General features: G+C 39.1%; 1 protein-coding gene across 3 annotated transcripts; it reads right to left on the reverse strand.

The window, feature by feature from the left end:
* Positions 1-24,506: 24,506 nt before the first annotated feature.
* Positions 24,507-433,157, reverse strand: Grin2b (glutamate ionotropic receptor NMDA type subunit 2B). Of its 3 annotated transcripts, none has more exons than XM_063238257.1 (15): positions 433,024-433,157; positions 431,595-432,027; positions 324,969-325,397; positions 221,265-221,863; positions 155,120-155,234; positions 96,695-96,897; positions 95,735-95,906; positions 95,358-95,511; positions 92,142-92,267; positions 89,502-89,731; positions 55,489-55,649; positions 53,555-53,742; positions 50,875-51,113; positions 46,931-48,569; positions 24,507-32,147 (listed from the first exon to the last, which is right to left on the reverse strand). In XM_063238257.1, exons 3-15 carry the CDS (start codon positions 325,377-325,379, stop codon positions 32,131-32,133), a joined length of 4,254 nt encoding a protein of 1,417 aa, XP_063094327.1. In that variant the 5' UTR covers positions 325,380-325,397; positions 431,595-432,027; positions 433,024-433,157; the 3' UTR covers positions 24,507-32,130. The 3 variants fall into 3 exon arrangements, with proteins under 3 accessions (XP_063094327.1, XP_063094325.1, XP_063094326.1); XM_063238255.1 differs by having other exon boundaries at positions 46,691-48,569; XM_063238256.1 differs by lacking the exon at positions 433,024-433,157 and adding an exon at positions 432,635-432,749 and having other exon boundaries at positions 46,691-48,569.
* Positions 433,158-576,716: the final 143,559 nt, after the last annotated feature.

Genomic DNA, 576,716 nt, shown 5'->3' on the forward strand with positions numbered 1-576,716 from the left:
GAGAACATCACCCGCTCTTCACAGCCTGAATTATGAACCCTGAAAGTTCACTTTATCTCTCATTCAGCAAGAAAATGACTTAAACCCTGGAATGTTCCAGTTGTAGGCACTAGTGGCATAGCAAGAAAAATGTGTGTAGAGCTCTCTCTCTCGCTAGAAAAGAGAGGGAAGGAAAATAGATATTAAAAACTGACTACTTTAGAATTAAGTTCCATGCAAAGGATTAAAATAAAATACAGTGATAGTGAAAAATACTTACTTAACATGGTAGCCATCAACTGCCTCTGTGAACACATGGCCCTGAAGCTGCAGTCTGAAGACACTAAGGGGCCAGCCCTTTGGCAACTACTGCAGAATCATAGCAGGCAGAGGAGCAGCAAGGGCGGAAATGGCAACAGGACTGGAAAATCTCAGAAGCAAAAGGAAATCTGGTGCAAGTGGAATAATACGAACTGGGAAAGAGTGACCTCGAGCAAGGTTTGGGGAGGAGAAGGGGGCCAGATCTCCAGGGAACTCTATGGCAGGTGAGGCCAGAGTGCATGCTGCTGTAAGAACAGTGCACTGCTGTGGAGTCTGTAAAGGGGATAACTTAATCTCATTTATTCATTTGAAGATGGGTTTGGCTGCTCTGGGGAAAATAAACAATAGAGGGAAAAATGGAAAGAAAGATATAACTTGTGTTAGGATGGGAACAGCAGAGATGGAGGGGAGTGAGCTGAGTTGGAATATCTTTGGATGACAGAACTGGGAAAACTTTAGATGTATTAGTGGAAAACAGAGAGAAATAAAGGTTACTTATAGAGTTTTGGTGCCAGAAATTAGATACTGTTTATTGAGGTAGGAATTTAAAAAGTAGCACAGTAATGGAGGTGGATCCTCTGCAATTCTCATTCTATGGTGTTAAGTTTTAGATAATTATTAAATGTTCAAGTAGAGGGGTGAAACATATAAATATCAATGTTTGAGTAAAATTAATCTAAATCTGGGCTGGGACTGTGGTTTGGTGTATGCCATTTGCCTTGCATGTGTGAGGCTTTGAGTTGGACCCTAGCACCACAGAAGGTAAAAAGAAGAAGAAAGAATAAAACGGGGAAGGGACAAGAGAAAAGAAGAAATGTTTCAAAATGATTTAGGCTTAGAAGAAGTTTTGGACAACAATGAGGAGTTAGGATGGTGGAGAGAGGGTGTAGCTTATGCCCTGAGAGTAGATGAAGAATGCACAGAGAAAACAGAGAAAGCAACCTCAGTCCAAGGCCTTTGGCTTATCAACATTTCGCATTGAGCACAAGTTGGAAAGTGGATATAGTAGTCTGTGAAGAAGGGCCCTGTGAGAGGAAGAGGATGAGGAGATAAGAATGTTTTTGCAAAAGGAGAAAGTGATCAATCGAGTGCAATGCTAAGAGTGAGAACAGCGTGAGAGCAGACCATTCATTCAGCAACGTGGGGATCATCAGGCAAGTGTCGCAGGGGAGTGGTGGGTCAGAAGCTCAACAGAGATGGGTTGAAGAAAGAAGGCAAAGACAAGACGTGGAGAAAGTGGAGCATTGTGTTATAAAAACGAGAAGAGAAATGAAAGAGTAGTTGATGAGACTGTGGTGGTAAAGAGAAAGTTTTATTCCAAGGTTAGGTCATAGTAGACTTATTTGTATACTGAACAGAATGAATCAGTAGAGAGGAGAAAGTAACAGATGCAGGGGGACAGCTGCAGGACTGAGGTCCTTGGAGGTGGACGCAGGTGGATTGGATGAGAAAAAGGTTGACTTGCGATAAGAACAAGGAGGGAAGTGACAGGATGGACACCAGTCCCAGAAGGATGGTGGACATGGTGGGAGGGAGGTAGAGTTGCTGTTCAGTTGCTTTTTCTTTCCATTATTTTTATAACTTGCTGTCTTAACTGTTTTTAATTGTACACTTCAGGGGTATTAAATGCATTCATATTGTGCAACCATTATCACTGTCTCCATCTCTGTTCATCTTGTAAAACTGAGACACTACACTCATTGTACCAGTCAGTGTTCTCTAAAGAAACAGCTATAACACCAGATATATAAATATATAAGAATTTATGAGATTGGCTTACAAAGGCCACCCATAGAAACTGACGAGGAAGGGTGCAGAGGGTTTGTCTACACACTGGAGACTGAATGATCCAGTCTAAGGTGTGATGCTCACTGCAGTGCAGTGAATGTCTACATCAGGAGGATGATGATGGCACCTAGGAGATGATGTCCAAGCTGAAAGCAAAGACTGGAGTTCCTCCAAAGAACAGAAGCAGCTCTGCCCTTTCTCATTTCCCCCTACCATCCAGGTGACAAGCCACCCTAGGGTGGGTCTTCTATGCCTTGGAGTATGAACCTGTGGAGCCAATTGTGTTAAGCTTCCCTTACACAGGTTGGCACAATCAACCAACCAACCATCCCACTCAGTAAACAGTAACTCTCCACTCCTCTCCCTCAGCCACTGGATTTTACTTTCTTGACTACTTTAAGTACTTCATGTAGGTGGAATCACAGAGTATTTATCTTTTTCTGATAAGTTTATTATCCTTGCCATAATCTCAAAATTCATCCATGTTGTAGCATACTGTGGAATTTCCTCCCTTTAAGCTTGAATAGTGTTCTACTGTATATGCATGCTACAGTTTGCTTGTCCATGTGTCTCTTGATTAGGTACATGCTCTACTTTTTAACTGTTGCCATAAATAGGAGTGCACAAATAGCTCTCCAAGGTCCTGCTTTCAGCTTTTGGATGTATACACATAAGTGTATTGTTAGACTGTTCAGTGATTTCTTCTTCTTCTTCTTCTTCTTCTTCTTCTTCTTCTTCTTCTTCTTCTTCTTCTTCTTCTTCTTCTTCTTCTTCTTCTTCTTCTTTGTTTTTTTTTTTTGGTTTTGAGGAATACCAGTAATGTTTCCCAAGTGAATTCACTATTTTACATTTTCACTAAAAGGGAAAAAGGAATTTTAAACTCTATCTCTGTAAGGTTGAAGGAACCCTTCTGCATTGCTTGTGGGAATGCATACCACTATAAAAATGGAACACATCTCCTGGCATATATCCAATGGAATTAAAATCAGTATAGTCTAAGGTTATGTACATAACTGTGTTTGTTGCAACACAATTCACAATAGCCAACATATGGAACCAGATGAATGAATAGAAAATTTTGAGATATACACACGTTGGAGTATTATTTAGCCATAAAGAAGAAGAGCTTATGTCATTTGCAGAAAAATAGATGAAACTGGAAGCTGTCACATTGCGTGAAATAAGCCAGACTCTGAAAGCTAAGTACCACATTTCCCCTAATACATGGAATCTATATATACACATATTCCCCAATATATGGAATCTACATACACACATATTCCCTAATATATGGAATCTATATACACACAAAAAAGAAAACATGCATGCAGAAGGAAGATTATTATTAGACAAGGGAAAGGAACAGGGGAAGGAGAGAGGGAGGATTTAGGTAGGGTGATGGGGGATGGGAAAAGAGTAATTAGTAATATCATTAAGAGATTGTGATGCTGACCTGAATTTATTGATGTGAAATAGTGTCCACTCTGTGAATTGAGATGGCAGGCTGCAAAACAGTGTGTCATAGGGAAATTTTTACTTTTAAAATGCTTTAATATATAGAGGTTTCAAAAATTATCAAGAATGGATTTCATCTAACTGTTCTAAGCTATCTCTGGGAATAATATGCTCAGGGCATTTTTCTTTTTGTTTAAGGGTATTTATTAGCCAGGCATGGTGGTATACACCTGTAATTCCAGCACTTGGGAGCCTGAGGCGGGAAGATTGCAAAATGAATACAGCCTGGGAAATTTAGTGATTTAGCAATCCTCTGTCTCAAAACAAAACAAAGCAAAAAACAAAAACAAATCAAAAAGGGCTGGGGATATGGCTTAGTGCAAAGCTCCTGGGTTTTCCCTGTACCATTTTAAAAAGTAATTTTTTACTTGTGCTAATATAGAATGTTTTTAAGCAGAGGAAATTAAGAATTATAATGATATGTGAGGTGATAGATATGTTAGTTAGCTTGATTGTAATAATAGTTTCTCAGTGTATATTTATCTCAAGACATGATGTTGTATACCTTAAATATGTGATCTTATTTGTCAATTATACTCAATAAAAAATGGAAAAAATATCCGTAACCTTACCAAACACTTGTTATTTTGGTAGCCATCTTTATGTGTATATTGTAAATCACTATAGCTTTGATTTCTATTTCCTTTAGTCTTTTTTTTTTTTTTTTTGTGGCTACCAGGGATCAAACTCATGACCTTGAGTTGACAGGCAGGTGCTTATGAGCCGAGCTAAATCCCCAGCCCTTGATTTCTGTTTCCTAATGACTAGTAATGTGGAGCACCTCTTCAGGTGCTTTGCAGTTGTATGCATACCTTCTTTGGAGAAATGCCTATTCAAGTCCTTTACCCATTTAAATTTTTTGTGGCACTGTGGAGTGAACTGCGAGCATTAGTACTGAAGTACAACCTTGGCCCTTTTGAAAACTTAAATTTTGAATTAACATCCTGCTAAGTAGCTAAGTTGCCAGGCTGGGTTTGAACTTAAAATTTTCCTGCTGCAAAGTCCCAGAGTGCTTGAAATATTGTTTATTTATTGTTGAGGTTTAGGAGTTTGTCTTTGTATTCTGTCTATTAATCTTTTAGTGAATATATGATTTGGAATTATTTTCTCCCATTCTATGGGTTAATTTTTACTCTGGCTTTTTAAAAAGCTTTGATGATGTCTCATTTATTTTTAAGAGCAGTTTTATGTTCAAATAAAATGAACAGGAAAGTACAGGGCTGGGAATGTAGGTCAGCGATAGAGGGCTTGCCCAGTAAACTCGAGGACCTTGGTTCTATCTCTGCCACCAAAGAACAAAAGAGGACAGTACTGATATTTCTTGTGAGTCTCCACCCCAACACATGAATAACTGCTCCCACTTGGATAATGTTCTGTTGTAAACAATTTTTAAATTTTCATGAAGTTTAGTTTTTCAATTTTTTATTTTGCTGCCTATGCCTTTGGCTTTGGATTTTGTAAAATTTTTGCCTTGATTTTTAAAAATGTTTTATTGCTTTAAGTCTTACAGTTAGATCTTTGATTTACTTTGAGTAAATTTTTTTATATAATGTGAGTTAAGGGTCTAACTTCATTCCTTTGCCTATGGATATCATTTTCCCAGTGTAATTTATTGAAATGACTGTCCTTTCTCCCAGATTAAAAACTGGTGGTCAACTTAAACTCCAGCTGAACTGAATCAGCATGGTGCTGAGCATGGATGTTCCACCTGAGGAAAGTTGGCAGCATAAACAGGAGACCTGGAGAAGAAGCAGTAGTGTTGTGGGTTCTCCTAAGTGTTGTTGCTTGGAGCTGTTGGTTCTCCTAGAAGACCTTGTCATATTGGCTTCCCTGATATGAACTCAGCTGTTATTGTTAGTGGACCTTGGGACTTTGTCTCTGAGAATGACTGCGGTTCACTTTTGGGGAGCTTTGGTCCTTATTTTGAGCATTACTTCCTGGTTCCGGAGGGGAAGATGTGTACTGTTTAGTCTTTAGGGAAAGTTTGTCACACTGGCTTCCTGATATGCACTTGGCTGTTTACATTGTTGGAGAAGCTCAGGACCTCATAGCCAGTACTTTTCAGGGGAGCCCTGGTCCTTATTATGAGCATTGCTTCTTGGCTCCCCTGCAGAACCCTCAGCCTACTAGCACAGATCCTTTACCCCACTGGCACAGACTTTCTAGCTTCCACTGCTGACCTTTGGGCCTTCCTAGTGCAGATCCCTGGAAGAGGGATCTGGGCCCTTGGTTGGATTTTCTAGGTCTTTAGTGCTATGGACAGATTTCCTGCACTTTCTTTGTATTTGACTCCTTGGTTGACTATTATAAATAATACTATAAATTATGTGTCCTGTATGTAAGTGCTCTCTTTGCAACCCCTGGCCACAATATCCACTCAGTTGTTTTCACAATTGAAAACACAGTTGTCAAAATTCATTTGATCATTTATACAGGGATTTATTCTGGGCTCTGTTGATTTATTTATTTTTCCTTTGGACATACCTTCAAGTCTGTTTATGTGTCTTCATTTTGTTGTTAAAACCTGTACATTTGAATTTAACAATATAGTAATTCTAGAATCAGACTCTTATGCTTCCCCGGGTTTTACTATTTTTGTTACTTGTTTTATTTCTTTTTTATTATTATAGTCTGTCTCTGGCTGTACCAAGGATCAGCCTGAGCTATAAATTGAAGTCTTTCTCAGTTCTTGTCTGAGCCTGTGCCTTTTCCTGGGCATGCATATCCACTTTCTAATTTCCCCAAATTTGTAGTTGCTTTCAAATGTTCTAAATTTTGATGTCTGGCCCAAAAGAAGAAAAGGAACATTAAGGGCAGGGGAAGGTAGCAGCTCCTCGAACCTCATGGCATGTCACTTCAACCAGAGCAGAGAAGACTTGGAACGACAGTGAAATGGAAGGACAGCTCGTACCTCTGTGCCTTTGGTAGCAGAAGTGCAATCAGTGATCAGTGTGAAGATCTCCAGTACTTAAAGAACAGGGTCTCTTTTCATCCTTTGACTTAAAAATGCTGCAAAAGGTAACAGTTGTGTGTACTGGGCTGAGGTACAGGGCACAAAATTACTGCTGTGCAAAACTGAGCAAAACCTGACTGAAATCACTACAATTTACTACTCAAAACTTCCTTTGATGTGGAAAGACTCCAGATTCCCCAAAACAGTTACATCAGTAAGATTCTGTAAGTGCAGTTGTTGTCTACACAGAAACATCTTTGGTAGTTCCACCTCCTCCATTCTTTCCCAAATCTTCCCCAAGTTGCTCCTATATTCAAATAAACTATGAAGTAGTTATTAAGTGAACAGGGGAATGGGAAAAGATAGAGTGACCTCAAGGAGAGAGAAGAATAACCATACTGCTGTAGAACTTACTGTGTACCAGGAAGTGTTTACATTTATATCTATCAGCTCATTTAATGTGCATAGCCATCCTCTAAGATCGCTCTCCATGTTACCTATTAGGAAACTGAGGTAAAGTGACAAGCAATGTTTTGAAGTAGCTGTAGGTAATAAGAACGAGGCATTCATTTTGGTGGTTGAAGGAGCAGACATGCTACACGAGTGAGGGAGCGCTGCTCCTCACCTATGTTGGGTGCCATTTAAAATGGAAGCTCAAATTGAAAATGAAACAGCACAGTGTACACTTTTCTTCAGAGCTCACTATCTGGTAAGCAGGCACTGATCAGGCAAACAGTTTGATTTCATGAGGCTCAGGCCTTGCCTGGCCAGCTTCCCAGAAAGAGAAGAGGCCACCGAGCCCAGGGATCTGTGCAGGAAGCCTCATGGCAGTGTAGGACAGGCGAGACATGTGGCAGAGGTGGAGGGTATGACCCGAGGACCGGAAGACTACTCTAGGCTCATCATGCAAGGATAGAGGAAGAGAGCTGAGGAAGAAGGAGAGGAGGAGGCAATGAAAACAAATTGGAGGGAGCTACAGTTGTGGGTCAAGGTCAAGGGTCCACAGCCCATTTCCCCTGTCGGTTCCGGTTCCATTCCTCCCTCCACAGTCCTTACGGAGACCTGTGCTCCTTCAGATACACACTGCAGTCTCCCAGCTCTGCACTGGGAGGATCCTTGTCTGCCCCTCCTTTTCCTCCTGCCTTCCTTCACTAAGATAGTTCAAACCCATTTTCAACTCCTTCCTCAAGGAACTCCCTTCTGCTGTCTCAAGCCAGAAAAGTTATTTTCTGTATTCTCTTATGGCACCATTTATACCTTTCAGATTGTATTCACTGCATTTTGCTTTTTAATGAGACATTTTTCCTCATGTCTTATCTTTTCTGCTAGGTTTGAAGTGCTCAAAGGCAAGGACCATAACTCCTCAATTGGTATGCTGGCTCAGGCTTCGCCTCATTTCTTTCTGTCAGTGGGAGCTGGAAAAAACATAGATTCTAATCTCCTAAGTACAGGCGTAGTGTAGTAAATGCTCAATAAATATCAATTCAATGGAGTTAATGACTCAGCACATTAGGAGTATCATTTTATATTTCTCACATTGGCCTTGTCCTCATAGATCAATGAATGAGTATTCCAGTGAATCTCGTCTCTTTGTTATGAAGTCATCAGTTCGAGTCTGATGGGTAGTAAACTGAGACTAACTTCAATTAAATAATTTCTCAAGGCCACACAAGAAAGAACTGACAGACCCTGGTGTCCCTGGTGCCCTTTTCATTCATCCAGCTAACACAGTTTGATAACTCATTCTGTTTTGAGCACTTGAACAAGATCTAGGGGTACATCAGTGAGCAAAACAAGGCAATAATCCTTTTTCTTGCAAAACTTGCATTCACAGCTCACCTGGGATTCAATCCTGAGTCTGTCACTTCTTTCTTGTGTGGCCTTGAGAAATTATGACAGCGCCAGTTCTTCATTCTACATTCCAATAGTGGAATATGGAATACACATATGTCACTACCATTGTATGATATGAATATAATATACAATTGTAATACTATAGTAATAATTGTATACAGATCCATATAATGCTCTCTCAAGGACAGGTACTATGCTAAATACATGTTTAAAGGCACTGAGTCTTCATGATAATGCTAAATGTTATTATCATTCCCATTTTGCAGAACAGAAAACTTAGAGAGGTTAAATAATTATCCAAAGTGGCACAGAGAGTTGGTAGTGTAAGTAATAATAAAAATTCAATGAATGCTAGTGTCTTCTAATTTTTAGCTGGTGACATGTAGTAAGAAATATACTGTGGTCTGTAAGGCACACCTGAAATCAAAGTTTCACAAGTAAATATTTACCTGTACAATATGCAGTGTACTCCGATATTTTGTTTGATTTTATTTTATTTCAATAAAAATGCCAGGTGGAATTTCCTAGATTGATTTCTCAGCTTATTTATAGTTTGAGATTCACAAGCTATGATGTATTTTATTGCCTCCCTTTACTGGAATAAATGAATGATTTGCTATCCTTCTCTACTCCCAAATCACTGGTTCAAATTTCCATTTCTTTAAAAAAAATAGCACTACTCTGACTGATGTGCCCAAGAAATAACACCCACTGACGCTGCTATTTAATTACTGAGTGTGAGCATAAGTTAAATGACATATTCCCTTCAGAGTTACAAGAAACCCAGCTACAGAATTGCTGGAGGATTAGTTAAGACAATTCTAATTGAAAAAGAAATATAATTAAGTTTAGAGAAGTCAGACTTTCTCTGAGGCAAATGGCTCTCCCATCCAAGGAATTCATCTCTGTATCACACTGAGCAACTTTTCAGTCAATAGAAGCCTGAATTCAGTTTTTCTCATTCATATCTTCACTCAGTTACCAATTTACCAACACATTTATTTGGAAAAGTTTATTAAATCTGAATGCTAAACACTGTGCTTGGTTTTTATGCTGGACTCTGCTTTAGATTTAAAACTGTGTCCCAGTGCCCTGAGGAAAAACTGCTCGGGTCAGACATCATCTGTGGGGGAAACAAGGTCAGGGAAGACATCAGCCAGGCTCTGACACTGGCATTGAGCTTGGTGAGGGAAAAGGATTTTACAGGGAAGGAGGAGCTGGCAAAGCAGTGGTGAGGTGGGAGGTGGGGGAAGATGTTCCAAGTAGAGGAAAATGTGCACCAAGGAAAGACCACGATATATTCGATAAAATATACCTGGGATGGTGCACGTGATCCTTGTGCAGGATCCTTGGGACAAGAGACAGGGAAAGTGAACAGTGTTGACTATGAAGATCTTGTGACTTATGAGGAGTCTGCATTTCATCTGTTAGCGACCGGAAGCTATGAAAGAAGGTTTGGCAGTTGAGCAACACAGACAAGGTAGTGGTTAAGAGAACGCGGGCCTTGCTAGGAGTGGTGGTGAGACAGGACAGACAGGGTGGGAACTGCAGTGAAGACGAGGTGCAGATTGATAAATCTGCAGGCAGCAGAGGGCACAGGAACTGCTGACTGTGCCAAGTGGGCAGTGGATCCAGATTCTGCTTTAGGGATCCAGGCGATCGGTACTGATCGGTACTGCAGTTTTCCAAGTCAGTGACTGAAGGAGAAATGAGCACATAATGAAGACAGACTAACACATTTTATTTTAGAAGGCTGCATTTGAGACCGCCAAGAGACATCTAGGTGTGACATACTATAAGCAGGCAGATATTCTAGAGTTCAGGCATGTGTCTGGTTCAGGTATGGATTTGCAAATTGCAGGCTCCAGTTGGTAGTGGAAGCATTATGTGTAAATGAGTGTGTGCAGGCAGTAAAAATAGGAGGACTAAACCAGGTAGCACCAAGTTTAAGATGTGGGCCAAAAAAGACAAGCCCATTGTCAGAAAATCCCAGAAAAATATTGGACGGGGAAGGGGGAGTGAAAGAGAATTGGGAATGATCGCCATTGTGGATATCATAAATGAACGAACTTCAACAAGGGATTTTCAACAGTGTCAAATAGCATAGTGCAAGCCTGGACAGCGTTTGCTGGCAAGAGGAAGTGGGACTGCAGGAGCAGGCAGCAGGTGTTGCAGCAGCAAAACACGCGAGAAGGAAACGAGAATGGAGCAGAGGATCACGGGAAATGAAGCAGGGTGGGGAACGGGACATACCAAGGGAGTGGGAGCAGGAGGGTGGGAGGTGGGAGGTGGGGGAGAGGAACGGCAGCAGGAGGGAATGGGAACGCTGAAGGAAAACTGGGAAAGCAGCGGAGTTGATGGGAAATGGAGCAGAGGGAGTAAGACTGCACCAGACGACAGGGCAGCATAGCTTCATGATAAAAAGGAAACCCTGGTGCCCCTGGTGCCCTTTTCATTCGTCCAGCTAACACAGTTTGATAACTCACTCTGTTTTGAGCACTTGAACAAGACCTGGATATACATCAGTGAGCAAAACAAGGCAATAATCCTTTTTCTTGCAAAACTTGCATTCACAGCTCACCTGGGATTCAATCCTGAGTCTGTCACTTCTTTCTTGTGTGGCCTTGAGAAATTATTTAATTGAAGTTAGTCTCAGTTTACTACCCATCAGACATTGTGATGACAGCGCCGCTGATGTCACCAGGTAGCTGTGAGCAACCGCTTGGCTCAGTGTGTGACACCTAATTATCTCTCAATAAATGTTAACTATGTTAAGTAGACTGTAGACTCTTTTTTTTTCTTTCCCAGAGATGTGTCTAAGAGAGCAATTAAAAGAGTCCTGATTACAGCTGAAAGAAGATCCATGATTAGAGAGTGCATGTCGCAGGATGGGAGAGGCCTAGCTTGTTTGCACACATGGGAAAAATGAAGAGAAACATAATCTGTAAAATGAAGACCTCAAGGAGACCGGAGGCCTGTGGGATGTCATGGGTAGGTGGCTGCCCACAGCCTTGGCTCCTCAGCCAGGCTAGCGCAATGAGAGAATGTGTCTGTGCTCATAATCTCCCACGCTCTTTTACTTTTCACTGTCTTCTTCAGCTCTTTCTGGATTTAGGCTGCCTGGCCCACCCAGGGAAGAAGTGAGCCACTGGCACATTCCAAGGGGAAGTGGTTCTGTCACTGGGCTGGATATTTATCCCACAGTTCCGACTCTTTGTTTTTCATATCAACCTGAAATGCCAATGCTTTCCACGTCTGCATTGTATTTTTCTTCTCCAGATACAGAAGCAGGAACACAAAAGGTATAGAGTCAGGGCAGACCTGAATTTCACTCTGACACCAATTGGCTGTGTAACTTTGGAAAAATCCCTCAGCCTTTCAGCTTCCTTCTTGAGACAACAAGACTAATATCTATATTATAGTATCATTGTAGAATTACACCTGAAAACGAAAACTTCCCAATGCACAAAGTGAACGCTCCATAAATATTTGTCTCATTTGTAATAATGCATAAGCATATACTCCTTTGCTGCTTACCTGAAAATGACAAATACAAAGGACCACAAGTTGCCATAGTAGTTTATGGTTTACTTAACAATTCCTCATTTATAAAATGAAGTGACAATAGTGACTCCCTGCCCTCCAGCTTGGAGAAAATTATATAAACATGTAGGGTCCCTCTTCGTTCTTATTTTGAATATTGTTATTATGAAGGCAAATAAGGCCTACTTTTCCATCAAGACCAAAATCTTAACAAGGTGAGAAATCTTTATTTTGGATGCTGCATTGAGTTGGAAAACTGACATGTGGTTCTATACTGAAAACCAGACAAGAATCCTTAAAGTCAAATAACACTGTTGCTTAAAAGTCAAGTAGAGTCTTGGTTTCTAGGCAGCATTTCCATGACTGGCAACTTAGAAACCTTAGAAAGATTAACCTGGTAACACTGGGCACTAAGGAAAATTCTTTCCTTTTTGCTAGACTGGATGTTTTCACAAAGTGATGTATGATCCAGAACCAAAACAATTGGTGTGGAAGAAAATGGAGACTGAAGATACATTTAGAGAAGCCAAAGGGCAGGAGAACACAGCAGAGCAGGCCTCTAGTGTGGTCTTCTTTCATAATACCGAGAAGGAACCCAAGATTCAGCCCCTGCCAGATGTCAGCACAGAATCCAGCAGCAGTGTGATTCTTGCTGGTGCGGCCGCCCTGCTTCTGTCATTCTCTTGAACACAGCTACACTGTGGTGTCTTGAGTTTATGCATGTGCACACTGCCCTTCTTATGACTGGGGGGTGTCTGCTCTGCCCTCTGGGGCTGGATACCCCTCTTCTGACTGAAGCTGGTTGCCATGGTGGTGTCTGGCATCACAGTGCTTCTGTTAGAAGTGGGAAAGACAGAAGATTAAATAAAGGAGCATTATATGTATGATTTCTTATCCTTCTTACCTTTCTTTACCACACTGTACATTCGTCCTCCCCTGAGGCTTTGCACTGCCTGCTCCTGCAGCACTCAGGGCTTCTGCCAGGATGTGAACACAGCTCCCTCCCTCCCTGGTTCTATGTGGGAACTCAGGAGGCCTCCCTTGCCACCACCTGGACTCTGTCCCATTACTTCCGTCTTACTTTTCTTCATAGCATTAATTACCATTTAGCACTCTAAATCTTATGGTCTTCTTCTTCTTCTTCTTCTTCTTCTTCTTCTTCTTCTTCTTCTTCCTCCTCCTCTTCTTCTTCTAATCACTTGCTTTCCCTTTCTAGATCTTAAGCTCCACTGATCAGTGTTATACCTTCAGTCGTGAGACTTTACCTGGCATTTGGGAGATGCTCCAATATTTGTTGAAGGGAAGAAAGGAAAATATGGAAAGGGAAAATGAAGATACACAGAAATTTTATAATTCCCCTAATATTCAATTGGTAAACTGCGGAGCTGCTGAGGATAGAAGTGTATTTGTGGGTCAGGACCTTCCTCTCTTGTTATGCTCTGGGGATCAAATAGAAAACAAGTAGTATGAGAGAGGAGACAGATATCAAAGGAAGAAAAAGTCGTATTGTTGAAGTAACTGGAAAACGTTTCAAGAAGGTGACATTTGAGCTGGCATTCCATGGGGCAGTGGGAGTGTAGCTGGGAGTCTTGGTGTGGGTGTGATGGCAGGGAAGTATTCATACCCGTTTAGAAGTGATGGAGATTCACAGTGGGTTAGGGTGCCAGGGTCATGATGTGCTGTAAAGAAGTCACTGTGCTGTATCAGCATTCCCATGGCTGCTCAACACGATACCTGATACCCACAGTTTAAAGGAGAAGAGGTTCAATGAAAGTCCCAAGTTGGCTGCCTCCCAGACAGTGACATCATGGTGGAAGGCTTTGGCCCAGCGCGGCTGCTTAGTTCATGGTGGCTGGAAAGCAGAGCAGGAGAGGAGTTCTCTCCTCTCCTGGAAGGAGCAAGGGACGAAAGGACCCAGAGCCATGCTTCTATGGCCTACCCAGACACACCCAGGAGTGTTCTTTGTCAGTCTCCAGAACAGATCCCAGGACCAGTTAGGGTGACACTCTGCTCTAAGCACACTCACCCAGGCAGATCTGAAGGATGGATGGAGACGGGGAGTTCTGGAGGGAAAAAACCCTGGCCAAGGGAGGCAGAGCCTGATGCAGATGAGGGGGAGCGTTTACACACACTCCAGAGACAGGCTTGCTAGGACTTGGCAGCTGATTTATAATGGGGTGGGGAGTAGGGGACTGTCAAATTTAACTTTGATTTTGAGCCTAAGAATGGCGATTGTGTACTAGGCCGGGGAATTTGCAGAGGCAGAGGGGCTGGATCATTTGGCTCACCCTCACGTTGAATAGGAAAGTCTTGGAACTAAGATACTCAAGTAAATCTGTTGGAGCTGGGTAATGCTGATTTTCAACAGTGTGCACTTCAACATGAAAGACTGAGGACAAAATTTGTCCTGGGCGTTGAATTCCTGGCCTAAAAGTGACTGCAGTGGAAGCACAGTGGGTCTGTCCACGTTAAGTGGTTATTACATGGGAAATGTTACTAAGGGCCTGCTGGGCTATTAGGAAGGTAAGGAGGGTGGAGTGGAGAGATCAGGCCAGATTCCAGCTGGTGGAATTACATGCTCCCTGTGAGTGTTCCTGCCTGCCTTTCTGTTTCCTTTGTGTATCCCTTTTTCTTGCTGTTGGCCCTGAGTGGCTCTGCTGTGTCCTGTGCAGATGATCCACCCCACCAGGCCTCACTAGGGAAGGTCTTGCATTTGTGAGAGAAGAGAAAGGGCACTAAATGGGCCTGAGAGACACAAACTGTGACACTCTAGGATGCTAGGATACTGCTGGGGCCTGAGCAAGGCAAGGTTTTTATTTTTCCTTTCTTTACCATCCAAACATGAAGCCACCTGTGGCATCTAAATTGGAAGGGCTGTGCTTTGAGTGTGCACTCGACCTATTGACTTTGAGCAATTGGGTAAAAAACAGGGAATTATTATGGATTGATTGCCACCTGCAGGGACCCTGAGCCCAGGTGATTACAGTTACTGCTGTGATAGGGAAACTCAGAGCACAGTGCCTATGCTTTTCCCACAGGATGCAAAGCAGCCAAGCTTTTTGCCCTCTGCTGTAGAGACGGAAAGAGACTATAAACATTTATGACCCTGGCCCTGAGAAGCAGGACTCTAATCTAACTGGCAGAGTGGCTGAGGAAGTTAATACAGATTGAAAGAGAACATGGGTCCAGGCTTCACAGGCAGAGAAGCAAGGCTGAGAGGCCTCCAGGTCTTTCCTGAAGTGCCATTAAGTTTGACACAGGCTCCGGGTTTGGGAAGGGCTCTCTGAGTTTTCAGGAGTCAGCACTCTAGGAATGAGTATTTGGAGGCAAGAAATGGTTTGGCATCCTCCTAGGCAAGTAAGGGTGACTGGCTGCAGACAGATAACACTCCCTTCCGGTCATGGTGTCTGGCTGATCATGCCACTCAGGAGAGCTCTTGTCACCTTCCTTCCCGGGGCTGCTCTTGCTGGGGTGAGGGAGTTAAGCCTGGAGCAGGTTAGAGAAGAAAACTAAGAAAGAAGAGAAAGGTTTGAATCAAAAATAGGGACTTGACCCAAGCTGGATGTTCAGAGTCATGCAGCAAATGAAAGAAAGATATGGGTTTCTATGTGTTTATTTTGTTCTGTTGCTGAGATGGTAGCTTAATCACAGGGAAGGGTGTGTGTCTTTGTCTATGTTTGGGTCTATCTACCCTCCTTTCTGCCAGTCCTCACAAACGTGTGACAAAAACATTCAGTCCTTTTCCAAAACTCTCTTGAGAAAGCCTCTCTGTCTAAGTGTATTAGTCAGCTTTCCTGCCGCTGGGACAAAATATTTGGCCTCCATAATTTTAAGGAGGAAAGATCTAGTTTGGATTATGTTTCAGAGGGCTCAGTCCCTGATTGGCTAGCTCCAATGAAAAAAACAGTATGGTGGAAAGGCATGGTGAAGGAAAAATGCTCAACTTATAGATCCAGGAAGCAGAGAAAGAGAGGATCTGGAGACAACAACACACCCTTCCAGGTCCCACCCCAAGTGGCCCACCTCCAGCCAGGCCCTACCTCCTAAGAGCACATTCAGACATTAATTTATTAATATATTGATCCACTGATGAGGAGTCTCCATGATCCAATCACTTCGCCAAAGCCCCAACTCTGAATACCTGAGACTTTTGGAGACAATTTAGATATAAACCATGTCACCAAGTAAGCTACTGCCTTCTTTTCTCAATAAATTTTGTTACCTCTTTTGCATTCTATTTCTCTGATGGTCACCCTTGAAGACAAAGGCCAATCATGGCCAGAATCTATACAAGGAATTTCAGGGCATCAGAGCAATAGCGAAGAACTGATCTATGAGTTTCCCTTGCTGATAATTAAGAGTACAAGTGCTTGGCAGTCAATGTGACATGAGAGTCTCTCAGGGGCTACAACTTCTTTGGAAAGAGTGATATGGATTCCTTAGTAACTTCAAGGCAGGCTAGAGTCTCCCTGGTTCACATTTTTTGGTTTACATTTAAATAAGAACAACAGTAATTTGTAGAATAATGTGGGAGAGATGGTTTAGGGCATGAAATACCAGAAGGTGATGACTAGGCAGCCTCAGCCAGGAATTCGGTACAGTTTTCTATCCTGAAGAAAACATTTGTGTTTGCTAACTTAGCAGGAGGGCAGGAGAGAGACACCATGCAATCAAGGAGCTCTATGAGAAGTCTCAGCTTTCCTGAGATAGGCTCAGCTCCACAGGAAGTCAGACTGTGGAGCAGCCGGAAATGTGACCCAACTACAGCCCTCCCCTTGCTGTTCCTCTGGTCTCTCTGTGCAACTCATCACTGGCATCCTGACCCTAGGATGGGAAAGCAAGGGGAGCCAGAGCAAGTTTCATGGCTCGTGCAACTCATTTCTTGCTTTTAAATGTTTAGAGAGGACCTGCCAAGTTGTTTTCTTCACATGAAAGGTTAGTAATAATGACTAAATCGAAATCGTAAGGAAGGGTGTACGTCTGTTGCTGTATTTTGGTCCCATTTTACTTCACATCTGCCACATTATCCTCATCACCTTACGGTAGATTTTCCTCCTCATAGATTTCTGCAGTTACCTGCCTATCATCATGAAAGAGCAATTTGCAATGGAGAGAACACTGGGCGATTCCCTTCTTTCTGACTACACGGCCTTGCAAATGTAACTTTTCCCACTGTTGCTTGTGTAACACGATTACACTGTCTTCCTATCTACCACAGATACTATGAAACTTAAAAGATAGCTGCATGGAAGCAATTTCTGTTCCTAAGTCACCTGCCTCTTTCACTTCTCTTCCTTATTTCCTTCCCACTAGTTCCAGAGCTTGATATACTCTGAGTGTGTATGTGTGAGTGTGTGTATGTGTGTGTGTGTGTGTGTGTGTGTGTGTGTGTGTGTGGTATTGAGAGCTGAACCCAGAGTCTTAGTGATGAACTACATACTTAATGCTTAAATTTTTTTTTTTTTAAATTTTGGGACAGGCTCCTGCTAAGTTTCCCAAGCTGGACTCAAAGTTATAATTCTCCTGCTTCAGCCACCCAGAATTCTGTGTTCCGCCATGCAGGTTTTTGTTACACTCTCACAGATAAGTGTGCCTATTCTCATTCAAGTGCAGCTTTCCATAATCTGTGGTGGAGTCATTCCTCAAAAGGAATCAGGCAGATGAGCACTCCCTTGTCTGAAGAGGAATCAATACGTCCATCCAGGCCCCAAGTCTCTTCCATTGGAACTAGCACAACAAGCATACTTCCTGGAATAAGTCACTAGTTCTGCATTTTAAGTGTGTGTGGCCACTTTGGTAGGATCCAGTTCCTGTGTTTGGGGCCATATGTAATTTCCTAAGGCTCTTCCAAAAGAAGAACTAGCAGAATGCTCTTTGAGGGCAGCACTGTTTTGCAACCTGCTGTGTCTTAAACTCCTAGGATAATATCTGACTGAATGAATGAGCAAAGAAAAATGTAAAGTCTTTCCCTAGAACCTTCACAAAGACCTTGTACTGGAATCATCTCCACCAGCTGTCCAGGCCTTTGTGATAGTTGCTAAATGGTAGCAGGCTAGCTTTATGAAAACTCACCTGTGTTTATCCTCAGAACAAAAAGAGACAGACAAAATAAGACTTCCTTATCTTTCTTATAATGTCACCACAACTGCCAGAGTAACTAAAACAATGACATACAAGCATCCACTTGTATACATTACATTACTGTTAAATAATGTAAAAAATAAGTGATACATTATACATTATGTAACTATTCTTATGTAAATATAATCATCCCTATAACACTGTCAGGAAATAATGTCTCATTATATGCAGGTTACAAATTAATAAGGTGGAGTTCACCTACCATTGTGATAACCTATGAAAGCAAAATATAGTTCAGTGTTAACTGTCAGAAAAAAAATAAGCTCATATCTCATGGGGCTTTCTTAAATCACCAGTAAGGGAGTAGATGCCCTTATTCCTCTCACACTCATGAAATTTGTTTCCAGGAATATAATTCCCTGCATTGGTTGAGAAGAGAATTTCCCCCCACGCTCACATGGTGATCTGGGAGCAGGGAGGTGAAGGGCACTCAGTGTCAGAAGTTTTTCAGGAAACCCAGTGCAACCTGCAGCCAGAGAGGAAACTGACCAGAGAAATACCACTGCAGAGAAAATTCTACTTAGGAAGTTGCTGACAAGGAAATTGTTTACTGTATCTTTGCTGAAAGAGAACTTTTTATTATTATATGGAGAGCAATTGAGGAGAAAAGGCAAACTGAGGCAAAATAACTTGAGAGGTCTTGGGGAGCCCTACAATCTGAGATTGAACCACTGCATCACAGCCGGCCAGGGCTGCTTCACCTTGAGGATCTGTCCTGGGATGGGGTGCTGGTGCCAGGGTGGGGAAGGATGCCGGGCCAGCTGCTCAAAGCAGAGGTTAACTTATAGACAAAACCAAGATTTCATACCCCTCCAACTGCCTGGAGCACGCCCCTCCCCGCAGCGCTCTCTGTGGGTGGAGCTAACACCCTGCAGTTGACAAGGGATTCAGAATGCTGGAAAATCCAGCTTGGTACCCAGCATGGGGCAAAGAGGATGGTGCATGTTTGGAACTTGGAGGCCACAGATTAATAACGAACGCACCCCTGCATGAGGTAATAGGGTAAAAAAGGTGTTGGAGTTTTATGTATTTTAGCCATGATTCCTCTGCTTTCATCAGGGAGTTTGCACCAATCTCCTTCCCACCTCTTGGCCCTGGTTTTACTTTCTTCCATTAAAGGACATCACGTGGGGCCTATCTTGGCTCTATTTTAGCATGAATCAATGAGTTTTTACTAAGTGTGCAGTAGCAGTGACATTTTCAAAATCTCCCAAAGCAACACTAATATGTAGGCCGAAGTTAAAAATCTCTGCACCAGACTGGCAAGAAGACAGGCACAGGAATCATGTGTGGAGCCACCAAAGGCCTTCAGCTGGGCCCTTGAAGTGAAAAGTTTCTGGGAAAGGCAGCTCTGTCTCACCCTTACTAACCCAGGCCAGTGGTCATCTTGTTGAACCACGATTTCTTTCTCTGCAAAGTGAGAGGTAGAAGAGAAACATGATTTGCTCCAGCATTATGGGGAAGAGCAAATGAGATAATATAATAGGAATGTTTGTCACCATGCTGCTAATTATGAAGTTTGCAGAAGATAATATTTTGGTAACAGAGGTAATGGTGTTTTTACTTGCAAAGACCATTTTAAATGACATTCTCCGAATGGCCAACCAAGATGACATTTTCAAATAAAGTAAAATCTGTATAGTATAAAGGGGCATGGTTTTCCAAGAGGGTGCCAAAGTATAAGTAACTAACTGCTGAGCATCAGAAAGAAGTGAGTTAATATGGAGGCATTGTTAGACATAATGACATCACATTACACTTATTCTCAAGTACTTTACAACTTGCGGAATAGCTTCACATCCGTTTTCTAATTGACTCGAGTCAGTGTGAAAGGCTGTTTGACTTAGGAATAAAAGATTGGTGTTGGGGATCAGTCTCACTTGTGTTCAGCTACTCATCTTTCACTTGGCGTCTGGGAAGCTTGAAGTTGATTAACCACTTCAAATCTTAATAACAGCATTTTGAAAGATGGGGTTATTAGGGAGATTTCTTAAGATAATGAATAAAAGGGCCTGGAATAGAGTAGGTACACGTTAAATGGTAACGTCTATCAGGTATAAATTGAAGGAACAATATTCTCTTCTCTAGTTTCTGGAAAGTATTTTGGAAAAGAGAAATAATCACGCTGCCATGTGTACCAGGGTTAGGGAAGGATCTATACTAAGACTAATCTATTCTCCAAGAGAAAGAAGCAGCATGACATTCAGAGCAGATGGAAGTATCTTATATGGTGTCATTTTTTAATTTGAGAGTGGGAACTTCTTGGTGTGTAAACTGAGAGGAGGAGGAAGCTCAGAAGCCAGCACTGCTATTCCTTTGGTGGTGATACAGCTCTCCATTGTGCTGCAGTCATTAGGAGGGTCAATGTAATATGCATGTGTGTGCGTGTGTGTGTGTGTGCGTGTGTATTGTGGGAAAGAAAAGTTCTTCCAGACACCGATGTTTCCTGAGGTAAGAGGTCAGGAGAAATGACTGGCACTACCCTAACTTGGGGAGCAGATATTGTGTAAAGGTGGTGAACCCTCAATACACCAGTTTTCAAGTTCAGATTCTATTATCTGTTGGATGATACCAGAAGTCTGTACTGGAAAAACAAGCCCTCTACTCTCATGGAACAACTTAGAGACTGGACGCAGAGGGCCAAAATCCATGTTTGCCCTCTGTCCTTACTAAGTCCCCTGTGATGTCAGATCAGTGTAAAGCATTCAGATTATGGTCACATATATGGGATAATTACAGTGACTTAGGACATTTCTGGAAGAAGGACAGGGAGGGACTAATTTCCAGGCAGAGAACATCACTTCCCTGAATGAAGGGCATGTTTCTACAAGACAAACTATGGAAAGCTGAAAAAAGATACGTATCCTTACACTATGATAGATTCTAAATTGGAGAGTAAGTTGAGGAATTATACTCACAAACTAACCTCTTATAATAGGTTTATCTCTTGAATTATATTCCATTACCATTGGAATAGTCACATTTAACTTGAAATTTATGTGTAGATTTCTGCTGGGTAGTTTAACTTGCCTGTGTGTCTGTGTTTAACCATGCTTAACCATGTATTGTGGTAAGATTTGGACCTGAGCTGGAATAGTCAATTAAGCCTTTCTTGTGTTCAGTTTGCAGCTCTGAATGGAGGAAAGCGGTCCAACTGTTACCAGTGAAGGCCATCCACGAGGTGAGCAGAGGTCTATAGTGATCCTGAAGGTTAAACAGTAGCTGCAGCTTAGAAGTGAATTGGAGGTATGTGTGAGACTCCTTCTCTTTACCCCAAATACACTAGCATACATTGTATATTAAAACCACATTGGGCCCCAACTACACCCCAGAACAATTTAATTAGAATCATTGAGAGATGAGATTCAAGCATCAGCATTAGGGAGATATCCATGTGTCTCCAGTATGTAATGAGATGTTATGCTCAAGGTAACCTTTGTGGAAGGAGTAGAGGTGGATTGACAGGATTAGAGGTAAGAAAGCAGAAGCCTATTGAAGTTAAATGACTTGTTGAAGACCACAAACAGATGCTTCAGAATTTTTTGACAGGCTGCCCATGCTGTCTCAAAACCATGTTTCTGGTCATCTTTCTCATTGTCCTGATCATTCTAAAATTCTTCAAGGAAGTCACTTCCAGAAAACAGTTCATATTTATGAAAGGATTACTTCATGCTTATAAAATAGAAAAACCATAAACTCTCCATGTATGAGGTTCCACATCCATGGATCAAACTCATCTCAGATCAAAAATATTTGAAAAACATTGCATCTGTACTGAACGTGGACAGACCTTATTTTCTCACTCCCTAAACAAAACAATACAATCATTATTTACATAATACTTAAATGATATTGGGTATTAACAGTAATTCAGAGATAATTTAAATTACATGGTAGCATGTGAGTAGGTTCTATGTAAACATGATACTGTGTTATGTAGGGGACTTGAACATCTATTGGTTTTGTGATGGAAGGAGCCCCAAAGCCGATCATTCACAGATGCTGAGAGACAGCTGTTTTCAGACCAAATGATGTACACCCAGAGAGGCAATCAGTGGGAGCAACTTCCTGGGACAGATGGCTGATAGGGATGAATGTAAGTGCTTTGTGACCTTCCTGGTGGTCCCATACAGTGGAACTCAGGGGGCACAAAGGTGTGCAGAGCATGCATACAGTTCAGGCATTAAAGATGTAGCTCTAGGTGTAAAGAGAATTACTATACATAGAAAGAACTGTAGCTTTATGTTTCAGTGGAAAATGAGTCTTTTTTCCTTTAGTGCAGAGTAAAATATTTGAGAGAGCTTGCAGAAAATCTGATACAATGGTTTCAAAGAGATAACAGTTGTTGGAAGATGCTCCAAAGCATGGATTAGCAAGGCTTACTTCTTTTGGGCAACACATAGATTCCCTAAGGACCTAAAGTGGGTTCCTACTAACTGGTCTCTATACCGCCCTTTCTGGTACTAGGATTACAGCTGAACACATCACTCTGAATAAAGTGACACTGGAATGTGCTTTATGACTGCCAATTGGAAAGATAGTTCTGTGCTATTTTATTTTATTACTAGAAACAACTAAGAAAAAAGAGATGCTATAATTTACCTGGAATACTTTAGAATTAAATATGCAAAATGAAATCATTCTGCATCAATATATAAAAGCAGTGGCAGGACTAGAACTAGAAAGGGGAACCACCCGTCAGGTAAATGCAATAGCTCAAAACAGGATGGAGAGCTAGAGCAAGTCTTGCTTTTTGTCCTGGGTATAGGAAGAGCTCAGTGGCCTTGTGACTCAGTGCCTTTTACTGCTGCTTAGTTGCAAGACACCTGGTATAGGACTAGTTAGTTCTTTGTGCTGGTTAAAACAAAGGCTGATTTTCACCTTCTGTAACGTCCAACCAATTGAAGTGTGTATTAAATAGTAAACCACCAATTTCTGGGAAATACAGAGGACAGATGCACACGTTGAGCATGAATGTGGGAAGTCAACTGCCAAAAGTGAGCTCAGAGAACCACCATAGGATATAATGTTCCGTTTCTTTAACAAATATTTCAGGAAAAGATAAAATGAATTGAATGATGAGCCTATAGATTCAAGATACAAATTGAGAAAAAGCAACCAATTCTGTGGTCTGACTCTATTTAATTTATGTTTGAAAAAAACCTTAAATTTTGTAACATGAACTCAAAGTTACCCTCATTGTAGCCCTTCTGGATTGGCGTGGTGAGCATAAAGAATGAACAGTGAAGTCCGGTTGAACTGGTGTATATTCATTCTACAGCAGCTAGCATACTGTTGTTTCATAATATTCATAATAGTTGAGGATCAGTATCAAACAGTCTAAGGAAGCTATGAGCATGTGTTTCAAAAGGAGGGACTTCTTCAAAATACTTTACAAACCTTGAATTCTCTAGTGGGGCTAAACACTTCTTTCTTAAGTTCCACACAAAAAATTTGGAATCTTGCAATTTAGTGTCACCTCTAAAGTTTTTTTTTCTTTAAATAACAGTACAAGAAGGACTTGCCCTTAAAAATAAATGGTAAGTGAATCTGAGGATGGAGGGAGAGGAAAGGAAACAGGGGGAAATGGAGTAAAAAGGGTTAAGATATATACATATCAATTTCCCACTAAGAATGCATTCATGATGCATCATAAATATGTACTAATAAAAACTAAAATTTTAAAAATAAAAAATTCCAAGGAAGTAATGAAGTGAAGAAAACAGAATTCTTTAGAATCTTTTTAGTGCTTGATGGAGATGACAGAGGAGAAGTTTTCTTTGTATCTCCTGCGTGTTTGTCATGGAGAGTCTGTCAGAAGTTAGTGTGGTCTTTTGATATTTGCTGTAGATCAATTAATGCTGAAGTTTTACGTACAATGGCATTGTGATTACACTAAAAGTTCTTAGTCACATATACTGAAACGAAGATGAAGTGATTCAATTATGGGATCTGTTTTGAGATGATATAGGAGGATTGAATAAAGATATGGTAGAAGTAAGATTGATATAACTTGAAATTATTGAGGCTGTGTGCTGGACACATGGAAGCTTGTAAAACCATTCTTAAGTACCTTTGAATATATTTAAAATTTTTTATAGTGAGAAGAAAACAAAAAACTGGTAATTAAATAATTAAGAAATACTCTTAACAAAAACTTTAAAAAATTGCCTTTTGACCAATAATCATTGAAACTCTTCCAACCCATAACCAAGAGACTTCCACATTAATTAGCAGAAACAGATTTCTAACCCCACTAGAGCAGCAGTGCAGACTATTGTTGACAGCCATAATCAACTGGGTTTGTCCCCAGCAGCACCTTTAATATATTTTTTTCTGAATTATAGTAAAGAAAGCACAAAGACCAAGAAAAAACTCCGATTCGGGATTTTTTTTTTTTTTACCCTGATAATTTGTGGTAGGTTTCTTTATTTTTTGAATATAAAGTGACAGAAATAATTTGCCATTAGAAAAGAGAAAGAATCTTTGACTATTTACAGCTTTTATACATCACAAAGTTTTTCTTGTTTTTATGTTGTCTTTTTTTAAATTCATTTTGATTTTTGTTCCTGCATCATTTGAACAAGTCCAAACTGGAAATCTATACAGCTCACAAAAAAGCCCTCCACCCAAAAGACCCCCCACCCCCACCCAACCCCAATGAGAAACAAGATAAATCAAAAGAATGAAATCAACTTATTTCTTTTTTAAAGGTAAGTCATTTGCTTATATATATACTTGTAAGTATTTTTTCAAGTTCAAACACCAAAATCCAAGAGAGAAAGGAAAAAATTAAAAGACCCAGTCATCCGCCCCTCCCCCCACTCGAGAATCTCAATTGATCCCTGCATGTCCAAAATAAGAAATATATATTTACACAAAACAAAAAACAAAACAAACAAACAAAAAAAAAGAACTTGGAGGTGGATGGGCTGGAGATCTGAGAGTCAAGAGGAAGGCGAGCCAGCCCCCGGGGAGGAGGTTGGGCTCGGGGCCTCACAGAGTGGAGGCAAGCCTGAGTCGTCTGTGCTTTCCCTGGGCAAGGGGACTCCACAAGGGGAAAGCTGTGACAATTTCCCCTCCATTATATGACTTTGGGAGGGTGCGGCTTCGTGAATACAATCCAACCCACTGTGGATGTGTATTTGGCTTCCACCATCACCCCCTCACACTCACACACACATGCACGCACACAGGCACACACCCAAACACGTATCAGTCACTGTGGCTGAGTGGCATCGTGACACCACTGGAGCAATGGCTCCTGTCAAGTGGAGGAAAAGAGATGACCGTAGGGACAAATCTCCTTGCCCTCTCCTGTCTCTTCTCTGAGTTCCATTGTCAGATACCAACTAGCTCCCTTAAGAAGCTCCCATGTACCTTAGGGCTACTTGGAAATATAAATGCTGAGATGGTCACTCGGTCACACAGCTCTGATGAAGATTCTCTCTCTTGTATCATTTTTGCTTCCACTTCACACAAATACTAATAGTTATGCTCAATTAGCCCAGTGGGAGACAGTATGAAGCAAGGGAAGTATCAGGTAAATAGATACCATGGTGTTTTCTGCTTGCTTTTGAAAGGTTGGGTTCCTGCAGGTCAGAAAGCAAAGAGAAGTCATATCTACATCATCTCTGGATTCTTTTGCTTCCCTCTGCCTTCCTAAATGGACTTCAGTGGGTTCTTGGTGCCTAAAGCATGGTATAAGCCCTTGAGTTGGTTGTAATACTCTTTCAACAAGGAACTCAAGACAGGGCATTAGATATGTCAGCACGAACACCAGCTTCTTGGTGGGGAAGTGCTAGGCAGGATATGACTACACTGAAGAGGAAACTTGGAAGGTTGGTGTGGGCAGAGAAGCTGAACCAGTAGCAGCAGAGGTACTGTGATCTCATTCATGCCCTGTTCAATATTCTGTGGGGTTTGGGAAACTAGTCCACAAAGAATAGCTGAACAAGTTCTGTCTCTTTGCAAATTATGATTTCTAAGGGTGCAGGAAATGAAGCAGAATCAGCCCATCATTTGTGTCAGAAATATGTGGAATGTGCCTGGGGTAGAATCTAGTTTGCTCTTGCTAAATCTCCAAATGCCTACACAGTGGACCTTTTTCTCCTTGCCTCCCTTGACCAAATTTTTTATTTTTTTTCCAGCAGTTCCCCTGAAGTCTTCATTTGTTCCCTTTTCTTCCAGATATACTCAAAAATCCTTTCTTCCCTAAACCCTCTCCTGATCATCTAAAACTCTGTCCCAAAGGGTTTGGAGACTTCATTTTCTGTTGCTCCTGTCTCACTGCTCCTGTCTCTTACAAAAGAAAATACTGAATAAAAATGACCAGTCAGAAGAAGCTTTCAGAAAAACTGGGCAGAAGCAAAGCTGTTTTCCAATCCTTTAGTGTTTTTTAAAAGATGAACAAGGAGTAAGGTAAATAAAAACAAAGAATTATGATTCGCTATGGAGACCAACTTACGTAGAAGCCTTTAAAATAGAAAAAGACAAGATTTACTGTGAAAACTTGTTCTTTCTAGGCTAAATAACCAAAACACAGTGTCAACCCAGGACCACACTTAATGACATTTATAATCATATGTGGTAACTTGCCCATCACAGATGGCAGTGGCATTTTTGGTGGAATTTAAGAAAAGCAAACATCAAATGGAAGATGAGGTACTAGCATTTTCCATGCTGCTGATAAAGCCCTAAGTGCAGTGTTTGTAGGCTTCCCCTTCACCTGGATAAAATCCATCAGAACCTGCCTGGAATACCCATGAACCTTCCTTAGCACATAAGAAACCCACATCACAATTTATCTTATCACTAGGACTCCCCCCCCCCAAATAATCAAATACATCTCCTATCTGAGCCTGTTTCCTATCCCTTACTAAATCCCAAATCCTTCCCATGGTTTGCCATCAGTCACCCACCCTGACCTTCTTTCACACTTCTGGCTCATCCTAGGGTCCCTCAAATGTAGCCATCTTGAATGTCAGACATCTCTCCTCATACATTTGTCAGATCATGGAGCCTAGAGATGGAACAGGTCCCTTCCTTGTTCATCCTTGTGATTTCCAGACCATCTCCCACCCTCTTTAAAAGCCACACACGCACAGTAAAATCTGGCTGGAAACACATCAGGAGATACTAGCTGTTTGACCTCTCTTGATGCAAAAGTTGAAATATTTTTGAATTTCTCTCCCCAGTTCCTGTCATAACATACGCCTGTACCATGCACAAGTTAACATTTTTGTTGACTGCAGAAGTTATATAAAATATCTTCCTGTATCCTGGCCTCTCAGTTCCTTGAGCTCTGCTCCTTCTATAACTTTGCCCTCCATTATTCAGCCCACTACCTCACCACACCAGCTGCCAGAAAGCTTCTTTCTAAATAACCTCAAATCCTCCACCATCCTAACTCCAAGTACACAGCTTCAGGCTCAGCTCCTAATTTCTAGGTTACTCTTTCTGGGACCCCAAGTTAATAACTTGGTAACTCCTACCTTTATTTTAGTCTCCCCCCACCCAGGCTTCTTCAGTGTTTCACACTGCTTAAAATTCCTGTTTTCTTCCCCCTGCTTAGATTCTATGGCTCATCATGATCACTGTTCCACAGCATTTAACCTAACTCCACAACTCCAACTACTTTCCCTGCATTCACTTGTTAAACCCAAACACTAATCTTAATTCTCTATCTGCAAAGAGTGTAATGGAAAAATATTTCTTAAATATCTTTAAATTCACAACCAACAACCTTAAGCATGTCTCTTACATTTTTTCTTATCTCCATTCTTCATGTTCAGTGATGGCATGCCTAATGTATAGTGGCTTCTCTTCTGAAGCTTCACTGCTTGTACCCCAATACCAACTCTTAACTCATGGATTCCATTCAGTTCAACACTGAAAAATATCATCAATTAGAAAAGCATACTTCCACACTTATGAACATACTTAATATAGCATCTCTCTTCTATTCCCGTAGAACTCCTAGCTGGGCTCCAAACACCAATCTCATAGGATTCAATCCCATTTGACCACATCAAAGATATTACTCCAGCAATTGTCCCCTCTCTCTAAGAATCAGCCACTTTCCCTTGCTAGTGGACAGCATAAAGTGAGCTATTTCTCCCATCTTAAAATTATTTCTCCTGGAGCTCCACATAGTTCTTCACTGCTGTCTGTATGTCCTTTTTACAACACAAATCCTAAGAAGGATTGCTCATGTGTGCTGGCACCACTTCCTCACCTGTAGCTCTCCTTTGAACCACCTCCTTTATATTTCTATCCATCCAGTCCCCTAAACACTGTCTTTCAGATCACCAGTGGAACGAGCTCTGTTTCCGGAAGATTCTTTTCACTCAGTGGTGGCAGTTGATTTGTCTCTGGCCATTCTGGCTAGGGCTAGCACTTCCTCTCCTGGGACTGTGACTACTCCCAAGGTAAATCTGAATTTGATTCCATCTGCATTAATTCCCTACATCCAGTCTCATGGCTTCGAATGTTATCAAAATGCTTACAGATTCCAAGTACATCTTTAGGCCCTCCCTCTTTTGAGAACTCCTGGTTTGAACAGCCAATTGTCTAATGGGCATTTCTACCTGGATTTCTAATAGACACCTTAAGCTTACTACAAAGATGTATTTCCTTAAGATTTCATGTGTTTCCTGTCATCCAAACTCCAGTGTTGTTTATGCTTGTACCTCAGCATCTAAAACAAACTGGCACAGGCTTCCATTCAGTTAATACCCTTGCATGGATAAGACATCTCTCCAAGCAGGCTCTGAAACCATAGGTCACATCCACCTAAAGTAAGAGTACAGTAAGTCTAAATGAAACAAACAAAACAGCAAAATCCAAAAACTAAAGAAAACCCAAGCAACCAAAATCCCCCAAAGCAAATAAATTTGAGTAACCAGATTTCTAAAGGCAAGTACAGAGCTCACTTTCCTTGTTCCTTTTTCTATGTGAACATTATCCTTGAATTTATTATTTTTTTAAACAATTCAGACTCTCATTCAGCAGTTGATCTCTGTCCCTTTCTTCCTTTGTCGCATTCCTCTCAAATCCCTCTGGTTACAGTAGAATTTAGACTCAGTATCTGAGATTACTTAATGTTTTAGCCTTCCTGATTTGCTCAGAACATTTGATCTATCACCCATTAATGGTACTTTGTAGTTTAAAAGATCACGTCTGACATAGGCAACTACTTTGAAGACAATAAGATTCACTAAGATACTCATTCTGGTTTGACTATTGTCTTCTTTGGAAGTCCTGTAATGTTTACAATGCCTAAGTTTTATTGGTCTTGTTCTCTACTGTTTTGTCCAACTTTATAATATCTAATAAGATAGACAATTCTTTTTAAGGAAACAAGGGACAACGTTGATAACCATTGTTGATAAACTTGTACTCTGTTCTACACCATGTACTATGTCTATCCTTGGTATTGACTGACAGCTTTGTTTTGCCATATTTGACTGTATTCTTCCCCCCCCCCCCAAAGAAAGTAATAAGCACTAAGGAGTAATAAAATCCAAGATGTGTAAATTTTGTTGTAAAAAAGAGAGGGAAAAAAAAAAAAGAAAAAGAGCTCTAATGGATATAACAGCAAGTGTGTTTGGGGGTGTTAAATAGCTGACTTTATCAATGTTTTTGGAACATTGAACACAGCTGTTTGCAGTCTCCCTGTTTGAATGTCCACCTTGTGTTCTTTGATACTGTGATTTGAGGAACTATTTTCAAGAAGATAGTGTGTAATCTACTAGCAGGTGATTTCTTACTGTTATGTTTTTTTGTTTTGTTTTGTTTTGTTTTGTTTTGTTTTTTTTGTAGTTCTGTATTGCGTGTACCCTTACGCCGCTTTGGTTTGTTTTGTGTTTTTCTCTTTTTCCTCTTAAATAAAAAAAAAAAAAAAAAAAAAAAAAAAAAGATCACGTCTGAGCCAATAAATTCCATGTTGATATATTTGGATTAAATTAATCTGTAAATGCTTATTTATAATCAAATCTACCGATTTTCTTTCCTGAAGTAAACAGTAATCAGATTAGAAACCCAATGTTTTCACTGAGAATGAGAAGATGTAATTTTATTTAAAGCATTTTCTCTCTCAAAGGTGATTTAACTTTGTAGTCCAAAATCATATCAAAATTGTACCAAAAAAAGTTTCAGCTAATCTCACTCTATTTCTCTGATATATTGCATCTGTTTTCTCAGGGCCTCTTGGCTTCTCCAATTAAGTAAATATAACACAAATTTAATCATACTGTAGCTCTTCTCATCTGAATATTCTTGACTGGAGAATGGAAATCATTTTAGAGAAGTTGCCCTAAAAGTTCAGTGGATGAGTTTTGAAGAGTCAAGCTGCATCACTTATCAGGGTCTTCCTGAAGGAACGCTCATATTTCTTTCTAAAGTTAGCCCAGTATCATTTTGGAGCAGTCAATGGCAGCCCAATTTCTCCTTCTGTGGGACCTCAAGGGTTGTGACAAATGTTCTAGAGGTAAACCAGATGCAGCCATTATTGTTTCCTGACTCCCCACTTTGTTTCTAGATATTTCCCCTCACTTTGATGAAGAGAAAGCATGCCTCAAAACAAAGCTTGATGTCTGCTTGTCATTGAATCTATTTCCCATCCAATTTTTCTTTCTTGTTACAAAAGGACATTCCATTAATAGTTTTAAAAAGGCTAACTGCAAGGACTCAGTGCCTGAGATATTTAGAAACACTTGCTTCCTATGAACCTAGGACCAAGGAGAGCTGAGGATAGTATTAAGTCACTACCACACTCGAACTAAAATCCATGCATTCTCTCTCTATCATACAGATTCTACCTTGAAAAGCAGAGAGAGATAGAGAGAGAGAGAGAGAGAGACAGAGAGAGAGAGAGAGAGAGACAGAGAGAGAGAGAGAGAGAGAGAGAGAGAGAGACCAGAAATGCTTACAAAGGCACAACAGACATTTTGACCAAAACCCCTGTGCACACTCTCACAGAGGTTGCTTAATATTCTGAGCACACCCTTCTCCCTGAGCAACACCACGGGCTTTTTCACGGGGCACACTCACTATCCCAGCACTTGACCTTGGGTTGGAACATCTGGGAACAGGGTCTTGTTTGCTTACTTAATAATTTTTTCCTTCTCCAGCCATCCTTTTAAGTTAAAAAAGATAAAACCTTGAGAAATTATTACTATGATCCTCTTTTAACAATATAACAGTTTAGATAAAAATTAGGCTTAAGGAACATACTCATCCATAATAGGAAAAGAAGGCAGGGACAGGAAACAAAGCTTTGAAGGGAAACCAGGAAAGCTACCAAAAGGCTAGGAGATGAGGAAGAATTTCCATGCAAGAAATGGGGAAAGCTTTTCTCAGCTATTAAACCCACTTTGGAATGGCTAAAAGCTTAAGTATTTTAGACACTTTTCTAGTATAGATATCTTTTTTGTCACACACCAACCACCGAAATTCATCTTGGAATCACGAGTGCCAGAAGAGGAAAATGCCTCAAAGAAGAGGTGGCTCTTAGACAAATAATACAATACTTAAAGCCCATTAAGATTAAATGCAACATGCTGGTTGTACTCACTCTTCATGAATTCACATTCCATAATTTGCCACTAGGATGTTTGGTGATAACCAGGTAGATTTCTTCACCATGTGGCAATGGGGAAAAAAAAGGGAAAGCAGACAACCATTGTAACTGGCCCAGAAGATTGTAATTTTGTTCTTGATCTAATTCATCTCCCTGAAGGCAGAAGCAGCTCTAGCATATTGGTGAGCAGAAGATATTGAACAGAACAATGATGCTATGGCTTATTTCATTGTGAGAAAGACAACAAAAGCTCAAAAGAGTTGGTAAAGCTCAAAAAACCCACCAACTTTCTTGATTAGGTTGCAAGTTATTGGACATACAAATTTCCCCAGGAGACTTCTCTTCAGTGGCGCAATGTTGAAACTCTGGGATAAGAATTCTTTGCCCATTTTGTAAGCTCCATCCACATATTTGGCTTCATCCAATAGGCTTTATCCAAACAGGGTTATACGAATTATTCTTTCATGTAAGCTACAGAAGGAAAGAGAGGTGTGAGCTGCCCAGGTACTAATGACCAAAGGGAAGAAATCAAACCACAATATCAGGGAAATTACATTCTTCCCACACAGTAAGTAAGAAGTTTAAGCTCATATGGTTTCTGTTGCTTCACAGAGAGTCCTAGGCTCTAAAACTGACTTTATCCTCTTCTTCTTTTCCATAGGATACCTAAGCACCCAGACCCACTAAAATCTACTCAAAGTAGGATGGTTACTGGTATGAATTCCCTTTCTAAAAACTTTGTCCCTAATGCTTCCCTGAGCTGTACTGTTGGCAGCTAGGGTTTAAGGTTGTATTTTCATTTCTACTTTAAAATTTAATACTAAGCATAAGAACTTTGCCATTTAAATTAAATAATTCTCTGGGGATCTATATAATTTTTTTTGTTTTTGTAATACTGGGGACTGAACCCAGGATCTTCACACTCAGCAACATTCCCAGCCTTTTATTTTTATTTATTTTATTTTTGAGACAAATTTTTGCCAAGTTGCTAATTTGATTGGGCTGGATTCAACCTTATGATTCTCCTGTCTCAGCCTCTCAGAGTACATTTATGGGCTGGTGCCACCATGCCTGGCTACCTTATGAATCTTATTTCCTTGCATATCACATGAATCTAGCTGTAACATGGGAGAGATAAGGGTCATTTCAGGGAATAAGATGTTCCATACACTCATCAGCAGTTGGCCTTGATACTTTGTCATTAAGGAGCATCATAATTCAGGTACTTACAATGATATTCCTAAGAAAGATGAAGCCATCATGGTGTCAAGAGAAAACATCCCTCTTTCTTTACTTATTATGATAATGGAGGCAAAATGATATTTGTAACTGACTTGATTCCAAACTTTGAGCTTAAGGAAGGTTCAGGTGCCTACCCTCCCTTCCCCCATACATGGGAATAAATCCCCTCCCCCCTCTGACCATATCCTCTCCTGAATCAGGTCCTGAACCAGGATTTGGGAACTCCTGTAAAAGTGATGGGATAAAAGGGATTTTCCTTTTTCCTATTTCTTCTTTTGTCTTCTAAGATATCGATGAAGTCATCAAAAAACAAAACAAAGAAACAGAAATCACAAGCCAACATTAAGCTACGATACTCTTTTCATTGTTCTGGATAGAAGCAGAATGCTCTGTACATGGACCAGAATTGCTTCCGTGGCACAAACTAAAGACACTCTCCTCTTAGGAAGGATGGTTTCCTGTTAACCACACATCAGTGAACAGGTGGGTTGGATAAAAGGTACTTGTAGGGACTCCCTGGCCTACAAATGATTAGAGAATTTACCATTACAATTTGAGGGCAAAATCCAAGATTTTACAAGTATTCTCAGCACGCTTCCTTTCTTCAGGATTTAGGCAGCCAATGATTATTTATTATGGGTCTGGGGGATATAGGTCCTTCCTTTGAAAATTCATTGTTTAAGTGAACTTCCTGATATTTATGTTTCCAGAATTGATTTATAGTTTAATATTAGAAGCAGGGCTTGCTCTACTTCAACTTGACTAAATGACATGGAGATACACAGAAAAATCTAAGAAGTTCTCCCTTGGGGAAGCCTAGTTCACTCCCCACTGTTAGTTTTGCTGATCCAAATTAACACTGTCAGAGTGTCATGAATACTCTGAACGCATCCCCAGAGTTTCCTGCCCCAGGTAACAGTCTGTGAACTCTTTTGTCTCAGGTTTCTCTTGAGCTTTTTATTTGTATGATTTATGTGCTATAGAAATTGTTAATTATAAAAATTTATTCATAGTGTCTTACTCTACAAAATGCAGATGTTTTTATTTGATCTTACACTTTTCTTTACTATAGATCATTTTCTACCCTTTCCTGTTGGTTTCCAATTTGCCTTCTTTTTGCCCCTTTTGACTGGTCTGGTTCATGTGGATTAAGGGCTAAATGAGCTGATTGGGTTTCATAAATTTTGCTATATTGAAAACACTGAATTGTGGTACACAATTCAGGCAACGTTATTCACTGTGTTGGACTAAGAGTTAAAATTTCCAATAAGTTATAGTTCTGGCAAGAATTTTCATTATAACTTTTTTGACTTGCTTAATTTTGCTATCCTGCAACTTTTTTCACTTGTAAAATTAAAAATCATATTTCCAAATCAAAGGAGGTCTTTTGGAGAAATGGTTATAGTTATCTACATGCAAACTACAGTGGTAGCTCACCAATTTAATTCTTTCCATGATTCTTGTCAGAGAATTCATTCAGTGTTTAATTTGGTTGCAACCAGAATCATGAATCAAATTCTGTGACCAAGATCATGGAAAGAATTAGGTTTGTGAATTGAGGTATCATGGTACTTTGATTTACTCAGATTGTACCACAGGCTGATGGTGGTAGAGGCTTCAGGGGGCTGTTGGTGGTTCTAGAAACTCCCTCCTTCTCCAAGGATGGCAGCCTGAGGTAGGTCAGAAACTGCCATAGCTTTGTAATATGGGAATTAGACTAAGAATTCTAAAGGAATATCCCTTCACTATTTGTGATCCATTTATTTTGCCTGTTATGAGGAAGTAACTAATGTAAATGCATTGACCATTGAAAGTCCCCAAGAGTGTCAGGAACACTTCTAGAACAAAATTTCTCTCTTTTCTATGGTCCAAGGTGCCCAGTTATGTATAGTAGGCTCTGTCCTGCTTGTTGAAATGGGTTGGAATTGATTGAATTATACCAATTGGGCTCTGATTTGGAAACATTAAATACTATGTGATCAAATTCTATACTTTCTCAACTTCCCATCCTAATATTGATGGACTGATTGATTGATTGATTGATTGTGTGTGTGTGTGTTACTTGGAATTAACTTAGGATACAAAATACCTCAAGATCTATAAATTGAGAAAGAAAAGAGAATGAAAGAGATAATAAAATAATGAAGAAAAAACACATCTGTAAGTGCCCTGGTTTATTTCTAAATGTATTCTCATCAAGGGAGGATTTTTTAAAAAACTATTGTATGTTTCTCTTAATAGAACTTCTATCTGTTTCCTCTTTACCCTCCTCCTTTCCTTCTTGAATGAAGTCTTGCCACTTTTTCTTTTCTGATCCTGGGACAAGTAGGATGTAAAACTTACTAATCTCACACGACACTCATCCTTATTCCTGTTGGGACTGAGAGAAGACCTCTCTGCCTTTGCTCATGACGCTTCAAAGAGCAGATGTGGGTACTCATGTCATGGATGTATCTAAGCAACAAGGCCTTCTGTTCCCAGAGAGACTGGCTTCTTTTTCTCTACCATCTTAGCACCAATTCACTAAGGAAACATCAAAAGACTGCATGGACTCCAAAAGACAGTCAGTAGGGTAACTAAGTTGTTCCAATACAAAGACTATGCTTCCTCCAGAAAAAGCCCGATATTGAGATGTCAGTGGTCCCCAGCTAGGTAGAGAAAGAGAGAAAATACTGAATAAATTGTAGTATGACTGTCTATCCAGTACTTGATGAATACTTTTATCAACCATAAAGTGATATTGACAACTAGCATGTAGTTATGATTTTGCGTGTGTGTGTGTGATGAGGAGGTACACAAACCTTAGAATGCTCATGGCAAAGAGACTATCTAATTAGGTGCATTAGAAGCATTTTGGTGAATAAGTGGGAGCAATTAATAAGTTACTGAGAGCACAACTCAGCCAGAAGCAACGAAGTTGACTCATCACTGGTTTGCAGATGGCTCCTTAAGCTGCGTGCAAGGGGAATACTAAAATAGACATTGATTTCAAAAGAAATGATCAATGATAACTCAAATGTGACAATGGCAGTTAATTACATAGACTACTTTAAAGGATTGAAGTTTCAGGTAGGCATTAATTTTTTGAGAAAAGATATCCCTGTCAGAAGCAGGTAATATCCTCATCTAAGGCAAGCAGCTCATCACATTCCTATTCCTGTGGTCACATTCTCCAAAGCTCCAGTCCCATCTGAGCTCAGAGACTTCAATTCTCTTCCTGCAAAGAGAATGTGTAGATGGAGTTATGATGTGGTGGCTCAGATTCTGTAGGGAGGAGAGGTAGATGAGTATCTCCCTCTCTTCTAGGACAATGATCAAGGGCTCTTTGGATGCTGTAGCCAAAGAGACTGTACCTTGGCTCAGAGATAACCTCTGGCCAGATGTCTTGTAAACATTAGAGACCTCACAGATTTGGTTTGAGTCACATCCTTATTCATCTCAAGGTGGGAACAGTTCTTTCTGAACACTGCCCTGGAAAACTGTTATTTTTTGCTGGAATCTTTAGCACTTTGTCAAACAATCTACACCACAAGTGGGAATGATGGTGGCCCTTAGAAAGTGTTTTTGGCCATTGGAAGTGACAAAAGGAATGGATATTTGGATGTCATCAGCTGGGGTCTTGCCTTTGGAGTTCTCTGCTTTCGGAAGCTGTCACCAAAGCCAGTAACTAGTGGGCTCCCCACTTTATTTGGACATGAAAGGAAGCTCTACTGCAGACCTCCCATTCTTCTCTTTCCACCTCTGTTCCCTCATCTCTTACAGGTACTTCTAGGCAAAAAGATGCACATAAATACTTTATGGATAAAATCACATGAAATTTTGGTCCAACAGAAATTTGTGAATGTCTTTCTTTGGAGGATGGCTGCTTTACCACCCTCCTGCTAACTATTACCAGACTATATGTTTCATTGTTTAAAAATAAAGTCTCAGGGCTGGGGATTTAGCTCAGCGGCATAAGTGCCTGCCTTGCAAGCAGGCAGTCGTGAGTTTGATCCCCAGTACCGATTAAAAAAAAGAAAAAGACAAAAAAAAAAAAGTCTCATAGTACAGCATGACGAGATATTGCTCTAAAATGTTAACTATCCTCATTCCCAGAATCAATACTATTAGATAAAATTGAACTTTTCAAAAAATGTAATCCATCTAGACTTACATGTTAATTTTTACTAGATATATCCCAAATTGTCACACGTTTTGCCCTAGCTTGCCAATAATTTCTCTACTCCTTTCCTGTCTCAATGAAGAATGGATTTCGTTTGCTTTTTTGAAAAAGAGACTTGTCACTGCCTTTAACTTATTTCAGTTTGGTTTTCTATAGTATGCTTTACATTAGCACATAATGACAGAAGATGCTTCCCAAAGGAGAATAATTCATGGCCAATTGCATAATAAGATTTATAGAGGAGGCTGTCCAGGATAAGGAAGAAAAACACAATCAGTTACCAGAGTAGCCTAAATGAAAGCACAGCACCAGCTCTGCGAGTTTCTTCAAAGAGGTGAACAGAAGCTATACTAACTAGAGAAAATAGGTCAGAGCACAAAGTAGAACCCAAGGAGCAGGGCTCAGAGAATGAAAGACCAAGAGGGCTGTAAACTCATAAGTGGTGTTCTCTCACCCATGGTAATAAAGCCCTTCATATTTCCAGAGAAAGAAATAGTTCAGACTAGAATTCTCTCTCAACCAACTCATTCAAACACCAACTTATTTTCATTTGGAATATGCAGATCAGAGATAATATGCTCTATTTCCTCAACTCTCATCTTCTCTTTGGGAGAAGTGACCCTGTAAAATAAAGGAAAGATGAGAATCTAGTGTCCAGGAAAGAAATACAGTATTTTCACGACAAGGTCATGAGCAGCATATAAATTTCCTGACCTGGCACAGTTATTATAAATATGGGAAGTACCAGTGTGCTGTGTCATAAATATACTGATCCTGTTAGACCACCATTTGGAAGCCACAAGGCTATGTGATTAGTGAGCCTGAATTGTGACAAGGTTTTAAATACAAAGATCAATCCAAGTATGGGTCAGTTGTTAGACTCAGTCACCGTAGTGAAGTGTCTGAGTACAAGCTCCACTCAAAGCATTTGATCAATATGCATCAGAGTCTCTCCCTCTGTCACTCACTTTGTTTGTGCAAGTAAAATAGCCCAAATACACTCTACTGACCACAAACAGTCACAGAATGATGTCCAAGGGCAAATACAATTTAGGAAAATCTAGATTTCCATTGCAAATAATAATTAGCATGGAAATTATGCATTCATTGCATTGCTGTGATTTTGTGTACAGAAATAGAGAAGTATAAGTGCTCACCCTTAAGTCTTACTTCAGATTCAAGTATCCAATGGGAAAAATAGAGTGACTTCTTCTTATTTATAATCTATAACAACATCAAATAGTTAATGGTGTCTTTCATGTACAACGTACTCAGTTTTACATGAGATAAAAAATAGATAAATACATTTCCCATTTAGGATCTATCAGGGAAGATGAATATGTAACCAAAGAACTATAAAATAAAATGGTCAGTGTTATGGGAATTCATAAAATGCCTAAGTATTTTTAGATGTATAGTGCATGAAGGAAAATAGATGTGGTGATTACTTGTTCTGGCCTTCGGAGAGCGATATGGAAGGAATGAATATTATGCAATAAGGGAGTGAGATGAAAGATGGGAACAGCAGCATCTGGGGCAAAGGGAACAATTTAAAGAAAGACATAAGTAAGAAAACCAGATGCTATAGGGAAGTCAAGGGATAAACACATGATTTCTCTTGCCTGGGATGAAGCACATACAAGGCAAGTTACAAGAAGTAATGCCTGCTGGGAGAATGTGGCAACTGATGTCTATTGAGATGACTTTTTGAGTTGAAGGATGACACGATCTAATTTGTACTTGAGAAATGAGAACTAGAAAGAACAGATTCAAATACAAATTCTTGGAAGAATGCCATAAGATATTGCAATAATCCAGACGAGAGGGAAGAGACTGAATGAAAAAGGGAGACTGGAAAACATTAAGGATAAGAATTAACAGACTTTTCCAAGTAATTAGATGTGCAGGATGAGAGAAAGAGAGGAGACACAAGTCTGTGGGGAAGCTTTACTTTGGTGACAGAAGGAATGGCAATCCCATTAACCAAAAGGGGATGTTAATGATTATGTTGGTTTGGAGGAAGAGTTTTGGGTATTTGAGTCAATAGGAAGTGAGGTGATTGGAAGTGTGTGTGCTAACCTGAAATGCACACAGAGTCTAGCAGTAATGATTTAAAATCCAGTTTCATTCTGAATTAATAAAGTTGTATAAGCCAGGACACTTGAGTGAAGATAAGGTAGAGAGGATCAAGGTCACAATGGCAAGTGAATCCTGAGGAAAACAGGATGCAGTGAGATCAGAGTGGATCAGAGAGCTAAGGTGACTAGAATGTGCAGTCTTGTGATGATTAGCCTAGGGTCATGCCAATGAAGATAAAGAGCAGGTTAAGTGAAAAACAAATTATTGGACTTGGTGACAAGGAGGTCATTGGAATGTTGCCAAACAAAATGTTACAGCTTCATTATAAAAACCAGGAGAACTAGGTGACAAAGAAAGAATTATCCATCTGAAAAGTTTGAGAGTGCAAAAAATAAATAAAAACAAGACAGAAATTCAAAAGTCTACTTGAATTGGAGGATTTGGTTTTTGAGATAGTTGCAGACAGGTATGTGGAAGGCATTAAAGATATAACATAGAGAGGTGCTATTGGCTGGATGGAGTACACATCAGAGAGATCAGATGATGAATTTAGGGCACAGGAAAGGGGAGCAGAGTTGGGAGGGAAATTGGGACAGATGAATGAAGGACAAGAGATTCTGAAAGGTAGAGAAGAAAGGTTATGTGAGAATTCAAAATGGGATGCTCTCTTTTGGTAATATGGTGGGAAAGACTGCCTATTGAAAGAAAAGAAAGGAAAATAAAACAAACTTAACAAACAGAGAAAGTGACAGGGAGTGAACACAGCAGAAATAAAACAGTTACCCAAATGGGGTAGGGTGCCAGTGAGACCAAATGAATTGAATTTGTGTTTTTGTCACAGGTGTAAGATGCATTCTTGGAGATATAGTGGACCATGGGTGGTGGGGAGGGGGATATGGCATTAATTAGGAACACTAGAGTGATGAGAGAACAGGAGGAAGAAGAGATTACTGGGAAGACTGCTGATGTCTCAGCGGGACACAGGGTCACTTGTGTATTTCTATGACCAACAAGGGAAGTCAATGAAGTCAGGTGAGTTTATCAGCAGACTAAAAGAGGAGTTCAAAACAAAAGGTACATAAGATGTAGAGAATACAAGGTCCTGGTCAGGAGGGAATTTCAGAGATTTAGTTATGGAAGGAGTAATTCCAAAAGAAGAGGTCTAGGCTTGGCTATGATATAGAAAGTTCAGTCTCTGTAGTGTTTTTTAAAATAACATTAAACCTATATGTGTAATCTTTAGTACACACACACACACACACACACACACACAAAACACATATATATGCATTGAAATATTTTATGCTTATGCATCCATATATTCTATGTGGTATAATACATTCTATTTAAAATCTTTTATATCTTTCCCAGTACCCACCCAGGAACATGATATGAACTCAATAGACACTGGTTTAATTGAACTAAGACTAGACTTTCACTAAATTTCAGGAGACTTTTTTTTGCATTTTTTCCTGCATAGTACTGGATTCTGCTCCATCTCTTAAATCACAATATTAAAATAATTACACATAAATGAAATTCAAATTTAAAGTGTGAAAATTAAATATTTAGGGTAACAGTTTATGATGGGCCTACTGTTGTGCTTCTTAATTGTACCCTTAATTCTTGTACTGAGTTCCATTTCATCTTCATCAAAACAGACGCTACACACTACAGTCCCAGGTCTACAAAGACCTATTTTCTGCCTCAGTCTATTTTCCACCTCTGGTTCTCACCAAGAGCCCTTACCCTCATAATCACACAGCAGTTATTATATTCTAAAGCATAAAGTGGTGCTAGCCCTCCCTGAGACAGGTTTTGACATGGATGCACTTGGACACAGGGACAGAGAGGCGTGGAAGATGGATGACTTTACCCCAGGTACTTTTATGTTAGCATTCTCTGAGCAAAATTCCTTTTCTGTGTTTCAGCATTATAAACTAGAGGCCCTAAATTTCACCAATTTCTTCAAGGCGCAGAATTAACACTGACCTTCATTCAAGAGTTTTTGGCAGAGGACTTTGTCAGGGGTATTGACAGTGACTTACTGCAAGTCACAGAACTCATAGGGCTCCTGCGTGATTGAACTAATGAGGTTGGAAGGGATTGAGGATGGGATGTATTCAGACATTCTGTGATTTTATATAATATGGGAACCCCAAATGAGAATGGAATGCTAGATTTCAATCCATACTAGAAGTTCTCAAGACTGACTTGTTTGTATTTTAATCTTACTCAAAACATCTGATAGACCTAAAAATCTGTCCCACAGGTTAAGTAGCACCTGGTAGTCAAAAGGCTCCTTGACAGTAAGAATGGGCTGGACTAACTGGACAACCAGTCTGGAAGTGGGGAAGCATAGAATACAGGACAACTAGGTTAACTGAAAGATTAATTGAACCAGGGTAGAGAACAGATAATACAGTTAACTTCTGTTATACTATACAAATTGATTTTCTACCTGCCTCCTTAGTATACTATCATGAAAGAGAAGTCCTGGAAAGTCAATCCTTATCCTATCCTATGTGGTATTGAATTTAGAATCTATAAGCTACATCCTCATATGACTTATTTAAAAGAATCTCTGAAGAGGAATCCTATTCCACTGTCACATGAACCCTAAACAAAAGCAGGTGGAGATAAAATGTGATGTGTTGGTCTTCACCACTGGAACCTGCATCTTGTTCCCTGTTCTGTTCCTCTCACTGTTCTGTTTTCTCCTTCTTGCATCTTAGCCTATTCCCAGGAAAAGGAATGAGAATCCTAATGTAGATTAGGTGTTTAAATGTATAAATCCCTAATATGGCTTAATATGTCACTTTTCCTGGGACTGTTTTCATTTCAGCAACAAATCTGCTTGGGAAGCCAACCATTTGAAAGCCTTTGTATGACCCCGATATCACATCATGGAGCATATGTCATGTAACCTCAAACCTGCTCCAGTGTGACTGTCCATCTTAGACAGGAAGAAGAAACATTGACACCCAAGTGAGGAAAGCAAAGTCTCAAGAGTAATGGTTAGCAGCCCACCAAGCTCACATTTTCTATATGGCTTTGGGTTTGGAGTGCACATAAGATATGGTCACAATACTGGAAATGCCTAATGCATTCATCAATAACATTGCAGTTACATCATTTATGCATATATCTGAATCATCCCTAACCTACCAAAACAAGCACACACAGGGTGTCAAGAAATGATTTGGCCTTTTTAGAGATACAGTGGTTAAAAAAATAAAACGAGTTCAGGAATAGCTTTCTCAAAAACTATTGCCCAAACAATCTGGTTATTTTGCCCCTACATCTTGTATTTGTGAAAACAAATAAACAAAAACCAAAAGTGAAGAGATCCTATTATTTGAGAGGTGCAAGTGACCAGCACTCTGCAGAGAATTCTCTCATGGGCAATTCCTGATGGCCATGAGGGAGTGGGTGGATGATATTCATTTAAGTATATAGTGAACTCCTACTTTATAATATTGCACATGCGTTTGGCACTACTGACACCATCAACATTTAATGGGATCACATGGGCATTTTCCCCCCAAATCACAACATTGCTATGGCCAGACAGGGGAATACGTTGTAAGAATGCTTCCCAAGATCTGGCTGAGGACACATAGTGACAACTTTTGAAATAACAAAGTCCACTGTATGGGTCATTCTGAAGGGTATGCACATTCTTGATTCAGACAAATTCAAGAGTTAGATTATTGAGGATGGTGGAAATACTGGAATTTCAGCATGCTGTTGAAAGGAGAGATGCAGGACCACGCCCACCATTCCACTTCCACAATGGAAGGGTAGGATAAAGAGCACATGAGAGAAAGCATGGATTCTGAAGACCACTGGAACACCAGGTGCTCCTGAGCGTGTCTACAGAACCTCACAGTTCTGAATGGATTGGGTCTCAGTCCAATAGCATCTGTGATATTCATGGGGCTTACTGCTCAATTCTTCATTATTCCAGAATTAAGTAATGTCTAGAACTAGACAATGCTCAGGAAGCCTCTGCTTAAACTTTCTTGAGAAGGCTATGAATGTCTTCCTTGTTCTCAATTCAAACATCCAGTTGAAGAAAAGTGATCAATTGGGGTCAAATAATGGGTTTAAAAAAATGAAGTTACCCAGCTGACAGCTTCTCATGATGGGAGGAAAGGAACAAATGCAATATGCTAGGCATGTGGGTTTGGAAATTTCATTCCATGGTAAAGAGATGCAGGGAAAGTCTGCCATCCTTCACAAGGCCAACAGTTCAGTGAAGGGCATTCTGTTTGTCTGCTTTACCCAAGATCAGGTTATGAACACCTGACTTGAGGCAAATAGCGCTTTTCTGATGGCAGTAGCGAGACAAAGGCAAAGATAAAGTCACCGCCATCATCATCCCTCAGATTCTTACCCTTCTACCTCTAAAATTAATTTCAGCAATGTTTCTAAGGAAACCTTCTAGCCAATGAATTATGAGCGAATCTGGCAACATTTTCTAGAATATTGTGTGAATATGAAAGATCCATATCCAGCACTGCCTCTTTGTAACCAGATAACACATGCTTCAAAAAGCTGAGTTAGTGGACATTTTCTGGGTAGGCTTTTAGTGTTGATTTATGGGTGTGAGGTGCGCTAGTCAGAGATTAAGAAGAAAAGAGTCTAGAGCGATGAGATGGTCACTAAAGATCAGAGATTCCTCAGAAATGAGCTTCCTGACCAATCACATCGAGAAGGAGAAGTTAGTTTGACCTCAATTCTGGTTTAAGCACTTTTAGGAACTTCTGCTACCTTAAGCACTGACAGGGAAAATCTGGTACCATCAGCTTGAGTTCTGCAGAGTGCTAATCCCTTATGGTCTACCTAGAAGGTAAGAGTCAGGCCGCTGGTTTGCTTAGAGACACATCGAGTCTGGCAGAGCTCAGGCCCAAGTGAATGAACATTTCTTAGACAGCAGTAGGAGGAATGGTTTGGAGGAGGGGAAGGGCACAAATATAATTTACTTTCCCCTGGCTTTTTCACCTTAGTGCCTTGCATTCACACTTTCTCCAGACATCCTGAAGCAAAAGCCATAAAAACAATTCCCCAAGGGAAAAAGGAAAACCATAACAAAACACTTTTCCCCCCTCATTCCCATCCCCACCCCACTCCCTCCAGCCCAACACCCTGAATACTCACAAGAGAACACTTTATACAAAATTAATTAGAAAACAAAATATTTACATATGAAATAAACACCATCTTGATTTCAGTCGCCAGTAGAGACTGACAGAGCCCCCTGTGTTCTAGATTGCTGTTCGCTAGATTAGTTGGTTTGGTTTTTTTTTTTTTTTTTTTTTTTAATTATTATTATTTTTTATTTTAAGGGGTGAGGTAAGAGGAAGAGTAAGGGGATGAGCTCCTGGCTCTTAGGCAGAGTCAGGGTGAAGTAATGTTTCTCTGGCCCTTCTCCTTCTTCCTCCTGGAGATGCCCCACACCCTCTGTCCTCTCTCTCAAAGTCTTTCCTTGAATCTAAGGTAAAGCACTCTGTGCTCCTCTCCAAATCTGTGAGAGGTTCAGCCCCTTGCCCCCATGTTTATTTTAAGAAGAAAGCAGAACTTTACAAGGCCTTCAGTTGGCTTTAAAATGAAAGATACTGAGGTAAACTCAAGGGGGTGGGAGGGGAAGGCATGGGAGGGCAGGGAATGAGGAAGGGTCTCGAGGCAGGGTGGACAGGAAGGCAAACAGCAGCCCTGGAGAGTGGACGTGAAAAGACATGGCGACTTCCTTCCAGAGGAGGATGAGCACCTTTCTGGTCTATGTGTCCTGTGTACAACAAGGCAGTCCTGTGGTCAAACTTCCAGACAGACCGGGGGCTCTTTGGATGCCACTCTGAGTGAGGGGAGGATGGCAGGACACTGGGACAGACCCAACTTATAGGATCAGCAGTAACAAATAATCCTTTTCCTTCCCAATTTTCCAACCCAAAGCAAAGGGGGCACATGTCTGCCAGTACCCTCTTCCCTGGACTCTTCTGTGCACACACACATGCACATGAATATATTTACTTTTGAATGGTACAACGTGAGAGGAACAGAGGTGCTGCAGGAGGGTGGAAGGGCATCTACCAGGAGTGTTCACACTGGCATGAAGTCACTCCCAGGGAGCCAGACCCAGGGAGGTGCAGGAGAATCTCTCCCGTCAGCCCTCTCCCACTTCTAAATGTCTTCCCATCTCTCCAGGCTTCCTGAGCTGTGCTTCTGAGGCTCATTTCTCTTACTGTCTGTTCCCCCCTTATTTATTGTCATTAGTTCCAGGGGAATAGGTCTGCTCTTCTAGCTCCAGGTTAAGTAAGAAGGGATCAAAGCATTGAAAACATCCCCCTGTCTCACTTATCCTACCACATAGGACTCCCTTGCTCTTCAGAGTCTTACTGAGCTACTCCCCAAACCTTGGCCTGTCGAGGGTCTAAAAAGCTCAAAAGAACTTTTTAGAATATTTTGCTCTCAAGCAAAAGAACCACGGCTGCTTCTGTTTCCCTGTATCCTTCCTGGGAAGTTCTTGGTTCAAACTAGTTGAAACCACTGGCAATCACTGAAAAATAATTTTTGCACCTTGCTTTCATAGGATTATCTCTTTCTCTCTCTTTCTTTTCTTTTTTGTCTCTAAAATTTAATCTTTTTCAAGAACTTCCATTCTCCTCATTCAGGAAGGTGACAGGGAAAGACAGTCAACATTCAGATAACATGTGACCATGTCTGTTTGTATATAAGCCAAAGCACACTGCACAGGGATAGGGAGAGAAACAACACAAGGAAACAAGGTTGCCTTCTTTGCATTTAGAGGCACTCATACCGGTATGTGCAAGTGTACCTAGACATACATACCCACACGATCCCCCTGCCCTGGCTTCCAAGGCACCATGAAACACAATCACAATGAACTTTCCAGTCTGCTCAGGAACCCACTCGTCCACCAACAACCTCTTACTCCAGTTCACCACTAATGAGTCTCATGGAGCTGAGGCTAACATCTCTTTTTGGCTTATATATAAACATGCATGGCCTCTCTCCTTCTGCTTAGAATACAAATCCTAGGCAGATGCCATCTATGCAAAAAGAATTCAGCAAAAAGCTCTTTTCATTCACAAGCTGAATGCTAACTGGTATCACTTGGATACTTTTGCTTCCCCATCTAAACAAAAAAATCAGCTTGAGGAAAGCTACTCCTGTACTCCTGTGGCCCCTTTTTTGCTCCTCCTGGCCTCACTCAAAGTGCATGGCAAAAGCTCTTCTGCTCTCCACCCTCCTGTGCCAAGAGGGCCAGCTTCATCCTCTCGCAAGGGACCGGAAATGGCAGACAGATGGGAGGAAGCGAGGACCGTGGAAGGGAAGAGGGGGGTGCTGGTCACCAGGGTTGCCTTCAGTAGGAACCAGAACTCCAGGATCCCATAAATAAATTAAAAGAAGACAAAAGGAGCAAATGGGAACCAAGTTCATCCCCGACCCCCTCTGTGACATGACATGCGCACCACACGACCCACAACCCTACCCCTCCCATACCCACCTTAACCTCTCTCTTCCCTCACTCAGACATCAGACTCAATACTAGAAAGTTTCTCATAAACATGCCCATTGCTGGAGCCATTGAAAGCCCTGGGGTTTTTGTTGTTAGGCACACAGGGGTTGGACTGGTTCCCTATACAGATGTCTTTCTGGAAACGGCCTGGCACAGCCCCGTGCAGGGCCGAGACCACTGGCTTGTTGGTGACAAGGGCCCGGAAGTCCGGCCTGGCTTTCGACGCACCTGCCACCGTGGGCTGCCTGAAGAAGTAGGATTTGCTGCCATGGAGCAAGCACTGGTCGTCCCCAAAAGTGGGGATGAAAGGGTTTTGCGTGACCCGGTCAGGGTAGAGCGACTTGCTGAGCATGTAGCCGCTGCCGGGGTTGTTGTGGTGGTGGTGTCCGGCAGTGGGCACTGAGGACTTGTTGTTGGCAAAGGTGCTCTCACCAGCTGGCATCTCAAACATGTGGGCGTAGGGGCTCCCATCCATGAACCGGCCCTTGTCTTTCAGGCTCACGCTGCGCGGGGCCAAGGCGGCTTCTTCCTTCTGCAGGTCCACGAAGGTGTCGTAGGAGTGCTGCCGCCGCAGTTTGTTGCGGTTCTTCTTCTGGGCCTTGGAATTAGTCGGGCTCTGGGGATACTTGGTGGTGGAAGCATTGGGCGGCACCGCCACGGGGGCCGCCGGCTGGTCCAGCTCCTGCAGGGAGTTGTCCTCGCTGATGTCGTACAGGTTACCCGCCTTCTTGCAGGCCTCGCATCGGATGCACGCCTGCCGGCCCGAGTTCTGCCCGGCCACCGTGGTGGAGTAGTTGTGCAGTTTGGAGGGGCAGCTGCGGCAGAAGTTGCCCCCGGACCGGTCCTCCCAATCCACGTTGGTCAGGTTCTTCTCCCAAGGGGCTGGCACCCCGCTGACCACACCGTGTTTGTCGCCTGTCCCATGCTTGAGGTGAGACCTGTTGGCACAGGGCCCTCCTCCACTGATGGAGTCGCGCTTGAAGTCATCGTTGCGCTCCTTGTAGATGTCGGTCAGATCCACGTGTTCCCAGTGGGGCGAGTTCTCCTTGGTTCGAAACTGGTCCAAGTAGAAATCCCGTAGCCCTTCCTTGTCCCTGAAGTAGCGTTTGTGGTCAGGGGAGCGGGGCGGTCGGCGACGGTAGGCCAGCTCGATCTCATCAAACTCCCGTCTGGACTTGGCCGAGGCCGGCCGCTTCTTCAGACTGTCCTTGTACTGCTGCTTACGTCGCTTGGCCGCATTGCCCTCGATGTTGCCATAGGTGACTGTGTGCGTGGAAATGTCAGAGACATCCGAGCGGATCAAGTCATCGTGGCCACTGTAGCGGTCACTCTTGAAGGAGAACTTGCCGTACAAGTCACTCAGCTGGCTGTGTTTGGAGGAGGGCAGGCCGATGTCCAGCGGCTTCTTGCTGATGGACCTCGGCTGGGTGGTGAAGGGCGGGTTGTCACAGTCGTAGAGCCCGTCGATGGAGCTGGTGCTGCCGATGCTGTGAGGCCGGTGGTGATGGTGATAGTGGTCCTGGTACACGTTGCTGTCCTTCAGCTGCAGGTTACCAAATGTTCTCTCCACTTCACTGATGTAGTCACTGAAGAGGTTTTCCTCGCAGGGCGGGTTGTTGTAGGATTTGCAGTCCGAGTGGGTGAAGCTGCGGCGGTGCTCAGAGATGTCATAGACAGATGACTCCCTGCGAATGAAGTCCAGGGCACTCTGCGGGGAGCCATTCACGCCAGACAGGTTGGCCATGTTCTTGGCTGTGCGGAGCAAACGCAGGATGTTGGAGTGCGTATTGTTCATCGTCGCAGTGGGGGAATTCATCACAGATTGGCGCTCCTCGATAGCCACTCCATGGATGCAGCTGTAAATACCCTGCAGCGACATAGGATGGGACAGATCAGGGACAGGACAGTGACACTAAAAGTGACTGTAATCATGTACTTCCACCACTAATTGCCTAATTGGGTAAGAAAAGCCCGGGGAAGGCTTGAAGCAGGAAGGTTCCTACACTTCTATAAGCTGTGACTAGAAGCCCACCTGATTTACCTCCCTGAATTCAGCAGATTTCCTATTGTGAGCTAAAGTGAATGACGTGACCATCAGAGAGAGAGCATAACTATAACAGGTGTCTTGAGCACTATGCTGGAATCACAAAACATGTCTCAGCTCCGCCCTGGACTTACCTTGACTTTTTCATTTTGCCCAGATTTTTGCATTTTAAAAATGAGGTTATGATATGAACCCACAGCAAAAAAGTACTGCCAGTCACCTGGAGGTAAATGGAAATCTCTACAGATACCAGGGTTGCTGCTCCCTGGAGACCACTCCTGACTTGTGGTGAGCACAGTAGGGCTCAGTAGCTCGCAACTGCCACTCTTTTCTGGGTTTGACAAATTCTGAACAGCTTTTAGAATTTTGGTGACCAAATAACAGCTGAGTAATTCTGTTCTGCAGCCAAGCATAAACCAAACTCACGCAGAGAATTAAGAAGCCCTGGGGTCAAAGAAGGATTTTTCTCCTGCTGTGCTCTACACTGTGGGAGGGAAGAATTGGGGCAAATATCAAACACTAACTGTGAATAAATAATTCCCTTGTTGAATAATCTCCTTTATTTTCTTAGTTCTTGATTTTCTTCTTATACTTTTTCATTTAATATTATCATAAATAATTAAAGTTTTATCAAATCAGTATTGACAGAAACTGCCTCTGGGTCCTTTCTGTATGGGGCATCAAAGAAGAGCATCCATCAGGAGGAAGGGTTTGCTTCCTGGAAGGCCCCGTGTCCACTTCTGACATGAAGCCAGCCTACTGCTCACCTTTTGCTCCCTGCCTCGAAGGGCAGACTTTTTTCTCTGGGAGGGGAAGGGATCCGAAGAGTTTTTAACTGTGTCTTTACAACAAAGGAGGCTAATTTGGAAAAGAATATTGTCCCAGTACACAGGAAAGAGAGCAGAGAATGGCGGCTGGTGGGAAAGAAGAAATATGTCTTCTGTCTCAGAGGGCATCACCAGATACAATATCTTCAAGGCGAGGTTATTCTACCTTTTCCCCTGTTTCTCCTTTCCAGTCTTTCTTGGTGATGACCAGCGGAAAATGGCAAGCATTTTTCCTTGGTAAAGAGACTGGTTATGTCAAAGGGCTATGAATGGGATCCCTATCAAGGTCACTGGTTGTCATGTCTTCAATCTTCCTTCTCTCTGGAATCTAGGAAGGGCCATACACTGGGATAGCATGGCTGAGGAACCAAAGCCACCACAAGTTCTGTGTTCCTGTTCTGACACCACTGAGTGACTCAAATTAACTGCCACCCAGAGAGCAAATGAAGAAATCATGCCATCTCAGTAAAATGCTATCAGAAAATGACCAAAGGATGAAACAATTAAGTGAGATACCCATTCTTTCATAACACCATTTGAGTCAAAGTAGGTCACATGTGGAATGTGAATGAATCTCAATCTTAAAACGTCATTTGAATTCACCCATCTTGAGTCTCTCAACCTTATTAACAAAATCAAAAGAAGCCCACTCTTTCTCAAAATATCTCCCTGCTATTTGTTGTTCATATGCAAAATTGTCTTCCTAATGCTTCACTTTGGACTAGATATAAAGAGATCCCAAGGAAAAAAATGACCTAAGAGTTAACTCTTGCTCCAATTAAGGAAGTCTCTGGGATATAAATTTCTTATGAGTCAGATGTTACTTCTGAAGGAGTTACTTGTTAAACTCTAACTTCCCATAATCCACACATGGTTAAAACATAAGATGAGTAAAACCGCCAGTAACATATCTTTGTCTGTTAGAATGACAGTGATATGTTACACTGCACTATTTCAATAGAAATATGATTCTTTTAAAGAATAAAGTGATCAATAAAGTCAACGAATAGTGATGAAGGGCATTTGGAAAGAAAGCCATTTTGATAGATCCACCAGTTCTTATTGGGAACCAAATGCCCCAACCTCACATAGAAAGCTATTTCTTAAAGAAAATATAGATTTGCCCACATTTTGAGCCACTTGAAGTTACATCATACAGATTCCTGGGGAAATGCACATGATGAGGTTCTTGATTTAGCAACATAAGGCCAGACTTAGTGCCCTCTGTAATCTGTCTGTGTAGTGTCTGTGCTTTGTAAGCTTGCTTCACAAACTCTAGGCATCTAATTCAAAGCACTTACCCTGCTGATGGAGAAGACCATGCCAGGCTTGCCAGAACAGACCCCCATAAAGCAATGCCGGAACTGCCAATAGAAAAGGTGTTCACAGATGAAGGTGATGAGGCTGAGAGCCATGGCTGCCCCCAACATGTAGAAGACGCCTGCCATGTTGTCAATGTCCAGCTGGCTACTCATGACTTCATTCTTTTCATTGTGGCAAATACCAGTGAGCCAGAGAGCTTCCAGTTCTTCCATCTCCCCTGGAGACAGGGCAGAGAAGAAAAACAGATACAGGGGGAGAGTGGAGAGGAAACAAGAGGAAAGAGTAATATTGAGGGAGAGAGGGAGAACAGGAGGAGATGGGGAGACACAAAGAAAACAAATAGAGAAAGTTAACAGTAATTCCATTAATAACATCACAGTACATATCAATTCATCAATGTTTGCAGTAAATATTCAATGAAAACTTAGTGATGGCACTGCAGTGGCATAAAGACATAACACATTGGCACTGTTGTCCTTTACCCAGTACAAATTGGTGTATGGTGAGTTTTATGTGGTATAGGTAATTGTTCAGAATGGTGACACTAATCGTCATCAGTGGGATTTCACCGGGAGGCTTGGGACTGGACATGGCAGATGAGTAATTGTTTTGTATTACGTATTTTTATTTGATGCAGCTAGAATAGTATGACCAGGGGAGGTGGCTTTGGCAATTCAAGGCTCATTGAGGGAAAATCATGAAGAACCGAATAGTAGTTGGTAAAAGCAGCAGAATAAAAGACTGATGGGAGGATTCTGAGGACTTCTTTATCAGACTAAGCACTTTGCACTTCATAGACTGTGTGGGGAATAATATAATCATGTAACTCAGAAACTTTCTCTTAAAATTGTGCTAAGCAGACTGGGAAGGGGAAGAAGATAGAGAGAACAGCAGAGATTGATTTATTCCCTAGAATTCCTCAAATTTACAGATCTCATGTTTTAGAGGAAAATATCAAAAGAAAAAATGGAATAAACTTAAATAAAACAAGACCACCAAAATTAGACCTGCCTCCTCTACTTCACTGGGTACTAAAAATTGGAAAGGCAGAAACCCTAGATGAAAGTAAAACAAAAGAATCACACGTCCAAGAACACTTTCCCAGACAAACAAGCAATATTCTGAAAAATCTTATGAAGAAAACTGTCAGTCTCAATAGTTCGGTTTGATTTAAAAAAAAGGCCTTTGCATTTTCTGATTAATTTTTGCAAATAACAATTTTTGCAAATCTTTTCTGCTGTTGCACAAGCTCTACTTTTTCCTGTAAGTGACAACAAATACAAAATTGCAGACGCTCTTATATCAAAATTGCTTGTTCACACTCCAGCCACAGCTGCCTGTTAACTGGTGGAGCAGTCAATTTAACCCGGAGTCTGGAAATCTACTTCTGGGCTTTGGCTGCTGATCTCATCGCTAGCAGCCAAGATTGTGCCGACCCAATTCAGAAAGTCACTTGGCTGATGATGTTTGGAGCCATGCAGATGACTCTGCTTGTCTGTAAGTGGATTCGTTTCTACAAGGATGACAAGAAGAGTAGGTGCTTTGGATACAGTGATGCAAAATACAGAAAACCAGGGTGTAATGTCATTGAAGAGATTTTGCTAAATGCAAAATGCCTTCTCAGCCTGTTGCCAGAATAACATGGGACAAGACCTTATGGTAGGGGCTGGGGATTTAGCTCAGCGGCATAAGCACCTGCCTTGCAAGCAGGCAGTCGTGAGTTCGATCCCTGGTACCGATAAAAAAAAACGAAAAAGACAAAAAAAAAAAAAGACTTTATGGTCTCTGCCCCTGAGGACCCTGCCCTGTCTCCTATCTTTTCCAGACACAAAAGCAGGGTGAGAGCTGGGAAAGAATGGGTAATGGCCACACTTTCAATTCTTTGCCCTTTCTTGGAGCACATAAACAGTCGAGTCCTCCCACAATTTCTTCTGCTGTTTGGGCTACTTGTGAGGTGCCTGGTTGGAACATCTACTATGAGCCTTACTTACTTTATTCCTGAAGGTTTGTTTATACTCTACAATCTTGAAATGTACCTTCGTGACCAGCTACTTTAATTTCCTTGATCACCTTTCACCCAATGTAAGTTGAATTGTGTCCTTTTCCCATAATTCCCATGATGAAGTCTTAATGCCCCAGTACCTTATGATATGACTTTATTTGGAAATACAGTCACCGCAGATGTAATTAGCTAAGATGAAGTCATACCAGAGTACAGTGGGCACCTAACACACTTATGATTAGTCTGAAGGAAAAGGTAAATTCAGACACATAGATGTACAGAGAGAAAACATGCATAGAAGGTCATGTGAATCACAGGAAGGCAAAAGTCAGATGTTGCATCTACAAACCAAGGAACACCAAATATTGTCAGATATTAGGGAAGAAGAATAAACCAGATTCCCTCTTGTAGCTCCCAGGACATCTTGATTTCAAATTTCTAACCTCCAGATCTTTCAGACAAGACATTTCTGTTGTTTAAATCACTGTTTGTGGCACCTTGTTATGTCAGCCCCAGGATTCCTATATACACCCTAAATCTCATTATAAATTGTGAAATACTTTTTTGGAACTGTACAGGTTAGAAAAATAGAGGAGCAGGAAAGGCTCCTCTTGGTAAGAACTCCTCCATTTGGTAAGAACTTTCCTTCAACTCACCATCTCCAAACAGCTGCAGGATAGCAAGGTCCACCTGGCGCTTCCACCCAGAGTCTTTTTGGATGGCAATGCCATAACCAGTGGAAGCAAAGACCTTGCCGCTACCAATGGTCACCAACTTGCAGCCTTCATCTCTGCCTGCCATATAGTTCAGTACTGCTGCATCGTAGATGAAGGCATCCAGTTTCCTGCATGAGAAAGAAGCAAATGAACAAAATCCAGAGGAGGAATTTTAGAACAAAACTACCTAGGGAGACATTAATATGAAGCAGCAGGGCTCCAGAAAGCCACAGAGAGAACTGGTTCAAAGTAAGGCCGAAGCTGGTCCTTGGCCAGAATCTAACGCCTGAATCCCAGGCAGTTCTTTATGTGATTTCAGGTGGAAAGGAGGAGTTCTTTGCCTCCCACTGGGAATAATAAGAATGTAAGTTGGGCCTGAAGCCAACTCATAAGCTGTGTCTGAAAAGGAGAAGGAGTAAAAAGGAATCAATAAAAATAATAACAGAAATAATGAAAAGTAAGCACCACAATGATAACAAATAGCATGGGTAAGATTTATATAACATTTTTCATTTCTCAGTTCATTACAGTCCAGAGTGGAGAGAAGCGTAGGTATATGTGTTTAAATAGATGGGCAATGCTATTTTGGTGGCCGAAAGGTCCCAATATTTTGCTGTGCAGCAGAGGTGAGTAGTGGAATGGTGGCAGCAGAGGCTGTGTAGGAGTAAATGTGAGACACTGAAAAAGCAGGCAACATGCAGAAGAGCTGAGATTGCTCAAATTCCTAAACATATATAAACTTCATGTTATTTACTGTGTTTGATAAGACTAGGAGTAAGGACAGGAAGGTGTGAATCAATGTTTAAAACCAGCATTTTATACACAGCAAATGTAGATGGTGAAATTCATATAAAATCATACAGGTAGTAGGTCTGAAAAAATACCATGCCTCAGCCCTGCACTTATATAGTGTAAGTAGCATTCTCCCTCCCTTAGAAAAAACCAAGCTGTTTCTGACATGATACAACAGGAAATTTTATAAAAGCTGCCCTTCAGAAAAGTAGCATAACAGAAAAACAAAGCTCTAATACGTCTGAGAACTCTGGATATACCAGGGTTTAGACTATCCAAAGCCATCCTACACCATCCTCTCAAATATACTGTGATTTTATTTATGTTTAATAAGCATCCTGTAGTATTTTATGCAACTATGTGTCTAGGTGGCTCTTCCTGACCCGGAGCTCCAGGGATACTGAGAGGAGATCCCTATGCTGTTAGTTATGTAACAGGAAAATAGTGATGAGGTCCCTTGGCCCCCAAATCCCAACTTCTGCTCCAATGGTTATCACTCCTCACAGATCTGGGCTCTGGAAACAAAACAGAAAAAGGGCCAAGTATGGCTGTTGTAAGGCATCCCAGCACATTGTTGCTTCAGGAACTTTCTACTGAATGTACACTCTGTGATTCCGAAGACAGCTCACAAAAAAAGCCAACAAAAGCTGGACTGGAGAACAGATGGCATATTCTAAAATTCTTTTTATTATCTAAAGTTTTTACACTTTCCTCTTTTATTTCTCCATCGCCTATAATACACAAGAACTATCATTTTCATCTCTTAGAGACTTTTTTCATGCATAACATATGAGACCTATCTGTGACTCCTCCCATCTACATCTGTTTAATTTCTGCTTCATGATTACATTAACGCGATCAGTAGAAGATAATTTGTGAAAAATACACAGAAATAATAAAAAAAGCATCTTTGCACACTGGCTTGAATTGTAATGTCAAACATAACCGGGAAATCTGTTGACAGCAAATGGTCTTTGATTTAATGTTTTATGGCACAAAGCATGATACACTAGTACATCTGATTCGATTTGGTTTAATAAATGTAAGAAACACATCACTCTGTGTGGGGGGATAGTTCTTACCCTGTTTTCAGGGAAAGCAATGCATCATCTACACCCCTCTGGTTGAACTTTCCCATGTAGGCATGCATTTCTGCGTAGTTATTGCGAATATTCCTCTCTGTGCTACCATTGGGCACAGTCCCAAAGCGAAAAGGTGGGGAGAAGTCATTAGGTCTCTGGAACTGGAGAGAGAAAGAGAAGGAGGGGAGTGAATAAAATATTTTAGAAAATATGAAGAGAAAATAAGTTAGCATTAGCAGGTTTTTAATGGATGGGACCCTACTACAACACATTTGCCCTCACTCAGAAGTGGCAATTGCTACCTGGAAGCAGACTTCAAATCATTCAATAATATTGTTGAGAGATTTCTATTTGCCCAATCCTAACTTTAATTCATAAACTTGTGTGATCTATTTATACACATTGCACAATACCAGCAGTATGGCCTAGAAAGAGACATGTTAAACTGTGGTGGATGTTTACCTTTACTTTTAAAAATTGTATAAAATATGTATATGGTTCTCTTAATTTAGGAGCCGAAATACATTGTCATTGCACTATTCAAGGGACAGGGTCTCAGTAAGGTGAGCTACATTGTATCGCTGAAGATAATGTGTTGAGTGTCAAATACATTTTGCTGAGAAATTTTCTCTTGACTCAAATTGTTCATATTTATCCTATACGAAGTGTTGGGTAAATTGTATGCTCAAACATTATATTCATTATGTCTTCACCTTGGTTAAATACTGAGAGTGGATCTGTAGTATCCATCATATTAAAGTGAAACTTCTTGAGTTTTCACCTCTGTGGCACTGGCCTTATTTCTGGCTATATCCTGCAATGGGTAAGTCTTAATTTTGCTTTCTGAATGCATATTTTACTCACTTGTAGGCCTGGTAAAGTGCAGCACTCTAATAGAAACTCATCATATTCTCTAGGCCAATGCATGTCCTTCATTTCAAAAGATAATTCAAAGCAATTTCTCTAGAAAACCTTCTGTGAATTATTTCTTTTAGCAAGTTTACCCAAAGTGATCAATTAGTAGATGTTATCCTGGTTTAGATCACTGTAATTCATACTAAAAATTTAATTACTCCTAAATGGACCAGCTAAGCAATGAAAGCCAGTATCTAATGCAGTCATTAAGAGCTTAGGTTAGAGACTGAAACAGATATAAACTGAAGACCAACTCTGCCACTTGGGCACTGTGCAACCTTGGGGCAAACCACACAAACTCTTTGTTTACCATTGGCTCATTTGTAAGAAAGAGCTGATAATGCTTAGTTTTCAAGACTGTGAGAATTAAACTACATAACACACATGAAGTGCCCAGCATTCAGGAAGTGCTCAATGAAAGTTCTCGTATTATTTGGAACTCATGTCTCTATTTTGTATTTTCTAGTAAATTTTAGGTCTACCAAGCTTCTCCTTTTATAGGATATGACTAGCGTCTCCTGCTGTGCTTTTGGATAGGAAAGAAAATGAAGATATTTAAAGTCTTCATGGTTTCACAACTGTATCTATCAGCTACTTTGGAGATACAGTTGAAAACCTAAACTCTAACTTTTAAAAAAGATCTAACCTGTTAACTCAGAAAAACTGAAACCTCAGAATTGCTTGGTTTAGAATCATTCTTTTCTTTCGCAATTTGAGGATTTCATGGGGCACAAATGTTGCAGCAGCAGAAGGCATAAGTGTCCTTGTCAGTGCTCAGCACTGACCATAATCAAAGTAGATTCATGCCGTGGTGTTAGACAGTATGGGATGCATCAAAAGACCACTACTTTCTGATTGAAAAAGCTTTCCCTTTGACTCATCACAGTGCTTCTAATATTAAAAATTTTAGTTTATTTTTTAAAGGATTTGTAATTGTTAAATGAATAAAAGTAAATGCAGGACAGTCAGAGGGTTTTAGGGCTGAGTAGATAACTGAAGATTAACTAAACTAAACTTTGCATTTGACAAATGATGAAACCAAGGCTCAGACAGGGCAAATGAATGGCTCCACTTTACATGGTAGCAGTGATGGCTAACATTATCAGCACTCAGCTCGCCTGATTAATAGTTACCTAACTGTCACCCGCAGAAAGTAAGTTGAAAGTCAATAGGGATTTGTTGTATTGGAGAGACAGATATCAGAAAGTGTTCCACATAACTTCCTAATATAACACTCTGGATATTTGAATCAAGGTATTATTCAAATCAGAAACAGAGTAGATAAGATGGTGGGTAGCAATGTAACCAAACAAACTCCATTTAATCAATAAATAAATCTCCACTTTGTTAGGGCAGTGACCACTGATGCTCATAATGTCTATGATACTTAGGGCTCAAAGTGTTTTCTGAAACATCAGTAAAAGTTGTAATCATGTCCAATATTGTTCTGGTACAAATTACTGCACTATAACTTATTTTGAAAATTGGTGATTCATGCAAATCCACATAAAACTTTTGATTAACTAAATGGAATCCTATGCTCAGCATACCTCACTTTCTAATGAGGATTCACACCAAAAACATGGTTTTTCAAAAACTAAAACAAGAAATCAAATAATAACAAATGCTGGTGAGGCTTCTAGGGAAAACGAACCCTTCTACCTTACGGTAGGAATGTAAACATATTCAGTCACCATGGAAATCAGCAAGGAGATGCCTCAAAAAATCAAAGCCAGAAATTCCATTTGACCCTGTTATTCCCTTATCTAGGTATCTTCCCCATAAAATTAAAAACATCACATTACAGTAATACATGTATGCCTCTGTTTATAGTAGTACAATTCCTAATAGCTAAATCTGAAGTGGCCTATATGTCCATACATAGGTGAATGAATAAAGAAATTGTGGTATTTATATATGATGCTGCACTGTTCTGCCAGAAAGAAAGATAAACTTGAGTCACCTGTAGGAAAATGGATGCATCTGGAGTTCACAATGTTAAATGAAATAAATCTGAACCACAAGTTTAAATGCTGCATGGTTTCTCTTGTATGAAAAACTTAAAATATAAAATATAAACAAAGGGCAAAAGAAAGAAAAGAAATAGTAAGAAGGATTTTTGCAAAAGGGAAGGAAACTAAAGAATGGAGAGAATAGAGGAGAGGAGAGAAGAGAGAGGGATGAAAAAATAAAATGTATTGTGTATATATACCAACTCCCCACTAAGAATGCATATAATTATGTGCTGAAAAAAGATGAAAATTAAAAATAAGGCTTCCACACTACTCATCACTTTTAATTTTAAAGCATCTTTAAATTTCTAGATGATATTTTCTAACTATATCTTTGAGTAAATAAAAACGCAAGCAATGATTATATAAAAAACCTAGAAGAGCATGGAAAAAAAAGAGAATAAAAGTGAAAGATATATATTACATGAGTTCAAAATTAATTGTAAAGCTATAGTAATCATGACAGCACTGGAGCAGAGATAAAATGAAAAGATCATTGTAGCAAAATAGTGTGCTCTCTAACATACTCACATAGATATGGAAAAAAGACATTCAGTGGAGATGGTCTCATTTTCAACAAATGGTGTGGAGATATTTTGACATTTGTAAGCAAAAAAGAACCTTAAAAGAAACTCAAAGTGGGTAATATATCTAAAATGTTGATCCTAAAATTATAAAATTTCTAGGAGAAAGTATTCATAACCTCAAGTTAGACAAAGATTTCTTAGACACAATATCAGAATGCACAATGTATCCGCCAATTAGACTACATGAAAATTATGAACTTCTCTTGATAAGATGCAGTTAAGATCATGAAAAGATAAGCCACCAACTGGGAGAGAATATCTGAAATAAATTAAAGCTATTAAAGAACAAATTGGATAATAACATGGCAAACTTATATTGCTGAAGCATCTTCCATATGAAAAATCATCAAGAGAAACCAACCAGTCGGGAGCGGGGAAAATGATTAGGTGTAGTCCTGTGGAGAGAATTTATTTTGGTGGATGACAATTTGAATTCTAGCTCTGCCTCATGCCAGCTGCAGGAACACGGTTGAGTTACTTAAATTTGTGGAGCCTCATTTTTTGGAAGTACTATTGTAATGGCTAAGATAGTAGGTAGAAAAAGCCCTTAACATCACATCCAGGACATGGTGAATTTTCAAAATAGTTAGCGTCTGCAGCAATGAAGTTCTATCTAAAATTGTCCTGTGTAAAGCAATGTTCCCTCAGATTGAAAACCCTTGTTCTCTAATTTGTTCCTTAAACTAGGCCAGTCTAGGGTCCAACAGGGAGAGTACATTGCCCCAGAATCAGCCAAATCTTCCCTTTTTTGAGAACTTCCTTTTTCTTTTGAAAATTCTGTCCTAGTTTGATAAGATCTATGAAGTTTAAATAAAACACAGATTTTCAAAAACTGTCATTGGGACTTGAACTTTACTAAAATTTGCATTCATGGAGAATTGCATGTTAAAGGAGGCCCAAGGGAAAGAATGTATAAAAAAATCTTCCAATCTGCTGATGTTTCCAATAAATGCCTTTGTAATAGAGCTAACCCCAAGCCATAAGGCATTATATTAACCTCAGTAGCAGTCAATGTTCTCTGGGGATTTTTAGAGGAATAAAGCTTAGCTTCAGTAAGAACCAGACACTGTCTTAAAATAGAGAAGACCTTAAAAAACAATTAAATTAAAAAACCCAATATAATAGGGAGACCAGTAATTAAATTAAAAGTCTAACTTTGGAGTAGAAAATACTCTGTATACTTCTTATGAATAACCTTTGCCTATCACAGGACTTCTACGAACTTAGAGCCACCTAGGTTGGGAATCATGGGTTCGAATAAGGAAATAAATACATAGAAGGAAAGGAATTTTAAAGATCAGTTCCATCTCACAGATGAGGTACTCAAAGGCTTGGAGGGGTCTTTAAGATGTTCAAAGCCACTTGGTGTAGCAGGACAAGCTGACACTTGTTCGAGTGCTAAGTCTTCTCATGTAAGCTTACATGATAAGATGTTCTGCTTCTTAGGAAGCCAAGTGTATGCTGTAAGTGAGGCCACAGGCGAGGGAGGCATATTCAATGCCAAATCTCACCCATTCTCCTGGATTCCACACATGATGCCCAGCAATTATGGTAAGCACACACTTGCATAAGGGAAGAACTACTCCAGAATGCTAAGAAAACGATAATCTTGATTGTCGGGGAAGCAGCACTGAATTAGAATTCAGCCTTCTGAGCTACTGAGATCTTCTCAGCCCCCAACTTAATGACCTTAAGTGAATTAATCCCAGCAGTTCTGGCTCAAGAGAAGTGCACCAGAAGATCTCTGCCTCTCCCACAGATGATCATGCAGGGCTCTGGTGTTATGTCGACTGCCACCTTTACAGGAGAGAGCTGTTATCCAGCCTGCTGCCATGACAGAGGGAGAGGAACAAGACTGGGAAGTGAGGATCTGGTCCAGTTTATTTTCATTTTGTTAAGTATATAACTTGATTTTCCTTATGTATAGAACAATATTAATTCATTAATAATAGACACTCTTATTCGATACCTGTGTATGTGCTGGGAATAATCCATGCTATCTTTCCCTAACTAAAATGTGCTGTATCAGTTCACTTGACAAATATTTACCAAGAATCTATTAGTGCTGAAGAAGTTAATTAAGAAATAAGCATACAAAATTTAAAAATCTGTTTTCAAGGAGTTAGCACTCATTCTGTGTTTCATTCACTTATACTTGTATTCATTCATCTGTTTGTGTACTTATTCTTTCATTTACATCTACAGTCAATGAATATTTATTGGTATCCATCATGTACAGATACGATTTTAGGTGCTGGGGATGTAGAACTGTAGAAGAAGATCTGACTTTCCAGGAGTTCACATAGTAAAGAAAGGTATAAGTTGATAAACCATTTTTAAAAAAATATGGGTAAGCCTGAATTCAGCCAAAATGCTTTTCCATGCCTTATAGTAACAGGTAAAACCAGTATCTCCTCCTTTTGATTCTGTGCTGGTCTAAGTGACTTTCCTGCCCATAGAAAGTGGCAGAAGCAACATCCTGGGCCTTCTGTGGCTAAAGCATGAGATACTGTGTAACTCCTCTCCCTAAACCTTTGCTTCTTCAAACCTCATTCCCAGGGAATCAGTTTCCCACATAAGAAGTCCAGCAATGCAGAGGCCATCACACTGGGGATAATACCTGTAGGTGCTCCTGTCTTCTGTCCCAGCTGGGCCCTGTCTTCCGGTCCTTCTAGCTGGCTCGCCAAGCAGGACCATAATGGACAAGCCCAGCCCCCAGCTGAAAATCAAGGACTTTTGTCAATGCCCCTCCGTCAAGCCTTGCCCAAATATGTCCTTCAAAGCAGTCATTGAAGACAATGAAACAATTCTTGCCTGAAGCCAGGAAGTGTTAGTGTGCAGTGCAGTGTTGCCTGGAGCACAGGTGGCTTCACGTGGTGGAAATGAGAGCTATGGAGAAAGTGAGTCAGTGAGATGGGATGAGAGCGATTGGCAGGACAGCAAGTTCCCACAGGCTATCCTAGAAGGCCTGTCTGAGAAGGTGACATCTGAGCTGGCACCTGAATGAGAAGAAGAGTATAAGAGAAGCATGAGGAGCCCAGGAAACAGCAAGTGCCAGGGCCCTGACGTGGGGACAGGATTGGTGTCATGAAGGGCAATGAGCAAGGTGACGGGTGCTGTGTAGCAGCCAGGCTCCTGTGGTCATGGGAACAGAGAGCAAGGAGCTGTCTCAGATGGTGACAGCGCTGAAGCACGGGGCAAAGACTTGAAGGAAGAGTTTTTCCATTAGGGCGAGAAGAACAAAGCGGTTTCTAGACAGAGGCAACAATCTGTTCAAAGGTACAAGATGGTGAGGGCGCTTGGCATGATTGCAAGCCACAAATAACTTATATGGCCATGTGACTAGAGGTTGGTAGAGCTCAGATCTCAAGAGGAGCTGAATTTTGTGCAAGGGAGTCTAAAGTTCATATACCAAGCCGTGAGAAACAGCAAAACCTCTGGGTCAACCTCTCTGAGTTCAGGTGTCTTCCACATGACAACTGTGTGACCTTGAGCAACTCACTGAACTTCTCTGTGCCCCATTTTCCACAGGTGCACAATGGGTTCATATTTTATCTATTCACTAAGTTTGAATTCAGCCAGTTAATTTAGCTAGAGTGGTTGCACGGTGCCTCAAAATAAGTACACTACTTTAAGTATTATCATTAGCATAATTATCATTGTCACTGGAAACAACTGAAGAATTCTATCAGAATGACAAGATTGGGTCTTTTGTGTTAGAAAAAGCCCTCAATTGCCAGTATGCAGAAAGACCAAGGTGGAGTGGAGACAGGAAGTAAAGATCTGAGTTCTGATGAGCATCTGGGCACCAGTGTGGGGAGAGGGGATAAAATGGTAGAGAAACTTCACCAGATACAGCCTCTATCCTCCAAGAGTATAGGAGACAGCACCTGCACGTAGCTAATATGTAACACTTCAGGGTGTGGACCATTGCCATAGAAATTCCAAGGAAGAAAGTCTGCCACAAGCCTGGCAGACCAGGATGGCCTCTGGGTGGAGGCCAGACTGAGGCTGGCAGGAAGGATGGCTAAATGTGGAAGGAAAGATGTGTTCACACCTGTCTACACCAGTGAAAGCCCCTGCTTTAAGATTCCTTCTCTAATCCCATGGGTTTTCAGGGTGGGAGTGAATTTGTGGAGTCTCTGACGTCACAGTGACAGCGGAAAGAGCAAGTCCTTTGGCGGAAAGACAGGCCAAAAGTCCCACAAACATTTATACCTCGGCTGTCCAAGCTGTTTTCTGACCACCAGTCAAAGCTATCTCCTTAATGAAGAGGTTAATTAGTGTTAGATCTGCTAAACAACACACACAAATGAAAGTGGCTCTACTAAAAAGAAGTGCCCTCATGGGCAATTGGCCGGCCTGAAAAATGACTCTCCTGCTTCAGTCAGAGTCCAATCAACATGCGCAGATTAGGATACAGCAGTGCAGTGACCTTGCAGAAAGGCGATATTGGCCAGCTTTTTGCAGGGATCCACCTGCACGAGACAGGGAAGCTGGGAATCTTTATCTTCAAAACCTGACAGTTCCACACATAAATATTCATCCCATTCTTCATGATTTTACATTTGAATCACAAAGAGAATCAATGCTCACATGCCACTTTCCAAGCACCCAAGAGAAATGGTGGGAAGGATTCTGATACAAGGGCAGCCTTCAGTCTGTGCTATTCATGACAAGGAGGATGCAGGACATTAGCATTCCAGAGAGATCACCTCTTTACCAGCCTAGCACCATCCTGTCATCACTATTGAAATTGTCATTGGTCTCCTGTTTTAATACTTTTAAATCATTGGCTTTTATTACACTATCATTATTATTACTGATGTATAGGTCTATGAATTTCAACCATGTACAAAATCTTGTAGTCACCAGCATAACCAAGACACAGAACCATTCCATCACCCCAAATCTCTCTCCCTTCACCTTTAACATGTGGTAGTCACTGATATGGGTAATTCCTATGTTTTTGTCTATTCCAGAATGTCTTATAAATGGAGCCAAATGGTATGTATGCTTTTGAGATTGGATTATTTTATCTATTATACTGCCTTTTAGAGTCATCCATGCTGTAGATCATTCCTTTTTAATACTGAGTAGAATTCTGTTCTTTTAGCTTACTTTAAGTTTTTAGTAATTATGTTTAGAGTGGTTATGAACACTCATACACAGGTCTTTGTGTGCATATAAAGTTTTACTTCACTAGGATAAATACCTAAGAGTGGTAATGGTAATGTTACTCCCAAAATCTTTTTACATCTTTTCTGTTTTTCAAAATTCCCACATTTCTTGGGGACTAGAAAGCAAATATAGCCATGATCGCTGTCTTCATTAGTTCTGGGCACTGCACAAAACCATGTGATCTGCTGATAAATCTTTCCATAAAATCATCCTACAGCCCAACCAGCACAGGAAGTGTTTATGTGTGTGGCCGCAGCTCTGAGAAGAATCAGGAGAGGGAAGTGGTGCCTGGAGGGTGCAGTCTCCCTCGTCCTGTACCATGATGCTTTGCAGGCCCATAGGAGGAAGAGGAAAGCCACATGGTAACGGTAGGTTTTCGGAAGGAATGATTTCCTTCTCTATTCTGTGGGCCAGATGTGAAAAGGAGACAGTCTGTGCTAACATTGCAAGCACAATTTAAATATATATATACATATATATATAATCCAAGTCCAAAACTGAGCTCTAGGGCTGAGGATATAGCTCAGTAATAAAGCACTAACCTAGCATGAGCAAGACCCTGAGTTTGATCTAAATTACTGGATAAAAACAAACAACTACAAAACACTTGAGTTCTACTACTTATTAACTGTGACTTAGTAAATAAACCGTTTAACTTTGAAACTGAATATTACAATATTCCAAGATGAGAAATAGTATCCAGAAAGGCCTCATAAATCCTCCATTTCAAAACATGCATTTCCACTCAGGACCACACCCATGGACCAACCTTGGTGGTTGACATAGTGACAATTAGAATGGCAGATTCTCTGCCTTCATGAAAGTTACAACAAGGAGTGGAGGTGAGAGAAATAAATAATTACTTTTACATATCATTAGAAATTACTTAGTGGAGAGAATACTGTTCAGATTCACTCAGAGGAAGTGACTGAATTACAATAACAATAACGTTTTAGAGTGTAGTTAGAAGATAGGTATATAACAAAAGTGCTAAAATTAATTCATTTCTTGTCATGGGTCCCTGAAGAACTCAGTGACATTTGGCTGGAGCCACACAGTGGGTAAGCATATAGTAATCATTCAACCCTTTCATGTCTTCCACTGCCTTGATTCTCTCACGGTGCTGCAAATGTCCACAGTGGTAGGTAGAGTTCTTTCTGCAGGTGAAACAATTGCATTTGGATGTAACATGGCCAGTGAGTTCACCCTCCTCCAGCACTGGCCACACCATTCTGGAATGTGCCTTCATAGTTCTGGATGCTGGAATGCTGGGGGAGGTGCTCTGTGCCTCTCTGAGCTCAGTGTGGAGCTGGGGCTCATGCTGCAGGCTCTAGAGGAGAGGAAATGTTTTGAGTTGGAACTCTTTCTCCTCCTATCACCATTCCCCTGCTGTGGTCAAGATAAGAGCTTGCAAAAAATAAACAACCTGTTATTCAAATTCCTGGAATTTAGTTAATTATCAGTTTTTCCTTGCTACAACGACCTTAAAACAAGAAAGCAGCCATTTCTTTTGAACTTTTCAAAACTGGAATATCTGAACCTTAATAAAAGTTTCCTGAAATAATTCAAAAATCAGAGATTTTTGAAATCTCTGATTTGAAATGCATCCTACCGCATGTTAGCCAGCTAAAATTTGGTCGTTGAGTTAGAAGATACTGGCAAATGGTTTTATTCCCAAATTAACTTTATTAGCTTTACTATGTCATAACCTGCACACTAAAGCTTTAGTGTTGAAGTCTTGTGTTTGGTCATAAAATATCACCATCAACACACATTTAATGGGCATGAATCATGGAGAAATCACTGGGCCCTGAAATGAAAAGAGACAGCAGATACAATTTCTACATCACAGTTTCTTTGGAAGGAATGACAATAAGACTAACATAATGTCATTGGCAGCTAACACTTCTCACGGTGCACACCATGTTCATATAATTTATGTATAGCTACCCGTGACTCTTCTATCAAGCCCTTGAGTCACATATTATTTTATCTCCATTTGATGGACAAGGACAAAGATGTAATTTGGATAAGGTCATACAGAGTGAGAATTCAAACTCAACATCCTCACAAATAACTGTAAGATATACCACGGAATTCAATGCACACAGAAACAAGGCTTAGGAATCATGCAGAATGAAGAATTCAAAAACTGAGTGAACATGCCAAGTTCCTTTGGCAGGAGAGAAAAGTGAAGAACATGGAGGCTTAGAAGGAGTAGAGAGCATGGGAGAGGAAAGGTTGGGGTTGGGAGGTCACACAGAAGACACAGTGGGGGACTGACCCCCATAAACTAGCTACAGTTTAAACAAGCAAAGAGCTTTGGGGAAGGCAATCAGGACAGCTGAAAGGCATGAACAAAGATGTAAGTACTTGTGCACAAGCTACATGTGGTGGTGCCTGTCTATCATGTCAGCTATCTGGAAGGCTGATGCAGGAGGAGAACAAGTTCAAGCCCAGTCTAGGCAATTAGTGAGATCCTGTCTCAAATTTAAAAAGGGTTACAGATATAGCTTAATGTGAAGACCTTCCCTGGGTTCAATTATCAGTAACACTCACGCACGCACACACACAGAGAGAGAAGAGAGAGAGAGAGAGAAAGAGAGAGAGAGAGAGAACATGAGCACAGTGTCTGCTCTGGAGTCAGAAGAAATGTCACATGTGTGGTCATGGGACACTAAGTTGGAGCACACATGGGAGCCGTATCATGCAGCACATGAGGGGTCAGGCTTAGCGAGGATGCGAAGTGAGTCCCACCATGATCAAGTGTCATTATTACTCAGCTAAAGTGATACAGGCTTGTGAAACAGAGAAGATGGAGAAGGCCCATTTACCGGAAAAGTGCTGAGAGCCTGGACTATTTCAGGAGGAAACACAGAGGGAGAGGATGAATGAAAAAAGGCCTCCAAGTGGAAGACTTGTGTTTAGAAGAATGAAGGGGCAGGTGCAGAGCTGACCTCCACGCCACCAGCCACTACTCTCCCACCCCTCAGTAGCTCTGCTGGCCTCCTTGTGACAGCTAAACCATACCAGGCACACTCCTGTCTGAGCACACTCTTCCCTCTGCTCATAAGACCTCAGATAGCCACATGTAGGGCTCTCTCTCCCACTAACCTCAGACTAGACCTAATGTCTTCCTGGAGGTGCCTTCCCTGACCACCCAATTTGAAACTGCCCACACTTACTATCTCTTTCTCTGCTTTATTTTTACCTATAACATTTCATGCCTCCTAATATTGTACGTAATTACCTTTTTTTAGTTTTTGCCCTCTTCACACTTAGGACATAACCAAACAGTATTTTTTTTTCTGCTTTGATCATTGCTGTATTTCTAGTGCTTAGAGAAGTAGCTTCCCTTTAATAGGCTCTCAATGTGAACGAATAAATAGACCTATTAAGACATAAATCAAACAGCACAAATGTGGACACAAGTTTTATACCAAAAGCCTCGCTGCAAGTACACTGCCTACAGGCTAATGCGTCATCACACAACACTCAGTTGAGAATTACTGCTCCTCAGGTTCAGTGCCAGTCTGGCATTCCTAGTAAATGAGGAGTTAATTTGTCATTGTGCCAGTTGAGGACATCTTCCCTGGCACCTTCTCCATTTTTCTTTCAAAAAATAAATCAGATCTGAGATCCCACAAGAGCTTGTCAGATTTAGGACTTCACAATGCATATGAATATTTCTTTGGCACCAAAAATGTGACAGAGTTGGAGATGATTATGACAACACAGATATGAAATGAAACAGAGGCATAAAGAGTAGCATTTGAGTTTTGTTCTGAAGTCATCCGTGTGGGACAGGTGGCCTTGGTTGTGCTGCTTTAACCTACTTATAGGCAAGACTATTACAATGAGGCATTATTGGCTTCTCCACTCCACAACCTGGGCTGATCTGGGAGCGTGCAGGAGATTGTTTCAGACTCTCTTCAAAAGCTGTGGATGCAAGAAAGGAGAAATGGCATGTAAAGATTTCAAGTGAAGGATGCGGGTGGATTCACCATGCAAACTGGCATTCTGAAGCTGCATCAGAAACTCTGGAAGCTCACATGCTTTGGAATGCATACTGAAGGGCATTACCAAGATTTCCACCTACGAGGTCTTTCGTGAACTTCAGCGAACTTGTTCAGTGAATTACTCAGTGAATTATTTAGTAATAATTGCTCCATGTAACATGAGGTTCTTAACACAGCACCAAGGTCTTCAGACTCGTGGAGTGGAACTGGACTGCCAAAGGCCTACATCAGGCAGGGGCCAGAGCAAGTGAGGACACAAAAAGCAGCAGTGCAGGGGACAGGCTTACTTCCCCTGGGCCAGCAATCGATCAGATCAGTCAGTTTCCACGTCAAGAAGTGGAAATGTCAGCATGTGGACACACTGTGACATTGTGACCCACTTACTGCACAGCAGAACTTCTTGCTCTGCTCAATAAAGCCAGGCCCAGGAGAGAGGCACTGCAGTTGCTAGAGCGTCAGTGTTGGGAGGGAGCCTGGTGATCTCACTGCATGTACTGCATGCCTTCTGGGTTCACAGGGGACCATCAGGAGAGGCCTCCAGCAATGCTTTGGTAAATAAACTTGTTTAACCTTAAAACATTATTTCCCCTAATTTATCCTGCCATGAATACCCATGATTTTTTCCCAATATGCTTGTGGACTGTAAAATAGACCTTGGGAAATAACTACTAAATGACCTATGTGCTGTACCAAGGAGAAAGGCAGGCCTGGGCAACTCATTACCTTCCCAAGACATATCAGCCTTCCCTGTTCTTGTCTCCTCTTCTGTGGGTGCCTACTCTGCACAGAAACCATGAGAATTAATGACAGCATAAGGCAGATTTCTCCGCGGTTCAGTCCTTGAGGATGAAGGGAAGTCTGATATGCCTAAGTCACCCACGACAGGCTTCCAGTTACAATGCATTATAAGATGACTGCTACAAAAGTAAAATATCAATACCTATGTTATTGATAGGATATGATATAATTTTTCTAAATGACTGAGGCTTAACCAAAAATTGAGGAATTTTTCTAAATGATTTAGGCTTAACCAAAAACACCATAACAAAAAGAACTCTTTTACTTTCAACCTTTTTGTTGAAAATCACTCTAAACTATTTAATTTGCACTCCATTTTAGGGTTATCATTCATTCAAATATATTCAGTGAGCACCTGTTATGTGTCATGATTCAAGGATATGGAGGCTATGTTAGAATTTAGATACAAAAGACCACAGATGGCTTAAGAGACTATGTTTAATATGTACTTCTCCCAGAAAAATCCAAGAAACTGTTGTTACTTTTTTTTTTTTTTTTTTGTATTTTTGAGACAGTGTTTTGCTATGCAGTTCAGACTGGCCTTGAACTCACTATGTAGCCCAGGCTGGCCTCCAACCTGCAGTGATCCTCCTGCCTCAGTCTCCTTAGTGCTGAGATTATAGGCATGTACCACCATGCCAGGCTACCTGTTACTTTTAATAATTGCCTTATATGAGATTGTTTAAATTGTCATTTATCACTTTTTCCCTCTAACAATAGAAAGTGTTCTTTAGGGTTGGCTGCCTTTTGTTAGATAAGCCATATATGGAAGAGAGAAAATGTCCAGCAAATACTTGGTAGCCTGAGAAACTGGATCTTTCCATTCAAAGAAAGACAGAACCTAGACATAGCCCTAATCCACACATGGCGAGGCCTACTATAGTGTTCTCAAATATGAGACAAGGGGTGATCAGGAGCTTGGAAAAAGTCAAATATCCTGCCAAATAAGATCTGAAAGAACTTTATAATTTAAAATCTGACAAGCCACAGTTGGCACAGTTGGAGACTCCATTTACTCCATTTTCTTCTTAAATATCTGCCCAATTTAGACAGTTTGAAAGGAAAGAAACTAAAAGGTGAGAAAACTCTACCTGGGACTATTAATATCAGATAGTTCTCATCTACATTACCTTTCTTTTCCTCCTAATCATAAATTATGAAAGTATCTTTTTTTTCAAATTCAAATGGCTGATAAAGAATGAAAAGTATTGGTTTGTAATATGAGCATTGTATGAGTTATATAACTGCTTTCTCATTTATTTATTCGTTGACAAAATAATTCATTCATTTATTTTCAAGTATTTGAGCACCTATATGAGCCAGATTCTGTTACATTTATTGCAAATACATCAGTGAACAAAAAGGACAAAAATTCTTGCCCTCCCTGAGATTATAGTCTAGTATGGAGAGAAAAATAAACATTATAAGAGGGTTAAATGTTGTATCACACTACATAGCATGCGATTTATATTAATGTTAAAAAAGGCAAAAGGACAGGAAAGAATAAATTTACTTACAGCTTCTTCTAAATTTTAGATCAGAGCTTATTCTAGTGTCCTGAGGGTACTGCAGACCAGAATACCCCCTGGATGGGCCTCCTCTTTTGAGTCTAGCCTCACTAGCCAGGTCTGATGTAAATTTTCAGAACAGCTTCAAGTTTGCATCAGAGAACATAATATATTTTTCCCACTTAAAATCCAAGTTATGCTCCATCCCAGTCTTAGAAAAGAAACTTGTTTTCAGAGTAAGCAAATGGGCTGAAGGGTAGGAGTAGTAGCAGGATAGGGTGACTTTGAACTGCAACATATATTTGGGGAAAGAGATGAGTGCTTTTCACACTTGTATTCTAAAAGTCGTAATTAAAAGGAAATACACTCACAGATGGGCATCTGTTCTCACCTACCTAGCAGCAAGTTACTTAGAAGTTTTCCTACTGAGCTTCGTAATTCTTTGAAGAGACCAAGTCATTGGATCTTTTTAACAATCCTAATTGTTACGTATCATAGTTTCTTCTGTCAGCAGCTTGCAAAGAAGTTAGTTTACTTCACAGGTATTCATGAAACTTCAAATTAGTCTACCAATGGCATACAGTGAAATAAATTGCAAAGAAAGATGTTTCTTCTTAGCAAATAAGAAAACTCTATTATGAGGAGGTGGGATGGCCAGGGAAGCAGTATCCCAGTTGAGGTGGGCATGTTGATTAATTTATTAAATATACAGGGAAGTGTCTTGTTTTCTTTAATAACTGATGGGATGGAAAAGTGCTGGTTAAAGCAGCTGGTGATATAGGATTAGACAGGATGTTTGGTTAGTTGGGAAGTAAAATTAAACATCAAATCAATATGTACTACATGATGAAAGAGGATCTTAAAAGAATGAAGTTCAACTAGGAAGTATGCACATTAATTCCCAAACCCCATTTCACTATAGCAAGAAAAAAAAAAAGAAATGACTGTCAAAAGCATGGTCAAAAAAGATCATGGAATGCCAGTAGGTCACAAGTTGCACATATCAGCAATGAACTACTAGCTGTTTTGTTGTGGTTGAACTGAGGTTTCAGCCCACTGAGCTGTATCTGCAGGATCTGGCTAAGTTGCCAAGGCTGGGCTCAAATTTGTGATCCTCCTGCCTCAGCGTCCCAGAATGCTGGAACTACAGGCCTGCACCACCATCCCCAGTGGCAGGGTTGCTTAAAGAGCAGTGTGTATGGCATATGGGAAGGACATGGTCAGGCTATGTTCAACACAAGTGGGAAGGTTTTCTGACCACAGGGCACTTTCTCCTCTTCAATAACTCACAATTTAAGTCTGAGAAGGTTCAGAAAATGACAAAAGGTAAGGAGAGCAAATCTTGTGGTAAAAGGTTAAAAGACGGGGTTCACTTAACCTTGAAAGGAGCACCCAATATTATATCTACATTGGGTATTTCCCGTCCTGTGTTTTAAGAGCTAATCATGCACTTCCCTCACTGGTCTATGAGCCTGTTTTGGCTTGTCTCCAACAACTTATAGATAGCGCGCCCATGATATTGTGTGACATCCTTATATAAAATCATATTCATTGTTTATCTGAGGTTCAAGTTTAACCAAATGCCCTTATTTTTATTTGCTAAATCTGGCAGTCAGGTTTACAAGGCAACTAGTACCAACCAATAAATATTTATTGGATAAATTATTATTTTGTAGTAGATACTATTCTAAGTGTGGTGAATATATAAACATTTAAGAAAAGCAAAACATAAAAAACCAAGTAGATGACCCCAGAGAATGCATACTTCATCCAAAGGCCTGAGGAGAGGACAGGATTCCACAGGACATAGAATCCAGGATAAATGAGGAGTTTACAAAGGGTGCGAGAGGTTTTGTGGAGAGGCTGTCAAATGAGGAGCACAGCTCAGTCTGTCTTCTTCCAGGGATTCTGGACCTTACCGACAGTAAGAAGGCACCTGCTAAGGGCTCCTCAACCAGGCTTGAGGGTGGGACACCTGGCTCAAAACTCACCAAAAAATCAGAGATAGCTGATCATGAAAAGCTGTTCTGATTTTCCTATACCCTCATGAGGAATAGGTAACAAGGCTGAACAGCAATAAAAATGAATTTCTGTCTCTTGTTTAAAGAGAGCATCATTATATTATAGTTCAGGTATGAAGGATAAGGCACATTAACAGGCAGCACCAAATGTGAGTTGGTCAGAGGAAACCTTAAGAAGCTTGGGCGATGCAAAGAGAGCTACCCAGGCTGAAGATGGGAGCTTCAGAGTCTAAAATCATTGGGACTAGGCTCCCAATGATGAATTTTCCAAATTGCTATGGTAATGAAGGAGAGTCAGCCATGCCTCTCTTAGTGGACAGATTATTATAGATAGAATAGCAGCTCTTTCTTACAAGCAAAGCATTTCTTCCATTGGTAAATAAACTTGTCAAGGTGTTTTGACTCTTTGAAAAAAAAAATCTTACAAATATTTTGATTTGCAAAGTGTTTGCCTTTCTGTGCCTGGCTTACTGCATTCATTATAATGCCCTGATTTGATCATTATACAAAACAGAAGTGAATCTAAACATCACTTTGTACCCCACAAACATACAATTATCATGTGTCAATCAAAAATCAAGATGAAAGATATTAATTGACACAAAAAATAAAAATTTAGGGAGGTTATAAATTCTGACTTCAGCAGTAACTAGCAATAAAACTAAGGCTCTTTTTCAGTCTGCAAAACAGACTGAAGTGGAAGAAATTGAGTATATTTTTCCTGAGAGTCTTAAAGGACAGACAGTTCTTTAACAAAGTAGACTATGTGAACAAGGAAGGCTTTAAGAAAGACCTAGACTCCACCAAAAACCTTCCAGGTTTAATAACCAAATTCAATAGCATAGCTGGATACAAAGTCTACACTCAAAAATTAATAGCCTTCCTGTACATAAACAAACTCACTGAAAGGGAAATTAGGGAAATAACACTCTTCATAATAGCATCCAAAAAAGTGAAATACTTAGCAATCGGTTTAACAAAGGAAGTAGAAGATTTCTACTTTGAAAACTACAGTATTCTGAAAAAGGAGATTGAAGAGGATATCAGAAAACAGAAAGATATTCCTTTCTCATGGATAAGAAGATCCAACATTGTGAAAATGGCCATATTCCTAAAACTGTTACACAGATTTAATGCAATCTTGATCAAAATATCATTAGCATACCTCACAGAACTTAAGGAAACATTTCTAACATTCATTTGGAACCAGAAGAGACCTAGAATAGCAAAAGCAATTCTAGATAGCAAAGGCAAGGCAAAAGGCATCACAATCCCTGACTTGAAATTATAGTACAAAACTATGGTGATAAAATCAGCATACTGGAAAAAAACAGACTTGAGGATCAGTGGAACAAATTAGAAGATGCAGACACAACTACAACAACTACAAACACACTCATCCATCTTACCTTTGACAAAGTGGCCAAATATATTCTCTGGAAGAAAGATAACTGTTTAATAAATGGTGCTGGGAAAACTGGCTCTCTACATGCCAAAGACTAAAACCAGGCCCATATCTATCACTATTCACTAAACTAAAGTCAAAATGGATCAAAGATCTAAAAATTAAAACAGAAACACTAAATCTACTGTAAGACAAGGTAGGTAGAAATCTTGAAGACATAGATGTTGGCAGAGACTTCATGAACAAAACACAAATTGCACAGGGGATACTTCAAAGAATCAACAACTGGGATCTCATCTTATTAAAAAGCTTTTGCATATCAAAAGAAATCACCAACAGAGTGAAAAGACAACCCACAGAGTAGGAAAAAATTTTAGCCAACTATCCTCAGAAAAAAGATTGCTAACTAAAACATATAAAGAATTGAAGAAAATCAGATACCCCAGATTCAAAGACCCAATCCAAAATTGAGCATCTGAAATGAATAAACACTTCTCAGATGAAGAAATAAGAACAGCCAATAAAGATGTGAAAAAATGTTCAACATCACTGGTCACTCAAAAGGCACAAATTAAAACAATACTGAGATTCTATCTTATCCCAAAAAGAATGACTATCATCAAGAAATCAACCAATAACAAATGCTGAGGGGGTCTGGGGAAAAAATGAACATTTCTCTGCTGTTGGTGGTAATGTAGACTGGTGCAACCACTGTGGAATTCAGTGTGGAGATTTCTAAAAAAAAACTAGGACTAGAGGTCTCATTTGATACAGCTATCCCCTCCTGGGTATTTTCCCAGAAGAATATAAAACATCATACTACAGCGATATATGCCCATCCATGTTTATAGCAGCATAATTTGTAACAGCTAAATCTTAGAAACAACCCACATGCCCATCAACCAAGGAATGGGCAAAAAATATGTGGTATTTTATACACTGGAGTTTACTCAGTTATCAAGAAGAATAAACTTATGGGTAAATGGATGCAACTTGACATCATACTCAAAAGTGAAATAAATCAGATTCACATGTGTAAACATTATACAGTCTCCATTGTGTAAGAAGCTGAAACAGTAAATAAGATCCAAAATGTCCAAAAGATACTGTGACATGTGATGAAACTGTTTAAAAGGAAAGAGAAACTGGGATGGGGGAAAGGAGAAAAGAAGGGAAAAAGAAAAATAAATATATGATAGTTAAGTTAAACTTCGAATTTCTACTAGTTCATTGAGAAGAAAGGTTTGTGCCTATATTGGTTGATCAATTTTTCATTCGTATACCTTGTAACGTGAGTAACATCTTTGAAGGTAACAATACGTAATGTGTTAACTATGGATGCTCCTCTACTATCTTGTTTTGGAATTTTGTATCATTTTTTTTTATTGTTTTTCTCTTTAAAATAAAAAGAAAGACTCAAGGTTGGACTCTGTCCAATCCCACAATGTACAGCAGCCTTGAATAGGACCTAGCAGTCAAATGGAATCACATTTGCAGCTCACACTTGAAATAATAGTTTTCCACCACAGTGATAGGCAACAGACACAGATTCAGAAATGTTTCCTGAACTTTTCATTTGCAGCTGGGAGGCTATTGAGAGCTTCATTTCAATATATTTACAAGGCTAGCTACCAAGAACGCACGGGTAACTGTTGCCCAGGGTAGATGCCCTTCATCTAGGCATCCTTGTATCCAAAATGATTTTCAGGGAGTCTGGACATTGCAAAATGACTCCCACAGTCTTCATTCCACACCTCTGCAATCTCTGACACATGCACAGAGCACTCCCACCAGAGAATCTAATTGAAACGTGTAGGGAGGGTGGAAAGGAGGATGGAGTTGTAGGCGCTAGGGTGGAGTCATAGCAGCTTATGGCTTTTTCATCAATTAGAAACAGCATGAGCTTTGTGAGATACACTTAGGAGGAGACCCCGGGCAACATGTAGGATGCAAATACTAATATTTACTGAGGTCTTACAATGCACTCTTCTAAGCACTTCAAAAGTACAAACCTTTAATCAGCATGGAAGGTATTAGGCAGAGAAAACTTCTCTACCCACTTTGTAAGTTAGGAAACTGAGGCTCTAGAGGGCTTTAACAACCTCACAAATCACATGGCTTCTTGTTTTAGCCTTTTCCCCTGAACACTGGAGGTAGTGTCGGTCTAAGAGATTTGTGAAGAGAAATAAATGAGCCAAAGAATGTAAAGTATCTCCTTGAGGGAATGGTGCTCTCTGACATTCTACTAACGTGTCTTTATATCCTGATTGCCATCACTGATGGCCATGATTGCTAATATTGCAAAAGAACATATGATACAAAGGTTAATTTATTTTTGGTTTTGAAAAGCATTTTTCAATAGGCAGATTCCAACCTACGGTCATGTTATTCTGAATAGTTCATTTATAAATCAGTTCAGAAGCAGAAATACACTTCCCCAGAGAAACAATACTGTAAATGGTTAAAGGCAATTTCATCAATAAAAGAGGAGAATTTTAGACTTAATATTATCTACAAGTGTTCTGGGAATACTATTTATTTAACAAATTTCTCTGATGTACGAGGGACTGTCCCAGGTCACTGAGAGCACTTCTGTTTCTTCATGGAGCTGGTAATTCAGAGAGGGAAATGGTACCCTATCAATGGTTCAAGTGGAGGGTGACAGGAGGTTCATGGAGGAGGACAGGAGTGAATATGTGGGGGTCACAATAAACAGGAGAAAGGCAATAACGTACTGAAAGTACAGTACAGAGAGGAAAATATATATATTTTTCTTCGGTCAGTGCTAGACCTTGAACTTCACTTGCTATATCCATGGTCTATTCCTGGGCTCTGTTGCATTACTGAGCTTCCTTCTGGAGCATTCAACTCTATTTTCCTACATGGTCCAAAAAAGTAAAACCCTTATTCATTTAGTCTCAAGGCACATCTAGGGTGAAGGTGGTGATCTTGAAAAGATGTCTTACTGATGTGTGATTAAACAGTCATTCCACTTCCCCAAGATAAATAACGTTTTAAGAAGCAGATAGTTTAAGTTTTTATATATAAATCTTTCAACTGGAAATAGAAACACACCAAAGTATTGCAGAAAAATAGTGTTCACATAAATCAGTCAGCCTGGGAGACAGATTGCCTTGAGAACCATCTTCTTTCATCAATTCCTGTTTCTTCATGGATCATTGTCCTTTCCCTGTTTACATGGTATGGAAGTGATGGGTATCACCAGAATTGGATAGAAGTGGACAGGCCACTTGTCTGGGTACCTGCAGCCTGGGCTTGGGGCTCACCTGGAGCATGAGTGTACTGAATAGTGGGCAGTTTGGGACGCCTCCAACTAAAAGTTGAAGTTCATTAAGACTATTCCCTTCAAGAAGGGGCTGGAAAACTACCCGGCTTCCCAGAACCAAACTCCTACTAGCCCTCCTCCATGTCAACAAGACCACTGCTGCCTGGCAGGAATACCTCTCACTGATGGTCAGACTGTTTAGCTGGTACTACTCCCAGCTTAGAGGACCAGGGTAACAACTACACGATATTGTTAAAAGCCTCTTTTCATTGATTTGGGGATGAGAGGTGAGATGGAATTCCAATTCAAGAAGTGATTGTAAAACTAGGTCAGGGTAATGAGTGACAAAGTCTGCAGAGAAACAAGTTCTCACAACTGTGATTACTAGGAAACAAAATTACTTTCTCTTCTTACAGTAGGTCCTGAACAAATGAGTGATTGGATGACAAGGCTCTGTTCAACTTAATCTCACGATATGAGATCTTAATGTTCATTGGTTTTGTGTGTGTGTTGATCATTTCTATGTACTTTGAATAATGGGTCATACATGCCATTGAGTGCAGGCACTCAAAGGATTGGTACATTTATATCATACTGATCCCATGCTTACAAATACCCACCACATCCTGCAAAGTATAATTTAGGTTGTTGGACTAGAGGGATTTTTGAGAAATAAGCTATTCTGCCCATGTTGTTTGGACTCTAGATCATACCAAATTATATCCAAATTATGGGTGGTGATCTTGCCCATCAGGGCTCAAGTTATACCAGGCCAATGGTGCTCTGGGAGCACCTGTCAAGTGCTGGCTTTGACTGTGCTTTCATCTCCACCTGAAGCCTTCCCAGCCTTCTCCCAGCAGCCTCAGAGGGTTAAACAACTCCATTGGCAACAGCTTCTTCTCATTAGCAACCTTGAATCAGGGTTGCCCGAAAGGCTGCATTTTCTTCAGTGTTTGAATATCAATTTGCACAATGAAACAGGTGAGAGCGCCTCTTGCCTGTTTAGGAAGCCACAATTGGCAGAGAGAAAGGAGTTTGTACATAATTGGCTGCAATTAATTTGACGTGCTTTTATAAGGATAAAAGGAAAAAAAAATTGCTCAGTGCTCCAAGTCTGCTCTCCCTGCAGTATGCATGCATGAGTGTGTTTGCAGCAATGGATAGCTGTGTCATGTAAAGCCATGTATGAGAGAATAGTCTTGTGTGTTCATGTGCACTTTTATTTTTCTAGAAGCAAGAAAAGGGTCACCTCCAGAGGTGTCGCTGCCCTAGAGGTTCTGGGCTGCAGTGTCCTTCACAATGCAATGCTGTTAGTCATCCTGTTCAATTTGTATTTGAAGCCACTAGAAGACATCATTAGAAATCACAGCATTCTTTCTTCAGTACAAGGATAACACCCAGCTCGACATCTTTTTTGTGTATCCAGTCCATAAAGGAGTGAGTCCCTGCTGTCTCAGGATCTGTTGCCAATTAGTTCTTGCAAAAAACAAAGCAAAAACAAAAACTTAACTGGCTTATACTTGCCTCAAAAAGTGCAGTGATGCTTGTGATAGACTGGGAGCTGTATGAGGAAACTTCACTGAATTACATTTTTAGGAAATTTAATATCAATGTGGTTTACAGCCTTAAGCTACTCAAGGTCTCCTTATCACAAATATTTCAGAAACTGTAAATATGTTTCTTCATTTATTTAGCCTACTAAAATGAGATTAAAGAGATGGAGTAGGTACTCTCCTCTCTAATTTCCCCTTCTGTCTTTCTTTTATCCAAAATGGAAGTTTCCTGGATCTTTCCCTTTTACTAGTTAAATTAAATGCATTGGTTACTGCCTATGAGAAAGGAAATATGGAAGCCAACAGCATTCAGTATGTCTGATACATTTACTCCATCAGTAGACATTAAAAAAATAAAAGCTCTGAAATGGGTATGGGGCTCTGTGCATACAAATGAAGGGCCTTTGCTAGAGATGTTTTCAGACTACAGTGAACAACAGTTTCTGCAAGGTTCCTATGCATGCACAATTGGATAGATAGTGATCTCTGCCCTGAGCCCTACAAACACACCTTGAGAACCAAAGTCCAGAAAGGGTAGGATGTCACACAGTATATATTTATGAAATAATTCAATAATAAGAACAGAAAAAAATAGGTAGACTTGGGACCAGGGATCCCAGAGGCTAGCACCCATCCAAGAAATAAAAATCAAAATGAAGCCAGCTCCCATAGATCCTATATTCAAGCTATTTTTCTTCTACTCTTTGGGGTTGGGGGTGGCAAGAGAGAGGTGGCAGAAAGAGGAGCCAGTAGGAAAAAAAAAACACTTTCCTGACAGCACTGTAGTATTCTGGCATCGACCCTCATCACTGAAGGAGAACATGGCAGACATGCTCTCTGCCTGGTAAGTTCAGACTTCCACCGAGACACTCTCCAGGAGAACATTGGTATACATCTCCCTTCCACGAAGCTGGTCATTTCCATCACTTCTGCAACTTCTCCATTTGATGACAGTCCTCCAGATTTTCTTTTGTCATTTCCTTTTCCTAGCCAGAAATCACTTTAGGTAGGGGACCCTGAAAAACACTTCCTTTCACCCCAAGCCCAGATTGAATCTGTCCTTCCCACTTCGCTTGTTTGACCTTGAGAACCAGATTAGCCTGGCCATCAATGGGAGTATGGTCACCCAGCAGGCCAATGGCTTTCGCCAAAACCTATAATCTTCAGTTTTCTCACTTATGGGTCCAATGGCAGCCCCTGCTCCATTCTAACTGCAGGAGTGAATGTTACGCTCTCTAAATGATCTCCTCGAAATGGCTTCAGGAGTTAGCAGGTAGATAAAGGGTTGGGGCATGCCACACCTCTCCAATAACATGCCCCAAAGTAGCTCTCACAGCCTTGGTTTCACCTTCAGCTTTCTGGCTCTCTTCCTGAAAGGCACTGCGTGTGTGGAAGCTTTGATACTCTATCCTTTCATTCACAGTTGGTTGGACAGTGTGCTATTTTGTGATTCTGGTATTGGACACTCTGCTTTGCCCCAACACTTTCCTGGAAGCTAACTCTTTCCTGTATCTCCCACAGAAAAGAACAAGGCATACAGCCTGGTCATGTAATTTAAAAGTGAGAATCCGAAAGCCTGAACTTCCTGCTCCAGGGTTCTCTTGAAAATCCAAGCTGTTTTCTGGGCCAGAATGCTTGTCTGCTTGTTTTCTTCTCTCCACCCTAGCGGCTCTCTGAATCCTACTGGCCTGGAGCCAATGCCCTTGCCACTCTGAATGGAAGCTCTCACTCAAAGAGGACTGGATTAAAATATGGGAGGAAAGGTCTGAGACAATATGGTGTTTATAAGTGTAAACAGTGTTTAAGTGGCTCTTTGTGACCCAGGCTGGACAGAAAATCTTGACCTGGACTTGTAAACAAAATGATTGGGTTTCCCCAGGCTCAGACAGCTTCTGGTCACTGCTGGCCCTTGCAAATGCCCAGCTATGCAGAAAGTTTCCCAAAATATAACAGGCTGCACTTAGTCCCGAGAGAACCTTTGCCACTCTTGCCTCTGTAAGAGCTAAAGGTACTGGAAGGGCAGCAAGGCTGAGATATCCACAGACTGAGACCAGCTCATATTTTTCACTGAGAATACAATTCTGACATCCTTAAAACCTGACTTATCCTAAGCTGGATGCCTTTGGTTATGTAAATTTTCATGCTGCATTAATTTGCCTCAAAGAATTTGAACTTACTTGGTCAGAAGTGAAACACTTAACCCATTCCCAACTCATAACTTAGATTTAGTGAGCATACGAAAGCTTAATCTCTCTAGACTAAAATACTTACAATTTTTGCTTTTAATAAGTGAATTTTAAAAGTTTGGAGAACTTTCTTGCTCTTGATGTAAATAAACTTCAAAATGATGGTATCATTAACAGTGGAAGGGATTTCCTCTTTGAGAATCAGAGATTTGCTGTAAACAAATCTGCAGTTCAATGGGAAGCTTAGCGTTACTTGCTCTTCTCAAATAAGAGAAATTATCTGATAGGGAATGGCCACACATGGAAGCCACAGATGTACCCCATGACCTGAACATCTCTGAACAGGACTTTCCCACTTCCAGGACACCCAAAGCTTAAAATGCAGCATCCCATGTCACTTGCTTTGACTTTTAACTACAACTGTTGATCGTTGCTGGTTTCCATTTTGGATTCAGTTCAATTCAATTCAGATAGGGAAACTCACTTTATACTCATTCTAGATTGCATAGTTGCATTAAAAAATTGTAATTCAGGAACCTTCTGATCATCTACTATTTTGCATAGGAATACTTTCCTAAGAAGAGAAACAGAGCGGGACTTTCTCCTTCCCTTTCTCCTTCCTTCCCTTTCTTCCCCTGTCATCCTCTGTCCATTTCTTTTTCCCTCTGGTCGTCTTCCTTCCTTGGTTTCATTGCACTTCATTTTGAAAAACAGATGATTCCACTAATATTGGCAGAATGAAGTAGATCTGCCTGCCTTTTCTAGGTAAGAAAGGCAATCTTTCTGAGGTCCACTTTGTAAAACTTAGTACTATGAGTACAGGACACTTGTGTTCCTTACATAGTTCTGTGAATGGTAAGTTCCTAAGATTAGTCACCTAATCTTATTTTTATACAGTTTCGAATATAGATAAAGTGAACACAAATACATGTGTATGTGTGAATATGCACTCTTAGGTAATAAGGATCATATGTTTATCTACAAGAAGAGAAAGGACACTTATTTGCCATTAATGAGCAAGAAGTTACCAATGCCTCATGAGCAAATAAAGTTCCCTTCAGTTCCGGAACTACACAGGAAAATCCAGAATATGAGAAAATACAGTAGTAATATTGTCCTCACAAAGGACTTGTGAAAATAATATACTATAGAGAAACACACCCTCAGTGCCCTCTGAGAGCTACCTTACCAGAGTCCCGTGAGAACTGTAGTATACACACAAGTGACTCACTATAGCCTGTGAGAAAATGACACAACGGCACCCCAAAGAGGAACTGTCTCTTTGATATTAAGAGAAGACTCTGTCTGCCTGTACCTATATCTCCAGGAAGACCTCCAGGGTAAAGTCGATCGGTTCTTCTAGGAACAAGAGATAAGAAACTTAGTCTGATGTTGCTCTAATAGTCACTTTGCAAGGATGGAACTGGCTGGCTGAGGAAGGGAACTGCTAAGGAGGAGAAACTATGAAACCTAAAGGATGAAGCCAGCTCAAGACAATGGCCATCTAAGTCCTGAAGGCCTTGTCTTAGGTTCCTATAGCTGACATAGCAAGTTGTCACACACAGAAACTTATTCTCATGGCTCAGAAGGCTGGAAATACCAATTTAAAGGTGTTAGCTGGGTACAGTTTTCTCCAAAAGCCCTAGGGGAGACTCCATTCCTTGCATCATCCAGATTGTGGCAGCTCCACATGTTCCTGTGCCTTTGTCCTTCCAATATCTGCCCAGTCTCCATATGTCCTTCTCTGTGTGTTTTCTCTCCTCTTCTATGTCACATCTCTGTTTTCTTAGAAGGACACAGGATAAGATTTAGTATCCACCCTGATAATCCAGGGTGGTCTTACCCTGGGATCTTGATTACATCTGCAAAGACTCTTTTCTCCAAATAAGGTCAACATTCATAGGCTTTGCAGGTTAGGGTGTGAATATATCATTTAGGTACCACCTTGCAACACACAACTGCCCCCCAACCCCGAATAGCAGGGCCTAGAGGTGAGAGTCTATATGGGAAGTCAGGAAATGTCAGACAGGAGGTGGCCATTCAAAGGGAAGAGTGTGAAAGGGGACACAAGAGGATAAAAAGAAATCCCTGGTGACCTACTAGGAACCTAGCAGTCAACACTAATTATTTCCAGCTTGCCAAGATGGTAAGTTGAGGTTAGTGACTTCCTGGTTCCGTCAAGATGGAGTACATGTTAGATCATGCTTACATAAAACCAGAGAAGTGGCAGTAGCTGACCCTGATGGGCAAATCTTGGATTGCTCAGGACCCAGGAGTTTGTGCTGTATCCACCCAGATGGTAGTAACACTATCAGGAAAGAGGCAGGCTCAGTATTTGGGGCAGTACAAAGGGACAGACTGATTCTGCAAACTAGGAGAAGGTGTCCCTTCCTTCACCCATGCATGGTGCCCATTTCATTCACTCTCAGGACTTGAGAACATTTGCTTTTAGACTGTTTCCTGCAGATCTGCTCGTGATCAGTTGTTACAAGAGGTCTATTTTCTTGACAGTCCCAGAGGATTCCCATACATGAATCATTCCCTTAAATTTTGATCTGCTACCTGGATGTCCAACTGAGGCCCTTCTTGCTAGAATCCTGGCTAGTGAGTCATGCGTGCTGCTTCCCCTATGAAGCTATTTTTAGCCCAGCATTCCATGGTTTGACCAACATGATTTGAGCCAGGACAAGTGCATGACAGATCGGGTTTGAGGTTAGCTGTCTGCCTCTGACTTGCAACCTAAATTTAATATGGCAAGAAAAACACATTTGTACAGTGGAAATCATGATCCCATTTCCTCATAAATGCTCAAGTATCAAACTTTTCAGGATAGTATTGGCATAAAAGTATGTGTCACCATACTGGTTTTCTTCTAGAATGCACAGTTACTTATTTCATACCACACCTATGAAAACTAACCCACTTTCAAGGTAACGCTATTAATCCATTCATAAGAGTGAAACCCTCACAATGTAATCATCTCTGAAAGTTCCTACTACTGTAATAATTGCAATTAAGTATGAGTATGAGCTTTGTAGGGAACATTCAACCATAGCATCTACCAATATCCAAAAAGGATAAAATTGACTTCTACCCTCTATATGGCTTCCCAGGAAAATAAAATAATCATTTAGAAAACCCAATTCCATACAAAGAATACAACAAATATTATGTATTGCAAACACGTTCTAATAAAAAGTAAATTAAAATGAATAAATAAAATAAAGATTAAAAAAGAAAAACCAACAGGTCTTGTTATTTGGCCATCCTGATTGTACTTCCCGTGATGCAGGCGAAGACAATGGCCTTCTTTAAACAAATGAGTACCTGTTGACTTCTGAAGTAAATTTCTGGAGGAAAAGAACTACAAAATATCATGTGGGAGCAGCACAATGGTGACGGGAATATGTGAGGTAGGATGTAGTGAGACATTGTCCAGAGCATGACAGTCACACACCAAATTTGCTGTGATCCACTCACTGCCATATACCTGAAAGATTCCTTCCATCCAGCTTCAATCCCATGTCTCCATAATTGATTCTTCTCTCCCCTTTTTACCATGACCCAAAAGTGGCTTAAAGGTCAGAGTCATCCTATGCAGAGGTTACTGTCAATTTAAAAGCCATCAACCCACCTAAGTACTGAAAATCTCTGTTATAGTCTATTTAAAGTAGTGCTTTAAAAAGTCTTACTACATAAAGAGCAAACGTTAGAATACTATCTAGTGATTATGGTTTAATTAATTCGATAGGTTTCTTTTTAACACAAGAAAAGGATCTGACCTGTTAAACTTTGATAATATATAAGGGAGGATAGGAGAAAAGGTGATTAACTGGAAAAAAGCCTTGGAGTCTAAATAGGATGACAAGGTGTGTTCAAGATCTATAGGCAGCCAGGAATTTCAGGAGGGCAATTTACTTAACCTCTTTATGTTTCAGTTATCTTACCTATAAATAAAGATATTAGCACCACTGCATAAAGTAATCAGTGTAATGTACATGTCTGGTTTAAAAGAGCTGAAAAATGTTAGTTGAGCTATTACGGTCGAAGTTATTCTACTAGTAATAACAACGATGATTATGTTTTTCCTAGTAGTAATGATAATGACAGTATACTCCGCCTTAAGAAGAATTGTGTTGAATGGAACTATTTTGGTTCAGATATGAAATGTTCCCAAAAAGGCTCATAGTGTTGAAAGCTTGGTGGCGGATGGGCTTTGGAGTGTGATTGGATCACAGTGGTTCTAACTTCCTCAATGGATTAACCCACTGATGAGATCAAAATTTGGTGGCATTAAAAGGAGGTAACTGAAGACAAGGAGGGGGCTTAGTTAAGTGAGCAGATGATGGTAAATTCACCTTGGGGTTGAATCTTGACTCTGGTCCCTTCTTCTCAGGCTCTTTCAACCTCCCTCTGCTGTCCAACTGTCATAAGAGCAAATTTATCCACCCCACTCTTCCATCATGAACTATCTGTCTCATTACAGGCCTAGAAGCAGCAGAGTCAAGTAGGCACAGATGGAAACCTCTGAAACCATGAGGTTAAACTTTTCCTCTTTGAAGTTATTCATATCACAATCTCACAGAAGTAAAAAGCTAAATAAAACAATTTATCATGTGTTCCATAGTGGAATAGGATAAATCTTGAGTCTGCCCTGAACACCAAGGTAATTAAATGAGAGGGTAGAGAACTAAATGAGAAACAGAGGCAAGATCTCAATACTTATCTCTAAGTAACACTGTATGGTGTTAGTTAAAGGGAAACATCCTGGCAAAGTGATTTTAGAGTCAAACGCAAAAGATATGAACCTTGACTCTGTCACTGGATGATGTATAACTTTAACAAAGTTCTCAGAGTCTTAATATCCTTACTTGTGAACAGGAATAATCACAGCTATAAGAAGATTATTAAAATAACAAATATGTGGCAATGTAGCGAATACCCTTCAAATACATTCCCCGCCTTCACTGGCTTTATATAGGGTCAGCAGACTGCCAAAATGAGAAGTCCATCTGGGTAGGTGAGCAGCATCACTCAGCATGGTGAGCTCTTTGTTAAGAGAAGGAAGATGTCACCAGCTTCCTCACCTCTTCCTCCTCCTCTTGGAAGAGCTGAAGGATTGCACAGAAGGGTTGCTAAACAGTAGCACTTGCACCCACATTTAGTTATAGCATGTAGTGGAATCATTCTCTATTCATTGTACAAGGCTATCATGAAAGCTATCCAGTCTAAAACAGCACAAACAACAGGCTTTAATGGAAATTTAACTCAGAGCATTATCATTTTGTACCCTAACATAAATGAAATCTCAGTATATTTTTTTGCCAAAAATTGAAGACAAATTTTCAAAATGTTATAAATCTAATGGCTACAGATGTCTTTCCATCATCACTGCAAGACAGTTATTATTTGATTTGCATTATATAGAAGCTGTGTCATTCGTGATAGTCATAACAAGTTCAGGAGCCCTTCTTCATTGTAAATACTGCGCTGCTTGATGCAAATGTAATTACACAGAAAATCACAATCACAAAATCATATTATTTCCATTCTCAACATTATTGTTTCAATGTCTGTATTATATTTCTTTTTCTAAATTCAGAGAATGCATTTCCTTTCATGTGTTACCATGCCAGTCCCAAGACTTTGTCTTTTTTTAGGTGTTTTGAAGTAAAACTAATATGAATTTTGACATTTTAAGTATACTTTTAAAATATTCTGCTGACTTTTATAACTATTCTTGACACTAATATGCAGTTTTATGTCATTAGTTACTGAAATTTTTCTATAATTATGTAAATTATGTTGACATGTTCTGGTAGGATGCTTACACTCTACTATTTTGTCATTTGCAAAATTTTGAAATATACCAGATAATCATTTCCACTCACTTTCAAATTAAACTGCCATTAATGGATTCCAACCGTCTCATGCTTTCTTTGCCTGTAATATTGAGTTCGCTGTTGACCCAGGAGGCTTTTAAATACACATCCCTCCCCATCTCACAGACTTCATACTTTTGAAATTTTATTTTATTTTATTTATTTTTTGGTCCCAATGATGAGAAAATTAAGGTCATTGGCCTTTTGGAGCTCATGGTCAGAGAGAGGGAGACACCATTAGACACAGATCTACAAATTACTACAACAAAAAATAGGAGACAGGTTCTACAATCTGTAGAAATGAATGACTAATTCCCCAGAGAAGCCAAACAAAACCTTTCAAAGTAAGAGATTTGTAGTCTGAGTCTTGAGGTTTTTTTAGGAGTTGGTAAGGATTGGGAAGAAAAACCTTCTGGGCAGATCCATAGATAGCAGAATGGCCAGGAGAGATGAGGAGTTGAGGGTTCCTAAGATGCAGGACACAGAAACCCAAGCATTGGCCAACAGGGTTACAGAGCAGGGGGACACAGAAGATCCCTTGTAAAGGCCTTGAAAGGTACAGCAGGGCAGAAAAAACTCTGATAATGCTTCCTTTATTGTATTCAGAAAGTGACAGGCTCTAACTTCTCAGAAGATACCAACATGATATGGAGGACAAACAGATGCATATCTTTTCTTCTAGAAGTAGCCTAGGATGTAAATTCTTTCAAAGTCTCAGAAGGAAAAACAATCCCCTCTCGTCCAATTATGCTTAATTCAACCAGAAAAGCATTCAGTTGTTGCTGAGTGGCCCATGACATTATGAGAAAGATAAATACATTACACTAAGGAATTTTCAGAGCCATCTGAAAAAAAAAATTGTGATATATGTGGTAGATGCCACTGACCAGTCCAGAGCGCCAAGAAAAGCTGTGGGCCATCACACTTCTACAATGCTGATGCATGGTGACAAGGTCCTGCCAAACACTGCTATATCCATGAGCAGGGACATGACCCACTCTGCCTCTGCCACATCACTGCAAAGCAACCTGGCCCACCATCCTTTGTGAGGTTTTGCACTCACTGCCTCTTGGCCAGGCCCTCATGTTAACAGACTGTCTGCCATACCTCTGGAAACCCACGTATAGGAGAAAGGCCCATCCAACTGCTGCCACATCCATGTTTTAGGGTGAGCGTCGCCCATCTTACCCAGATCACATCAGAGTACTGAATTCCAAAAACACAGTCCTCAAGTACTCTACTGCCCGGGCTCCAGAAATAGCCACAAAGATGTGGTGCTGGAGGTGGTGGTTTTAATGGGATGAAAGAAGATGACTAACTCAAATTTCTGTAGGATGATGAAGAAAAATGTTTAGAGATGGATTAGTTAATAGATGGATGAACATAGGAATAAGTGTGTAATAAATAACAAGATACAGAAAGTGCAAACAAAAACTTAAAAATAAGGGAGAAGACAATATAAGAAACAGTTTTTAAAATAGGAAGAAAAAGCAAAAAGACAAATCAAAAAGAGATAACATAAAAAGATAATAAATTATATACATATATACATATATCACTACTTCAAGAAGCTACTTATCTCTCATATGCTTTTGAATATTCTCAAAACGTAAATATAGATCGATGGAAAAATCTATTTGAGCCCTTCAGACAGTATCTTCTCTTCTCTTTTTCAGTTTTTTGAAACCATTTGCCTAAGTGTTGGCATTTTATCTCGGGGAAACCTGATCCAGGTAATAAGGCATTACCTATGGGCCTAAAGGTATCTGTCTGTGTTTCATGACTTCACCCTGGAAATGGAGGTAAGGGGTCACATTTCGTAAAATTTAAAGAAGCTATGAGTAGGAGATTTGCTGCAAGTGAAAGTCTCCAACATTGTTTTCACTGCGAGCTTTTCCAGACACTCACAAAGCCAGCTCTGATCATTTGTCTTAGACCACCCTCCCAGTTACCATGTTGCAGGGACAGCTCTCCAGTGGAAACTAAGGTGCTCCGGACAAAGCTGGAGAGTCAGATGTGCTTGGAATGAGTTTCCTAAGTCCACATCCAGAAAAGATGGAAACCATTAGATTCTTCCTGCAACTGCACAGGCCCACAAGGAGGCCCGCAATTGGCACGGGGGCCAACCCATTCATCAGCAGCTCACAGGGGCAATCATTAGGCTAAATGGCACTTACTTCTCTTTAAGACACAATGTGAACAATCCTCCTGCTCAGCCCTAGGAACACAGGAGTGTGTAGAGGAACAAAGGAAGAGCCCACAACCAAACACCACTGGGAAGAAAATGAGGCCATAACGCTCCCATCCCCTCAGTGTGGGTACACAGGGGCGGCCCTCTAATAACACAGCAAAGAGCCAACCTGGAGCTGACAGGCCACCCAACTGCATCCAACAAGGGCTACCACGTACTCTGAAAGCTATGAACATACTAAGCCCCTTATTTGTAGCCCATGGTGTACTTTTATAAATTGGGAAGCAAACATGAAATAGTATTATTTCAGTAGGGAAAGTGATTTCTGTTCCCATGTCCTAATTGAAGAAAACACAAAAAAGCACTATTGAGTCTAAAAATTTAGAAAATTAACAGGTATGCAAGAACTTTAAATAGAGCTCAGACCAGGATGGAGGGAAAGATGGGAGGTTCCAAACGAGTTTCTTACCTTTTTGTCACTCAGGCCAGAAACCTGGTCCACATACTCTTCTTGGATCATGAAGGCAGCTAAGTTGGCAGTGTAGCTGGCCAGGAAAATGACAGCAAAGAAGGCCCACACCGACACCATGATCTTGGACGTGGTCCCCTTTGGGTTCTGCACAGGTACGGAGTTGTTAAACACCAGACCCCAGAGTAACCAAATAGCTTTGCCGATGGTGAAAGATGGGCCGCCTGGCTCTGGCATAACAAAAAGATGAGGACGGAAAGTTAAGCCAGGGTTACTGGTTCTAAGTCAACCTACAAGTGCCCAGAGCTGGAAAGTCCCTGCTCAGAGCAGGAAAATCTGAGCCTTTTTTATTGACAATTTTATAATGGGAGAATCTGTGTCTCTCCTATCTTGGGAGACTTAGGAAGACAGAAGAGAAATCCTTAAAGAAAATGAGAGTCTTGGAGGCTGTGTGTGAATCTTGTTGTCAAATATAAAATCAAAGTTACATAAAAGTTGACTAGCAAAGGCCAATTATTTCACTATGATCACCATTAGGACACTATCATCATTTCTCCAGACATTTATTTTGTATCTACAAAGGAATCATCTCAGTGTGCAACACATCAGCAAGAATTGTGTAAATCTTCTCTACCATTGTCAGAAACCTCTTGCAAGCCTATTTACACTGATGCTGGATGGCCCTGAATGTACTTTTTGCTAGTTTTTCCCTAGCCTTTAGCACTTAGCCCTCAGTGTTTCAGAGGCAGCCTAACTCTCTCCCTCCCCTGCCTCAAGGCCAACACTTCTCAACACTCTAGTAGTAGCTTTTTACATAAAGGAGGATGGGGAAGCCCAGTGATGACATCATGAACTCCTGGCCCAGGCACATGGGTCGGAGGGCCTGGTGTAGCAGTCTTGGCTTTGGCTTTCCTCCATCTGATCTTTACATAGTGTCAGGATTGTGACCTCACTGCTATCTTTTCTAGGTGAAGGTAAAATCTTGCCTGTTGCCCAGATCTCCAGAAGCCCCTCTACTGCAGAAATGAACATCTGCTTGCAGAATTTTACAACATATTAACACAGGTCTTGGGATGTTTGCTGTGATCCTGACAGCATCTGCTCAGCCAACAGAATCATCAGGGACTACACATGTTGAACTTGATCTCTAACTGCACACACACATCTGTGGATGTGGACCTTTTTTCATGCAACAGATGTGTAACTAAAAGATTGTTTATAAATCAAAGTTTGGTAAAATGCAAAATGTGCCAGAGGGAGTTGACATTTAAAGGGGTATCGTGTGGAATTCCTTTGTGAAGATAAGCATTCAACAATAATGGAACTACAGTGTTTGCTCTGGGTTTTGTAAATCTGGATTTTTCATCTTCTGGAATTTTTTTCCAGAGTAAGAGGATGCTGCACACTTAATTTCTGACATTTTCCACTTGGAATAAACTCACATGATTCCCGGAAGCTTCACTTCCTACTGGAAGCACTCAGTCTGGGATAGAGATCATGATTTCTAGATGTCCCTTTAGCACAGATGCAAAGCCACTGACTGTACCATATTCCAGAGACACTAAAAATTCTACTTCAGAACACACAAATCAAATGAAAATCTTGGAAGTTGGTCAGTGAAGTGGGGCCTGCCAGCCTCGACTGTGAATGCAGTGGAAGCATGAGAGGATGTTTCACAAAATACTGCAGCCTGATATCTACTCCTAGAAGTTCTTATTAAATTGCTGTGGGGCTGGGATGGTTATTCTAATGTGAAATCAAAGTAGAGAGCCACTGTTTTGAAATATACAGTGACTCAAGCTCCACCCTAGTTAGTGAATTGAAAAACAAGATCTAGCACTTATGTCTTTTAAGATAATTCTTATTGGGAGACAGGTAAGAATTTTTTTCTCTCAGAGTTATAATTCCAGGATAATTCCCTTTCCAGAAGGAAAGAGTTAGAGAAAGGAAAAATTTCTTAATCTTAGGATTTGCAAGAAGTTTTAGAGGATCTATAGACAGGATCTCATATTCCTCTTCAGAATCCTAGTGAACTTTTAAAAAGTCATAAATGCTTCAAACATAAAGACAACCTTCACATCCCTGGATCCATCTACTTAGGAAATTGGATCCCCTATAAGCGTTGTGGATGAGAATTGGTCTCCTCATCCATTTTATTTTAAGCACCTTTTCCTATTTACTTTTCCTATTTAGCAAGGGAGCTGAACCAGGGACATATGCCGTAGAGACCTTGTGCCTCAATAGTGATCTTTTAGCTGAAGGGAGATCAACTAGCATAGCCACTTGGATATTCCCTGGAGCAACGCATCGTTCCTTATCCTTAACGTGTGTGTGCAATCTGCCTTGTGAGTCACATATGTTCTGGCAAACAACTGCCCATAGCCTAAGGTCATCCAAATAGTTTCCTGTGATCCGCTTACACTACCCATCTTTCCTCTCATTCACCTGGGGGCAGGACTTGACTGAGGGCTGGCACGTACCAAGAGGGAATACAGAAGTCCAAACTGATAGGTGCATGAGGGATTATTGTTTTCAGAAGTGGATAAATTTGAAAGGATGCACATATCAAATGAAGGGCACAAAGATTCAGAGTCCCAACTAGAATAAAAGCAGAAATGCTGTGGTTCCAGCTGGACTTACCTCTGCCATCAGCGAGGCACCTGTTATAACCCACAGGGCTGAAGTATTCGAAGACAAAGACAGCCACGGCTGAGACGATGAGCAGCATCACAAACATCATGACCCATACGTCAGCACTGAATGGCTCTGGGGAGGAGGAAAAACCCAGCCAGGGTCAGAGCAGAGAACAAACACGTGCTCATTGTCTCACATATTTGTTTGCTCATGCAAACACAAATTTTGGGGAAAACAAAGAACAAGGCTGTTGCATGCTTGCAGTGAGCCAGGACTAGGCTAAAGAGAAATAAGATATGCCTGAGAAAACCCATTTCCCAGATGTGCACACTGAGGTTGTTTTCCTTTCAAACACATGAGGAAGTTAAGTTCATATTTGTGAATCTGGGGTTTGTACAGACAGTTTCTGAAACTTTTGGGCCTACATCTCAGTCTTTCAGTAAAAAGTACATTGGAAGAAGTACTAGATAAGGTGCAAGTGAATTACCCTAGGCTGATTTGGTTTATGTTCTCATTTCTATGGGCACACTACAAAAGGCAGACCCCCCAAAGCTTCATCATTGCTACTGAATCTTGCACTAAAATTAATTCTTAATAAACCAGAGGTGAATTAGTTGCATAATAATTATGAATAACCACTCCCTCCCGTTTTTCTTACATTTTCCACCCTAGATTTTCCTTTGCAAGCCACTTTGACTTGGCATATTTCAGTGCATATTGTTAGGATATGAGAATCTAAGTCAAAGTTAAAAATCTGTTTACGTGGAAAATCAATACCTCCTGCAGTAGGAATTTAACAAGTTTCAAGGGAACGTGCATAAGTTGAGAGTCACAAAACCATTATAAGCTGTCCCCTATTACCTCCTCTATTACCAGATGATAGGGTTGGTGGGACAAGACCAGGCAAGATAGCACGAATATGCATAGCATTTGTTTAATATCTTTAATCATTTTTGCTGATTCCCTTCCAGCTGAATAACTCTGGCTTGGAGGTGCCCAGATACTGAATACTATATTCTAGAAGCCATCTCTCTGAAGGTCTGTACACAAAGAGACAATCGCTATTCTGTCCCATGATGCAGTGCTCCCTCCATTGTGTCTCAAAATAGTCCTGGCCTTTTTAGCTATCACATTGTAAACTCATAACTAAGTGAATTAACATGCTGTTTTCCCCATCTTCCAAATCATTAATAAAGATGAAGCTGAAAAAGGAGAAAAATTGGCTGAAAATTAGAAAATATATTTCTTACACTGAGACCTACTTTACTATTGAATTTCCAGAGGAATTATAAAAGATTGGTCACTTAATCAATTTAAAAAGAACCTTAATAGAGCTCCAGAGCTTAACACACCAACTGTGAAATACAAAACCTTTTAATGACAACCAGCGACTCAAGCATAGGTGGTACAATTCAAAGCCTCTCAATGGTGGTACAGGGAAACCACCTCCATCTTTGACTCTAAGTGATTGAAGTCCGGCCTCAATGTCACTTTTTTCTAAGACTGGGGAATAACTCAGTAAATGCATCACTTTTAGGTCGGTCTCTTCTCTCATTAAGTTCAGAGCATCACAAAAAATATAATAAATATCTGTACTGGTCTTTTAATTTACAAAGCTTTCTTTCACTACACACTGTTAAGTATAATCCTTTTAATATGCCTTTCATTATGGATTATCACACCTACTTCAGAGGAGTAAACTAAGCTTGAGGGATTAAATCCTTCTCAGTTCATACTGAGGAAGCGGCAGAGTGAGGCGATGGACTGGGGCTGCTCTTCCCATTATGCTGCACTGATAGCTCTGCCCACCTCATTCAGATTCCTGCACTAGGGATGGAATTCTGAGGTGCCAAACGTGCTCCAGAGCACAGGCTCTGAAGGCTACCATCACTGGACTTTATCTTAGATCTGTTTTTCCGAAATTACAAGATGAATATAAAAATAGCATCAGTGAGTTAACAATAATGAAAACATACATAATAAAGACCTGCGTATCACATATTAGGTGTTCAAGAAACACTGACTTCTCTTGGCCTTGTAACTAATGACTGCTCTAAAATCCTCTGCCTAGCATTTCTGTCATTCCAGAGCTCACTGGCTCTTCCATTTCAGAAGTTAGAGTTAGTAATAAACTGACAAGAGTTACAATGTCCCAATCATCCTTATAAAGTTCAAATAAGCTGTACCCAGCACCTATGAGGGCTAATGCGTGCTATCTAGTAACATTTCACAAAAGGTTGACAGGGACAGAATTTGCTTCACTATGAATAAAAAGATTAGTTAGGAAATGTGTACAATTGTGATTTATGGAAAAATTCTATGGAAACTGTAATTCCACTTAGTGGTGTATCAACTGAATTAATTCCTTATGAGAAGAGTTTAAAGAAATATTGATCACTGTGTATTCCAGTGTCTTCATGTATTTGAAGACTCTGACATCCCTTAGAGTGATCGTGACTTGTCCAAGGGCTTACAGCTTGTTTATGACCAAACCAGTCTTCCTGTCTCCTGGCCAAATGTTCTGTTTTCAAGGTGACATTTTATTTTCCATCCCTTGCTCCACAGCCCCTACAAAAAATATGGGGTATGAGCTCACAGAAGACCTCATCTAATTGAAATCTTGGCCTTCTCCCACCCAGTCTTATATCATATCTAAGGCTTTTGACACTTAAATGATGCTGGAGGACAGGAAAATGGAGGCTGGCACAGGGAAAGACGGGGTGGGGCGGGAGGAAGCCTCAGATCAGCTCCGGCTGATAAAGCCTCAAAAATACATGCAAAAACAGGAAACCTATTTTTGTAGTGCTAAGATTCATTTTTGAAGATAATTAGAAACAAATAGGTATGTCAATGATATCCAGAATTAGAAATTATTAGAGGAGTCTGCAACCTCAGCATCAGCCAGTTGAAATGGAAACTGAGCCCCAAGATTCAGTAAATTTGCTTCAGGTCAGATAATGCTTAAGTGACAAGAAGGGGACTACCAGAGGCCTCTGCTGACCAGTCCAGCAGGGTTTTCTTAAAGGGCATTACGCTTTCTTGTTTTCCTGAGTGTTCCTGAGACTTCCTGCTTGAGAATAATCCATTCTACGGTTCCCAAATAAAGTCCCCGGTACTTGGCAAGCTTCATCAGGGCAGGCCTCCTTGTGTTTCTGCAATAGCCCCATATCCATCTGCTTCTCTGTCCATCCATTTCTTCCCTCTAGCACATGCATCATTTACCTAAGAAGGCAGAAGGTGAGACAGTCCCATTGCTGCGTGATACCATGACACTGATGCCAGTCTCTATGAAGGGTACAGAGAAGTCCACCACCTCTGAGCGCTCCTCATTGATAGTGAGAGATCCCACCGCCATGTAGGCCCTCTTCATGACCACCTGGAGAGGAAGGGGCAACACTCCAATTAGAACCCAGGAGAGCAGGACCCATCATGGGGAAAATACACATGGCCCTACAGTAACTTCCTTTGTAGAATGAGAACAGTACCTTCTCTTCACTATGTTATGCTTTCTGCAATATATGGAATGTACATTTTAAGAAATATTTAAGTGAAACAAAATAAAAGAAAAATGGAAATGGCCCTGACTTTCTGACACTCACCTCTCCAATCATACCATTCCACGTTCCATTGATCTTCTTCCCATGCTTGCCATTGGTCACCAGGTAAAGGTCATAGGTGAACTTCACAGATTTAGAAATTTTCTTAAGGATGTCTATACAGAACCCCTTGCAGCATTTTTTAATGTAGCCTGGTTCCTCATCTGTTTTATTCCTAGGCACATAAAAGGAGGTAAAAAAAGCAAATTAATAACAATTAATTAAAAAGCCAAGTAATACTTTGTACAAGAAACAAAATATTTCTCTTGGTCATCAAAATTCCAACCCCAAAGCAGCCCCCACCTTCATACCAAACCAAAAAAAATCAGACCTCATATCTGCAGTATTCTTATTATACTGAGCCACATTTTCTAGCAAATTTTAATAATCTGTTGAAGAATAGTAAACATTGGGAAAGGGTGCATATCCTGAATGTTCAGGTCACTTAATTTTCACACTATAACTTTTTAACTGGCATCTAAACCCTTGTATAGAAAAGTTTCTAGTACCAAATGGGCCTCCCATTCTTCCTTCTGGATATTTCCTTCTCTTCCTAAAGAGAATGATTACCTGACTCCTGACAGCATAGGTAAGTCTGATCTATTTCTAAATGTGGTTCTAAATCTCAAAATTTGGGGACATATCAATCCAAAGAAACATATTTCAGCACCAAAAATGAACTTAAACCCTAACCTAACCTGAGATTGCAGTCACTGCAGCCAGGTAAGACCAAAGGAGCATTAGCCAGATGGGGAGTCAGCATTTTCCTAGCATGTGATTTGGACAGAACCAGACATCACACCACAAAGTTGCAAGTGGTTTTACAGCGCAAGTGCGGGTGAAAAGTGTATCATGCTCAGTTCACTCCATGCTCCAGGTCCCAGGCTAGCCAGGTGACAACAGCTGCATCAAATGCCACTCTCCTGTGACACCTGGGTCCTGTGAGGAAGGTGCTACACGTACTCAGAGATGATGCGTTTTTGGCAGGGGACTGTGTTCCTCATGCAGGTTCCGCTAAGTGGGTCCACACTTTCCACAATGACAAATGGTGCTTCTTCCAGGGTCACGATGCTCAGGTGGTCGTCCTCCTGCTCCTCTGTCTCAGGACACATTCGGGGCCACACATAGTATTTCATCTGCAGGGATTTGTCTTTCCACTTTCCCACCTGCACAGGAATGCAGAAAATACTCAGAAATCACTGGCCAAGACATAAGAGCCTTTCTCAGCATTATCTGAATCCTTCCATGAACCTGTTAAACAAAGGCAAACAGATGCAAGCTTTGTACCTAATGGAGAGGAGATTTTTAAAACCATATGCTCAGTAGGAGACTACTGCTTCCAGATCCAAGGAAGCAATACATTCAATCACTCACCCACTTACCAGGCATTAACTGTGGACCTATTATGTGGCGGGCACCCTGCCGAACTGTGTAGCTCAAAGAAGCATCACTGTGCCCTTCATTAGGTTGGGTGAAGAAGTCAAAAATGTAAACAACTATCTATAGCACTACATGCTAATTCCTAAAACTGAACCACGTGCTGGGAGAATGCTTGTTTCCTATGTTTTGTGTGGCTATCAGATTGGTTTTGGTCTGTTTGTTTTGTTTTGTTTTTCTTAACCATAACAAGGAACATGATAGTGAGAACAGAAAATAGTGTTGGGAAGGTCAGCAGGGTGACTGCAGCAAATGAGCTCACTGGACATGTTCTGGCTAACAGAGGTCCAGAGGGGAACTGCACAGAGAGCCAGGTAGGTGTCACTTGGAACATAATGGTAAGCTGGAATGAAAGAATGTAGAACTGGCTTGTCTGGGGAAGGGAGGGTTACACTGCTAAGAACTATGTGAATCAGGGAAGATATGCACCTCCAGTGAATCAGACAGGTCTCTTCCAGAACTGTCACATGCGTCCCCATATCACACACACAACAGCCCTGCTGCCAATCACTAGATAAGTATATGGCATCAAATGTCTTTTAGAAGAACCATTCATTCTTATTTTTGTGATAGAATCTACAAAACTTTGAAAGCTCTCATTCTCTGCTATGGAACTTAATGAAGAAAGAGAAATCATTTTAACTTTTTATAACTGAGGATCTTTGGTTATCACAGAATGTCATTCTCCATGTGGTAAGGCAAAAAAGAACAGGTGAGGACTACAAAATGACTTTGTTTAACTAGAGAAATCAATAGGAAGCAACAAATTGTCAGTACTTCACAAACCTTTACGTGATTAGGCATTTCTGTATTAATGCAAAATTCAAACTCTTTTTGTTGTTGTTGTTTCTCGTTGCCTGCATGTAGGTTTCCAGCGGGTGTCTCCTTACATGGGGATCATTTCTCCCTCTACCTTACCCCACAGTGCTTATGATGTCCATATCCAAATTAATCCTGTAATTCACAGCCTTTGTTTCATTGCATCACTAGCACATGGATAGTGATTTAGTGTCCTGGCTATTTTGTTTGGCACCTGCACAGTCTCTCCCTGGTACTATGTTTCTGATTAGTTTTGTTCTGAGTGTGATATTTGCAAAATAAATAATATTTTGCCTCTTTGTTCAGAATAATGCATCAAACCAAATACTTGTGCTGTGTTCCATACATAGATATTCCTCAGCCGAAGATGAACTAAAATCTCAATAAATCCATTAGAAGTTGAATATCATAAGTTGAAAATGCATCTAATAAACTGAGACCTACAGAATACTATCACTTATTACCTCGGTGGGCTATAGAGTGGCAGCTGTTCACTCTCCTGATCTTGTGTCTGGGATCTGTGGCTCACCGCCACTGCCTAGCATCATGAGAATCACACCGCAAATCACCAGCCCAGGAAAAGTTCCAAAATGGCTGCTACTGAATGTGCATTGCATCTGCACAATCATAGACATGAAAAATCATGAGTCAAGTAAATCAGTGACTATTTGTAACAGATGTCTCTTCGCTGGTAATTTTAATTCTGTTCCAAGTCTTGTTTTTCCTCATATTGATAATACTATTTATTTCTAAAAGAGGAATTATTAAATGACTTCCAAGACATGCAGAGTTAGAAATGGCCTCTGCCCCAAGCAGCCATATTTACTCCTATGGCCAAATCATTATTAATGTGCAATAGTGTAGAAAGGGTTGCAAAGCCCTAACAAACTTTTTTGTTTGTTTTTCAGTCCTATCAGGTTCCCTCAATAATACCTTTTGATTATTTCCCTTTAAATCCTAGGGTATTATCTCCTGCCTTCATTACTAGCAGTGTTTCCCAGAGTAGTTCAGCAGCCCATTGTGGAATTATTTCAGAAAGCTTCCAACCTCACACAAGGTTTTCTCCAGAGCTTGTCATGGACGTCACCATCAGGTGATTTTCTTAAAATAAAACTTGGTCACAAAATCTCTACTCAAAAAATCTCAGTAACCTCTCACTGCCCTCAGAGTTGTACCTAAATATCTCATTGAGATTATTAAGATCTGTGCACTAACCCTTGCCAACCCTGATATGGTTAAATTCACTATTTTCAATGATGAATCCCTAGTTCAACTCAGAAAAGGAAGCTGTGGGTATAGAAATTAACATAAAGTAATCAGGAACAGATTGCAGCAAACTAGCTGCAGTGTCTTTTCTGACAGACTTACTCTGTCTGGAGGGAAAAGATGTTGCAGACATAACATTTTGCCTAAGTTTCTCCTGACATTCTTGTGAACAAGATGAACTATAACATGGATTATTGCTTATTTTGATAGACTGGAAAAGAATTAAATCTATATCTAAAAAAAGAAAAATTGTTTAATGAATCAATGCCAACTGGGAAGATGTGTTTAGTGACATATCAAGGGACCCTGCTCTTAGAAGTGGCCTATATAGTGTTCCAGAAAATGAAATAAAAGTCATGTTCTCAAACTCAGAGACAACACAAAACTAGGCAGGATTGAAGACATAATGCACTGCAGAGTTGAGTGTGGAAGAAACAAATTAATTCAAATAACAGACTGAACCAAATGGAATGAAATTCAACAGTATTTATGCTTAAAGCCTAGCATTCAGATTGTTCAAAAAGCAACTGCACAGCCCTGGAAGGAAGGTATTTCAATCAACAGCAGACTATAAAAGCTATTGCAGCAACAAATGTTGTATTTATAGACTTACAGCGTCTAGCACATGGGGTGAAGGGAGGGCATGATGATCCCACCCTGCTCTGTGTTCATCATTCCACAGCAGGAAAACTAAGTTCTGATCCTATAATTCCACAATCTACTGATTTTTAAAAAATATGCCACTCTCATTTCCTCAACAATAATCTGTTCATGCAGTTTTGCTGTAGCACATTCTTTCCCAATTTCCTACCATGCCTGATGAATCATAGTTTTGCTCCATGTCATTTCAGTTCAATCAACAATACTTGCACACCAACATTGTGCCAGGCAGTGGGTTAGGTGCTGGAGATCACAATATGAGGTGACATTTATTAAGTGAGCATTAATCAAACTTGTTTAGTAATCTTATTAGTCATCACAGCAAACCCGTCAGATAGACTCTCAATGTTTCATTTTATAGAGGGGTTGATAACTTTCCCAAGATCCCAAGGTAAGTATTGAGTGTCTTGTCAGGATCTGAAGCTTGAAAGTCTGACTCTACAGCGTGTGTTCCTACCCACTAGGCTGCACTGCTGAGTTGATAATTAAGGAGCAAGGCATGGTTGCATCCTCCAAGGACATTCTTGAGGGGAAGGATTTCATCTATTGTCAATAACATCTTTGCTAATTACTGGCACATGAAGTATAATTACATATTCTGGCATTCAGAGTAAAAGTGATCACTTCCAAAAGATCAAGAGAAGAGTCTCGCAGAGACCTTTATCTTTAATCTGGGCTTGAAGCACAAAGGATCACTCTTTAGGTGGAGAGTTCCTCATTTGCTAAATTAGTTCCGTTTCCTCCTCCTTAAGAACTGTTCCCTGTAGCAAGATGATCTTTATCAATGTTGAATGCCAACTAGATTGTGCTCATTTCTCCCCAAGTCTTTGTTCAACGGACCTGGTGTGGGCATCATAGAATCTGGCAAACACTACAGATCAGGCCTTCCTCTGTCCCTGCCCCTTCAGTAAGCTATTAAATATTTACTAGCTCACACTGCCAACAATAATCAAATCATTCATTATTTTGTGCTATTTATTACTTTAACAATGTTTTAAAACTTTCTAAGTGACTTTTTAAACTAAATTCCAAACATATCACTAAATATTTCCGAGGCCTCAGGTAAATTTTTAAAACTCTCTGAGCTACAGTTTGTACATTTGTAAGACAAGGTGAGTGCATTTCTAAGATGCCTTGTATGAAATTCATAATTCCATTTTTGCTTCAGATCAAGGGCTCTCTACGGCACTTCTACAGAGTAGAGCACATGGAAGAGGTGTTCTTAGTAGACATTCTCTGAAGGAAGGGCAGTATCTGATTTGTTCATACAAAGGTTTATTTTTACTAAGCCTGTTTTCTCAAGGATGATTGCACTCAGATGGAAAATTAACAAATTCATGGAAGACTGAAAGGAAGAATTTTTTTTTGAAAAATAACTACTGTGAGTATCAGATTCATAGTGCCAAAAAAATAGAACTCATGTTAGAGCACATGTTTAGTATCTCAAATTCCTGTGTTTTTTGCTTTTTGTTTTCTTTTGCTGTCCTGGGTGTTGAACCCTAAGCTTCACTCATTTTCGACAAGTACTCCAACACCAAGCTACATTCTTGGCCCTACATCAAATTCTTTCTCTATGAAGCCAATTGTTGACTAATTAAAATTAAGTCAAAAGGTACATATTAATGTAGAATAACAAGGTTTCAAGTAAGTCTTCCTTCAAAGGGAAGGAAGTATTTCAAGTGGAAAAGTTCAAAGCAACCATAAAGAAAACAGAGAGAGGGAAGCTTGAAACTGAGAGCAAAAGTCTTGAAGGCTTGTCTAGGATTCCAAAATGGTGGGCATTTGTAATCCCAGAAATAGAGAATAGTAGAACGTGAAGTTAACAGGAGGTCTTTCAGAGAAAATCCAGTGAGGAAAAGCTGAACGAAGCATTTATAGGTAAGATTAAAGTGTGATCAGGAAAAATGAAACCTTAAAAAATAATGAAGAAAAAGTCTGTGAAACACTGAACACCTTGGAGATAAATACTAAACAAATGGCATCACCACAAGCACGTTAACAGAAATACGTCTATTAAAAAATTCAGTTATCTGCCACACTGATATTTAAAAAATCTCTTGAGGGCTGAAATCATCTTTCTCAAGAGAGAAAGAAAAAATCTTTGTTTAATGTTCTCCAAAAAACATGGAGTCATTGCTTAGGGTTTCTGGTTTGGTTCCTTTGGTACCAAGTGAACATCTGAACAGGGAGGGAAGTTCCCCTCCAAAGTAACTGTCTCTTCCAAATCTGCAGCGTCTGAAAGGGACCTGGTCTATGAGTCTTCCTTTATGAAAATCCTAGTGACAAATCTGTGGTGGTTTCAGGCTTCAAAATCCTTCTGCTGCCAAATTTCCTTTATTATTAGCAGGGGGAATGGCACTGATTAGCACCCTGACAAGGCCACACATAAAGAAAAACTATAGGGACTGTGTTCATCTCTGAAGGCCCTGGAGTTTGTCCCTTCCTTACAACCAGTCGATGTGCACAGCAGAGTGATGTGTGAGAAGGGAGGAGGGACCAGGCAGTCACTGCTGCCACAGCAGTCCTTGCACAGATAAGCAAAGGACATCAGTCTCCCCGAGCTGCCTCTCTCATTGGTACAGAAAGTCATTTTTTAAGATCCTGGAACAAAAGCACTTATTAGAGCCTCTTTAGGCGTCAAAGGTTATTTTTCAAAAATCAAAGCCTTTTTGTTTCTTGCTTGAGATGACATCTGGATCTAACACAAAACACTTGCTGCTTATTTCAAGCCTTCATCTGACTTTTAAAATGCAAAATGTAAAGTTACATGTTATTTCCTTGGGCAAGCGGAAGGAACACGCACAGTGTCTCTGCAAGGCAGCTGAATTTTGCATTCTCTTTCTTCCCAAAGAGATGCAAAATTCAGTGACTCTCCCCAGCCACATGTTGGTGCTGCCCCTGGACAGGCCAGAGACTCCTAGTAGCAGAAATCTATAGCAATCTGAGGGTATGTGCCCATTTCTCCACGTTGATGGCTACACATCTTCACTGTGAAGATTTTAGAAGTCTGAGTGTGTGGTAGTGCTTCATTTTGCTCAAATTTTTACTTGTTTTCCTGTACCCATTCTTCCCCATATTTGGTAGCTAAGTGAACTTTCTAGCATACAGCAATCCATTTCTGTATCTACTCAAAATACTTCTATAAAACGAAGACATACATGCAAGTGTGTGTGTGTGTGTGTGTGTGTATGTGTGTGTCTCGCTAAGTAGATCACAATAAACACCTTCCTCTACCACTTGCATTTCTCACTTCATTAAACAATATATTTGCTTCCAACTCATCAGACAAATCTAGCTCCTTTCTACAACACCACAGTCACCCATATTGATGAACTTGCCTTGGTTTACTCAGCCATACCCCTCTACATAAATATTTAGGGTATTTAAAACATATATGTTGGCTTTTCAAAAGCATCGATTTCCAGTAATGGAAAAGCAAACTCAGAGGGCACATATGGGTTCTCTCTGTCACTCGTACATAGAAGTTCATATCAGTTAAAATCACTACTAGCAAAGCACAAGAGTGCTGTTTGCTCACATCCTCACTGGTGGCAAGATTTTGTCACAGTTAAATGTTTGCTAATCTGGGGAATGAAAAACGGCTCTGATTTTCATCTCCTTGACTCATGGTGAGGGTGAGCAATTTTTCCACATCTGTTTTCCTCTTCTGCCCTCTAGCCGCATCCCTTACTTAGTTTTGATTGCTGTTGTTAGTCTTTCTTATCTATTAGTGGCAAAGAGTTCCTGGCATAAAGGTGATAGTAACCCTTTAGGAGTCAGATCTGCTGGAAATCCTGCTCCTACTCTGAGACGTGTGTCCTGACTCTTTTTACTATAAAAAAATTTTTACTTGTTTTTCTTTTGAAACCAAATGTGTTTTTTTAAAATAGAACCTTTGATTTCCTATTTTACTTTTTTGAAAAATCCACCAAACAGGCATAGTGGCCAACATTTATATTCTCAGCACTCTAGGTAGCTAAGATAGGAGAATTGCAAATTCAAGGACAGCCTATCCAACTTAGGGACTTAGTGATACCCTCTCTGAAAATAAAAAATTAAAAAGGGGGCTGAGGAGGTAACTCAGTGAGAAGACCCTGGCATTAATCTCTAGTACTGCACCAAGAAAAACAAACGCTCTTCTTCAAAATGTCCCTCTTTTGTTGATCTTTCTTAGTATACCTTTTGCATTTAATTTTTGGTATTCTGTGTGTGCCACAGATACAGCTTTGTGGCCTGCTATTCTGCACAGTCTCTTCTGTATTCAGCCCTTTCCGCTGCCTGGGGGCTGCACTCTCTTCTATGTTTCTGGAATATTCTGTACACTTCTTGACCCTTCTCTAGCATCATTAGTTTCACGATATAGTCCCTGATCACTGCAGCCAGGAGGAAAAACAGCTGTCATTTGATATCCCATAACAATTTTGTGGGTCAACCTCTTCCTTAAGCTAGCATATTAAAATTTTAGCTTTATTCTAATATGCAAATGTATGCTCTGAATGCATTTCTAAGTGCCTGAGGGCAGAGACCATATTATTTTACCTCTTTTTGTCCCCTCATAGTGGCATATCCAAGTGTATTCTCAGTAATTACTGAGTGATAACCCTGAGGAAAGAATATACATCATAAGTTCCCCTGCCCCAAATTTCTGCTAGACCCTTCCAGCATTCCTCCATGGAAAGGTGCAGGAAGTAAACCTGCCCCAAACACATCTTCCTTCTGTTTCTCTTTGACTTTCTGCATAGACTCAATGCCCCCAGAGCCACGGCAGAATCTGTGCTCTGTCTAACAAAGCCACTGGTGCAGCCTGATGCTCCTTCTGCTAATCATTTATATATTCAGGGACCTTTATGTTGACAAGTCTCGAGTTTGGAAAATGTGCTCAAAGACATTAATTTTCATATTCAAATTTTGATCCATGACTGCCTTTGGCCTATTCTTGCATCCCCACTTTCAAAGTGAAGCTCTGATATGCCCAAGGGATGCCCACCTGGCTAGCTCTGCCTGAACCTTGTAGCTCTTTCCCAGTAACACAGACATCTCTGTCACTCAGAGACTCACATGCCAGCCCTGTGACTCCTGATTCTCTAGGAGAGCCCAGGGTTCCCAGGGAGCTGTGCATATCCATCGCTGCTTCTGGTCATCACTCTCTAGGTGATTCTTGCTGTTTACACACCCTCCCTCTGCACCCTCTGCTCTGAAGCATGAAGAAATTGGGAAGCAGAGCAGGTGGGGAAGAACTGGGTGTCAAGAGTGAAAGTTGTTAATTTCTCCAGCCCCAGACAGCAGTTAGGGTCATTTCAGATAACACTCCCAATAGACATGTGATAATATGATAATCTGTCAGGCAGTTCTTGTACTTATATCATTCATTGTCACTGACTCCCCAAAATAGTAGACATTGTTAGCTGCCCTCAGTGTAGACTAAAACACTTAAGGCTCATGGAGGGACCAAGTTTTTATTTTTGGCCTATTTGACTCTAGTAGCCTACATTTCTTTTACCATGTCATATTGTCATATTGACTTCTGTTTTCTTCACAACTCTGCTGTAATCGGAGAGTAGAAGAGTTTGTCTCATCCCCATGATTTCTCATCCTGACACCAGTTTTATAGAAACCCTAATGGCTGTACCCAATCAGTTCATGGCAAATGGTAGCTGAAGTTTGTGGTGGGGCCAGATAGGCAGAATGGTAGCAAATGGCAGTAGACTACACAGTACTGACAAGTTACGTGATCTTTCATGAGTTATGTAACCTTTCTGTGCCTTGCCTGTACTAGTTGATGCAAATAGTTGCTCTTTTATCCTTCTCCTCTACATTATTACTATTACTATTAAAAGCATCAGCACAACCCTTACTGTGGCCAACTTCTCTCTTGAAATATGTTTTTCCCATGAGGTGAGAAGGAAATATTAAACAAACTCCGACTTCCCAAACTTATAAGTCAATACATTTCAAAATGTCAAGGTAAATCATATGCATTTCTTTTGTTTTCCTTAAAGCATAAGCAAAAGAAATAGAAATCCTAGGAATAAAAATAGTACTACTGTTCAGCTTGTTCAGATTTATCAAAGGCCTTCAATCCAAGGCATTCTGATGGGTTCATGCTGCCTATAAATCCCTCCCCAGAACAAGATAGGTATTTTAGAAAGAGCTTACTTCCTTTTCATCAGAGCATTCTGTAAATAGTTTGCTACACGGCTTAAATACACTGACAGATTTAACATGGTTTCCTGAAGTAGCTGATCCCTTCCTGGTTCAAGGGGTCAAAACCTCCTAAGTCCCAACACACCATTCTTAGAAAGCCAATCATCAGAGTCTCTGGGACTGATAGGAGTCCAATTACTGAGAACAAAGCTCTGCTATCTCCCCTGTGTACCTCCTTCCAGAAAAGGTCCCTCCTCTGGAACACCTAAACTGAGCCTTGAGTCATCCTCTGGGACATGCAGCACCTCTTCCACCTAGCACCATGCCTAATTCTACTCCTTCCATGTCCACCTCCTCCTCCAACATTTGGCCGTGGACAGCAGGCATCATGCCCAAGGCCTTGACTTGCTCCAGAGCATAGCTCAGCAGGGATGCTGGCTGGCTGATTGGTAGGCAATGAATGGACTGTCAGGTGCTGTTATAATCTACTTAAGGGGCTGGGTCACTGTTTGCATCTGGTTATCTGATGCTAATGAACTGACATAGACCTAACTTTACTGTCTACCTTTAACCTCAAATGATAGTTGTAAACTTAGAACAAATGTGTGCAGTGGCACACCATCCTAATCTGTGATTTCTTGGATTAGAGCACTGCTTTATCAAGGTCTTCACTTGCATTTATGTATAAATGGGATGTATGCACTTACATGTATTCATTCATTTATGCTCTTCACTTATTATATTTTGATTTGCCATGTTAGTTAAGAAAATAGGCTTTAAGTTTCAAAGGCCTAATTTGAGCTTTGCCTTTGTCAATGTTAGCTGTGTGTGTCTTGAGCAATTTGCCTAAACTTTTAAATTCTGTGTTGTGACTGCCTACCATTTGTGTACCAACCAGCCATCATGAGTTTCTCTCTTTTAATTTGCTTTCTCTCTCTAACTCTCTTCTTATTTCAAGATCTCCTTTTCTTATGAACTCATCTTCCTGAATTTCAGCCACATAGTCTTGTGGAAGTCACCATAATATCTTTCATTATATTTCCTGCTCCACCCTGAATTCAGTCATAGGTGAATGGTTGGGTCACATCTTTTGGTTTCCTACCTCAGGGATAGAGAAGGGTAAGTTTATGTCATTTTAGTAGCATAAGCTATGACTCGTAAGACTCAGCAGCTCTGGGGAAATGTGTTTTGTAACTGTAGAGAAACTTGCCCAAGTAGAGAGAAGAATGAAGCCAGTGGCCACAGAAAAGTAACTGCAAGTGAGAGAGGGAAGGACATTTACAAGAGTGTCAAAGGCCTGGCTTATAGCCTTTATGAAGGCTCTGTGTCAGTCCTGTTAGTGATTCTGTTGAGACAATCCAGCGTCCTTAGGACAAATTGGTCTTTTGCTTAAGCTAATTCTAGTTGGGTGTCTATTCTTCATAATCAAAACAGCCTTCATAATGTACTGTTTATCTCATCCATAAATAGCAACAGATAATAAGTATCTTTGTGGGGTTTTTGGTGAAAATTAAATGAAACAGCATTCATAAAGTACTTTGCAGAATCTCTGGAACATGCTGAGCTCTGGGTAAATGACAGTAGCTGTGCTGCTAGTAGTGGTATTTACCATCATCAACTTTCTATGAATATCTCAGGAGCTAAGAAGTAGATTGGGTCACCCGTGAGAAGCAGATTCCATGGCTATTCCTAAGCAAGTGCCTCCTGCTTCGGGTCAGTAGAAGGAGTAACAGGAGTCGGCCCCTCCAGCTTGCAGAGTTTTGGGATTAGAGGAGGCCAGCCATCTAGAGCTCCTGCTGTACAGACAGTGACCGAGGGCTGAATCTTCTACCTGGTCCCGAGGCCTGCAGGGCTTTCTAGGACAGTCACAGAGTCTCCGTTGTAGCCAGTCTTACTCAGCAAGCCATTTGGCGTCTCCTACTGCCTGGTCCACATGCCAAGACCTGCTGCCAGGCCAGTCATTTACTTGCTTTCTATCTCTCCTTCTGCTCTCCATGCACCCCTTCCACAAATCCTTAGCCAGGATTAAGTGCTCATAACCAGAAATTTCCATAACACCTTTAGAGTTCTCTGGGCCAAGAAAGTGGCAAAAATCAGATTTAAGCCTCTGTAGTCTGACACTGAAGAAAGACTTCAATTGTTTCCATTTCTTTGTACATGAATGCAGAGAAAATTCTAAAATACATAATGCAAATGCCCAATACATGTACTGATCCTGTGTAACTCATCTATCCTGCTCTCCCTTGCAGCTCTGTGTGCCTGGGTGTCACCATCCAAAAGGCACTGATTTATTGTAGGGAGCCAGAAGTGATTATGCTGCTCTTCAAAGGCTGCTTACTGGACTGATTCCCCTACTGCTGTGCCCTTGGACTCCTGACCCATTTCATTACACTCTTTGTCATGGCCCTTCTCTGAATTTCAAATGTTTTCAGTATGTTTCAAGAAAAGCATCTTGGTAACACACACAAATATTCTCGTATATTTTAGAGTCAATAAACTAGCAGTTCTATCAAATATATCTAAAGGCACTAATGAAAAGTGATGCAAATTGTCATGCATTTAATAAACCAGCTAAAAAAGGAATACCAGGCTTTCATTCAAATTTTTAAGAGCTAGAAGAAGTAGCAGGACCATGACATGAGTTTGTAGAAAGCTGTTTTGATCACTGCAGGGTGTTCATGCTAGAGTGTCAAGCAGAAAATAATGGGAAGCATTTTGGTGAAGAGACACAGTGCATAAGTATCATGACACTGTTTTCCAGTTCACACATCTGAATGTAAACATCGATAATTATGAATGTGTTTTTCTGGGGCAATGAAGTTTTATCATTTAAAGTGTGATCTTCCAGGAAATCCATGACACAAGGTTGTGAATTTTATGAAAAGTATCAAGGCGTACACATGGAAAAGACACATCAAATTACTGAGTTGCTAAAGGAATACAAATAAGAGGTTAAAATATCTTACAATTTTGGAAGACTAGAACACAAAGACAAGAAAAAGACCTTGAAAGTAGGCCCTGAAAATTCTCCCTAAGTCACCTTCTCAAGTTCATGGAACAGTTTTCTCACTCTTCACTAAGACTATCACGCTGGAACTACAAAATCCCTGACAATGACACCTTCTCTAGAGTGTCTGGGGTTATCCCTCTCCTCCTCACTTCTGTGGACAAGCTTACTTGTTAGGCATGTAGATAATAACTTTTCCTAGATAGACCTCACTATTTCCCAAACAAGGACATCCAAGTTCATTTCATATCACAAAGAAAGCCTTTCAGCTTTTGAGGTTGGAAATAGCATCCATTCTCAGGCCCTCTACCTCTTTCTTGCCTAGATTTGGGTGCTACTTCTGTTTCCTCTACTTCCAATCTTGTCTTTCTCCAGTTTATCCTCTGCCGAGTTCCCAGAGTCACTTCTCTAAGCTGCAGCCCTCACCTCTTTCTCATTCTTCTCAAAGCCTGCCGATTCCTCCCTTCCACCTACAGATTATATTAACCACCTTGGAAAAGAACACACTGCTTTCCACTTCTTCTCCTTTTCTTTCCTTCCTTTTCCCCTTTTCTGCTGTTTCCCGTCCTCCTTGCCTCTTTGCTTTTTATCTCCTCTTCCTCCTCCTTCATTTCCTTTTTGCTTTCTCCCTCTTGCCTTTTCTTGTCTTCTCCTTCTTGTCTTCCTTTCTTTGTTTTTTTTTTTTTTTTTTGGCACATTTCTTCATGCTTCCTAGCCCTTTCATTTTATTTAATAATAACATAGTATGCTTTATCCTAATTGAGTGAATTTATTCATGCTGCAGTGCTCTGTTCTAAACCTTGGTCTTCTGGATAACACCCTTTGATGGTTAGGATACAGCTCAAGAAGCCTTTGCTTAACAAACCCCTAAACTAGATTGAGGAGTGAGCTATCCCTCCTTGGGATTCCAAAACACCTGTACACATCTAAATCACTGAACTTGTCATTTGTGTTATATGTAATTTTTTATGTGTCCAATCTCTTCCAGTGAGATGTTTAATGGCAAGGACAGATACTGTTTTCTTATATCCCTGTGACCATTAAGCACACCACCATATGTCAACCTGACTGGATAATGAAACACCTAGCAGATCACTAAAACACAGTTCTGGATGTGTCCATGGGGTATTTATAGAGCTGACTGACGTGTAGGACAGCACACTGACGAGAGAAGACCCACTCTAATTGTGGGTGGCACGAACCAATAGGCTTGTCCATTGGGTGTAACAAAAGGGAAAGAAAGGAGGAAGTTGGTATGCAATTTTAAAGAGCTCCATTCTGCCTAAACAGGTGCATTTTCTGTAGCCAACACTGTGGACATCAGACTCCAGTTTCTTCAGTTTTCCAATGCAGACTCACAACTCTGATTCTCTAGGAAGTTTTCAGGCCTTTGGTCTCACATGGCCGATATCCTTGATCTCTTTTGTTTGCAGCTTACAACTGCTGGACTGAGGAGTTACTAGATCCTCTGACTCTATAATGTGCAGATAGCTATTGTGAACTCCTTGCCTCTGATGCTCTAAGTTATATTTATAACTATATCTATCTATGGTATGTGTGTTTGTGTATATTCTATTGACTCTACTCCTCAAGAGAACTCTAACCAATACAATCCCCAATGTCCCTAATGCCTAACATAGGAAATATTACCAACTGACACTAAATAAATGTTAGGTGCGCAAGTAAGTAAACATGATTTCAAAAGGAAAACCTCTGTCCAGCTAACAATAGATGATGATTCCATGATGACACTAGCTAATATGTATTGAGCATTTATTGTATGTCAGGGACTATGCTGTAGAAAACACGCATTATCAAATTTAATCCTTACAACTGTCTCATAAGATAAGTGAATAACATTTTTATATTCATTTGTGGCAGATTGTTATATAAGTGGCACCTAATGAATCATACATCCCTGTGTCCATGCCTTTGTGAAATAATTTGTCACATTAACTCTGAGTTTGGCTTCATGGCTTGCTTTGACTAATAGGACATCAAAAACTGTGACACACATAGACTTGTGAGTGAAAGTGCAACAGGGCTCATTCTCTTTGAATGCTGCCAGAAATACTGAAAAAAACTTGGTTAGCCTCCTGGATGAGAAGCAAACACATAACATGAGGCCCCACTGAGAACCATCAAGGAGCCAGACACAAGAATGGGGTCATTTTGATTATTTGTCCTGGATTGAGCCTAGATGACTGCAGCCAGATGGATGAGCCCCTGTGAGACCCTCAAGTACCACCCTGCTAATCCCAGGTCAAACAGCTGACCCAAGAAGAATGAGTGAAAAATGCTTTGAGTCATTGAGTTTGGTGGTGGTTGCTATACAATAGGAGTTAAGTGACCTATATTCACCCAAGGAAAATGCTACACCAATCAGGCGAGGACAAGGGAGGAGCTAAGAAGCAGGAAGACAGGTGGAATCAAAAGACAAAATAGCTCAACTTTCTTTAGAGCTTTTCAATGAATGAATAAGCAGTACAGATGTAAGTCTGTTTTCATTGCAGTCATGTTGAAATGGTAGTAAACACAGAGTTGGAAGTCCTGGATTTCAGGCTTAGAACTTCCACTGACAAGCCTTGGGGAGGTTACAAATGGTTTAATCTCTGCTAATCTCAGTCTCTTTACCATCAAAATAGGGATATCTATATCTATATATATATAGATATACCTTTATATCCTACTTTGCTATGGTTTATATCTAGCTGTCCCCCCAAGAGTCTTATGAATACAAAGGCAAGAATTTTGGACAGTGACTGAATTATGGAGGCTTGTAGTTGACTTACTATTAGGAGGTGAGACCTGGACAGAAGAGGTGGGTTATGGACAAAAGTGTGGCCGGGCAGGGTTTATCTCCTTCCCCAGCTCCTCTTTTCACTCTTTCAGCTTCTTGCCTACCAGGCCATGAATCTCTCTCCTCTGTTATGTATGCCATCCTGCTTGGAACCAGCCAAATATGGACTGAAGTATAAACCAAAATAAAATTCCCCTCCCTTAAATTTCAGGTGCTGGGCATTTAGTTCCAATAAGAAGAAAAGATGTACTACTTCTACTAATCTTTCAGGACTACACTAGAGAATTGAACATGTATCAACTTGTCTAAATGTTAAGTACTTATGCTACTGAAATTTATTAATAACCTTGGATTACAATACTTACTAACAGTGTAATCACAAACCAAGGGTTAGTGAACTCGAGAGGGTAGAGGCTATTGAGGGATTCAGCGGTCAACATGACCCCATGTATCAGGCAACTTTTCTCCACTGGGTTTTACAACCCTTTGAACATAAGTAGTTATTTCTGCAATTTCTTTAAAATTTTTAAAATTTCTATCAGTGCATGTGCACTTCTTTTATGAGGTGCTATCTTATGCAACCCTTGTATCCCCTTCCACCTTACTTCCAGTGTCTATAATCCAGTTCCCCATCACCCATGATGGTCAGAGAGATATCTGGGCTTAAATAAAAAGCCAGGAGAATGAAGTCATGTCCAGGCTGTTTTGACTAGCCATGGGACCTTGCAAGATTGACTGTCTGTAAAATATGAAGGGTCAATGTTTGCCAAAAGAGAGGGTAGAGAAAGATATGATAATGTATATGGATGTGGCTTGAAACTAGCTGCTCACCACAGAGACAAGTTGGGAAGAGTACCCTCATCGAGCAAACCATATCCAGGATTTGGAGGGTACCAATGATATGCCAGGCACTGTACTGAGCAACAGACTTTATTAGGGAAAATAGGAAGCTGACATTTTGAGAGGTGAGGTAATTTTCCTGAAGCCACATAATTAATAAATGGCTCAGTTGGATTCAAATCCTTATCTACCTCATTCCAATGCATATTGCTGGGCAGCCTCCAAAAGAAAGCTCCTCTGCCTGTAGGACAACAGAATTATTGGCTAGGTAGTTTGCCGTTAAATAGGGTCACCAGCTTGTGGCTAAAGAAACAGATGATGAAAAAAGTGCTGGGGGAGAAAACGCCTGTTTACAAACACAGCTTAATTAATTAGTCAACTCAGATGAGGCAGAAGAGGCGGGTTTCCAGATGTCTGACATAGAGAATTAATTAACAGAAAAGCACCAGTCCTCAGGCCTTGGGTTCATGTCCAGAACACATGGTGGAATCAAATTTCTAAATTGCCTTGGTGACTCTCACCTTAACTAAATCTCCCCTTAATTTAAGCCACTAAAAAAAATCTTCATTGAAAATGACAACTAAACTGTAAAAGCTCTACTAACTATAGCTTAAAATAAAGCTCATTAGAGAAGTTATAGAAAGTTCCAGCACTTCCAGTTCAAGTTACAGTCAGAATAAAATTCAGGTGAAGTTAAGCTACACCCCACTCACACTGTGAGACTGCAAGTCTATACCTACTTCCTGTGCTAAAGAAAATGGAAACCACAGGCAACACTTCAAACTCATCAGGAAAAGCCACCACCCTTATCAACTATTTCTAGGGTAGTAAGAATACTAGGGTGCCCAGATCACTGCCTAAGTCTTGGACTTCATTTTGCTTTACGGGACTGTTTATGAAACAGAGTGAAGTCTTTTCAACTGACTCATTTATAAATAGGAAGTCCATGTGAATCTGTAGGAATCAGAACAAAATGGAGTTGTGCTAATCCAGGAAAATAGATAATCTGGTCCTTGGGAAACTCGATGGGTCGAAGTCACTTTCCAGGAAAGAGTTCTTTATCTGCTTCCTATTAACATTTTCTGGGGGATCTAAAAGCCTTCCTAATTTGTTGTTTACATATTTATCAGTGAATTTCCATGTCTTCTGCAGTTGTTTTGGACTCTCCTTTGCCTAATTAAGCAAGGAAGTTAATGAGGTATGAAGTCACTTTGTGTCACACAGCAAATAGAATATGAGGTACCTGGAGGAAAGGGTCAGGGCAAGGAGTCGAGTGAGGGTAGAGAGTTGGAGGGTGGGCAGAGGGACACATGAACAAAGTGACATTCCATGGGGGAGAAGAGCATGAATTTACACTGTTAGATGTGGTAGTGGCCAAGAAAGCACCATTGGCTGTGTACTAGCATCACCTGCACGCCACTGCAATGCTGATTCCTCAGCCCTACTTCAGAACAGCTACGTTGGAATCTTTAAGCATGATACAGCCTGAACAACAGTGTTACTTAAAATCTTCCCCCAGGAGATTTTCTACAGGGCACCAGAATTGAGAATCACCCATCTACAGTAAACTGTTGATTTTACTAGAGGAGAAATGAGGAAATATGTTGAGCAACCTTAATCTGGAAATGCAGTATTTGAAATCCTCTCAACTCTGAAATATGTTGGGCACCAACATGGTCTTTGGATAGAGATACTCAACCAGAACAGGAGCAGCAAAGGGAGAGATAGTCAGGTTTCACGGGTGTGAGCTGATATTTCTCTAAGCTGGCCTGAGCCCCTCCAATTACTCATTCATTTACAGGTTTAATCTCGCTTTATGGGAAAGGAGCTCTGGTGGCTGGAATCCTTTACCTTTATGGCTGTTGCCCTGCCACCTACCTGCCTGAGGTCTCCTTTATCAAAGTGGAGGGAAGATGAAAGGTTCAGTCAAGGGTGCTCAAGTGTGATCCCAAGCCTGGAGGCAGGAGCAGCACCCTAAGGGACCATGTTAGAAATGCAAATTGCCAGCTTGCTTCCATATCAACTGAATCAGCAACTGTGGAGGTGGGACTAAGAAATATGGGTTTTTAACAAGCTTCATGAATGTTAACATTTGAGAGACACTGTTCTATATAGTCATTTTTTAAAAATGAGTATTTAAATATACGAAGAAAAGTGAGAGGAGATGGTCCTAGGGTTCATGAGGATACTGCCCCACAATCTAGGATAGAGGTTGACAGTTTACTTAGCAGCAATCAAGAACTGCAAGGCAAAACCCACTCTTTCCATAATGGGGATTTTAATATTTACCACGTATCTCTTGTCTGACCTGCGGCAAATTGGTGGAAGCAAAATGCCTTTTGTTTGTTCAAAGAGATCTGGTGCCAAACTGATAGATTCTCATTTTGAAAAAGTTTCTTTGGCTCCTAGGAGGGAGCTTATTCAGTATCTTTCCTCGTTTCAACTTTTATATTCCTACTGTCAACTACTGATTTTTATATATCATAGTAGATAATCAGAAAGATGCATAAAATAGTGAAAAAGATACCATTTTACTTGCCTTGTGGAATCATAACTCATCCCATGGGTAACATTAAGCACCACCCCCAAGGCCACCCCCTCCTGTTTCTGCTTCTCACTTGGCTGGGATCCCTTCTCAGCGCCTACAACACAGCTGTTGACAGGAGGAATGTGCTGAGATGAGAGAAGAGCTGGGTCACAGCAGATAATCCATTTATGGGTAATAAAAAAATGTGTGTCACACTTCAGTGACCGTATCAGTTCTAAGCTTTGATATGCACCTAAGATGGACCCAAGATGGATTTCTAAGCAAAATGAAACACCCATACGATTAGGCCATGTTTTAACTCAGCCTAGTATACAAGGTAGAAATAAACTCTGTGACCAACAACTCTTTGCCAATTGCATGTACTGTACTAGTCTTTGAGGGATGCCCTGCAGAGATACAGAAGACAATACACAGATTCTGTTTTTAAAGAACTGACAATCAGGTGTAGAAGAAAGCAATACACATGAAAGCTCAAGTTACAACATTCGGTATAATAGCTGGGATAAGCTAACTGCTATAATAAGTCGTCTTGAAAATGCACTATGTTATGGTTTAGGTGTAAATGTTCCTCCGAAGCCTCATGCAGTCATAGATGGGGCTTTTTCAGAGTCTGAATCCAGAGTGTGTGATGCTGGGATTAGGGCATGTGATTACTAAATCAACCCACTGACTGGCTTGGCAACACCCTAATCACTATATCTTGGATATAAGGGACAGAAAGAGGCTTGTCTTATGCCTTACTTGCTTGCTTTTCCGCCTTCTGCTTGCCATGAACCGTCTCCTCTGCAATGCCTGTTTTCCACGCCACACTGCCTTGGAGCCAGCAGATTATGCACTGAAAGCTCTACAAACTTGAGCTAAATAAAACTTTCTCCCTTTAACTTTAGACGTTGGGTATTTTGTCCCAACAACAACAAAAGTAACTGAGACATATTATAATTCCAATCCCACAGAATTTCATTTTTAGTTCATGTAGCCGTATTGAAGTTGGCAGAGTAGCCTCTTCTATGCAGTCATTTCGGGGATTTGTGCCAGTAGAGACACAGCCATCTTCAACATGAGGCTTCCAAGGTCCCTAGGAGGTGTCTGCATCGCAGTTAACAGAGACAAAGGAAGGATTGCTGATAGCTGAGCTTGCTTAGGAAAGTTTTACAGAGCAGACCTGGAAGTGACACTACCCTTCTTTCACATGGTGCTGGCAAGGTGTCAGGTGGCCACACCTGACTGGGGAAGAGGTTTGGAAATAGAGTTCTTGGAAGAAAGTCAAGGAGCTCTGGGTGGACAGCTCACAGCTATGGCCGTATTAGCCATGGTTAAAGGTGTTTGAGGCTGGGAGAATTCTAGGGACAATGATATATCTATACCTATATCTATATCTATATATCTTATTTCACTGGTTCTCATTTTCATGAATTACTTTTGTAATTTCTGAAGACTCCATTAGCTGAACTCCTGGCAACTTCCTTGATTTTTCTTAGAGCTCTATGGAACACTGGACAGTACGATCTACTGCACTGGTAAGTGTTACTGGAGGCTGTGGAAAAATTTAGCAAAAGTGGGGCAGCAGTTTTCAAATGATGTTACTTTGACCTCTTTGTCTCTTCTTTTAAAGGTAATGACTCATTGCTTGATACCCATGCACGGAGCCCACTTGTGTGCTGGCACTTGTCAGGAAGTGATGAGTTTTACTTAGGTGCTTGGGCCAAGAGAGAGTCCAGTAGGGCAGGACACCAACTGTTTCACTCAGCATGAAGGTTTATGTTGAGGTCTGATGGGATGTCAATGCCGACAGTAAGTATAAATATAGAAAATGTAGAGGAATATGTGGGAAATATCTTCAGTGGCAAATAGAAGATAAATGGAACAAAACCATGTGGTGATGGAGAGAAGACCATTTGGATTTTCTCTTGATTTTTACAGAGGAAAGATGTCAATAAACGCTTTCCAAGCACCCTCTGGGTGAAGAAGGGATACTTACCTCCCTTCTCCCTCTCATTACCCTGCCATCACTTTTCCAGGCAGCATCTTACAAGCTCAGAGGTATGGGGAGGAACAGAGAAAGACAGAAAGGCAGCACACATCTGCACTTACACTCCCTGCTGCTCTTTTGCAAAAAGACTTGTTTAATTGGAATCAGCAAATATTTGGTGTCTGCAGTGCTTTTGGGAAGCAGTGGAGAGAAGCACTCATCAAAAAGGTAGAGGAAGAACACAGAATGTAGCCATTTGCTTGCTTTAAGCAAGACATTTGTGCCTCATTTGGGCAGTTAGCAGCAGCCAGGAAATGAATGTGTGCTGAATTTCCATGCATTATGCTGGGAAATGTATGTTATATCATTGGCATTCTGTGGTAAAGACATAAACTCCAGTGGAATCTGCAAGTACTGATACTTGTTACACAAATTCTTGTTCTTTCACTCATCTAGTAAGTATCCCACAACTGGTGTGGTTTGAATGTTGCCACTGAACTCATGTTATAATTTAATCCCTTTGTGAACTATCATGAAGATGAGAGCTTAATTCAATTATAGTGTTTAGAGGTGGGACCTTTGAGAGGTAAGAAACATTTAATGAGGCCTAAGATTGGGCCCTAATCTCATGAGACTGTGGCTTTGTAATAGAAGCAGAGAAAACCTGAACTATGCTTACTATGAGATGTCCTGTGCTACCTGAGAACTCTGTAGAATACCCACTTGCAAGAAGAACCTCCTCAGATGCCCCTACCCAATCATGAACTTGTCAGCCTTCAAAACTGTGAAGAATAAACCTCTTTTCCTTATAAGTTAACTAGTCTGTAGCATTTAATTATAGCAGCAGAAAAGGGGCCACCGCAACAACTGTCAGGAGACAAGAATTTCTAGATGTTAAAGTAGTCCCTGCCTTCCAGAAGTTTACATTTTAGAGAAAGAGAAAGATAAAAAAATATAAATTCATACATCACTTAACAGTATGGATACACTCTGAGAAATGTGCCATTGGCAATTTTATCAATGTATGAACATCATAGAATATAGATGTCACTGGGTGACCCAGTGGTGTCTTGGTTTATAAACTTAATTTCTTCTACAAATTTGGAAAAGATGGCCACTTTTGTGCTTGTATGGGAAAGATGGCCATGGTCATGTTTTTCACCTGATGTAGAGTTTGCAAAGATAAAATTTTGCCAAATGTTCCAATTCTCAAACCAATTTATTTGCAAACAAAATTGTACATGGCACCACTGTATCAAGGAACCACAGCATATACTTAAAGAACTGTATTATACACATGGTCTGTTGTTAATCACAAGGTTACTATGTAGTGTATGACTGAATAACAATATAACATCAGCTATTACAGGCATCTCCAACCCCACAGGGCCATGGATTGGTACCAGGCTGTTAGGAACAGTTGCATAGCAGGTGGGGCAAAGCATCACTGCATTCACAGCTCCTCCCTCTCACTCTCATCACCACCTGAGCTGGCCTTCTGGCATATCAGCAGTGGTGTTAGATTCTCACGGCAGCGTGGACCCTACTGTGAACTGCACATGTGAGAGATCTAGGTTCTGTGTGCCTTATGAGAATCTAACCTTGAAACCACCCCTTACTCCTGGTCTATGGAAAAACCGACTTCCACAAAACCAATCCCTGGTCCTAAAAAGGTTGAGAACAGCCAAGCTAGAGAGAACTGCAATTAAAATAATTAAAGGGAGCTGAGGGCTCAGTGGCAGAGTGCTTGCCTTGCAAACATAGGTCTTAGGTTTAAACTCTGGCCCTGGGGAAAAAAGAATGAAAGATAACTACAGGTGAGAAAGAGGATGGTGTGTGATGGGGGATCAGCAGGATGGTCAGAGAAGTCTTCTCTAAAGAGGTGATATTTGAACAGGGACTATAATAAGGAAAGTCCTGTAACTATCTACCCGAAGGAAGAGGATTGTAGGCATGGGACTCCACAGCATCAAAGAACTTTTGATGACACCTCTCTTTAAGTGTTTCAGCAACAGTATGTCAGCCAGTATGGTTGGAGCAAGGGCCCCCCATGAAGGGTGGGGAGCAATAAGTCTAGGAAATAGGGGAGCCTCTAGGAAATAGGGGAGCCATGGTAAGACTTATGGAGAGTCTGGGTTTGATGGAAACTTGGTGCAGAGTTTGGGGCAAATGACTTAAGTGAACTGTTAGGCTTTGAACACACTACTTAGGCTGCTACAGAGAAAATTGAACACGGTGGGATAGGAGTGGATGCAGAAGGCAAGTGAGGAGATAATGGGGACTTCGAAATACTTTTGGAAAGCAGAAATATTAGGACTTGCTGGTGAATATGATATTGTGTAACAGATAGAGATAGAGATAGAGACAGAGATAGAGAGAGAAAAAGAGAGACAGACAGAGAGAGAGAAATCAAAAATAACCCGGAGTTTGGGGCCTGGGTGAATGACAGTACTAGTTATTGAGACAGAACTTATACAGAAGAGGGATTAGGCCAGGGCCAATACAGACAGTAACAAATAGACTTAGATCAATGCTTAGATCTACTACTTAGGAACTGTGTGACCGCAGGCAAGTTTTATCTGCATCTCAGTTTCAATTTTCATGAAATGGAGTAGTAATAATATCTACCCCACAGAGTTGTTATGAGCAGCAAATAAATTAATAGTGGGAAAGCACTTCGAAGAATGTGTATATATATTATACTGTCAGTAAATATTGATTAAAACGTCACATGGAGGATGGGGAACAGGCTTTCAGAGAAACGCTGAGTTTGGAGACAAGGTAAATCCAAGACTCTAATCATACAGCTCAGCAGAAACATTAGTAAGCAGGCAGGCATGGAGGGTTCAGGTGAGAGTTCTGAACTGGAGACAGAAATCTGGGAGACATTGACAAGCAGAAGATTTTGCAAGTCAAGGGATGATCTTTTTGTAACTGAACAAATTCAGGCAACTGATGAGAAATTATCTGAGTTCTGGCAGCTGAAAAGAAAAAAAGACAGGGTTGCAGGTTAATGTGCAAGATGAAGAACTAATCTAAATTTAGTTAATTCATATTTACACTGAAACCTGAAGAATAAACCTCCTTTTATAATTAGGCACACTGCTCCTCTTTGTATATTTTTAGTCATAATATTTATAGGCCTTAATGAGCAGGTTAAAAATACGAATATTAGATAGGACAATGAGAAAATTAATTACATACTTCTGTATATTTCCTTAAGAAAAGCATCATTTGGTCTTCTTAAGTGAGATAATCTGTCACCAGTAAAGTTTTGGCATCTATGAGCAAATGGAAATGTCACAATTTCCATATAGTTTGCATTTATAGCAAGAAATTGTTCATGGCGTAGTCAGCATTTTCTCAAAAATGATAACAATCATCACAACACAAAGCCTTCCCTAAGTTAATGAATTATTATCCTTCATAACCTGAGGGTAAACAGGGCCTTGATAAAAAGATTTAGTAGTTTTCTTCCCTTCTGAGGACATTAGAGCTTTAATATATGCAAAGAAGTCATAAAAATTAAGCAGCCTGTTCAAATAACCCATCAACTATTTCTAGATTTCTCTCCTTTTATTTCCACCCAGTGTCCCAAATATGTAAGATTCAGGCTCTGCTTATTTACTAGTACTAAGGCGATTGTTTCCTTGACTCAAACAGAGCTTGGTTAAGAGTTTAAGGCCGAACGATGTTAGTGACCTGTAAATAAGTGTGCGTGTCTGAATGGCAAAGAGAATTTAAAGAAACAAGATTAGATTTCTCACTGAAGTGGAAAGGAAGGCTTCTACTCTTCATAAAGCCCTGCTGTCACCTCTCTGCTGCCCCAGATGATAAGAGTTATGCACTTCTTGATTTAAGCCAAAGACAGTGTAAGAGAAAACAAAGTGACATACAAGGTCTGCTCCAAGAAATTGGCCAAGAGCTCCTCTTAATGGCTTTAAGCACACCAGAGAAGGGTACCTCCAAAGACCCTGCTTTTCCACATTCTGTTTCCTGGGGTAACTGAAAAAAGTCTTTGAAAAGACTATAAGAAGTTTCATTATACCTGGAAATCATAAAAATATATTTAAAGATCTGTAAATGCATGGGGTTCTTTTATTCTGCAGGAAGTAAACTAAAGTCAAAATATGTTCACATTCAGGCAGAAGAGCATGCTGAATGAGTATGATGGACTCATGCAAGCAGGCAGAAGGTTATTGGCAGAGACAGGCACTCAGCACTGGCCACTGCCTGTAGGAAATAACCCTGGGGACACTGAGGCCTTGGCTGCAAAGACAGAGTTGGGCTCCTTAATATTCAAGCTGGGCCACAGTCAAAAATACAAGGGTCTTTTTAACTTGCAAGTTAAATTCATCTCCATTTCAATGCAAATCCAGTCCATCTCTATTTGAATGCTCATTTTAAAACTGCCCTGTTTTAAAAATGCATGAACAGAGCACAGAGGTCTGTCTTGAATGCTGAGGAACCACTTGGCAAATGAGGGTGAGGGGAGCTCTTGGTAAGTCGTATCACCCAGAGAGCTGTGCATTCCAGGTGACCTGAGTGTGATAAACCCTGTCCTGCCCTTTCCTGTCTATGGAGATGAAATGGATCTGAGTTTTCTTGATATTATTCCATTCCTGAGCCACTGAGTAAGACAACCTGTGTAAAGATGGTCCCTCTTGTGACTCTGTTGTATCCCTAGGGAAAGCAAAAAGAAATGGAAGATAACAGTTATGGGATGCCTGCTTTCCTGAAGAAGTCCTGAAGGAGATCTGTCATCCAAGGAAGTAAGTTACATTTCTCCACTAAGAAAGGGAACTGATGCTCAGGAAAGTTGAGTCATTTGCCCAAAGGTCACTAGGTTAATAAGCTGGGAGGATCAAAATTCAGATTCTGAAGCCATATTCTTTCTAGAGAAGGAAATCTGATTCATATCATGCTCATTCTACTCAAAATCCCAGCAAATTTCCAGAGCAATGGTTCTTGATTCATAGACTGCAGCAATCACTGAGCAGCACACCCTAGAGATAGCACCTTGGGCAGATCATAAAAGTAAAAGGATTCTGCACTGGTACAGGTAATAGAGGCAGTCATAGCATTCAGATATTGAAGAGACGGAATCTAAAACATGGTAAATCCTGCCACTCTTAGCAGACACTGCGTTAATAGAGTTTTTTGTACCTGAAAACCATGAATGGGTCACTTCTCAATGTTCAATGTCCCATTTCCTTTAAAGTTGCCACACATGTTCCATTTACTGCTCTTTTAATCATGTCTTATTGTCCAATAGACTTTCACAAGGTTCTTTGTGACTCCTGTAAATTCTGCTGTTGTCAGTAGGATCTAGTAGGGCAGAGGAGTGGGATAAAGCAATGTGCCAGGGAAGATGGATGTTCTCGCAATGCCAGGAGACTCATCCAAGCTGACTGTTCTTCTGTGGGGTTCACACTTCCTTCCTGTTTCTCCCTACCATCACTTCTTTTCTTCCTTTTTCTCTGCCATCCCTTTCACTTGCTACATTTTCCAATTATTTCCCACCACTTTCTCCATATGTTATTCTTTACCTCTTCTTGCATTCTTATACTTTTTGAGGCAAATTAGTTGAGTTGAAAAAACACAGAAGCCAAAGTCACACAAACCTGAACCACTTACTGTGCCCTCGGACAGGTAGACATCTGTCCCTACCTCAGTGTCCTTGTCTGTAGACTATAGACAGCCATTATATATGCAATTAGATAACCTAAATTAGATAATTTTCAGGACTTCGTGAGACAGGAGGACATTAATAAGTGATAGACACGCTCCTCCTTTGTCTTGTCTATACATTGCTGTCATCATACCTATCTTCTCTCAAAATTAACACCATCTTCTTTCACCTGTCTCTGCCCCTGGCTCAGCATTTCATTCACTGCTTCTTATTGTGCTACTGTTTCTCTTTGGCAGGATTTTCCTCTTAGCCTTTCTCTGCTGAGTTCACCTTTAAGTGGAAACAATTATGTATTACATAATGTTTCATGTAGATAAAATGCCCATGTCTTGCAGTAACATGCTGGTTTTTAAATGGCAATAAAAATAACATTAAATAGTTCTGGATCATTAAGAATAAGGAACTAAAGGGCCACAGAATGGCCAGTCTTCACTGTACCTCTAGAAACTGAGTGTGTGATGGGAAGGAAGCTACCTACTATGTAGTATGAATAGGTATAGACAACAGTATGTAGCTATTTAGGTAGCCAGAAAAGAATACAGTGTTTTTTTTGTTTTTTTTTTTTTTTTTTTTACATTTAAAGTTCTAAAATTTATGAGAAATATCAGCTACTGCATCTTACAACAGTTTCCTTTTGGTAGACACAGTTCTGGTATATGAAGACTCAGTTAAGGGTAAACCTTCCATAAAAACTTCAAAATCACAGTTCTGCCCAGAAAACATGGAACCCAAACCATATGCATCAACTGCTGTTGTGATAAGTGCTTTTACATAATTACATCATGTTAATTTGAGGTCCTCTGTAACTCAGATACCTTCTGTAGCTCTTAGCCTGACCTGCCACTTCCATGTCTCAGACTTTTCTTGTCTTTATTTTCTCTGAGTTTTTGACTTCCTTTTTGCCCTTGTCTTTACTGAACTTCATCCTGTTAGTTTCTGATTACTGGTCCAATTTGTTGAGGTCATTTCCAATTCTAATCGCATCCCCCAAGGCTTTAGCCTCCACTTTAAATTCAGTCTCATCTACAACTTAATGAGCGTGCTGTTGCGGTATCCAGGCCATTGATGACAGTCTTAACTAGAAGTGGATTCAGGACTGAGCAACACTATTTTTATGTGTTTACTCATCAAGAGAAAAATAAGTGCCGGTGATTTAATGAAGTTCAGCTTAGAAAATATAAAGCCTCCATCCAGCCTTTGGGATCATTCATGTAGAATTTGTGACATTTTTTTTTAATTCAAAGCTATACTTCACTACAACTGAAATTAAAGTAGTTGCTCAAAATATAGCTTTTTTTTTCATTATGTTCAATAAAAATCTCTGTATTGTTGTCATCATTCTTCCCTGAAATCACTAGTATGCGTATACCCCGCCCAGATGCAGGAACACAGGGAAGCAGGACAAGGCTTTGGCGTCTGGTTCCATCTCTGCCATACGTGAATGATCCTGGGCAAGTCACCTCATTTTTCTTAGCCTAGACCTTATCCTCATCAGTAAAAGAGGGGCCTGGATCTGACAACCCTGAATGTGGCTTCCAGATACAAGGATCTGTGATTTGCTCTTAATTAAGGGTCTAATTATTTCAATGGCAAATTACTGTATGCATCTTTTGTCATGACATATATATATGTATATATATATATATATACATATATATATATATATATTGTTTGAGTGCATTGAAGAAGCAAGGGTTAGACTAGATTTGCATGTTGTCAAGAATTTATCAGTCAAGTCTATGCATTCCTCCTCTATATATTTTCAAATATTTTGAATTCTGGTTATGTATAAAGTGCTCTGATGGCATCATTTGGGATAGCACTAGTTACCCATATTTTATAATTTCAGAATTCTCACATGAAAAATGATGAAACTGATGTCCAGGGTACTTTGGTGACAGCCCAGACTCATTGGGGCTTGTTTATGGCAGATTAGGGGTTTAAACTTGAGATTTGGACACAGATTCTGAATTCTTTTCAGGTGGCAGGGTCTCTTGGCCTTATATTATTCACACTCAGTGTATGCTACAAAAAGAAGACTATCGATTCTAGCAGCATTCAATTAAAATGCCTCCCCACACAATGGAAGACCAGGCCTTTTCAGTGATAAATGACCATCAACCCTGGAGACAAAAGTTAGTCTAAATGTTCTTACACTGGGCATATGTGAATAACCTCCTTTAGAAAAACATATCAATTGTTTTCTAAAAGATATTTGGCTCTAGGTCTGGAAGGGAATCTTAATTTATAAAAAGTCAAGTTGTACTAATTTCTTTAAACTACTTTTTCTTACCTTTCCTCGTTTTCCTCCCTCAAACCTTAATTTTTCATTGTTTTGCCCCTTGACACTGGTTTAGTCCTACCTCCTCCAGGTAGGAAGGACACCAGTAACTCTCTTCCATGCCTTGGCCTGTCTCCTCTCCCCTTTGTATCACTGACTTCTTTGATTCACTTAAATTTTCCTGCAAGGCAATTTCTACATAAATAAATGTCTGAACAGCAGGGAGAAAAGGGATAGAAACTATCGACCTACTTGTAGAATCTAGAAAAGAGTAAAAAGAGAGAGAGAGATTTGAAAGGGATGATTAGAAGAAACACAAAGGCATCACTTTAACTTAAAAATTTATATTCTTCTACTTAATAATTGTAAGATACTAAAAGCTTTTACATACTCCCCAAACAGTACTTTCTGATGAAAATGAAGGAGGCGATAGCTGCGACATGGAATAAGAAACAAAAAGCTGACACAAAAGCAAATCATGAGAGGTTAACACTGGCAAATTTCTCTCCTCAAAATTACAAAAAGCAAAGTCAAGAAACGCACGCGATCTCTCTAATGATAGGCTACAAGCAGAAGCATCTGCCCTTCCTTGCTCAGCTCTTCCTTTGTTACTCATTTTTCCTTCCAACTCCATCCTTTCTTTTGACTCTTCTCGAAGTTTCTCAGAACATCTGCCTTATGTGTTTACCATACAGTGGGAAACTGATACTCTTTCATATATTGTACACAATTGGCTCTTTGAATCCTCACTACACCCAAAAAAGGTGGCAGATACATCCTAATTATCTCCCCTGTGGCTTGCTTTTAACCAATAGAATATGGCAAACCTGATAGGATGCCACTCTGTTAATTAGTTTACCTCTCTGTGATAAAGGTAATGGGATGTCACCTCCATGATTATGTTGTCTTACATAAGATTTCTTCTTAACAGATTGAGAGCCAGTCTCCTGCTGACCTTGAAGGAGAAAATGGTGCCATGTCAACTGCCTATGGAGAGGGTCACATAGCCAGGAGATACTGTGACCTCTAAAAGGCCAACACCCACTAGCAACTTCAGTCAAAGAGCCACAAGCCAATGAATTCTTGCAACCAGCAGCGTGCACATGCACTTGGAAGTAGGTTCTTCCCCACTGGAGCCCCCAGATGAGGAAGCAGTATGCCTGAAATGGCTGGATGGCAGTGTAGCAAAACCCAGGATGCAAGATCCAGCCAAAGACCAACCTGCACGTCTCACCCCAGAAACTGAGAGACAGGAAATATGCACTGTTTTAGCCACGAGCTTTGAGAGAATTTCCTATGCAGCAATAAATACTAAGAGAATTTATTGTTTTATGAAGGAGGAAGGCAAGCCTTGGAGGAGTTACTTAATTTTATTCAAGGTCACACAATCAGTAAGCAACAAAGCGCAGATTTAAACTTAGATGTCCCTAAAGTCCAAAACGTCAACTGCTCTCCAACACACACCTGCTTCCCACACTTGCCACTTCATTAATTGCCTCTTTCATGGTACTGGAGATTAGACCCACAGCCTTCTCACTGAGCTACGTCCAGTTCTTTTAAAGAATTTTTTAAAAATTTTGAGACTCTCCCTAAATTGCAAAGTTGCCCAGACTTGACTTGAATGTGCCATCCTGCCTCAGCCTCCCAGAGTGCTAGGATTACAGGCAATGCTGCTCTTCCCAGCTCATCAATTGCCATTATTAACTGCATATTACCGGTATGGGTTATGAAATGCATGTGGAATTTAGGAACTTATTAAAGAGTTTATGGGCTTGAATCTAAAAATTAAAAGAATTGCTCTGGCCTGTTCCTTTCATTATTCCCTCCTCCCTTGGCTCCATTAGGGACTGCGGCCCACCGCTCACCTCTCAGATCACAGCAGAGGAGAGGAAAGGGACAGAGCAGGACAGAGGGGTCGCCTGACTACCACTAAGAGGGGCTCGTACCCACCCTAAAGGGAACTGAAAAATGTTCTCCAGAAGAGATCTGCTCCCCCCAGGGAAGAGCTCGGAGGATTACAGCAATGAGTCTCTCTCCAGGCAGAAGAATCCAAGAATAAGGTTCTACACTTTGGGTTAATGCCTGGTTACAGTGAGTCCTGTACATTACTGGTTTGGTTGGATGAAGGAATGCTGGCAGTAGGCTAACTTTAAGTCAGGGAGTATTGGTTCAGATATCTAAGAAGCTGTTGACTTGATGTGGATTATAAAGGATAAAATTTCATTGGTTAGGCTTGGCTGGACCTGCCTGTTGTTGGGCTGAATTGGACGGTATTTTATACGTGCCTCTGTTATATTACTGGAACAGTCATAAACGAGGTGTATCAAAATTCTGACATGCCAAATTACATGGGTGCATAAAGGCAGCAGTATAAACCCCAGCTCTGTCAAGTCCATCATAATGCTCAATTTCTAAAGCATGATTTCAGAAAAGCTCAACAGTTGAGAGTCTGCTCTGTGCTAGGTCTACGACTGAATGCTGTGATGGCAACTGGCTGAGTTGGTTGTTGTCGTCATCCTCCCAGCAGCTACAATCCAGCAGGACAGAGAAGCATACAGGTCAGTCATTAAGTAACTGCAATGGTTGAAAGGTAAGTCCTCCTGAAGAGTCATAGCTTCTTCCGCAATGAAACCATGCTCAGAGGTAGGTCCTGGAGAGCTAAATGGATTATAAGAGTGCTAATTGTCCATTGATGCATTTATAGTTGAATAGCTTATTAGGAGGTGGGGCCCAGTGGGAAGACACAGGTCACGGGGCATGTGTCCTGTCCCAGCCCCTTCCTGTTTACTCTCCCTATTCTCTCTACTTCCTGATTGCCACAGGTAAGCAGATTTCCTCTACCATGCCCCTTCACCTTGTCACTTTTTCCTAGAGCCATCCAATCACAGACTGAAACTTCTGACACTGTGAGCCAAAATAAATTGTTTCTCCTTTATGTGGTATGTGTCAGGTACAGTACTTTGTCCCAGCAATGGAAAATGATGACTACGGTAATCTTTTAGGAGTTTGAAATTTGCTTCTGTGAAACGCAGAACAGCGAAGGGTGCAGCCACCTCAGTCCTAATTCAATCAACTGAGTAACACCAACTCACTTAGAAGACCCAGCGGCAGATACAAATGGCCTAATATGAAAGAAGATATCAAATTTCCTCCCACTTCCACAGGCAAAGCAATTTCTCTTCTGATGAAAGACTTTAATGTAACCTCCTACTATGACAATGGGCAGTGTCCAGCTGAAAAGGCATATGAAGTCAATGGACATATTTGGACTTAATCATCTTCAATCTCCAAGCAAAAGGTACTCAACTGGCAGTGCAGAATGAGGATATTAAGGTACAAAGAGCAGACCCTTGCCCTGGTGGATCTCCTGATCTAGATAAGGAAAAGTAAATTGCATGCATAATTAAATACCTAAGAGGCACTGGAACTGTAGGAGCCTCATTGTTAGATCTCTCAGTATCTTCTTTAACTTATGTAATCTTGGCTATGTCATTGATATCATGTGCTCTTGGGCAACTTCCCTGCTTTCTTGCCTCAATTGGAGGCAATGATACCACTGACTTCACAAAGAAGCTGTCAGGAAGAAGCAGGATAATGATTTGCATCCCGTACATGCTCACAAGTGATGATTGGAGGGAAGGAATGAAGACGAGGAGGCAGACAGAGAAAAAGGAAAATACGAGGACAGCTATCTTTTCTCCAATTGCTTTGTTTTCCTTATTTTAGGTTTTCCTCAAATGTTTCTGACTTATCCGTCTTCCTCCTTGCCACTGGCAAAACAGGCAACCAGTACAGAGGATGGATTGCTAAAAACAGTTCCACAATATTATAGGGACTTAGTGGGGAAAAAACAAACAAACAAACAAACAGCAAACAAACAAAAAACCTCACTTGTCATGGTTAAATTTGTCCATAAAAAGGCTACTGCAAAATCAAACAATTTCCTCATTATAAGAATTTTAGAGCCTCCATTTTTCTAATGTGCAGTGAGATCCTCGAGGTGGTAAACCAGTAACCTTGACGGAATCAGCTTGGCACAGCAGATCACATGAGGTGCACCACATGGTCTGCTTGGCAGAAAACGTATTCACAAGAAGCTACTGGAAAATAATCTGGAAGAGAACCCCACCTTGCCATTAACTGAATGGTGTCCTTGTATTAGACAATCACACTCTAGCCATCATTTTCTCATGTGTAAAACAAAAGATTGGAGCCGCATAGTCTAAGCACCTTTATCACTCTGAAGTATTTCTATGTGAGCCACACAATTACCTGTCTGAATACTACATGCATGACCATGTCCCTTCTGAGAAGCAGCACTTCCCTTCAGCGAAGGTCATTGGTGCTCCCTGAGACCTACTGTGTACCATACTCTGTGATAGATATGCTGCACACTCCAGCTTCTGTCAATTAATTGTTCCTGCAACAAATCCCAGTAAACCTGTGCCAACTTGGCTGCTTACTGTTTCACTCCTCCACGTGGAAGCTCCTCTCATCACACCTGGCCATGTGTTCTCCTCCTCTCCCAGAATTCATCCTTGCCTTCATCCTGCCCTCCTCACACCTGAAACATAAGCTCCATCCCTTCTCTCAAGGCACCGATCGGAGCACTAAATATCTTCCCTGGTCACATGGGAGGCACCTTCTTGCTCCTGTAAAACTTACAAGATCTTAATGTATGAACTCCCAACAAAAAGATATATAATTTCATTTAGATGTGTGTTTATTTCCAATGAAACCTTAACTGTTAAAGCCATTCCTCCTTTCCTCTAGAGTTGTGAACAAGGAGTTATATCCCCCCAAAATGAGTGGAAATCTCTTCATGCAGTTTATGAACTCCCCATTCATCTTCTCAATGAGGTCTTCCTTGGCTGCCTTATCTAAAAATTTACCATCCTCCTCCGAACCTTTCATAGCTCCTTCCTTGCTTTGTTTTCTCTTGTTAGCATCCATTTCTAGTTAACATACTGTATAATTTACTTGATTCCAACATTTTCTGTCTCTCCAACTAGACTAGACCAGACTTCGGTTTGTTTTGTTTATTGTGGAGTCTTCATACTTACACAATGGCTAAGAACCTGGTATATAATAGACACTGACCATTTTTTGAAACAATAAATGCATGCAGAACTTTTGGTAAAAGTCATGTCAGAAAATATCATTTAACCCAAAGGGTAACTATAGCCTCTTGCACCCTGCGAATTTTACCTTACAGATCTGTGAGTGGGATATTTCCACTACATCAGAAAAGATCAGTGTGAAGCAGATACACCAATGTCAGAAGAAAGGGAACAAAAGAGACAACAATAGCATTTTTTTGTTTCAAAAGCTTAGACTTCCTCTGGCCAAGACTTCCTAACCCACAATGGAGCGTATGGCCCAGGCATCTAGTAAAAAAGAGAAGGAATTACAAAACCTGACTTTTTCATGTAAGAAGACGAGTGGATCTAGAAAGATGAAAGAAAACAAGGTAGCATCCAGCCATAATCTCTGGCCTGAACCCATAAATTACACTCTATCCTCAATTACAATCAACAATTCAGTCATCAAAATCAGTCATCAGCCATGAGTAGGCAGACAGGCTGTCAATACCTTCCCCTTAGAAAACCTAGGAAATCTAACTGTTTTTTGGAGGAGAGACAGAAATGAGAGGAGATAAAGAAGAAAGATACATCAGTGTAAATAATCATTTTAAAAATGGCATTATGCCAGGCATAGTGATGCAAGCTGCTCAGGAGCCTGAGGCAGGAGGATCATAAGTTTGAGGTCAGTCCAAGCAATTTAAGAAGATCTTGTCTCAAAAATATAGATAAATAAATAAATAAATAAATAAATAAATGTATGTGATGAGGATGCAACTATATCAGTGTCCCTCAGCTCTATCTGCAGTACTTGGGAAAAGAAAAAAAAATGGCATCACTACTTTTATAAGCACCAATGATCCAGGCACAAAGTAACAGGTCAATGAGTGTTAGCTGACTGGTTGGTGGGTATTGATTTCATAGGCATCCGTAGGTATTCAGGGATGGAACAAAGACCAATGTGATTTCCCATCCATGTCACTGGGCTTCAGAATCTGTGGCTGATTTTACTTATTTAGCCTAAGTCACATCCTAAACTCATTCATACAGACACTTCTTACCCTTCTCATAACCTAATTAGAAACCATCTGATATCAGAGGTTGATCTGAGGTGTCAGTAGGTGGAAACTGGTCTACCAGCCCATGCTGATCTCCATGAGACTCAGGCAGACCTCCACGGCTCCAGGACTGGGCATCCGTGTACTAACCAAGCTACTTAACCTCTCCATATCTCAGTTCTTCATCTGGAAAACTTGTATATTATTTATCCAGTGGAATGGCATTACAAATACATGAGATAATTCAGGATTTCATCTGCATATCCACTTAATGTCTTGGAGCATTTATTTATGTTCAGAGTTTTACCGTGATTATTAATCTAGAAAATAGATTAGTGTCTACTCTTCCAGAACTCAAAATCTAGAGAAGAGAAACATGGAAAACTGAATAGTTTAATACAGTCATCCCTTGGTATTCATGGGAAATTGGTTCCAAAACTTCCTTGGATACCAAAAATCTACAGATGCTCAAGTGCCAGGTATAAAATAATGTAGTATTTGCAAGGATCTTACACACATCTTCTTGTATTCTTTTAAATCATCTTTACATTATTTATAATATTTGGTACAATGTTAATGATCTATCAATAATTGTACTATATTGTTCAGGGAATAGTGACAAGGAGACTTCTACATATGTTCAGTACAGATTTTTTGCTGAATATTTTTGATCTGTGGTTGATTGAATTGCTGGACACAGTCCCTGGGGGTCACGGGTGTTGACTGTACAGTGTGATAAATGCAAGAATGAAATGTATGTGTCAGTCAGTTTAAGAACACACATAATCAGTTTCTAATGAGGCCTGTGGAGAGGTCAAGAGAAGTTAACTAGAGGAGACAACATTGAACTGACCCTTGATGAGTCATTAAGGGTTAGCCAAGCAGAAAAGGTCTGAAGGAGAAAGAAAAAACGTGACAACCTCCCACCCAGCAAAAGGAAACCAAAACACTTCTGTGGAAAGAGGTGAAAGTATGTCAGAATCAAATAACCTTTTACTTTTGAGATAGGATTTCATTACGTTGCCTAGACTGGTCTTGAGCTCCTGAGCTCAAGTGATTCTCCTGCCTCAGCCTTCCAAATAGCTGAGATGACAAGCCCCTGCTACTTTGCCCAGCTTTATCAATTTCTCATGGATGGGACTCTGGGTGTAAGTTGAAAAATGATAAAAAATGAGAGGGAAGAGGCAAGAAGGAGTCTAGAGCCAGAAATGAACCCTGAAGCCCCTTGGAGTGGCTTTGAGTTTCCATTTTGATGTACCTAGAGCACTACTGCAGAGTTCTACTCAGGGAGTTGACATGAATAATTTTATGTTTACCACCTGACGTCGTGTGACAGCGAGAGGAGAACAGGGCTGCATCAGAGTCAGAGGAAGGAGGTACCTGCAGCAATTCATGCAGCAAGTGACAAAGGTATTAAGTGAGGAAACACAGAGGAGGTAGATGTAAGAGATGAATAGATGGGAAAGAGAAACCGAGTGGTGACTGCCAGGAACTGGTAGATTGTGGTGCCAGGGTTAATATGAGGGGAGAAGCACACTGGAGAGAGAGGAGGGAGGACAAGAAGTGTACTTTTGAGTAGGGAAGGATTGAAGTCTCCATAGGACAAAGAAGTACAGGCTTTGAAGAAGGTGGGTGAACCTCTAAGCTCAGGGCCAGAAGGAAAATGTGGGCATGCAAATCAGATAGGGAGGGATCACTTCCAGGCAAGTGCTGCTCATGAATTTTATGTAGATGGGTCTGTGAGAAGATGAGAGGCTCAGGAATGCAATGCTGGAAAGCGACACCAAATCAGGGCCTGAAGACAGAGTAAAAGCAAGCAGTGGGAGGGATACAAGGGAAACCAACTCAGTTAGGGGGGACTTCAAAGAAGGGTGGGGATACAAGAGAGAGACAGAGACAGAGACAGAGACAGAGAGAGCTCCTTTGTAGAGAAAGAAAGCTATCACCTATGTCATGTATCAAAAAGAGGTTGTTAATTAATAAACCCACTTACTGGACTTGGAACTCTTAGGCAGCAATTACAGTAGAAGCGCATGGTATCATGTGGACCTGATAGACACTTCTGTCCTGTTCAAGTGTGTACAGTGGGAACTCTTCCAAGACTGCAGCTTCATATTAACCATTTCAGATAAGTGTCTCCATGTACTTTCAGCAGGCCAGCTTTGTATAACTATTAATTGGTTACATTAATTGTCCATCTTACCCTTTTTACACAGCAGAGACCTATGGTTCCTTTATACAAGAATTTATATATATTGAGCCAGACAGAAGACTTAGTATCTGATTATTTTGCAAAAAAAAAAAAAAAAAAAAAAAAGAACCACACCAAGAATAGGTTATGCAATTCTGCTACCTCTTTTTTCCACTCTCTCCCTGCCTTCTCAAAAAACAAAAAGGCTAAAGCTGTGCTTCTAGTGTTTTCCCCCTGTGACCCAGAAGCAGAGCAAAGCTGGGCTGGAGGTGGGCTGCTGAATAGCTGCATTGCCAGAGCAGCTCCATGGGAATCCTCAGATAAAAGGCAGGGCCGAAAAGGTAGATGTTATTTCTGGGATTATCATGATAAGAGATGTAATGAGAAGCTCACTGCAGGGTTGGATAGAAAGAAAAGGGAGGAGGTGATAAAGCAACAAATAAAAGCTACCCTGGTTTCACTGGAAAGAAGCTCTAGGAAACCATTTGAAAATGTGTGCATGAAGTAAGCACAAAACAAGAATGAAAGAGCCCCAGGATGGTTAACTAATCCCTTTTGCTTGTTTGTACGTGAAAGACAAAAGTGAGAAACTTGACCACAAGCATGCCTTTTAGGAAATGCATTGCTGTCTCTATCTGATGGCTCTGCCCTAACCTTTCCCACCTTTACCTTGTAGCTGACGCCCAGGCGAAGATCTACAGGGTACTCTTATCCCTGCTTGCTGCCCATGAGTCAACGGGGCTCTGTTTCTGACAATGTGGTTTCACCAGGGTTCTTTTTTTTTTTTTTTTTTTTTTTTTTTTTTTTTTTTTTTTTGTCTTTTTCATTTTTTATCGGTACCAGGGATCACCAGGGTTCTTATATACAGCAAGTGCTGACTCTGTTTTCTTTTGTAGTTGAAACTGTTAAAAGCTCTGGTGTCTAGTCTGGCCATCTTATTGGTATGTTTTGCTTTTTGGGCCTGGAACCGTCCAGATGCCAAGGCCCTGGCATTCCAGTTCGCTAGTTACAATGGCAATTTCAGACAGAAAAACTGGATGTGTCTCCAGTCCTACACAGGTGGGTTTGAGGTGTCAGAGCACCTCTCAGGCAATGGATAATGCCCTGTCTCAGGCTCTGTCTACCTCCCCAAAGGTTACAATACCCCAGAGAGGCTTGCCATTGTCACAAAAGCCAGGAACCCAGAACACCAACATCAAAACATTACAATTGAAAACATGGGATTGAATGTGAGTCTGCAACAGCCCTCTCCTTAGGAGTAAAAGAAATCAGTAATCCCCTGGTTGGGCTAGGTGTTTTTACATGATCAGTAGAAGCATAATCTCAAAACATCCAGAAAGGCCTTTAGAAAGAGTGGTGGATGCCTCCCATTTTGAAGGAAGTATTATGCAAACAAGAAAAATAATCAGACCTCAGGTATCCAAAGCCATACAATTCACATTGCTTTCAGTGTACAAGGAAATCTGTGAGTCAAATGTCATGGATTTTTATTTACTTTTCTTCTTCTTTTTTTTTTTCAGGCTTGTTGTCCTAACCTGCCACAGCCCAGAATAGGTCCACACAGTCCATCCAGTGACAATTATACCCAGGCCTGCCTGAGGCCAAAACAAAAATGAGGGCCATGTTCAGCAAACACTCAGCAGGAGTCTTGAATTTCAGGGCAGCAAGAACTGAGGCAGAAGGGAAGCAGGCATCAGGACACTTAGGAGCTATTATGCATTAATCCATCCCATGTTGTCCACAGAATGTGAATGGCCCAAACCTTTTTCCTGTGTTGCACTCAGTGGTGGAGAGATGGCAGTACCGTCTACAGAAGCTGACCGATCGAAAACACCAGGCTTGTCCGTCCACTTAGCTGTGTGTTTGGGCAAGTCACTAAGCCTCTCTGGGCCTTGTGCTTCTTGTTAGTTTATCTGACATACTGACTCCAGGAAGATGTTGTGGGGTTCACTATGACTTACTGAGGGACCTGCTTAGAACAGTACCTGAACTATGAATACTGGTATAGTATGAACAGTTTATAGTGTTACTAATACTTTCTCAGAGCTCCCGTTGCTTCAGAGAATCTACTTAAGAGATAGAACTGGTACAAATTAGTATGTTGGCTCCCTAAATCTTAGGGTTCAGGACTTCTGATACTTTTCCTTCCATTTCTTTTCCCTTGTTTACCTCGTTCAAAAAGTCTTTTGGCCTCCCCCCAGCTTTCTTGTATCATCTTCCTTCATCCTTTCCTTTATCTGCTCTCTGGCTTTCTCCCTCAATCTATCATTTCTCCCCATTTATCTTCTTCATACTCTTTTCTTGAAGAACAGAATCTAGAATGAATGGTAAACCACAGCATAAACATGTGACTTTAATTCTTGAGTGCCATAAGGATCTCATGACATAAAAACTAAGACAAAAAGGATCAGCAGGCCTGGAAATATAGCTCAGTAGTACAGCATCTGCCTGGCAAGCATGAGGCCCTGGGTTCAATTTCCAACACACACACACACACACACACAAAAGTGGGAGGGGAGCATCAGGCCCTAAACATTACACACTATTTTTAATTTTGAAGGAAGAGATCTCAGGTAAGGAGATAGATGATCACTTGCCAACAATATCCCAAAACAAAGAATAAAAAGGCTTCTTGTTAGCCGGGTGTGGTGGTGCATGCCTGAAATCCTAGTACTGATGCAAACTGAGGCAGAAAAATTGGGAGTCTGAGTCCCACTTGAGGAGTTAGAGAGTCTCTATCTGAACATTAAAAAAAATAATAATAAAGGCTGAGGATGTAGCTCAGTGGTAGAGCACTTGATCCCCAGTTCTGGAAAAAAAAAAAAGACTTTGCACAGTGGGATAAGGAACTCATGACACTGTGTGTGTAACTGTGACATACCAGTGTACAGGCAGCACTGCCTAACTGTAGTCACTATTGTCTACTTCATGAAGGGGACACAAAGGTTCCAACCGCACTAGGCAAAGACAGTGAAAGGTTTTCCTCTGATCACTCAGTAGCAAGCTTCCGAAGAATGCCGTTCCAGCTTGTTATTATGGGAATGACTTGAAAGACAGAAGAATCAGAGCAGTGGAAAAATTTAACCTCTCTTCTAAATATCCTTCCCAGAAGGTAGCTGGAAAGAATGCCCATGGTGCCAAATGACTGAGCCACCCCACGTTAGAAGTGAAATTCTAAATATAAGCAATTCTTACAACTAATTAATAAGTAAACAGATGTCACTAAACCTCTGCATGCCATAATCAAGAGACTAGGGAGAATCCAACTTGTACTTAAAGCTACAAATTGTGTAAACTGGAAGGGACCTTACAGATTTATTTCAATCTTCTCTCTAGGTACAAAACCTAAAGCCCAGGAACATTTAGTGACTTGCCCAAGATGGCAGAGCCAAGACATGATAAGCCAAGGGGAAGAAACTCACCTATTTCTGGGACACTAGGATAAGTCAATCACTGCAAATCAAGTGTCGCCATTCTGCTTGTGTCATGAAGCAGGGCATACAAAGAAAGCAGAGACAGGGATTGGGAACCCCTATGCCAGCCAACTGATTGCAAAGTTTCAGTGAGAGTTGAGTTCAGGGGCTGGAAATTTAGCTAAGAGGCATAAGCGCCTGCCTTGCAAGCAGGAAGTCGTAAGTTCGCTCCCTGGTACCGATAAAAAGGAAAAAGACAAAAAAAAAAAAAAAAGAGAGTTGAGTTCAAGATGAAAAAACTAGTCTGAAGAGGAGACAGAGCAACAAAAAGCCACCAGGAAAACGACTTGCTGTCATGGAGTGAGTGGTTATTAAGCTGTGTCCTGGGATACTGGGGATGTTCCAAGAGTCAGCTCTTAAGGGCCAAATAGGTTTTTCATGTTCTAAAAACCGCTTGCTTGCTCTCTCCTCCATGAAGAAGGGCCCAGGTGCTCATCTATTATTGAGCATGTTTAAAAAGGCATTAGGAAAGCGCACCAGGAGACAGATTTGCAGTTACAGTGTCAGTCCCAGGAGGGCTGTGCATGCTTAGAGAAGGAGCAAGTTCCTGTGAGCAATATGACAAGAGCCAGCAGAGGCGAGTGGCTTGGTGCTCTCAGAAACACCTGTTGGAGCAGTGACCTCTCCCCCACCAGCTCCTGGGGCCATGAGCCATGCAGAAGGTAGACGTCAGCAGACCCCACACTGCTCTTCTGTCAACACGTTCAGACCACCAAGCCGTGGCCAGGAATTTGTTCATGTGTGGGGGAAAAGGCAGAGATTTAAAAACCATATGATAAATAATTCATTCAAACAAATAATATATAACAGATAAATATTTCAATATATAAACACATTTAACATACTTTAGTATGTATTTAATATATAAATATATTTGATATCGTTAAGTACATATTTAATATATAAATATAGTTAAGTACATATTTAATATAGTTAAATACATTTAATGATAGTTAAATATATTTGATGATATATTTATCATATCTAAGTATATTTGTCATTTAAATATATTAAAATACATGATTATTTATAAATAAATATAATGCACTTATTTTAATGATATATGTATCTTCATATATCAATAATCTTATATTTGTAAAGATGCTTAGTATAATTTATTAAAACATTATATGTAATTAATATAGCAATATATTTTATTAAGTATCTTAAACCCGTCTTCCCCTTGGCTTTCAGTGATGCACCTCTAATAGGATGCATTTTCATGTATCTTTTAGACCCACAAATGGCTATTTCCATTTCCACTCCAGAACAATAGAAACTCAATTAAGAAGCCTAAAACTGGACACATGAAATTGCTTCTTCCATCACTAAGTTTGTTCCTTTAATATCCAAAGGTCCTATAAACATCCTGCTCGCTGGGGCTCAGTTCTTCAGGGGTCTTTGTCTCACCTCCTGATATATGATGCATTGATTGTACCTTACCGTCTTCATGCATCCCTGCTCCTGGCACCCACTAGCACCAAGCTGGTTCATTCAGACCTTAGATGACTGCAGTGGGTCTAGAGGAACCTAAGTCCTCACAGCTCATCATAGCCGCCGGGTGAATTTTCTGAACCAAAGTTATGAACTTTGTATTTTACAGACACTGCACGGTTTCTGATTGCTTGCTGAGTTAATTGAAGCTGCCTTTGCTTCTAATGCCTGTTATGCCCAATATTTGTTTAAAGATATCTCCCTATTTCTACCTTATCCAGACAAATTAGGAAACCTATTATTCTATGAAGAAACATCAAACTTTACCTGCCCTTTCCTTTGCCTGAAATAGCATTCTAAATTCTGTGATTACCAATCTCTGAAAAGCCTCTATATTTAATAGGTATGTATAAAACCAAACTATTCTCAAATCTCTTCCTGATTCCCTTAAATAGATTTGCTATTGCCTTTTATAACCCCCTTTTTGACTTATTACTTATTAGCTAACTATTGCTGTGTAAAAAGTTAGCATAAAATTTAGTGGCCTAGAGCATGGATATTTATTATCTCGAAGTTTTCGTGGGTCAGGAATCTAAACACATTCTAGCTGGAATCCCTGGTCAGAAATGTATGTAAGGCAGCAATCAGGATTCCAGCTGGGACTGTGTCTTCATCTCAAGGCTTATTATAGAAGCACCACTTCTGAGCTCCCTCATGAGGCAAGTGGAAAACCTCAGGTCTTCTTCAGTTACTGGTCAGAGATATTAATTTCTTTGGTATTGGAGCAAGCTTGCTCATAACAGGATGGGTAACTCCTTTCAAAGGTATGAATCCAAGAGAGAAGGAGCCTCTTGGAGACAGAAGACAGTCTTTCCAGGCTTATCTCAACAGGGTCATCTCATCATTTCTGTCCTATTCTAGTCTTAACTATTGAGCTGCGAACCTCAGCCCCCACTTGGGGGAGGGGGCTACACCAAGGGCATGGTTTTCAGGATGTGTGGATCTTTGGGAGTCATCTTGGTGGCAGTCTCTCACTGTATTCTTTCCTACCTGTGTAATGTTTCTATCCCCTATTCTAAAAGGGCACATCTTTTGAGCATGGCTTATCTGATTTCCAAGCACATGGCACAGCATCCTGAAAGTCCTTTCAGGGTATAGTGTTTGAATTTAACTGAAGCTAATTGATAATAAAAGAGTGATGACTCTGCAAAGAGAGCAGGCAATACTTCCTTCCCATAAACTTGGAGGTTTTGCTGGAAAGCAGAAGATTCACCTGGAAAGCAGACATGTAACAGGGTTTAAAGAAGAGCTTTGCAGAGAACTATACAGTCATTACACTTCTTTGACGGTTACTCTGAGATGGTATGTTTCTGATTTCAGGGGTGGAGTGTGGAAATCTAAAATACCATGTCTCTGGAGTAGAAAGAGACTAAGCACATTCCATTTATACCTTTATTTGTACTTGATCAAATATAAACATACATTTTCAGTTATTGATGTTATTTTAATGTTCCTTCCCTTCTATCTGGAATGCTCAAAACCTCATCAGAGTGTGGCTTATCTGCCCCGGTAACTTTAATTTCTTGTTTTCTCGACTCTTGAGTTCTCTCTTTCTCTCTCTCTCTTTCTCTAGTTGATCAGAACAACATGCCTGAAAATCATCTTGTTTTCGCTCACACTCAGACTTTAATCATTGTCAGTTTTACTGTCTTAACATTTAAAATGTGCCAACAATTTCCCCCCGCTTTCATTTCCTATTTTAGTTTTTCTTATTCCACACGGTTGTCCTTTCATCCAATCACCATCCTTTCCTCCAGTCTCTTCCTCTTCTGAGTATTCCTTTGCTGAAGCTTTTCTTTCTTTGCTAGCTGAATGCCATTAGATGCCTGAAGTGTCCCTTGAAATGCTTTAAGGCATTAAAAGTTTATATTTCTGCATTTTACTGAAAAACAAAAGCCCTTCAGACAGCCATGTCTTTGCTTTTTACAACTCCAAGGTGAATCTGGAAGCTCAGCACAGTACAGAGCCGTGGCTGCACTGTATTGGAGTAGCCGTGGCTACTCTGTATCCTGCGCTTGGGAGACAGTGTGTAGAATTATCATTTGCCCCTAAAAGACCTCAAGATGAATTGTGGTGAGCCATGACTTGGTTGGCTTCATGGAAACCTAACTCCTTAATCCTGAATCTACTCATTTCCAAGGAATATATTTTGGCTTTTAAGCAAAGAATGCATATTTCTAAAATCATTCCTCTTATGGGAGTTGCATAATCCAATGTTGGCAAGAACCAAGTAAATAACTAATAAGGGACTCTAGTAGGGTTGTACGTGACTGGAGAGTGTGTGTTTCATCCATAGTACCAGCAGAGTGTAAAGCTTTGTGATCAATCTCTTGGTTTTTTTTTTTAGAAAATTCTGAAATCCAGAGATCTATAGCGACATGAATTTATAAATGCAAGGAACTAATTTAATCCTTAAATACACCATAATCTGCCAGTTTGAACCTTGCCTGTAAATCCTCAACAGGTACTTTTTAGGGTCAAATGAAGACAATTAAGGAAGCAAAATATCTGATATAATTAATACCTGCAAAGAAGATTGAAGAATATCATGTAGGATGGGCTATTTACTAACACAGTAGGTGAGGGTAAGCTGCTTACTAAATACAGTTCCTAAGAAACAGTGAACGTTAATGCTTCTTGATTCTTTGGCAAAAGCAAGCATAAATATTGAAATGTTCACGGCCTGATGTATTGGGTTAAAAAATTTATATCCCATTTTCTAAAACCTAGCTTCAATAAAAACAAGAAGGATCAAATACTAACCACATTTCCCTTGTGGTTTGGAAGTTAGCCTGTAGTTTCAATATGATATCTATACAAAACTTAAGCAGAGGATGTATGGGCATAATTTTAAATGTTTCTTACTTTAAATAAATTACTAGTTACATTTCATGCAACAGTGCTTAGACATACTCTGTAGAAATTTAGTTGGCAATTTATCTAAAATAATAAAGCCATTTCCAAAAGCCCCTTTGAGGCTGGCACCATGTGGCTGAGGGCCACCGCATCATCTTACCAGCTTCAAAAACTCAGCACCATCAGAAATGATCACACTTATTTCTTTGTTTGTGTTTGCTGTCTTATCCTACTCACCAAGACATAAATTCCTTGGCACCAGGGAACATGTTGGTCTTTTTCAATACTGTTTCCCCAACACTTAGAGAAAAGCGCTTGGCTCAAGAAATATTGCTGAATGAAGAGATCCAGGTAATCAGTTCAGCTGGGGAGTTTCTTTCATGTTACAAACATAACAGGTCATTCTCAGTCTTCTGAAGTGAGCAGGACAAGCCTTAACTCTTTTCTGCCAGGGCTCTGGCTCTGTCCTCTACTTTATGAAAGGATAAAGATTCAGTTTTATTTTACAGTTTAATGGCTGGGAATAAAATGAGAACAGGAGACAATGACAGAATGGCCATTTTAAATATCCATTAAACAGATACTTCTCTTCACCTTGTAAGAAGGAAATGTCTGTGATAAACTACTGTCTGCTTGATAGGTAAAAACGAGCCTAGAATCCACCTTTGTAACAGGTTCCCAGGTGAAGACGCTGCTGCCTGGAAAGCCACACCTTGAGAATCACTGATGTAAACTGTAAAACACTCACTCACGCCAACCCTTCGCTTCATTTCACCTGTATATGACCAAATCTTTTGACATTAAACTACCTTCCTTTGTAGGAGAAGTGCTTTTAACAATTATGAGCTAATCTATCCACCACAGAATAAGGAACCCATAAACGGGAGCTTCTTATTAACAACTACAGAGTGGTAGTTTATTATGATAAAATAAAACCCAAGTAGTTCAAATAGCACCAAGGACACACCACAAGGTTTCATAAGCACTCATTTTTGCTTAATGTGTATTGGTTGTTATTTAATGCTTACTAAGAGCCTATTAAAGTGCTGAATCTAACTGAGGATGTTTATTTCCAGGTTTCTACACATGGGCCAAGCAAAGCCTGCTGTGCTAAATCGTGGACTTTGCCATCATCTCATTACTAGAAATTTATTATACTAATTATAAACATGTTAATATTCATTTTTAAAAAGATCTCTTTTCAAAAAGTCATTGTAGAATGATGGAAGAAAGCTTGCTCATTGCCAGTGGATGGCCAAGCACATCAAGGATTCTGTTTGCTGTCATCTAGTTCCTTCTGTGTGGATGTGTGTTTGTGTGTATATGTGTGGTCATTTTCTTCACTTCTTATGTTCCAGAATCTAATTTTTAACTTTACTGTATTGGTTTAAAATAAAATCATAGCGAATACGTACATATCACTTGCTATAGGTCAGATACGGGGCTAAGATTTTTACTGAGTAGTTAAAAAACTTGTTTACTTGTTACAGAAATGGTTTGAGGTTAGTGCTGTCATTTCTCTCATTTATAGATAAATAGAGGCACACAAAGATAGAGCAAGACCCCTTGAGTCATGGTTGGATAAATCACTATACAAGGCAAAAGGTGAGTAAGATAAGGAGCCTCTGGTTTATTTGTTTGTTTCGGGTTATTGTTTGCTTACTTGTTTTTGTTTTTGGCTTCTGGTTTTTAAACTCTGCCACAAAGAACAAGTCAAGAATCCAAGAAGAAGGTCAAAGTCACCTTAAATGCCACGACTTAGTGTGTGGAAGGGAGCCCAGGTTCCTCTGTGAAAGCCCTTCCCAAATTTTAGCCATTCGAGTACCAATCACAAGAACAATTTTCACCACATTTGTATAACATCTGTACTAATTTGTGTAACATCTATACTAATATTGGAAATAACCTTGCTTCACTATGTATTAAAATTTTATATCCCCACTGTAAATGAGACAAGTACCACTTGCAAGAAGTAAAAGATAATTATAAAATAATTATTATTTAAATAAAAATATTCATCCCCGCTAAATTAATGCATGTACAAAAGTTAAAACTCACAACCACAATAGTAGAAACAAAGAAGTAGCAATGATGAATGATAGACTGATGTCTTTTTTTGTTGAATTTGCTCCTATATTTTCTTTTCTAAAATATATTAAATTTAATGAATCTAGTTTGACTGCTCTACTATATATATAAACTTAAATTAATGAATCTATTTGATTGGTCTATTTTGTATAAGATCTTAAAAGCCTTTCCCTTAGCTAGTCAAGTTCATAAAATATTTGGTATATTGTGAATCACATTAAACAAAATTAAATTTTTATGTCGCCATTCTACTAAGACTTAAGCCTATTTTGTAGGTGAGCTGGTTTAAGTTCTCCTTGGAATTCCAGCATTTCTCAGCACCTCCAGCAGATCTCTGCTCAGCGGAAACGTGTGGCCACAATGCCATGATGGTCAGGGCTCGATTTAGATCTTTCAGGGCACTGGAATAATTCCCTAGAAAATCTCCACTATGCAGTGAGGATCTGGATAGCTGTTTGTTTATATAGGTAGCTGCCCCTTCTGTCATTCAAAGACACTTGTTCTCTTTTCCAAAGCTAAAGACAGAGGTTCTTGTTCTCAGCTGAAAAGAGAGGACACATAATTGTGTGTGTGTGCACACATGTGTGTGCATATGTGTGCTTTAATAACAAATACTCAAGAAACATAGGATTTTAAGGATACAAAAACATTTTCTCTCTTTGTTTCTGCCCCTCTCTTTCTTATTTTCTCCTTTCCTTCTTTCAGCTTTTTGTTAATCTCAGGAAAGCATTTCACTGCAACAGCCAGTTACAGTTGAAATTAATTGGCCTCACATTCCCCAAGCAAACCATTTCTTGACAGAGGTTTAAACCTCTTAAGTGATTGTCCCACTCATGCTTTCGTGGTGCTAATTGTCCTATGGTCTATAAAATTATCCCTACTGATACTGCTACTCTTTAATCCTATTAATCTGGTTATAATCTTATCCTCTGAGTGTTGCAGCAAAAATATACTGGACACGAATGGATTTTGATGATGGATCCAGCTCTGTCACAATTTAGCTGTATAACTTTGGGAAAATCACATGACACCTCTGAGCCTCAATTTACTTATAATTACAAGTATTTCTCAAAGTTTTAGTAGAATCAAAGTATGATCATATATGCTAATGTTCTTGCTAAATGGCATTGGTTAAAAAAACAACTGATACATAAAATACGTAAGCTGTATTAGTGGCCAAATCTGCCTAATGTCCTTTAATCCAATGCTAGACTATCCTAACAATTATACTTCTTTCACAGTTTTTACAGAGAAAATAGATTTTTTTAAAAAATGTGTCTAATTGTTGATAACCATTGTTGCTAACCTTGTACTCTGTTTTACATCATGTGCTATGTCTTTCCTTGGTTTTGACTGACAGCTTTGTTTTGCCATATTTGACTTTATTCTCTCCCCCCAAAAAAGTAATAAGAACTAAGGAGTAATAAAACCCAAAATGTGTAAATTTTGTTGTAAAAAAGAGAGGGAAAAAAAAAGTGCTCCAAAGGATACAACAGCAAGTGTGTTTAGGGGTGTTAAATAGCTGACCATATTAATGTTTTTGGTTGGATCATTGAACACAACTGTTTGCAGTCTCAGTGTTTGAATGTCCACTTTGTATGCTTTGAAACTGTGATTTGATCAACTATCTCTAAGATGATAATGTGTAATCTATTAACTGGTGGGGTTTTTTGTTTGTTTTTTTTTTTTTTTTTTTTTTTTTTAGTTCTGTATTACTTGTACCCTTACACCGCTTTGTTTTGTTTGGTTTTTTCTCTTTTTCCTTTTAAATAAAATTTTAAAAAATGTGTCTATAAAGAGAATGGTGAGGTAGCTTAACCATCCACCAGGAATTCTACATAAGAAGAAATATTTTGTTCCTTTGCCAGCAAACTCCCATCCCTATGGGACAGATGAAGAAACCATGGTGCATATTTTAGGAATAGCCAAAAATGATAACCTAAGAAGTCCTGCACCGTATCATTTGACTGTAAAGATGTAGGAATGCTTCCAGAGGAAGTCTGACAGGAACAGGACCCTCGGGCCCCTGGCAAAGGTAGCAGTAAAGTATGGCTCCCTCGCTTCTTGAGGGCTATCATCCTCTCTCCGATGGGTGCCTGCTGCACACATTCCTGTCCTGCTTCTGTTTCCCTCTCCAGAGTGACACTTGCCTCCTCCCCATGCTCTTGGCACATATTTGCTTCAATTTAAACCTTCAGAACATTTAGCTGATGAGTGAAGGTTTGGAAGCCCTGTAACCTAGCAGCAACTGCCGTGTGATCCACAGAGATCTCTTGGACGCAAATCAGAGAAGGACTCAGGGAGTATGAGAGCATCCTAGAAGTCACCTTACAACGTCACTCTTTATTGGAATGTTCTCTAAATTATGCATAGAAGGAATTCTAATAGAGAAAATTATAAATGCATCCCAATCACCTACCTCCTATGGTTATGACGGGAGATCTGTGTCTATGGTTTTTATTAATAGCTTTCATTCACAATGACAACTTTTTTATTGGTGGATGTTTCTTCTTAAACCTTTTAGCAGCACGCCAAGGTCAGAGCTTCTGTTCCTGAACACATGAATCACTTTTACCTTCATCCTGGTCAGCTCTCATAAAGAGAAATTATGCATGGACTAGTACAATTACATGATCACTGTAGGGAAAATTTAAAGTGTAAGATCTCTTGGTGCTAGATCAATGAATGCACGTGTGTATAGGAAACACAATCCGGTACTAGTTTCTGTCAAACTTCAGATCTCTGCTAAATTCAGTATGTTATTAATGCATGCACAAAGTAGCTTGCATGGTGGAAAATATATAATGATATGAAACGGACAGTATAATCCACCTGAGTAGACCCACTGCCAGGCAGTGCTCTTTCAGGTGAAAGAAGGCCACTGCTCCCTCCTGTTGGGTAACTTTTACACCAGGAGAATACAAACAAACAGCAACAACAACAACAACAACAACCCATTAGGAAGGGTGCCACACCAAGCATGAACGCTACCAGTTCCTAAGGAACATGCATCTGAATTTTACTTCTTTTTTTGTTGTTTGTTTGTTTTTGTAATAAGAATTGAATTCAGGACCTTGTGCTTGCCAGGCACATGCTTGTGCTGCTGAGCTAAATCTCCGGCCCAGGTCTGATATATGTAAGTCTTCAACTCTCAAACAAATGTAATCAAAATGCAGGTAGACAGAACACATGGCCAATACTCCCAAAGGTAACAGTTACCAGCAAAGTTAGAAGGCTCAATCAGAGAGTCACGGAAAGGATCACAGAGATCTGACTCATAGCAGATCAAGAATAACAAAAGAGATCCTCTGTACACTGCATATGTACCCATTGCTTGTTACTAAATTAATATTAAGCAAACAATTTCCAAATGGAAAGTTTTCACTTTTTTTTTTTTTGTCTTTTTCCTTTTTATCGGTACCAGGGATCAAACTCACGACTGCCTGCTTGCAAGGCAGGCGCTTATGCTGCTGAGCTAAATCCCCAGCCCCAAAAGCTTTCACTTTTAACCCTTAAAGACATTAAATAAGAAAACAGTGGCCAACTCTTCTCACTTTATGCAACTTTATGGTGTCAATTGTACCATCAACAACTTTGAAATTATTTTTACAGGAAAAATAAAATATTTAATGGACATATGGAATCAGTTTGAAGGTGTATGATGCACGCATACAATGGAATATCAGACAGCAATTATATTTCATTATTTTGAATAATATTAATAAAATAGGAAGATGTACACAATAACACAATAAAAGAAAAAAGTAGCTTGTAAATTATTCATTCTATTGTAACACACATGTAAAATATCATTATTGGAGAAATACCATAATGTAGAAATCAGAAAAACAGTTCCAGGACTCAGGAGCCAACCACAAATCATGGTCATGTATTAAAAATCTGAGTAGGTATCAGACAATGTAGATAGAAGAAGTCTTGTGGCTTTGGGGACACTTTCCTTTTTACTGTTGCCCTATGCCAAGGTTAAACCAGTACTCCAGTCTCTAAGTTCAGTTCTGTTTTTTGTCCCCATCAGCAAATACAGATTTCAGAAGTAAAGGCAACCAAGGTTATCTTGTTCTTTTATCCTTTTCATTCAATGGCTGATAACAAGCACTGAAGACAAGTAGCCTCTCTGAAATGATATTTCTGATGCTTGTTCCCCCCAACTTCCTGCTCTTCTTTGAATGGTTTGACAGTCCTACACACAGAAGTGGCAGACTGAACCTAACAGCAGAGTTGAGAATTTAGGGGTTGACAGTGTACCCGTCTCCTTATTCCGGTGGCTGCCCCCTACCCCACTAGTCTCATCCTAGAACCCCTGGAAGCATTTTGGCACTAAAGATGGGCCAGTACTTTTCGGAGCTTAGGCAATGAACAAAAGGGAACATCTGAATGTGAGGATCTGTGATAATCCCGACTCAGGTAAACATCCCTAAGGTGTAATCCAGTGGCCTTGTGTGTAAATCAAAGGCATGAGTAAAATCTGTCAGCAGATTCATTACACACCAATCAACACGAAATGTCAACCCAGTGTCAGACTACATCAAACAGCAATGCTGAAAAATCACCTTGGCTTAGAGAAACTTTAAATAAGCACCTTTCCCTGTACAGTATACTTGGTGTTTGTTTTGGTTTTGGTTTGGAATGATTATTGTCATTTTTAATTTCAGCCCTAAGGAAAGCTATGGCAGTGATTTGGAAGAAGCAGTCCATGGCTCGTGGTAAGTGTTGCAGAATTACCTGTAGGAAGGATGCAAGAGAGGGAGGATAAAGAGAAGAGAGGCAGGAAAAACAGAAGGAAGGGAGAGAGGGAGGAAGATAGAGAGGGAGGGAACAGAAGCCAAAAGCACAAAAGGAACAGAAAGTTACCGGAAGGGAAGGAAGGAAAACACCACGGAGCTCACGTGGCACTGCTTTGGAGAAGACCGTCTATCACAGAGAGATGAGGGCTTGCGATTTTCAAGACTTCCACAGTCATTCCCTGGGGCAGTTCCAGGACTCAACACTTCTCTCTATTAAGCAGGTCTCCCTGTAGTCAACATAAATCCTTTCTTCTTGATCTTAAGCCCACTCACTATGGTTCTCTCTCAGGAGGAAGTGAAAAACGGATCTCTACACATGGTGCAATAATTATTCATACATTTAAGGGGAGTAAGTTATCAGCTCATTGCCTTTTTCTTCTTCCCTTTAAAGCATAAATGCCCATAGCTTTTCTCCATGGATCCTGTTTTCTAATCCCTTAATCTAATGATGCAGATTAATACTTGGCTCAAAGTTGGAAAAATTGCATGTTGTCAAATGTGGCTATCAGGAGACAGAACAAACCCCTCTTACAAGAGCAGCCTTGGTTCACTCCTTTAGTAGCCTCTGTGCAGCCTGGAGCAGGCATGGATACTCCTTCGAGACTAGAGGAGGTAGAACACAGTGTATGCAGATGTGTTGGCTCAGTCACCCAGTATTTATTAACCTACTCAGTGGTGTCTTGTCTTGCACTGTTCTGGGCACAGGGATGTAAACAGACATGGATCCTATGTCCATGAGAGCAGTCTGTCAGTCTGCTCATGCAGGGTTTGTGTATGTGGGAGGTGAAGGGGTTGTTCTGTTATTCAAAGCTTTCAAGTGATACCTGGTTAAGCAGCAATCAACTCTTTTCATACAACTACCAAATTGATAATTGTGAATGTGGTCACTATTGTCCTTCTGTGCTAGCATCACAGAGCACCACACTTGGATATGAGGTTCCCACACATATTAGGTTCCTTTAAACTCCCTTATTTATCCCAGGATCAGAGGCTGGCCAAGTATTCTTACCACGTTGCTGCTCGTATAACTCCTGGGAGGGTCTTGCTTTTCTCAGCGAGGGTGCCCTTCTTCATAAGTACTTTTATGTGACCAGCACTCACAAGTACTATTATGCAAATCTCTTTCAATTCTAGCACTTCTTTCACTGATGGATGTGGCTGTGATGTTTCAGGATTGCAAACCATAGATAATAAGGTGTCTGGGGAGTCAAGAAAACACCTAAACAAACTTAAAATACCCAACTTACAGGAGGGGCATTTTCTGATAGGTTATCTATCAGAAAGAGGGAGTGGGATCATAAAACATTCTCTTGTGTCTTTGGGAAGAAGGTGGTCAAAATTAAATTTTACATATCCCTCTTTAAGTCTGACCCAGACAGTGCCTTTAAGGTCTGTTTACATCTTACAGCTTGAAAATGCTCCATCATCATTTCTTGAAGTCATTACTCAGAACACACCCCCAACTGCATTTCATTTTTATTATCCCCATTTTAGGAACGATTAAATGGAAGCACAGAGCAGTTGCAATGAAGCAAATCATGAGAGGCTCTGATAGCGACAGAAGCCTGAGAGCTGGTTGGAGCAGCTTCTCCGTGCCAGACTATTTTTAATGCAAGTTTATGCAGCTGTCCCCATTTAGAGTCTCACAAATGAGCCCATTCTGTACACGATCACTTTTGTACCATTGCCTACCCTTCCCAATTCACTATGTTATGTTAGTGTTTGTGTATTTGCAGGTTTGTGAATTCGTTGATGAATATCCTTCTCCACATTCCTAAATAACAGAGAGATGCTCTGGCTTTTCTTAAAACATATATGTCATTCAAAGATATCCTTGCTATTGTATCCCCCATGGCTTCTGGAGGCTACATAGGATCCTATCAAAGGTACAGAAGAGAAGATACTGTTTGTTTTCTAAAGTTGGTTGAGTAAATACATCAAATTTTTATGTGTTTGGAGTATTTTCAGAGGAATATATAAGAAATCAGCAACAATAATTGCTTTGGGGAAAATTCCAAAAATTGGGAGTGATAATCGCTCTGAGAGAAAGGCTAAGGATCATAGGTAAGAAGAGGACTTTCTTTTAACCAGGTGATCATTTGTACTTCTTGTTTTTATCATGCTCAAATAGCATTTTAAGAATTACACATGAAGGATACCAACAACAAAATGATATCTGTTGAATATTGACTCTGTTTCAGTCACTATTAACTGGTGTTTGACTCTAAGATCCCATTTAATCTTTACAACAGCTTATGTAAAACTCTATTTTACTAAGAGCAAATAGTCTCTGGTAGCACCAGTCATTTCATTTATTCACGTTGACACAGCCAGTAAATGACAATGTGGGGACCTGAATGCAGTCCTTTCTGATTTCTAAAACTGTAGATTATACTGTGTTGACTTCAAGTCATTGCAAGGGAACCAGATTTATAAGACAGCAGCTTTGGGACTACATTTTTTAAGAATCCTAAGGAATACCGTGAAATTCATCACATGGTTCACACCAACAACTCAGTGCCTCTCCCACCAGCCGAGGCCCCGTGTTAGAAGCTGTTTTGCACACTTACACTCATGCAGAACGTTGAGCCTCCCTGAAGATTTCCCCCAAAGTCCTTCATGGTCACTGGAGTGCTCACTCTAGAGGTGGGGAGGAACCTGCTTTCATGCATACTTCTGTGAACCCCTCTTTTTTAAGGGAGGATTTTTCAGAGCGGCAATGAATGTGCTGGTGAATATCTAAGTTTCTTAAGCATACAAAGTCTTCATTTATTTAACAATTATCTTTGAATGATCACTCTGAGCCAGGCCCTCTACTTAAGAGCTGGAATTATAGAGGTTGAACAAGGTCCTTGTCCCCATAAGATGTCTGTCCCAATGAAAAGACAGGAAGTAAACAAACAAGCAAGTGAATAAGCAGAATGCAAGACAGTTAAGTATACGGAAGAATATTAAACTGGCCTGGCATGGTGGTGCACATCTGCAATTCTAACACTCAGGAATATTGCGGCGAGAGAATTTGAGTACTGCCTAGGTGATCTAGTCAGACTCTCTCACAATAAAAGAATTTAAAAGGCTGAGGACAGAGCTCAGTGAGGAGGCCTTGGGTTCAATCCCCTGTACCAGAAAAGAAGAAAGGATAAAGCAGGGAAAAGAGAAAGTTAAACTGTTATAATGGAGTGATCAGTTGGCTATTTTAGTATTAGTCATCAGGAAAGGCCACTCTGGGGACATGATATTTAACCTTGATGACAAGAATGACACAGAAATCCTAACAGCTACTGTCCTTCCAAACAAACTCAAGCTCCTTCTGTATACCTCAGTACACGTCCCTATTTCCATTTCAAGTTCCTATTCATTTACAACAGGAATTTGTAATCCCAGAATTTAGAGCTGTAAAGGCCCCCAGAGGTCTTAGTCTCATGCCATCACTTTAGAGATGAGGAAATAAAGATCAAGGAAGGTGAAGAGTGCAGGTCACACAGCTATTTAGTGACCATACTCAGCTCTTAGACCATGTATCTTCCACTGACCCTGCTTAGCTTTCCAGTGTCCTTCTCCTGTCTGCACTGCTGAGCCTGGTGCCTGCCTCCCTGGAGCCCACAGATATTATAAATCCTTTTGGATTATAAGGACCCACTGGAATGACATTAGGAATCTTGAGAATGATACCCTGGGGTGGGAGGAACAGTAGCAAAAAAGATACAACCCCTCACAGTGCAGTGTCTCCACATCCAAGCCAAGCCCCAGAATCCTGCCTGGATCTTACCTATCCTCTCTGCCCATGAGTGACCCTTATAGAAATTACTTAATTTGGGGGCTGCATAGACTTAATGGACACTAAACATCTTTTTTTCCAAAATGTTCTCCAGCTTAACCAAGTTGATATGAAAAATTTCTATTCTATAATTTCGCTCCTCCAAAAATGCCTTACAAAATGATTAACCACAGAATTTCTTTAAATAGCAAATTCCTTCAGTACATTTTAAATATGATCTATAAAAATTCAATCTACATAAAGCTTTTATTCCCTCTTCAAAAAAATAGCTATTGTATCAAGGGCAATAGCATAAACATGGACTCTCAGTAGTAGATTTTAGACTCAGTGTATAATGGTTCTCATTCATTCCACAAGTATTTATTGAACTGCTCTGGGAAATATACACTTCCACATTGTTGTGAGACATGATAGGGAGACAGACCCAGCTTCTGCCCTTTGGGAGCATGCATGCACACATCTCTCAATGCAAGGCTAGTTATGATGAGAGCCGAAAAGGAAATACAAACCAAAGTGTCAGAGGACAAAGAAAAGAAACACTATATTGCAGGGTCTGGAAAGGAGGCAGCGACATTTTAATTGCACTTCAAAGGATTATTTCTGTAAACTCACAATGCATTCTAGGAAATGAAAGCCTCCTGACATGTACAGAGGGCAGGACACACAAGGCACATTTTCAGGACAGAAGGGAGTCCAGTGTAGGAAATGACAAAGAAGAGAACACAGGCCTTGGAAAGTATATCAAGACTTTTAATGCAAGAATAGACAAAGTGTGGACTCCAATCCATAAACCATAAAAACCTTGAGGGAGTTCTGGACAGGGAAAGAATGTATATTTGTGTTGCAGGAGCTTATTTGGGAGCCACATGGGTCAGACCTGAGTGGATAAAGGCTGGCATCAGGGACAGAGCCCCATCTAAAAAAATTATTCCATGGTTCTTGGACCATGTTTGAAATCAGAAATAAATTTGGGAGCTAGAATAAAGGTAAAACTGATGAGGTGAGAAGTTTAAATCCACAGAGAGCATCTAGTTCGGGGTAGAGGTAGGGCCCACGCCTCATATTCCAGCCTAGATAAGTTAGCAGGATGGTAAGGGGCACCTCTCATGGATAAGTGGCGAGATGCCTCCTGCTTGAGACAGTAATCATGAGACCACTGCATAAGAGCTACCCCAGCTGGATGTCTTTGGATCCACATATGAAGTCTCAGTTATTAATAACTCCTCTTCTGGAGATATGCAGAAGTGCCTGTTATACATGAGGGGCCAGAACACTTGTGAAATTATAATGTCTCCACAGCAGCAGTGAAAAGCAGCTTGATTGGGGTAGAGAGCAGGAGCTTGGAGAAAAACCATTTGTGAACAAATGATAACTCAGAGGAGGGAGGATAACTTTAATCAAGAACATCAGGCACAATGAAAGCCTTCTGGCTCTGCCTGATGATAGCAATTACATGACAGAGTGAGGTTTTTGCATATGGAGGATCTGGCCCCAGGGTATACTAACCTGGACCACACATGCCTCATTCACAGATAAACAGTCACACAATTAGCTATCCAGGGCCCTACATGAGAAGATTGAGAATTTCAAGAAATTTTCCTCTGGCTACTCTCTCTAGAAATATATAGCCTAGTGCTATAGTTTGGAGCTTGAAGAGTCCTCCGAGGATCATGGGATGAAGATCTGGTCCTAGCCTATGGCACCATTGGGAGATGGTAGAATTTTTAGGAGGTGGGACCTAGTGGGGGAACCTTAGGTATTAGGATCATGTCTCGAAGGAGATAAGGGAAACTAGGCCCTTTCTCTTTCTCTCTGTTTCCTGACAAGGAAGGGAAGTGGTATCCTCAGTCACATGATCCTTATCACAGGTTCAAAAAACAAACAAACAAACAAAACCAAAGCTAAGTGACCCAAAATGAAACCTCTTCTTCTGTGAGCTAAAATAAACCTTCCCTCTTTAGAAATTAATTTTTCTCAGGTTTTCTGACATAGTAACAGAAAGCTGACTAACATATTGCTTTCTCTATAGTCAAAATCACACTGACTTTGTGAAGCTTGTTCACATCCAACTGGTCCATGTAGCTTATCCACCTTACATTAAATCAGTATCCAGTGTGTTTCTCATGGAATATAAATGTCCTGAACAAAGGATCTTGTTGTAAAATAATACAAAGAAATGCCATATTAAATAAAATAAAAATTGTTTCATTGCTCTAAGACACTTAATATCTGAGAGTCTCCTAGAATAAGAAACAATAAATAGCACTTTCCAATATTATTTATCTGCAAAACCATTTTTTTCAGCAGTGTATTAAGAACCAACAGCCCAGCAGAACACATCTGGGAAAAGTCAGCCATAGTCTTATTCTTTGTACCATGTGGGTTTGAGGATCAGAACAAGAACTGAGGCTAATATTTAGTTTCTCTTCACTGAATGCCAGGCTAAGTACTTTTAAAGGTTGAAATATATTTAATCCTCATGCCTATGATACGGGTATTATCACAGAATGGTTAAAGAAGAAACCAAGGCACAGAATGGTTAAAAGATTTTCCCAAGATCCTAAACAGACAAGCTGATGATTATAACAGTCTGACACCCACAGAAAGCAGTTTCAAGTGGTAGGATGCCAAACACTGTGATCAGCTGACAGAAGCCAAGATTGTGACCAATGTCTTGGGTGGCAACTCTTCATATATTCTAGTAAATCTCAATCTGTCTGCTCATGAACAAGACTTTATGGGTATACCCAGATATTAAGTAGAACACAGCTCATGAGTTATACCACCCATTTGGTTTCTTCACCAAATTATATCACATTACACAAAGAAAATTTTTCATTAAAACAGAGTCCTGATCCAACCGCCATGCAATTATCCATAATGAATGTAACTCATAGAGAAGACAACCTTTTGGTTAACCAAAGTGGTGAGAAAATGAAGGCATGACTCGAGACCAGGCTGCTCCTGTTTTAAAAGTCTTGACCTTTTGCTTCCTAGGTCTAATGATGAAACCAGAGGATTATTTTTTTCTATAATGTGTCCCCAAATTTTATGTCCCTTCCCTTCCACTTTGCTCAAGAATTGTCAAAGACATGTCCTACCCTCTCCCACTTCCTCTCCTTGTTCAGAAGAATTATCACCAGTTTCGGATGCATCTGGTAGCCATCTTCACTGAAGGACAAATTTCTCCCCTCAAAAGTGACATTGATCAGATACCTGTAAAGATAAAATAAAAAGAAGATTAAACACATGAAGGATGTGTACTAAGATCAAGAAAGGTAAATGGAGACAAACCAGTGGAAAGGCAGACAAATGCCATTAGTCATTTGACTATCTAAAAAATAATTCATGTTTTTACCTAATAAAAATAGAAATACTATAATTTAAAACAAAAGTACTTGGTTTAAGTCTATAGCTATCACTTTGAATGAATTATTTAGCTTTCTAAACATCAGAGTTTTCCTTCCCTGAGGAAAGTTTGTTAAGAACTGACTTCACAGGGGCTGGGGATTTAGCTCAGCGGCATAAGCGCCTGACTTGCAAGCAGGCAGTTGTGAGTTCGATCCCTGGTACCGATAAAAAGGAAAAAGACAAAAAAAAAAAAAAAAAAGAACTGACTTCACTAGGTTTAATAGGATAACAGGTTAAATACTTACCATAGGGCCTGGTGCATAGTAAACCCTCATTAAGTGTTAACAATTAATATTCAAAAAAGGAGATGAAATACAGGGGCACAGTAGATAAGAAAAGGAAGTGGCTGGGAACTAAGTCAAATTTCTACTAAGAAAGTTGTTTGTAGGAACAAGGATTGCTCTCCTTCCAGAGACGCATATTTTTTTAAACTCCTACTAATGCCTCATGCAACCTATATTTCTAAGAGTCATGAGTCCACTAGGCAGGAATATGATATCACATGACATTATCTGAAAACAAGCATTACTGTATTATGAACAGTGAACAGAAAGTATCCTTGAAAGAGATGGAGACATTAAACAAAGTGTTTAGGGAACAGGAGCATAAATTAGCAGAAACTTCGGAGGTGACCAAAATCAGAACAACATTATCTTTTTCCTAGACACCTACATCCTGCTCTTCCTTGCTGGATGCTGTGATGAGCAGTTCTGTCTCTGGGAATCCCCATAGGTATGCTCATTACAACTGCATCAGTGCAATTGGCCTAATGGTAATTAATGTCCCTTTACCAAAATGGCTCAAAGAATCAATAATAATTAGTTCTGTGTTCACATAACACACTATTTCAGAACTTTGAGCCCAGTACTTCTTGTAATATGTGCTTCTGCTAAACAGCAAAGAGGCATCTTATAATAGTAGCAGAGGAAGCAGCTTTAAGGTCCTTCTTTTAACTCTTCTCATTCAGTGAGATTTGGAGATTCTGAGTCTTCCAAGGAGCAATGAGGCTGGAATACACCTGGTTTTGACAATAATAAAGATGGCAACATGAACACAACCCTCATAGATCATGTCTCACTCCTAGAATTGTCTGGGATTCTTAGGCCTGTCAAACCCTAGCTTTGTGTAGGCCCACAAATGCAATAAAAAAAAGCAAAGATGACTCCAAAAGAGTAGAGATTCCTAGAATTATAGATCTGAAAGAGAAATAATCTGCTAGCCCACCACGTCTTCCAGCGGACATTCTTCTGTATAATATCACAGAACTGATGCCCTCAATTCATCTTGAATACGTGCACTGATGGGGATGTTTATCTCAGCATCCTCCACCCTCGAAGTAACCATTTCATGGTTGGGCATTCCATCTTACTTCAATCTGAAATCTGCTTCATTTTAGCCCTATACTCCTAGTTTTCTTCTTAGATATTGTATAATCTTAGTTCAATCCTTCTTCTACATGAGAGTTTTTCAAATATTTAAAGACATTTATCATGCATCCTTTATAAAACAAATTTTAATCTTTAATGAACTCTTAAACTCAATTTGATGAATGAGGAAACAAGCACAGAGATTTTAAATTATTTGTCCAGAGTGGCATTACTAATTGGAAACAGAAGCAGTATTTCAAATAAATTTCCAGCCGCATGTCTTTCTTACCGCACCATGCTGCTTCTCGTATGCAACGAGGACAGAACTTTCTGTTTCTTCATGTATTTGTCCTACATCCTGACTGTAAGTTCATTCTGCTCCCTGAACACCTCCTGTCAAGTAATCAGGCTCCCTGATCCAACTTAAGACTCCCCTAGCAGCTTCTTCTGTCCTCCTGCTGCTTCAGCTCTTAGTTCAGGGCCGCTGGCCCAAGCTCATCACTAGTTTGAAGGTAACATTTAGGTTTTCTGTAGTTTTCAGCAACTCTAACACCCAGCCAAAGCCCCATAGATTTCATTCTAAGGGATGTTATTACAGAACCACAAGACAGACTATTTTAAACTAAGCAACTAGAATTTAAACACCCATCATTAACTTGGAAAATATGCTATTACTAGGACAATATTAGACTACTTAGAATGATTTCTGAAAGTCTTCAAAAAAAAGACTGTAAGACAGACAAAATAATTTAGTCCCAGGTCTTTTCTGAATAAAAGAAAAGAAGAAACGAGGGAGAGAATAGGGAGAGTGGAGGAAAGAAGGAAAAGGGGAAAATAAATTACCTGGTATAAGCACCATCTTTTCACCAGATATGACTCTGAATAATTCCTACTTTATCTAAAATATCATTAAAAATATTTAAAAGGAAGTGTCCATTTCAGGAAGCAATTATAAAAGGGAAATTTCAGAAATGATTCTATTCATAAGTAGCCTGAATGGAATAAGTATACAGGCTCTCAAGATGACTCCTTTAAAGAGGATAGCATTAAAGTGGGTATGTAAGTTGAGAATTTAAACTTTCAAGAAATAAATCATAGTCCTGGGCAATGTCATTGGCCTACAGTTAAATCTTTCTAGTTATTCGTGCCCCATATCCTCCTGATTTTCCTTAGAAATTGTTTTCTTTCTGTTCTCTGCAAGTTCATTTTATCTACCAAAGCACTTCTTCAGTACTTTTTAACTTTTCAAAAAATTTTATGACAGTCTACAAAATATTCATCTGCAAAGTATCTTTTAATCATTTATGTCCTTCAGCGGCATATAGATTAATCATTCACATTGTATTTTTCTGAGTAAGTCTTAGTGATATGACATATTTAGCTATTAGTGAGAAGCCTTCAAATGCATATGAGAACTAAGCAAGGATGATATATTTTAATAATTGCTTGGTTTGTCTCCAGGATGCAGTCTGACCTCTAAGAAATCTGATGGCTTCTCTCATAAGTTCTCACATTGCACAGAACCTCATATTACTAGAACTAGTAGAAAAATTAGAAATTATTTATTGAGAATCCTTACTGTAGTGAATAGAAGACAGATTCCAAGATGCTAAGTATTTTTCCCAGGTGAGGACCAGAACTCAAGTCCTCTGATTCTCAGTTTAGCATCTTTTCACGAGGTCACTAACTGAAGCAGTTTCTCAAGGCTCCTGGAATGCAGTTTAGTTTTCTTATATCTCATGTCATGTCCTAGACTCCATAGCCCTTAATATAGCCTGAGTAAAATAAAACCTATCTCATTTCCTGTTTGCCTCCGTATTGAGAAAGCGCCTCAGAATCCTGATGGGCTCAGAGCCAGCACATTTGCTTTCTATAGGAAAAGTCACACTTTGGTGGGTTTAATGGGGTCAAGCTAAGGTTAACAAGCCCTGTATCTCTCTGACTTTGCCCTTGCCACAGAAAGCTCATCTGCTGTACCACGCTGACAGCCAAAGCAAGGATTTAGCAGTGTGCCCCAGGTGGGACCCACCTGGAGGAGCTCTGCCAGAATCTTCTCAATAAGCCAAGAGCCTGGCTCCACACTACTTCTATGCCCTCCACGTATTTACGAAGCATTAGAGTTTTAAAAATTAACGTCCACCAATGAGTTAGTAAGAGAGACATAGCATCTGATCTCATCTGATCTTTTCATTAAAGCTGAGAATAGTTTTGCATCTTTCCCAAGATTCGATGACAGGGGTGAGCACAGTCCATGTCTTCATCCCCATCCAGGCTTCTCTCACTATCGTGTCTTAATGGTGGCATTTCTTAGTGCTTTATTTAACTTCTCTAGCTATTAAAAAAGAAAGTGAAAAGGGAATATAGCTTGAAGTAGTGGACTTGAGCTCTTGACCCCTTGCTTAAAATTTTGTAGTTTTGAGAATTTCTAACTCTACAGCTTTGTATGTTTCTTACCCATTAAAACTTTCAGCTCCCTCATGGATTAAGGAGATTGGTTCTTAATGCCTCATTTGCCTGATGTTGGAAGATACAGGTAAGTTCTTTGACATACTTTCGGAACTCTGCATTTCTTTTCTTTCTTTTCAACTAATTTTTATTGTGTATATTTAAGCTATACAACACGATGTTATGAGATACATAGAACACAAAAAGATCACTACAGTGCATCAGGTTGACGTGCCATCATCCTCAATTCATCTGATTGATACTGTGCTATTACATTATTAAATTCTGTTATCCGCATGGTAAGACCTTTGGAAGTCTTTCAAAAGATTAGAGGGTAGTATTTGGGAATTACTATTGCTTATCCACAGTTTCTCTAGAAAGAATAGAAAACTTTTTTCATGGGATTCAGTGGACTTCAAAAGTTTTCACAAGCTATTTAATTAGAGACCAATATTGAAGAAAAGAAGCAAAGATAGTTATGAACCTGATGGTCAGTGGTATGGCTTAGATAGATCAAATAGAGATTTCTGATTTTTTCTTAATTTAGAAATTCATGATTATCAGAATTAATTAAAAAATTTCAACTCAGTGTAGTGTGGTCAATGTGGAAGGCCATGACAAGTGAGGGACTATCTTCTGAGCTTATGATGAATTCTTCTGAGTTCAAATCCAGGAGATTGTCCACATCAGTAAATGTTCTACATTCAAATGAATAGAGATATCTAGATCTACATGCTGGTGGAAAGAAAAGAAAGAGAACCAGAAAAAACTAAACAAGGAGAAAAGAAACGTCTATACTGCACACAACAGCCACCACAGGCAATGTAGTCAGATGTTCAAGAGAAAGGATGCTGTGATCTATGACCTTTGCTCAGATCCTGGCTCTGCCAAATCCTAAAGCAGATGGTAAGTTTCCCATGGTGCATGAATTATTTAATCTTGTCACCCATGGACTCTAAGGAAAATAGACTCAGAGAAATTTTAAACATGTTTTTGCAATATGATGTCATACTAAACCATGCATTGGACAAAATAATTAGGAATACCAGTTTCTAAAGCCATTCTTTTCTCTTATTTATGCAAAATGATATCTGCAAAATTACCTTGGGGAAAACTAATTTAAAGGTTGGACCATAATCTTAATTTATAATTACTTAAGACAGGTTAAAACGAGTTTTTCTTCCAACAAATTGAACTTTGTCTGAAATTTAAATCATTAATTTATTTGCAAGCCGTTAATTCACAAATCACAAAAAGTTCAAGTTTGGGATAGTTTGTGTGTAAGTTATTTAAACTCTAAATTATTGGTATTCAGTTAATGAGATATTACAGTATTTTTATATACTGATAAAAGTTTAATACATCTCCTCCCTCCTACTGGTGGTAAGGAGTGTGCTTTAGCTGCTTAGTAATTTGGGCTGAATTGTATTCATTTGATGGGTAAGTGGCAATGTGTCAGTTCACCACTTAGTACAAAGAAAATGTCTTTCAAGCTCCTAGACCTAACAATGAAAACTTTCCAAGTGCTAGGACCTGGATTTTGTTTCACAACTAAATGCTATGAATTAGTTTTATTTGAAATGAAAGAAAATAGAGGAACACTATTGAGAGTCACTCAATGACCTCTGCTTGAATACAAAAAGGTAGAAAACATTAACTGTCCTCCAGAAAAATGTAATTGCTGACTGATCATCAGATCAGCAAGAATTCTGAGTGGCTCTTCCCCCAGCTGTGATGGCCTCTTATCTACATTCCTGTAGCTTTTCACCTACTTGAGTCAACCTGGTGAGCCATGGCCTGCGAACACTTCTCTGGACTACCTATGGGTCCCTCTGGGAGCAAATGCAGGAGCTCTTCTCTATGGTAAGATATCCTATAATCAAATGAATAAAAAAAACTACATGATGCCCTCAAATTCTTAATGGTGAGAGATGACTATAGCAAAAACAAAAAGGAGAAATAGAGTAAGTAAAGTGAAGAGGGAAAGAATATAGAATATATAGCACACATATGCCCATACTATGGGAGATGACACTTTGAATTTTTAAGAACCAGGACACTGTCATCACTTGACATCTATTCAGATTCTGGCTCCCCTAGTTGCAAGTTACTTTGAAAGTCTTTTTTTCTCAGTTTCTTTAACACACACACACACACACACACACACACACACTGTACATAGGAATAGTACCTATGGAAATTAGGACTTTCCTACACAGAATGTGAATTATGTATTAGCTGCTATTATTGTTGTTACTCTTGCCTTTAAAAATGATGCCTGGATGGCAAAGGACATTAGTGTGTGCAGGGACTGTTGGATTATGGTCTAACCTTTCACATTTAGAGGAACACAGTCAGGGCTGGGACATGTCACATGCTTTGACCTGTTAAGTTCAATGTCTGGGTCTTGCTCATTCTCAGATTTCTGTCTTTTCACAATACCATCAGTCAGCACATTTCCTCTCATTCCTACAATATCCCAAACTATTAAGGCTCAGAAGTACTTGCTTTTCCTTACTATAATTAATTAACCCTGGGAGTTTGTGTATTTGCTTTTTTGTTTTGCAGTGGGAAATCACTTAATCATGTTACGTCAATATAAAGTTCACTTCCGAGGGAGGTAAAAGATGAACTCATATTTCTGTAGCTTTCTCTCTCAAGATGCCCCTCATCTGATCTCCTGATCACTGCTCTGAGCACTACGTAATTCTCCAGGAAGTCCTTTCACAGAAGGCACAGTCCTGCTCCTGCAAAGGGACAACACTTCCTTAACGAACTAGCAGAGCCTTCAGCAATAAATAAGGAGTTTTCTCCATTCTCAGGTCCCCAAACTTTTGTCATTTTTACTCTAGGTGAGACCTGTTAAAGTCCTAGGAGAAACTCAGGCTTTCTAGAGATCATCAGAAAGGCAGGACTTCCCAGTAGAAGGGAACTAGGTAACTCTTCTGCATAATGTTACTGCCACTGGATTTTTTTCCTTTTAGCTTCCATTTTCATGCTATGAATTAAAATCATTTTCTTTTTCAAAAATGCTGAAATAAATTCCCTTCTTCTTCTACACATGAGGCGATCATTGGGATGTAGCCTAGTGTATGCTGTCAAAATTAAGCAATGGGACCCTCCTAGCGAAAAGGCTAAGACAACTAAAAGGCCAGCTGATCATTTAGTACATTGTTCTTTACTCTTCATGCCTACTACTAATTTTAAGGCAAAGTCTTGCCTTTCTACCATGTTAGCTCAGAAACTATGCCCAATCCAATCAAATAACAACTGTCAAACATTTCTCTAGGACATTTCACTTTAAGAGAAACCTTTCGCTTCCTTTTAACTTCCAAACATACTGAAAGAAACCCTGGATCAGTATATTCTTGGCCATGGATCCAAAGTGACCTGGTGATGATGTAAAAGAAAATAATGTGGAGGTTTTTCTTGTTCTTTTGACCTTCTTCAATTTGTTCTTCCCTCTCCAAGAGCCTATTTTTACTCTTGCCTACATTTCAGAACATGTTGCAAATCCCACAATCCCTACCTTCTCTGTAGTTACTGTAAACTTAATCTAACAGTTCCTTCTGCAGCTCCACTGATGGCAGGATGAATGGATTCATGATGAATTAGGGCTTCAGTTACAGAGAATGGGATAGAGACTATGAAGAAGTATCACTCATGAGGAAAAGGGGTTATAATTTAGCCTTCCAGTAATGATTGACAGAGTTTCTCAGGTACAGATTTCTGGAAGCAATTAAGTTGCCTGGAGAGGGAAACAGGGTTTAAAGGAGGGAGAAATTTCAAGAGCATGGGAATGTTTCCAACAGATGGAGGAACTCAGATGCCACAGTAAAGGTTTTGTCTTTAGGAGAAATGGTGACCCCGTAATAACATCATACTAAAGATATAAGTCAGAGAAAGTGGTAGATGCTATTCAAGCATTGAAGAATACATCTCTGACTTTAGAAAATCTAATTACAGAGGGTTTGAGGTACACTTTAGTGCTAAAGCATCTAGCATACAGGAGAGACCCTGGATCCTGTGCTTAGTACTGCAAAACAAAACAACGAATCATGAACCTTCTCTGTCATGTGGAAAAAAACCCTTTCACATCAAAATGATTTCTCAAGTTTAGGATCCAAAGAAATAAAGAGCAATTAAAGAGATGCAAAGTAGAATATAAGATGGAAGTGAAAAAAGCTTTAATTAGCAGAGTTTGGTAAAGTGGTTTCTGCAGAAGACTTTAAAGAATAGCTGTCTTCACTACAGTCCAGTGAGAGGCATTATCCCTAAAAGTAGAGTTGATTTCTAAAAAGAGTTCAAGAAATTTACACTAGTTGGTACTAAAAGGAATACCCAGAATCTGAACATGGCAAGATCATGTGTGTATATAACCCAGGAGAATACACTAACACAAAACCCTAATGCAAAGGCACTGGTCAAATATTATGAGTCAAATCCATATTTTGTATTTCTGAAGTATTGTTCTGACACATGTCAGAATTGTGCATTATGGAACTGTTTCTAAGTCAGAATTTAGAGGTAAGGGCAGATCAAACTTAATTATTTACTTATTTAAAGATATTTGTTGATCTTTTCCAATATTCTAAAATGAGCTGACACTTAAGTCAGTTGCAAGCAAAATAAGGACAAGAGTTTATCTCAACCAAACCCCAGGTCTCTCTTGCCCCACACTCAAGAGGACAGCACCAAGGACTCCAACTGCATCTTTACAGGGAGGCAGGAAGAAACATGTAATCATCTCTCCCTGCTGTACTGTGTGGGGGCTAGAACTCTGCTGTTCCTTCTTTGTCAGGGGATTCTAGCTTTTTCTCTCTTTCTCTGTAGGTTGATGTTTCCATGGAAACGTGCTCTTTAATGCTTCTGAAATCACTGTGCATTTATATCATTAACTCTTTGTTGACCAGGTCAGGTTGCAAAAAAGATTCTCCAACTCTTCTGAAAAGTACTTCCATTTTCTACCTCTTCTTACTATAATTTTTTTTCAAAAAGTAACTGATACCAGGAACCCCTGTTTCTTTAGTGGACATTATTAGTCTTTAGCCCTTGTAATACTTGCAATGGCATTTGCTTTAATCATTCTACCAAAACTTTTCACAAAAGTCATTAGTAATCAAAGCAAGATCAGCAACAGCAACAAAAAAAAAAAAAAAAAGAAAAAGAAAAAAGAAAAATTAGTATTCTTTGTTCTATGATCATTGTCCTTGGCATTACATAGCATCAATCAATTGACATTCTCAGATTCTTAGCAGCTCCTCTTTCATTTGCATATTCGTTGATTATAGGAGGTTAATATCTTGGCACCCTTATGCATTTTAGGCCAGCTCTCTCTCCTTTTCTGTTTATTTTCACTTGTTACTCCCTAATCTGAGGGCAACTCAAGACTCGGTTTTGAGCCAATGTGCTCTCAGGCTGAGCTGATTTGCAGCTGTAGCATCAACAACACCTCCACAGCAAGGCTCCTAAAATCTCCATTACAGTCACACCTCTTTCCTACCTTTAGTTCAATATTCTGATTGGACTATTTCACATGAGTGCTTTGATTACCAAGTCAAACTTAACAGAAACAAATCCAAGACAAGTTCTTTCTAATGGCTGTGATACTACAGCTCTTACAGATTTAAAATTCTGGTACAGCTTTGATGACTGTGTGTCATCACCTCATCTTTATCACATGGAGAAAGGGAATAAGTTGGCTGCTATGAACTGCATTCCCAGAACCAATCAAACCAGTCAAAAAGTCAACCATAGTTTTGTGTAAAAAATACACAGATTGACACTATCGTTCCTTTAACATACAATTTCAGTGTTATGTCTCCCCAAGGTAAATGAATCTCATAATTGTCTAACATGTAAGTTAGAAAGTTCTGCTCTGGCTACTCAATTAAAAAATATCTCTCTACTCAATGAATATTACCATTTACTGAACACATCACAGGATCTCTTTTGGATGCTTTATAGTATTTCAAATTCTCTCATAAGTGCTATAAAATAATATCAAATACTATATGTAATTATATAATAGCTATATTATAATGAAGCCCCATGGATGTTGGTGTTGGACATGGAACCCACCCACTTTGGAATGATTCTGAAGCTCACATCCCTTCCACAGCCTCACAGTAAAATTTACAGTGTTAAGAGAAGCAACAATCAGAAGAAAACCAAACACATTGTGCACAAACTTCTAATGTGCTAAAACTAAAATCCAAACCTAGACTTGAATGTCTGTAAAACCTAGGAGAGCCTAGGAAATGCTCCTAACTACCAAACAAAAGTCCATCAGTTGCTTTTAATTGTCCCTCACATAGCACCATAAAGAAAATCCACAGGGAAGAGAACAAAACCACAGGTTCTCTACAGCCCTAAGAAAAACCAGAGGCACATTGTTGGTCAGGAGTTATGCTCATAGAATAATAAGAGAATTCCTTCCTCTAGGGGCTGTCAATCTGTCATATTTCACAAGTACTGACCCCCAAAAGTGAAGAAATGGAATTAATTTGCCTTATAAGAAAACAGAAGAAAAACCACAAAGCAGTAAGCCTGACTGGACTTATAGGGGAATTAATTCTCAGATCACGCTCTAGGAGGAAGTCAGTTACAAGTCTAGGACTATATTCTTGGAGACCTTGTTAGAGAGAACAATAAGAACTTATATTTATTTGGCTCAGTTAAGATTGGAAAAAATTGATCTTGGATTGGCACAAAATGTCCAAGTTCTCTCTGTATTTAAAAAAATACAACATTAAAGTATTTTGGGAGCTATCATCAAGTTTCAAATACTTTCAATAAGGGAGGTGGAACCATACTTCTCATCTGGACAGTCAGCTACATAGATAGTTCTTAGCACTTAATTCTGCTTGATCTCCCTATGGATCTGTACTATTAAATACCCTCTTTCCCTTGGAAATGTTTTTGCCCTAAGTCCCACCATGAAGCATCTTGATTCTTCTTCATCTGTGACCAGTTCTTCTTTACCTCCTTTGCTGTTTGAGTGTTATATTTTTGTTTGTTATTTATTTGCTTGTTTATATTTAGGAAATCTAGTGCATGTCAGCATACAGGTGCTAGCTATTCTCATGGAGCTCACTCAGACTGAACCCCCTACACCTCTAGTCCTGACTCCATCTCATCTCCATTACAAGCCATTTCTGCTTGCATTTTGCCAATTAAAAGCTTGGGATAGCGGAAATGGAACTGCTATATCTTCCCCTTCAAAGTAGTTGACTTTCAATTTCCTCTTTCTCAGTGACCCAATGCTCACTAAGCCCTTCGAAGGGTGCCTGGCACTTATAAATACTACCTAGCCTTGTTGTTTTAGTCCTGAAACTCCTCGGTAACTCTGGTATCATCCTTTTCATTATTCCCCATTCAAGATCAGTTCCATAAAATCTTCCTTTCTTTGCTGAATAATTTTTGCATTTGTTCCTACTTCCATCCTACCAGGCTTTATCATGTCTTATCCAGACACCTGCATGGCTCCTATGTGGGTCCTCTGCCTTGGATCATGTCCCAGGACACTCCCATTTAATCTTACTGGGAGACTTAGTGTTATGTCAAGTACTGTTTCAACATCTCCAATGGTCCCCCACCAGCCAGAGTCAAAATCAGACCTTGGGAAAGGTCCAACACATTCTGACCCCAGCTGTGCATTTCAAATACTTTCATCTTTATGTAAACCCTAGCTGACGCCAAGTGGCCTCTTCACCGGCCCCTAAATACCACTTACACTTTCCTGCCTTTGTTTCATTTTTCTCACAATGGAGTGTGGTCCAGATTTTGCTTACGCTCATGGGTTCGGATCAAATCCTACCCTTCTCCTGGCAGTCTAGACCCTTTTCTCTCTGTGTCCACTGTAGACTGCAGTTCATATGTCAACATTTTATTTGTCACTAAATTGATCTGTTTGCTCCTTTTTGTCACTTAATTTTTCATGCATCTCTGTCTTGTCTTGTATAATAAACAATGTACTATTTAAAGATAAGAGTCAAATCTTGTCCTATTATCCCTTGCAGAATCCAAATTAGTGCTTTCTTTGGTAAGTATTCAGTAAACCCCTATTGATTTGTTTGAGTTTCTAAAACGCTAGTCTGGAAATCATCCTATGCTGCTTCCCACCTCTGACCTCTGCCCTCATCATCTCCCCCCACAAACACACACACACACACACACACACACACACACACACACACACATTAAATATTGATTCTCTGTGGGAAAAAGTGACTTACCCTATTATGGATTTACTATAAAGTACATATTCAGAATCTGTCTTTTCTAAAATCAATGAACCAAAAAGCTGGACTGACTTCATTTTTGGTCAGATCTCTTTAAAATCCTCTCCCTGTCAGCATTTTCCTCACTAAGTTGTCCCGTGAGAATCAGATAACCTGTCCAAATTCCTATCCAGCAATGTGGTCATAGACCCTTAGAGAAAGCTGACACCAAAAGGGAACACAATCAGTGATCAATGGGTAAATAAAATAATTTCTGTTTCTGAAATGTTTCATTCCATAAGGAAGAACAAGAAATAGATATTGACTTTGTAGTTGTTGACAATTTCTTTTCTTTCTTTTTTTTTTTTTTTTTTTTAATTGGTACTGGGGATCGAACTCACGACTGCCTGCTTGCAAGGCAGGCGCTTATGCCGCTGAGCTAAACCCCCACCCCTACAATTCCTTTTTTTGCAGTTTAGAAAATCAAAGTATTGGAGATATTTAATAGTTGAATATTCCTTACCAATGTAAATCTGTTTATTAACTTGGGAATGGAAAGAAATAGAATCTATGTGCACTGAAAGAGATAATCTTTTACAAAAAGAACTAGTGAAACAAAAGAATAGTTTGTTTTCTAGTGTGTTTTTGATTTTTTAGAAAAATTAAAATATCTTCAGAAATATAAAAATATTTTTCTCAGTCTTCACAGAGTCCAGTACACATAATTGTAGAAGTCCCTCAATCCCTTCCATTCCCCACCTTCTACACAAACCACCACAAGAGGTGTGAACAGCTGATATTAATGCCAGAATCTTCTTTACATTTGGCCCAACTCTTGGTAACACAAGATGTCAGCGTCTACAGATATATCTATGGAGTCATGCAAATAAAGCATAAAATGAATATTTTATGGAAGATGGGAAAATAAAAGATGAGGATAGTTCAGATTCTACTTTGTAGGTAGCGTCAAGACATGAAGAAATAGTCCAGATAGAAATCAAGAAGGTCTTGTTAATAAATCTCTCTGAACTTTAGTAAAGACTTAATCCCTGTAAATAAAAGAGACAAGTTAATTTGATTAACGCTCGCCTGAATTCCCTCAAATTTTTCCCATCACAGCCAAGAGGAATTGAGCATTTGAATCAATTTCCTCTTTTTGTTTTCATTCACTACCAGGTTTCTCTGATCATATGAAGTTAAAAGCACATTCAATATGATGGGGGAAAGGTAGCAAAAGGGCTTGAAGAAGTGCAGTGTTTGATGTCTTCAATTACAAAGAGGGTTGGGGTGGGTGTATGAGAGATGGAAGTGCGAGAGAACAAGCACACACTGGAGAGAAATGAAGAGATGGAGAGAAGATGAAACAGCATGCAGCATGCTGGATAGCATTGCCATGGCAACCACATTCCATGTACAGAGAACTGCCAAAATAAGTCAAGCTCCAAGTAAGTAGGTGTTGGTGGAAAGAGAAGATAAGCGCTCAGCAATGGACAAAAACCATCTAAAGGAGATGAATTAACCTTGAGAATTTAACTCTTTACCCCATCTCTTTTTCTAACCACACCCAAAGCTCCAGTTTAGGGGCAGCATTGTTGCTGCCAAATCCAAATCTCATTCAAGAAGGTCTCAGTGGTAGGAATGAAGTTTAAGGAGCCCTCAACTGAAGCCAAAAGAGAAAAATAATGAGCAAGGTAAATAATTACTCTACAGTTATTAGCTTGCGTCACTAACTTTTTTTGGCAATTTACATAGAAGGAAAATATTGGTTTTCATTTTCAAGATGGCTTAATGAATGAAAACAACATCAATAAAAAACATCATGTGTTTAAAGAGGAGAATTAAAAAGATAGGTACAAATTTCCTATCATTGCAGTATAGGCTATCCATTAGGGTGACATATATACCTTTAATGTAGACGAATCCTATTCAAAAATATAGCCAACCTGTCCCTGGAGATAAGTGCTTGGAAACATTTCCTGAGAGAATTAAAGTTACCCAGCAAATATAAATTAAAGCATATGGACTATAAAGTATATCCTATATTTTACAGTCCTCCCTTTATGCCAATAGGTTATCATATATATGCACCATCAAGATCTTCAGGCAAGACCTGCCATCATGGGACTCCTCAATATCACCATGATGACACATGGCAGAGGCTTCCCCTGGCAGGTTTAAGGCAGAAAATGAATTGGGTCTCTGATACTTGCCTCAGAAGCCTGTTAAGAAGATGAAATCCTGGGCCATAGCTCAGAGACAAGGATTCCGTACTTCTGGTATAGAGGGCAAGAACATGCATTTTAAAGGTCCCTGAGAGATTCTATGTGTAGCTGTGTATAGAAACCATGAAAAAAGCACACATTTATACTCTTCCTTTAATGACTTCACTACCCTCTGCTCTGGCTTTCTTCATATGCTTGAATGGCAGGATAACCACATCAGTCAAAGAGTTGTTCTTGGGCATTTACTGGACCAGAAAATGTCATTCTGTTCTGAAAAATTAGTCTAAGACAAGCTCTGTTCCTCAACAATGCCAGTGAAGATGTGTTTGCTCTCAGAGTTACTGTTCAGTAAATACTGAGCCAGAGGGGACAGAGGTGAACTAGGGAGAAGGAAGAGCTAGCTTCCACCGGAGGACCTAGTTAGGAAGTAACAGTAGTTAGCTCCAAAAGTAAAATAGCCAGATCCTAAATAAGCAACAGGCACACTCTTCATCCTCCATTCCACCCACAGAGGGACTTCCCTGCACTGCAACCATAAAAATCATGGAAAACTCAAAGGAACTCATGATAACACGTAACTCAAATCTCACTTCCCTTACCTTTCAGTAACACCAATCTTTTTCTGACTTAGATTTATACAACCAGATACTTGAAGATGCTCTTCCCAAACTAACGAAATAAAAGTTATAAAAAGTGGAACTAACTCAGGTCCTCAGACTCTGTGTTGTATCAGGCATTGTGCATACACAAGTAAGTTGTTGCACCTCACTCTGTTACAGGGATTTTCCATATGTTACCCAATGGGATTCCAGGGGGATTCCAGGTGGAAAAAAAGAAACCCAGAAAGGTGATTAATTTTGTCTATACATACATACAACTAAACTAGAATTTTAAAAAGGTTTGTCTGACCCCCAAGTTACTAGCTTTTTGAACCTTACTACACTAGCTCTTTTCTGCAAACTGTTGTGTAAGCAAAATTAATATTGCACACAAATTAATATTGTTCCTCTTTTTCTGTCCCCCAAAACATGGCATTACTATGGGAAAGAAATGAATACCTTCTTCCTATGAGAGATCAAAACCTTCCCATTTTCTGTTTTCCAGAACCAGGGAATGTGAAGCCAATCTTCTCAGGAGTGGAGTAAAGGATTATGATTTTCTCTTATTTCTCTTTGCCTTTCCTTTCATGCCTCTTTTTTACAAGACTTGAGGCAATGAGCACCTCCTACTTTAGAGGCAACTTACTTGAAGAGTGAAGAGGATTTTAAGTGGTGTCAATAGCAAGGAACAAGGAGCTTGCTGTTTTATGAAAAGATGCAAAGGGCTCCCTAAGGTTTCCACATTGTCTCACTCCATTCACCAAGAAGAGGAAACAGACAGGAAAGAAGCATTTATCAAGAAAACAAAACAATGTGTATTTTGGGGGTGTATTCTAACAGTCCCAGAGGAAACCATCAGGACTGGAAGGCGGTGTGACAGCTGTCTCCTCTCACCTGTCCTTCTCTTTCCTCTCTGCCCTTCCCAATACTGACCCACCATGGACATAATTTCAAGAATATAGCATAGCAATAAAGTGACCCAATGGAGCATGGCTGAGGAAAAAAAATCCCACAAATAAAAGGTTTTAAACCCTAGAAGGGTTTCATATGTGAGTGACCACACAGGGGAGAACACAGTATAGGGGTGAGTTTATGACTTCACCAGGGGGAGCTAGTTTAGTTGGGCCTTTAAAAGTGAGTAGTTTACTTGGCAAACAAGAATGAGGATGGAGAGTACAGAGAGTATGCCCTGTAAAAGGCAAGAGCTTGTGGGGATCTTGAAGCTGTGGCTGCAGGATAAGATGGAGGAAGGGGAATAAGGGAATCAGTTGGGAAGACACAGTAGCAGGGGCAGAGCTGCAAAGAAAGACCAGGGCCCATTGTAAAGATCTTAAATGTGATGCTGTTTCCTTTCAAATAAATATCTAAGAAAAATTTTCAAACAGCACAGATAAGTGATTCAATTAATTTTCTAATTAATTTTTTCTGTTGTTGTTAAGAAAAGTAATGCTTAGTATAAAGACAAGTTAAGGGGCTTCTAGTCTAGATAAGAGAAGTAATGTGAATCTGAACCACGATAGTGAGAGGGCTGATTAAGTGTTGGAGGACCATGCAAGAAGTCTATTGTTCGCAGAGTGGATGGATGTGGAATGTAAAATGCACTGAATTTAAATGCTTCAATTGCTCCCTATCATTATGGGGGGAAGTACAGCTCTGATCTCTGCGGGCCACTCCTAAGGCATGAAAATTCGCATTTATGCCTTTTCTTATTGTAACCACAACTTTAGGAACAGTGGTGAACTTACTGATTTTTACTAAAATGAAGGGAGGAAGAAGAAAGGCTAGAAAGTCAAGGAAGGGGAGCCTGGAGCATTAATAAAGACCAAGAAATAGTGAGCATAAACATCTTGCTCATTCCAAGATCATTCTGATAGAAGTGAAGGGAATGGGATGGGGGAACCAGTGTCCAACAAGTAACCTTTTCTAAAACAGAAGTTTTATAAACACTTTGAAAGCCCACTTTGTCTTCAGGTTTGAGAATTCAGGTTGGTTCCCCATTGTAGTGCCCTTAGCTATTTTCACTGTTTCTGATTAAACTCTCTCAAAATCATTAGCACTTCTTTTCCATAGTGAGACAGAAGATTAAGAGATGGTTACCTTAGTAAATTTGCCAACATTCAAACCTGACCTCCTCTTAAATTGTGGCATGAAGTGGTATCAGTGCATATAACATTCAAAGGTTGTATCAAGTGATCCCAGATCTATCCTAAGCACATGGTCTCACCCCCAGTGAAAACTTCTAAGGAGTGTCTGACCTAGGTGGAATAAGAAGAAAGATGGCTTTCCAATGTGATGCTACAGGAAATTCACAGAGTCTCAGGCTTCCTCTCATCACAGCATCAAATTACAGGGGCCATGTTGAAGTCATGGCTCATTGCAACTTTCAGCTGCATTTTGCAGTTCCCTTCCATCCTGTTTACTCACAAGTCAATTCTTGGTTATTAGTACTAATGAAGGAAAGGGACGGAAGACACAATCAGAATCAACAGATAACTGCAAACCTTACTATAGGTAACAGGCCCCACTTTCTCCCCCACCAAACTCTTTGCAGAACTCTTACCATGAAACAAAACTTAATAATGAGTCCATTGTTTTCTGCTTAAAGAAACAGCAAAGTGACCAAAAGCTATCAGGAGGGAAAGGGTGAAAAATCAAAAGACCCAGAAAATTCACAGAGTGGATCATAAGTGCCCGAAGGATGGGATTTTAGAAAATTAGACCCTGTTTGATGAGGTTTATTTTCCCCCCAAAAGCGATGAATCATCAAGCAAGTTTTCTCCAAGATGGAAATTCTGAGTTGCCATGAATTACACAACTCAAGAGAAAGGCGAAGAATGGGAAAAGCCTCAATGTTCGATTTTTATATGTGCAACCATAACCTTAAAATTCATCCAATTCAGGAAGCAGCTTGTCTCTAAATGTGATGAAAAAAAAATAGCACAGTCTATTGAGTCTATCAGGGCTTCTGACACACTCACAGATGGTGCAATTAACATCTAGCTGAGCCCATGTTCCTACCCCCTTTTCCCCTCATCACCCACTTAGCTTAAAGAGCCACTTGATTCCATGACCTTTCTTGTTCCTACTTTTGTTCTCTCTTCTGTGGGTGCTAGAGTCCCTAGAGAGGGATTCATCTCATGTAACAGTGAATTTCTGAAAACATGAAATTGAATGGAGAGGCTGGAAGGTTACATCACAAACGGTTTTTCCAACATTATAGTTAGGGAAGATATACCTTACTACTGTCTTTGAAAGAGATCTGAAGAAAATACAGCCAACGTTAACATCATTAAATCTGCACAGTGGAAATATGATGTCTGAGTTAGTGCTGTCTGAATTTCCTTTGCATTTAAAAAAATTATCTTTTAAAATTGTTTAACTGTATGAAACAAAAAGACAATTAACTTGCATCAGCTCTACTATTTTACTGCTAAGGTACAGAATGGTGATCTTAAGAAATAGGTTTTGCTATAATATATCGTACTTTGGCTTTGGAAACTAACCTTTCATTCCCAATGCATGGGGCAGCATGTGATAGCCACCAAAGTAACAGAGAAAATCCGGGTTTCCATCTCTCATGGAAGATGATAAATGGATTCTTTCCACTCTTGCCCATTAGGTAGGTAGCAGTCCCAACCTAAATAAGAAGCCAGGACAGTGTTCAGATGTGATGCCATTGTACAGAAAGCACCATATTCAGCCAGTGAACTGATTTAAGTTCGATGGTATGTTTATTTGCTAGAATTTATAAGGAGAACTGATGGAAATTTTAAGGAAGTCAAATACAGTCCTCCTCATCTTCACCTATGTAATTCTTCTAACTGTGGAATTTTTCTATAAGAATGAGAATAAAATGGACAAACAACTTGAGATGACTGACAAATTTTTGAAATACTTTTTAGTAAACATTTGGAGTTCATTAAAAAAGCCAATGGGCTTTGGAAGTAGCTCAGAAGTAGAGTACTTGCCTAACATATACAAGGCTCTGGGTTCAGTTCCCAGAATCACAAAAACACAAACAAAAATCTACAAATTCTCTGTCATCACTTCCAAGAGGTAGTTTGTTTCTATCCTAAATAACACTCACCCAATATCCTTAACTCTGCATTGGGCTGTGAGAGCTATGACCAAGAGAATGGCAGAAGTGACAATGTGCCAAGAAGAACTATCCTCTTGGAAACCCAAGTAACCAATGGTAAGATCAACAAGGAAGAAAATTGAGTCTGGGAGACTCCTAGCTGGCTGCTAGCACCTGGTCACCAGACAGAGTCGTATGGGTAAAACACCTGAAAGCAGATCCACCCTTTCTGGTCAAACACACCAATATCATTTGGAGATAATATAAGCTGTCTCTGAAAACTTTCTCAACTATGAACTTGTAAGCAAATAAATAATTACTATTATTTTTAACCAGTAAATTTGGAAGACATTTTTTTTTTTACAGAGCCACAGATCATGGAATCTATGTTATTAACAATTCATGGTTCAATCTCCTATGAGTTCAGTTAGGATAGGTTATTGTCTCAACTTTGACCAAAAAACTTGAGGGAAACAAATGAAATTTAGACTCAGAGTTTACAAATACACAAGGTCATCATAATTCTAAAAAGCAATTTCTGTTCAAGTGCTGCTTAAACAGACTATTTGCCCCCTTCTGAAATATTTTAAACATGATTTAACTAATATTGATCAACCAACTATTATGTAAGGCACTGAACATTTGTTGACAAACAAGATATGACAATTGCTGCCATCACAGAGTTCCTAGTCTGATGGACATCTAAATTTATTTCACCAGCTACAAAGCTTGCTGCTGTGGAACTAACTACAACTGCACTACCCAGGCCAGACTGCCATGAAAATTGGTGGGGAAGGCTAGCCTGACACAAGAGCTACACAACTGAAATTCACATTGTACTACATGTCACCAATGCCTGTGGCTTCATTCAAATACAACACACAAGTACAAGATCTAGGTGAGGGCTCTACTTACTCCCCTGGACACAGCCTCATTTGTTGGATGCAAAACAAATGCAAAAAGAGGCAGAGGTTCAGAGTTGGGGAAAATAATCCTTGAAGGCCTATTGAAAATATTCATATAAAACTAAATTGAGTGTGTACTATTACAAATCAGAAATGGTGACAGATCAGCAGTTGGTCAATTCAAACTCCATGAAGGTTCCTTTATTTTTTAAGTTGGACAATCTCAGCAATAGCAGAACTTCAACAATTTGTCAACAAATAATCACATTAATTAAAATTTTATAATGAGTGTTGTGAATCTCTTTCATGTACATAATAGTTCTTCCATTATCATTCTCAAGAAATATTGTAATAGGACCTTCACCTGATTCCTCATTAGCTATTATGATTTCACCCAAAATAACAATACTAATTATTAAAACATCTGTAATTGTACTAGTTTTAACTGGGATGTTTCCCTTGAAGAGAAAATCTCAAGGTACACCTTTATGTGCTTCCCCGGTACGAAAAACACTTCACAATAAAACCAAGCATCCAAAACTAGCCATGGCATCCGCCTCTGCAGAGATCTATTGGCTTCCTGGCCAGCCCTTCTGCTCCTGACTTCAACAGATGAGTGAATATCTCCGCATCAGTGATATATGAAATGATCTAGGATTGAAACTGTCATAAGTGGCTATAAACTACACCAAGAATCACAGCTGCTCAACGAGCATTGTTATTTGAACACAGGAATAGATCCCATTAATCTGCTCTGCCTCCGTGGGGGTCCATACATAATTAGCACAAATCCATCCATCCCCAGGAGGACAGCTCCATTATAATCAGGGATTTAGCTCACTTCCAAAGACCTCATGAAGAGAAGGCATTGAAAGGAGGGTAGGGGAAAGATTTAAAAAAGTACAAAGACCCCATGAAGACCCCCACCCCACCCCAAGAATTGAAAAGCAGCTTCCCAGGGCTATCTTCAGTATAGGATACTGAAAGCCAGCATTAAGAATTTCAAGCACAGATTTTGGATTCCCATCTCTTTCCTTTCTATCACATCATGGCCTAGCATCATCATAATCCCTCTTTTTCATTAGTTTGATGGCCTCGTGTTTGTTTCAGGTTGTTCAAAGTTCCTGGATTCAGACATCACTCATACCTTCTATAAGGTATTACACATTTGGCTGTTCTCCATTCCTTTGCACCACATATTTATGTGGTCATCAGAATTCCTATTCCTTACAGCTAAGGGCTCAGGCATTACTAAACCATCTGTAAGCTCACCGTAACATGAATATTATCGATAGTGTTTGTATGAGGTTGATTTTCCAGAACATGAAGTTAAATCCTTTAAGGAATGGATATCTTTTTCTAATTTGTGTGAAGGTACCAAGTGGGCTCAAATATTCTTGGAAACACTGATAAATTGTGCATTTATAAGAATATATGTTTATTACTTCAAATAAACTTTAAATTATTCAGAATTTTTACGAAAAAATTTTGTGCAGGTAAGTGATTCTATTCCAATAAGAAGGAAAGAGAGGCTCCTGGTTACCCTCTTATGTAGGTATAATAGTAGCCTCTTCCTGTGTAGCCTTTTCATGGTTGCTACTCCTGATACATGTGGCCTTCTCACAAATTTGTATGTTTATTAATCACATATTTCATGTTTATTAACCATATACTACAAATCAGAACATGCAGTTAAGAAAACTTATTTGACTTTTCAAAGATAACCACACTACTTCCCCATAGTCTCTAAGCATAAATATGTAGACTATACATCACATTATATAAACCATTCTAACCTAGTTGGATTAAGGCTTTTAATCTCTGTCTCTGCACATGAATGCGAATACACTGAGGGAAGTGTATGACATAACATTTTTAAAAGCTCATAATATTTCATTGAATAATTAACTAGAATTTAATTAACCCCTCTTCATGGAAATTTAGGATATTTTCAATTTACAAAAACTGGATAATCACCCTCATCTGCAAATTCTTATAAAATTTTAAATAAGACTGATCAAGGGATCCTTTCAAATTCAATCCACCTGCTCCCAAATACCTTGTCTGATCCAGGGAACCTACACAAATGTGATTCCACACAGTCACTTTCATTCACAATGACATTCAGACTGAAACCCAAATTCATACAGAAATCGTCAGTATACAGATTCTGCATACAGTCTCTTGTCTCTGTCGAAAGAAAACCAGAGGCTGGGATGAGACAAGGAATGAACAAAGGTAGGAGCGGGGCAAAGGAGGGGTTCTGAAGGGTGGAGAGAAATGAAAATCAGGCTAAGATTGGTAGTCATAGAGAAAAGTAACAAGGAGGTCATGAGAATGGCATCTCCAGCCAGGAGGAAAGAGAAAGGTGTTGCAGACATTGCTTAGGGAAAACTTGATTCTGAGCCTGGGATGCCAGCAGTGATGCTGGTGCTCTGAAGGCAGGATGCATGGAGAGGATTTGAGCCACAAAGTGAAGACCCCATAGCCCTACAGAGCTAATGCTAGCCAGGGCCAATGGCCTCTGAGGGGTCTTAGCAAACAGAGCCCTGGAAGAGAAAAAGAAACAATGCATGGGAAGGGCAAGGGTATGAACTGAAGAAAGGCAGAGGATTGAATCCTGCATGGCACCCCTGACCACTGCAGTTAACCCAGCATCTCTCAGTGACTGGAACCAAAGCCTGACACAGCCGGCTGACTTCTCTCACTCTGGATTCATCTTTTCAGAAAAATGCTGAAATAATTTCTGTAGCATTAAGTCCATCTTTGTCATTACAACATCCCTCAGTAACATTTCAACCTGGAGAGAAAGCTAAATACAAAAGTCAGCTAAGAGACTGTGCTCGATCTCTCTAAATCCTATTGGCACCATCTCCAGACTTCTTCCCTGCCGTGCAGACCTACCACTCCACATAACTTATTCCACGCAACACCTTACTCATTTCAATGGCTGCGTCTCCAGCAAACGGAGATAAAATAGTACATACCTCAGAATGTGAGGGCTAAGAGAATTAACATGGTTAAAAGGATGTCTGGGTCCTAGCCTGGAATATGGTGAGAGCTCAAAATTTTTAAACATGATTACAATCATTTTCACATTTGTAAGTAAAATGCACATCACTGATACTTCCATTCCTCACCACTTACATAGCCATGAATTTTAGGAGACAGTTTCTTTCTGCTTGAAAAAACAGTACAGATGACTGATTTCAGAGAAATTATTCCCAAAATTGATAGCTCCTTAGCTTGATCCTTGTGCAGTTCCAAGGTGCCTAGGAAGACCTTGATTTGACAGTCCCATCTATAATATTAGTATTATGCTGTACATATTTATGTTTTCATATTCATAGCACTTAGCACATGCTTTATGCATAGGAAATAATAACGCATATTGAATTTTAGACTCCTGTTCCCTCATTTTAGCCTACACCCCCATCTCCTACCATCTCTTTAACCTCTCAATAAACCACAAATCCATTTTATAAGGATGTAAATGCCATAAACTCTCAATGCTATTTGCAGTAATCATTATATTTATTTTTGTCGATTCTTTGGACAAGCTACTCTAAAATGTATTTTAGCAAATAATCCCAAGATGACCAGACAAGGAAAGAGTGGATGATATAAGGCATTGTGTCTTGTTTCCTTTAGGTTTATAATTTAAAATTAATTTCAAGACAGGAAGGTACAAAATCATGTTCACATATCCTCATATATACATAATAAAAGTACATTATATCACCAAAAACCCTACCTAGTAACTTGTTTCAAACACCAGTCATTTTTATTTTCACCAAAAATGGTCCATCAGCTTCCTCACATCAGTGTTGCCAATAAAATCTTCAAAATAGTTGCTTTATACTGTTTAAAATTGTGTACATCATTGAAATTTTTAAATATATAGAGATACCCAAGAGTTTGCAGAAGTCTTGAAAATGGCTAATGACAAGGACACATACCTTTTGGTGAACAACAGAGTAAACTAGAGCTGTTTCATCAAGATAGGAGGAACAGAAAGGTGATGAGATTTTTGTCTTCAAGTTAATGGAGCATTATTGCTAATGAAGTAATAGTCATTTGTTATCCAATCCCACAGTGGGCAACAAAGGAGCAGATAAATTAAATTATATCAAGAAAGATTTCAATTAGAAAGACCCTCTCAGCTGATTAAATGCTAGAGTAAACTACTTGAGGGAATCTGTCGTTCTCCACCTCTGGAGTGTTTTGAGGAGACAATAAACATCTCTGTGTCTTTACAGGCTGTAGCCTTTGTCTACCAATAGGAACAGTGACCTGCAGCGATCCCTTTAACTGCCTGATTTGATGACCATCTCACAGTATTTACTGGTATCTCATTGATCCTAAAAATAATTTGGAACTGAAAAAGGATGGGACCAAAAAGGGCTAAGGAAAAGCAGGGATTAGTGGTAGAAGTAGATACTGAATACACAACAGAAGTGCCATCCTCCAATGTGATCATATTCTAGCTCTTTCGAGATCAAAAGAAAAATGCATAAAATCGTACTTTCCCAGTGGGAGACTAAATGGCTAGAAATGAAATGAAGTTTCTTCCAGTGACTTAAGCAGAACTCAATCAGCAGAGAAAATAAAAAGGTCAAAGTAGACCTGCTATTTAATCATATTTTCCAGTACACCAACATGCCTCCCACAGACTGAAAGCCCTGGCGTTTTGCTGTATTGTTATGTGGGTAGCAGTGTTCTCCAAATAAATCCCACATGTTCCTTCCTCTAGCCTGAACTTAGAATTTCCAACCTTCCCATGTCTAGCCATCAAATCCCAGCCACATTTAAAAGCCCTACTCCAGTGTCACTTAATCCATGAAAAGTCCCCAAACCCCCTAGTCCAGAATGTCAGAGCTCTGTGATCTAAACTGATCTCAGCTTTACGTCATTACTAGCAAAAGACTGGCAAAGGCAGCTACTGGTCCATCTTGCCAAGGGACCTGCTCAGGCCCACTAGTGCCCAGGGTTTTTCTTTTTGGATGCGAGCTTCTGGGACATAGGCTCCATTGTCTTTGCTCAAACCTCACTACAGAATAGAAATCAGTCCAGTTCTTCATATCCTACTGGCTGTGATGGCAACACATAAACTTTCTATCTAAAAGTCTTCCCTCTTCCCTACAGGCACATAGGTATGTGGAAGCAAGTTTTTGTAACACAAGATGATAAAAAAAGACAAAAATGTTCTTATGATTTTGCTTTGGGTCCTTAGCTCCCCATTGAGGCAACTAATAGAACCCCATTTTGCTTACATTCCTGAAGTAAAAACAAACTAAATGTCAAATCCTGCCACCTATCAGCCTACTAATGAAAGCCATGTAGTCTCTTACAGCCGAGAGATTCATGCAAGAGAAAAGTGCAGATCTACAGAGCATCAGGTGGCATCGCAGATCTCATGTGGATAACACCCAACTTGGAAAGTCTCTTGACACTCTCTAACAAATATGCTGCAAAAGATAGCCCATTAATTTGGAGGAGAGGCCTCTGATTCTCTATTCATACTTAATTGCTATGTGTTGTTCCTGGATTCAACATGTAAATGAGTTTTTAAAAATTGTTTTAAAAAAACAAGTTAATACTCAGATGCCTAATTGGTGTTCGCTTAAATAATTTCCAAGAAATTAATATTATTTTCCAGTGGTTATATGAAAACCTGTAAAGATTATGAGAGTCCAAAGAAGAGTGTGTGGTATCAGTGAATAATTAAGTCCAGGCAGTCAAGGTTAAGTTTTTTGAATACCTACTGGGCCTCTTGCATCAGTGCACAGCAGCCCTACAGCCTGAAAATTCTCATTTAGCACCTATTCACTACAGGGTGTGGGACAGGTTGAGAATGAAAGGATGCATATGACATGGTTGATTGGTGGGCAGAAAAATTGAAAAAAATACCAATTTAGATTTTAGAGAGGCATTTGGATACTTCTTCTATTCATTACCTACAAAGAATAAAGAGAAAAATGAGCTTTGGTTGAGAATGAATGCACTGAGAAGTTGAAACTGAACAAATATGCAGGAAGGTTCCCAGGCAATAGTGAGTGAGAGAAAAGGTTTCTGGGTGCTCTGGTGTGGACCCTAGCTCAAGTTTCAAACAAGGCAAAAGGCCTGATAAATGTCATGCTTTGATATAGGAACCAAAGAAGTCACAGGTAGTAAGGCAGAGCAGGTTGTGATTCAACAGGTGTAGCATCGTGGTGGACTTAGCCCAGCTCTACCAGACCTAAAGGTCAACAGCAGAAAACTAATCAGGCTGCCTATAACTCAGCCAGTAATTATAAGATTCTCTCTGACAGGCTAGGAAGTGAGAAGAGTATCCTTCTCACTTCTCCTTCTGCTCTCCTCCAAGAATTTTTATTCTGTCACACTTAAAATAGCTTTGTGGTATAGGCATTATCATTCCCATTTTATAGAGAGAAGATTAAGCAATGTTAGCTATGAAGCCTATTTAACTTCAAAGCTTATGATCTAGTCCTCTTCCATTCGAAGATTATTTTCTCATTAGAGAAGATGAAATGAAAATAGGAGTGGACTGCCACTGCTTTCATCTGTCACCTGTTTATATAAAACCAACTGCCCATGAGATGAGCATCTCCTTAGGTTATTCTTCTTGCCCTGCACTTTAAGTTCTCTTTATTATCTCTGCAATGAAACAGGAATGGAGGAAAAAATTGAACTTGTATTTTTGAGCACTTAACTGTGTGCAAAATATTTTATATACTTTTTTCCTCTCCCTATGAAATGAATGCCATTTTATCATTACATAAAAAACCTAACCGATACAAAGAGACAATCTATTTGTCCAAGGTCACAGATAATAAGCATTCTAATTATTGACTGTTTATTGTGCTCTAGTGTATTCTTTATTGCTTACAGGCTTCTTTTTCACTCATTCTAAAGTACTTATTGAATGCTTCTGATATTTATGTGGTTCTAGACTTTGTTCTGAGGACGTAACATACATAGAAGAGAATTTAAGCTTGTGAAATTTAAATTCTAATGGTATTAATGGAACAATAAATGATTAAGCTAGACATAAAGTGAAGAAGTGGATTTTCTTTTTATCTTGTGAATATGTAGTTTCTAAATTCAATCTTAGTAGCCCTGATTCAAGATAAGATGCAGTAAACACATACCAACTTTTCTTGTCTACCGAACACAACCATAAAACCTATAGAAGGCTTCACACAGCTGTTTGAGGTCTCTGAAAATCAAGTAACAAGAGGCAAATGAGAAGGAAGACTAGAATTCAAAATATCACCCAACTACTGATTTTAATCAAGAATTACAACCTCAAAACATAATATTCAAAATATGCAGAACACAATTCAAAATTATTCAGCACACAAAGAAAATCTCAACTTGTATGGAAGAAAACAGTCAACAGGCACCAACAATGTGATGACACAGATGTTAAAAGTAACTGACAAAGATTTTTAAAGTAGTTATTATAAAAAATACTCAAACCAACAATCAGAAACATACTTGAAACAAAAGTTAAAATAGAAGCATCAGCAGATACACTGAAGTTATAAGAAAAGCACATGGAAATTTTAAAACTAAAAATACATAGGAGCCAGAATGAAAATACCCAGCAGAGGAAGGTATACCAAGAATACTGATGACAGAGAACAGTCAGAGAGCTCTAAGGTACCAAGGTGGATGGTGCAGTACCTCCTTTTGAGTCCCTTGTACTGAGCTGCTTAAATCTTCATAACCACAACCACAAGTCTATAAGTAATAGTTGTTCCTGAAGGTATAGTTTCTCAGCATTTTCTCTTTGTTTTTTACTACCCCTCCAACTTCCAGTATTATATTCTTTCTACTGATAAAACACATTTTGGTGGGAACATCAAATGACACAACCATTTTGAAAAAGTTCAATACATGTTACCAACAATTTGACTCCCAAGGAGAAATCAAAATGCAAGCCCAAGAGAAACCAAAATGCAAATTCCCCAAAAAGACATTAAAAAATTAGAGAATTTTTATTTATAACAGTCTCAAACTAGAAACAACTCAAATGTCTATCAACCGAAAACAACAAATTCTGGTATACTTATTCAACCATTCATTACCCATCATAAAAAGGAACATATTGATAAAGGCAACAGTATGAATCAATCTCCAAGTATGTTGGAAGGCAGATATAAAATAAATATGCTTGTTATGGCTGCATGTATATGAAATTTCAAAACAGGCAAAATTAATCTATGTTGAAACAAATCAGAACTGCAAAGTTAAAGGGTGGAAGGTGGCTACAGACCAGGAGGTAGCATGAGACAACACCTGGTGGAGAAATACTCCAGGAGGGAGGTGTGGGTTACACACTTGAAGGAGGCCATCATACCTCACTGAATAGGCATCTAAGATATATGTTGAAATACTTAACGTGCTACGCTTTTATTAGAAGGTTAGCTTTAAAGAAGATTTTACAGTCTTTGATCATTAGGAAAAGTCAATCTTTACTATAACGTTTGAAATATGTTGCTATAAAATAGAGGGCATGTGTTTCCTTTTGTTAAGTTAATATAGTTAACATCTCCCAAGGTTTCAGTTATCTTCACATCTTCAGGTCGGGGGGATAATTTCTGTTGTTATTTAATTTATATTCAGAATACGTAACAATGTAAATATTTTTGCATTTGAATTTAGTTCACTTCAATAAATGTTACTGAGCATAACTGTGTGTAAGACAAGGTGATAAATGACACAAAGTGCCTAAGACAGATGACATGGAGTTCCTCCCTTCATGTGCATAACATCTGGTCTAAAATAAGAAACCAAATGACTAACTTATAGGTATAATGGGAAGAATTTTAGAGTATGGTCAGCAAGACATAGAGCATGCACATTTCAGAACTGTGAGGTATTTCCTCTAACATCCTTAGTTGAAAGCCATTCTAAATTAATAATAGGACATTTTAACTCCCAACCTATTCGATGTACCAGTTCTATGCTCCAAGCAAATATAATTAGCAGAAGTTGATGGTTTCATTCCACTAAAGCCACTTTCTGTTAGTCCTAATTATTTTAGCAAGTGATCTTAAAGAATATTAACACATGTGACTTAAACTGCACAGACACATCCATGAGATGTCCACCTTACACAAGTTAGGCAATGTGGTTTCCCATTGAAGGGGCACTAACTCCTTTCCAAAGGAATCTTGGAAGCTAACTATCCTAAATATTATCTAAGCAGCAATCACTAACCATATTTTTCCCCCTGAAAGAGCAGTCATGAGATACTTCTTCCTGAAGAATGAGCTATCAGCGCTGCAAGATGTTCTTAATAGAAGTCACAGGCATCAATAATTCACCACATGTGCCAACAAAAATTCTATAAATGAACAACTCAGCATCTGGCTACAGAATTTGCATTTTTATCCTTCTTTCTATAAGTGTTACCTATGCTTAAGAAAGAATAGTAGGGAGAGATTGGGCAAAAGTTGAGGCTTTGATAAAGCCTGCATATTTAGAAATGTAGCTTTTCAAGATCATTCCTTCTACTGTACATAAGCCTGCTGTTGTTATCAATAACATTGAGCTGTTAGGCTGCCCAGCTGAAGAGCAAGGTTCTGTCACTAGTGTTTTGTAAAAGATTTTCCCCCTTTCTCTTAAGAATTCATTCTATTTCTTCTGCATGACCCAAAAGGGTATGTAATTTTCAGTTTTTGTTTAGCATTGGCAAGGTGAGTACTGTTTCTAGCCATATATTCAAAAAGTAAAATCCCCAAAACTCTAACTTGGAAATTTAACAGATTTCTAAAAATGGACTCTATATCACTCAGCCAGAGTCTGTCTCTCAGGAAGTGGGCGAGAATAAGACTGTCTCCTTCCTGTCCTCCCTCCCCAAGCCATCACGGCTGATGGATTGGAGATGTCGGCTTGTCAGGTCTTATTGGGTGCTACCTGATGTAAGTCCACACTGAGGCAGAAAAAATCTGTTTGCAGTCAGCTCTTTTAATAAGTCCCCACAAACAGGAGGAAAGCAGATCTATTCAGTAAGATGCTTCTTCAGATACAGCGAGGCAAAATAGTCCGTGACAGAGGCTTGATATGGAGGAGATTTTTAAACAAAGAACAATTCTTTCTTTAGAGAACTGGAGAGAAATAGTTTCCCTGGGGATTTGGGGAGTCTAAGAAATATTACATTTCTATTCTTATGATTTAAAACTGACCTAGACTGCTCATCTTTGAAAAGGAGGTCAGATCTTCTCTACAAAATGTCCCTATTCTTGAGCCCTGCTGTGCCCAAAGCATTCTGTAGGTTCTGAACTCCCAATGATTAATAATAGTAATGCTTCCTCTTAATCTCAGGCCCAAAAGGGAGATCCTGGGAGGTTACTCAGGCTTCCACCCCCCTGTCCCAAAAAGCATAAGACCAAAGATGCCAAGGACACACTGTGTCACACAAAGCACTGGCCCGTTAGATAATCAAAGTAGTTTCCTTAGAGATTTCAGAATTCTAAAAATACGTTTCCATTACACTATCACCACCTTGTTAAGATCAAATAAAGTTTCAAAAACAGTGGTCCAATCTTTTCAGATACCCCCACTCTTAGTGCCTGGCACATTGCTAGATTGCTGTGGTATGGTGTGGAACTTTAGGGGTCAAATACTGCTAGATGTTGGTGGTGGATTTAAGATGACAGCAGTAATGAAAAAGGCAATGTAATGTTCACTAATAAGACTAAGCCAAAATGTTTTAAATGACTATGAGAGAGTACCACATTCTGAAAATAAGCATTGTGTATGTATTCGTTCATTCACATTTCTGGAGCCTCTGTCAGCTTCTCCCATATCATACTTCTAGAAGAGTGCAGATGTGGCAGACAGTGAATTGCAGAAGTCTGGCTAGCAGCATTCAACTTAAACTGATTATACCATTAGACTGAAAAATGTCTTTCTTTATGTTGGGAATTAATAAAATAGCAACTACCAAAGTTCTTAATAATATAAAGCTTTTCAGGAATAATCTTGCACAGAAGGTTAAAAAATTCTCTTCACTTCTAACTCTCAAGACAAGTAACATAAAATAAACACTTAGTCAACGTTTTGAATGAATGAATGCTTGATTGTACAAATAAAATGAAAAATAAGTGAATGAGTTAACAAGTGGCTCATTTTCTGCCTCTTGCCACAGCTACTGATTGTAGAGGCAAAAATCACATCTTATAAAATCTGGGGCTTTTGATCTAATAAAATTGTCTCAGGGAACCTAATTTTGATCTTTCAAACAAGCATTTTAAGATTACGGGAACCACAGAAACATATTGCAAAGTGTTATCCCCCAATGCCACAGCAAACTAAACCTGGCCATGATGGAGTCATAAGAGCAAGTCCTTTTCTAAGCCATTATAAATTTCTCCAGAATCTTAACTAGAACGTCTGTGGAAGCAGAATTTTATTCTCATGCGAGTGGTCTTTGAGGTATTTCTTCCAGGATTTGTTTTTTTCCCCTAGAATATTTATTTACAGACCATTGTCTTTTCCCCACTAATTACTGAGCTAGTATCCATGAAATTCTTTCCTTAAGATTATTTTTAAAAAGAATAAAAAGCAAACACAAACACACAATTAAAGCTTCAATGGGTAGCTAGTGACCTAAATCATCATCAGGCAAAAATTCCTTGAGGATAAGAATATATATAATTTACCTCTGTAATCTACAAGTTTAATCAAAATGCAGAATAAAACTCCTAATAACTGTCCATTGATTAAATGCAAGGATGAGGCAAGGGTGCTACAAAAGAAAATAAATATTGCTCGACTTTAGAGACAGGAGATCATAGCATGGGGAGGTGAAGTCAGAGCGGACTTCTCAGAGGACAGGGGACTTGAATAATGGCTGTGCTATGACTCAGGACAATACAAGCACAAGCTTTCAAGATCATTAGCAGCCCTCACAGAGGCAACTCATACAAGGTTTTCCTGTTTTTTAACATCTCAGTTTTTGAGAAGGATCCTGCTAGAATGGACCGCACATTTCATTGTCACAGTGAACCCAAAGGCGACCTAGAGATGCTCTGTAAGACAATGTACTTAGAAGAATCACGGTGTAAATGCAGATGCTGATTTTTTTCAAAAATGATGAAAAGAGTCTGCGGTGAAGTTGAAAAGGAAAAGGAAAGGAAAGAAATGCTTACAATGAAAGAAACTTTCATTTCTCACTCTTCTAGTGATGGGTTAAACTGTCCTCTGAGAATGAATGCCGTAGGATGTTCTGGAAGTGTCCAGTGTCTGCCATTCCATCCCTGCCCTCTCCACATATGGTGGTCTCTGTGCTACAATCTTTGGTCTTTGTGATTTTACCACCTCTGCATTCTGTGCCAACATCAGTGTAATCAAATATGAAAAGTCTTTCTTGCTCCTTTGATCATAAAAATAACAACTATAGAAAATTCCTAAATTTTGTGCAACTACAGAAAATAAGAAGAATGAGTTCTCTTTACACGAGGGAGTGAGAGGAAAAAGAGTCCATTTTATTACTTTTCACATGTAATGCGTGTGTTTGAATCACATTAGAACATTTGTGTGACAGTCTGTCATCACAGAAACATTGAAACACAGGACTATCGCTCCTTTACAACTGGTAAAGTTGAGGTATAGCCAGTTTTCTATAAATTAAATACCTAGTAAGTGGTTATGAATCCCAAGTCTTCTGGAATGCATAACTAAATCTGGTTAACTCTAAAATATACTGTGTCAGAAAACAGACACAATATGGTAACTTCTGAAAATTAAAATAATTCTGATTTTCAGTAAAAACAAGGAAGTACAGACAAGTAAAATTAAATTCAGAAAGTTCCATACTTCCAACCCTGGAATGAGTTACTCTCCTTAGCTTCAATACTCTCCTTTTATAGCCCCTATAATGAAAGAATACGAACTACATGACAGTTAAGCAACACACACCATGTAATCTTTGTGAATATGCTAACCCTATGGATGACCCCAAATCTTTAACCCATAGGCATTCAGTACATGTTCGTTGAATGATGATGAAGTGGTAGTGACAGAACCCACATGCACCATTTTCTTTTTCCCAAACCTTACTAACAGACAATAATCTTATTTTTAAGGCTCTTCTATCCTTCTCCAAGCCCAGAGCCCATGGTACCTTTGTATTTACAGTGATGAAAATTATAACAGTACTGACGGTGGAGGGAAAGTCACAGGTTGGGGGTAGGTGGAGGGATCCAAAGTGGAAAGTAGATTCCTCCTTCTGAAAACTACAATCTCTTTTTCCTCTTTGTTTCCAGGTGACTTCTATGGCCGCAGTTTCCTTAAAGCTGAAGGAGGCAAACACATCCCAGAGGGAACACAGAGCTGGTGGGCAGGCATGGAGGTCCCGTCTCAACCAGGAAAGATGTCCCCTTCCACTTTCTCCTTAACAACCCCTTTCTTCCCCGGGGCTTCCTTTGTCCCTTGGATAGAGTGGTGAGTCCCCAGTTCTCCTCACTGAAGTCTCTCGCATTATGCTTCACAGAGTAACTAACTCTGCGACTGTCATTGAGCTTCCTAGTCTGAGTGTCCCGCACCAACTCCTAGCAGGGGACTTCAGCTGCCACGGCTCTTTTATAATTCTCCACCGAAACGTGGGAGAGTTCCAGGTCTCTCCTTAAGGTGAGACACAGCCTTACAGGCTGATCATTCAAGAAATTTAATGAAGAGTATTTAAGGAGAGAATCACAGCTGTGAGAGTGGACACAAGCCCTAAGTGCTAGGGAGAAAGCACACGAAAAAAGGGCAAAACCTTGGATGGAGGCACTTTAACAGACAAGGGGGCAGGGAGAGAGGGACAGGCAAGGAGTCCTTGCTGGCTTAGACCCAAGTGTAAACTGCTTGCTTTGCCCTAAAGTGTTTTACAGTGTTGGGAAGCTTCTCTGGGAAGTTCCCATGGGAATGGAGATGATAAAAATGTAATAGAAACTACTGTCTCCTGCTGCCTTGTACAGCAGCTTCTGCAGAGGATCAGGAAGCTCCTCTGGTCGATCACCCCAGGTAGGGAAACTGTCACACGAGTGTGATCTTAGTAGAGATAAATGCACAAGGCTATCGTGGATTATGTGGCTTTAGTGTGTTAGTTTAAAAAGGGGTTCAACCACTGGTTCCTTCGTGTCGTAAATGGAAGCACAGATAGAAAAGCACACTTCAGTGAGCACCTGTCTCCAACTAACCTATGTGCACAGTGACTAAAATTCCTTTATGTATCAACACATCTGCTTGAAAATATCCAAAATCACTGGCCTGCCTCTTTACTCAAACACAAGCTAAGCCTCTACCATTGAAAGTGTGGGTCAGCGGCTGTCAGTCAGACACCCACACAGCTGCTCTTATGCAAATTCATCCCAACTGCCTCTTGTTCACTGGGATCACACACAATCTCTGTATCCATCACTGCTCACAATCTACCGTTTCCAAGGGCCAGGAGCTGACCTGCACCCTGATCCAGCAGAGCAAACTCCAGCCCATCTCTTCGGCTCTCCCTCCTGATCTACTTGCCTATGGAATCAATCTCCTCTACAAAAACAGGCCCAGTATGTTTAGTAACTCAATCTTGTTTGCTTTTTCTCAGTTAAATGAAAACTCAAGGGCCAGGAATTTAGCTCAGCAGCATAAGTGCTGCCTGGCAAGCAGGAGGTTGTGAGTTCAATCCCTGGTACCAAAAAAACCCAAAACAAAACAAAACAAAAAACAAACAAACAAATAAACAACAACAACAACAAAAAGAAAAAATCGCACTCAAGTGTTCTACAACCCCATTAATTCATTCATTAATTCATTCATGTCAATCAAAAAGCTATCTGATGAATAATCAGATAGATATTAATTAAGTATCAAGCTAGGGATGTAATTCAGTGGTAAAGTGTTTGCTTAGCATGCACAAATCCCTGGGTTAAATCCTCAGTACTGAAAAAAAAAAACCATGATACCAATTTATCAATGTTTTTCAATCAAACGCTCAAGTGTGGACTTACTCTTTAACTGAGTCATTCCTATAAGCACATAGGCATACATAAGTCAGATAATATATCATCTGTATTGTGTTGTAAATTCCAAAGATGAAAATAGTTCCTTTTCAGAAAATGTCTAAGTTCTCCAATAAATTTTAGGGCATATATGATCTAGTATGGAGGCCCAATTGCTAAGAGAATCCTTCTTAGCAATTAGCATGATGATAGCACTGGTTTGTCACCACAGGACACAAGGTACATCATGTGAATAAAAGATCATCATCACAGCACAATATCTAGGGATGTTATCAAAGTCAAGCCAACATTTCTATTCATTGTCTGAACATCTCTTCTCCATGCATAAAACTTGCAATAAGCCCAAAACATAGAAACCAAATTCACATGGCTACTTTTGGCACCTTTACATTGCATCTCTTTCAGAAATCTATTCTTACGTTAACTTGTGCCCTTTATAGTATGGCTATCTGAGGGCCACAGGGTTAGATGGCAATTATTTTCTTACTTCATAGAAATAGAAGACAGTTTTCTGGGGCAATCAGTCCCATTAATTGCTGCACCTGCCCAGTATTCTGAAGCCTCTGCTTGCAAGTATCCAGAGTGGTGAATCATAGCAGTACTACATGACTGTGGAAGACCTCTGGTTCTACTACCCTGTGTACCTTTAAAGCAATGGGCAAACCAGATGTGATGGCACACAACTGTAATCTCAGCATTCCGGGAGGCTGAGGCAGAACAGCTGCAAATTTAAACTCAGCCTGGGCTACTGAGTGACTGAGCAAGACACTGTCTCAAAAATACATAAAAAAAATAAACAAGTAGATAAGGCTGGAGATGTGGTTCAGTACTAAGGCTCTGAGTTCAATTTCCATTACTAAAAATGGGGTGGGAGAGGACAACTCAAACCATGGGTTCCTGTGTAAAGCTGAGGAAGAATCAGCCTCAGTAATAATAGCATAGGGAAAGCAGAGAAAGATGAAAGAGTATATTAGAGTCTGAATTCTTTGGACTGATGGAGACATAAGTAAATGTCCAGGCAGCCTATTTTTGTCTAATTAAAAAGTAACCTTCTCATGTGGATAATCCCCTGGCTTGTGTCACTTCCCAGGTACCTGTGGCCTGGCATCTGTCACAGGGAGTCTGGCTCCTCAGTTCTGGCATATCCAACCAAGCAGAATTTCTTCTGTTACATCCCCAGTAAAAGCAGTATGCCTTTTCGAGCAATGTGTCAGACCGTCTACACCAGTGGACAGAACTTGCTTGGATGGAAAGGGAATCACAGGAACGTACTTCAGAGGTAAAATCGGCTGGAGTCAGAAGTCATCCTGAAGGTCTTTCAGGAAAGCATTTAATTCAGTAGCAGATTTATGTCCTTGTGAGTGTCCACTGACAGTGCGATAAGCTAAGGGTCACACTGATGCCAGGGAGCAAGGTCTGGTCTGCTGAAGAAATGCGATTGGCTTCCTTCTACCAGCAGACCCTGGAAGACCTAGAAAGGCCCAGGATAAAGCTCGGTCTTATGGAAATTCATCATTTCTCTTCTTCCATTCTCTGAAGTTTGGTAAAATACTGAACTAACACATACTTTATTTCTATAGGGGGTTTCCAGAATTTCCCCACAGGATGAGCCTGGGGTACGAGTGAGAGGCAGCGACTCAGAGCAAGACTGAAGGAAAGATCTCGAAGATGCTCTGACCAAAGAAGTATTATTTTGCTCTGATTGAATACTAAATCTTGCTCTGATTGAATACTAAATCGTGGAATGAGTGCTTCAGAAATGCATACGAATGAGTTAGATGCAGACCATCAATTCATGACCCTTACATCTAAAGATAATAAACCATGACCACAAAATAAAAGAGTAAAAATACTAGTTAACAGTAACAGCTACTGAGAGAATCTAATAGAGACATACATTTTTGATGGTGACCAGGCATTTGTGGTTGGTTTCTTTTGAGTTTTGTTTGTGGGGCTTTTTTTATTCATTGCAGTCATGGTGTGGAGATGCTTACGTTTGTGGAAGAGGACGTTGGGACCTGGACTAGGGTGCTAGGAGAATGAGCATTGCTGATAGGATGGAAAGACAGGCTCAACAGTATTTGCTTGAGTTTAGGAGTGAGCACATATACAGGAGTGAGCCAAAAGAGCAGTTTGAGGAAAATCTCAACAACTGGGTGACATTCGTTGATCATTCGCTGAGATGGGGAGGGTTAAAACAGAATAACTTGAAAGGGAAGAGAAATTTCTATTTTGCTATGCTTTAAATGTCTACTAGACACATTCTGAACTGTCTAGAAAGTAACTAGATAGTCTAGAGTTCTGAGGAATGGTCTAAACTGGAAATCTATATTTTAGAGTCACTGCATATAAAACATATGTACAATCTTACATTAGGTGAAGCCACTTAACAAATTTATGTAAATTAAATAAATAAATAAGGGGATCCAAGATACTGTCTCTGAGCAGTAACATTTAGAGGTAATGATAAGACAAACAAAAACCCAAATAAACAAACAGCTTTCAAAGAAGATTGCCACAAATCTGGCCATAAAGTGAGAGTAAAATTACAGAGTAAAGCTTCACGAAGACCAAGAAAACAAAGCATTTCGATTGATAAAATGATCAGTCATGTCAAATGCTGCAGAGATGACAGTATGACAATGGATTGACTGCTGGATGTATCACACAGTGATCTCTGATGGCTTTACTATGAACAAGAGCAGTTTGACTAGTGTGGAATGAATGGAATCCAAATGGCTTAAGAAAGCATGAGAGGTGAGTAAGGAGAGAAAGAAAATACAGACAATTTATTCAAGTTTTGCCATTTGAGAGATGAGAGAAATTAGGAGGTAGCAGAGCAGATAGGTGATTGGGAATTTGGGTTTTTTAATTTTTAATAAATAAGATACTAAAACTAATTTTTGACTGCTGGAAATGACATAGTGGAGAGGAAAAAACAACAGTAAAATCTTTCAAAGGGAAAAAAGGCTGAGATAAAAAAAATTTAAGTGTTCAGATGTGGATTCAAAGTCTCCTTTCTCTATGTGTTAGTTACTTTTCTCATTGCAGAGACAAAATACCAGACACCCAAAGTTAAGGGAATAAATGTTCATTTAGTTAACAGTTTGTAGAGGTTTCAGTCAATAATTAGTTGGTTCCAAGGAAGGTGGCACATGGAAGGGAATCAGTTCACAGAGGTGAAAGACAGCAAAAGTTACAAGAGAGAGAAGGGGAGATGAGCCTCTTTGCCCATTTTATCTTATCCAGACTGCTGACATTAGGAAAGTGCCAATAAAATCAGTGGACTGACCCAGCAATCATCCACCCTTAATTCTAGCACCTTCAATCCTATCATTGAACCACGAATAAACTACAAATTCTAGATTCAGCTACCGCTAAAACCACCCCACATGCCTGCATGAGGCTTTGGGCAGGACATCTGAACACAAAACATAACACTCTAGAATCAAAATTTGCTCTTTGTAAAGAGTTGATTTCTCGTAGAAGTAGAAATACTTTATCTGTAGCACCAAGATGGTAGACAGAGGCAAAGGGTCTAATGCAGGAAAGCAGATAGTCTGCTAGTATGAAAATGACACTCTTGGCAGAATAACTCCATTTTTCAATGAATTATGAGGCCAATTTACAAACAAAGAATGCTAGTTGTAAAGAGAGAAGATATAATAGGTTCAAGGTGACAGAAGAGAGTGAGAATTTATTTTGGAGTGGGAGAAGGTAACATGGTAGGAAATGTAGCTGGAGGGCTGGCTCACCAGATGACATGATGAGAGCCACAACTCTTACCACAGTTGTGTTTCTCCAGCATAGAAGAAAAACTAGACTTCTTCAATTGCTTCAGAGTAGACGTGAAGTTAGCTTAACAAGCTATGTATTAGGCACCAACCTGCACTCTTTTAAATCACCTGGCCACCCTTGCTTTTCCAGTTACAGACTTACTAGCTTTCCACTCAGGCTTCAGCCAACTTCATGTAATGTCTTATCTATGTGCACACTATGCAGTTTTAGATTCCTGCCCTGGGGCATTTTTGTCACCTGGATGTGGGACAGGAGTGAAGCAGCTGCTACCTATGTGTATATACACAAACCATTAGTGTGAGACAGTAAATGGAAGTCCATGAATAAATGCTTTCCTCTGTCAGCTTGCAGTATACAGTTTTAAGAGACAATTCCTAAGGCTCCTGAGGGCATTCTGGCAGGATAAAGAACTACTTGATCTTAGCAATGTACAACCTGATAATGTATCCTAGTATCAACCTTCTTTTCTTCTTTTGTCTCAGTTTTCTAGTCCCCAACTCCTGCTTCTGGAAATTATTTAAAAAAACAAAACAAAACTTACACATCAATTTTTGTCTCATGCTCTGCCTTCAAGGGAAGTCATGTTAAGACAGCTGCTGTCAGGAGGACCTCAGTATGGGGCTGTGGAGTACCATGCAGACCTGCTTCTGAGGTTAAGTGGAGTAGTGGAAATGCATGACAATGTACGAACATAAATACTTACATTTTCCCCTGAGGTGGTGTGGGATGAAATAGAGGTAGAAGGGTCAGACATTGGATTGGGTGGTACTCCTATTATATGAGCTATACCCACACAGCTAGCTGCCTTGGTCAACATATTGGGAAGTCTTAAAATAAGAAACTGCAAGGGTCAAGTCAAACAACTATCAACTTAGGGGAAATCTGTGAAAAATCGAACCTAGGAATGAACTGTAATAGTGATACTACCAAAAAGATTAAATGCAGTCTTGGAATTTCTTCTATGTGAGAATCCTAGTAGGAAACAATGGAGCCCTGAGATACATGAGGATGCGTAAATGGACCTAGAGGAAGGATTTTCCTGAAACCTTTTGTAAGAGCTCTTACCCTATTGCCAGAAGAAAGGAACGTTGCACTTTCTTAGAGATTTTGCAAAGATTTCATCTCTCTCTCAGTATGGTTCCTGTCCTCCCAAATTGTGCCCCTGTCTTCCTTTTGTTCTTCCAGGCCAAAAACTAGAGTCTGACCACAACTGGAAAATACAGTCCCTCAAAGAGGATGCATAGCCTACCTACTGGAAGAATTGGAATGGAAAGACCTGGCTATTTGCAGAACTACAGTAACCAGGAAGCTCACTCAGGAGTGGATTTTGAGGAAGTTAGACTAGAAGCAGAGTAGGAGGTAGGGTCTGTTGGCATGGAAGCACTTGGTCATAAAAGGTTTTTACAAACACTCCTAGTGGCACTCCTGGTATGCTCCTGTGTTAATGGTATGTTGAATGAAGTGATAAATGATAGAATGACTTTGGAAAAAAGGTTAGAAGTTTAGGGAAAAGGGAATATTATAATGGAAGTACCACATGAGACTGAAATTTCATTACCTGACTGTTTTGAGATCCCTGTTACAAGACTGCCCTTGGAAGTCCTGGTGGGATCAAGCACTGTTCACCTCAGGAGTGATCAGTTCAATAAAGCTCTGATCACTGGTGTTCCTTCCTTCTCAGTCTCCCCCATTTCTACTCCCTAAGATTGTCCTTGTACATACAGTCCTTGCACAAATACTGCAACAAATTCCTCCCTAAGAAATCATAGGCAGGCTAAAAAATGCTAAGATTTTTCTGGAACCTACCACTGCCTCCAAAAATTACTACCTAACACATTCTGCTGTAGTGTCTACTGGATTCTTAAGAAATAATGATTTCTTCTTTCTCCTCTTCCTCTTCACCTGGATCTGTAAATTCAGTGAGAAGCTGAAAGCAAACAACTTCTTGATGTAGAACAATAATGCAAACACAGCAGTTGAAAAGTCTTACTGTGCATTTACCAGAAGCCCCTTCTGAACCTACTCATCCTTGGACCTGGCTCAGTTCCTCATTTCCAATATACTCTGTTTTCCCCCATGGTTACTATCTAGCCCTAGAAACATCAAGTCCTATTTTGGGCAAATCAAAGAACAGATTAAGAATTAGAGAACAGACTTTGCCACTTTGAATACAAGGGAAGAAAAGAAAGAAAGAGAAAGAGAGAAGAAAAGAAGGGGAGGCCTGCGAAGGGCAGGCAGGTAAGAAGGAAGAAGAGTAAGACAACAGAGCACCAGTACTGTTTTTGATGAAAGCACACATTTTAATGTATTTTATTTCTCATCTTAACACATTTGCAAAGTGATTGCCTACACATATAGACAAGGATGTGAAGACTTAGGGTCTCTGTTTTAAACAACTAATTATTCTTCTTTTTGTTTCCAAAGAGGGTATTTTATTTTATTTTATTTTAAAATTTTTATTAAGTTTGTGGTGAATAATGAATATACTCATCTTGGAGTACATGTGCTTATCACATAAACAGCTAATTCTTAAAAGAAACTGCTAGCTAGGAATTATAGATGCCACAATATGAACAAGATATAGGTTTTGCTCAAGAATCAAGGGGAGAAGCAGACTGCATACACAGAACATTTTAAGCTTCTGCCTCCTTAAATCTTGAATTTATTTGACTATATTAATTTATAGGAAAACATTAGAGAACGAGAACTCAGACAATCAGAATATTTTCATTTCCCTCCACTTAATAAACACTGGTGAGTAGAAATATAAAGCAAACAATTTCCATGAAAGAGGACCCAAAATTTTGTAAGGAAAAAAAAAAAAAAACAAAGAAAATTTTGTGAGGAGACGTACCAACTTCATTGCACCCTAAGTTGTGTGCTCCCCGGAAGAAGGAGCCCAGAGAGAGGGCAGGAAGCAGGACTGGGCAGAGGAGTGAGCCAGCTGATTAGCTACCAAATGGGCTTCACAATGGCTCCCCTGGTAATTTTACTAGTCTGAGTATCTGAGAATCTTCAAGTGCTCTACTATGTTTCCAGAAGACCCAGAGCATTACTGCACTTCCTTTTGCTTCCCTACTACTATTTTTGTCCATGAATTTCTACCAGTGCCTACAAAATAGTGAACTTCTTATTACACTATATCCCTTCTCAGGTTTCCTGCTGAGGCCATCACAATCATTTGCCATTTCGGCATTGCTCTTTGACCCCAGTTCCTTTGTAAATTTTACATTCTTTCTCTGTTTCCAGTAATAACAAGCTTCCAAGACTCACACTATGAATAAGCTAAAAAGATCTAAAGTTTAGGAAACAATTATAAAGCATTGATGCTAAGCCACATTCTGTGCAATTGCTTAAAACTATTAATTCATTTTGTAATATATCCATAGCAATTCCATCAGGTAGGTGCAGTTATTAACTCCCATTCCAGATGAAGAAACTGAGGCTCAAGGGATTAAATCTTTTCAGTTAGTTAATCAAGTTCAGTAAAAGAAAGGACTAGAACAAGTGGTAAGTGGAAAAGCCAGAATTTAAAGATAGACAACCTATGTCCAAAGTATATCCTCTTAACCTTAGTTAGTGGGCTCTGGGGTTGTAGTGCAGGTACTCATCTCTAAAAAGTTCACTATCACAGATTTAGCCCATTCCCTTCATTTGGCAGATGAGAAATATAAAAACACAAAGAAGCCAATTGAGCTGTGTGGAGACAAGGAAGGGTGTGCAATGACATGATTTCTAGTTCAAGTTTATGTTGCTATACAATGTGATCTTGGATCCAGAGAGTTGTTTTTTACCTCTACTCGGTTTCAATGGTGGCTCCTCCAGTGTTTAGTTGATCTTTAGATCTGTGATTTTACAGTGGATCATCACTTTATCAAGACTGTGAAGCAAAATCATTCGAAACTATAAAAATTTGTAGCTGGTCACTGGGGGCTTTTGAATATTGGGATCAGGGTTTCCTCTCTTCCCTTACTAGCGATGAAACAAGAACATATTCCTTGAACTCTCTGCAAAGTCCAGTTCCTATAAGTGAGAGTGTCTTGCAAACTGTAAGAGTATATAAATCTTGTTATTACAGTAATGATGATGATTAGCACTGTTAAAAGCATGTTTCTTTCATTCTTTCTGCAGAGTTTGTGAAGAGGTAACAAGGATTTGGCTCAGGTGGTCATTGTTTCTCACAGTGGGAGGACCTGGTACTGTGATCACTGCTGTGGACAGAGGAAGCAGTGAATAAAAGGAAAAGAAATGCAAACCAAATTCCTAGTGATTAATAGCCCTGAGTCATATTTTTGTGGTACAAAATGTAAAGCTGCAATCATGGAGGATCTGAGGATCATAGAGACTACCCCTGCTTATATCCTTTCCTTTGGGCATGGATAGAATGGCTCTGCTGACCCTTTTATAATAGCTCTTACCATAGCACCATGAGTGAACCTCATGCAAAACTGATCACATTTGCTGTACAGCATGGTTTCTCAGCCATCTCTATTACCAGAGATCATGAGCCCCTCAAGGACAAGAATTTGTATCTTTTTTTCTGTTTACGAAGATATTAGTATGGACTGTGATATGACTGATAGTGGGTGAACAAGTGAAGGAATGGTTTTTACTCCTCTTCAAAGAGGTCTTTATGTTCATTCAGTAGTCCACGACTGCTGAATGTACTCTAAGAATAATATGCTGAGCAGCCCTCCTGGGATTGTGGGTTAGGTAGGACTAATACCAAAATGTGGAAATTGATGCAATTTTCAGGAAGAATGGAAAGTCAAACTGGAGACTGAAAAGCTTTTAAAAACAAATATTTCAGAACTGTTATCCAGTAGTTTTCCAGTTTTTCATCATCTAACAACAAAAGGGTACGTATGATTCACTACACATCAAAATACTTTCCTCAAATGTATTAAAATAAAAATAAAATTTTTAGAAATCTGTGCCAGAATTTTGCCTCATAGATACTTTAATCCCTCAGGAGGTACTCAAAGAGTTGTGGGTTGGGGATTCAAAGATGTTATCAAATCCTAAAGAGAAGAAATGTAAAGAGAAAAGAGATGCCAAGTTATACATTCTCTTCAGTGGCAGGAGCCAGGTAGAATTTGGTGGATCTCCTACAGCACTCAGTTCGAGCTATGCCCAAAGCCAATGTACAATAAAAATGAATAAGTAGATGGATTCACAGATGGAATAGTATTTGCTATTGCCCATATTATTAGGAGTCACCATAAGCTGTGTAACTTGTATCAGAAAAACCCCTTATAACTTGCCAATTTGAGAATAAATTTGCCTATTAATTCCCTTCCTGGACTTCTCTTTACACAAAAAAGTACCTACTTATTTCTTGCTCTTTATTCAACCATTGAAAATAAACTCCCATCTCCCCTCACTGCCCAGCAGTAAAAACCTCCACATACACAAATGTCTTTCAAACAAGTCACACAATATAATGCAACAGTATTCTCATTGAAGGTGCTATGTCTCCGAGTAAGAGACAAAATTGGAGACATAGCTAAAATCTAAGAGAGATGAGAAGTTTTTTGTTATTGTCCTGTCACTTATTTAACACTAGCTACCTTTTTCTCAAAAAAGGAAGCAAAACATTAACAAAAATCTTATATTCATTTTGGCATAGGGTGGCTTTAGGATGGAGGGTAAGATGGAATGGTCCATGGTGCTCAAACTATATCATATAATCCCTTCTCTCAAATTGTTCACTGCCATGTCTGCAGCACTACTTGCTTGTCCATGTCATCGTTAGTTATGTCCAAACTCATTCTTGGATGATCCTTTCCTCTGTTGATTCTTCTAATTTTTGTGCAGTTATCTGCCTGTCCTAGATTTGGATAATGCTGAAGCTTTTTAAAACCAGATCATTCTTAGGTTGGGAGTAATTCATAGATGGAGAGGCTTGGGGTGAATGGAAGACAGTCAAGGAGAATGATGAGGAAGCTAGAGGGAGATGGGTTCCAGACCAATTTCCAGAAGCAAAGGAAGCAGAAGAATACAACAGAATACACAGATGTGTTTCCCAGATCTCCTGTTCATGCAATAACTTCCAGAAAAGAAACAGCTGAAGAGATGGAGAACGAGCTTGGGGAAAGTAATACTCTGCTGGGTGGCAGGACTGACTTTGCTGCTGAAGTGAAATAACCTAAAGTGAAGAGAGAGACAGAAAGAAACTAGGAGTACGGTGGGCGAGACAAAGAGGAAGACATATGGGGAGGGGGTTGGGAGCAGAAAAGCGAGGAGGAGAGAACATGGTTTGCAGGAGGAACACTGTTGGAAACATAAGAACCACCCCCAGAAACAAAATGCCAGCATCCCTGGGCAAAAAACCTAAATTGTCAGCACATGTAGCTTTGCTCTGAGAAATATACACCTTTTTTTCTGCTTTCAAGATGATTCCTCATTCCAACATCAGTAAAATACTTCAAACTAAGAGATTTCGATGATTTTATTCCTCCATCATGTAGCATTCCCAGGTCCCCAACCCAGTGGTCCTTATAGAGATGCTATTTCTCTGCTGGGATCAAAGGGCATGAAAAAGTTAGCAATAAGGAATTGCCTAGATTTCATATAAATGTGTGTCTTGCAAAACTATAATGAAAAAAGCTCATTTGTCTTGGAAAAATGAGGAAAACATCCTCTTTAATGATCATGCATTCTAAATAAAATTTTTCATTCAATTCTAAGTTATCAGTGTCAATATAAACAAGGATAACCCAATAAAATGTGAAATTAGATAATAATAAAAAATGACTGTGTTTTTTGAGTGGTTGCTTAGCAGGCCCTCTTCTAACCACTTAGCATTCATCTTCACTTTGCTAACACGGAAACAGGGTGTTTTCAGTGGTACCTCTGATTTTACAAAGATGAAAGCTCACAAAGGCTAGGTGACTGGCCACACCACTCAGCTGGCAAGCATAAGGCAGGAGTTTGAGAGATCCCTCTGGTTTCAAATTTTCCTCAAATCCCCCAGTCTCATTATAGCCAATCACAAGTACTAATATTCTTCCCCACTAAAGTTTTCTTCACTTGGTGTGGAGCAGGTGCTAGTGGTAGTGGTTTGGATCTTCCCCTTCCTTTTAATTCTTCTCTATGCTTTGAAAAAAGACAGTAACTAATCAAAAGTTGGGCAATTGACTGGAATTTTAAAAAATTCTAAATAACCAATTCCTGATTAAGAATAATTAACTGTATAAAAGAAGAAATAAAAGGCACATGTGACCCAAAGATGCCTGTGTGCTCTACTACATTGGACATTACTGGTTCTTTTTCTTTATTGGCTACAAATACCTGTGCCTGGATGTAGTTGCCACCACAACCGTCCTTCCTGACTCTACCAGGGCACTGACCCTCACTGCATACTCCTTATCTCCAGCTAACATGAGTGTTTAAGGCTCGGGCCAATTCACTCTTTCCTTTCCTCCATGTACTCTTTTGAGAAAACTCATCTGTTCTCAGCTAGACCCCTGACACTAAATCTGGGCTGCTGAATTTCAAATCTGCAGATTCCCATCCTAAGCCATATAGCTGTAGGCACTTCAAGGCATCTTTCACTAACATGCCAGCCTCCACTCACGACTTGACACATCTTCTGGAAAAACAAGCTCCCACTTCAACTTCTCCATCCACTGGGCTACAGCTATCTTTCCAATGGTACAACTGAAAGCCAGTTTTGGTTATTGTATCCCCTGTCTTATCCCTACCCATATAAGGCACCATCAGTTCCTATAGAAATAGCTTTCAAAATTCTCTTGCAATCCCTGTGGCCACTAAAATTCTGGCCCCTGTCACTTCACATTTGCAGTATTTTTAAAAGGCTGACATGTCTTCTCACTTTGGTTTATTCTTGCTGCATTGTCTTGAGTGGTAAAGAGTAATGTTCTTAAAAATAATCATTCCATCAAGTATTTTCTATGGTCTCTTCCCAGAACAAAGTTAAATGACATTAATCTGATCTCCAGTGTTCTCCATGATCCACTAGTTAGTAGTGACACTCATTCATTCCAAATCAGGAATTCAAAAGATAAATAGGTGACTTCTTATAATGTGGATTTTTAAAGCAGAAAAAGACATTTTTAGTTCTATTTCTAATTTTTTGCAGAGTCATAACATATAACAGTTAAAATTCATATAATCCCATTCTATATGCCTTAACATTATTATTTTTTTTTTTGGTGAAAAACAGACATCTGGAGAGAGTAAATGACTTAACTAAGGTCATGCAATTAAGGTCCAAATATGGTGGCCTCCCAATGATAGTACATTTGAAAGGACCAACTTTGTCCCATTGTAACCCAAGCACTTATTCCTCATTATTGTCCACAGTTCTAATCAGGTAACTTGATCCCAATATAACCTTTCCATGATGAGTTAGTGCAAAATTTCAAGTCCAGCTTTTGTTCATACTGGTATTCTCATATAGACAGATACCACCTTTCCCAGACCTCTGTATTTTAGATTGTTCAACATCTAGATCAAGTGCCATTGCCTCCAATTTCTCCAAGATGTTTCAAGGCTGTAACTTCCATCTATATAGACTATACCACTCTACAGTAGCATACAAATTATACTACCATACGAAGTACTTAATTGTATTCTATCTTTTACTTTTTTTCCAACAGATTTGAATAGGCAGATTTCATTTCTAAACTCAACTTCTGAAGGAAATTAGATCGTGTCTTTTCTGTTATGTTATTCTTCCTGCTGAATACAGTTCCATGCACAGAGTAGGTGATGCACTATTTGCTAGAAATGTAGAGAATCTAAGAACAGAGCCAGGTACAAAGTCTTAAATAACAAACAATCCAAAATTCCAGAGGACATCAAGTTCATAGATCAGTCAATGTGTAGTGTAACAAAAATATAAATTAGCTTACTCAAAAATTATATAATAACTTCTCTGAAGTAATTAAAGCTCTAAGCACTAACATACACCTAAAATGAGTGACACACACATACCCTACTGACACAGGGCTTACAGTCCAGTCAGAGAAGACTCAGACTTAAAATTTAACAAGAACCATAGGGAAAATGAAAAGAAGTGGACAGTTCTGAGATATATTTTGCTATAGAATTAGTAATATTAGAAAATTAAGTGAAGTGTTATGGTTTAAATCTAAATCTTCCCCCCCACACACACAAATTCTCAGGGGTGTCAACAGTGATTGGATCATAGGTATTATATTCAGTAGTGGATTATACTACTGATGACTCCATAGCTAAGTGTGCTGTAGGAGGAGGAGGGTTCTGACTGGAAGAGGCGAGTCACTGAGGACTGACCTGGAGGGGTCTATCTCCCGCACTTGGTCCTTGCTTCTCTCTCTGCATCTTGGCCACTGTGGTATGAAACCAGCTTTCCTTCCCCAGACCATTCCGCCATGGCATTTCTACCTTGGAGCCAGCAGACCAGGAAATGTAGCAGGGAGCCAAAATAAATCTCTCCTCCTTTATGTTGTGCACGTCAGTGATGAGATAGTGACAAAGACATGACAGGAATAATGGAAAGGAAACAATCAAACTGATGGATAACTATAACAACGATGGATAACTCTGCCATTCCTCCCACCCCACGAGACAGAGAAAAGTGGTGGAGGATTGTCTATGGAGGTCTATCATGAAAATCCAACCTTGGGCATGCTGAACAATTTGATTAGCAAAACCTAGCATATAAAAGAAGTTGACAAAATGTGCTGTGAGCTCTGACCCTTGCCCTTCACCCCATGTCACCCTGAGGTGGCATTTCTTAAAAAATCACAGCTATCACAAAAATTAAACCCTAAGAAAGAAAGGCAGAGCCAAAGCTTTAAACAGCTCAGAATTGGGTAACTAGACTGTGAATAACTGCATGTTAGTGTTTGCTGAGGCAGGAAGAATATAAAATAAGTCTTTTCAATCAAAGAAAATCAAATCTAGCCCATTTATTTTTCTTTATCAAGTGAATCAAAAGCTTGACTGAATGAAAAACTAAAACCAATCCAAGGAAAATTGTGCCTGGTGCAGTATATACCCATGCAAGAGGCAGACACACACAGACTCCCTCAATCTTCATCTCCCTTCCAGTGTGTGGTGGGCTGCAATATAGCGGTGTGGTGTGAATGAAGCTAAGGTTCTGGATTCAAAGCTATTTAAATCTCCTTGTTGTTCATAGGTTTGGGAAGAAACTGAAATTCAATCCTTTATATAATCAAAGAATCAACTTTAGAATCAGAAGCAAAATAGGCCATAGTTTTTCAAGTCCCTTCTTTCCAATCAAGCATCTCTCCTGACATTATCTGACAAAGTCTGAAAAGTCTGAAAGGTGAAATCAAAGTCTCAAAACGGGTAAATGACTCACCTGCCCAAGTTAACTCAGCCAATCAGTGATAAACCTGAGAGCAGTGCTGTGCTCTCCTACCTCCCAGCAGAGTGCTCTTTCCATGAAACTACTTTGTCTGGATGGTAAATAAAGAAGAAAATGTGCCTAGAAGAGTCTTTTATGGAAAGTAATTTGACAGCAGGTCGATGGTGACCACAAAGAGTGACTGGCACGCTAAACTTCAACTTGTTAAATGAAGTCTCTGTAGGTCCTTAATCAACTGAGAAAAAAATGATCCAAACGATATTTGAAAAATGTAAAAGTGACAATGGGTAAAATGATTTTGGTGGTAGTATAGATAAGGAATCCAGAGTAGCTTGTTATCAAAATGTAATGAGGACAGGGGCTGAGGGTTTAGCTCAGTGGCATAAGTGCCTGTCTTGTAAGCACATGGTCGAGAGTTCAATCCCTGATACCAATTAAAAAAAAATCTAATAAGGACAGTGATTGTGCAAGCCAAGAGGAAAGAATGACCTATCATAGGAGCATTGTGCAGGAGTGCTAGGAGTCTGACCTCCTGTATTCACAAAATGAATAAAAAGCAGTGAGGAATCACTTCCAAATCCTCACTGTTAATTATAAATTAGAAGACCATGTGAACACTCAACACACATAAAGTGTTGAGAATTTGTTGAAAACCTGTATTTTTCTGAAAAAATCACCTTCACACAGGAAAGATAGCATATTTAATTTTTAAAAAGAGTGTTAAGCTTCTCACTCCACATGCACAAATCCTTCTTTTCATGTCTTTATTGATTCACACACATTTTTCATTCAATAAAAACATCTGCATCTACCATGCAGTGAGTACTAGGGTGGCTACAAAAATGAGATGTTCCAAGCCTCACACATTCCCGGATATATTTTTAATTTGAATTGTTTGCACATCTAAGTGCTAAACTGAGGTATGAACAAAGGCCTCAAGGAGCACCAAAGGAGTGCTGAGAAAGCCAGGCAAATAGTGTCAGAGAAGGCTTCCCAGAGGAGGAGACGCTTCAGTAAGATCTTAAAAGACACCTGTGTCTTTCCCAAGGAATCGATAGAGAATAGCTTGTGAAAACATGAGGAGGGGTAAAAGGTTGCCATGTTTAAAGTGTGGTCAGCCGTGTCATTTGATGTAGGGACATTATGAGTTGTTTATGTGGGTGTAAGGTAGGGAGCTTTAAAAGACTGGCAGTTAAACCCAGTCATGAGCAATAGGCCCAGATATTCAAGCTTGCTTTCCTATGGAGTGTTGAATTCAGCTGGTAAATTAAAAGGAGCATCTGAGATTTGTGAGAAAATTAGTTTTCAGCTCAACATAACAAATTCTTCATTATTTGTAGCCTCCTGAAGGCACAGGCTGCAATTTCTTCCCCATACCCAACTTGATTTGAGAAAAACTACTTTGGCTGCTTTGAAGTTTGCAGTAAGAATATCTCCATCTAGAAAAGTACAGATGTCAAGGCAATGGGGTTTGCATCATCTAATACAATTATCAGGCATTAGCTTCCTAGAAGGTGCTTACAGGGCTTCCGATCAGGACCTAGTTCTTAGTCCTTTGTGCAAGACAGCAGAATATATTTGAGGAATTTGGAAGGTGCATCCCTTCAAAGAGGCAACCTTCTTATCCTTGAATTAAATTCACAAAATCAAAGTTTTCATTTTGTTGTGGCACAATGCTCCCATGTCACGGCAACCTACTCTCCTGCTGCCAGACTACTCCTTCTCCAGCAGTGTCTTGGTTACATTAGAATGGCCCAGTGTGCGCTGGACCCAGGGCATGTTCTGGGACACTGTCTGCAGGAGCTCAGCACCTAGGCCCAGATCTTATTCGTTTCTGGAGTGTCTATTTCCCCTCAGATGTGTCCTGTTCCTTTGCCTCCTGTCAATTTCTGTTTTTTACAGGCATGTTTCCCTGCTGCTTACTAAAAACCAGAATGACAGCTGGTAAAACCAAGTATGGGGAAGTAGGATTCTTTCCCAGAACTCAGAAGGAAGACATAAATTAAAAAAAATATATAACCTCAATCTGAAGCACGTGTCACTGACAGAAATTTCAGACTGACAGACTTAACACGTGTATCCCTTACACAAGACCCAAAAGATCTCAAAGTGGAATCAAATATAGTTCTGGCTGTCTTTTCCACACCTCAATTGTACCTATGCAATAGAAAAAGAAGTATTTCTCACTTCTCCCTCACATTGAGGCACATAACTATCATTTTCCATGGGAAGAAAGAAAAGAGATAGCAGGTGACCATGCAACTCTTGGATGTCCCCTCTGCTCTTTCAGGAGGGCAGATGGCATTTTTAGGTCACCTCTTTTACTCAAAGTGCAAGTATGGTTGTCCACATGGTGAGATGCTCTGCTCAGATTATCTTCTCCATCCTGCCTGACTTTCAGAACAACGTCACTAACTGATTGGGATGCAGTGAGGCTGACATCATCTCAGGCAAGATTAAAATAATGCCAGCAAGAGAAAGAAAACTCCTGTAAAGTATAAGTATGACCATAGGGCCCTGGCCATTAAAATTTCTGGGTCCATAATTGTTTGAGGGTATAGTGTAGCTACCACGTACCCTTTCAACCATCCTTAACTTCTAGTGCAGAACCCAGGATTGCCTTGCATGTCCCTGTTATGAATCCAGAAAAATCTCTACATACCTAAGAGCAAGTGGATAAATGCACAATCCTGCCTACAGCACCAGCCTTTGGGCACAAGTAAAGTAAGGGTGAAGGCCTGTGTAAGGTAGTTCCAATCACATCCTGGGAAGCCAGCTCAGTACTAGAATATGTGACACAAGAAATGTCTGATTTAACCCAAAGAATATGCAATTAACAAATATTACTTAAGGGTCAATAATTTTTCCCTCTTCTCATGCTATTGGCAAAGGATGCCAGAAATCTTATGTGGAATTTGAGGAGTTTGGAGAAGAACAACTGGATTCATTCCCTCCAAAAACTGATGGCCTTAAGGATTTGATGCAAAATGCTATCTATTCATCCAGGTCCCTATGTGATACACTATATGTGAGAGAAATGGCAAGGTGGGTGGAAGACTAGTTAAACCAGTGGCCAAATCACTTAATAACTACATCTTTGGCCAGTATCCTGAGGGCTCTGTCTGTCTGTCTGTCATGATTCTCCCTTAAAAATCACCAACAACTTTTACCTATAAAATAGCATTTTTCACCCCTTATTCCTTTGGACAAACATAAAGTTTCCTAAGTCTTTAATCAGATAGATTGCATTTCCTATTTTGGAAAACACAATATTCCTTAATTGTATTCTTTAGTACAGTTCCAAATCTGTCCCTCAGCTTTGCTCGCTTACAGCTGACATTGCCAAGACTGGGCCAAGCTGAAGCCATAAAAATGCCATCCATTAGAAAAGCACCTAGAAACCCCGCCAGAACATTACCAAGACTGACTCAACTCAACTGGCACCCGAAAAAGGACCTGCCTCATTGCCAGGAGAAGTACAAGAAAAGATGGTCCACCATTTGTTTTCTTACCTCGCCTTCACCTCTGTTTCTTCCTTATAAACACTGTTTTTCCTTTCATCCTGTAGCACTTTGGGGAGCAATTTCATTAAATATAATAACAGTGTAGTAATACAAAGAACATCATTTTCCAGTGTTAATAACTTGCACTTTAAAACCACTTGTGTGCTCCAAAATTTAGTAAAGCATCAATTTCTTATCAAGGCCGGCACACACATCAAATTGGAAGCTGTAAAGTTCTGTTTCTTTTGAGTTTGTAATCTATGTACAGGGGAATTGAAATGCCATTTAAAGTTAAATTTGTTTTGATGCTCATGTTGCCATTTTAGTGATAGAAACTCATCTCTCTGAATAAAATAGACGCAGAAGTGTCAAGAAAAGGAGGTAAAAACCATATGAGGAAAGCATAAACACCTGCCTGCGAGAGGATCAGCGCTGATCAAATGTTCACTTCCTTTCCCTTTACAGAATCTGAAATTTGCAGCACTGAGAAGAATCCCAGTTTTTAAACTGGTCATCAGGAGAGAAGCTATGGGAGGAATGCTTTCAGGATCACCGAGTTTTAATTTATGTGAATGGTGTCACTGCCTTTAAGCCTAGTCCGTTCACTGAGACCACACACAGGGTAGCAGAGTTGATACGAGTGGTTTGCAACCCCTGGACACCCTTTCAGTTCAAGTAAGGAGATTTTAGTTCATGTCCATATCCGTGTCTATTCCTTGCCCTTGCCCTCTTCCCGGTCAACTAAATCTGACTGTGTGCTCAGTGAGGCCCAGGGGTCTCCATTCCGTTTCATAAAGCTTCCCTGGATACTCTAACCTGTAGTCAGGACCAAGAAGCAATGACTCGGGGATACAAACACAGAGAACTGAAGACCAGTGACTGCAGCATGAAAGAAGTCAGCATGTCAATACCTCCCTGAGTCTGTGGGTCATTACCAGGAGACAAAATCGTAAAAGACATCAGAAAGCAAAAAATGTTAATTTTTGATAATTGCAGAAAGAAACATTTCATCTAGGTACTGCAAAGATCAGTATTGTCTGCATCACCCAGTCTCTCCTACTGACCCATGCTGTTGTCCAAAGTCACCTCTGCCAGTGAGACGGCAGACACCTGAGCTGTCCCTTTGGTTTCATGCACATAGTAGGTACCAACTGGTTTACTGCACACAGCCAATGAGAAACAGGCTGTAAAAAGTCGATCACCTGGAGAATGATCCACCACGGCACCCAATGTTCAACCTGGTTTAGATGGGTTATATTGAAATAGGGCTCAAAGTTCATGGAAGGAAGTGCATCCCAAAAGATCGAGCCGCTAGAGGCCGCTCTGAGCCAGATTCTCTCTAAATGGAGTTCTGAAGAGAAATCTCATCAAAGGGAAGAAGACTAAGGCTGCAGAGGAGCACTGGGAGTCATGGCAACCCCGGGGCTCCTATTTTTAAACTTGTGGTGAGTGCGCACACAGACTGCGTGTGTGCGTGGGGGAGGGAATTCTGATGCATCTCGGCAGAACATTCTTTCACAAAGTTTTGAGTTTGCAGGTGGCTAATAATCTGTGACAATGAGATCAAAGAATAAACTAGAACAAGGATGAAAGAATGGCTCTTCCCTCTCCCTTAACTCCACTATCTTTGTCTCAATTAGAAATGATTTTTTTCTGGTCTTCTGTCAGAGTACCAGTAAACGCTTGATAGTTTTAGCCAATTTTTGTTTTAGTCATTTTTGGGGGGGGGCGGTTACTGGGAATTGAACTCAACAGCTTTCCCACTGAGCTATATTTCAAACCCTTTTTAATTTTTCTTTTATTTTGGCACAGGCTCTTGCTGAGTCCAGTGCGGGGATTACAGGCACACATCACTATCCTTGGTTTAGCCACCATATTCTGAAATTCTGATGTTTGTTCTTTAAGCTTATGCCACCAGCCTCTTATGCAGTTCACTTTGTGTTTCAAGAAAAATAAATGCAAACTTGCAAATTAATAGAACCTTTGTGTGGATGCCCCACTCTCCATGACGCCAATCAAATGGAGGTTGTATACTGTTTGGTATCCCTGGCATCTCACACAGGGAGTCCGAACATCTACTGAAAGGTCACCAAGTGAACTGAGAATGAATGTAATTTTGCGAGGTACAGAAAAGCCCCCAAAAGTCACATTTCTTTCATTCCTGGTGACAACTTTTTTTCCTCCAATCTCTGGTTCAGTACAGGCCTTACACAAATCCAATTTTATCTAACCTGTCAAAACTGAAGAGTGGCCCTGGAGGACATTTGTAAATAATGACAGAGGCCAAGGTTTTGTTTTGTTTTTATCACATGTCCCTGACAGGATTTTCAATGTGCCTGTAACCTCACTGAACTGCAGAAGATTTTAGGACACAAACTCCACATCTACTTTGATTCTATGACTTTCAGATCTGAGAAAACTACATCTGTTTTTCCACATATGGAAGAAGGACATCCTAATATACAGAAATAGGATACAGAAAAAAAAATTGCCCTTTCCAACAGGAAAGGGAAGGCATCGGCAAAATCATAGTAAGCCACAGTTGGTGACAGTTAAACCAGTGGGCTCGGGGTATATATCCTTAGCGTGTGTGTGTGTGTGTGTGTGTGTGTGTGTGTGTGTCTGGTATGCTCTCCCAGGCCAACTCTGAGCAATTCTTTATCACAAAACACCTCTGTCTTGTGTGTAATAATGTATTCCGTATGTCAGAGTCATGCCAAACTGCCTGCACCCCTTCAGCATGGGAGACAATTCTCAAGGTGGGCAGTAGTGGGCAGAGGGCAGCTAAACTTCACCCAGCTTTGAGTTTGAAGCCCAGAGTCATCTGTAACTCAAATAGAGAAGTGACTCAAATTTTCTGGATCTCAGTTTCTTTATCTGAAAAATGCAGACAATACCACCCCTCCCTAGTACGTTTAAGATGAATGGTGCTATACAAAACATTTGCCATACGGTAGTCACTCAGTGACCTTTGTTAACATAAACATTCTAAACTGCTGGAGCTTAGTTTTTTAAAGTACCAAAGACTTTTTTTTATTATTACTATAGGAAGCCTTTTAGTGGAAAATTTCAAAAAGTATTATAGAACTCTCCGGGTTCTAAGGGTAATCGATATAACTTGAGCTTTTATTGATGATTTGACAATGACTATGCTATTTTGCTGTACAAGGATTCTTGAAAGGGGTTTATACTTTCTGGGAGTATATGAAAGTTTTTGCCTAAATGGTCTTCCAGCACTGTGCTTTGCAAAGACTTTTACTGGATTTTTCTGGTATTTCCACCTCTTCCCTTCTAATTGTCATTTATTAATACTGTCAGCCTGTCCACCTAATTTCCATTACCATCTTGTAATTCCTAAGCTATTGTTTTCTGGAAAATCAAATGTTTGTCAGAGAGTGCTTATTCCTCACCAAAACTATGGCTTGGTGATCCCCCAGATATACAGAACTCTGTTTTTTTTAAACTGGGAATATTATTGCTCAGGTTAAAATATAAACTAAATATCTGAGTTTCCCTTGCAGCCAGCTGTGACCACTGATTCCTGACCAATGGCTATAATCAAAGTGAAGTACTTCTGGGGAATTGCCATAAAATGGAAGATTTGGCCTTTTCCCCCTTCTAACACCAATCTGCTGCTGAAAACACGAGTTCCAGCACCCACTTTGGCACAGAGATGAAGACCACACCCAAGAATAAAAGAAGAGAAAGCTTGCAGGAATCTGAGCCCAGGAACCATTCAATGATCATACCAGCTTTGGACAAACCACCCTAAATATGCTTATGTATCTTGTTTAAATTAGGCAACTTACATTCATCATCATAGCACGCCAGCTGCCCCAAATGCTACGTAGAAGTATATATAAAATTAGAATAAATGAGTTCTGAGTTAAACCACTTTCATTCAGAGCAAGAATTTTGAGTGATATCAACTCAGAGCTGTTTCCTGCCTCCTCATGTTGGTTATGTTCCAGGGCGATTAGGTAGTTGAATGTGTGACCTCTCCCCAGGTAAAAGCTTAGGTCTGTATGTGACCACATGTGAGATGTGGTAATAGAGGAGGGAAATAATGCCCCTTTGTAGACTCAGAATCAGTATTTTTAGTTATGGTCTCTAAGACACATCCACATACGTGCACACACACTCACACTCACATATACATTGCCTTTTTTCTACATGGACAACAATGAAGGAGGTTTTATGTATTTGTAAATTCAGTGCAATAATTAACTGTATTATAATTGCTTTCTATTGTGCTATTCATGTCTGAATAAAAGTCCCTGATAGGCTTTTGTTCAAGCAAGAGCAGAACTTGTAAGTAAGTGTGACAGGAAATGCCATGGGAACATAAAAAGAAAGCAAGTATCTGAGTTTTTCCGATGATGTCCACAACTCTTCCATGCAGTAAATAAAAAGCTCTCTGAGATTTGTTTTAATGATTGAGTGAGATAATAATATACATGAAGATCATCTTTATGAAAATGCTCACTTTTATTATTATCATATGAGCCACAAAAATGAACAATTTGAAGTCTTTGACCATCGGATTTTATGTTTAACATTAAATGTATCTTGACATGCAACCTCATCTGGGTACCTTCTGCAATCTCTCTCAGGGAATCGTGGAGAGGACCACTTAGGATGAATACGATATCTGCACAGAGTGTCTTCCACAACTACTTTTTATTGCTTTATCAAGAAAGAACTTTCCGCTGGGGATTTAGCTCAGCGGCATAAGTGCCTGCCTTGCAAGCAGGCAGTCGTGAGTTCGCTCCCTGGTACCGGTAAAAGCGAAAAAGACAAAAAAACAAAAAAACAAAAACAAAAACTTGTTAAGAAAGAACTTTCCTTTAGAAAAAGCAGACAGCCATGATTTCTCAGAAATATATACAGCCACTTGAATACTAAATTCAAACAGTAAATGAACTGAGATTATTCACTGACCATCTTTACAGCCATCAAGACTTTAAACACAGAATTAGATCAGGAGGAAATACCTTGATCTTCATCCAAACCAATGCCAGGCAATCAGTTTTAAGGGATTCATCCCAACTTCTACCCACTATTCAGTCATTTCCATGTAAACATGTGCACAGTCTCAGCCACAGAAAGAACCGTGGAGATGTAACATGCGAAGTGTTTTACACAGTTTTCTTAATAATGTTCCACTTTATGTGATATATGCAAATGTACATACAAACACAGGTGCTGTCTGCAAATGTAATACATGAAAAGATGAACCTGGGTGTGTGCATGAAATAATTACACGTATGGTCACTTCTATGTACGGAAAGCCAAAGGCAGGAAAAGCTTTTAAAATCTTTAAATGGAAGCTGGGTAAGAGAAGACAGGGGCAGCAAAAGATCAATGAACAGAGCGCCCTATAGAGATGGAAAAGAATAAAGAAAGAAAGGGGGTGGGTGTGAAGCAGTAATGAATGAGGAAAAGAAGCAGCCTGAGCAGTGAGGCAGGCTGTAGGCAGCCCCCGGCCGGCTGCTGCTGCTGGAAGCTGGACAAGAGGGAACAGATTTGAGCAGCAGGATGCTCTAATCTGTCAGTGGCAGTTCCTTCACGTGTGACCAGCCAAACCAGCCAGGGGACTGGTGCCAGTCTGGCTGAGCTAACCCCCACTCTCACCATAGACCCTCCAGGAAAAGGACTCCCCAGCAATAAAACCCTGAAATGCAAGAGAAGGTTCTGCATCCCCAGCTCCTGCCTTCACCCTTCCCTGGCTTCTGGCAAGGTCCTATCTGCAGTGCCACTTCAAATGTCTTAGCAGTCATCCTGAATGCCCCACTCCTTCCAAATCCTTATGGGTCACATCAGGCCCTGAAGCATGTTTTCCAGGACATAACCACCTATGCATTCCCTGAAAGAGCCAGTGCAAAGGAAGCAAAGAAGAGGCCTCAAACCACTACCTATTCATGACATGTAGAGGATCTCACATAAATGCAAAAGCCCCCCAAACATCTCTGCCCTGCAGACGCTCATGTTTGTTAAGCTGACCTTGGCTAGCTGTGGTTCAGCCTTGTGTGAGGCTTCAGCCCATGCCCGCTCGCATAAATGACAGCATTCTACTTTCTGGCAGCTTGCCTCCATCCTTACCCCCACTCAGCCAGCCTTTATCCTCTGGTGGGAAGAGAGAGCAGATGGAGAAATGACTCCCACTCAATTCCTAAATAATACCAGCTTTGATTCCCATCAACTGTGAATTTGCACCTTTGTCTGGGTAAGAACCAAGAGAGCAGAAGTTGTGGGGACATTGCCAGGCCAGGGCAAAGGTTAAGCAGGGACCCAGCTGCTTGCCAACTCTTCTGAGGACATGGTCAGTAGCTGAGAGGCAGTGTGCTCTAGAGGCAAGCACTGCTACTGCCATCAGGACACTTGGGGCTAGTGAATGCCTGGCTCTGACAGATGAGCAACCCTGTGCTTGCATTTTCACATATATGTTATTCTCTCATTCATCTGTCTGTTCACTAAGAAACAGCAGAGTGAAAGCACTTACAGTAGCACTGAGGACTCGCTGGATCCCAGTGTTCTCTGAAGCTTCATCAGGGAGCTGCACAGTTAGGGGCTGAAAGCCAGGACCCCAACATGGAGACAATGTCAACGTTATTATCACATAGCTGGGAACCTTTGGACCTTTAGGTTTTTAAAACATAAAATGGGAATAGCGCTTCCTAGCTTTTCAATTATACTTTTATCCACTGAATATATATCAAGTGCCTAGTTACCAGACACCATGCTTGGAATACAATACTTTTTTAAAAAGCTCTTATTATGGAATTTGAATTCAAATGAGGGAGAAAGGCAACAAAGCATTTAAAAATACACACACAGTATGTCAGGTAAGTGCCACAGAGATAAACAAAGCAGGAGAGGGTACACAGACAGTTTGGAAGGGTGGAAATGACAACTGTCCTCTTAAGCAGAGTGATCAGGGACTGTCTCCTGAGCAAACTTCTATCAGGACTTTTGTAATGATCAAACTAGACAACAACACAAGGCCAAACATGTGGTAAGTCTTCAGAAGAGGCAACTAATGCTGTAGTTAATAACTTTTGCCACCTGGCTGACAACTCTGATTGATACAAATGTATGTTGGATGATCCCTACTTAACCCACACCATCGCCACCAACCCACATCCTTCCTGAGGCAGAATCTCTTCCCCCAAAGGAAGTCTGTTGCTTTCCCCATTGAGAGAGGCTGCCCTTCTCTGATTTTGCTTCTTTCCTTGTTGAGATAATCCCATTCCTTCCCACAGGCAATGTACTACTGTGTGTTCTCCCCCTGCCAGATGCATGCTCTCCACACTCTGCTGCTCACAGTGAGATGGAGCTTTTTCCTCACTTGTTCTCTCTTTACCTGGCCCTCTGCTTCAATTACAAACCAGCATATCAGGAAAATAGAAACATAAAATGGGATAGAGATGGAAGAGGAGGACAAGGTAAAAAATAGACAAAAGAAAAAACACAAGCTATGCCATGGGTAAGCTTAGCTCTTACACGTCAGCATTAGGGTTAAATGGTAATCACAGATAGAATTATGTAGGGACCTCAATACTAAACATTAGTGAATGCCTATCAGAATTTAAAGTTTAGGGCAAATAGCAATGATCACTTACTGTGAGTGTGAAAGACTTGAAAAACAAGAGTTCAAATAATCCTTATATTAAATCATTCTTCCACAGACAAGGCCTGCTTTATTATGGTTGCATTGTAAGCACTAAATATATCTTTTAGAATAGCTGTTGGATTCTTTATGTTTCCCAATGTGTATGTCCTGAGCAGATAAAGTTTCTTCCTTCCTGCATAAACAAGTGTGTCTTGCTTTGTGAAATATTCTGTATGAAAATTTAGCTTTCTTAGCTTCCATTTCTTTAACAAAGTGAAGGGCATCTGTGCTCGGTATTCTACTTGTAACTCTGCATTCAGGTAACCTTTTAACTGGTTCACATGTAAATGAATTAAGTCATATGAGCCTATTATGCATATTTGCCTTACGATAAATCTGCCTATGCTTGGCACTCAATGAGCTTTTAATAACAACTGAAAGATGGATAATGTCCAAGCAGCTCTTGCCCATAGTGTCTAAAAACTAATTGACTCAATTCTTCGTTTATTTCTTAACCTCTCAGCACTTTCCAGTCCAAATGAGTCAAGTGGGCATCCCATGGGGACAATCCAGCTAATACAGTAGATCCGAGGACGGAGAATCAGCCTCAAGGTTGCAGGAAGATCATGCTCATCACAGCTCTGCTAATAAGACCCCAGTCGAGTACATTTCTTCACATCATCTATTCAAAGCCACTATTCACCATTATCCCTCAATAGCTAGGCCAGGAGGAAGGTTCCAGCCTTCTGAAGCTGGCAACCTTCACTGGGAAGGAAGAATGTGAGAGGAAGGTGCAAAACAAATGTCGAGTAGGAAAACTGAGGACACTGGGGAAAAATAATTAGGCACGATTCATAAGAGGATGACTCTATGAAGATCCATCTATCTCAACTAGCATCTGCTCTTCCTACAAGTTCCATAAGTAGCTCTCCATGCAGAGCGGCCACATTGGGTTCTCAGGACAAAAAAGGAACCAGAAGTACAAGGCAGATGTGCCATGATCAAGGGACAGAAAGAGTCTGTCAAAGTACAAGAGAGCACATTGTGAAGGAAATAACCATTAGCTGCTGAGGCTTTCCCAGGGAAGTGATAAAGGAAAACTATAGACATGTGCCTACAAATAGCCAGCATTTCCTCTTTCATTCAGGAGCTTAAAGATAGATTTGGGCAACTGACTTGGCTACTTTCTAAACATTTTTAGATCACCTGGTTCTAGGAGGTTTTCAAATGTTTCTCAGGAACACAGGCCATCTTTTACTTAGAGTTACATGGCATAAGAAATTCTGTAGCTCTTTCAATCAAATAAAGTTCCCTGTTGGAATAAATGTCTCTCAGCATGCCTTGCACTATGGTAGGGCATTTTGCTGTATTTACTAATAAGGCATAAATGAATGCAACAAACTTCCAGCAGAAAATTACCTCTTATTAATGTACAAACTAGAGTTGTCAGATTTAGCAAATTAAAAGGCAAGATCTCTGGTAAATTGAAATTTCAGAAAAAAAAATAGTTCTTTTTCTGTATCAGTATGTCCCATTCAATATTTGGGATGGAATTATACTAAAAAATATTCACTGATTATCTAAAATTCAAAAGCAACTGAGTTGTACTTTCTGTGCAACCATTGTAAAATGTTTTCTTCACCATATTTTGAGCTTATCTGGAAATAATCACTAGGTCTCCAGCTGGGCAAGCAACAAGAAGTTACGAAGTTATCAATAAGGAATTTGGATTAATACTTCATAAATGTTCATTTAACAGTGATCTGAAATTTTATTTTAAAGGTCCTCTCAGAATGCGTATATGTAATATATTTTAAAAAAGTCTCCCCTGGGTTGCTAAAAGCGAATCACTTCAAATACATGTCTGTGTTTGAGATTCAAGGGTATTACATAGCCTCTTATTCTTGTCCCCAAAATCTTGATTTATAAACTTCCCAGACATGACAAAAAACAATCCACAATCTGTTCAGCATAAATAAGCCCTACTTCCCCTTATAATGAGAGAGGAGATCTTTTTCCTGAATCTGCATTCCTACTGTCCTCCTTGGGGGTTAGTGGGCTTCTAAAACTCTCAAGGAGGCTTCCTCCACTTGCTGTTGCTGAGAGATGCCAAGGAAAAGTCTTGCTCATAAAACAACCAGCCATTTGCAGCAATTTTATCTGCAAAGATTTCCTGCTGTGGCTAAATGGTGTGGCTGCTTGGTTTGTTATTTAAAAAGAGTGACCCTAGTGAAACTGGAGGTTTGAAGAGGAAAGAGTCCAATTTCAGAAGAAATTGTAGAAGGAGCCAGAAGTGAGAAGGTCTAACTGAATTCCATGATGTACCGTGGCCATGATGACACCTTTGCCCTAGGGGGACCTCTTCAGAACCCTGACTAGTAGCCCAAACCCTTCTGTGTCCTGAGAAAATAATATATTAGAAATCCCCAAGAGACGCTAAGAATTGGCGTTCAGAGCCACTGGAAGCTGCACCAGGGAGAAGCAGAAATGCTAGTGGAGATGAATGCAGGTGTAGTACCTGGAGAGGGGACTCATCCAAGTAAAGGTGTCCAGCAGACAGGTAGACACTTCCAGGAAATCAGAGAACCAGGGCACAAGAGATATTCACAATGGAAATCCCTTTTCTGGCACAGAAGTAAGACAGGAAATTAAGTGAAGCTGGACTCCTGCGCTGGCTAGCGCTCTCCTTTACAATGATGTTTAAGGCATGGAAGAATAACCTGCTTTGCACAACCCTTATTGCTTCTGGGGTGATCACACTTGAGAAAATGGAGCTGAGCATACGTGGTCATCTTGACAATAACTTCTACAGAAATTGCTCAGAGGACTGAGGATAGGCACTCTGCTGGTAAACCAGTGGGTGCTTATCAGGCCTCTGAGAGATGGGAACAAAGGCTAAAACCTTTGGTGATTTCAGAGGCATGTGATTAGAGACCAGGCTTCAGAGATAACGTTATACTCTGATGAAAATGGTAAAAATACCTACAGATTGCTATTGACTTAAAAGTTGCTTTCAAATGAAAGAAGGCATTCCTAGACCATATATATGGGCTGCAAGGTAGCAGTCCCATGGTTTGCATTGTTTGGCAGATGTTTTAGTCCAGTGTTCTTTCATGCCTGCTTTTATTTATACAGCAAATCTGAGGAAATAATCTGACTCAGATTTGAATGTAAGACTAATGACAGTGGAAAAAAGCAGGCATCTGCAGAACTGATGCAACAATAACTTTTTAAAGGGAACTTTTGAAGGTCCATCCCATGGAGTAGGTGTGTACTGAGTCTTGGAGAAAATCAGTCATCTATTTCTCTGTGCCACACACTGTGCTAGGAATGAGGACAGAAGAAATGAGAAAGTCAGGAAGGCCACTGCTATCCCAGAACTTGCAAGGAAGGGAAATAATACAGCCCAAAATTATCATAGCTTGAGGCATGGTTTTATTGGAAAAGTACAAGATACAGTGAAGGCATATACCAGGCTAATGTTAGAACAAAGACTCCATTAGAAGTGATGCCAAGACAGAAGTCTGGTGGGGAGGAACAGCATGAGCTGGGTAGAGGACCACCTGCCTGAGTCTAGTGGTGAGAAGTATGCTGGGGGACACACTCGAGACAGACAAAGAAAGAGCTAGAAATGAAAGAGAACATAGTATCCTCAAAAACTTAAGGTTCAGTACTGGAGGAAGGTGATATGCAAGTGAAAGCATAACACCAGGCAGTTTTGGAAAGGCAGGCAGGGCCCATGCTGTGGAAGACTTTATTAACTATGTTAAGGAGATGGGCCTTTATGATGGGAACAGTGAAAAGCCACCAAAAGGTATTAAGCAGGCAAATGATGAAATCACACTGCCCATTAGATCACTCTGGCTGGAGTGTAGGTTGAAAAGAAGCAGAATGGTGTGCAAGGAGACAATTTCAGAGGCCCTGCAGCAATGCAGGTAGGAAGAGATGGACTGGGATAAATAGGCAGGGGAAATAAAAACACGCTAAAGCATTCCAGAGAAACTGAGAGACTAAAATCCATACACAATGGGATGACTGACTATGAGGTGTCAGGGTTCCACTGGAGGCAGTGGATACTTAGTTAGGAGACAATGGAAAAGTCTTCAGAGAAGGGCTAAGCAGTGACAAGGGCCTATGGCACCCACAGGAACATATCTAGTTATTATTAAAAATACAAACTTGAGACCCCAATACGGGAGTCTGGCCAGAGAAATCAAGTTAAGGAATGTATAGGCATTAATCATGTCCTTGAAAATGATGTGAAAAGGAGAGGGTTCAAGAGTGAACCTTGAGAATCACTAATATTTAAGGGCTGTATGTAAAAAAGAGGAGTGTATTAAGGAGCCTGACACAGAACTATTAGACAGGAAGAAAGAAAATTCAAAGAATCTGCATCCCACAAGGGGTGACAGCTGGCAATGGAGGAGGAGCAGAGGGCAAGGTAGAAGAGTATTAGGATTGGATCACATATCCAGCCACACTGAAGCTGCTTTTAGTTTCAACTCTAAATTAAGAGCTGGGCCTAGAGACTATGGTCCAGCTCTCTCCAGAAATTAAAAAATATAAACAGGTGCCCACTGAATCCTCTATCAAGTGTATTTTAACATTTCCCAGAGCCCACATTCTTAGTGGTTTGCTTCTTAAGCTAGGTGTAGGGTAACTGGGTAAACACTGTTTTGGTGAGCAGTTTTTTCTATGTTTGATGCAGTTCAAAACAAACTTAAAATGAATGCCTAGAATATATTATTGAGTAAAAGAAAGTCAGGTATTAAACAGCAGGCATTTCCATTTATGTGAAGTTTTAGATTGAGATCAGTATAGATATACTGTATATACACAGTGAGGTGTCTAGAAAGATATTCACTACTTATCTCAATAACGATTATCTGTGGTTAGTTGGATTTAAGGTCATTTTAATTTTCTTCTTTGTGTTCTATTTTGCTTCCAGTTTTTCTAATGTGCCTTCATAGCAGTTTCCTACTAATAATAAAACTGTAAAAACACAGTATAGGATCTTCTACCCCACACAGTCAATTAATACCTCCAGGAGGATGTGCTCCAACCCTGACTGGGTTAAATGGGGCTTTGCAAACCAAGCCAAACTAAGAAACATAGTCTTACTCTTAAAGACAGAATAGAGAGACAAAGGAGATCAAAACAAAGTCTGTTCCTTCAAGGGAAAAACATTCTTCATAGGCTAACAGGTCCATGTCACCCATTCTCCATTCCTTCCCAAAGCAGCAGCCTTCCAGAGGAAAGAGGATGCGTATCCTTTTACCTTTAAGTCTAGTGCATCTGTCCTAATGATCAAGTGCTCAGGGATCAGAGAGACCTGAGGGCAACCCCAAACTGAACCACTCACTTGTCCGCAAGACTGGGAACAATTTGTACTCACGGCCTTACAATCTTATATTACAAAATTGAGACAAATTTTAAAAACCAACTAATACAAATTTTCAAGGGTTAAATGAAGTCAATCATGCAATACACCTAGAGTAATATGGACCACACCGTAAGTGCTCAGTAAGTGGGAGCTGTACAGAACAAGAACACAGGACAGCAAAGACATGATCTGCAGCACTTCCAACATCATGACTAATGGCCATGCCCAAGGCCATGCCTCCATCAGATGCCATCCTGCATGGCGCTCCACCACTTCTGAAGCCCCATTGCTAGCCTGTGAAGTTGTCCCCTGGTCTCCACCACCACATGCTCCCTGCTCCACACTCACCTATTGAGCATATTGGATTGGTAGATTCTCTTCTCGTGGGTGTTGTAACAACTGCTCTTGGGTTCAGGAATGAAGCTGTGTTCAGACAGCATGTCGGAAGCAGCAGTGGTGATGATGGCAATCCCATCTCTCACTCTGGCAGGGAGGCCATAGTCCCATTCATCATAGGATACAGAGATGAGGCCAGTAGGGAACTCTGAGGGCACTGTATCCGTATCCCCTGCCACCAGACTAGGCACAATCCATGTGTAGCCGTAGCCCGTCAGCCCTACTGAGTTAGCCACTTCAAAGATGTAGGTGGCTTCTTCCTTAGTGCAATAAAGAAGGATAATGGGGCTTTGAAGTTTCTTAAGCTGGTTCTGGATCTTAGAATCTCCATCATCCAGGGACATGTCCAGTAAGAGGACTTCCTCCAGCTCCCAGCCCACGAAGCTATTCTCAATGGTGCTGCGGATCTTGTTTACAAAGTCCTGGTAGCCAGGGAAGTAGGTGGTGACAATAGAAAAGATGTACCAGTCGTATTCTTCCATGATGTTGAGCATTACGGAAGCTTGCTGTTCAATTGATGGACCAAACTGGAAGAACATAGAGGATTCGTCCTAGAACAACAAGGGTGTGAAAAAGAGAGAGAAATCAAACCAAGGATGATAGTAGAGATTTTCAACCAGTTGAATATAAAGGTTTGTGTCTATTATTTAGTTTTCATATAATACCTATAAATTGCTTCATTTTCAATAAATATATTTTAAAAACCTGAATTACAAACATTTACAATAATTTTCTTCCTAAGAAAAATATCCCTGAGAATTCAGAGAAAATCAGCATAGAGTTATATTCTCCTTGTCTAAAATCTTAAGGCGGTTCCTCGAAATCAAACATATTATTTCCCTAGATAAGCAAGTCAGTCAACAGAATCAAGACTGTAATAGGCTCATGCCAGCCCCAGATAGGCTTCATTATCAGAGGAGTCAAACATAGAACACGCTCACACACGTCCACACATGCACATTTTCCATTGTTCAGGAGTTTTGGATTATGTGGATTGCAGAGGTGAATCATTCAGTACTAGAGTAATCTAAAATGCCACCAATCTGTCTTTAGAATTACCTGGGGAGATGGCTTAAGTTTATAGGCCCAGGAGATGGGTGACACTAAGGTTTGAACACTAGGAAGAAGTACATGTAAATGTACAACTGTTAATTAACAGTACTCTCTATCAGTTATTTATTCTGTCTCTTTTGCTCTGCTAGTTAGAATATTCTCATTAGAATGCAAGTTAGAATAAGGCTCGGACAGTTTATCTAAGCTACATGTTAAAATTCCTGGTATTTAAGAACATGCATGATTCTTTATTCTGGAGAAACAGAAAGGTTTGTTCTTCCTCTTTTCCCACAGGTCTTGGACTGGCCTGTGCATCACACATTTTCCCTTCTAGTGACTTTGAGTATCTTCTGTTGTTTCTTTCTTTTCAAGGTAGAATCCATTTAAAGTTTCCCCATTTTAAGCAGCATTTCACCTGCCATTCTAAAATGTCAAGCCCTATATTTTATTCTACCTTATAACTGCAAGAATCTGAAGCGCAAAATGAACACCCTCTCAGTCTTGTCTCTCTCCCTCTCTCAGTGCATTTCCCCCTGATGTCCTCCTGGGTAATGGCCTCTCTTTTCTTGATCTGTGCCTATATCTCTTATCCAATGATTCATTTCCATTTTATAACAATTCAGGCTAATAAAATTGTGTCTCTCTCCAAGGGGCTATTCCTTTTTATACCTCAGCTAAAGCTCCAAAATGCAGTGACAAGAAACCAGGAAACTGGGCATCTACACAAAATTATATAGTTATTTCTTGATTTGGAAACATATTGGTGTATAGCTAAGAAATTGCTGAGTATTTCTCAGGCGGCCACTGTTGAAGAAAATTACGAGGCGGGAAACATTCAGCAGGTGTGAAAGCCCCTGATTTAGCAAGGCAAGCTGTAGTCCCTTGGCCAAGCCACAGTCGTGTTTGCTCCTATGGCTTGAACTTTTTTCACATTTCCATAGACTGCTCAAAAGGCAGGAGTAGATGAGGAGTAGTGCATAGTTATTTGGGGGTGATTCTTCTACTAAGGGTGAAGTAACGCTGATTCTGGCTCCCTCTGGCTACAACGCACAGTTGAAGAGGACGATGAAATTCACAAAAGTAGGGAGACTAAACAGTAAAGAATTAATTCATGATACAACAATTATATTATATGTGTTCACTACAAGACTTGATCAGAATGAATCCTTCTTTGTGGACTTCTACAACATAAGAACTATTCTTTAGACCTGTCCTTACACTATAGTGGTACTATGATCTGAATTTCTGGGATTCCACTGAATTCATAGGTTAAAATTCTAACTCCTAAGGTGATGTTATTAAGCAGTGAGTTCCTGTGGGAGGTGATTAGATTATGAGGGTGAAGCCCTCATGAATGGGATTAGTGACCTTGTTTTTTTAAAGGCTCAAAGTGTTGCCTTGACCTTCCTACCTTGTGTAGACACAGAAGAGGCCACTTATGAACCACAGAGTAATCTCTTGCCAGTCACTAAATCTTCTGACACCTTGGTTTTAGACTTTCCAGGCTCTACAACTGTGAAAACTAAATTTATATATTGTTTGTGAGCTACCTAGTTTATAATATTTCAGTCTAACAGCCCAAAGAACAAAAATAAGTGGGAATATGAGACTAGAAAGATTAATTATTCCAAAATTTATCAGCGACTCACACAGAACCACAGAAACAGTAAAGAAAGTCCAATGACAGAACAACTTACTTCAAATAGCTATTGCTTTAAAGAAATATCTATTTGTTTTTCTTGCTATTGCTTCTAGCTAAGGAAATTTGGGTCATTCTCCATTGGAAAATATTATCCCATGAGTTTCTACAAGCTCAGTAGTTATAGCAAAGTACAAAAGCTTTCAAATATACCTTAGGGTATAGAGGACTTGGATGAAAGGGCTCCCAATTGCAAACAAAATCAGTGTACCTATTCTGTGACCAATAAGCAGGTATTATCACAAGAAGTTTTCCTGAATACATATACGGTTCCATATACAGTGAAACTATCACTGGCTCACATACGAGGCAAAAATCAGCCTTTACAGAAACCAGTGGGGTCCCTAGCAGATACTCTTATGATAATGAGATTAAATTTAAAGAAAACCAATCTATTGGATATCAATCTGACTCTCCCCTCTCTTGGTTTTTGTCTAATACTCTCCCACATTTACAAATGAACTTGTAAACACATCGCCAGCTGTTATACAAAGTCAATGCTTGATGAGAGTAACAAAAGAGAAAGTTAACACAATTCCCTTGTACCCCCACCACATTCAGATTTTCCTTCTGATTCTCTTGTCCTATACAACCTCATCCTCCATCAGCATCCAGCTCAGCCGTTTTTATCTTGCCAATTCTTCATTAAATAAGGATGCCTTCTATGGCCATTTTTTCTGGCACCAAGAGGAGGTTACTGAAGCCAAACAGAAATCAAGAGACAGAGTTACAGCATGGGCAAATGTTTCCCAGCATAATGAGTAGTCCAGTGTTATTAATTTAGTTGACACATCAATCTGGTATATACTGGTCGGGAATGGAACAGCTCTTTTCCAACAAAGCTTTGGGCTAACTATAAGCTGCAAATGGTGACAGGCTTTGCAAATTATGGCTCTGGCCACAAATCAAAACGCAATCTTCATGTGTGCACAGAGTGGAAAGGACTAGTAGCCATACATTCATCTTTGCAGGCACCCAGCATGCACTGTGATCACCCACAAGTGATCAAGGATGAAGGACAGAGACATAATTCTGTTTGCAGCTCACTAGGCTCCTTCACTTACATTTTATCTCTTAATGTCATTACAAAATACTGATATGCATGGGTCCGTGGAACAGCCTCCACTTCCTACTGAAGATTCCCAGTCAAATTTATTGCATGAATATAGTTCTTCAACTTGCCTTGAGAGAATCTTTGAAGTATTCCTGAGTAAGAGGCCACCTTAACTGAGATGAGCAATTAGCACTAGGAAGATAGAATTGTACATTGTACCCTATCAGTCCACAACCTTTTTGTTGTACTTCTATTACTTTGATGTTCAGTGTTTATTTGCTAATAAGAAGCAAAAAGCAGTAGTTTTTCATCCTATTATCTGCCTCAGAAATTAATTGCCTAAAGAATTAGCAGTCCAGGCAATTTTCCTTCTGCATCATTCAGATCTCCTACCAATTCATTTCTGCAATAAAGAATTAAGTGCACTAGCTACCAAGAAAGCTCCTGGCAATAATCTTCAACTCAATTCTCCCCACCCTTGGAATTGTCACTGAAAAGTGCCCCATGCCCAAAGTCATGCCCCTTTTTTGAGGTAAACAAAGTTGAATAACTGGTTGTCAACAGATATATAAAGATCTGGGTTTTCTGCTCTCACTTGGGACAACTCTGAAGAATCAGTTTATCCTCAGAATTCCCCCTAAGATCAGCTGGAGTTCCCATTAAAACTGTGGCACATTGTATTTCTCTGTCCAGTCCTGCCTGATCTTCCTTCCCTTTTAGGGGTTAATCTCAAGAATAATCCCTAACAAACCCCTGGCACACTAACCTCATTCTTGGAACTAGACTCTACTCATCTTCGCTTTCTAACATGGAAAAGAGTTGGCTTAAAAGACAGCATTATATCTACTTTCAAATAAAAAAATAGTAGAGAGATAAGTCCTTTGCTCATTAGCTCCAGGGGGGAGAATCAGGACCAAGGAACAGAATATTGAAAGACATTATTTAGATTAATATATGAAATGCATTTGTAACAATTACACCTTTTTAAAATAAAATGCACCTCAAAATGTAGTGAGCTCTTGGTCATTGAGACACTCAAATGGAAACTGCTTATCTGACAAAGGGTTTTTTCCCCCAATACTCTGGAAAACCCCAGGCTCACCTTCTTTAAATATGAACTCTGATATATACCATCTTTTCTAATACCCCAGTGAAACTAGTGCTTTTACAGCTTTGTGTATGTGCATCTACCAGGGCAATTTTTCCCTACTGTAACATTTGAGCTTGTTGCCTCCCATGAAAATTTTTTTCTCAAGAGCAGTAGTTATACCTTATTCATATTTTGGTCCTTAGGCTGTACATGAATTTTAAAAATGTTTATTGCACTAATATTATAAGGAAATACCTTTTATAGGGTGGGAAGTTATAAATGACATTGATGATCTCATTCAGTTCCAAATTTCTTTGCTGATGATACATGTCCACTTTGTGGAAATAAGGTTTGTCAAAAGCTACACGTAAGACACATTTTTATAACATGTGAGGGGATCCTTATTTCAGCCAGCTGCAGTGGCAGAAAATGCTCCTGGTGGTTGTTTACTTCTTTTGCAGTAAACCTCTTGAAAGCATCAACTACACTCACTTGACCTGATCTATCTCCTCCCGTTTACACTTAAACAGACTCTAATCAGACTGTGAACCCCACTGCTCCACTAAAGACTCCCATGAAAGGCAGTGGTGACCTTAATACTGTCAGCTCCAAGGTCAATGTGCTGGCACCTCTACCTATGCGTGGAGTTGACCTCCTTTGCCCTGTTACTGTGTAAGAGGCTGTTAAATGGCCCCTGATCTCTGCCTTACCTCCTCCAATCTGTGCTCAACAAGGAAGAAAGAATATCTTTTTAAAACTTAAAAAGTAGGATGTTATTTTCTGCCCAACACCTTCCTGATTTGCTACAAAGAAACAGCTAATGTTCAGGATGTAGCCCCAGTTCCTTACCCTCCATCTACCCCGCTTTGTTCCATACACTCTGCTCTCTCTTGAGCGCACGAACATATTCTTGCTCTAGACTTTCCTCTAACTTCTTCCTCTGCCTGAAACACTTCTCCTTCAGCTATCTAGCTATGCACAGAGTAAACACGTGCATGTTTTTCAAGTCTGTTAAATTTTGCCTTCTCAACAAAGCTCTCTCAGTCCTGACCACCTAAAGGTGTACTGTAGCTGTTCCCTTCTCAGGGACGTGCCTGCTCCTCTTAATCTCCTTCAGTCACTCTTTGCCAGGTTGTTTATACCCATCTAACAGTCTACAGGACTTCTTATTTGATATACTCATTATGAACTTACTGCTGCTTCTCAAAGAACTTCAAGGAATTAGTTGTTTATTCAGTCTTGTAACCCTGAATCTTAGAATATGGCTTCATAGTGGGTTCTCAGCAAATATTTGCTGAAATTATTAACAAATGGTTAATAGCTAAATGATATTGCAATAAGATAATTCTCAAATCTAGCTAATCTCTGTTAGCTAGATGTTTGTGATTGCACAATGAAACATCTTAATGTCTTTCACAGTATTAAAATCTTAGTGGTTTTTAACATTATAGTCATGATGGTCCTGTTAAAACACCTGCATAGTTTCAGGTATAGTAAGTCTGAGTATTTTTTATATTAAAAAAATAAAGAAAATTCTCCTCTGTTCCACATCCATTTCTCCAGGGGAATCTATATCTCATAAAATTCCAAAACTACAGGCTTTCTGTAAAACCTTTCTCCACTGCCACTAGATTCACAAGGCAAGAGCAGAAATGATGGGCTGGGAAGCCAGGCCACTCCAGCTGGCCTGGGAGAAGTTCTGGGTATTCTTTCTTTATTCTTGCTATATTTAGTACAGAGTAGAAACAATTTGGGGATGAAAACTCTGTTTCCTTTTCCAAAATAAGGGAAAGGAATTTCTTCTACTCTTCCAACTTCAAGAGATCACTTCATCTGATGACTATAAATCCTTAGACCACATCATCACGTTTTCAGATGATGAAGACAGGAATGAGCTGGTTGGGATGGGATTGAATAACGTTTTGGGGAGCACTGGCTTGCAAGATGGGGGCCATCTTATCACCATTAATCATAAATATCATGAGTGAGACACACAAGGAAAATCGTTGATGTATAGTCATGATCTTTTCTGGTGTTACTTGACAAAAATCATTCATTTCTTTAAACTCTTTCAAATGGCAGAGAAAAAACCCTGGGTAGTCCACAGCCCAAGAACATAAATTTGAGCAGCTTGGGCCAGTTTAAGCGCCACTAAGGATAACTAAATGACTGTACGTGGCTCCCACGGAACCCAGAATTCTTTTTTCTTATTTGTTCTTTTCCTCAAAGTTTGCTTTCTCCTTGAATGTGGCCCCATTCTCTTCTCCCAGCTGAGTCTCCCTCTGGGATATGCTTCAATTTCACGTTTAAGCCACAGTTGACAAACAAACTAAAGGCATTCATTTTGAGAATGTTTACAAAATTCCTCATATTTCAGGTCTGGAAGATGATTTTTCAGCAATAAAAAAGCTAATAAGCATCAGGAAAACCAAGATGGAATAAATAAAAAGGCAGGCTCTTCTTCACTGGGTATCCAACTGAAGTATAGAAACAGATGAGAGAGCAAAGGCCCAGAGAATACCGAGAACACTTGTAGGGTGTGTTTGTGCTCCTCTGTGAGGTCTCAGGACTGCCAAAATCTTAAGGTGATTTCATTTCATCTTAAATTAAACTATGGCTGCTCCATTATGCAGATCAAAACAACTCTCAGATGTTAAGAGCTTCTTGTGTATAAAAGAGCAAGTTGACAAGTTCAGCAACAGTACAGTTCTGTGACTAAATAGATACATTTTTTTTTTCAAAATGCAAGGAAATAAGGTAGGAGGAATAGGAGAAATTTTCAGAAATTGAAATAGGGGCTGGGGATTTAACACAGTGGCATTAGCACCTGCCTGGTAAGCACAAGGTCATGAGTTCAATCCCCAGTACCACCAAAAAAACAAAAACCAGAAATTGAAATAGGTAGACAAAATTGTGAAACTATAAAACTATTAGTTAAGTAGGAGGATTATCAATCTATTAGTTAAGTAGGAGGAATTAGTTAAGTAGGAGGAACTAAACTATTAGTTAAGTAGGAGGAATTATCAATTTACAAACTCCTCTGTGTTCAATATCAATATAGACTTAGGCATCTATAGAGTAAAAAAAAAGGCATCATAAAATCAAACCTAATAACTAAGGGAAAAAACAGATCATTTGAAATTAAATATGAAATACTAAAGCCTAAACTGCAATATGCCATCAAAATCTCTCCATTTAACTTAAGCTGAAAGGGTAGAGTCTACAGAATTGCGATTAATATTAAAGAGCAGGGTTAAACACAAGCCAGTTATGTACTTGACGTACTAGCAGCACTTTTCAGAATAAAGATGTTGACATTTGTCTAAAATAAATTAACATTTCCATCTCCTCATTCACATTTGATCAGAACATCATGTTCGTATACTGAGAGGAGCAGGGAAGAGAAAAGATGCCCGTCAGAGCGGAAGGGTAGAGAAGGCATTTTACATTTGATTAAGCCATGAGCGCTAGTATCATACTTGTTGCCAAAAATAACAAAAACACCAGTTGTAGATACAGTGACTATGTTTATCCACATGGATCTCTCCCACTGATCCCCGGAAAACAAATGTCCTCTTGTCTCTGCTGCATCTGGAAAGAAGGACCGAACGCGGCTGAATTTTGAATGTGGATCAGTCACGCTCTTTTGGCAGATTAGCAAGGCCTGGTCTCCAATGGCTAAATCCAGAAAGAAGCTTCCTGAGAAAGTTTGTTTCACCAAACACCCACTGATCCATTTTCCTAAGTCTCTAGATTGGAAAACTAATCGCCAATTTCTTATATATACAGAAAGCAGCTTTGAATATATTTACATCTCTCGAGCCAATTTGGTCAACAGTCTAAAAGTGGCAAGCATTTTGAAGGGTTCCGGAAATAAAAATAAAGTTGCACACAAGAAGATTTTTTTAAAAAATGTATCTGCGACGTCTTATCAGCACCTGCCTGCCCCAACCTCAGTGAGTCATAGGAGTTTAAATATTAGCCACTAGGCACTGCATTCTAATCTTAAAACTAGGATTGATCAAGTACCAGCTTCACCAACACCTTCTTCCAAGTTGACTGGGCTACTCTAAGGCTGGTACTTGGTTCATTGGTTGTGAGTCTGACTGGGTACACGCATGGCCTCTAGCTGAAATCTTCTTCCCATGAGCCCACTACACACCCATGCAATGGATTAAGTTGCTTTTTTATGCCCTGATACTTATTCCAGTCTTTACTGGAGGAGGAGTACTATTCAAGACTTCCAGTGATTTTTGAACTGTCACTCATTAGTTTCCAGCATCCTTGAGGCTGGGCTTTGTTCTCTATATCCATAGATCCAGATGATGTCTCACATAATTTCCCTTGTTCTATACAGTGAAGCGGCTAGGACATTAATATTACCAACATGTATGTGTTGCTTTGTTCATTTCCGTATCAACCCTTGAGTATCCACACCATTATGAATCCCACCTAGGAGGTTGCTGGATTATAAACAGAGCAATTGGAGCTTACTGACCTCCACTCTGTAGCAGGAAAGCCCAGGGCAGGATTAGGTCCAATCTTTTTCAGTTCTCTGCCTCTCCGTAGGCTCATCATTTAGGTTCTGCCCAGGCTACATTGGAGTGAAAATGGCTCCAGTATTTGATTAGCTGCATCCAAGTTTGAGATTTGTTTTGTTTGCTTTATACTGAAAATTGCTCTTCTTTTCCAGAGTTGTTCAACTTGTACTGTCTATGGCTCATGTAACCCTGCTGACTTTTAGCACTAAAAACGGATCTTTAAGAGTTCAGAATCCCTAATTGCTATGCTTCCTGCTCCTTCCCTCTAACTCTGGTGGGGACAGATGCATAAAATCTCATGGAGAATAAAATACAATCTTCTGGAACGAGTGCCAGTCCTTAACCGGAAAACAGAAAATCACACTAATGCTAGCTTTCTGGCCATATGTTCCTGTCCGTAGTCCTATAAAATAGCCTACCCATTTCTTTATCATTACAAAGAAATCACGTTCAATTTAGAATGTACAAAATGCTGTGGATGGAGCTCCCAAACACTCTCTGGCCCAGCCTGTCCCCTCTGATTTACCAGTACGAACCCTGCTGGCATTCCTGAATCTCATCCTGTCAATCAGCACTACTACCAAGCCTGAGATAGGTTTTTTTGTTTCCTTTTCCCACAGTCTGGTTTCACACACACCATTCTCATGGGAATGTCCTAACTGACCCCCAGTCTTACACCAACCAGTGAGTGCATTCTACCTTTTGGGACCTTAAAGAGCTGAAACATTATCAAGTATCTCAATTTGACTCTGGAGACTGGCCAAGCAGGGAAAAAAGTTGTAATGACTCAAGAAAGATATCAACATTGGTCAGATTTTTCCCCAAGATAAGAAATTGACAAGTAAAAGAGTGGCCTATTTAACTGATACTTTGAAATTTGCTTATTTACTCGGAATCAAACTGCCAGTGATGTTCAGCATTTCTACAGTTGGTAACATTTCACCTGAATACTTTTCCTCTGATAGATGTATATAAGGAAGGAAAGGGACTCTTCAAAGGAAAATGCCAATTGTTATTGCAAACATAAAACAGCTTTTTCTCGCTCATCTTTCCAGACTCTACACAGCCACTGCCATAATCTGATACTAACACTTAGTAACTGTTAATCTGGATCTCCACAGAGGGGCCTCTGCCTACAGATAAATCATCCCAGACAAGCGTGAGTTCTGCATGCAGTCTTTAGTTCCTTAGACCTGGCTGTCAAGCAAGTCACCTGAAGCAATAAGTATCACATCAACCCCCTTGGATGTTGATCTGAGTGAGCAAAACAAAAGCAGTCAAACCAGGTGTGGTGACACACATCTATAATCCCAGCACTTAGCAGGCTGAAGCAGGAAGGATCCCTGTCAGTTCAAGGCCAGCCTGAGCTACAAAGTGGGTTTAAGGCCAGCCTGAACAGCATAGTGAGACCCTTCCTCAAAAAGACCAAAAAAAAAAAAAAATGGGGAACCCTTATAGTTTACCACGATATTTTGATGTTAATTTGGTGCTTATGAAAGATACCAGTATGTTCACCTTTTATAAGTTCAGCTGACACTCTCCGTTAAACAATACCAGACCAAATTCTCAAAGAATAGAGTGGCTTGAGAAGTCACTAGTTCAGCTCAGACTAGGTCCACCACTAAACCAGTTTAGGGGAATGTGAAGTGGAACTAGATTATCTTCCAAATCTTCAAAGAAAATTCCACAGTGTCCACATTTCCAAATGTCCAAAATTCAAAACTTGAACAGTTCCACAGTTATGTAAACCAGTGTGCATAAATCCTGTGTCTATCTTGATTCCATCATGGTTTTATGTTTTCTTTGGAAGAAAAGACACAGAACAGGACCTCACAATTTTTATCAAAACAAATCAAACTGATGATGAGATACATGATGGTTTCTTAACAGTTTTGTGCAAAGATTATTATTAAACTTACTCTCAGCTTTTTTTTCCTAGACATAAACAACTCTCCTTTCTTTTTCATTTTTATAGTTCTTTTCACAATCCCCCCCCACACACACACACATACACACTTTCCCTTTGCAATCTACAGATCCAACTCAAGGCCTTGCATATACTAGATAAACATTCTAGCTCTGAGATGCACTTCCAAGTCAATAATACTTGAGTTGTTTATAATTGCTTGGTGCTACCCATGCATAATGCAAATAATTCCCACATCCTTATAAAAAAGAAAGCCCCATTGCTTATGCTTTCCATTTTAATAGTAGAGTCTTTTGTGTGTGTGTGGCACTGGGGACTGAATCCAGGGCCTTAGGAGGCTGAGCACACACCCTACCAGTAAGTTATACCTCTCTCCCCCCCATTTCACTAACACACACAGTGAGCTTGAGAGAAGTTGAACACTTGCCCAAGGGCACTGCTGGTGAGAGAGCTTTAAACAGGTCTGACTCACGGTGCACACACTGGACTACTATACCACATATCCTCAAGCGTCATCTAGTCAACACTGGGAGTTCCCATTAAAACCATCCACACATCCTCACTTAATTGAGAAGCACAGAACAACTACAGCTGTCTAGTGTAAGTGTAGTACCTGCCCACTGCAGAGCAGAGGTTATTTTTATGAGTTCCTTAAGCTTCATTCCCAGGATCTATTTTTCCATTGGCACGCTGGCACTGCTAACTCATCATGGCCTTGGGTACATGTATTAACCTGGTACCTGGTACCATCTTCTTTTGGACATGCATTCAACTGGTCCTTCAGAATCGTATCACTCGCTAATCAAACACACTTATTAAATGCTTATCAAGTATTACTGGATATAGAAATGAAGTAGAAATTCTCATTTATCTTGAGTTCATGGGACGATAGGATCAAAATATAAAGAATAACTGATGATGTTGCTAATTTAAATTATAATGAAGTTTAGAATGTAAATGCCACCAATAGGTATGGGGAAGATAGCTTGTCTGAAAAGCAGTATTTTCAAAGCTTCTTTCTATTTATTTGTTTCTAATAGTTTTTCCACCCATTCTGTACAGTGAGCAAATTAAACACCCATGTGCACTCCAGTTCAAATGCTAAATTGTGCATTGAGACAGCAGTACCCTGGGCCTTGAACTTGACCTTCACTTTATCTTCAAGTGGACAAGAAGCCTCTGTTATCACTGGCAGAAAGGTAGGTGCTGCTGAACAACCCATAAAGCTTCATATTCACATCATCCCCAAGGGCTGAGAGAATTACATGGAAGCCCTGTTTCTTGATGTACCCAGTCTTTCATTTTCATCTCAGAAGACTGGGTTACTGTGACAGCTCTTGTCCTTTATGAAGTCAGGCTTCCTGGTTTAAGATTCTTCTTCTCTTTGAATGACTGCAAATTGATTTTTGTTCAGATTTCTTTTTGGTATTCCTTTAGGAGGGCTCAGGCAATGAACATTTTGGGTCTCTTTTCTTCCCTCAATATATTTGATTTCTTTACACTTGGACTTTTTCCTCTGGCCTTCGATTAGTTTTCAATCAGACACATTAGTCAGCAGATCCACAAACTGTTCCCTACATAGAAATAACCTGGGCTACAAAATTTTACACAATATACTCACAATAGCAGCCTGACGCCAAATTTTCTTTCTTCACTTCAATTTATTAGTTTCTGTGCACTTAAAAAACGTGTAGATGACTGCATAAATGTTATTGCTTCTCAAAACTGCCCATTTGTGTATTAAAAAATGTGATTCTTTCTTGTCTTCTTAGTGATTAACCAAGGGTACATTTTAAGAACTGCTTTTATTCTTAGTCTCATGAAATTAAATGAATATACAGTAATATTACTAGCCCCGTGTAGTAACATATTAACACAGCACCTCATTTTGTGCCAAAAAACATGCCATAGCCTGAGTGAGAGATGCTTCCTGGTACAAACTGAGTGAGGAATAAGTTCTCGACTGCAAGTCAGTGCTTTTACTGGCTAAATAAGTAGCAATATTTTAACAGTTAGTTACCAAAAAACCATATGTTTGGCTTCCAGTATGCTTTGTACAGACAGGAAGGATAACTTGGCTCATAAGTAGATATTTCCTTTTGTTTATATCTCTGAGTTCCATGATGGTGCAAAGATGAACCAATTCACCTAGACAAGAGTCCATGAAAGATCTCCCAGTCAGGAACTCCATCAGACCAATAACTCAGTTGTGGTAAATTCTTAATATTGAAGTCATGGTACTGAAGGGTTAATGCACCTCTCCTTAATCCTTACAATTTCTTAATTCTTTCTTACTGCAAGGTAGAATAATTCCCAGATTCCCATCTCTGTCCCTTCATGTAAAGGCAAAATTTCTCATGCTTTGATAAGAATAAAATCGTTTGGATATCTAATTGGCTTTATTTATTAAATAGGTATCAGAAGAGAATTTCTATCCACATTGCTCAGTGAAGGACTTATAGAATCAAAATTAGATAAGCCTCCCTCTCTGGTGGTTAAGTAATCACACCCAATTTTGCTTTTAGCTTAGCTTTCCTTTGTTCACAGCCTTGGCCGCTCTTTGCACAGCCCAGGCCTGGTGAAGGGAGGAGGGGGCCTGGCTGAAGCAGCCCACCTCTCCACTGCCAGCATCTACAGTTTGTTTCTGGCTGGAGAAGAAGCACAAGCCATCAGAACCTGCATCTCCAAAACCCAAAATCCATCCTTCATCAATGACATCTTTCATCCTCTTGGCAAATCAAGAGCAGGAACACTAGGAAATAATAGGAAGCAAAAGCTATGGAATAGCAGAGAAAGACTAAAGTAGAAAGGAAAATAGATCAGACATATTGGAGAAGCAGAGATAATTTTAAAATACTCTTCGTAGGAAGAAAGTACACAAACTGGTGGAGGGTTTTTCATTTTCATAGTTTCCAACTCTTCATATTTAGCCTCATAATATATTGCCTGATATTTAGTTTTTGTTGTGCTTTTGTTTTTAATAACTTAGTTGATTTTTACCCTTGCTAATTAAAAGAACCTAACTCACGTATTCAAGGCTACTAATAGCATTATTTTCTTGCTCTATAATATTATCCTTGGAATTTACAGCTTCTCATTTTCATGAGGCAGTTGTCTGCTTAGATGAATTTTGCCTTTTCAGAATTCAACAGAGCAGAGTGTGGTGAGGGTCAGGCCTCATTCCTGGCAGACTGCTAGAGCAGAAAGAGCGGCTGGGAAGAGTCCCCTTAGTAACACAAGGTCATTCGCGTGGGAACCTCCCACCTCCAGCCAATGCCTTTTCTTAATCCCCATTTTGCTTTCATGGACTGGCTGTCTGTAGTACTCGTTCTAGTGTGGATTTTCATCACCTGGCTGTACAGACGGATGATGAGCTTGCCACATTCATACCTGAGTCCTGTGCACATGTTCCCAACACCCAGACACATCCCTGAAGGTGTGAGACACACAATGGCAGCCTTCTTCCTTCTGTTCTGTGATCTACCCAGCCGTTGGTATTTGTTCACTCTGTGACATATGGCCAATATAAAACTGAGCACAGTAAGTAGGTACAATTTACTGGGCAATAAAGTCAAATCATATACTTGAAGATTTGCAGTTTACAGGGAGCTAAAGACTGCTTGCTTCAGGAAGCTACATAACAGACACTAACAAAACCACTTGCCTTTCACCAGGGTTGAAAGGGTTAATCCAAAGATGCTTCCAAACCATATCTGTCCTGAATTAAATGAGTAACTTAGGTGACAGTGTTAGATACCTCACATTGTAAAAATATAATGAACGATGAGAAGCAGAGTTGCACAACACCCTGGATGAGATGGTTACTTCCACGCAGTACAGAGCCACTGGGAGCTCACGCAAAATTCACTCAAGCCATAAAAGACGATATCCATGCATCATCAGGCAGCTTTTAATCAGTTCAGAAAGTGAGATATTTATTTTATCTGAATTTCTATTTTATTTGGATATTTCCTACTCTGATTGTGGTTCTTGGTTTCCAAAATTTTAACTGCATTTCATTCTTCATTACCTAGTGTCATGGTTGATACACTTGTCAACTTGAGAAGTTTAGAAATTTAACTGAGAGACTCAGCAGGGAGCCAGGGCCCTTCTTAGTAAACATCCTCATCCTGTGTGAGAGGAGGGCCCAGAGATTTTGTGGGTGCTACACCTGCTGGGGGGGGGGGGATGTGGAGCAGAGGGGTGGCCTGAATACAATACAAGGAAGGAGAAGAGGCTTTTGCTCTGGTTGCCACCTTGAAGTGTTGTCCCAATACCATGCTACCCTGCCTTGCAGCCAGCTAATTATGGACTGAAATCACCAAATACTGTAAGCTAAATAAACCTTTTCTTCCTTCATTTGAGGTGGTGGACATTTTGTCACAGCAATGATAAAAAGTAACTAAGATACCTAACTTACTCAAGTACTTTATTGACAGGCTTTCAGTGGAATTAAATTCACTCCAGTGTTCAGCTTTTCCTTTCTGCGTATAAATCCTTAATGCTCGAATTATTCTACATATTCAAATCATGCCATTCCCCATGTCTCTGTGAGTTTAAGATGGAAGAATGACTCTGGCCACGGAAGTTGGAGCTCAGTTTCTTCTGAATCATCAGGCAATTTACAGTGACCTATCTGCCCATGATCACTTTAAAAGAATTTAATGTTCAGGGAGGTTGATCAAATTTAGTTCACTCTGAGAGTATCAGAATATAACCAGATAAAATATTAAGTTTATTCTCTATAACATGATGGCTGAAGAGCTGCCAAAAACACTAGTTCCTAAAAATATTTAATAGATTTTACTGAAATTTGTTATGTGACAGTAGGTTACAGAGTTGTCAGCATTAAGATTTAAGTCAAACACTAATTCCCTTGGGATTAGACTCTCAACACAAGCCCCAAAGTCCTATTTAATTACAAGGGGGTGGGTGATAAATATATACTATTTATTCTAACAAAAATGATTTGAAGATATCATGTGATGGATTCTGTCCTACAAGAAAAACAAGCTGCAGACCACCTCCAGGCATCCCCACAGCTCACTCCCTGTGTTTCAGCCCCAGCCTCACCTTGCTGATGATTTTGATATCTCATTTCCTGTGGTCATCACTTCATAATGCCCCTCCCTCCAGGTGAAAATCGGAAGTTTAGATTTTCCTCCTTATAAACCTACATGGTTTTAAAAGAAAGAATTACATACTAAGAAGCCAAGATAACAAAGCAGTAAGTACAAAAAAAAGGGAGGGTAAGCATATTGCTGCTATAGAAAAAGAACTAGATTTAGAATCTGAAAATTGGATTCAAATCTAAGTACTTCTTAGCTATGTGATTTTAGACAAGTTTCTTAACTTATCCAAGCCTCAACTTCCTCTGGAAAGTGTAAGTGCTATTTCTTGATTTATAGAATTGCAAAGAAGATTAAATGAGACCAAAATTCTTGGTATAGTACCTGACACACAGTAGGTTCTCTGGTTCAGTGAGTGTAAGTCTGTTGATCACATACTCTGGCCAAAAATAGAAGACAGGAAGACTATTAAAGCAAACATGGTTACACTCTTGTTAAATTACTAAGTCTCATCATTCTTTTTTATCATCCACATCATCTAAGCATCAGTCATCTTTGATAAAACACAGCTTCCAAGTTCCACTAGACTTTGGTATACCCACAACAGCATGGGCTCCTGAGTTCTCTTTGGAATGAATATACAAGAACACTGCACCTGAGCAGAGATCCCACTGACTCTTTCCATGACTTAAGGTCATGCACTAGCTGGATGAGTGCTGTGATTTCCACCCAAGAGACATACTTTTGCTTCTTTCCTGCTTCTTGCTGTTCAATCAAACATCTGGAGCCCATTCAACAACCCACTGACAATACTGGGTCTACTGTTCCCTAAAGGTCATCGTCTTCTGCTATTATTGCCGGCTACCATCTGGTCTCCTGGTCTCAGATGGAACGGCTTCCATTGGGTATGCCTGGCAGGTGTCATTTTACTAGCTCTTTCCCATCAGGCTGCCTTCCAAGGAAAACCATTTTTACCTCACATGTGAAAATCAGAACTTTTTTCTGGGTTTATCCCAGTTTTAGTTATTCTGATTTAAGTACGGTCACTAGCTTTTGGCCTACCTGCAGACTGGTGTATTCTAACACTAACATAAATCTAAACTAAACCTCTTCTCACACTCATTCATGGCCTTTGGTTAGGTCACCAGCTCCACCTACTTCTGATTCTCCTATGACTTGTCAGACAGGGTATATGCACTAGATTATCCATCTAACTGAAATTCTACAGTACAAAATTCTGCAAAGACACCCATAAAGCAATGGTAAATAATTCCTACTCACAAAGAAGCAGCATTCAAATCATGCCTCCATGTCTGGATTAAGAGCAAGAAGAGAAAATGCAGGATAGAAATTGGGGTTCTAAATATCTGCATCACTAAAGACACAGTTCTGACATAGGCAGCATAACAACCTTGTGACAGATTATTTTTCTTTGGGAAATCAACCTACTTCTAAATATCTTTAGAGACCCATAAAATAATCACACTTTCCAAAGTTATTTGTCTTCACTACTGTCATTTTTCTGCTCTAGATAAATGTATTTTCGTTGGGAAAATCTTATCCTCTAATCTTACAACCTTAAAGTTAAAGCAGTACTCTACAATTCATTCCCCAGGAAGGCCGAGTGATGTCACTAATTATGGTCAAGGGTGAATTTCACATTCAAACACAGGAGAGTAGAAACATAAATAATATCAAGTCACGGGGGTGTTAGGTTAGAGGGGAGAATTAGTATTGCAAAGGTGACTGGTCTTTGTATGTTTTCAACCAGGGACTCATAGATTCATACTTGGCATATCCCTTCCCATTCAACCATGTCAAATTTATGAAAGAGACAAAATTTTCTCTAAAGAGCTACATGTTCCTTGTTTTTATTTTCAAATTCAATTTTTACATTGTTTTGAAATTGCTACTGTGTCACTAGTTGTGAATTCACATGTGTGCAGAACTGCACAATAATGTGTGTACCTGTATGAAAAAAAAGAGAGTCATTACAGAAAGACACGTTTGGACCACACATCTGTTATACACTAAGGTGGGTTTATCCTACAATGTGACTTAAGAGTCTTGGGTAAAGGAAGTTGCTAGCCCTTTTTCATTATGGTGGGCATAGAAAACCATCTTCTCCAAAGGACTCAAAAGGAAAGAAATGCCCCTTCTTGGGACAGGGTGCGGGGGAAGTAACTGTAAGTGTCCTTTTTGCTATGGACAACATTGACATGTCTGCTGAGAAAAAACAAATGCTTACCACAAGTCCTTTCAAATTTACTAGAAATTCTCCTGTTGAACAATATATATAATTCAATAAAGGCCTCTAATAGCAAAGGAAAATGGTAAAACTCTCTATGAGACACTAAATAATCTGTGACTGAATCTAGCTCAGTGTAGGAAGTGTATAAAGGAAACCAGTATAAACCATCATAGGCTGAATCTGGAAATCCTATCAGACATACATACCCTGAAAAATGGTCCTCCTTAAGGAACAGTAAATGAGTACATTAACAGTAAATGAGCAAATTAACAGTCCAAACTCTATGTAAATGAGAAAAACAAATTAAACACAGTGCATTAGCCCATGTTCTGCTACTTTAATAAAATACCTGAGGCTGAATAAATTATGAAGAAAAGAGGTTATATAGTTCATGATTTTGGAAGTAGAAAGTCCAAACAGTATGGTGTCTTTGCTGACTTCATAATAAATCACATCACAGTGACTAGAATATCTTTATCTATATCTTTATTTTTATCTTTATCTATAATGGGGAGAAAGATCACATGGCAAAACAGGCAGCCAGAGCATTGGGAGGAGACTGGCTTGCTCTTTTATAACAACTGTCTTGGTGAACTAACTCAGGGTACCCTTAGAACTACATCACTTCCGTTTGAGGGCACACTTCCAATGACTTAATAACTTAGCCAATTCCCACTAAGCCTCCCCTGAAAGATTCCATCACTTATCACTGCCACACCAGTGACCATGTTTCCATCCCATGAGCCTTTAGGGGACAATCCTCATACAAACACTAGCAAGGGGTCCACTAGTAGATTTCTCAGACTGCCTAGATCTTTCTCCAATTGAAATCTAAAAATCAGGGTGATACATGACCTGGGTAAAGTCTTGATGTTTTCAAGAAATCTGGTGACTTAAAGAAGGTGATTTTTTTTCCCCTGCTAATATGGACAGGAGGTAGTTTTAGTAATAAACTGAAAAACAAAAGAAGTGACTTCTCTTTTTCTCCAAGATGATAAACGATACAAATGGGCACAAAATCCAGTACACAAAAGATAAAGATGAAAAGATTTTGGGTCTAATTTAGATAATTTTTCTTTTAAATTTTTATGAAAAATAGAGGTGCATTGTGGAGAAAAATGAACACCCAGTTGGTTACTATTGTCCAATACTCAGAAATCAATGTGGCTACAAGCCAAATTTATCAAAGAAAACTCATTCCTGGGTGGAAACAAGGGCTGTGCATGGAAATAGTGGGAAAGTTAAGGGTAGAGCAGGCATTTGATCTGATCTTAGGTGTCCTGACCAGGGCACAGAACCTAGCAGAATCATTAACATCACTGAATTACTAATCTGGTAAAGTCAAATGTACAAAGTAAGAGTATATGTAATTTTAACAAGATAGCACCATAATATGTGCAAGGTTTTGTTCAGGTAATTTTATAAAGAACTATATATATTTGGGAGACATGTTTAAGAGTAATTTATTCTTATTAATTACTTTAAAAGACATCACATGCTTTGTCTTTCTTGTGCACACACTACATAAAAGATCCCATTCTAAGTACAAAGGAACATGCAAGATACAAAGGAAGAATATCCTTGATTTAATAGAGTTATGGTTCTGATACCTGGAATATATAAGTAGCAATAATTCAAAGTGCAGTGTAATTATCACAAACAGATGTCAAGGGTTTAGAAAAGTAAGAGTGTTCACGTTGATAGTAGTGGTGGTGATCACTGAGTACCAATAAGGTCAGAGGGCAGTTCTAGTAATATGAATAATTCAAATGGTTCTGGACAATTATTTTTTAAAGCCACAAAGGCTCAATTAGGTTGTCTCCTGGGCAGATATTTATCAATTATCTAATAAACAGCAGGCACGAGGTAGGGGCTAAAGATGAAGACAAGAACTTTTTACCTAAGCTTTCACAATTGAGTGAAGGAGCAAGGGGAAAATAGAAAATAAATGTCATTGGTAAGTACTGTACAAGTAAGTATTACATCATGGAGTTAGGTTGGGCTCCATGGCAAGATTGTCTAGGCTAGAACTGGTTACTGTTGCTGTCTACAGGCTGTTTGCTACTTAGGCAAATTACTTAGACTCTCACACAATGGTTTTTTTAACTATAAAATGGGTTAGGAATGCATCTACTTCACAGGTAAATGAGATGCAGCCAGTGAAGAACTTAGCATTGTGCATGGCACCTACTAAGCACTGGGGGGCATGCAATTTGTTTGTATTTCTGCTTGTATCTGATGCCATACTTTCTTAGAAGTAAAATTAGGAAGAATCATCCAAGGATACTAATTTCAGAAATCATTAACGCATTTTTACACATTGTTTTATAAAAATGTCAGGTTGTTTCACACTCTTATGCGATGTAGAGAAGTGTTCATCTCACATACTTAGTATGTTCTTTAAGCTTTTTGTTAAATTGATAGGTAAAAATGACATGTCACCGGTTGTCTTAATTTGATTAGAGAAAGGCTTTTTGTCAGGCACATTTATTTTCCTTCACATAATGATATTTCCCTTTTACCAATGGGAAAATTGAGAATTCTGGTTTGGATTTAACAAATCAGGAAATGCAGAGTCTTTAAAAATTACTAAGCAGGAAAACAAATAAACATAATCTTACATGATACCATACACACACATATTAGGGTTTTTATATTGTGTTGTTTTTTATCTCTTTTCTAGCAAAAGAATAGAAATAAACTGAATTAGTACAAATAAAAATTTAAGGGGATTTTTAGACCAGGAATCAATATGGATTAGACCAAAGACAAGCGAATAAACAGAAAGCTTCAAGACAGAATGACAAATATGGGCAATAAAATTAAAAAAAGAAAAAGAAAGAGAAGTGACTATCAAAACTGTGGCCCTTTCCTGGTTAAAATGTTTTTCAATGACAGTTAAAGAAAGACAGGAGACAAGATATGAATTCTTAAAATCTTTAAAATAGTATACAGTTAGTGTTAATGGAATACACTTCTGTACTGAAATGTAGCTTTAGCTATACTCCTGAACTGCAAAGTGTGCATTGATGTGGGTGGCAGTGGGGTGACAATAAATCAGGGGAAAACAAGGACATGCTAATGGGAGTCCCAGAGGTACACTGCGATTAAAGTCAAGATAATCCCAAGCCCTATTCCATTAACCTGGTGGCCCTGCCTCTGTCCTGACCTAGGGCAAAAAGAAGACTCTAAGTAAGAATAGCATCTCAGTGCGGATGCTTGAAACCAAGTCACCTTTGGAAAGTCCTTTTTGGTTCTAAGAACAGAAGGGCAACATAGAGAACTCCAAGTTAACAATGGGGCCAAGAACAATATATATATATATGGGAGCTGGCTTCTTCTCTCACCAGCTTCTTAAGGACTCCTCTTTTTTCAAAGATGGCCAAACTTTTATTTACATCCTGACCTCTCAACAGTTTCTAGGCTCCTTTGGACTGTTCTCTTCCATGTCAGTTTCAGTCTACCACCAGAAACGTGATGAAGACAAGTCAAGCAAGACAAGGGAAAGGAGATGGAACGAAGAATTAAACGGAGTTGCTGTCCCCACCCTTGAAGGATTCTGCAATATCCCTCTGCAGAACAAGAAGCCAGGAGAGGGTAGACCCATAAAGAGGCTGTAGGACCCATGAGGCCTGGGATGAGGGGCTCTTAGGTGAGAGCAGAGGCCACACTGTTTGTGCTTTTCTATCATGTTACCTGGAGAACATGGGCAATTTCTTCTCCAATGTCTCCTTTGGTCTCTTCCCTAAAAAACACTGATGTTCAAAATATGCATCATGTATTTTAGATGTTGTACTTTAGGTACTTATAGCCCACATGTCAGGTGGTGGCCCATATTTTTGGGCAGTCTTACTGATTTGGATCCAAACATTAAATTCATATATATATATCTTATTCTTTAGTTCTTTTCTATATCATGAGGAACAGTTTTTCTAACACTGAAGATCCTTCATCCAGTAGCTTAACCCTCAAGTAGATTTTTCAAGTTGTTTCCTCTAGAGAATGTGTTACTCTCCTTAAAAGATATCTAGAGAACACAACTTTCTCTAGTCACATTACACAATGGTTCAAATGATATAAAATTTGATAAAGTGCAGGCTATAGTTTCCCATAAGCAGAGATAATATTCAAAATATTTAACAACTGGCCTGGCACCTTCAGTAACCAACAGAACTGAAGTCAGATGCAGGGATGGAGCAGGGCCTTGGGCCTTTGGCCATCCTGAGAAAAGACTCAGGGGAATTATAGCTACCAACTACCAACTAATATGAAACTACAGTCACTCCTCCATATCTTAGGGTGCTTAGTTCCAGGATTCCCCACAGAAAACAAAATTTGAAGATGCTTGTAATAATTTGGATCTAAAATATCTTCTGAAGTCTCATGTGTCTGGCAGGTGATTGCATCATGGAAGCACTATACTGATCAGAGGGTTAGTACACTGAGAAATTTGTTGCTGACTTCTTGTTAGAGGTGGGCCTGGTTAGATATGGTTCACTGGGGCTATGATCTGAAGGATGTATTCTTGTCTCTGGAGCCTCCCCTCTCTGCTTCTTGGCTGCCAAGGGTTGAATAATTTTCCTTCTCTATTTTCTTCTACCTTACCATTTTTGCCTTATAGCCAGCCAACCACAGATTGAAATTATGAACCATAATAAACCTTCCCGCCTAGGGAAAGTGCTAGGTACTTTCAGTGATAGGTACTCCTAGGTGCTATGTACTTTCAGTGATAGCAAAGTACTCAAGTCTCTCATACTATATAAAATGTGGCCAACATAGTATTTGTATGTGACTCCTGTATATACTCTGGAAGATTTTAAATCATCTCTAGATTATTTAAAAACATCTAATACAATGAAGAAGTTATATAAGTAATTTTTGTGTTTTACTGTATATGTGTCTATACATATTTAGCAGAGATAGGGTTTTTGTTTGTTTTTGGTGGGGTTTTTTGGGGGGTGTGGTTTATGAGCCAGAGTCTCACTATGTAGTTCAGATTGGTCTTGAACTCACTATGTAATCTAGGGCTCAACTCAAACTTGCAGCAATCCTCCTATCTCAGCCTTCTGTGTGCAAGGATTACAGGTGCAAGCCATCATACTTGGCTCAACATGCAATTTAAAGAAAAACATTTTTGATCTGTGGTTGGTTAAATCTATGGATACAAAGCTAGAGGTACAGAGAACAGAGTGTAAGTCCGTATTGTGATGTCAGCATAATCACACAGGGGCTTATCCATTGAACCTGAGTCCAGTAGCTCATGAAAAAATGATCTTATTTTATTTTGCTAAAAGATTGCACTGTGTCTCCTTAATCAGCTCTGTTGTAAAATCACCTGAAATTGATTAAGCAGTCTTGCCATTAACTTGATCATTCACTTTTGGTTATGTATTTTGATTCAAGTTCAGTGTTCTGAGATTTTTTGTTACTAGGAAACAAATTTACTTTGACTAAATATTTTCCTTTAATTTCAGGGAGAAATTAATTCATTCAAAGTTACTCAAAATTGGCATTGGCATATGTTTCAGATATAACAGATCATACAAACAGGCTCTTTTTTAAAAAAAGACCCAACTTGAGTCTCTATGCTGTCCTATCCCAAAGCTTTCTTCATTCCTTTTGAGCTCTATAAAAGTGACCAAAATTCCCCAAAATATTTTTTTGCTTGTGTTTTCCCTTAAAAATAGGGTCTTAAAAATTAAACTCTAGAACAAAAATACAGAGTCAGCCATATATGTAATTTTAAATTGTTTAGTAGACACCTGAATAAAATAAATTCCAAAAATATATTTTGTACTTACCACACATCTCAATTCAGAGTAGACATATTTCATGTGCCCGTTTGTCACATGTGATTAGTTGCTACCATACTGAACACAGCAACTGAAGCCAGATCACTTAACCCAGCACTTTTAACTCTGCTATTGCTTGATTTTGAGCAAACAACCTACCTGTCCCTCAGTTTTATCTGTCAAAGGGTGATCACAGAATTTACATACAAAAAGACTACTCTGAAAAGGCAATGAGATAGTTCAAATTCTGGAGCAAAATAAAATTTCAAATAGGGCAGCAGTACTAGGGATTAACATTGAGCTACATCCCTAGCCCTCTTCTGTTTTTTATTTTGAGGTTTTTATTTTTAAGTAGGGTTTTGTTAAGTCACTAAGTTCCCCAGGCTGAGCTCTAACTTGTGATTCTCCTGCCTCAGTCTTTTAGAGTACTGTGATAATAAGCATGTGCCACCATGTCTGGCTCTTATTAGGTAACATCATCATCATTGTCATCATTTTGTGGTTTCATCTCTCAGTACTTTCTATGTTTTCAACCTTAATACTCAATACCCAAAAGAACCGATGTCACTGAATCAAGAAAATTCTTTTACAAGCAACTAATTTCCTAGCCATTGCTTTTACTTAGTTGGAGAAATAATGACTCAGAACAGTGCCATATGTCCTTATTTAATTAGATGATATCTATCCCAGCCTAGACAGACTACAGGTCACCCAAAGTGAAGCTTATTGAGTAAACTCATACTATACTAAACTATACTATACTATACTATAACTATAGAGGCATTGAGAAGTATGAATTATATTTACCATAGAGCTATTTGTTTAAAACCAGTTTCCTCTTTTACATAAACAGTATCTGTCTCTGTGCCTGAGTTCTAGATAGCACTTCATGAAATCTCAGTCAGAAAGAAGCACACACTATAATTTACCCTCCCAAATATTATAGAATATTATTTATGTGGCCTTTATGCATGCATCCCTGGCCATTGCTTCATTTCACACAGAAAGACTAGCCAATGTATCCTGTTCCCCAAAATTCCCTTAAAAACAATCCTGTAGATGCCAGAAGTACTGGAAACTAATGTGACTGCACAGCTGACCATTAAGGAGTGAGTATGGAGTAGTCAGAAGGGAATTAATCCTGTTCAATTAAGGGTCAAATCATTAACAGAGAACAAAGTTTTATAAAACTAGATAGCTGGAGAATTTACAACAAAGAAGACCAAAAAGCAAAAGTCAGATAAGGCAAGAGCAAAAGTATTTGCAGAGGTCCAATATTATTTGTAGAAAAAAATGGATTCTTTTCAGGGCTCAGAAAGGATAAGGGCAAGTTTTGCCAAGGAATATGAGAGATGTTTGCATAAGAGGCATGATGTGTAAAATTTGTTTAAGATGAAAGTTATGGAAACAATTTTGAACATGTTGTATAAAACTATATGTTATTTTTCCTAAGAAGGATTATTTTATAATCACAGATGTGGTCAAATATCTCAGCAGGACACTCTTAATTAGCACTTTAATCAACAACTTGAGGAAAAATACTTTGACTAATTTACAAAATACATACATGAAAAGAAGATGAGAAGCATAATAGAGGTATCATATAGCAAAATCAAACTTCAAAATTATATGGGCATATCAGAAAAATGAGCTCAATCTACTTAAATGATATTGAGAGGACCAAACAAGGAAGGTGATGATTACTGCATTCGACAGTAACAGAATGTGTAGAGACTGATCATTAGAATGTTGATCAAATGTCCAACTTGTATCTGAAAGTCAGTTAACCTGACGATGAGCAAAAGAAATTTAGACTCCACAGTTTGAAGAAGAGAGAACTCAAGTTCTAATATAATTGGAGGCAGTTATGTGGAAAGATGGTTAAAAATAATTCCAGGGAATACAATATGATCCTCAAAATGGCAGTTACAATACAGTAGTAGATTTTGTCTAAATACAAGGAAAAACCTCTCACAATCTGAATTCTTTTGATCATCCAGCTGAGTTCCTTGCCATTAGAAATAGTCTAAGAAACATTCCAGGGCCATCAGTCAGAGACTTCTTATTAAATGAGGAGTTCCACTAAATGACCTTTAAGTTTCTTTTGGATACTCTATTAATATAGTATCTATGTGATACAATACAAACAAATCAAGTCAGTTTTTTCTAACAGTATAATGTGAGGTAATTACCTATACAGAGTATAGGTGCTATTACTGGAGAGAAATCTTAGATCTTCAGTGTCTATAGATCAATTATGTCAACACTATTATGTGCCAGACTTTGAGCTAGTGAGGCTGAACATAAAATGGGATCAGAAGTTATTCATGTAGATGAAATAAGCTTCATTTTTACCACAATTAGAAAACATAAGTCAACCAGTAGGTTTATCTAAGCAAAGATACAAGCTACAGAAGAAAAATGAAGTTTTTAGTTCTCCTTCCTATGTGAGTTACACAGGGGACCGAAGGGTAGCAGACACACACACACACACACACACACACACACACACACACGCACACGCACGCGCACACACACACACACACACACATGTTACTATACCTGACAACAACCAGAGACCAGGCTTCTATGACTGTCAACATTTCCAATTAGCTGTAAGCAAACCTTTCCCTTCTATACCCAGATGATCTTTGCCACTGAGGTTAAGGAGCGTTTTATACTTTAGCTCATCTCAAGGGATAAATTTGTCACACGGTAAGATATCATTCTTTAAGTGCTTGCCTGGCAAGCGTGAGGTCATGAGTTCGATCCCCAGTAACAAAACAGAAAACAATAACAAAAATATATCATTCTCGCCTTTCAGTTAACATGACAATAAAATACACAATGAGTTCTAAGTCAATGTTTAGCTCTTCTGATTTTTTATGATTCAACATAGTTCACTTTCTGACAACAATGGAATGAGCCTCATAGGAAAATTCAGTGACATTCTTTTTTTTTTTTTTTTTTTTTGTCTTTTTCATTTTTATCGGTACCAGGGATCGAACTCACGACTGCCTGCTTACAAAGCAGGCCCTCATGCCGCTGAGCTAAATCCCCAGCCCCCAGTGACATTCTTGAGATGTCTTTGACTTTAGTGAATCAAGTTTTGGGATGCTCTTTGCTTTACCCTCGAGTCTCCTAGATATTTTTATCTTCCTATCCCATTTGTTAGCTCACCTTGCTGTCTCTCTGATGCCCAAAGATGCTGTTGCTCGGGACTCTGAGGGCAGAGATACAGAAAGAAGACACCTGCCAGTCTATGGTGACAGAGAAGACAGATCTGAGCAGTTTCCACAGGAAGAGCCATACACTGTGTGTGAAGGAGGCACTACCCATAATTAGGGAATTCCAAACAACTGACTTCAGGTTACTGTCATGTCCAAAAGAGGCAACTTTGCAAACACTAAATGGAAAAATGTTAAAATTTTACTAATAAAGAAACCCTTAATTGGTATACTCAATGTCAAATTTAAATGATGCAAAGATTAAGCTATTTTATAATATGCTACAATAAAACAGCAAATATTGTATTTTACTTAATGCTTTTATTTATTCATTAAAATCTCTTCCAGGTAAATTCTTCTCTTTCCCATTCCAATCATCAAGGAACAGGACACCAATAAAACAGGACTTATACACCAAAGAAAAAGAAAAGGGCAAGTTACTGATTCTCTCTGTACTTTACTTTTTGCTTTATAGGCAACAAGATTCCCTATGTAATGACCTACAGACACCCTACTGATCTCCAGAATACAGGACAAGAGGATTACTAGCAGCAATGGATCTTTAGAAAACCACACTTAGGCAGCAGGGTGAAATGCAGCCCTTTGTCCCAAGCAATGGGCAGTTAGGTGGGTGTTAACAGAGAAATATTTCAAAAACTAAAAACTACAGTATTAAGGACATCATGATGTAGGCCCAAGAATCTGGAGGCACCTGGACAAAAGCAGCTGACTGAGGTCTGTGAATATTCCGAGAATTTGCCAAAGGTCCATGGGATCTTTCATGAGACAAAAAGATGTTTCATTATAATGCAACAACTAATCAGGAAAGGGGTAAAATGAAATCATTTTTTAAAAACTGCTCATCTAATAACTCTAGAATCTAGCTGTTAGCCAGAGTTGGTAGATATTTGCTGAAGAATTAGGAAAGGCAGAGCCTGAGGATCCATGTTTTCTGAAATTTTATCTTAGTATTCTGGGAAAAGCAGGAATGAATGGATATCTAACATAGAATGAAACCTTTTGTATCATAACTATGTAAATATCTATCTTCCTGCCTAACAGGTAGATTTTTGAGGGCAAGAAAGATCTAGAATAATAGCAAAAATATAGCCAACACTCGATAAACACTTTTTATGTGCTGTTCAACTTGTTTCAACTTGTGCTGTCTACATGTGACTGAATACATTGATGGTCCCCTTTGATAGTCTGCATATATCTACCTCTCTGCAATGTGACTTGCATTTTCTCCCATTAAGAGATAATAGTCTATTTCCTCACATCTTAAAATGAGCTGGCCTAATGATTTATTTTAATCAAGGAGATATGAGAAAACTTTCCTTGAGCTAGTTGCAAGTTGAGGCCTCCCGAAGCTTCTTCTGTTAGAAACCTGCCGTGGTATGGTAGTAATCCTGGGTTATCCTGCAGGAGGTTGAGACCACAAGGCACAGAGCCTAGTTGCTCCAATTGAGGTTATTTTCAGCCAGTCTGTAACCAGTCTACTCTGACACATGAGAAAATGCAAGCAGGAAGAACAGAAATGACCCAACCCAAAGCTGACCACAAGACAAGCCAGCTATGACCAGAACCATGCACTTGACTCCTAACTACATGAGAAATAAGTAGTTGCTGTTTTAAGCCACTAAGATTTAGATAGTTTACTATACAACAATAGCAAATGGACACATCTCACTGAATATTGCTTTTTTGTTCTTTATTACTGACCTTATTCTTTTAACATTTATGATCTATTTCAGGTTATAATAATTTAATCCCAAAGAAACAATAAAAGAAGTCCTCATTATTAATTCAGTAATAACTGTGACTTTCTATGTTCTTTCTTTTTTCCCTCTACTTCCCACTACTTAATAAAGTGTTATTTTATTTCACAGCTTTTTCTGCTAATCAGTTCCTGGTTAGTTTCCTGGCATCCATCCTTGTCTTTATCCTTGTTTTAGTTACTTGTTGAGACAAAATATCCAACACTCAATGTTAAAGGGGCAACATTTATTTAGCTCACAGTTGGTAAAGATTTTAATCCATAATCAGCTGGCTTGAAAGCAGGATGGCACATGGCAGGTAGACAATAGTTCATGGTGGTGAGAGACAGAAAAAGCAGCAAGCAAGAGAAGGGACAAACGTCTTTTTGTTCCTTATATTATATGCAGGCTACCTACCCTAGGGCAGGTGTAGGCTCATACCCTTAATCCCAACATTTGACCATGAATCAGTCACAAGCTCTAGATTCAGCTACATCTGAAAAGCCTGTCCCCCGTGACTTCATGAGGCTTTGGGGGGACATCTAGATATAAACCATAACAATCCTGCCTGCATAATGTGTTTGGGTTGTCAACATAAAAAGTATGAGTGATAGTGTCACTCATCTCCTCAAAAAGTTTAAGCCTTTCATATGTGCACATAATACAGTGTGAACTACTCATAGCCAGTCAGCTTTTATATTTTGGCCTAAATACTCCATTCCATTCTGGTCTCACACCATGACTCCTACATGTCTTATGTTACAGCCTCTGCCACTCACCAAGCATACCTTCTTATCTCCATCTTCATATTTTTATTCAACTTGTTTTATGCATTTGCAATTTCCTACCAGCCCAAGTCTGATTCAAAGCCACTCATTCTGAGAAGCTATCTTAATCTTCCACATAGTTGTATAATAAAGAGATAATAATAATACCAACAATATTTATCAAGCATGAACTATGAGCTGGCACTATGCTAAGCTTTCTACATGCATTATTTCCTAATGATCACATTAATCATGAGACACAGTTCCTCTTAAGATTTTCTACATGTTATAGATGAGCAAACTGAGATCCAAAAGTGTAACCAGTCTAACATCGATTATCTATTAAGCAGTAGAGCTAAGTGTAAATCTAGGACTTCAGGAAAGGATATAACACATTTTCATTAGAATTCCCATAGTTGTTGTAATGTATCTAACTGAAGCATCAAGAAGTTAAGTGACTTGCCCAAAGTGACAGAGTCTAGAACATGAATCAAAATATTTGAAACTCTCAATTTCCTGCTGATTTTCTGCTTCCCAGGAAAACATTACTCCTGTAGCAGAGCTTAAGAATTTTGATCTCTCTCTCTCTCTTTTTCTCTCTCTCTCTCTTTAGAGTAAGAGTGCTTAAACTGAATTGAGCAGATAAATTTGATTTTCTCTTGCTGCTCTAATCATTCATAGCTATTCAGTCAGAGGTCCAAAGCTAAAGGAGGAAATTAAGTCTATAGCCAAATTAAGGCAATCTGATGCTTAATTTGATTCAAATAGTAAGAAAATCTCTACCAATTAATCCTGTTAATATACAACTAAACTAAGTTTCCCATATTCCCAATTGTGTCTGATTCCATTGGGATCACATATAAGGTTGCTGCTTAAAGTTTTAAAAATATATTACAGTAACAGATATTGCCATTAGTCACCTTCAAAATTCCTCCTCCGATAAAACACACTTATCTTATTATTGCCACATTTTTGAAGCATTCTGGAAGTCCTCTTCTGTGAGTATCTTTACTAGACGTGATCAAAAATTGAGCAAAGGCTCCTGCCAAGTGTTATTATCCAATGGAAAGACAGACTCGTGAGAACACTTTGGCATGGTGCTCATCCACCGTATTCATTGGATCTGGCTTTGTGCAAATTTTGGCTCTTCCCCAAGGTCACCATAACCATAACAAATAAATATTCTGAATTGAATCAGGATTTCAAGGCAACCATGACAGCGCAACAATCACGAAAGAGAACTCCCCAACTGCTACATAAAATGGCAAGAAATGATGGGAGAATATCTTGAGAGGAATTAATGGGAATGCATCTTTTATTGTAATAAATTTGGTAAATTTAAACATTTGCCATAAGCCTCAGATGTGCTCATCTCATGCACTCTATCCTGTTTATGTACTCATTTCTCAAAGAGCATGACGTAGCTAAACTGACTTGAGTGGCAAGAACTGTCTGACCTTTTAATCACACAAAATGTCCTGTTAGACACATTTACACACTTGGGGGAGTGTGTCTGCAGCTGGCCTGTGAGGATGAGTCTTTGAAGACTATATGTAAATACAGGCCTATGAGCCAGTGATCCACCACATTTTGCACACAAACATCAGAGAGGAAAATAAAAAAGTTTAAAAAAAGAGAAAAGACCAGAGCTGAATACAAGCCCCGGTGGATCACGTAGCTTAACAGCTTTTTTACCAACTAGAAGGGCAATAAAGAGAAACTGACAGGGCTTGTTTTGTGGCTGCAGCCTGTTGTCCATTCCTTTTCTTTGTCAGTGCAGGTTTCACAGCGGGTAAGGCCGCCATGGAGACCAGCAGGGGCTACAGAGGCATGAGAAAGGTTCTATTCAAGAGGTCTTAGTCCTCCCAGTTTGAGACTCTTCACCAAACAGAGACAACAAATGCAGACTTCAAAGAAAAAAGAGAAAGTGTGCACAGTGATTCGCCTCCTCCAAAGAAGCTTTGATAGTTCTTCACAGCTGTTTTATGTTCATCCTCTACCTCCCAGCACTCCCTTAAGAAGTATTTAATGTATTTTTTTTTCTTAAGACCTAAAAGAACCAGACAAAACAGGTTATAGTGTAAAACGCAGGGTCAGGCTTCATTAACGTAGGCCAGGGAAAATATTCACTGAATATTTTTTGAAAATCTTTCATAGGTTTATTAGGAGTCCCTACTTCGAAGAAGATGAACTGCAATTGAATTCCTGAGATCTTCAGCAATTTATTGCATATCATACATGTAGCATTAGAAAAAGTAAAGGTTCTATTTTATACAGTATAGGAGATAGGAAAGAAATGGCAGATAAAATGGGTCTTTGCTGCTCAAGTATCAATCATAAAGAAAAAAAATTCAAACTCTAGGAATGTTCATTTACCTTCCAGAAACATCTGCATGGTAACAAAAGTTCTTTCCACAGGACCGGAGATTTAACTCAGTGGCATAAGTGCCTGCCTGGCAAGCGCAAGGTCCTCCGTTCAATACCTGGTATCACAAAAAAAAAAGTTCTTTCCACAAAAATGACTTAATACAGCCACTACTACTCTCTCAGGCCCCTCCTTTGTGCAAGATCATAGCTAGTAGCACTTCTGCAAAAGCGCACAAAGCACAAGGGGAGTCAAACACACAGGATAGCCAGTTTGGCTACAGAAATAGCTTATGGAGAAAAGACCTGGAAATGGATGTTTGTGAGATTTGCAAATTACGCAAAGATTTCAAATATCTATTAGTCTGCTTTGGGCATGGATCTAAGACTGGTAACATCAACATATGCAACAGACCACCAATGAATTTGAAGTTACAATGAGAGTTGGGGGACTCAGAAAGTGAAACTCTACAGTAAGGCACTTTGGCATGCCAACTGCTTCAAACTAAACAGCACTAGAAAGGCTTGGAAGTAGAGCCTCTTGTTGACCTTCTTCTGCCCTTTATTTTCTTGATCCCTTGTCCCCCTCAAGGAAAGCCACAGAAACAAAGAATACATTTTCCCCAAAAAGGTCATCAAAACTAGAATCAATCCCTCTCTTCCCAAAGCAACTGTAACTTAGAAATAACCCTAAGGTTGACTTCCCTTGCTGTGTAAAGGCTAGCCATAAAGAAATTTATGAGAGCATAGCTAAGATCCTCATTCTACAAGGCTCCTGCACTATATCCAGGAGAAAGGAATGCTACAATGGAAGACAAGAGGAAGCTAGACAGACTGGCTTTGAAGGGAAACCCCTACAGTCTATTGCATTAGATTACACCTTATACTCCAATCACATTTCTACATATTAGCCATTCTTCAGCAAATCTAAGAATAAACATACAGAGTCGTCCTTGAGTTTTTGAATCTTTATTTTGAATGCTTTCATGTCACTAGGAAATCTTTATTTTGAATGCTTTCATGTCACTAGAAAGCTGATTAAAATAAATGTGTTATGCTTTTCCACTTGTTGACCTATTTTTGGTATAGGAATGTTTGCCGTGAACCTAAAGGTGAGCAGGGAAAGATATCACACCATTCTATCTATACAGGAGCAATCTTTCATTAAATCCTCTTTCTAGCAAGCTATGCGGGGCCCAGGAAGAGAGAAGTCAGGTAGTGCTTCCTGTGAGCCTACTGGTGCACCCCCTGCCCCATAAGCATCTGGCTGGTTCAGAGGACAGGCAGAGTTGATAGCAACTGAGGTACAAAAAGCAACTGAATGCTCGTATTATTTGGTTGACTTTGCAGGCCTGGGGCTGGCGGGCTGAGCATCTATTGGGAGGATAACAATATGCAATATAGCAAATATGGAAGATTTCCTTCTGTCTTGTCTTTGAAATACAATATTGTTTGCACTATTTTGTTTCGTTCCAATTAACTGTTTTGCTTTGTTCAATGTTCTGTTTTGATTGGTTTTACTCTGTTTTGTTTTGTTTGATTATGCTCTATCTGATGGAATGGACAACTATTGTGAAGATAACAAGATATACTATGGTAGCCATTGTTGTTTTCCTATTATCCTGCTTCGAAGTTCTGTACCAGTTTCAAGGCCTTGTTTTGACTGGTTTTATTCTGTTTTGCTTTGTTGGATTTTACTACCTTTAAATTTTTTTTTAAAAAATCCTTTTTTCTAAAGATTTCAACTTCTTTGTCTTAGGTGGTTCAAGTCTCAATCTACCCATGTATCGCATTCACTTAATAAGTGATTATTAAGTTAATCACTTAAAAATACAAATTCCTTTGAAATTCCATTGAGCCATGTGATAAATGTTGATTGTAACTTCAGGCTGACATGCAAATACAACAATGTTACATACACCAGAAGTCATCTCCACAGTAATCTCAGCCTGTCTGGACCATAAAAATATGAAGCCCCCTTGCATGTTAAACCTTTTGGTACTAGCATTCTGACATCTCACAGCCAAGAGAGAGGACAGAAGGAAAAATATCGGGTTCTGTTTTGGTAGCCTTTATAATAGGTGCAAGAAGGCCCAGGTGGAAACATGTAATATTTCTTCCCAAATGGCAAATACCAGAGGAAAGAAATGGTATATGATGAATCATTCTACTTTGTTCCTAAGAAGAGATGCTGAATTAGGGACAAAACTGAACTCTTCAGAAATTAGAGAGGTCCCTATGGTGTTCAACAGAGGATATTAGGTTTTCAACAAATATTATCATTAACACAGAAACACATCTCTCTCATTTCTACTGATTATAACTATCATATACTAATTATAGAAAAATATAATCTAAAAACCTAAGATAAAAGGTCTTGTCAATATATTTAACTTTTACTAAATATTTGCTAGACCCACAGTATTTTGGCACTGAAGGGCATCTTGGAAGCCATCTATCCCAACACTTTCATAATAAAAATAAGGTCACCTAGGGAAGGAAAAGTTAAGTGATTTCCAGTCACTGAGACACAGAAGTCTCCTGGTGGCCACTGCGGACACTATTTATGGGCCCTTTCTATTAACTTTGCTTTTTCTCCTTCCAGGAATTTCTCTATATTGATGTTTCCCAGTAGGTTTAAACCCTGGTTGTAGCCAGAAACTGTTTATCTGAGAGAAGGAATTAATAGCTTCTTCCCAAGCACTGCTCTTCAAACTCTGAGGATCCTGTTAAAGCCCATCTTTCCTTTTCCTCCAAGGAAGGCCAACACTGGCTCTGAGCAACGGGCCTTTGGCACTTACTGCCGCCAAGCAACTGGAGAACAAAACTGGCAATAGAACAATAAACCTCCTACAAATGGGGAACTCACTTAATTTGCTGACCATCTGATTAATAGCTTATCTCTACATTGCAAGTCAGCCCAAGTCAACCTTTGGAACTTCTTGCCAAAGGCTCTTTTGAAAGTCTCAATATTTTTCCAACAGACACTTTGAAACCTCATTAAAAAAGAGAGAGAATGTTTTTAAAGTAGGCAAATAGTGTTTTATCCATAGCCTTGAGTGTTGGAGGTTATAAACTTACATTCAACAACAGCCTCTACAGGACCCATTCCAGAGGACCAGAATGACTTGAAAAACCACTGACATCACTGCGATAATAGTACCCCATTAGCAATCTAGATCTTAAGTGGCAATAACTACAAAAGATGCTACTATTCCTTAAGTGTATGTGCTTTCCACATTCCTACAAAAGGGTTCCAAAGACAGCAGCAGCTTACATTGGCCGGATGAGGAAAAACGGTGATACAGCTAAGGGTGCCCTACTTCTGTGTGTCCCCTGGGCCAAGATTATTTTGGCGGCAAGTATCTTGGTGTCAGACCTGAGTATTAACACATCTGATTTTTAGTGGCCAAATATTTGGGGATATCAGCTAACCAGTACTAGTCTTAGTTTGTTTAGATGTAATAACTATGTGATAATTAGGTAACAATAATTATGTCCTATACAATGTTTGTTGTGAGGATTAAAAGATTTAAGGTTATATGTGAGAATTTAACAAATTTATAAGTACAAGGAAGTCTTCAATGAGCACTTCCTATTACTTCTTAAAATTTGATTAAATATAATGCCTTTCAGAGTTTCCCAATACCACTGTTGTCAACTGAAGTTAACTAACTGGTGGTGTCAACCACCAATAAGTTGGGAGGGGGGTTTGATGCTGTTGTGGGAGACTAAATGGGAGAAGCAATTGTTTGTTTTCCACAACCCTCTTTCCATCTTCAGACCATAGAGCTGCTAATGCAACGCATTTATAGGCACAACTGGTCTTCACTACAGTGCAAAATGTCCACAGCAACCCATGAATAGAGATGATATGAGTCAGAAGAAGAGTTTTGTGTCACTTAGCTTGATAAGGGTCTAAATCACGAACATACCAACATCACTCTCTCCACGTAGCCCCTGATTCTTGACGACTGAGCTGGAGACTGTTCCCTCTTTGAGACATCAAACTAGCTTTCTCAGTTCTGATAGACAAAACCAGAGGATGCAATCCAGGCCTGACTCCGTCCTCAACACTTCTGGCTTTCTTCTGTCTGCCTATCATGGACTCAGTCCCTCTAATGTAAATCTGTCTAATCTCATCCAGCAGGGCCCTTGGTTCCTTTCATCCGCTAGCAGCATCCCTAAATGCACTGACTTTTACCTCTTCTATGTCCTCCCTTCTGTCCCTGTCCTGACTTCTCTAGCATGGCTCTTTCCAATCTGAGTCATCTCTTTCTAAGCTCATCATCTCAGACTTTCTTTGAACATTAGATATATTTAATAATACAAATATAATAACATTTTACATCTTTTAAAACACTGATTCCTAATCATAAATCCACTTGACCCAAATGAGAATGCTTTTGTTTCTGACTACAAACTATAGGTGGCATCAAGAGAACTGCCAAGGTCTCTCATTATAGTTTTCATACTTTTAGGGTAATTGCATTTCATAATAATTGTCTCCCATGAGTCCTCTGTGGAAAATTGTTTTATTTTTTGAGAAGGATGTGGTCATTGCCGTTGATCCTGAGTGGTGATTTTACAAAACAATTAGCAGAAATTTAAGCTCTATAGAAGATACTTGCTCTTTTTCAGATTATTAATGTGAAATTAAACGCATTATTAAAACCAAAGCCAAGGTGGATGGCAGGATCCAAGGCGGGCAATTGGGTCTGGAAAAGATAGAGGTTGAACTAGGGACTGAATTACTGAGGCCAGAAGCAAGAGGCGGAGCCAGGTCAAGAGCGGGTTGTCCAGCAGGAGTAAGAAGGCTGAAACCTTGCGTGGACAGACTGCCAGGTCCACAAGGACAGAACTTATACAGAGAGAGAAAAAGGTGGCTCAGGTGAGCCCTCTGGGTTGCCCTTTCTTATTTCAACACAGATCACAAGGTAACAGGTATAGAAAAAAAAATGACAGTGAAAAGAAAATTAAGGGGGTGTAGGTATAACTCAGTAATAGAACACTTGATTTAAAATGTGTGTGGCCACATTCCAACTCTTTTGAAAGGTTCACAGAATTTTTAACAGCACAAAAAGCCATAAGACCTTACTATGGACACCATGGACTGCACCATGCAGTGTGCTGTGCTTTATTTCTTATTGAGGATATACAGTTTTCATATAGACTTTGAATCAACCATAGCAATGCCAACTTCTGTTAGCTTTTCCATTTTTTCAACATCCTTATGAGGTAGGAATTTGTAGCCCAAATGTCAAGACAAAAAGACTAAATGTCAGAGACACTAAAGGGACTTGCTGAAGACTGCCGAGCTAGTAGGTGAGTTAGTACCACACCTTTCACTGACGCCACAGCCACACTCTTCTGTAAGCCTCAGAGTCTACCGCAGCTGGTGGCAGAGCCCTTTGCTTCCTAAAGGTCAGGTCCCAGCATGAGCTGCCTCTGGCATTTTCAATGTTTGGAGACCCTTTGGAAACTGAAGGATCTTCAGATGTCCATTTTTATAGAAAATAAAGGAGATCCCTCGGAGAATAAGTGAGCTTAAGCAATGAACAAATTAAATAAGCTGCAACCATTGCAGAACTAACGTCACAGGATAGGAGTGGCTTCAAAGTCACCATGATGGTCATCAACTGAACCACTCCTTTCCCTGGCCTGTGGGTCCTCAGGAAATAAGGGCAGATTTTTAAAAAGAACTTTTTCATTAACTTATGTAAGACAGTGTCATTCATACCCATCTCTCTTAGGTATCTATTTGTGCAATAATTGGAGATGAGGGGCTGGAGATTTAGCTCAGTGGCATAAGCACCTGCCTTGCAAGCAGGCAGTTGTGAGTTCGATCCCCAGTACTGATAAAAAGATTTTTAAAAAATTTAATAATTGGGAATGAGTCCTCCTCCCAGAGACTTTACCAGGGGCTATGTTAAAGCTGTAGCACCATAGTGGCTCCAGTGTACTTGAGGAGCTATGATATCACCGGGAGACCATGGGCTCAGTAGGGCACAAAAGCAGAATCTGACGGTGATGTTGGGCAAGGCAGTTCGCCTAACACCCGACAGAAGTAACTGCCATACCCAAAGCACAAGTAATGCCCAGTACAATTTCAACAACAGGAAATGACAGCAGTACCCAAAAAAAACTATGGAACACACAGAAAATGGTGGCCATTCTCGGCAGATTTTATACCAGAACTCTATGTGGGTCTGTAATGTAACTTTCTAAAGACCCTTCAAAAATACATCAGAAAACAGTGACTTTGTGGGGGACTGTATTCTTAAATGAGCAGGCGGAAGTAAGAATCAATGAGTTTGGGACTGCTATTGATAATATGCATTCACAAAGTGCTAAGAGCTGAAGAAATCAATGTTATGCTTTTGTGATGTTTGTAATTCAGACTAATCCCAAAGTACTCTTAAATATGCCGGATAGGTATGTCACTCACAAATCCTTAGCCATCAAGAAAATTTCAGGATGTACTTATCCTCTAACTACAAATATGTTCAACACATCTGAACACACATCTGTTTTCTGAGCAGAATTAACTGAGGATTAACAGCCATTCAAATGCGATTATACTCATGGAAGGCTCTTCTTTGGTCTATGCTTCCTCATTTGAATTTACCCCTCACCAGCGGCTGAGTCCCAATAGATCATTTTGCTATAAATCACACTGTGGATAAGTCCTTTTCTGAGCCAGGTCTTCCAGCTGCTTTCTCCTTTTCTGAATAGTGTGATTCAACTAGAACTTGCCACACCCTGGGTCTCAAATTCTGAGTGCTATCAGTAAGTTCTCATTAACCCAACCTTTGGGAAAGAAAAATAGGAGATTTTTAACGGCTTTGAAATCTATATCTTCGACTCCTTACACCAAGTGGAAAAACAGTGAAAGCACAAGAAAGGTGTATAGTTTCCATCCTTCTAAGCTCCTGAATATGGACTACCTCCATTTCTATGGCAAGAGGCAAGTAACCACCTTTATGGCAGCACATCCATTTCAGTACATCTACAGAGTCACCCAGCTACTAAATGAAATGTTCAACTGGGATAAGCAACCCTCAGAACACACTATCATCCTCCTTCAGTTATTACATTATTTTCACACCCTTTCCCCCCTCCAAAAAAATAAACCAAACCGCTAAGAGCACACAAAGACTCAACAGTATCCAGGAAAACATTTTTACATCTACAGCTCCAGGAAGAAATCCCTTTACAGTTGTCTGACAGAGATATCATTTTTTGTTCTCACCAAGTTGTTTAAGACAATTGAGTAATCAGAAGAAATGAAACTCAAAGCAAATAACCTTAGCTGTGAAGTGGGGGAAGATACAACTCAGCAAAATGTTGGCAAATGGTTTCCACTGACCAGCCCTCACAATACACAATGCCCCTTTCTGTTCATCCGTGACAATCTAATTCAGGTTTTGTTCTCCCAGGAGGTAATCGCCAGGGCCAGATGGACACCAAGCTACCTCGTCTTCCTGGGCATCAAAGCCAGACTGCACTGCAGGTGTGTGCTGAAATCCAGCTCCATTTCTTTCCTGCCAACTAGCCTGGCCAGGAAAGAAGCTGCCACATGGCTGAGCCAACTCCCGGGTGTCTGGGTAGGGCCAACAGCTCTAGGATTCTTTGGGTCACTCTGTGTTTCAGGACTTAAAGGAGCAAACAGAGATTAACCCCGCTGTCTCACTGGAATTCTGAATGACTGGGATACATAGTTGTGATATGACCAGAACCACACAACAGCAGAAAGTTTAGCAAGGACAAAATAGGCTTAGGAAAAAGAAGCTGTGATAATCTACATTGAGCACAGGAAAAAAAAAAAAAATAACTAAGAACATTTAGGGGACAATAAGTTTACAATGTAGTAGGAAAAAGTTATTATGTTGAGATAATCAATTTTAAGCTGCAAGGTAGTTCTAGGAAAATGGTTATCATTATCAAAACATGGGTTTGATCTTTCCTAGAGAAGGTAGCAATGCTCCTGTGGCAAAACAAGAGAATAGGTTTTACACTTGGAAGAACTCTGCATGACCTTGCCATATACTTCTGTGCCACTTAATTTCTGTTTTCTCACCTATAATATGAACATAAAACTAATACATAATTGTGTCGCTGCACAGATCATAGAGATAATACATATAAAGTACTTTCAGTGTGTGGTAAGCACTAAAAGCCCAATAAATGTTAGTTATTAATGGGTTGTCTATTTCTGATATTACCAAAAATGATGACCAAGAATGTAGAAGGTTTTGGGGAAATAATGTATACATTAAATGTTGTAAATGTGTACTTTTCTGAAAACTTGTCCAATGAAAGACCCACAACCTGAAGACCAAGTCTTGAGATTTCAAGTCTCAACCCCAATCTGAAGCTGAGCCTCAGTAAGCAGCCAGGCTCCTCGGCTACTCCACTTTGTGAGTGGAGGGAAGGAAGCCAATGGGAAATACAAGTTTAGGCTTCAAATCAACATACAAGCCCTTCCCCAATTCAGAAAAGCTTTTAGGACCATTTGAAAATAAAATGTCCATTAACCTCCAAAGCAGACAATTAGTCACCTTATAAAAGAAAAAGGGAAAGATCAACTCATTTTAGAAATCTCTGGGAGATAAACAGTCTCTAGTTAGCACATCTACTGTCTCCCATCTGGCCAGCCAAACCGTCCCATCCACCATTCACCATTGGATTTGCTGTTTTCCCACAGGTGTGGGAGCAAAAACTGAAAGATGATAAAGTCTCCCAGTCCAAGCTTCTCATTTAAATGGATGGGTAATTGAAATCTGAAGAAATTAATATATTAAGCAAGAACTGAACCTAGGTGACATAACAAGATCCTGGTTTACCTAATAACCAACCATCCCTGTCTTGTTCCTTCTAACTGTATATTTCATGATGATATGAAATTATGATTCCCCTACTTCTGTTTATTAGACTATCAGCTCCTTAGAAGCGGATCAAATATCCAGCTTTGGTATTTCTTACTTGAACCAATAATTAGGTGATTAAGAACATTAATTAGTCCAGGCTTCTGTGAGCAAATAGCACATACTTAGTAGCTTATGAACAATAGATTTATGTCTGGAAGTCTGAGATCAGGTACTGGTGCATTTGATGAGGGCCTATTTCCTGGTTGTGACATGGCCCCCTCCTCATGTTGTAGAAGAGGCAATCAAGTCTCTCTCAAGCCATTTGTAAGAGCCTTGCCTCCATGGCCTAATGACCTCACAGAGGTCCTGCCTCTTAATAGTATCACCCCTGAGGTTAGGATTTCAAAATATGAATTTTGGAGGAACACAGATATGCAGAGCACAGCAATAATATCAGTTGCAACTTTTCAAAAACTGGTGCTGGACAGTAGAAAATCCAGCTCCCCATTGGACAGAGATTTATTGTTTCACTCAAGTTAGACATAATTGGGGTAATAATTCTGAAAATTCACTAATAATTCTCAGAATATGGGTAGGATCTGTTTAACCATTTTCAAACAGGCTCAGTTTCATGAAAGTCAATAGAAAGCTACATATTTTAAGTCAAGTAATAACCAATTGGTCTTCCATGACCATGTAAGTTTCACAACTACTCAATATACAAACTGAAATTTTTGTGACCCATGAGACAGAGATACTGTTCTTAATCAACAGATGTGAAATTCTATAAACAGACTTCCTAATCATTATCTTTAGAAATCTTATAAAATAGCGCTGATCACCCCGAATGGCTCAGCTGTTCTCCTGCATGAAAACACGAGGTGGGTAGATTCCCTCCAGTGCTTTGTTCTGTTCTCTCTTACTTTTACTATTTCATTATAGATGTTCTAGCAATAGTTAATTCTTCGCTATCATCACATGTCCTACTTCTGAGTCACAGATTCCAGCTTGTAGGAAGCTTCCTTACCTACTTAATCACATCCAACCATCTTTCAAGTCACAGCTGTGACACAAAAAGTCTGAGGTAGTGCCTGCCATTCTTCACTTCTAACAATGTCCCCAATAACGGTGATCCTCAGACCAAGTTTTGAATATAAAACCTCCAGAATACATCCCATAATCAACTATACCCAACCCTTCAGAACTGCTGTGTTTCTTCTGGCAGTACTGGGAATTAAAACAGGGATTGCTGAGCTACATCCCAGTTCAATGACTGACTGATTTTGAGACAAGGTTTTGCTAAATTGCCCAGATTGGCCTCAGACTTGCATACCTTTTGTCTCAGCTTAGTGCTGGGATTACAGAAGTATCAGAACCATTTTCAATTCACTCCCCTCCCTTAGTAACCTCTTTACTAAAATGCTTAAAAGAGTTTTGTATGTTTATTTTTAAAAGAATATGTGATTAGAGTGCTATGAGAAAGAATAACTGGTATCATTCATTTAATCATTAAGGAAGAAGAAAGTGCCCCACTGCAATGCATCCTACCAGCCACTAAGGATACAAAGTGAAAAACATACAATCTTATTTGAAGTTTCATGCTTAAAGCAAATTCATTATTTGATTGACCTTGAGGAAACGATCCAACCCATGCGTGTTAGGTTTTTTCCTTCTGAAAAATGAAGACAACAACATTCACTGCAAAGGGTATCATGAGTACAAAAAGAACTATGTACATGAATTCAGGACATATAGCAAAATATACTGCAAAATATTTAATATGCTCATTATTATCTGTCCGGGCACCTCTCATACTATAAACTGCCTTAAGATAAAAATGATGTAACCTATGTTCCTTATACCAAAACTCAGTTTAGCATTCAACTCCATAAAATTAAAATTTTTATATGTCATCACTTTTATTGCCATTCTTGATTTTTTTTTAAACTAGGGATGAACTCATGACCTCTTACTTGCCAGGTAGGTGCTTATTCCACTGAGCTAAATCCCCAGCTCTTATTGTCATTCTTGAATAAGCAGTACTCCCAGAGCATTTCCTTGGCATGTTGGGGCATATTCTCCTGAAAATCACTGTTCTGTATGGTTTATCATTCCAGTGTTGAAGATGTCCTTAAATTTAACAAAGTATTTCATTTCCCAGTGGCCCCCTTCTTCAGCTGATCTCAAAACACTTCCCAAAATCACTAAATATTATGGGTGTGACATTTATTAGGGTGTGGCATTTGCTAAATCTAAGAAAATATTGACAAGTTGGGTACCTGGGGCTAGAATCTGCAGCCTTTCTTCCCTTCATGAACCACTGCATTGCCCCCAGTCGGGCAGCTATCCATCACAGCCCCTGGACTGTTCTGAGGTCTTAGGTTGCACTTAGAAGGATTTAGGATTTATGCACCTATTTTTCAAGAATTGTGGCAATGATTTAATTGACATTAATTAGGCCTTCCCACTCCAGACTCCCACACAGGGCCAAAGGCTAAATAAGATCAAACACATTCTGTCTCTGAGGGTGGCAGAGGGTGAGTGACACACTGAAGGAAAGTGGAAAGAAAGTTCTAGGTCTTCACTGCTGTCCTCCTTGCCTTTTTTGCTCTAGCTCTACATTATACTCACACTTCTAGGCACCATCAACCCAGCACTGAATCTACTTAGACTGAAGCAGAACGGCATTCAATGCCTTCAGATCCTAGGACACCTGAAAGATCCCTAACCAGTGAGCTCAGTGTGGAACCCCAAAGCCTCTCTTGCCCACTGCCTTCTTCTCCAGGTGCTGTTCCTGCTGCAGCCACAGACAAGATTAACAAGAAGGTTATATTTAAACTTCCAAGAGACGCTGCTGTGCCATTATGGGTCTATTTAAAATCCTCCGGGCAGCTGCAGTACATAATAACAAATCAGCAGGAGAGAGGGAGGGAAGGGAGGAGAAGGGAAGGAGGAGGGGAGGTGGTCAGGAGCATCCTGGATTGTTTCTGTGAAAAACTGACTGTCAAAAGATGGCAGGGGGTGCAGAGGAGTTAGAGATGCCACCTAGGGTGAGAGGGAGGGGAGAGGATGCGTCAGGAGAATGCATTGAGCAGGGAACTTTGGCTTCTAACCTGAATATCTCCAGACCTAAAACCTTCCTGTCCGCCTGGAGGATATCACAGCTCTGTACTTACTATTCTATTGCTCCCAGGGGCCCCCACTAAACAATATAAGTCATTCATTTGGAATTGATGAAAGATCAGTTCCAGAAAATAAAGGGATCTGATTAATGGAAATACAAACCAGTTCCCTCCAACCCAACCAATGCATACCATCTTGGCTGTCCTGTGAATTCTCTAGCAAAAGGTCCATGTCGTGCTCTTTAAAAAATTCCCTATGAAAAACAAAATTCCCTATGGCCACAACCTTAAACCAGATAGCTCACCAATTCTGATTTGAGTACCCATCCCATTTTTGCTGTCTTTATTCAGTGTGAAAGTAAGTTTATTTGAGTCCCTACTTTGTTTACCCCACGCAAGCACCATGCAATATTTACAATGTGCTCCCAGCTGAGGGCACAATCACACCCTCACTTGCATGGTGGTATTTATTTTTGGTTTTTTAGTTATTTATTTATTTAGGTATAGGGGATTGAACTCATGACCTTATACTTACCAGGCAGGCACTCATGCTGCTGAGCTACTTCCCTGGCACCTGTATTTGTTAATATTTTGGTTGACTCACATTATCTAAACTCTTGATCATTCTATCCCTCTTAAAGCTGCTTTAAAATTATTAATATGTCTTTTGAATTTTCTTCTTACACAAGTTTAGTTATATTTAGTTATTACTCATTATTTAAATCTCTATTAATTGCTCAAACCATCATTTTATGTCTATTCCATGGAGATTCCATATAATATTTATACCTCTGAACTCATATGAATGGTAATTATAAAATGAAATGAACTTGGTGTCCCTGTGCAGGGTATTATTAAAATTTTTAAAAAGTTATTAGTTGACTAATTTTGCTTCTATGGTTGGTCAAATGAATGCTATATTTTAACAAATTTACCATGATCACAACTCAAAAAGTAGGATGTCCACAATGACCCAATAAACCAAATAAATATAAAAATTAACCTTCTATTGCATAAACATATTTAAATATCATGCTATATTCTAGTGTAGCTATGTGACTAAATGATATGACATCAGATATAATATAAATATATCTTCAAAGAGAATATTCTAGTAGATCTGCAAATACTAACAGTTAATACAAATAAGATTGAATTCTAAAGAACTTTATCTTCATCTTTTCTTCCTAGTTGAATGTCTAGTGAGTGGCAGATTTAGAAAACTTTCTCTACCAAAGGAACAAAAGGCAAATACTGCATACAACTTACATTAAATCAAACTCTGTTGTATCATTATATACTTGGTGATTGTAACCACAGACTTAGAATTAAGTTCAACATAATGACAGAAAATGTGCATATTGTGCAAATATTCCCAACATATATTAAGCATATGAAGCACTTAGCTGCATGTTAAGATCACAATCTGTATCCTTATATCAAAAATCTATGAATGCTTTCATATAGAGTATCAGTGTCTTTCCTTCTTTTTCATTTCTATATTTTTCTCCTATAAATATTGGGGGCTTCAAAGATTAGAATGCCAAAAACAGAGCAAGAAAATAAGGGAGTTCCTCCACGATCCACTGCTCTACTTCCCAAAAGACTGAAGGAACACAGAACCTTGTGCTGATATCCTATGTAGGCCTGGAGAAATGAATCTACCATTCAAGAGGAAAGCAGATGGTCTTGGCCAAATTAAAATGATTTTCTCAATAATCAATAGAGCAAAGACTCCAAAGAATTCTTTTGGGGTGAGACATAGTAAATCAAACATAACAATTTCAAGGTATCAGACTGATAAAACCTCAACAAAACAAAACAAACAGCCCTGTTCTGAGCTGTCCCTAATAGCCTTCATTAGAACTTCTCCTGAACATTCAGCTCATACACATCACTGAACTTTGTTGGATTAAAGCTTTTAGCAGTCTGGGTATGGGAAGTGCTCTGTGGTGTGACTTGTTACCTGCATGCACTCCATCAGCTGCTGCAGGAATACAAACACCTTAGTTCACTTGCCCTTCTATTTGTTTAGTACCCAACAACTCACACACCTACCAGATGCTTACTGAGATCTTACTTTATGTTAGATGCTTGGGATACAAAAAGAAGAAGATATAATCCTGCCCTGAAGGAATATGAAGTCCAACCAAAGAAAAATACATATAAACTAAGGATATCACAATACTTTATTCAATGGATCATAAAAACACACAAATAGTTTTTCTTTGAAAGTATATGACAGATAATTCATAAAAGCAAAATAAAAATCAGGTGGTTAATAAACATTTTATAGTTCAATCTCATTAATAAGTTAACTAAATAAAAATCTAAATAGTAACATTTTACCTTTTTAAATATGTAAAGGTTTTTCTTCACTATTGCAAAAGTAAGGGAAATAGATGTTATCATACAGTATTCATAAGCACACTTGCTAGTTTAAAATTTCTGGAGATCAATTTGATGATATATATCCCAAACCACAAAATGCTGATATCATTTGACCAAGATCTACAAATTTATTCTAAAGAAATGACAAAGGACAGATAAAGAGATTTATGTCCATCATTATACTATTTGTAAAATTCCCCAATTCTGAAATGCTGAATGATAGGAAATTGGCTAAAGCTAAATTGAAAAATTCTATGTACCCACTAGAAATGATGTAGAAAGATGTTTTTGATGGAAAAGAATAAAATTGTGTGTTGCAAAATAGAAAAAGATAGATAAAATTATGTGCAAAACGACTTCATTTTTATTTTATATGACATACTTTGAGAGATGTTTAGAGTTCTAATATCTGGCAAGATGATATCTAGGTTAATTTTCTCCTCACCTTTAGTTTTGCATTGCCTTTGTAACATGAAAAAAATGTTAAAGTTGTACTTAACTTTAAAAGAAAATAGGTTATGTGTCATGCTAGACACTGAGCTCCAATCTGTGCAGACAGAACCTCCAGTTCACAGTCCTGCCAAAGACTGCTGAGATGAAGTGATACACCACGTCCATACAATTAGTAACTGGAAGAGTACAGATACAGTTCACCTTCCAAAACCCCTGCTCCCCATTCTATCATGCTTGCTCCTAATACTTATTCCCTGGGATACAATATTTTTTAGTATTGGGGACTGAACCCAGGGCCTTTGCACTGTGGTAAATCCCCAGCCCACTTTTTATATTTTATTTTGTGACAGGGTCTCATCAAATTTTCCAGGTTGGGCTTAAACAACCGATTCCCCTGTAATTCCCATGAAGTTACCATCAGTCAAATCGACACTGGTGTAGGAAGTCGAGCCAGATAGGCTTTTGTGCTTGTGAATCTCCACTTAGTTTGCCTGGACCAGCTGGCTAACCCATATTATTCTGCTTCTATTTAAAGAATAGTACATGAAATTATATTCTGCTTCATATAAATTGTCATCTTACTGCATGCTTTATTCTTTATTTACCTATTTTCATATTTCTCTGAACCTGCCAAGTTATGTCTTTTTGCTGGAATATGCATTCCTAGGTGGTCAACTTTAAACCTGTCAAACTTTTACCTCTTCTTTCTGATCTCATTGAGTCTTGTGGTTTCAGCGGTTCTTATCTTTTTGTTAGTGAGACATTAGATGAGAAATCTTTTCAATGTGGCTCTAATTCTCTATGGCCAGTTTTTCATTACCCTACACTATGTATTGCCTACATTTTATTAAATTGATTTTCACTTCTGCTCTTTTCAAAATCCCAAGAAGTTCAGTGTTTTGTTAGTGTTTCAGGTTGTTAGCCCTAAAAATTCTTTTTTCATATATTCTCATGCCTTTTGGGGTTTCTATCACTGTCCAGGGCTCTTTATAATGTATCCTACATATTTGGTAGTCCTTCCTCTTACATGGCTTCAACACAAATCCAAAACCAAAACATTTAAACTCATTTTCAAAAATCGTGACACTCATACTTGTCCTAGTAGGTCCCTCCATTTACTCTGCCCTTCTCCTCCCTTGTCCTTGCCTGTGGAAATGCATGGAATTCAAATGCCATCTCCTCCAGTGTACTTTCTCTGGTCAAACTAATTAAAACTTCCCTCCAAAGTCATATATAACACTTAGTTTTACAGCTCCTGCCGTGCTTCCCATAGAGATTTATATTATATATACTTGGTTATGTCTTACCTCCTCCAATAAATTCTAAACTCCATGAAGTCTAGAAAAGCATCTAGTAACAATAATTTCCATAACAGGTACTTATTAAATGTTTTTAAATGAATGAGCAAATGAACCCAACCACGTTTCATGAAGATGCTGGTCATGAGGGTTATGGACACTACACAGTAGTGGCTTCATCTATATGCCCTTCTCTGGGACCTACTGGGCAGGAAGCTATATCCCCAGCCTTATCCCTGACACACACAGACACACATAAAGCTTCAGGTGCTTTATTGTTAATTTCAGTCTTATTCAGCCTGGATTTAATTTTCCCTCCGTATAGTTTATTTAGGTTCAATTTATTTCATCTTTTAGTGTTTACTTTGTACTTTATTCTTGGGCAAAGCTTTAATTTGTCTTCTGTGGAGCAGATCAGCATTGTCATCTCTGTTTTACAATTAAGAAATAGAAACCCAGCAAACTTCAGTGACTGAGGTCTGAGACCAGTATTAAAACCCTACAGCTACTCAGTTTTGTGCCCCCAGATGGCTCTACTGCATGATCTTTCTTACTAGAAACCGGGGCTCCTGGATCAGCATACAACAAACACATAACACAAGTGAGGTTGAATCTAGGAAAACTTGAAATATCTATTCCAAACTTAAAAGGTGTTCTTCCTTGAAAATAATGTTCTAAGCCAACTACAGCAGAGAAAGGATTGAATCCCCCACAGTGAAGTGCTTGTTTGCAAAGAACAATAAGTACATGAGCTATTATCATCAACATTATTAAAAGTAAAAAAATATTCAGCTCAGATTCTTTTAAGTGAAAAATAAAAATTATATATATGCATGGTATGTAACATAATATATGATAGATGTATGCATTGTAGAATGTCTAAATGCAACTAATTAGTATATGTATTCCCTCATATATTTATTTCATTGCATGGGGTAAGAACATTTAAAATCTAATTTTTTAGCAATTTTCTGGTGCATACTATGTTGCTATTAACTATAGTCACCATGTTACACAATACGTAGATCTCTTTAGCATACTACCCTAGTCTAACTGAAATCCGTGTTCTTTGACCAACGACTTCCCAATATCCCCACTCTAAGACCCAGTTTCTACTAACCACATTTCTACTCTGTTTATATGAGTTCAACTGTCTCAGGTCCCATGCAGAAGTGATATCATGGAGTGTATGTCCATCTGTGCTTGGCTTATTTCACTTAGATCATGTTCTCCAGGTTCCCCATATTTGCACAAGTGACAGGATTCGCTTCCTTTTTAAAGGCTGGGAATTAACCACGTGTCCAAGATACAACAATTTTCTTTATCCCTTCATCTGTAGTGGACAGTTCCATTGGTTCCATTTCTTAGCTACTCTACATAGCACTACAGTGAGCAAGAATGTGCACCCATCTCTTTGCTGTCCTGGTTTTGTTTCCTTTATATCCAGGAGGGATTGCTAGATCAAATGGTAATTCCATTTTTAGAGTCATCCCTTTCCCCTTGAGGACACTCAATACTGTTTTCTAAAATTTCTATACTAGTTTACATTCCCAACAATAGTGTGCAAGGACCCACTTTTCTACACATCCTTTCTAGCACTTATCTCTTGTCTTTTGGCTATAGTCACTCTTAACAGGTATTGGGCACTATTTTATTGTGGTTTTAGTTTCCTTTTCCCTAGTGTTAAACATGTTAAACATCTGTCCATCTCTATTTGTATCCATTCTTTTGCAAAATTTACAGGTCCATTTTTTTAATCAGTTCATTTTCTTGTATATTGAGCTGTTTGAGCTCTTTATATAATATTTTGAATATTCACTCCTTACCAGGACGTCAGGTTTGCGAACATTTCCTTCTGTTCTGTGAATTGTCTAGGCTCTCTATTGACTGCTTCTTTTTTTGCAGAAGCTTCTCAATTTGATGCAATCCTATGTGTCTACTGTTGCTTTGGTGACATAGTTTTGAGGTCATAATTTAAAAAAATCTTTATGTCTTATTCTAGTATTTTCAGTTTCAGGTTTTACATCTAAATCTTTAATCCACTGGATCTGATTTTGATATGGGGTGAAACAAGATTAAAAATATTCAGTTCAAATTCTAATTTAAGAAGTCATGCCTGTCACTTCAAAGCAAGCGCTAAAAGTGTCTTATAAATTACAAGACTTTATACAAAGGTAAAGCCCATCACCATAACACTGCTTGCTTTCCTGCAAATCCTACTAGATTACTTAACCTTCTTGACTTTCAGTCTTGAAATTTTGCTTGGTATTAATGAACAAGGTACAATTTCTTTAACATTCTTGGACTGTATTACGAAAAAAAAAGTAGCTGGATGAGATTTATATGGTGTCTTTCTGCTTTAACATGTCACGGCTGTATGAGTGACTGCTGTGCTCTAATTCTCCTAATGGAAACATCTGACGATAGTGAGTGGCCACTGTGTGGACAATTACAAGTCCTTCACATTATTTCATATAAGAGGCCCTAGAAAAACTCCAGTGACTTCTGCATTAGCTCCATTCTCATTTGGCCTCATGTGATGCTCTTTTCATTTTCACCTCCGCTCATGTCTCTGGCCCCAGTCACCTTGCCTTCCCTCTTCTGGTACCAGTAAGTGAGCTCTCCCAGGCGAGGACAGAATCTCACCACAGCAAAATCTGCCTCAATTTCAATCAGCAACGGAGAGGGGAAAAATGTCCAAATTAGGCTGCTTGATTACGAAAATTAATCTTGTCATTTAGCGTCCCTGTTCTGCAGAACAGGGCCTTTGATTAGCCTCCTTGTTTCAGAATATTACAAGCAGACGTTTATTAAGCAAAAGGCATTTTTTTTTTTTTTTTTTTTTGTAGTCAGGCAAGTCTGAGGGAAAAACAAAGGTACTAAGAAATATCTGAAATAAGGGCACCAATTCCAGGACCCTCACTCACCCTGCTTCTGAATTTACATTTGCCCAGAGCAAGAGTGTCACAGAATTGCAACCTTAACCAGTCCATATAACTTCACATTGCTCCTCTGAAGGGAAGTTTAAGAATCAGAGAGATAATGCACAATCTATTATTCTTCTAGTAATAAAATGAGCCCCCTGACTTCAAGACAAATGAGGACTACAGATAACATCATAGCCTGTAAATTGAATGCAAATGTGCAGAGAACCTGCTGTCTCCAGAGGGTCACACTCAGAATGATGTTACTGTCTGAAAGCTATTGAGATTTTCGAAGGTTATATGTGTGCTCTGGCTGGGGGAGAGGGACAGGGATCATTCTCATTCTCATTATGCGTTAGTACTTTTAAACTTTGAAGAGGTGCTATCTGGTAGGGGTAATTTGCTTTCCAGTCTTAGAGCTTTTGAGATCTCTCTGAATTTCCTAGTCAGGAGTTGAGGATTTTCTGCTCCCAGATCACAGAACATTCTGGAAGAAGTGCTTTTTCAGTGTTGAATGATTGGCCTGCACCACTCTAGCAGAAGCTCAACATGGAACAACAAGACATTGGTGCTAAAGCCCCAGCAGTCCCCAGAAAATGGCTCCAAATGCCTTGAGGAGCTCCTGTGGTCCAGAGCTCAGCATTCAGGCTGTCATCTGGTAAACTAGTGCAAGCAGACCACCTGCCATTTACCTAAACAAAACACACAGGCAAGCAGCTTAACAAAAGGATCCATTCTCTTTCGTTGGTCCCTAAATTCCCCTTAGAGTAAGAGCAAAGAAACATAAGCAAGGCAATAAGTTAGAGTACCTGGGAAATATGCATTAATTATAATTATGGAAAGACTAGAAATGCAAAATAAAAACTCCCGGAACAGGATTTCTCAATCTTAGTATCATCGAGAATTTGGGAAAGCTAATTCTTTGATGTGGAAGGCCTGTCTTATACACCGTATGGTGTTGAATGGTACCCATAGTCTGTAATCTATAGACGCCAGTAGCAGCCCATCCCAAGTTGCAATAATTTAAAAATGTTACCAGATATCACCAACTATCTTCTGGGGGCAAAGTCGCCCGTCCTTGTCAGACACCATTCCTGAAAAATGCCAGTCTTGAAAACCCCAATTTCCTAACTTTCCCTATAAACTCACTTTTCCCCCTTCAACTATTTAAGAAACTGTAGTATGACAGAAAGACCACAGGTTTGGTGACCACATTCTGGCGACCACATTCTCAGTGGATGGCCTTGACTCTACTTTACTGTCCTCATTTATAAGGTAAGAATAATAATGATGATAAACTGATTGCAGGAGTTTTATGAAGATTACAAGATTTGATGAGTTTCTGGTATCTGCTTATATAGAAGTTTAAAAAAATAATTATTAAAATCCTAATCCAAGACAGAGAAACACTTGTCAAAAAAATTCATAAAATGAAATATTAGCCTCAGGTATAGTCACTATGAAGGTTTGTTTTAATCAGTTTCAAGGAGAGAAAAGAAGAGAGATAAATAAGGCCTGTAGAAGATGAGTCCCCAAAAGTGGGACTAGGTTGTGACATAGAAGAACTATATGAATACAGCATGAGTGACTAACCCATCAAAGTTGGCCTTGTGTTGCACATAAGGACCCCCACGCTCACCACCCAATCTTCACGCTGCATGCAGAGTACTCTGTTGTAAACATGAAGCTCTCCAGGCCTTCTCTCCACACTAGAATAAGATCTGGGACTCAGCCAGATGAATGGGGTCCTGTCGCCTCCTCAATTTCATCTCTTAACTACCTTCCCCACCTCTCTGAGCCGGCCCAGGGGTCTTCCTGTTCTTCTCACAGCAGCTTCCAGGCTACTCTGCTTTTTTTCTGTGAACTTCGGAAGCGCCTCGTTTCTTCTACTCTTCGGTCATTTTCCCTGCATCCTACTGAAAAGAGTTTTCTTCTGAACTCCCATTGTTCTTATTCCTCTTAATGCACTTACCTTCTTCACAGTATTTCATTCTATCTCATCCTATTTTTTGGATATTGCATTTCCCATATCTCTCCAACTAATAAATCTCATAAAAGCAGGACTCCTTTCTTGCCCACTTAGCAGTCCGAAAGTCCATCTGCTAATGGATACTCAATAAGCATTTGCTGAATAAATGTAATTGAACAAATATGTGTTCACTTGGAAGAATTTCATTATTGATGAAAGGAGCCTAGATATTTTCACAGGATCCTGAGAAGTAGAAGCCTCCACTACTACTGAATGAACAATTTGTTTGTATGTCTATGTTCCATTCCAGAAGAAAACAAACTGGAACCAGACTCTTCTTCTGAGTAGTCGCTTTTGCAATTCTAGTGCCTATATACTGTCTGGCACACAGTATGTGTGCTAAAAAAAAATGTCGATCTCTCTTGATTATCAAGTGAATCATACAAACAAGAAATAATACTCTCTCCTTGCTTCTGTCAACATACCCAAATCCTGGAGCAGCTGCTCATGTTGATGGTCACCAAAAGCCTGTGTTGACTTCCCTCCCAATACACCAAATACAGCCCCACAAATAATAGTGTACCACTTGTCCTGAAAGTCTGACTCTATAAATTAGATTAAGATACCTGTAAGACAGTAGTTGCATGCTACCTCAAGGATTATTACTTTATTGGACCAAGGAACAATATTTATCTGATAATCAGCTATCATCACCAATGCTAACTAGACAAAAACACAGGACTAACATCACTTAAATTGACACTGAGCATACATAAATATTTGAGAAGGGGATCATATGGAAGATGGAAGAAGAGTTGGCTGTATAAAAGCCAAACTATTTTTCTCTAGTACCATTCTGTAAGGGCCAGTCCTATTTACAATGACCTAGTATTGTAAAAAATATGTTGCCTTACAAACATCAAGAAGTGTTGAACACAGGCCTGCATAATAACTTTCTGGGCAACATTACTTATCTGAGTGCTATTGCAGGTATTTTTTTCCTCATAGATCCCAATAGAATTCTTTGAACTTAATACATGAAGCTGTAGGATCTGGCAGTTAGCGCACTGCACTGATTAGAAAGCACAGAATGAAAAGGACATTAAGACTTCTTGTGTAGAATTGAGCACAGAAGTCATCTTTTAATGGTGGTAAGGAGTTAAGGAGATAGCAGGGGAAAACGCAAAGGGAGAGCAAGGATACTAAACCTGGAGTTTATGAATGGCCCTGATAGGATCTCTTCATATACAATAATGTTCATAGGCTCAGGTTACTTTTGAGTTGACCAATGAGTTTAACCCCAATAAAAATCAATTCAACAAATATTTGCAAAGTCTCAAACTGGACAGAAGACAACATAGAGCACCTTTTCTATGTGTGGGCCAAAGAAAAGAAATGGCCAGAAGATAATGACATGGAAACAAAATTTTTAGCAAAATGTTCACTGAACGAACTTTGGGAATCAAACACCTCGACTGAATTTTATTTGCTTTTTGTATTAGCATTTCCCGGTACATATTCTTCTTGACCTCTATTTTCATTTGTACATATAACTTTTTTTCATTTTCCTACTTCTTGCCTTTTACTAAAGCTATTTTAACTCTGAACATTTTCCATGAGTAAAATTCTGCTACAGAGCTGTGCAATCAATAAAGGAAGACTAGCATAAAATCCAGCAAAAAAAAATACAAGCGCAATAAATAAAGAATTCAAATTTTTTACTCTATGAAGTCCAGACAGTTACAAGAGATTAGATCATAACATCTGCAAAAAATGGAAGTGAGAGGAAAAAGTAAGATAATGGATAATAAGATTAGATATACTGATCAGAGTGTCTGTCATAGACAACACTTTTAAAACTATGAAACCATTTGTACTGGGAATGAAAAGATAATAGATTTGCCCTTCAAGTTACAAGATTAGATGTCAGCAATTGAACTTTGTGAAGTATGACTAGTTAACCTATCAGGCTACTACAATGAGGTAAGAAATTATGAAGTTTGGGGAGATTTTATTTAAAACTGGAAATCACAAAAAATAAAGGCCAAACCAGCATGCTATGTAGAGTCATGCACTTTAATATTGAATACTAGAATTGTGACATAAGGGTAGAGTATGAATGGGGCAAAAATGAGTACCAGATAGCAAAGGAATTATGTGACAGTAGTTTAGATCCCAAACATTCCTATACTCTGGACATGTGGGTGCCTGGAATAGGAAACAGGATAAGGACAGAATGTTTAGTACTATTAACAACAACAGTAACAGCGGCACAAAATAGCTTAACTAATATGCACCAAGCAATATGCCAAAGATATACCAGTAGTCTCATTTCATTCTAATGGGCACTTAAAAAAGATAGAAGGACGTTGAGTGTCAGAAAGGTGAAGACATTTGCCAAAGCTCACTTATATAGGAGACAGACTTGAGTCTGCCTAAAGTGCTAACGCATTAAAAAAATTTGTAGAGTAGAAGAAGTGAACAATTTAGAATGCATTCCTTTTTTGAGATGAATATATCCATATCAACAAGCATGTTCAGTCTCACAAAATAAGGAACATAGTTTACCTTTCTCAAGAAATTTTCTTTGTTTCAGTTAAGCTGATCAGCCTTGACTTTGGAGACTTGTGATAATCACAAGATTCACCGTGTGTGTGTGTGTGTGTGTGTGTGTGTGTGTGTGTGTGTGTGTGTGCCTGCATGTTGTCATGTACCAGGAGTTGAGTCCTTAGAACAGACAATGACTCAAAGGTAAAAAAGACCAGTGTGTCACTGTTTCAGGATTTCCCCCAAAAGTCTCCTTTTAGATAAAATAGCAAAGTTACCACTGACAAGAAGTCCTAATAAAAGAAATAGCAGATATTTAAAATTAGGATCAAATGTTCAGTTTTTAGGGAAACTGGAAAGTGTTTGAACTCAGGAAATTAATGTTTCATACAAAATCTTTCAAAAATGTGAACACAGGCAAAGAGTCTCCATTCATGAGTTCTCAGAATGAGAGACTGAGAGAAAATGGCTGGGTAACGTTTAGTCTTTAGGGCTGGCTGAGACAGACAGTGAAGGACAAAAATCCCTGCAAGGTGCATGTGTTTTTTTCCTAATGTGATGCTTATATATTGTAGGATTTGTGAAATTTCACTGGGCTACTGTGTTAGTTTTCCATTACTGCAACAAAACCCTTAAAAGAGAGGAAAGTTTTGTTTTTGCTCAGAGTTTGAAGGTTTCAGTTCACTGTTTATTGCTTTTGGGCTTGTCACAAGGCAGCACTTCAAGGTAAGACCTGTTTCCTGGAAACCATTCCCATGAAGGCTTCTAGGAAACAAAAGAGAGACCAGGAAGAGGCCAGGATCCCAATATTCCCTCCAAAGGCATGGCCTTGATAACCTAGGCTCCTCACACCAGGTTCCATCTCTCATAGGTTCCTCAGCCATGGGCTGATGACTAAGCCTTTAACACACTTGCCTGTGGGGGACATTTCAAATCCAAACTGTTGTAGCTGCTAGCAGTTACAAAACAACCACAAGGTCAGCACCTAAGAACACAACCAGTGAATTTCTGTGAATAACCAGAGCCTCCTTCAAGCACTAAAGCAACTTCTTCTTCTTCTTCTTTACCATTACAGATTTTCACAAGGAAGTTTAAATTCCCTTCACCTATTTTTTCCAGGATAAAGGTCCTTTAGACTATGCAGTAGAATTTCCAGTGGTGACAGAAATGTTCTGTACCTGCGCCCTCTAATATCATAACCAATGCTACACATGACTACTGAGAATTTTGACCGTGGTCCACACAGCCAAGAATTTTGTTAATTTATTTAATTTTAGTTAATTTTAATTGAAGTTGAAATAGCCACATTTCACCACTGGCCACTAGATTGGTCACTGCAGCAACTTCAGAGCACCGGAGGCCTGGATTCTTATTTTCTACTTCTTCCTGTCTGTGAACACTATTTTCAACTTTTCCCTTAACTTCTATCTTTTTAAAAAATTTTTTAAAATCCATCTTTAAATGTCAACCTTGTTTTCCTAGATTTTGTTTAGATCGTGCCTTTATCTTAGGTTAAACCATATAAAAATCAACCTTTTACAGGTCAAAACAGAGCAATATCAGAAACCACCTGCAGTTCAACTTGATATAATATATCTTAGGCTTCTCTGCCATGACCCACACATGGCCCAATACTATGTATATAGGAAACATCTGTGCTAAAACATCTGTGAAAACATAAATGACTAAATACTGCTTGAATAAATAAGTGAGAAAGTCAGGTTGGCAGCAGATGTTTAACTAATGCTTAAGGTACCTTTCCTTGGATCAAATCAGGGTATTAGTACTGAGATTAATCTACAGGAAAACAGCTTCTCAAATAACACACACACAGAATAAGAATGTGGCTCAGTGCTGAATTCAGTAAAGGCACCATTCAAACATCACCACGCAACATTATGAAAACAGATGATAAAAACGCATACAGGATCTTCTAACACTGTAACTGTACCACAATGATTCAGTATACATGGAATTCATAAATTTCTTAAGCAGAAAATTATTAAAAATAATTAAGTGAAGGTTGGTTACTAGGAAGGGAATTAGGACATTAATGAAGGGAGATCTGGGGATACCTATCATCTACCCAGAGAGGGGAGAGAAACAGAGAGAGGGACACTAGAACCTAGAATGGATTGTAGAAAAGAATGTTTTAATAAAGGCCCTCGGTGGATGCTCCTATTTAACATGAAATCCCAAGGAAAAGAAATATTGTAGGTTTTGATAGTTGAGCAAAATAAGCTCTCACTATATATAAAAAAAATCTTGCTTGATTTTCTCATGAATTCCCATTATGCCTATTTTTGAAATGAAAAGATAGGGTTAAAATATTCATGTATTTTCATTCTCCCATGCTAAAATTGTGCCTGTAGACTTTAGCATTTTTTTCCTGGTACTTGTATTCATGAGCTTCATTTGACGTCACTCCTGACACAATAATCTTTCCATTAAAAGAGTACAAGTAGGTGATAATTGCAAGTTAATCAACCTCTTGTGTTAAGAGAACCAACCCTATGCACATATACACATGCACACACACACACACACACAAAGACACATACACCAGCACTTTTCTATGTATGAAATGATGCTACAATCCCACCACTAGCCGTATACACACTTGCAGAGTAAAGAAGAATTTGTAATGATTCACCCATGATCTTTCATCTGGCCCCTATTTGTGAAAACTGTTACACATATTCACCTGAAAGACAAGTCCACCATACGTGGTTAGATAGAAGAGATGACAGCTTCTCAAGGAGAAGATCTTCCACCCCTAGATTAATGGACTAAGAAAACATAGGTATCAACAACTGACTCCTACAATACTATGAGATTTAACAATAGCTATAAAATGAAACCTGGAAAGCTGGATGCTTATGAAAATACAAACAGATACAGAGAAGAACTAACTTTCCTCTCCCTGCTACTAGAAGAAGTATAGAAAATTTAAGGATCAATGTTTCTCAGTGTTTTGGAGTACATCCCTTTTTTTTTTTTTTTTTTTTTTTTTTCTCCTGCAATCCCCATTTCTAAGAGGCCAGAATGACAGCTTACAGTAGGGTTGCAGTAGGTGAGAAAGCTCCAGTTTGGATAGGATGCCAGCAGGCTCTTTTGGAACCCATGCTATATGAAGCATGGAAATTCCACCCTGGGAAGGAGTGAGCCGCAGAACCTGGTTTCCATAGCACTGCCATGGAAACAGCTCTCAGTGATTCTGTGCCTTCAGGCCCTCTGAAGCTGAAGCATCTTTCTCTTTTTTCTCCAACACCCACCTCCATATCACAATGCCTTCATCCCTCTCACAAATGATAAAAGACTATGTTGAGACAGTGAGGTGCTAACCAAGCACCAAATTGGTTATCATTATATACGTTAATGGACTCAAGAGAAGAGAAAAATTTCTCTTTCTTCCTCTTTTATGGGGGTAGGGCAGGTGAGAAGAGAAAAATAAAAACCCAAAGAACTAACAGTCTATTCTTGAATTGCAAAAGCAAATTTTGCCAAATAATGTATTGAAAAGATGTGTCTATTAACACTATTCATTGGGCTCACTATCTTTTCTTATCTGCTTGGAATTCCAGAAAATAAATATGAAAGATTTAATTAGTCACTAGAGAGTCCAAGAGGCGCTTCCATAACCTTTACCACTGGTGGCCAATTGAAGGCTTGGTAGCAATTTTTTCTCCATTTCTAGCCCTTGGTCATGGTTGTGAAAGAAGAATAAGTCAGAAACTGACTTTCTAGAATTAGAGAGAAAATTCCTACAGAAGAAACCATGGGGTCTTTAACAAGCTTTGCATTCCCTGTGCTTTATTCTCAGATTGCTCGAAAGGAATGAGTGACAGGCAGCCAACAGTGTGCTGGTCTGGAATCTAGCTGTGCAGTGTGCACTCTAACTGAGCTGGAGCAATGCCCATTGGCCAGGAGCAAACCAAAGGTCAGGAAGCCTGTTAGCTAACAGATGCTTGGGAATTTGACAAGGCATAGCAGAAAGGTTCTGGGCCCACCAGCATGCCTGCACACCGGCCAGGGGATTACAGCTGGAAACATGGACTCCCATTCCTGTTTTTAGTTCTTTCCCCATCTGATTTAAAATTAACTTGGGACATGGACCTAAATATATGGATAATGCACAAAAGCACTATACCACAGATCAACCTGAAGATATAGTTGCTAACAAATTTGTTAAAAAGGAATACAAGAAAGAACAGCTTTGGAAATTGTTGATTGGAAAAAAATGTAAGGTCTCTGATCACGGGTTCACAGTAGTTCAGGAATGGCTCTTTCAGGGTCTTTCGGGGCAAACCACTAAAATGTTCTTGCCACTATTTCTATACCTGAGAATTTTCCTCCGCCTACCTCATGAGTACTATGAAATGGAAAGCAAAGCCAGGATTACACAGACTTAGGAGGGATAAAATAAGACAATATTTCTGAATTATTCATTTTTATTTATGTATTGTAGTAGCAATTGTTACTGGGTTTTTTGATTTGTTTCTCCTAGATGTTGAAATTGTAAAAAGAGGCCTGAATAATTCAGCATGACTCAAGAAGTCTTAAATGGAACTCTGTCTAGGCAGTGAATGCCTACAGCATTAGGCTCATTTTGTTGTTATTCTTATCACTGGAGTGATGCATGAAACATTGGTTTATAACATAATTAATACCCTAAGATGGCATTAATGATTAAGATAATATTTGCAAAACATCTCAATATTCTAAATATGAAAAGGGTTGAATGGTCCCACTCTCATCATCATCATTTTTACCAAAGGATAGCAAACAGCAAGAGATCCAGTGGGGAAAAGAAGGGAGCATGCTGCAACCAAAGGGCATTCTGGAAAGACATCAAAGCCCCTACTAGCTGGAGACACCTTCCTGGCTCCTAATTTATGCACTGGTTGTCTGCGCACAGTTGCTAAGCTCTGTGTGCAATTCCATTTCATACACTGCAAGCCCAGAGGTAAGGTGTTATGGTTTGTGTTTAAATGTGCCCCCAAAGCCTGATGCAGTCATGGAGGCAACTGAGTCTAGTGTTTGTGATTGGTTTGTTGTCCATGTCTAGGATTGGTCATGTGAGTGCTGCATCTGCCTAGAGGCAGGTAGCCAGCATACAATAGAAGGGAAGAAACAAAGCATGTTCTTACTTTTGCTCTTGTTGCTTGTGGCCCCCATGCACAGCTTCCCCTTAGCCATGGCACCCTGCCTTGGAGCCAGCTGACTATGGACTAAAACCTGCAAAAACTGTAAGCTAAATAAATCTTTCCTTCCCTAATTTGGACATCAAATATTTTGTCTCAACAATGAGAGAAAAGTAACCAAGACACAAGGCAAGATTTATTTCTAAAAGGAGGGTTATTTCAGTGTAAGAGTTACAGGTGAGTTAGGGAAACATACAAAGCACAAATTTCTCATTATTCCTAGAGACTAAAGAGGCAACATTCCAATTCCACCCATATATTTTTAAATTTACTTGTTTATTATACCTGCTTCACAGGGTTCTGGAACACTGCTTGAGGGAACCAACTAAAAGGTGAGTGAAGAGGGGAACAGTTAGAAAGATTGTTTAGGGAGAGAACAGTCATCACCTGAAAATTTGTAGTCCTCAATTTTCCAAATGAGACAGGACCATCACGACAGATGTTACTCCAGGGATTGACCTGCCCAACACGAGTACCGTCGACCTTCGGGGCACGCAATTCCATCAAGTAGGACTCTCTATGTTATATTACATGGTCTCGTGATGACAAACCTTTTAGAGACAGGTGTCTAAAATGCATCCCAAAATCCACTTAGCAAAGTACCAATGGTGCAAGTAAATCATAATACTGAAGTTTTAGTTTAGAAAAATGGCTCATATACTAACATCTTTTGTCTTAAAAGAAAAACACAATAACTCATGTGTCATAGGATCACTACCATTGCTATAAGCTTTAACAGCTATGGTTTTGCCCATTAAATGAAAGAAGACTCTAAAGAATGCATTCACATGTTTGCTGACCCCCCAAGGGAGTTTGGGGCTGAACCATGTCCCTCCAAATGTGTTATGTTGAACCCTTAAATCCCAGTACTTTCAAATATGACTATATTTGGACTTAGGGCCTTTAACTTAAATTAAAGCTGTTATGATGGGATATGATCCAATCTTACTGGTGTCTTTATAAGAAGAATCCTAGACATACTAAGAGACACCAGGGATGTGTTCAGACATAGAAAAGATCACATGAAGACATAGTAAAAGGCAGCCATTAGCAATTCAAGGCCAGAGACCTGCAAAGAAACCAAAGCTGGCTTGATCTTGGACTTCTAGACTTCTGTACTTCAAACACTAAAGGTCTATCATTTAAGCTAGCCAGTTTGAGATACTTTGTTATAGCAGTCTGGCAAACCAGGTCAGCAGACAATATCACTTCCCATTGAGATCCAGAACAGTGTATTGAGATCTAATCCCTGCTGTTCTCTCTTACTATCTTCTGGCACTTTGAAGGATCAACACACATCTTGTTGAAAAGCTTTTACTGATTTAAGGAAGGAAATATATATCTATAACCCTTTAAGTAAGATCCTAGGAGCAAGATATATTTGATACTTCAAAAATTTTCAAAATGTAAAACAGTAATTAGGGTAATTAAGAATTACTTATTACTACTCTACATGTATGTGAGGCAAGACCCTATATTATAATCTAGCATATAAATGTTTCTCCCACAAAACATAAAAATGTGAATGTCTTTAAGATTAAATTAAGACTGTAAATAATTTCACATCAGTTTATATCAGATTTTGTTGCCAAATGAATTTCTATATAAGATAAAGTATTAACACTAAATGAATTGCCAACAATTCTTTGGGATTCACAATGTGTTTTTGATCCACCTCTCTTAATATAAAATGAAATCCAGAACATCTAGGGTCAACAGTAAGCAAGCTGAACTCTGCACTGAGGTTATACTTTACACCAGATTTTTCCACTTGGTTCCTGATCCTTGGTGGATAGTACTGTACTTGAATCTCTGGATTAGATAAAAATCTCTTCCTTAGTTTCCCTCATCTCCAATCAAATAAACTGGTATTTTCCAAAATATATTACTGAATTCTAAGGGATACCAAAGGAGAAACTAATAGCTATCCCAATCTTCCTCTTTCTAGATAGCTCTCTAAAAGGTTTAAATTCCCAATAGAGTCCCCATTGACCCTACTGAGAGAGAGACTAGATCTACAGCTAAATAGCGAGTGCAAACTCTTCTACTACCTAGGGATACAACTCTAAATATTTTTGAGCTTTCCATCTATAAAAGCAAGAGAAAGTTCCTTTCTTTACCCTACAACAAAATGCAAGGAAGTCTTCATTTCTGTGCCCATATACCTTCCAAGCTCATTCACTTATTCAATAAATATTTTTATGGGGGACTTAGCAGTTTCCCATCCAACCAAGTTCTTGGGATATAAGGACGAGTGGAATAAATGTGGCTTCTTAGAAATCTTTTCATTGTGCACACTTCCAGAGCACACCTTGCTCCCCTTACACTGTTCACCCTGCTGTGTTTTAATCGTTAAATGTCAACCTGCCTTACTCAACTTTGAGCTTGTTATGGAAAAGAGCAGTGTCCTATTTATTTTTTGAGCATTTAGCACAGTGTATGGCCTACATTACGGGCCCAGGTAACTGTTGATTGGATTAATGCATAAATGAACTGGATGAGGGAGAACTTGGTCTCTAAGTGTCATCAACTCCATATTTAGCTATCTGTAAAAATCACCCCTTTCTGTCTATTCCTGCTGTTCTCTGTTACTATCTTCTGGCTGGATTGCTGTACCAGCCAGGTAACTTCTCTCCCTGCTAACAAAAATTCTCCTTCCTCACTACTACCAAGGATAGCTCTCTAACCCCTCTAAAATTCCACTGCCCACAGGACAAGGATGAAACTCTTTTGCATTTCATACGTGGCCCTTCACAATCTGCCCTGAATGGATTTTTCTTGCTTTCCTTTCTAATCTCCTTCCTCTTCCGCTCTGCAATGTTGCCCCATTTACCCAGAATTACTCAATGTTCCTAAAATACACCCTGCTGTTTCATTTCTGTACTTCTCTCTTCCCATACTGGTGTTCCATTTTTCTGTAATGTTTTATTATTTCTCCTCTTACCCTGGCTGTCCCCTACCCTGAATCACCCCTCAATTGGAAAAAGAAAAAAATCTAATTTGTCTGTTGTTTGTTCAGGACCCAAGGCAAATACAATTTCTTTATGGAACTTCTCCAATACTTCAGGCAACCTCCTCGAGTCCTCTGAAACCAAGTAATAGAGCAACAGTGCGTCCCAGGCTACACTTTCATACACTGTACAGTTTATGCACATCACACACTTTGTGCACATCATACATGCGGAAGTCATTCCTGGCCCCAAATTTGAACTGTGAAATGCATCTTTCTGCCTTTTAGTGGCTGTTGTTAAAGTTCAAATATCTGACAAATGCATCATATGCAAAGTGAATTGTTATCAGGAAGGATTTAATGGCCAGCTGGTCAATAGAAAGAGACTGGCCAGAGAAGAAGTCAGAAATCATAAAAATGCTTGGAAAAGGAAGTAGAAAGGACATGCAACAAATTTTCCCTTTTCCCTGGAACCTGTCCTGGCCCAGTACAGTAATCTGAATTATATGGTCATTTAGGAAAAATTTAGTGCCAGACACTATGATATAGTCCTTTGAAGCCGTATATAACTCAATAAGATCCACCATTACAATGAAATAGTATAGAATCTAGTGAACTAATGAATTCTTAGAATTTCAAACATGTCATTCTATCCTAGGCCTGAGTTTTTTCTACCAACCCAATTTAAATTGAAAAAAAAAAAGCAAAACAAAACTTCTTTAGGTTGTTTAAGACTTCTAAACATTAATAACTTGTCACACTATATAGAATAAGTATGGGATGCAATGAATACCTGTGGAGTTGGATACACATGAATTATGTTCTGAGTGTATCATATATAAGGTAACAATTCAAACAAAAAATCAAAATAATTCAATTTGTTTCAAAATAATTCAATTTGTTTCAAAATAACTTAATTTGCTCAGTGTCTCTATACTGCTTTCTGTGTTACAAGTATTTACTAAAAGGTTGGACTTAAATTCTCATGAATTTGCAACACAGGAGCATTGAGAAGAATCTAGATGTGCAAAAAGAGAGGACTTTATAAAAATGATGTAATCACATTTATAACATATTTTATTAAAAATGGTACAACTGTCCTAATATTTTATCAAGTGGAGTCATTTAATCTAATGTTTAACAAAGCATCTGTAAGCTAGTTCTACCCTTTTAATCGGTTAAGCAGTAGTCATAGACATAAACCTATGAGGCTCAGCAGTGTAGTTTGGGAAGAAACCAATAAATACAGGACACAATCCTTGCACTTATGATCTATCTGGTAAGATGCAGCTTGCCCATTAAGAAAAGCTGTTTAAGTAGGATCAAATATAATAAAGCTGAATGGGATAAAAAGTTAAGAAATAAAAACATGTGCTAAATATGATGTAATACACTATAATTCCAGCTACATGGGATGCTGAGGCAGAAGAATTACAAATATGAGCCTAGTGAGACCCCATCAAAGCCAAAAAAAAGAATTTTAAGTACTCAGCAATACCAAAAACATCTTTAAAATTTTTGAGAAAATTCTGCAGGCCAACCAGTTTGTAACACCACCATTAAGTCTCACAACCATACAAAAGCACTATGATAGATGTACTCTTATCTAACAGGATAGGACAAATAGAAAACTTTGGGTAAAGTAAAAAAATAATCTTTTTGTACTTTAAGTTAATATTTAAATATGCATGCATTTGTCAGTCTTTTGATGTAAGGACAGTCTTTGATTATTGATTTAGTGACTAGAGTTTAAATCTTACCTGAGTAACACTTATAATTACTAGCTTCAACTTTTTAAAGATACTTTCAAGAGTTGAAGATCATCCCTTTTTCCATATGGATATTTAACTGTTTCAGGATCATCTGTTAAATACCCTTTTTCTCCCTTGTATTACCCTGGTATCTTCACTGAAAAATCAGTTGAACATGTAAGCACAAGGGCTGATCAAAATATGCAGTGTGGGTTTAAAGAAAAAAATTAAAACAAAAGACACATTACCATTAATCCCCCTCAAATTACTTCCCCTCACTTCAACCACATTTATCCCATCACCCTTGCCTCTTCCTGAAGCAGTTCTGGAAGTCTTCTTTTGTAAGTGTCTTCAGTAAGTGTGATCAAAAACAAAATCATGCCACTGAGAAGTGCCATCCAATGGACTCATGGCCCTATAAACACATAGTGGTGTGTCCTCATCCATTTTATTCACTGCATCTGGCACCATATGACTTTTGTTTCTTCCTCAAAGTCAAAATGACCATGAAAAGAAAATGTTTTGAATCCATTAATGACACTGAGGCAACTACAACAGTGCAACTGAAGACACTCAAAAAAGAGGACCCCCCGAACTGTCTCTGAAAGTGGCAACAGGGACTGGGGTACAGCTCAGCGGCACAGTGCCCTCCTGGGAAGTGTGAAGTCATGAGTTCAATTCCTGGTATCAAAAAAAGAAAACAAATAAAGGAAATGGCAAGAATGGTAGGATTGGTGTGTTTGAATAAGGAGAGTACTTTGAGAAGTATTACTGACAATGTGTCTTTTACTTTAATAATTTTTCTTTAAAAAATTAAACATTCACTGGACTTTTTTGTTCACAACTCACGATATTCCTTTTTAAGCCACTTTCTGATCATGGAGCTACAAGTCTATCTTCAGTCCAGTACCGCACTGTCCTTATTACTGTAACTCTATAGTAAGTTATAAAGAAAGTACTGTAAATTCTCCAATTTCTATTTTTTTCCAAAATTATATTGACAATATTATAGGTCCTTTGTATTCCTATAAATGTTTTATAGTAACATCAATTTCTGTCAAAACAAGTTCCACTGATTTAAAAGTCCCACTGAGATTTTACTAAGATTTTAGTCTTTTAATTCTAAGATAAATCTAAAGAATAAGGTGGGGGCTGGGGATTTAGCTCAGCGGCATAAGCACCTGCCTTGCAAGCAGGCAGTCATGAGTTCAATCCCCGGTACCAATAAAAAGACAAAAAAAAAAAAAAAAAAAAAAAAAAAATCAAAAGAATAAGGTGAAGGGAGTTGAAATCTGAAACGATGGCTTTTTTGATCCATAAGCACAGCATAATACATCTATTTTCTTGTCATTAATTTTTCTCCACAGTGCTTCATAGGTTTTGTGTGTGTGTATAGATTTTGTTATATTTATTCACATGTGTTTTCTCATTTTGATGCTGCTGTACAAGTAAATGGAATTTCATTTGTTTGTTAAATTTATAATTATTTTCTGCCAGTATATAAAAATAAGATAAATTTTTGTATTTGCATTTTCTACTCTATGACCTTGCTGATTCATGTAAATTCTTGTGATTTTATACAACTTCCTTAGAATGTTCTACATAAAATATCATTTGTAAAAGAAGATAGTTTTATTTATTCTTTTCCCATCACTACCTCTATGTTTTCATATTTTATTTCATATGTTGCAACCACTGAGGCAATGCTGAGAAGCAGTGTAGACAGACAGGTGAAGCATTTGGTTCTCCCACTTTTAAGCATGGTGTCAGGTACAGACTTCTTGTAGACATGAGGTTGAAGAAGTTCTCTATTTTTCAGTTTGTTGAGACTCCTTCTTATGACTGAGTGTTAAACTTTAAATGAATTGATCATATAATCTTTAACCTCTTTTTCTTATTAATATAGTGAATTATGCAGATTCACTTTCAAATGTTAATATAGAATTACTGTGTTAACTATTTCTTGGACACGATGTGTCTCTTTTATATCTTGTTGGATTTCTATGCACTAATACTTTGTTGAAGACTTTGCCTTCCATGTTCACGAAGAATAACAATATAAAATTGTCTTAATTTTGTAATAATTTTGTCTTATTTCAGTACCAAGGAAGTACTAACTATGAGTTAGAAAATATTTCATTTTGTTTTATTTCCTGGACAATTTTGTGTAGGGATCTTTCTTCATACATTTGGTAGAATTCACCAGTGAAGCCATCTGGACCTAATGTTACATTTGGAGGAGATTTGTAACAAAGGAGTCCCTGATTCTTCTCTGATAGATTTCAGATGATCTTTTTTTTTTTTTTTTTTTTTTTTTGCTTGAGCCAACTTCATTAGTTTTGTATTTTTAAGGAATTTGTCCAGTTACCTAAGTTGTCAATTTTATTGGCATAAAAGTATTTCTAATATTTATTTACTGACTTTTTAATTCATGTACAATCAATAGTCATGTCCTTTTTCATGTTGATATTGGTAATTTTCATCTCTTTAATTCTTACTCAATTTTGCAGAATGTTCATCAATTTTATTGATTTTTCAAAGGTCTAGCTTTGGGTTTCATTGATTTTCTCCTTCATTTATTTATATTTTATTTCACTGATTTCACTTTATCTTATAATTTTCTTATTTCTGATCATTCTTAGTTTATATTACTCTTCTTTTTCTAAATTCTTAATGCAGAAGCTTAGATCATTGATTGCAGATGTTTTGTCTTTTTTAATATAATCTTTTAATTCTACAAATATCTCCATAACACTACATTGGCTGTATTATACAAATTTTAATACGTGACCTTTTATTTTAATTCAATCCAAAATATTTCTGAATGATCTTTATGCTTTCCTTTTGGTCAACATGTTATTTAGAAATTTATTGCTTAATTTTAAAACTTTGGGCATTTTCCAGATCTATTTAATGCAAAATTGGTCATGGAAAATAATTTATAAGATTTCAATCAGCATAAATTTCTAAAATTTGTTCGTGACCCTCTGTTCCATGTAGTCATCTGATGCTCCTACCATGGAGTCCCTATGGCAGCTCTCTTGAGGAAAAGGGCTACCTTAAACAAAGAGCCTTCCCTCCTCTCTCCAACATACAGAAGGTAAAGGAGTAAAATGGTTCGGTGACCTGGAGCGTGAGTAGAGAAAGGGCCAATGAGTCTGGTTCAATCCACTGCAAAACACTGGTACCCATTTCTCAGGGAGAGGTTCAAAACAAAAGCAAGATCAGTGAGAAAATCTTTCTTACATCTTATGCTATGACTGAATAGTCGTCATTTTGTGGCTTGGAAAATGCATCAGGAGTCTCAGGTGAGGGAACTATTAGTGTTGCAAAACCTGAAACAAAGTTAAGTTAGTCAAGGTTCTACTTTGAAGATGTCTTTTGCAACATATGACCTCGAGCTTTATGATGGTATACAAGCACCCTAGATATATTTATTACCCTTTATTTGCACGCACGCACACACACACACACACACACACACACACACTCACATACACGCACACACACCAGCTAGTAAAATAAACCATGGCACAGCACCCGGAAAACAGATCAAAATCCCTGTTCCCTGTTGAAGCAGGTTTAAATCACAGGTACCATTGCAACCTGGATGTCCCTGGTTAAAGAATCATTCTCTACAAGATGAGACCTAGTGGGGAAGTCCCAATATATGTGACATCATGCTCGTCCCTCTTCCCACCGCCCATCACAGCTACACAGTAAAAAATACAGGTAAGTTCATTTTCTGCTTCTCCATCAAACTAGCCAAGCCACGTTTAAGTTGCTTCAAATGACAATGAAAAAGCTGAGAAAATTATCAGCGTTCCCTAACTGCTGAGATCCTCTCCTCTGGGTAAAGAGCCAGCAGCCTTACTGACCACTGGAGGTGCCACTCAGGCCCAACAACAGGAAAGCACAGAAGAGTCACAGGAACCAAAGGACACAGAGGGTGAGAGGAGCATAGAGCCAGTGCATAGCAACAGTTAATAAACAACACGGACTAAAAGAGGTTGCAATTGATTAGGAGAATGGAATGCTGTAGCCATAGGCAAGGGCAGAAGAAGAGAAGGGAGTTTCTCTACGGGCTCAGGGGCTGCCACCCACAATTCCCTCTAGGACCCTGTCAGCTAACCGGAGTTATAGGCCATGCATCTGCACAGTCCAGGCCGCCTCTTCATGAAATATTTTTAGTCTCTTTTCTAATTCAACCTTCTAAAACACGGTGTGCTGACATATCCAGAAACAAAAATTAATCTGACTGGGTTTAATCAGCAGGCCCAAGTAAATACAATAAGCAGTACTTTACTTTTCATTGGTGTTCTATAACCTTGTCAGGGAATAGACTTTACAAAAGAAGATGTCATGTATCAGTTCCAAAATATAGGCTTCCTCTTCTTCTTGGTGCTGGCCAGTTGGGGGGGGGGGCAAATTTAAAGAAAATGGTGAAACAAAAATTAAATCATTGTGTAAAAAAGGGGCAGCTTTCCTAAGGCCTGTGTGTTCCTCACTTATGCATACATATTCTTACTATAAGACTAGTATGAGACACACTAATGGAAGGAAATTAAAAAATTATAAAAGCATACAGAAGAGCATTTAAATCAGGTGTGCTAGTTTCATTCTGTGATAATGACATCATTTTGGTGCCTATACGTCAACTTTTTAAAAATGCTTAGATCTTCACAGTGTATTTACTTCTACAGAGGTATGCTCACCTAATTCCACTCCCACACTAAGGAAGACACCCAGTCTTCTAGAATGTGCACCTCATACCATCCCCACTCTATTGGACAAAGCCTTCCAGCCCACTGGATGTAACCTTCTAGAGTCTAGGATCTGCCTATTTTACTTGCTAGTCTACTCTTAGTATCTAAACATAGTAAATACTCTGTAACTATTCATTGACTACTACTACAGTCTGTAGTTTTTCATGTGTTTATAGAAATAACATTTCTCTATCCCATTAATATGATTTTCCTCTGTAATGTAATTTCTAATTGTTGTATACATCTATCTATAATTTAATTTAACCAGCCCTTCATCATTGAATATGTAAAATGCTTCAAATTGCTCACTTCAATAAGTAATGCTGTGGGATGACTACCTTTCAAATAAATATTTTTGCCTTGTCATAGGATCTATTTCTCTGAGCTGAATAGCTATAATGGGTATACATATATTGCCAAACTGTCTTCTACAAAGGCCATTCCAATTTGTATTTTTACCATGCATTTATGAGAGCATCTATTTCTCCACATTCTCACTGACACTAAATGCTTTAGTGCTTTGAAAAACTGTCACTCTGATGGATAAATATATTATGAATCAATGGCACGAGGGACCAAGGGGATAACGTGAAAATGGTTTTGCATACTGAATGGCATATACATGGTGGTGGATAAAGTAATAATTACTTGGGTTGTAAGATGCTTATAAGAATTGTACCTAGCACAATACTTGGTATATTATAAAACAGTAAAAGTTATTGTCACTTAAATTGAAAGTAGATAGCAGATGTAGATCTGAATGAATCCATGAGTTTATCATTAATTTGAACTTGAAAGATGTAATACAGCTAAGATGGACCAATTTTTTTTCATCACTGGGAATTGAGCCCAGGACCGTCTCACTGAGCGATACATATAGACCTTTTCGAATTTTTTTTATTTTGTGACATGGTCCCACTAAGTCACTAAACTTTCCAGGCTGGGTTCAAACTTCTGATCTTCCTGCCTTAGCCTTCCAGGGTACAGGAATTACCACCTATGCCACCACATTGCAAGAACACCCCACAATTTTAGTCAATCCATTCAAAGTTGTAGGTACTCAAATACAAGAATTGCCAGGTCATTGTCCAAACCTGGCCTCCACAGGAGAACCCTACATCTTTGTGTACAGTCAAGATGGGAATTGGAGCAATGTCTCTCTCCGTTCACTCAGAACCTTGTCCTTCATAGATTTTGTTTGTTTCCCAAGTCTGGTTCTTTAAGCTGAGAATCTGTTCTTTTATGAACTCAGCTGTGTTGATTGGTTTTCCCAAATAACCCCAGTCTAAGATACTCCAAGTCTCAAAGTCCTTTCCTCTGCCTTATCTCCTATCCTGGTCTAGTGCAGGACAGGTAACTTTCAACAAATAAATGGCAGGCAAACACATGAGACTGATAGAAACAACATCCCTGTGACTAAGGAGGCCTGGCAGTCCCCACCTCACTCCCACTTCCTCTTCATCTTACAGATAGATGAGAAAAAGTGGTTTCAGAGGACAAGCAACTTCTCCATGGGTTGTTAACGGTAAAGCAAGGAACAGGCCATTCTAACCACCCCAGAATTCCTCTAATGAAAATCATAGTGCAAAAGACAAAACCGATGATCATTTTAGATGTTTCTGAATATAGTCAAAAGTCTGTAAATTGAAAGCTAACTACAGCTTACATCCTATGTACAGGCAATTGCAAGAAAAAAAGGCACAAGGTGAAAACACAGCTGTCACTCGCTAACTTCTAGAATTAGAGGAGACTTCCGCCGGGAGCTCCATCTGCAGCGTGGGTCAGTCTTCAGAAGCAAATCAAGATGCCAGAGGATGCTTCCTTCAAGCTCACGACTAAGAGTGCCACCTTTCAACCCAAGTGTGACCACATTAGCAACCCAGCCTGCCCCTGCCCCCTTGGGACCCAGCTCGGTCAGTCTAGCTGATGTCTCTGGAGTTCTCCCTTCACCCCCTTCACGGGGCCAAGAATGGTGAAGTCTCATACAGTTCAACGATGACCCTGCATTTTCTAAAAATGACATGCAGGAAAGGGAGACTTCTTTACAGTCAGATGGGTCACAGTCATGACTACCACCTTCCAAAATCACTCTATAAAAGTCAGTCAATCTCAGCCTTGTCGTGTTCAAGCAAATTCAAAGCATTCAAGGTAATTGTGGTGCCCAAGCTACACTCCAAAATGATTATATCAGGCTCTCTGTGCAGAGACCTAGGCATCTATATTTTTTAAAATTCTCTGTGTTATTTCAAGTGTATCCGGGTTTGTGTGAGCCAGAGGGGTCCTCTCGGACTGGCGTTCATGTGTCAAAGGCAGAGCCACAGACATGGAAATGAAAGAAAGGAGAGTGAAATCTTTCTAGGTCTTCACATTTTTTTTCTTCTTTTGTTTCCATCACAGTCTCTAATTCAAGTAGCTAACGACTATTCACAATCTGTGGGATAGTAATAACCCTTAACAAGGGAGTCCTCTGTCCCCGGCTCCCTGATTCCCTCCTCTTTCCCTCAGCTCCTTCCTCCTTCTCTCACTTCCTTCTTCATTTGTAGCACTGACCACTTTCTATGCAACTTTCTCAATTTGAAGTACATACATTCCTGGGCCCCTAAATAAACTGTATCGGAAAGGACAATGCACCCATCCTCTCTTATCTGAATGTTGCTGATCATGTCAGCATCGGCTGCAGTGATCACGTGTAGGAAAGAAGTTTCTGAGAAATAATATTCAAACCAAGCTGACCCTTCATTATCTCTTTCCACTAAAAAAAAAATGTTATTTAGAAACACAGAAATTCACATGCTGTTAATCCAGCCCAGGCCAAAAAGGCATTAGGAGTAAAGCTAGCAGAAAAGACTCTCTGAAGGCCAGTAAGTGGCCCCATCCACAGCCACAGACCCACAGGGAGAGGACTGGAGGGCAAAGATGATTGGGGCATTTAGGGTGGTGTTTCCTAGGCCTAGGGACCTACCCAGTTTTGAGGACAGGTACTTAAATTAGCATTCTGGGGGAGAAAGGCAGGAAAGGACTTAAGGAAGCAAAGGAGTTATGTGAGAGAGAAAGCATACCACATTTTAAAAAAAAAGGCAGCAGGAATATGTCCTAATTTGGAGAAACAGGCCACATTGCCATGGCAACTCTGAATCTCCACAAGGCAGCCAGGCATACCTTTAAACATCGTGTTAAATAGTTCAACTAGGAAGAAGAAGAAAGGAAAGAATGTAGGGGGTTTGAGAGAGAAAGAAGAAGCCTGAAGCCTGCCGAGGGCCAGAGAAAGGCTGCCTGATGCCTGGCCATTCTTCAAGGAAAATTTCAAACAGTGAAGCTGCAGGTTCTGAACTGTATCTCCTCTCTGATTTTGGCACGTTGGAGACTGAATCTGCATATAATTAACCTGTATCTTAAGAAAGATGCTTTCAAAGACACATAGTTGATAGCCCACTACTTTGCAAGCTTTTTTATACCAGGATATTCTCAGAACTGCTAACCCAACATCAAACCAATGAACTAAATGCTCCTCCTTCCAGGATCCCCACAGGGGTTGTAGCCTCTTGACAGAGGTGAAAGGGACTGGAGAGGCAGAGGCTGTGGAGAGCGATTATTTGGCCACACCAAATGGGACCCAGTCATGGCACACTAGCTGGGAATTCTGGCTTTGTTTAAAAAAATTAAAAACCACCTGGAAACCATGCCTAAATGAACTTACGTCATGTGTTGTCCTTTGGGATCAGGTCAGTGATGACAGCAATTTGGAAAACAGTTTACTGAGTGACTGTGAATCTTTGGAAAATGTGAATAAGAATATAACACTGCTCTCCCATCTGGAACATTAATTACCCAAATTATGCACTTAATGTTCAGCATTTTACCTTGCATCTAGTTCTCAATCACACTGCCTGCCACATTACACAGGATCCTTTTATTTTTTAATGAAGCCTCTCTCTGTTTCTCTGGGCTTCCTTGCCTACCCTCCCTTCTCCCTTCCTCCTCTGGTAAGGCAGCGAGTGAGCTGTGCAGCTCCAAGCAGGTAGGATCAAGGAAGAAAAGAAGCGATGAATGGCTCCATGCCTCACACCCACTCAGACACCTCTGCAAGGGTAGCTGAGGGCATCACAGGTGTCCAGGCAACCTGACGAGCTCCCATGAGATGTGGAATTGGGGAACACATCCTTCTCTTACTCCACAACAGCAACAAAAGCAGATGGGGCACTGCTACTCCCAGGCCCACACTCTCCCCCTTTTTTGTTCATCACTTACATCAAATCATTTTGTCTGTAGATTTATTCTTAGCACACAACATTGAAATTTCTATTTGCTCTGCCATGCTATTTGGGAAGGTCCATTCCATAAACACACCAGAGCCCAGAGAGGGCTCAACTTATCTCTCTTATGTTCAAGTCTTTAGAGGCCTCAGGGTCTCATGTTCAAGTCCTTAGACACCTCAGGGCCAACAGGAGACATCAGTGAAACTCAAGATAAAGGGAATTGGGCTCTCCCACTCCCCATTACCCTGTCCCTGCCCTGTACTCTCCAAGTGAGAATACATAATTCTAAGCTATGCCCTTCTCCAACATGTCATTCATGCACAGCCTGGCTCAAACAGTAACCCTCTGATGGCATTATGAGAGGACGGAGTGAGGCATGGTTCTTAGCCCATCTGCAGCTCACATGAGAAAGGCTTCCTTCCCTGCCACGCTTGCATGCAATGCTGGGTGAGGTGAGGTTACTTCCTTCTTGACTGACCCCACAAGGTTACCACTGTCACTTTGATTTAACAGTGAGGAGTTTGCAGTTGTCAAAGGCTAAATAATTGCTTACGCTGAAACAGGTAGGAGCCAGCAAAGTCCGAAGTTGATTTTTGGATTCACTGCTCATTACTCTCCTTTCAGTGGTGCCTTAGAATTTCCCAACAGAAGGACTGGGATTGGCAGTCTGCTTAAAATGTGGGGCTCCTGGACTTGTGCTGAGGCCGCATTGCACAGCAAGCACAATGCCTGCACTGATCACATATATTTCTTTGGGGTAGCTAAAATGCCATCGGTGGGATGGTTTGGATGCTGATGGCAATCTGTGAACAGGCTAAAGGTTCCCTCACCAGCCTCTTTTGTAGCTGCTGTGGGTACACTGACTTTCTATAAATGCCATCAAATATTTGTTTAATGAAAAATATCATAGCATGTATTCGTTGATTGCAATTCTGCTTTTTCTGTTGCTGGATCCTCAAGAATTATCAATGGATTTAAAGACTTAGGAGGTAATTACAAGAGGAAAAGCAAAGCTATTTATTCATTTAGGTACCAGGAATCAAACTCAGGACTTTGCGCTTAACAAGCAAGTGCTGTGCCACTGAGCTATATCCTCTATTTTTACCAAAATTACAAGAGCAAAACAAGTTGCATATCAGAAGAGTGAGGATGGAAAGAGAAACAGATGAATGACAAGTGGGGAAAATGAGAGAGGAGAGTGGGAAGTGTTCAGCAAACCTCTGAATTTGAAATTCACTCAGGACAAAGCTGGGATCACAGCCAAACATGGCTGAAAGCACTGGTTTGGTCCACTTTCTACTTTTTAGACCCCTGAAATTCCCAGGATGCCTCAGGTTCTGAGGAAAAGCTCCTGATTTACACCACCCTATTCCCAAACAAACTTTCATGAAAGCACACCAGTCCCTCAGCACTCAAAGACTCCAGCACTGTTTTTCCTGCTAAGCTCTTCCCTTCCTTTCCTCCCTACCTAGTTATTTCTCTGTTCCTCCACTGAATTAACCTGCATTTTAAAAGTAATTGAATTATTCATGCATTGTTTCATCACATTACATAAAATGGCCTCTTGCGATTATAGGGCCAACCTTTTGGCCTCCATCTCCTATAATGTTTGCTTCCTCTATCCCAATCTTATCTATTGTCTCTCCTATCCATCCTTTGAGGATTAGTACTCCTTGGGTCAGAACACTCATTCCACTGGTCGTCACTGACGATCAGGTGTGACGCTAGCATCTCAAATCTTTCTACTAAGAAACAAATGGAGAAGGGTTACAGCTGGAGAAGCCAGATGTTTTGCCCAAGAGAGGAGTGTATTTCAGAGTGGTTGCACAAGGGGAATTGACAGCTTGCTCTTGGCACCCCACTGATGCACAGCAACATACAACCTGTTTCTTTCCTCCGTGCAATGTTATCTAGTGCTCCAGCACTCACAGACTCACCTTCGCTGACACCCGAGCCCACTGGGAGCACTGCTCTGGAGAGCACAACCAATCTACAGTCACTTAATGAGACACCCAGTGCTCCCGGTCCTTCCAGCCATTCACTTGACCACTATGTGGCAATGAAGAATTCTTCTGTTTGTAACACTTAGAGATCACACCCTGAGATTAAGTCAGTCCTAGAAGGGAAAGAATGTCTTTGCAAAAAGGCAAATGAAGCTAGGTGAGAAACAGCAAAAAATCCAGAGGTCTTTATAGTAGCCTGGAAGGCAGATTTTTTTATCATTTAAAATTAATTATGTGACATAATGTGCAGAGACATTCACAGAACAAGGAGAAAGGCTGGACAAGAATAGAGAAGCAATCAAGAAAGGGTGATGGAGCCCAGAAATGCCTTAACCATGATTTACTTTCTAGAGGAAATACCAGGCTAGAATAGTTCTAAATACAGGTAATTTGAAAGTGGTTCAATCAAATGAAATGTAACCACACACAAACTGTCATGATGAGATCTGAATTTTTTTCAGTTTCTTCTAACCAGAGAAATAACAAGACCTAGGGTTAACATAGTGCTTGCAGCTTAACCAAGCACGCTCATGTATCTCATTTTAATCATTACATCATTCATTATCATTTTATGGACAAAGAAACTTTGTTCAGAGAGGTCCAGTGAATTTGCCCAAGGTCATGTAGTCAGAGTAAGGTCTTGTGACTCCACACCTCAGATTTATGCCGCTGTTGTCCAGAGTCCTCTTAGAAACAAGGACAGGCATAAGAAAAGCTCAAAGAACCAAGAATAACGTGCCCACTAAAAGCTACTTCAAAGTACCAATTAGACATGAAAAATTCACCTTTAATGATTAATAACCACTTTGAGCCTTTGACTCTTTTGAATGGATCAGTACACATTTATGGAACATAAAATCTCCATAATAGAAAAGTCTGCATATGTGTATTTATTTATATTATGAAAACTATAAAAGGCTATTATAGAACCATAGAATTATATTATAGGAACCATAGAACTTTTCATAGTTGAATGTTTTAGAATAAAATACGCTGGTTTTTTCTCCCCTAGATAGAGGAAAATGAGCTTAGCCTCTAATGAAAGACCAAAGCACTTGAATCTCAAATGGTGGGGTGCTTTGCCTTCATCTGGAAGAGGACATTATGCACACTGCCACAGTGCACAGCACATCACTCTGTTTCATTCTGGACCACTCAGTTCTGCCCCGCTGCATCCCTCCATATCACTGGGGCCAGAAACACTCCCCCTCCAACCTCTTCATTCATTAAGAATCCAAGCATTCCAAAAACATGTAGCTTGTAAGAAATTCAAGGTCATCTCTTTGAAAGAGAAAAGCAGCAGAATAAGATGAGTAAAAAATCCAGGGTTGGGAAAAGTGCCTTGGAATCTTTCTCTACATGAGGCAATGGTAAAGTACAATGCATTGGTGCAGAAAAAATCTTGTGATTTGGAGGCAAAGGTACCAGGTAAATCCTGGCTGCACTTCTCACCTGATATACAACCTTGACAACCACTCAGTAGCTCCAGACCTCAGTGTTCTCCTCTATAAAATGGGGGTAGAACCTATATAAAAGGAAGGTTCTACCTATCTCATAGCATTATAGAAAAATCAAAACAATTCCATCGATGCATTATTGATTAATACAACACAATTAAATGATACAGTGTATGTAATAAAATATAAAGCACACAACAAAGTACTTGTTCAGAACAAGTTAAATTGCTTTATACCTCTTGTATGTCAAAAAAACTCACTGGATTTTTTTTAATTGATTGATTTTAAAAATAATACCATATAGTTGATATGCTATTTTCAATATGCTACAACTTCTGGCATTTCTCTGCTCTTTGAGCTTTGAATTGTTTGGCCTGCCATTTTTTCTTACAAATTTCTAAGAATCAAATGGAAGAAGAACTCCTTCAGCTTGAGTCTCCAGGGGCCAGAAGCAAGAAGTAAGGAAAAATCACTCCCCATTATGAGTATGAATAATGTCCTATATTCAAGCGTCTATTAAGGAATCACGGCTTTCTTCTTTTTATAAATAGACATTGCAGCAGCGTGAGATAACTGTACATCAATGAGCTGTTACAATATTAACTCAAAAGCAAAGAAACACATCATTTATCTTAGCCTAAGCAGCCTTGTTGTGGGTAAATATAAAGTTACTGGGGGATTGCTTAACCCTGATGACCACTGAAAGTGCTGTAGGGGATACCATTTCCTTTTAGTGGGTGAGAAAACTGAGACACAACAAATGAAATTGTTTGTCCAAGGTCATTCAACTAACCATGCCAAGGCCCGAAGTCTAACCCAGCATCTCTAACTCTCAAATAAGCCCTCTCTCTTCTATAAGGCACTTTTGAAATAACCTTCCAAGCAGAAAGTTCTGTCGAGATTTTATTTTCTCCGATTATTGATGAATATGCCACACAGGACAGAAATAAAAGGCTTGCTAAAGCCAAGACAGAGTACATTGATCACTTCCCCTCCATCCCTGAGCCTCATCAGGCTGTCACCGGAGGAGATTATGATGCACAGTGGAACCTCCACCCAACGTGCTTGTGCCTGCTGCAGTGTCTGTCAGGGAAGTCAGAGAGGGACAGAGCCCCCCACCTGTCAGGCTTCAGCCCAACAGCTCAGGGGATTCATCTGGACTCACAGCTCTTACAAGCAATTTCCTTGGAAATGCTGCCTGCAGCAATAATTTCTACAGCAGTGCTTCCCAAACCCTGGTACGTAGATCAATGAAAACCCCACGATAAAGTTACCACTGTCCCACAGAGGAAGAAATTATTAGAACCATCTACTGAGTTATTGATATCACTAAATGCATTCAATTTAAAGGACTGACCTTTATTCTGAGATCACGCATTTTCCAGTTTTGTTCTATTTCTATTTTCAACATCCTTTCTTTAAAAAAAAAAATGTGGTATAGAATTTTTTTCAAGTCCCTAATTGGGAAAATAAAGATTAATGATGCTACATCATGCCGTCACCGCCACCACCACCACAACCATTGTTACAAAATAATTAGTCTGTGAATAAGGAACCAGGAAACAGCTCCTACAAGGAATGGGCAACTGAGGCTGTGTGCCTGCAAGTTCCAAAGTCCCCAGGGAGACTGAAGCACTCCCAGCAGAGGAAGACGCTCAAAGGAGGGACTGTCACTGCCTGGTCAAGGGACTTCGGGGAGGGGAGGGGCTTTGTAAATCTATGATCCAGTGTAACACCCCCACGCAGCTATCTTCTTCAGTCAGTCACGTGGGTTATTCATTGTGTGATGAGGTTTTTGTTTTAATTTCATTGGCTCCATTTTTCACACGCAATTAGCATCCTGTTAACCAGTAAGTGTCAACGTCATCAGCCCCCATGTGACAAGCCTTTAGAAACGTTTAAAGGAAACATGCCTCGCTTTTGTGACCCATGGCTGCAAAGGTTTTATCACAGCCTCCCAGATCTTGGCTTATCAAATTCAGTCTTCCTCATCTGATTTCTGTGCCATTTTCTCTTGTGAAATATTCTAAGCCTTGCTATTGACTGAAATTCTATTTATGTCTGTCTTTTTCTCCAACATCACCACTGTATTTTCAGTGACCTCATCATGTCTAACACATAATGGCCACTCAGTGACATTGCACAATGAGTGAATTAATTCTAGACCACTTTCCAAGGAGTTAATCATCAGATAATTTGACGAAATTATCAAAATATTGAGTTTTTTGTGAAAAGAAAGCTGACTTCTAAAGTTCATTATGGAAACAGGGCAAAAGTGAGATTCAAGGAAGTGATGAGCTTTTGCCAACAAAAATAATTAAGTGAATTATAATGAGGTAGCACACATAAAGCTGTTAACACAGAGCAGGTGTCTTGTACACTGCATCCTTCCCTTTTCAACTCCTCTTCTGATCAGCCGGGAAGATGTTCCTCTTCTTTATGTTTATTAGTACTTGTCTGCTGTACATAATGATCACATTCACCATGTTCAAAACACATGCATTGCATGTTCTTGTTCTCTGTTCCCTCTGCCTGCATTTGCAGAGGATCGATCTCCTTATTTTGTAATACTTATATTTTGTTTTCACTTTACATTATTTATTCTTTGGGTTTCTCAAACAAAAGAAACCATGCAACCTGTAAGCTCATGTGTGTGATTTATTTCACTTAACATTGTGGTCTCAAAAGCGGTCAACCCACTTTTCTACAAATGGCTCGTATTTATCATTTTATGGCTAAGTAGTGCTCCACTGGGAAACACACTGTATTTTCTCTACCAGTTCATCTATTGATGGACTTAGAGGCCATTTCCAAGATTTAGCTACTGTGAGTTGTGCTGCTATAAACATTGGCATGTGTGTACCACTGTAATAGTATGTCTTTATTTCTTGATTTTTTTCTTTTGAAAGAAATCTGCTTTATTGTTATTACAAATATTGACTCTTAAAAGTTTACAATATCAATTCTTTGCCCAGGGAAACACCTAGAAAATGCCATTTTGCTGTTGTTTTATCTTCTCCAGAATTGTGTATACAAAACACACAAACTTCAAGCATACACACACACACACACACAAACACACACTTCCAGAATTTTAGTTGATGTGAAATTGCTGATTACCATGAGTATGATTTTCCAGTCCACTGTGTTTACGTCAAACGCTTTTAGGGTCTATTCATATTTGATCTAGTTTTAATACTTTTCCAGTTTTTGTGGATGATTAAATCAAAAGCTTCTTAAAAATGAAGATTAAATATATTTTTTTTCTTAAAATGTCTGTACCTTCTGGCATTCACAGAATATTAAATCTGTACTAGGACTTTTAGAAACAATAGAAAAGCTATAGGAAGTGAGGACTATTTAACCCTAAGAACACCTAGTAGTTGATAAATATTAAATGGTCAGAAGAAATCAATTAGAGCTAATCATACGAACAACTCAAAACTTGTACAAAATTGTCTGTTTTTGAAAGACATTTTTAAAATAACAGGTACAAGTTGCAAATCTATCAAGATCCCATCATTTTCAAAATCTAACACAGCTCCCATTTTTATACTTTGTTTGCAACAAATTGTCCAATCTCTCTGAAATGTGTCATGTTGCATTGGCTAGCATGTTTCTTTCTGTTTGTGTCTATGTAGTCTGTTTACAACACCCAGTGTAAAGTGATGCTTAATGCCTATTTTAAAGCCAATATTATCTCAATATATTTTAGTCTACATCCAACAACTCTGGAGTAGGCCAAAAACCTAGTACATTTTCTCCTCATTATCACCTCAGTAAGAGTCCCTTGCCAGGATCTGGCTAGGAGGTTTCTCTCTGACTCTGAGGCTTAATGAAGTGTTAATGAAGGGGAAATGTCCCAGCCCTTTGTGGGATGTGGGAGGAGTTTAAGTGCACCCTGGTAAAACACTTTCACAGTGGCTCTTGTTTTCCCTAGGAGAGGACAAATAAAGTAATATCATGGATTTGATATCCTTTGAATGATGTTGCCTTTTGTTCACCAAACTGAGGCTTAATCCTTGTTGTCATTATTTGTAAATTCCACTTTATGGGCCTTCATCCACAAACTTCTATCCTTAATATTTGCCAAACCTTTCCAATGTCTTAGCTGTTGGGCAGATAAAGTCATTCACCCATAGCTTCTTTCTCTGCCTAAGAAGTAACTTCTTGATTCTCTCCAGTCCCAAGTAAGCCCTTGATGTAATTTAAATGTCACTGACCAAGGTGTAAGAAGCATTTCTGTGACCAAACTTCCTGCATTTGCATGATTCCGCTGTACTGACACCTCGTACTAACATGGTCTACCGTATTACACCAATGAACACACTTCAGCACAGTGCAAGTGGATCTCTTCCCTTATAAATATTAAATTAAGCCCAAAAGATGTAGAATCTATTTCTTATTCCCGCCACTTAAAACTTCTTCTTTGATATATCATTTAAGTTTTCAGCATCTCAGAAAATTGATAGGGATAATGATAATTGTTTTCCTCATTTCTCAGAGAGATAATCCAAAACCCAGTTTCTCAATCTGCACAATTGCGAGATAGGTCCTATGTCAAAACAAAGGGCATAAGTTCACTTTGATAACTGTAAAGTGTCACAACACATAATATTGATTTCTTTTTAATCTCCCATCACCAACCACGTATGAAGTTTCTTCCGGATCTGCTTTCCTTCTGCTTCCGTTTTGAAAGCCTCCTTACTGGTTCAGCACGATTCCTCAACTGCAAGCACATTTTCCTGAAAACTTGAGTCCATCTTGCCTAAGCATCTCAGTTAGAGGAGTGCTGTGAAGCGGAAGTGAAAGGGATAACCTCAGGGTACCACAGACCTGAGAGTAGAGAGACACACAATTCGAGAAGTCCTCTTTGGTTACTGAAGAGTCTCATCCAGATAAATCTTCTCTTTAAATTTGCCTTCCATCTTTAGCCTTCTTTTAACTACTATAAATTCATACAGTCTAGAACACACAGGTTTCCTAATATATATAGCTCAAAAATTCATTAAATGATAGTTTTACCAATACCTGATGTATTTGTTAATGTGTTTTTAATCAATTATCTCAGATCCCCCATTTAAATGCCATATCCTCCCCCTCACAACAATCCTGATTTCAATGTGCCCTTGTTCTTACCTCTAGTTAGGAATAGAGAATAATTCATTATGTCATATTATCTGCTTGTCCATGAACAACTAGAAGGGGGTTGGAATTTTGTGGAGGTTAAAACCCTACCAGAGTCTGACCTGGTAATCTGGAAATGTAGGCCAACTCCAGGGGAGAACTGAGGTGTGGCCTCAGGCAAGTCACTTAATCTTTCTTGTTCTTAGTGTCCTCTACCATGAAATAAGGGCATTAGATGGGTCTCTGAGGCTCGTCCAGGTCGAACAGTCTTTGATGCAAGATAGCAAGACATCATGATTATCCAAATGTCTGTGCCAGGAGAAGGGGAGTGGGGTGGGGTGGGATTTCCTTCTGGGAAATCTCTATTCTTTCCCCACCGTAGGTGACTCTTTCCATACCCACTCTTAAAATTTATTACCCAGAGTATAGCTTAAAGACACAGAATTTAATCACAGAGCCTCAAACCTTACCACAGTTCTCCCCTTACACTGTTTTAATCCACTCACTCTGACCCTGTACATTTTTGGTGGCTTCCTTCCTATACATTTGTCATCTTTCCTTAGTCAATGTCCTTTTCTCTTAGATGATGAATCAGAAATTGCCTCAGTAGATTACAGAACCGAAGCTCATCATTTTGATGTCAAGCAAAGAAGGCCAGTAGAGAGCTAGGGAATTGTTCACACAGTTTTAATTGGGTATAAAGCAAGGATGAGAACCAGCCCTCCTGGCCGGATAGTTCAGTTTAGGCTCTTTTTAGTGTAATGTCTACTGCCATTCAGTCAGTAGTCCATTCAGCCTTACGACACAGGTCAAAATATGCCTTTCTTTCTTTCTTTCTTTCACTCTGTCTTTCTTCCTTCCTTCCTTCCTTCCTTCTTTCCTTTCTTTCGACAGGATCTTGCTATGCAGTTCAGGCTGGCCTTGAGCTCACTTTGTAGCCCAGGCTGGTCTCAAACTTGCAATAACTTTTCTGCCTTGGCCTCCTGAGCGCTGGGATTACAGGCATGTGCCACCACACCTGGCTGACCCACATTATTTTAAAATAATAATAGCTCTATTTCATCTTTCAATTTAAATATTGGTTTTGCACACTTACAATTTTACATAATTTTATCTGTATGCCATTGACTATTTTTTCTTAGTTCTTTGACAAATGACAGTAAAATTTCTATAGACACTTAATAGTTACATTCCATATTAAACTCATCCAAGCCAACACTTCTTCTCATATCCAGTGTGCTGCAAATATGCCCTAGTTCCATCTTCATCCAGCCCAACCAAAGCTATTAAGATCTATGTGAAAAGTAATTAAATCATTTCTTTAATTATTCCCCATGCTTATAAATAATTAAGAAACACGTATCCTACCAGAAGCCACTAAAGGCCCAGAAATAGTGAATGGGGGCGTGGGAGGGATAGATCAGGAAACACATTTGCAAAGGAAGTAAAAATTCAGTGAGGGGATGATGAAGGAGAAAGCAAGAAACAGAGAAGGAACAAGCTAAGAAAACAGAAAAACACAAAACTGACAGAAGGAAAGAGAGATTACAGGCATGTGCCGTCACGGTAACCTGTTTTGTAATGTTAAAAGGTTTGAAGACACTCAGACTCAATGTGATATAGAATCCAGGCACAGAGAGACCTGGGCTTATATTCTGGTTCTGTTTCTCATTAGTTCTGAGATCTTCACTTCCTTAAACCTTCCATTTATCAGTTTTCTTAGCTGTGCAATCAGAAAAATAACAGCAAATGCAGCCTATATTTGGCTATAATCCCAGCACCCTGAGAGGCTGAGGCAGGAAGATTACAAATTCAAACCCATAACTTAGTGAAACCCTATCTCAAAATAAAAAGTAACTAAGAGAAAGGGCATAGCTCAGTAGAAAGATCCTGAGTTTAACTGGTTAATTAATTAATTAAAATAAAAGTATAAGACACGTATCTACAATGATTATAAAGTCCCCTGTCAGATATCTCCTATCAAAAAAAAAAAAAAATGAGTACTGATCCATCCCAGGCTCCTTATCTGGACCCCACTGTTATAAGGGTGTGAATATGAGCAGTAGCTGCTGGAGGTCATCATTGCCACAGCACGGGGTAGAGGGTCACTAACAGGGTCCTACCTAGATAGGACACCTGCCCTTGGCTGGCCTCATTAAATGTCAAGTTCTAACCAATTGACGCAACTTACCGGACTGTAAAACTAATGTGAGACAGCTCCAAAAGCCAAGGGCAGACCACCTGGGAACTTGTAAGTATGCCAGGTCCAAAGGTAGGCCATCGAGGACCTCAGCACTGACAGGATGAAGCATGAAGATGGCCGTGTGCATGGCACAAAGTCATTTGGGAGAGTGGGTCACAGGAGACAGGGTGGACAAGGTGAGAGGAGGAAGAAAAAGAGGACCCAGAGATGAAGAAAAGGAGGATGGAGAGAAGTCAGAGGGTCCAAGAGAGGAAGACTCAAAAAGGACCCACAGAGACAGGCTAGGAGTTTAGCCCACAGGCAGTGAGAAGCAGCTGGAGATTATCAGTGTGGAAAGCCGGATTCGAGCCTTTTGTATAGGGTAGAAAACTAAAGCAGTCTAGAAGTCATCAGCGTTCACTAAGTAATGTGGCATTCTCATTTCTCCTGGGTTCTCTCCTGTTTCCCAGGGGGAGTTCTAGAAGTCCTGCTGCTGTCATAGGTTTATTGCTCTCCAAGGGTCCAGAGCAGGTTCCAGACCATCTGCAGCTCAGTGGAAGACAACTGACTTCCTTCATAAGTGCTTTCCTGCTAGTGTTTCTGTCCACAGCAAAGCTTCCCAGCTGAGCCAAACCTTGTGCTAGGATTGACAAAGTTCCCTGAGAATGGCATGATTTGTGGTAGTCAGAAAAGTTCTTTTTGTTCAAAATATATACCTAGGGTCCCATGATGTATCTACAATTCCACTGTTACAAATGTCTTTCACTGAGTTAAAAGTCCTGCAGAAGGGTCCCACATCCATTGATGCTAATTTCTTAGACTCTGACAAGGACTTGGTTGTTTTCCCAGTTTGAAATGAAACAGGGATCCATGGGGAAGAAACAGTGGGGCTGCATAGATTACAGGCTCAAGTAGTGCTTTCTGGGGAACCCCCTCAGTGAGGATTGCAGGAAGTGGGAGAAAGAGGAAGGGGGTGCTCTGTATAGCCAAGAGGCAAAATAGGGCACTGAATGACCAAAGGGAGGTATAAGTTATCAAAAGTTGATCAAGGAAATGGGATGTTTATGACTTATATCTAGATGTCCCCCAAAGCCTCCTGTGCCCACATGTGGGGCTTTTGGGAGGTGGGTGGGTCACAGGTGTGCGATACTGGATTATGGGTGTGCAATAACTGGATTAGTCCACTGGTTGGTTTGGCATAAGTGTGGTGATGGAATTATAGCAGAGAGAAGCCCAAACCAGGGTATGGGTGGCACCAACCATTAGGCTTGTAGCCTGGATGGAGCACAAAGGCAGGGTAGCTGTTTCTTACCTCCGGTCTGCCCTGCCATGGACTATTTCTCCTCTGCCGTGTCCTTCTGTCCTGCCTCCCTGCCTTGAAGCCAGCCAACTGTGGACTGAAACCTCCACAAACTCAGAGCCAAAATAGACCTTTCCTTTTTAAACTTGGGGGTGTTGGGTACTTTGTCTCAGCAACAAGAAAGTAATCAAGACATGGGGAAAGGAAGCAAAGAGGAAAGGAAGTAAAAGAGAAAAGATAGCCTAAAAATATGTTCATTTCCAGATGCATAATTTTTTCCAGGGCTGGCAATCGAGTTCTGAGTGACAAAGATGCTTGTGGCTGCTACAAGTTCCATAAATACAGAAATGAATTCCATTCAAGCCCTGATTCTGTGTCCTAGTAGAAAAGAAATGAACTCCAGATACCTGTAGTGATCAGCCCATTAGAGGTATCCTTCTACTCACTGATAAGGCAGGTCTCTTGAGTCAAAGGAAGCACAGGAGTAGAATGCACCCGAGAGAGAAGTGACCTTCCTCCATAGAGCTAACCCACACCCTTGGTTCCCTCTACTTTACAGACTAGTTTTTATCATAATCATTGAACTAGTCTCCCCTTGGGAAGAACACAAAAGACAGGCATCACTTCTTCCAGGGTTATTGATTCTTCTCTCTCACTGACCAGTCAGAGTTCCCCTTGGGCACAGAAACTGTAGGGATCAAAAGGAGAACCCTGAGGCACCTCAAGACCACATGCCTTTCTTTGGCATAAATTCGGTACTAATTTAGCCTTAACGAACAACAGTGCTCAGAGACCAGGGCTTTCACAAGACAGGCAGTTCCATCTCTTAGCTTTTTCTGACACAGACAGCTAGATGTCCCTGGAAAAATGAGATGGCAGAGAAAAAATGCCAGACCAGAACAGGGACCCAAGCCCTACAGTGGGTGCTACTGCTCTCCTGTGACCATTCCATGTCCCTGCCTGACTACACCTGGGCTGGTGCTGAAGATGCTATGCTGTTGGTTCATTCCCCACTCCTCTTCTGCCTGGTCCTGCTTGAATTCCTCTATCCCTGGGCTCTATCTAAGATGCAGATCTTTTTTCTTGCTCTGAGTATAAAGTCTGGGTTCCAGAACCGTCCTTCCAGAACAGGAGACCGCTGTGGTCTTCATTCTGAGGAGTGGTGGGTGGAGGGATCTGGCAAAAGCTCCAGGCAAGCAGCCAACTAGGGCCAAGGGGAAGAGAATTATTCACAGGATCACAGATGTTAGAGATGAAAAGAACTTGCAAAAACACGTCTCACTCACCCATCCCACCTTGCCATGTAGGCCCTTTTCCAAGAGCATATGGCCTATTCCCATCTGATTTCAAAGGATCTATCATTACCAGCAAATGCATATTGAGTGCCCCTTGTGTGCTCTGCCTTGCCTCAAACACACAGGGAAGAGAAGGAGGGACCCTTTCTCTGGAAGCAGTTCTCACATGGTCTGATAAATTTACCTCTCACATGCATTGCCTAAACACTCTTCGATATGTGTCCCACCATTTTGACACATACCTGACACCACTGTGTATGTAAACAGGCCTCTGATCATCAGGAGGACAATAGGAGAGTATGTCCTGGAGGCCCAGGAAAGACAGAAGTGCTGAGGAGATGGCCAGAGAAGATGCCTTTCAGTACCATCTCTAGAAACTGGGAAGGACCTTGATAACAGCATTTATAGCTAATTCTTTAAGACTATTCACAGTAGGGGGCACAAAGCCTATAATCAAACCCTATAACCATCCAGGAAAATGAAGCAAAGACAATACTTCTTTTTTGTCCACATCTCATCTATGAGATGAACTCTTAAACCTTCGAGTGACATGAATCTGAGTTCATTTTCTTCTGATCTATACTAAGGTAGAAATAAATGTCCCTAAACCCCAGAAATGTCAGTGAGGAGTTAGATCTGATTCAGGAGCCAAATCCTGGAGGATCCACTTGCAAGTTTTCTAGGCTTGAAGCTTTCCAGAGTTTGGAGGGACCTGGAACTTCTGCATAGCCGAAGGCCCAGGTTCCATCAGATTGAAAATGGAAGCTAGCGCCTGGCCACCCCACATCCACTCTCCTCTCACTATTCCTAGTCTTTGTTGTCTCTCAGCCCACATTATCATGTTGTCTCTTATCTCTTCTCCCCTTCGGCTGTTCTCTTGTTCTGGACATTTAGGCCCCAATCAAGACTGACTGGGAAAGGATGAATGAACTTTGCCCACACTGCTTGAACAGCGGGGATGTCCTCTTCCCATGCGACATGCTAGGTGGCCCAAGAAGACCAACCAAATGAAAGCATTCAAGTAAAAGAGAAGCTTCCTGGTAAAATCTGCAGGCTTCCCTGTCATTCAGTAAAGGTCCCAGCTTCTACACTGCTGCTGCTAATAGGAGACCATGGGCCAGGTGCTTTCCTTTCTAATTGTGTTTCCTCACCTGAAAATGAAGAAGCATAAGACTACTGCTTAATTCCGAGGTCTCCTTTGAGGGATCATTTCACTAAATCCAGGTAAGCCGCTATCTCATGTAATGGGCAGCACCTGGGACTTGGAGGCACTTGGTTTTTTAAAGGCAAAGAGAATGAAGCTGACCTCTTCTGAAACTCCAGATCTGATCCATGTCAGGATCGTGTTTAGCATGGCATCCAAGATTTAAAATATATCCAAAGAGCATACTGATCAACTCTAGACCAAGGCTTTCGATATCCTGCACCCCAACTGAAAACGCAAGACCAGATGTTGTGGAACTTGACATTTTATGCGATTTCACAACCTCTCCAATTCCACTGCCTGTTATCATTTCTGCAGTGTTCTCTCTCCCTTCTGTCTTCCTTTTCTATACCTCTAATCTCTTTTAGTTTCTGTTCCTCTTTCTCCAGTTCTTCTTCCTCCTTCTTAATCTTTATTAAGCAGCCACAGAAATGTAAAGCTCAACAATTCGACTGTGACCCATTACAAAATTTATAATCAAAATAACATGATGAATTCTACTCACCACTAGTTCCCAAAGTTGGCTATGTCTCAGGATTCCTTGGAGGAAATTTATGAAAATAACTATCCATGGGGTTTGGTCCAAACTTTTAAAATCAGAATTCTCAGGGAGAAAGTAACAGAATCTGTACTAAAATACTAATGATAAAAAATTTTAAAAAGCTTCCTTATTTATTGTGCGGTCAGATTAGAAGTCACTACCAAATTCTAAATTAGTCTATATAAACTGTATTAAGTGTCTTTCCCTGCTTTCTTGCTGTATTTGTAAACGCCTTCATTCCCACCATTCTCTCAATAGATGATGCCATGTAGGTTTAGTTTTCGAGAATCTACATTTGCTTTTGTGCAAGTGCTGAGAACATAGGGATGGTAAGAAAATAATATGCAAAGGAGTTATAGGGAGCTTGAAGGAATTTGCAGATAGTGGATCTACGAAGGGAGAAGAGGAGAGATATAGATGGAAGGCAGCAGAAACCAGAGTAGGCAGTGAGAACAGGAGAGGGGTGAGCGGCAGCAAGGCGCAGTGTGAGTGAAGCCTACTTCCCATGAAGTCTGTTGTCCTGGCAACGTGATATTGAAAGGTTAAAGGCTGCAGCTCCCTACAACTCTGGACAACATGTTGCCAAGACAACAGATGCGTCCAAGACACACGGTGGCAGGTCATGAGGACTTGGGGGTGTGCCAGGCGAGCCACCCTGGCTGACTGGCAATGGCACAGCCTCCCACTCTCGATGCCCAAAGCCTCATTGCAAAATCTCACCCTGCTGCTTCATTCACTGTGGTGCTCTTTCGAATGCATCACCCCATTTAGGAAGAGGGGAAATGACATCAGGCTGCAGCTATGTAGACACAAGTCCACGAAGGGGCCAAAGGACACTGGTACATGGGAGCTCCAAGGACGCAAAGAGAAGGGAGGCTATTTAGTTATAGGAATGCCAATCATCGTGCTTCTAACTTTCTATGTTGTTGTAGTGTGTTTACGAGTATGTAAGGAAATTTTGTAAACAAAACAAAAACTGCATAATCCCTAGATAAACCAAAAGAGAAGGGTCTCTGAGAGGCATTTCTATTAAACACTAGTAGAAATGACAACAGCAGTTGTTTACTCAAAAGTAGGAATGCACCTGCCAGAGTAACATGAGTGATTTATGAGTGACTTCATTCAACCCTTGTAAAATCTCTTTGAATTTGACGAGCATTAAACACTGTAATGAAGGTAAGAAAATCAAAACACAAAAGTCACACATATCAAGAGTCACCCAGCTTCTGAAAGGTGAAACCAATACTCAAAATGGCTCACAAGGTCTATGCCCGTCTCCTAGATGACACTGATTCCATGTGAAGGGACATTAAGTGAGCTCAGGGCACTTCCTTGTTATACCCAGAATGAGTCCAAAACCACCTGGCTCCATGGCAAGCCTCTCCTGCCCTCTGGGAACAGAGTATCTGTTACATCTCAGTTAGGCTCATCAAAAAGAGAAAAAGAAAACAGCAAAAACAATAGAATACTTTCCCACTTCAAGGCCTTCACAGGCTGTTCTCTCTGCCAAGATGTTGCCCTCGAGATCTTCACAGGCTTTGATGTTTCTCATCATCCAAATCTCAAGTGCTCTTTCCACTAAGACCAGCCCCAATCAAAAGATCCCATGATATCCTTTTCTAATATTTACAGTAAAGCATTTACCACTACCTAAAAACCACACACACCATACCTGCAAGCATGTGTGCATGCACAGATAAACCAAAGTGCATTTTAGGTTATCACAGAGCTGGGTAATTCAGATCTTACTGATGGTGGCTTGTGCTCAACTGATATGTCTATGAATGTAGGCCAACATTTCCCAAGGCCTTGTTTCTCCTCTTGACTCTCCAGGTCTTTGAGCAGTTCCTCACACCAGTAGACATATCAGAAACATTTTCCAAATAAATGAATAAGTGAGAAAAGTTCTTGTTTGCTAAGAAAGTTCCCAAAACCTCCTTTGGAAACCTACTTGTATTGACTAAATGAAATTGCGTGACATCTACTTGGTTTAGCATGTGAATGACATATGATTATCTTTCAAAACTTTTAAAAACGTTTCTCTTGGTTTTCTTCTTGGAAATAGAGTTGGTAAAAGCAAGACTGTCACTGGACTCAAATGCTTTGCAAAGTAAAAGAATTGCTCTGCTCTCTCAGACCCCACTCCCCAGTCTAAGAAAACTCTTTTGAAATGTCTGTCTGTGAGAAATAAAGCAGTCATGAATATTAAACTTCCAGATGTCGGTGTTAAGCTAATTTCTGGTATCTGGCCAGCTGTGGAGAAGGGTGGGGGTAATGGAGATAGAAGCCTAGAGAGAGATCAGGAATGTGTCTGCCAGTGACTGGAGAGATTAAGCCTATTAGCCATTTTCATTTTGGTTTAAAACACTTCTCTCTTAATTGCAACTGACATCTGCTGCCCTGAAATAAGTCATTCACACATTTACTAAATATGTATTAAAGGCTTACTTACTATATGCCAACTCCTATAAGTTAGGTTCTGAGAACATACAAATGAAAATAAAAGCCTAGTTCTTGCCCTTGGGGAGCTTGTAGCTTAACAGAAAAGAAAGTTAAAATAACTATGGCTACTTATAGTTGTGACAGGGAAAGTAAACAAGTGGAAAAACAGCAAGAGTTTTGATTTTGAGGTGCAGAAGAAATATCTGAAGATAAGGCAAGGAGACCGTGGGCCGGGAGGGCAGTCCGGAGGGGCTGGTACCCTCCACAGACCCTGGGAATACAAAGATGTCAACACGCACATTGAACACACACACACACACACACACACACACACACACGAGTGCATGCATAGAAAACAAAAGAGCAAAGGCAAACAAGAAAAGATGAGTGCAGGAAAAAAAAAAGAGGCAGGCTAAAAGACAAAAGTTACTCCTATGATTTCACTAATGGCCTCCCCAGTGGAATAGCTAAAGAGATCACCAACATATCCCCTGTTTAGCATTGTCCCTAGCATGGAGTAGCCCAGAAAATCAGAATGTGGCCTTGAAATAGAGGAACCAAAGTGCATGTCTGGTAGCACAGAACTGGGAGATTCAGGTCATATTGGTGGTGGCTGGGTCTCTGTTTTCCTCCTCTATTTATTTAGTGAAGTATACTAAATACCTCTGGTAGCCTCAACATCTGCCATTTCCTACTATCTAGCAGCTTTCTAACAAGACTTCATAACCTTTAGAAATGGGGCCTATCTGCATTATTCTTTTATCAGAAAACTGAAGCTCAAAGAAATGCAGTAATTTGCCCAAGGTCACTTAGTAAGTGGAGTGATGTCAGGAAAGAACATAGCATGAATCTGGTGTTTCTCCTCTTCATTATGATGTGCACATTAGCTTCTTAGAGTTGTGCTAACAAATTACTACAGTTGGTGACTTAAAACAACAGAAATATATCTTCTCACAGTCCTAGTATCCAGAAGCCTTAAGTCGAGGTGTTGGCAGGGTCTTGCTTCCTTTAATGATACAAGGGATGCTCTTGCCATGCCTCCTCCAGGTTCAGGGGGCGCTTTTGGCTTGTGATTCAATAACTCTCACCTCTCTTCTCCTTGCACAGCTTTCTCCTCCATGCCTGTGTCTTCCCTTTTGCCTCTTAGACTTTTGTCACTGAATTCAGGAGACACCAAAATAATTAAAAATGATCCTCATTATGAGGTTCTTAATCATATTTGCAAAGTCCCTTTTTCCAAATACAGTAAGGTCATTCTTATAGATTCCATTGATTAGGACATGGACATATCTTTTTGAAGGTCACCGTTCAGCCTACTGCAATGCATAGTGAATGCACAATTTAATGAGTGTCAAGTTTTAAATAAAGTTAGCTGTTGCTATACATCAGACACTGTGGTATGTCCTAGGAATACAGAAATTAGTAAAGCATGGTCCAGTCCCACAATGGGTCCAGTGTAGAGCAATGAAAATAGACATATAAACAATATCAATTATAACAGTACATAAAGAGAGCATAGATGGAGCATAAAGAAAGAAATGATAAATGAAGACGATGGAAGAAAAAGGTTCAAGAGAAAGTGGCTGATCACTTTTGTGTCTAGATTTTGTAAGGTGAACAACTTCTAAGACAACAGTATGCATCATATTAACTAGTGTTAATTCTCTAATTTTTTTGAAATTTTTGTATCATTTCTATCTTTTTTTCTGTTTCACTTTTTAAAGAGAGAGAGAGAGAGAGAGAGAGAGAGAGAGAGAGAGAGAGAGAGAGAGAGAAAGTGTCATGACTTCTCCTGGAAAGTGAAGTGGTTGACAAATGTATTAGTCACTTTATGTTTCTTGGACAAAATATTCAACATGGGACACTTAAGGAGAGATTCATTTGGGTCACAATTTCAGAGGCTTCGGGTAATGGTTACTGGGTCTAAGACAAAATGGCATGGTAGAGGGCACAATAAAGAAAATCTGCTCAGCCCATGGCAGCCAGGAAGCAGAGGGAAAAAGGAAGCATCAGGGCCAAGAATAAACCCTTTCAGGTTACATATCCAATGACTTGCCTTTCACAGTCAGGACCCTCCTCCTAAGAGCACATTCTATTAATGAATTTCATCAATGAATGAATCCACTTGCTATTACAGCACCCCTATGATGTAATCACCTTCCAAAAGCCCCACTTCGGAACACATAAGACTTAGGAGAACATTTTAGATTTAAACCATAAAAACAAAGAAGAAGATACCCTCAGGAGTGGGGATAGCACAAAGGCACAAGAGATATAAACCAGCCAGAACCATTCAGGGAGCAGTGAATAATTTAGCATGGTTTGACACAGTAGTTCAGGGGTAAAGAGGTAAAGAGAAATCCTGGGGAGGCATCCTCGGACCTGATCAAAGAAGACATCATATTCCAAGCTGAGAGAAACCAGGGCAGCTGTTTTAAGGGAAAATGTAGCCATCAGATTTGAGTCTCTAAAGAATCCCAGGTGAGCTTCAACATGGCTATGCAGACAAAAGAGCAAGAAACTCAACCATTCATTTTTATCAGCAGGCACATAGTGTGAACACAGACTAAGATGTGGAACTAACAAAGCTTAATTACTTCTTGAGAGAAGGGAATGGTCCCTGACTGGTAACTACTTCTGAGAACTCCATTGGTTTCTATGTTGCCTCTTTTTCCTTATTCTCTTACTAGGTCCCTAGTAATAGTGTGTTAACTTCTTGATTGTCTTTGCCCCTTCTGGTCACCTTCAAATGGTGTTGCATCTCTAAGGTCTGCCTCTGACCCACCTCCATCTTCATTCCACTGGGGCTCTGAGTCATCTCATCCAGCCTCATGATTCCAACTACCCAGTCATTATAGATGAAGAGATAATAACCTACATCACCATAGTCATCTGCATGTCCAGCCCAAATCACTCTCTTTAACTTCAATCTCAAATGCAACTGTTCACTAGACATTTTCCCTTATAGTCTCCTCCAGTCCTAAAGTCTACTCATTCTCATTTGCACTATAATCAAATCTGCAACAAACCTAATTATGCTTATCTTAATTTTTGAGACTAACACTAAAAAGGTCAATAGTGTTCAGTGTTGTAGAAGGTCAAGAATAACTTGAAAATCCATTGCATTTGGCATTTTGAAAAAAGAGAGATAAAAGTGAAATATAATTTCAGGCTACTTTTTGAGCCTCTGAACTATGAAACAGAAGGGGAAGGGAGAATGAGGATCAAGAAAAGTTTTCATGTTTGCTTGTTTATTAATGAGAGTGATTTGAATAGGTTTCTGGGCCACAGAGATATTTTTCAATACAAGTAGAGTTGATATTTTGGTTAAAACTATTCTTGACTATGGGATGCCAACACATTATCACAGGACACTTAACAGAGCTTGCTCTTTGGGTTTTAAGTGACTTGTGATGCACACAAATAAATACATATGTGTACACACATATACAAACGTACACATGTATGCACACCAGTCATTTTGACATTTTAAAAAATCTCTATACATTTCCAAACATTTCCTAAGAATCCCTATAAAGGAAAATGCCAGAAAGAAGGGATAAATTAGTGATTAAATAAATAACTGATGTCCCAAGATGCTTGCCTAGAGGACACATTGAGGGTATTAAAATAAGGGAACAAAAGTAGTGTTGGGTGTGAGGCAGGAGAAATGAGAAGCATATTCATTGCATTCCCAGGTTGTTGCTTACTTTCTTTGAGAGACATTGTTGATATCATTCCCATCTGGATCCCTCTGCCATCCTCTCTAGCAACCTCCAGAGATTTGGACCTTTGAACTTGTTTGGGGTATTGAGATTAGCATATACACTTTTTTCATCTCTGATTATAGGCATGTTAAGAACTAGGGCAGTCACATGCCAACCATAACAAAGATCTCAAGAAAATCCCACACATCAGTCAACCCTCACATCCCTGAGACCCTGAACAAATTCAGCAGGCTCTGGCTCCAGGTTGCATGTTCTGAGTCTACAACAAACACAGACTTGAGGAAGCTACTCTGAGAAAATCACTATCTGAAGGTCTTAGGAAATGTGGTTCATCTTTTTGACTTGCAGTTTCCTCATCTAAAAATGGAGACAAAATACATGCTTCACAAATTCAATGAAAACTTAAAATATCATATATAAAGTGACTAGCTCAAAGCCAGTCAAAAATAAATGCCATAAATGTAATCTTTCTCATAACTACATGATGATTTAAGATACCCAGGTCTCCTTTGTCTAAGTAAAATTGAGTGATGGCAGGAAGCTTTTCTTATTCTCCAAAGAGTAGACTAAAAATAGCTCTTAATGTTACTATCCAGCATTCTGGACCCAACAGAGTCAAAATATAACTTTGAATGAAATGTAGGCCTAGCATGTAGGAATATGGCAAAAAGATAAAATCCAGAAGTCTCAGAATAATGAATAAAATATACTTATCATGCAGAAATCATAATTCAAAATTCTGCAGCACTGTTAGTGCAACCTACTAAAAACTGGCTGGTGATATGTATAAAAATAACTGTCTTCATGTGTTTATAACACACAGCTCCTTCCTACCTAATATCTTTAATATTTCACTCATCTAGTAACTTTTTATTATTTGTCAACACTTTCGAATCTATAATTGACTATGAATTCAAACACTTGCTGTTCTATGCCTTTTATCTTCATTGTTAATAACCCACATGCATCAGTTTATAGAGATCGTGGTCTGTCTTTGAGAATCTGGATAAGTTCTGATCATGCCACAGTCAGCAGTTGAATCATCACGCAGATGGAACCACTGAGCAGCTACTCATCTACCAGGTCGAAGTGAAAGGTATCCACATTCCAAGTTCTTCCCTTTATAGCAAAAAATAGGATCTCTCTTTCCTAAAAGGAGAAGTCTTATGAAGTCAGTCTCATGTAGCTACCTTGCTTCATAAGACTCACTACTCATCGGGAGCTGGGTGTTGGTTTTGTCCCCACTTGGACCTAATGAAGCTTAGCAAGCTTCTCGAGAATAGTAAAAATGCCAAGGTTGACAGCAAAATGAGCACAGCCCAACTCCATTGGCTCCCAGGCCTGCATCCTGTCCTGGTTGTGACCTCTTACCAACATGCCATCGTTTTCCTGGAGGAGGCTGAGAAGTCATACTCAAGTGTTACTTTCTAGCACCAAGCACCTTTATTTCTGTGAACGCTAATGCAATTTTTAAGCCTTCAGTTTTTACCTCATTTAAAACTATACCCGAACTCCAAGTGCCCAGTTTCTTAAAGCCCAATTTTAAAAGAGGATTGTTGACTGACATTCCAGAAGCAGGTGGATGACCTGAAGAGCACCCCGGCTTAGGGATTGTGTCATCGTTGCTTAAAGTGTTAAAAAAAAAAAAAAAACTGCCTACTGACCATAGGGTTCAAGGCATTAGAGGAAATTGATCCTTAAACAGGCAAATCCATCCTGGCTTTTTTTCTCTTGCTTCCTCAGTGTATCAACTAGGCAAAAGTTTTAAGATCAAGTGTACCTGATTTCAGATTTCCAGCCCTAGCATTGCTGTAGCCATGTGTCTTTAATCAAGGCTCGTACACTCACTGATTTAGTTTCTCCATCAGCACAAAGGAAACTCTACATTTACCTTACAGGATTGATTAAAAATTAGGACATGCATGGACATGGTGCCTGACACCAGGTAGACTTACTCTATTAACTTTTTTCCCTCTCATTTTTCTCACCTCTAGATTGAACTTCCCTCTTTCAAGCAAGGTGACAACACCAGAGTTTGCTCGTGAGGTGTTCTTTCCCAAGGAATCAAAAACAAGCAAAAGCAAAGTAACAAACCAAGAGACATCAGATATTCAAGAAGCACAGGGAAGAGTATAACACACAGCCATCTTGGTTTCATGATGATGTTGGTATGAAATTCACACTGACAAATGGAAGGCAACAGTGTCACACACCCTCTCCTCTCTCATATGAAATGCTATTAGTTCAGGGAAAGAGGAATAAGAAAAGGCCAAAGAAGAGTAGGGACCATCTTCCCAAGCCCAGTTACATTCCAAAATGTGGTTTTCTGAACAGAGAATGAGTGTACTCTTCAAAACATCACTTTCTCATGAAGCAGCTTAGAAAAGAAAGAATCATAGCAACAGATTTCATGCTAAGAAACTCTGTGTATATCCTGTAATGAGGGATATGACACGGATACATGACTCAGCCACAGCCCATCACTCTGATTAACCCATTTCCAGACTCCGACCTTGACCCAGGACACCATTTTATCTTCCATTTTTGTAGCACTAGATTGCACCTTGCACCCTCTTGCTTGATTCTACTGTAACTTCCATCTTTTAATTTTCCTTCTTACCTCCTGCCCAAGCCGTCTGCATTTCGTCCTGATGCCAGTGACAGAACAATTATCAAGGACTCTCATTTTCTATCATCACTCTCTATTTTCTTCACCTAAAATGTCTGTTTGTAGAGTCTTGTTCAAACATTTTCTACATATTTTATTTCATCTTATCTTCAAAATGTTGCAAATTGGGTAGGATGAAAACAAAAATTATGCCTTACAAACCATACTCTGAGTATCACATAGCTTAAGTGACCTGATTGCCTGAATTTCCAAAACTCATCAGAATGGAGATTAAAACTTGAGAGTTCTTAGTTCAGTATCTCATGAGGCAGAACTGCATAATAGAAAGCATGGGCTTCTAGACAAGTATTTCTGAGATCGGAATCCCAGTCCCACTGCTAATTATAAGCTGTGATCTCCTGGATTAGTTACTTAACCTCTCTGAGTTACATTGTGAAAATCTAAGAAAGATTTCAGCAAATGAATAGAGAATATGCCTAGAAAGAAATGGAAATACATCTAGTTTTAGTTCATTATTTGGATTTGGATGGGTATCCTAAATCCAGGCTCTCAGAGAGAATAAAAGCAATTATAACAAGGCAAAATAAAACAGTTTCTTTCTACTCAGGTGGGGAACTGCCAAAAAGCACCTCGTACATTTTTTAAAAATTCTTCATTATGACTGTAAAGTCTTCTGTTACAAGCACTCTTTAGTTCTTTTATAGTTACAGCTTTCCCTTAGGTGAATATGTCATTTTTGACCATGGCAAGTTTTGTACTCTAATAAGCCTCAGTTTCTATGGTGGGACAAGACCAGGACCCCAGCCCCAAAACTCAAAGCCCTTTTCCAGACTTTTGGTTGTTTCCCAATTGAGAACCGTCCCCACTGCTGTCTGTTGATTCTCACTCTTTTCCTCATCTCACTTCTCCAAACAGCTCCACATAATCTGCTTACGCTGTGGAGGGCTACACTGGACACTTCATGGCCACTTGCTATGTACTGTCTCAGCATTTAAACCTTAGTGACCCAATAACAGCTCCATATTATCCCCACTATGTGGCCAGTAGACCAAGACTGTAAGTAAAGAGTTGGTGGCCAGGATAGAGCTCCACGATCTAGGAAGTGATGGTTGAAACCAGCTCTCCCTGTAAATTTGGAGCCCTTAGATTTCCAGTCTCTCCTACACTGCTTTCTGCATAGTACAATGTATATTTCTTCATCAAGAAGGAACAGCACCAATTAATGTGTTCACCGATTAATTAGCATATGCAAAAATGTGAACACATGCTATGTGTCCAGATGCTAAAGGGCTGAATTGCACCTCTATCACTTCATCAAGTCTTTTACAATAGTGCTGTCTTTTCTACATTAAAAAGTGAAATTTTGTCCCTGTAATGCAATCTGTGGTAAGAGCATTTAATAAGTGGGTTTTATTCTTAAAAAGCAACAAAAAATTTTAATGAAGTGGCAATTACCTGTCTCTTAAAATGAGGAAGTGAAATGGAAGATTTATTTATCACCCTTCAGGTAGTCACTGTAAGTCTCAAACACAGTCAAGCTGTCTGTCGTTTCAAATGTTTGTCCTATTGATGCATTGTTGATTAATAGCTGCCTGCATGCCCCCATTCTATGTTTACAAATTATGATCATGGTATATAAAAATACATTTCTATTTTTTAAAAAGAGAGCAAAAAAATTGGCCTTAGCTTTTGAAGTGGTTTAGTTTTGAAACTTATTCCAAAGCCTTCTCCACGATCTGGGAGACTTCTCACCCCACCCCCAGCACTGAGGATTAAACCTAGAGCCTCACACATTGTTGGCAAGGGCTCTCATACTGACTTACGCCCCCAGAACTCATTAAAATTTGTTATTTTGAGGCAAGCTCTTTGTAAGTTGCCCAGGCAGGCCCTGAATTTGCAAACTTCCCGTCTCAGCCTTCAAAATAGCTGGAATTATAGGCCTGGGCCACCATGCCTGGCTGAGGGGCTCTTCTTTGGCCTTCATGCAAATTCTTTGACTCTGTAAATGCTCTTCTGTGCAGCTCCTGGGAAGGCTGGCGCTGAGCCCTCCTGGAGCCAGTACCTAGGGCTCCTGCTCTATTCTCCTCTCCATACAGACATCCAACTTTCTGGCTGTTAAGACTTCCTGCTTCTTTTTTCCTCTTGCTGCCTACTGTTTAGAAATTCTTCTCATTGGATCTAAAGCCATTTAAATATTATATAGATCATTTTATTTTAAGAAATTATCCAAAAATCATTGTCGATATCCTCTCGTTAATGGAGACAGAAAAAGACAACGTGAAATCAAGAATGCAGTAGCACTGAGGAGAGGAAGAAGGAAAAGGTGACTGAAGTGATTTGCTCCTAGTGGTGACACCCTCCTGGGGGCCTTCTGTGGGACTGTGCTACACCTCAGCACTGTGCCATGTCACATTCCTATCCCTTCCCTCCTGCAGTGAGATTCCTATACTGCCTGATTATGAATCCATTTCCAATCACATGGCATGCCCACAATGTCACATCACAAGGGAGAAAGGAGAGGTGGAAAACTTGATGAGACCTGGTGAATTTAGATCTCATTGCCTTAAGGAGCTATAAAGTACATGGCTTTTGCAGTTAGCAGCAAATGTTAAAAGGGAGGCTGCCACTTTTAATATATCACTTTGGATGCGTTATTTTACCTGTCAGACCCTCAGTTTCCTCAGCTGTAACAGACGGATTAAATAATTTTTAGTTCAAGAAATGACCCAGCCTGGTGAACACAATGCACCTAAATCACACCAGAGAACAACAGTCCAAGCTCTGCACATGGGCTGCATTTTAGCTCCTATTTTTATATTATTGTTACAAATTTGTAAAAGATACCAGAGAGATACATTCAACCAGCTTAGGCATAATCTTTTCTACTGGGAGGAAATAAAACAGATTGTACAATAGCCCATATTTTAAAAACTCATTTTTGCCTCTAGTACTCTCAAAAGAAGTATGCACTTATTTAGATTTTAATGTTTGACTCTTATCTATACCAACATTATTTCAATGCAACATTATGTTGGCAAAATCCCACTATTAAAATAAAGTATTATTTACTAAGGACAACAATATTTTCAAGCAATATCTACCTGAAGCAAAAATTGCATGAGTTTTGCCTCAGTTAGTATATTTTCCATTTAGAGTTTATCCCTATTCCCATTGCATGGGCTACTTGTCCTGTCCCATGTCCTCCAATGCCCGTATCCATGCTTATATGAACGGAAGATTATTTTTCTTATATGACCCTAAAGTTTCTGCATTGCATGCTTTAAAAAAAATTGATTTATTGGTACACTTTTGACATACACAATACCACATACATCACAGGGAATTTGTTCCCGTACATAATGTATCTTAATGTTTTTCCCATTCCTCTTCCTTCCCTTCAGTCCTTCATACTTTGATCTTGATTATTCCTAGACTGAATGCAGAAAAGCTGAAGACAAGGGTATCATCTCTGCCTGTCGCCAACAGATGGCGACAGTGGACACACAAGGCTATTTTGGTCTCTGCCAAGCTGCTGCTGTGGTGGTTCTTGAGTGGACACTTGTGGTATCTGTACTGGTTTTGAAATGTCTAGGAACATTATTAACCCCACAGCATGACTTTTAAGTGCAAACCTAAAGGCAGTTTTGAAATCAGTAATAAGAAGTTTGAGATGCCAATGCTAAGTAGGGACAATTTTAAAAATACAAAATGATACAGAGCGAAAAAATGTGGCACTGGTGGTGAAATGAATCATTTTAAGATATAAATGGCCGCTAAGGACAATCCATTTGCGAGAAGTGCTGTATCCATTAATCAATCAAGCAAGGATAAACAATGAATGACTAAAAATGTCCAAACAAAATAATACACTTTCTCAGTAGTCAGAGACTAAGCACCAATTTCAGGTGATAATTAGTTAGACAATCTAATTTTAAGGTAAGAAAGACCAAGATTTATTTGGGGCTTTAAAGCAATGATTCTTAACCCTTACTGCATGCTAGGATCACCTAGGAAGCTTTTCAGAACCCTGAAAAGCCAGGCCAATAACCACAGTCTCTGGGAGTAAGAAACAGACATCAGGAGTATGGAAAGCTCTTCAAGTGATTCCAATTTGCCACCAATGTTGAGGACAACTGCCTTCAGATCTAAGAATGAGGAAACGTGGCTGTGATAGCTGTAGGGATTCAAATGCATTTCATTGTACAGAGCAGTGCAAGCCACGAATATGGATACTGTCCCTTCGCTATGACATTTGCGTCTTTATGAAGTGCAGTTACCTGCCTTTCTATTTTCATAAAACCATTATGGTGAGGAAGAAATACTACTAAGAAAAAATCAGCAAGCCTTATTTTAAAATTGTGAAGTAGCTATTCAGACGCCTACCTGAAGAAAATACATCAGAACCACAAGCGTCAACATCTTGTAGTCACTTCAGCAAGTCCATTTACAAACAAGCAGAAACACAACCGGTTCTAAACTATAGAAGCCTCTGTACACCAGCATCCTTCTCCGGCTTTCATCTCAAAACACTCATTCAATGCATCCCAGTTAATCTCTATTTATAACAGCGCACTTTTGCCCTAAAATAAATGTACCATTTGATTCCCCACAACTTCCTCACCCCCCCCAGCTCTTCTTGCTGCAGCCCCCTTTTACCTTATCTGCCATTATCATGGAGGAGCCCCCATGGATTCCCAGGATGGGGGTGAGAGTCTGAGCCGAAATGAAATCGAGGATCTGGGCGATGGCTTCCTGGTCTGTATCATCAGCAAACACCACACCCTGGATCTTCCGGTCAGACATGAGATCACAGATGCGGGTGATGATACTCTTTGGGTCAGTCTCATTCATGGCTACCAGTTCCACTCGGGGCACCACAGAGAGATGGTGGAAATCATCTTTCTCGTGGGCATCCTTGATGGCCACCTCGTCGGAAGTGCCCACGAGGATGACAGCAATGCCAATGCTCGGGGGGCTCTTCTGAGAACGGGCTCTGCTGCCAGACACGACCAGGACGGCCAACACCAACCAGAACTTGGGAGAACAGCACTCTGCTCTGGGCTTCATCTTTAACTTGTCGACTCCCTGAAAAGACAAAGGGAGAGGTTGGTTAAAACATGACCTACACTACATAACCTGGCTTTGAAGAGCTTGAACACTGCAATTCACGAGCCTTATCTTCTTCTCCTGATTATTAACCCACTTTCATCAATTAGCCCAGTCTCTAATCTCTGTCTGCTCTTTGCTCAGAAGAATGAGAGAAAAGGAAACTTTCAAAAGCCTCAGACACCTTTGAGCAAGACAATAAAAGATGCTATTGCAACGGCCATCAGCAGAGGATGCAGGTAAATCAGGTGCTCGTGCCAAGTGCACACACGTGGAAATCTGCAGGAGGGGTCTTGCTGTCGCTGATGACCCTGGCAGGACAGTTGGACCCCATCCTCCAACTGCTCCTGGTCAAGTCAGCCGCAAAACAAGCTCAGCCGAGGCCAGCAGCAAAACATGGCCCGGATAAGCCGCACACAGGGAGCGTCGTCGAGATGCAGAAGCCTGCAAGTTCTTGCAGCTTTTCCCTTGTTTGCCTCTCAAAGGACAAGAGCTAGCAAAAGCTTTAGCAATCCCTTTAGTGTCTGGTCCCTAAAACTAAATCACAAGAACTGCTGATATATGGGCAGTATTTTCAAGTCATCCTTACAATTGATTCATGCAAAAACCTAGGGGGGAAAAAGTCAGAATGTATTGTCCCCATTTTATAGATGTTGATGCCAACCTTCAAAGAAGGTTATTGACCTGTGCAAGACCGGAAGCAAATTAAGCAAACCAAACTTGAACCTAGAGCTTTTGACTTTTGTATTGTGATTTGTATTCCATTGCATTATATCACACTGCCTTTTATATCATCAATTACTATATTACAAGGAAAAGTATTATTATGATCTCTTTTGCATCAAAATATAACTTAGACAAATACTATTAATAGATGAAGTAATGTTGGAACAACCTTTGAAAAAGATTTCTATTTTTTCTAATGGGATCTCCTAACAGTGACTTCTCTGAAATGACTGAGTATATTCTTGCATACACCGTACCACCCTTACCCTACAAAGAATTCCTCTTTTTGACTTTCACACATGATCCTAAATCTTACACTATGCAGCAGACTAAAAACAGAGTTCTGCAGACTTTAAGTACTGGTCATTTCTCTTTATGTTTCTCATAATTCTCCAAAAGTCAGTCTTATTTTAACAGAACGAGTCCTACTTGCTTTGTTTTAAATAGTCATTGTGGTGTATCTGTCATGAGATACTGTATCAGGTACCTCTTATATGCAATCTCTTTCGTCTTTATGGGAACCCTATAAATTAGACCTTTTATTCCCATTTCTCAAGGGAAGAAACTGAAGTTCAAAACAAGTATGTAATTGTTCAAGGTCAGAATGCCAATGTAGAAATAAAACATTCTTATACACCAAGGAAGTATGCTATAAACTGTATTCAGAACCAGAATCAGGGATTTTTCTTTGACATGACAGAGAGCAGACATCAGGGATGAAGGTGCTCCTTAATAAAGTCCTGTTTGTTTGAAAAATAAAAAAGTGAATTATTAGGAGAATGAAAATTTTGAGAGTTTGATGAAAAGAAAAAATGAAAACGAAGGTGTTAAATAAGGCTGAGGACACCGACCACAAAGGACATTAATAATTTGGGAGTAAGATGATGGGGACATTTTGTGGCTGAGGAAGCACAAAATCCAATCCAGCTCTTAGCAAAAAACATTTTGGAACCCTTCATGTTGTAGTCATCCTTCACCACTGCCAAGAAGGAGACCTGTATCGATTGCTTCGGCTGGCTTTTGAGAACAGGCAGACCGGTGGCTCAGTGGTGCACGCCTGAGCAAAGCTGACCCCTGTCAGTTTCCGAGTCCCTACTTCAGTATGGAAAAAGTAAATAACTCCATGAGTCCTTAAAATTCAGGCTGATGGGCTACATAGCGTAAGTAGAAACAAGACCTAAATTCATCCCCCCAGAGTTTAAAGAAAAGCAACAGTATGGAATTGAGCAGAGTGAATATTCAGAGGAAAAGAGTTAGATTTAGCACCTCAAAGAACTGTTATATATATTCTGTTCAACTCCGAGAACTGGAGACTGGTTCTCCAAGAGAACCAAAAGATTTAGAATTTGGCAAAACTAGCAGCTAGCTTCATTTCAGCAGGATTCTAATCCTATAGCTACAAGTCCCTAAATTAGATTTCTTCACATTTAAAAGTGGTCCTGTCTGCCATGACAGTTTATTAACTTTAATGCACTCTACACTCTCCCACTTTGAGATTTTATTTGCTCCCTTAAAATATCTATTGTACATCTCTATTGCTTCTCACACAATATATTGCACTTTGTTATGCAATGGCTAGTGTGACACTCAAAGAATAAACTCTGGTTTTACGGAACATCTCTTTTATACTCAGGATGGAGCAAAGCATTTTACAGAGCAATACATTATGGGAGATACCAGTAACAGAGGGACTGTGAGACAAACAAAGAGGCTGCTTTGAATACAAACTCAATTTCAGACATTAGAAAAGGGGTGGTTGAGAGAAACCATGTCCAAGGTAAGCCAAGTAGTGTTGCTCGCTTCCTCAGATGGACCACAACAAGTCATAATGTACCTGCTCTATGAAGCTGCGGCCCCTCTTCTTCAATGCATTGTACCTCCTTCAGTAGAGTTGAACACTGCTTCGTTTGAGCTCACACAAAAGCCTGCACATGTCTATCTAACTAATAGTACCGGTATACCACAAGATTATGGGTCTGCCGGTGTTAAATGGCTGATCAACTCCTTGTGGGAAGTTTATTAGAATTACACAATCGTGTGTCTGTCTATCTTAACTGTCAGTAACTTCTCATTAAGAAGCAAGCACCTCCTTAATTCAGAAAGCATTTATTTATGATGCACCTTCACGGCATTGTTTTTAGTCCTGAAAATGCAACATATACAGACATTATCCTGCAGGACTATGGTTTTTCAGAAGGTGCAGGCATATAGGGAATATCCTATCTCATTTCTGGTCACATGCTTGAGTCCCAATAGTACCTCATATATAATAAATAGATAATTGCTCAGACTGAGGGATACTCAGACTAAGTTTCTACAACTAGATTAGACCATATATTAAACTGCTGATACTGGGCCACTTTTATATATAATAGTTTAACCTACTGTGTGTTAGGTGCTATTATTTCTAAGCAATTTTCTTTCATTGTTTGGTCTCCATTAAAATATCACAAATCACAATTTTTCCCTATGTTACAAATGGGGAAACTGATCTGAGAGGTTAAGTAGACAACCAAGATAGGGAACAAATAAAATATTACATTGTTTCAAATCCAAACTTGTCTGACTTCACAGTTTTTTCTTTTTCCACTATGGGACTACTTTTCAGTATGAGTAGATAAATGAATTAACAGATAATGAATGAATGAAATCACCAGCCTGAGCTTTCATCCAGGCCCACATTAGCAAAGTACCTGAGGATGGGCAAGTCACCTAATTACTAACTCTATTTCGTCATTGGTAAAATCAGGATAATAGACCTAACCTACATAAATGAAAGGTTTTATGAAGATCAAATGGTAATATGTATATGGAAGTACTTTGAAGGATATAAAATACTCTACAGAAGCAAAGGATGTTACCTTTAAGCTTTTAGAAGCTTTTCTAGCTATTTATGAAAGCACAAAGTGAGCATGTGGGAGGCGGGAGTGAAAGAATGTCAGACAGCGACTGAGAGGAAGGTAAAGAGGAACCTCACAGGGGGCAAGAGCTATTAGTTCCCTCAGTGATAGAACTTCTTGAAAAAGATGTCACATCATGGCCTTGGGGTAACAGCAGACTCCACTGACAGCTCACCAGACTTGCAGCAGAATGCAAGAGTGATTCAGGCCAGGGTCAGTACTGGGAATCAGTGAGCTGAGCCTCCCAAAAATAATGCTGTGAATTCAGGCATCTAGATGCAAAAAAATAGAACTTGCAACAGGGCAGCAGGATTAGATTGACGACTGCTCATCTGTTTGATCATCTGCTTCCTTTAAGCTTGGACTCAGTGAACCTGGATCTCCAGCAAGCAGAAGACCACAGCTGCCCATCTTCATGCCTTTAGCTGGTCCAGACTAACTACAGCAGGAAACACTGTACACGTGGCTCATAGTGGACACCAAGGGACATATATCAGGGTGAGAAGCTGGATCCACCCTCTCACCAGAGAAAACCCAGTCCTGGGACAACCCTAACAGGAAGAGTAAAACGTGATGTATTGAATAATTTTAAATCACAATTCCAAAATACCCTCATTTAATGAGTCAGACACCATCCAGTTAAGGACAGTGTGGTTGCAATACGACAAACAGGAAAATTAGGATTAAAAGTGCCAAAATATACTTCAGGTCCATTTCAGGCACAATTTCAAAAACTACAAGGAACGCAGGCCTTAAAATGTGTCACATTAAGAGAGTATGGAGAACCAAAGAATTTCAGGTAGTGTAAGTCAAGTGAAGTATGTGAGTGTAACCTTTGTGGAGGTCAGTGTGAGAATATCTATCAAAATTTTAATAAGGACAAAGTAAAATTCAAAAGTAAAAATATCAAAATGGACAGTGAGGGTCATCACATACTGATACCAAGAAGCTATAATGAATATGACCAAATCTGAAGCTAAAAATGTAGACTTGACATGTTGAAGGCAATAATTAAAATTTCCATCATTGGGTAGGGAGGATAAAGACAGCAGATAAAAGATCTAATTAACAAAGACATAAAGGATTCTATAGTAAAACATGAGCTATAAGATTGAACCAATTCAGAAATATATATATTACAGAGAACGCACATTCTAAGCAGATGAAAAATATTAATTGCATCAATAATTTCTAAAAATCAAAATGACATCATTTCCCAGTAACAGGCTTAAATTAGAAATAAGTTCTTAAAAGTAACTTTAAAATATCACATTTCTATTTGAGTACTTTCATTCCCTTTCATTATTATAATATCTATTGTACATTTTGGATCTTATTACTCTTTCAGTTTTTTTATTATTGTTATTTTTTATACTAGTGAGACAATATTATATTTACAAATGTGAGTCTGATTTATTTCACTTATGAGTATAGTCTCAAGTTGCCTCCATTTACCTATAAAAGCCTCAAGATTTTGCTTTTTTTAAAAAAAATTATATATCCAAAAATTTTAAAACAAAACTTAATAATAAACAACTCTAAGTTAAAAGAGACAGTCATAAGGAAAACTAATAAATCCTTTGACAGAATAGCAACAAAAACAGTAAAAATCAAATTTTCTAGATTACAACTAAAGCAGTTTAGAGAAACTACATATTTAGACACATTTATGAGAAAATAAAACATGACTAATTGTAATAAATTTTCACTTACTAAACATTTAACATAGTCAACCCTAAAAAGGAAAAAAATAATGAATGAATGAAACACAAGACAAAGAAAAAAACTAATCCTTTAAAACAACATAAACGAAGTTCTGACAAGATCAACTAGAGAAAAAGACAAAATTCAAATTGAATGTGTAACTAAAAGGAGAAAACAGTAACACATACAAAAAAATTTAAAAGAATATTATGAAAATCATTGCTTTAAATTGAATGTATAATATCTAAAAAGTAACAAATGGAAAGATGGCAAGAGAATACAGAAAATGTGAATATAAAAACATTAAAGAGAGTAAAATAGTATCAAAACCCAGTCCTGATCTCACAAAATGACCCCCCACTCCTACTCCTCTGTATTCCACTGTCTACACTAAAATCTCAGAAACTCATGAGATGTGCTCTGAGCAGAGCACCCTGCCCTAAACCCTGCTCCTGGGGATCTTCCCACGACCCTCAGCTCCGCGGCATTAAAGCGGCCATTGTAAAGTTATGACTCAGTAAAACAAACAAGCAACAACAAAGAAGAGGAAGGGAATAACAAAGGGAGTGGGAGGGTGTCAGGGTGGGCGGGTGATAAATATGAGCAGAAAACATGCATTGAAACCACTTTCCTCAAATGCGGAATTAGTGGAGAGTACAGGGTAAAAGGTATAATCACCAAAGCATGTTACATGCACCTACAAACCTGCTAAAATAGAACTCACTAAGCCATAAAACAGATTTTTTAAAAGGGTGCAAAATGGGGAGAAAAAGGAGGACAAACAGTTACAGATGGTTTTAGAGATGGGTAAGACAGGTTTAACGAACTTAAGAAAGAAATGAAGTTTGTTCACATAAGTTAAGTAAAATAGAATAAGAAGGAAAGTTTGATTACAAATCCAGGTAAAATAGTGTAATAAAAGATTAGTATAAGTCCCTTTTGCTTATGAACATATAGGCAAATTTAAAATTCCTAAGCAAAATATTATTTAACCAAGATCCAGTGAATATTTTAAAATAATAATGATCAAGTGTCTTTATAACAAAAATGCAAGGATGACAAATTTGGAATATATGTATCAAAATTATTCACCATATTAAAGAACAAAAGGAAACATTCACATGAATAATCTCCAAATTGAATAAAACAAATTTAATTAATGGAAAGACTCAAAACAGAAAACATAACATGTTTAAACAAAAAAATCTCTTCGATAGTAGAAAATAAAGGTCATCACACTTTACCTAGTAAGGTTACTACCAAAAATTTTTATCTCATGCCTTCTAATATATAGAAAATGCTAGGTTAATTTTATAATGCTACTTGAAATTCTGATAAAAATGAAGTCAAGGAAACAAATGTGTAAAGAATAGGAAGGAAAGAACGAAGTGGGATATGAAGGCAATACAGTTCTCCACACAGAGAATCAAGTAGACTTTAAGAATTCTTTGAATTAATATAGTTCAGTAAAGTTTCTAAGATCAATACCCTTTTGATAACCAACCCTACAATGTAATATTCATAAGGACAAAATTAACTGTAAACTATTTTGGAATTAACAAAGAAAGGTTTTAACAAGGCCTCCAAAGAGAAACTTTTAAAACTCTCTTACAGGAGATGAAAGAAGATGTACTTATCTGAACGTAATGAAAGCATACCACGAACCAAGAAGTATGATTAACTCAACTCCACAGAAGAGATCCTAAATAATTTTTTCATTAACATAATTTTTAAACTTTAAAGTACCAAGTCAATTCTGGGTTTTAAGGCATACTTTCTAAATTCAAATATACAGGGTGAGGATCAAAGGGATGCTCCAGAATCTGAATGTTTAACTTAGGCCATAAATGTGTTAACCAACAATCTAAAGCAGGCAATGTGGGTATCACAGGGACCAAACAATCACTATCTAATGTCATTATGAAGTCCAAGGCTAGTATCTCCTTCTATAAAGTGAAATGTAATGGCACCTATTCATTATATTCTGAACATCTGAAAACCCAATTTCAATCTTCTAGATGAATTCAGAATCTTTGAAACTAAATACCATCCAAATCTGCAGAAACAATGCATAAAAATGACAACCTTTGATTTCAGATGACTTAGATCTTAACACTTCTGGGCTCTGTGGTCTCTTCCTTCTCCCTCTACCATGCATCTTCCATTCCTCTTTTAAAGATGCTGCATCCCAGGGCTGGGGATTTAGCTCAGCGGCATACGCACCTGCCTTGCAAGCAGGCAGTCGTGAGTCCCATCCCCGATACCAATAAAAAAAAAAAAAAAATGCTGAGTCCCCCTGATCGTGTTATTTCCTCAGAGTAGATCAGGTTAAGAAGTGTCACAGTGTGGGAAGCATGGGCAGCAGTGCACCTATGAAACCAATAAAGAAACAAGTGTTCTGGACATTCTACAAACACACCAAATCTACTTTTAATTTGGTAATCTATATGCCAACAATCAGGGCTCCTCAATCTAAATACACTCTTGTGGGCAGCCAGTCTTAAATCCAGTTCAATCTACCACTGCCACGACAAATGATGTAAACAGAAAAATCAAGTTAAGTTGCTTTTTGAAAAATGGTTGATCAGAGAAGAGAAAGAAAAAAGAAAGATGCAGGCAAAAATTACCCAAACTTGAACCAGTAGATGAACCGTTAGGTCCTTCTACATAATACAGGGAAGGACGCCCTTCCTAAGCTCCCCTAGGCCCCGGGAGGTGATACCTTCATCACTGCCAAGGATAAAGGTGATTTTGAATTCATTTGCAAAGATATTTCTGCCAAGTCTTTCCTAGGACTTCTATCGAATAACAGTTGAGCAAGCAGATCTATCTTCTAAGCTCCTTCCTTAGTCTACTGTACGCCCAGTAGTTAAATCCAGGTGTTTGTTTACTTCATCTGAGCTGCTCTGTCCTGCTACATGCACAAAAGGAAGTGTCACTTCTACTGTCACTCAAGTTCTTGACACAAGGATTCTACAGATAAATAGTAAAGGATTATGAATCACTTTACTTGTGTCCATTTAATAGAAATTTGGAATATTAACATAGATGATTATCTGTACCCTCACCAGCAGCAACCACTCGTGTTTTTTTTAATTTCCTTTAATATTCTGCCATACCAGAGAGCAAAATTGTTCAGAGTTTCTCTTCTCACATCTGCACACAGTTCTTAATTATAATTAATTTATATGCCTCCAAGGACAGTGTAGGCAGCCCTGCTGAAATCCAAGCCTTTTGCAACCTGATTCTGATTATTATCATTTGGCAGCAGATTAGGGCAATTGTGTGTATTGGTTTAAGAGCAAAATAGCATTTTCAAGTGTTAATAAAAATTATTGGCTTGTTGCTGACTGTCAGGAGGGGGGATGGACGGTGAAAACTAGTGGATGGTAAAGGAAGAAGCACGTAGCAGGGCAGCAGGAAAATTTCAACTGGGAAGAAGGTCAAAGGAAGTTGCTGGAAGCCAGCAGAGAACAGAGGAGGGGATGGATCGTCAAGCCCGGAGGCACCACCTGGATGGGACTGGTGCTCTCTTCTGCAGCTAAACAGCCTCTACTAGGTAGATTTAAACTATGGGTGTTGAGGAAGGTTATTTCCAATGCTTCCCCCTCGTGAATGGCTGGGTTCTAGAGCCCAAGCACATTCCAAGTCGCTACAGTCATCAAGTGTCTTCTGCAAACTGCAGGGCCAAACATCAATATTAACCACGGTGTGTTGTAGTGAGAAGAGTAAAGCGTTAGAGTTAATGGGTATGTGTTTAACACTTATTCTTCACTTCCTGGGTGATCTTGAATCAGTTTCTTCACCCATCTGACCCTCAGTGCCTTCCTCTGTAAAACAGATAACGGCCTTCTTAGCATTACTCTGGAGACTGATAAATTTCCACATGCCTGAGGATGTTCTAGGAGATGGAACCCAGCAGTGACCGGGATCCAATCTACAAGGAGCTCTTAGGTGGCAGGTGAGACAGGCAAACAGTCAGGAAACGGGTTTCACACAGTAAGAGGTGTAACAGATATGTCTGAGAGTCACCTAACCCTTCCTGGGGAGCAGCAAGAGGGTCCAAGCCAAGTACTGTAAGCTGAGTGGGAAATCAAAATCATTGACTGAAATTATGAAAATGATAAAACATTAATCCCAAGGCCAAACAGGACCTACTCTATCACCACCCCACTTCTCCAGCCACCAAATCTTATACAAAATAATATGACCTCTTCAGCTATATCAAAATGACTCATCCATTATATATGGAATCCACGTCTTCACCCACTAATAATAGGAGAAGGAAGACATGTGCATAAGAAAACCAGAGCCCACCTCTCAATACTTTTGGTAGTAAAATGGTTTTTCTTGAAAATCCTAGTAAAATGAGCCAGAGACTAGATCCATCTTCCTTATCTATTGTTGGCACTAAGCAAAGTGTCTAGAAAATGGTTGGTACTCAATAAACATTTCTTAATGGCATGAATAAGTGAATAATACCAACAAATACTTTCCACTCTCTACCTTCACTGATACATAAACACTGTTCTAGGTCCTTCATTTCCCAAGGTTAACACCACAAACACTAGTACCATTTCCAACTTCTTCATGTTACATGCGGATCACTCTTAGGTTAATCCTCTTAGATGGTCATTGTCTACATATCTGGTGTTTATTTGACTGAGTACACATATGTGTAAGTCAGTGCCTATAGTAGTGATATAGGTATGTGTATGCAAATTAGCCCTCTTTTCCTTGGCCCCTGAGTTCAACGAGCTTCTGTTGTTGAAACATGACATCCAAATATGACTAAGCCTTTACTGCAGAGCTTAGGTTTAAATTTTAAAAATCTGTGAGGCCATACCTCAAAGATATACCTCAAATTCTATAGCCAGAATCAAAAGGAAAAAAAATGTACTAAGCAAGCTGGCTGTTTATGTAATTGTACATTCCCCAGTACTCAATGCTGTCTTTATTATTCTCACCAATATGCTATTTATTAATCACACAACCAATCATAATTAAATTCTGAACTCCTTGAGTGTCTGAGACACTCACCATTCATCACTGTATCTCTCCACTGCATTCATCGTAAGTTGCTACTTAACTCTCATGTTCCTTTCCCTTCTCCTTCTCTCTCCTTTCTCCCAAATCACTCTCTGAGCAGAATGGTGCCATAGAAGGCACACAGAACTGAGGATCAGGGGGTGTTCAGGCCCTGTTACACGTCTGGTGCTAACAAGCCTGTGATGGTATTTCTTTATCTGTGAAGTAAGTGAAATGGACCGTTAAAATGCTGTGCACTCCAGCCTTCCATTTACACTCCTGATCTGTGCTTCACTGTTCTCTGAACCCCAGGTGGCTGATGTGTGTGGACTCTATCAAGAAGCTTCCTGGAGCTCTAGCTTCCAGCTGGGTGTAGCCAACAGAAAGCACCCTCAGAAGAAGGCAGGGAACAAGGACACCAAGGCAGGACTGTTGGCTTTCCCTGTTTCCTTCTCTGTGCTTCCTGAGGACTGGCTCTATCTCTCAGCTAAAGGTCACCGCTCCCTTTAGTGACCCTCTCTCCACAGAGCCTCTCCCGCCAGCTTTCAAAACTCGCTTTCACCCTCCTCCTGCAGGACTACAGGGGTGGCAATTACACCAAACGGTTGCTGATTTTCTCTCTGGCCTCTGCACACTGTCCATACTTTAGCAGATACTCTTTTCATCAAATGCTTTTGCAGTTAAACCATTTAAGAATGCCAACAGTTTCCTGCTCTGACCATAAATGATACAAATTCCTCCTGAGGTACACTACCCTGCCTACAAGCCTCTCTGCTTCAAAGTGGCAAAAACTGAGTTCAGAAGCTACCACCAGCCCCTGAGCAGGGTACAGCTGCTCCTGAGAATGCCTGCACTGTGTCCTCAGCCCTGGTCAGAAGGGTCATAAGCAGCAATGCCTCTAAGTGCACGCCCTCTTCCAAAGAAAGAATAAAGAGCTAATGCATAATTTGCAGAAACAATCTTCCACAGCCTGCACGTTGTCAATGAGAGACGTAAAAGCACTGGGAGTCAAAAAAAAAAAAAAATACACCAAGCAATTATCAGAATGAGTAAAAAACAAAATTCAGAGAAAGACAGAGCATTTTCATTACAGAAAATGTAGTTGCTGAGTACACTGCTGAGGAAACAAAACTGCTTAATGGGGCCCTAACTTCCCTTTCCTCCTCCCTTTGAGTTGGTTAGAATTTGCTTCATGAAAAAGATTGAGTTTTAGAATCAGTTTTCACTGACTGCACACATTACAAACCAAAGCATAAAGGAATAAATTGAGTAATACAAGAAAGCATAAAGATGATGTGGCAAGGGAATACATGACTTAAACTTTTTTCTCTTCTATGCAGTAAAGAAATTTAAATGGGTGAAAAAAGAGAAAATTGTTGTGAATTCCTTCCTTGTAACAGAAATACTACTGTTGCAGCCAGGCATGGTGGCACGTGCCTGTAATCCCAGCACTCGAGAGGCTGAGACAGGAGGATCATTGTGAGTTCGAGATCATCCTGGGCTACTGAGTGAGTTCAAGGCCAGCCTGAACTGCACAGTGAGACCCTGTTTCAAAAAGGAAAAAAAAATTATGAATATATACTACTGCTGCAATTTGATCATCTTTCATAGTCTGTGTTGTTTTTCTAAAAACAAGTAGCTGCTGTCCGTCACTATTGAGAACAGCAGGTCCATTAAGCCTGGATCATCACGTCCACCATCAACAACGAAAGGAGAGAGACTGGCTGGCACAGGCCACACCACCTTCTCACACTCGCTGAAGCCATACCAATCTCTCCACGACTTACCTACCCCCGCACAGGTGGGACACAGTCCATGGGCAGAATCTGCAAGTTGGATCACAACAGGATATCTGCACCTTTCTTGTTTCCATTAGACTTTAAAAACAGAAAACCTGAATTACAGCTTCAGATGGCAAAAGTCCAATAAATCAACAAATCCTAATTGGGTGTCCATTGTGAGAATCTCTGCAAAAGGGATCAGAGTCAAGACTGTCTGCCACAAGGGTCAGACATCCCTGCACAGCGGTGACCTCGGGCTGGCAGAATGCTAGAGAGGTGTTAGTGGAGCGTGCAGCATTAGGACAAGGACAGAGAGGGCACTGAGGGCTGGGGTCCTGGGGACGGCTGTATCGGAAAGCGGTCCTCGAGCTGGGCTGAGAGGCTCTGAGAGTATCTGAGGTGAGGAACTCATCTTCAGCAAAGGCACAATAGCCAGACTGCACTAAGCCAAAAAGGCAGGCAGGCTCAGAGCTCACCAGGGATGCCTGGCCCGAGCAGGAGTTTGTGGAACAAGGAGCAGTGAGATAAAGCTACCAAGGTACGCAAAGGGATCTGGGTGCTCAGCTAAGGCGCTTACACTTAATGCTAAAGACGCAACAAGAAGCAATAGAAGAAAGAGAGGGGAAGGAATGTATCTCTGATCACTAAATCCAGTTTATTCTCAACTTGCAGGTGAATGGAACTGTAGCTGCCTTGGAGAGCTGTTTGGGAAGTCACTGGGACTGATTTATTTCAACACAGAAATTCCTTCCCTACCTCCCAATAATAGCTAATAAGCTGCCACTATTGAGATGTTAAGATTCCAATTTCATTTTATTATATTTTACTTTTTTGAGACAGGGTCTAACTATGCAGTTCAGGCTGGTCATGAACTCACTTTGTAGCCCAGGCTGGCCTTGAATTCACAACCCAATCCTCCTGCCTCAGCCTCTTGAGTGCTGGGATTACAGGTGCGAGCCACCAGGCCCAGCTAAGACCCCAATTTTATAATGATTAAGAAACCAGAGTGCTTATGTAATTGCATTCACTGAAGTGTTCTGGATTGAAATAAGATTCATAAGAACAGTTTTCATCTCAACATGAACATTTCCCTGCTTAGGGCTCCACCGACTCATGCAAGGGTTGTCCCAAAGCCTCAGAAACCTTCCATCCTCAAGTGACCCTTGTTCAGTTTTTATAGTCTCTCAAGGCTCAATGCAGCTGAAGAAGGGAATATAGGAGATGGAGGGAGGGAGGGAAAGAGGTAGGGAGGGAGGGAGAGAGAGAGACAGAGATAGAGAGAGCCTAAAATGAGAGAGAATTTCATTGGCATTCATTTGGCCTCTCCTACCCCACTCTTTCTGGCTTATTCTTCATCTTGCATCTTATATCTGTCTTCTCTATTTCTTAAAATTTCCTCCTCCAGATGTTTTTTTTAGTGCCTTCACACTTTCATCCATCCAACTTACCAAAACCACCCTGACACCAGTCACTAACAATATGTTCACAATCAAATCCAGTTGCTTCTTTTGCTCTGCTGTTCTAAATTTCCCTTACTGTGTGTGACAAGAGGTATCACCCATTTCCTCCACCTAGTACTAACGCTGTCATACTTAACCTCTCCTGTTTCCTGGTCTACTTGCACCTGAAAATCTCCTTGGCATCTTTTCCTCTGTTCTCTTAACTTTCTCTGGACCACTCTGTATTTCCTCTCTCTGTCTCTTCAGGGGCTACCCAGGATTTAACCGTGGCCCCCATCCCTCTGTTCCCCCACCCAAGGTACTGACTCAAACCTTACTCATCCTTAACTGATGAAGACAGACTTCGTTTTATACTTTTATCTATGTGTCTAGAGCTTGGCTCTACGTAAGGCTAAATGTCTGAAATGTTTTAACAGCTTCTTCACATGATCTTGTAATTTTCCTTTGTCTAATTTATGTTCAAGTCCAAGCCAAACCTTGTTACTTTCTCTAGTTTAGCACTAAATTCTTTCTTTATCACCTGATGCAATGCTGTGAGGTTTTTCCTATAACCATCTTTCCTCCGGCTTCTCTTCTCATTCTGCATCAAAATGTTCCAATCAGAATCATTTACTCCTCCTGCTTGCCACAGTACATTTTTTCCCTCTAAAATTTGACATCTCCTCTCTTCTCCCTTCTCTGAAGAATCTACATAGAGATGGAGTGATGTACCTTGTCAGAAATGTACCTGATTCAGTGTGCATTCCACAAAGCTGAATGAAAGGAACTCCTAAGCCTTTACCCCTGCATCTAATGAATCATCCGTGCCTTGAAATTCACTCGTTCTGCTACCATCCGGTGCACTTGTCTATTTCCACACCACTATTCCAACTACCGTCTTATCTTTTTTCTTATAAAGATCTCCAGGAGATAGGCAAAGAAATAATGCAGCATTAACTAGTTACATATAATAAAACTAAAATATGAACCAAAAGGAAAGGGATAAAGTGTTTTCCTCAGAATCTTTTTAGAATTAGGTGATTCTGGATTTATAGAGTCTGTCCAGGAAATATCTCTTTAGAAAAAGCAGAAAGGTCCCAGCGGAGGGCTAAATGGACTACCAGAAAGCTTTTTGGAATTGAACTGGACAAAAGAACACGTGGAAGGCTTCAAAATAGGAACTGGTAGCTAATCAAAGAGAGAAAACAACAACCAAATAAGCCATAATCAAAACAGCTCCTTTTGGGGCTGGGGATTTAGCTCAGTGGCATAAGCACCTGCCTTGTAAGCAGGTAGTTGTGAGTGCGATCCCTGGTACCAATAAAAAAGAAAAAGACAAAAAAAAATAGCTCTTTTTTCAAAATAAGCAAATATTATCTGTTTTTTATTTAATTTTTTTCCCATGTTGGAGACTGAACTCAGGCCTTGTGTATGGTAGGCAAGCACTTTACCACTGAGCTATATTCCCAGCCAGTTCTATTTTTTTTTTTTAAAGAGACATTGAAAACTCATGGAAAAATTTTAGACATCACTTATTTAGCCTCTGAACCTCACAGAAGTAGATCATCATTAAGCTGTGAACATAATGCCTATTTGACAGGGCTGTTAAGACTTACATGACAAAATAGATATGAAAGTAGTAGAAAGGTAAAATGCAAATGTGGAGATTTGTTATTACTAAATGGAACTGACAAATAAATTATTCATGCATGCATACATTAGTATGTAAATTTTAACTAATAAGAAAAATACTTTTTAGGTCCAGTTAATGGAAGTATAATTTTTATACATTAAAATTCATTTTTTAGCTTTACAGTTCAGTAAGTTTTTGATAAATCTATACAGTACATTACCAGCATCATAATTAAGATATAGACTATTTCCATCCTTTCAAAAGTTTCCTGTGCTCCTTTGCAATCAATCTCTTAACACTTTACTGCCCTCACAACTACTGATTTGATTTTTGTCTCTAAAATTTTGGTGTTTCTGGGCTCTGTTACAAACAGATAATACTTTGAGCAGTCTTTTGTGTCCACCGCTTGACATACTGGCTTTTGATATTCCTCAATAATGTTATACACATCAATACTTCACCCCTTTTATTGCCATTTCTACAGCTGCACCAAAAATGTTCATGGATTTACTATTGATGGACTTTTAGGAAATCTGGTAATCATGAATAAAGCAGCTGTGACAGTCTTAGTGTGGATATAGGTTTTCATTACCCTTAACTGGGTATCTAGCAGAGAGACTTCCGGATTATTGATGAAAATATTAATTATTGGTTAGAGCATTTCTTCATAAGAAATGATCAAACTTTTCCAAAGTGTTTATACCATTCTGAATTAACACCAATAGTTTCTACAACTTTATTTTATTTTATTTTTTTGTACCAGAGATCAAACTCATGACCTCGCGCTTGCCAGGCAGGCATTTATGCTGCTGAGCTAAATCCCAGGCCCTACAAATTTCATCAGCATTCTTATCATATAATTCTCACCAGGGTCTTGTGAGCTCTCATTCCATCCTGATGTCCTTCCTTCCTTCTCTTCCTCCTTCCTTTCCTTCTCTCAACTTTTTTTGTTAATTTTACCTAGATATTTACAAGATCACAGTGAGACTTTGAGTTTGATTTCCTGCCAACTAATGATGCTGAGGATCATTTCAAGTGCTCATTCTCCATCTGTATCTCTACTTTGGTAAAATGTCTGTTAATATCTTCTGTTCACTTTTTAAATTGGGTTGTTTGTCTTACTGAGTTGTAAATGTTATTTATATATTCTAGACATAATTCCTTTATAAGACATATTCCTTAAAATATGTATTTTACAAATTTCTCTCCTATTTTGTGGCTGATTCACTTCCTCAGCAATGGTTTTCTGAAAAGAGAAGTTTAATTTTATGAAATCCATTTTATCAACGTGTTTATGGTTTGTGCTCTTTGTGTATCTATGCAATCTTTCCCTAAACCAAAGATGTAAAGATTTTCTTCTAAGTTTTTTAGTTTCAGAATTTTATAGTCACAGTTTAATGATACATTTTAAATTAATAAGGTAACTATTTCTAACATGGCATGAGCTGAGTTTCATTTGTGTTTGTGTCTGTATGGGTTTTGTATATGGACATATAACTGTCCCAATGCTATCTATGGTGAAAGCATTATCCTTTCTCCCTTATCTTGTCACCTTTACAGAACCAGTTGACTATGTGTGTCCCTACTGTGGTCTTTCTTTCTTTTCAGCCTGACTGAGACCTATATGTTTCTTTATGCTATTGCCACAACATTTTAGTTATTATTGCTTTATAGTTACTATCTTACTCAGACATTATATATCCTTCAGCTTTTTTCTTTTATTTGACATCATTTTGGCTTTTTGGCTTTTCTGTGTAAATAGTGGAGTCAGCTATTAGTTTCTCCAAAATAAGTCTATAAGGATATTGGTTGTGTTTGTACTTAATGTATATAAATATTTGGAAAACTAAACATTTTTTATTTTGAGTCATATATTTTATAAAACTTATTCATAAAATTTAATTTTTTTCCATTTAGATTTCTAACTTTTCCTTGGGACAATATGTAAATATGATATTTTTTATAAGGATTTATGTCTTGTGACCTCACTAAACTAACTTATCTAAAAAAACTTTTCTAAAATCTTACAGGTTTTTTCTTTTTTTTGCCATGTAATTTGTTCTTTTCTTCCGAGAATCACATCCTTAAATAAAGATGGCTTTATTTTTGTTTTCCATTCAGTTCTCATTCTAATCTTGTACTGCTGGAAAAAAATCTTCAATATAACTAGGAACAGTGAACATCCTTGTCCTATTCCTAACCTTAGAGAGAGAGAATTCAGTTTTTCACCATTCAGCAGATAGTATCTGTAGTTCCCGCAATGCTTTGTTAGGCTGAGGAAATTCCCTTCTATTTCTAACTTGATAAAATTTTTCAAATTATAAATGTGCACATAAAAGTTTTTTGTGTGTGTTTCTTTTAACAGAAATAGTCTTTTTTTCACACTTGCTTCAAGATTACTTCATTAAGTTTGGATGCCTGTAAAGACTTGAGAAAGGAACGGTGAATTTAAATGAGTCTGTGCAGTGTATTGTGTTTAGAATTTATGAGGTTTTTGACTGAAAGATAAAAAGGAAGTAAGAAGCCCCCAGAAATAATCATTCATGTAGAAGATAATCAATCCAAAAGAGAAGAAGTGGTACTAGATTGGAAATCGATGAGGAATAAAACATAATAAGAAGGTCAGAGATTAAAACTGAATTGAAACCATCTCCTGTAGGGAAAGGAGTCAGTGATGAGAGACAATTGAGAAAATAAATTCTGGACACTTGATAACAATTCCCGTGTGTCAGAAATATGTGAAATTGTGGAAAATTCTGTAGACAATAAAACACAGATACCAAGTCACAGAAACAGAGCAGACGGGGTCCCAAAAAAGTGATTTAAATGTGAACCAAATGATGTGTGAATAGCATCTCTCAATCAAGGGCACAAAAAGGACTGGGGGTATAGCTCAGTGGCACAGTGCCTACCTGGAAAGCATGAGATCCTGAGTTCCATTCCCAGTACCAAAAAAAAAAAAAAAAAACTCGAGCACAAATATACATTCGTAAGAGAACTTCCTGCCAGCTGCCCCCTTCAACACGCGCATGTGCACACACACACACACACATTCAACCTTGTCTCCCATTAATGTGAGAACTGTCCCTCTTCTTTCTTACTTTACCTTCTAGGTAAATGCTCTTTCCTCTGGCAGGTCCTCCCACTTGCCTATAATCCACATCCTGATGCCAACTTTCCCTGTCCAGCTCTCCTAGCAATAGGATCTGAGAAGTGCTGGAGACAAGAGCTACAGGAAAGTTTTCCTGTGTCTTTTGTGTTGGTTTAGGAATTTTCCAACCTTCCTAAAAATGATAATATTCATTATTTTCAAGCCAGAGCTTTAGAGACTGACTTTTAGAGTACAGTTGGTTCAGAAGGCAGACTATTCACCACACTCAGCTAGGGCCACTGGAATTTAAATGCAGAGAAGCCAGGGGAGCAGCTGTGGGCAATGGACTTGCAAAGCTACATGGACTTGATGGCTGGGGTGCTCATTTGGGGTGACCGACTTTGAGCAGAGTAGCACTTTTGAACAGGCAGATAGCCAGGTGGCAAGGAGAAGCGACAAGACAGCAGGAGCTCCCACAGCCAGTGGGGAAGGTGCAACATGAGCAACTGCTTGGCTTCTCCAGGCTTCTCATCCCTGTCTCACCCCATTTCCTCTGGAGACCCAAATCCTTTACCCTACAATAACTCCCTATCCCAGGCCAGCTCCAGGTGTTTAAGCATTTTTTAAGCAACTGACTTAGATTATGACAGCAGCAACTTACTCTCCAAATAGCCCTAGCTTCAAATAACTATTATTAGTCCCATTTAATGAAGGAATAAACTGAGTACAGAAGACTCAAGTATAACCCTAGATGGTAGTGTTATACAATGAAGGAGCTGGGACACAAATCCAGGCAGTTACTGCTGGCATTTATGCTCTTAATCACTACCCAAAAGTTCTCCAATGACAGCTCAAGAAAGTGAATTAACAATCAAGCTGAAAAAGGTAGTTGAAAAGTTTTAGAAATAAATTCCAAGGATATAGAAAAGAAACCAAAAAATGGAGAAGAAAGCACTATAAAATTTAAATAATGTTACTTAAAAATGCTTCCTTCATAGACATTTACACATACATACACACACACATTGTAAGTATATATGCAGTTCAATGAACATCTATAAAACAAACCACCACTGATATTTTAAATACCTTCCTACTTAAGTGCTGCATAGAGAAATCATCACAGTAAAAGAATGTTCTATCTTACAACTGAAAAAAAAAATAAGATGTAGGGATCAGAGGAAAGGGCACAGAACTCAGTGTAATTCTTATAGAAAGATCATCAAAAGATAATGTGAATAGAAGCTAAATAAATAAATAGGAAATCCACACTCACAAAAGAACAAATGAATTCTTAATTAAAGTGACCTGCTTTCAGAACACTTGAGAATATATTTCAGTCTTAGTTACACTTATCTACTAATCCAGGACAAGTAATAATTATGAAAATGAGTAACGAAGGCTGGGAGACTGGGGATCTGATATAAAGTACTTTGGAGCAATCTTGAAAAGAAAAGAGAACTAATAAATGCTTTCAGAGCCGGGATCTCTTAGACATTTGCTCCTTTGGTAAGTGTCTTGCTATGTTGCCCAGGCTGGTTTTAAACTCCTGGACTCAAACAATCTACCCACTTCCCAAGCAACTGGGGTTGTTGGCACACACCACTGTACCTGGTTCTTAGGCATTTAGTTCTGAACCTTTGCTTGTGGCCAGGTATTGCCTTTATATAGCACCTTCCCTCTAAACTGTGAAAGAAACTGCATCATCTCTTCAAATGTACAGTGATTCTTAGTAGTCCATGGCTCTTAGTGCCCATGGACTTAGCCATAGGACTGTACAGTGACAATGATCCTGCCTTAGTAGCAGCAGACTTAGCCCCAAGCCTGATACAGTGTACAGTCCACCTCCATCCAGTCTGTAAGGCTGTTGGTTCTTTGTCCTAAATCCAAGTGAGCTGTGGACTGGGGTGTAGCTCAGTGGTGTAGCATTTGCCTAGCATACACAAGGCCCTGGGTTTGATTCTCAGAACCACAAACAGATAAAAAAAATCAAAGTCAGTGAATTTACAATAAAATAGTCTAACTGGTAGTGGAAAAAGAGGCATAAAAGTGAGAGAGGAAAGTAGGATAAATGGAATATAAAAACAACCAGTTATGTTGAACCCCAAATTTAATAAATACAACATATGTAAGCAGGGAAAACAATTTTTCCATCCACATGGTAAGACTGGACTAGGGAGTAAAAAATCCTTTTGTATCCAAGTCTGTTGAGGGAATTCTAGGTAAGCACAGCATAATTACCCAATTTAATAACATTTATGCTTCATTTTCTAACTACTTTATAACTTAACTTTTACTTAATTAATTTTCACAAAACTTCTGCAAGGCATGCATGTCTTAAACACCCATTTGGTAAATGGAAAAATCAAGAGCAAGAGGTGGCTAACCTAAGAAATGAAAGAGAGGCTCACATGGACTCAGAATATGGACAGCAGCAAAGCATTTCTGCTCCCCAAAAGCATGCCAGACCAACTTTTCCCCACTAAATTATGTTCTTAACATTCTAGGTCTTGTGAAATGGCACTGAGGGTAGATTTTTGTACTGGTAAAACCAGCATACAACTGGCTTTCATTCAAATGGAAAAAAAGAAGTGCATTTCCAACAAGTAGACTCAAGTCTAGGAATTAAAATACTCAGGAAAGGTAGAGGTGTACAGTCAGGGCAACAAAACTCATCATCAGTTACTTCTATCCTCCAGCCTTGCTTGATCTCCTCTAGTCCCTTAAGTAAAGCTTGGTCAAAGCAATAGGTTGGGACCCTCTGGTTAATGGGGACTTTCTACCATCATTTTGTCTTCCTGGGTGCCTGGACAAACTAAGATCCTGACCCATCAGCTCCTTTTGGACTGATCCTGACTCTACATAGAGCTGGCTTATTTTGCCTCCTTGACTGTGTTATAATGCCCTGTGGCAGATAGAAGTTTGCCTTGAACTCCAGCCCACTCAGAGTCCTGACCCTTTGCTTGGTTTTAGTCAACTTCTCCCTTCTAAACCAGCATGGGATTCTCCACATTTCTAGTAATAGAGTTCCTTGTGCCTATTTGGAGCCTGATGTTTAGTACAGCCTCTATGCCATCTTGCTGCACCCAGAATCCTCATGTTCATTTTCCCTAATGCCTACTGTTAAGATTCTATGCCACCTGGAAGCCATCCTTTATGGTCTATGGACTTTAAGCATTCAGCGCTGATGAAGATCTGGCGTTCTTCTTTCCTGGATGTTTTGCCATTCCTTGCTACCAATGTACCACTGACGTCTCTAGTAATTTTCTCTTCCTCCCTCTGCCTGCTCTCCAGATCCTTTGGTTTTTACATCCTGTGAAACTTTCCCACCTAACTATCACCTCTAGGAAGCAAATCCCATTAAGGATTCCTATACTTTGAATTTGGTACCAATTACTCCATAATTAGGGATTTGTTAAACCGAATCTCAAAACCTGAGTGTATGGAGCTGACTGGAGGATTGGTCTTTTCACTTTACCCACCAACATGTGCAGGGGCAGCGCTAGAATTTTATTTAGGACAGATTAAAGGATAGTAATCCCATTGGAGGAGGAAGCCAGGGAGTTGTTATAAGGCAGCATTTACATAGCACATACTGTTTTTATTTAGCTTACACATTTGTGGAGGAAAACGAGTGCTTCATGAAGTCTTATAGATATCACAGAATTACATGTTTACCAATCACCCCTTATCTCATTGCTGTAGCAGCTTAGGTGTTTTTAGCCTCTAGGCTAAAACATAGAGAAATCCACGTGCTATAACAGATGGTAGATGCCTGGTCAGTACCCTGTAAACACAGTGATCCTCTCCCCAGCCCAGTTAATATTTGAGAGAAGAAAGTGTCATTTGGATACAATGGGAACTTCCCACTTTGGGAGAGGTGGTAACTTGGGCATCATGAATTTTGAAGCTACAAATCCCAGTGAGTCTAGGACCCACTCACCCAAGCGGACTTCTTCTGCAGGTGAGAACTCACAAGGCAATGGCTTTTCTATCTCAGATCCTAGCCATGCCAGACAGTCTCTCTGCCAGTATTACTGATGCATGGCCACCTTTCAGCTCATTGCCATCTTTCATCTTCTAGAATGTGATTTTTAAATGTGTTATGTATTTCATTTGTGCAATGCCCTGGATACCGGATTGGAACACAATTGCAGTAGATTATTCTATTTATTTTACATACTTGAAGATAGAGCCTCTTGAACTCAATATGCAAATATATGTGAACAATATGCAAATGTGGGATTTTTTTTCTGCCAAGACTGGCATTTTTCTTGTGATGGGACTGCAATTCCTATTCAAGAGGAAAGAACAACTTCCTTGCATCCTCCTGCATCTCCCCCTCCTTCCATCAAGGTCCAGACCAGCTTGTAACTTCACTGAGCTTCAAAACCCTGAGAGAATTACAAGCTCCACTGCATTATATTTAAACCTATAATGGTCATTCCAAGACATTACTTAGTGCCTTTCAATAGGTGTACTACAAATGCACTGAGGTTCACACTACTTCGGTGCCAATTTGGAATTTTATTTTTAACCTCATCGAATCTGACAGTCTTCTTAGTAATTCTAAATTTAAATGTTCTCACCTACTGTACAGACACAGCCATACAACCTTTCTAAAGGGATAAATGCAGTTTACAAAGCTTTTCAGAGTGAAATCCACAATGGCGCTGGTAAAAAAGGTGTCAGACTGACAACTGCAGAATTGAATCCTCTATTTAGCTTCCGAATAGTGTATTACATGTGTCTTGCAAATGCACCAGCACCACCACCACCACCACCGCTACCAGCAACAGAGCCCAAGAGGTGCTTAGATTCAAGTAAGCTACTGAAGAAACTAATAACATTCAACAATTATTTACCCACTAAATACAAAGCACTCTTCTAAGTGGTTAAAATATACACAGAAGACAAGACTCACCTTTTAGAAGTAGTCTAAAATAAACTGACAACTAACCTTCAGTTGGTACTTATTTTACACCAGTCAATACATTCAGTGACTCATTTGATCCTTACGCCAACCATGCTACCAAGTTCTTACAGTTAATAAATGCTACAGACTAGATTCAAACCCAAAGAAACCACTGTGACTCATGTACAAATAAGCATTGAAATGAATTGAATTGAAATTTCATAGGCTAAACACCACTGTCCCAAAGAACCAAGGTGAGATCCTTAAATTAATTCTCAGAGAAAGCTTTCATTCAGAGTTATAATGACAGAAGGGAAGGAAGAAATCAGAAGTTCCATCTCCCAGTGGCCCATTTCTAATTTGTATTTTATGCTTATATGTCAAATTCAATATAATGTCCTCACAGTTCTCTGGTCCTGCTCTCTTTATAAAGAATATTATTTTTAAAACTATTTTAAATTTTCATAATGAAATATTACACAGGATACACTTATCTTCCTTATGTTGAGAGTGGAATAAATGAGATTCCCTACGTGATCCAGAAGGCTGGGGAGGGCACAAGATTCCCAGGCACTGGGAGCTGAAGCGGTTTACAGAATGGAACTAAACCTCTCATTCTCTAGTGTCAAACAACTTAATTATCCCTCAGAACTGCAGAAGCAGTGCAAGCAAGGCAGAGTGCCACTCTGGATAAAGACATCTCTTCCTATAAATACAAAACATTCTCAAAAGGCTTGTGGTATACAGGAGGGCCCAAGCTTACAATAGGAGGAGCCCCAATGGCCAACAGTGGCGCACATAAATCAAAGAGTTCCCTTGAGCACTTTGGGGAGTGGAGGTAATCTACTTAGCACAACAGAAAGATAAAACATGTCTGGAATTCTAGAGAATAAATTCTAAACTCTAATTCATTTGAGTTCCTGAAAATACATTCTCTTTCCTAGAACTGGAAGATTCAAAGCTCAGGTTAGGAGAAAAACCTGGAGTCACAGCTGAGTTATGACCTGACCGGCCCCTCCCCAAATCTCCATCTCCCTAGAGAATCGTTCAGCTGTTTCTGGGCTTTGTTCAGTTTCAAATTGACTTGGTCAGCACTGATCAAACCCCTTTCTAAGTGCTCTTGAATAAATAAGTTTGATTGAATTGTTTTGTAAAACTTTTGAATTACATCTAAATAGTTGTATTTTAAAATAGCAAATACTGTTTCATCACTGTTATCAATAAAATATTTACCCGACCTGTGTGTCACATAATTCTAATCGTGAGACCAACAACTGAAGAAGCTTCTGCTACTGAAGCTTCTGCTGTGGAAGTAGAAAAAGTGGTAGAATAGGAAGGAGAGAGGAAAGTAGAAACCCTTAAAATCATATTCCCAAAAAAGTTTTCAGTAACAAAGAAATCCTTCAATTGCAATATCAGAAGAACAGGGCATGGTGACTCACGCCTGTAATCTCAGCATTTGGGAGGCTGAAGCAGGTGGATCATTGCAAGTTTGAGGCCACCCTGGGCTACAAAGTGAGCTCACCTGCCTGAACTGCATAAATGAGACCCTGTCTCTAAAAGACCCCCAGCAAAAAAAAAAAAAAAAAAAGAAAGAACAACACAAAAAACTGTGCTTCCAAATCAGAGAATCCATACAAAGAAAGATGGGAAGAAATATACCAAAATATTGGCAGATAAATAATCAAAATCCATTGCTTAGTCATTATTAACTAATGCCAAACTGCAAACCTTTAAGAAAATTGTATACCCTCCATCAGCTCCCACAAATCTGTGAAAGATATGCATGAGTATATTTCACCTTATTTAATAGATTACACCTGAAAAGCTAGCATATGAGGAGTGATTGCAATACACAATGCATGTTTAACTTTTTAAAATTTATTACAGTAAAAGTCATTGTAATACATTTTAATCCCTCTTAAAATATTCCCGGTCACTTCCAACAAACTTATCGCAGTGTTCTTGGCATTTTCTAAAGCATTTCTGGAAATCCCCTTTCATGGGCATCTTTATGAGATATGATGAACAATAGGGTGGACTCTGCTGATCATCGGCATGCGGTGGAAGATAGGGTCATACACATGGCCGCGTGGCCTCATGCACCTCACTGGATTGGGCACTGTGTGACTTCTGGCTCTTTCCCACAGTAAACTCACCATGAAAAGGAGATGTTTTGAATCCATTCAGGACAAGAAGCAACCAGGACATCACAATTAGAGACACTGACAAAAGAGGGCTCTAGAACTGTTTCAGAATTAGCAAGAATGGTGGGGTAAGTGTGTTCAAAATGAGGGGGATTAGTAGCAATATGTCCTTTACTGTACTAACATTTTAAAATTTAAACATTTACTATACTTTTGGAAAACTCAATTGTATAAGTTTATTCTACAGATATTTAAAGGATGTTTACTCAGATGCTCACTATGACAGCTAAATATTTAAAGCTACGATTTGAGGAACTAAACACTTAGAAAATACCATCCAAGAACAATCAAAAATCACAACAATATGACACCGTTCAACATCAGCTAAAGTTACAGACTAAACTAACATGCATTAGAATTTAATTTTACCTACCAAATCCTAAGAGGTTTTTTTTTCGTAGCTTTTAAAAGAAAATAGAAAAGAACACAATGGGACACAGAAGACTCATTTACTGCTTTGGAGAATGTAAATTGAAACAAAGGATTTTGGGAAACCCATTTGGCATTATGGAGCAAGAGGCTTAAAAATACTCATACCTTTGACCCTGTAATTCAGTTTCTGGGAATCAATCCTAAGGAAATAATGCAAAACACAGTCAGGAAAGCTTTATACACCAAAATGTTCACTGCAGCCTCATTTATAATAGTGAAAAACTGAAAGTAATTAAAGGCTGACAGTAAGAAGGTGGTTAAGTAAATTATGCTATAGCTCTATGACAGAATGCTAAATAGCCTAAAAATTATGTTTACGAAGAGTTTTTAATAACATAGAAATATCTTTATGCTTATGCTGTGATGTTAAATCAAAAAAGCAGCCCAAGAGATAGTATAGTTCCAACTGTTTAAAAATGCATAGAAAATGCTGAAAAAAATAGCAGAATGTTAACAGCTATTGTCTCTGTTGGCATTTGAGTGATTTTTTTCTTTCAGCCAAGGTTTTCAATTTTTTTCCCAAATATTACACAATAGACATATGTCACTACCTAATCAGAAAAAAGTTAGTTATGTATTATGCATACTTTAAGTATTTATATCAGTCATTGAATAGGAAAAAATAGAGAATGGACAAAGAATGAAACAGAAATGATGCAGAAAACAGATTAATGAAGATCAGCCTCTTCCTGCCCCCCTTGATAATACTGCTTAATTTGTAAGGCTGTGTTTTGATTTAGCAGTTGCAAGCACATGAAATATTTACCCCATTAATTGGATAAAGTTAAGTGCATAAATCTGTGTGGGGTCACATATTTCCTAATCCTGACTTGAAAGAATCACATAATGAATCATTTTGAAAAGAATCACTTCTGCAAAGTGAAAGGCATGATCGAATTTTGAGTTGTCAATTCTAAAGCGCTGTATCTTCCTTCCATTGTGTGCAGGTGGAGCCTCTTGTCCTGTGCATAGATATGAGTGTGTATGCATTGTGCAGATGCACGTCCAAGAATATTAGAGGTCTGGGCCAGAATTTAGTCCAGCCCCTTCCCTCCCCATGACAAGAAACTGAGACCCACATATTATGAATCTTCTTAAGATCCCTTGAGCAGCCTGTGGCAACTCCAGTTTGGTGTTTTCTCACTGATATATGCTACATCTTTACACCTGAGTGTGAGAACCGTAAGAAACTGGAAATCTGAGAAGTTGCAGTAATATCCAGCTTTTATTCTACCCAAGAAATACTGACTTTCATTTTAACCATTTTATATGCTCCTTCATTAAAGAGATTTGAAAAGTTATGTGGCTGAGCTCTTCCATATATATGTAACTATCTTGAGTGGTTGTTAGTATCTCAGTTAGCAGAAGTGATCAAAAGAAGGACCTAAGGAGCCCAGCATGGCAGAACATATCTGTAATCTCAGCACTCAGGAGGCTGATCCTCAAGTTAGGAGGCCAGCCTGGGCTACAAAGTGAGTTCAGGTCATAGTGAAACCCTGTTTCAAAAAAAAAAAAAAAAATCCCTTCTTTAAAAGTAGGATCTAAAGCAATATCTGCTTTACTGGTATTTTAAAATCAAAATAACTCCTCCCAAAACCTGCAAGGTCAACAACTTCAAAAGTTCTTGAGAAATGACCAAAAAGTGAGTTAAATTGAACTCTCTGGATTATAAACATTTTATTATTCTTGTAAAGCACTAAACGAATCACCCTCTATGATTACCATAGGTAAAGTTCTTTAGGGTAATTTTTTTATTTTGATGACTTCAGAAAAATTTTTTTAATGTAGATCTTTAGATCTTTCTTGTCTTGCCAGTTCCTCTAACTTTGAGATCAAAAGAGGTGTCTCAATTTAAGTGTCCTGTGTCTATAGTCAGGGATCTATTATACACAGCAAAGATGGACCAAGTCATGACTTAAACCATAATGGCTGAATATCTTTGCTCACATCTAGGAGGCTTTTACTATAGATGTATGTGTACTGAAATATCACTATTTTCTATTACATCTATAATCAATATACAAGTATTTTCTGGTTATGGAAACAGTGTTGGTAATAAAAAAAACATGAAGAATGCAAACAAAGGATGACAGTGTGACTTCATAGGAGAGGTGAGGTACAGTACAAGGCCCTACCAGTGAGGAGGCTCCTTTAATTAGCAATAAACGCTGAGCTGAGAACAGCAAGATAGTGCCAGGGGAAGTGAGTAATAGTGAGGAAGATCAGGACAGGAGTGCAGAGCTCACAAAGCTAAGGTGACAAGTCCATGGAGGATTGTAATTAAAGATCAAGACAGACATTGGAATGGAATTAAGAAGAGGATAGGGTGTCCCATAAAAAGAACAAAGGCCTGTAGTATCACCCCTGGCCACAGAGGCCATGCAAAGAATACAAACTTATGAAAATATGGACAATTTAGTAAAGTAATCTATAGTAGAGTTTGGCAAATTTGAAACACATCCCCAAATAAATACAATGTACAACTACATGGCAATGATTTCCTTAAGCCATACTTTAAAAACCCCTTCTATTACTTTACCTTAATCACATGGTGATATCATGGCTCTGTGGACAAGTGAAGTGCTTGGAAAATGTAAGACTACAAAATATATTGGGGAAACTAGAACCTTTGGGTCTTTAAAAACATAATTATGATTATCACTTTATGAGCAAGTTAACTTCATGTGCATAAACACACATACAAGATACTTCACTACAATGTGCAATGTATATACCATAATTGTCCCAATTGATGTGTTTTAGTTTATTTTTCTTCTTCTTTCTTTTTCTTTTCCTCATTGAAATAAAATGGACTTGGAAAAAAATAAATGTAAGCACTTCAAAGGAAAGAAGTACAGCTATTTCTACAAAAAAAAAAAAAAGACAGTTCACTATCTAGAAAGACCACAGACAATTAGCATGACATGCACTAACAGCATGACTTTGAATAACTAGTTTGAACACTCTGAACTACAGCCTCCCATGAACTGGAAATGGAAATGATCAGACCTACCTTGCAGAAATTGTGTAAGAATTAAATGAGACAATGTATGCAACATACACAGAAAGATGCCTGGAACATCTGCCCCGTAACAGATACTAGTTATGATTATGATGGTGAGAATGTTACTTAATTAAACTATGCAAAGTTCCTCTTCCTTCACCCTTTCAGTTGCCCTAAAATGGAAGAATTGTTCCTCTGCTTTCCCTTCTTTCCGCAAAAATGGACAAGAATTAAGGGAAAGCATTCATGTGTTAGAAAAATTTCTCACCAATTTTCTCAGCTTCTCACTTTAGTCAGCCTCAGTCGTGCCCCTCATGTGTAGGGAAACCATGGCCCCAGCATAGTGAAAGTCTCCTGCACAACTTACCTAAATGGATCACCTGACCTATGCTAGCGTACTCTAAAAATAAGACCTCCTTCCATTGCATTGGTAAAAGCAAAAACTTCCGATGAGCAGGCTTGGGGGAAAAACACTACTGTGTAAGAAAGAGCACAGAAGATGATCAGCTAAGAGACTCCCCAGTCTTTAATATTTGACGAGGGCACCAATTAATATGTTAACCTGATTTATCTGACACTTCACAAGAAAGACCTACTGAAGCCATTTACATTCTGTTTCAATCTATAGAAAACATGGGTTCACTCAGAATCCAGAATTCTTGGACGCCGGGAACTACATAACTACGTGATCTCAAGCAAGATACTCTTTGAGCTTTGGCTTCTCTGCCTGGAAAACATAGATGTTGTATTAGGTAATCCTAATTCCTAATTAGGTAATTAGGTAAAAGTCCATGAGTGGTCAAATACCTCCTGGGGAATCAAACTCACGACCTCATGCTCGCCAGGCAGGCGCTTAAACTAGCTAAATCCCCAGACCCAAAACTTCTTTTAAAATTACATAAATAAAACAGAAAGCTGACAAATAAATAGTATTTAGACAGACGATTAATAGGTGATAGGCATTAATGAAAGCATGTCTTGTTAGGAAAAATCACACACAAAAAAGGAATCTGACTCAACTATTTAATTTTACTGAGGAATTATGTCCTGGATCCAGATTATTTTAATAAGTTAGTCTTTTATATTGCCCATCCTCCTCCCACTTCCCACTACCATCTTTATGATTAAAAGAAAAATAAAAGGCTACCAAACCAGCAGCAACTAAAAAAAGAGAGGTAGAAAACAACAATGACTTTACATAGTGGTTGAGTGTGTTTTTCTCCTTTATTTTTTGAGGATTGATTTTGCAAACCTACAAACTTTAAATGGGCCTAACACTGGCACAGAGAAATTTTTCACATTAATCTTTACATCCAGCTCCTTATATTCTTGAGCAATAAAACTAGGAAAAATAATACTACTTACTGGAAACTTAATTATGTGCCAGTCACCGTACTATGCTTTTGTGCATATAAGTGGATACATAATCAAAAGATTGTCAGAGATAAGTTACTTGTCAAAGACCAGGCCACTAATAAATGGCAGAGTAAGGATCTGTACCCAGGCTTACCTAATTCTCAACATGGTGTTTTAATCACAGAGATTGAGCACACCCCTTGCTTGCCATTCTATACCCTCCATGTGGCCAGATCACCCTGCTTGATGGATGTAGGGAGAATGCAGAGACAGAGCACAAACGTGGTCCTTCCTAGGCTGTCCTTTACATTTTCTGGATATTCCCCCGGGCAAAAAATAACAACTATTATTCCTATCATTATTACTGCTGCTACTTCTACTACCATAACCATTTTCTGAGAATTATGTTCTATTAGATGCAGTACTTGGATTAAGTAAGAATTATTTTTCCCATTTTTTCAGAAGAGAAAATTTCAAATTCAGAAAAGCCAATAACCTGTTTTAGGTCACACTAGCTTAGAAAGTGGAGGCAAAGTTAGAATTCACTATTGACTCAACTCAGAATACGTTAAAGATTTGGGTGCTAAAATCAAGACCACATTAATCCAAATGACCTATGAGATTAACTTGTGCAGGGGCCCTACTCATTCAATGCAAAAGAAAATCTTTTTAAACTAACTTCCTTCAAATTGGCAAAAGAGTCCTAAAAAATAAAAAGAAAAGGCACTTTGTAATGTTCAATAGAAATAAGACACTGTGATCTGGCAAAAGGAAGTGGGTCACTAGTCGTGGGGCAACTAGGAGGTGTCTTACATAAACCAAATTCAATAGAAATGAAAATAAAAACAGGCGAGAATGTCCAGAGAGGTGTATGCTTTTACCCTAAGCATTTTTGCCAGGCATATAGCATAATGGTTCAAAGTGTCAATCACACTTTGAGGAAGCTATAAATATTAAAAATGATTATTTCATACGTCAAAATTATAAGTTAAACCAAATGATTCATCTGTAATTATGTCAAAAGTAAAAACTGCCAACTATCCACTTCCTGATAGATAGCCTAAACAAAAATGCCATGTTAAGATGTTGAAAAGTTTTCTTATTTTGTCTGATGCTAAAAGCTTTCTAAGGAGACGTAATGGTGGCTATGCTTTTCTTCAAAAATCCACAGACATAATTTGTGGAAGACACTTTAAGTAACAAGATTTTTTTGAATTGAAGAGTAACTTCATGACTGTCTTCAAGTCTTTGAAGGTCTCACCACATATGCTTGCTATGGTTACAGCTAAAAGGTCTCCCAAGCTTCTCATGTGCGTGGAAGGTGACTAGATCATAAAGACACTTTAATTCCACTGATTAATCCACAGCTGAATATACTATTAGGAAACAGGACCTGGTCAGAAGATGTGGTTCACTGGGCACATGACCCAAAGATTACATCCCCGTCTTCAGCTTCTGCTTCTCTCTCTGCTTCTTGGCCACCACGATGCAAAAACTTGACCCTCCACCACGACTTTCTTGTCTCGTAGCCAGCCAACTATAAACTGAAGCCTCTAAAAACTCAGGCTAAAGTAAACTTCTCCTTTAAGTAGTGGGTATTAGGTACATTGTCCCAATCATAAAAAAATGATTACAACAATCCGTAAACCAGGTACCAGCCTTGTCTTCCACCAACTCTGCAAAAGGATACCTATGTGCTCTTCCTAGGCCTTCAAAGGGCATGCCTTACCACTCCACACTGCTTTCAATAAAAGTCCAATCCCACTGAATACTATACTTACTTTCCTTTGTAAGTTTCACTAATGACATATTGCTATATAGTATATTCTGTTTCTTATTTTATAATGTCACATGAATAGAGTCCTACTGTTTGTCTTATTTCACCTCTTCTTTGCCTTTTGAAATTTGATAATGTTGCTGGAGGCAGCTACAGCTGTTACCTCAATTGATATATGCTTTTCCATTCCATGATTATACTTCAATTTCTTAATATATATTGAAAGGCAGATAAGACCTTTTAGTGGATTCCAGTTTGCTACCTCAATTCTTATTAAGAATCCTGGTATGATGATAAATGAGTTTCTCTAAGATTCAAATTTAGTAGATAATGCCAATATTGTCCCAAGGCGGGCCAGTCATATTTCCACAAGCAGTGAGAAGTTTTTTTTTATTCTTCATTATCACTAAACCTTGGTATTATCAATTCATAAAAGAAAAATTTAATCAATTAGTTGAGTACACAGTGGCAATGTAGAATGGTTTTAATTTGCATTTCTCTGCTTCCTAATGAGACTGATTATTTCTTCTTATATTTATTGGCCAACTGGATATCCTCTTCCCAAAGGGCCTATTTGACTATTTTACTACTGAATGTCGGTACTATTAGTAATCATACAAATTATTGTTACTTTATATGGATATAAACATGTGATGTTTGCATGATCTTTATAAACTCTAAAGTGATGTTATGTAACAGGCTAGCCACTTGCCAGACATGGCTTATAAGTACTTTGAACACAATTAGTGATGGGAAAGATCTGCTTTTTAAAGTTAAATTTATTAATCTCCATGGGGCCACTGTCTACCTTATTGAACAGAACATGGGTCTTTTGTCAGCTATGCATCATATAAATACATTTTCCCACTATGATTTGTCTTTCCATTATCTTGATAGTATGATTTGATAAAAGGTCTCAAGCTCAATCTCATTAAATGTATCAAATTTATCTTTTACAATTAGGAGTATTTTGTATAAAACATTTTCCCTGGTCCAATTTTATGAGATACTCTTTTAGATTCTATGAGTGCATTTGGAGACTATTTGTATTTGTTTTTGTATGTGTTTTGAAGTGAAGAACCTATTTCATTTTGGGTAAACAAACACCCACTTTTTACAGCACTAATGATTAATAAGTGTATATTTCCCTCAGCAAACTGTCTTGCACTTGTGTTATTTATCAGGCACCTACAAAATGCAGTCTGTTTCAGAAACCTTCTATCCCATTCCATTAAAGTATCCACTCACTAAACACTGTGGTTTTGAAATCAGCCTTGATCCCTCCCATTTTGGTCTTCCTCTTTAAGAGGGTCAAGACTCTCTTTAGTTACTCAGACTTACAAGTAAGTTATAGAATATATTTTCCAAATTATTTGGATTAAATTTAGTCCTACATTTTCTGGGGCAAGTTTATAACTTTAAAATACAGCCTTTCAATATAGTATTTCTATCCCTCTATTGTTAAAAATGCAAATTATTCTCTGTGATTTTTGATTTATTTCTTCATTGTTGTAATTATTGCCTTACTACCACATGATGCTAAATAAAAGTGAAAATTTAGTGCACCTCTGTCCTATCTTCTCCAGCAGTGGGAATTGAATCCAAGGCCTTCCCACTGAGCTATACACCCAGTGCCTTGGTATTCTTTATTTTGATAGGCACTAAATCACCTAGGCTAGCCTTGATTTTGCCATCCTCTGGCCTCAGCCTGCCAAAGTACTCGGTTATGCACATGTTATTCCATACCCTGCTTGCCTTATCCTTAATGCCTTCCACAAACCACAATTAATTATCATGTGTGAGTTTTGTAGCTAGTTTATAAAAATAAGAAATATCTCTGTGGTTTATTAAGAGCTTATCATCATAAGTGGACATTAAATTTCAAATATGTTTTGGGCATCTAATGAAATAAAGTAATTTCTCTTTTAATTTGTTAATGTGATGGATTATACTAATTTTTAAAAACTTTAAACCAATTTTGAATTCATGGGGAAATATTTGGTCATGATAGGTAAATGATTTCAAAGATTGTTACGTCTGACTTATTAGGACATTTTCTTAAGACTATTTACATATATATTTGTAAAGGAGACTGCACTGTAATTTATCTTTCTCATAGTGTTCTGCTGAATTTTGGTACTGAAATTATGTAAATCCCTTAAAGAACCAGAACTAAAGAAAGCAAAAATCTTAAGAGATTATCATCCCTTTTTTATTCTACAAAACAGTTTGCATAAGATCGAAATCTGTTTTTCCTTTAATGGCTGACAAAACTTGTGTAATAAGTCATTTAAATCTATTTTGCTTTTTTTTTTTTTTTTTTTTTTTTTGGCTTTTTGAGACAGGGTCTTGCTATGCATTTCAGGCCGGACTTAGGCTTACTTTGTAGCCCAGGCTGGTCTTGAACTTGCAATGATCCTCCTGTCTCAGCCTCCTGCATGCTGGAGTTATAGAAATTCACCAGCACACCCAGCTTATTTTGCTTTTTTTAAAAAAGAATTTTTTTTCCTGCTACCAATTGAATGCTTTAATCATCATAATCTTTTGGTTTTCTATTTATTGGTGAATCATATTTCCTAATAATTTTTCTATTTCAACAAAAGTTTAAATTCATCAGCATAAAATTTTATAATTTATCTTATTTCATGTAGCACTTAAAGTGATCTCTCTTTCATTGCTTACATTTGTGCTTCATATCAGATTTTGTCTGTCACAATTGTCAGAAGTTGGAAAACACTTATTTTTTCATCTTTATCTGTCTTAATTACTTTTCTCTGGTTGCTGAGACAAAATACCTGACCTGACACTCAAAGATAAAGAGAAAAAGGTTTATTTAGCTTACAGTTTGTGGAGGTTTCAGTCTATTAATGGCCAGCTCCAAGACAGGGTGGCATATGGCAGAGGTGCAACTTAGTTGTTCATGGTAGTGGAAGACAGCAAAAGCAACAACCGAGAAAGGAGAGACTAGCCTCTTTCTGTTCTTTGTATTGTTTCCAGTCTACCAGGATTAGGATGTTGCAAGCCAGTCATGGACTAATCCATCAATCATGTACCCCAGCACCCTTAATCCTAGCATTAAACCATGAATAATCACACACTCAAGATTCAGCTATCTTAAAAAAAAAAACACACACACACACACAGATCTACATGAGGCTTTGTGGGGACATCTCAACAAAAACCATATTATCCAAAAAAGATTTTAGATGTTTTAAATACTCTATGCTGTGAGTTTACCATCAATTAATTTCTCTCATTTATTTTGGCATTTTTATATTATTTCATTTCTAATTTCATGAAACAGGCCCTTAGTTTATTAATTTTCAGTATAAACCATGAAGAATATAAATTTTCTTCTAAAGACTATTTTATCTGCATCTTACATATAATAACCTGCATTATTTTAGTTATTGTTCAATTTAAAATACTTTCTAAGCATCTATTTTTCTTTAATATACAAGTTATTTAACCCAAATATATAAGACTTCCTAGTAATCCTTTTTTTATTGCTAACTTCAGTGTACTTCAATAAAAAAAATTTAACCTTAATTTCCATCCTTTGAAATTTACTGAGATGTAATTTAAATTCTAATAAGTGCTTAATTTCTTAAATGGTCAATGCATTCTTGAAAACCTTAGGAGTTTGTATGTTTTGTTTATATCTCTATGCTGTTTGTTAATATACATTATTTTTTCTATATCTAAATTGATACTGTATATGCCTCTTTTATCAGTGATGAGTATTTTTAAATGTTATATAATAATTAGGAGTGATTTACATTCTCCTATGCAACTGCTAGTTTTGAAATTACACATTTTCAAGTTTGCTACTTGTATTATATAATCTAAAATGTTTATACCTTCCAAGGAGAAAAAAGGTTGAAGGGAGAAGAGGGATTTGGGGGAAAAAGAATAATCAAGATCTGTTATGTACAAGTACAGATTTCCTATGATGAATGAGATCATTATGTATATTGAAAATGTACCAATAAAGTCAATTTTAAAAAATAAATGAAATGAGAGGCAAAATAAATTAAATGTTTATACCTTCCTAGTGATTTAAAACTTTAATAAGCAGACGCGATCATCCAATTTAAATTCTATTTTCTTTGACATTAATATAGTTACATCAACATAATCTTCATGAATGTTTACATGCTGTTTTTCCAGCATGTAAAATATCCATTATTTCATTATTTTTATATTTTTAGATATTTTACCAATAAACAGCATAACACTAATTTTTTAAAAAATCCAATCTGATAACTATTTTTTACTTAGAACATTTTCAACTACTGTAACTATTAGAATTATATTTATCCCTTTACGTTTGTGTTTTTCTGTTTGGGCCATCTCTCTTCACTTTCCTTTTTTTTTTAACCTTCTTTTGGGTGACTAAATATTTTTATCATTTTACTTCTGAACTTCTACTTCTAAGTTAGATTCATGGTTTCTGCTGTTTGCAGGATTATCCAAGAAATTAAAGCATTTGTACTTAACTTGTCAAAATTTAAAGTTTCATAAAGACTATCTTTTTCGCAGAAAATATAAGTGTCTTAGGGACACTTCAACTACATAAACCTCCTTGCCTAATGTTTTCACTAATATAGAATTCTAAGGCACCAGCTATTTTCTTTCCACGCAAAAAGTTTTTATCATCAGTCAGCTTTTATTTTTGTTACTGAAATTTGAGTTAGTCTACCTGCCATTTCTTTATAATAATCTTTCATGTTTATGTAACTTCTCTTAAGATATCTATTTAGTTGGTCTTCTGCTGTAATATCATGCTTTAATATTTAATTTAAATTTTTAGATATAAATTTAAAATCCTTAGAGTATTTTATACTTCCGAGTTCCTGGTGATATCTTTCAGCTTCTCTTTCATTTCACTGAACATGGGAACAACAGTTGTTTCATAGTTTGTGCCTGGTGATTCCACAGTCTGAAGAGTTTGCTAATCTGTCTCTGCCCTTGTCATTTCTTCTGGTTCTTGCTGGTTTTGTGCTCTGAGAATTTTCTGCTGGCTGACTGCTCATGGCTCGTAACCCTTGAAAATGAGAGGTAGCTCCCAGAAGTTTAGAAAGTGCCTTCCTCTAAAGAAATTCTCCATTTGCTGCCACCAGGTGCTTAAGTGAACTGCTAACACCACTGAGTGTGGTGGTGCATGCCTACAATCCCAGGGAGGCTGAGGCAGGAAGATTGCTACAAATTCAAGGCCAGCCTGGGCTACAAAATGAATTTATGGCCAGCCTGAACTGCATAGCAAAACCCTGACTCAAAAAGACAAAAATTAATTAACAAATTAAAAGAACTACTAAAACAAGTGCCTCCAACTAAATTCACTGTTCCAAAGTTCTTCTTCCTCCACTGATGTGAATACAGGCGGTAAATAGTTCAATGAGTGGGGAACCAGCTGTTGTAATTTACCAGGGACAGGTTTCCTTTCATTTCATTCTCAGGCCCCTTCTGCTCAATCTCAAGGCACTCTCCATAGAACTGCCTGGGGATGTGACCACAATTTACTTCTGGTTCGCAGATTCCAGCTGAGCACGAAGGGGAGGTTCTCTATGCTCCCCACCTAGGCCGAGTTCCCTGCTTTGTTTCTGCCCCCTTCAGCCAGGTCATCAAAACTGCAGCTCTGTTCCTAGTGTCAGCGCAGAGCTCCAGGTAAATGGAGCGCAGGCTGCTTTCCTCTCACTTGGATTTCAGCCGTGTAATTCTTCCTTGTCCTGAGAGCCATTAGCTGCTTTGAAGACAACACTTCTTTTATCCAGTATTTTAAGTCGTTTTTAGCAGAAAATTGGACTGCATTACCATACTACAATATTCCCAGAAATGACATGGCCTTTTTAAATTTAAATTAATATATTCCATTTTATACCTGGCCTTCTAACGAGAAAAACTTCACGAACCCACAGGGAGTTGTACCCATATGTCCCGCCTTGCAGTGTTGAAGCCTAACAGGGACTGGTGACTGAAGAGCATTCTTCCATGTCCTCCCATGCTACATTCAATCGATTACAAGAACAATTGTTTGAGTTTCAAAAACAATAGGGTTGTGGAAAGACAGTTATCCACTTGAAGAGATAGTGACAAATGGTCCAATCCTAGGAAATGTTAGTTCTCACATGGCCTTATGTATGTGGTATGTGTGTGCTTAAGAGGATGAAACAGAAAGGTTAATTTAGTGTGTTAAATTCAATGCATTTTGTGGTGTCCGTGGTGGTTTTATGACTTTTGTGAATAGGCTTGAGAACAACATGTTTGTTTCTGGACAATCAGAGCAAATTGTTCTGATAATGTCATTGTCAAAATGGGAATTCAGTGCAAGGAGTCTGCCCGGCAGCAAACAGGATTAATTTGTAACATGGTAATTTGTAATTTTAAATAATTCATTCTTCCCATGTACAATTCCAACACTACATGCATGATTCTCACTAAGCATAATATTTGCATTAGATCTATCGTTGTGCAAATATAGCATATCATGTTAGCTAGATATTTCTTTTGGTGTCATACACATCATTGGTAAGTCCAAAGGCATGGACACAGGCTGTATAAGATTCTTCTTAGCCTCCCATTTCTACCAAGGACTTATCTATAATACAGCCATTTATTCTAAATGGAAAATCATTTAGAATAAGAAGCTTTTTGCATAAACTAATCATGTGCAATGACCTCATAGACAACATGTTAAGTAAAAGCCTCCAGACACGACAGAACTACTGCCTGACTCCCTTTATGTTAAGCTCAAGGATAGGCAAAGTTTGTCCATGGTTGTTGGAAACTTGCACTGTGGTTCTATAAAACGAGGAATAACATCACTTGGAAAGAGGCATGAAAGGACTCTCTGACTTGATGAAAATGCCTTATATCTTTATTTGTTACAGAGACATATACAATATAAAAATTCACTGATTTGCACACCTGAGATTTGTACACCTTTCTGTGTCTTACACCTCATTTTCTTTTAAAATTTATAAACAAATATTCAAGACGCTTAAAATTATTATTTCAATTTTTTTTTTTGTCTTTTCCTTTTTATCGGTACGGGGGATCGAACTCATGACTGCCTGTTTGCAAGGCAGGTGCTTATGTCACTGAGCTAAATCTCCAGCCCCAATATTTCAATATGTCTTAAAATGTAGCATAAAATAATTCATCCTCTTGAAAACAGTGTATATGAGTTGCACTTGATATATTCCTATCCATGAAGGTCATTGTTGTAAATGCATACAATATTTAAAAATCTTGAGACGGTATTCCATCACTTTAAAAAAAAAATCCTAGAGCCAGTGACACAGCTCAGAGGCACAGTGCTTGCTTGGCAAATGCAAGGCACTGGGTTTGATTCCTGGTACCAGAAAAAAACAAATCCTAATTCAATTTTTCACCAAATCAGCATGGTATCCTGACCCATCCTAGCCAATGTTCCAAGGGTTTTGAACTCATAAGGTTCTACCCTGTATATCTTCCTTTGCCTTTATATTATAGGAATATTTTTATTATTTAAATAACCCTGGAAGCTAAATCGTTTGTCCTAGACTTTTACCAACCTTAATCATACAAATTCCAAAAAATTTTACACTGTAAGGGAAAAAAGCACCTTACAGATCTCGGTTATAATAGAAAATCCTGAAAACTGTTGTTAAACTTGCTTTTAAGCATGTACACTATCCTGAGCCAGTTGAGACGTCTAATTTAACTGCCAGCCTTATCACTGTAAAAATCATACTAAGAGCACTGACTGGCTTTATGCCAATAGATAATTATAATAATTCCTAAGATGGATATTAACATTATCTCCATGTTACAGGTAAGAAAACTAAAGATTAAAGCATTAAGAAAAGTGTATCTAAGATAACTGGCTAGTAACCAGCAGATGGTAGATTTTAACTCTAAAAGCTTGATCCCAAAGTGAAAATGTTTATCCATCACACTCTAAAGTCCTTCCTTGTAATGAATTGAACTCTGACACTCTTTACCTTGCACTAGTTCTGCTCCTCGGGGAGGCAAGAAGCAACTGTAATCCTTTCCCCTCTGGCAACATTTCAAATGCCTGAAGACAACTTCCTGTCCTGTCCTAACCTTGTTGTCTGAAATTTAACTCCATTTCTCTTACCAGTTTGTCTCTACAGCTTGTTTCAAGTCATCATCTCTTGTTTAAAACTTCACAAAACACACCCCAGTGTATTCAGTGATTGCTTGGAACTGACGAAAGTATATTTCAAAGTGGTCTGGTAAGTGCACTACACGGCCCACTGCTACACTGCTCCACAAGAAGAGAGCCACTTGAATGGAATCTAGAGCAGCCTAGAAGTACCAAAAGTGAGGGGAAACAACAGCCTTGGGATTCTGCATTCACAGCGTGCTTAGGACCACCAGCCACTGGCTCACACTCTGTCCTGGGGGCAGTCTCCAAAAGTGAGAGGTACCTATATTGCCATCTCCCCATATACTTTTCTCAAGCTCATCAGAGTCTTTGGTCAGAGGGTAACATTTTATAACACAAAAAGAACCAATGTGTAGCTCAAACTCCATGGCTCAGGCAGGCCATGTGAATTAGGGATTCACACAAAGTAGACTTAACACTTACTTGTATAGAAATCCATATGGGAACCCAAGACTGTCTCTGAGAACAACTAACATAGGTTAAACTAAACAATGCCTCCTTTGATAAAGACTACGTGAGTTCTTCCTGGGAAAGTAGAAACCATTGGAAATGGTTAATAAAAAGAGTATCTCCAGGTGAGGGCCAATAGAGATACGCCATGTATCTTAATGGCTTAGTGCTAAAGGTAGGGAGAGAGCAGGAAACAGTGGAGTTGTTAGGTCCAGTGAAACTTTCTGGTTAGGCTCACCCAATTCTGAGGAAAAGCTATCACCTGGATGTATCATAACAGACTAGATAGGGACCGCACGGTCTGGTGCTCAGCGCTAATGCTCTGTAAAAACACACTGCGTCCAGCAGTCTGACAGCTGACACTTCACTTGTCCTGAAATTGGGACACAGACTAGAAAGATTACAAAGAAGAAAAGGCCTTTAGGTATAGACAGATACCTTGAAGTGATAAATACAAATGTGACCAGGCTGCAAATAGGAGAGAGAGAAAAGTTTGCAGCAAATAACAACCAGACGGATGGTAATTATTCTGACTTACACAAATATGAAAAAAGAGAAGAGATCAGAATTCAAAAATGCCAACCACAGATGTAAAAAGCTCTAGTTTCTAGTGACAGATTGTCAGATATCACTAAGCCACAAATTTATATGCTGAGAAACAATGCCCAATTATAACCAACTAAAACCTTTACTTAGGAAACTTAAGAGCAGAAGCTATTTTTATATTACAGTTCAGGAATGGGTTTCATTACGTTCAAAAGTTCAGATAACTAAGCTTTTTCTTATAAAATTTAAACATAACCAAACTATTTCCAAACCTAGTTATTTCATTACTGACAAATGCTCCTGGGGCTGAGATCTTATTCCTACTAAATTCTTATTAAGTAACCCTGGTGTGCTGAATGCCGTACATTGTAAGTGGATAAATAGGTTGTGTGCCCTCCCCTGAAGAGCTTAGAGTCTTGTAAAACTGATAGGATCCACATAAACACCCCCAAATTTCTTCCAGAGAACATTTACAAGCATCATTTTTTATAACATTTTGGTGTTATTTGCAAGAGGAAAATTGAACTGGGCGTCTATGAACGGAGAGAAACATGGGCATGATTGTAACTGAGCTAGCAGTGGGAGCCTGTCCTCTCCCAGAGAACACATAGACTGTCTTTTCAACAGCTTAGCCCTTCTGCATTCCTGCTGTCTGCTACTGCTCTGACTCAAGCCTCTGTCTCTTCTGGCCAGGATTACTGCAAGGGCCTTTGAATAAACTCTGCCACCAGTCCCCACTACTCCGAGCATCTCTCCTGCACACCATTCCCAAGGAAATGATTCCTCACCATGTCACTCCTCTGTTTAAAGACTCCTCAGCAGACTCCCACAGTGCTTAGGATATGGTCCAAATTAATCCCTTAGCATGACATAAAGTGATCGTTGTGGTTGGCACCTTTCATAGATTTTTACTTTCATCTCATGGCATTCCTCAGGAGCCCATTTACAACAAACACACTGCCTTTTACTTGAAAGCCACCTAAATTTGCCACGCTTGTTCAAATCTCCATGTCGTGGCTCTCGTGCCGAAGGGCACCTGAGACACGCTTCCCTTTCCTGCTTAGCTAGCCATCAAATCCCAGTTTAAACAGCAATTTCACTTACAGTGCATTTTCCAAGACTCTGCATTTCCCTGGCCTGCCCCTCCTCCTGGCCCCTTTCTGCCCCAGTGTGAGACCCTCCATACATTTTTATTGTGGCATTTAACACTAGGCTGTGTCTTTTCTGTCTCCGCAAATAGACTACAAGCTCCTTTGAAGAGTGCATCACATTCACTTTTGTGTCTCTAACATTTAGTATAGAATTGTACAGCAAAAAATAAATAAGGGTTAATGAGTCCAGATGAATTAGATGATCTTCTCCAACAAAATAATAGATGAATGAATGGATCATCTAGGTAGTTCAGCTTGCAGGGGAGGGGGCCATAAGAAAGGACAGATGTCAGAGTCTGGACATCAACACCTTGTTAGAGGTTGTGAGGAGGAGCCGAAGTTCAGTAAGTGACAAGAGGCCAAGGAAAGCAGATGAGCTCAGAAGACGGAAACAGGAGCCAAGCCCCCAACCTCTGTGCACTTCGTGTCAATATTTATTATTCTTCGCACAATTCTCTTTGGCTACCTGCTCGCCCCAGGCAATACATCAAAAGCCTGGCTTTCCAGAGGGTCCTTTGTCTCCCATGGCTGTGAGAGAAGATGACCCCCCTACACTTTATCATGAATCTTAATCTAAATCTCAGACACTCCCCTCCACCCCAAACCACACACAGGCACCCTCAAAGTGACAGGATGGCATGAAGGATTTCCTCTGGAACACTGGCCATCAATCACTGGGAGCTGTCCTTGCAGGAGGTGGCTGAACCACAGACACACGCTGAAGGGGAGCCAAGTACCTGTTCACTTCAGGCTCTTTACTTCTGTGCCTTCTGTTTTTTTCCATCTCCTCACACTCTTTGTTCCATTAAAAAAAAAAAAAAAAAAAGCCTGTAGCTGGAAAACGGCAGGCTTGACTGCCCATGCCCTCAGTGCGGCGGAGCTCGACCACACCGGGCAGGCAGCGCGGGAGGCAGAGATGAAAGCAGTGCCCAACAGTAAGGCAAGGGAGTGCGTGCACAGGAGCCGGAATCAGCCAAGTCCACCGAACCCACCACCCACCACTCCTCTCAGCACTCACCCTTACTCAGGGAGGTGCTGCTACTCTGAAATGGCACTGGGCCATGGACGGCCCCTGAGCACTTTCCACCCGGGCAGCGCAGTGTGGGCTCATTAGGATGGAGCTGATGCCGCAGCTCCTCCATCACAGGCTGACATTCACTCTGGGTGCAATTTAACAACTGTATGCAGTGAATAACAACCAAGTGGGGTCTCTCACCACTCACAGAGAAACAGGAGAAAGAGAAGTGCGAAAGAGAGAGGAGGCAGGCAGAGGTTCAAGAAGGGGAAAGGAGGAAACGAGTGATACATCAAGTGAGAGGGAAAGTGAATTACTTTTCGTATGTTTAGTATTTAGAAGAAATGGTGCATAAACAATAGTAGGAATTAATATTCCTGTCAAAGCTACATATTTAACATGTCAGTCAGGAAAGCACCACTGAGGTTTCAGAGACTATACCAGGTTTGTAAAAGCAGCAGATCCACTGAACTTCCTGCACAGGGCTCTGCACTTGGGGACAAGGTGAAGACATCAAGATTGTCTGAATTTGAGCTTCCTGCCACAAGAATCAAGGTAAATGCGTTGTGGGAGGAGTAGGGTGTTAGGATTTGGAGATGATAAGTTCAAATTACCTTTTTCTGTTTGAATCAATTTCTAAGAGTCTCAGTTACTTAATCTGTAAAATGAGGACAAATTTAATATCCTTCACAATAAAAATACAAAAAAATTAATAACCACAAATTGGACTGGGAGAAATCAATATATATGGCATTGCCAAAGCACAATCTGAGCGTCAGCTTTTGGTACCTTCTAACATTGGGAAGTAAAGGGCAAAAGAGATGGAGAGGTCAGAATGCATATTTCAAAACCCTGGGGCCGCTCCAGTTAGAAGAGAAAGAGGGCAGGCTTTCTCTTCTTATTTAGGTAGAGCTGTAATCCATGCCTCAGTTGGTCTGATCACATCTAACCTGTGTCAGAACCGAACATGTGAGCTCTCTAAACAAATAAGCCCTCAGCTTTCCACCTGAGCCAGAAGTGAAGCAGAGAACCTTGGTTCATTGTAAGCAGGACACAAACAACATCCAGAGGCCACATGGCCTGGCTGGAGGATCCCACAAGCATTTTGTATTTTAACTGCTGTTGGAGCCACGGGCATCATTTCCTTTTCTTTTTCTGAAACACAAAGGTTTATAAAGAAATCAGCATTAAAACATGGTTTCAAAACCCAGAATCTTCTACCTAACACCTCTTATGTCTTTCCTGTAGCAACTCTACTTCTGTACAACACAAGGCACACATAAGAGGAAAGCGTTCTTCTATGGAGTCTCACACGAGACCTCCAGAAATGTATAAGCAATGTCCCCTTTGAGAAGCAGCTATCCCAACGAGAGGTTAGAGCTATGATATTGGGGTTGGGGAAAGATGTTATGGACTGCTGAAGCAGCTGCAAGTACTGGGTGAGTCACTTCATTCCTTCAGGCCTCTGGGTCCACATCTAAAAATTAAACAGTTGCAAATTCTGCTGGTCAGCAATAAGCCACTTGCAACTGGATGGAGTCTGGTCCTCACTGAGCCATTGCTATTGTTCATTGTGAACCCAAAACAATAGCCTAGACATATGCTCTAACTCTTTTCTATTCCATACTATACAACATTCAAACAGTTCAAGCATTTACATCCCCTACCTAGCTCCAAGGCCATCTGAGATAGATATTTCAGGGACCACTTCCTCATTGCATGAACTTAGGTGGTGTGCCAGTGAAGAGTCATCATCAACTTGAGTAGATTAAGAGAATCCTGGAGAAATGATTGGATCGAGGGGTGCTGCCTTCATCAGTAGATTAATCCACTGATGTCACAGATGAATGTGCTTTTAGCAGGTAGGACCCAGCTGGAGAAAGTGGGTCACAGTGCATTCCAATAAAGGCTGTATCTTTCTTTGATACAACTTTTGATCTATTCCTGGCCACCATGAAATGATCAGGTTTCCTTCACCGTACCCTCCTGCCATGATGTTCAGGCTTTGGAACCAGCCAGCTATCCATGGGCTGAACTCCTGAACCATGAGCCAAATTAAAGCTCTCCTCCTTTACTTTGTCAGTGTCAAGTACTTTGTCTCAGCAACGAGAAAGCTGACTTTTCTCTATCTTGATCTTCCAAATCTCAGCTTCTTCATCTATAAACTAGGGATAATAACAGTATCAATACTTCATAAGTTATTTATGAGTATTAAGTGACTTAACATAAAAACTGTTTAGCATAGAATAATTATTATTATTATATTTTCATATTTGATTCTAGACTCTGCAGATCCTCATCCTGTTTAATAAGCTTTCCATGGAAGAATAACCCACTTCTGCATCAGCTTTTGACAAAAGACCCTGACCAGGTGATTCAGCACCAACCAGGCTCCATACTCCAACAGCTTATAACTACTAGTCCTTTTTCCAACTTCATGTCCCCAACTTTAAAGCCAGAGGAAGACTGAATTTAAGAGTTAGGCACATCACCCTACTGACCCTATGCCTGTATGATCTGTTATAGGCCACTTTATTCCTCCTCTAAAACTCCACTTTCTAACCTGTAAAATACAGGCCACTGACGCAGAGGCTGAAACAAGGTAACAAAAGCAAAGGCAGCCAAAATAGTTTCTGACACATGTTCATTGCATGATATTTAGTTAGATTCCAATATGGATCTAAACCAGACCATTTCCTCCCTCTGCACTATGTTTCAAAGCTGCTATTTGTACCCATGAGCACCATCCAAGCCCTAGCCACAAGCAGACCAAAGCTATTTGCTGATCTCCCTCTCTATTTTAAGCTGTACCTCCTGGGACTGCTCCTGACCATTCTGGAAGAGTCAGGAATCTTGCAGTAGGAGCAACATGTAGGCTTCCAACAACTGGAACAGGGTTGTCCAACAAGACTTTCTGCAGCAACAAGAAATTTATAGCTGTAGCTGCAGCATCCAATGCAGCAGCCACATGTGGCCGAGGAACACTTGAAATGTGGCTCAGGGACTGGGAAACTGGATTTTATAATTCCTTTAATTTTAATGGCTTTAAATACAAATAGCCACATATGACCAATGGCTATGATAATGAATAGCACAGCCTCATAGTCATCGCCAGAGTGTCAACTGCAGTCAATCTCCCAAGCAAGACATCTGAACATTTGAATCACACGGCTGATGTCTCTGTTTGGACTTTGCTACTTCTATTAAGGCTGGCGTGGTGACGCAGGAAGATGATATCACTCCATGGCTATTTCCAGTCACTAGGCAACTAGAAAACTTGTTTTTGAAGTGCAGGTACACCCAACACTTTCTCTCCATTTGTTATAATAGGGAAATGCATGTTAATTGGAACTCTCCTTTTAACAGTCCCCTGCAGTGGGATTGCTCTGAAGGGTGCCTCTGCCAAGGGCCAGTAACTAAAAGCTGATGCACTGACTGAGGACAAAGGTGGGGACCTTCTGAAGATTAGGGGCATGGCATTTCCATTTTACTCAGTCAAAACCTCCATATGAATTATCAGATTTTAAAATATTTTATGTTAATCTTGCCAAGACTGGAATCCAAGAAGCAATAAAGAATATTAAGTTAGCTTGCATTTTAAATCAGAAAGTTTGTTAGATTTGAAGTCATAAACAAATTACTATCTTCGCCAAACTGACATTGGCCCCTGAGAGAAAAGATCCATCCTCTCTTTTTGAAAGGAAGGAGGTTTGTGTAGTTTCACAACCTTTATCCCAGGGTGTTAAGCTTGTTGCATAGATTGTCTTTACTCCATTGTTACAAACAAAAGCAAAATAAATCAAAATACCTTGGCCCAGGTCAGAGAAAGCTGGGGATGGAAGGGAAGATTCATCTGCTCATTTAATAAATATCTGCCAAATCATTACCATGTGCTAGAATAGCACAGAGACAATGGGACTTCAAGTTAAGGGAGAGACAAATTTATACCAATTACCACCATACAGAAGGCACATGGGATATATAAGGTGTATGGGAACCTTGTTGGACAATGGAGCAATACCTGCCACAGAGAAAAGTCAAGAAAATCTTTGCCAAGTGGCATCCTTAAAATTAGGATTTGAAGAAATGGAAATATTTCCATTTCCCTGACAAGGATTTCCAGAAAAGATCTCAGGAAGAGGGTAAAAGCAAGCAGGAGGAAATTAGTATTGTGTACTAGGAAGTAGTCCCAAACAATGGCCCCCTCTTCATTTCGGAGCCTCTCAGTGTTCCCCGTCTTTCTTGGCTCCCTTGGTTCTCTTCCAAATTCATGCAACCAGTCTAAGCACATCATAGTCCTCTGATCACACTTCTTTACAAGAAGTCTCCAGATCAGGCCCCACTAACAAAACCCCACGATTCTGCTCATCTAGACTCCCTGTTCTTTTTTTTTCTTTTTTTTTTTTTTTTTTTTGTCTTTTTCATTTTTATTGGTACCAGGGATCGAACTCACGACCACCTGCTTGCAAGGCAGGTGCTTATGCCGCTGAGCTAAATCCCCAGCCCCTTAGACTCCCTGTTCTTTTGGAAATCCCAAACAACCCACCACTAAAGTGAACCATGTTTGTCATTTCCTGAAAAAAAAAAAAAAAAAAACCATACACTGCTGCTGCAGGAAGCTGGCCATCTAAACAATGCTGGTCCCAAGATTGTGGAGGGAGTAGAGACTGGCAGAGTGGGATGGCTGGGTTGTCAGATACTGTAGTACTTAGAAAAGAGACAAGATCCTTAAAGACAATTTAATGAGAAAAAGGTTAAGACTAAAAAGGACCATCTAGTACAGCACACTAGAGTGACATGAAAGAAGAGAGAAGGGACAGCAGTGAACAAGGCAAATGTAGACTAGCTGGAATGCTGTGGCATGCTAGGAAAGCTTTAAGATTGATTTTCTAAGTTATGCTTAAGAAATAAAGTTTTAAGAAGGTATACTTACCCCAAAGTGCACACAAAAGTGAATATTCATGGAAAAATATATAACTGATATAACTGATAACAATACATTCAAAACCAGCTCATAATTTATACACAAAAGTGCTCATTTTTGCTTCTGACTATTCTATATGCTAGAAAAAAATATCAGATCTTTTTGTAATGTTTTTTACCCCCAAACTTTGACAAATTAGGTTATGCTGGTTGGACATTTGGACCCAGTGGGTGGGTTCTTCTCAAATAAATGTATCAGCCCGTGTTGGCCCAGGGAGAGCTTAAGACTATCACTCCCAGTGGTTAAGAGCCTGCCCAGCTCCCTGAAACACTGAAAGAGGCTCGGGAGGTTTCACTGGTCTAACTGGACCATGCCAGAGACCTTCTTTCAATGGGAGCTCAGGCCATGTGAGGTGAGTTCCAGCACAACCTGCTCTGGCTTGGAGAAAGCTTAAGATCACTGCTCCCAGCAGTTAGGTGCCCTCCCAGCTTCCTGAAATATTGGAAGAGGCTTGGGAGGTCCTGTGGGCCTGACTGAACACACTCAATAACCTTCATTCAGTCCCAGGAGTGAAAGGCACAGGAGGTGATTTTCAACATGCCCAGGGGAAGCTTTGTAACATTGCTCAAAACACAGAAATATAGGAAAATGACAAGACGAAAGACCAAAATGCGATCTTAAACCTCCAGCCCATCCCAAGAAAGCCTAGGAGCCATTTACACAGAAGAAAATATAGGCCATACACCTGAAATATCTGAAATGATAGCAACTGAAATAAAGAAGTAACTCCAGGAAGCTATAAAAGAACTTAAATTAGAAATAATCTCCCAGGTAAAAGAAGAAATGATAAAAGTAATGAAAGAAATGCTGAACACATCTAAAGAACACACAGTTAAAAAATTAGAGGAACAATGCAAAAAGATGGAATCCTGGAATGAATAGTTATAAGAAACAAACAGAATGCATGAAGCAGATTCAAAGAGATATACAGGAAATCAAAAATTCAATTGAAAGTTGGCAAAACTGCCTCAACAAAAGTGAAGATAGAGTTTCAAAACTTGAAGAAAGTTTGCAGCTGGTGAACATGAAAGAAAAGATCTTTTAAAAATAACAAGGAATCAGCAAATAACAACTCAACAGTTGCAAGATGATGCAAAGAAAAACAACATAAGATTGATAGGGATAAATGAAAAAGAAGGGGATAATACAAATGATACCAAGAGGCTATTTACAGAAGTAATAGCTGAAAATTTCCCAAACATGAGAATGGAAACTGACATGTGGATTAGTGAAGCATATGGAACTCCAAATAGCCATAACCAAATAAATGTATCATAGTGACCAGCCGGCAATATCAGTGTTAGAAATCAGATCCCAGAAACTGGAACCAAGTACAGCAACCCAATTGAAAAAAAGCACTGGATTCACCATCAGACATCCAGCACATCTGGTCTTCCAAACCAGCTCTTCTGTGAATTTAGCTGTGATAAAAACATGGAGACTGCTGCTGCTGAGTAGCATGCAGTGGAAAGGCAGAGCTATCAAAGCATTATTGGGGGTGCTCATCTACCTTAGTCACCAGATCTGCAACGGTGCAACTTCTGGGTCTTCCTCAGTCAAAATGACCATGAAGGGTAAATATTATGAATCAGTTCTGGACAGCAAGGCAGCTATGACAGCACAAGTAAAGACACTTATTAGAAAAATATCCCCAAAACTCGCGCAGAGAGTGGCAAGATCCATAGGATAAGTGTAGTCAAAGTGAGGGGAAGGATTCTGAAGGGGATTAATGACAATGTGCTTTTTACTGTAATAAAACTGGTGTTTATTTAAATACAAAACTTTTATTACAAATAACCTATACAGAAAGTAAACAAGGTACATGAAGGACTAAAACAAGCTGTTCTTTAGGAAATCTATCCTAATTACTCTAAAGAAACACTAAGACACAAAAATTACATCATTTGTCTCAGAATTTTCCTAAAATTCAAACTCTTAAAATAGTCCTTAGCCAGGTATGGTGGTACAAGCCTGTAATCCCAGCACTCAGGAGGCAAGAGGATCTCTAAGAGTTTGAGGCCAGCCCAGACTACATAGCAAGATCCTGTCTCAACAAAAAAAAAAATCCTTAATACACACTTTTGGAACAGCCCTAATATTTTGGAAACAATGTACTTACACGACATCAAAAAATCCCAGATGGACACCAATGGCATTTTTTTCTTACAGGTTTAATGACAACTCTAAAAGTATCCAAAAACATGTGAAGCAGTTTTTTAAAGAAACTCTATTGCCTTACACTAATTCCTTTAATGTACTAGTGAGAAATAGTGATATCCATTTACAAGAAGTGAAGAAGCAACAAAATAAGCCCAATAAAGCTCCTCACCAAGATCTTGCTTGCAGACTGGGAAGAGCTGGATAAGGGCTTCTTAAAGTGAGTCTATGGCTCCCCATTCTGAGAACTGAGGGGAACTCAATTATGAAAAATCAAAGCAGTCTCCTTAATGGTTCTCATCAGAATCATCTTGAGAATAAGAGCAGTCATGGTACAGGTGAGCAGGCGGGAGCATTTCATTCCCTTTACCTCTGCAGGAAGATCACATTCCCACGAAGGAGCAACCACAAATCCTTTTTGGTCAATTCCGATTTTCCTCCCTGTGTCTCCTCTGCAGAGCTTATCTCTGCGGAGGCCTCAGCTTTCAGAGGATAATTCAATCACAAGCCTGGCCTGATGGTTCTTCTCCTCGTGGAGATGGGATTAGATGTCCCAGAGCTGAGCAGGTGAAAGTGGGAAAGTAAAGTAAAAAAGAAATTCAACAGAACCAAATCTCCGTAATTCTGTTAGGCCTCTCACAGATACACTATTCCTAGGTACTTTTTAGCCGCTCAGGAAGAAAGTTAAAAGCAAAAGATTGAGGTAGGGCAAAAAGAAATGGGATAATATGGCCTTAACCCAGGACACAATGTGGGCCTTTGCTGGGCTTTGACACTATTCTCGCCTCTCAGGACTCTCTTGCACGCCAGGTCTATGAAGATGATGAATCTTGACTGGATTACACGAGTAAGAGCACCAGCATGAGATGCAAAAAAGAAAAGAGAAAGAGACATCACTGTGTCCCGGGTGTACCTGGGAGCCCAGACTTGAGGGTCAGCACACGGCAAAGCTGGGTTTTCCCAGTGACATTAGACACCCCCTGGGAATAGCTCACTCGCTTCACTGTAATTACTCACTTACATTCTTCCTGAAAGAAGCTCCTCTTGCCTTTACTCTCCCAGTCTTCCAGAGGTGTTGTAAACCCCAAATTCCCTGTTTAAACCATTTCCTATTCAAAATACCTCTGCCAATCCTAGTATATTAATGTGTCTCATATTTCTCATTTAGAATATGTGCGTTCCCCTAAGGGGACCAAAGAAATGTAAAACCATGACAGACCATGGTGCATATTTTTAAGGTGCAAAAGAAAATTTCATAACAAAATAATAAGAAAATGATAATAGTTAATACACTGTATATCCTTATCTTCCAAGTAGTTTCTCAGAAGGTAAGACACAGACATTAAAAATTCTCACTCATAAAAAAGGAACAGATAAGAGCACAAAACTTTCTTTTCAATGAACCAAGAAAAAGAAGTAATATAAGCATATTTTTTGAATCACTTTACTTCTAGGGATCTATTCTTATATTAAAATAGTCATTGAAATATTATGATGAAAAAGCATTTAAAATAAATTTATAGTATAAATTTAATAGAAAATAACTCTTGTAGAAGACTACTTTTCTCTGTACTCTTAATCTGTCAGAATACCAGAGAAGATAGCACTCCTATTCAGCCGTGTTCTGCACCGGCTGCTTCCACTGCACCTAATCCATAGTGAGCATTCCCAGTAGATCTTATTCACCGATGGACAAATTAGTGGATAGATCAATAGCTGGATAAGCACTGGCCACACATAAGCAGCAACATAGAAGCCAATGTATATTGAGTTATTTGCTTTTACATAAAGTATATAGACGCGGTCTTAACATATATGAAATATCTATTACTAAACATGTAAATGTAAGGTTGACCGAGTTGTTTTCCCTGTAAGCTTCTGGTTCAGTATTAGGAAACTGATCATTATAACTGCACTTATTTCAAAGGGTCGTTACAGTTTGGGGTGTAGATATAAGAGCTGCAGTACAGGTAAAGCCCTTACCAAAGTTCTCAGCACATAGGACCCTCCTCCATATCCATTGGCTATTATCATTGCCAGTGTTCACTGGATTTGAATAGCCTCAAATACACTTAGGTTATACAACTAGTCTGAGTCTAATTCAATCTTCCCTCAATAGTTCAGACAGCACTGAAGTACTTCAGCAGGTCACTGGCAATAGACATTCCATCTCCAGTTCATTAGCCAGAATGGCAAATATCAGGGTGCCCTGGTTGTGCCCGTGCAGGCACAATGGAAGTTGGCTAGGAAAAGCTAATGTTTTGGCACATGGCAGTCCTCCAGTCTGAATTGTTATTTGAGTTAAGATTATAAGATTCGTAGAGAGGAGCACCCAGTCAAAGAAATAATACATTGTGACTCTAAAACAGAAACTGATACAGCAGCTCATGAAATGCAAACTGGCAGGAGTGTGAAGCCCATCACAGAGGCAAATGACCAATTACCAATGATAATGTACACAGGCAGTGGAGCGCCTGGTGAGGAGCCTGTGGCACCCGTGGTAAGTCCAGTTTTATTTAACATCTTAGTTAATGATCTAGAAGAGAGATAAACAGAAGACTAAAGAGAGATGCCTAAGTGGACATCTGTTGGCTTCGCCTGCCAGGCGACTGATCTCCCGTCAGTGGTAACAGCACCCAAACTGTGCTTTGGGAAACAAGCCCTCCCCTAGTGGAGGAAGTCTAGGCAACACCATGGTGTGGGTGTCCCAAGGCCTTTGCAAAGGAAGGGCAACTGACCCGTACTGGGCCCAAAAGACACTGTCTTTCTGGATTTGAATCTGAAGCAGAGAATCACAAAAACTGTTCATCAAAAAGGCATTGAACAGTGGAGCACTACTTATCCCAGTAGCCACACACACACACACACACACACACACACACATACACACACACACATCCCTCTGGTATCTAGATCCTTAGACGTACCCTGGTGTTTTCCTCTGCTTTTCCTTGAAAAATATTTTCCTCCCTGAAGAATAATCAATGCTATTTTCCCTGGACTACCAAAAAAAAAAAAAACCATACAATAGAGATGCAGCTTCTACTAAATTAAGAGTATTTATTCTATTTATCTGACCCTTCAGCAATTCTCAAAATATTTTTCAAACATTCATGTGAGAAATACCACTGCAGATAAAGCAAGATATTTAAAAATCATAGTGTTCAGATTCAACTTGAAGAAAATTCACATTGACATTTTCCCAGGAAAAGAAACGTATCCTAATATTCACACTGCAGAACAAATCACCTAATCTTAGAGTAGAAGAGAATTTAGCAAGAGACTGCAATGAAATGAGGTGCTTTTAAATTTTACCATTTGCTGTTTTGGCCTTTTGAGTGTGTGTGTGTGTGTGTGTGTGTGTGTGTGTGTGTGTGTGTGTGTGTGTGTGTGTGTTAGCGTATTTCAGTTAGAGGCTCACTTAATTTTTTCCCTGGTTGACTTGTCAAATCCCTGGGCTCAAGTGGTTCTCCTGCCTCAGCCTCCCAAGTGACTAGGACTACAGACATACATGAGCATGAGCATTTTTAAATGTGATTAAAGCTCCACATTAATAAAGTGCAATGCATCTGACATTAGCAGGATACAGACGACCTCTATGGTACACTGCCTGAATTGAGGTACATACTTTCTTTGAGGAGAGACAGAATAAATTCAATAGAGTTTAGAGAAATGCAGAACAAATGAACCAAACCAAGTGGGGTAAAGGGACGATGTTCTAGGTATGTTAGTTTTTTATTGTGTTTTTGTTTTGGCTCCGTAACAGCCTTGCCTTCTTGGGTAGAAAGCAGATAAAGGAGCCTCTGTCTTACTTCAAGGGAAGAGCCACACCATGTTTCATGGCTATATTTGCTGATTAGAAAAAACTCCGTCATTCAGGTCCAAAAGGCTTGGTGAACACTAAAGGAGAAATGAGGGCACCCTTAGCCCAAGTGAGTGCCTTCTCTGTCGCTCAAACAGCACCCTAGCTGGACATGGTGGTGCATGCCTATAATCCAGTACTGGAAAGGCAGAGGCAAGAGGATCGCCACAAATTTGAGGCCAATCTGAGCAGTATACTGAGTTCAAGGCCAGCCTGGACTACATAGTGTGATCCTGTCAAAACAGAAAATATTTTACACTGTCTCCTTGACAACTCATCTATACTGCTTTGAGGTCAGGAAAAGAAAGCTCTCCAACTAAAAAAGCCACTCTCTCTGCAGGAAGGATATGGATGGAAGGAATTTTCCCTCTGCACTGGAGAGAATCAAAATCCATGTTCTAACCTTAACACTATTGTTCTCTTCCTCTAAAACCTATATATAATGCCTTTAGGAAACTAGTCAGTGCCATATCCTGGCTGGTGCTTTAAAAAGATAGAGGTATACAAAAAGGGCTTATGGCAGTAAATATATTACATACAGACAAGATGTGTAGCGTACGGTCAATCATGGTCCCAACAGAAAGAGACTGCAATTCCCAGTGGAGACCAAGCAGAGTTCAATGAAGGGATTATGGAGAAAAGCATAAGCAATTCCAGGGCACAACTGGCATGATATGGCAACCATAAGAGCTGTTACCACCCATGGCACCCGAAGAGGAAAGGTAAAAGATGCAAGCCTGCAGGAGCCAGGCCTCTGAGGAGGGTCACCCCAAAGGATGTATGGCCTTGGGGAGAGGCAGGCAGCCATTCCCAACCCACAGCACAGCAGGGATGGTCCTGGGGGAATGGCTATGAGATGTCTCCTTCCTGTCTGCCCACTGCTGCTGGCCTCCACTGGTTAATGCCAATCAGAAGAGCAGGGAACTCAGCCAGCACTGTGGTCTTCAGGGTTCAGCCTCATGTTGCTCAAAGCTGAGTGAAAGGAATGGGAAGGAGACCTGAAAGTCTGCATCCCCATAATCTATACCTATATCTCTCACTCTGTGACAGCTTTCCACATAGTCCTCCAAAGAATGATGCTCTTTTTAACTCTTCCATTTATGTGTCTGATCTCCTTATCTTCTCTAAATGTTGGGCTACATTTTCCTTAATTTCCAGTTATGCAGTCAAGATGTAGGGTGTAAACATGGCGTTTTCCAATTTTCCACCATCCACATTCAGACAATAGACATGTACCAAACCTTCCTTAAGACTATAATCACAATGGAAAATGAAGCCAATGACAGCAATGCTAATTACCTGCAAATGCCTCAGGAGACAAAGAAAATTTAACAACAAATGAAGGACAGAATTCAATCACCCTTTAAATGTGTACCAGCAACAAAAACCATCCTGACTTTAAAATGATGACTTTTTTAAAAGCAGGTTGAAGTAGCAGTCCTGCCCTTGACTGCTGCTGACCTCTGCGATGCCTGGACAGCTCTAGCACCTGCCAGGCTTTGGGGACAAACTAGATCCAAAGCCTCCTCTAGCAGCTTGACCCTGGACATGGGTTTCTGCAAAATCCTATTATATGGAGCATAACAGAGCAGGAAGAACAGGAAGAAGTTAAGGAGTAATTTAGGAACACAGTGTTGGAAGAAGCTCTAACAAAATGAGATCAGTTATGTCATGAAAGGGCTGAGAAAGAAAGTAGGACAGCTGTCACTTCTGAGATGTTCGCTGACAGAATCTTCAAAGCATGGCTTCGTCTTCTGATTTCCACCATTTTGAAAAGGAACATGTGTCTGGCTCGGCAGGCCAGACCCATCTTTCTTCCACTCTATCCTTGACCTGACAGCAGCACCAGATGTTTTATGGGAGAACTCGGTTCAGCCACCCTTTCTACCACATTAGCCCCACAATTGTGGGAGGGAAACACCCCACCCACCCAACACCTCAAACATGTATCTCCTGGAGCCCTAAAGCCACCCCACTCCAACAGTCAGCTTGCTCAGCCTGTAATTACTGACTGTTAAAATGCGAGCATTCTGAAATAACTTTTAAAGCTATTAATAGTGAGATTTTGATGAGCTAGTTCAAAGTCAGCACTAATGACTTGTTGATGATTTTAATGGTTCTTGCAGTGCATACTGTGAATGACCTATTGTTAAAATACAGAATGACTTGCTTTTACATTAATCCATTAACTCTTCTTTTCTCATAACTCTTTCAAGACTAAAATGTTTTTACCTTTCAATCTGAAGATTGATGGATAGAGAAAACTGAGTGAATACATTTGAGTGGCTAATAACCAGAGGAGGCAAAAGAGGCAAGAATTCTGATGTAAAGACCAAGTGTTGTTTTTATGAAGCTGTGGTATACAGAGGAAATAAATCCAATGGAGTATACTTCAATCAGGGACAAGGTCAGAAAGGTGCAGATTCAGAAGCCAGATGACTGGAAGGTGGAGGAGATGGGGGGAATGATCTTGCCTTTCCACTCCTGCTTCAGCAAGACACACTCAATCATGAAGTGCAATATCCAGTTCTGGTTTGTGGATGTCACCAAGTTCATCTTTCTAGTTTTATACCTTTCTTAATCTCTAAATAACAGACGTTTTGCTGTTACTAAACTGGTAAGCCACCATCCACACCTAAAAAAGTGTGCGTTCCCTTCTTACCTGGAAGCAGGAGCAGCTACTCTCCTGGTTAGTTTGATCCTTCTCCAGTTGAAAGCATGGGCTCCTAGCTCATACGGTGACCCTGCTGCTCCAGGCTGCTCCCCTATACCATCCTTCCCCATGGGAGGAAACTGCATAACGCCAGGAGAGGCTGTCCCACAGCTAACAGCAGATGAACCACACAAGTCTATGCAACTATCCAGTCTCAGAAGCCTTACCTCCTACTTGGCTCTGCCTGCACTTTTAAGCAAACCAATTGATAGAGAAGCCATTTAGGGAAGCATAAATTTATGGAAATTCATAAGGTAGGATACATGGCTGAAAGCTTTGGGTAAAAAACAGAAAGACAGAAAATAACATCACAGTAAGAGTAGAGACCACCAAGCATCTCAGGATAACACAGGATATTGAAAATATTTCCTGAGAGAAACCACAAAACTTGAAAAAGGCAAGATATGTTAGTGATATGAGATTTCAATTACTGCAACATGCTAGAATTTAATTCTTTTAAAATAAGGCATCTGATTTTTTTTTTCCTTTTGACAGCAGTATTCCCAGGAGGTTAGGAAACATTTGAGGAGAATTGCTATCTAGGTCTTAATTTTGCAGCCTAAGGAAGCCTTAGTAAAGAAATAGCATTGTTTTCTCTAATGTGATAGATAGTAAACATTTTACATTGTTAACCATATGGTCTGTGCCTCTGTCACAGCTATTCAACTTTGTCTCAAAGTGAAAAAGCAGTCATAGACAACATGTAAACAAACGAACATAGTTATGTAACAATAAAACTTTATTTATAAAACTAAAAAGTCAACCAGATATGTCTGCAGTTAATAACACCTGCCCTAGAAGGATACACAAAATGAATGATATTCACAAAATGAATGATATTCCAAATAAAATGATCACATCTTCCTGGAGTTTGTAGTAGCTGCAAAAGTGACTGCTGTAGAGAATCAGGTATAATTTAGTGAGACAACTTCTGAAAGAAAATAAAAAGTAAATTGGAATCTGTGAATTGGAATCTAAAATGGCAAAGTGATTCAAAGTACTCCTTTAAACGACTTCATTCTAGCTGTGTAATAGCTATCTTAACACAGAAGATATTTAAAGCAGACAATACAGATACCCAGAAAGTTTTGTGATAAAATCATATTATATAACCAAAAACACAGATGATAAGGATGCATTCATGATATATAAATATAGAGCAGTTATAAAAACATAAGGATAATCCTGTAAAACAAAGTGTCTAAAGCTTAAGGGGAAGTGGTAAAGGACTTGTTAAAAATATGTTCAAAAGAAAGTAACACAGGAAGTGATAGAAACAGCTTTGAATGATGATATAAAGTTCAAGGATGACAGAGAAGGCAGAGCTACTCAACTTTTATCTTCCTTTTCATCTCTTCCATCAAGGAGAATTGAAAAGGTTGAAGCAAACATAGTTAAGATAAAACTTAAATCCCATATGGGAAAAAGAATTGTAAAAAAAGAAATCACTGAAATACATCAGACAGAGTCCCAGGATGGTGATGATAATTCAGCAAGGAAGGGTGTTTACTGCATTCCTATGGCATGCATTGTGTTACATATTTCATATACATTCATTAATTTAATTCCAAATCAACACTGTATCTAGTGTGCTATCATTTATCCATTTATGAATATATAATCAAAGGATTAAAATACTTGTCCATATTTCCAGTTAATAAGTACAGAGCTAAGTCTTGAACTCAGATATATCATGCACAAAAGTCTTGCTTTTAACATGGTTAAATAACCCAAGAATGATTATCAATAATCACTAAGAAATCATTTTGAATCAAAAGATGCCTTCCACTGGGACCTGAATGTACTATAATTTTTATACAAACAAAAATGATGAAATATACAAAATACAACCAGTTCTAATTTGTGCAGATTCATAGAAACTCTCTAAAAAATGAAACTGAAAAAAAATGTAGTTGCTTTAAGAAGAACAGAAAGACGTGATTGCCAAGGATCAACATAGGTTGACTATCAGTCCATGTCTGCCCCAGCCTGCCCAACTGCCAGCAGTAGTGGGTGTCCTGATGACATAGCCAGCCTATCTCCAATCCTGCACCTGGTAGACCCCAATGTATCCTAAAGAAGAGCTTTCCATTATTGCTCCATGTTTGAAAACTATCATCTGCGTATCTAGTTATATACCTGGTATATCAAGGTGTACTAGTTAAACACCTGGTGTATCTTGGTGCCACCATGATACAAGTGAATGAAGCCCAGGTGTCCAATTGTCCAGTGAAACATCAAACATCAGTTTTTCTCCATATTCTTCCACCTATGAACAGTCTGCCTCTGTGACCTTCCAAGGTCATAGTTCCAAACCCTATATCAGTGGTTTGAATCTGGCTTCTGCTGTGATAAGCACTCATAAAGCTTAGGGTAAGCTACTTAACTTCTTTGATCAATTTCTTTGCCTGCCAAATAAAGCAACCTAGAAAACACTTGGTTAAGTGAGAAAATGAATCCTAATGCCACATGTGTTAACTGAATGTTAGCAAGTTATTATCGGGCTCATTCTTCAATACAATCTTATCGGTCTTTGTAGATAAGATTATCAGACTGGTGACTCAGGGAGATGTTGCACATACATGAAATCTTGGTTTCAATGGGACATTTGGCCGGGTTTCCCATGAGATCTTTGAGATTGTGACAAAGAATGGTGTGCAAAATAATGGTGCAACCAGGAAAGCTCAGAGCTACATTAGAGGAGTAAACCAGTGTCACTTGGAATAAGCCTTTGGTGAACTGGTCCAGGTGCAACCCAGGAATAGGAGCATCCACCACCCCCTGATCCACTATGAACAAGACCCTCTGACTTGGTGGGGCCTTCCCACTATTGACTTATGTTTACCAACAACCTTTGAATTGTCCACATTTGTATTTATGTATCAACAATTTATAATTTATACCCCACCTATTCCCACAGAACACAATGAAGTGGCTAACATGTTTATTAATGGCTTGGATAAAGACATTGCTTAGAAAAGGACTTGCTTATAAAATGGTAATATTAATCCCTGAGTGACAAGACTTGAACCGAAACAAACCAAAGCAAAGATAAACTACATAGTGACAACTACCAAAATCAGCACATAGGTATAAAAAATAAAAATTAACACCCCCCCCCAAAAAAAACCCTCTGCAATATGAAAATAGAAAAACAGTTTTTGAAATAGCATGTGTGGGGGCTGGGGATTTAGCTCAGCGGCATAAGCGCCTGCCTTGCAAGCAGGCAGTCATGAGTTCGATCCCTGGTACCGATAAAAACAAAAAAGACCAAAAAAAAAAAGAAAGAAAGAAATAGCATGTGTGTTAAAGACTTATATTTCTTAGATGATAATATCAACCAGAATTTTCATGTGCTTGTCAAAGAAACAAATGGAGTCTCCCCAAAGCTACAATAATAGGCATAGAATACTTGGTTTACATGAAACACACCACATGTGGAGTAACATGTTCAGTTCTTGGCATTAATAGAAACACATGAGGGCACTTACAGATAAGCCAACCAAGAAATAAGATGAAAAATAAGCTAAAAATGGAAAGCAGTCCATATTAGGAAGATTTGAAAGAAGCAGTGTATATAGTGTGTACACAGCTAGCTAGGATTGATTATGTACTCTCACTCCATCTCAGTCACCTTCTACTACTAAAACCAATTGTACAAAGGTCACCAAAACCGATCCAATGATCAGTTTTCCACCTCATTTTCCTCTATCATCTGCATCCAGACTATCCCTTTATAGGTTTCTTTGTTTTGTTTGAATTTCAATGACACTGTAGTCCCCTGATTTCTTCCTAATTCAAAGATGAGTCTTCTTTCTCCTCCTTTTCACAACTTGTGAAAGAGGAATGCTCCAGAGCTCACTACATGACGGAGCTACCTAACCTCACTCCATAAGTGATCGCACCAAAGTTCAGAGCTTTAAATATCAACTCTATGCTGATGGCTTTCAAATTTTCATCTCCTTAAATGTCAAGGACCAAATAGATTTCTAAATCAGAAATACCTAAAACTAGTTAAACCAAAAACACTTCATCTTTTCGGTACCAAACTGACATCTCCCCAAGTGTCCCCTATCCACTAGCAGTGCCACCACTTACCCACCTGCACCATTATCCTTCCACATGCCTTCATCCACCAGTGCAAGCAGCTGGGAATGGACATCCAGGAAGAATCCGACACTGCCTCCCCAACCTCAACCACTACTTCCATAATCTCCACCATTTATGACCTGGATTATAAAACATTCACCTAAATGTTCCTTGTGTCCTTACAGACTAGTCTCATTCTAGTTAGAGTAAAACACAAATAAGAACATATCCCCCAATGCTCTTTCTATCACACTTAGGCTAAAAATCCAAGCCTCCTTCCAGTGCCCAAAAAGTGTCATCTGATTTGTTGTTCTCTATGACTTTTGCTGATCACCTCTTTTAATATTCTTAATGCTAATTACATTTCAACCACCCAACATTTTTGTTACTATTCAAATATAACAATTTATTCCCAACTTAAGGCATATGCTCTGCTTGCATGTTCCCTCATGACCAATTATTTTTGATCTATCAGGTGTTTATACAAACACTATCTCCTCCAAGAAGTCTTCCATGATTAGATTATCCAAAAGAGTTCATAAACTCCTTTATTTTATTTAAGAAACTTATTTAAAGCTATGCCATGTTTTTCACATAATTAATATCTATGTCCTCCATTAGTTCTATGACAACGCAGCTCTTACCATCACATGTACCCAGTACCTATAACAATACCCCCCTTCAGTAGACAGTAATAAATATCTGTTTAATGAAGAGCTGACACTTCATTACAGGGGAGTCAAACTGTCCCCCAAACTCAAGGGCCAAATTCACCTAGCTGATAACTTTCTATCATCTTGCCCAAATGCTTCTTTATTTGTCTCCCTTCTTGTAGTATAAGAAGGAGTATAAGAAGTCTTTTTAGGAATTTAGTATCTGCAACATAACACACTGTACACTGCAGACTTTAGTTGTTTGTTGAAGAGAACTGTATTAAACGGAAAAGCTCCTTCAATACAGAGGGAGAAAACAGAACCAGTACTAATGAACATAAAAGTTGGAAGGAGGAATATTTGGGCTCCATCTAAGAAAGAGTATTTAAATGATCCCTACACTTTCATCAGACAGTTGCCATCCCTCAAAGTACTGAAGTGCTAGCAGAATGTGCATCTGTGAAAGGTGTATCCAAAGGATTCCTGCATCTCGAGTCAGACTGCTTGGGTCGAGTTGCACATCAATTTCCCTACTTACAAAATCTTGGTGGTCATGATGGTGATGGTGATGGTGATGATATCTATTTTGTTATACTGTGAGAATGAAAATAAATTACACATACAAAATAAATAGAAACATATCCTGGACAAGCTAAATATTTGGTAAGTGCTAGCAGTTGCTAAAGCTAAATGTTAGCAGGAGCTTCTGCTTTCTACCATGATGGAATGCCTAGTTTCAGTCCTCCCACTGCAAACAGCTATAAAACCGGACAGTTCTGGGAATTGAACAACAAGCAACATAAGGCTTTGAGTCCTAAGGACACTGAAATTCATGAAATAAACCTAAGATCACCCTGGCTCTTTGCCAAGAGACAACTTCCTGATTGGAAGAGTTAGATGGAGTCCAAGCTGGACACAGTGGTCACTTGCAGAGGAGGCAGAGGTCAGATTTCCTGGAAGCTCAAGAGGCTAGAAACGTCCAGATGGATATTCAGAGAGGTTTGCTGTGAGTCTCTTGCTAAGGTCTGGGTTGTACTCAGGGTTAAACTTAAAAGATTTTCTAGACAGCAGCCAGTACTTGGTTAGATCTTGTTAAAACCATGCAACAGGTTACCCTGAGCGTCACTCAAGCAGTGCATTTGTCTGTGCACCGATTATCCTGAGCATCGCTCCAGCAAGTGTCATTTCAAAAAAGTCGATTTTTGTATTGAATAAATTTGATAAAATTTTTATATTTCCTGTTATATTATCTTACAAAAATTAATGAAAAATGTTCAGTTTTTGGTCATCCTGTATTTAAATAATTGGACTGGCAAGTTCACTATTCTTAATATTGATCTAATATTAAGATCAATATTATTTCAGAAATGCTACAATTTCCAATTAACAATTTATGGTTAAGACCCATGGTAGTCTCACTCTAATAAGGACTAAATTCAGACTCCAAAAATAACCATAACAGACAGAACTTAGAGACTGAGTACCAAGGTAGAGTGGCTTGTGCCATGGTTTTCTATAAACATTAACAAAGCACAAAATTGAACCTGCACAAATTCAAGTTAATCACTCAGTATTTAAACTGTAACATAAATCAAGAACTAACACTTTCCCAAAGAAAACAACAGACTCCAGAGTCTCCACAGCATATTATTACACATATACCAGCATTCAACTGAAAAAAAAATTATGCACACACATAAAAAATGGGAAATAATACCCAAATTTTGTCTTAGCATATAAAAAAGTTAAAGTACCTATTAGCAGCCATAAATATATTAAAAGAAGTAAAGGAAAATACATCCAATTAATTACTGTAAAATACGGTCTTAATGTAAGAACAGAGAGAAAATCTTAGCTGAAAAACACATTATAAAAAAGCTGCAAATAAAAGTTCTAGAACAAAAATGTGAGATAATTAAAGAAAAATCACTATATGGAACTTAATGGGAAACTGGAGATTACAGAGTTGGTAAATTTGAAGATATTAAAAAAATATTGACCTACTCTTTCAATTTTTTTACCCTGGCTCCATGCCTACAGAGAATTTCCAAACTGCAATAAAAAGATCTAGTGTTCCAGTACAGCAGAGAAATAGAGGGGGAAGAGGCCTGAAGAAAAATTTAAAAGCTGCATATTGATATTGGTCACAGTATCAAATCAGTTAAATACATAAAAATTAAATTCTAAAAGAGGAAAAAAGTGCAATTGAAGCAGACCAAAAAACAAACACCGTGAAAAAATAACAGCCCAAGACTTCTCAGGTACAATGAATGTCACAGACATACAGGATCAAGAAGCTTAGCAAATGCCAAGAAGTATTTATATAAGGGAAATTACATCTATTTACATCATAAAATTCTACAGACCTCACTAACAAAACGTTTATAAAAGCAGCCAGCAAAAAGTACAGGGAAATGAAGGTAAAAATGATTGCTGGCCAAAAGACAATAGAACAGTATCTTTCAAGATGCTAGGAGAAAAAAGGACCAAAAGCTATCAGCCCAGAATTCTGTTACGAAATAAAATCCTTTAAGAATAAAAGCAAAAGAGGCACATTTTACAATAACTAAAATGTTAGTTAAGAATGGCCTTCAGCCTGATAGGAAATAATACCAGATGAAAACTCGTTTCTGCAAGAACGGAAAAGCACAAACATTGAAAAATAAACAAGTAATCATAAAAGACCACACTGTCATTCTTCTTAACATGTACATAGAACAACACTTTATTAAAGCAAAGATGATTGCAGAATAAGAAATTTATAGCATACACAGAGGTAAAAGATAAGGACAAAATAGACAATTACATGGAATTATAGTGCCACAAGGTTGTCACTCTCATGTAGAGGAAGGTTAGGAAACAGGCAGTGAGAACTGGGAACTCACGAACCGGGAACTAGGAATAAGAAAGAATGCAATCTCATACATGAAGTAGTAAAAAGAGATACACTACTGACCCCAAATAGACTACCATAATTAAGAACGCACTTTCTTAGCCCTAAAGTAACTACTAACAAAATGATTAGCAGAGTTACAAATAAATAGAAGAAATAAATTACTAAACAAAATTTTATTAATCTATAAGAAGAAAGAAATAACAGAAAAACATTCAGAATAACTCCAAACTGGAAAAAACTCATGGTGCCACAAGCAGGTTAACAAATATACAAATCATGGTATTTCATAAATGCAATATCCTATAGAAAGAAATTCTGATGTGTGCTATCATGTGGACAAATCTCACAGACCTTTTGATCATCCAAAGAAGAGCTAGATCTGAAATATTGTATGGCATAATTCTATTTATATGAAATTCAAGAACAATCAAAATTAATCTGTATGGATAAATATTTGACTAATAGTTGCTCAGAGTGGGGATTCAGAGGGTAAAAGTCACTGCACAAGGCTACATGGGAACTTTCTGAAGAGATGGAAATGTTCCAGGCCTGGCTTAGAGTGATTGTACATAGTTGCACTGCACATATTTGTCAAAAGCCATTGAGCTGTACACTTAAAATATATGATCTTTGTTTGATGTGCATTTTATTTCAATAAAGGTTAATTTCTTAAATATGGGCAATTAAATGTTTCCTCTTTTTTGCCATCAACATCAAAAATAACCAATTCATTACAAAAAAGAGACGCAAGAACTCAAGGACTCGAATAAATGAAGAACCAGGCTCAGAAAGCAAGCACCACATTTGCTCTCATATGTGGATGGGAAGGGGAAAGATGACGTAAAAGTAGAGGAGCTAACGGGTAACAGAGAGGGTTTCCAGGCAGGGGACGGGAAGAGGACTAGGAGAAAGGGGTGGGTAATAGAGAAAATGGATATATTCAAAGTATGTTATTCTCTAAAATACATTGTTTGCTTGTGTGAAAATGTCAAAAGGAAACCCATTATATTGTTCAATTAATACATGATAATTATGATAAATGGATTTTTAAAAATCCCATCTCAAAAGAATTTAACAGTTCCTACCCTTGTCTATTCTGAATGTGGTCTTCAAGTTACTATCCAACATTATTATTGTTGTCATTTGTCAACTTTATTAATCTTCCATGGGGCTTAATTATCCAAAAATCTGGTTTCTAAAATTCTAGTAGATCCAGGGAATTTCAAAACCACAAGATGCATTCTTAATCCAAGAAATATTCGCACACCAATGGAGTGTGCAGAATACAACAATAGGAAAGGTTGACTTTTTCTGGATGCAGCTTCAAGACAGGAACTTGTAGGCAACTACAGTGGCCAGAAACCCCCAAGGGTCCAGGCTCAAGGACTGTTCAGATTTTCACTGTGTGTTCACGAATCTGTGCAGAAATCTACATATTTTATTCCTAAATTTACCAGTCCCTGAGGCATGTGCAGTTTCACCAGTACAAATGAAACCAAAACTAAGTATGGTCCAGCAGGCTTACTTTTCAGATGTGTCACCTCAGCTCCCTGATGCCCTGGGACCCACTGCTGGGACAGCAATGCTACAAGAATCACTTCACACCGTTTTAATATTTACTGATGAACATAAGGAAATGCCTAATCTTTAAAGAATCTCACATGGCAGGGCCAGAAGGCATTCCCTCTCATTTCTTTCTTACCTTCCCATTTGCCTTCTAATTCATTCTTTTCCAGACAGAGAGAGAGAGAGAGAGAGAGAGAGAGAGAGAGAGAGAGAGAAAGAGAGAGAGAGACAAAGACAGAGACAGCGACAGAAACAGAGACAGAGACAGAGAGAGAGAGACAGAGTGATAGAAGGCTCAAAATTACCAAAATGATAAACTGGGAGAAGAGACTGATTTATATATGGTGGCACGGGGGGGTTTAAAGAGGAGATAATGGGGTGCAGTTGAGCAAGGGGAAGTGTAGGCTGAGTATCAAAAAACATTTGAAATCAACGGAGTGTGAAGCCAGCTCCCAGGAGAAGCCCAAGAAGCCCTAGGGCTGGAAACCATTGAACGCTCAATGGAAAATAAAGGGTTGTGGCCTGGTTAGGTGGAGAGTAGGAGCAGAGTTGATATTTACATTTTACTAAAATCCTAGAACTGCTTTGCTAAATGATCCCTTCTTCAAAGGATAAGGGCTCCTTTTCTATATTCATTCTCAGCTCCTGTCTCTAAGCCTCTGTCTCTCTATCTCTCTGTCTGTCTGTCTCTCCCTGTCCCCCCTCCCTACACACACACACACACACACACACACACACACACACATGCGCACCCACACACCTCACAACCATGCGTACCTCGCCACCCCTTCCAACACCAGCATGAAAGCAAAGTGACTCCTGTGCACCTTGCAGAGTTATCCAGGTTCAAGTCACCTTAATCCCTCTGCCCTAACTATGAGCCACTCATCTGCTTCCTGGCCTTTCCCACCCAGCTTGTCCACCTTCTTTCTGAGTTTCCCTTCATTCCTCAAATTTTCTTCCCCTAACCATTGTATTCAGGCTGGTGCTGCTCTGTGGGCAGTACTGGCAAAGGGAGCAGTCACACATCACAGTGGGCAGTGGGCAGAGGGCAGAAGCCAGGCCGGTAGGCAGAGAATCTGCACGCTGTGTGGTTTTTGGATAAAATGAAGCCAATTACCAAAAATGATCAAAAGAATATTGCTAGATATTGAGGATTAACAATTATTTCAATGTCTCTTCTTATTTTTAGTACTTTGGTACTATACTAGGCTCCTACATTTGGCCTAGTCAAAAGATACAAATATCTACAACTAGTATATAACTTCCCAACCCTTGGGGCCATGGCTAAAAAGCTCTCCAAAAAAAACCCGGTCACATACATGGTGAGGCTGGCCCAGATACCAACATTTCCTGCTACAATGGTGCACAAAGGGACAAGTAACACAGTGGAGTGCTCATTTGAAATCCCTCTATGGCATGAAATTGGGCACAACCTTTTGTTTCTAAGTCAAACACATAAAACTCTATAGGAGGGAGGAGGATGTAAACTCTGGGAGCACGATTTGCTAGTCTGGAAAAGTCAAGGATAGGACAGCCACCTTTGTAGCTGAAACGAACTGGCATAATCCACTCTTAAGCTTGACTCACTTGGACGCTGTCACCCAGGTATGCAGTATTCACAGCACCAGTCAGAAGAGTATCATGGCAGATTTCAGCCTGTTACTAACCTGTGAATAGACGAAAGCATCGTTTCTCATCTACATGTGTGCAGATCATAGTAGCCAACAATTTAAAACAACTAAACATGAGATCATGCCCTAATCAGGTGAGAATGAAATGAGGCCCTGCTGTGATGAATTCCCTGCTGGCTGGCACAGTGCCTCTGTTAAGGACTCTGGCGAAGCTGAAATCTTAGCATGTTACTGCCCTCTCCTGGGCAAGAGGTCAAAGCTGGCACAGACGCGCATGAGTCAGAAATGGATGGAGTTCGTGAGCTCTATGGCAGTCCATCTTTAATCCGTTCTCTTATAGATCTTTGAAAAGACCTGTCTCAGCCATCTTTCTGTGCAAATCTACCTCCCAGGCCACCACCACTTTACCTTATCCACTGGAGCCAAAGGCTTCCGACCTCACAGCCTTCATCAGCAGAGGGTCATGGGTGGTTGTAGAGAAGAGATTAGAATTATGCACTGGGATAGTTGGTATGATGGGAGGGGACAGACAGTAGACAGCTTAAGAATGTACTGCAGATCCACTCTTTAAATATCAACTCCTTCTTGCTGCATACCATCCTGCAATTGTTCATCTAAGTCTTGAAAATTTCTTCCAATCTCAGCCCACTGCATAAGGTACTACCTCAGCTCCTAAGAACTGACTGTTTGGGAATCCAACTTCTGTAACTCAGTCATGTAATTAAATCTATGGCATTTATAATCTTTAATGGCTAGAATATCTTACCACAAAAAATGAGAACTGAAATATTCTGGAAATAATTATTTAATGACTCTTAATTGCTGTACAAATAGAATTTTAAACAAAGAGACATATGAATCATAAGTAAAGCAAAAAGAGGACAATTAATTAACAATGTCCTGATAGGGCTAAATTAGGTCATAAACTATTTTTTTTATAAATTCTTAAGTAAGTTACTTGTTTCCAACTCTTCATTTCATGCAAAGTACAAAGATCAGGTCCAGCTTTGTATAAATTAAAAGGATCCAAATTAATGGGAAGTTATAATACGATATCTTTCAACAGAGATGGTAATCTCTTGAAAGGATTTTCATCCTCAATAAATATTTATCCAGGGCCTGCTGTGTACGCAGCACTAGACTTAGGATTGGAACACAATCTCATTATCATTGTCTCACTGGGAGGATAAATCACAGAGAACCCTGAAGGCTGCCATCAGAGTCACCTTGCATGGCTTGTGCTATGATCTCTTCCTCGATCTCTTTGGTCCCTATAGAAGCCCGTCTCTACCACAGTTCCCACAAGAAAGCTTCTCCTTCTCCTAAAGGCAGGTGGTGGAAGACCACCTGCCAGGTGGCAGGGAAGGGAGGGACCTGACTTCTCCCTGACAAGAACAGCAGTGGCCGCCATCCGCAGAGCACTAACACTGATATACTTGCCAATCAGTGCACCAGCACTTCCGGATTCTGATCTCATTCTCTCCTGAAAAACATCCTGTGTCTAGATCGCACTATTCCACTGTGTTCAGGATGAGGAGAGAGAACTATATGAAACGTAAATATTTTGCCCAAAGTTTTACAACCTAAAGAAGTAGAATCAAGATTCAAATGCAAGTCTCTCTTGGTTGCAGTCCATCCTACCAACAGCTGCTTCCTTCATGTTTGAAATGGAATCTGCCAACTAGACTGGCTCTGCAAATCACCTGGCAACCTACAAGAAGGCAATTTCTGATGATAATTTGATTGCATAAAGGATCATTAGGTCAGATTATGTGAGGAACCCCCCCCATTCAAATTTCTCCACTTATTCTCTGAATTTAGAAGACAATCTCAAGTTTTTTCCATAGCCTACAAAGTCTTCCATGAATAGACTGCCTCTGTGGCTTCCTCTGCCCCATTTCTGCGTGTCTCATTACCCTTTAAGCATGACCTCCCTGCTTATTCTCATACAAAAATGCACATGCCTGTCTCAGGACCTTTGCATGTGCTCTTCTCTTTGCCCAAGATATTCTTGCCCAGATATCTACATGATCTACCTCCTCACTTCCTTCATGCCTCTGTTCAATGCCACCTTACAAAAAGACCTTTCCTTACTCATTTATCTAAAATAAAATATCCCCTTGACAGTCTTCACTTTTATTCACAGACTCATTCTCTGCCAGCGACATATTCACATCTGTTCATTCATTCGCTGTCTTGTTACAACAAAATCATCATGAAGGCAGAGAACCAACCTCATCCTCGTAGTCAGATCCTTGAAACTCTAAAGGTCATGACACCTAGTAGACACTCTATAAATACCAGTTTAATTAATGAACAAGCACAAATTTCTTCATCAATATATTTGCCCACTTTAGCTCTCATATAGAATAAATCTAGAAAGGACAATCTCAAATGTATGCAAATAGACCTATTCACTGCCTACTCAAATTTTCTCCATTCAATCTAGGTCTTACGTCAAACTAAATGCTCTGCTGTGGATAGCAACCTTCCCCCTCTTATAAGCACCTTCAGTGAGTTCCTAAAACCCCTCTCTAACCGCATACTGCTGAGGAGAGGGGACAGTTTCAAGGCCACACTCTCCATCATGTAACCCAACATTTCATAACCTAGATAATCAGGTGACCAGAATGGATCGCTTCAGGCAGAATGCCTGCTCCCTCCCCAAATTAGCTTTCAAGCAGTAGAGCTACGTACATCTCCTGGAATGCTTCCCTACTTTCGTACATTCTGGGGTTTACCTTTTGTTTCTACACCCTGATTCTAGCATGGCTCCATGTACCCAGAAATACTTATTTTGATGCTTTCAAGAAAAGAGGTAATAACAGCTCCAACTATTAAGCACCTACTTGGCACTTAGCATCCAATGCCTTTGGTACCCCCAGCAGTTAACAAGGTGGGTTTCATACTTCCCACTGCTAAATGATAAAACAAAATCAGAAAAGTTAACTCCCTGGCCCAAAGCCTTTAAATTACTTATGGGCAGTGACATGAACTCAAATCTAACATGATCCCAAGAAAGAAATACTTCTTGTAGTTAAAAGATAGACTACTTAGTTCTCCTAACTGATCAAGCTTTTTTTTCCCATGAAGTTATCCAATACCAATGCCCAATACCATGACAGGCAACCTAGACGACTAAAGAGATGTGTGAGAGGAAAAACTGGGCATCAGCTCGGGGATCTATTTTCTTACACACTCACAGTTTTAATTTTCTCCAGGCTCTGCACTATTGGTTAAATTCACTTGTGTGGTGCCTGAAAACTGTTGAGTTATCAAAAATCACTTCACTCTGAGATGGCTGTATTATACAAATAAATTACTTTCTAATATGTGATTTTTTTATTTGTTCAGTCTTGGTTTGTTCTTGTGGTATTCAGAGTTGAACTGAGGGCCTTCCCACTGAGCTATATCCCCCTTTCTGTTTGTTTGTTTTGAGACAGAATCTCATTAGGTCAGTCAGCAACTTGCCCAGGCTGTGCATAACTCTGTGGTCCTCTTGCCTTAGCCTTGCAGGGTTCTGGGAGTGTTACATGCTTTTTAACTGTAACCGATTCTTTTTAACAATCAAGTTATTCAAGTTCCTAAGTCCCTGCACTGATAAGAAGTGGCAGAGTGTTAAACAAATTAGGCCAGCGCAAAAGCCAAAGCAACAAAACCAAACAAACTACAGACTCACAAAGCCAAATACAGCTAGGCACCTGCTACTCTTTTTTTTCCAGTTTTTTAATCCATTGGCTGTATCGTTGTTATGACATAAGAAGAGTGAGAAGCGGCAGGGTGGTAAGCATTTTTATGAGGTGTTACAATATTTTAACTAACCTACACTTCCCCTGAAGGCTGTTTTCAGTATCACCACAGATTCCCGTTACACTCCTGGGTGTTACTGCTTGAGTCGGGCCCTGCCTGTGTGCTCCTGGAGAAAACCTCTGTAGGAATTAGCTACAGTTGCTAAGACTGGCACCATTGTCTGTCTTACCTGTAGAACAAGGATAAGTACCTGAAAACGTGATGGAAGCAGCTTTTCTCTCTATACCACCGTGGCTTCTCCCTCCCTGAACTAGCCTTTTTGCATAGCGCAGGAGGAAGCCCTGGTACCTCCACAAGAGCTCCTATAGAAAGCAATGTGTAAGAGTTTGGAGGAACGAACTCCAGCTTCCAAGGCAGCAGTACAAAGAAGGAGGCCAGCTCAGGTCAGTCTCCAGCGCCGAAGAAGTAAGATGCCAACGATCAGGAAAAATTAGTTCTTCATCTGACGTTATTTCAGAATCATGGCGGGATGCTTTCACAGTTGGATGTAGGAGAGGTGATCAAAAATTTGGTGAATGTTTAAAGTTTTAAAAATTTATTACAGTAAAAGATACATGAAAAAACACATTCTGTTAATCCCCTCAAAAAGTGCTCCTTCCTTTAGACATATTTATCCCATTGTTCCTGTCACTTTCTGAAGCAGCACTAGAAGACTTTTCCTGAGTGTCTTCAGTTGCATTGTCGTGGTTGCTTGATGTCCTGAATGGATTCAAAATGTTGACCTTTCATGGATATTTTGACTTTGGGAAGAGCCAGAAATCACATGGTGCCAGACTGAGTGAATAAGGTGGAAGAGGATACATCATAAAGTTTTTACCAGAACATGTTTCCATTGGATGGCCCTCAGCAGTAGCATTAGCTATATATCTTTTAATCATTCCTCATGAAGATATGAAAGAGGACTTCCAGAACTGCCTCAAAAAGGGGCAAGAATGATGCGATAATTGTATTTAAGTGAATGGGGAAAAAAAAGATTAATGACAATGTCTTTTTGAATTTTTTAATTTGAAACACTCATCATATATTTTGATCACCCTTTATAAACCATCTACCACTTCACTGAAATCCAGGGAATCACTATACAGACACCAAACATGGCAGTCTAGGACACATGGCCACAAACACAGCACCAGGAGTAGGTAGAAAGCCAGGCCTAACTTGGGAGCTAGGACAACCCTCGGTGAGACACTCATGCTAAAGACCACGTGGATACCAACGGATGAAAAGAGGATCCAAGGAAACGAAGTTTGGGATCGGTATAAACATGGAAATCCTATGTGTGCAGGAAAAGGTGAACGATGGCTTCAAAAATTTGACTTAGTTACACGCTGAAAGAGTTTTTAAAAACTGTGGGCACCTGTGCTCATTTTTAGACTGATATCCAAATTTTTTTGCCATAATCTAACAGATTATAAACTACACAATTTCTGGTACATAATTAATATTGACATTTTAAGGTAAAATTGTTGCACTACATTTTTAAATTATTCCATGAAATGAAAGTACCATAATAACTTGATATCTACCACCATCAACACTTAAATATAAGACCAAGCTCTTTTGTTCATAAATTTGATATGGCTACTTCTTTCCTGACCTTGTGTTTCTCTCCCATTTGCCCCACAAAATTTTATCATAATGCAATATATGATGCTTGTCAAGCGTTTTTCTGATCACATTTATTGCACTTATTGTCAACTACTATGTGTATATAAATTGAAGACTATGACTATTTTGTATTTTCTATAATCATACAACTCTAAATGTCTAACTGTTCTAGTCTGGATTGAGAGACCATTATAATTATTATTTGTAAACATTTTATAAGAACAAATACATTTTAAATTTTGATAGGTAACTATTATACACATATGGTAAAAATTTATTAGCTATATTATATGTATTCTACCACAGTTTAAAAAATGAACATAAAAATATTAGAAATGTATCTTTTAACAAGTTGGTTATAGGGAGAGTTCATGGAGTTTGGATTAAAGAATATTGCCCCAACATAAGTATTTCTTATTATCCCTTAATATATAAGGTCCCCTAGAAATGTTTATATCACAGGGCAATGTATATAGTATAATTCTGATGAAGCCAGAGTGATGCTTTTCTTTTGTAAAGTGAGAAATGGAGAAGTGTGAAAGAGAAGGTTGCACTTTCTCTAGCAGACCAGAGTTAGGAAAGAAGACAATGGGAAAGTGAATACCAGGAAAGTGAGTATCTGAAGATTGCCCTTGGGGCTGGGGATTTAGCTCAGCGGCATAAGCACCTGCCTTGCAAGTGGGCAGTCCTGAGTTCAATCCCTGGTACCGATAAAAAGGAAAAAAAAAAGATTGCCCATGCGTCATCCTCCTTACAAAGCCCTCACAGTTCTCTCCAGTTCTTCTCGCTCTCAAAACTTCTGGAACATTGTACGTCTGTGGGTCTGGTCAATGAAGCTAGCAAACCCTGCATCTGTATATAGGTATCCCTCACTGTCGACACCTTCTTGCACAGGGAGAGGCTGAGGCTTGCTGTGTATCCATCCAGTGTGCTTGATGTGAGGAGAAAAGGGAAGAGAATCTCAAAGTGAAGGGCAGCTCAGATGCCCACCAAGACTTTGAAAAATCACTACCAAAAAAAATCTTGTGGTGAAGATTTTAAGGTAGCAGCTGTCTTCCAGATGAGGACACACCAGCGACTCACAGAACTGTGTGCCCTCTTCATGGTTAAGCAGGTTACCTCCATCAGAGAACTGAGCTGACAGTTAATGCCGAAGTTACCTCTTCAGATGGTTGAGTCACTGTCTGAATAAATTGATTTTCAGTTGACAAAAATAACATACTACTGGGGAAGGATCAGATGATATTTAAAACTAGCAAATACAATATAAAATGCCAAATTTAGGTTGAATGGAAACAAGAAAAGAATGTTCTGGGTCAAATATACCCACTTTGCCTCATAGACAAAACCCAAAGAAAGTCCCTGCCAGGGGGGATCCTTGGGGATAAAATGCTTTCTTTTCATAAGGATCAATCCAACCCTGCCCCATATGTTTAAATGCTAAATTCAAAAACTCACCAGGATGAAAGAACAGTAAACCTTTGTTAGTCCTCAGCGGGGGGACTAAAGATGCAGAAATGTATGCCTCACTGAGATACAGCACTGTAAATAGCAAAGGAGTCCTATTTTTTTTATATACAAAGTACAAGCTTATAGATTTAAATATATATATATATATATATATATACACACATATATATATCCGCTCAAATTCATTTTTGCCAGAGTCATCCGGTTTTGCTCTGATGCCAAAGAACTTAACACAGTTGGTGGTGGCAGAGCCAACACGGGTGACTTAACAAGGACGGCTCATTCAAAAGCCATATTTCTGACCCAGACCTGGATTCTGCAAGAGTGACAATACCTCTGGTTATTAAATTTCTGAAATTCCCCTAACTGTAGGTTACTTTGCTCCTATTAATGTGCCGAAGACGGTGTATCTTGATTTAATTTTGAGTAAAATCGCAAACGCTATGGTACTCAGACAGACGTTCCGAATGTAAGGAAGGCAGCTGGTAACTAATGGGAGTGCTGTGGACAGATGGGCTATTGACAGTCGTCAGCACTTTGGTACCTTTAAACTGATTGGCAATCACCCAGGAAATCCAGGGACCACACATTTGCTAGACTATGTGGACCATTTTTTCTTTAGAAGAACTAAGTCCTTACAAAAGGAGAGTTTGGTGAATTCACTTTTTAGAGCATACTCCCAGAACTCTACGACTTTCCCTGTGTCTCAAGTCAGAGGCTGGAGCAGGTCATTGGTTCCTGCAATGGGTGATGGGAGAAAAATCTGTTCAGTTGCTGCAGTTTGTAGGATCCTTGCTTCAACCCTGAAAGTCCTCTGGCACACAAATCTGGACTTTCCATCAGCCCAAGATCCCAGGATTTCTGGAGAAGACCCAGGGAAGCTAGGAGATGATAGTTTGTATTTCAGCACAGACAGTAAGCAAACCTCATGTAGATGAAAGAGTTATCAGTGGTATCTCTGAAGCGCCTATCTTCTATACAGAAACCTCAAAGAGGTCCCAATTCTTCTAACCCCTAAGCTCTCCCAGGTCCTCTGAGATTAACAGAGGAAACTTCTTTCCATTTCTGCCCCCTTTTTCCAGGGCCGCTGCAGGTTTCAGAGAGTCTCAATCTGAGCCCTGAACCAGGACAGTAGGGGCTGCTGAGTCCCTAACATGCATATACTACTTGAACATCAGCAGTCAGCTCAAAGCCTCTGACATGGGGTGCTTGTGTGAGGAGCTCTGTGGTCTTAAGCTTACATCTTACACTGCTATATGTATAGTACCTTAGCCTTTACACCAGCATGTCCAGCATCCCATAGTAGACACAGGATTAATGTGCCATCTTATTCATGAATATGTCCTGGTATTATACAGTAAGATCACAAACTCAAGTACTAAAAGCTGCATTCAGTGTAGTCCATATTGACAGATAATGTAACAAACTCAAGATGGCATAGTGTGAAGACAATCAACAGAATAGTACCCACCTTTGGATATATACCAGGCTATAGTGTGCTTGAGTACAGAAGTCTGAAAGAGCCAAACAAATCAAACTCATATCTATTATGAACTTTCTACACATAAGGGATATGATTCTCCTATGTATTATATTAATTGAGAAAAATTCAAGACAGAAACAAAGAACTTCAATTGGCACTTGAATTTCCTTTGACTATGATTTGATTATAGTGCCTATGGGGAAAGACTGAGAGATGGCTAAAAGAAAAAAAAATATCATCTTAAAGGGAAGGACTGATCAACTTGCTATTTCCACTGAGGCAAAGGAATAGTTTTTACTGAAGAGGAAAAGTATTACATCAATACATGGGAAACTAGACTGTCAAAATGGGATATAATAGTACAAGAAGTTATTAAAAAGATAAAAAGCATCTCTCCTTGTTAGAAATCATTAAATAATCAGCAGTTAAATTAATCCTTGCATATTTGCTGAGACTCCAGACCAAGTTCAACTCAAAGCAGGGAAGGAAGTTATTTAACTTCTTGAAGTTTGTTTTCCCCTCTGGAACATGGAAAAAGAGTGCTTCCTTCATTTACTTATTGTGATGACAACATAAGAACATGTATGTTAAGCATCAAGGTCAGTGTCAGCACGCGAGACTTGCTCAATAAATCATCGCTATTGCTATTGTTATGTTTGACTCCCCAGCTATCTAAGATTCTTGTCCAGTGAGCTAGTTTACTCAATTACAGTGAACAATGAAGACATAAACAAAACGAACTGCTGAGGTGTCCTCACACACCTTACACAGTAAATACCTTTGCTACCTGAGTCTACACTGAGCCACCAACTCATGCTTTAGGCATGGTTCCTCACAGTTCCCCTTCAAGTTTATAAGTGTTAGGCACAATATCACTTTGAGGGAAGCAGCTCAACCAAAGGCCAGATTTTTAATGTCGCTGCTGTTCATATCACAGATGTGCTTAGCACTCTTGGGATTGACAGATGTGGTCACATGAAAAACAGAAAAACGCTAAGCTTGACCAGAGAAGAGGGACAAAAATCTGCACTCCAGAAGCAGTGCTTCTGGATAGTTTCAAATGCTTCTCTTCTTCGTGAACATTCTGTGAAGAGAAAGGCTACAGGAGAGGAGTGACAGGAAAATACAGGACACTCAGCTGAATTTGAATTTTGATGATCATGAGCTCCATTAAACGTGCAAATGTTTGGAGCATACTTATGCTAAAAAAAAGTACTGTTACATTGAAATTATAATTTAACTTGGTATTTTCATTTGCCGAATCTATTAACCCTAGTCATTATGCAGGGGACCTCCTGAATGCAGACTGATGGAGGCTGGCAATGGATTAGAAATACTGAGAAAACCAGAGTGATCAAAGTGATCCTGAACAGTCTGTATGGTAGACAACCCAGAAAAGAAGAAGATAGGAGCTTTGGAGCTTGCATAAGAACACCCAATGTGAAAAACTGTTAGCCTAACTGAAAGGGGTGAAGAGGTCTCCTTGGGCAAATTAGCTTGTCTTGTTAACAGGATATTCAAGTCAAATAATCCAGTCTGTTTGTAGAAAGCTCACTGTATTCAAAAAGCAAGCACATGCAATTCATGGTTGATAGAGCTGCATAATTGCCTCCATTTGTCAAAACTCTAAGAAGACTTCATGGAAACCAAGTGTCCATACCACATGTTCCCAAGTACACTACACCATCACAGCACTCACCACCCAAAAGGTAAGTATCAATCTATCTGTCTGTCTGTCTCTCTCTAGACTGAGAGCTGCTCAAAAGCAGAGACAGAGTCTAATTTATCTGTGAAACCACTGCCCTGACAATATCTGGCTACCACACAATACAGCCAGTTAACCTGATGGCTTCTGAAAGGGAATTCATGGTAAGAAGATGTGAAATAGGCCGGGCGTGGTGGCACATGACTATAATCCTTGCACTTGAGAGGTTGAGACAAGAGGATCTAGGTGAATTTGAAAATAGCCTGTGCTACATAGCAAGTTCAAGACCAGCCTTGAGGGAAAGAAGGAGACTGTCTCAAGAGAAAGAAAGAAAAAACAAGATGTGAAATAGGCTTTATTGGGAATAGGTTGGAAAATAAAAGAAAGAAATGCATTTCTATTAATTCCTCTCAATAGATAAGACATGCTTATCTGTACAAGTTTTATACAAAAGCACACTTTATGCTAATAGCAGGTCTGTGTGTATATCTAGCTAATAAGAAAGAAAAACAAAGATTTTTGTTGAATTTTTGAGGCACAGTTAAAGGAAGAGATCCTATATGTACACAGTGACATAAAAAATAAAAGCCTTATATGTGTGCAAATATGCATAGGTCAGGTGCCCACATGAAATACACTAGAGCTTCCTCAAAAGGAGAGAAATATTCAGAGAATGGGGTGGTACCTCCACCTGATCTCTTCTTTAAAGTATTCAGATCTATGAGGCACTCAAACCCAGAATGAGCTTTCAAGGACAGTCTCTGATGCATTGACCTAACTATAACACAACATCCCTATCCACTCATCTGTACAGTGTCCTTTCACTGGACTACAGTGAGGCTCTCAAGAATGACACCACAGAAATAAAACTAAACAAGCCTGACTTTAGTTTAGGAACATCTTCTATCTTCCTGGGATCTCTGTGTCATGGAACTAACCTTCACCAATATCTGCCTAACCCTCCTAACTATGTTCTTTCCCTGAGTACATCTCCAATATGTCCTTCTCTTACACCTAGCACCACAACTTTCTTCCTCAGAGGTTACCAAAGTATTTATTGACTATTCAAAAGACCACGCAGGACTGGGGGTGTGGCTCAGGGGTAGAGCACTTGCTTAGCATGCACAAGGTCCTGGATTTGATGCTCAAAATTCAGAGGAAGAGGAGGAAGAAAGAAAGAGGAGAAGGAGGAGGAGGAGGGGGGAGGGAAAGAGAGGGAGAGAGGGAGAGAGGGAGAGAGGGAGAGAGGGAGAGAGAGAGAGAATGAGAGAGGCCATGCATATCATAGTCTGGTCTCAGGACCATGCATCTAATGCATGTAATAGTGTGCCCCCAGTTCCCTATAAACTAGGCCTGGGTGAGAAACGTTTTAGAATTTTGGTTTGCATTTAATTTTATTTCACCTATTTTTTAATTTTTAGTTTTGTGTATGCTTTCATAACAAATATAACCTGTTAGAGGGTATACACATATAATTAAATACTAAACAAATATCCTGGTCATTGAAGTTCCAGTTCTGAGGCCTGTATAACAAACTTCCTCACAACTTAGCAGTGTAAATTAAAGTCACTGTGCTTACATATTCTGAGGATTAGAACTTTGGATGAGACACAGTCGGGATTACTTGATTGAATTCCATGACATTTGGGGAGAAGCAAATATCTGTGACCTCCAGGACCAGATGCTGGAATCAACTGGAATATTTTATATCTGAGCACAGCTTGGACTACTGTCCAAAGGACCCATACAGGGCCTCCACCATGTCCCGACACGGCATGACAGCTGGCACATCTGGAAAGCAAGAGAACTCCAGAGAAACCACAGGGCCTTTTTGGACAGAGGCTCGGAAGTCACCTCACCTCACTTTCTCCATACTTAATTGGTCAAAGTAGTTATAAAGCTACCCAGATACAAAGGGAAGGAACTAGATTTTCCACCCAGTGATGAGGAGCTTCAGATCAACCTGCAGAGGAGAATGTGATGGGAAATACTGTTACCATCAGCTACACAAAATAATCTGCCCCAATTGCCTGTCTGCTCTGAGATATGCTCCCCATCCTTTCTTTTCACTGCTGGGTATAAAAGGAAGCAAAAGCCTTGCAAACTACATTTCCCAGGCTCTTTGACAAACAGATCCTGGCTAATTTTAAACAATGCATGTACTGCCAAGAGATGAAGATGCTGAAGAGAGGAGAAGCTAGAACATTCCTCTCCTTCTCTTTGCTTTAGTCATCTAACATCTTCCCAGTGGCTGGATCTCCTTTGTGATTTCAGGTCCTGGTTAGGTGACCATCACTTGTCCCGGGTTCTAGTGGACAACTTCTACCCTGCTTCTTCTGATCCAAAAGTTCCTACTGGCTCCCTGCTTTGCTGATACAGGGTTTCAGGTGGGGTCAGTCATGCCCCACTAACTTTTTAGTTTTCTGATCCCTTTTTAATGAATTCTCAACATTAAATCCTCCCTTTGAACAAGGTAGCATGGGCTTTATTTTCCTAAGTGTATAATAAATGCACATAGACCAAGGATAAATATCCCCAAGTGTTATACTGATCAAAAAGGGGCTGCAAGAAATATGAAGGCCATTGTTGTTGTTTAAAAGACCCCAGAATGGTAGTGAGGTTGCTTGAGTTCTGGCCCTGGACCAGATACTAAATTTATACTTTGATATTTTCTTAGCCCATATTTTCTTTGTGTCCTCAACCACACGTGGAGTTGTCCCTCTGGACACTAACATTCTATTATTGTATCTTTCAGATATCATCTGCCCATGCAATCCAGGTCTAATTCACTCTGGCCTTGTTTCTGAACATCTCACCTGGACCCTAAAAATAAAATTCAGCACAAACAGTTGAACATAATTTGCTAAATGATAGAACAAAGGATGCTGGCAAAGGCAGACAGTACCGGAGCCAGGCCCATGGCAGTGCTGGCCCCTGATGTCTCACCTGGGGTGGACACTGAGAGGCTGGGGCCAGCGCATCCGGTGAGCATGAGTGCTCCATTTGCCATGCTCAGAGCTGTTCTGCTTCCTCAGCGCCCGATAAAGCATGGAAATCACTGTAATGGGACAGCTGTCATTCTTACAAGTACATGTGGCCCTCTGCAGACTGAGCCCCATCCCAGTTGTAGGGAAACACTGGGCGACATTCACAACCATAGGAGAAAAGAAGTTTTTTTCTTCTTTGAAGAAAAAATATGACATAAATGTAGCATAGCTTATTGCAAAAGTGAAGATAAAATTGTGCAACTGAGCCTGCCATGGACACCATCAAGAGGGACAACTTCACTTTAGAGAAAGGTCTTCATGACAAAGCAGACAGAAAGAGGGACAAATTCATGTTGGGACACTTTGGTCTTTTCAGGTCTGTATACATGATCCTTTTCCCAAAGCACCTAAGCCTTTGTCTCCTTTCTACTCTAGGAAAAGGAAATTTGCCAGGTGAGTGGCACATACCTGTAATCCCAGCATTCTGCTGAGCCCCTGCTTCAAAAACACCAAAATAAGCAAACAAAAACTGATGAAATCGATGGTGAGTTTTGACAATAGATCTTTAAGGTAATCAAAGAGTAATTAAATATTATAACAAACTGTCAATAATTTGACCATTTATTTTTAGATCCAAACATTCTACTCAACTGAATATTATTTGAGATGATTGGGGTTATATGTTTAGGGTTAGCATTCCTTGGTAGTAGAGAGATTTTCAAACACTGTTGGAGCATTTGACCTGTAAATAAGCCTAAGAACCACTCAAAGACACAATTTGGGAAAATGGTATTTCAAAATTACCCCCTTGAAGTAACATTAAAGACACTGATAGATTAACATAAAGGAACAAAGTCTCACCACAGGCCTGCCTGCAGCTGGGTTAGGGTCTTCCCTAAGTCACCTTCCCTCTGTTTGAACTGAGTCAAACCTATAGGGCATTGAAATCTAAAACTTTACTTTGATGCTTTCAAAGAGTGAGAAACAAGCTGAACCAGTTCTAACTGAAGCAAAATGTACTTATTCCATTTAGCTAAATTTAGATTTATATCTGAATGATATCTAGATGAACAGGGCAGAATGCATCTTGCACACTGGAGCAGCTTTATGCACTAACTTCTGTCCATAGCCTGTGCATAGTACATGGTATCTTGAAACTATGAAACAGGTGTAAAAGGACAATGAAGATTTTAAGGTAAGCTGCCAGCAGTTTCAGTTGATGGAGAACGATTCCATTTGATATGCCTGCTGTATACAATGCACTTTTCTAGATTCCGTGCGTAATGTGTAGTTGACCAACACACAGATTGTCCCTCCAGGCACCCATAGTTATGTGGCACCATGAGATACATATATTAATAATTCAAAGCAAGACTTAATGGTGACAAGTGCCAGTGGGAATACACAGTGCTACCTAGGAATGCAGGAAGGGAACACGTGTCCCCTGCTTGAAGGGCATGGGAAGGCTTTTCATAGTGAGATTCTAATGCATCTCATAGAAGGGCTAGCACTTTGACAGAGCTGTGGTGGGGCTGCACCTGACCAACGAAAGAGCTTGCACACAGCCTAGGAGGCCTGTCAAGCATGCGTACTCAGTATACAAACAAGCTAGAGCAGAGGAGATAGGAGGTGGCAGCATAGAGGACAGGAAGCTGCAGAGGCTGGTGAGAGCCAAAGGGCAAAGCCTAGGTACTTCAGCAAAGGAAGCAGGACTTCACTGTGCACACAGTAATGAGCCATTAAAGGTTTCCAAGGAGGCAGGCATGATTAGATCTCTGATTTAAAAGACAACTTGTAGTAATTTGAGTTATGTTCTTCACATCCATATTCCTCAGAGAAAATTTTGCAAAATTCTCTTATCAGGGCAATAACTCTTTCTCTCTGTCACAGCTGCCCTGACTACTCCTACCCTCATTCTGTTTTTAAAATCTCCCTGAGAAAACAAGTGTCTCATTCTCCAAGTCACTGCCTCCAACTGTCTGTTCCTTATGGACTCCGGATGACCCTTGTGTTATCACATCTGTCTGCCCAGCAACGAGCTGCGACATCAGGAGCAATCCTGGAGCGTGTCCTGAGGACCGATCCGCAAGCCCCTGAGCCAAAGAATAAAACCTTTTGCCATAGACACACATGGCAATGAGCGCCAAAAGGATATATATTTAAATGGAAGAAGTGCCTCTATGTCCCTTAGACTGTTCATCTCAAGGTCATCTTATTCCAGAATTTCTCTGGCCTCAGACTCAAAGATCAAAATCATTACCTTTGTCCCATAAATAAAGGCTGAACTGTAAGAAAATTTTGTCCAAGTGTAATGGCCTCAATCTACCTACTGTGAGAATTCTGATACCTTACATACCGTAAGTTAAAGAATTCAGTATCCTTTTTCTTCTATGCAAAACATTAATTAGATTAAGATTCAGGTTGAATAGAGAATACGAACAAAAAAATAAAGGGAAAAGAAACCAGCTGGAAAAGGTCAGACCACATCACACCACACCATCAGCCTACCACTTTCATTAGCTATTTACTTGGGGTTCTGACACTTTCTGCCACAGCAGCAGGTCACTCATTTTGGAAGTCCGTCAGGGTGACCAGCCCCAGTTAATACCACAACTAGTACTTGTAAAGTAAAGGAGGTTATGTGAAGAAAGGGACCTAGGATAAGTAGAGTGCATAACACACGTGCATGTATGTATACACACATTGACACAAACATGAGAGGGAGAGAGAGAGGTTTCAACAAGGTAGTTCTGAGTTTCTCTCAGTGGAAATTAAAGACAGTGAACTCACAGACACCTCACTGACAACCTCCCACTGGGCCACGTAAGGTAAACTGCCACATCGCTATCTCAGAGCCTTGTCCACACCAATCTGAGCAGCAGTTGGGCTCCTTCAGGGCCGGCCTCCTACTCCTCCTCCCCACAGCCTTGTCTCCTTGGGAAAGGAAAAGATGCAGCCCGCCCCCAACAGGTGTGGGTGTTGGGCCCCACAGGGAGAGAGCTGGGAGCTGGCAGCATCTCCTCCACAGATACTTCCCACCTGCGGCAACCTTTCAAGACAGCAGTCAGCTCACTTATTTCTCTTTTATGTTGTTATAATATCATATTTTTTAAATTGACAGATAAAATTGGGTATATTTATTGTGTACAACACGATGTTTTGAAGTATACAGACATTGGAATGACTAACCCCAGCTAATGAACGTGTGTATTACCTCAGCTATACCATTTTTGTGATGAGAACGCTTAAAATATGCACATTTCCCATTTTTCAAGAACACAATATATTCTGAACTACAGTCATCATGTTTATAATAATTTTTTTAAATGCATTCTTCTTATTTAACTGAAAGAATAGCTCTTTTGACTAATATCGTCCAAATCCCTACCCCCAATCACCCAACATCCAAAAACCATAATTCTATCCTCCATTTCTACAGACTCAAGATGTTTAGATTCCACATATGAATGAAACCACACAGTATTCATCTTTCTGTGCCTGGCTTATTTCATCTAACATACACAATGGGGCACTATTCAGCCACTGTTTCAAATGGAGGTTGGGGTATAGCTCAGTCCTAGAGCACTTGCCAAGCATCCTCAAGATCCTGGGTTCAATCTCTAATACTACAATCAATCAGTCCTGCCATTTGCAACAACATACACACATACTCAAATTAATAAGGAAATCCTGTCATATGTAACAACATGGAAACTTTCTCATTTTTCTTGATGATGATCCAGGCTGTGTGGATGCTGGTCAACAATAAAATCCCACATTCTAAGTCTCCATGGTCCTCTGTCTAGTAACCTCTCATTGCGTAAAAAGGGGAGACGTGAAAACCCAGATTAGGCAAATTACTATCATTCAACAGCATTTCATAAGAACATGACTCTAGAACTGGTATGTCCAACCATTAGGCACATGTGACTATTTAAATTTAAAATTTCTAATTCATTTAAATTCTCTAGTCTCAGTAGAGAGACGTAGCTAGTGGCTGCTGCATTGGAGTGCAAAGATACAGAACATTCCCACCATGGAAATTCTGCTGGAGAAGGCTGGTCTCTGGGTTATTAGAAAGAGATCTACTTGCACCTTAGTTTGGGAATAAAATGTACTGATGGTGATAAAGTATAAACAACAGTAATTGTGATTAATTCAAGGCTCAGCTTTACTAATAAAAGCCTAACAATGGCAACTCAATTTGTTTAAAAAAGAAAAAAAAAAAAAGGACATGGAAGAAGACAGACATTCCCGAAAGCCTTCCCTTACACAGTGGGAAGAGGCTTTCCTGTCTTCAGCTGCACAATAGAAACATACCACCTGCCTCACAAAACAAACAATATATTTAAAATATTCTTAAAAGTGCTATTTGCAACAGAATGCTAACCCAAAGCTAGGTGTCACATTCATAGGCTAAAATATCCAGAGTGAACAGTATTTGAGGATTCCTTCCTCCTCCTCTATCTCTATGAAGGTCCCTATTCACAGGTGCCCAGGACATGGGATGGATGTGTTTTGTTTATACCACAGTCTTCTCCTGTTGCAAAATTTTGAGTGGTCTTCTTGTTGCCTAGTTATTCCTCCTTTATCTTCTTGCTTCTACTCCTCCTTTTCCTCTTCCTCCTCCTCTTCCTCCTCCATTAACATCATCACCACCATTTACTACCAACACAATCACAAGAAGAATTATTTTAAAGTCACCCAAAAAATATGCCCTTGGACTTCCTCCTTGGCTTTGAAGGGGTGGAAAAGACAGCTACAGAGGCATTGTTTATTGAAGTTCTGGTATACTGAGAGCGCTTTATTTGGGCCATGGGAATTAGTTTTAGAAAGAAGTGCTAGCAAAGAAGAAGAAGAGAAGGAATAAATCATACACATTTGGAGAAGCTTAAAAAATACTTAAGGATTCTTCAAATACATAAGCAAGTGTAAATTATGGTAGGCTGAGCTTAATAAATACTTGAATCCAAATGAGACTGTGTAACAGGGCAAAGACAGGGCAAAGACAATCTGGTGGGTTATTCTGAAAAGCTGTCTAGGGAAGTTCAAAACTGAGCAAGAGTTTGAGACAGATGATAGACATGGTGAGCAGGAAAGGAGAGAAGGCTTTCCAAAAAGGAAAATGGTAACTCTGGAAGGCCTAGAGATGGAGAAAACGGGGGTTAGGATAGGTGAGCACCCCGCCTTCATGGGAGTAGCGCAGAGGCAGACAGGCGGCTGCTGGGGTGAGGCGTGGAGAGGTAGGAGGAGGGTCAGGCATTAAAGGGCCTCATGGGGGATTTCCTTTGGCTAATAAGCAGTAATGGAGAGCCACTATGGATTCTCAAGCAGAGGAAAACAGTGTTTAATGAAGACAATTCCAGCAGCTGTGTGGAGGATGGGAAGCCAGCTAGAGGCCTGTGTTAAGCAGGAGTCATCGAAATGGAAATGAGGATCAGGGCGAAACATCCAGAGGAAAAACTGGGAAAAATTGCTGGAGACAGGAAGTGGGGGCTTTGAGGGAGGGAGACAGTGAAAACGGGAGCCAGGCAACAGTAGAAATGTTGAGGAAGGGTGGCCGTTTAAACAGAGACAGGAGCACCCGGTCTTTTTGTGCCTTAGACATTTTCCAGTATTGGGAGACCGTGGCAGGGGAGATGTTTCTATAAACCACTAGAGACACAGTCCCAGTGCTGGAAATGTAGATTCCAGAGCCCTCAGAATCAGTTTGCAATTGAAACCATGTGAGAAAATGATCCTTCAAAGGAGCAGAGGACTGAGGAAAGGCAGAAATGGGCACTGGCTTAAGACTGGAGAAAATGGTGGCTGTTTGGAGCCAAGAGACAGTGACATCTGCCAGCCTCAGCACTGTGGGCATCAAGGGCCAGCTGATTCTCCGAGGTAGGAGTTCATCCTGTGCATGGAAAGGTGTTCAGCAGCATCCCGGTCTCCACCTACTAAATGACATGAACCTTCCTCATCCCTACGCACAACTATCAGGAATATCTCCAGACACTGCCAAATGCTCTGTTCCCGCAAAATACCCCAAACTGAGAGCCAGGATAGAGATAATCATAACAATACACATTTGCTGAATATTGACAACATGCCAGGCACTGTTCTAAGTAGCTTATAACTATTCATTTATTTAATTCTCAAAACAGAATTTTGAAAGAGCTGCATGATTGTTATTCCTCATTATTCCCAAAGCAAGAAACCAAGATTCAAAGGTTATGTAATTTATCAATGTGCCCATCACTAGGAACTGGCAACACCAAGCAGTTTGGCGATAAGGCCCATGCTGTTTACCAGAAGGTACTGCTGCCTTCCTGTGGAAAACTGAAGCCTTACAAAGGCACTGTGAAGATGGGTCCCACAGAATCCTCAAGAACCTCGGAAAGAACAATAAGGGTTTGCTCTCAGAAGCATCAGTCTGAGCCACCTGGACAGCTAAACAAGGACCTCAGAAAGAGGGGGCGGGCTCGGGGAAGACAATGAATTTTGACTTGAATTAAGTAAGATTTTAGGGTGATCATCTTGAAAACACCTTGAAGAAGTGGTGAGAAGACAGGATTTTATAATGCCAGAAAAAGTAGTGGGGCAACAAAATCCCCAAAGCAGAGATGAGCTGGGTCTGGAACAACAGAGAAGCTTCCAGCAAACAGAAGAGAGTATGCATAGACATTTGCATCATAGAGTGTTGATTTTTCTCAGCAAGATACAATGAGACAAGATACAATGAGACAGGCATGTCTTCAGAATCAGGCAAGGATATATCACACTCACAATCCAAGGCTAGCAGAGGCAATAGGTTCCCAAAGGAAGGAATCTGAAGCAGGCCAGGTGAACTCACTGCTAGAGTTTCCTTTATCTGCTCTTGTAGGACTGCAAACAGGTGGATCAGTAATGGGAACCACTGGAATTAGCAACGGAGAAAACATGAAATTGTTGGGGAGGGAGAGGAGGGAAGGAACAAGGAGTTTTCACAGTCAGGAGATTTCCTGATGACAAGTCAAAGGTCAGTGGTCCCTGCAAAGGGGAGGAAGCAAAGTATGATGCCACAGGAGCCAGAACCCAGGTTTGAGTTGAGGGGCGAGAGAGGCACTGTAATTTAAGGAAAGATCACCAGAGACCTGGAGCAGTGCAATGGAGGCAAAGAACAAGGTGCTTTGCAGTGGTAAGTGGTTGACTGCAATGGAAAGGTGAATGCAACGTCTTCAAAGCATCTTTGGTGTGTACTGTGAAATATACATAACGGGGGGCTGGGGATTTAGCTCAGCGGCATAAGCGCCTGCCTTGCAAGCAGGCAGTCGTGAGTTCGATCCCTGGTACCGATAAAAAGGAAAAAGACAAAAAAAAAAAGAAATATACATAACGGGATAAAGAACAACACTGTCGACCTTTTTAACTAAATAACTAAATAAGCACTTGTTCTATTAAAATTAGACAAAGTTCTTTCCCTCTAGGCAATCCACTTACAATGAAAAATCTAAGAACAGCTATTTCCACAGCATGAGGAGCTGTGTGCATAAAATTACAGGGTTAAGAGCATTTATTTAATCAATCCACCATGTCGAGTAGAAACACGAGTCCAGTTGGGAGGGCAGATAAGTGTGGCCAGGGGTTTCAGGAAGTCGGGGGCTATCTTCCTTCTTAGAAGCGGATGGTGCTGCGGGCAGGACGGACTGGATGACGGATGTGTGCACACGCAAGACTGAAGAGCAGGATTGGGGAGCCAGCAGAGAGGGTCTGCAAGAGCCAGTCTCACCCTGGCTGTGTGTCAGAGCCACCTGGGCAACATTTCAAAGGTAGTGTGCCCAAGAAGGAAATCTGAATCATGCCCTTAGGGACATTCCATGAAGTTTTTCACATCCGTGCAAAAATGGCTTCCCAGCCATTTTCTCCTAATGTCTCTCTGTCTCTGTCTGTCTCTCTCTGTCTCTCTGTCTTTCTCATGCACGCACACTCACACACGTGCACTGAGCTGGCTCCTTCACGCAGCAAGCTGCAGGGAGCACGGCTTTGCTTGGCAGCAGTTTCGCCCTCCAGCTGCATCTGGGTTTGAGCCCAGGGCACCAAGGACCCAGACAGGAGCAGAGCCTTCACACCTTCCTCATTCCGGTCCCTAATTCCAGATACCAAAGGGCGATCAGGACTCGGGCTTTAAATACATACAGTCCCTTCTACACTGCTGTCGTGATAGAAGGGTTTCATCAAGAGCAGTATTTCCACCAACCTGCAGCTACCAAACTCAGATTCTAGCAAACTGTATTCAATTTTGCAGAGTTAACCCTGAGTGGTCTGTACTACTGGTAGACACCATGGTACAAATGAACTAAAGCCAGGAAAAAAAATTCAAAATTGATCTACATGTGCCATTTCAAGGTTTGACATTCTGTAAACTCACAAGGTTTCATTCCTTCCCAAAATGTCTGTTTGCCACCATTTACAGGCAGGAGTAAGACAAAGAGATATCCACAAAGCAATATCTGCACGGCAGAGGGCTGGATTATCACGGTGGCTACGACACCCAAGTGAGCCTGGGAGGGGTTGGCGTGCGGGCAGGCTGGCTGACCTCCACAGAGAGGTTGCAGAAACTCCCTGGAGTCCAGACTGAACTTCCCAGGGCGGCAGAGCAGCTGTCACTTTCTGACTGTCCCCTAGAAGTGTGCCAAAACTGCCTCTGATTCGTCATCAGCCAGACTGGGAGGGAGGATGGGGGTGGCGCTGTCCCTCCCTGGACAGTTGGACCTGCGCTCTGTTCCTGCTGCTCTTCTGCACCGACCTCGCCTCGCAGCCCACTCACCCTCTTCCTTCCCGCTTCCCTCGCATTTTGCCCTGACTCTTCCCCTTCCTTTTTCTCCCCATCTTGGTTTTAAACACACAAAGTGGAAGAAAAGACAAAGAACTTGATTGGAGTTATTATCTTGGGTAGAGCTCATTCCTGGCTTTCCTTTGGTAATTCTCTCTCTCTCTCTCTCTCTCTCTCTCTCTCTCTCTCTCTTCTATTTCTTTCTCTCTCTCTCTCTGTCTCTCTGTCTCTCTATCTCTCTGTTCCCTCTCTTTCTGTCTCTGTCTCTCTGTGTCTCTGCCCCTCATTCTGTCTCTGCCTCTCACTTTGCCTCTCTGTCTCCCTCTCTCTGCCCCTCCCTTGTCATTCTCTCTAATAACTCAAGGCTCCCAGCCCCCATGTCTCTGCACCATCACACCAAACATATCTAATTTCAGGGCTTACTGCAGGACACCCCAACTTTCTGAAATCACCCCCAAGCACTAGGTTTCATTCACTCCGCTCTGTCTGCCTCATAAGCAGAAGCCAGGACACCCAATCCCTGCATTTCTCCTCTGTGAGAGCCATAGCAGAGGATTCCTGAGGAACAGACTGGGACAAAAAGGAAAAGCCATGAAGATGGAAAAGGCCACCAAGGGCCATCGCTGCTTCCTTTTGCAACCCGACTGAGAAATCGCCAGCATTACTCACAAGACATGGACAGGACAGGCAACAGAGAGAGCTAAGTTCCCAGTGCTTTACATACTTGACCTCATCTAACCTTTGCCTAACCTGCATTTGACAGAAGAGACAAAGCTGAAGGCCAAAAATTACAGTGCCTCACCCAACGTCATTCGGCAAGCAGCGGATCCAGCATTCTGACCTCAGTGCCTTTGACGTCAAAGACCTGCTTCTGATTCTAAAGGGCTGGAGAGTGGTAAAGGACTTCAGCCTTCCCCTCCTGACTGAATTCCTTAAAATCCATGTTCACCCTCATATAAAAGCCACAGCAGCACCAGCCTAGACATCCTGGGGCTGTTGGGACCGAGCCACCCTGGGAAGCCACTGCCTGACCCTAGCAGGACAGAGATGCTTTTCCTGTTGTGAGAAAGGCAGCACCAAACTCAGAAAGGTTCTCTCCGCTGAATCTCAGAGTTTCAGGGAGGGGAGGGAGGTCTTTTCAGAAATCTCAACAATTCCTTACTCTGGGGTCTCAATGAAGAATGAATCTTGAGCAGTGACTAGAACTTATTCTTGGGCCCTTAGACAAGAATCACAAAATCTATTAGGGTACTCTGGGAGGTGGCCGAAGAGTAGGCAGAACAAATATAGCTAACAGCCCTTTACTTCCGTATTATGAGAATTCATTCCTTCCAAAGCCTTGTTCACCATGTTGGGGGCCAGATGCTCCCGCGTCACCCAGTTGATGCCACCTTCTATTCTGCCTTCTTTAGACATCTCTGTGTAAGTGTGGCTCCTGGTCTGCGGGCTCCTGGAGGCCAGGAATTGAGCCTGATCCCACTGCAGAGGCCCTACCTGGCTGCCCACCTTCACAGGCATTTTATAAATGAGTCCATGAGGTTGGTCAGTTTTGGAAGGACAAAGGAGTTGGGGGGTCTCAAGAAATATTGTCCCTACAAGGACCCAATTCGCCGTAGAAAAAAAACCAGTTCATCACGGTGCTCCCTGGACATAAAGTCCAGTACCAAGCTGCTTTACCTGATGTCCACAGATGGGCCTCATGGGTCCAAAGTCCCTTAATACTACAGTGTGGAATTTGAGGAGTCTGTACAAAAGCAGGTTTTCCTGAGAAAAAGACCCAGAGCCGATCCTGCTGACTGAGTGATGTGTGGATGGGTAGAAGTGGGAGGGCAGCAGAGACAGAGTGGGGGGGTGCTTAGGGTGGCAGAAGGGCCTGCAGAGGCTGTGACCCAGGCTGTCCCTAGGCAGCATAGCTGCAGAGCTGACCCAACGGCACAAATCAGTCCTCTCCGGCTTTCTTGTGTTCCAAACGGAGAAGCAAGCCCAGGACTTCACTGTCCCCACCCTTGATTATCAGAGGGTGGGCCCCAGCTTCCCCGTGATGAGAACCATCTCCTGTCTCCCGGGGGCCTTCGCTGGCAGCTACTCACGCCACTGTGGTCACTGCCTGTTTAACTCATCCCTTGTGGCTGTGTAGAAAAAGATAGACTGGGGAAGCCAGATCTAAAAGTGTCCTTACTTTTTCCTTAATTCCACAGATGATTTTCTGTTGTCTACCAAGCCTGTCCTTCTCACAGAGCCATAGATCTAATAGGGTTTCATCTTCTAAAAGCCATTGTGATGGTTACTATGTCCTGATCCCCTCAAGGTGTTGATAACTGTTTAATTCCATATTTTTCCAAACTGCCACTTACGTTTATGACTTTGTAACTGCCATCCACAATATCTTCGTTCAAAAAGGTTACAAGATAACCCTCAGATATCTCTCTAGTCCTCCATGGATTTCTCAAATAGCAGCCTTCGGCCTTGCAGTGACCACTTCATGGTTAAAGACCTTTTAGAATCTGTCATTAAGGCCTGAGGTTACTTTTATTATTATCTCCATAATTATTGTTTTAAGATCCTCCCTAACTTTAAATTCCTTTTGTATTTTTAAACTCATACTAGCATCCAGATCATACACATACAGTACACATACATGTACACACGTATGTGATTATACATCTGTAACCAGTTTCTTGCTCTGTAAACTGAAGATCACATATTTCTTAGCCTATGGCACTGGATTTTACCCTTTATCTTTATTTGGTTTCTAATCACCTTTCATGAATATGAAAAAATAATGTATTGTGGAGGATTTGGAAAGTAAAAAAATATATAAAGAAATAAAATAATAATAAATCTCTTGCTCCTAAACCCTTATATCTTTTGCATGATAAGTTAAAGTTACTTCTTCAGGTTTCACAACATTTACTGTTCTAAAAGCACCCACCTTCCCCTGACATGCTTTCCTGTGAAAGGCAGGCTTCTCTTAACAAGGGTGGATGCCTTTTCTGAGTTTTTGCCCAAAAGGTACCAAGCTGCTCTCCTTGCTCAAGAAAGAGGAAGGGTAGAAAGAGGTCAGGACCCCTGGGGTTCAGAGAAGCTGGGCGTGTGTTCTAGCTCCTCCTCCTCTTCCTTCGGGTTTTGTTTCTTGAGATATTGACGATTTGCACTCAAGACCTTCACGTTAACTTATGCCCACAGCATTTATTTTTATTTTGAAAGCGAATCTCACTAATTATCTAAGTCTATTGTGTTGGGCTTATACTTGTGATCCTCCTGCCTCTGCTTCCCAAAGTGCTGGGACTACCGACATGTGCCACCACCTCCAGCTCTGTCTCCTTAACTGTATAATTCTGGACAATCCTTAGAACAGTTTGTACCTTGATTTCCTCGACTGTAAAATGGAAATAATAATTTATGTTCAAAATTCTTTCTGATAGGTTCCTGGAGATACCAAATGTATAGGGGGGAAAATATATAAGAAATCTCTTGATGAACTACAAAGCATTATAGCAATTGTTATCACCATATACCATTTTGTTTATGTCTCTGTTAACATCTTCCATTGAAAACCTTCCTTTCTCAAATTTTGTATGTTTTCATTTTTCCTTACAGCTCTTTATTTTATCCTGTGTTTTGATCAGCTCATAGTGACTTTCCCAAGGTTCACTTTAACCTCGAAATCTTCAATTACTTGGTCCCTTATTTGTGGATATCCCCAGCATTTTTTGGTGCTAAAAACATATTCTCTATACATTCCAAAAATATGTCACCTCATGGCCAGAATTTCCTCTCTTGCCAGGCATGCTTTGATGAGACACTGAAAGATATCAACGCTAGTCTTCATTTGGAAGCCTCCAAATCAGTAACGACTGTCTGTGCCATACACGGGATTACTGAGCATCACTTTTCCGCCCCCCAAACCAGTTCTAGTTGGAGTCACTGCTGGGTGGGAGAAGGGCAGTCAGAGTAAGGAAGCCTTGCGGAATGCTTACTCTGCGCAAGGACTGTTCAAAGTGAAACATCTCACTTCATTCTCACAGCACCTCAAAGAGATCAGAAACTGTCAAGATCTCACATTAACAGAGACGGAATCTGGACTCAGAGCAGTGAAGACATTTTCTCAGTAACCCAGTGAGGCCAGCACACAATCACTGGCCATTTGAATCTCGAGTTCCTGCATTCAGCTTCTGTTTTCTGTGCCTGCCGCCATGGTATACTATAAGAAGAAAAGATGGAGGAGATAGTAGCTAGGAGAACTTAGAAGCCCAAAGGTGACAGTAATCAGCTAAAAACAAAAACAAAAAAAAAAAAACCTATGCTGGAAATACAACCCACTTTACCCTATGCATAACTCAACAATGATTACATTAGTATTATTTCTACGTATGCATTTCTGAAACTCTCCTGGGTGTCGCCCGTCGCTAATGAATATACCAAGAAAACAAGGTCCACACATGGTCATGCAAATCCAGGTCCCCACCAGCCTTCTGATACTACTGTGCACCCTCTTTTCACTCGCCACTCTCCTCATTATGCAGCACACATTATGTTCCCTCCAAGCCTCTGACTCTTATGTCACCCGTAAACATTTGCTACAAAGCCATACAGCAAAAGCTGAAGAGCAAGAGCTCCGTCCAAACTGCTGGGCTCAAATCCTGGCTCTGCCACTTATGCTAAGTCACTTTTTACCTTCTCTGAGTCTACATAACATTATCTGTAAAATGCAAGTAATAATTCTACACACCTCCTAGGATGGCTAACGGGTAGAATTCGGGGCTGCATGCTGGGCACTGAGTGCTGGGCTGTAACTGCTCACAACACATCAGCAGCTACTGGCCAAATGACCACAGTGTGCCAGCACTCAGCAAGGCACACACAGGGTCACAGGGCGAAAGCTGTGAAAGGGATGGAGATGCTCACAGTCCTCTACATCTGGGTGGGGGCCCAGAGCAGGGAGAGGATAGGGATCCCGGTGTGTGGGGACTAGAAGACTCAGAGCAGAATGGCAAAGGCTGACTACATGTGGCCCACAGGAGGAAAGAAAGGGCACTGCAGGTAGAGCAAAAGTACAACTGCCATCCGCAGTATCCTTTACCCTGGCCTCTGTGCCCATTTCTATCTCTCTTCTCCTTGGATCATGCAAAGATAAAAGATAAGCCCAGGAAAAAAACAGTTCTGTAGGTAAAGCTAGAAAGATTAGTCATGCTCTCCTTTCTGACAAATATTTACTTAGTTTTCTAGGTAGATAAATACCGTGAAAGAGAACATAGGACAGAGACACAGACCCAAGACTAAAAACCTCAGGTCACCATGCCTGGTGCTGCACGGTGCTCAGAATGCCCACTGCTCCGCCACTGCTGCCTGTCTTCCCATTAAATACGTTCCAGTCTCTGGTCCACTGGGAGCGGTGGTGCTGTGTGGAAGGCCTCAGAATATATTGAAAACCTGGAGCAGGCTAGAGTTATTAATAATAATATCCTATGTGTGTATATTAAATTTATGGTTTGAGGGGAATTTTCACATTTCTCATCTGATCCGCAACACAATTGCCTGCCCTAAAAGATGTCTCTTTACAGAAGAGGAAGCAGATTCTGCAAGGCTGTACAACTGCCAGAGGCACAGGCCAGGTGGGTCTGAGATGGGACCTGGTCTCCCGGCACCTAGGCTAGGGCCCCTGCTTTCATATATGTTGCTTCAAATGACTGAGAAGTCTTTTAAAATATGCACGGGGTAAAACTAAGGCACCAGGACCCTGTGAAGCACCAACAGACATCCTCTGTCTTAGTGGGAAAAATAAATCACCAGAAATAGAACTTCGGTGTAATGAATTAATTGTATATTAAACTACACTCTGAGTTAATGGCTGATGCAGATGTTTTTTCTGGATGCTGCTTTTGAACTGAAGGGACAACACAACGATGAAGCAGTGTCCCCGAAAGACATTCTCCAAGTCTATCCATTAGTCCACTCCAGGAGCAGCTAACCAAGGTGGCTGAGTAAGAAAGAGACACGAGAAAATGGACAATCTACAACATGTCTAGGATTCAGTGAACAGTGAGGAGTTTTGTTTCCTCATAGAAAACTGCAGTCTTCAAGTTCAAGAATAGAGTCCATCTACAGAATGGAAGAAGGAGGCTAAGAACTTGGTGCCCAAGCCTAGGGCTCCTGTGAAGCAAAGGAGATATTATCATTGTGGATGCCATGAATTTCTCACCTTTTGTCCTCATCAAATTAAACTCAGGTGCAGAAATCAGCTGTTTTGTAGGAATCCAGTTTTCCACTTTAAAACAGCTTTGCCTTTTGCTGAGAGCAAAAACCAGAAAGCAGGAATACAAAAAATCATTTTAGCTGAAGTTTCAAAGTCTGTGTTGCTAATGAGCTCCTCTACATACAACCTGAACCTTTATCTGTTATCACGTACGGGCAGCTTTCTATGATTTAAAGAGGCAAGAGTTGGATTTGAAAGGTGTAATTTGGAAACCCGGCCTGCTGCTTATAGCTGTGTAACCTTAAGCTCTGTAATCCTTGCTCTGACAAACAGAATAATATCAGCCTTGCACAGAGAATTAAATGAGATAACACATGTTAACATAACCTAGCATATAATGGGCATACCACTAGTATCTGCTGCCAGCTCTCAGATCCATTTCTACAGAAAGCTGCCCCAAGCAGAGACAAGGTAACTGTTATACTTGGAATAACAACAATAATTCTTAGCATCTTCCTTCCACCTTTTATCTTTGAAACAACCTATAAATTTTGGCTACCTAACCAGAGGACCTTCTCATGCCTCTTGCTAATCTCTGTCTTGGTTGTGTAAATGCAGCTTCATCAATAAAAGAGATTTCTGCAATGGTTCCTGAAAGATCATTCAATGAGTTCCAGTGCCAGTCTTGAATTTCATGTTGAAATCATGGCATCTTTGTCAATCGGTGCAGAATAAAAAGCAGAGGCTGGGGCGGTGAGTAATCATGATTCCATTTATCGGAGAAAGGTAGAATAAAGAGAGAGTGATGGGGGTGGGGTGATAGCTGAAAAAGTCCTCGAGGGATTTGTCCCCAAAGCCCTCATGAGAAGTGTGCTAGAAAAGAAAAGGAGAATTTGAACAAATGACTTGGAAGAGCTTATTTCTAGTTGGTGAGACTGAGCAAGACTTCCTTCTTAGTGACAATTAGTGATGACAGCCAGAGAGCTTTTTAAAGAAATTTCCACACTGAACACAACAAGGAAGGAAGCCTCACAATAAGGCGAGGCACCGGGAATGTGCATTTGCACTCCATCAGCCAGGATCTAAAGATAATGTCATCCATTCACCTCTAGCAAATCTCACTCAGAGTATCAAGAGGTGCTTGAGTGGCAAGAAAATGGAAACATAAAAGGTATGAAGGTAACAACCTTTACCTTCAGGGCACATTTGCACTCCCACCACCATTTTTATGAACTACCAGAATTGTCTGAGCGCTGACCACAACAGAGAGCACTTCCCTAAGCACCGAGGATGTAAACTGACATGAAGCATTGCTCTCATCCTCCTGAAAAAAAAAGACAAATTAATCAAGAAATAAAAGAGATTTCTTTTACATACAGGCTCTAAGAAAACCCATCTGTCCTCAAAAATCCAAAGGGCGATCACTGTCCTATCCAAGAAAGACCTCTCAAGACTGAGCACATGTATTTGGTCAGAGTGGAATTTTCATGCAATTCTTTTTCTCTTTGTGAGATGAAAGAAAAACCATGATACAGAGCTAAACAAAATCAGGTAAGGACTGAAATTTTCTCCATCCTCCCTGAGGCTCAGAAACAATCCTGGAGTCTCTAACAAGGTGACAACAGGAAGAGCCACAATGCGGAAAACACCCATCCTGGCCCCACAGAGCTCGAGTGTAGACCTGCTCTGCACACAACAACTCCCAGAGCAAAGGCTGCAGAAACTATGCGATGCTGATACTCTGCCTCTATCGGGCCAGCCTGTAGAGATTTGGAAATGCAGAACAATAAGTACATGTTGTGGTTTTCACCTAAATATTTAGTGCCTACTGAACACCGCTGAGAATCGAAACTACACTTTGAGTTCTTCTTGCTCATCTCCAATGGCCACTAACAAATGTCCAAAAAAGAACAATCATTGTCTTTTTAAAAGAACACAGATCCATAAATCTGTGAGGTTTTTTTTTTCTTGCCTCTGTACATTTGATTTCACATTTATTTTAGAACAAGGAAGAGAAGAAATCACAAAGGAAGGGTATGAGAAAACTGTTAAGCCAGCCAGCCTAATAATCAGTGATTAAAGTTACAGTTAGAGGAGAGCGGCATCTTCATGCCTCCTACCCTCTTCCTCCTCTTCATGCCTTTAATATTCCACTTCAGGCACTGAGAGGGAGGGTAACAGGGTAGTGAGTTCCAACCGGCACTAAGATAATTGCACCATTCACACCCTCACCAGTCAATCAGGCTCTGCTATCCAGCCCCATTTATTAATAGTTTTCCTACATTTACAGTGTTACAAAGGAGTGAAATGAGGCTTTCTCTCCCAAACAAGAAAGGGGGCATGCACTCTCAATAAAGACTAAGTAGAACTCAGGATATTTGCAGAACCTAGGGCCACTCACCCTATTTCATGACTACACCTGTTTCAAGGAAGAATGCACTCCTGACATCCCTAACATTCGGTATTGAGAGAGCCCAGGAGCCAGATAAGCACCCTGCTCTTAACTCAACCACCCATCCTTGTACACACTGTGTAGACTAAACCCCCTGTATTCCCATCTCTGTGTTTGGGCTCTGCCATAAGGATCTCCTGCTAGTCTCATAAGAGCATAACCGTGATAGGGTCTTCCTGTGCATTTCAAAATGCTAGGACACACTGTGTTTAGAGCTAATAGGTTCCATGTCAGTTTTTTCGCCCAGTGTTTCTCAAATCTGGCCACACTAGAATCTCTTGAGGAGTCTTATTTTAAATGACCATTGCATAGATCCTCCCCTGAAAGATTTTAATTTAACTGTTGAGGCCTGAGCATAAGGCCTTCTTGGTTTTTATTATTGCCATCTTGTTTTTTTAATTCCTTTGTTTAAATTCTGCAGATGATTCTGTAATTGAATGGGGGTAAGAAGCACCGCTTTAGACCATCATCGTTACAATAATGAGAAGAACGGAGGCTCAGGGTCAAAGGTTTCAAATGGTCACAAAGTAAGCAGGACAAGCACAAATACAAGCTTTGATTTCTAAGACCACACCACTTCTTCCAGGGCTAGGCAAATCACTGCTTGGTAACCAGAAAACAAAACACTTTTAAAGACCCATTACTTATAAAGGGTGCACTCTGGGCTCTGAAAATACAGGAGCCAGGGCTGCTTAAGGGACGTGCATTCCAGGGTGACCTGAGGGCCAGGTAGTCAGGAGAAAAGCGTGGAAATGAGAGTAGACATGGCAATGTGGTTTTATCATACGTATATAGCTTTACACAATGTGGGTAACCTTAGGACTATTTTCAGTTTTAAAATGGTGGCTTGGGAGGGGAGATAAAATAATCTCCAAGGTAACTGTTAACATTTACATTTATTATCCCGTCATACACACGTAGACACATGTCCATTACTGTACCTAAATTACACATTCAATGTAGTTAAGATTATTTGAGCTACTGATTTTAGTAAGTGAATCACTGCTAGCATATTATATTTATACATGAGTCTAGCATGTATGGGTGTGTGTAGTGTATGTATATGTTTAGGTACACACAGAACACACTGATCTCACCAACTGTGGTGGTACCTGTGTAACCAGACCGTGACCCTTGAGGTGCAGAGAATGCTTCAGAAAGTGTGGCCATTTCCTCACAGGACATTTAGCTATGGACAGAAGGATTCCAGAAGTCACCCGCCCATCTAGTTTCTTCCCTGATTTCTTCCCCCAACAATGTAGTGCTTTCAAACAACATTGTGTTTTGAAGTCACCCCTTTCAAAATAAATGAGATCTGATTTCCTAAGAATTTCTAAATGGTGGAAGCCATGAAAGGACTTATATAAAGATTAATGAGAACTTTAAATTTAACATTGCTTTCTGAAGAAAGAGAATCAGTCCTGGCAAAGCAATGAGCACAGATGTACGCAGGCCAATATCCCAGTTTGCCTTCCCTGATTTGAGTTATTAGGCTTGGAATTAACTATTAGAAAACTCCAACTGACCTCATCTAGGAGTTCTCTGTTTCTGGCTTTCTCTTACTTAGAACATTGCACACAAAGGGAAAATATGGCCTATGGTTTATCTCTCTTTCTAGTCTGTAATTTTGCAGGTTTATTCTGGTCCCTCCTTCTTTCCCCTCTTCTCTTGTCACTGTGCCTCGATGGCCCTGCCCCAAAGGTCATCTTAGAAGGTAAGTCCCTTAAAGGAGCCAGTGCTGAGCGTTTACTTACCCATGTGTCTTCAGACCCAGGATGCTCTCTGTAGTTGTAATGGAACTATAAAAAAATCTTCAGGCTGAGCTGAAATTCCATAAGGGACAGAGGAATGGTAAAGGGAGAGAGAGAAAGGTAGAATGATGGGGAGCAGAAAGCAATGCAAAGAAAATTCAGGGGCACATCTATTCAATCCCATCTTCCCTTAGGCACCAGTGTTACAGTTTAATCAAGCAACTGAAAGTGTCTCACCACCGCTCTATACCTAGGCATCCCCATAAGTTAAAACTTCTAATTTATCAAGCCACCCAACAAGGCAGCTGAAAAATATTTTGAGAATGAGCTGGGAATAACTGAGCGTCTCTTCATCCATCACTCCTCTTAGCCATCGCAGCAAGCAGCTAGTGGCTGAATGGCATGGCAACCCTCCACCTCCCTACTCAGAAACACACGGGACCAGACTGGTCCTTCATTCCAAGTAACTTGGCCTGGGCTAGGATCCAGCTCGCTCTTTGCACACAAATCAGCTAACAGCTGTCCCTTTCTTTGTAGTGGCCATCCATAAAGTTAGTTGCAAACCAGTGGTCGAAAGTGAAAACTGTATCATTTGTTCATTTGAAAGGGGATAATAAGCAGGGCAAGGATTTTTAACTGTAGAATCACCCAAGCAGAAATTAGAGCTTCCTTGCTCTCCTTTTATGAAGACCCTGACTTTACTCTCCGGCCTCATTATTTGGAATCTGAAATTCCTAATCAGAGAACCAGCACATTCCTGTGTTGCTTTTTCTTTGAGTGAGGAACACAGAAAAGAGAAAGAGACTTATCCTGCTACACCAACCTTCTTCTCCAAATGTTCTAGGTCATCCTAAAACGGCCTTTTTCTACTCTCTTCCAAAACTCCTATTTATTCTTCAAGACATAATTTAAATGTCAATCCCTCTGCGGAGGCATCTGCAAATCTCCCTAGCTTCTCTCCTCTTTGTATGTATCGTCTAAGGATATGCTGATTTCCCCATACATCTTCTCCCCTATTATTACCAGCTACTAGAAGACACAGAGCAGAGACTGTTTTTTGTAATCCAGTATTTGATGAATCCTGGTTCTTCACAAATATTTACTAAACAATTGAATAAAGTAAAATACATAAAAAAACAAGTTAAAAGAAGACTGTGAAAGATCAAAAGACATTAATAGACTAAGAAGCAAGAGAACATTGAAAAATAAGAAAGAAATTATGCAAAATGTCACAATATGAAAGCAACAGATAGACAAGAGGCAAAATATATATATGAGTGGAAGGAAAAAAGAGAGATGGGTAAATTTAAACATATAGGCTACCTTCTGATTTCTGTAAAGAACAAGGCAGAGGGACTAGAAGTTCTAAAAGTGGGAAAGATGCAGAACAGCTAGCGCTAACCATCGTATACTGCCAGAAGCAGAGATGGGACAGATCGCTGATGTGGTTCAGAAGCTCTGGCATTACCTGGTATCTTATTAGAAAAGCAGCACATTGGGCCACACCCTGACCTAGTGAATACACATATGCATTTTAAGAAGATCCCCAGATGATTCTTTACATAGCAAGGTGAGAAGCACTGGTGTAGATATCCAAAATCTATAGATAACAACCACATGTGTTCCGATCAACGGTGTATTACACAAAGCACTGGCAGTAAGGAGCCACACAGCGTTGGGCAATTCTCTTACTGTCCCTGGATCTCAGTTTTTTGTTCATTAGATGAGAAGGTGAGAGGAGATGTTTTCCAAAGCATCACAGAGCTTGAAACCTTGGCTCTCATCTAACGGTGTAATTTCACCCTTCCCTACACTCACCGGACCAGGCAACATCAGTGACTAATGAATACTGTGCTTCTTTCTCTGTTCGTTCACTTAATATTTTCCAAGTATCTATCACGTACCAGTCACTGTGCTAAGCACAAATAATTCTAAGATGAGTAAAATATCTCTCCCTGTCTTTGAGGAGCTCGTGAACTTTTCAGTGAAACAGGGCACACCAATAAAATTAGTGCATTGAGAAGTACCAACACATGCTGGAAGACTATAAAAGGCAGAACAATCTCCCCGGTTGGGTCAGCCATGGAGAATTTCCATAAATGGACAATATGCACAGGGCCCCTTTACTGCCAGCCTTGGCTGACAGTGCTAGAAAATGAAAAGGTAAAAAAGTAAGATGGTGGAAGAACGTCAAGAAAGCAACCAAAGGTCCAGAACACACCTCCGTGGTTCACAAAGCCCCACTAGTTCATCCACCCAGTGGATTTTGTGCAATGGTCACAGACATTCAATCAGCAGCCACAGGTGGCCCTGGAAACCCACTCCTCTGAGTTATGCGTGCTCCCTCTACTGACCACATTCTGTTCTTCCACATTCAGCCTCCTGCTGGAAGAGAATATCAATTTAACCACTCTCCCCAGAGACTTCTTCGTGTGGTTGAAAGAGGAGATGCACTTTAATAAATGGAAACAATTCATTAGACCATTAACTCACTTGATATATATTTATTTCCAGAGAAAGACTCTGCTAGTATCCAATCATGGGCACAGTAACCGAAACTGAAGATACAGTTTGTGGAAAGGAAGAAATTTCTAGAATTATCAATGGTGTGTAGAATGGTATTGAGGAGAAGGAAAAGCTTACATTTTCTGGCTTATCCACTCTTGACCCCGCCTCAATGACATGGTCTGCCACTGGTGATGAGTGGTCCCATCAGCCCTGCCTGCCTTACAGAAAAGAAGGTGATCATTCACATCAGCCATTTTCCAACCTGTGCAATGGTGAAGTCAAGTGTGGCTTCTTTCTCTTCCCTGTCTTCTGGATACCAGTTTGGGCTATAGTTTCTTCACATACAACTTGTCCTATCTCCTGCCTCCTTTATTTCATGGCATAAATATTAATTTGGGATCATCCTGTTAATACTGGTGAATATGTCCCTTCCATTTGATTTTTGAAGAAGAAAAGGGGAATTCGTCATAGGCATGGAGGAAAAGAATGTTTTACACCAGAATGACGCACCCCCAGGCTATATCCATTTGACCCTGTTTCTCCCTGTCAGACATCCCTCACTTCAACCAGTTTTAGTCCCTGGCCCTCCCTCTCGGCACAAGGCCAGGTGCAGATATGTGAATATCAAGACACACAGGGAAGGTTTCTGAAGTCGTCTTGGGAGGAGGTAAAGCAGAAAGACAAAATCAAAGTCCTTGCTGTGTATCGCTCCCCCATAAGAACTTGCCCTTTTCAATATGCCTTTTAAAAGAGTGCCAGGTGTGCAAAATGACGACTAGAGGAATTTTTCTCTTTCCCCTCTTTTCCTGTCATTTTCTTTCTTTCTTCTCTCCACCTGAAACTAAGCTTCACGGAAATCACATATATAAAATATCAAAACAAGTCTCTGCAGGCAGACAGGTTTCCTAAAGCTAAACCAATGGGAGAGTGAAATTAAATAATTTATTAACACACCCTGCACCTCTCCTGCACATCAACATCTGTGCCTACACTGCCACATCATTGTGTGTGCACAAATCCACCACATCTCGCCACACCTGGAACACAGAGACAGAAGATAACCACATGGTCCTGCTTCTCTTGAAAGTCACCCCTTTAGCATCTTTCACTCTGTTTTCTGAAGAATTCTTTACTTTCTATTTTGTAATTGCACACACAGAGGCTCCTCGATTGAAATTAGATTTGCTTTTTCCCTACCAGCAGCCACATTACTTTCCCATGCACCCCACACTGTAAGGGGGTGGCAAGAGGAGAGAAGACAAAATAGAACCTCGTCAGCTGTTAGGGAAACCTGTTAGGGAAAAAGAGGAAGAAAATAATGGTCTGAAGATGGCCCAGAATGCCACTGAGTCACAATCTTGTGGACACTGCTGACAAGGATGGGGAACAGCTACCTCCTCACCAGGGTCTACAAAACGGCTTTGAATGTCAAAATAGGTACGGACCACCTGTGGCAATACCCCCTCAGATCTCAAGGAAACTGTTCCAGTTGGGCCATCTTTCTTTATGGCTATCTCACCCTTGCCCGTCTTTCATCAGTGTCCTCTGATGTCTTTCAACAGCTCCTCCTTTGCTTAGTCTTTGGGTCAACTAATGATAGCCTGGAACTTGGGTTACTCCGATCGACATTCAAGACAAATGAGGGGAAGGAGATCCTGTCAAAAGGATTTCTTGTTGACCTCAGTGACAATGAGCCTTCTGAAGGCTCTATCTGGTGCAAAGCACTGTCACAGGCACCAGGCACAGGAAAGAGGCCATGTGCCCTGTGGATACTCATCTCCCTTTGTCCATCTGCATGTATGAAATCATTGCACAAGGAGCTGCTTCTCCCACCCATTCTTCTGTTCTATTTTGAAGTGAAATTAAGAGTTCATCCTCCCACTTGAAGAAGCAGAAGCAGATGGGGAACCAGCTCAGGTGTCTCTAAGGTGAGCACACACCCGATAACCTCAGTTATTTGTAGACATGGTGAGAACATGGTTCAAATCAGGATCCCCCACTCTCTTTCTCTGATTACACCATGATTACAGATTAGTGTTCCAGCAATAAAAGCTCCAAAGAATGAAACCTAAGGAGAGGGGCCTTGAATTTGGATGACATCCATCCATTCTGGACAATAAAGAGCTATCATCTACTGTCAGGTTGAGGGACAAGGACCTTCCAACATTTCCCTCACGGCCCTTTAGCATTTTGGGACTGTTTCAAAAAACTGTAATTTTTTTAAATGCCAGGGGCAAAAAGCATTCTGTGGGCAAAGGGAATACTTTTAGGAATATTATTGATGCTAATGATTTCGCTATATATTTTTGAAGACCTTTATCTCAATCTAATCCCTGCATTTATTTCCGTGCCTTCAGAGTTTGGGGATTTATGGTCAGTGGAACAAGAAGATGAGCAGTTCACTCATTACCATGGTGCTCCAGCCCATAGATGATCTGATTTTGTCAAGAGTTGCCTCAGATTGCCTGAGTGGCTAGCAGAAGAGTCATTTGCAAGTCTTGTCCATTTCTACAGCTCTTTTTCTTTGTAAGTACATTAAAATATGTGCTTAACCACACTTCACATAGTATAAAAATTACTGAGGAGGGAAAAATTAAAATATTAATTCTGATTTTGAGGGTACAAGACTAACACATGCAAACAGCACATCTCTTTGTTTAACACAAAGACTCACGTGTCGGATTCTGCACCCCTTCCACATGCAAAGCATTTTAGAACTCTGCAAGATAGCCATTTTGCAAGAGTGTGGAAGTAACAGTTTGCTTGGAGGATGTGTGGGTATAAATAGATGTGTAGACAGAAGGAGAAATTTACAGCTCAAAAATAATAGCACACAGGAAAAAAATACAAATGAAAAGCAGAATATTGGCAGGATTCTTTCCTTCCAAGCTTAAGGTTTAAGCCCTCCTAACCTGCAGCACCCTTCAATTCCAGGTGTTCTCAGACCAGCCCCATTCCCTGCACACACCTGCCCCCTCTGCAATAGGCCTCCCGGGATCTCCGGGCCCGTGTCAACCCTTCAGACAGCAAGTAGATTTCAGGGCAACAATCACAGTAATCTTGATCATTATTTTTATTTTTTTAAAGGACACAGGGATGCCTAGAAAGGTAAAGACAGAAAACAGAGAGAGAAGCACGAACATGGCAAGAGGGAAAATAATAATTCTAGATTCCATAAAAATCATAGCTTTAGCTCTAAGTGAATAAAATGCTATTTAACTAGAAAATCACACAGGTCTCCCGGCTGGCTGTGTCTGTATATAGACACCCCTTAATGCCCCCCAACATCTTCTGTGCCTGCATATACCCACCCCCACTGCTCCCCTGAAAACCCAAAACCTGTTTGATGGAGAAGGGAAAGAAATAACATGGGAGGTTTCCCTCATTGTAATAAGCCTTTTTCCCAAGACAGCATTATTTTGATATCTTGTTATCTTTTCTCCCAAAAAGATCCACTTGAGGCACTGGAAGAGACAAAACAAGAAATCTCTACCGCAGCTGAGGAAAAAAGAAAATAGAATTTGCCCTACCTTGGTTTGTAGAAGCCAAACCTCTAGACGGACAGATTAAGGGAGTGAGCATGTTGGGAATGTCCAGTCTCCTCTTCTCGCTTGCATATCCACATAAGAAAGATGAAGGATAAATGAACAGAAGGTAATTTAAAATCCAATTTAGCGTAAATTTTGTTTTAATCTTGTGTCTTGAAGAGATGCAAATTCAAACAAAAAAGGATTTAATTCAAAGGTAATTCAGGGTATGGAGAGCAGCTCACAATGCAGAATCCAGAGTAATTATTCCGTTTGCATGTGAGGTTAGTGGCTGGCACTGTATATATTATAAGGATTCTTCAGGCAATTATGGTTTTTGATTTTTGGAGCTTTAGTGGAGGAGGCTCAGTGTAGAGAAGCTGGGGGCCGGCTCCGTCCCTCCGTGGAGCATGGTCATTCCCAAAGCGTCCCCTTCCTAAGGGGAAAAAAGAAGCGGTCAGGGTTTGGTTCCAGTGTCCCCCGGAGGGTGAGAAAAATGCATTCCGAAAAAGATATCAATTCGTTATATGGGGAAGGGGGAGGAAACCCCGCATTTCCCACAGAGTGCACGAGAGGAATTGCAAACAGCTGGCACCAATCTATAAATAATTCAGAAAAGGTCTGGCTATACCATTCCTGGGACAGGCATGCATGAGAGGTGGGAAAACCAACCTGACAGGAAAAGGGGAAAGAAAAGGAGCTGGCAAAGGAGGCAAGTGGAAAGAAAGGGAGGGTAGGAAAGGAGACACCACACATTCACACACACGCACACGCACGCACACGCACACACGCGCAGAAACACAAGCCCCACTTAACTCGCCAGCAAGTGCGGCCCCCAGCCCCATCTGCATTGCTGCTGACATGTCTGTCTCGCTCTGCCCAGCTCCTCCAGCAGCAGCGCCTCCTCCCACCTTGGGCTCGTGCTGAATGGGTTCCGATTGTGCACGGGGTGCACACTGGGCATTTCTTGGAAGGGGCACACTGACACGCGCGCGCACACACGCCCCCGACGCGCACGCGCCCCCGCGCGCACTCACACTCACCTCCGCGCACACTCACCCCCGCGCACACTCACGCCGCCGCCGCCGCCGCCGCCGCCGCGCTGATGTGCAGCGCACTGGGCTTCACCTGCAACGTGTCGATTGGACGGATGGTCGCGGCGCGTGGCTCCCGCCCCAGCACCGCTGCCCAACCTCTCGGCGCGGCGAGGGGCTCAACCCCCTCCAAAAGACCAAAGCCAGCCTGCCCCCGCCCCCCAAAGCCTTAAGAACAAAAAGCCACGTCCAAATTAGCAAGTGCCGCGTTCTGATGGATTTAGAGCTTTACCTAACACCAGGTTGGTTAACGGGTCCACTGCTTCGACCCTTTATCTGCTTGACAACCCCAAACCCCAAAATCCAGAAGAGAGACTCCACAGCAAGGATTTACGCACCGGCTCTGAGCGTCTCCGCGGGTGCAGAGTCTCCGGAGAGCCGTGGCCGGTGGCGTGGGGGACTGAGGGTTTTCTTTCTCTGCAAGCAGGATTAATGATCCGTCTCGGGGGGTTTGAAGTTCACGACTCTTCTTTGCAAAGCAAAAGGAAAATGCATTTGGACGCCAGCACTTCTGGGTTGCGGTGATCGAGAATCACCCAGAGGAGCACTTTCGGTAGAGCGGAGCGGATTTCCTAGAGGTGAAGAAGCCGAAGGAAGTGATTTTTGCGAGGGGGTTGGGGGAGCCTTCCTTTCTCAAAAAAGGGGGGGCGTGGAGATGCAGGCGCCCAGATTCCAGTTGGTATTGCTCGGAGCCGGGGGAGGGGAAGCGGGCGGGGGCAGCGGGAGAGGAAGAGGAGGGGAGGAGGGGAGAGTAAGAAAAATGGGTATTAATCACCGCGACAGGGGCAGGGCGGGGACAGCACAGGTTGCCTGGTCTGGATTTGGGTCTCACACCCAGAAGTGTGCTACACACACACACACACACACACGCCCCTACCTCTCACACACGGGTGGTGGTGGGAGGAGAAACCCGCGAAGCCAGGGAAGCTGCTTCTGCTCCCAGTGTGTGCACGCGTGTGCCCTCTTTCTCCACACCCCCACCCCTTTCCACCCCCAAACCCCTTCACCCCCTCACTCCTATTGCTAGGACTCTGGCAGAGGCAGCTTCCCACGTCATGTGCCGGGGAAGTGGGGTAGAAAGGGGGGAAAGCCTTAACCCGTGCCCGTGGCGCCTCCTCCTGGCCGCAGTGGGGAACAGCAGGGAGGGAGGGCCTGGGGTGCCGGGAGCGAGGCAGAGCCCCCAGGTGGGCGGCCGCGCTGGGTGCGGACAGTGTCTCTGAGGTGGAGCTGCAGTGCCAAACTGAAGACCTTTGCTTCATTTTCCTTAAATCAGTGTGCTTCGTCCCTGCATTCTGTGTGCTGGGCACAGACGAAGAATGGGTTCTTGCCTTCAAGCAGCTTAAGATCTATTGTGAGCAAAGCAGGCTGACCAATAATAATAACACGGTAGAAAATAAGCTAAAATAAAGATAACTAAAGGTTCTATCATACAATATAAGCTATACTTGTGCTTTTTTCGACTAGTATGATGCTTTGAGGAGTTTGAATTTTTTTTAAAGTGGACTTTGTTATTTAAAGATCTTGACAAGATGCTGAGACACGGGACCCCCCCCCAATAGGGAACTAGATTTAATAGCGTTCACACACACACACCTTCTAAAGGACAAACAGCCACATGCTTCTTTCTCTTTTACTGTTTTATATTTTACCAGCGCTTATCATCACCCATAAGGTATTTATTTTTAATACTAATATTGTCATATGTGCATCATTTTTATTTTCATCCATTTTCTTCTCAAAGATCCAGAAGATGAAAGTACAGCATTTTCATAGTGGTTGTGTCATGGGCTTCTCATCAACAGTCTTGAGAAGCAGCTACACAAACACCCAGGAAACAATGGTGTGTAAAGTGGTGACACCTAGGAGCTTGGCGCTTTGTGGTCTGCGAAGGGCATCAGATACTGTGCTGTCCTTAGATCACACAGCACCCATAATGCATCTGAACACATCATTTTACATTTCTTAGTTATTGGTAGGCTTATTCTTGGAATCCAAGATTTTTAAGACAGACACAAACACTTATCATTATAAAAACAGTGTGTCCACAAGCAATTTATTCTTCTTCTATAAAAGCACCTCTGTTTTCCTAAGATATGCCCGGGCTGCTCCTTTACCCCTTGAAGAACTGGGTAAGCACTCTACTATTGCTGTGCCTCTCCATACACAGCGGCCAGCTCACACCCTTCTGTGTGTGGATTTCCAATCCAATCATCAGAACACAGATTTCAGGAGGAGAAGAATTAGGGATCCAAGGGGCTCTTCTGAAAGCCTCTTCTCTGGGTCTTCCAGAAATGGCCTTTACCTTCAAAATAAAATCCACATTTCCTGAAGCACTCTCTTGGGTTGATCTTTAACCCACATTTCTAAATTGTATTGTCTGTTTTTATATAGCCCACCTCTCCCAATTTCATTCACTGAAATTATGTAGTAGTCTTTTTTGTTTTCTGTTCTTTCTCTCTTTGTTCACTTTTGCAAGTGGAGGGGCAAAAATGAACTCTCACATTCCCGCTACTGAATCAAGTCCTGACTCCTCTCCGTACAGCTTTTAGTCAATCAAGACTGCATTGATTTCTTTAACAATTTCAAGGATTTTGAGTGAGGCACACCTCACTATGATATTTTCAACCTTCACTCTTTGCATAAAGAAATATATAAAAGAGTTTGCTTCAGCTGTCATCACTGTAACTGGCAGTACTTACGCGTGTTATCCAGGTATCAGACATACTAACCATACCCAATTGGACAATTGTTCTTTCATTGTGAAGAACTGGTCTAGCAAAAGAAAAAAGTAATGCTTCCTTAGCTCGTCGTGTTGAACCATGTAAACTATTGATAATTCAATTTTTGAGATTGCCAATCACATGAAATAAGCGTTACTGACCTATCACAAAAAGGCAATTTCATATCATTCAACTTGGAAATTATATTCTTACATACAAATTTCCTGTCTTCTCAAATCATTATTTATCTTCTTAGTGGAAGGGTTCGATAAATATTCATGTTTTCCTGATTATTGTTTGAAACCATTTTTGCCAAGCAGTTCTTCTGACTCTAGGATAGCTTATTCTAGGGACCATGAAGCTTGTGATGTGGAAAGTGACATTCTTCCTTCTTTATTTGTTCTTTGGGCCATTCAGTGAGACCAAGACCTCTCTACTTAGTTCTCCAACTCCCTGTCACTCACTCTTGCGCTTCTTACAAACCACCTTTGCATCCATGAGTTACAAACCTTTCCACAAAACTATTTCAAGGACCACCCAGATTCTCAAAATTCGAAACACCACCTCTTGATGTTACAAACAATACATTTCCTACCTCCACATCGGGCAGCACAGAAAGCAATGTTCTAACAAGGCAAGATGTTAGATTATAGTTCACAGCATTGTTTATTGAGGAAAAGCTCTTGCCTGAGGCTGCTAATGACACAGTTGGAAGTATTCTGCCAGCTCACTTGACCCAAAGAGAGGATCTCAGAAGATGCAAACATTTGCCCTTTGCCCAATCGACAGAGGCAAAATCCATGCCTGGCCCAGCAAAAATAAAAAATATTATCTGACAGCCTATTTCAGATCAAACACATAGCAAAGGTAGGCCTCAAGGTGGTACAATTTGGGATGTCTCATTAAGAAAAAGAATTTTTAAAATGGGTATGAAAGTAAATACTTAAAATGAGAAAATAAATCACAATAGTTTAAAAATTCATTACTACTTGCATAGGGAAAAATGTAAATACCAATTCTACTATTTAACTGCCTAACATTTCAATAATAATTTGCTTTTGAATGCTTTTAAACTATGTATCTTTGAGAACCTCTTTATATGTTGGTTTAAAGTATCATTTGCTAAGATGGTAATAAAAAGAATTTTTAAAAATCCAGTCTGTGCTTCAACGGGGCTCTTAAGGATGTTTTTGCCGTGTAGATGATTCAGAATAATGTCTCAGTTATGGGAGTCCATTGATAGTAATGCAATGTACATTTTTTTGGATTGTTGTTAAATTTGGGGAAATCCTTAGCAAATTTCTTTTATATATAAACTATAAAGTTACAGAAATTTCAAGTTTTCATGTACAGTGACTAACTTTAACTCCTGAATTGATAACACTCATTAAATAATTTCTATGTACTATCAATTTTATATTATCTTCATCAATATCAGTATTGTATATCAAATCAGTGAGACATTTAAATTTTTTTCTATGTATTCCTATGATTCACTCCTCTTCATTAGTTAAATTATCAAACAATTCAAGAGCTGTTTTATTACTTCCATTCAAAATTTCTCTTTTCTTTTTTAAAAAAAGTAGTTTTCCTATGATTTGGGGAAAAACTTTATAATTCACTCTTTGATATCAGATTAATTTCTATTGATGTCAGTGCCCATCTTTATCTCTTTTGTTTCATAGTACATTAATTTGCATCTGAGTTTTCTTTTGGTTTTTTAATAAATAAATATATATAGATAGTAAAAGAAAGACCTCTTCCACTATGTCCTAAGCAACCATCTGTAATTTCTCACTTGTTTTATTAAAATGTTTCAGAGTGTCTTTCTAGATTGCAGTGGCATGATCTTCATAAACTTTTTAAATAAACTTTTTCATCTCTGTGTTCAGATTTCTTTTTCTAACCTAAGAAAACTTTTAGAAACTTGGTGGATGGACTTACGTTGTGAGACTTGAGCAACTGTCTAAAGGGAAAAATTACACTTATCTTCTTTAAAGAAAATTCTAACATGCCACATGTGTTTAAATTACTGTATATGTGATCTGGAAGTCAAAAAGAACACTACAAAGTACCAGAGAGACCAACAACTTCAGGTAAGGAAATGACAGGTTTTTCTCCTAAGAATAAGAAAGAGACCCACAGAGCCCCAGTCCTGTGACAGTCTCTTTGGGTCACATCTGAAAGCCTTTCTTTCTCCAGGAAAGCTCACGATATTTTAACTCTATAAGAGAACAGACAACAAACTTCGTAGATGTATCTCACTAATCCCAAATTAAAATATTTCCAATTCTACATCCACTTTGATTCAAAACTTCTTCTCAAAAATGTTCACCACCACTCAGACAATATTCAGTGAAAGATACAATGCTCTCAAATGATTGCAATTAAAATATGGTACTTGTACAAATTTTGCTAAAACATTTGTACACATTATTAGCCCCTCTGGTGCCACCTTAGAAGGAGCCCCCAGTTAGGGGCTGTGACCCTGAAGCCACATTCTTCAAAGTCAATCTGCCTCAGCTCTTCATCTAATGTAAAGCAGGCTTTGGGCTTCTACAGAAAATATTCGAATGATTTTTATCTTTGAAAAACTAATTCATTAAAGACTCAGTTGACAACCTGCATATTAATGCCTTCTGCTAAACCCTATTCATCTTTTTTTGCTTGCAATTCTTGGAGTGTACAGGAAACATAGGCAGAGCATGCAATTTTAATACCTCTCACAAGCATACTAAGATCCTGCCTCCACCATCATTACTCTTCTAAAAGAATGTCTATTTTGTTCTTATCATAATGATATTAATTATTCAACTCAGGCGGTCTTTTTTCAAAGGGATAGTCCCTTGTCTGAAGACCGGCTTGTCCTCCAAGACGAACAATTACGTGTTATTGAGCATATTCGAGTATATGCGACTGCGCTTGTCACGTACTTTTGACAAGAACACTTCTAGACATTTACATTGTGTACTCAGGGAAACTCCTCCTCCTAAATGTATCCTTTTCTTTTTGAAAGAGTAGGGAGTACAGAAAGGAGGAATAAATAAGATTGTTTCAGAGAGTATGATGGGATCCAGACAGGAGGGGATACACAATGTGATGTGATAGTAAGTGTTCCCTGAACTAGAGAAAGGGAAAAATTTGCATGGTGTTATTTCCAGCATCACTCAACTTCTACAAGAACACACCCTGAATGGAAATAACCCCCTATTAGGCGCAGTTAGAGTTGGCACTGTCTTGGTGCTTTTACCCCCTCTCACTTAGCAAAGATACAACACTGTATCTGAACCAGCTGTGTGTGTGTGTGTGTGTGTGTGTGTGTGTGTGTTTAAAAAATTCCTTAGAATCTTAATTTTTATTTGAATGTCTTCATTTTTTCCCATTTTGGAAAAAAATGTCTTGAGTCTCACAACTCATATAAGGAAGGCATATTCTTTAAATACTTTATTACCAAATAATTCAAGTTCCTTAGGAACTATACATCATTTTTTATACTACAAATATAAATGAGAACCTCCATCTGTACCTAAAGGAATTTGAAACATCTTATTACCAAAGGCAGATGGATAATGATGCATTATTTGCCTCTTTTTCCTCCTTTCCTTTTGCTGGGTCACTCTATTCTGTGTATTTTTATTTATTTATTATTTTTTTTAAGAAAGGGTTTCACCATGTAGCTCAGTCTGGCCTCGATCTTGTAATCCTCCTGCCTCAATCTCCTGAGTGTTAAGATTACAGATATGAGTCACCATACCTGGCTCCTTGAAATATCTTAGGGTTCTTCTTTCCAAGCCATGTACCAGCGCCCCTAGCATTTTTCTCCCACTTAACACCTGCCTCCTTTCAGGTGGGTGCTCCTGTAACGGTCACTAGCACCACCGCTCCCCCAGGGGGGAGACTCCGCCACTTTTTCATCCCCCTTCAGTGAACGTGTTCATCCTCCAGAATATTGTTGGTGACAATGTCCTCTGCCCACTTCTGGAAAACACCTGTGACCCTTTGGCTTTTACCAGCCTGGAATCAGTTCAGAGAAATTCAGATGAAGCAATTCAGGGCTTTCCTGCCCCAGCTGTGGGAAAGAAGGTGCCACAAAGTGACACTGACAGGCAACCGAGAGAAGATGGAGCATGTTACATGCCTGTGTAGAGACAGAAGTCCTACAAAATGATGTGCAATTGTGCAAATTAGGCTGGATTGCGGTGGGACACACAGACACAAAGACATACACATACACACACTGTAATGCTCTTAGAGCATTCTGAGTCCCCATCTGAGGTGATGGTGGGGTTGTAGGGTTATTCCTCTCATGTCCACATGACTAACCCATGTCTGGAACTCTAAGAAGTGTGGGAGGTGAACCCCACAAGGGCAGGAGCCTGGGCGCATTCCCAGCACTTCACGCAGTGTCTAAATGAATAAATGAAAGTCTGATAAGAAGGCCTAAAGGAGGAGGTCAGTAAACATTTGAAGAAGGCTTCTCTGTGCCTCTGCAGTGGCCACACTGAGGTGACCCTACTTGAACCCACCAGCAGATTCCCCACCCACCCACAAGATGCAGTGCAAACTCTCACTGGGTGGACTGGACACTTTCCACTCTTCTTCTCTGTATCTCTTCATAAAATACATCCATTTGTTATTTTGTTTCTAAATAAAAGGTTTATTGTCCTTTTTTATGTTTTTCAAAATCATGTAAACGAAGAGTTTAAAGCATCAAGCAGCTCAGTAGCAGTCCCCAATCTCTTTGTCATTACCACTTTTCACTGTCCAAAGACTACTGTGTTGGGGGAGGGAGGGTGTTGCTGTTGCTGTTGTTAAAATATTCTCATACAGTCCAAAATGATATACATTTTTACTCCTTTTTTATCTCATCATTATCAATTGATATTAAAGATGCTAATGAGCCTTGATTTCAACAAAACAAAAAGGAGAAAACCCTCTAAAATACTACATATATGCACATTTCCTATCCTTATACACTCTAATACATATAAAACACAATTATGCATCAACACATACCTAGAGTTTGAAATCATCACATTAATGCCCTTTATCGTGTATTGAAGTTGGCTATCGTGTCTCTAATAAAGTAGCTTCTCCAACTTATTTTGTCTTTTTATGACACTGACAATTTTTGATAGTCTAGGCCAGCAGTCTTGTGGATTATTTCGCATCTTGATTTTATCTGATTTTTTCTCATGAATAGATTAAGGATAAACATTTTTGGCAAGGTGATACTGGGCGTTTCTCTGGCACATTATATGTGGTGTCACATAATGCTGCTTGGCGTATGATTGATGACACCAAATTTGACTATTGCTTTGGAGCTGTTTACCAGATTTCTAAATTGTCAAAAGTACAATTTACCTTTTTGAATTAACGAAAGTAACCCATTGGATGATAATTTGAGGCCAAACTTCAAGTTCCTATTTACTAATAACTCAGGCCAAAAAGGATTGAAAAGAACTCTTAAGCTATAGATAGTAAGTCTGATGTTGACAGCTGTATAATGCAACCATGTGCTAACAACACACTTATATCAATGAATATTCCTACCACCAGCTCCTGGTTTCTGAATGCCATTTCCATGAGCAAGAGCCAGAGATCCCTGGGGAAGTTCCAGAGTTTAGGGTCCCTGGAAAGTGGAGCCCTGACCACCTTCTTTTGCTCAAAAGTAGGGAAATATTCTTAGATTAGTAGGACATATCAAAAGGGTCCAGCTTAAAGTGTGTGCAACTGGTCAAAATGGTAACTATTTTAACATAAAAATGAATAGTGACTTTATTACAGATATGATACATTGACTTAGAAAAGAAATCTAGGAGCCCATAGGGTTAGTCAAATAGTACAAAACAAAGGGAAGAAAATCTCTTTCTTTTTTTGGTCATGACATAGGCTTTTTTTTTTTTCTTTTTCAAGTCCATTTTATTTCAAAGAGAAATATTTTTTAAATTTAAATAAAGAAAAAGTTCTACAAATATTCTAGTTACTAACAACTGAAGTAATGATAGAATTAGAAAATCACCATTTTATAAGCTTCCACATGACAACTAATCAGTAGTGAATGATAATACATGCTTTGTTGACGATAAGATCACATTAGGCAGTTGTTCTTTTTTTTTTTTTTGGTACCGGGCATCAAACTCATGACCTAGCGCTTGCCAGGCAGGCGCTTGTGCCACTGAGCTAAATCTCTGGCAAGGCAGTTATTCTTAACATAAAAAATTATGCCCTTCTCTACAACTTCACAATGCGTATTTTCTCATGTCCATTTATGTTTATTAAGACCTTTCATGGACCCCTCCAAATTTTCTTTGTAGAACTTCTTCTCTTTTCCATTGTTGGATTCCTGTGAGCACTGGTGCATAAAGTGACCATAGAGAAAAACCCTTTAAGCACTATTTAGGAGCAGTTTAAGAATTTCTTTGAACAAAAACATTTCCCAAAATTCTTTTTACAAAATGCTAAAACATATCTCTAAGTTATTTAATTAGTTTACTCCAAAATATCTCTCTGCCTTCCAAAAGTTGATAGTCTTTCAGTCCACTCAGTTAGCTGCTATAACTAAACAGTATAAACTGAGTGGTTTATAAACAATAGAAATTTCTTTCTGACAGCTCTAGAATCTGGGAAGCTCAAAGTCAGGGTGCCAGAAGATTCAGTGTCTCCTGAAAGCCCCTTTCTAATTCATAGATAAGCCTTTCTAGCTGTATCCTTACATGAGGGGTGAGGAAAGGGGGTCCCTCTGGAAACTTCTATAAGGGCACCGATCAAATTCATAAAACCTTTTCCCACAGGGCCTAATTACCTGCCAAAGTTCTCATCTCTTAATGCCACCATCTTGGGGAGTAGGATTACAACATAAATTTTGAGTGGCACACAAATATTCAGAGCGTAACTTAAAGAAACCAATATCTAAACAAAAAAGTAAGAAAATGCACAGAAATGTAATGCCTATAATAGAAGAGGAGATAAATTTTTAAGACTCTAGAAGATACATTCCTTCTAATTGGAGATTGGAAGATTGCTTTCTTTGTCCTAATTCCGTTCCTAAAGTCATCACTATTTTCATGCAATGCTGTAGTACTCTCCTGTTTGGAGACAGGCATATTTCCATACACCTTGACTTTGCGTTTGGCAATACAATTTGCTTTGGCCAACAGAATAAAGCAAAATTCACAAAGTGCCATTTTCACATGTAGTTCTAGAGAAACCCATGTGTTCTGCTTTGTCTTCCACAACTGTGTCATTACCACAAGAAGAGCAGATCTAGACTCTTCTGCTTGCCCTCTAGCATTACCAGGCCCACGATGAGGCAAGGAAGGTGGCTTTATTTAAAGCCAAGGCAGGAAGAAGATGGAGGATTCTTCTTTAAAGCCCGTCTTGCCAAGAATCTGGTTTGGGTGTGCTTTTTTGTTTTGCAGCACTAGAGATTGAACTCAGGACCTTCCCACTAAACTACATTCCTAGCTCTTGTTTTATTTTTTATTTTGAGACAAGGTCCCACTAAATTTCCCAGGCTGACTTTGAACATGTGATCCTCCTATCTTAGCTTCCCAGAGTGCTGGGATTACAGACTTTTGCCAACACACATAATTTAGGAGTGTGTGTGTGTGTGTGTGTGTATGTGTGTGTGTGTGTGTGTGTGTGTGTGTGTGTGTGTTACCGAGGCTTGAACCCAGATCCTTTTGTAAGTGGCTGATTAGTGTTTCCAGACTGGTGGGTTAGATGATACACAGCTGATCCCAATTACATAGTCATGAAATGCTTTCCAGTTCTGCAAATCGCAAGAACAAATATTACTTCCTCAGGCTATTCTTGTCACTGATGAGTTTTCCCACATGCAGCTTCTGATAACATTACACAATGGACAAGCTAGAGGGGGTAGCTGCCCCGAGGCCCTCTTGCTGACCATCAAACTCACAAAAATGAAAGAAAATGTCCTTAATGCTTGGTTTCCCTAGGATGAAAGAACTGTGCAGAGCAAAACTGAGTCACTCCAGCTGAGCTCAACCTACTTCACTAATATGAAATATATTCGGTACACTTATACTTATCAATACTAATTTTCTCCTGTCTCCTCAAGATCCAGGGTGTTCCTCCTCTGTTCCCTACCCCTGTCACTCCATTCTTGTTTAGGGAGAATCAAAAAGGTCAAATGGTATAATCCCTATGCTTTGTAAACCACAAAGCACTAAATAAATACTATTGTTCTGTCTAATCTTCAATTTACCCCCAGTTGTATGGTGGCCAGTCACTTAACAGTCATGCAGCACTTGGAAGAAATGCATTCTACTAGGCTCTGTGGCAAATCATTTAAGACCTATCTCTACCCTCAAAGAGTTATAGTTTAATTAAGAAACCAAGCTATGCTCAGGAGACATCAAAAAACAAAAGCAAAGCAGCAGAAAATATGTGACCTTGGCACTTCTGAGGGGAAATACTATCCCTGAGAACACTGGAGGAAAAAAAACTTGTAGGTTATTTCAGAAAGGTTTTATGAGAGTGTATTGGAGGTTAGAGAGAAGCAAACTCGTGTATGAAGTAGCTGGTGTAAGTGTGATGCAGGATGTGCTCGACTAAAAAACAGATGGTCAGTCAAAATGCTTTTAATTTCTGGAGTTGGGTGGGAGGACAATTAAATGCACAATATCTGAACGGTGACCCCAAGATGAGGGTGCCTCCTTGGGGATAGCTCTGTGTTAATTGATAATGAAGCCTTACATTAAAAAGGTAAATTTCTGGCAGTGGCAGTTCATAAGGACAAACAGTGATGGAGTAGACTGGAGACAGTGGCTTTGGAATCCCTACTGCCTCTGAGAAATCTTGTCAAGGCCTTGTTTACTAGTAAAACTAGTCACTGTGATGCAGTGTTGATTGCTGAAAAGCATCTTGCCTAAATAACCACAAGTTTCAGTTTAAGGAGGTTCTTATGCTTTAGGTCCAGAATGTTTCTCCAAAGCCCGGGGGCTCAGGGGCAGGGCTTTTGGAAAGTGATTGGATCATGAGGGGGTGCAATAACTAAATGGGATGTTAGGATCTGGGGCCAGGTTAGCAGAGGCGGGGTCCTGGGGTACGACCAGGAAGTACTGCTCTCCCGCTCTGGCTCCTCCCTTTGTTCTCGCTTCCTGGTCACTATGACTTTTGCAGCTTTTCTCTGCCCAGGGCCTTCCCCCATGCCCTTCACCGACTGACGCCAGCCGACTGTGCATGGTCTGAGACTGCTGACATGTGGCCCAAAATAAATGTCTTCAAATTGTGGGTGTCAAGTATCATGTGCCAGTGACAAGAAAGTGACTAAAACAAAGGTAAAACTTAATGAGGCTCCTCGATGCTTTGAAGTCATATTTGATGGCATGATAAATGTTAGAACTAAAAACAGTTCTCTAATAATGTCAACATCTAAAGGGAAAGAGAAGAGGGCAGAAAAATTAGCTAATGTGATTGCCGAAGGAACAATAGATTGGATTAATTAAGACCTTCTAGAGAAACAAGCTGTCATACTATAGATTTTTTTGAGTTTTAAAAAGTATACAAGTCTCTTAGACAAGTCTCTCGGAATTTGGTTAAGCAGAATATCCATTTTCATGTCTTACCTTTTCCATGGACCCTTAAAAAATGATTGACCACCACATTTTATTTGAAAGGAAATTAAATTTACAACTATTCATAAAGATTCAGAAATCTTCCTTGTTAGTATTTTAGCCTTCAACTTTAAAATATTATTTGTATCATTTACTTCCATCTTTACAGGTATTTATGTATATATTTAAATTTGCATGTCACTGTAATATGTGTGATTATATGAGTTGTGGTCTTTTAAATTTACTTTTTCTAGGAACACAGATATAGCTCAGTGGCCAAACAGCAGCCAGGCAAGCACAAGGCCATGAGTTCGATCTCTGGTACCAATAAATAAATCAATAAATCTACTTTTTTTGTATAATTATCTAGGTATCTACAGAGGTTATTTAAAAATGAAATTTGCTAACTAATCCTTCGTTTTGTTTCCAGTGTTTAAATATGATGAATAATTTGCTATGAACATAAGCACAAAATATATTTTTCTCTTAGAAGTATTTATGTGGGATATATTCCCCAAAGTGGGATTGTTGATCACCAAGTACTATCATATATATATCCAGTTTTCTCTAGTAATATGTTAAGAGTTTTCAGAATCTTTTCCTTCTTGGCTTTATTATTTTACTTATATTTGTTTAGATAAGATGGAGGAAAGAAGCTGGGTGTGGTGGCACCCGCCTGTCTTCCTGGCATTTGGGAGGATGACAGGAGGATCACAATGAGTTTGAGACCATGCTGGGCTATGTAGAGAGTTAAAGACCAGCCCGTACTACATACTGAGAGCCCTATCTCAGACAGACAGACAGACAAAAAAGGTGGAAAGAAGAATATTTTCTATAATCTTTCATGCATTTTTCTTAGCTATTGTAAACCACACTGACTTAGTATTCATTGTTACCTGTATGAAAATGGTTCTTTTCTTTTCTTTACCCAATTGTTTTGTGAAGAAAAAAACGTATATACCTATAATCATTCTTGTTGCATGGTATATTAAAATTATATCTATCACATTTATTTTATATACATTCTTCAGTATATTCTAATTTTGAGATTTTTCTATAAAACTATTTAATGTGTTTGTTACAGAGACTCCTACCATACTCCAAATTCCCAGTATCTTGGGAATTCACTTAAGTTAGCCTCAAACTAATGGTGAAATGTTGATCAATTCTGTCTTTCCATACCACAAGGCTTTAACCCTTACACTTCATGAATTGCCCAAAAGACCAGTATTATGGGTGACAAGCAAGGTTAACCTTGCTGTGCAACCAGGTTTATGCTGTAATAAAGTTAGCAAGTATGGATGATGGCCTCCCATAGAGCAGAGCTCCTGAAATTTGTGGTAGCACATGGCAGCTGAAGGTCACTCCACTATTCCAAGGATACATTAGTGGGCAGTACTTTTCAGAAGCATTCCAGAAGGCCCCTGACCAAGATCGCACTAGAAATAGAGATAAATAATCCACTTTGACTGAGCATTGTTAAAGAAAGGGCCACATTCTTCTTATGATCTTCCTCTTCTTTTTCTGATAGCCGTGGTCATCCAATCCCCTCCACAATTAAAGGAACAATAACTTTTCATCTTGAAAAAGTCCACATTATCTTTTGAAGTCTCATCCTTATTGTAGGAAAAACACTGCCTTAGGAAGCTCCCTGAAAGAATAGTAACACATTTATGCAATTTATTTCCTAATCGAACTAGTCTGCTGTCATGGCTTTAGATGTCACTGTACGATAATTTCCAATTTTTTTTTTGTTGTTGTTTCAGGAGTTTCTTACATACTTTTGAGATTAGTAAAAACAATACACGTCTTCCAGACTTGACCTCCACTTAGAAAACACCAAAGGGATCTTTACAGGAACATGCAACAATTATGTCTCCTCTCATTTAAAAATCCTTTTACTCTATCATCACTGCATTAATGTATATAGGATGCTTACTATTTGCAAAATCCTACCACAACAGACATTTGGATTGTTGATTCTACAATAAAGGATTTACTGTATCCGTCATACCCTCATGTGACTGGTGCTGGAGTTAATAACACGGATCTCACATGGCTAAGTGGAAATAGCAGTATAGTTTACGACTATGTGCCAAACTTCTCTGTGCTTTCATCTTGGAAATAGTTATGTTCTCTAATCCAATTTCTGTATTTTTTGGTGGGCAGCTTGCAAAATGTATATAAGCAGTAATGATTTTTATTAACTCCATAGGGCATTGTTTTTTCAGCCACACATTAGACTTTAATCATTTTAATCTTGTGGCCGTGAAATATGTTGTAGATGCTAATAGATGTATTAAATCTATCTCATGGCAGCACATGAATTATAGTGGTATCACATGTCTCAAAAATTATGCTATTTGCAATGACAAAAGAAAAATCAATAGCTCTTTAGATCACAGCTTAAGCTTGAAAGGAAAGGGAAAAAAGTTGGAAACAATTGGTGAACTGACTGTTTTGTGACTTCTTTATATTTTAATAAGTTCTTCAAAATGCATTAACAGTTATATAAATACAATTTTTCTTTCAAAATGCTATTAATTACTGAAGAGCAAAAATGCCCTTCTCCTCTATCAAACTTTGTTCCAACATCATTCCCAAGACTTGTGCTCTTTCCACAGTTTAATGGTTTTCCATTTCAGTATTTCACAGCTTAAATAAAACATACACAAATAGCTATCATATTCAGGGAACAGAATATGATAATACCTCTTTTTGCGCCTAACCTTTTAAATACTCGAAGGCATCTTTAGGATGACTTTTCCCTGAATGTGCATCCAAGAAACACACATGATGGAGGCTTATCTTAAATTTTGTTAGAATTTTCTTTTTCTTACCCTTTCATTTTTCCTTCCTTGTATTCGTATTTAAAAATCTGAAGTTGCTGAAAAACAAGGAAATGCAGGCGGAGATACTGACCGTGAAACTGATACATTCCCTGCAAAGAGTCTACAGAAAAAAACTTCCAAAAGTTTTTTTCCCTAAACTTCAGCTCTTGTTTTATTCTCCAGATGGAGATTTGAGGCTCAATTTTTTATAAAGATGTAATTATAATTTTATTCAGAACTGGAGATATAAAGCCTTCTACTACTGTTGCACTTTTTTTTTTTTTTTTTTTTTTTTAGTGAGACAAAGTACAAACAAAGAAAATCGTAAGAATGGGTAGAAGAGGACAAGGAGATGGATCTCTTGCAATAGAGAAAGGGTCCAAGGGAAAAAGCACGAGGGGTGAGCAGGAAGAGAAGGGGAAATAAACAGAATAAAGATATGCCATGTACAGAAATCTAATAGCTTCAATTAATGTGAAAATTATATGCCATAATATCAGCTAAGATTAATAATATCAGCAAGAAAAAACAATGGGGGGCTGGGGATTAGCTCAGCGGCATAAGCGCCTGCCTTGCAAGCAGGCAGTCATGAGTTCGATCCCTGGTACCTGGTACCGATAAAAAGGAAAAAGACAAAAAAAGAAAGAGAACAATGAGACAGGAGAATTGAAGGAGGAAGAATGGAGGGGAAGTTAGAGGGAATGCGGCTAAAAACAAATAAAACTGTGGTATGTACAGGTAACCACTCCCCAAGATGATTGTAAGCTGCATGAACTGCAAATGTGTACTAATAAAATACAAAATTAAACATTTAGAAAATTGCTGCATATCTGACATTTGTTTAATAATTTTAGCAACAATTTTTAAATAAAAATTTATAGAGAAAAATGAAACTAATTCTTCATTGCCAACCAAACTTTGAAAGCCAGTTGTAACTCAAACATAGTCAAGTCAATCGGAAATATTATTTTATAAATCAACCTACTACAATATTTCTTGTCTTCATTTCCATATTTATCAGTACATGTTGATCTGGTATTTTAAAAAAATTAACGAAAAACACAAAACTGACAAAATTAAAGCAGTTATTTAAAAAGCACAACTCTGGGCTTGTAAACTAAATCACAAGGTTTTACCATAGTGTTCAAAAAGGCCACAGATATCAAATTGTTACTCATGTTCAGTTATTAAGGCCATGCTTGAATAACCAACACTGAAGAACTTTTAATAAAAGAACAATATATGCAAAACTATTCCAAACCAGTTGATGAAAAATCTGGTTCTGAAACTGTCTTGGTTGGTGGTTTGGTAAATGCCATTTTCCGTACTTTTGCCACTTGGATGTTTTTGAAGAAAAAATTAAACAGAGCCATATGGGTCTCTTCCTACAAAGAAAAGTGTGATACTAGCAAAAGGTTTTCCTCTATTCTCTTGTGCCCAAGTCAGTATGACTTCAAAGAAGGCAAAAAAGAAGATTTTGTGTACATCAGCTTCAAGGTTTTTCTCCCCTTTCTGAGCTTCATTTACCTATGTAAGTGCTCTACCTTTTCACCTCCAAGAAAGTTCTGGATATAACAAAGCCATCAATCTCCAGAGAAACACTAGGATGAAAGAAAAGAATTCAGCTGCCCATGTTCATCATTTTATTTAACTCACTACAAGCAGTAGGTACTTGCTATACTCTTAGTGTTGTTAAGAAAAGTACAAAAGTAACATTTGGGTTATCAGTTCCAACTTTGAACTGGGAGCTTCAAATTCCTACCTAATGGTATAAGTGCCTTCTTAGTTCATTAACTCTATTAGGATTCCTGTTTGTGGGTCTCAATGCTGCTCTCAGAGATTCAGCCAGTTCCCAGTAAAAAGATGAATTGCTTTTAGCCAAAGGAATAGTTTTCTCACGTTGTGTGCTCTATCCTAACCTTCAGACTTCCATCCTATCTCAAAAACATATCCCCAGATTGCTTCCTCTCTATTCTTAGAAACCTGAATTAGTAACAATTCTTACATGAATTGTTACTCTCAGGTTAAAGACATAAAACTCAATGCTACCATTCCTAAAATTAATCTTTCCTAATACATATTTGATGTCCCTCTTTGACAGAGGAAATAAAGGTTTTTTAAAGATGCCTAATCCTGAAAGCTATAAAATAAGCTGGATTTTTTCCATCTGATTTCTTTTTCCATGCCTTGTTTATATAAATCAAGTCACATTAGTTTTGGGAAAGACAAAAGAGACACAGAGTAGGGTAAATCAGGCAAGATCTTTAAAGTAATTAATTGCTATAATATCTCCTTAAATCCTGTTCATTTTACTGAGTATTGTTATGACTTACGTCTAGATGCCCCCACAAGCCTCATGTAGTCATAGGTGGGCATTTTTCAGAGGTGGCTGAATCTAGAGTGTGTAATTGATTCATACAGCAGTGGTAGGATTAAGGGTGCTAAGATTAAGGACTGGTGATCACTAAATCATCCCACTGATTGCTTTGCCACCACCCTAATCATAGAAGCCTGGATATTATACAAGGACAAAAAGAAGCTTGACTTATCACTTACTTACTTTGCATTTGAATATTTCTGCCTGCCATGAACTGTTTCTCCCCTGCAATCCCTATCTCTCATGTCAACCTGCCTTGGAACCAGCTGATCACAGACTGAAATCTATACAAACTATCAGTTAAATAAACCCTTGTCCTTGTTAACTTTGGGTGTCAGATTTTTTGTCTTAGTCATGAGAGAAAAGTAACTAAGACAAATATACAAAAATTCTGAGCTACAGACACACATTTCACAAAAAAAACTAGGTTTTTTTCTTTTGCATGAAAGAGGAACACTTGCATTTAGTAACATAGCTTAAAAATCTGTAATAATTTTAAAATCTGGGGAATTGAATGGGTTGCTACCCTTGCTCCTGCATGTGTGAGGCATTCCTAAGCCTTTCAGTAGAACCTCGCTGAGAGGAAACTCAAGTGAGTAGCAGCCACAATAGCAGTGATGCTAGTTAAGAGTGGGCAGAACAAAAGTGGAAACAGGAGGGAGGTCATTTTCTTTTAAATCTCATTTTATAAGAGCAAAAGGGAGCCTCGTTAGTTTTATGGTACTACATGCTTTAATGTCTTTTCTAAATCACAAAAAAAGCTGGTAAAATATTCAAGTGGATTAGGAAGGTAGACTACTTTCATCATAAGGAGTCTGGGGATAGTCATCTTGTAGTCCTAGAATGTGTGCTAGTTTCCTTTGCTTACTGTTTGGGTCCACTTCCTCACATTCTCTGGAAAAAACACGAGTGCACCAATACTCACAGCTGTCTGTCAAACCTGTGTCCTTATACCGCTCTTCCATACATAGCCCTTCTCTTTGGGAAAGTATCATAACTACTGCTGGGGGATTACTTATTATGGCCATCTAGCATATCAGAAATTGGATTGATCTAAAAATATGAAAACACACAACTGTTTATGTTTCTCTTCCTCCTCCTCTGCTTCTCGGATATACCTTCATCTATTAATGGGCGGAGTACCTCAAATTGGATCTGGAATACAATGCACGTAGCCAATGTAATAGTACAGTGCTTTGTAGGTTACTTTGCCTTTGTTGTGTATCCACAGAGAAATATTCAAATGTATGAATTTTGACAAGTGGCAAAAAGATAACGGATCCTCCTTTCCTACGCGAGTATGTAACAATTGTACAGGGCTAAAGTTGAAATCTACTCATTTTGACAAAGATTTAAGGACACCTTCCTGTCATTTAGAATATCCCCCCTTTTAAGAAAGTTCAGCTGAAACTAAAATCTTTGGTGTAAAGTACTCCTGATATTAAAACTAGTAATATATATATATATATATATATATATATATATATATCACAAGCATATTTGTATAATAAAAATATTTACTTGAGCAGCAACTGAAATGCAATCTTACAGGATAATAGGTCCTTCAGTCTAGCTTGCTTATCAGTGAACACCACATTCTGCACACTGTTAAAGCCAGAGGCCACTTTTCTGTTTCAAAAAAAAAAAAGAAGAAGAAAAAGAAAATACCAAGAATTTTTAGATTTAGAATTTGCAGTTTTCTGCAATGCAAAGTAACTAGATCTTATTGTGCTGTTCAAAAAATTTTTAAGTGTTTTAAAATTCCTCAAAAGACATCTGACATAGAAAATGGTGTTATTATTGCTGCAATCATCTTAATATTTGGATAAATACAAGCACCTCCTGGAAAACCCTGGGGAAAATAATCCTCCTACACTATTGTACCTTTCAGTGCTATTTGCTGAGACAGGGAACCCCATTTTGGTGTGCCATGAATTTGACAGCATTGCTTAGCATGCAATGAGTTCACATTTGGAGCTAGAATGAAGACAAATGAAAAGAACTGTATATTTCTTTCACAGTGAATAGGCAAGAGATGGCTTAGTAACAGTGTTCAAGGGTATAAATGTTTAGTATAAGAAAGATGATGACAGCCTTAACTACATTCTACTCAATAAAGGGTGAAAAAAATGGACTTAAAACTACACCCCAAAATAAATGTGTTATGGATTCATACATCAATGATTAGATGCACAGATACATGTCAGGCTTACATATATTCACACATAAATGCACACAGGGACTTATAAAGTCTTTTATGTATGCTATTCTGCTTCTTTAATGACTTACTTTGGCGTGGTGATAGAAATCACCAACATTGAAATTTAGAAGTGAATTTATTAAACACCAGCACTACCATATTGCAGACTTTGTGACAAATAACATAAATGACCATCACAGATAAGAAGACAATAAATAACTTTTGTTATGGTATTAAATTCTATATTGCTTTTTAGAAGAAAACTCCTTTTGACTTTATGCAATACACAAACACACACACACACACTGTTTCTGCCATAACTGCATTCTGAATTATTAAACCTTCAAGACCTGTAGCAGAGTATTATAAAATATGTGTATATCTTTGTATGTGAGAATACACTAACATAAAGGACAGGCATAATAGCAAATAAAAGTTTAACAAATTATTATAGTCCCAAGGAAATGATTTGTTTTATATTGCAATCACTTTTTTAAGTAACCATGTAATTTCTTCCACTATCCAGGACGTGGCACTTTCTCTTAAATAATCTCATATATAATTTTTCCTCAGTTGTCTTTGAAGTTTCCTTCTTTCCTCCTTTTCTTTTAGATGAGCAGTCCTTAAGATAATTTTGTAAAGATAGCAAGTGCCCTCTTGTGTGAATGAAGAAATACAGTGGGTAAGGGAGAGCATTTAAAAAGATGGGAAAAAAAACAAAGGTAGAAGCACAGAATATGAATCGGTGTTCAGTGTTTAGGGAAGTGCAAATATTAGCTGAAGTGCTGAGCTTGTGCAGGAAGGAGGTGGTGAAGAGAGGACAAGATGCTGAGGAAGTAGATGGAGCATCAGAGCCGCAGGCTGAGCAGCCTTGTTCATCACCCTCCAAGGTGTGAAGCTTTTCCCCAAGGCAATGAGTAGCCAATGACGGGTTCTAAGCACAGAGATTGGGTTCCTCAGGTTAATTTTTAGAAAATTCATTCTGCCACCGGAGTGGAGGACCCACCAGAAGTAAATATAACCATACGCAGGAAGGACCACTTAAAGACTGGCTCCAAACAATAATGACAGAAATCAAAAAGGAGGTAGTTAGTCCAAAAGACACTGAGAGGAGAGAGTCCTTAAGACTTCCTACTAACTGAATAAGGTTGACTAAATGTTCTGATTTAAGAGACCGGATGTTTGAGGATGCCATGAATTGAGACAGGGTGCTCAAAACGGAGATTTGTTTTAGATTACTGGTTGTTTGGAGCTGGTAGGAGAGATATAGAAGAAGGAGAGACAGGGAGGGATAGCAAAAAGATATGAGGTTTCTTCTTGTAGTGATAAAATCATAAACTTGAACATAGTTAGAGATATATGCATCTGCATCTATACAAAATCCATTGAGTTGTGCTCTTTAAGGTGAGAAAAATTGTGTAGCATGTAAGTTAAATTTTCATGCCTGTATAAAAAAATGAAGTTAAATGAGTCAAAATGAAAGAAGAAAATATATCTATGAACAGCAGCTTCAGCTCCTATTGAAATGCTTTAGAATCATATAAATCATTTCCTCAAAATAAATAGCTAGATAGATAGATAAACATATTTTTATATTTCCTATGAGTTCTGATAAAACAATAACTAAAACAGATCTTGGTATCAGGAAGAAGCATGCTGCTATAGTAAGTATCTGAAGATGTGGTAGTGAGCAGAATTGGGTTATGGGCAGAGTCTCAAAAATATGCTTGATAGAAAATCCTAGTTTACCTAGCAGAGATAACTGGTGGAAATTTGAATCCTAAAGATATTTCAGTTAAGTTTTAAAAGGAAATGAGCAACATGTTATTGAAAACTGGGGGAAAGGTGATTTTTGTTAAAAAGCGACTGAAATTAACTGAACTGTGTTCTACAAATTTAGAAAAGTTGAACTTGCAAAACATAAACTTGAATATTTAGCTTGAGAACATGTTCAGGCAAAATGCTGAAAAGCACTGCCTTGTTTATCCTTGTTGCTTAAAAAAATATAAGAAAATCTGGACACGGTGATGCATGACTATGATCCCAGTCATCTGGAAAATAAAACTGGGGATCACAAATTCAAGCCCGTGTTGGACAACTCAATGGTCTAATAAGACACTGTCTAAAAAAATAATTTAAAGGGGGAGGGAGGGAGTTTAGTGTCAAGGTGGCCAATTCAATTCTGTGTACCACTGAAAGAAAGAAATGGGAGTGGGGAAGGGAAGGGAAGGAAGAAAAGAAGGAAGGGAATCTAGGAATCAAAAAGTTAAGCAAAGATAAACTAGCACTTGGTGATTTGGTTGGTTCTCAGCCTGCTCATACTGAAAAGGATGCTAAATTTGGAATTCCATTGTCTAGAAAGCCTCTTCTAAAGAGAAAGCTCAGGGTGTAGCTGGACCAAGTTTTGCTGAAGAAATCAAGTGTGTGGCTCTCATCAAACGTTTCAGTTAAACAGGAAAGTTCTTTAAAGAAATCTCTTACCTACAGTATATATTGAGCACTCATATGATATCTGAGAACATTGTATCAGCAGAAACTTTACCATGTTTAGACCAAAACACATTAAGACTGGACAAAATAAAAGAAAGCTATTGAACTCCTAAAACTCTACAAGCAGGAAATGAGTTTATAGAGCTATTTGGGTGCAAAAATGTTCCATTCAAAAAATAAAGAATGACTCAGAAGACCAAAACACTGTTGACCCGGAGTTTGAGGACAATGGAGCCCACTGCCAAGGGCACAAAGCACAGTAACACTGTCTCAGGGCACAAAAGGTGACTGAGCCAAAAGCACGGAGTGTAGAGCCACAAGCCACAGAATTATCCTCCTGCCTTGAAATCTGGTGGAATTGGCCCTGCCAGGATTCAAGCTTGTTTGGTACTGTTGACTTAATTTCTTCCAGATTTTCCCATTTGTAAGAGAAATGCCTATACTACACACATCCCACCACTGTATTTTGGAAGAAAACTTGGTTTCTAGGTCCACAGGTCAATACATGGAGAGAAATGTGGCCCTGAGACAGAACATACCTAGAGTTTAATTCACACCTGGTTTAAATAATAAAATGACTAAAAATTGATGCTTAATGAGTTAAGATTTGGGGGAAATGTCAAAAAAAAGGTGAATTTATTTTCCATAAGAAAAATGAATTTGCCAGTGTGCCTGCAAAGAGTGAATTGTAATGAATTGAATTGTGATCTCCCAAAAGATACTGTTGTAGTCAGGAGTTGTGCAGAGAAAAATTAAAATCAAGACATGGAATTTATAATATTCTTTATGATGGTCACCCAGAATTAACACAAGAAACTGCAGGAAATCTATTCACAACATCAAATACATAGAATATTTAGCCAAGGGCCTTAATCCCACAGCAATGTACTATATGAGTCCAGATGAAAACCTACAGCCCATGACAATGCCTCCCACGAGTCCAGCAGGGTGAAGGAGCTGTGCTGGTGGGATGAGGGTTCTATACTGGAGCCGAGAAGTCATACTCAAAACAAAGATCAAGGCTTTCCTGAAAAGCACCACAGCCATCCTCAGTGACACGGAGGCCCCAAGCTCCTCCGACAATAAGCACAGTTGAGTACCTGCCAGGAAGCCAGCGTGATGAGTTCATCCTGGAGATTAAGTGGCACACATCTTCCTCTCCAGAGCCAGGAAGCAATGCATGATGTGAGGACCAGAGCTTCTCCAGGAGAACCAATGGCTCAAACAGCAACACATAGGAGAACCACAATGCCTCAACGCCTCAATGCCTTTCTTCTCCTTTTCCACATCTCTATTTATGCTGGCAACTTTCCTCAGGTGAAACATCTACTCTCAGCACCATGGTGATTTAGTCCAGCTAGTGTTAAACTGGCCACCAGTTTTTAACCCATAACAGATACATTTACCAGAACCTGTACATTTAACCTTGCTTGGAAAAAGACTCTTTACTGATGTACCAAATTATCTCAAGACAAGATCATCCTGGATTAGGATGGGTTCCAAATTCAATAACAAACTCTTAGGGGGGAAGGAGAAACAGACACAGAGACTTAAGGGGAAAAACTGTGTGAAATAGAGACAGAGGCTTAAATTATACTGTCATGGGTCATAGATGCCAGAAGTCAGATTTCTCTTCTACATCTCACAGACAATGTGCCCTGCAAAAGTTTGATTTCAGACTGCTGCCTCCAGAACTGTGAGAATAACTTCTATTATTTTAAGCCACCAAATTTGTGGTAATTTGTTTCAGTATCCTTAAGAAACTAATAACCTGAGTAAAAATGGGTACTGTTACCAGTCTACACTCTTTCCAAGAGCCATCACTGCTCCTTAATATCTTACATCTAGACACCAAATCCAGTCCTGTCCCAGACTCACCTCTGCATCGTGGACTGTTTTTCTCAATTGTCCCCTTGTCCTTCCCTGCAATCAGCTGCACTTGGAACCACCCTACAGAACATGCATGATTTTACTGTATATATGTAAACCTCTGCAAGAAAACAGTGGTCAGATGCCTGCTGATTTCCCCTAAGAGACTCTTCTGCTCTTTATAAACTTGTGGATACAGCAAAAGAGGCCTGTTGGGAAGAATGCACTAGTTCCATGCTGGAGTATCCAAACTGAAATAAAAGGATGCAGCTTCTCCAAAGCCTGCAATTTCAGAAGAATTCCAAAATACATTGTTAAATCATTGTGAGGGTGTTTAATTCTAATCATACACCAATTTCTCTCTGACATGTTATTATTAATATTAACTATTTATTATTGTTATTAGCCAATGGTAACTGTAAACTTGAGGCATAGCTTTTTTCACATCACCTATTGCTATGTTTTGAAGCATGTGTGGATGGTTTGCCATGCTGGTGGAGTAGCCTGACAAAAATTACAATCTAGCTGTAATAATATGCATTATCATCATTTGCATATAAATTGATTAATTAATGGGATAAAATATACCAGGCACTCTATTACGTACATATACAGACACACACACACACACACACACACACACAGAACCATATTGACCAGCCTATATTAGAACAGGATAAAGGTTTCTATAGTTTAAAACAGTGATCGTCAACCTTTTTTGGCACCAGGAACTGGCTTCATGGAAGATGATTTTTCCATGAGTAGATGGTTTCAGGATCATTCAAGCACATTACATTTATTGTGTACTTTATTTATAATATTATTACATTATGCACTTTACTTCTATTATTATTATATTAGATTATCTTAAAGAGAACACAACCTAGATCCCTCACATTTGCAGTTCACAGTAGGGTTTATACTCCTGTAAGAATCTAATGCCACTGTTTATCTGAGAAGAGGTGGAGCTCAAGTAGTAATGTAAGCAACAAGGATTGGCCATGAATACAGATGAAGCTTCACTAATCCACCCTCCACTCACCTGCTATGCAGCCCAGTTCCTAACAAGCCACAGACTGGTACCAGTCCATGGCCCAGGGGTTGGTTTTAAACACCCAGTTTAAAAATACTATTGTATCCTATATCATAAATTCTTCTTGTTGTATTGGTATGTTACTTTTTCATGCATAAATAGCTTCCTTTAGAAGCAAAAAAATGAAGGCAATTATTACACTTGACACATAGTAACACAGGATCCATTTCATGGATCAGAATTATGGTTTATTTATCATAGTATTCAACAATGCTCCCAGGAGACACAGTATGGAAAACTGAATGTCTGGCTCCGACTTTAATCTCAGAATTTTGGTGTTTAGCCCAGCTTCATTTTAGAGCAATTTATGATTCTGTGACTCATAAACATAAACATTTATTTTTAACTAATATCTTAAATGCATCAGATAAGATGGATACTATAATAGCTGCTCTTCTGAATGTCATTCCATAATGAGAACAATTCCTGAATTGATAGCTGAAAATCAGATGCTTTATTTTTCTGATAACAGAGATTGTTCATCTTTCTCTTATGTGTGTTCCTGAGAAATAATACATGACTATGTATTGCAGGAAAGAATGTTTTAATTGATATAATTTTTGATACCCAGAATTTAAGCAATTTTATCTCTATTAAACTAAACCTAGAAAGAAGTTTTCCATGGACAGATCAAGGTACCATACTCTGAAGCATCTTCAGGGTTCAAGCTCTTTGTATATTTCTTTCTAGCTCTCCCAAAACATTGCTTTGATTATCAAGATTTATTCCTTGTTCCAATACACCTGATCAATTCCCATACCCCACTTGATGAATTGTCATTCCTCCATGAAGAAGGAAAGTGATAATGATCATAGTTTTAAGTAGCCTGCCTAGGTCTTGCAAACACTTCTACTTACATATGATTGGCCACACCAGTCTCCAAGAAAGCCTGAGAAATGGCATTTTATGCTGAGACCATTTCAAGGATTTGGTTAGCAAGCAACAAAAGGACAATAGATTTTAAAAGACAAACAACAATTGTGACAGACCTGAGTATCTACACATGCCACAGGTCAATATCTGAGCAAAATCGGGCTTAAACTTTCAGTATTTATGCAAAACATACCTCTAACTGTGATACTTACTTGTGTTCTAGTCGTCATCTTGAGTATTCACAACCCAAAGATGAAAAGAAATTACCCAAAGTAAAAGATGTTCATTTTTCAAGGTACTAAAAGGACTTTTGTTTTTAAGATCTCTCTGTGTAACGCAGACTGGAGTTGAATTCTCAATCTCCAACCTCGCCTTCCCAAGAAGCTAATATTTCAGGTGTGTGCCACACATGCAGATTGGGCCTTCATAATAATAATGGTAAAGTCCCAAAAGTAACAGAGATCAGTAATGAACATCACCCACTGCTGTGCTTTAAGGCATGGCTGAATGTTTTGTCATGCTGATGGAGTAGCCTGATAAAAAACAAAATCTGTTTCCACAGGGATCTGAAATCTTTAGTGGCAAGGAAGGAGACAAGTATGACAAGACTGACCTATGATCACACAAGATTCTAGGGGTTCTGAAAACAGCATGGTTGAAACCAAAATAATCATTCCCTCAACATTTTTCCTTTGGTCGCTCCTAAGGAGAAAGAAGGCTATGAGTGAAAAATTGAATAATCTCTTTCTAAACTTGGACATCCTGGAAAGCACTGTGTTAGGACACATCTACTACAAGGCAACTCTTACTGTAGGAAGGTATCTTCACCAATCACAGCAGCCACCTGAAGCACTATTGTGCCGCCTGTGTACAACTGACACAGCCAACATCCAATGGTGGAACAAGCTAGACAAACACAGAACTTCCTTGCAGCCACTCATCTTGCCAGGCCCAGTTGCTTGATTAAACAGACATGTGAAACTTTCACAATGGTAGAAGGCCATCTGAGAAGCAGCACAGTCTGCTGCACCTGAAAAAGTGAAAATGGCCCCAAACTGGAAAATCACTCTGCTCAGAAGAGATATCAAGGCAGAAAACTGCATAGTATATCCTCTGAGCTGCTGAAACTTGAGCCAGGGTGAGAGACTGATGGCAGGGTTTTATATGAATATAAACGCTTGCATGTTTAGTGGTTCATAGTTAGGATACTTTGGATTATATACATAATATTCCTGGCAAGAACTGTGCCTACATCAAAACTAAAAACAAAAAGAAAATATTATGAAATTGTGATGCAATTTTAGGTACTGTTGAGGAAGAAGAATATATTTTTTGCTGCATAGAAGATATCAAATCTACTCATAGGTCACTTAGGGATATATTTGGTGCACATCATACAATGTACTTGTACGAAGCTGAGTGATATAGGTCCAGCCATTGTCATGGCTCCTCAATCCCATCCAGAGACATGATGAACATGAGATATACAAGGCTGCTGCTGGTGTAACATGCCGCACTGTTTTATGGTAAATTTAATTTTTATGGGTAAAAGAAGCAAGCTCTAATGATTAAAAATGTAGAATTTTTTAGCTCCATTTTAGTATAATGGGATTGTTATCACAGATGCAATCTATCATGGGCTGAAAGATCTTTATGAAGTATATACCACATAGAGTTGCAAGATATCCTTACTTTATGTCATTCAAAAATTTTATCAAGCACCTACTATATACTATATGCCAATTGCTTTGGATACAGTGCTGAATCACAAAAATATGAATTAGGTGGAGATGAATACAACCTGAAGGTAATTTCAGATTTGGGATGTAGAAATTAACCATTCAAGTTTGTCCCAAGAGATTCATCAGCACATTACATTTACTCTTTTTAAAAGTATACTTAGTTACCACAGCAAATTGTATTATTTTTCCAAGTTTTTCACTCCCTTCTCATATAATTATACAGCAGATAGCCTTTTGTCATGTGGCATTTAGAACTGGCCATTTGAAATAACATTTTTATGCCTGGCCACGGGCACATAGTTGCAGGCTTTTATTTCTCCTGAGTACATACTAAGGAGGGGAAATGCTTGGTAGCATGCTAAATATACTCATAACTTCTCAAAAGACTACAACACTATTTTTCTAGAGCAGATATAAAATTTGACATTCCTCTTAGCATTGCATAAGAATTTCAGTTTGCCCGTATCTTTACCCAAATATGATATTATCAGACTTTTTAATCATATTTCTTCCAATGGTCTCTAGTGATATTTCACTGCAGTTTTATTTTCCTTTACCAAATGTTTTCATCTTTTTACGTTCATATGTTTTCATAAGGAATAATTTTTTGTGGTTAGATTTCTTGTGATACTGCTGCTTGGTTTTGGTGTTGCAGTATACTGACAAGTTGGGATGTATTCTCTTTTTTTTTTCTGGAAATGTATGTATAGGAGTGGTATTATTTCATCTCTAAATGACAAGATCTACTCTTGATGCTCTCTAGGCCTGGGCTTTTTACTGTAGGAAGTTTTTTTTTTTATTTAAAGAGAGAAAAAAACAGAAAAAGGGTAGAAATAATACAGAATTTCAAATAATAAACAGTAATAAATCACTAGTTGATAAGCTACATATTGTCATCTTAGAAATAGTTGTTCACGTTACAAAATTAAAGCATACAAAGTGACATTCAAATAATAACACTGCAAACAGTTTTGCTCAATGATTCAACAAAAACTTAATAATATGGTTATCAGTCCTACACACTTGTTTTTTTATCTTAAAGAGGATAAGATTAAACATGATAATATGGAACAGAACAATTCATAAGGAAACAATTTAAAGAAACACAGATTTCAAAGCAAGTCCACTGGAGATCTTCACTGTCTATCTTATTATCCCTAGTTTTCTTCCAAATAGGTGTCCCCATCTTCACACACATTGAATATATACTGAGCATTATAGAACTAATCAACTCATTACAGGATGATGAAGGCTTTTTAGGTCTTCAAGACCTGATTTTGGGGAAGTCAATAATGACCACCATAATGTCTCTCATTCTCTTCATAGTAGCTGTCTTTATCTTTACATATGCTGAAATTGAACGTAATAGGCTAGACTAATATCACTCTGAAGAGTGAATAATAGTATTGCTAGATTTTATATCATAATGCTACAGAATTAGCATTGGGTTTCTTAGTGTCTCTTCTTCTTCAGAGTATCTGTTCATTACATTGTGTATTATATAATCTGTTCCTGTAAATAGTTTAGAAATTCTTCCCATGTGTGAATCTCTACATGTATATCTATCCTTTCTGTATTTTAGGGAAAAACAGATCAAAACAAGACAAAACAAATTCCTAGAAAACCATGAAATGAAAAAGACATATAAGACCACAATATTAGGTGATCTAAAGTAATTACTATGCTTTCTCTTGTAATTTTCAATAGAATTGTCCACATCATCAGGCATTATATAGTTAAGCATAGCATTACATAACTATTTTTATAAAAACACATCTTTAAAGACATTGTAGGACTTGAAAGCAGTTAAAAAGCAAAACTGGAATGGGTATCTTTTACATCTTGTCATCTTCAGAGTAGTTGCCTCTACTCTTAGACTTGATACTATCAAGCATATCAAATTCGAATAAAATCAGTCAAGGAAAAATAGTGGTCTAACAAACCAGCTTCAAATAAGATCAGTCATAGTAAGACAATGTAAGTAATACAGGACTTCAGTGTAAGTTAATAGGAAATTAAGGATAGTTACCATGGTATAACCTATTTTTGGGTTAGCTGTTTGTGCCCTCAAATCTCATATGAGTAGACAGACTGGAACAAAATATAATCAAACTAAACAGAGCGATAAGACTACTGTGGCTTTTAAATCCTGATACACTTTTAACAATGTCTTCTGCCTTCCTTTTTTAGACAATTCCTCCCTTTTCCCTTTCTCAGGGTGCTTTGTATATTTTGGGTCCCCCTAGCTCCTTTAGTTTTTAGACTAGGGGGTCAACCTGTTATCTATCTGAGTGTTGCTGAACCTTTTTACCCCTGAGCATGATCTTGAGCTGTACTCCTTTACTTACTAAAGCCACAAGGTTTTCCTTTCTTCCAGCTGTGTAGTTCTACACTGCACAAAAGTGTCATAACTTTCCAACCTATCTGTGGCTGCTGAACGAGTTGTCCCTATTTCTCTCTGGTTTCCTGTCACATATAGAATTGTTTTCTCATCTTTGACTCACAGTTTATTAACCCTCTTTCAGTTTGAGTATATTTCCTGTTCAGAGCATCTCGATGGATCCTGCCTCCTAATCTACTCTGCCTGTGTTTCTTTTTTGTTAGTGTATCAAGGCTATCTATATTAAAGATTATAGCTTACCATCTCTGCCTCATCTCTGCTATTCTATTCTTCTGCTATTATTTGTCCACTTCATTCCCTCATTCCACTGTCTGCCCCATTCATTGAGGCCTCTCTACCACTGTTGCTGGAATCCTGGTAATTTTTCCTGTCTCTCTCTGGAATGTCCTTCAGTATTTTCAGTTGGGTTAGTGGCCATGAACTCCCACAGTTCCTCCTTATCTTGGAAATATCTTGTTTCTCCATTAATTTTGAGAGAGAGTTTTTCCAGAAACATCAGTCTTGGTTGGAGGTTATTTTCTTTCAGGGCTTGGACTATTTTCCCCCAGGCTCTTCTCAATTTGAGAGTTTGTCTTAATAAGCCTGTCATTATTTTGATGATTTTTTTCCTTTGTAGGTGATCTGCTTCTTTTCTCTGGCCACTTTTAATATTACATTCTTGTGGTGGATTTCTGGAATCTTGATTATTATATGTCTGTGTGTAGATTTGTTTTGGTCATAGGTGGCTGAAGTTCTGTATGTCTCATTTATCTGGATATCATTTCTTTTTCCTGTGTTTGGGAAGTTTTCCTTAATTGTATCTGTGAATAGTCTTTGTAGTTCCTTTGTGGTTACTCCTGTTTCTGCGCTCACGTTTTTTATTCTTAAGTTATAAATCCTCTTGTCGTTTTCTAGCCTTTGAATTGTTTCTTCCTGGTTCCTTGTTATTTTTTTTTGTCTTTTTCTTTTTTATTGGCACTGGGGATCAAACTCACGACTGCCTGCTTGCAAGGCAGGCACTTATGCCACTGAGCTAAATCCCCAGCCCTGTTCCTTGTTATTTTTAAGAGATCTTTTCTTTCATGGTCACACATTATAAATTTCTCTTCAAGTTTCAAAAGGCTAACTTTAGTTTCTGTCAAGGCATTTTGCCAGCTTTCAGTGGAGTTTTTAGTTTCCTGGTAATCTCTTTGGATCTGTCTCATGTATTCTAGATTTTGTTTATATTCTTCATCAAAGGTTTCTCTTCCTTTTCTGAGTTCCTCCATTCTTCCATCTGTGTTCTCTTGGGAGGGGCTTATCATTTCTTTAATTAATCTTTTTATATCTTGCCTCACTTGGATCAGAAGTACAGTTTTAAATTCGTCCATGAGGTCACGAAGGTATTTCTTTATGTCCGCTGATGCTGTGTCTACTATTGCATGATTACTGCACTGATTCTCTTCTGTATTTACCTCTCCTGGGCTTATTTTCCCAGGGTCAACTGAGCAGGAGGTTTTTTTTACTTCTATCTCTTGTCATGTTTTTGGTTTCTTTCAGACAGGCGTGTCCTGGGGGTCTCTGGCCCTCTCTGTATTGCTTAGGGTCTTTCCAAAGCATGCTGACTGGGGTTTTGCTGCCCTCCCCAATTTGCTGTTATCTGAGGAGCACACAGGGACAAAGGGATGGTGCAGGCTAGCCTCCAGCCTCTGAGCCATTAGACCCACAATTTCAGCAACTTAGGCTGTACCTTGTGGACGTCACAGAGTCATGACCTTTTTGTCCCCGGCTACTGGGTCCCAACCAGAGGTGTAGCTCAGCCTCAGCAGAGCCCACTAATCCTCTTCACACCAGGGGCAGTTGACTAACACCTCCATGGCACCAGGCTCTGCTCAACTTCAAGATGTCCTCCAGCCAGCAACAGCAGCTGTGGGATCCAATCCCAGCATTCACCAGGAATCAATGCAGTTCTCCATCTTGGCTGCAGTCCACACTGCATGGCATCCTCCTGCCAAGGGCTCGGGACTCAACAATTCCCATTATCAGCAGCTGTGGCTTCAGCTCGACCTTGAATCACCTGACTTCACGGTGCTCCCAGTACAACGTGGACCGGTCTCAGTGAGCGCATAGGACTCCAGCCCTCCACTCGCATTTTTCCTTCATCCCCAGAAGTAGATTCTAGCTCAAAGTGGGTTTTCCTTATCTAGATCAGCATCCTGCCTCTTCAGAAAACTGCACAGTGCCCAGCTTTGGCATCCAGGCACATGGTCCTCTCCGTGGCCTCCTCCTGTGCAGCCAAGAGGTTCTGTAGGAAGGTTTTTAATTGTAAATTCTGATCTATTCAGATTTATATTTCTGCTTGAGATGGTGTTGGCAATTTGCATCCTTCCAGATTATTAATTGTTTCACCTAAATTATCTATTTGTTGGCATAAAGTTGGTCATAATATTCCTCTATCTCCTTTTAATTTCTGTATGTTTTGTCTTTTATTCCTCATTTTATTAATCTACCTGTCTCCTTTTGTTAATCTTTCTCTTCTTCTTCTTCTTCTTCTTCTTCTTCTTCCTCTTCTTCTTCTGCTCCCTTCTTCTTTTTCTTCTTCATAAATACATGAAAGTTTATCAATCTTGTTTCTCTTTCAAAAGACTCAACTTTTAGTTTTTGCGAACTTTATCTATGGTTTATCTGAATTTTATTTTTATCTGAATTCTATTTCATTTGTTTCTTCTATTGTCTTTATTATTTTCTTCTTTCTGATTATTTGTGGCTTGATTTATAGTTGTCTAGCTGCTTGAAGTAGAAACTAGATCAGTTCTTTCTGATTTCTCTCCTTTCTCATTTAAACATTTAAAATTATAAATTCTAGCCAAGCATGAAGGTGTATACCTGTAATTCTAGCACTCAAGAGGTTGAAGCAGGAGTATTCCCCTTGAGGGGATAAGTTCAAGGTCAGCCTAGACTAGATAGTGAGACCCTGTCACAAAATATCAGCCAATGAATAAAACGTTGTACATTCCCCTCTAAGCACTGATTTTACTATCACATCGATTTTGATGATTTCCTGGTAATCTCTTTGGATCTGTCACATGTATTCTAGATTTTGTTTATATTCTTCATCAAAGGTTTCTCAGCCCCACCATTTTGATGAGTTGGGTTTTAATTTTCATTCAATTGAATATATTTTATACCTTGCCTGGAGATTTTGTTTTTCACTCATTGTTTTTCAAAAAGCATGTTGCTGAAATTCCAAACATTTGGGCAACCCTAAATTACTTTTTATTATTGGTTTCTTTCTTTCCTTTCTTCCTTCCCTTTTTCAGTTAAAAAACATACTTTAAGGCTTGGTATATGGCTCATAATATAGAGACAATGCTGCCTCCTGTACACCTGAAAGTAATGAGTATTCTGAATGGATCATTCTATATGTTCTGTATGTCCTGTTAGTTAGTAGTGTAGATCATGCCGGCATTATCCTTATTGATGTTCTGTCTAGTTCTTCTATCAATTGCTAAGAGAACAATATAAGAATCAACCGGTGCCATATTAAATTATCTATCTTTTAATTCTATAAGAATTCCAAGATTTTGCTGTTGGGTGTTAGGCATTTATAATTGATACTTATCCTAATGTACTAAAAGTTTTAACATTATCACTTTTTTCTTTTTTTCTGTAGTATTTTTTGACATAAAGTCAATTTTTGTTATGAAAACTTTTTTTTCTTTTTTTTTAAATTTTATTTAAGGAGAAAAAGGAAAAAAGCAGGGAAAGGGTAAAAGTTATACAGGTTTACAGAAAAAAATAAACAGTAGGAAATCACTAGTTAATGGATTACATATTGTCATCTTAGAAATAATTGTTCAAGTTACAAAATTAAAGCTTATAAAGTGGATATTCCAACATTGAGACTGCAAACAGTTCTGTTCAATGATCCAACAAAACTCATTAATATCATTATCTATCTTATACACTTAACTATACATGCAGTTATATCGCTTAGAGCACTTTCTTTTCCTCTCTTTTGTACAACGACAATTACACATTTTGGGTTTTGTTGCTCCCACAGTTCTTATTACTTTTTTGGAAGAGAGTAAAACCCAATGTGACATAACAGAACAGAGTCAGTCAAATCAAAAGGGTGGACATAATAGATAATGTAAAAGCATAATACAAGGTGATCAACAATGGTTACCATGATGCCTCCCGCTATCTCTAATAGAATTGCCTATAATATCAGTTATAATAAAATTGAACAAAACAGTAAAGAACAAAACCAAAACATTGGAGACATTATAGGTCTTCAAAAGTAGATAATAGTCAACCAGAATGGGCGTCATAATGAATCCCACTATCTTCACAGCTGTTGCCTAAACTTTCAAACCTGGTACTATCAAGCAAAACAGAATAGAGGAACATCAGTCAAAACAAGATGGTGAGAGCAATACAGGGCTTTAAATCAAGATAATGGAAAGTCAAAGTGGGTCACTATAATATATCCTGCTTTTTTATTTATTTTTCCCTTAATTAAAAGGATAAAAATAAAAAAGTAAATAATAAAATGGAGATTGAGATAAAAGAGGGCATAACAGCAAAACAGCGCAGATCAAAACAAAGATTTAAGCAAAATAGTGTTTCACCACAAGATAATCCTGACATAAAAGTAGTTACCATATTGTCTCTTTCCTTGAAATCTTTGAGTATAACTTCGTATACTGTAGCATCAAATATATCAAAACAATATAAAATCATTTAAGAAAATGACAGTATTACAGGGTATTTAGAATCAACTAACAAAAAATGAACAATGGTTTCTGTATAATCTCCTTGTCTATAAAAGTTTTTGTTTATACTATCATATATAATAAAATCCAATAAGATACAACCTGTTTAGACCAATGGAGACAGAAGAACAAAAGCTTGATGAGACTTCAAAACAAGATGATACTAAATCAGTATTACCTCTTAAGACGTGATTTTCTCCAAAATAGCTGTTCCTATCATCCAATCTTCTCTGCCTCATTTCTGTTGAGCTCTTTTTCTGTCATTAGTTGTCAGTTTGTCTTCTTCATTTTGTTTTCTGCTCCATTCATTGTGGCCTCTCTGCCGCTATTTCTGGATTCTTCATATTTTTCTTTTTTAGAATATCCTGCAGTATTCTCTGTAGAGTTGAATTGGTGGTTGCATATTCCCCTATTTCCTCTTTATCCTGGAAGCACCTTGTTTTTCCATCAATTTCTAGGGATAGTTGTGCAGGATATATCAATCTTGGCTGGAGATTATTATCTTTCAAAGCTTGAATTATTTCCCCCCACACTCTTCATGATTTGATGGTTTGTGCCGAGAAGTCTGCTGTAATTCTGATAGGTGTCCCCTTATAAGTGATCTGTTTCTTGTCTCTGACAGCTTTTAATATTCTGTTCTTGTATTGGATTTCTAGAATTTTAATTATTATATGCCTGGGTGTTGCTCTGTTTGGGTTGTAGGTAGCTGGGGTCCTGTATGCTTCATACAACTGAGTATCTTTACCTTTTGCTAAATTAGGAAAATTCTCCTGGATTATTTCTGTGAGTAGCTTTTGTAGTTCATTTGTTTGTGTCCCTACTTCTTCTTTTATGTTCTTAATTCTTAAGTTATAGACTCTCTTATCATCTTCTTGTCTTTGTATTATTGCTGTTTGTTTCTTTGTTATTTTTAAGGAGTTTTTCATTTCATGCTCCCATATTACAAATCTGGCCTCCAGTTCAGATAATCTGTCCTTAGTTTCTTTCAAGCTGTTATGCCAGTTTTCAATAAAGTTTTTAGTTTCCTGGTAAACTCTTTGAACCTGCTTTACGTATTCTATGTTTTCTCTATCTTCTCCATCAAACAATTCTCCCCTTTTTTTCTGTTCTTCCATTCCACCATCTGTTTTTTCTTGGGAGGTGCTTAGCATTTCTTTAACTATTCTACTTATATCTTGCTTTACTTGGTTAAATACTTCACTTTTGAACTCATGTATGAGTTCCCAGAGATATCACTTTATGTCTATTAGTGCCATGCTTGATATTGCATGCTTTCTGTCCTCATTCTCCTTTGCATTTACCTTTCCTGGATCAGTGTTCTCAGGATTGGGGACTGAGGACCCTTTCTTGTTGCTCCCTTTTCCCATATTTTTTGTTCCTTCCATACAAGCGTATGTAGGAGACCCAGTTTCTTTCTTTGTCGGTTACAGTTTGTTTGAATTGTGCCGGCTAGGTGTTCCCACCCACTGTAGTGTACTAGAGAGACATGGATCTGGGCAGCCTATGCTGGGCCTGCCCTTCCAGGTCAGTCAAACTACTGAAGGCTTCACTGCCAGGTTCAGGGACCTGTTTTGGGCTAGCCTTCTGGGTCTTAGTCTGCATTACCCAGATCAAGTGCTCCCCACCAATCCCACTTGAGAGGGGAATATGGGACTGAAGTCACTGCAGTGTCCTGTTCCAGCTAGTCTGCCCGGTTCCAGAATGTCCTCTGTTGGAGCCTCCTTATCTATGGAAAGGTCCCCATTCCTCTCACTCACCATAGGTCGATGCAGGGCTCTCTGCCAGCTCTGCTCTCAATTCAATTCACCAATTCCTGCTCTTAGAGCATTCACAGCTCTATCCCTGCTGTGCTGATTCCGATGCAGCAGTGGTGGCAGGAAATTCAAGCCGCAGTTTCCAGAGGCACGGGTTCCAGCTTTGGCACTGAGACTTTAGCTGTTCCAGTTGTAGCACTGGGATTGCATTTCCGGTAGGATTCTCTCAGCTTAGTTCATTCCTGGGTCAGCAGGGTGTATCTCTCCCTGCGTAGGACTCCCCACACCACACCATTCCTGGATTCTATGCTGGCTGTCTCAGAGAGCCTCCATAGCTGTTGTTATCTATCTATGTTCTCCCAGAAGCCCCCAAAATAGGAAAACTCTTCAGTCTGTCATCTGCTGATGGGCATATAGTTGTTTCTGTAATTTAGCTATTATAAATGGTCCTGATATGAACATGGATATACATGTATCACTGTAATATGATGTCTTTAAATCTAGGAAAATACACCCAGAAGAGATATAGCTAAATCAGATGACATTTTTATTTTGAGATTTTTTAGTAATCTCCATACTGGCTGTGTTGATTTACATTCCTACCAATACAGTATAAAATTTCCTTTCTCCACACAAATTTGCCAGCATCTGTTGCCTTTTCAGTTCCTGATGATAGCCATTCTTTATGGAGCAAGATGGACTCTCAGTACTGTTTTGATTTGCATGATTCTGATAACCAAAGATGCTGAACCATGTTTCATGTACTTATTGTCCAGTTATACTTCTTTTTGATAAGTGGCAACTCATTTCAGTTACCATTTTGTCTACTGGATATTTTATTTTTGTTTCTAATTTTTTTTAGTTATTTCTGTATTCTGGATATTAGTCTTCTATCCAAGGTACAAACTGAAAAATAATTTTCCCCATCCTGTAGTTGGTCTCTTCACTCTGCTACTTATTTCTTCCACTTGGTTTCTTTTCCAAATATATATATATATATATATATATATATATATATATATATTTGATATAACCCCATTTGTTTGTTCTTGGTATTATTTCATATGTAATTGGAATTCTATTCAGAAATACCTTGCCTACATCTATGTCTTAAAGAGTTTTACCTATTTTATCTTTCAGCAAGTTCAGTATTTCTGTTTTTAATCTAGATCTTTTATCCAGTTTGATTAGATTTTTAAGAACTCACACATTTTGACCATGTTTTTATTATAACAGATCTCAAAGTGGGTATTTTCATGTTTATACTACTTATGTTAATTGATCTTTCTGCATAATAAAAGTTAAAGTATTTTAGAAAATTCATAGCCATTCTTCTTTTATTGATTATTTTTGCTTCTTTCTTTTTTGAGACAGGATCTCTCTGTGTAGATCAGGCTGGACTTATACTTACTATGTAATTCAGGCTAGCCTCAAACTCCTGGAAATATTCTTTCCACAGCCTCCTAAGTGCTGGGATTACACATATGTACTGCCACATATGGCTTGTAAATGTTAATTCTTAAACATTTACCCTCTATCCTTATATCAACTGGCCCTGGATATCTCATTACAGGACTGTTGATAGCTTTAACATTGTCCTATAAGACTTTGAGTCTCTTCATTTTCCCATAATCTTATTTTCTCTTCGTACTTTGGGTTGACTTATACTGACCCATCTCAAGCACACTGATTGCTTTTCTTGACTTCTCAAATTTTCTCTTAAGCCCATCTATTAAAATTTCTATTTCAATTATTGTGTTTTCCAAGTCTATAACTTCCTTTTGGCTTTTTTGTTAATAGTTTCTATTTTCTATTTATATGTCCTATTCATTTAATCACTGTCACCATGTTTTCTTTCACTCCTTTGAACATGGTTTCTTTTAACTCTTCAAATATATTTAGAATAGATGATTTGGTGTATTGATTAGCTGAATTCAAAAATGTTTGCCCATTCAGATTCAGTTTCCATTGAGAGTTTTGTTTATATATATATATATATATATATACACACAAGAATATTTGTTTTCATATTATCTCTTTATATATATATATATGTCACATATATCACCTTCCCTGTTTGTTTTCACATTTCATATGAAATTATATTTCATGTTTCATTTCATATTATGTTGAAAACTGAATGTTATATAGAATATTTTAGCAATCTGGAAATTTCTCTATTTATTGATTTAGTTTTTGAAGGCTCTTCTTGTAACTTGAATGAATTTAAACTGCAGACTCTGTCTCCTCTATTGGGTATAGATGCTGATGTTTTTGCTCAGGTATAAAATTGTGCCTTTTAAATTATTTTTCAACCTACATTATTAGAGTTCACTCATGTGTCACTAATACCTCAGCAATAATTAGCCCATGATTTACGCAGAGGTTTACTTAAATATTTCAAGTCCAAAAGCACTTCCATGCTTTGACAACCTGCTCATATATTAGGAAATATAGTCAAAGTCCAGTAAGTTCACAAGCATGCCTTGGCATTTAGTTTCTGCTAGACTCTTTTTTGATTCCCCATGTTATGGATATTTCATAATTTCTCAGTTGGCCAGAAACATGTGAAAATTTTCTTTATCCCTTTTCTTTATCCCTTTTTATCTCTTTTCTAAGATCTCTTTGTTATCAGTGGCCCACCACTTTCGTCAGCTAGAAATGAAATCCAAGCTTACAAACCCTGGACTTTTGCATTTGTTTTTAACTGAGTCTGCCATTTTTATATAAAGAACTTACGGGTTTTCCTGCCAAATTGAGTCTTCCTTCTGAGAAAGAAAATCTGCCTATATTCATATCCAGTGATACCTTTGTAAAATCATAGTTTTATCAGCTAGTCTGGGTAAGGGAGCAGCCTCAAGTAAAAAAGATACTCATTCCCGTAATTCTTACACAAACTACTTACACGTTTTTCAAGAGTAAATATTTGTCAGTTATTATCCTCTTTGGTCAATTTTCATACCCCTAAAATGGTTATTACTGAAAAATTTGTCCAGTTTTATATTTGAGTGTTTTTGCAGAAAGGATTCACTTAACCTCTTCACAATATTATAGATAGAATTGTCTCTGTGTGTGGCTTTGTAGTACCACTCCCTAGACTAGCAAGCATATGTTTTCTTTGTCCTATTGGTATTGCACTTGGCCACATGGCTAACTTTAACCATTGATATATTAACAAGAGACTTTTAATTTAAATGTAATCTCATGGCTTGGCTAGGCTCTTGTACTCCTTTGATGGACCATTAGAAGAACATACCTTAGATAAACACAGATCCTAAAATAAAGCAATATGAACCAGACTTCTATCCAATATTCTGCAAAACAAGCCCAGCTGAGCTCAGCAAAGTTCAATCAAACCTCAGCTGCAACCCTACTCCTACAATTACAGGAAAAGGAAAAGTAATATTTATTATTATAAGCAAGAGGGATTTGGGCATTGTTGGTTACATGGTAATATTGGTCTATGCAGACATTTAATAATAAATGATGGTCCATATAATCAGATCTGCATTTAAAAAAAGTAGTAGCATGACCTGCTTTGTATAACCTTTTCAATAAATCTAGGCTTAAGGGTAATGTCTTGGTTATAAACCTCATCAAATACATTGAGGGAAAAGAAGCAGGTGGCATGGATTTATCATGAAAGTCTTTGTCAAGAAGGCAGTGGACTGAGATGAATCTTAAAAGCCATTTGTTTCTGAAAAATTATTGACATTTAAATAGAAAGTACACCAAAATTTTAATTGTATTTTATGAGGCTGATAAAACAAGTTTAAATCTGAGAATCCCTCTATTACTCTAGCACTACACAATGAAACTCCATTAGCAAGAAGACATTCTAAATTCCTATTTTGCGGCAAGACTTGTATCTTTAGACAGACCACATGAATCTTCTTGAGAGGTGCAATTCAGTAAATTTAAAACAGAATACACACAACATTTCAAAGCAGGAAAAAACATTTTAGAGTTCTTCACTTAAATGATAGAATTTTTCAGTCAGTAGCAGTCTATAATGGGATGTGATATGAGCTTTCACAGACATCTCTGGTTGGGGAGCAATACCACCTCACATTTAAGACTGTTAACCTGAGTATCAGATCTCTCACCAGCATCGTAAGGAGTATTGTCAGTATTGGAACGAGGTAGTCCTTCTATTGATGTACACTTGGAATGTGTGTATGCAGAGAATGGAAGACAGCAGGACACTCAAGGAGCTATTGTATAAGTCAGAAAAATCATAAGTGAGGAGAACAGGATAAACGCTGTAAGAACGAATCAGAGCCCAGCATCAAGCAATACAACAGAGCCGTGACTGCTGTGAGACAGCAGCAGTACACAGAGCCCTGGCTACAACTGTAAAATAAAACGTGAAAGAAGACTTTAGGTGAACAATGATGCCAGAAAAGGATATACCTGTTAACTCAGAATCAAATTTCCTGTGTGCATAGTTCACACTGTATTTGTCCATTTCACCACACTTGAGCGTAGCAACTGTGGCTTGTACCCACAGTATCGTACTACAAAACAGAAACCAAAAGAGTAATTCCAGTGGTAGCCTATTAATCATATATAGGTAGATACATTAATTATACATATATAATATATATGTTTAAGTCTATAACCATATGTATAATATAATAAATATTATATATATATGCTACGTGATTTTTCAGCAATTGTATTTATAAATTCTAACATCACTTGAAATACCACACACTGCAGGCAATAGATTAGTAAGAAGACTTCTGGCAGCCATAGATACCTCATCCATAACCACTAATCCAGAAGCCAGAAAGATCTCTGCCTTGAAAGGAAACTAGCTACAATACAGCCCACAAACTTTATCTAAAGAAGAAGCAAAGCCTAGCTTGGGCCCTGTGACCTACAATTTTGTAAAAGCTTACAGACTTCATAAACTGCTTGTCTGATTTCTCTAGAAAATATACATGTTTTCTTAATTTATAAGAGGCATCCACATTGTACAGGAAAGAGCATAAAGTTATCCCTATGAAGCAATTATACGCAGTGAGGAAACACAGTCAAATTATCACAATTATAATCAGGTATAAGCCTGAGGTCATTTTATGTGAGAGCAACAGTCTTGTAAGACTCACTACCACATAAGGTAGCAATAAAACATAATATAAAAATACAGCTTTATAATTATGACACTAGCTTATCAAAAAGTACTATATGTAGCCGCTTTCTCTGATTAAGAGGATGAAGAAACACAGTACATTTAAAGTGGCTACTACCAAAATACACAGTGAACATTTTAGTGTTTAAATATATCTGGAAAATATAAACATGTAAAATACTTCATTGCATAATGCCTGTAGATCGTCACTGTCTCATTAAAATATAAATGCAAGACACAAATAGAAAGAACATATGTACTCTTAAGCTTTCTAAAGTAGCCATGTTTGAGAAGAGAGTTTAAAAGAGTAAAATTAATTTAACTAATAAATATCAGTTAACCCAATGTAGACAAAATACTATGTTCACTGTAATCCACATAAAATTATGAATGAGATTCTTTATATTATTTTATTGATAATAACTGTATGATATCTGGTATGTGTCTTAAATTACAGCACATCTCACTCTGTACTTGACATGTTCCAAGTACTCAATAGATGCATTTGACTAATGGCTACCATACTGAACAGCACAACTATCAAAAAGCAAAGCTTTACTGAAAATTGAAATTAATGGAACACACAATCATAACATTCCAATCCAATATTCAGAACCATTTTCTAATGTGGAAGATAGTCATGATAAGTAAAATAATACAGACACAGAAAGACAAATATTGCATTTTCTAATGGTTCTGAATACAAGCATCAAGCCACATAAGTTTCCAGAATGTCTTCCAGAGGCTCTGCAGGCAAGGATAAAAACTTTTAACACATGTATTTTAAAAAAGCCATTACCAAGGAAAAGAAAGTTAGTATTAACTCCCGATGAGGAGAAAAGAACAATTCTAAACTATTAGAATTTTAGACTTATGAAGAAACTTCCTCTGTAGAATTTTCTTGAGTTCAGAAATTAAATGCCATTTTTGATACTGTAATTTTTTCATAATTGGGGAGGCAGAAGGAGAATTGTGAACACTTAAAACCATTTATATACTTATATCTGAGTTTTGTAAGAGATGAAGTTCAATCTTCAAAGCTCTAAATCTCAAATAATTGAATTATCAAAGATTTGAGTTTGGAACTATGTCTAGATCACAGAAAGAACCTACTAAATAAATCTCTTTTTAAAAAGTTGAAAGTACAGCTTTTTCCTAGGTTTTGTACCAAATTTTTCCTGATTTAGGGTCATTCAATTATTTATATGATTTTTAAATGTTGTGGAAACTTGGTATTAATATTTACCTTTTTTATAATTTGGGGCTATGAGACTAAAATCGCATGTAGATTTCTTTATGTGTGTACATTTTCTAAACAGATTAAATGAGAAAATTTATTAATGGAACATTAAAATTAAACTGTCTAAGCATGAAAACCAGGAACAGTAAAGAAACTATTTCTTAGAGAAGTATGCCTTCACTTTGATCTAATTCCAACCTTGTGTCATTACATTATTTCCTGTACATCTTTGTCTTGCTGAGGACTGTGCCTTGTAAAATTCCCTGTTCAACTTCCTGTCTTACAACAATTTTGTTTTTTTTAAAGTGAGAGACTTTTTATCTCATTGGATGAAAACCAGGACAAAATTTAGCAAAGCATTAAACAAAAAGGAACTGTAAGCTTACACCAATACAGATTGATGGAAATTCTCGTCTCCTAAGCAATAGATAAAGAACAACCTAAGATCTTAATACATGCAATGGTAATTCAAACTCATTGGAAGAATCAGAATGGCTATTATCAAAACAACAACAAGAAAAATAACAAATGCTGGTGAAGATACAGAGGAAAAGGAGCTCTTCTACACTGCTGGTAGGAATGTAAATTTGTACAACCATATGGAGAACAGTATGGAGATCCCTCAGAAGTAAAAATAGACCTACCATATGATCCAGCTATCCAATTTCTGGGTAATACATTCAAAGGAAATAAAATTAGTATATAAAAGAGATACTAGAATTCCCATGTTTATCACAGCACTGTTCACAATAGCCAGGATATGGAATAATCCAGATGTCCATTAGCAGAAAAATGGACAAAGTGGATTTGGTAGATAGATAGATGAATAGATAGATATAAGAAACTATTATTTGGCTTTTAAAAGAAAATTAAATTCTATTATTTGTAGCAGAATGTGGAAGATAGTCATGATAAGTAAAATAATACAGACACAGAAAGACAAATATTGCATATTCTCTCTCATCTGTGAAAGCTAAAAAGTTTTTCGCAATAGAAGAGAACATAAGAGTAATCACTTGAAGTTAATGAAGGTAGGGGGAACTGAGGAAAGAGGAAAGTTGGATAATGGATATCAAAATAAAGTTAGATGGTGGAATACATTTTACTATATATTGTATGAGGTGCTAGAAGAAAAAAAGATTAAAATCTCCAAGCATAAAATGATGAGGCAGAAATGCTAATTACCCTGATTTGATCATTGCATATTGCATACATATATTGAAATATCATACTGTTGTCATAAATGTATACTATTGTTATATTTAATTTAAAAAGAAAAAATAAATTTTAAAACAGAAATATTGGAAGATGAAAAAGATTGAGAAGGTAGAATTGGGAAGTATAGTATTTTGGAGAAGAAAATTACTGCTTTTATTAAAAAAAGGACACAGAATATGGGAGATAAACAAGAGGGAAACTTACAGGGCTATTATGAAGTGTTATTTACCATGAATTTGTTCTTTGTTTTTGTACCAGGAATCAAACCCAGGACCTGGTGCTTGCCAGGCAGGTGCTTTTCCACTGAGATATATATCCCTGGCCTACTTCTTTTAGATGTATTAATTCTAATGAATTATGGAACATCATTATATATTTCTATGATCACAATTTTTATTTTCTAAAGATTAAATGATGCTGTATCTTTTCTTCTTTTCCCTGACTCTCAATCCAATTCTTTATTACCTTCATCTGAAATTTCTCAAACCTTTCTCTTCTGCATTGTTGAGGATTTTAGCACAAGTTTTAGTATATATAAGAATCTAAATACAGCTAAGAGCAATAAGAGAAACATTCAAGACTTTAAACTTCAACTTGATCTTGTGAAAAAAAAGTCTTTTTGTGTTATAGATTGATTTTTAAAGCAAAACTACATACCATCCTGGCCTGTTTTTGGAGGTTTTTAAATACATATTCTCTCAAAGCTTTGTAAGACACATGATCAGTAGTATGAGTATACTTCATAGCAAAAATGAATACTAGATTGATACTGTTACTTATCAGTTAGCTGATAAGGAAAAAGTTAAAGTGTTAAAAGTTAAAGGTCCTAAGGGCAAAACTAAGTTAAAAGTTAAAGGTCCTAAGGGCAAAACAATGGGGTTTCTTTTTATTTTTTTTCTTGATCCAGCCATTTCCCAAAGTAGGCTAGGAAATTCCTGTATCAGGACACCAGTTCAAGATTTCAGAGTACAGAACTCATTATAATTTTCCACTCATTGTTTTGATAGTCCTTAAAACTCTGACTAGCTTTCCTTTTGTAGATGATGGTGAGTAGAGAGGATTTGATAAGTGGAAGGAAGATGACAGGAAGGAAGGACTCACAGGAAGAGGCACATGAGAAAAAAATCAACATCAAAAGGCTGTTGTGTTAATTCACAGTGAAAAATGTAACGCCCCATGTATGAAAAATATCTCATTGGTCTGATCAAAAGTTTTTAATTTGTGATGCAACCACATGGAAATCCAAAAGTGGTTTTGTGAGCACATAGTCAAAACAACAGAATATCAGTAAATCAAATCTTTAATGCATTATTTCCCAAAATGTGTTATGTTCTGTGAGATGTTTGACTAGATCTTTCAACAACAACAAAGGGTCCAGTAATCACGTGGATGTGAGAAAAGGTGGATTAAAGCTAAGTCAGTAGCTTTCATCTGATATTTCCCTTGACCTGCAGAGGTACACAGTAAATCCCCAAGGGTTCAGGTAGGCAGGTTTCCTAAAATATTGTATATGACTCCTGTCTTTGTAGAATACATTCTAGTATCTCATGAAACAGTAGTGTTCTACAGATAAATCTTCATGGTCACCAAATCCTTTAGCCAAATATATAATCTTAACCATGGGAATGGACTTGTCAATGGTTGTAGCATACTTGAAATGTAAGGATATGGCCCTGCATAATATAATCTAGGGATAGATACACTTACCGTGAGAACTCAAATGAAGTCCAGTATCTGTTATGGTTTGTATCTAGATGAACCCTCTAAGCCTCATGTGCTCATAGATAGTGCTTTTTGGAGCTTGCTGGATCTAGGCTGTGTGATACTGAGACAAAAGGTGTGTGGTAAGTAAATTAGTCCGCTGACTGAAATTAGTGTAGTCAGGGATGGCTGCATACATTTACTGAACACAGTAGCCCCACCTTGGTGTTAGTGGAGCTCCCAAAAGGCTTAAAGTGTGGAAGGGATAAAGGGGAAAGACAAGCTTGCTTTGGGTTCCTGCTTGCTGCTGTTTCCTCCTGCCTGCCCTGTCATGGACTGTTTCTCCTCTGTGGTGCCCCACTGCCCTGCCACCCTGGGCAGGAGCCAGCTGACTAAGGACTGAAACCTCTACAAAACTGTAAACCAAAATAAATCTTTCTTCCTTTAACTTGTCTGTATTGTGTATTTTGTCTCAACAATGAGAAAAGTAACTAGGAGTAGCTGAGTCTCCCTCTCCCTTTTAAGTGCTGAAACAAATATTATTAATATGAACCTATGTCATTCTCCTTTTTTCTTTCATTTGACTTAATTTTACCAGTAATTAAGACATTAAATCTTGCTTATAAGAAATTACATCATTTTCAGGTGATTTTGCGTATATTTGTTATAAGTCATGTATTGATTTTAAAATATGGCTGTACATAATTCAATATTTTCAACTTTTGCAGTCCTGCCTAATACCTAAATACTTGTTGAAAATAGGTAACTAAAAGAAATGTAATTGTGGTAAGCAGAATAATGTTCCACATTCACCAGAAAAATATCTGTATCCTAATTCCCAGAACCTATGGATCTGTTACATGGGAGAAGCTATAAGTAAATCAGGGTCTTAAAATGCAAAGAAAATATCCTAGATTATCTGATTGGGATCAGTGTAATCACACAGGGGTCTGGTGGGCATAAACGGAAGACTCAAGAGTCTGTCAAAAGTGTGATTGTGACCACAGAGGTCAGATGGATGCAGCTGGTAGCTGACAGGGAATCCTGCATCAAGGAGCATGAAAGTATCTAAAGGCCAAGAAAGTAAAGGAAAGGAATTCCTCCCTGGTTCCTTCAGTGAGAATGCTTTTCTATTGACACCTTGATCTGAAATCCAGGAAACCCATCTCAGACTTCTGACATTTAGAACTGTAAGATAACAAACCTATGTTGTTTTAATGTACTGATTTATAATTTCTTAAAGCAACAATAGGAAATAAATATGAAAACCAAAACTTTTGGAGATACCGTCTCCTTTTCCACCTAGCCTTTTGTACCCACATCCAACAGATCACCCTTTAGCAGCAATCCTAAATAATACTCTGAGCCACAGTGTCTGTTTTTAAAAACCTATTTGAAGATTTATATGATTCCCCCTTTATATGCTAGGAAACTTTAAGAATCTTAAGAGTCTTACATTAAATGAACTATTGAGTGTCTCAGTAGTTAACAAGAAGAGGGAAAATCCTAACTACAGATGACAACTAATTGAGTTTCTAGAACCCTGGAGTAGAATGAATTCAGGAGGACTGACCTATACTAAACAAATTCATGAGAGACTTGACATAAATCATAATGTTGATTTATTAATTCACATTTAGGACATTTCTTTCCCATGATTAAAGAACTCATGTCTGCAAGCCAGGAAACCTTCTTAGTATCAGATCATCTTGTAGATTTAATTAAATTCGCCTAAATCTACTTAATGAGTATGAATCAGAGCAATGGTGATAGAATAGTTGTGAGGAATAATGTACTGTTGCTTTAAGGCACTAACTCAAAATTTCTTAAAGGAACAATAGGAAGTGAATACAAAAATAAAAACTTTTAGGGATTTAGCTCAACAACACAAGTGCCTGCCTGGCAGACACGAGGTTGTGAGTTCTATCCCCGGTATCCTAAATAAAAAATAAATACATAAATGATAAAAACATTTGGAAATATCTGCTCTTCCTCTACCTGGTCTACATCCAACCTATTATTCCTTAGGATCAAACCTTTCTAATACTCTGAGCCACAATACCTGACAGGCAAATCTACTAAGTGACTGTCAATTATGAAGATTCCAACTTTTCCCAATTTTCAATTTTCCGTGCCTATAGATTTTTTTCTTAAATGATAGACGAAATCCAAGTATTAATAGACAATGGATGAAATGAATAAACAAAATGCAATATGCATACCTAGTGGAATACGTACACCCTTAAATAGAGAAAACTCTGAGAACCAATGCAACATATATAAAATGTGAGACTATTATACGACATGAAATCAAACAAAAATTCAATACTGGGTCATTCCATTTATTGAATGTATCTACGAAGTCAAATTCACAGAGATAGAGAGTAGAGGAGTGGCTGCCATGGACCAGTGGAAAATAAAAGAGGAGGTATTTGTCAGTGGGTAGAGAGTTTTAGTTTTGCAAGATGACAAGAGTTATAGAGACTATGCAATAATGTGAATGTATGTAATACCACTGAACTGTACATTTAAAAGTAACAGAAGAAATATATACACAGATAGATAGATAGACAGACAGACAGATAGACAGACAGATAGATAGACTTCATCTATACATACCACAGTTAAAAATTTTAAAGCAGGAAAAAAACAAATTGTGATAACATCTTCTCTTCTTGAGACCCTTCTTTTCACCTTGCTATATATAAAATACATGTTGCCACACAGATGTCCTTTAGATCTCTTGATTATCTCTCAAGGTGTGTAAGTTTTAAGGATGGCTGAACTCATCTGTTATGCGTGCAGGTTTTGAGAATTACTGTCACAAGTCAACATTATTTTTCAGTTCCCATGTGACACACTTCATTGCCCTTTTCTTTGTGCTGACAACACCATCAAGCTTATGCAAACCTATCAATGAAAAATTAAGAGTTTTAAGATTAACTACACAATAAACTGTAGGCAGAGACTGAATTATAATATAAAAAATCCAGGCGTATTCAATCAAATTTGGGGTATTTACATTCAAAGGAGGAACAGGGACTCTAAAAGGCTTATATCAAGAAAGTCTATGACCTTCCTAAATATCCTGGCCTTGCAAATAGGTAAGCAATATGTAGTGGGCCAGATGAGCCCAGAAGTGCTGGTTACGGAGTTAAAGCAGTCTGGCAGATGCTTCTAGCTGAACCTAGAAACGTGTAGTCACAGAGGAAGGACCCAGCAGATTCAGGGGCTCAGGCAATGAAGAGGAACCCTGCCTTCGAGGAGAACGAGAACGAAATGGTACAATAAGACAGTAGGAAGCACCATCAAACAACCACGGCTGCTCTGATCCAAGCACAATGGCCCTTTACCCCCTGTCCTGGCATCAGGGTGGCTGCACAGAGTGTAGCAATCTCTGAACTTCAAGGGTTGCTTCTAACTAGAAAGACAGAGTTGATCTGAAGATGAATGCTGTTCCTGGATGATGCCTGGGCAGAGTTCAGTTTGCCCCACTTTCTTGTCCTAGGAAGCAACCTGCCATAAAAATCCTTTAGAACAGTGATTTTTTTTTCTGTAATGGTTAGCAAAAGAATCTTTTTTCAAGTAAATTTTTTGAGGAATGTCAATATATAAAAATAGTTGAAAGCCTATCAGCCCTGAACAGCTCAGAACTTAACCACATGGTCTCGCTACTGTGCTCCACCCCCTTGGGAGCCTCTGCAAACCCTTGGTGGAGCTATTGCGATTGATGGGTCACAGTGTGAAAGCCACTGCTTCAGAATGCCAGGCAATCTGCCTGTGAAAGCCTGAAAGCATAATTTATGAAAAATAAAAGCCAAGTGCAGAAACTTGAAAAAATCTACCGAAGTTGGATCAGCTGGTCTCTGGAAAACCCTAAATGTCAAAGGCACCTATCACATCACCATTGTGCTGCTGGAAATACCCTTTTTGGAAAATCACCCAAGAGACTATATAATGCCATGAAATATGACAGTCGAACTCCTAAACCCAGAATTTGAATCACAACTCTGATACTTGCTAGCTCAGTGACCCTGAACAAACATCTTAAATTTTCTGAGCAGAGTCTTTCTCAACAGCAAGAGAAGCTTAATAGGTTTTTTGCATATTTTGCATGGTAATAAGGAACAGATGAAAAATATGTAAAAGTCATATATAAATTGTAAAGCTCTGTACGTTTGCAAGTTGTTGACATTATAAAAATCTGCTGAGCAGTTAGCCACCTCATTCATTCATTCACTCTGCAAATTATTGAACAACACTCACCCAGCTACTGTAAGACCATCAGTCATTCGGGTCTGGATGGGATGTCTCTGTAGCCCACTGAACAAGGTAACAGTAAAAAGTAGCAGCCTGCTACCATAAACAGTATGGGATCCATACCCCCCAAAGTGGCTCCTCCCCACTTCCTGTCTGATCACCTTGACATGTCATTGCACTTTTCCCATGGAAGAGTCTATATCTCTCATTACTGCTACACTTGCTACCATTCCCTACATCTTTGGCTCTGAGGATACCTAACCTCTGGATTTATGAAGAAAATTCTAGAACCAGCTGATCCAGGTATTGCATGACAGACCAAACTTTTACCACTATCTAGATTCTGACTTAAATGTCCAGTGGAACTTTGTGCAGTGATGGAAACAGGCTATATTTGGATTCCATTCACTATACCATGGAGTTACATCCAGAAAAATTCATTCTAGGTATCATATATTCAACACATGAAAATGCATTTGATACATGCTAGTTTAGCAATACACTATTAGATAGAGCATTAGTTGTTGTTTCATTGTGATCATGTGGCTAACTGGAAGGTGCAGGTTGGCCAGCAAGAGAATATTTTATGGCACATCACTAGTCACAAAAAAGAGATCTAACTCCAAATTTTGAGGTATGGTTCTACTAAGGATTGTGGGCTTTAGCTCCACTCTACAAATCAAACAACAGGAAGTTGAGGGCTGTCTGTATACACTGTTTAGTAGGTGGTCACTAGCTTTATGTGGATATTTAGCCCTTGAAATGTCCCTGGTACTGAAGAATTAATGTAATTTCTTTATTTACATTAAGATTTAAAAAGCCACCATTAGTTACTGGAGGGCAGAATAATCCTAGAGGAATGGAACAGAGGTCCAATCTGATCTTGTCAAGGAATTGGAAAAACATAGTTATTATATCTGCATTATTTTCTAACATAAATTCATTGCAAAATAAACCAACAATGGTATAACCATGTCTACATGATCCTGATAAGAGCAAATTGAGGTCCTTGTCCCTAGCTCAGTCTCCAATAGTTCTACTAATTGTTGAAAGTTGTAAGCAGGAGCTTATATCAGACGAGAAGACTGTATGCACATCCGTGAGATGTAGCATTGTGATCAAAGAAAACTTAGCATAAATTAATGACAACTTTTAATGATGTGCATAATAGCTACCATGTATGTAGTAATTAGTTAAAAAGGGTAATCATTCTCATAAATTACTAAAATTAGCAGAATTGTTACTGTTTATTATTTGATATTAACAAATTACACCAATATTACTATCTTCCCAGAATTCTTTGTAAGTTTATACACTGCCCATCCTACAACATTAAAATATTGGAATTCTTGCTCCAAAGTAACTGCCACAAGCTGTTCTGTCTCAATATTCTTTCCCCACCCAACCCAACCTAACCCAACCTAACCCAACTCAGCCCAACCCAATCCAAGGCTGAGGTATTTGCTGCTCCTTGCCACAGAGCTCAGTCTCCAAGTTTCTGCCCAGTGGAGATCAGTGGCAGAAACTCTGAAACAAGTTGTGGATGGACAGTGCTACTTGACCACCATTCTTCAAACAGAATGGTAGGGAGAGACAAAGAAGAAAGGTTAGGGAGGAAATTGAATGTTTGGCCAAAAGCAGCCATTGGAGAAGCCAGAGGATGTGTTTAAGATAGATTCAGCAATTGGGCACAGAGCATCTTGGAGGGGAAAGGAGATTGAGACCATGCAAAAGAAGAGAGTGCAGCAGGTTACGAGAGGAGCCCCACTCTTGCAGAATGGGGCCGTGGTCTGAAGTCCCACCCAAAGGAAGTGGTCCCTTCTGAGCACGGGTGCTGTGCCATGTGGTCCTTGGAAAAGTGCTTCTGGTGGCTCTAACTCTGACACAGTTTTCACACTGGAGAACAAAACTAACTCACCTCACTGCAATCTTTGATCTACTGGAAGATAAGAGGAAGAACACAGGCAATATAGGTACCTGGAAATAGACAGGATGGACTGCAGGGGAAGGCCAGAAGCCCCGAGGGAAGAGACCCACCATAGTTATCTTTTGCTGGGGAAAGTGCAGAAAGCCTTCTACATGTGCAGGAAACAGTACTCTCCACAGCACATGCTGCACTCAATACATCTCAGGTCCCACAAGGGCTGTCTCTACAGGCAAACTGACATTGGCCAGGTAAACACTTAGAGGCTCACTAAGTGGTGCAACTTCCTCACCAAAATTTCCATAAATGGGATCCAGTCATCCTCCTTAAGGTATGTTTTTTTCTAAGACAGAAGATGTCAAGTTCTACTTTGTTATTCCAAGACCTTAGAAAATAAGGGGAGCTAGGGAGGTTTGGAAGGGAATGTACTAACCACCGTCCTTTCCTCGGCAAGGAACTTCCCTATGTTCACAGTTTGCAGTGTGATTCTGAAGTGAAATACCAGTAACAACAACAAACCTCTTCACTGAGGGATCTGAATAAGCTGCACTAAATGTCTCTACTCTCCTTCATGTGTGTCTTTCACACACACACACACACACACACACACACTACAAGCATCATAGCAGTCTCTCCCATCAAGGCTGAGGCGGCTTCTCTGAATCCCAGACTTGATAATTACATCATCCTTTTCTGGAACTCTCCTCAATTGCCTTCCTTACCGCAATGCCTTGATACAGAAGATGAGTTACTAAACGCTTGAATAGCTCTTCTCCTTCATGCATGGCTTTCTTAAACTTTTGGCTACAAATGACAAAATACAACTTTAACTTGGCTTAAAATAGAAAGCCAAGCAACTCAGCCCTTCTGAGTTAGAGAGGGGCTGGAACTAGAAGAAACCAGGAACCCACTCATGGTCCTCCCTCAGCATCTGAGCATCTTTGATCTTCCCATCCCCCAATGCATGGCCACTGTACCACACTCAACATCGTTCTCATTCACAGATCCGGTTCAGAGAGAAACTGGCATTTTTCTCAACTTACCTTACTTGGGAGGAGGAATTAGCCTGCCTACCTCAAGTTAGAATCAAGCTTTGGTCGAATTCCAAGTACTCACAGAACAAAGGTGAACATTGAGGGAAAGGGTCCCTGGGAGGGCAGCAGGATGACTGTTTTCAGGGAGAGAGACATGTGCAGGACGGACACTTGGAATTATGTTTACTGCCATGAAACATTTCAGTGCTGTCTACGACTTTCTTTGACCTTGGGGAAAAGTAACCATCATCAAAAGTGAGGGAAACACAGAAATAGGGGCTAGGGTGGCCTCTAACTTCAGCATAGTCTTACCTAAGATTGTCTCAATTACCCCATCTAACAGAGACAAATAAAAACTGGGCACAAAGGAATCTGGCTCTGCCTGATCACGTGCATGTAGGGAGACAGAGGAACAATCTCTTTTTAGTAAGGTGCTACTGTTCATTCCCCTGAAGCCACGAAGTCCCTGGGAAAAGAAATGCCACTGGTACCGAAGTTGCTTGAATGGAGAGCATCCTGTGCTCCCTTCCTTTTAAGGAATCTGAGGAAACCTAGTTAGGAGGAAAAGGCTCAGAGGCAGTGGGGGAGGCGCCCTTTAGCTATGATTTGGAGGAAAGATAACTTCATGTTCTACCAGCACATCAAATGTTAAAAGTTCCTTTCCTAGTGATTCAGATACTAAGTAACTAAAATATCTACTGCAATTAGTATTATAGTTATCTTTATTAGACTACAACAAAGAAAGTTAAGGACCAAAGACCAGAAGATTAGGCTCACCTTTGATAGCTCCTGACAGAAAGCAATTCTGAGCTGCATCTTCAATGGTGTAGTCCTTATGACTAAGAAGAAGACACCAGTACGGAAACCTTTCTGTGGGAAAACTTTAAATAAAAAAGAGCCTTATCTCCTAGGAAACCAATTCACTCCTCCTCATTCTCTGTTCAAAAAGATGGCCAGCTCTCTCTTTTCCTATCCCCAACCCCATTACCATTTCCTTCCTGAGAATTCTCACAGTCTAACAAAGGAAGCAAGCATTCTAGGTGAGTGTAATTTTTTTTAATCCAAATAGTATCTAGCCAGGGTCCAAAACTACTTCCAAATTGATAATCATTTGAAAAGCTATTTGGGACACAGAAATACTGAGAGCTGCTGAATAATCATTTAGATATGACAAGGAACACAGACTGTGAGCAGAGAGACAGCTGGAACCTACCTTATTAACACTGTTTTCCATAGGGTAGAATATAGCAGATGCATCTCTATTACAATGAGTCTGGTTTCTTATGTCTTTTACAAGCAGTTTTTACTGATAGCATGACCTTGAGGCACAGTGTTTTATGGAAGCTTTCATCTACTCACTGGTTGCTTGTGAACTGAGTACTTCCTACAGGCCAAAAGCTAGGCAGGGCAATAGGGGTTAAAGGTAAAGAAGAAACAGTTAAGGACCTCAGCAGCACAGAAAGGCACAGAAATAAATGTTGCATCTACTTCATAAAGAGGTAAACCCAAGGCACAATGACATCCTGAGAGAGAGCCAGCAGCACTGCAGACAATCAAGGAAACTTAAACAAGAGGAAATCTTTGCTTTGGGATCTGACGAATAGGTAGAAGTTTTTCAAGGCTATTGGTAGAGGCAGAGGAGGACTTCCGTTCCTGGGAAAAAGGCTCTGCAGCAGTCCAGGGACCTGAAACCACAGTCATGGTCACTGCAAGGGAGTCATTCAGTAAGGTCAGCACCACGGCAGAAAGGACAGTGGAGAGAGGTGACTGGAGCAGGAAGGCATTGGCTCATGTAGGACACAGTTTATCTGTGTTGAGCAGTTTGGGTTTTATGCTGTAAGTGCGAGATTATCTGTGGTCCTCAGAGCCATTCCCACCATTCTGCAATGGCATGTGTTGCAAATCTAGAAACACATTGCTCGGATGCTTTGTTAGCTTTATTCTAATTTAAAAATCTATCAATTTGAAGTCTTGCCATGTTCAGAAGATAGAAAGAACTCAAAGGTCACAATTTTTCCTCCAGCAGGGGCAAGCAGACATGTGAGCATCGGTAGATATTAGGCTTTTCTCATCCTGCTGTATATGGAGCATCCACTTTAGTGGCACAGACAACTGTAAACATCAGCAGTAGTGGTTTTCTAAAGTCCTTATCCTGGGTGATAAAGGCTGCTTCCTTTGTTTCTCAGAAAGCTACTATCACATTTCAGGCACCTGGAAATTTCAGAGCCACCATCAGCCTTTTGTGACCTATAATCGTCCAGCTTTTCTTATATTTTATAAGCACCAGTTAACAATATTAAATGCATCTCTGTTAAAATGTTTTATGTGATTTTTGTTTTTCTTATTCAGTCTCTGACTGGGACATTTTAGAAGATTGGTCGTGGTAGCTTTGTGAAGAAAGAATTAAATGGGGAAGGACAGGTAGATCAATAGATGGATCATTTCAATAAATATTACAAAAGAGATGTGATGAAGCTCAAATTTAGGACAATGGCAATAGAGATAGAAAAGGAGATGATAAAAATATATAGGACATGCGATCATTTACGGGAGGGTAAGATGAAAGGTGCTCAGGAGATCCTCAAGCTTGGTCTGGGTGTTTGTGCCCATGGTGGGAAGAGAGGGCACAGAACAGGGAAGAGGAGGAGGAGACTTGGCAGGCATCACAGATGATGAGTTCACTGTAGGATGTGTTAATTTGCTGATCTAGATATTAAGCAGGCAGTTGGCTAAATAAATCTGAAAGTGGGGGATTTAGACTGAAGATATTTATTTTGTGGATTGGGAACACAGATGTGGTCCTTAACCCATGAGAGTGGGTAGAATTCACAAAAGAAAGCATGTGGAATGAAAAAAAAAGTAATGAGCTCTAAAAAATAAGTTAAGAACAAAGATTATAAGAGAAGATAATCTTGCAAAAGATACCAAGAAGGGGTAATCAGAAGGGTAGAAGAATTCAGACAGAATAGGAAATGTTGGGTAAAGAGAGGACGGTGGTATATACTATAATTGAGGCAGGATATCAATTTAACCACAAGGAGGATAGCAATTGACTACTGATATTCTTCAAATGTTATTATTTGTTGTTTTTATACATGGGTGTCTTCTTTGTACGTGTGAAAGCCTGACTTTCAGCTTTCCTTTCTCATCAGATTTTATCTTGTCCTCTGAATTTCTCCTTCATTCCAAAAGAAATTTTGTTTTTTCACTGCTTTATGCCCCCATTTCACTGACTGTGTTCCCAGGTTTGGGCCAAAGTGTATTTTTTTACAAATTCATGTGGCTACTCGGTGGCTTCCTTTCCTGAGCCAGATAATCTGATCAATGTCTGGGCTCCCACACTAGAGCAATTTTGGCTTTAGGCCACTAAAAGACCTGCGGATTCAAAAATTGATAAAATAGTTCACTAGTGCTGTGTTAAATCAGTTTATTGGTCATTACTGAACTATTTTTAAAAATAGAATATGAGAATAAAGTGAAATAGAAAATGCAAGAAAAGGTAAACATTATCAGGAAAGTTTTTTCAAGGATAGATCAGAATAAGAATGTTCAAGTTTTATGCATGGTTATGTCTGATGAATCACAATGTAAATAGTAAAACAAGATCTTCTATGTGCAACCTGAGAAAGGACTACCAAGGGGGATTGAATTGTGTCTTGGTTTTTATTTTCCCCATAATAGACAAGATCCCAGATACAGATAGCTTGTCTGCAATACGCTCCTAAGAAAGAGAAGCGAGGTTATGCTGCTACAGGCAATAAGTTAGATAGAAATGTTACAGGCAGTCAGACAGGCCAGGTCCTCAAAGGAGCCAGTCCAGAAGGCTCTCAGATACCTTTCAACTGTGGGGGACACAGATATCTCCCACTGTGGGCCAGGCCTCAAGACAAAAGATCAAGCAAATACACCCATATCCTTAGCATATTCTAAATAGTTATCTATCACCCTGAGAAAGCCAGGAGTCACCATCCCAACCTGCTACAGGAAGAGTCATTGCTCTTTAAGCATGCCCCCTTGCTATGAGTTGCGTCTCCATTCATTGCTGATTTAATCAATTTCACATGAGCAATTAATCTCATTGGTTTGCCATAGTTCTGTCCCACTTCATGCCCACCTTGTGAGTTCCCATTTTTTCCCCACCCTAGACCTGCCTCAATTTGTGGTTTCACTTTATAAAAGTTTCTAGAAAAGACAGTCTTTGGCAACCCACTTGGGACACCTTTTGTCTCTCAGACAGAAGCTTTCTTTCTCTCAGTAAATATATTCTGTTTTTAACCTCCATTGTTCCTAAAATTCATTCTTTGATTTGAGAGAACACGAACTCGTATTGGACATCTAGCAGGTTGGGAGTTTCATGCCTCTGCATCAGTGAGCAAAAATAGCGTGAAGAGGCAAAACCAAGGTAGAGTGAGTTAAAGTATTGACTACCCCTGTACACACTGGGTCTCAATCTTGCTGGTAAATCTGCAAGGAACAAAATAGTATGTGCCTCGAAATTGTCCACTAGAGCAGAAGCTGGCAAATATTTTCTGTAGAAGGTCAAATGTGAACTATTTTCCACTTCTCGGTCCGAGCACTCTTTGTGCTAATCATTCAACTCTACCTTTGGAACATGAAAGCAGCTATAGACAATAAATAAATGATTGGGCATGACTGAGTTTCAGTAAAACTTTATTTCTAAGATGGGAGGGGCTGAATTTGGCCCTCCAGCTTGAGTTTTTGCCTGGGAGGGAGGTTGGGGCACTGTGGTTTCCATAAAAACTCCTAGGCCCAGTTTTGGATGTTCATAGACACTGTGAAAGTACACGTGGATACCCAGTGTGTGTCTGAGTAGGATCCTGGGTGTCTAGGGCACAGCAAAATGAGGTTGAATCAGGTGAGACAAGGAGATGCGGTCAGGGAGTCACAGATATCTACACAAAGGAGCAACAGAGGTTATGAAATTCAGGGGAATAGATTCACATCCTTGTTTATTTACTGAAATGACCATACAAATCGGTCCTAACCCCCCACACTTTCTGCCAATCCCACCTTTACTCTAGAAACACGAAAGGTACCTTTATTTGTTATGAATCATTCCCTAATGAAATTAGTTGTTGCATTTTAGAGAATTTTCTTCTTTCATTTCTTCAAAGTTAGCCATGTATTCAGTTCTCATACCAAGCTTGGCACACACTCTCCCGTTTCAAACAATTTCCTCCTAAAACTGTCCACACAGAGGAATCTCACCTAATTATTTTTACATAGTCTAAAAGACACAGTCTCTGTTATGCTTTTAAGCTCATTTTCTTTTCTCCATGCTGTCCTTTTTCTCCCCAAATGGATACATGCAATTACTCTCCTCTGGGGTCTTTTAATTTCACACATTTTTGTACAGTTAGACAAACCATAGACTGCACCACATTCACAGGCAAATCATCTAAAAGCATTTAGATGAAAGAAAATTTTTGAAAAAAGAAACATCTTTTGTCGCAACATAAGCCTGAAATTATTCCTTGTCTTAAACCACATAACTAGAGGAGAGGAGGAAAACAAGATTTCATGATTTGAGCTATTTTCAGTGACTCCTCATTTGTATAGCATCTTTATAGTTCACACAACTCTTTACATGGTAGTCACGTGACTTACATATTTCCTGATTTGGTCTACAAGGATTCTAAGGCTTAAATGTTAAATGTTTTAAGAAATAAGAGAAAATCGGAAATAAGAAAGGATGTGTAGTCTCATCCTTCTGTATCTCAACTCACTCTGGTTCTGAAAAGCCTTATTTCAGACTGTCCTGTGAATTACAGAAATTTTAAGGCACTTTTTTGAGGGGGCTACTATCTTCTCACAGAGTTTTTGTACTACATCTTTTCCAGTTTTATTGGTGGCTGGGTGATTGTTCTAAATGCTTGAGTTTTTTTTTCTTAATGCAGGTAGATTTAGACATGATGTACTGTTTATATACATATAGAAAGGATAGTCTTTGTTGTCAAGGCTGAACTGGCCTGTGACTTGCTTTGAATAGCAGAATGCGCAGATGTGACAGTGAACCTTCTAAATCGTCCTCTGAGTGCTTTTTGGAACATGGTTATGTCAGATGCCATGTGAGGAAATCTGGGTTGTCCTGGTTGAGGATGGAGGACCTGTGGATAGCAGCCCTTCTCTACCCAACATCTAATGAGCAGGTAAGTGGACTATTCAATTAGGTCATTAGGTGACTGAGCCATGCGAGTGACTCTAAGTGACACTGGTAGAACTTCCCAGCTAAGATGGTCCCAAATTGCTGACTCACAGAATGATTAAAAAAAAAAAAGTAGCAGTAATTATGTTAAGCATGATGTTTTAGGGTGATTTGTTATGCATCAATACACCAGTGATAAGGGGTTGCATGATTCAGCATTTTGTGGGAATAGTAAAGATTTCCTAAAATCAGAAGCCATTTTTACATCTTGGGAATAAAGTATCTTCCTTTAGCTTTGAGGAATTTTATTTCAGTTACCCAGATTTATCACAACACAGTAGGGACTCAGTAGTATAAATTTGTGTTAACTTATCAAATTGTTCCAAATGTCACAGAGCTGATATGCAGTAGCCATCTTTCTGTTATTTTACTCTGTCCTAATGGCCACAACTAATTAGCCTATGAACAGACATACTTAGCACCACTTAGATAATTGCAATCTGTCTATAATGAGTATGAAATATGAATGGGGACCCCAATCTTTGAGAACTCACTCTATGTAACAGTGCACTGGAAAGAAAGCTATCACTACTCTGATATCCCCAGAGCTACCCTGCCCTACCCTTCTTGGAAAGTAAACTTCAACTCTTCCTTGAATTATGTAGAGTATTCTAATATTCTCCCCCATAAAACCTCTTTCCTGCATAAGTTACCTTGAGTTGGTTTTGTTCCTAACTGCTTAAAAAACCTAAATTTAGAGTATACATCCTTTCCTCTCATGGCTGGATGGAAGCCCAAGGCTGACCCCCCAAAGATTCCTCAAGAGACAGTGATCCCTACACTTCTACTAGGCAGGGACCAGAAGGATGGAGTTGTTCGGGATGATAATCTTGTTTTACAGTGATATCAGAGAAGCTGATGTATCAAAGTGTTTTTTTTTTCATTTACTCCCCAGATTAGTGCTAACATCAGATAGAATTTAAGTCTCTGTCAATACTGGTTTAACTGATGCAAGCTCTTCCTATTCCTCCTGCTGTATGCGCTTATCACATGGATATCAAATCCACACTGCCAGTATCAGCTTGGTTGCAGCAGGAGGAGGAAGAACTGATGAAGATGAAGAGACCTGTAATAGATTTCTCAGGAAATTAGGTACTCTGTGGTCTGTGGCCTTATGTGAAAGGCCTTTTCACATGCTTACAAAGACAGATGTGGCTATTATATAACCTTGTCTGCTACAATACTTTAAAAAAAAAACTATACTCCTCTACAAATGACTATAATATCCTAATTTGTACAAGAGATAAAGGAGTTGGAATCTTGCATAATTATCACAATTCAGGCTCCAGAAAAAAGACAACAAGTAAAAAAAATCACTTTCTATTATGTTTATGCACAGAAAGGTGGATACTGCTGAACCAGCCCCTGAAGGCATCTTGTTTTCAGTAAGAGCTCACACAAACACATGGTGAAATTCCACCTGTTCCGTTCAGCACAAGTCTGGGAACTGATTTGGTTTGTAAGTGAAAAGGAGAAATGATCTTAGTTAATGTCCAGTAAAGAAATTACAGAACTTTAAAATGTCATGGTCATTACAGTGAGTGAATCTCAGATAAAACTTAATGTCCTGTGCCACGTGTCAGTGTGCTTGAGTCTTGCTGATACTTTAACAAAGTACAAAGCTTTAGAAGTTGGTGTCTTTTAATTAATCATTTCTGGCTGTGAGCAGAGATAGACAGTAAATATTTATCTTTGAATAAGAACAAAATGCCTGGTTCTTATCACATTAGAAATTCTTCCATTTTAAAGAAATCAAAGTCAAGTTTGCAACGATCTATACTCCTACCAACAGTGGAAAGTGATTCCTTTTTCCCCACGACCCCACCAGCATTTGTTATAGGGTCATTTTTTGATGATAGCCAATATTTCTGGAGTGAGATGGAACCTCAGTGTTGTTTTAATTTGCATTTTTCAAACAACCAATGATACTGAACTTTTAATGTATTTATTTGCCATTTGTATTTCTTCATCTGAGAAGTGTGTATTCATCTCAGATGTACATTTTTGGATTGGGTATTTGAATGTAGGGGTCCTGATTTTTTTAATTGCTTAATTGGTCTACATAGAAGTCTTTTGTCTGAGGGACAGTTAGTTGGCTAAATCTTTTAAACACATGGGTTTTATTTGCACTCTGTTGGTGATCTCTTTTGAGGTGAAAAACCTTTTAATAAGATGAGATCCCAGTTGTTGATTCTTTGCAGTATTTCCCATGCAGTTTGGTTTTTGTTCATGAACTTTTTGTTTACTCCTTTGTCTTCTACATATTTTCTCTTCTAGTAGATTTAATATTTCTATTTCTATCTTTGATTCATTTTGACTTTAGTTTAGTGATAGGAATGGATCTAGTTTTAGTCTTTGGCATGTGGAAAACCAGTTTTTCCAGCACCATTTTTTAAAGAGGCTATGCTTGTTCCAGAGAATATGTTTGGCCCCTTTGTCAAAGATAAGGTGGCTGAGAATGTTTGTAGTTGCATCTGCACCTTTTATTCTGTTCCACTAATCCTCAGGTCTGTCTTATAGTCTAGACTCCTCAGAAAACTAGGATTAGAGATTTATTTGACTCAGCTAGTCCCCCTTCTGTGTATTTTTCCAGAAGAGTTGAAAAACAGCAATATACATACACTAATGTTTATAGCAACACAATTTGTAATAGCTAAATCTTGGAAACAACAGAGGAATGCCCAACAACTGAGGAATGGATAAAAAGATGTATTTTTATACAGTGCAGTACTACTCAGCCATAAAGAAAAATAAGCTTGAGGCTTTTATAGGTAAATAGATGCAACTAGAGACCATATTCATAAGTGGAAGAAATCAGACTCACATGTAGAAACAGCATATTGTCTCCCTAGTCTAAGAAACTGAAACATTAAGTAAGATCCAAAAGGTACAATAAATAACGTGAAAGGAAAAGGGAAAGAAACTGCTCAAAAGGAAAGATCAATGGGAATGGGGCAAGGAGAAAAGGAAGAGAAAATACATACATATATACATATACCCACACAAGAGAGCTAAAATAATTATACTACTCATTCTAATAGTTCATTGAAGGGAACAGTTAGTAGTTGAATTTTTCGATCAATTTTGCATGCCTACATCTGGTAATCTGAGCAACTATTTTGAAGACAGAAATGTGCAATATAACAATCATTGTTGATTTCCTATCATCTTGTTTTGAAGTTCTACATCACTTTTATTGTTTTTTAATTCCCTTTAAAATAAAAAGTCAAGTTCTCCTCAATTATTCCCCTAAAGAAACAATTTAGATTATCAAACTGTAAAAATATGAAAATGGAGACAGTCTCTTAATTCTACTTTACAAATCTTGAAGCTTAAATTTCTTATAATTGCATAGAAATATGCCTGGTTTTTATTTTTAGTAATCCTAAAGAGAACACATCTGATATGTAATATCACTAAACAAGTTAAATTACATGAACCAAACAAAACCCTCTGCATAGTCAGCAGGGTGACACACACCTATAGTCCAGAACTCTGAGAAGCTGAGGCAGGAGGGTCCATTTAGAGCCCAGTGTGGACAACTTACTGGGACAAAATAAAAAATAAAAAAGAGGTAAGGATGCCACTCAACACAAAGGCTCTCGGTTCAATCACCAGTCCTAGAAAGAAAACAAAAGGTCTAGAATAATCATTATCCTCAGACAGCTACACTAATGAAAGTTGGAACCCTCCCTTTAAAAAGAACAGGTACGTACTGATATTAGAACTCTGTGCAAATAGTGTATAAATTTCTATGCTTAAGTTTGATGGGTAAAGTATATATAGATGCCAAAAATATTCCAAGAAAGGATTGAGTTTGGGCAACAGCAACTGGCATTCCTTCCACAACCTATAAAGCACTTTTCTTTCCCTCATCCATTCATGTACAATACGAATTCATTCAAAAGCACTTACTATGACTACAGTCCAGTACACTAGGTACTGTCCTAAGCATTGGGGATGAAGAGAATTAAAACGTAGCTTTGTCCTCAAGAAGCTTACATTTTGATTTTAGAAAATTTCCACTCTTTTATCTGCCCCCGCCCACTCAATCAGAAAACTTGATGTGAATGTCTTTTTTTCTGTCTCCTCCTGGCCTCCATTATGATCAAGGTCTTGACTTCACAGCTTTGCTTTTGCACATCTCTGCACAAAAATCTTTAGAAACTCCTCATCTTCCCCAGGAAAAAAGGCAAATTCCACAATTTAATCAGAATTTCAAATGATTTGTACCATTTATTGAGGGCTTACTATGTGCCAGGCACTGTACAAAGCATTTTATATGTGTTACCCGATTTATACCTCATGACAAATTCTCAAAGGTAAGAACTATTCTCATCACATTATAAGTAAAAAATCAAAGCGAAGAAGTGATCAGTAACTTTCCCCAGTTCACAGATGGAGGTAAACGGCTAACACTGAAGCATCTCCTCCTAGTCACTACCCTGAGATGCTTTCTTCTCTCCACCTTGTACTGCCTGCCTTTGGGCAGCCTTCACTCCCTCTGGGATCCCAGTGTATTTGTCCTTCACTTCCCCCAGGTCTTTCAATTTTCCTCAAACTCAAAGCCCAGCTGAAGTTGTTCCCTCTCCTCTGTGGACCCTTCCTCTTCCACTCTGAGGTGTAGGGGCTCCTCCTTCTCTGCGTTTCTGTAGCATTTATTTTCTCCACCACTCACTTGGCACTGGGAGATGTTCTATACCATATTTTTCATAGAAATACAAGCCACAGATCTCACAGTAAAAGTCTCTTGAGAGCTTTCTTTTAGTAATTCTCATAGATACTTTTTAAATATTTGTTGGGTTCTTTGTTTGTTTATTTGTTTTTGGTACCTCCATGCTACAGACACTTAATAAATGGATGTAATATGAGTGAATGAAGCATTTAAACACAAAACAATGAGGGCAGTCCATCATTATTGAGGCAGTTATGATGCACATAACATTCTCTTGCCATGACTAGTAAAAAAAGTTGGTATCTGAGGTGCTGTATCTTTCTTTCTCATAATACCATTGAAACTACGAATTTGCAAGGAGTTACAGAAGTTCCCCAAATTTCACAAGTATTCATACAAAGAAAAATTATGAAACTCCCTGTTCTATTCATCAGTCTGAATAACACCAAAGTGTTACTTTAGCCCCAAGTCTTATAATCTGGAATAAAAATGGCAGACATTCTAAGCATTTGACCTCAACACAGTCTGGTTGTAACTAAGAAGTTAGGTATAATAAAACCTAAAATGTGTAGATTTTGTTATAAAAAAGAGGGGGAAAAAAGTGCTCTAAAGTATACAACTGCAAGTGTGTTTAGGGGTGTTAAATAGATGCCCATATTAATGTTTTTGGTTGGATCATTGAACACAACTCTTTGCAGTCTCACTGTTTGAATGTCCACTTTGTATGCTTTGATACTGTGACTTGAGCAACTGTCTCTAGGATGATAATTGTAATCTACTAACTGGTGATTTCTTACTGTTTTTTTTGTAGTTCTGTATTAATTGTACCCTTACACTGCTTTGTTTTGTTTTGTTTTTTCTCTTTTTCCTTTTAAATAAAATTTTTTTAAAAAAGAAGTTAGGTATATTAAGAACTTCTACTCAGTAAAAATGCAAGGAATATTTTTCATTACAGCTCTAATCTAAGTCATTTGAATTCCTCCAGGACCACAGAGCTCTACAGCATGTTAACTGTCCCTCCAAACTGACCCCATGTCAGTACATGATGCAAAAGGATGACTAACCTACATGTCCTCTGTAAGAGTTGATGGAAGGTGATTGACAATTGGATGATAATCTCTAGTCATCTCTCTAACTAGCAGGAAAGCCTTGCAAGAAACAAAATGCTATCAAATGCCTGACATTATCCTTATCTTTGAGAATTAGAGACAGAGAATTTTCCACACCTTCATTCCTTTGCTAAGACTAACGTAGCATAACTTTTTAAAAAAATTTTTTATTTTAAAGAGATGAAGACAAAAGAGGACATAACAAAGCAGATCAGACCAGAACAATGTAAGCAACATAGTATTTCACCACAAGACAACCAGTAATTAGCAGCAAATGCCATAATGTCTCTTTCTTTTGAAATAGTTGAGCATAACTTCATATATAATAGTATCAAACATAACAAAATAGTATAAAACCATTCAAGAGAATCAAAGTATTACAGGGTATTCAGAAACAAATAACAAAGAATGAACAATGGCTATTATATTATCTCATTTTCCATAGAAAATTTGTTTGTACTATCACTCATAATAAAATGCAATAAGATACAATATGATAGAACCAATGGAAAAAAAAGAACAAAAGCATGGGAGGACTGAAAAACAAGATGATATTAAATCATCACTGGCTATTATAATGTCTTGTTTTCTTCAAAATAGCTGTTCATACTATCACAGATAATAAAATCAAACAAACCAGGATAAAATCATTCCAACTGGCTGCCCCAGCCAGTGTCAGGAGGAGGGAGCTGCCTTGTGAAGATCTGCTTGGGCCTTGCTGGCAACCATCTCTGGTTCCAGGGAGTGCCACCGCCACTGCTGCTATCTAGAAGAAGGAGCTGTACTGTGGAGAAGGTATGGGGCCTATCTAGGCCATGCAGGTGACCTTCTTTCAGCCCGGGGAGCTTTGCCACTGAGGAGCTGGATGCCTGGACAACATCGGATCCCCAGGAGACTTTGAGTTCCTTGCTCTGGGTGGTTGGGGACCTGCCTGGCTTGTGACCACACTAGATTTGGCTTGGTGGGATTCAGGCCTGCATGGACCTTGTCTGGTGGCTTCCTTTCAGTCTGGGGAGCTTTGCTTCTGGGGGGGGGGGCTGCACAGCTTGAGGAGGTTTTAGCCCTGCCTGAGCCTCCCCTGGTAACCTTCTTTTAATCTGGGGGCCTCAGTGCCCAAGGAGGGAGCGACACTAGCAGAGTGGTCCAAGGAGCTGAGAACATAGAAGACAATTTCCAACATGCACAGGGAAATCTTTGGAACAACACTTGAAACATAGAAATATAGGAAAATGACTAAATGAAAGATCAAAATGCAATCTCAAGCATCCAGCCCATCCCAAGAAAACCTAGGACCCATTTACATAGAAGAATATATATGCCATATGCCTGAAATACCTGAAATAATAGTAATTGAAATAAAGAAGCAACTCCAGGAAGCTTTAAAGGAATTCAAACTAGAAATAACCTCCCAGGTAAATAATAAAAATAATCACAGGGATGCTGAACACATCTAAAGAAACACAGTTAAAAAATTAGAGTAACTTATCATGGTATCTAGGAAGAAAAAAAAAATTAAAGTAACAAAACAAAAACATAGAGTCCCTGGATGAACAATATAAGAAACAAACAGAATACATAAAGCAGATTCAAAGAGATATACAGGAAATCAAAAATTCCATTGAAAGTTGTAAAAACTGCCTGAATAAATGTGAAGACAGAATTTCAGGTCTTGAACACAAGATTGCAAATAGTGAACAGGAAAGGAAAACTCTCTTACAAATAACAAGGAATCAGGAACTAACAATCCAACAGCTGCAAGATGATGCAAAGGAAAACAACATAAGATTTATAGGGATAAATGAAAAAGAAGGGGATAACACAAATGATATCAAGAGGCTTTTTACAGAAGTAATAGCTGAAAATTTCCCAAACATGAGAATAGAAACTGACATTAGGTTAGTGAAGCACATAGAACTCCAAATAGCGATACCCAAAACAAAACTATACCCAGACATATAATAATCACCATCCCAAAATCCAACAAACATGAGAATATTAAAAGCTGTTAGAAAAGACAGATCAACTATAAAGGAAAGCCTATCAAAATTACAGGAGACTTCTCAATACAAACAATGAAGTCAAGAAGAGCATGGAGTGAAGTATTTCAGATCCTAAAGAAAAATGATTTCCAACATAGACTGATGTACCTTGAAAAACTGTACTGCAAAATGGATGAGAAATAAGATACTTCTATGACAAAGAACAACTAAAGAACTTTAGGATCACCAAGCCAACACTGCAAAGAATACCAAAAGACAGTTTAGATACACATAGGAAAAAAACACCAAACAAGCTGACAATTAAAGAGAATGGAAAGATAAAGATGCAACAGCAGAAAGATAACATGTCAACAATAAACCAATATAACAGTTACAACCATTAATGTAAATGGCCTCAACTCACTAATTAAAAGAAACACACTGACAAAATGGATCAAGAAACAACATCCAACCTGTCTACAAGACACTCATCTAACCCAAAAGGAAACTCACAGACTGAAAGTCAAAGGATGGAAAACAATACCACATGCAACAGGAATCCCCCAAAAAGTGGAGCTAGCTGTTCTGTTTGCAGACAATGTGAACTTAAAACCAAGAGTGATCCTAACACATAAAGAAGGTCACTATATACTGGTTAGGGGAAAACTTCAAGAGTAAGAGATAACAATCTTAAATATATCTGCACCAAATTCCAGAGCACACAGTTACACAAAGCAAGTATTAATAGAAATGAAAAACCAAATTAGCAATAACACAATAATAACAGGAGACCTTAACACACCGTTGATATCAAGGGACAGATCAACCAGACAGAAAATCAGCAAAGAAATAGCAGAACTGAATCACACCTGTGAACAAATGGACTTGATAGATGTATACAGAGTGTTCCATCCAACAACATCAGAATATACATTCTTCTGAGTAGTACATGGGACATTCTCTAAAACAGACCACATACTAACTCACAGAACATATTTAAATAAATGCAGAAGAGTTGAAATTATCCAATGAATGTTATCAGATCATAGCACCATGAAACTAGAAATCAATGACAAAAGTAACTGGAAAACCCCCTCAAATACATGGCAATTAAATAATACACTCTTGAGGAATCATTGGGTAACAGGGAAATTAAACAATACCTACAAGCAAATAAAAATACAAATACAACTTACCGGAATCTGTGGGATGCAATGAAGACAGTCCTCAGAGGAAAATTCATTGCATTGAGTTCTCACATCAGGAAAACAGAACGAATACAAACAAACAACTTGATGCTACACCTCAAACATCTAGAAAAAGAAGAGCAAGTCAAGTCCAAAGTCAAAAGAAGAGAGGAAATTATAAAAATCAGAGCAGAAATTAATGCAGTATAGACTGAATCAAAGAGTTGGTTCTTTGAAACAATAAATAAAATTGATAAGCGCCTAGTTAACCTAATTTAAAAAAGGAAAGAAAAAGCTCAAATTCATGCAATAAGGAACGAAAAAGGTGAATTCACTTCAGACCCTGAGGAAATACAGAAAATCATCAACACCTATTTCAAAAACCTCTACTCCCATAGGTCGATACACAAAAGAAATGGACAGATTCCTAGAAACACGTGAAGTACCAAAACTGGGTCAAGAAGATATAAAACTGCTGAATAACCCAATTTCTATCAATGAAATTGAAAATGTAATTAAGTCCTTAGTACAAAGAAGAGCCCAGGCCCAGATGGATTCACTGTGGAATTTTACAAGAAACACAAAGAAGACCTAATGCCGACACTTCTCAAACTCTTCAATGAAATCGAAAGAGAAGCAATTCTTCCTAAGTCATTCTGGAAGCAAACATACTCTAGTACCAAAACCTGAAAAAGACCCAACTAAAAAAGAGAACTACAGGCCAATCTCCCTAATGAACACAGATGCAAAAATACGCAATAAAATATTGGCAAACAGCATGCAGCAAATATCAAGAAGATTATACACCATGACCAAGTGGAATTCATCCCAAGTACGCAGGGATGGTTCAACATATGTAAATCAATAAATGTGATCCACCATATCAATAAAGCCAAAAGTAAGAATCACATGATCATTTCTATAGATGCAGAAAAAGCTTTTGATAAGGTCCAACACTCATTCATGATAAGAACCTTACAGAAAATTGGAATACAAGGTCTTTTCCTCAATATGTTAAAGGTCATCTATGACAAATCAACAGCCAGCATCACATTAAATGGCCAAAAACTGAAGGCCTTTACCTTAAAATTAGGTACACGACAAGGATGTCCCTTATACCACTTATTCAATATAGTACTGGAAATACTAGCTAGAGCAATTAGACAAGAGAGAAATAAAAGGAATAAAGATAGGAAAAGAAGAAGCTAAATAATCATTATTTGCAGATGACATGATACTCTACATAGAAGACCCCAAAACTCCATTGAAAGACTCCTAGATATAATAAATAAATTCAGCAATGTGGCTCGATACAAACCAATGCTCAAAAAATCAGTAACATTTCTATACACTAACAACAAAATTATGGAGAGAGAAATAAGAGAAGCCAAACCCTTCACATTAGCATCCAAAAAATGAAATACTTAGGAATTAATCTCACGAAAAAAGTAAAAGATCAATGCAGGGAAAACTATAATACCCTGAAAAAGAACTTGAAGAAAATCTCAGAAAATGGAAACACATCTCTTGTTCATGGATAGGAAGAATAAATATTGTGAAAATGGCCATTCTCCCAAAATTGCTATACAGATTCAATGCAATCCCAATGAAAATACCATCAACATACCTCATAGGTCTAGAGAAATCCCTCCTAAAATTCATCTGGAACCAGAAAAGACCTAAAATAGCAAAGGCACTTCTAAGCAGCAAAGGCAAGGCAGGAGGCATCACAATCCCTGACTTGAAGTCATACTACAAAGTTAGCCTAATAAAATCAACATGGTACTGGAATAAACATAGATCTAAAAATCAATGGAATAGACTAGAAGATATAACCACAACTACCAACACACTCAACCACCTTATCTTTGATAAAGGGCCAAACATGTTCACTGGAAAAATGATAGTATCTTTAATAAATGGTGCTGGAAAAACTGGCTCTCCATATGCCAAAAATTAAAACTAGACCCATACCTATCACCATATACTAAACTAAAATCTAAATGGATCAAAGATCTAAATATTAAAACAGAAACACTAAATCTGTTGGAAGACAAAGTGGGTACACATCTTGAAGACATAGGGGTAGGTAGATAATTCATGAACAGGAATCAAACCACATGGGAAATACTTCCTAGAATCAATAACTGAGATCATGTCTTATTAAAAAGTTTCTGCATGTCAAAAGAAATCTCCAGCACAGTGAAAGAAAACCCACAAACTGGGAAAAAATCTTAGTGAACTGTCCCTCAGACAAAGGTCTTCTGTCTAATACATATAAAGAGTTTTAAAAAAATTAGATCCCCAGGAACTTAGGACCCTTGGGAAACCAAGCAAACAGCTCGCCTCCCTGGTAAGTGGCTGTGGTGTGGCAGAACCACAAGTGTCTCCTGAGATCTGCGCCATATTGGAATTTAGGACCCTGGGTAACCAAGCAACCAGCCTGCATCTCTGCTAAGCAATAGTGAACCTATTGGTGCGTGGCCTAGAGTCAAACATCCCACTTTCCCCATCCCCTTCCCCATCCCCCTGTTGGCAAATGGGATCCAGAAATCTGAGCATCTCCTCGAAGACTGACCATAGCAAATAAGGGGGATTTCCTTCTACCTTCTCTTTGAAGGCAAATATTTTTATTACTGTTTTGCTTTATTCTGATTAATGGTACTGCTCTAATCAACATTCTGTTTTGATAAATTCTATAATGTCCTGTATTTCATTTTATTTTGATATATGTGGTTGAAAGAACAACTATTGTAAAGATAATGAAATATACTGTGATACCTATTACTATTATCCCGGTAACCTGCTGTGAAGTTCTGAACCAATTTCACTACACAGTCTCAGTTGGATTTATTCTGTCTTGTTCTGTCATATTTTACTACTTTCAAAATAAAAAGAAAGAAAGAAAAAAATAAGATCCCTGAAATTCAAAGACCCAATCCAAAAATGGGCATCTAAGATGAATACACAGTTCTCAGATGAAGAAATACAAATGGCAAATAAATACATGAAAAAATGTTCATCATTGTTAGTCATTAGAGAAATGCAAAACCCACACTGAAATTCCATCTCACTCCAGAAAGAATGGCCAGGATCAAGAAAACTACCAACAATAAATGCTGGAGAGGCTTCAGGGAAAAAGGAACTCTCCTGCACTGTTGGTGGGAGTGTAGATTGGTGCAACCACTGTGGAAGTCAGTCTGGAGATTCCTCAAAAAGCTGGAATTGGAGGTCCCATTCGACCCAGCTTTTCCACTTCTGGGTATATTCCCAGAAGAACTGAAAACACCATACCACAGTGATATATGTGCACCAATGTTTACAGCAGCACAATTTGTAATAGCCAGATCTTGGAAACAAGCTAAGTGTTCATCAACTGAGGAATGGATAAAAAAAGCTGTGGTATTTTTATACAATGGAGTACTACTCAGCTATAAAGAATGATCACATTGAGATATTTACTAATAAATGGGCACAACTTGAGATCATGCTCATAAGTGAAATAATTCAAACTCACTTGTATAAATACCATATAATCTCCTTAGTGTAAGAAATAGTAAGAGTACATAAGAGTTTATGGTAATCATGACTCCCCATTACATTGTTTTGAAACCTTATAATGATTGCATTGGTTACTTGTTTGTCCTTGTTTGTTTGATTTTACTAACTGTGATTGTATGAACAGCTAATTTGAGGGAAACAAGTCATTATAATAGCCAGTACCGGTATAATATCATCTTACTATGAAGTCCTACCATGCTTTTGTTCTTGTGTTTCCATTGGCTCTATCATGTTGTACCTTATTGGACTGTATTATGTGTGAAAGCATTCCATAGAAAACTAATAAGTTTTCTATGGAAAATGAGATAATATAGTAGCCATTGTTTGTTTTCTGTTATTTGGTCACGAATGCCCTGTGATACTCTCATTCTCTTGAATGTTTTTATACTATTTTGTTATGTTTGATACTATTGTATATGAAGTTATACTCAACTATTTCAAAGAAAGAGACATTGTGGTAGCTACTGTTAATTACAGGTTGTCTTCTAGTGAAATTCTGTGTTGCTTACATTGTACTGTTACTTTATTATGTTCTGTTTTGTCTTAATCTTTAAAATAAGAAAAATTTTTTTAAAAAATCATTCCAACTACTGAATGCAAACATTATAAGGCTTCAAAGCAATGTAATGGGGACTCATAATTACCATACTCAGTGTAATAAATTTTCCTCTGAGGACAGCTTTCACTGCATCCCACAGATTCTGGTCAGTTGTATTTGTATTTTTGTTTGCTTGTAGGTATTGTTTAATTTCTTCAATTTCCCCTCTGACCCACTGATTGCTCAAGAATGTATTATTCAATTTCCATGTGTTTGTGCTTTTTGCAGTGTCTTTTATCATTAATTTCTAATTTCATGGTGCTATGATCTGATAACAAGCATGGTATAATTTCAATTCTTTTGCATTTATTTAAATATGTTCTGTGGTCTAGTACATGGTCTAATTTAGAAAGTGTCCTGTGCTCTGCTGAGAAGAATGTATACTCTGATATTGTTGGATAGAGCACTCTGTATATGTCTACCAAGTCCATTTGTTCACAGGTGTGATTCAGTTCTGTTATTTCTTTGCTGATTTTCTGTCTGGTTGATCTGTCCCTTGATGTCAATGGTGTGTTAAGGTCTCCTGTTATTATTGTGTTATTGCTAATTTGGTTTTTCATTTCTATTAATAATTGCTTTGTATAACTGGGTGCTCTGGAATTTGGTCCAGATATATTTAAGGTAGTTATCTCTTCCTCTTGAAGTTTTCCCCTAACCAGTATGTAGTGACCTTCTTTATGTCTTAGGATCATTCTTGGTTTGAAGTTCACATTGTCTGCAAACAGAATACCTATTCCCAATTTTTTTTTTTTTGGCTCCTATTGCATGAAGCATTGTTTTCCATCTTTTGACTTTTAGTCTGTGAGTTTCCTTTTGGGTTGGATGGGTTTCTTGTAGACAACATATAGTTAGATGTTATTTCTTGACCCATTCTGACAGTCTGTTTCATTTAATTGGTGAATTGAGACCATTTACATTAATGGTTATAACTATTATATATTGGTTTATTGTTGACATGCTATCTTCCTGCTGATGCATCTTTATCTTTCCATCTGCTTTATTGTCTGCCTTGATTAGTGGTTTTTTCCTATGTGTATTTAGACTGTCTTTCAAAATTCTTTGCAGGGTTGGCTTGGTGATCATGAAGTTCTTTAGCTGTTCTTTGTCATGGAAGTATCTTATTTCTCATCCATTTTGAAGCACAGTTTTTCAGGGTACATCAGTCTGGGTTGGAAATTATTTTTCTTTAGAATCTGAAATACTTCTCTCCATGCTCTTCTTGACTTCATTGTTTGTGTTGAGAAGTCTGCTGTGATTCTGATAGGCTTTCCTTTATAGGTGATCTGTCTTTTCTCTCTAACAGCTTTTAATATTCTGTTCTTATGTTGCATTTCTGGGATGGTGATTATTTTATATCTGGAAGTATTTTTATTTTGGTTGTGTCTAATTGGAGTTCTATATGCTTCACTAATCCTAATGTCAGTTTCCATTCTCATATTTGGGAAATTTTCAGCTATTACTTCTGTAAACAGTCTCTTGATATCATTTTGTTATCCCTTCTTTTTCATTTATCTCAATCAGTCTTACATTGTTTTTCTTTAAGTCATCTTGCAGCTGTTATTTCCTGATTCCTTGTTATTTTTAAAAGATCTTTCCTATTCACAAGCTGCAATCTTGTCTTCGACATTTGAAATTCTATCTTTACTTTCATTGAGGCAGTTTTGACAACTTTCAATGGAATTTTTGATTTCCTGTATATCTCTTTGAATCTGCTTTATGTATTCTGTTTGTTTCTTATATTGTTCATCCAGGGATTCTTTTTGTTTTGTTCCTCTAATTTTTTAACTGTGTCTTCTTTAGATATGTTCAGCATCTCTTTTATTACTTTTATTGTTTCTTCTTTTACCTGGCAGATTATTTCTAATTTACTTCCTTTAAGCTTCCCAGAGTTGCTTCATTATTTCAGTTGTTATTATTTCAGGTATTTCAGGTGTATGGCATATATTTTCTTCTATGTACACGGCTCCTATGTACATGGCTTCTATGTACATGGCTTTCTTAGGATGGGCTGGAAGTTTGAGACAAAAGTCTTTTGTTTTGTCATTTTTCTATATTTCCATGTTTCAGTGTTGTTCCAAGGCTTCCCCTGGGTGTGTTGGAAATCATCTCCTATGTCCTTGGTCCCTGGGACTGAATGGAGGTTGCTGAACGTGGTCCAGTCAGGCCCACAGGACGTCCCATGCCACCTCCAGTGTTCCAGGAAGCTAGGCGGGCACATAACCACTGGATGATGGTCCAAAGCTCTCTCTGTGCAAGGACCAATGGGATGGAATTCACTTCAAGTGCTCTCAACTCCCCTGATTGAAGAAGGTGGCTGGGTGTAACCTAGTTGGACCACAAAACCTCCCAAGCCTAGTCTAGTGTGGCTGGAAGCTGGGAAGGTCCTTGACCACTGGGTGCAATGATCTTAAACTCTCTTGGGTCTCAGGATGGTGAGCAGCAAGTGGCATATAACTTGACAATGGAAGATTCTAGACAGAGCCTAAGATGGCTTATAGCAAGCACTATGTCTTCTGAGGAAGAGAAGAAACAGAGAAGCTTAAGCATGTTGGATACACATTCTTCAGAAAAGAACAGACAATATATTACACTTGGTACTAGCCCTTTCAATTTCTGAAGTAGTTTCATATGTTTTGTGTTACTTCAGCTTCTCCAGCCAGGACGACGGCCTGGGAAGCTGTAATATCCCCCATTTCACCCACATGCTTAACACAGCCCAGAGTCAGACTGGCCCTCTCACAGGAAGTGCTTGCTAGTGCCATGGTAAGAGCTTCTCAGCCTCTCCATTTCCTCTAGTCACAGACCCAGTCACAGCACAAGGTTCTTTCACAAGACTGAAAGTGTTATAACATAAAAGTACTTGCTTTGGTTTGGCTGACTTTTTCATGTTTTTGCTTTGTCTTTTTTTAATTTATTTACTTTTTGCCTCCACTCTTGTTTCCCTTTGTTCACTTTATATCCCTTTCCTCCCACCTCAGTTGCCTCCACCGCCCTCCCCACAATACTGTCTCCTGGCTTGTTCAGACACTACTTTTCTCATAGCTTTGGCTGCAAATCTGCTGGCTTCACAGCCAACATTTGGAGATCACAGATTACACAGCTGCGTCCACAGACTGCTGATTGCTTTGTCCTAGGATTGGATGGATGAATTGCTTGCTTGTTTCCTTCCTTCTCTTCCTTTCCTTCCTTCCCTTTCTTTCCATGCCTTCCTTTGCTTTCTTTCTCTTTCTTTCTTTCTCTCTTTCTTTCTTTCTCTCTTTCTTTCTTTCTTTCTTTCTTTCTTTCTTTCTGTTTTTCCTCATTTCTTTCTTTCTATCTTCCTCCCTCTCTCCCAACCTTCCTTTCTTCCTTTCTTTCTTCCTTCCTTCCTTCACTTTAATAGAAAAAAGGTTTTAGGGAAAGGGAAAGAACTAATTCTAGAACTAACAGCCATTAGAATGAACCCTAAAGTGGTTTGTTCTGTTACACACAAATACTTCAGAGTAAAGTGCTTCCAGTGTTACAGCATTTTCATCTACCCAGTCAGTCAACATGCGGAATCTAATCATCAAAAAGATTATAAATGGTGCTCTCGGGTTACACTTCAGAGTTTACTGCCAAGTTGTGAGTGAGAGACATCAGAGAGAGGGTGAGACACGGAGGAAGCTGTCAGTCTGGCCTCTCTGCCCAGCACTAAATTCATACATGTACACAAAGCACATATGAGCAGGAAGGAGCAAAGAAGAGGAAATCTGAAGAACACATTATCATTCTCCTCAGAGCAAGAAAACTTCGGTACCTACCCAGGTGGAGATTCTATGAATGTTTGTCTTATGTTTCCCACGTCTCTCAGCTCTCATACAAACCTATATTCCACTGAGACTCCCAAGGAAAAACACTGAATCCATCAGTAACAGAGGTTTTACTTCAGTTGAGCATTGGCTGTGAAATTCAACTCATTGCTTTCAGGCTAATAAGAAAAAAGATTTGCCTTTAGGAGTCAAGTAAATAAACATGCCTGAAACACACAGTGGGGGCAGATAACAGAGAGAAAAATGAGAATCGGTGCTATTTTTAGTGCTAGCTTTCTGATTATAATTATGCTTGAAGAGCAACTAGCATGAACAATATAAATACAAAGTTAATTTCAGATTCTAAGCTTGCTGCACAATTCTGCAATTATTTAAAATGCAATGTGATCTGCAGTCATTTTTCAACTGTGTGACAAGAAAGAGCATGCCGGGGAGCTTGTTCATAAAGGAGTTGAGGGGAGTTGATCACAGAAAGATGTTTTACTTTAAAAAAAAAAAAAAAAAAAAAAAACTTCTTTTTTGTGCCCTGTTATTCTTTTTGTGCTAACACTGACTGGTGACTTATAATATTCCAGGTACAATGTTAATCACTCTAGTGAGAATTATGTCATTTAATTATAACAGCTTTGTGAAGTAGATATAATTGCTTCTGCCTTACAGAAACCATGGAGCTTATAAAGATGGAGCTAGAGTTTGAACCCAGTCTCTCTGAAACTAGAGTCAAATCACTGTGCTATTCTGCCCAAAGAAAGGATAAGTCACCTTTCCACTTTTTGTGCTTGCTTGAAAAAAAAAGATCCATACCCTACTAACCTTCACTAACCTACACATACATCACCAAGAACAGGGCCCAGGTTACTCAGAGAAGCAGAGTTGTCTCATATGGGCCAGAATGAGCAGGGTCACAGTCTTTGTACCATTCCTAGAGCAGTTCCCTGGGAGCACCCCCTGACTCAATGAGTTCTGGCCAGAGCATCATAGTACAGATATTCTCATCCCTTTTGCCAATTAGAATACTGAGAAGTAGGCACTCTGGTTTAACTCTTACCCTATTTTTACCATCACCCAAAAGCATGATGGTTTTGAGGGTCATGCTCACGGCTTTTCAAAACTCTCCTTCCTTACCCTGCTCGTAAGTTGCAAGGTGACCAGATTCAAGTTCGCTAAATATGTGTCTGAACACAAATGGGCTTCATTCATATAAACTACACCAAAGGCTGAACCTACAGAATCTGTGAAGAGAGGAAGGGGTTCACTGCACATTATGCAGTGCTTTATTATTGTCTAAGATGTACCCATATGTGGCAGTTTCTCTGGATGTAACCCCATTGTTAATCATCGTAAAATTCCACAATAAAACAAGTCAAAAATCAAGTCAAACTGCATGCATAAGACTGAATGGCATTCTAAAGAAAGAGATGTCTAAGAAGCTAAGCTAAGAAGGCATGGTTGTGGACAAACTGCTAGTTACTGGGATGTGGCTTTTCCAATGAAGTACAGCGATACTGTTTTTGAGAAGAAAAAATCATAACCTAAAACTATTGGGGCAATAGTTTTGCCTTTCAGGAAAACACTTACACCACTAACTTGGCTAGAATATTTTGTATGAGTTTAGGAAACTTTGAGATCCAAGTGACAAAAAAGCCAATCCAAACTAGTTTGAGTAAAAAGGGAATGTGTCTAGAGCTTGCTTCTGGCACAGATGAACTCAAGGACACAAATTCTGCCACTAGAGCCTGTTCTCTCTCTCTACCAGGTTCTTTCTCCCTATGTTTCTGTCATGGCCAGTGTCTACTTGGCAGCAGAAATGACTGTCAGAAGCTCCTGTCCTAATTCTCTCTGAAGTTCAGGAGGAGTAAGAACCAGTGTTCTGGGCTCCATTGTGATTGACCTAAATCATTTTAGGTGCTAATCCTTGATCATATGCCTGTGGCCAAGGGAACTGAGTACACTTTTTGGCCAAACTGAACCACATGCCCATCCACAGAGGCACAAAGTTCAAGACAGGATAGGTCCTGATGAAAATTTAAAAAATTTCTTCTAAAAGAAAGGAAAAGACGCCTGTCGATGTCCGCTCCCGGCCGGCAGGAAGGACACACGACAAAGTCTGGTAGTGGACAACCTTTTCTTTTTATTTTCCTTCTCCGTACAGCCTGCCCTGGGATCGCTCCCAGCCGAAGCCTCCTCTGGTCCGCTCCCCGCGGCTCCTTTTGTGCTTCAGTCTGCCCCAAAGCCTCTACCGGTCCGCTCTCCGCGGCTCCTTCTGGGCTTCTACTTCCGGGCTTCTACCTGGCTTCTTCTTCCGCCCAGGGGTGGCACCGGTATATATACGGATACAGTGTCCAATCATGTTAAAGTAAGCAAGGCAAGCTGATTGGCTAACATCATCAGTTGCCAGGCAGACTATATTGTTGAGCGGGTTGTTTACGCGGTAAGCAGGAAACTAACATATTCGATGGGAGGGGTAATCTACCTCAGGCTTTGCTCTTTACCACAGGCCGCACGTCCGCCGCGCAAGGCGAGCTATCACAGACGCGGCTCCCAACATCTCCCCCTATTTTATTTTTTATGAATGTGCGCATCGTAGCCCTTCCTGGACTGGGTGCAGAGGCTTATGCCCTATGTGTAGGCCCACCGTAGGTCCTTGGCTTAGACCCTGGTTGGCCATGCCATGGTCTGCCAAGGCCCTGAGGCCCTCGTCCTTTTTCTAGGGCCAGGCACAAACTGGACGGAACCTGGATGCACACAAGCTTGCACTCATTTCCTCTCCGTAAAGAAATCCCCTCGGAGAGAAATTTAGACCTGGGCAGCATCTAACAGTCCAGCGGCTTACGTGCAGGATGGGGTAGGGCCTGGCTTAGGTCGAGTCGTGCTGGGGAGGCACGCTCTTACCCGTCATTGACTCACCTACCCTGCTGTGTATTGTCGCCTTATGGAGGAGAATGAGGGATGCCCGCCATATCTAGACTCGGTCGTGGGCCAATTGAGCAAGCCATGCATATGCCTGAGGATCTTCTTGTCCATTTCGGGCTACCGCTATTTCTATTCATCTTATTGGTTGGTCTGTGATGGATCTCCAGTAGGGCAGGTCTGATCTTCAGTCGAGGGCTTTGTTGCCCGTGTCAGTCTCTCCGGTATCCACAGTGGTTCTCGTCCCGGTTCCTGTGGGAAAACACAAACCGCGCCTCGGTTCCAGCTGACCACTGGATCCGGGCCCATCCATTGTCCTGTCAGGACATCTTTCCACTTCACCCACCCTTTATGGTTGGGGGAAGGGTTGCAGTGCTCCACAGCTGGGGAGCGATTATCATTATTTAAATTTAAAAAATTGTGTGTGAATAGTGCCATGGATAATCGTGCCTTTGGGGCCAGGCCTTGGCCTACTCCCCCTTTTTGTTTTTTATTTTTTATTTTTTATTTTTATCTTTTTCGTTTTTTTTTTTTTTTTTTTTTTTTTTTTTTTTGGTACCAGGGATCGAACTGGCGATTGCCTGCTTACAAGGCAGGCGCTTATGCCGCTGAGCTAAATCCCCAGCCCCCATTTCCTCGACCGGCGTTTTTCTCAGCCTGCTCGGCAGAGAACTCTGTGTACCAGGCTCGTCAATCCAGGTAACTGCCCGAGGGCAGACACGCCTTTGCCAGCTGAATCCAGTCCGCGGGGGTGAGGGGCCCAGAAGACAGATTCTCCAGCATGGCAATGGTGTAAGGCGCAGTCGGCCCAAAGGTTGTAACTGCATTTTTAAGTTCTCTAATCTGCTTTATCTCAAAAGGCTCCCATACATTGCGTCCCTGGCCCATAGCTACTTGTACAGGAAATATCCCGTAGGGGCCACTATCTATCCCAGGTGGATGTACCTCATGAGACAAGCGTCCCCCCTGCCAAAGCCGCCTGTAAAAATACCGACCCGCCGGCGGCGGAGCATAAGACAGCGGCCGTGATTGGGCGGAAAATGGGGGCCCGTGCATCACTTCCTGTTCTGGCGAAAGGGGAGAGAGCTCCCAGGCGGCCGCCTCGTGGCGAGGAATCGCCTCCGGAAACGGCCCCCAAGGTGGGGCGGAAGGCTTCGCCTCCCTCTCGCGCCGGGGAGCGCTCAGGAGCTCTCTACTCCTCCGCAGACCAGGTTGAGCAGAGCGCAATTCGCGGGGCAACGCTGGAAAAGAACCCTGCGACTCCTTATTGAGCGACTTAGGCTCCTGACAGCTGGTCTCTTTGGCCTCCTTGCCATTCAACTTTCCCTCGTCCTCGGAGTCAGACGACTCCGAGGCTAGAGCCCCGTCCTCCTCCTTAGCATCCTTGTTTCCCTTGACGGACCCCTCTCGGGAGCTCCCTGACTGGGCCTGCTCAGATACCCTGCGTACTTTTGTAAGCTCTTGAGAGCTTTCTCCACAACCACCCTCGCTCTTAGTGTTGCTACCTAACATGTTTCCCATCTTTTAATATGTTACTCACCGCGTGAGGCCCAAGGAATCCGCCACTTACGCATGAGCCTGAGGGGAGTCTAAAAGCCCTGTAGGTGCGCGCCACCCAGAGCCCAGGCTTATCCCCAACTCACCTGTCTCGCAGCTCTGTACTGGAGCGTTGTCCACTTCCACGTCTCGGGGGTGATCAGTCCCCGTACGGGCCACCAAATGTCGATGTCCGCTCCCGGCCGGCAGGAAGGACACACGACAAAGTCTGGTAGTGGACAACCTTTTCTTTTTATTTTCCTTCTCCGTACAGCCTGCCCTGGGATCGCTCCCAGCCGAAGCCTCCTCTGGTCCGCTCCCCGCGGCTCCTTTTGTGCTTCAGTCTGCCCCAAAGCCTCTACCGGTCCGCTCTCCGCGGCTCCTTCTGGGCTTCTACTTCCGGGCTTCTACCTGGCTTCTTCTTCCGCCCAGGGGTGGCACCGGTATATATACGGGTACAGTGTCCAATCATGTTAAAGTAAGCAAGGCAAGCTGATTGGCTAACATCATCAGTTGCCAGGCAGACTATATTGTTGAGCGGGTTGTTTACGCGGTAAGCAGGAAACTAACATATTCGATGGGAGGGGTAATCTACCTCAGGCTTTGCTCTTTACCACAGGCCGCACGTCCGCCGCGCAAGGCGAGCTATCACAGACGCGGCTCCCAACAGACGCCTGTACAAGATGCTTTTTCCTCACTGGGACAAATAGCTGATATCCGTAAGTTAAAGGAGGAAACAGTTACTTTGGTTCATAGTTTTAGTAGGTTCAGTCCATGGTTAACTGGCTCCAAAGCAGAAACAAAATAGTAGAAGGACCTGGCAAAGTTAAGCTGCTCAACTAATGTTGGTCAGGAACCACAGAGCAAAGGGAGGAGCCAGGCACAGTAATATACCCTTCTAGGTCACACCTGCAGTGACCTATCTCTTCCAACCAAGCTCCACACCCAATAGTATATTTAACTATGAACTCACTAATGATTAAGACACTGATTAGTGACCACATGATTTAATCACCTTTAAAGATCCTCCATCTCTGAATACATGAGACTTTTGGGAGATATTTTTAAGATAAGGTCTTGCTTTATAGTTCAAGCTAAACTTGAGCTCATTATGTAGCCTAGTGACCTCAAAAAAATTGTGATCCTCCTGCCTCAACCTCCCAAGTTGTGAGATTACAGGCATGTACCACCTTTCCTCAGTCTTTGGGGGAATGTTTTGGGCCTAAACCATAATATTTTATCTCTAGCCCCTGAAAGATTTATGCCTGTCTCATTACATAAAATGTGTTTAATTCATCTCTAAGAATCACCAAAGTTTTAACAGTATTTTATTGTTAAAATCTTCTAGTCTAAAGTCTTTTCTAAGACTCAAGGCAATCTCTTATCTGTAAACCCCTGTAAAAAATAAAAATAAAGTGAAATCCTTTCAACATGCTTTGGTACAAGGTAAACATTTTCATTGCAAAAAGTAAGAATCAGGAGGATAGAAAAAAATGGATCAAAGGAAAACCAAAATTCCACAGGGCAAACATCAAGCCCTATAACTTCATGCTACCACATGGGGTAGATTGTGGGAATGTGAGAACTCTAAAGAGCTTAGGAAGAGTCATCGCTACAGCCTTACATGTTGCAGCCCACATGGCCTTCCTCTTTGCTAGCTCTGCTCACTGCCTGAGGATTTTCTCAGGAGTTACTTCACATTCTTGGCATCTCAAAATTTCTAGGATCTCCCATGCACTTTTGGCTTTACCCTCGAGCCCTACACAATGCCATCTCAGAAGATCCTTGCTTGGCCTCCTAGATCTTCCTTTGAGATTTGGGTGAAAGACTCCATGACCTCATAACTCTTGTATTCAGCATTCCTGAAAAACCAAAACCATGTGAATGATACTTAAGTTTACTACTAGCTCAAACAGTACCAGAATCCCTTGGGTCATAGATGCAGTGGCCTCTGAGTGCCTAGGTGAACCTGGGATATATTTCCCTGAATCTGGGATGTATTTCCTTAACCTCCCCTGAGTGAAGAGGATGCCCAGGCACTCTTTTTAAAGCAAAGATTTAAAGGAGTGTACCTTTTTACAATGTCAAATCTATAATGGGTGTGGTCAGGCCAATTACTGAGATGTCCTCAAGGCATCTTTCCTACTGTCTTAATGTAAAATATTTGACCTTTTAAAAATGACTGTAACATTTTGAGAAATCATACTCTCCTTGACCCCAACATAACAGCATCTTGTTTTGGGCCAATCTATTAAAAAATTTAAATCATTTAGCCCTGCTTTTCACTGCTGATTCTCACTGTTGCAGCCACCAGTTCCACAGGTTGAACACTGGACTGTATGAAAAAAAAATATTTTGCTAATGGATTTGTCATCTTTAAACTCAACCTCATTCAATCTTAGAAGATGGGCAAAACATAAGACAGTATTTTACTAGAATGCAACATACTTGATCTCTAGTCCAGTTTCCAATAGAATCCTCATTTCCAACTACAGTGGTACCTCAGTTCATGAAATCTTTTGTTTGTAAACAATTTGGTTCACAAACAAAAGCATTTGAAAATTTTTTTATTTTATTTGCAAACTTCATTAGATGACAAACGACCATGGCCATCTTCCCCACGCAAACTAAACATGGCCATTTTACAAAATCATAAAACAAATTAAATTCATGAAATAGGTACAGGTTTATGAGCTGAGCCTTTTCTTCCCACATTCCTATCAACATTTTGGTTTTCTAAGCTTCACCAAGAATCTTCCATCAAGTTTACCTATAGCACCCTAGGGCTTCTCTAGGCTATATTTCTAAACTCTTCCAAATGTCTCCTACAAACCAACTCCAAAGGTTTCTGAATGACATGGTCAGCTACAATAACAGCAATGGCCTCACTTATAGTATTAATTTTCTGTACAGGTCTTATTTTTATTACTGGAACAAAATACCTGATACCCACAGGGTATCAGGAGGATAGGGTTACTTTTGGCTCATGGTTTTAGTAGGTATAATCTATGGTCACCTGGTTCTAAGTCAGAAACAGTATGTTGGAAGTAATTGGCAAAAGAATAGTAGCTAGGAAACAGAGAATGAAGGAAGGAGCCAGAGACAAGAAAATATCCTTCTCAGTCACAATCCCAGTGACCCACGGCTTCTGACCAAGCCCCACTTCCTACAGCATATTGAGATGCAACCTCATCAACGCTCTAATCCACTGACAAGTATAGCACTCCCATGGTCCAATTACCTTCTAAAAGCTCCCCCTGTGACCATGGGAGACTTTAGTGGGGAGCATTTTAGTTCTAAATCACAACAAAGCCTAGAAACAGTAGACGTTTTCTATTGCATTTTTTTATAAACCAAAGTACTTGCATGCATTTCCTAAAATCACCAATGCTGACACACAAAATGTTTAACTATGAGTAGACTTTTAATTGCACTTTTCCCCTCATAATGTATGACCTAAATCTTGGCACATAGTTTAAAGACTTAGGTGCCCACTGGTATAAGAATGCTTTCCAAAACTATCTAAGCCTAACATTAAAATCAAAAACTTAGACCAAATTTCTTGCATCTCTGTCTCTAAATTATGAAATAGCTCCTAAATTATGAAAATGGCTCCTAATTATGAAATGTTATATTGATAAATTTATATAAGTATTCTGTACAATTTCTATGTATTTGCAGTTTCTCACGTAAAGAGCTTGCCTGCAAGTCGTGTCTCTGTTGTTCCCCCTCTCCAACCTTACCTATGTCTTAGAAAGATTGAGTTGTGTATGCTACATCAGTGGGCTCCCTTGAGCTCCAATGCCTGGTTGGGCTCATCCAGTGGGGAAACAGCATAAGGTCAGGAGGGAGAGGAGTCTAGAGAGCAAGCTGAATCCCTCAGTCGAAGGCCACAATGCCTACAAAATGCCTTCTTTCTACACAACTGTCTCCCTGAGAGCTCTAGTAACTGCTCCCTCTTCTTGCTTCCCACAGCCTGTGGCTACTAAGAGAGCCCCTAACAGTTCTGCCATCCATTTGGCTCCCTACACCTTCCCACGTCCTTGTAAACAGTCCTTTATTAAAACTCTCCTCCAATTTTCCTAATTTAAGGGAGTCTACTTCCTACTGAAATTCTGATTAACACAACATGGAAAATTTGAATAGGAAAACAGAAAAGGGACCCAAAAAAGGTGGCCAGAGACTATCAAATTCATTATACAATTAAGGACAAAATGTTATAAATGAATCCAACCAATCTACTGTTTGGATTGATTTATATCTGTACATGAATGAACTCCTTAAAACTCCCACATCAGAGTTGGAAACCAAGACTAATATCACTGCACTAAAAATTTTCCACTTAAGAGAAAGTTTTAGCACATATGTATTCACAAATACCTTAGCTATAGTTTTGGTAAACAGAGAAGACCAGAGAAACAAGGTAGTAACTCAGGAGGATGCTGGAAAAAGTAAAAGATTTTCTACTTGAACTTTTCCTGTTTTCCTGCTTCTTAGACAAGTATCAGTCAACTCCCCCTACTGACTCGGGAACCAACTCTCTGCATTGAAGTGTTTGTTCCCTTTGCAAAGGTTCAGGCACAATTATGATCGGTAGAAGACAGGCAGTCAGGGAAAGAAAACCCTGTAGGGGGACAGAAGCAGTGGGGTGATACGGGAGAACGAGAACACGGGAGATGGGAGCAGGTGTGAGAGGCTGCCACTGGAGGCCTGGATGGCGGATGACTAACAAGGCAGCAAAGGCATGAAAAGATTGAATCGCTTGATATTATGCAAGAAAATTAATGGGTGGGGGACTAGTAAAGACTTCCTAGTTGCTCAGTAACCGGAGAACAATAGCCTGGAAGCTCTTTAGCCTACATTCCATTGGAAACAAGGGCTACTGGCCAATGTGCTCCAGTGAGCATACTCTAAGGAGGCGGACTTAACCATATGAGCTTGCTCTTTGTCAAACCAAAGACATTTTCTGTTAATAAACAGAAAGAGTAGGGCTGTCGCCGTAGGAAATCTAGCGGATCTGAGGAATAACAAAAATGGGATGAAGAGAAAAATCACAGGTTAGCTTTAGAATTCCCATGCTTTTAATTTGTGTCAATTTTCTTATCAGCAGCTCATTTTCTCTCTGCCTGAGCCAGAGGACTTGTTCATATACTGACACAGGTCACCCTTTCCCTGATCTGCAAATCCCTGCTGGTGTTTGTTGATTTGTTTGTTTTTAAGTGCTTTTCAAGATGTTACTAAGAAGGAGTGAGGGAACACATTTACTTCATAGTCTTGGCTTTTGGCCATTCTAAAATCTACGATATTTTGTCTGCCCCCATCCAAGACTGCTGCTTTCAATAGCCCAATTGATTCTTCATTTTAATGAAAAGTGTTATCCTTTTCTCATTCAGTTCAGATAACTATTGCCCAGGAAATCATTATAATTCAATTCAATTTAAAAATGAGATTCCACCTGCAACCATATGTTAAACTTGCATTTGTATAAGAAGGTTGGTATTTTCATTTTATATTAAATGCAAAGGTGCATGATGATAGATTTTCAATGGTGATAGTCAAAAGGATTTATCTCTTTTTAAATATGATTAATTACTATTCACATGTGTCTGAAAGGAAGTTATTTGACCCTTAGAAAAACATTTTTCATAAAACAGAATCTACCATTAAGCAGGCTTCTATCAAGTGAATTTGTTTTTTTAAGAGAATGAAACAAAACAAGGCAGATCAGAACAAAACGATGCAAGCCACACAGGATTTCAAAACAAGATAACAGGAAATCAACTGGCTACCACAGTGTCTTCTGTTCTCCCCTAAATAGTTGTCCATATGTTCACACACAGTGAATTCACACAAAACAAAACAGTATAAAACCGATCAAAACAAAAGAATGAAAGGATTATCGACCTTCAAAAATAGACAATAGGAAAATCAACACTGCTACCATAATGTCTCTTGTACTTTTCAAAATAACTGTCGATACCTTCACATATATTGAAATCAAATAACATAAAACAGACTAACACCAATAAAAAACAAAGAATAAAAGCATTATTGGACTTCAAAACAAGATGACAGAAAACCAGCAATGGCTACCATAATGTTTCATTTTCTTAAAAGCAGCAGCTCATACCATCACATGTAATAAAATCAATTCTTGTAAATTCTTTAGGAAAAGTTCTAGGCATGTATAAGTCTATACATATACATCTATCCTTTCTGTATTAGAGGCAAAAACAAAACACAAAAGAGACAAATAAATAACAATAACAAAGAAGCCCAAACAATAACAATATAGGCTTTCAGAACAAGGTGGTTCAAACATAACTAAGGTTATTATTTTGCAGTTATCTTCAAAAGAGTTACTCAGATTACCAGATAGAAACATGAAAAATTTATCTAATTCTGTACTGTTTTGTTCCAAGAACTAATAAAATTAGTAGTATAATCATTTTATCTGGCTTAAGTATATATATACAAATTTATGTCTTTTTTTCTTTTCCCTTCCTTTTTTTCCCCTTTCCCCCATCTGAATTATTTTTTCCTCTTTGAGCAGTTTCTTACCCCTTCACAATATTTATTGAAGATTTTGTATCTTATTTACTCTCAGTTTCTTTCACAAGGGACATAATAGAGTGTTTAAACATGTGAGTTTGATTTATTTCACTTATGAGTATGATCTAGTCACATCCATTTACCTATAAAAGCCTTAATGTGATCTTTATGTATAGTTCTCCATTGTACAAAAATACCACATCGTTTTTATCCATTCCTCAGTTGATAGGCATTTAGCTTGTTTCCAAGATTTGGCTATTACTAATTGTGCTGCTATAAATATGGATGCACATATATCACTGTGGTATGATGTTTTCAGATCTTCTAGGAATATGCCCAGAAGTGGAATAGCTGGTTCAAATTCCAATCCCAGCTTTTGGAGGAGACTCCAGTCTGATTTCCACAGTGGCTTACGAGTCTACATTCCCACCAGCAGTGCAGAACAGTACCTCTTTCCCCACAGTGTCACCAGCATTTGTTGTTGTTAGTTTTCTTGATCCTGGTCATTCTTTCTGAAATGAGATGGAATCTGAGTGTGGTTTTAATTTGCATTTATCTAATGACCAATGATGCTGAACATTTTTTCATGTACTTATTTGCCATTTGTATTTCTTCTGCTGAGAAGTGTGTATTCATTTCAGATGCCCATTTTTAGATTTGGGTCTTTGAGTTCAGGGTTCTGATTTTTTAAAAATTCTTTATATGTTCTAAATAGAAGTCCTTTGTTTGAGGGATAGTTGACTAACATTTTTTCAGAATTCATGAGTTTTCATTTACTCTGTTGGAGACTTCTTTTGACACAAAAACGTTTTAATAAGACAAGATCCCAGTTTTTGATTCTGAGAAGTATTTCCCATGCAGTTTGGATTTTTGTTCATGAGTTCTCTACCTACCCATATATTTCCAAATTTCTATGTACTTTGTCTCCAGCAGATTTAGTGTTTCTGTTTTAATACTTAGATCTTTGATCCATTTTGACATCAATGTAGTGCATAGTTATAGGCTTGGGTCTAGTTTTAGTTTTTGGCATATGGACAGCCAGGTTTTCCGGCATCACTTCTTAAAGAGGATATCTTTCTTCCAGTGAATGTGTTTGGCCCCTTGATCAAAGATACAGTGGCTGTGTGTTTGTAGTTATGGCGTAACTTCTAATCTATTCCACTGACCTATGTCTGTTTTTATTCCAATACCACACTGATATTATCATGGTAGCTTTGTAGTACAACTTCAAGTCAGAGATTGTGATGCCTCCTTCCTTGTCTTTGTTGCCCAGAATTGCCTTTGCTATTCTAGATCTCTTATGGTTCCAGATAAATTTTAGGAATGATTTCTTCACATCTTTGAGATATGTTAATGGTATTTTAATTGGAATTGCATTAAAGCTGTATAACAACTTTGGGATAATGGCCATTTTCACAATGTCTGTTCTTTTTATCTATGAACAGGAAATGTCTTTCCACTTTCTGAGATGGAATTCAATTTCTTTGTTCAGAGTGTTGTAAATTTCACTGAATAGATCTTTTACTTCCTTTGTTATATTGATTCTTAAGTATTTCATTTTTTGGATGCTAATAAGAAGTATATTGTTTCCCTAATTTTATCTCAGTGAGTTTGTTTTTGGTGTACAGGAATGCTACTGATTTTTGAGTGTAGACTTTGTATTCAGCTAAATTACTGATTTGGTTATTATACCTAGAAGTCTTTCAATGGAGTTTTGGGGATCTTCTATGTAGAATATCATTTAACCTACAAATAATGATATTTAACTTCTTCTTTTCCTATCCTTTTATGTGTCTCTCTTGTGTAATTGCTCTGGATAATGTTTCTAGCACTATATTGAATAAGAGTGGTGATAATGTACATACTTGTCTTGTTCCTGATTTTAAAGTGAAATATTTCAGTTTTTGACCATTTAATATGATTCTGGCTGTTGGTTTGTCATAGATGGCTTTTATCAGATTGTGGCAAAGCCCATCTATTCCAATTATCTTTTCTGCATCTAGTGAAATGATCATGTGACTCTTATCTTTGGTTCTATCGATATGGTGTATTACACTATTGATTTGTATATATTGAACCATCCCTTTATTCCTGGGATGAATTCCATTTGGTCGTAGTGTATAATCTTTTTTGATGACTTGCTATATTCTACTTTCCAGTATTTTATTGATGATTTTTGCATCAATGTTCATTAGGTAGATTGGTCTGTAATATTCTTTTTTGGTTGGGTCTCTCTCTGGTTTTGGTATTAGAGTAATACTTGCTTCCAGGAATGAGTTAGGGAGACATGCTTCCCTCTCTGTTTCCTTGAAGAGTTTGAGGATTGTAGGAATTAAATATTCCTTGAATTTCTTGTAGAATTCCACAGTGAAGCCACTGGGACCTGGGCTTTTCTTTGTTGGTAAGGTTCTAATTATATTTTCAATTTCATTCATTGAAATTGGGTTATTCAGAAGTTTTACATCTTCTTGATGTAGCTTTGGTAATTCATATGTGTTTAGGAATCTGTCCCTTTTTTCTGTGTTATCGAACCTATGAGAGTAAAAGTTTTTGAAGTAGGTATTGATGATCTTCTGTATTTCCACAGGGTCTGTAGTGATTTCACTGTTTTCATTTTTATTGCATGAATTTGAATTTTTTCTTTCCTTTTTTAAATAGGATTGGCTAGTGGCTCATCAATTTTATTTATTCTTTCAAAGAACCAACTCTTTGATTTGTTAATTCTTTGTATTGTTCTTAGTATCTATTTCTGCTTTGATTTCTGCTCTGATCTCTCTAATTTTCTCCCTTCTTTTGGCCTTGGGCTTGACTTGCTCTTCTTTTTCTAGATGTTTGAGGTATAGCATCGGATTATTTATTTGTGTTCATTCTGTTTTGTCGATGTGGGAATTCACTGCAATAAGTTTTCCTTTGAGAACTGCTTTCATTGCATCCCAACAGGTTCCAGTAAGTTGTATTTGTATTTTGATTTGCTTATAGATATTGTTTAATTTCTTTAATTTCCTCTATGACCCATTGATTGTTCAGGAGTGTATTATTTAATTTCTGTGTGTTTATGGAGTTTTTGCAGTTTCTTTTTTCATTAATTTCTAGTTTCATGGAGCTATGATCAGATAATATGCATGGAACAATTTCAATTCTTTTGCATTTACTTAAGCAAATTCTATGGGTAAGTATATGGTCTGTTTTAGAGACTGTCCCATGTGAAGCTGATGTTGTTGGATAGAACACTCTGTACATATCTATCAAGTCCATTTGTTCACATGTGTGATTCAGTTCTTTTATTTCTTTGCTGATTTTTGTCTAGTTAATCTCTCATTAATACCTCAAAGGGGTATTAAGGTCTCTCATTATAATTGTGTTATTGCTTATTTTGAATTTTTATTTCTATTAACATTTGTTTTACATAGCTGGATGCTCTCATATATATTTACATAGCTGGGTGCTCTCATATAATTATATATAATATAATATTGTATATATATATATATATATATATATATATATATGATTGTTATCTCTTCCTCTTGAAGTTTTCCCCTAATTAGTATGTGGTTACCTTCTTTATCTCCTCTTTCTTGGATTGATGTTCACATTGTCTGCAAACAATACAGCTATCCTTGATTTTTTTTGTGGGGGTGGGGAGGCAGCTCCTCTTTCATGAAGTATTGTTTTTTATCCTTTGACTTTCAGTCTATGAATTTCCTTTTGGGTCAGATGAATTTCTTGTATGCAGCATATGGTTGGATGTTGTTTCTTGATGCATTCTGCCAGTCTATTTCTTTTAATTAGTGAATTGAGGTCATTTACATTAATGTTTATAACTGGTATGTATTGGCTTATTTTTGTCATGTTATCTTTCTGCTGCTGGTTCTTTACCTTTCTTCTTTGTTTAATTGTTTGCCTTTCTTAGTGCTTTTTTTCTGTTGCTATTCTTGCAGTTGTAGTTATGTTTATGTCTATCTAGAATATTTTTCAGTATTCTTTGCAGGATTGGCTTGGTAATCATGAAGTTCTTCAGTTATTCTGTTTTAGGAAGTATCTTATTTCTCCATCAAGTTTGGCAAGGTACATCAATCTGGTTGGAAGTCATTTTCCTTTAGGATCTGAAATACTTCACTCCATGCTCTTCTTGACTTCATTTTTTGTGTTGAGAAGTCTGCTGTGATCCTGATAGACTTTCCTTTATAGGTAATTTGTCTCTTTTCTCTAATAGCTTTTAATATTCTATTCTTATGTTGAATATCTGAGGTGTTGATTATTATATGTCTAGGTCTAGACAAAATAATTTGGCTATGGCTAATTGGAGTTTGATATGCTTCACTTATCTGTATGTCAGTTTCCATTCCTATGTTTGGGAATTTTTCAGTTATTACTTCTATAAATAATCTTTTTATATCATTTGTGTTGTCACTTTTTCATTTACACCTGTCAACCTTATATTGTTTTTCTTTGCATCATCTTGCAACTGTTGAATTGTTATTTCCTGATTCCTTGTTATTTTTAAAAGCAGCTTGTTCACTAGCTGCTATCTTTTCTTCAAGGTCTGAAAGTCTGTCTTCAGATTCATTCAGACAGTTTTGCCAGATTTCAATTGAATTTTTGATTTCTTGGATCTCTTTGAATCTGTTTTACACATTCTATTTCTTTCTTATATTGTTCATTCAAGATTTCTGTCTTTTTTGCAAAGATCCTCAATTTTTTAAACTATGTCTTCTTTAGATGTGCCCAGCATTTCTTTTATTATATTTATCATTTCTTATTTTACCTGAGAGATTGTTTCTGATCTGAGTTCCTTTACAGCTTCATAGAGTTGTTTCTTTACTTCAGTTGCTATCATTCTAGAAGTTTCAGTTGCATGGCTTACACTTCCTTCTCTGTCCATGTCTCTTAGGTTTGTTTGAGATAGGCTGGAGGTTTGAGACTGCACTTTTCTCTTTCATTTTGTCATTTTCCTGTATTCCACTGGGGAAGCCAAATGCAAGGTCTCAGTTTTTTCCTGGGTTGAGTTTTTTTTTTTTTAATTTTATTTAAGGAGAAAAGAAAAAAAAAGGCAGAGAAAGGGTACAAGTTATACAGATTTACAGAAAAAAAATAAACAGTAGGAAATCACTAGTTAATGGATTACATATTGTCATCTTAGAAATAATTGTTCAAGTCACAAAATTAAAGCTTGTAAAGTGGACATTCCAACAATGATACTGCAAACAGTTCTGTTCAATGATCCAATAAAACTCTGTGTTATCATTTTCTATCTTATACACTTAAATATACATGCAGTTATATAGTTTAGAGCACTTTCTTTTCCTCTCTTTTGTACAATGACTATTACACATTTAGGGTTTCATTGCTCCCACGGTTCTTATTACTTTTTTGGAAGAGAGTAAAACCAAATGTGACATAACAGAACAGAATCGGTCAAGTCAAAAGGGTGGACATAATAGATAATGTAAAAACATAATACAAGGTGATCAACAATGGTTACCATAATGCCTCCCGCTATCTCTAATAGAATTGCCACCTGGGTTGAGTTTTTCTGTCCTTAGTGCAGGGAGTTTCCCCACTTGAGTAGGAGTCATTAGCCAAGCTTTATCAATCCCTAGTGGCACTCAAAGGCTCCTCAATTAGGGGTAATGTGCTGGGAAGACCTTCAGCATATCCCACATGGCATTCCAAAGCTCCTCAGCTTTAGGTTACTAGGCAAGGACCTACCAGGTTCTGAGTGGTGTACCAAGGCTGAACAGCTGGATGAGGTATGCTGTGCAGGCTTTCAACTCATGCCACATGGTGCACCAAAGCTCCCCAGCTGCTTGGTATTGCTGGGCAGAGCCCTAACAGGTTCTAAGAGAGGTACTGAGATTACATGGCTAGGTGGAGCTTGCTGGCAGGCCTTCCTGCTCACACCACTTGGCACAGGAGCTTCCCCGGCCACTTGGGGTCACTGGGAAGGTCCCAACGGAGACCTGGAGTGACCCACTGATGCTCCCCAGCTGTTTGGGGTTGGTAGGTGGGACCCTACCAGGTTCCAAGCAAGTGCTGAGACTGCTAAGTAGAGCTTGCTGCGCAGGCCTTCTGCTCACGCAGCTCTGGCACTCAGGCATGCAGGAGGTTCCCTGCCACTCGGGGTCACTGGATGGGGCCCAACCAGGACCTAGAGCAACCGATTGACACTCCCTGGCTATTTGGAGATGCTGGGTAGGACCCTCCAGGCTCCAAGTAATTTCCCAAGGTTGCATGACTAAGTGGAGTTTGCTTTTCAGACTTTTCCACTAATGCTGTGAATTTGATTTTGACACAAAGAAATAGAGTAACAGAGATGAGAAGGAAAACAAAGTATTTTCAGTGGATATTTGAAATGATACTGAAACACAAAAAGTTCTTAGAGAGCATTTGACATTAATTTGACTCCTAACACCTTTTCTGCACCCTTGCCCCACACCCAGGCACTGTCTTCCAGACTTCAACCAATGAGCACATTGTAATCCCCAGGCAATGGTGATTTGATTAGGAGTAGTGAATAGTTTGCTGGAACTTCTATAGAGAAAAAAGTCAATCTCATCTTTAGGAGTTATTTAAAGAAATTTTATAACTGAAATGTGTGGTTTGAAGATGTAAGATCTAGTTATCTTGGAAATTTTACTACGTAAAAGGGAGATTCAGAATGTTCACAATCACTTGGATGACATCATTTGAGCAGTTAGGACAAGTTAAGTGCTACCTCTGGATTTTTCAGTCATGCTTGCATATCTTTATGCCTCAGCTAATTGAAGTTGTGTTCTGTCACTTGCAACCCTTAGAGCCCTGGATATACTGGGGCAAAATCAGATGACTACCATTCTGGGAGTCAGTAGAAAATACGTCAATGCCTACATTGCTTAGTGTTTTAGATCAGAGGCTCCTGGGCCTGATTGGGTCACTTGAAAACTTGGTTAAAAAAAATTGTGTGTGAGTGTGTATATATATATATATATATATATATATATATATATGTGTATGTATATATATGTATGTATGTATGTATATATATATATGTTAAACTTGAAAATCAATGACTTTAGGAAATTACTTTAATAAAAGCATAAGTGATTTGAGAGAGGGATCTAAGATAAACATAATAAATATAAAAAATAAGATAAACAAAATGAGACATATCTAAGAAAAAAAGGAATGTTAGAGCTGAAGGCAAATGAACACAGATTTACTTCTCTTATTCAACTCTTATTTACTTAGAGTCATCTAGAAACAAAATACTGTGATAGAACTTAGTAGAACTGATTACAAGGCAGTATGGTACAAAATCTATCCACTTAAGGAATTTTTTTAATCTGATAGGATGCTAAATATATTGCTTATAAGTCCTTTTCAACTGAAAGGCAAATGCTGAGAAATACTTTCTATACTGTTTAGCAGCTTACTAAGCAAATTCACACTCATTATATCATTTGAGACTCACAACAACCCTTCGAGATAGGCAGTTGCACTTCCCTGTTTGGCAAAAAGAAACCGACATTAAAAGTGTGCAAAGATAAATGCAAATGAATGTCACCATAGCATTACTTATAAGAGGAGAAAACTGAAAACTGCTTACATATCTATCAATAGTCAAGTGGCTAAATACATTTTGTTCCTTCATGAAAGGAAATCAGAGGCAGCTGTTAAAATAATGAGGTGAAGTTTCTGTTCTGGGGAAAAAAAGAGTAATCACTTTCCATCCTGTTTACCACTGAATTAGGATTTTGTCAGATTTATCCAACAAAAATACAAGTTACCTGTTAAATTTTACTTTGAAGTAAACAATGAATTTTTTAGTCTAATTGTGTCTTGTGCAATATTTAAGACAGACTTATATCAAAAAAAGTATGTAGGGTGACTTGTATTTTACCTGGTAACCCTAAACTAAATATAACTAAAGCTATCAACAAAACGCATGGAGAAGTTACATGAATACTGAAAAGTAAATGGAATCCTAGAGATTGAGGAAAGAGGACTAGAATTAGGAACAACCTGATAAATTTCTTGGATATTTTTGTCTGCTTTGTTCTTCTTTTCTTATTTCTAAGCCTGACTGAAAACAATCCAAACCCTAGAGCAGCAAATGCAGACCAAAGAGCAAACATTTCAAGAGATGTCCTGCCTTTCTGCTCTGAGGAGTGAGAAATGGAGTCTTATGTAGGACAGAGAAAACAGGGGAGATGACCTAGTTCATTTGTTTATTTTTCCCCTTGTTTTCTACCTTCCTACTCTTTTTCTTTCCTTCCCTTATTTTTCCTCATTTCTAATCATGACACAAAGCAAGCCACATTACCAAAGCTGCAAAGCAGCAGGTATATACCTACAGAGAAAGAGATAGATAGATGATAGATAAACAGATATATACACATAGATATATGCATATATCAATATACATAGATATACAGATACATATTTGTGATTCAGAAGAACTGTGCTGTATCAGTTAGGTATAGAGGCAGATCCAGATACAGGAATTGTTTGGTCACATGGAGAGACCAAATCCTCTGCTTCCTAGTCAAACAGTCAAAGAATAACAAAGAAGCACTCTTTGATACCAGAGTGTGTTGGGAGACCGAAGAGAGGAAGTTGTTAAAAATATCATCTGTAACATGATGAAATTGTGGAGCTACTCTTGAGGTCTATATGTGTTGAAATGATCCTTTAATAATATTCTAAAGTTTAAGAACTAAACAATGGAGCAGAATACCACCCAGTTTTCCAAAAGCTTTGAAAATTGAGATGAGTTTTAGGAACAGTCCACAGTAAATAGCAAAAGTCAAAAAGAAGTTACGTAATCACAATATACAACGGCTCAGGGTAAACATTCCCCTTCCAAAAGGAAGGAATATAGAAAAAAAGTAGATATGAGGCAATACCAAAGCTCAGCAAGGCAAGCATTAAGTCCTGTCATTCTGTGCTCAGTCTCTGGGGTGCATGATGGTGTGGTGTGAGCTTCAGGGGCATGACCGCTCCCTTAGCTCGCTCTGCTCGCTGTCTGCAGATTTTCTCAGCAGACATTCCACATTTCTGGCATATCCAACTTCTTGGGACCTCCACTGAATTTCCAGTTTCATTCCCCCAACTTCATGCACCCACCGCTCAGGGGCTCATGGCCAGGTCTCCCAGGCCTTCCTTTGAAATTTGGACAAAAGCCTCTGTGAGCCTCAACCCAGCATTCTGCATGTCTGAACCACCATCTACAGACAGGTGGTTCAGAAGCTTACCATTGCAACAAGCAGTAACATGTCCCCATTTGGCCATAGTTTCAGCAACTTCTGAGAGTCTGGAGACTGAGTACAGGGAAATGAACCCCAGGGAACAAATTCCCCAGGAGGCATTTCTTAATCAAGAGTCCCAGGGGTGTGCTTCTCAAATGAAAGGTTTATATTTTTACACCCTTGATCCTGTGGGGTGGGAGTTTTCCTGGGATACCTTCAATGAATCTTTTTTCTTATCTAGTTCAAAACACTTTATTTCTTTTTAGTGGCACTAATCTCTTAACAGCTACACCTCCTCTGTTCTCATGCAGTTCTTTTAAGGTCTAAATTTAATTTTTTCAACTTCTTTTGTTCTGCTTTTTGCTCTCACCTTTCATTGCATATCTGGCTAATAGCAGCTGGAATACACATGCCACAGCCTGAACATTGGGGTGCTTGAAATTTCCTCTTTCAGATCAATAGTCTGTCACCCTTAATTTCGGCATCCAGTAAAGTCTCAGGATATGTGCACAAGGCAGAGAAATTTTTGCCAGAATGTAATATGCATGACCTCAGTTCTCACTACAGTCATCATTCCCAATTAAAAGGACATGAGCCTAGCTATGACTTTTCATGTTCTTATCAGCTATAACTCGTCTTCTGCACTCTTATCAGAATCATCTCTCAGTCTGTTTTTATGGCATTCTATATTTCCCTAACCCACATCCCCAAACTTTTCCGAATTCTTTCCACAAACCAGTTCCAAGAGTTTCTGAACCACATGGTCAAATATATTCACAGCAATGGCTCTCTTTCTCAATACTGACTTTCTGTGTTGGTCAGCTTTCTCACTGCTGGGACAAACTACTTGATACCCACAACTTCAATGAGACAGATTTAATTTGACTTACATTTTCAGAGTTCAATCCCTGGTCAGCTGGCTCCAAGAGAGAAAGATCATGGCCAAATGGTGTGGTAAAGCAAAGATGCTCAGTTTATGACAGCCAGGAAAGGGAGCAGGGTAGAAAGTGGGTCAGAGAAGAGACCAAAGACCAGAAATAGACCCCATGGTCACACCTTAATGACTCACCTAGACACAGACATAAGCACATTTTACTTGTCCCCTAGGCAGTTTCCAAGCCAATCAAGTTGGCAGTGAGGTAGGAAATACTTTTATTTAATTTAATTTGTGCATGTGCTGCTTAGTACTAATTGTCAAGTTAACTGGGTTATCAGACTCATGGGGAGGTGATAGAATTTTGTGGGCACAAATCTCATCAATGGTTTCTTTGTTGAATAGGTATTAAGAGCTTATTAGGTATTAGACCTGGCTGGAAGAAGTGGGTCATGGGGGATGAGACCTTAGGGAATGAATATTATTTCTGGCCCCTTTCTCCAGCTCTTTAAAACGTATTGTGGTTCCTGGTCACCAGGAGTTCAGCAGCTTTTCTCTGTCACACTTTCTTCCAAACTATTTCTGTCTTGGAGCTATCCAGCAATAGACTGAAGCAACTGAAAAATGAACCAAGGTAAACTTTTCTTCTTCAAGTTGTGAATGTCAGGTATCGTATACCAGGAAACAGGAAGCTGCCCAGTACATAGTGTCCTATTAATATGTATAATTCTTATGTTTTCATGTACCAGTTAATAAAATAATTTGTAAAGGATGAGATAATCAATAATAGAAAACAACCCAACTTTAAAGGGTCGGCAAGTATACTAGGTTTATACCCATATTTCATTTTTATATAGCTATTGGAAGTTGTCTTTTATTTCATTTTTCAAATGCTCATTACTAGAATAATAAAATAGTATTTTTTTATGCTCATGTTGTGCTCTAGTTTTATTAAATTCATAGAGTAGTTCTCAATCAGCCCATATAATTTTCTATATAGACATATCATATTGTGTAAATGAATCCAGTCTCCAAATCTTATACACTATATGATTCCATTCATACAACAATCTGAAAAAGGCCAAGGTTGTGGATATTGAGAAGTTTACACTCTAAAAAGGAATTTCTCAAACAAATTTTTGGTATCACATAAATATTCTAGATTTTGAATATATATTGGTTCATAATTATATATATATATCATACTATTAAAAATTCACAAAAGCTATATAGCATAAATTCATTATCATAAGGGAAACATGTATATAACCTGTGTGCTTGTAGATATGTAGTAATATAAAAATATCTTAAAGGAAGCTCATAACAAAAGTGAAATTTGGCAAGAGTGAAATTTTGAAGTACATTGTTTTAAAGCAAATTTTTATTTTACTTGTTACAATAAGTTTTTATGAAATTTGTTAGATCATTTAAATGAGTTGTATGATAAGAAAAACTAAGCTCGGACAACACTGCCTTGTCTAACATCATAAAGGGACAAAAGATACAGATTCAAAAAGAATTCTAACATACCTAATGGTTTTCAGTAACCAAAGGCAATGAACTGCAAAAGTCAGACAAAGGAGAGACACTTGCTTCTGAAGGCAGCTAGCATGAGCCTAGAGAACCAGCCAGTCTGCCACTATTGGATGCTTGACTCCCTCAGGTAATCAGCATGGGCAGGGAGAAACAGTCAGATACACCGCATGCACCTGCAGGCCACCACTGGAGATGCTTGCTTCTCATGGGCAGCTAGCAAGAGCCGGGAGAATCAGACAAACCTGTGCACCCACCACCATCAAGGGAGACCTGAGGCAGCCATGCAGGCTGCGAGAAGAAACAGCTGGGCCACCATGCACCCATGGCCATCAGGGACGCCTCAGTGTAAAAACTGTTAGAGAAAAGAAACAGATCACCTATAAAAGAAAAGCAGTCAAAATCACGGCAGACTTCTCAACACAAACCATCAAGTCAAGAAGAACTTGGAATGAAGTATTTTAAATGCTGAAACAAAACAACTTCCAACCCAGATTGATGTACCCTGCAAAATGATCCTTCAAATTTGATGGAAAAGTAAGAAACTTCCATGATAAAGATCAACTGAAGGAATTCATGACCATCAAACTAATGCTACAAAGAGCACTGAAGGATATTCTAGAGATAAAGATGACCAGTTTCAGGAACAGTGGCAGAGGGGGATTGACAAACAGGACAGGCAATTGAATGAAGGGGGACACAGGGAGCCAACAGCAGGAGGACAGCATGGCAGAGATAAGCCAGTACATGCCAGTTGTAACCATTAATGTAGATGGCCTCAATTCAGCAATAAAAAGAAACATAGCGAGAGTGGATCAAGAAACAAGATCCATCAATATGCTGTGTGTATGAAACACATTTAATTTGAAAGGAAATTCACAGACTGAAAGTCAAAGGAGAGAAAACAATTGTTTCATGTCATTGGAATCCAAGAAAACCAGGAATACCTTGCTCATCAGCCACAGAATGGACAAGAAAGATGTGGTACTTTTATATAATGGAAAGCTACTCAGCTATTAAGAAGGATAATCTTGAGGCTCTTGTATGTAGATGGATGCAATTTGAGATTAAGCTCTTGGGTTAAATGGCTCAGACTCATATGAGTGAGCATGATGTTATCTCCCTAGCATAAAAAACTGAAGGAGTTAGTGGGATCCAAAATGTACAATATTATGAAAGTGATAGAAGAGGAAACGTGTAAAAGGAAGGTGGTAACTACTGCTAATTTCCTGTTATCCTGATTTGAATTCCTGCATTGTTTTCATAGTTCTGTTTTGATTGGTTTTATTGTGTCTTGTTTTGTTTGATTTTACTATTTCTGATGGTAATTTTAAAGATAACAAAATATACTGTAGTAGCTATTATTGATTTCCTATTATCTAGACTTGAAGTTCTGTGATGCCTTCATTGTTTTTATTCTGCTTTGTATTGTTTGATTTTATTACGTCTGATAGTATGGATATCTATTTTGAAGAAAACAAGGAACATTATGGTAGCCATTGTTGATTCCCTATTATCTTGTTAAGTCCTGTATCATTTTCATTGTTCTGTTCTGATTAGCTTTATTTTGTTAGATTTTATTCACTTTAAAATTAAAAAACAAGAAAGGAAAAAGCCAAACAGGGAAGACTGGAAGGCTGGCAAAGACTATAGGGAGTCATGCTTTAAAGGACAGGAAAAATATCATAGGTAGAAAAGACGGTAGAGAATTTTTGAAGAAAACATTCTATGCATGAGCAAGAAAAAAAATAAAGCATTAGAAAGGTCCTAAATCAGATCAATTATACAGGTAAACATGCAGCCTTATTATACAAGATGATACCACTATGCTAAAAGGTATGAGAAGGTTGAGAAGACTATGTGAGTCAGCAACTGGGAATGCATTAATGGCCTTGAGAGGAATTTCAGGGGAAGTATAAGGGAAAGAAGCTACTCAAGAGTTTCAAGAATGAATGAATAATATGTAAATAAGACAAGAGAATGTGTTTGGAATGAGAAAGAAATTTACAGCCAAGTAATTCAAAAGGAAAACAGTATTCATGAAATAAATTTGTTAGGAAGGTAATGTTTATAACAATGGGTAATTATTGTATTTCAAGTGAAATGAAATATGGGCAAGTGGGAAAAGGGAAGAAAAGTATTAAAGAGGCAGCTCTGGTGAAGCAAAAGTCAGTAAGCAAATGAGAATAAAGAGGGAGTTACTACACATCACCAAGAAAACCCAGTCTGGGAACCAGTACCATGCATGGGCTGCTGCAGGACTGGAACAGACAGACCCCAGCCTCTCCTTGTGAGTCGGCACCATTCACAGATTTGGGAAAAGAGAACAAAGCCCCATCATCAAGCAAACTGAGTCTTGGAACCAGTGCCATGTGCAGGCTGCCGCAGGACTGGAATAGACAAACCCCAGCCCCTTGCAGTGCATGGGCTGGCAAACAAGAAGTACCAGTCTACACACACACACACACACACACACACACACACACACTGCTGTGACAGGTTTATCAGAGAAACACAGGATGTGATGATAGCTATGGAAGTGAAATGCAATTGGATGTCTATGGTGTTCTGATGTTTCACTAACATTGCAGGTCTATGGCCAGTGGTCTGATTATGGGTTCAGAGGATAGTGGTACACTGTGTGGCATCTAGGGGAGGATCTCCTTCTGAGGGTTGTAGCCATTGTTGATTCCCTAATAGTCTTGTTTTGGAAGTCCTATAGTGTTTCAATTGTTTGTTGGGTTGGATTCTTTTCTCTTTTGTTTTGTGTAAGTCAAATCCAAAGACAGGAGCAGCTATTTCATAGATACCAAGATATATTATAGTAGCAATTTTGGATTTACTATTGGCTTGTTTTGAAATCCTTTATTACATTCATTGTTTTGTTTTTATTGTTTTTATTCTGTTCTGTTTGATTTTCACTATATCCAAAATTATCCACGGCTATTTTGAAGACATCAAAAGGCATTATGGTAACTATTATTGATTTCATGTTTTAAGTCCTGTATCACTAACACTGTTTGTTTTGATTGATTTTATTCTGTTTTATCCTCTTTAAAATCAAAAAATATTAAGAGGGAGTTACTAGCCTTGGCAAAGAAAGGATACACCCCTGCCTTTAACACTGTATTCAAAGACTATTAGGAATTTTTGAAGTTGACAAAGAGAAAATGTAGTAGATGATATGTCCTCAGGTGACTGCAACACTATCTACCACATGTTTTTCTTGCAATTTTGTTTACGCAATGGTAGAAGCTAAATCTTTTTTCTCTTGAATTTGAGTGAGATTTGTGAGTATTTCAACCAATACAGTACTACACCAGGTATGAGAGCAAAGAAAGAAGCTAGCCTATGAAAGGAAATGCACACAGCTGCCCTGCCTGGAGGAGGGAGCTGAGCTGAGCCATGGGAAACTCCTTGGGCCTTGCCGCTCTCACCCAGGAGACTACCAACACTACTGCCACCACCTGGAGGAGGAAGCAGCCTTGTGGAAGAGGTTTGAGGACTACCTAGGCCCTAGGGGTGATCTTTCAGCCTCAAGAGCTTTGCCACTCAAGGAGGTGGATGGTTACACAGCATCCAATCCCCGGGAGAGTTTGAGATCCTTGCTCTAGGTGTTGGGGGCCAGCTCAGCTTGCAGCCACACTAGATTGGACTTAGCAGGATTGGGGCTGCATGAACCATGCCTGGTGGCCTTCTTTCCGTCTGGGGAGCTTTGCTGCCAGAGGCGGGAGCTGTGCAGCTTGAGGCTTTAGGCCTACCTGAAATGCACCTGGCAACCTTCTTTTAATCTGGGGGCCTCACTGCCCAAAGAGCGAGCTACACCAGGAGCCCAGGACATAGGAGACAATTTCTAACACACCCAGGGGAAGCTTTGGAGCAACACTTGACACATGAAAATATAGGAAAATGACAAAACAAAAGACCAAAATGCAATCTCAAACATCCAGCCCATCCCAAGAAAGCCTAGGAGCCATGTACATAGAAGAAAATACATGCCATATGCCTGAAATATCTGAAATAATAGTAACTGAAATAAAGAAGCAACTCCAGGAAGCTTTAAAGGAATTCAAACAAGAAATAATCTTCCAGGTAAAAGAAGCAATGATAAAAGCAATAACAGAGATGCTGAACATATCTAAAGAAGACACAGTTAAAAAATCAGAGGAACAAAACAAAAAGATAGAGTCCCTGGATGAACAATATAAGAAACAAACAGAATATATAAAGCAGATTCAGACAAACACACAGGAAATCAAAAATTACATTGAAAGTTGTCAAAACTGCCTCAATGAAAGTGAAAATAGAATTTTAGATCTCAAAGACAAGATTGCAGCTAGTGAACAGGAAAGGAAAAATCTCTTAAAAATAACAAGGAATCAGGAAATAACACTCCAACAGCTGCAAGATGACTCAAAGACAAACAACTTAAGATTGATAGGGATAAATGAGAAAGAAGGGGACAACACAATTGACATCAAAAGACTATTTACAGAAGTAATAGCTGAAAATTTCCCAAACATGAGAACAGAAATTGATTAGGATTAGTGAAGCATACAGAACTCCAAATAGCCAAAACCAAAACAAAATTACACCCAGATATATAATTATCACCATCCCAAAAATCCAACATAAAATAGGATACTAAAAGCTGTTAGAGAGAAGAGACAGATCACCTATAAAGGAAAGCCTATCAGAATCACAACAGACTTCTCAACACAAACAATGAAGTCAAGAAGAGCATGGAGTGAAGTATTTCAGATACTAAAGCAAAATGATTTACAACCTAGATGGATGTACACTGAAAAACTGTCCTTCAAAATGGATGGAGAAATATGATACTTCTATGACAAAGAACAGCTAAAGAACTTCATGATCACCAAGCCAACCCTGCGAAGAATACTGAAAGACTGTTTAGATGCACATAGGAAAAAAAGCAATAAACAAGGCAGACAACTAAACAGAATGGAAAGATAAAGATACAACAGCAGAAAGATAACATGTCAACAATAAAGCAATATATAACAGTTACAACCATTAATGTAAATGGTCTCAATTCACCAATTAAAAGAAACAGGACTGGCAGAATGGATCAAGAAACAACATCCAACCATACGCTGTCTACAAGAAACCCATCTAACCCAAAAGGAAACTCAAAGACTGAGAGTCAAAGGATGGAAAACAATATTTCATGCAACAGGAACCCAAAAAAAGTGGGGGCAACTATCCTGTTTGCAGATAATGTGAACTTCAAACCAAGAATGATCTTAAGAGATAAAGAAGATCATTACATATACTGATTAGGGGAAAACTTCAAGAGGAAGAGATAACAATCTTAAATATATCTGCACCAAATTCCAGAGCTCCCAGTTATATAAAACAAGTATTAATAGAAATGAAAAATCATATTAACAATACCACAATTATAACCGGAGACCTTAACACACCATTGACACCAACAGACAGATCAACCAGACAGAAAATCAGCACAGAGGGGCCTGGGGATTTAGCTCAGCGGCATAAGCACCTGCCTTGCAAGCAGGCAGTCGTGAGTTTGATCCCTGGTACCGATAAAAATGAAAAAGACAAAAAAAAAATCAGCAAAGAAATAATAGAACTGAATCACACTTGTGAACAAATGGACTTGATACACATATAGAGTGTTCCATCCAACAACATCAGAATATACATTCTTCTCAACAGTAGATGGGACGTTCTCTAAAATAGATCATATACTAGCCCACAGAACATACTTAAATAAATGCAAAATAGTTGAAATTATCTCACGCATTTTATCAGGTCATAGCACCATGAAACTAGAACTTAATGATAAAAGAAACTGCAAAACACCCACAAACACATGGAAATTGAATAACACACTCGAGCAATCAGTGAGTCACAGGGGAGATTAAAGAAGAAATTAAACAACACCTACAAGCAAATAAAAGTACAAATACAACTTACTGAAATCTGTGAGATGTAATGAAAGCAGTCCTCAGAGGAAAATTTATTGCACTGAGCTCCCACATCAGGAAAACAGAATGAATACAAATAAACAACCTGATGCTACACCTCAAATATCTAGAAAAACAAAAGCAAGTGAAGTTCAAATCCAAAAGAAGGGAGGAAATAATAAAAATCACAGCAGAAATTAATGCAATAGAGACTAAGGAAACAATCCAAAGAATCAATGAATCAAAGAGTTGGTTCTTTGAAAGAATAAATAAAATTGATAAGCTCCTAGCCAACCGAATTTTAAAAAGGAAAGAAAAAGCTCAAATTCATTCAATAAGGAATGAAGAAGGTGAATTTACTACAGACCCTGTGGAAATACAAAAGATCATCAACACCTATTTCAAAAATCTCTACTCTCATAGGTTCGATAACACAGAAGAAATGGACAGATTCCTAGAAACATATGAAGTACCAAAGCTGGGTCAAGAAGATGTAAAACTGCTGAATAACCCAATTTCTATCAATGAAATTGAAAATGTAATTAAGTCCTTACCTACAAAGAAGAGCCCAGGGCCAGACGGATTCACTGCAGAATTCTACAAGAAACACAAAGACTTAATGCCAGCACTCCTCAAACTCTTCAATGAAATCAAAAGGGAAGCAATTCTTCCGACTTAGGAATGACTTAATTCCTGGAAGCAAATATAACTCTAGTACCAAAACCTGAGAAAGACGTAACTAAAAAAGAGAACTAAAGGCCAATGTCCCTAATAAGCACAAGTGTAAAAATCCTCAATAAAATATTGGCAAACAGCATGCAGCAAATCATCAAGAAGATTATACACTATGACCAAGTGGGATTCATCCCAGGCATGCAGGGATGGTTCAACATACATAAGTCAATAAATGTAATATACCATATCAATAAAGCCAAAAGTAAGAATCACATAACCATCTCTATAGATGCAGAAAAAGTTCTTGATAAGGTTCAACACTCATTCATGCTAAGAACCTTACAGAAAATTGGAATAGATGGTCTTTACCTCAATATGATAAAGGCCATCTGTGATGAACCAGCCAGCATCATTAAATGGCCAAAAACTAAAGGCATTTACCTTAAAATCAGGTACAAGACAAGGATGTCCCTTATCACTGTTCCTATTCAATTTATTACTGGAAATATTAGCCAGAGTAATTGGACAAGAGAGAGAAATAAAAGGGGTAAAGAAAGCAAAGAGGAAGTTAAATTATCATTGTTTGCAGATGACATGATATTCTACATAGAAGACCCCAAAACTCCATTGAAAGACTCCTAGATATAATAAAGAAATTCAGCAATGTGGCTCGATACAAAACCAATGCTCAAAAAATCAGTAGCATTTCTACGCACTAACAACAAAATTACAGAGAGAGAAATAAGAGAAGCCACACCCTTCACACTACCATTCAACAAATAAAATATTTAGGAATTAATCTCATGAAAGAAGTAAAAGATCTATACAATGAACATTATAATACCCTGAGAAAAGAAATTGAAGAGGATCTCAGAAAATGGAAAGACATCCCTTGTTCACGGATAGGAAGAATAAATATTGTGAAAATCGCCATTGTCCCAAAAATGTTATGCAGATTCAATGCAATCCCAATGAAAATACCATCAACATACCTCATAGACCAAGAGAAATCACTCCTAAAATTCATCTGGAACCAGAAAAGACCTATAATAGCCAAGGCAATTCTAAGCAGCAAAGGAAAGGCAGGAGGCATCACAATCCCTGACTTGAAATTATACTACAAAGCTACTGTAATAAAATCAATATGGTACTGGAATAAAAATAGATCTGAAAATCAATGGAATAGACTAGAAGATACAACCACAACTACCAACACACTTAACCACCTTATCTTTGATAAAGGGGCCAAACATGTTCACTGGAAACATGACTGTCTCCTTACTAAATGGTGCTGGAAAAACTGGCTCTCCATATGCCAAAAATTAAAACTAGACCCATTCCTATCACCATATACTAAACTAAAATCTAAATGGATCAAAATCTGAATATTAAAACAGAAACACTAAATCTGTTGGAAGACAAAGTAGGTAAACATCTTGAAGACATAGGGGTAGGTAGAGAATTCATGAATAGGAATCAAACCGTATGGGAACTACTTCCCAGTATCAATAACTGGGATCACATCTTATTAAAAAGTTTCTGCATGTCAAGAGAAATCTCCAGCATAGTGAAAGAAAACCCACAAACTGGGAAAAAAATCTTAGTGAACTGTCCCTCAGACAAAGGACTTCTTCAAAACATATAAAAAATTTAAAAATCAGATCCCCGAAACTCAAGGACCCAATCCAAAAATGGGCATCTGAGATGAATACACAGTTCTCAGATGAAGAAATACAAATGGCAAATAAATACATGAAAAAATATTCATCATCATTAGTCATTAGAGAAATACAAATTAAAACCACACTGAGATTCCATCTCACTCCAGAAAGAATGGCCAGGATCAAGAAAACTACCAACAACAAATGATGAAGAGGCTGTGGGGAAAAAGGAACTTTCCTGCACTGTTGGTGGGAGTGTACACTGGTGCAACCACTATGGAGGTCAGTCTGGAGAGTCCTCAAAAAGCTGGGATTGGACGTCCCATTCGACTCAGCTATTCCGCTTCTGGGCATATTCCCAGAAGAACCGAAAACATCATACCACAGTGATATATGTGCACCCATGTTTATAGCAGCACAATTTGTAATAGCCACATCTTGGAAATAACCCAAGTGTCCATCAGTTGAGGAATGGATAAAAAAGATGTGATATGTTTATACAATTGGAGTACTACTCAGCTATAAAGAATGATCACACTGAGGTATTTATAAATAAATGGATGCAACTTGAGACCATACTCATAAGCAAAATAAATCAAAATCACATGTATAAATACTGATAGTCTCCCTAGTGTAAGAAATAGTAAGAGTACATAAGAGTTTATGTAATCATGATTCCCCATTACATTGTTTTGAATCCTTATAATGATCACAGTTGTAAGGTGTTTGTTCTGGTTTTTTGATTTTATTATCTGTGATGGTATGAAAAGCTAATTTGAGGGAAACAAGTCATTATAATAGCCAGTACTGATATAATATCATCTTTCTCTGAAGTCCTACCATACTCTTGCTCTTCTGTTTCCATTGGATCTATCATGTTGTACCTTATTAGATGGTATTACATGTGAAAGTATAAACAAATTTCCTATGGAAAATGAGATAATATAGTAGCCATTGTTTGTTTTCTGCTATTAGGTTCTGGAAGCCCTGTAATACTCTCATTCTCTTGAATGTTTTTATACTATTTTGTTATGTTTGATACTATTGTGTATGAAATTATGCTCAACTATTTCAAAGAAAGAGATATCATGGTAGTTACTGCTAATTATAGGTTGTCTTCTGGTGAAATACTGTGTTGCTTACATTGTTCTGTTCTGATCTGCTCTGTTATGTCCTGCTTTGTCTTAATCTCTTTAAAATAAAAAAAGAAATGAAATGCAGTTTCTTCTTTGGTCACTGCAGCACTCACATTCAATGCCTTGAATCACCAATATTCAACAAGTTCAAGGGCCAAGAAAGCTAATCTACATGGAACAGTTACCTGTAGGCTGTTATGGCTTATGTCTTGATGTCACCCAAAGCCTCATGTGGTCATAGGTGAAAGCTCACCTTTCATAGGAGAAAGCTACCTTCAGAGGCAGCCAGATCTAGAGTGTGTGATTGATTGATGGTACAATATTGGGATTAAGGGTGTTTGGTTACCAAATCAATCCACTGATTGGTTTAGCACCTTAATCCTGATCGTCTGGATAAGCTAAGAGGGAAAGAAAGACACTATTAAGGCCTTGTGGACTTCATAAACTGTCTTCTGTGATGTTTCTCTGCCATGCACCACTCTGCCTTGGCCAGCCGACTATGAACTGAAACCTCTGCAATCTGTGAGCTTAAATAAATGTTTTCCCCTTTAACTTTGGATGTCTGGGTATTTCATCTCAGCAATGAGAGAAAACTAATTAAGACATAGGCCCTCAGTCCACAGTACTGCTGTTGTTTCCTCTATCCACACACCAGGCTTGTGAATTAGTGATCCTTGTAATGATTCCAGCTTCCAAGTCTTTCCAGCTAAAAAACATGTATATCATGGAATAGGTAAATCACACTCACTGTGCCTTTCCCAAATTCCTGACTCACAGAAAATGAGCTGGCTGCTGTTTTATACTGCTAACTTTGAAATCATTTGCTATGAGAAGTAACCAGAACAAACTACCTTAGTTTATTGGGAAACTACTGCTCTATATTTAATAGGTTCTGAGGCAGGCTTGGAGAAACAGTAGTAAAATATGACTGCTGGTTTCAAGAAGTTTGCAATCAGAAATCAAAATTAGGCATGTCATATAACCCTACTTGACCATGCAAACCACCCAACAAGTCACAGAGTTGGTAGAACGGTTAGAATTTTCTTAAAAGATTTGCTGCTGAGAATCAGGAAGGTCAGGATGGACAAGGGTTTTAATGAATAAACTATTACTGTTAATGTTCTCAGAAGACAACAAGACGTCACTAAAAAGATTGTTGATAGCAGGGAAGACTCAGCTGGATTAAACAGCACACATTTGGAAACAGTCATATTGGCTCAGTTGGATCATATCCTCTAGCAATGTTTACCAGTTTGGAGGACAAGTTTGGAAATTTAACAGTGGGAAAGATCTGAGTTTTATCTAGCATGGCAATTACTTGCACATTCTTAATTCATTTAGCAAACATTAAACACCTACTGTAAGCCAGAACTGTGCATAATGGAGTGAAAGAGGATGGTGTATAACTGGATCTAGAAGTGTATTAAAATATTAGGACTTTGAGAAATTTTTTAGAAGTTTTTCACAGTGGAAGGGAAATTGAGCAGCCATTAATAACTGTTCAAATGGTACAAGTATCTCAGTTAAAAGAAAGTAAGATTCAGAGAAGCCAAGGCTCTTTACAGTCCTGAGATTCTACAACTGGGTGAAAACTGAAATGAGATGACAGAGAAGATAACAATGCCAAGGAAATCGTAACTGAGTAATATTTGAAGTTTGGTCAAATTAATTTTAATTTCCTCTGCTTATGACTGACTTTCTTTCAAGCCACTTAACATCTGGTTAGTTTGATTATAGTAGCTAGCTGTGATTTCAAGAATGCACAGTCATTTCTCAAAACCTTATTTCAAAGTTAGCCTGGCCATCTGGGAAACTGAGGCAAAAGGATCCCAAATTCAAATTCAGTAACTTAGTGAGACTCCATCTTAAGATAAAAATGGATGAGGATAAAGCTCAATGTGAAAACCCTAGGTTCAATTCCCAATACTGCTAAAAAGAAAAAAAAAATGTTTTAAAAAATTTTAAAGGCTTGGCTGGATTTCTTTGTAAGGAAGCGTATGTTTAGCCTAGCTGAAAGCTGATGTTTCACATGTCTAGGGTTAAAAAATCTGGTGCTCTAAAAACTGAGGAGAACTATCTTGACATTATGCTTCTTGTCAGTTTTTAAAAATAATCTCAGTGCTTCTGGGATGTTTATCTCTGAATCTTCTTGGTGCAAAATAGTGACCTTTGTTCCACATTATGTCATATCAACTATAGACAAATGATGTTTTATAACCATAAGTCTGTGGGCTGTACAGGGGCAGGCCACACAGCCTGTCCACATTTCTCGACAATAATAATTGGACTTTAGTACTTATTCAGAATCTTTGGTATCCTTGGGAGATTAAGTCTACAACCTCCCATTGAAAGTAAAATCCAAGGAGGCCTAAGTCTCATATAAAATGATGTAGTATTTGCACATAACCTGTGTACCTTCTCCCATAGGCTTTAAATAATTTCTGTGTTATTTATAATACCTAATGCAATGTAAGTAGTGTAGAGCTAATAGCTACTATACTGTATTGTTTAGGGAATGACAAGAAAAATGTCTGCACATGTTTAGTATAGGTTCACTTCTATTAGGAAATCATTTGGTTTTCAACAAAAGCATTTGGCAAAATTTAGCTTCTGTTTGCAAACTCCACGCCAGGTGAGAAATGCAACCACAGCACTCTACCCTACACAAACACAAACTCCGCCATTGTCTACAAAATCATAAAACAAGTTTGCAAACTGAAGTGTCACTGTATTTTATATCTATGAATTTGATCTAATTTGATCTATTATATCTATGAAGTTGAATTTATGGTGTGGAATCCATGAATTAGAGAGTGAACTATGTTTGATTTTAGTGGAGTCAGGCAACTTTGACAATTAAGTCTGATCACATAACTAGGATGGTCTTAGGTGACCAACTTATTATACATAACCTGTACCAGGAGCAGTCTTTGGGCCGCCTGCTGTGAAGGTGTTTTCCACAAACTGTTGATGGTTTGAGCCTGGAAACAAAGCATGTCTTATCTGACCCAGCAGGGGAAAGAAAAAGAGAGGGATTGGCATGAAATCTCCAGACACTTCAAATACATACAGACTCTCTAATACTGTTCCTGAATCCTTTACTTGTCACACAAGTATTCCACAAGTTAAATTATTTGAGTCCTGTGAGCTGTTTCAGCAAGCAGTGATGAAACACTTAACATAATTGATTTAATTAATGCACCGAGAGTGGAGAGTAGGAAGGATAGAACTCTGAGGATTCTTATTTATTTATTCAGTCTTTATTGAGTATTTACTGATTTCAAAAATCTCACTAAGCAACTGACAGACAAAAATAACTGAGATATGACCCTTGATCATTAGATTTTCACGTTGTAAGGAAAAATATATAGACATGCAAACAAAAGATCACAACCTATTACAATAACTGCCAAAAGAGGGGTTCACAAAAGCAATGCAAATTCATTTCAAGAAAGTATTTTTAGGACTCCACATTTAAGCTTAGTCACAAGTGATTGTATAAGTTGTCAAGAAGAAATAAAAAGGGGTAAAATCAAAAGAAATACATTCAAAGAACTAGAAGTGCGATATTGTTTATATACATTTCCATAATTAAAGAGCTATTTAAGTAAATTATAATAACAATTGTGTAACATTCTCTAAATACTAACAAAAATTTTTGCTACATCTTGTATATATATATATATATATATATATATATATATATTTCTAGCCTCAGAGAAAGGCCATGTTTAAAAAATATTTTGGGGCCATATTTCTTGAACACGGTCATTGAGAAAGAGGAAACAGGTGAATAAACATTGGTGGCAATTTTCTCAAACATTAAAAACTTGTGGCCACAAATATAAAACTTATGAATATCAAATAGAATAAACATAAAGAAATTCACATACAAGCACACAGCAATTAATTTCATGAAGAAGAAAAAAAGAAAAACTTTCAGAGACAACAAACACTACCATCACAGGAGCAACCCTGGGACTGACACCTGACTTCCTAATAGAGGTAACAGATTCTAAGATGCAATAGATTTGTGTCCTCAAAGTGTTGAGAGAAATAATCAGCAGTCAAAAATTCTAAGGCAAAAATAATCCCTCCAACATTCAATTGCAACCACTATGGAAATCTATATGGCAAGTCTTCTCAAAAACCAAAACTAGAAATTTTATTTAATCCAATTATTCCCTTTGTATGCATCTTCCTGACAGTGTTAAAGATATCATATTACAGGAATACATATGTACCCGTATTTATGGCAGCACAATTCATAATTGCTAAATCTTGGTAGCAGCCTATATGTTCAGCAACAAAAACAAAAGAAAAATGTGGTATTTATACACAATCGAGTATGGCTTTGCCATAAACAAGGATAAACTCCAATCATCTGTAGGAAAAGGAATACACTTTCAGACCATAACATTAAGTGGAGTAAATCAAACAGGTTTATCTTACATTAGAAGCCCATTATAAAAATAAAGTGCAAAGTATAAGACAGACAATAGGAAAAAAAGAAAGAGAAAAATATTACTTAATTCAGTATGGGCAATGTGTCAAACAATGTACCCTTGATTTAGTATAATTATCATGCTTTTTCTGGGCTTTTTGGCTCTTAGTCTAGCAGTTAATCTATTTTTATGATAATTAATGTGATAAGGACTTATAAAATAAATAAAGAAATCTGATGCTGGCTGAAAAAATTTTTTATAAAGGATGGGAAGAGAAGACAATAAAACAAATTGACATGCGTTACATACATGTGCCAATTCCCCACAATGAATGTAATAGTTATGTACTGCAAACATGCACTAATAAAAGTAAAACTTTGCAAAAAGAAAATTTTTGAGTCATTCATGAACTGAGGGGAGAGAGAACAAGGCCACACCAGCAAACAAGCCCAGTCGGGGAACCAGTGCCATGCACAGGGCCACCACCAAACTGGGAACAATTAGACTCCAGCCCCTTCTCGCATGCAGGTCGGCAAACAAGAAGTACCAACCTCACCCCACCCCACCCCATAAGTAGCCAGCTTATCCAGAGAAACACAGGCTGTGATGATAGCTATCAAGATGAAAAGCAATTGGATGCCTGTAGTGCTTTGGTGTTTCACTGACATTGCAGGTCTATGGCCAGTGGTCTGACTACAGGTTTAGAGGATAGCAGCATGCAGTGTGGCATGTAGGAGGGATCTCCTTCTGAAGGTTGCAGCCATTGTTGATTCCCTCTGATCTTGTTTTGAAATCCTATTTCATTTCCATTGTTTTGTTGGGTTGGATTTTAGTCTTTTGTTTGATTATGTCAAATCCAATGGCAGGAGCAGCTTTTTCAAAGATAGGAAGATATATTATGGTAGCAATTTTGGATTTACTATAGGCTTATTTTGAAATCCTTTATCACATTCATTATGTTGTTTTTATTGTTTCTATTCAATGTAATCCCTCTAAAAAATCCTATCTGGCTTTTTTTTGCGCAGATTAAAAGCTGATCCTAAAAAATTCATATGTAAATGCAAGAGCCCCAGAAGAACCAAATACTTTTCTGAAACAAGGAAAAGAGTTGGAGGACACTTATTTTTCAATTTCAAACTTACTACAAAGCTCCAATAACAATATGGTAACAGCCTAAGGAGAAACACAAAAATTAATGAAATCCTACTAAGAGTCTAGAAATTATGAACTGATGTTCAGGATATCAGGAATCGTGTATCTGATAAAGGGTATGTATATAGAATATTTAAAAACTCTTACAACTCATAATGAAAACACAAAATAATGCAATTAAAGATGGGAAAGGATCTTGTTTTCCAAGGAACACATTAAGGAGCCAATAAGCACATGAAAAGAAGCTTAATGTCCTTGATGATTAGGGAAATCAAATAAAAACACAGTGAAATGTGACTTCACACCCACTGGCATGGCTAAAATAAAAAAGATAATAACAAGTTTGTGGAGAAATTGGAATTATCAAACAATGCTAGTAGGAGTGTGAAATGATGCCTCTACTGTAGAAATCACTTCAAATGCTAAACCTAGACTTATCAGAATTGCCAGCAATTCTGGTCCTTAGTGTATACACAAGAAAATATATATCACCTATGTATCAGCTGACAAATGAAAACACAAAACATGTATATAGTATAATTTTGCAACTACTAATACATGTTACAACATGGATGAATCTAAAACATATGTTAACTAAGAGACTCTAGTTACAAAAGGACACATTTTATATGATTCTATCCATATAAAATGTCCAGAATAACTAATATTTTAGGGACAAAAGATAAGATGATAGTTGCTTAGAAATGAAATAGAGTGAAGTGGAGTGTTCCTACTTTCTCAAAGGTAGTCTCTTCTAAGGTAATAAAAATACTATTCTGAAATTATAGTGGTGATAATTGTATTACTCTGTGAATATACCAAACAATACTGGCCTGTGCATTTTACAGTTTTATGGCATGTAAATTTTATGGTATGTTAATGCTATCTCAATAAAGTAGTTATTAAAAAAGAAAGACTAATTAAGACAAAAATAAAATTATGTGCCAATAATGCTAATAAAAACAGGAACACTATAACATATTCTGGAGATATAAAAATATAATAAAATTAGATGTTATAAAAACTTTATGGCAATAAATTTTAAAATTTTGATGAAATGCACCAAGACCTAGGAGAAAAAAATCTTACCAAAAGTGGTAATAAGAAAATACGAACAATTTTATTATGCTTTAAACTTTTGATTTCTATAATTTAAAACCTTTCCACAAAAAACACTCTTCCAAATGAACTTAACTTAATATATAAGACAAAAAATGTTGCAAGTTTACACACACTTTTCCCAGAAAATAAAAGAAAAAATACTTTTCAACTCACTTCAAGCCCGCATAACCCTGATATCAAAATATAATAAACATATTGTAAGAAAGAAAAATCACAAGTCAATGCTATGTATAAACATAAATACATAGATCTGCAAAGAACACGTCAGGTAAATCAGCATTGTATAAAAGTGATAATAACAAATAGTACTTTTTCAGAAATGCAAAACTCAATATTTCTTATTGATAAACCATTTTTAAAATAGTAGAATAATAAGAAAAATAAAATGACACTCACTCAATAAAAATATATCAATGTACCTATTTTAACAAATGCCAATAACAAATAAACTCTTGGTGACTGGTAATAAAATAGAATTTCCTTGCGATAAAGTGTATCTTAAAATTTTTTACAGCAAATATTTTAGTTAATGGTAAAATGCAAATGCTGTCCCTCTGAAGAGACAATAATGTCTGCTCTCATCATTTTTAATAAACACTGCATTTAGATTGCACAAAATGCAATGAAGTGAAATAAATAAAACATGAAGTTGGAGCAAGAAAAATAAACTACTATTTGTAGGCAATCTGATGCATACCAGAAAACCCAAGTAATTTACAGATACATTATTGAATCAGTAAGTGATATAGCAAAGTTACTGAATACAGGTTCAAGAAAGAAAAAGCAAATGTACTTACATTCCAGTGTAATGGTTAATTGTATGTATCAATTTGACTGGGCCACAGCATGCCCTGATATTTAGTTAAAATTTTTTGGATGTGGCTGCAAGGAGGTTTCTGAATGAGATCAGCATTGTATCATGGACTGAGAAGAGCAGATTGTACTCTAATGTGAGTGGCCGTCACCCAATCTGTTAAAAAACAAAGTTTAAATGAAAGAATTCTCTGTATGTTTCATTGTCTTTGACATGGATGATTGATATTCTGCAGTCTTCAGATGCAGATTCAGACTGAAAAATAAAGTATTAGCTTTCCTAGGTCTTCTGCTGGCCAACTACAAATCTTAGGATCTTCTCAGCTTTCGTAATCATGTGAAGCAATTGTACATAATAAGTTCCCCACTTGTCCATGAGAGCTGGCGGGCCCAGCATGCACTAATTACCTGGTGACTGCAGAGAACAAAGCAATGGTCTGAACAGGCAAGGGGGCTTTTCACATAGCTCCTCCTCAGGTTCATTCCGGCAATAAAACCAAGCTCCCAGCTTTTCACTGGAAGGAGCTATTTAAGTAGCATTCCAATTTTTCTGGCTGAGACCAAAGGATATGGCTTCATATTTGCCTGATTCTGGGAGCTGATGGAGACTGGCATTTACTGGTTCCATGAAAATTACAGAGAGACAAAGATCACTTTGAAAAAGTGTGTAGTTTGAACACTCATGAAGGTACTTGTCACAGCTGCTTTCCTGGCTCAGTATGGAGTAAGGTAGCAATTGAGTCCAAACTCCAGGTTTCTCCGTGAGCAATGAAGAAATCAATCTACCTGTCACCACCACCACCATGCATGAGTTTTCTGACTGCTACTTAAGGAATTAGCTTCTGTCTCTCCTATTTTTGGACGCTAATGGGAACTGGAGCACTCTGGATGTCTGAGAGTTCTAAGAACAAAAAGACCAATTTGAAATCACAAGCATTTGAGAGGCTCCCAGAATCTGGCCAGCATGATTAAGGGTGTTCTTCTCCCGTATGACCACGTTGTACACTGGCAGAGGTGACTGTGTTTTCTAATGCATAAACACAGAAATCAATGCAAAATTAAGAAAATATGTTTCAAATGAAAGTAATAGTAGATCTCCAGAACTTGACTCTAATGAAACAAAGATGTGATTTATTTAACAGAAAATTCTCATCAAACAGTAGCACTAGTTTCATAGTTTATATCCAAAGATCAGTATCAAAGTCAGAGGACCACTGTCTGAACAAAGTAAGAATTTCACCAGATATAGATATTTCAAAATGAGAAATAAGAATCATGGAACTGAAGAATACAATAACTGAAGTGAAAAATTAAATAGAAGGGGGCTCAGCAGCAGATTAAATTGAACAGAAAAATGGTCAGCAAACATGAAGTCAAGTAGTGAGAAAGGCAAAAAAGTAACAAGAATGAAAGAGTCAAGATAATTCAAAGGACTAGCTGAGTATAGTAATGCACACCTATCATTTCACCATTTGGGAGGTTGACTCAGGAGGATCACATCAAGTTTGAGGCCAGCCCAGGATACACAATGAGTTCAAGGCCAGCCTGAACCATATACCAAGACCCTGTCTCAAAAAAAAGAAAATGGGAAAAAAAAAAGCTTTTACAGGAAAAAGTATTGAAATATTGAAAGGAGGGGAGGAGAATGAGGAAAAAAAGCATCAATACATGTTGTGTACAGGTGCAAATTCTCTACAATAAATATGATTATTTTGTATGATAAACAGGTACTTATTTTTAAAAAATAAAGAAAAAAGCAATGACTGAAAACTTCCCAAATCTAGGGGAAAAAAATGGATACCAGATCCAGGAGCCCAAAAGATACTAAATAAGTTGAACTCAAAGAAACACGCACCAGGACACTTTATAATCAAGTTGTTACAATAAAAAATGAAACGTTTTGAATGTGGCAAGAGATGACTGATTACCACATGCAAAGAAGTATTCTTGAGGCAACAAACAGATTTGTCAGCACAAACCTTGCAAGCCACACAGAAGTGGAACAAAACAGTCAATATGCTGAAGGAAAAAATCTACCACCCAAGAATATTGTACCCAGCGAAACTGTATTTCAAAAATGAAGGACAACATCAGGTTGTCTTGTGGTGAAATATTGTGCTGTTTACATTGTTCTGTTCTGACCTGCTTTGTTATGTCCTCTTTTGTCTTAATCTCTTTAAAATAAAAAAAAAAATTTAAATAAAGGACAGTATAAGATTTCCTCAAAAAGACAAAAATGGAGGCTGTCATAACCACTATCTGCCGATAAGAAATACTAACGAAAGTTCTCCAAATTGAAACAAAAGATGTTAAGTAGCAATACAATAAGTTAAGAAAATAGGGCCTTATTGGTATAGGTACACATTTAGACAAATAGAGTATTATATATTCTAATGGTGGAAAGTCTCTTAATTCTAATATGAAAGTTAAAAGACAAAAGCACTAAAAATAACTGTAACAAAAAACAGGTTAGTGAGTAAATAATGCAAATAGATGTAAAATATGAAATCTATAATATAAAAAGTGGGAAAGCAGTACTTTTACTGCAGTTTTGTATGCAAGGTCTTACCAGTTGAAAATGGTTAGTTATAACTATACCACATTCTATAGAAGCCCCGTGGGAGACACAAAGAGCACACTTAGAGACGCTACACAAAAGGAAACAAGGGGCCAGGGACATAGCTCAGGGGCACAGTGCCTGCTTGGTAAGCACGAGGTTGTGAGTTCAATCCCCAGTATGGAGGAGAAAATGTGAAAGGAATCAAAGCCATCCATACAAAGAAACATAAAATAAGACAGCAAGAAAGCAAAACAGTGACCAAAAACCAAAGGGACAAACACAAAATAGTTAACCAAATGGAAGTAGCAAATCCTTCCCTCCAATAATTACTTTAAATGTAGCTGCTATGATAAAGGGTTTGACATTATCTCCAAAATTAAGCATAACATATTATCCAACCATCTCTAAAGGGAGCAATAAAGTCCTATTTCCTAAGGATTTAATGTGAGCCATTTTAGAACAATGAACAAGGATTTAAGGTAACAGACCATAGAGTAGAAAGCAAATCCATTGGTTCAAATTGCATGTAGACTCATAGGAACAAGATTTAAAAGCAGCCTAGGTTTTATTTTACCTGTTTCTTTGCTTCATATTAATTATTTAAAAAATGAAAAAGAAAACACTAACTTTTATGACCAGTAGGATGATGTAATATAGTATAACTAAATGTATTCATGTTATTATAACCATTAGCACATATGCATTGCATAACAATGGCATTCACTGTGGTATTTCCGCACATGCCTACCTCACCACTGATCATGCCCATCCATACTTCTACCCACCAACCTCTCCACTCTCCTCCCTGCACCCTCCAGTCTCTAGATAACCCTTTCAGATTTTCTTCCTCCTCTCCGCTATCTTTTCTCCTTTCTAGCGACCCCTATTTCATTCTGTACGTATACAAGGTGGACTGATTAGTGTTCATACATGTGTGGAAATACGTGGCATTTGTCTTCTGTTTGGATTTTTTCACTTAATATGCTCTTCTATAGGTACAGCCATGTTGTTGCAAATGAAAGGTCATCATTCTTTTTATGGATGAGAAGAATTCTATGTATAAAAATACCACATTTTCTCTATCCATTCATCTGCTAAAGGATATTCTGACTACTGTGAGTAGTGCTTCAGGAAATTGGGGTGCACTTGTGCTCTGTATCCACTCTGGGAAATGTTCCTGACAAGCCCTACAGCTCTAGTCCTGGTAGCTCCAGAACTCATCCCACACAGCCTAGCAGTCCCTTCCCCACCCAACAACCTCTTGATGGAGGATAGAAAGGAATGGCTCTGGCCCTATATCACTGATTTATCCAGAACTGTAAAAAAAAAAAAAAAAATCCCAGCCCCGAGTCCTGCAGCTCCAGCCCCTGCAGGTACCTGTACTCCCCTCCCAGCACAATCTAGAGAGGTCTTCTACCCCTTCCCCAGGCTCTGGATGATGGAGATTCGCAGCAAAGTTCCATTTTCACCCACATCTGTGCATCAGGAGCTGAGAGAGGTCTTGGTCCACCCCTGCAGCTCTACAGACACAGCCACTTGGGGCCACCACCTCTACTAAAACCTGCACATGACTGGTGGGACCTGAGGAAGGGCTGCTTCCCAGCCTGAAACCTTGGGACTGCGGCCACTGGTGCAGAAAGCCTGTACATCACTCAAACTTGTCCCATCCCTGTTCCTCAGTTCCCAGACTCCATAAAATCGGAAGACTGGAGAGTCCCACTAGACAAGCACACATTAATAGGAGGACAGAAGAAACAAGAATGGAGACTAGATCTCCAAAGAAAAACAGTAATTCTCCAGAAATAGATGTCAGTGCAAAGCAAATCTATGAGATAGGTGAAAAGGAATTTAAAACAATGAGTTTAAGAAAACTCAGTGAGACACAAGAAAATACAGATAAACAATACCAAAAAATGTAAAAATCAATGCAAAATGTGAATGAGATATTCAACAGAGACACAGAAAGCATAAAAAAGAACCCAACAGAAATCTTGGAACTCAAAACTTCAATCCATGAAATAAATATTAAATAAAGACTAAATCAGACAGCAAAACTACCACAATTTCTATTTAGCATCTTGGAGATATTGGGGAAGGACTGTCAAGAAATCTTTAAATGGAATTTGGGTGACAATGGAAATAACTCACTCTTTTTTAGACGATTTAACTTGAAACATCTGATTATAAACTGACTTTCTGTGTAACATTACATCCATGTTTCACTGAAAAATAAATTTGACAGCAATAATACTTAACTTTCCCCCTCTCCCCCACCACTTTATTAGTGTGCTTCACAGGCACATCCATGAAGGAGCAGGAAGGGCAGTTACTCTGACAAGTCCCAGATGGGGTTTGCAATGCTAGTAAAACCCAACTTAAATTTAGACACTGCTTTTAGCTTTAAAATTACACAGACAAGACTACATTAAAGAACCTGTTATAAAAGGCTGATAAAATGTGCTCCTCTGTAAGCTCTACAGCTAAATGTTTTCAATGTTCCTACCACAGTTTTACTAAAATTAAAATAAAATTTCAAAAAGCTACCCTTGACTATTTTTCCTAAATGGATTTGATGCAAATTACTGGACAAAAAGTATTCACTTATGTAACATGCTTGTTCTTTATGCAGTCTCTTACGTATCTGGGCAATTAATGAAGTTTAAATTTCTCTAATGATTAGTCTTGAGCCCTGCCTGTGCAGTAAAAAAGACTGTGACATCTGTGTCCTTAATTGGAGCCTTAAAATATGAGTAAGAATTCCCACACGATCATTTGCTTGGCTGCAGTGAATTATTTTGAGACAGTATAAGTAAAGTAAGGGATTGTAAATGTATTAAATTGGAAAAAATTTAATTTATAAACATTATGTCTTAGGAGTCAGAGTAATGTAATAATATCGAATGCTCTGTGATGATAAGAATTTACTAACTGCTTTTAAATCATCCTTCACACGTGCTCCAAGTATGACATATGCATCAACATTACACGTGGCTATATCCTCCATTTGACTAAAATGAGGAATACTTTGCTTTTACCAGTAAAAGCCAAAAATAAAAGAGAAGCTCTTTACTCTGTATACACAAAAGCATAGTCAATGTTTGGCACTTACTGAGCTGGTGCTATACCCAGCATCATACATATTCTAATCATCAAATTTGATCCTTTAAATACTTTGCAACTCATTTTTTAGTCAGGGAATTTGAATCCCTGGATTCATCTTTTCTCTTCATTATTTTGCTCAAGAATATAAACATTATTATATTCCTTAGTTCTCAAAAAATATTCATAAGCATCGTGAGAGTCGCTGGGCTCCTTGCCTCTGCTAAGTGGTTGATTAGGAGTATTCAATAAAGGTATTTTGCATATCTTTATGAAAAGCTCACATTATGGACTTTCTCCTTTTTACACTGAAAACAAAATCATTAGCATCTTTAAATCTAATCAGATTAGAAAGCCAACTTGAAAATCAAAAATCACCCATATAATATGGTTTCTCTAGAACAACACTTGATTTCAAAACCTGTGTTAGGGTTCTCCAGGGAATCAAAGCAACACAGATACTTATGTATATATGAATTAAATGCATGTGTGTATATGTATCCATATACACATCAGAAAGAGATTTATTATGAGGAATGGGTTCATATGATTATGAAGACTGAGATGTACTACCATTTATTGTTTGTAAGCTGGGTATCCAACAAGGTAAGTGATAAAATTCCAGTCTAAGTCCAACTCTGAGAACCAGGAGAGCCGAGAGGCAGTGTATACCCCAGAAGAAAGAAAAAAGACAGATGTTCTAGCAAAAGGAATGAACTCCTCATCCCTCCACCATTTCTTTTTTAGGGTCTCACTATGTAGTTCAGGTTGACCTTTACCCTTAAGTAGTCCTGCCTCAGCCTCCCAAGTGCTGAGATTATAGACATGTGTCACCATCCCCAGCTCATCACTTTGTTCTTAGTTAAGCCCGGAACAGACTGGATGATCCAGAATAGTTGCAGAAAATTCACTTTACTGAATCGAATAGTAATCTAATCTAGAAAACCCTCTCAGACACACCCAGAAATAGTGTTTAATATGTAACTCTATGAGACCAGTAAAGCTGACACATAAAATAGCCATCAGAAGCATTATTAGCCCATGTGCAGAGGGACTTGGGGAGATGAAGTAAGCTAGGTAAGGGCACAAACGTCATATGAGTTCCAACAAGTTTCCATGCCCTGTTCTTCCTAGCACACTGCACAAGATTTCTTAAAGAGACCCAGGAAAATGATCCCCGTCCCTACAACAGTAAAACCCAGTCAAGATCCTGATTGGTTTGGTTCAGTTTGATTTGGTTTGGCTCCGTTCAGTTCAGCTCGGTTTTGTTTTTTGTTTTGTTTTGCTTTGCTTTGTTTCAATGACAGAGAGAGATGAGGATGACGAGAGGAGTTCAGCAGATAAACACTCCTAACGATCCTCTTCCTCTGTGCCTCACTGCGTTGCCGGATGACAGCGGTGCTCAAGCTTTGCCATGTGACTTGCTTCTACCTAGTGAGATGTGAGCAAATGTGACACACGCAGGGAGCTGAAAACGTTCTCTTGCTCTTGCACGTCTGCTGTTGCTTTGAGAACAGGACTGAGTTAGCCAGCTGGAGTACGTGGCCTAGACATGATCTGGTGGCGCCGGTGCCCCAGTGAAGTCAGATGAGCAGACCTGTGAGTGAAACTGCCCTGACAAGCAGCCTCTGACTGGTAAACTCATGAAGGAAGTGAGTGACTAATGTTTTGAGCCGCTGATTTTTAGGGATAGCAGTAGCAGAACTAGTATAGTACTAGTTTGTTATTATGGCAGCAGGTACAGACATACTCTCGCAAAGAGAGGGAACTGTGGTTTATGCCAGAGTGAGGGTTCAGTTGGTCTGTATGTGAAGGCTGCAGTAGCTGTCTTCTGTAACAAAACGCCAGGCACTGATTGGCTTAGACATTTCTGTCTCACTGCCCTGACGCTTACAAAGTCTGAGATCAAGAAGCTGATAGTAGGTTCTGGGGAGGCCCTGCCACCTGGTTTTCAGGAAGCTGCCTTCTTGCTACAGACTCCCGTGGTGGGAAGTGAAAGAGAACAGTATCGCCAGTCTCCTCTATTAGAGGCACTAATCCCGTCATGAGGACCCACAACCAAAACTCATCTAACCCTACTCAGCTTGCAAAATACCATTACTTTAGAGATCAGGGCTTCATCATAAGGAAGGGAGAGGAGGCAGAAACAGTCCATAACAAAAGCCTTCAGAGCACAAAGTGGGGTCCCAGCCAACTTGGGGAACACTCAGAAGTTTTAGATGAATGCAAATCAAAATAATAAAACTTATATGAAACAAATCCACATAACTATTCCATTTTTTCACTCCCTTTATACTTGATTGAATTAAAACAAAACTGGAGGTATAAGGGTAAGTATTCACTATTGTCACTAAAATTTAGCTCTTTGGATTAGATTCTTATTTCATCCTTTAAAAAAATGAAAAGGTATTATCTCTACCCCAAAATTGTATTTAATTCTTAAAAAAAAATAATTAAATATGGAATTATCAGTGGGTTCTCAAAGGTAAGACAGAGGAACATTTTCTGTTTGGCTGACAGCTGCTTCCTCTGATGACAACCAACAGCATGCAATACATACTTTTCCTTTTCTGGCCCAATAATAGTAAGAATAATTGCAACGAATATGAAGGGCCTTTTGAAGAAAAGGAAGCATGTTTTGATTAATGGTGACTAGAAGTCTGTCGCAGCTCACGCATGTGGGATGCAGGGCATAAAGATCAGTGAGCTATTGTTCTAAAGCAAGAGAATGCACAGTCTACGGGAGAAGACAGACATGAAAGCCCCAACTATAGCACAAGGCCAAATGCAACAAGTATTTCATCTAGTTATAAACTGTGGAGCATTTAGATCACCCAACTACATTACACAGATATTAGGAGGAGCTAAGAGAAATCTTTCAAATTTTTTTGCATAAATGACAACCTAATTTTCCATTGCATTGTGTATTCTGTATTCTCTATAAAAGTAAGATGTAATGCATTAATAATAACTGTATTATGATTTTCATACCTTGATCTCTCAATAATGAAATCGCATGTATTTGTGGGCAAGGAATAATTTCCTTTCCGTTTTTCAGGAGAGGGATAGGCAATCTAAATTCCTTTGTCCCCTAGATTGTACATGCCTAAGGGAGAAAACTTTGGCTTTTATTCTGTATTTCCAATTTCCAACTGTGCCTAATGTGAATAGTATTTAAATTTCTAATGAGATTAATATTATACAGTGACAGGTCCTAATTTATAAATTAGCTGTTTTAAAGGTCCTGTTTAAAGTCTGTGGTTAAAAACTGAACACACTTTGCCAAAGAAGCATGACTCTAATTGATGCTAAGTTTCTTAGGTTAGACTTTCCCACTCTACCTCCAAAGAAAAGTGCCACTAATGTAAGTGTAGCATAGCCTGGTTGGGGACAAAACACACCATGTACCCCACCCACGCGAGCACTGACACCTCTCTGCTAGCGTGTGGGTCACCTGGCTTCCTGCCACTCTTCCCTCCCAGGACACTCTAACTAAGCCGCAGGTGTGAGAAAGAAACACCCAACTAAATTGGATCAGCAGAGTTCTGAGCATGGCTGAAGGCATTTACTCCTGAAGACAGAAGACCCGCTGGCAGGACTGTCACCTGGATGGTATAAAAGGGAAATAAAACTCCTCTTCAGAGGAGCTCAAGTCTTCACCTTCACCTTGGACGCTCCTCCTTGCTTCCAGCACAGACTTCTCAGCTTCTCTGGCAGGCTTCGGCTGCTGATACGGACTCACGCAGGAGGCTGTGGTAAGCTCCAGGCCTCGGGATCCTTCAGATCTGCAGCGCACACAGCTCTTCCCCACTTTCCACTCCTGACTCTGCGGGCAGCCTCTGTAAGTCAGCCTCATAAATTATTACATACTTGCGTATTGTGCATTAAGCCTGTTTTCCTTGTGAACACTGACTGTTACATTTAGTTATTTACCTAACAAATATTCTTGAGCGCATAGTATGTGGCCGTATCGTATGTTTGGGGATAGAACGGTAAATGAAAGACATGGTTTCTGACCTCCAGAGCTCACATTTTAGTGGAGAACATTGTTGTTGTTCTTGTTTTTCCTTCTTCTTCTTCTTCTTCTTCTTCTTCTTCTTCTTCTTCTTCTTCTTCTTCTTCTTCTTCTTCTTCTTCTCCTTCTTTCTTCTTCTTCTTCTTTTCTTCTTCTTCTTGTTCTTCTTCTTGTTCTTCTTCTTCTTCTTCTTCTTCTTCTTCTTCTTCTTCTTCTTCTTTTTCTTTCTTCTTCTTCTTCTTCTTCTTCTTCTTCTTCTTCTTCTTCTTCTTCTTCTTCTTCTTCTTCTTCTTCTTCTTCTTCTTTTTCCCCTTAAGTGAATAGCAAAACTTCAGGTTGTTATAAGAGCTACACAGTAGCGTAGCAGAGTGCTGGGCCTGAGATTTGAAGCAAGGACTTAGCTGTGGTGTTCAGGAAAGGGCCCTCTGAGGAGGTGGCATTCAAGCTGAGTCCCCTTCAAAGCTATCTCCCAACTGAGTGTCATCTGGAAGGGGTTCAAGTGAGGCCTAAGTGGTGCACTAGAAAATATCCCCTCATTCCACTCAAACTCGCCCCTACGGGGACGTCTAGGACATGCTCTGTGACTTTTCCAATCGCACCAAATTAAAATAACTCGGTCACTCAGAACATTTTAAGTCACACTCTATGCCCATCTCAGCAATCAAAATGACCACTGCTACCACTGATTACATGCTTGCTTTGTGCCATGTGCTGCCCTGGAGGTTACAGGTGCTAACATGAGCGAGAAATTATCCCTTTACCCAAACTCTAATTGATAAACAAGTAATAAGTAGTTGCAACTAATTAAGCCACACCTACATTCTTGGCCAAGTCATTTCACATTTCTCTTCTTGTGGAAATGTATAAAGAAAATCTTTGTAAAAACCGCAGAATAAGCACTTAATAAATAATTTTTTAAAGAAACTATCCTGTGTAATTGTCCAAATTCTATCCTTCAGACATTATAGTAGCCCTGTTCATTTCCTATTATCTTGTTTGGAAGTCCTGTGATGCTCTTATTCTTTTGTCTTGATTGGTTTTAATCTGTTTTGTTTGGTTTGATTTTATTATGTGTGAAGGTATGGATTCTATTTTGAAAAAAACAAGAGATATTATCGTAGCCACTGTTGATTTCCTGTTTAGAAGGAAATCTTGTTTAGAAGTCCTGTATTGCTTTCAATCCTTTGCTTTGATTGGTTTTGTTCTATTTTGTTTTGTTTTGTTTGATTTTATTCTGTGTGATGGTATTGACAGCTACTTTGAAGAAAATGAGAGACATTATGGTAGCCATTGTTGATTTCCCGTTGTCTTGTGTTTAAGTCCTGTATCACTTGAATTGTTCTGTTCTGATTTGCTTTATTCTGTTTTATTTTGTTTTATTTTATTATTTTTAAAATAAAAAAATCTATTCTTCAGACATATGTGGAAGTGGAAAGACAGGGACAATGCCCATCATTCATCCATCACCGAGCTGCAAATGAATTTAACCAATACAGCCACCCTGGGGGTACAGCTAGGTCTTGGCCCAGTGGCCAGGTGAAAGTGTGAGTAGAAAGTAAGGGACAGAGGAAGGAAAAGGCTGAGATTGTGCTCAGTGAATACTCCACGTGTCCTTTCCTCTTTATTTCCAGACTTCCTACGAGGATTAAAGATGGATTTGCGCCATATGACAAAATTTCTAATAAACGGTAGAAAGGATGTGTCACCCCTGGGTCAAGGAAATTAAGAGACCATATGACTCTTCCTTCTCCATCTGCCCTCCATAGTATGAAGGAGGCAACTTCACCTCCATAGACTTCACATAACATGGAGCCATCACTGTCACAAGTCACTGGGATGGAGGGGCTCATCTATTGTCAGGACCAGACTAACTAGCTGCATATCTTCTTAGACAAGTCACTAATCTTTGCCCTTTGCTGGTGTTTCCACACTGGATGTCTTACTTTCTGCTACAGTTTACTGTTCCCTCCATATGATCCACTCAGACACTATGAAACCAAACTCTTTATGGCTGTATAATACTCCATTTCATATGCACACCACATGTTCTTTATCCACTCATCTGTTGCTGAGCACCTAGCCTGTTTTCATAGCCTAGCTATTGTGAAATGTAACACAATGAATATGGGTATGCACCTATCACTATGGTATGCTAACTTTAATTCTTTCAGAAATATACTGAAGAGTACGACAGTTTTTAGTTTCTGAGGACCCCCTTATGATGCTTTCCATAGTGGCTCTATTTTGATTCCTACCAACAATGTAATAAGGTTCCTTTTTCCCTTCTTTCTTTGCCATATGAAAAGAATGAAGTTTATGTCATTTATAGGAAAATACATAGAAAAGGAAACCACCATGTTAAGCAAATACCACACATTTTCTCTTATATGTAGAATCTAAAAGAAAAAGAAATGGAAAATGAAATTTGAGAACCCAGGAAGAGAGATGATGAGAGCAAGAAAGGGGGCTATTAGAGAAGAGGAAGGGGTAGGGCCAAGAAAGGAGATGATAGGGATAAATACAATCCGCGTATCTCACACTCATGCACCAGTACGCTAAACAAACTCACCACTCTGTAAGAATAATTTGCAGTAAAATAAACACATCAAGCAGTTCTCTCTCAGCAAAGCCAAGGTCTGGCACCTGTGCAATCTGAAGGAAACACCCTCATCCTTTCCTCCTGACAAACTGCTGCACACACCACCAGACTCCTTGTGCCACCAGCCCGGTCAGAAACTCTTGTCACAGTCGCTGGCCTTTGTTTTTCCCCAGCAGGACAGTGCTGTAGCCCCTAACCACCCTCCAGTGCAGAGGTAGCACCTCACTCCTCCTCACCGGGAAGTGGGGCTAGTTAGGGTGCACAACACTGGCCCAAAGCTCTGTATGGTGGCTCAGCATCCCCTCTTAGAACACAGAGATGCATTTGACCTACTGTTTTCAGGGCCTATTACTGACTTAGTTTTTCAGACCTGAACTAAAACAGATTTCCACAATTCACTTATTTCCCTTCATGGCTGTACTAGTTTGATTTTCCGTCAATAGTGTGTGAGGGTCTTTTCCCCCCACATGAGCACACATATTTGCTGGTTTTGTCTCTTTGTGAGTAGTCACTCTTCTGGGGTAAGGTGGAATCTCACTGTGGCTTTGATTTGCTGTTCCTTTGAGGTTGAACATTGGGTTGGTTTTTTTTCATGTACTCTTTGGCTATTACTATGTCTTCTTTTGAGAAATGTCTATTCAAGCTTTTCACCCATTTTTGATCAAATTATTTGTGGGGTCTTTTGTCTCACTTTGCTGTTTGTTTGTTTTGCTATTGAGGTGGCTGAGTTCCTTAGATTGTCTAAATCTCATCCCCTATTAGATACATAGTTGGCAAATTTTTCTCTCATCTTTTAGACTGTTTCTTCCCTCTCCTGATAGTCTCTTTCACTACACAGAAGATGTCTTGTTTGATGCAGTCCCATTTGTCTATTTTTCCTCTCTTTTTGAAGTCTCAGCCCAAGGTATATATAAAATATTTATGTGCCAGTCAAAAAATAAAATCGGGCCGAGGTGGGTGGCTCAGTGACAGAGCACATGCTTAGCATACACGAGGCCCAGGTTCATTCCCCAGAACTAAAGGGTACATAAATGGGTAAACAAATACACAAATAAAATTCTGTTTTAAGTGAAATGAGTCCCAGTTAATACGATGATATACTCGGGTGGTCTACAATGCTCATCCCTAGTCTGGCACTAGGACAAGGCAAAAGAGGAGAGCAGAGCTTCTAGGAAAAGAGCAGCATGACATTCATGTATTCGTTCACTAACATTTATTGAGAAAGATGCTGAATAAAGCCGACAAGGTGCCACCGTTTTCATGTTCCTTGTCAGGAAGTATGAGAGACAATTCAAAGATAAACAAGCAAATTATCAAAAGAGATTCGGAGAGAGATGGGTGATATAAAAAAGCAAAAATGAAGTTACACACTAGAGAATGTCATGAGGATGTATTAGGCAGATTTGTGTCACTATAACAAAATACCTGAGATCATTACCTGGAAAAGAGAAAAGGTTTGTTTTGGCTCAGAGTTTCCAGTCTATGATCAAACAAAGACATTGGTGTTAGCCTTCTGGCTGAGGAGCAGGATGGCTGTGGCTGGGAGTATGTGACAGAGTAAATCACTCACCTTATAGCCAGGAACAAAAGAGGAACAGCAAGAGACTGGGGCCACAATCACTTTGGAGGTACACTCCCCAATAAGCTAAGGACCTCCCCCAAAGTTTTTCCTCCTAAAGTTTCCACCACTCCCAATAACACCACCCGGGGACCTATGTGGGCCTTAAAGGACATTCAAGAGCTAAACTATGATAAGTTGTCACTAAGTACATCCATCAAGGTTCTCCAGAGAAACAAACCATGGAGGTGCGTAATGTTATCCAACACACACGTATCACAAAAATGTGCACATATATGTGTACATGTGTGCAAATCTATATTTACGTATATATAAATATATGCACACATACATAAATACACAAAGAAATTTATTTTTAAGGAACTGACTGATGTGATTATAGGGCAAGCAAGTTCAAAATCCACAAAGCAGGGAATGCTCAGGTAAAAGCGATCACTGAAGTCTTGAGGCAGAACTTTTTCTTCCTCGGGGTAACTTCAGTTTTGTTCTTAAAGTCTTTCACAAAGTCCTGAAAGTCTTTGATTAGATGAGCTCCTCTCCTCTCACATTATAGAGGGGAAAAACATAAACATCAAAGGAAAATGTTTAGTTAAAGTCAAATGTTGTAATCATTAATTACATCTACAAAATACCTTTACAATAGTAACAACTGATATTCATGTTTGATTGAATAACTAAGTACTATGTCCTGGCCAAGTAGACACATAAATGGGCCATCAGCTGAGGAAGTACAAATTAAACTGAGACCCCAATGACAAGGCGGAGCCAGCCGTGTGGGGCCGGAGCATTCCAGGCAGAAGGATGAGCCGTTGTGAAGCACTAAGCTGGCGCGATCTTAGCACATCAAGGAGCAAATACGACTTCCACAGGAATAACAGGCACTGGCCCAGGAGACAGAGACAAAGAAGAGACGCAGGCAGAGCCTATTTCATGTAGTATGTTACTTAAAATTATGTTTTATTCTAAATCCATGGGAAAAAATGTGACCTCTAGCTTTTATTTTAAAGACCATCATGATTGTAAAATGTGGTATTGATTATAGGCACCCAAGAATAAAGGAACCAAAAGATGACTTAGCCATAAAAATTGTTCATGCCAAAGAAAACACTGCATTTGGCTCTGGTAACAGTGGTCAATTTGGGAAAGAAGATGAACTTGGATATTCTTTGAGGTGGAGTCACGAACTTGCTAATGGTTAGGATATGTAGGGTGGGAATAGGAATTTGTATATATGAGAACGGAACTCAAGAAAGACATCAGGGCAAATGCTCCAAATGCACAAGTCATCAGCCATAGATGTAAAATTAGTAAATACAAAGGGACTAAATAAGGTTTGATCAAGTTGAATGTGGTGGCACACACCTGTAATCCCAGCATTTGGGAGGCTGAGGCAGAAGGATCTCCTTGAGTTTAAGGTCAACCTGGGCTACAAACAGTCCCAGCTGTTCTGAGTTACAAAACAAGACTCCATCTCAAATTTTAAAAGAAGAAAAGAAATCAGATATAAAGAGGACAGTCAAGAGTCTAAAACCAAGCTTGTGACCTCTCCAGGTTTCAGAGCTAAATTTGAGGAACAGTGAATTCCTATGTCAAAAAAAAGGCAAATAACCAAGTACAGAAATTCTAAATGAAGAAGAAAAGCAGGGGGATTTGAGCCACAGCTGAAGCCACCATCCTTAGGTCCAACTACTGTATTTGTTCATATAGGTTACTCATTAATCCAAGCTGGAGACAGCTACAATTACATGCTCTTCTCAACATTTTCTTTAAAAATCTCTATGGGTTCTGTTCTTAAGGAACAAATTTTCATCTAAATACGAATTCAAGAAACATTTTTACAATTACAGTTATATGGAACAACAATCCCATGGGTGAAGGGGTCCTGCCTGCCTGGGAAACAAGGAAAACACTATTATCATCCTGAATTTTCTGGCTCTAAAAATGCCCAAATATTAAGGACCTATGATGTTCCATCTTGATAAGGGGCCAAGGAAAAGAGGATGCTGAGGAAGGATGGGTGGAGAATGAAAGAGGTTTCACAAAGACATGCTCAACATCTGTGGTCATTCAAGAAATTAGAACAACACTGAGATTCCATCTCACTCCAGAAAGAATTGCTGCCATCAAGAAATCAACTGATACCAAATGTTGGCAGGACTGTGGGGGAAAAGGAACACTGCTCCACTGCTGTTGGGAGTGTAGACTGGTGCAACCATTGTGGAAATCATTGTGGAGATTCCTCAAAGAACTAGGATTAGTAGTCCCACTTAATCTAGTTATTCCCTTTCTGGATATTTTCCCAGAAAAACTGAAAATGTCATGCCACAGTAATATATGGGCATCCATGTTTATAGCATCACAATTTGTAATAGCTAAATTTTGGAAACAACCAAAAGGCCCATCAACCACAGAGTGTATAAAAAAGATGTGGTATTTTATATAATGGTATATTACTCAGCTACAAAAAAGGATAATCTTGAGGCTTTTTCAGATTAATGGAGGCAACATAAGACCATACACATAAGTGAAATAAATCAAACTCACATTTATAAATATCATATTGTCTCCCCAGTATAAAAAAATAAAAATCTGAAAGAGCAATAAGATCCAAAATATACAAAAGGTATATAACAATGAAAGGCAAAGAAAGTGCTCAAAAGAACAAAACTACTGGGATAGGGGAAAGGAAAAAAGGAAGAAGGGAAAGATTATATGTTTGTTGGTAAATGCATAAATTTATATATGTATATGTACACTAGATAGATAACTATACTACTAATCTCTCTTAGTTCATCAAAAGGAACAGTTTGTGCTGTTGTTGTTTGACTGATCACTTTTCTATCCAGATTTTGTAACCTGAACAACTAGTTCTGAGACAATAATATGTAATCTATTAACTAGTGTTAATTCCATACTTTTTTTTCTTCCTTGGAATTCTATATCATTTCTATCTTTTTTTTTCTGTTTTGCTTTTTAAAATAAAAAACATTTAGTGAAACCAAAAGTATGGGCAGAGCTCTCTTCTTGGCCTGGGGACCAGGCCCATCTTCCTGTTGAGATCAGTGAGTCAGGAGGGGACAGGGAATTCCGTCCCAGCCTGGCTGACCTCTATCCCTCACTTGGAACAACACTTGAAGCTCGAAAATATAGGAAAATGACAAAATGAAAGGCCAAAATGCAATCTCAAACATCCAGCCCATCCCAAGAAAGCCTAGGAGCCATGTGCATGGAAGAAAATATATGCTACATACCTGAAATACCTGAAATAGTAGTAACTGAAATAAAGAACCAACTCTGGGAAGCCTTCAAGGAATTCAAAGTAGATATAATCTCTCAGGTAAAAGAAGAAATGATAAAAGAAATAAAGGAGATGCTGAACATATCTAAAGAAGACACAGTTTAAAAATTGGAGGAACTAAACGAAAAGATAGAATCCCTGGATGAACAATATAAGAAACAAACAGAATATATAAAGCAGATGCAAAGAGATATACAGGAAATCAAAAACTCCATCGAAAGTTGTAAAAACCACCTCAATGAATGTGAAGATAGAATTTCAGACCTCGAAGAAAAGATTGCAGCCAGTGAACAGGAAAGGAAAGATCTTTTAAAAATAACAAGAAATCAAGAAATAACAATTCAGCACCTGCAAGATGATGCAAAAAGGAACAACATGAAAGATAACATGTCAACAATAAACCAATATATAACAGTTATTAACAGTAATGTAAATGGTCTCAATGCACCAATTAAAAGAAACAGACTGGCAGAATGGATCAAGAAACAAAATCCAATCATATGTTGTCTACAAGAAACCCATCTAACCCAAAAGGATACCCACAGAATAAAAGTTAAAGGATGGAAAACAATACTGCATGCAATAGGAACCCCCCCCCCCAAAAAAAAGCAGAAGTGGCTATTATGTTTGCAGACAATGTGAACTTCAAGCCAATAATGATCAGAAGGGATAAAGAAGGTCACTACATACTGGTTAGGGGAAAACTCCAAGAGGAAGAGATAACTATCTTAAATATATATGCACCAAACTCCAGAGCACCCAGTTCTATAAAACAAGTACTAACAGAAATGAAAAACCAAGTTAACAGTAACACAATTCTAACAGGAGATCTTAACACACCATTGACACCAAAGGACAGATCAACCAGACAAAAAATCAGCAAAGAACTAAAAGAACTAAAAGAACTGAATCGCACCTGTGAACAAATGGACTTAATAGACATATACAGAGTATTCCACCCAACAACAACAGAATACACATTCTTCTCATCAGTGCATGGCTCATTCTCTAACATAGACCATATATTAATTCACAAAACATATCTAAATAAATGCAAAAGGGTTGAAATTACCCCTTGCATACTATCGGACCATAGCGCTATGAAATTAGAAATTAATGATAAAAGATACTACAAAATTCCTTCAAACACATGGAAACTGAATAACACATTCTTGAGGAATCAGTGGGTCACAGAGGAAATTAAAGAAGAAATTAAACACTACCTACAAGAAAATGAAAACACAAATACAACTTACCAGAATCTGCGGGATGCAATGAAAGCTGTCCTCAGAGAAAAATTTATTGCACTGAGTTCACACATCAGGAAAACAGAACGAATATAAATAAATAACCTCATGTTACACCTTAACCATCTAGAAAAAGAAGAGCAAGTCAAACCCAAAGCCAAAAGAAGAGAAGAAATTATAAAAATCTGAGCAGAAATCAATGCAATGGAGACTAAAAGGAAAAAAAACCAACAAATCAATGAATCAAAGAGTTGGTTCTTTGAAAGAATAAATAACATTGACAAGCCCCTAGCCAACCTTATTTTAAAAAGGGAAGAAAGAGCTCAAATTCATGCAATAAGAAATGAAAGAGGAGAAATCACTACATACCCTATAGAAATACAGAAAATCATCAACACCTATTTCAAAAACCTCTACTCTCAAAGGTTTGATAACACAGAGGAAATGGACAGATTCCTAGAAGCATACGAAGTACCAAAGGTAGGTCAAGAAGATGTAAAACTACTGAATAACCCAATTTCTATTAATGAAATTGAAAACATAATTAAATCCTTACCTACAAAGAAGAACCCAGGCCCAGATGGATTCACTGCAGAATTCTACAAGAAATACAAAGAAGACCTAATGCCAACGCTCCTCAAACTCTTCAATGAAATTGAAAGGGAAGCAATCCTTCCTAAATCGTTCCTAGAAACAAATATTACTCTAGTACCAAAACCTGAAAAGGACCCAACTGAAAAAGAGAACTACAGACCCATCTCCCTAATGAACATAGATGCTAAAATCCTCAATAAAATATTGGCAAATAGGATGCAGCAAATCATCAAGAATATCATACACCATGATCAAGTGGGATTCACCCCAGGCATGCAGGGATGGTTCAGTATACGTAAATCAATAAATGTAATACGCCATATCAATAGACCCAAAAGTAAGAACCACATGATCATTTCTATAGATGCAGAAGAAGCTTTTGATAAGGTCCAACATTCATTAATGATAAGGACCTTGCAGAAAATTGGAATAGAGGTCTTTACCTCAATATAATAAAGGCTATCTATGACAAACCAACAGCCAATATCATACTAAATGGCCAAAAATTGAAGGCCTTTACTTTAAAATCAGGCACAAGACAAGGATGTCCCTTATCACCACTCCTATTTAATATAGTACTGGAAATACTAGCCAGAGCAATTAGACAAGAGAGAGAAATAAAAGGCATAAAGATAAGAAAAGAAGAAATTAAGCTATCATTATTTGCAGATGACATGATACTCTATATAGAAGATCCCCAAAACTCCATTGAAAGACTGCTAGATATAATAAATAAATTCAGTAATGTAGCTGGATATAAAATACATACTCAAAAATCAATAGCATTCCTATACACTAACAACAAAGTCACAGAGAAAGAAATAAGAGAAGCCACACCCTTCATACTAGCAACCCAAAAAATGAAATATCTAGGAATTACTCTCATGAAAAAAGTGAAAGACCTGTACAGGGAAAATTATAATACACTGAAAAATGAAATTGAAGATGATCTCAGAAAATGGAAAAACATCCCTTGCTCATGGATAGGAAGAATAAATATTGTGAAAATGGTCATTCTCCCAAAACTATTATACAGATTCAATGCAATCCCAATAAAAATACTATCAACCTACCTCATAGAACTCGAGAAATCACTCCTAAAATTCATCTGGGACAAGAAGAGACCTAGAATATCAGACAGTTCTCAGCAGCAAAGGCAAGGCAGGAGGTATCACAATCCCTGACTTGAAGTTATACTACAAGGCAACTATAGTAAAATCAACATGGTACTGGAACCAAAATAGAGCCCAAGATCAGTGGAATAGATTAGAAGATACAGTCACAACTACAAACACATTCAACCACCTTACCTTTGATAAAGGGGCCAAACATGTTCGCTGGGAGAACAACAGTCTCTTTAATAAATGGTGTTGGAAAAACTGGCTATCCATTTGCCGAAAACTAAAACTAGACCCATGCCTATCACCATGTACTAAAATAAAATCTAAATGGATCAAAGATCTAAATATTAAAACAGAAACACTAAATCTATTGGAAGACAAATTGGGTAAAAACCTTGAAGACATAGGAGTAGGTAGAGAATTCATGAACAGGACTCAAATCTCTCAGGAAATACTTCCCAGAGTCAATAACTGGGATCACCTCTTATTAAAATGTTTCTGCACGTCAAAAGAAATCTCCAGCATAGTGAAAAGAAAACCCACAAACTGGGAAAAAATCTTAGTGAACTGCCCCTGAGACAAAGGACTTCTGTCTAAAACATATGAAGAATTAAAAAAAATCAGACCCCCAAAATTCAAAGACCCAATCCAAAAATGGGCATCTGAGATGAATAAACAATTCTCAGATGAAGAAATACAAATGGCAAATAAATATATGAAAAAATATTCAGCATCATTAGTCATTAGAGAAACGCAAATTAAAACCTCACTGAGATTTCATCTCACTCCTGAAAGAATGGCCAGGATCAAGAAAACCACCAACAAATGCTGGAGAGGCTGTGGGGGAAAAGGAACTCTCCTGCACTGTTGGTGGGAGTGTAGACTAGTGCAACCCTTGTGGAGGTCAGTCTGGAGATTTCTCAGAAAATTGGGACTGGAAGCCCCATTTGACCCAGCTATACCACTTCTAGGTATGTTCCCAGAAGAACCGAAAGCATCATACCACAGTGATATATATGCACCCATGTTTATAGCTGCACAATTTGTAATAGCCAGATCTTGGAAACAATCTAAGTGTCCATCAACTGAAGAATGGATAAAAAAGTTGTGGTATTTTTATACAATGGAGTACTGCTCAGCTATAAAGAATGATCACATTGAGACATTTATAAATAAATGGACGCAGCTTAAGACCATACTCATAAGTGAAATAAATCAAACTCACATGTATAAATACCAAATAGTTACCCTAGTGTAAGAAATGATAAGAATACATAAAAGTATGTGGTAATCATGATTCCCAATCATATTGGTTTGAAGCCATATAATGTTTTCACTCATTAATTGCAATGGTTTTAACCTGGGTTGTTCGATTTTAGTATCTATAATAGTACAAATAGCTATTTTAAAGAAAACAACACAACATAAAAACTAGTGCTGATTTAATAACATCTTGTTTTGAAGTCCCATCAAGCTGTGGTACATCTGTTTCCACTGGTTTTAACGTGATGTATCTTACTATATTTCACTATATGTTATAGTATAAACAAAATTTGTTATAGGCAAAGAGATAATATAGAAACCATTGTTCGTTTTCTATTAGCTGGTTCTAAATACCCTGTAATTCTTGCATTCTCTTGAAAGGCTTCACACTGTCTTGATATGCTTGATGTTACAGCATACGAAGTTACACTCAAATAATTCAAGGAAAGAGGCACTACGGTGACTACTATTATGTTAGATTATCAGGTGGTGAGACACAATGACGCTTGAATTGTTCGGTTCTGACCTGCGTTGTTCTGTTACAATGTCCTCTCTTATCTCAATCTACCCCCATTTATTTAAATTAATCTGTTTTCTCTCATTTTTTTAATTAAGGGAAAACTAAATTTAAAAATAGCGGGACATATTATAGTAACTTTCTTGGTTTTCCTATTAACCTGATTTGAATCCCAGTACTGCTCTCCCCATCTTGTTCTGTCTGATTACTCTATATTCTATTTTTTTTTGATAGTATCAAGTTTGAGGGTATAGGCAACTACTTTGAAGGCAATAAGATATACTATGATGCCCATTATGGTTTGACTATTATCCTTTTTTTGAAGTCCTGTAAGTTCTCCAGTGTAGGTTTTATTGGTCTTGTTCAGTACTGTTTTGATCAATTCTATTATACCTGATGATATAGGCAACTCAGTTTAAAAATAGCAAGAGGCACAGTGGTAACTACTTTTGATCACCTGGTATTCTGTTTTTGCATCATGTACTATGCCCAGCCTTCTGTTCTGACTCTGTTTTGCTTAGTCACGTTTGGTTTTATTCTCTTCAAAAAAACAGTAATTAGAACCATGGGAGTAATAAAACCCAAAAAGTCTAATTGTTATTATAAAAAAGAGAGGAAAGGAAGGTGGACTAAAGGATATAACCACAGATATGTTCGAGTGTATAGGATGGAAAACCATATTACTGAGCTTTTGTTGGATCATTGAACAGAACTGTCTACAATGTCACTGTATGAATGTCCACTTTATATGCTTTAATTTTATAATTTGGACAACTGTTTCTGGGAAGATAATATGTAACCTATTAACTGGAGATTTCTTACTGTATACTTTTTTTCTTGAAATTCTCTATTACTTGTACCCTTTTACTGTTTTGTTTTTTCATGTCCTTTCTTTTTTTCTCTTTAAATAAAAAAAATATTAACTAAGAGTACAGATTTATTGTAAAAGTGATCTCTAGTATATGGCATCTTTTTCTCTTCTCTTTCATTCATAAAACTATTAAAATGCAAAAAGTACTGTGTTTTCTGTAATATTAATAGTTGATATATTTTATTGTTTTGTAAATTTTGGATATTGATCATACTTTTGATTAGAAATTAAGGTATACTAAATACTCTCGACTGCATATATTTTTCTTAAAAATATAACTAAACTTACAGGAAATAATTCTAACACATATACATCTCATTCTTTTTCAGCTTCCTATTTTATAGCACATCATTATATAGAACATTATTCAGATATACTAAACAATACAATTTCCTAGATGTTGTTTCTAATAATCATGTATTTAAAAAATTATCTCACTTTGTAATGAAAGCCTGATTAGCCATAATGTGTGGAGAGAGGGACAGTGTGATAGGCAGGACCATAGCATCCTGATGTTTTGTCTCTATAGTCCAGTCCTTGTGACAAAAACACAGTGTCATGCACCATAATGGAAGAACAGAAAATGACTCTGTCAACAGTTATCATGTGCAAAACTTACAAATATTATGTAAAGAAGTGTTTTACCACTGAGAAGGAGAAATGATAAACGTACTGGCCAAGAGAGAAATCTGAGAAGAGAAAGCTTTTTTAAGAGCAGGTACCTAGGTGGTAGTAATATAAATAACTTTGTTTTGAAAGCCGATATTGGTATTGTTTGGGGGGTTTTGCTATTGTTATTTGTTTGTTTCTGTTGTTTTTTGTTTTTCTTGTATTTTGCTTTGTTTTGTTTTGTTTCTCCCTCTAATACAGAAAGGACAGATGTGTAGGCTTATACATACCTAGAACTTCTAAAGATATACAAGAATTGATTTTATCATGTGTAATGGTATAAACAGCTACTTTTCAGAAAATGAGACATTATGGTAGTCATTGCTGATTTTCTTCGCCTTGTCCTTGTGTTGAAGTCCAATAATGTTTTTATTCTTTTTTTATTGGTTTTAGTCTGTTTTCTGTTATTTCAATATATGTGAAGGTATGGTCAGCTGTTTTGAAGAGAACAAGAGATATTATGGTAGCTATTGTTGATTTTCGTATTGTCTGGTTTTGAAGGCTTGCAATGCTTTCTTTCTTTTGCTTTGATCAGTTTTATACTATTTTGTTTTGTTTGAATTCAATGTGTGTGAATATATGGACGACTAATTCAGTGAGAAAAGGAAACATTGTGGTAGCCATGGTTGACTGGCTGTTGTCTTGAAATCCTGTCTTGCTTGCATTGTTTTGTTCAATCTACTTTGTTCTGTTCTCTGTTTTATTCTCTTTAAAAAAAAAAAAGAGCAGCTACATAATTCTAGTAGGCCTTTCCCAAGATGCTTTTCACTCCTAGCTCTCGCAAACTGCTGACCTATCATTTGACCACACTGTTTGGTGTTTGGATCTTAGTTGGTGAATTAAAATCTCCAGTTTTTAACCAAAAAAAAAAAGAAAAGAAAAGAAAAGAAACCAAAAGTATGAGAAAAGTGGAATGAGGGAGTGGCTGGGTTAGAAGAAGAATCCAAAAGGATTCCTGAGAATGTGTGAGAATGAAACTAAAGTTAACAGCAAAAACCAAAAGAAGTATAGTTTTTTGGTCACAACATCATGTCATTATTTTCAAATGTTCCTTCTATTTAAATGAACAGTAAACTTACTATCATTACACTGATCAAAATGGAGATTAGTTGGTCTACTGAATTGCAAGTTACATATATTTCATCATTCAGACTTCTTAAGAAGCTAAGTTAGGCGTACAATATCAGAAGTAGGAAAGTGTTATGCCTGTATTTGTTGAAAGGGCAAATTCAGATGATACAGAAAGTAAATGTAAAGAAAGGAATAGGAGATCAGGGATTTAATCTGTCTCGGGGACAAACATAGCTGGCAGAATAGATCAGTCCCTTAGCCTTTCTTAACCCTAGTTTTTCCACCTATCACGGTGCTGAGACTTGTGCTACTGAGCGGATGAAGAATGCATACTTTTCCCCACCCCTCCATCTAAGTACAACTAAAACCCTTATGCAATATGTAAAAGCTACATAAGAAGACACTGAAAAGTGGTAAGCAGAACACAGAGCAGTGAAGAACTTCGGGACCTGAAGCTGACAAGCCCAGAACCCTTGAACATCGATGACGCTGACAAAGTAAGATCCAACAAAAGCCTGCTCTCTGGCTGAAAGGCCAGGAAGGGGCACGCAAGAAAAACACGGGGCTTTAAGATAGTACTGTCCGTCTGCTGCAGACACCAAAGTCTCCTAGGCATGTCAGGTATATCTATGACACCTACAGTGCTGCCATCCCTGGGCCAGAGTGATGCAATCTAATATCCTTACCAGAATGGATTCCAGAGAAGGCCAAGCGAGACCTGGCCCTTTCGTCTCTGCTAGGAGTAGAAAATCATTCTCCGTGTCAGCAAGAGCCTGAAGAACTCCTCCACCTGGCAGTAACAACAATTTCTCTCTTTTACCACTACAGAGTATGAGATGAAGTTGTCCAGAACACAATGTTTAAGCAAGATTCAGAGTCCTATAATACCCCAAATATCCAGATTCCAATTGAAAATGGCTTATACCAAAAACCAGGAAGGTTCCCAATGATAAAAAGTGACCATCAATCTCTAGATGCCAAGAAATGACAGAATGATAAAGTTAACCGGCAGGTTTTGAAGTAACCATCACACAAGTATTTTAATGAGCACGTACAAGTATGTTTCAAAGAAATTTTAAAATAATAATAAGAGAAATAGAAAATTTCAGCAAAGAAACAGAAAACAAATGGGAGAACCGAATTGATTATTTGCACAGGGAGGGCTTTTGTGTAGACTGGTCTTGAACCCATTATGTAGACCAGGCTATCCTCACACTCACAGGAATCCTCCTTCCGCAGCCTCTCAAGTGCTGGAATTAGAAGCATATGACATCACATCCAGGCAAATTGACATTTTAGAAATAAAATAACCAAAGTTTTAAAATTCAACAGATTGTCTCATAAGTAGAGTTGGAGGGAACAGAAGAAGAACTAAATCAGGGGGCTTGCATATAGAACAATAGGAATATCCAGTGTGAACAACAGACAGAAAACACATGAAAAAAAAAACAGTCTCCCAGACATTTGAGGTGATAACAAAGATCTTTATGAGAACAAAAAGCCCAACCTCTCTGTCCCTGGAGTCTCAGGAGGAGAGGGGAAGAAGGTGAGACTGAAAGAGCACACACACAGGAGTTTGACTGAAATCTCCTCATATTTGACAAAAAAACATAAACTTACAAATTAATAAAGCTAAATAAAATTCACTCAAAGAAATCCACACAAGGATATCTTATACTCAAATTTGTAAAAACTAAAGAAAAAGCTTAAAGCTGCTTTAAAAAAATAATACTCATCTGTGGCCCCTCCAGGGGGAGAACCACCAGTGGCTCCTGAGATCTGCGCCATGTTGGAACTTAGGACTGTGGGAAGCCAAGCCAACACCTCCCCTCCCTGGTAAGCAATAGTGAACCTACTGGTGCACGGCCTAGACTCAAACATCCCACTTCCTCTACCCTTTTTCTCCTCTCCCTCTGTTAGCAAATGGAAAGCAGAAATCTGAGCATCTCTTGGGAAGTTGACCATAGCAAATAAGGGGGATTTCCCTCTACCATCTCTTTGAAGGCAAATATTTTTTTTACTATTTTGCTTTATTCTGATTAATGGTACGGCTCTATTCAATATTCTGTTTTGATAAGTTGTATAATGTTCTGTGCTTCATTTTAGTTTGATATATGTGATTGAAAAAACAACTATTGTAAAGATAATGAAATATACTGTGATACCTATTACTGTTAAAAAAAAAATACTCTACAAAGAGAGTAAATGTTTTCAAAGGACAATGGATTTCTCATCAAAACTAGAGAGGTCATGATGGACATGTTGGCACATGCTTGTAATCCCAGCACTCAGGAGGCTGAGGAAGGAGCATGGCTGTGAGTTCAAATCCATCCTATGGTACAAAGTGAGTTTAAGGTCAGCCTGAACCCCATAGCAAGACCTTGTCTCAGAAAGACAAAAAAGAAAAAACAGTAGAGGAGGGGAAAAGTGACATAACATTTCTCAAGTGTCAAAAGAATACTTTGTTGCCAAGCACGGTAGTGTACTCCTGTAATCCCAGCACTCAGTAGGCTGAGGCAGGAGAATCATTGTGAGTTCAAGACCAGCCTGGACTACAAAATAAGCCCAAGGCCAGCCTGAACTACATAGGAAGAGCCTGTCTCAAAAAGACAAAAAAAAAAGAAAAAAGAAAGAAAAGAATAGTTTGTAAATCCAGAATCCACATTCAGCAGAAATATCTTTCAAAAAAGAACAAGAAATCAAAACATCCTCAGATGAGGGAAGCACTCTCATAGAACAACATAAAAAGGAGTTCTCTAAACACAAAAGTGATTATTAGAAATACATATAACCCAGGATACAAGAAAAAAGATTGCTGTAAAAAAAAAGAGGGTAAACACTATATAGACCTTTCCTTATGCATTTTATAAACTATGTTTGATGGTTGAAGTAAACACTATCACATTCCTTGATGTAGTTAGAAGTGCATATGGAGGAAATACTTAAATCTAAATGGATAGGGATAAAAGAATATGTAGGAAAAATAATTTCTATAGCCATTCAATTTGATAATATAATGACACCACTAGACTGATAAGTTATATATGTACAAAAATATTACAAAGAAGTCAAGCTGAAATTAATGTCAGATATTTTAAGTAACCCATAGAAAAGCAGAAAAAAGAAAACAAAAGGAAAAAGATACCAGGGAAACAAATAGAAAACAAAACAGAAAGTAAAATGAACTGAAAGAGTATATATGATCCAAAATCTACAATAAATATTGTGCAAGGGTAAGAAACTGCTCAAAGGGGAAGAGAACTGGGATAGCGGAAAGGAGGGAAGAGGGCTGAAAAAGACGTAAATGTGTGTGTGTGTGTGTGTGTGTGTGTGTGTGTGTGTGTGTGTGTGTGTATGGTAGCTAAAATGATTGTACCACTAATTGTATTAGTTCTTAGAAAAGAACAGTTAATACTCATATGATTAGATCAATTTTACATGCATACAGCTAGTAATCTAAGCAACTCTTTTGAAGGTAATGATATGCAATATAACAGACACTGATAAATTCCTATCTTGTTTTGTAACCCTATACTGTTATTATTTTGGGTCTGTTATTATTGTTGTTTATGTGTCTTTTTTTCCTCTTAAATAAAATAAAATGGGTAAGTTATTTCTTGACATATCA

Source organism: Cavia porcellus, unplaced genomic scaffold (assembly GCF_034190915.1).
Source record: "Cavia porcellus strain 051 isolate PalLab524CR breed Dunkin Hartley unplaced genomic scaffold, mCavPor4.1 scaffold_27, whole genome shotgun sequence".
Lineage (NCBI taxonomy): Eukaryota > Metazoa > Chordata > Mammalia > Rodentia > Caviidae > Cavia > Cavia porcellus.

Coding starts and splice junctions, on each gene's coding strand:
- Grin2b (XM_063238255.1), bottom strand. CDS start 325,379: ATGAAGCCCAGAGCAGAGTGCTGTTCTCCCAAGTTCTGGTTGGTGTTG. Junction 89,732..92,141: donor GTGCCTCGCTGATGGCAGAG/GTAAGTCCAGCT, acceptor TTGTTATGCCAG/AGCCAGGCGGCCCATCTTTC. Junction 53,743..55,488: donor TTGCTTTCCCTGAAAACAGG/GTAAGAACTATC, acceptor TTTCTCATGCAG/GAAACTGGATGCCTTCATCT.